The 513,431-nt window shown below is 33.6% G+C and overlaps 7 protein-coding genes, 3 long non-coding RNA genes and 3 pseudogenes across 13 annotated transcripts in view; 4 read left to right on the top strand and 9 right to left on the bottom strand.

The window, feature by feature from the left end:
- Positions 1-28,313: 28,313 nt before the first annotated feature.
- Positions 28,314-37,236, bottom strand: LOC128165933 (uncharacterized; annotated as a pseudogene).
- An 18,882-nt stretch (positions 37,237-56,118) lies between these two features.
- Positions 56,119-360,732, bottom strand: LOC128165932 (protein bicaudal C homolog 1-like). Its single transcript, XM_052830867.1, has 20 exons — positions 360,700-360,732; positions 359,828-360,053; positions 321,750-321,793; positions 320,912-320,981; positions 294,243-294,322; positions 287,703-287,864; positions 278,176-278,229; positions 253,501-253,740; positions 248,749-248,961; positions 247,313-247,370; positions 241,575-241,648; positions 220,944-221,112; positions 174,236-174,322; positions 164,753-164,930; positions 142,042-142,316; positions 120,412-120,572; positions 110,173-110,287; positions 84,890-85,044; positions 66,712-66,811; positions 56,119-66,071 (listed from the first exon to the last, which is right to left on the bottom strand). Exons 1-20 carry the CDS (start codon positions 360,730-360,732, stop codon positions 65,518-65,520), a joined length of 3,048 nt encoding a protein of 1,015 aa, XP_052686827.1. The 3' UTR covers positions 56,119-65,517.
- Positions 344,819-348,942, bottom strand: LOC128165168 (uncharacterized). Its single transcript, XR_008241023.1, has 3 exons — positions 348,321-348,942; positions 346,055-346,798; positions 344,819-345,731 (listed from the first exon to the last, which is right to left on the bottom strand). It is a non-coding gene; the product is annotated as an uncharacterized LOC128165168 (long non-coding RNA).
- Positions 360,733-360,867: 135 nt separating the features above from the next.
- Positions 360,868-361,783, top strand: LOC128165256 (uncharacterized). The gene is made up of 5 exons (XM_052829635.1): positions 360,868-360,942; positions 361,055-361,130; positions 361,251-361,295; positions 361,439-361,552; positions 361,626-361,783. Exons 1-5 carry the CDS (start codon positions 360,868-360,870, stop codon positions 361,781-361,783), a joined length of 468 nt encoding a protein of 155 aa, XP_052685595.1.
- A 442-nt stretch (positions 361,784-362,225) lies between these two features.
- On the bottom strand, positions 362,226-371,866 carry LOC128165931 (putative nuclease HARBI1). Its single transcript, XM_052830866.1, has 5 exons — positions 371,863-371,866; positions 370,830-371,064; positions 362,560-362,817; positions 362,353-362,455; positions 362,226-362,270 (listed from the first exon to the last, which is right to left on the bottom strand). The coding sequence occupies exons 1-5, from the start codon at positions 371,864-371,866 to the stop codon at positions 362,226-362,228; spliced, it is 645 nt and encodes a 214-aa protein (XP_052686826.1).
- Positions 371,867-382,749: 10,883 nt separating this feature from the next.
- On the top strand, positions 382,750-387,755 carry LOC128166305 (uncharacterized). 3 transcript variants are annotated; one of them, XR_008241143.1, is made up of 4 exons: positions 382,750-383,017; positions 383,843-383,920; positions 384,148-384,275; positions 387,459-387,755. It is a non-coding gene; the product is annotated as an uncharacterized LOC128166305 (long non-coding RNA). The 3 variants fall into 3 exon arrangements; XR_008241142.1 differs by lacking the exon at positions 382,750-383,017 and having other exon boundaries at positions 383,027-383,920; XR_008241141.1 differs by lacking the exon at positions 382,750-383,017 and having other exon boundaries at positions 383,027-384,275.
- A 34,568-nt stretch (positions 387,756-422,323) lies between these two features.
- Positions 422,324-423,460, top strand: LOC128167542 (uncharacterized). The gene is made up of 4 exons (XM_052833327.1): positions 422,324-422,559; positions 422,777-422,843; positions 422,991-423,092; positions 423,324-423,460. The coding sequence occupies exons 1-4, from the start codon at positions 422,497-422,499 to the stop codon at positions 423,458-423,460; spliced, it is 369 nt and encodes a 122-aa protein (XP_052689287.1). The 5' UTR covers positions 422,324-422,496.
- On the bottom strand, positions 423,387-426,284 carry LOC128167543 (putative nuclease HARBI1; annotated as a pseudogene).
- A 3,767-nt stretch (positions 426,285-430,051) lies between these two features.
- Positions 430,052-431,164, top strand: LOC128165094 (uncharacterized; annotated as a pseudogene).
- Positions 431,165-431,404: 240 nt separating this feature from the next.
- Positions 431,405-433,234, bottom strand: LOC128167843 (putative nuclease HARBI1). Its single transcript, XM_052833773.1, has 4 exons — positions 432,776-433,234; positions 432,304-432,538; positions 431,909-432,166; positions 431,405-431,804 (listed from the first exon to the last, which is right to left on the bottom strand). The coding sequence occupies exons 1-4, from the start codon at positions 432,927-432,929 to the stop codon at positions 431,588-431,590; spliced, it is 864 nt and encodes a 287-aa protein (XP_052689733.1). The 5' UTR covers positions 432,930-433,234; the 3' UTR covers positions 431,405-431,587.
- Positions 433,235-455,601: 22,367 nt separating this feature from the next.
- On the bottom strand, positions 455,602-456,401 carry LOC128165930 (uncharacterized). Its single transcript, XM_052830865.1, has 2 exons — positions 456,098-456,401; positions 455,602-455,762 (listed from the first exon to the last, which is right to left on the bottom strand). The coding sequence occupies exons 1-2, from the start codon at positions 456,399-456,401 to the stop codon at positions 455,602-455,604; spliced, it is 465 nt and encodes a 154-aa protein (XP_052686825.1).
- A 12,437-nt stretch (positions 456,402-468,838) lies between these two features.
- On the bottom strand, positions 468,839-472,610 carry LOC128168087 (uncharacterized). The gene is made up of 3 exons (XR_008241293.1): positions 472,454-472,610; positions 471,014-471,103; positions 468,839-469,811 (listed from the first exon to the last, which is right to left on the bottom strand). It is a non-coding gene; the product is annotated as an uncharacterized LOC128168087 (long non-coding RNA).
- Positions 472,611-483,809: 11,199 nt separating this feature from the next.
- Positions 483,810-513,431, bottom strand: part of LOC128166499 (choline O-acetyltransferase-like) — a 106,864-nt gene continuing 77,242 nt past the window's right edge. For both annotated transcript variants that reach the window (XM_052831704.1, XM_052831705.1), the window contains 10 exons: positions 507,417-507,470; positions 507,135-507,315; positions 505,188-505,365; positions 504,789-505,098; positions 490,646-490,774; positions 490,330-490,452; positions 490,090-490,228; positions 488,534-488,596; positions 488,310-488,447; positions 483,810-484,535 (listed from right to left, as the gene is read on the bottom strand). In XM_052831704.1, the coding sequence (XP_052687664.1) occupies positions 484,179-484,535; positions 488,310-488,447; positions 488,534-488,596; positions 490,090-490,228; positions 490,330-490,452; positions 490,646-490,774; positions 504,789-505,098; positions 505,188-505,365; positions 507,135-507,315; positions 507,417-507,470 (1,672 nt within the window). In that variant the 3' untranslated portion in view covers positions 483,810-484,178. The remainder of the gene's footprint in view (positions 484,536-488,309; positions 488,448-488,533; positions 488,597-490,089; positions 490,229-490,329; positions 490,453-490,645; positions 490,775-504,788; positions 505,099-505,187; positions 505,366-507,134; positions 507,316-507,416; positions 507,471-513,431) is intronic.

Below are 513,431 nucleotides of genomic sequence, written 5' to 3'. Positions count from 1 at the left end.
GTGCGTGCGTGATGTAAACAAGTTTGCATATTAGTTACAGTTAAAACTAATATCAGTTAAACATGCTGAATGTAGTGGTAATAACTTCGATTTTATTAAAATAATAGACCTTCCTTAGATCTCTTCTTACCTAGTATGGACGATCTAACGAGCACGTTGTACATATTTCTCAATTTTAGGGCCAACATAAAAAAAGATTCAGAAGCCATGGCATGAAAAAGGCGACATTTATATATAAAAGAATGAAATATTCTTTGATAACTTACTGCTGTCAAGTTTATTGTTATCCGAGTTAGCCGTTTTAGTGACGTCGGCAAAAATCTGCATACTAAATTAGCCAACTGTTTACTTTTATCGACAAACCAATCACTGAAGTGAATTAGTTGCAAGACACTGTGGGCTACCACAAGTTTCAGTGTATACAAAGTGTATTGAAAATATATACCATTTTGAATTGTCCTTTGGAAACTCATTTTGAATGATTTTTCAGAATTTATGAAATTAATTTGGACAATTATGTCTGAACTTTAATTTCTATGCTCACATTTAAAAAATATTGCACATGAGGACTTATATCAACCTATTTAAATACCGGTACCCCATTGTCAATGTTCAAAAGAGAGGTACGTCCTATTGAATTTGAAGCAGTGAGTACCTTTTTTTTTTCACGTGATACCCAATATTTGGGACAACATTAGTAGAATGTGCGTTGATATTTTCTTTTGGGACATTCATCAGAATGCTTAGCCTAATAAAATACTATATGCTACATAGCTTGCGCTTCTGCGTTTGTATATTTGTGCATTTCTACTACCGTGGCTATTCACGTATGTTAAAATTGTACAGTTACCTGTATTTATTTCTAGTGTACAATGATAAAGTCACCAAAACACAATTAGAGGTTTTTCTTATCCAAATATGTTTGTACTTGTATGCGTATGTTTGTCAGTCGTTTGATACTGATCATTTTTTGAAGCAACAATTGATCAACTAAAACAACGGTATTTTCCCACGTGAGGATGGAACAAAGTTAATGGTACGTAATCTTTCCTTTTTTAACTTCTAAAGTAAAATTCAAGATGTACAAACATTCCGGCAAGCAATTAAAAATTGTGAATAAAACAGACAAAAACCACGTGCGTTTGTTGAATCTTAAACACGTTGTAGACCGTCATGCATTGCAACTCATTCACTCGATTGGAGGATCTGTTTGACGTAAATCCTATACTGTCTCGTGTTAAAAATTGCTATCCATAAAAGGTAGTGTACCCGACCTGTTAAACAACGGGGTATACCCAACGGGTTTGATACGCACGAATGATTTCCAGCTCTGTCCGTACATGTGTAAACATAAGTGTCACGTATATAAGGAATAAGGAATCATTCTTTGAATATTATGAGGTGATAATTTCGGTCGGGGCGTAATCAAATCCAAAAAAGGCCGAAGGGCTTTACGATAGATTTGATCACGCCCCGACCGAAATTATCACCTCATAATATTCAAAGAATGATTCCTTATTACCTATATAACTTTAAGCCATCGTATGATTAAATATATAAATATAAATAAGCAAACCCCGCTGGCGCCTCAATTTGGCGTCATTTGTATTATGGGTTATATAGTACAAAATCGATACGTAGTGTTATCACAGGCAAAGACACTGGGGAATGTAAATACATGTATAACGTTATACGTTTAAACGGCCAAAAATTACCGAGTAATTCCGAAACGAACAAAGTCATGTCACGTGAGACATCCAATGAAATTACACGCATTTTATGCTGACAAGCAAAATTCTGGTATAAAAAGCAGTATTTTAGACATAAAATTTCTTTACTTGGACTACGTTCGCGTTCGAATCGCCAGTCATAGTGTCACATCACGAGATAAACAGAGAAGTCGGTATTTTCCCATCCTGAGCAAAGCCTTTCCGAACTTGCATATATTAAGGCAGTAAGTATTTTTTTTACTTTCACAACACATTTACTCCATTGAAAATAATGCTAAAGCAGTAGTATAGCGCGACAGGCATGCTGCTATGGGAGTCACCATAAACCATGACCTACAGTGGAAGACACATATCAACCAGACAGTAGGCAAAGCATCAAGGACACTAGGCTTTCTGAGAAGGAACCTAGGACGGTGTAAACCAGAAGTCAAAGCCAACGCCTACATCGCCATGGTCAGACCAACCCTGGAATACGCCTCCACTGTATGGGACCCTTATCAAGATAACCTTGAAAAAAACCTAGAACAAGTACAGAGAAGGGCAGCTAGGTTCGTGTACAATGAATACCAAGACATATCCCCAGGCTGTGTCAGCTCCTTAATGGATAGACTAAAATGGGAGCCTCTTAAAGATCGCCGCTGCAAAGACCGACTCACCATGGCATACATGATCCGCAATAGATTGGTGGATATTGACCCCTCTAATTATTACAAACCCGGAGCCACAACAGCAGCTACACTAGAAGAATTCAAGGCCAGCCTTACCATCCTGCCAGAGGCCTTGACAGGAGCTTCACACACCTTGAACTCCTTTGACCCCAGATGTTCATAGTTTTATTTGTAAATAACTTTCTTGTAAATAGTTTTTTTATTAAGTGAGGAGGGAAGGCCTCATGATTGAACGAGCAAGAGTCATTTATATACTCAAGAAGAGTCCGAATTTGTACTGAAAGAAGAAGAAGAAGAAAACGCATGGCCTCTTTCTTCCGCACAATATACTCAAAGTATGAAGTGCGCATGCCCGGAATAAAAGAAAGTGAAAGTAAAACTTGTGTATGGGGGAGAAGTTTGGGTCAAGAAATATAAGTTTCGTGTATTTACATGGTCATAAGAACTAAAAATTATTTTATATGGAGTTTTCCATGGGAATGTGTTATAAAGGGTTTTTATTTTCTTTGCTGCACACCATATATGTTTTGTTTCGAAACAGCTGATGGTAGGCTTATTCAAACATATACTTTTTTTGAAATTCTTATTATATTTCTGTTTAGAGTGTTATTATTATTATTTTTTTGTAATTTTGGTTTCACTAATTGTTAAATATTTTACTGTATCAGATATAAATGGAGAACTCTCACGAGGAAGATATGGATTTTGATGACGGATTCAGCTCAGAGTTACAGCGTTTTACACTGACAGCTCTATGAATGTGTCATGCTAAACGTGTTATTCACTGTTTGTAATTAAAATGTTGTATCTGATTGTCTTAGAAATAAGTACATGATGACAAGGCAAAAAAAAAAAACAAAAAAAAAAAAAAACAAACCAAGCACATGCATAGGGCCCCCCCCCCCCGGCCCACCCTGATCCTACGTGCCTGCAATAAAGTAATAGATTTGTCACTAATAGATGCAAGTTACAGCAAAGTCGGCATCCCTATTCACACAAAATGATAGAAAATCAAGTAATATATGCTTACTAGTAGTAATTTTGTATTGGTTGTTTTTAATCTACAATTATGATTGAAAAAGCATTCATGTGTATATCAACTTTCTATTTTTATATAGAGCTTAGCAAAGTTGTCAGAAGATTTGATCTCACACCAATGAAGTTCATATATCCTATAATATCTAAATATCATAACATTGCAGTTTATTACTTTATATACATTTGAGAAAGGCAAATCGTTTCATAAGCATTGTGACGTCATGAAAAAGTTCACACAGAATTGAACATTTTGCTATTCTATAGGTTCATACAAGCTTATCTTTTAAAAGGATTGGTGAGCTAGCGCTGTAGCAATCATAAAACACAGAAGCAGATTTCTAAAACATTGGTTTAAATTTCTGAATCGATTAATTAACAATAGGAAGGCACAGTGGTGTACTGGAATTGTGCTGGAGTTGGTCTCAATTTAGAATTGTGAATCTAGAGTGGGCTGCACATCGGCAATGGCATAGCTCAATAGCTGTGCCTTTATCATTATGTATCTACTGTAATTTCAAATTCGAGGTGAACATTTTCAGGAACCATTAATTGGTACTGTTTTGTAACAATCGTATCTTCTCGGGCCTTTCCGGCAAGCTCGGAAAACATATCCGAAGTTGTCTTCCGAGCTTTTAGGAATTTAAGATAAAGCTATCTACATGTTATTTATTATAATATTGAAAATAACTTTGCATTATAAGACCGAAGCTACTGTTACTTTTTGACATTAACGATAAAACACAAAACTTCACGTGAAGATGATAAAACAAAATTAAAATGGTACAGTTTATCTACAGTAGTACAGTATTCCCAGAATCCCCTACTATGGAGTCGAGCATGCGTATTCCAGTGAAAAGCACTAACGTAGTTGCTAGCGCTCGACAGCGCTAGCAGTAAGGAAGCATATTTGCAAATATAAATATAACAAAATATTAATGATATGACGCTTTCAAAGAATTCTATTTAACGTGGCTGAGTACATAACGAGTACGCATGCTTTCGCGCAGCGTTTCATTTGTATTGTGACGTCATCTTTTTGCTTTGTTGACCCCATGGCGTGATAGTTTTAACTGCAGATATTCGGCGAAATTTGTTGAAAATAGCTCATTTGATGTGTAAAATTGATATTATATTATGGAATAGACATAAATGTCTTGATGTATAAGCTATATTTGGGCTCGGATCGAAAAACGTGAAGAGGGTTCAGCAAGCCTAGCCCTCTGTCACGTATTCTTAACCCGCCCAAATATAGCTTAATTCATATATTTCAAGACAGTAACCATGTATTTTATATTAATGACCCTTAGTATGTGATCTTATATATTTATTTAATACTTAAATGAGTCTGAATGTTTTAATAATACTATAAAGATCACCATTTCCGTCTTTGTCAAATAAAAAATAGCCATTATCTGGCAAACCGGGAAATTGGGCATACAAAAAACAACTTTGATAAGACCCCTGGAACAAACCAGGATTTTTATTTGACCATTTGATGCCTTTAAGCAATAACTTTAAAATGTAGAACAGAAAAAAAATCCCTATAGGGTAGAAGTTTTAAAAAAATGTAAAAAAAAAAAAAAAATGTGCAAAATTGATACATTTCAAGCAAAATCCCATAGGGTCCTATGATAAAAATTAACCAACTTTGAGATGAACCCTTAAACAAACGGTGTGGTAAATGTCTTATTTTTTATCTTAAAATAATAATTATATCAGTAGAAATTCATGTAAAAAATTTCATTAAAAAATCTAGGGCAGAACAAATTAGACCTGGCCTCGTTAATTTTAGTGAGGACATCAATGATGAGCAGAAGCTTCTAAGAGAAAGAAGATTCCTTATCTATGAGAGTGCCCTCCTTGATCTTATCAAAAGGACAATATAAACATGTTCATCCTCTTCTATAGTGAAACACATAATGGATAAACGAATTGCAGCTATGCAATGCATTTGAGTCGCATTTTAAATCTAACTGGATTCCGAGCTTTGTATGTGACCAATTGCGTATACGATTCCTTGCCCGCAGCCGAAGAAATAGGTCGCAACTGGACTAGCGAGCGGGCTGCTGTTATGCAATACACCAGATTTGCGTCTTGCTGTAATGCACACATTGGTTAATTTATTTAGCCGAAAGCACAAAGAATTCCGATTTTAAGGAGTAAGTCTAAAAGATTATACCTTAACTTAAGAAGTTATGCTGTTTTAGTCTCCTATTTTAAGAAGGATAGTTAGTACGAATGTTTATGAAATAAGGTGTTCATTGTGATCTTGTCTATGTCAGAAAATAATTTATTGTTGGGAAATAGAATTCAGTTATGTTATCAAACTGCAAACATTTAAAACCCACCACGTTGGGTGTTCAACATCACTCGCACAAGGCCGAAGAGATACCGCGCTAGTGGACGAACAATTTGCTGTAGTCCAAGACACAGGCTTCTCATGTTTCATTTGGATATTCATTTATTCTTTGTCAAATTGTTTTTTTTAATTATATGGGCTATAGGCACATCACACCTTTAATTAAGCATTGATTTAAATCATAGTACGTATCAAAATAAATAAAAAATGTCATCAACGAGTGTAATACAACGTTTGTACGAGTTGAAAGATAAATACATCTGTATATTTCTTACATTTTGGTGCTGAGAATTTAATGCATTACACTACCCACTACTAGGCGATATTCATAGCATGATTATACCAACACACACATCTTATGTATCTGTAATCTGTTATAATTAATGTAGGTTTAACAAATATTAGAAGTCTTTTTTGAGTTATAAGAGAGAGGGGGTGGGGAGCATGAACTAAGCAAGGTGTAGTAAGTAAAGTGAGTTAAAAAGATATACATTTAAAAAGCGTTCGAGATATGGCAGTTTAAGTATTACAATGTTACAAGCTTGCAGTAGGTGCAGGCACGATAACACTAACCGATGCCCGCTAGCACGGAAGGAATGGAAGGAATCAGCGATTATTTCGAATTCTTTAATATACCCATGAATTTTTGAACAAGTTTTATTTACATTCAGGCCTTAAAAAATAACACTATTGGTTTAACCTCTTCCTATTCAATAAAATGCATACTCATTGCTGATTTCATTCTTTCATTTAATTAAATTACATTTTTTTGTTATTGAATATAAAAGAATATTTGAGTTTTAAAAAAAAGTTTATTAACACTCGGTGAGCAAAAGTTTTGTTTAGATTCGGACAGTAGAAGAGCGAGTAGAGGACACATGGTTAAAAATACTACGTAGTAGATTCCGGAGATTTTCAAATCGACTGGACTTCTGTATAAGCGTTGCATGTACACTCGAATAGTGAATGCATATTTTAACAAGTTTAGCTTTTTTTTAAAAGCTTACCGTCTTTAGAACAAACCCTAAACAGCAATTGGTTATCAAAGACAGTTTAATTCTTTTTATATAAATGTCACCTTCCTCTACATAGCATGGCGACTGGAACATTTTATGTCATGTGTCGTTTAAGCCTTCGTGTCTAAAATTGAGAACTGCGTACCCGAGCTTGTAAGTTGAGATCGACTATAGGGTAAAAGAGATCTTAGGTAGGGTCGTAGACTCGTATTATTTTTATAAAATCAAAGTTATACCACTGCATTTATCTATCTAAGGTGCAAATAACTTTACCGATATTAGGCATACCGCATCAATTTTATTTTTTATTTTGTATAAATATTTGAATAACAATGCTAAAAGAAAAACAATAATTTCAGTAGATATTATAGAATGTTACTTTAAACTAGTTGGACCTGAAAACCAAAGGCTGAATTCCATTCATAGCAATTTTGTATTGCTTTTTCGTTTTCTAACTTTTTAAGATTTGAAATTACGAAATTTGTTAAGTCGTACATGAAAAAGATCATCAGAAAATTATCTCCCTTGCGCCGAACAGTTTTTCAACCAATGAAATAAATGTAAATTTTCAAATCATGTATTTTCTACCAATCACAAAGGAAAGGAAGTGCACAACCCGGAGACCGTAAATTATTTCAACTCTTAATACCGTCTTCCTTGGAAGTTTAGTGGTGCATTTTAAATGATTAGCCAAAATTTTTAATGTTACAGTCAAGTTACAAGCAAAATACAGAAGTAAGATTTTGTTGTTATGTAAACAAAGCTCGAGTCTAATAGTTGTTTACAAAATATGTAATGTAGAGATTTACCATTTCTTAGACAAAATGACATGTAAAAACAATTTAAACTAACTCAATATCTTCATGAATACAAGTATCAACAAAAGAAAGATACATTTGATGGAAACTTACACCAATACAACACATATGTAAAAAATGTCAATATTCGAGCTTTGTTTACAAAACAAAGAGTTATGAACTCTGTATCTTGCTTATAACTTGATATTTGACTTTCAAATATTGAGATAGCACCAAAAACTTCTATATTTATCAGTATAAACATTGAAAATGAAAAAATAAAATTTGAAAATTTTAAGCCAAATCATGTCCAAGTCCCTTTAAGGGGCCGAAGTCCAAAACTTTGATCCTCAATATCTCAAAATGGAGGAAAATCCTGAAAAGCAAGGAGCTACAGAGTACCTAAAAAGACCTTCTACATATATCTTGAGAACGGTACAGAATTTCTAAACACTTGTTGAACAACAACATGTATTTGAACTGAAGAAAAAGGGGCTGGTCCTTCAAATTAGGGGCCGAGGTGACTGTAAAGTCTTTAAATGATAACTTTTAACTTTGAAATAATTTGTAATACGTTAGAGAAGCAATGATATTAATCATAACGTAATTTATCTAAATATGGCAAATGTTCAATCCTTCGTTGCGTAATAAGGATTTTTAGGGATCATTGGTCCGAAATTTTGATCTTCAATATCTCGAAATGGAGGAAAATTCTGTAAAGCAATATCAAAAAGAAGATGCTAAAACTAATGTGATTAACAATTTACAACCATATATTGTTTGTTATCAGGACCCTACAAGGAGTTTTATGACCGGATCTCAAAACGATCTTTCCCAGATATCTGAAGAACGGTAACCAATTTCTAAACACTTATGAGCGGTACACAAAAATACCTTTAAAGTGATATGAAGGAACACGAGCTAATCCCTCAAATAAGGGACACCAAAGGGGTAGATAGTCTTTCATCCATAACTCTTAGATCCCGCCTCCATTTCCTGATATGTTTCGTTGACGATGATCAAGAGCAAGGTTATTCCATATTCTAAAAATCGGACGGAAGACCTCCTCGTTGCTCGCAACGAGATCGTGTCTAGTTAGTGGCTTCCGTTTCCAACGGAAGACCCTCTTGTTGTTCTACGGTTTCTTTTTCTTTATTAGGGTCTTCCGTTTCCAACGGAAGACCCTATTGTTTTTCTTCAGATTCTTTTTATGCTTCCAACGGAAGACCCTTTTGTTTTTCTTCGGATTCTTTTTAGGGTCTTCCGTTTCCAACGGAAGACCCTCTTGTTTTTCTACTGTTTCTTTCTATTATTATTATTCTTAACATTTTTTTCTGCCTTCTTTAAAGCTTTATTTCTCGAAAACTATTCGCCCGATTTGCACGAAATTTTCCGGACTTATAGGACATCGAAGGGGATAAATGTGTTTAGTAAAATTTTTTGTAAACGTCACTTCCGGTTTCAGATATTGACGATTTTATAAATTTTAAAGGGTCATTTTGTCTACGCATCTCCTCCGAAACTAATCAAGATAGAAGCTTGAAATTTTCAGGGATTGTAGATGAATGTCTGTAGATGTACCCCCATGCTTTCAATTATGAAAATTGCTCAAGCCCTTAAAGCTCGCCTGAACCTGAAAATTAGCATCAAATTTGTTCACGAAATGTTTGCACATTTTCCGTTATACCTTTTGATGTATAAATATTTTGTTAAAACATGTAATACAAGAGTTGTTTTAATTTCCACGAGCTTTCATTTGATATCAAGAAAAAGGGGCTGGCGCCTCAAATTAGGGGCCAATGGGGTTGTAAAGTCTTCTTACCATAACGCTTTACTGAATAATAATTTGTTATTAATTATAGAAGCAAAAATGTTTATTGTACAGCTGTTTATCTATACAGTACCATACTTAAGTCATATGTTACGTAATTAGGGGTTTCAAGGGGCCAGAAATTCAAAACTTTGATTAATATCTGAAAAAGGAAAAATATTTTGAAAAGCATTGTAGAACAAAAGTTGCTCAAAAAATTTTTCTGTACAATATGCTACCTTAAATATTTTTGTTTGTGACCCCATTTAGGAAATAAAGGGCCGGCCCCTGAAAAACATTTGTACAGATATCTTAAGAACGGTTAACATTTTGTATACAATTGTTGAACAAAATATGTTTATATTTGCGAGACCTTTAATTTGATATCAAGAAAAAGGGGCTGGCCCCTCAAATCATGGGTCAAGAGGGGTCTAAAATCTTCTTATAATAACTCTTTACTGAATAATAATTTGTTATTAATTATAGAAGCAAAAATGTTCATTGTACGGCTGTTCATCTATACATTACCATACCTAAGTCATATATTACGCAATAAGGGGTTTCAAGGGGCCAGAATACAAAACTTGGATCATTAATATTTGAAAAAGGAGAACTATTTTGAAAAACAATGTAGAACAACAGTTGTTCAAAATAATGTTCTTAACAATATGATACCGAACATTTTGTTCTTAGTGGCCCCGGTAAGGGGTTATAGGGTCGGCCCCTAAAACATTGTTGTTTAGATATCTCGATAACGGTTTATAATTCATGATTACTTGTAGAACAAAATATGTTTATATTAGCGAAACCTTTAATTTGATATAAAAAAGGGGCTGACCCCTCAAATTAGGGGACCAAAAGGGCTATTAAGTCTTTTTATAAAACTCTTTTCTAACCAATAATTTGATATTAATCATAAATCAACAAAGAAGCCTTTATTAAGCTTAATTTTAAACTGAAATCCGCTTTAAAATAGGACGATGCATAACAGAAATATTGGGATTAAAAAATTGAGTTTTCCGGAAATTTTGATTCCACGTACTTGGTTAAGAAAATAGTGTTATGTTCAAAGTCAAATTAACTCGTACCTAAAATAATTCGGAAATTGTAAATTCGTTCTTGAACACATTCGGGATTTTTTTTTATCAAGTCGTTCTAGAAATTGTAAAGGATTTTGTTAATTCGTTCTTGAAATCATTCAGATATAGTTAAGTCGTACAAAGAATTATTCGATATCTTTAAATTATTTTTTTTAATTTTCCCTTGTAGTTGGTTTTAGAACTCTGCTTCGTACAGGAACTTCTAGCTTTACTCTCGACACCACCGGAAGACCCACTCGTTGCTTTGCAACGAGCTTTGCTCTAGTTCATTATTATTATTCTTCCTCTGAATTTTCTTGAGGCTTATATCTCAAAAACTATTCAACCGATTACCACGAAATTTTCAGAACTTGTTTGGTATCGTAAATACTCGAGGTTGTTAAAATTTGAACGTATGACGTCACTTCCGGTTTCAAAAACTGACGATTTTGTAAATTTTTAAGGGTCATTTTGTCCACGCATCTTCTCCAAAACTAATCAAGAAAGAAGCCTGAAATTTTCAGGGATTGTAGATAAATGTATGTAGATGTACCCCATTGCCTTTACTTATGAATATTGTGCAAGGCTTTGAAGCTCGCCTGAACCTGAAAATAAGCACCAAATTTTTCCACGAAATTTTTGAACATTTTCTGAAATATCTTTTGATGTATACATATTTTGTTAAATAATGTAAAGCAAAAGATGTTTATTTTTGCAAGACCTTTAATTTGATTTCAAGGAAAAGGGGCTGGCCCCTCAAATTAGGGGCCAGGGGGGCTCTAAAGTCTTCTTACAATAACTTTTTACTGAACAATAATTTGTTATTAATCATAGAAGCAAAAATGTTCATTGTACAACCGTTTATCTATACAGTACCATAGCTAAGTCATATATTACGTAATTAGGGGTTTCAAGGGGCCAGAAGTTCAAAACTTTGATCATTTATATCGGAAAACGGAGAAACATTTTGAAAAGCAATGTAGAACAAAAGTTGCTCAAAATAATGTTCTGTACAATATGCCACCTTAAATTTTTTTGTTGATGGCCCCATTAAGGAGTTTAAGGGTTGGTCCCTTAAACACATTTGTACAGATATCTCGAGAACGGTTAACTCTTTGTGAACACTTGGTGAACAAAATATGTTTATATTTGCAAGACCTTTAATTTGATATCAAGAAAAAGGGGCTGGTCCCTCAAATTAGGGGCCAAGAGGGCTCTAAAATCGTCTTACAATAACTCTTTACTGAACAAAAATTTGTTATTAATTATAGAAGCAAAAATGTTCACCGTACAGCTGTTTATCTTTACAGTACCATAGCAAAGTCATATATTACGTAAGTAGGGGTTTCAAGGGGCCAGAAGTTCAAAACTTTGACTATTAATATCTGAAAAAGGAGAAATATTTTGAAAAGCAATGTAGAACACAAAATGTTAAGAATAATGTTCTTAACAATATGGCAACTAAAAATTTTTTGTTGGTCGCCCCGATAAGGAGTTAAAGGGTCGGCCCCTAAAACACAGCTGTTCAGATATTTCGAAAACGTTTAACAATTCGTGAATACATGTGAACAAAATATGTTTACATTTGCGAGACCTTTATTTGATATAAAGAAAAAAGGGCTGGCCCCTAAAATTAGGGGCTAAAAGGGCTAGTAAGTCTTTTTATGATAACTTTTTTCTAAGCGATAATTTGTATTTTTCATTTAGCAAAAGCAAAGAACTTTGTAAGCTTAATCTGACACTGAAATTCGTTTTCAAATCGGACCATGCACTACAGAGAAGTTCGGGTTTAAAATTAGATTTTTCCGGAAATTTTGATTCCGCGTTCTTGATTTAAAAGAAAGCGTGAAGTTAAATGAAAAATTAATTCGTACCAAAAATAATCGTGTCAAGTCGTACATAAACACATTCGGGTTTATTTTGTTAAGATATTCTTGAAATCGAAAAAGTTTTTGTTAAGTCGTACCAAGAATTATTCGATTTTATACTAAATTGTTTAAGTTACTCTTGTTCTTGGCTTAAGAACTCTGCTTCTTACAGATACTTCTAGCTTTTCTCTTGACATTAACGGAGGACCAACTCGTTGCTTTGCAACGAGCTTTGCTCTAGTTCATCATTATTATTCTTCCTCTGACTTTTTTGGTGGCTTATATCTCAAAAACTATTCAACCGATTTTCACGAAATTTTTAGAACTTTTTTGGTATCGTAAATACTCAAGGTTATCAAACTTTGAACTTATGACTTCACTTCCGGTTTCAGAAATTGACGATTTTGTAAATTTTTAAGGGTCATTTTGTCCATGCATCTCCTCCGAAACTAATGAAGATAGAAGCTTGAAATTTTCACGGATTGTAGATGAATGTATGTAGATGTACCCCATTGCCTTCACTTAGGAAAATTGTGCAAGGCTTTGAAGCTCGCCTGATTCTGAAAATAAGCACCAAATTTTTCCACGAAATTTTTGAACATTTTCTGAAATATCTTTTGATCTATACATATTTTGTTAAACAATGTAATGCAAAAAATGTTTATTTTTGCAAGACCTTTAATTTGATATCAAGAAAAAGGGGTTGGCCCCTCAAATTAGGGGCAAAGGGGCCAATGTTCACTGTACAGCTGTTTATCTTTACAGTATCATAGCTAAGTCATATATTACGTAATTAGGGGTTTCAAGGGGCCAGAAGTTCAAAACTTTGATCATAAATAATATCTGAAAAAGGAGAAATATCTTTAAACACAATGTAGAACACAAAATGTTAAGAATAATGTTCTTAACAATATGGCAACTAAACATTTTTTGTTGGTGGCCCCGGTAAGGAGTTAAAGGGTCGGCCCCTAAAACACAACTGCTCAGATATCTCGACAACGTTTAACAATTCGTGAATACATGTTGAACAAAATATGTTTATATTTGCGAGACCTTCATTTGATATAAAGAAAAAAGGGCTGGCCCCTCAAGTTTGGGGCTAAAAGGGCTACTAAGTATTTTTATAATAACTCTTTTCTTAGCGATAATTTGATATAGATCATTAAGCAAACACAAAGAACTTTTTAAGCTTAATCTAACGCTGAAATTTGTTTTAAAATCGGACTATGCACTACAGAGAAATTGGGGTTTAAAATTTGATTTATCCGGAAAACTTGATTCCGCGTCCTTGGTTTAAAAAATAGCGTAAAGGTGGCAGGGGATAGTTTCGAACGAAAGTCCCGGTCAAAATTTTGAAATAAAGGGGGAACCTGAGGTTTGGCTGGTTATTTGAGGTGTATAAATTGCTAGAATATTTATTGCATTCATTTTGTGGATAGAGGAGCTCATGTCAATTTCATTGATATATGACACTTTAATGCTGGTAGCACTTTTCATCAGATATGGAATGAAAATGCGAAACTGTGGCCAAAATTTTCACTTTCGGTTTTGTGCTTGAAAAGTAGGGTGGGTTCAGAACACGAAATGTCACTCGAAAAGAAGGTGATTGACCCCCTATCAACTAGTGATTATTTGCATGGGTATACATTAAGCTAAGTAGTTTATGGCAGTTGCTCGGGACTGGAGCGTGGTGCTGGACCCGTGAAAATGTGAAAAAAGGAAAAAATTTCAGAAATTTTTGAGACCATCCCTGGCTATTCTACATAGTGCTATTTGTAAGTTGTACTTGTTTTATTCTGAAGTGTTTAAAAATTCTCAAGAGTCGGGACCATGTGTCCCCTGCATGCAAACCAATTTTAGCAAATTTAAAAATCCACTGAAAAATTAAATCACATATATGAGCACTATCTGCCTCACATTTCCTCGACCAAAAAAACTATCCCCTGCCACCAAAGTTAAAAGTTAAATTAGCCCGTACCAAAAATAATTGTTAAGTCGTACTTGAACACATTCGGATTTTTTTGTTAAGTCGTTCTTGAAATCGAAAAGGTTTTTATTAATTCGTACTCAAAATCATTCGGATTTTGTTAAGTCGTACCAAGAATTATTCGATTTTTGTTCTTTTCGTTTTAGGTGATCTTGTTATTGGTTTAAAAACTCTGCTTCTTACAGGAACATATAGCTTTACTCTCGATATTAACGGAAGACCCACTCGTTGCTTTGCAACGAGCTTTGCTCTAGTTATTCTTTTTTCCCCTTTTTCTGACTTTTTTGGAGCGCTATTTCTCAAAAACTAAACAACCAGTATGCGCAAAATTATCAGGACTGATAAAGCATGATCGGTGCAACATATTAAATTTTCAAATGATGACGCCACTTCCGGTTTCAGATATTGACGATTTTGTAAATTTTTAAGGGTCCATGCATCTCCTCCAAAACTAATCAAGATAGAAGCTTGAAATTTTCAGGGATTGTAGATGAATGTATGTAGATTGTAGATAATTAAAATCTGAAAAAGGATAAATATTTTGAAAAGCAATGTAGAACAAAAATTGTTCAAAATAATGTTCTTAACAAGATGATAACAAAAATTTGGTCGTTAGTGGCCCCGGTAAGAGGTTAAAGGGTCGGCCCCTAAAACACAGTTGTTTAGATATCTCGAGAACGGTTTACAATACGTGAACACTTGTAGAACAAAATATGTTTATATTAGCGAGACCTTTTATTTGATATGAAGAAAAAGGGGCTGACTCCTCAAATTTGGGGTCAGGAGGGCTACTAATTCTTTTTATATTAACTCTTTTCTGACCAAAAATTTGATATTATTCATAAAGCAGCAAAAAAGCTTTTATTAAGCTTAATTTAAAACTGAAATCCGTTTTAAAATCGGACGATGCATTACAGAAAAATTGGGGTTTAAAAATGGAGTTTTCCGGAAATTTTGATGCCGCGTTCTTGGTTTAAAAAATAGTGCAAAATTCGCTGAAGGATAAAACGTACGCTCAACTAGGACCTTGGGTCCCCGAAAATAGTTCTCCAAAATGAGTGTATTAATGAGCACTTATGGAACTCTTTTACAAGTGAAGATAAGAATGTAAATCTATTTTCTTTTTTTCTATATCCATAGGGAGACCACAGGTCACCTTACGTCCTAAAACAATGTCGTAATCATTTTGTTAATCAATACGGTTACAAAAGTTACCTAACATCTGCCTAGTGTCAGTTTTACAATATTGAGATTCATCAGAAGTGATCCACTGTAGGGAGACCAGTGGTCACCTAATGTGTAATATCAATGGGGAGATATCATCCGGTTATCTTATGACAATTTACAAGATTAATATTTACTTGAAGTCAGTCATTTTAGAGAGACAGGGGTTTTTTAGTGGAATGTTCGTTTGAGACCAGAGGTTACCTTAGGTCCTAAATATGAAGAGAGAAAAATAATTTTGGTAATCAATAGAGCAGGTGTCACTTTAAGTGAAATATTCATAATATGCCTGGAGGTCATATTATATTAGGACCTATGAATTCTATTAATCTATAGGGAAATTAGAGGCCCAAGCACGTAGCATCGGGAGGGGGGGGGGGGGGGGGCTCCCCCCCAGTCCCCCACGGATTAGGATTTTGAAGACTGGGGAATTTTTTTTTTGCTTGTCACGATTTTCAAGATTTTTTGGATGAGTTTGCCGCTCCCCCCCCCCCCCCACTTTCAAAAACGATGCTACGTGCCTAAGGTCACCTTTATAGATTTTTAAGGATACAGATTCACCAGAAGCCATTCACTGTAGAGAAACAAGGGATCATTATAAATACAATATCAATATAGATCACCTTAGGTCCTGAATCAAGTGTTGTTATAATTTTGGTAATATCTTGGAAGACCAAGTTCACCAAATGCAATTTTTAAAGATGGATAATCACTAAAAGTTCGCCACTGTAGGAGACTACCTTAACCATAAGTGGAACTTCAATAAGGAGAGCCAACGTCACCTAAGGTCCTAAATCAATGAAATGAAACTGTTTATTTATGCTTAAAATATAAATTAAAAGATAGACAGATCAGGTTTACAATTTTTTTTACTCGTATATTGAACCTATGTAAACAAAAACAGGGCACGGGCGTTGTTTACATTACAAAGAATTCTCAGCTCTGTATTTTGCTTTCAACTCCACGAATGACTCTCAAATTTCATTTGATCATTGGTAATGCATGTCTAAAGCATTCTAAAAAAATAAATATAGAAAAATAGAATTTGACCAAAATCGTGACCATCCCCCTTTAATTGAAATATGCCTAGGGGGACCAGAGGTAACCTAGGTGATTTTATTCACTGTTGTATTAATTCTTTATCTCAATACGGAGATCTCGGGTCATCTTATGTCATATTACAGGATGGAGAGTCACCAGTTATCCACTGCAGGGTGCCCACAGGTCACCTTATATCATTTTACACCATGGAGAGTCACTCACCGGTCACCCGCTGTAGGGTGACCAGGGGTCCCCGTATGTCGTTTTACACAATAAATAATTGAAATATGCCTAGGGGGACCAGAGGTAACCTACGTTTTTTTTATCGCTGTTGTATTAATTCTTTATATCAATACGGAGACCTCGGGTCACCTTATGTCATATAACAGGATGGATAGTCACCAGTAATCCACTGCAGGGTGCCCACATGTCATCTTATAACATTATACACAATGGAGAGTCAACGGTCAACCACTGTAGGGTGAACAGGGGTCCCCGTATGTCAATTTACACAATGGAGAGTCACTGATCATCCTCAAGAGGATGACCGATGACTCTCCCTGGCGTAAAATGATATAAGGTGACAACTGGTCACCCTACAGAGGATGACCGGTGACTCTCTATCGTGTAAAATGACATAAGGTGACCCCTGTTCACCCTACAATGGATGACCAGTGTTTCTCCATCGTGTAAAATGACATAAGGTGTCATCTGGTCTCCCTGCAGTGGATGACCGGTGACTCTCAATTGTGTGAATTTACATAAGGTGACCCGTGGGCACCCTTCAGTGGATGACTGGTGACTCTCCATCATGCAAAATGACATACGGGGACCCCTGGTCACCCTACAAAGGATGACCGGTGACTCTGCATCGTGTTAAATGACATACGGAGACCCCTGGTCACCCTGCAGTGGACGACCGTTGACTCTCCATTGTGTAAAATGACATAAGGTGACCACTGGTCACCCTGCAGTGGACTACCGGTGACTCTCCAAAATGTAAAATGACATGAAGTGACTCCTGGCCACCCTGTATAGGATAACCGATGACTCTCCATCGTGTAAAATAATATAAGGTGACCCCTGGTCATCCTACAGTGAATGGCCGGTGACTCTCCATCATGTAAAATGACATACGTGGACCCCTGGTCACCTTACAAAGGATGAACGGTGACTCTTCATCGTGTAAACTGATATAAGGTTACTCCTGGTCACCCTACAGAGGGTGACCGGTGACTCTTCATTGTGTAAAATGATATAAGATGACCCCTGGTCACCCTACAGTGAATTACCGGTGACTCTCAACCGTGTAAAATGACATACGGGGACCCCTGGTAACTCTGCAGTGGATGACCGGTGACTCTCCAACGTGTTAAAGGATATAAGGTGACCCCTGGTCACCCTACAGTGGATGACCGTTGACACTCCATTGTGTAAAATTACATACGGGGACCCCTGGTCACCTACAGTAGTTGGCCGGTGACTCTCCATCGTGTAAAATGATAAGGTGACCCCTGCTCATTCTACAGTGGATGACCGGTGACTCTCCAAAATGATATAAGGTGACCTGTGAGCACCCTACTGTGGATTACTGGTGACTCTCCATCATGTTATATGACATAAGGTGAGAGTCACCGGTCATCTACTATAGGGTGACCAGGGGTCACCTTATGTCACTTTACAGGATGGTGAGTCATTAGTCATCCACTGAAGGGTGTCCACGGGTCACCTTATGTCATTTTGCACAATGGAGAGTTGTCATTTTACACTATGGGGAGTTACCGGTCTTCCACAGTAGGGTGACCAGGGTCACCTTAAAAGAAATATCATGAGGGAAAGAGAAGTCACCTCCTTACATGTATGTCATTTTAAAATATAGAGAGTCACCGGTCATTTACTGTAGGGTGACCAGGGGTCACCTTATGTCATTTTACAGGAGAGTCACCAGTCGTCCATTGTAGGGTGCCCACGGGTCACCTTATGTTATTTTGCACAATGGAGAGTTACCGTTTATCCACTGTAGGGTGACCAGGGGTCCACTTATGTCATTTTATACTATTGGGAGTTACCGGTCATTTACGGTAGGGTGACCAGGGGTCACCTTAACAGAAATATCATGAGAGAAAGAGAAGTCACCTCCTTACATGTATTTCCCACACAAATGTCGTTATAATTTTGTAAAACTTATGTCATTTTACACGATGGAAAGTGACCGGTCATCCACTGTAGGGTGTCCAGGGGTCACCTTAAGTGGAATATCATGAGAGAAAGAGAAGTCACCTCCTTACACGTGTTTCCTACGCAAATGTCGTGATAATTTTGTAAATCAATATATATGGAAACTGGAAGTCGGCTGATGCTTTTTGCAGATGGAGATTAATCAGTCTTCATCCATTCTTTGACTACCTGGTGTTACCTCAGATCATTTCACAAGATGAAGATTCACTAAAGTTATTCACCGTAGGATCACTGTATTACATCATTGTGTAAAATGACATACGGGGACCCCTGGTCACCCTACAGTGGTTGACCGGTGACTCTCCATTGCGTAAAATGACATAAGGTGACCTGTGGGCACCCTGCAGTGGATAACTGGTGACTCTCCAGACTGTTATATGACATAAGGTGACCTGAGGTCTCCGTATTGATATAAAGAATTAATAAAACAGTGTTAATAAAACTTAGGTTACCTCTGGTCCCGCTAGGCATATTTCAATTATTCATTGTGTAAAATGACATACGGGGACCCCTGGTCACCCTACAGGGGTTGACCGGTGAGTGACTCTCCATTGTGTAAAATGATATAAGGTGACCTGTGGGCACCCTGCAGTGGATAACTGGTGACTCTCCATCCTGTAATATGACATAAGATGACCCGAGATCTCAGTATTCATATAAAGAATTAATACAACAGTGAATAAAACAACCTAGGTTACCTCTGGTCCCCCTAGGCATATTTCAATTATTCATTGTGTAAAATGACATACGGGGACCCCAGGTCACCATACAGTGGTTGACCGGTGACTCTCCATTGTGTAAAATGATATAAGGTGATCTGTGGGCACCCTGCAGTGCATTACTGGTGACTCTCAATCCAGTAATATGGCATAAGGTGACCCGAGATCTCCGTATTGATATAAAGAATAATACGACAGTGAAAAAAACAACTTATGTTACTTCTGGTCCCCCTAGGCATATTTCAATTATTCATTGTGTAAAATGACATACGAGGACCCCTGGTCACCCTGCAGTAGTTGACCGGTGAGTGACTCTCCATTGTGTAAAATGATATAAGGTGACCTGTGGGCACCCTGCAGTGGATAACTGGTGACTCTCCATCCTGTAATATGACATAAGATGACCCGAGATCTCAGTATTCATATAAAGAATTAATACAACAGTGAATAAAACAACCTAGGTTACCTCTGGTCCCCCTAGGCATATTTCAATTATTCATTGTGTAAAATGACATACGGGGACCCCAGGTCACCCTACAGTTGTTGACCGGTGACTCTCCATTGTGTAAAATGATATAAGGTGACCTGTGGGCACCCTGCAGTGGATAACTGGTGACTCTCAATCCAGTTATATGGCATAAGGTGACCCGAGATCTCCGTATTGATATAAAGAATAATACGACAGTGAAAAAAACAACTTAGGTTACCTCTGGTCCCCATAGCCATATTTCATTTATCCATTGTGTAAAATTACATACGGGGACCCCTGATCACCCTACAGTGGTTGACCGGTGAGTGACTCTCCATTGTGTAAAATGAAATAAGGTGACCTGTGGGCACCCTGCAGTGGATAACTGGTGACTCTCCATCCTGTAATATGACATAAGATGACCCGAGAGCTCAGTACTCATATAAAGAATTAATACAACAGTGAATAAAACAACCTAGGTTACCTCTGGTCCCCCTAGGCATATTTCAATTATTCATTGTGTAAAATGACATACGGGGACCCCAGGTCACCCTACAGTGGTTGACCGGTGACTCTCCATTGTGTAAAATGATATAAGGTGACCTGTGGGCACCCTGCAGTGGATAACTGGTGACTCTCCATACTGTTATATGACATAAGGTGAGCCGCGATCTCCGTAATGATATAAAAAATTAATACAACAGTGATAAAATAACTTAGGTTACCTCTGGTCCCCCTAGGCATATTTCAATTATTCATTGTGTAAAATGACATACGGGGACCCCTGGTCACTCTACAGTGGTTGACCGGTGAGTGACTCTCCATTGTGTAAAATGATATATGGTAACTCTTCATTGTGCAAAATAACATAAGGTGACCCGTGGGTACCCTTCAATGGATAACTGGTGACTCCCCATTCTGTAAAATGACATAAGGTTACCTCTGGTCACCCTACAGTAAATGACCGGTGACTCTATATTTTGAAATGACATACGGGGACCCCTAGTCACCCTACAATGGATGACGTGTCACTCTCCATCGTGTAATATAACATAAGGTTCACATAATCATAACGACATTTGTTTGGGAAATACAGGTAAAGAGGCGAATTCTCTTTCTCTCATGATATTTCTGTTAAGGTGACCCCTGGTCACCCTACTGTAGAAGACCGCTAACTCCCCATAGTGTAAAATGACTTAAGGTGACCCCTGGTCACCCTATTGTGGAAAGCGGTAACTTTCCATTGTGCAAAATGACATAAGGTGACCCGTGGACACCCTTCAGTGGATGACTAATTAATGACTCACTATCCTGTAAAGTGACATAAGGTGACCCATGGTCACCCTAGAGTAGATGACCGGTGACTCTCACCTTATGTCATATAACATGATGGTGAGTCACCAGTAATCCACAGTAGGGTGCTCATAGGTCACCTTATATCATTTTGGAGAGTCACCGGTCATCCTCTGTAGGGTGACGACCAGGGGTCCCCGTATATCATTTTACACGATGGACAGTCACCGGTCATTCACTGTAGGATGACCAGGGGTCACCTTATATTATTTTACACAATGGAGAGGTATCTGTTATCCTCTGCAGGGTGGCCAGGAGTCACTTTATAATTTGGAGAGTCACCGGCCGTCCACTGCAGGGTGACCAGTGATCACCTTATGTCATTTTACACAATGGAGAGTCAACGGTCATCCACTGCAGGGTGACAAGGGGTCTCCGTATATCATTTAACACGATGCAGAGTCACCGGTCATCCTTTGTATGGTGACCAGGGGTCCCCGTATGTCATTTTACAATATAGAGAGTCACCGGTCATTTACTGTAGGATGACCAGGGGTCACCTTATGTCGTTTTACAGGATAGAGAGTCACTAGTCATCCACTGAAGGGTGTCCAGGGGTCACCTTATGTCATTTTACACGATGGAGAGTGAACGGTCATCCACTGTAGGGTGACTAGGGGTCCCCTAATGTCATTTTACAATATAGAGAGTCACCAGTCATCCACTGAAGGGTGACCACGGGTCACCTTATGTCATTTTACACTATTAAGAGTCATTGGTCATCCATTGTAGGGTGACCAGGGGTCCCCTTATGTCATTTTACAGGATTCAGAGCTACCGGTCATCCACTGTAGTAATTGAAATATCATGAGAGAAAGAGATGTCACTTCCTTACATGTATTTCCTACACAAATGTCGTAGTGATTTTGTAAATCAATACGGAAACTGGAGGTCGGCAGATGCATCTTGCAGATGGAGATTAATCAGTCTTTATCCATTCTTTGACTACCTGGTGTTACCTCAGATGATTTTACAAGATGGAGATTCACTAAGGTTAATCACGGTAGGGTGACCAGGGGTCACCTTAAGTTAAAAATGGATATGGGGACCAGAGGTCACCAGTAGTTTTAGATTGACGTTGCAATTCTTTGATTCAATATTGAGACCTGAGTTTTAACAAAATATCAATATACAAGGTAAAGATTTACCAAAACCATCTACGGTGGGAAGACCAGGGATCACCCTAAGTGAATATCTAAAAGGTTACCAGACGTCAACCTAGGTCTAAAGACATTTTAATTTTCTTAAAATGACATGAAGTCCAGATGTCAACGTATGTCATTTACAGAAACACTCATAAGGAGACCAGAGGTCAGTTCATGTCCCCTATTGATCATTTTCCTTATCTAAAGGGAGACCAGAGGTCACCTTATGTCATTTACATGATAGGTACTCGGCCATGGTAGGGAGATCAGGGGTCACCTGAAGTGAAAATATGCACAAGGAGACCAGAGGTCACCTCAGGTCCTTCATCAATAAAATAATTTTAATATAGAAACGGTCAGCTTATGTCATAACAAGATGGATATCCCTAGAAGCCATCCACTAAAGGTCACCTTTGGAAAGCGATGTCTGTCGTTATAATTTTGTCCATTAATAACGGAAATCAGGGGTCACCTAATGTCATATTACAAGATGTAGATTCAAATAAGTCATTTACTGTAGGGAGAGCAGAGGTCACATTTAGTAAAATATCCATGAGGAGCCCTGAGGTCCCATTATGTCCTACAACAATGTAGCAATAATTTTGTTTATCAATAGGAGACCAGAGGTCCCCAAATGTCATTAAACAAGATGTATACTCACTAGATGTCATCCATTTGTTAGATCATGGGTCAGCTTGAATGGAATTTCAAGATGATAGGTCCCGATATGTCCTAAATCAATGTAATAGTTTGATGATAAATACGAACACCAGATGTCACCTTCTTTTCCAAAATAGACATTTACCTGAAGTCATTTACTGTAGAGAAACCAAGTGGTAATTATAAGAGGACTATCTAAAAGGAATTTAGAGGTCACCTTAGCTTCAAAAAGGTTTAGATTTAATTCAAAGATTAATACGTTAACCAGAGGTCAGATAATGTCATTTTAAAAGATGGAGATTCCCAACAAGCCATCCACTGTAGGAAAACCAAAGGTCACCTTTGGTATTCGATCTATGTCGTGATATTTTTGTTAACTAATAACGAAGACCAGAGGTCACTTAATGTCATTTTACAAGATGGAGATTCAAAAAAGTCATCTACTGTAGGGGACCCAATGGTCACCTTAGGTGAAATATCCAAAAAGGAGACCATAGGTCACCTTATGATCTAAATTGATGTAGTAATTATTAATTCTGTAAATTAATACGGTGATCAGAGATCCGTTAATGTTATTTTACAAGATGAAGAATCATAAAATATCATCTATTGTAGGTAAACCAGAGTTCGTTTTAGGTCTTGGATATGTGTCGTAATAATTTTGTTAATTGAGATCAGAGGTCACCTTATTTCATTTTATAAGGTGGAGATACAAAAGTAATCCACTGTAGAGAGACCAAAGTAATCCACGGTAGAGAGACTAGAGATAAAATTTTATGAATTATAAATAAGGATATGAGAGGTCACCGTTAGACCTAAATTATTGTAGTAAATTGTTCATCAATACAAAGACCAGATGCCACCTTCTTTTACAAGATGGAGAATTACCATGCAGAATTCATCCACTGTAAAGAAACCAATGTCTATTAGGAGACCAGAGGTCACCTTAGCTTCTAAATCAATGTAATATTTAGAAAATCAATACGGATACCAGAGGTTGTCTTATGTCTTTTTAAAAGACGAAAATCATGCACTATATTTATATTGTTTATTAGGAAGAACATAATTGAGGGAACAGGTGTCACATAAAGATGATAATAAATACATGTACGTAAACCAGAGTTCGCCATATATTGTACATCATTGGAGAGACCAGAGATTGCATAACTTATAAGGAGACAACAGGTTAAAAATGTGGTGTGTGAAAAATTATACTCTAATCTACTGAACAAAAAAGTTCAGACTTTGATTTTATAAATAAGCAAAAACGGTACACATTTCGATCACATTTATTCCTTATTTTTTGTCGTCAGAGGAAGTTAGGGGGGGGGGGTTAAAGGGGTGACGAATTGCTCGTCTTCATTTTTTTCTCAGATGCATTTCACAGTAGGTCCGCATTTACTATGTTTATTTTTGCAATTCAAATATATATTTTTTTTAATTTGAAGAGTAAAAATCCAGTCCAGGGAAGTGGTAGGTGGAGCGGGGAGTGGTGAACTCCAACCCTCATGCAACACCTGTAGACAGGGGAACTTTAGTTAGAACACAAATTTGATGTCATTCCTTTGATGCAGCAGACTAATTTTAGTGAGCTTCTTAGAATAAGACCGTTACTCGTGGTTACAGTACTGATATCCTTCAAAATCAGACTGTCTCCGGTAAATCAACAATGAAATTCAATAGCAGTGTTTTAAGTACGATGTATGCCGAAAACAGCTCTGTATGAAAAAAAAAATATCACACAGTTCTCATCACTAACGGGCTCGAAAACGTCAGATATTTTTTATACAAACCTGTTTTGGCATGCATCCATTACGGAAACCAGAGGTCATCTAATGTAATTCATTATCAAATCATTTTACCATTATATTAAAGTATCAGTAAAAAGTCTATGGGTTGGTGGCTGGGGGGGGGGGGGGCTACATCTTTCTACAGGCTACACCTACGTATACAGAGTAAGAAGGTGAAGTACTTTGATATTTTAATGAGGAGGATTTTGTGTTACATTTAACTTATCCTTAGGAGGACCACAGGTCACCTTATGTCTATATAACGTATATCATATATCTTTCAAATAACAGTCAATGTTGAAATTTTTATCCTCTATAGTGTATTTCCAATACTTTAAGGGTTATTCTTTTTAAAAAAAATATACATTTCTGCCTGTTGTATATCATTTCTAAAGGCTAAGTAGTGGTACTAGTTATTCTACTTTCACTTTGCGGTTGTAATGTACTACATTTTGTAGCGGAGTGCACAGATTTGGTAGTTGTGAATAAGCAGGTGACCTGGGGTCCTAGTTGAGCGTACGTTTTATCCTCCTGCCAGTAGCGTCATTCGCAACAAGGAATGTTGTCCCGAAAATCTCGCGAGATCTGTACGTTTTTTCACTCCGGTGGTTGAAGAGCGCCATAAGGGACTTAACTCTATGTTAGTGGAAATCGAAAGTATTGGCAAAGAAAATGTACAATTTGCGAAATTTTTGGATACTCATTGAATTTCTCTACATTAGACTGATTTCAACGATGTAGTGTGAAGAAAACCCGTGGGTTCAACGGTATAACGTACATAAAAAGCCAACTTAAGTTGGGTTCAAATTTGACCATTCACCCACCTTAACGTAATTAATTATACTAGCTTGTGTTCAGATAACTCTTCCATGTTTATTATGCTGATTTGCAATAAGTTTTTGAACATTCATACATTGTATTAAGAACCTGATTCCCCAAAACTCCTCTTACATGTATGTCATGAATCATATATCCTGAACTGATATAATGATCAGACGAGTTCTTTGGAATTGCCCGATGTCCGTATCAGAAACAACCAAAACACCAAAATAAACAAACAAATATTTAATAAGAAAAAAACCACATATAAGAAAATAATAAATGAAAGAAATATTAAAACAGATTCTAAAAGAGAGAGTCGACTCTAATTTCAACAACAAATCTTTAAATTGACTTCAAAACAAAATATTCTTTCCAAAATTTAAACACTTAAATTGATTCAAATATATTTAGATTTTCAAATAACTTCCTTAAACTCGTTTATCAACTTTCAAATTGATTTCACAAAAATATCACTTCAATTATATGAGAAACAAATATTCAAAACAATGAAAGTGAAATTTCAATAAATTTCGTCACTTTTCCTTTTCCTGGCTCCTCGGTATATTTCCGGTGACTTTACACCCAAACCCCGGACATCACATAGACAAACACACGGACACACGGACAGATGACACAACCGTTGTTCCGGTACGTAGACAGTTAGGACACCACAACACAATACACATATACAAACGTCTCCAGCGTAGACCGCTCCCGGTCACCATACATCGACGCCACGTGTCCCCGATATGGATGAAAAATGGCGGGTCTGGCGCTCCGTACTCGTCTCCGAAGTTGTTGTCATAATTCAGCTTGTATAAACCGTCATCCCCTTTAACACAATTTCTTTTCAAATAGAATGGAATATACTTGAAACAATTTATCGTTAGTGTTCAGTTCTAAAATGACAATTTTCCATTCGAACACGTGTTTTTTAAAACTAAGCTTTCTAACATAGCAAACAAAACAATTAAACATACATAACATTAAACAACAAATACCTTGAAATTGGTGTCAAACACACAGAAATGTATAAAGTAGGGAGAAGTTTCCCAATCTTGGAGACTACCACGTGCCTCTAAACAGACACACGTCCACTCTGCTGGACTGCACGGACTGGAGTGCGGTATTTAAAATTAAACACGTCACTCCAGTGACAGGTTTAGAGAGTAAAAAGAAAAGCGGGAAATTCAAACATATATATATTTACAACCATATCAAGTACGTTACAAACGTCCCCATTTAGAAGACTAATGCCATTAGTCCGACCAAAACTCTAACGAACTTGATAACACTTAAGGTCAAACATACAAATCAAAATAACAAACCATCTCTAAATATTTACACAATTTCAAGAGGATGAATCTATTCTCGACAAATAATCTGCAACTACATTATCTTTTCCCTTTACATGAACAACATCAAAATTGAACTCTTGAAGTGTCAAACTCCAACGAAGTAACCTCTGATTTGTCATCTTTATTCTATCTAGCCACTGCAGTGGAGCATGATCAGACTCAACCACAAATGATCGACCTTCAAGAAAAACTGAGCGACTTAATACTCCAGATAATTGCAAAACATTCTTTCTCAATCACTGCGTATCTCTTTTCAGTATCTGACAATTTCTTACTGAGATAAAGAATTGGATGTCTACCATCTTCAAAATTCTGTTCTAATACCGCCCCAACTCCACAATCTGATGCATCAGTGCGCAGATAGAACAACTTACTAAAATCTGGACTACTGGGTTTGGAACACTGGGTTACTAGCTATAGCATGCTTCAACGAATCAAAAGCCTTCTGATGTACGGGAAGCCAAAACTATCTTAGAACAACCTTTCTTTCTAGTAAGATCAAACAAAGGTGAAGCTAGTTCTGAAAAATGTGGAATGAATTTCCGGTAAAAGCCTATGGTCCTTAAAATGATCGAACATGCTTTTTTGTAGTAGGAACAGGGAATTTCTGAATTGCCTGAACTTTACTTTGCTTAGGAGAGACAATACCTTTTCCGACCACATGTCCCAGAAATTCTAGTTGATCAAACCAAAACAATACTTAGATGGCTTTGCAGACAACTTTGCATCCCTCAATCGCTGGAAAACTACTCTCAAATGCTGGAGATGATCGTCCCAAGTCTCACTGTAGCTAGATTCCAATATCATCTATAAAACATTGAACAAATGAATGCAAACCATCGAAAACTTTGTGCATTAATCTGACAAAAGTTGCAGGCGCATTTACCATACCGAACGGCATTACCGTGAATTGATAGTGGCCCATTGGGGTCACAAATGCGCTCTTCTGCTTTGCGTCCTCATCTAGCGGGATCTGCCAGTAGCCTTTTGTAAGATAAATTTTGCTGATAAATTTTGCTCTACTCACCTCGTTCAAAAAGTCATCCATGCGCGGCATAGGTCTTGGATCAAATACAGTGATACTGTTTAACGCTCTATAATCACAACAGAATCTGATAGAAGAGTCATCTTTTCTTACCAAAACCACTGGTGGCGCATAAGGGTTAGTTGAGGGTTCAATAATACCCACCTCGGTCATATTATCTATCTCTTTCTGCATGCGTTCCCTCAGTGCGTAGGGCACAGGATACGGCTTCTTATGGACGGGATCGTCTGACTTAAGTTTTACTGAATGCTGAACTACATCTGTTCTGTTGGGTATATCGCTAAAAACATCAGAAAACTCATTCAACAAACCTCTTAACTCACAAACCTGAGTATTTGACAGTGTATCGGAAAATATTACATCTTCAGCCCCTTTTTGAAGTTCTAACGAAGGTGATGCTCTGTCGTTAAATTCAGAATCGTAGTCCATACTCTCATACACACCTCCCAGTATGTCAATAAGTGATAAATGTTCTTCCGACAAGTCTTGTTCACATTTGTCCTCACGATCATACCATTTTTTCAGCATGTTGACATGAAATACTCTTTGTTCCTTTTCACCTTAACTCTGTAGTCAACATTACCACCTTTCTCTGTTATCTCGAATGGACCTTTCCACTGTGCAAGTAATTTTGATGTATTAGATGGTAGCAATACTAAAACTTTGTCACCTACCTCATATTGTTTTGTTCTAGCTTTCCTGTCGTAATACACTTTCTGCCTGTGCTTTTCGACTTTTTCCTTCTCTTTTGCGAGCTCTGTGCACTCCTTCAATCGCTCTCTTGTTTCGAGTAGGTAACTCAGAACAGATGACTGACAATTCTCTGGTTCTTCCCAGTGATCTTTCAGGACTGCTAAAGGACCTCGTACCTGCCTTGCAAAAAGCATTTCAAAAGGAGAAAATCCAGTGGTTTCGTTTGGAACCTCCCTATAAGCAAATAGAACATAAGGAAGATGTTTGTCCCACTTTGAAGGTTCTTTGACCGCATATGCCTTCAACATTTTCTTTAAAGTGCCATTAAACTTTTCCACCAGGCCATTTGTTTGAGGGTGATACGGAGAACTTACCAATTTACTCACCTTCAGTAATCTACATAGTTCTTGTATCAACTCGGACATAAAGTTACTGCCTTGATCTGTGAGGATTTCATTTGGAAAACCCACGTCAGCAAATATCCCCATCAAAGCCTCTGCTTCTGTCTCCGCCTCTTGTTTTTTTTTAGAGCTACTGCAATTGGATACTTTGTAGAATAATCTACACATACCAAAACAAATCTGTTCTTGGATTCTGTCAATGGCAAAGGACCTACATAATCTAGTGCAATTCGCTGAAATGGTTCGTCGATAGTAGGTATACTTACAAGTGGTACCTTCTTCACTCTTCCTTTCGCCGTACCATTTTGACACTCTGGACAGGATCTGCACTATTGTGATGTGTCTGAAAAAATTCCAGGCCGAAAGAAATGCTGTAAAATCCTGTTTCTGGTCTTCTTTACTACCATATGACCCGACATAGGAATGTCATGTGCCATTTCAAGTGCCAACAACCTGTATTTATGGGGAAGGACAATCTGAAATATGTCATTTCCTACCTCACGAGGAAATACCCTGTAGAGAATCTTGTCCTTGAGAGAGTAGTATGACTGACCTTCGTCTGGCTTTTCAAATGCCATTTCCCTCACACGTGTCAGGCTAGGATCAGTTTCCTGCAATTTGATCAATGTCTCTGTATCACAAATGTTAAATTTTAGCTCACCATCATCTGTCTTCTTTGGTCTAGGCTTTGTTTCCTCTGCTTCCAATCGAGTCTGTGCTCTTGTCTGAACTGCCAAACAGTCAGCTGGTTTCTCCACTTCCATTTTCTCGATTTTGTCTATTACGTTTCCAAGTATGACGTCAGCAAATGGAGAATCTAAGATAAGAGCAAACAATTTACCTTTTATAAATGGCGTATCTATCTCTACACACGCTTCTTGGCATTGTTTCTCTGACCCATCTGCAAGAATTATCTTCCTTCCTCTCCCGGTCATTTGCTCTTTCTCGACTAGACGACTGTGGAAGAATACAGTTGAACAACCAGTAGCTCTCAAAACTGTTGCCTCTTTACCTCCTACACTTCCCCTAGAAATATCCAAACCTGGTACTGAATTATCATCTATATCTTTTGTATTCCCTGTACTTACACCAGGGAGTTTGACCAACGCTGCACTTGTAAACAAGTCAGCCCCCCCCCCCTCTGTATGTTGCTTTTTTCGTGTTCTGACAAACACAACCCAAGCTTACCAATCTTCTTGTCCTCGGGTTTTCTATACTGTCTTCGGTTGTAAAGAGAACAGTCTCTCTGGATATGCCCAGGCCTCTTACAATAGTAACAGGCTCTGTCTTTGACATGCGGGCCTTCTCCTTGTTCAGCTTTAACTTGCCCCTGATTTACATTGAAATTACCTTGAGAATTTCGATCTGTTCCATTTTTGCGGTTCCCTCCGAACGTCAACCTTTTGTGAGCTGTTTGATAGGCATCAACCAAATCGATCACTTCCTTAACATTCTTTGGTCGATGTTCATGAACCCATACCTGCAAATCTTTATCACAAAACTTAAGCAATTGCTCTCTCAACACCAAATCGTACAGACTGTTATATTGCCCATGAATATCTTCTCTTTCACACCAGTGCGATAAATACTTTTCCGTACGTACCTGATAATCCTTGAACGATTCATCAGATTGTTGCCTTGCCTGTCGAAACTTCTCTCTATAAGCTTCTGAAGTTAACTCATATCGTTTGAGTATTGCCTCCTTAATCTTACCATACTTACCACTTTCACCATCGCTTAGACGAGAGTAAGCTTCCATTGCCTTACCTGTCAATAGTTGTACCAAATGAATAGCCCATTCAGACTTATCCCATTTATGCAACGCTGCAAGTTTCTCAAATGATCTCAAAAACACATCAATATCTTGACCTTCTTCCAACTTAAGAAGCTTACATGAGAATTCTGGACAGATGAACTACCAATTGATTTCCTTCCATTAGCTCTAGCTACCTTTAACTCTTCTTCTTTCAATGCTAACTCCTTAACCTTTAACTCATGCTCCAACGCAGCTTTCTTCATCTCACGCTCAGCCTGCCTCTCTTCCCGTTCAATCTTTCTCTCTTTCCCTGTCCTTCTCACTCAACAACTTCAACATTTCTAAACAATCAGACAATGATGCCCCCTTCTTAATCTGATCATTAACCCACGACGGTAACTCCGACATGATTCAACACCTAACTGAAACAGAGATAGTAAGGCTGAAATTAGAGCAGAACGAGAGAAATGAAGAGAAAATACTCACAAGGGATGGGTGAATTCTGCCCACTTTGTAAAGTTTGTAACTAACACAGCAATCAAAGCAATCCCACCGCTGCCACCAAAATGTCATGAATCATATATCCTGAACTGATATAATGATCAGACGAGTTCTTTGGAATTGCCCGATGTCCGTATCAGAAACAACCAAAACACCAAAATAAACAAACAAATATTTAATAAGAAAAAAAACACATATAAGAAAATAATAAATGAAAGAAATATTAAAACAGATTCTAAAAGAGAGAGTCGACTCTAATTTCAACAACAAATCTTTAAATTGACTTCAAAACAAAATATTCTTTCCAAAATTTAAACACTTAAATTGATTCAAATATATTTAGATTTTCAAATAACTTCCTTAAACTCGTTTATCAACTTTCAAATTGATTTCACAAAAATATCACTTCAATTATATGAGAAACAAATATTCAAAACAATGAAAGTGAAATTTCAATAAATTTCGTCACTTTTCCTTTTCCTGGCTCCTCGGTATATTTCCGGTGACTTTACACCCAAACCCCGGACATCACATAGACAGACACACGGACACACGGACAGATGACACAACCGTTGTTCCGGTACGTAGACAGTTAGGACACCACAACACAATACACATATACAAACGTCTCCAGCGTAGACCGCTCCCGGTCACCATACATCGACGCCACGTGTCCCCGATATGGATGAAAAATGGCGGGTCTGGCGCTCCGTACTCGTCTCCGAAGTTGTTGTCATAATTCAGCTTGTATAAACCGTCATCCCCTTTAACACAATTTCTTTTCAAATAGAATGGAATATACTTGAAACAATTTATCGTTAGTGTTGAGTTCTGAAATGACAATTTTCCATTCGAACACGTGTTTTTTAAAACTAAGCTTTCTAACATAGCAAACAAAACAATTAAACATACATAACATTAAAAAAACAACAAATACCTTGAAATTGGTGTCAAACACACGGAAATGTATAAAGTAGGGATAAGTTTCCCAATCTTGGAGACTACCACGTGCCTCTAAACAGACACATGTCCACTCTGTTGGACTGCACGGACTGGAGTGCGGTATTTAAAATTAGCCGTGTACACGTCACTCCAGTGACAGGTTTAGAGAGTAAAAAGAAAAGCGGGAAATTCAAACACATATATATTTACAACCAAATCAAGTACGTTACAATGTACATTTTTCACAGTATCCAAATCATCTCGCGGATAAATGGATTTTTTATCAATGAATTTTTAAGCCTTAAAAAGTATCGAAGTTTCTTTGATACTTGTTTTTTTAATGTTTGAACGGATAGATATTTCGAATTTAACACAGTGAATAACACCTACATGTAATTACATGTAGAAATACAAACTCTGAAGTATGTTATTTCTCAAAACATTGTACAATCGTTTTGCAGTGTCACTGTTAACCGGAGGTTACAAATTGTTTTCTGCCATCAACAAGCAACATAGCTCAAATATATCTCTATCACACGGACAAGGTCCTTTAAAAGAACATTGTTCTTTACAAACGCGAATCTTTTTCAATGAAACTTGGCATAAGTGATGATCTCCATTGTACAAATGGGTAAGCCGGTACATTGTAAGTGGCCTGCCGCTTGGAGACACTTGGTGAGGAGATTGACGCATTCGATGCGTGTTCCAGTGAAGTTTGTCCTAAAATAACGATGATAACAAATATAAACATAACAGAATCAAAAGCAATATATTTCTAAAATAATATTATTAGTTATAAAGAGGTAAAGCGTACTTAATATACGATGTCGCCTAATCCATATACATGTAGCTCTTTTACAAACATCATACGTGTTCTATATTATACAATATTTCGTTAAATTTATTTAACAGGTCGGGTACACTACCTTATATGGATAGCATTATTCAACACGTGCCAGTATTTTCGTCAAACAGATTCTCCAATCCAGTGAATGAGTTGCAATGCATGACGGTCTACAACGTGTTTACGAATCAACAGACGCACGTGGTTTTTGTCTGTTTTATTCACAATATTTAATTGCTTGCCGGAATGTTTGTACATCTTGATTTTTACTTTAGAAGGAAAAAAAGGAAAGATTACGTACCATTAACTTTGTTCCATGCTCACATTGAAAAATATTGTTGTTTTAGTTGATCAATTGTTGTTTCAAAAATGATCAGTATCAAACGACTGACAAACATACGCATACAAGTACAAACATGTTTTGAAAAAAACAAACTGCACAGTTGTGTATTTGTGACTTTATCATTGTGCACTAGAAATAAATACAGGTATTATAAACTGTACATTTTTAACATACGTGAATAGCCACGGTAGTAGAAATGCACAAATATACAAACGCAGAAGCGCAAGCTGTGCAGCATATAGTATTTTGTCCGTTAAGCATTCTGATGAATGTCCCTGAAGAAAATATCAACGCGCATTCTTATAATGTTGTCTTAAATATGGGATATCACGTGAAAAAACGGTACTCGCTGCTTCTATTTCTATAGGACGTACCTCTCTTTTGAACATTGACAATGGGGTATTTAAATAGGTTGATATAAGTCCTCATATGCAATAGTTTTTTAAATGTGAGCATAGAAATTGAAGTTCAGACATAATTGTCCATATTAATTTCATAAATTCTGAAAAATCATTCAAAATGAGTTTCCAAAGGACAATTCAAATGGTATATATTTTCAATACGCTTTGTATACACTGAAACTTGTAGTAGCCCACAATGCCTTACAACTCATTCACCTGATTGGTTTGTCGATAAAAGTAAACAGATAGCTAATTTAGTATGCAAATTTATGCCGACGTCACAAAATATAGTGGTCTCGACCTGTTTAAAGAAACGCAAATTACACAATTACCAGTTTATGATAGTCTTGATTTAATTATCTCACACAGCATCATTAATTTTTTTTCTGAATTTGATAGGAACAATCGGGGATATATAGGAAAATAGTTAGTATGCAATAAAAAGTTGGATATTTTAGTATTTGAACCACTTTAAACCAAAGAAATCCTATTAAAATTATGTTCTACAGGTATTGTACATGTAGTATACGTTACATTGAATTAATTTTAGATAAACGTCTTTTTAATGAAAATTAGATAAATATTTCAATTAGTGTCTTTTCTAATACATTCATATATATAACCACATACATTTATATTGAAAATACTTTGAAGAAGTGTGTTGTATGCGTGGCCTAGTTGTAACGCGTAGGTCATTTTAATTTTGTTTACTTAAAGCGTAAGTTAGAATAAAAAGTTTAAACTATATGCATTTTATCTGCTGAATTTTTTTCGCAAATCTTGTTTAATTCTAAATATGCGCAGTGGCACAATCAATATAAACATAGCTCTAATAACACAATATACTCTATTTACATTAACATTCAGTGCATTATTCTGAACGGTTATCACGGTTCAAAATATTAACTGACTTTATACCCAGAGCTCTATATATTCATTTCGCGATGCTGCAGGTTTCTTGAATTTATGAAAAATCAGTGGTTAAAAACAACATTATAAAATCAGTTCCTAGGTACTGATACTTTCGAAAATGGTACGGTATCTCTTTTTAGTAACAGGTACTTTCCGTTCAAACATGGGTGTTGCCAAAATTTTAGTGCATGGGAAAAGGCGCCACCTCTTCATTTTTACTGAAGGATTTGATATACATGTTTTGTTTCTTCTTTGACTGGTAAAATGTAACTTTCAAAACTCAATCAGAGATGTGTACGAGTTGGGGAGAAATAATCCCATCTTACAATCTTGAAAACTCACACGTGCACGAAACACAACGCTTTAAATATATATAGGAAACAGGCGATGTTCCCCAGTTTAAGATATTTTACTTGATAAATGATTTCTTTTTTATTTGCATTTAAACCTGTTGATGCCCAAAAAATCAGGATACATTACCAGACTATCTTTGAAATTAGAATAATCTTAATATTTCTCTTAATATACAGTGTAGCATGCAAAATACAATAAAATGGTTATTGATAGTCATAGCATATATTTTCAAATTGAAACTATCAAAAGGTATCCAAATCGAAACAATATCATATGGGAGAATGCTACTATATAGCAGGTTTTTGAACCCCGCCGCAACGCGGAGCGGGGACATAGAAATGCCGGGCGTCCGTCCGTGCGTCCGTGTGTCCGTCCGTCACACTTTTTTGTAAGCGCTCTCATGCCTACAAATTTTGACTGAAATTAAATTTTCATTAAATTTATACCAAATGTTTATACCACTATTACCTTGGTCAAGTTCGAAAATCAGCATTGGTCGATACTTTTTTTTGGAGTTATGGGACTTTGACCACAATAATGACTCTGTTTTATCCAAAAATTAACCTTGTAAGCGCTCTCATGCCTACAAATTTTGACGGATTTTCATTAAATTTATACCAAATGTTTATAGTACTAATACTTCGGCCAAGTTCGAAAATCAGCATTGGTCGATACTTTTTGTTGGAATTATGGGACTTTGACCACAACAATGACTCCGTTTTATCCAAAAATTCACCTTGTTAGCGCTCTCATGCCTACACATTTTGACGGATTTACATGAAATTTGTACCAAATGTTTATATCACTAATACCTTGGTCAAGTTCCTAAATCAGCCTTGGTCGATACTAGTGTAGATCTACTGCTTGACCGGCGGGGGACCCAGGAATTCTATTCTTGTCCGGGGAGAAAAGCTTCCATGGGGGGAAAATTGCTATACAATACCGGTACGCATGTATGAATGTTAGTATAATTACTTTGACACGTATTTTTCATTTAACTAGGACAATACAAATGACAACGAGTGTGTTCGTCTGCGGGACATACTAGTATTTTTTTCATAGCTAGGTATTCCTTTACGGAATCTTTGGAAACAGTCGGAAAATGATCATTAAATATTCATTTTCATAAATGTAAGTAAAAGACATTATTGTGCAAGTGAACTTGTATAAGCGTTTCGTTTTTATTTTAGGTCACCTTCACTAAAATGATTATTTATCATCGGCAATAAAAATACATGTTTGTGAGCCTTCATAAAGGATTTTGCCATTTGTTTCTATGATGGATATTATATCTTCACAATAGCGCCCATTGGCACGCCAAATGTAACAGGTGGTGAAAAGTAAAGTCTCGACCGGAACTTGAACCAAGGGCCTCTGGTGTACCGTACCAGCGCTTTAACCACTGATCTATTAAGATCTCATACACATAAATGTATGTAATGTTCATCCACCGTATATTATCACTATTGTTGTTAAATGTACATGTATATCTGTGTTAACGTTCTACTCTACAAAAAATGTATTTTGTGCTACTTTTGTGTCATTTTACCCAAATTTTATTTATATCTTTTATTTATTTTCAACTTTGCATAAAAACAGCTGTTTACTTATTTACCTGTATTAACTGCATAAAACAGAACTGCGCCAAATTTTTGTCGAGAAAGTTGCCACAGAATTGGTCTTCTTCCTTCATTTCATGGGAAAAGGATATCCAAAACTGAGCGTGGTGGCTTCTAAGGTATGACCATCAAGCCTCTATTCTCTGGTTATAGTTACTGGAGCCATAAAGAAAACATCTTTGTGCAAATTCATCAACGTCTTCAAACCTTAAAAAATTGTGCATATTTTCTACGTGACCATTTTCTGTCCCCATATCAGCTCTGATTCTCTTAGGGCACCCCTTTCTAGATTCAACGGCAGACATAAAATAGCTTGCTATTACAGCTGGATCACTATTTGCCGAATATGCCTCTAGCCAAATGATATGCCTAGAAAATCCATCGATACAGCCATTGATACAGATACCGTAAGGTTTAAGTTTGTCATAAGAATCAATGTGCCACATGAAATCCGGACCAGGATTAGAATATATCCGCCGTCTTAATCTACCTCTACGCCGTAGTTGCACCCCCTGTGGATCGATAATCTGGAGCAGAAGTCTAACAGTTTCTTGGGTCACAGTGTAACCAGACTGTATACAATGAAAATGCATTAAGGGGGATGTCTACACCAAATAAGTGTAGGAGATTTTTGTTGCATGCATTTGTTACTAATAATAGGCAAAGTATTCAACAATAATAGACCTCAAAGTACAATACTCTATTTTTAAGAGAATTTTTAAAATATCAGTCTGCTTCCAGATAACCCCATATATGTCAAATTTTTAAACATTTCTGTTTTAAAACGCTAATGAAAGTGAAATGTTATAAAGTTTGAAAATGAAAAACAAAATAATCATGAATGAAGTTTTTATGATTTTTATTGGAATCCACATAAATATGAAACTCAAATATTTAAAAATTCTTTTAAGGCAAACTGCTGGATGAAATCCCACAAAAATCTGAAAATAGATAAAAAAAATCCGTTGGTTAATGAGATAAAAAAAGAAATTGAATGAAATTGAAAAATTAAAAGAAATACTGAATTATTGCAAAAATCTTGGTTTGAAAGATCCTGTTTAAGAGTTGTCTTTCTTGATTTTACTTGACTTGATTTTACTAACTCGTCCGAACAAATAGCTATTTCGTCCGAAGAAATCCTAATTCGTCCGAACAAATAACTTATTTGTCCACACAAAGCTAATTCGTCCGAACAAGTCCTAATTCGTCCGAACAAATAGCTATTTTGTCCGAACAAATCCTAATCGTTCATACAAATCTTAATTCGTTCAAACAAATAGCTAATTCATCTGGACAAATCCTAATTCGTCTGAACAAATCCTAATTCGTCCAAACAAATAGCTATTTTGTCCGAACAAATCCTAATTCGTCCGAACAAATAAGTTATTCGTCCGAACAAATAGCTAATTCGTCCGAACAAATCCTAATTCGTCCGAACAAGTCCCCCGAACGAATAGCTAATTCATCTGAACAAATAACTTATTCCTCCGAACAAATAGCTAATTCGTCCGAACAAATCCTAAATCGTCCAAACAAATCGCCCGAACAAATAGCTAATTCGTCCAAACAAATCCCCCGAACAAATAGCTAATTTGTTCAAACAAATCAGTTATTCGTCCGAACAAATAGCTAATTCGTCTGAACAAATAACTTATTCGTCCAAACAAATCCTAATTCGTCTGAACAAATAACTTATTTGTCCGAACAAATCCTAGTTCGTCCGAACAAATCCTAATCATCCGAACAAATAACTAATTCGTCCGAACAAATAAATTATTTGTCTGAACAAATAGCTAATTCGTCCGAACAAATTCTAATTCATCCGAACAGTTAATTTATATGTCCGAACGAATACTAATTCGTCCGAACGAATCCTAATTCGTCCGAACAAATAACTTATTCATCCGAACAAATCATAATTCGTCCGAACAAATAACTTATTTGTCCGAACAAATCCTAGTTCGTCTGAACAAATCCTAGTTAGTTTAAACTTTATTTCGTTTTGAATTGTACATCAATATAAACAATAAATAATGCAAACAGGATTCGGAAACAAGTTGTTACAACTTATATTAATCCGTTTCCTTAAATTGACTTTCAACTATTAAAAACGATAGTTGCCCTTGCTGAATGGCAAGTATATTAGGAACAACAAATGAAAAAAAAGATGGAATTGATGGAAAAATTTAACAAAAAAAAATGAAAAGGGAAAAATATGATAGAAAATATACAGAGAGAGATATCATAACTTGAATTAACATTAAAAGTGACCGAGTAATAAACAGTCGTACGATGCAAAAATAACAAAATCGACAGTACGGTAGCAAGTGGAATTAAGTTACAAATCGTTTAGTAGCAGAAATAAAATGATGTACATGTTTGAAAATGTTTGTATTATAGGAATAATTTCTATCTGGGTCTCCAAATAACAGAATGTTTAAAGTGACCGGTCTTAATGGGTCAATGAATTTTTTCCTTGCATCAGTGTATAGAGGACATTCTAATAAAGAGTGTATTGTTGTTTCAATTTGTCCACAGGCACAATTAGGATTATCTATTATATGTTTTTTGGATAAATGCGAATTAAGTATACTACAATTGAGTCTAAGTCGTGTGTGTAAGATCTGTTCTGTGCGCTTACCAAATAGAAAGTGTCTTGGGGTTTTACAACAGTTTGAGTTAAGCACACGTTTCAAATTGGATACTGAAGGATTTTCTTGGACACTTATCGGAAGATCGTTCCAAAGCTTTGTAGTGGACGGTAGAAAAGATTGTGAATAGTGGTTTGTATTAGATTTTCGTTGAGTAATGCAGTGCGATCTTCTTGTGGGATAATGATGTGTTTCACTGATTCTTAAGGGGATTAGAGAAGATAGATAATCTGGAGCACTTCTATGGACCATGGTGTGGAATTTGATTAGTTTATGTTTTTGTCTACGATTGTGTAGAGTGTCCCATCCAACCTCTCGATACAGATCATTTAAACTTACGAGTTTTGTCGCACCTGAGACTATGCGAGCTGCCTCAATATTGATTTTTTCGAGTTTATCAGCTAAATCGTTTGAGATATTGTCCCAGACAACATCTGCGTATTCAATGACTGGTCTTACAAATGAAATGTAAAGTTTTTCTAAGGATTTTCTATCTAATAAAAATTTGAGTCGTCGTAGAATGTGTAACCTAGACGATGCCTTCGCCACGACAATATTAACGTGATATGACCATTGTCCGTTGTCGGAAAAATGTAATCCTAAGTGTTTATGATGTGACACTTAATCCTAGTTCGTCCGAACAAATCCTAATACGTCTGAACAAATAACTTATTTGTCCGTACAAAAATTTATTTGTCCGAACAATAACTTATTTGTCCGAACAAATAGCTAATTTGTCTGAACAAATAACTTATTTGTCCGAACAAATAGCTAATTCATCCGAACAAATAACTTATTTGTCTGAACAAATAGCTAATTCGTCCGACCAAATCCTAATTCATCCGAACAGATAATTTATATGTCCGAACGAATCCTAATTTGTCCGAACGAATCCTAATTCGTCCAAACAAAAAACTTATTCATCCGAACAAATCCTAATCCGTTTGAACAAATAGCTATTTCGTCCGAGCAAATCCTAATTTGTCCAAACAAATCCTAATTCATCTGAACTAATAACTAATTTGTCCAAACAAATAGCTAATTCGTCTGAACAAATCCAAATTCGTCCGAACAAATCCTAATTTGTCCGAACAAATAAGTTATTCGTCCGAACAAATAAGTTATTCGTCCGAACAAATAGCTAAATCGTCCGAACAAATAGCTTATTCATCCGAACAAATAACTTTTTCGTCCGAACAAATAACTTATTTGTTTGAACAAATCCTAATTCGTCCGAACAAATCCTAATTCGTCTGAACAAATAACTTATTTGTCAGAACAAATAGCTTATTCGTCCAAACAAATTCTAATTCATCCGAACAAATAGTTAATTCGTTCGAACAAATAAGTTATTCGTCCGAACAAATAGCTAATTCATCCGAAACAAATCCTAATTCGTCCGAACAAATAGCTAGTTCATCCGAACAAATAACTTATTCGTCGGAACAAATCTTAATTTAGTCCGAACAAATAACTTATCTGTCCGAACAAATAGCTAATTCGTCCGAACAAATAATTTATTTGTCTGAACAAATAATTTATTTGTCCGAACAAATCTTAATTCGTCCGAACAAATAACTTATTCGTCCGAACAAATAGCTAATTAGTCCGAACGAATAAGATTAATGTTTTTTTTTCATCTTACCCTTCCACGCCGCCGTATATATCAAATAATATCAGTATGAAAATGTTTTGTGTAACTAAATTCGTACATACATATTATATAGTCTGTCCCAAAATATTTATGCAGCGCATTTGGACGATTTTTAGTAAAAATACACTTACCTGTGAAAGAAGTGCAATTGAAATAGTTGAAATGGATATTTTCCAAGATAATTTCATTGACACATTATCATCTTTCACTCGGAAAAAATCACAGGAACGAAAACACATTCCTTACGGAGATTTATAATGGGGAATGTTTACATCTTTTCTCCATTCGGAATACACTCGGAATACATCGCGCAATATTCCATCGTTATCATCCGGGCTTGCTGCAATACAAAATCTCCGTATACATCACATTTTTTAGCATTGTATTGAGACCTGATAAGGTAACAGGGGCGTTTTGACTGAGAAATCTTGGAAATTTTTCATACTTTTGAATGAACATCGTTTGAATCCTGAGGTATTATAGCATTAAATGATTTATTTTTGACGTCGTCGTGTCAATAACTGCCGTCAGGTGAGCAGACAAATTGAATAACGCGCGTTAGCGCGTTATGATAATTTGTCTGTTCACCTGACGGCAGTTATTGACACGACGACGTCAAAAATAAATCATTTAATGCTTATATTTACATTCCCTTACTGAAGAAATCAAATGTTTACTTCAATAAATCGATATTAAGTGCAGATCACGGAGGGAGTGAATAAGTAACAGCAAGAACAGCTGTTTTGTAAAACCGGTTTAAAGTGGTTTTCACATAGACTGTTGAGATGAGATCGACGAGCATGAAAATATAATCCATGATAAATAACTCTTGAAATGTTGCTTTTTACAATAAAGTCAACTTTTTTGTCGAATAATTATAAATCATGGTGTTTTGACAACATTCATGAAATACATTTTTTAACCGATAACATAGAAATCACTGTTTGAGAACTTCTTATGTAAATTACTCGTAAATTCATATGCAGTGAATAGGTGTTGCATTTAGAGGCATTTAACCATCACGGAATTTAATGGAAAAACACAGTAGAATGTAAATATTTATAAATATAAAGCAATTGAGCCAAATGTGAATCCAAAATATCTTGGGACAGAGTGTAGTATTTATTGCCAAGCATACAACATACAAATACACATAAAACATGGGATCATCCACAAGAATTCACAATTGCCCTCGCCATGCAACGGGACACAACCGTCCTCGACTAGGGAGCCCGCGAGATAGAGATCCGTGCACAATTCGCGCTGTCTGATGTCACGCTTTAGTTAGGTCGTACGTATATATAATGAGTCCATAAATACCACAATATGCAACTATACTTTTCTATGCCATTTTAATATCACCATTTGATTGTATACTCAGTATATTATCTTATAAAATACGTAGTGATGCATTTGTAATGCAATGAATCATAACTCATCATCGTTACAAAAATAAACAAGGGCACCGCTAAGCGGAGCATCCCCTCGCGACATGAGTTATTGTGTGTAGGGATGCATTATTTAGGAATATATAGTTATGTTAATGAGAAGACCACATTCTACTAACCCTCCATTACTGCAAAAACTACATTTTCTCTACCTGTACTAGATCTAAATCCCAAAAATATCAAGTTGTTGATTTGAACTGCTTACTCAAAGAAGTGAAGCGGAAGATTGATAACTCTTACTCAGAAATTTCGATTGATAACTCGTATACAAAGTTGATTATGACATTGATTTAATGAAATAATAATTTGAAATAGTATTAATGGTTTGAAAGGCACATGCATTTTTAATTTGTTATTTTACAGAAGAGTGCAATCTATGATAAATATTTTTAGTTTTGAACGAATTTAGTCATAATGTATGCCCCCCCCCCCTCCTTTACAATGGTGTAATTTTATCTAAGTTTTTGCATAAAAATTTGACCAATTAATATGACATTGCATTTGTTTTAATCTTTTACTATGAGGCATATTTGTGCAAAGGTTGAGGAAATTCTATTGGAAGGTTTTTTTTTTTAATTTACTAGAAAATTGAAATGGAGTGCACACACACACACACGGTAGCGATGCTATATCCCCTTCGCAACAAGTTGCGCGAGGGGAAAATTATCTTTTTTCTGCTTTAAACAGTCTTTCAACAAATTTCACGGGTTCATCATTTGTATACGAGGGTAACACATAAAAAGTTTTTCCCTAATTATAACAAGAAATCATATTGACGCAAGCGTCAAATGGGCCGCAAAAATATAATTGTTGTATGAATTATCATTGGTTGTTTACATAAAAAAAAACACCACAAAGAAGAAAATAACGAGTTGGTTGTACTCATTTTAATGACAATGACAATGACAATTTCTTTCTTCTCTGAACTGCAAAAATTACAGTGTTGAGAAAAGTCACAAAAATTTTTTGAACAATAATACATATAATACATACATTGCATACATTGCATGCATTGGAGTGACAATACAACAGTGAAAAAAAATGAAAAAGGGAAAAAAGTATGATAAACAATTAACCTAGAGAGCTAACTCTCTCAATTATAACTTTAATGAATTTACACAGATTAATCACCAATTTTTTATTACTAGAATTAAAGAGTTGTTGAAATTTGTAAACATTTGGTTGTGTGTAGAAGTATGAAGGTATGTATAAAACTCTCTTATCTTTAATTGTTACATCTGTACAATGAAATAAATAATGAAATTCATCTCCTATCTCAATACAGTTACATATGGTACATATACGGTTTTCACGAGGTATATCATACCATCTACCTCGTTCTATAGGCAATTTTGCATTACTTGTTCTAAACATACAAAAAGATTTCTGATATTTGTATGGCAGATCTAATTAGTATTTTTCCAAAGATAATGTAGTTTTAAAAATTCTATAGTTAATACCTTTTGATGAATTATACATTTCACTATTCCATGACTGCTTGAATTGGTCTAGAAGTATATGAAAAACTGTTTTCTTAAGCCACTGGATATTTACATTTTGTTGATACAAAATAATAGATAGACCACAATCATTCAATATTTTAACAATAAATTTAAACCAGGGTCTGTTCATTTTACCCATTGCATATTGTAGTTTTGACGCAACTTTATTATTTTGTGAAAAGACAAGTTTACTCCAAAATGCTATCATGCGGACTAAAACATTAATTATTAGTGGGTATCGTCCAAGTTCCCCATAAAATGGTAGATTTTAATTTTAATTACTATATTTTCAGCAACACGTTTTGAATTTTAACATTTTACTATTATGATTAAGAATAGAGTTCGTTACTGTAAGCATTTCTAACGGTAATTGTATGATCATTGCTATAGTATGAGGTAATGAAGAACACATTGATTTGTACATCATTTTACTACAAAGTTCAATTCATCATTATTCTATTGGAGATTATATATTTCAAACCATCTTGATTTTCTTGTTGCATTGTATTGAATTAAAACTAAATGCATTAGTTTATATAATTTCAAGGGACCACATAATACAATAGAAATGGATTAATATAAAGGTACATGTACATGTATAAGATCATGCTCATCCGGTAGAAACTGCACAATTTAAAAGGTAAAAAATAAGCCGGATAGTTTTTTCCTAAATGGAGTTATAAATCTTATCTGCACTACAGTTTATGAAGATAATAATGGTTATTTCAAAGGAATTAAAAATAAATCAGGTTAGCTCAAATTTTCAGGTCCATTTAAATTTTTAGTTCAGATTTTTGCGTAAATTATTGATACGGGTGTCATTTCATGATAATTTTCTACCACAAAGCACATGGCAATACAATAAATTCACACACAAAGTCATTTTATTTGACGCAGCACATAGAATTTCAAATACACTATTTATATAAAATTTCATGTCATTCAGGTCTTTCGTATATATTTCAGGTCTTTAGTATGTCCCGTATACCGTATCTCTGCTCGTCGGAGATTTACGGAGACAGCCGAGTGTCTGGTTGAACGAGACTAATCCCAATAAAATGGAAAACTCCGAAATTTTCCGAATATATTATAGTCTCGATAAAAACGCGTCTAACACGACAGTCTATTACCTACTTTTCATTTATGAGTAAAACAAAAAATATGAACTATTTTTTAAAAGGCATAAAACATATTTCTACATGCAAATTTACTTTTAATTGATAAAAATGAGCATAATAATAATTTGTTTAACAAGAGGCCCATAGGTCACATCGCTCACCTGAGCAACAATGGTGAACTACATTGACTTAACACACTTTACGGTAAGACGCGACCTATCTTTCATTATTTTCTATTTTTTCCTATCTCCACAATGTGAAGATTTCCACCAAGTAATTCCATAATTATATTTTCCTGTTAAATGATTCTTTTTTGATTTAGATATAAAGTGTTCAATTGAAAATATATACTATCATGACTTTATTTATAAGCATTCAAATGCATTTTGCATGCTATTTTAAGGAAAATTCTAAATATTATAGCCTGGTAATAAACCTTGAATTTTTGGGAATTAACAGGTTTAAATGTTAATAAATAAGGAATAATTTATCAAGGAAAATTAAATAAAATTGAGGAACGTCTCGTGTGTCCTTAAATAATTAAGAACAGTAAAATTTAAAATTTAGCAAAGTTAAGTACCATGATAATTTTCTGACCTAAAACTCAATATTTTATAAAGGGGTAGGGGTGAAAATATATTGTGATATATTAATTATATATAACACCGGTATATTATTTCCTACAGTTTTTGCACATATGTGAACAGTATTAGCTCATTTAAGATAAAAAAAAATCATACATTTCCTAAGACGTATATCAGTTAAAAAAACATAGGTAATCATAGATTACTAAGCTCACCGAGACGGAGCATCACCATTATGAGACATCACCTTCATAAGACCACCTTTTTCATTTTATATGAAAATCATACTTTATGATCTTGGATATTCATGGATTCTGTTTTGACAAAATATCGTATATCATCTGATAAATTTTTTTTATGATAATCATATGTTCATATGTTAATCAATACAATGATATAAAATTAAATATTGTATCATGTCATATTTATAATATATATCATATAAAACAATAAAATACCGTAATAAACAATAATGAGATATGATATTGTAATGTATGATATGACATTGCATTGTGTTATACCTTATTGTATTTGATCACATAATACACTATCATAAAATATAATACAATATAGTATTATATTACAATATCATATAACATAATACATCATAACATTGAAACATATTATATTGTATAATATAGTATGATATTGTATTGAATGACACTGAAACATATTTGATACATTATATGATATTATATCATATAATACAATATAATTTGATTCCAACATTGTATCTTATCAAATGCTACAATATTATGTGATAAAGCAAAATATTATAAAATACATTATTATATTATACATATTGTATCATATGACACAATAATATATATTACAATATCATATAATACAATTTCATGTGATAAGATAATATATCATATAAACCAATATCATATCATACAATATCGTATGATACAATATTATATAATATTACAATATCATATAATACAATTTCATGTGATATAATTCTATATTACTGAAACCAATATCATATTATACAATATTGTATGATACAATATTATAGAATATACAATATTGTATCATAGGATACAATATAATATTTTACAATATCTTATGTAATTGTATCATGTGATAAAATAATAAATTAAAAATACAATATAATATTATACAATATTGTATCATAATATACAATACTATACATAACAGTATCATGATACAATATCATATCATAAAATATCCAAAAAATTGATACAATATCATATCGTATTGTATAACTTTTTATAATATAACATATGATATCATATTGTATCATATCAAACAATATTGTTTCATATCATACAATACTATATCATAGGAATCATGTTATATCATTTATCAACAAACACATCTATCTATCGAGCTGGTTTGAGTGAGGTAGGAGATTTCTTTAGCATCCTTGATAATGGAGATCAGGCTCTGCATAAAAAGCAACCTCTGCATTTAATTTATAATAAAGTTAAATCAACTATGCAAGCTATCATCTATAAAACATGTGACCTGTTCCAAAAAACTAAACCTCATCCAGCATCCGAAACCTATGGCTCAGATTCAGCATTCAAGCCCATCAGGTGCATTGGTATCATAACACGCATCATCCATGCAAGTTTGGTGAAGTTTGGACCAGTAATAACTAAGATATCATCATCAGAGGGCACTAGCAATTAAAACCTTAACTTCCTCCAGCATCCGCAACCTATGGCTCAGATTCAGCATCCATGCCTGTCAGGTGCATCTGTATCATAAGACACACCATCCATTCAAGTTTGGTGAAGTTAGGACCTGTAATAACTAAGATTTATTTTTTAGCATCCTTGATAATGGAGATCAAGCTCTGCATCTGAAGCTACCTCTGCGATTCATTCATATTACAGTTAAATCAACTATGCAAGTTTGATATAGTACTATCATCTATTAAACATGTGACCTGTTCCTAAAAACTTAACTTTATCCAGCATCCGAAACCAGACTCAGCATTCAAGCCTGTCAGGTGCATCAGTATCATAAGACACACCATCCATGGAAGTCTGGTGAAGTAAGGACAAGTAATAACTAAGATATCATCATCAGAGGGCACCTGTTTCAAAAACTTTATTTAACCAGCTCTTAAAACCTTAACCTCCTCCAGCATCCGAAACCTATTGCTCAGATTCAGCATTCAAGCTTGTCAGGTGCATCAGTATCATAAGACGCACCATCCATACAAGTTTGGTGAAGTAAGGACCAGTAGTAACTAAGATATAATCATCAGAGGGCACCTGCAACAAAAACTTTAACCAGCTCTAAAAACCTTAAACTCTTCCAGCATCCGAAACCTATTGCTCAGATTCAGCATTCAAGCTTGTCAGGTGCATCAGTATCATAAGACGCATCATCCATACAAGTTTGGTGAAGTTAGGACCAGTAGTAACTTAGATATTGCTATCAATGGGCACCCACAACAAAAACTTTAACCTGCTCCAAAAACCTTAACCTCCTCCAGCATCCGAAACCTATAGCTCAGATTCAGCACTCAAGCCTGTCTGGTGCATCAGTATCATAAGGCACACCATCCATGCAAGTTTGGTGAAGTAAGGACCAGTAGTAACTAAGATATTGCTATCAAAGGGCACCTGCAACAAAAACTTTAACCTGGTCCAACAACCTTAACCTCCTCCAGCATCTGAAATTTAGGACCCAGATTCAGCATCCAAGTCTTTCAAGTCCATAAGTAGGTCCAGATGCATCACCCATGCAAGTTTGGTGAAGATAGGACAAGTAATAGCTTAGATACAGGACCTGCAACAAAAACTTTAACCAGGTCCGGACGCCGACGCCGACGCCGAGGGTATAGCATAAGCTCTCCTTGACTTCGTCTCGGTGAGCTAATCAGCACCCATTGTGGGCCTACCTTATTGTGTGTAATCATAATTTGAACATTTTGAATCTACATGTACACAATTAAAGGATACCAACATTTTATTTCATTAATACGTTGTCTTAGAGGCCATGCAATGCATATTTTTTTATATGATGAAAATACTGGAAAAGGTAGTTACCATTTACCTGCAATATTTCTTGTTTGGTATATTGGTACTTAAGAAAAAAATATCGAACTTAAATTAGTGTAATTTTCATTTTCCACATCTAAGTGAATTTTTTTGGTGTGTTTATTTAAGATGCCAAGCTCTATGAATATACCATGCAGATGAGATACATTTCATTTTCACAGCTTATATCTCATATGTGAAAGTAAACAAAGATTGACGGACAGAGAATCGCCAGCTAGTCTGGAAGGCAGTACGCAGTGTTAGAACTCTGTGGCAAAAGTTGCTATGGCTACAGTAAAAAACTTAATTGGTCTTCCCTTAAAGAATTGGTTACCTGATGTAAACTTGTGTGACGTTTCATATCCTTACTCACTTGATCGATGAAAACATTTGACTGGGAAATGTTGTCACATGATGTGTTAAAAATCTATATAATTTAAAGTATTGTCAGGCATACAGGTATCAGTTCTGTACTAAGGCCCATTAATTATTTCATATTCCCTCAAAAACAACAAACGGTTACAAACCAAGAAGATTTTCTGCTGCAATATTTTCTTTGAAATAATGATAATGCACGGATATCCTCATAATTATAATGTGTCAGAACTGTTTAAAAGAAGTTTTTATTTACTCGTTTGAAAAATACCAAAATTGTTGCAGATTTCAAATAATTTATCAAAGGAGAAAGGACCCCAGAAAGTAGTTATAGCACATCATCCTTTTGATTTTTCTGTACACAAGTATATAATGCTTAGCAAGACAATTCCAATGATCAACAAACATTTCAGCGTCAGTCGTAGAATGATAGGCAACTTTTAAAAACTTATCCAATTTGTTTAATTTCATTTTTTTTAATGCATTCATACATTATATAGATAAAATGTTTTGTAATTGAGTTAGCCAGGTGACACAAAATCAGTTTATGCACTCAGTCTGTTTATTTTGGAGAAATTAGTCCTACCCTATGACCCAATTACAACAGTTTTTAGTTTTGAAGATAACTGTAAACAAACGGTTTTGAATTAATTTGGCAGAGTTATTAAATAATTACAAGTTACCTTCTAAGTGTAGTATCAACAAGAAATGTAATGATTATCGATTGTAATTTTCAATGCACGGTATATGTGTTTGCATATTTATAACCTCTAAAGATAAGACAGTTGCGGGTGATTAATCACAACAGGGTTTCACTGAGACTGTGAAAACGTCTTTTCAAATTCATAAACATCTTTTTATTGTCTTTGAATTTAATTTACACGATTATCAACTCGGAATACATGGCTACTTTAAATTCTCTTTCGGAAGAAATTCCGGCGAAGTTACCGATCAAAAATCGATTATTTCAACCAAAGTCGCTCGATTGTTTGATCCTTGTTGACACAATTAGAAATTAAATAAACAATAAAAACAGAGGGAAATGCACTTTAGTACGTTGTTAATGCATCAGATTTTACCATTTTCCCAATCAACTGCCTATTTACCGAAGTCTACGTTCCAAAATACAAGGCGATTGTTTCCCAAGTTAAAAAGCAAAATTAAACGAAAAAATCAAAACATGCTAAAACCACCCTCACAAGTGAAAATGACAACGCGTTGAAATATTTAACCTCAATTTACTTCACAATAATCGGCACCAATGTTATTTCCATGTTTCATAGATTATATTCGCACGTGAACTGTTGCACAACAAACTGCCAGCTTCAAACAAAGAACCTCGTTTTCGAGATGCGGTAGCCTGCGATGCCTGTCATAAGACCAGTCTATTCGCAATGAATTGCCAGTCTACGATATATGGAATAACGAGCCATTCTTTATTAGTATTTTCGCAATTATCTCAAATTTGGAACAGAATTCGCCTATAATTTTTGCAATTTATATTTTCCTTTCCCTAAGGATGATTTATGCTAAATTACGTTAAGATTAACTCAGTAGTTCTTGAGAAGAAGATTTTTTTAAAAATGCACCCCCTTTTTTACAGTTTCGAGGTTTTCTCCGCTTTCAATAAAATTTGGCCTTTTATTTTTGCAATTTGTATTCACCTTCTTATATGGATGATTTGTGCCAAATTTTGTTAAATTTGGCCAAGTGGTTTTAGAGAAGAAGATCAAAATGTAAAAAGTTTACAGACGGACAGACAGACGGACGGACGGACGGACGACGGATGATCAGAAAAGCTCACTTGAGCTTTCAGCTCAGGTGAGCTAAAAAAAACTATCCCACAGAAACGCAGTAACAATATATAAATGTGTATCAAATAACGGGCCGCATACTTTTATTTATTCAATTCCCGTGTGAAGAAAGATTACCTATGGTATGGTTGTTTACAAATAAATCCACACCACGTGTGTTGATCTGCCTTATCTATAATGCTCAACCTAACTAGCTGCAATTATTATACTGCTACAAAATCACAGATACATTTATCGCTTACATTTATTTTGGAGACCGTGCCCGATAACAAATAAATTTACATATTAATAAGTTTTATTTGCTTTATCGGGCACGGTCTCCAAATAAATTGTAAACGATAAACTGAAATAGTATTATATAGTGAATTTTTACATCTTATCGTATTCATCCGTCATTTCTTGATTAAACAAACTTTTATACTTGCAATGAGTTGTCAATAATCAGGGAGACACAGTTGGGTTTTTTGTGCACAATTTAGTTGAATAAATGGAACACAAATCTTGTAAACATTTTTCCCATGTATTTCTATGTGAAACCTTGAACCCCGTCTGGGCCCCAGTTTTGGTCCGAGGGTCGCGTTTTTTACAATTTAGAATCTTCACTATATATATAAAACCTTTTTTGTAAATATTGGCATTTCTGGTGCAGTGGTTCTTGAGAAGAAGATTTAAAAAAAAAATCCTTAGTATTTCTATGTTAAACTTTGAATCACGCCTGGAGCCCCAGTTTTGGTCCGAGGGTCACGGTTTTTACAATTTAGATTCTTCACTATATACACAAGCTTTTTTGTAAATATTGGCATTTCTGGTACAGTGGTTCTTGAGAAGATTTTTAAAGACACACACCCTTTACTCACTATTTCGCAATTATCTCCCTTTTAAAAAGGGCTGTGCGCTTTATTTTAACAATTTATAATCGACTTACCATAAGGATGCTTTGTACTAAATTTGGTTAAAATTGGCCCTGTGGTTTTAGAGAGGAAGTCAATGCGAAAAGTTTACAGACGGACGGACAGATGGACGGACGACGGACAACGGGTGATCAGAAAAGCTCACTTGAACCTTCGGTTCATGTGAGCTAAAAACTTTGAACAATTATTACCTGGGAGAAGTAAAAAAGACATATTTTTATCAACAAACATGTCCAGGAGAATCCTCGCGAGCTCTGCATGTGTTCAGTTTACAGTAAATACGCATGCGTAATAGCATAGAAGGCTGAACCCCGTAACATGTCGCGATGTAAATATGTGATATGTTATACGTAATTATTAATCTCAAGCCAGTTAAGTGCTTCAGTTTCATTAGACACACCATCCATGCAAGTTTGGTGAAGTTAGGACCATAACTAACTTGAAGTGGCTATCAAAGGGCACCTGCTCCAAAAAGCTTCATAAGTAGTTCCAGATATATCATCCATGCAAGTTTGGTGAAGATAGGACAAGTAATAACTTAGAAAAAGGACCTGCAACACAAACCTTAACCAGGTCCGGACGCCGCCGTGGGTTTAGCCTCAACTCCCCCCGACTTCGTCTCGGTGAGCTTAAAATAGATCCCACAGGAGTCTGATATTTTTCTAATGAGCTTGCACTTTGTTAACTTGTTAAGGATAAACCTAGCAAAACATTTACCATGATTTGCATACTTTTATTATCTAAATGTAAAAAATTACAATTTCAAAATTGCCAAAACATTACAATCAGATCCATGATTTTGAATTTTATTTGTAATTCATTAAGCTTTAGAGGATCACTATCAATTTATCTAACTACTAAATTTAAACAGCTTCTATATGTGTACGTATCAATATGCAAAATAATTTCTTTATCAATAATGAAATAATTTACAAATGTATTTCCTAATAATGATAGAAACTTTTGGTTTATAATTGAAACAGTATTAAAATAACCCTAAAACCCCACTGCCTAATTTTTTGTAAATATTGGCATTTCTGGTACAGTGGTTCTTGAGAAGATTTTTAAAGACACACACCCTTTACTCACTATTTCGCAATTATCTCCCTTTTAAAAAGGGCTGTGCGCTTTATTTTAACAATTTATAATCGACTTACCATAAGGATGCTTTGTACTAAATTTGGTTAAAATTGGCCCTGTGGTTTTAGAGAGGAAGTCAATGCGAAAAGTTTACAGACGGACGGACAGATGGACGGACGACGGACAACGGGTGATCAGAAAAGCTCACTTGAACCTTCGGTTCATGTGAGCTAAAAACTTTGAACAATTATTACCTGGGAGAAGTAAAAAAGACATATTTTTATCAACAAACATGTCCAGGAGAATCCTCGCGAGCTCTGCATGTGTTCAGTTTACAGTAAATACGCATGCGTAATAGCATAGAAGGCTGAACCCCGTAACATGTCGCGATGTAAATATGTGATATGTTATACGTAATTATTAATCTCAAGCCAGTTAAGTGCTTCAGTTTCATTAGACACACCATCCATGCAAGTTTGGTGAAGTCAGGACCATAACTAACTTGAAGTGGCTATCAAAGGGCACCTGCTCCAAAAAGCTTCATAAGTAGTTCCAGATATATCATCCATGCAAGTTTGGTGAAGATAGGACAAGTAATAACTTAGAAAAAGGACCTGCAACACAAACCTTAACCAGGTCCGGACGCCGCCGTGGGTTTAGCCTCAACTCCCCCCGACTTCGTCTCGGTGAGCTTAAAATAGATCCCACAGGAGTCTGATATTTTTCTAATGAGCTTGCACTTTGTTAACTTGTTAAGGATAAACCTAGCAAAACATTTACCATGATTTGCATACTTTTATTATCTAAATGTAAAAAATTACAATTTCAAAATTGCCAAAACATTACAATCAGATCCATGATTTTGAATTTTATTTGTAATTCATTAAGCTTTAGAGGATCACTATCAATTTATCTAACTACTAAATTTAAACAGCTTCTATATGTGTACGTATCAATATGCAAAATAATTTCTTTATCAATAATGAAATAATTTACAAATGTATTTCCTAATAATGATAGAAACTTTTGGTTTATAATTGAAACAGTATTAAAATAACCCTAAAACCCCACTGCCTAATTCAAATTACAGATTATCAATTTTCCCTTAACACACGCTCCATCTAAACCATGGCTCAGATAATGGCCCCCTAGGGACAAATAAATTCAGCCACATTTGTCTTTGATGTTCATTTTAGCTCCTAATAATTTATCATTGACAACCAAAACTTTTGCATTTTGAGTTGATTGATTACTTTTAAAACATATATTTAGTTATGAAAAAAGAACAAAAAACCTCCATCTGGATATATTAATATAAATATATTTGCTTTAAAGTACAAGTGTTTGCTGGTGTCTTTACAGTATTTCACTGAAGGTTTAAAAAGATGTCACGAGGATTTTCCCACAAGTTCGTTTTGAACTTTTAATCTGTATCGTAAGTTTTGTTAAGAACATATAGTAAAAATATAATACTGTAGTGACACCTGCAAGAAAACCGGTTTGCAATGTTAAAAATTGTTTTACTTGTGTTTAAGTTGTTGAGTCAGTGTGTTTAGACGAAAAATGACAATCAATGGGGTTTTGTAGCCAGCAGCAGGCTTATTTTGTTTTTAATGATGTATAAACAATTAGCCCAGATTTCCTCTGAAATGTTCTACTGCCTCGAAACAATGACCCATTTATAATATATCGGACCGTCTAAACTGTCCAGAAAATTTTCAGCAAATCAAATACGATTTAGTATTCATCGTCGTAAACAACAAAATCTTCGGGGAGTGAATTTCAAATAAATCGGTTGTTCAGGCCCTTGTGTTACAGAAACTATGTCAAAAATTGAGAAATGTTGATGTGAAAGCTGAAAACAGCTGAGATGTATCACTCACGTAAGTTAGATTAGAACAAAACCATCATGCTGTTTTGGATAAAGGTTCTCACTATTTTCATAAATTGTATGAAATAATGACGTTTTCTCTACCCCACCCCCAGAGGCAGGGTCATCGAATTTTTTGCAGACATTACTGGAGTCCATACGGTATTAATTAATTTGCGTCATTTTATACATTTTCATACATTACTTGTCAATTTAAAAACAAAAAATCACTTAATATAAAAAAAACCAAGTGTATATGCAGACAGTTTAACTTTCATCATATTTTCATAAATAGGTGGCCACCGTGTACACTGTGGTGTTAAGTAAATCGCTCATAACTTTCTGAAATGAGTAGACATCTTCATAATGTTTTTAGTCACATAACACAATGAGTATTAATCAATTTAATAATGTTCATTTTGCAATAACAAAAAATAAGTTATATTGCAGGTGTCATAACAGTATTTCTCTGAAGGTTCAAAACATGGCTGAGGCAAAATAATTCCCGAATTTTCCTTTGAATTTGGGGCGTTTCCGCAGGCGACAGGAGATGATTTTTTTATGAGCTGAAAAACAATGTGTAACAGGTCTAACTATTCCAGTTTTGTAATAATGCGAGGTCATTTGAAGTCTTGATGCGTGTTGTTTCCGGAGGAGGTGAAAAGGCCGGGGCTTGATTTTCAAGCACATGTGTAACTTCGAGGTAAACAAAGTCTCACGCCTTGCTGGATGCACGTGTGTATTTTGCTCGAAAATTGTAAATGAAGTGTTGTTTAAAAGATGTTACGAGGATTTTTCCCAGAAGTTCGTTTTGAATTTTTAATCTGTATCTAAAGTTGCGCATTTTTGGTAAGAACATATAGTAACAATTTAATACTTTAGTGACCCCTGCAATTAATTACATGTAATTAATAAAATTTGTAAGGATTACCTCCCTTAGTTTTCAACATCAGTGTACAATATATAGTATAAGGAAAATGAAAACTGTCATAAAGTCATTAAATCTGGTCTGATCTCAATAAAGATTACAGATGCACATCTTCAGATGGTGTTTGACATATGTACATATGCACTATTCCACGAAAAACTGAAATATTCTATAATGGGGACAAAATTGCGTCTACCTACAGACAGACGGATCAGGTGATTCCAATATACCCCCCTAATCTTCCTTTGCGGGGGTATAAAAAAGTAAGACTTATTTTTAAATACTTTTATTTAATTGTAGACTGTCGAGATATTTTGTGATTAGGTCCCATGGCCATTAAACCTAGACAAGTTCACTTTTGATCTCAGTCTCACTTTCCCACTACATACTGAGTATATTTCTGATAAACAAGTGAGACTTAGATCAAAAGTGTGCTAGGTAAAGTTTTATGGCCCCAGGGCCAATAACATGTAATACATGGGGGATGGGTGGCCATGCAAATGAACATGTCGAGCAATAACCATTTAACTGCATCAGATTTCTGATTTCAATATACTGATATAATGAATGAGAGTGAAGCATTATCTAATCATTACAAAAGTAAATTCTTTTCAAGTCAGTGTTAATTTTTTTTTTAATAATTTTATTTCTATCCATATTCATTCACTTACTATTTTTTAAAAAGAAAATCACAAATAATTACAACTAAAGCATATTCATCTTATAGCATTACACTTTTTTGCCTAAAAAGAATAACAGTATTGATATCAACAGTTTAAACCACCAACTTATATTTGAAGCATCATGATTCAAAGTATTGGTAACACTGAATCATTTAAAATAAAGCAACCGTGTACACACACACACACACACACACACACACACACACACTTGTATAATTCAATATTAAAACATACAACATGATTTGGTTTATTTTTAAATTAGAATTAAACAACATTTTTTGATAGAATTCTAATTCTCTCACCAGAGGTCGAGCTTTGCAAGCTTCACCTCTGTCAATGCCTGAAGTACAAGATTCTTGTCCAAACTGAAATGATGAGCAAATTGTAATTGAAATGGATGTATTTACTTCTTTTATCTATAAATATGATTATAAACAATTCAATTGAAATCTTCAATACCTTTATCCCTTTCAATTTCAAAGTTACTGGGAGAACTGTTTTGCACAGGAAAAAATTAAAATCTGATCTCATGAACAAGTTTGCCAGATGTTAAAAGTTTTATAAAGCAGTTTCTGCTTGCTTCCAAACCATCGTTGATTTTTGTGCAAAAAGGCAGCAATGTACGGAGGCCCGTTGGTGCAACTTAAAAAAAAATATTTTATCTATCAGCCGACACATATTATCTGGCGACCGCCACTTAATAACTTGCGACCGTAACATTATTCATATGGCCACTGTCACATAATTTAATTGGAAGCCGCCATCATTTTCCAAAAAGTGAGTGTTATTAAGGTCTTAGATATTAATCCAAATAAATTTTTCAAAAATCGCTCTCGTGGTATACAAAAACTGATAGCAGTAAAGAGGTATAGCGCCTTTTTCCATTTCATGTGTTTGGACGGAAAGTACCTGTTACTAAAAATAGATTTCAGGTACCTAGCTGTCGCAATATGATTTTCGAAACCTGGATACACTGTACTGATTTTATAATGGTGTCTGTAACAACTGATTTGTCATAAATTCGGGAAACTCTGTGTATAGCAGTAGTTGATATTCTGAACCGTGACAAGCTCAAGCAGAATGCAATGGATCTAAGTGTAAATAGAGTACATGTATACATGTAGTGTTAATGAAGAGATCTGTGTATATTGGCTATGCTCATACTCAGATTGAATTAAACAAGATAATTTTAAAAAACCCAGACCATTAGATACGTGTAACTTAATCTCTCTATTATGTTCATGTTTCAATTGAAGTGGAAAAAAATCACTACTTGATCCAGCGACCACAAAATCAAAAAGACCTCCGCGTTACCACTAAGCCAGGCATCTTACATTATCAGTAGATGCATTTTCAATATATATGGCTATATACATGTACATGATTGTATTAGAAAAGACACTAATTGAAATATTTGTCTGATTTTCAGTACGAAGACCACGTTAAACTATAATTAATTCAATGTAAACGTGTACTACAATACCTGTAGAACATAATTTTAATCGGATGTCTTTGGTTTAGAGTGGTTCAAATAGTCAAATATCCATTTTTTTTAAATCGTTTACTAACTACTTTCCTATATATTCCTAACAAAACCTGAATGTTTTAAGGATGTCTTGTAAGATAAATCAGACTCTTCTAGCATGGAAATTGCCTTATTTGCGCCTCTTTGAATATATTTAATCTAAATATTATATACTTTCAAAAATGTCTGATATTTGCAAAAGTCCTATATTTGAGGCCAAATCGTATATCAAGTGCGCTATACCTCTTTACAGGGAAAGAGAAAATTATTCATCACGGTCTCTATCGCAATGAGGGATTTATTATTCACCGTGGGTCTGAAATCGGCACATCTCATCACATGTGTAAATTAACAAGAATAGAATTCCTGGGTCCCCCGCCGGTCAAGCAGTAGATCTATACTAGTATCGACCAAGGCTGATTTAGGAACTTGACCAAGGTATTAGTGATATAAACATTTGGTATAAATTTCACGTAAATCCGTCAAAATTTGTAGGCATGAGAGCGCTAACAAGGTGAATTTTGGGATAAAACGGAGTCATTATTGTGGTCAAAGTACAGAAAGTCGGGAGGGGGGTCCGTTAGTTACAGATCTAATTACTTAAAGTTTATTTGAGACAAAACACGTCTGTCAGATAAACAACATGATGCAGTCACTGCATGAACGTGTCCTGTTATATTCATTCTGTTATCGGCGACTGACAGGAGCAATTTAGCTTCAAATTTTCAATAAAAAAGTGTTGTTTGTTGTTTCTTTTTGTTTAATGCCAGCTTTAAATTACAAGAGTTGGCCACTTTGTTTATGATTGAAACAACGGAGTCGTTTTCAAAACCTCTAATTTGAGATTAATCATTAAAGGCCTTTACAGAGCTACATGTATGCAAGTGTCCAACCCCCTCCCACCACCACCACCAAAACAGCAGCAAAAACCGATGATTATATCAAATTAGCACAAAGTAACTTTAAATGTAACATTCGTCGAAAATGTACCAACTTTGCACTAATCTACATATATCATTACTTGAGTTTGTCTACGAAATCATATACTATGATAGTGGGCCTGCAACAATAGTGTAGTACAAGTGTGCTTAAGTGTATCCACCTCTCCCTAATAGCTCCAATTAAAACATACGCATGCATCAGGAAGCCAAATATATTATTTGGCGGCTGCCAGATATTATGTAGCGTCACCAGATAACTATGTTGTGGCCATCAGATATTGTGTAGTGGCAGCCAGATAACTATGTGGCAGCCGCCAAAAATATTTTTTCGACTTGGCACCAACGGGCTTACATGTACTTAGCAATGTTATCTCCTATGATGTTTTAAAACTCACCCACAAAGTATTCGACATTAATATCCTCCTTCACGCTGATTGTACCGGAGAAATGAATCAATAATACCATGAGCTTGCCTTGCTGTTTTTTCGACTTGGCACCAACGGGCTTACTTAGCAATGCTATCTCCTATGGTGTTTTAAAACTCACCCACAAAGTATTCGACATTAATATCCTCCTTCACGCTGATTGTACCGGAGAAATGAATCAATAATACCATGAGCTTGCCTTGCTGTTTTTACCATGTCACAAACCCGTGTTGACAGAGGTGTAAGTAAAGCATGCAAAGCACAACCTCTGGTGCAAAAATTGTAGATTTCCATTTGGGGGTCTAATGTGCTCAAATCAGTTTTATAAAAGAAACAGGAACAAAAAATAAAAGAAAACTAGAACAAAGCTTGCACACTCAATTAAACTGAAGAAACTAAACACTACATTGTATGTATAAAAATAATAATCAAAATGCATATTTGTCTATATCACAAAAATATTTGGCAACCATTGTTAAATCAGAAATAAAACACAAATGGACGGATTGTTTTTACTTGACTTCATCTAGAATGTAAAACTACTATAGTTGAAAAAAAAATTGGTTAAGAATAAAAATCTCTCATATCATGTCTAAAAGTCAAAGTCTTGCCAACAAATCATCATCCATGTTATAGTTAATCACACTCTCTATACTCTTACAAAACAATGCAACAAGATCGAGGATTAAACTTTGAAATAATGAAAACCCAAATCATGTTTTAATTATAATGTCAACTTTCAGAATAACTTTTAACTAACCGAATGCAGTCATAATAATTGTGATTTGCAAGTCAAGTATGCATTTGATGTTGCTAAATCTGGCTTAATTAATTGTATCTCTATCTTACAGATAACACTAATCTGTCTTAATTTAATTCTGTTGGACTTTCAAGTGAACTTTATAAAGACATTCTAAATCAAAACTCAATGAATCTTAACATAACCCAAAGCATTATTTACTGTTAACATATATTAAGCATGTGTGATATTTGGCAGAATTTGTATTTTCAATAAAGCTAGCATAGTTTCATTTAATTGTTCCTTTCTGAACTTATGATATATTCATACATATATCATGCATGATATATTGCATGCATAGCATTTGGTAGAATATTTGATAAAGCTGAAGCTGCTTTCTGCCAAAACAGCCAAATAGAATACACAGTTAAATGTACTAGGTTTACAGTATTCGATAACAAGAAGCCCAGGGACCACATCACTCACCTGAACAACAACAGCAATAACTAATTAGAAAAGCTTTATTCCATTTTTGGAATCATGATTTAAGATCTATGTAAGAATCAAAGCTTTATAAAAGGGTCTGGCCACGCATAGTCACCAATTTCCCTTATGTTTCATACATGGACACACCTAGGTGTAAAACGCAAAAACCCACTAAAAGTTGATTGCTAGGGGTAATCGTTGCCATAGTAATCAAGGCTAAAGATGGAAAAAAAAAAAACTTACCTACTTTGAAGCCACATTAGAAGGTTTTGCCCACTAATGTAAACTATCAAAGAGATAAAACAGCCTTTGTCCTATTTTCAATTATTTAATTATATCAGAAAATTGATGGAGAAACCAATACTTTTAAAATGTTACCGTGGAAACCGTTACAAATTTTTGAAATCAATTTTTTAATAAGCCAAAATGGGAAACTGTTAAATTCTTACATCCATATCAATGTCAATGCTATATATATTTTATTATGAAAATTGACATTCGTTGCTATGGCAACAAGGCAAAAAAAAAAGGAAAAACTGAGAAATTGAAGATAATTTTGATATGCTTTAATTCTCGATTTTAGAATTTTTTTCCAATTGTTTTAGTTGGAACTAGTAAAGATATATCTAAATTTTCATTATATACCACAAAAAGCTTTGTTATGCAACAGAGAAGATTTGCTGCTATGGAAAATTAAGTTGCGTAAAAAATCACGCAGAAATTCTTACTTTCTGAAAAGTCCATAGCAACGGCAGTTATTTTTTAAAAAAATCAGATTTTTTTCAAGTGTCATTAAAGTTAAGGACATACTTGATTTTTTCTCACCATTTGATTTTATATATTTATTCATTATAAGTGAATAATATTCATTCAAAGATGCCTAAAAATATTATAATTTTCCTTTATTTTTAAGCTTGTTACCATAGCAACAGTTCCCAATTTTCATATTAAAATTCTTAATTGCACAATCATAATAGTGTTTACCAAAAAATCCAAGATTTGCACTTTTTATTCAAATTTAATGATGATATCAGCTTTTAAAATTTCTGTTTAGTAACCATGGAAACGCACTAAAAATATGCGTTTCTCCGTGAATTTTTTTCTTTCTTTTAAAAAATGACAACTATTTTTAATAATATATTCTACCCTGGAAACCCCAACTTCTGCACATTACTCACAATATGTTCTCAAATATAAAGCATTAAAATGCCATTTTTTAAATCTTTACCCTCGGTTACCCTGGCAACAGGACCACATAGCAACAAACAAATGGTGTTAAGCTTTTTTACTCACCAAAGTCTATCAAACTGTCAAGTATGAACAAAATTTGTGACTATGCGTGGCCACCGAATTTTGATGCTTACACAGAATTTATCTTAAACAAACTTGAATCTACACTACCTAAGAAAGCTTCTACACAGGTTTCAGCTTTTCTGGTCAAAGGCTTTTGAGAAGATTATCTCCCCTTGAAAGAGTACATAGTCTTTCAATTGAACAAACTTGAATCTTCTTCACCCAAAAATGCCGTGTGTTAAGTTCGGTTAAAATTGGCCAAACTTGGAGATGATGAAAATGAAAGTTAACAACACAGACATTGATGACAGACAAAAGACAAATTTTGATAAAAAAAAAAAAAAAAACACCACTTGAGCTTTCTGCTCAGATGAACTAAAAATATGTCCTATGTATTGATCATCATACTTAAACTAAATAAACACGATTCATTTCTTCAATGAAATAACTGACTAATCAATCTCATTCTGACTGAATAATAGGTGTCCTAGATGTGGATGAATATTACATTAAAACTTAATCGTCAATCCTCAAATGATTTGCCTAGCCTAATTTAGATTTACTTACAGGGCAATCAAAACTGTCAAACATTTTGTTTTCTTTTAGAAACTTACATTCTTGAATTGAGGATTTAAAATGAAAACTAAAATTTCCAGTTGTAACATTGTCACATTGTAATTAAGAGAAAGGATTTACTGAGACGGGTCAGACCTTTTGAAATATTTTCATATTTCCACAAAATGTGGATGTTCTAGGTACAAACTTCACCATAAGGCCATTGAATTGCAAAAATCTGCGTCCATGTGTCACCTCCACTAACAGAAAAAAAATGTCAAAGCAAAAGTGATTGTCATGACTTCCAGATTACTGAAATACTGTAAATATCTTTCTACACATTCCTTATGTTATAATTATAAATCAATTATGTAATAAAAATAAAGTTTGAGATATGTAAATAGTATTTGGAGACTGTTTAGTTTCGATATTAGTAGCTTAAATGTAAATCTAATTGAAGCTACTATTTGCACATTATTTTTTTTTTTTACAAAAATTCCAAAAGGAAGAAGTGTCATATATATTCTGAGATTAGATGATAAAAAGATCCTGAAAAATCAAGCAAATCCCTTTGCAATAAAAATATGTGAGGATAAAAAAAATTATAATAAAAAAATAGGTACAAATAAACATATATCTTACACAATTGCTTGTCAATTCAAACTAAAGAAGCTGAGATTACTTTCTTCACAATTTACAAGCTCATTAAAAAATATCTTTGCATACTCAAATTACATCTATTCAAAATGCTCAATATTCAATAATAGGAGTTTTACATACAGTATATAAATTTACCAGTTTACTTTTTTATCATGAAAATAACTGATGTATATCATATACAAGTGAAATTACATACATATTTAAAAATATGTTGCTGAATCAAATTTACAAAGTCAATATTGTACAGCCTGTACAATTTATAAAGGTCAGTTGGCCATCTTGTAAACATGTTAAAATGTTTTGATATCAAATGTATATAAGTAAAGGAATTAAATAAACAACAACACATTTAAATGAAAAGGACAAATAATTTTGAAATTTAGTGGACACTTGAGTTTTTGAACTCACTATAAGAACTGAAAGTAGAACTGACATTTATTGGTTTGAAGTTTCAAAGAATACCTCACAAGGTAACATCAAATGCAGGTACCTGTGGATAACAACATGTACAGGGGGGGGGGGGGGGGTGGTGGTCATGATTTGTGCAAAACAAAATTAAAAAGAGCTAGATGTTTGTGAAACACTTACGCCCCCCTCCTTTGGTAACATCTAGGAAGAAAATGGATGGAAACTGCAAATAATTGGAATTTTACTAAGTCCAAGGGGCATAACTCTGTCGGAAATGGCTTGATCGTACCCAAATTCGAATTTGACCTAGATAATTTGAATTTTTTAAGTCCAAGGAACATAACTCTGTTGAAAATGGCTTGATTGTATTTGTTTTGTTTTGATAGAATTTGACCTAGATATTTCTATGATAAATCTGTACACCAAATTTCATTGCAATACGTGCAACCTCTGCGAAGAAAATGAACAGAAGCTATTGGTGGACAGACCGACTGACAGACAGCAGCAAAGCAGTATGCCCTCCATTCTTCGAAGCATAAAAATAATTTTACTCCACATCCTGTCTGATTAAATTGCTAAACAAATGCATTTCAAATGCTAAATTATATCATATAATACAATATCTTTATTTATGAAACAATATTGAATCAAGTGATACCACAGGATAATGAATTGTAGAATATGGTATAATACTGTATCAAATGTTAGAACTTTATTCTATCATACATTACAATGTTGCATCATATAATTCAATACTGTATCATTTGATTCTATACTGCATAATTTAATAGAAGGCATAATTGTTTCAAAAAATGTAATATTGTATTTTATTATACTTTCATGTTAAATACTGAAATCTGATTGGTTTAAATGCAGTTGGTAATCTGTTCTATTACCCTTAGCATTAGCAACACACTTGGCAATGGGTAACACAACGAATTGTTACATGCGCGTAAATTATACGCATACGGTTAGCCGTAGAATTCACTTCATTTCTATATAAAAGCAGTAAAATTTTCTTTAAAAAAAAAGACATTCAGTATAATAAAATAAATAGTGCCTGTTTGGGAGGGTAACTGTTGAAATTGACACCCCTCGAAAACCATTGTCAACCTCTCCTTCGCGTCGGTTGACAATGAATTTCTCTAGGTGACAATTTTAACAGTTACCCTCCCAAATAGGCACTATTTATATGTGTTTTAAAAATGTATCATGTAATATAATACAACATTGAATATAATACAATATGGTGTGATTTCCTAATTATACGATATTAGATTGCATCTCGTTGTACAATGTGACATTGTTTCATATTATAAGAAATGCTAATGAATCATATAATACATCCTGTATAATATAATATTGTATCAATCCTGGGTGATATGATATTTAACTTTTAACTGACAAAAAACATTCAAAATGGAAAACCACTGAGAATAACTATTGGTAAGTAAATAATAAAATAGAAAAACAAAAAATTAGGGTCAGCAAATCATGACCATTCCCTTCTAAGTCATTCAGATTTAAAGTTTGCACATACTTGAATTTTCATTTCCTAAAAAATTATTTTCCTTGCGATTGTTGATAAATATAAATTTTGCTCTATGCTTTAAACATGTATCTGAGAAAAATTTCCCTTTACACTTCAAACATGAACAACATGTCATGCAAAGAGGTATTTAGATGCAGTGGCCATGAATTTGATAAACCTTTCATCCTTAGTTGCATGATTTTGTCTCCAGTGAGATTAATTTATAACTGTAAATATGTATTGTACAAGTATGATTGCATGGAATGACCTTGCAATAAGTATACATACATGAAAAGTTAGATTAAGACCAACATTTTTCCCCTCAATGATTCTACCATCTTCCACTCAAATTTACACAATCTGGCTGAAAATTTTGAGAACTAGCATCTCTGTGTGTATTAAAATCAATCTGATGAGAATACAGCTCAGAAGAGGCAAATAGATTGCCACTAGCACTTTGATTGAGGCTAATTTTTCTTGGCGGAAATCCTGGAGGAGCCTTAACCAATCTATCACCTGGAAATAAGCTGTCCACAGATGTGTAATTAAAGCTTCCACTTAGTCCAGATCCTCTCATCACGTGAGCATTCTGACTTGTATTTCTTGACTCACTTAGTCGGGCACTATGACTAAGAAACTGGCCTTTCAAGGGATATCTCCCTCCATGGTTAAGTGGTGAGGTATAGCTGCTCATAAGGGACCTTGGATGACTAAATGGACCATTTCCTAAGCTGGAGGACAGATGCTCCAACATATGTGAACCAGTGGAGGACTGAGAGTCCATCCTCAGATTTGTGGTTGTTCCATTATCAGTAAAACCTCTATCAGTGGTCACATTTTCTACCCCTTTTTCTGTTGCCAGTAGACTCCTCCTTTTGTTTAAATCTAATAAAAACACATTTTTGTTTACTTTTTCTCATATCTAATGCATGCACAAAATCAAAATAAACTTAATTCTAATTGAAAACAAAAATTAGTCACAAAACAAAGGAATAACTGCATGAAGACTCAATTGTATAAAAGAGTAAACATGTATAGAGGCACGAGATGGGATTATAATACACAATTGTACGTGTTCTCCCTCTTGTCTTAAACAGCCTATGTTCCAAATATGATCATCCTACCTTAATCTGTATTTTTTGTATCTTATCTCTAGAGTGAAGAGAGACTAAATCTATAGTGACCTCGACCTTCCTTGTGAACAGAAGTACTTCTAGCCGACTATACCATAATAATTGTGTCACAAGACAGGCATATAAAAAATATCAACCCATAGGAAAAAGTATATGGAAATATTTTGTAAAACTATGAAGCAAAGCTTTATTTAAAAGACAAAGTCATTGTCTTTGTCTTACAATTCTTATGACTAAAGAATGACAGGACAAAAAGCTACATAAAAGAAAGGAGTAATGTTATATTCTATAGTCATTTCAGCCCCTTAATAACAATGTACATCCAATAACATATCATCAATGTTCATTTTCTAAAAAAGCCCTCCCATGAAAACTAATTTTATCAACATTACCTGCAATGGCTAGGAGCATTTTTCTTCTAGCACCAAAAGTTGTAATTCCCAATTCCCTCAAATCTTTCTCGGTTAATGTCAGAAAGGTGGCTAAGTCAATCTAGAATCAAACAGAATTAGAATGCTTAAAGGACATATCGCAAGTTTCCAAAGTATACGACGTTTTACATTTTTTGGCTTCCTTGTGTATCTAATAATTACTCCATACAGTTTGTTAACGGTATAAAAGCGGTAATTAGCCATAATATCAATTTAAATTATAGCCTGGATTGTTTAAAAACTCGTTTATTAGATAGCGTGTCACATGGTACAGTGACGTCACATGCGACCTTCTTCGAACAGCTGATTGTAAACAAATTGTAGGATTAGCATTATCTTCTTTAAATTTTGACATTCATTCACCATGTAAGTTGTTTTTTTTAAAATGCTGACTAAATTAAAAGAATCTTATTATTCAGTCGTACACGTTTGAGCCACTAGTACGGATGAAAAACGATGATATTGCCGAAAAAGCGACAATGAAGTCGGCAATGTCGATCAAATTGATTGACGTGTAAACATTGTAAACACAACTTAGTAAGGATTGTAGCTCAAATAAATCTGTTAAAGGTGTTTATTTATTAAAATCTACAACAGTCTTAGTTTTTGGCGTACCTAACGACTCAGAATGTTCATTATTGTAAAACTGTGGTGCACAAGAAGTTTCTTTCTATGGCAGTAACTGATCACAACTTTCTAAGGTTGTTTACTCTATATTACACTGGATTATAAAAGCAGGCAAGAACGTTTTCCTTAATCCTTATAGTGATTGTAATGTCTCTTTTTATTAAGGTCTTCCGTTTCCAACGGAAGACCTTATAGTGATTGTAATGTTTTTCATTATTAATGTCTTCCATTGAAAACGGAAGACCTTATAGTGATTGTAATGTTTTTTCTTTCTTTTTCTTTTTTTTCCCCCCTTTTTTGTCAGCAGAATTTCTCAGAGATGGCTTGATAGATTTTCCTGAAATTTTCAGGGATGATAGAGAATGATAATATCTCGAGGCAATTTTTTCATTTTTTCAAAAATCATGTCCGGTCGTCCGTTTCCTGTCCCGCAGCAAAAAACCTTGTTCCCTCGAGATCTCAGAATTTGCAAGCACTTGGACATCCAAACTTTGTGGGATGATAGACCTATATCTGTAGATGTGTTTAAACTATTTTGTTTTGTTTGGCGTAACTTCCGGTCGTCACCGGAAGCAGTTCAAAAATAATTATTTTTACGCATTAAATTCGTTTTCCATATAATGAATATATAAGTATGAATCTATACATAGCTTATCTATGCGATGTTATATCAACAAAAAAATTCTACTTCCGGTGAGATATCTCAATTATCTCAGGTAGCTTTTTTAAAACACATTTTGTACCCACGAGATCTCAGAAACTAAAAGTGATCAAAGCACAAAACTTTCACAGATGATAGACATTCGATTGAAGATGTGTTTAAACAGTTTCATTTTGTCGACCGTCACTTCCGGTCCACACCGAAAGAGTTCAAACAAATCAAGCTGTTTATCCATTTAAGTGTTTTCATTCGATAGTTTCAGTTACTTTGATGAATAATAATGTAAATTAGGAAAGTAAACAAGAAATAAATTTCAATAAGCACTTCCGTTTGTCCGTTTCCTGTCCCGAGACAAAAAACCTTATATCGACGAGATCTCAAAACTGTAACGACTTCAACAACCAAACTTTGTAGGATTATAGACCTGTGTATGGACACGTGTTAACACTATTTTGTTTCATCCGGCATAACTTCCGGTCGTCACAGGAAGTACACCAAATTCTGATTTTTTAAAAATATGTTGGTTATTTAGCATGGAAGTAACATTTTAGTTATAGAAATACAAGAGGTCATCCACACATGGTAAAAAAAACAAAAAAAGTTCTACTTCCGGTGAGACATCTCAAATATCTCAGGTAGCCTTCTTTTAAAAAAACAAACTACCCCCAAGATCTCAGAAACTGTGAGAGATCAAGACACAAAACTTGTATGGATAATGGACATTTGAATGAACATGTGTTTAACGGGTTCCATTTGGTCGTACGTCACTTCCGGTTTTCACTCGAAGTGTTCAAGCAATAAAAGGTTTTTTTTTTTTTTAACATTAGAATTTTTTTAACATTTTACTCAATGTGATGAACAATAACGCATCATAGATAAATGTACTAAAATATGTATTTTCAATTTCTTAATCACTTCCGTTCGTTAGTTTCCGGTCCCGAGACAAAAACCTTTTTTTCTCAACTAGATATTATAACTAACAAAAACTTGAACATCCAAACTTTGAGGAAAGACAAGGCAATGTATGAGTTTAATATGTTTTGTATGATCCGGCGTAACTTCCGATCGTCACAGAAAGTACTCAAAAAATGACGTTTTGTCTTTTTGTTTTGTTTATTTCTTGGGAATTCCTTTACAGTATAAATTATATCAGCTAATGAAGCGAGGCGGTATCCAAAATGGCGTCCCCTCTCGTTATTTTTCTCCAATGGACTTGCGTTTTGTACACAGGCCCCTGTGCATAAACTTCTACTTTTTTCTTTTTGAGAAATGAATATGATTTATTTATGAAACTATAATTACAAAAATGTACCATATAATTAATAACATATGAATTGAATGTTTATTTATAAATCCTCTCGTCGACAGATAGACCCCTATTTGTCACAAGATTTCCGCATACTTTCGTAAGGGAAACTTAAGATAACAACAGTCCAAATCCCCATTTTCGTTGGCTAAATCACCCGCAGGAGGCACAGAACACCATCATGTCCGGTTATCGGCAATTTAATAGCTGGTAATTAGTTTAATTGTCATTTAAATCTAATCCATTTACAAAGATGGCTTACAGCACATTCTCGCTCGAGGTCGCATATGACGTCACACATCATGGCGGGTAGATCGAGAGAGAAAATATGCATATCGTGACATTTGAATTTCATCGCTTTCAAACTCACGAATTAGGCAGAATATTTTATGAAAACGTTAATAAACTTCATTTTTAATGAGTATAGAATGATTTTATTTAAAATATTCCGAAAATTAAAAAACATGCGATATGTCCTTTAATAAAATATATGCGAGAGGTTCGTGAGCCACACCACTCAAGGAGTTTCAGGTTTTAAAGCAGTTTGAGTATTGCACTATATCAAAATGGCGATTTTAAAAAATTGGTTTGTCTTTTACATAACATTTTAGATATCTGATATAAATATTTCTCTTAAAAACCATGAACTAATAAAAAGTCATCAGAACAGGAATGTATGTATAAAATAAAAGGTTGATTGATGCTTGATGGCATTAAAATAAAAAGAGGATCAGGGGCCACATTGCTCATGTTACCATTGCAAATATGAAGTTAAATTTTTTTTATGTCTGAAAAACTGCAGGAAAAGGTATGGGCGGTAGAAAGGGTATAAAAGACCTTAATAAAAAAACAACTTATATTTAAGAACATGCTTTAACATAAAACAGACCAGCTTAAAACACTGACGCAACACAAACAATCACTGATGCAAAACCAAGTCATGCACTGAATAAACGCTAGATGGTGTGCAAAGAGGTATCAGGGGGAATCGTAACCTGGAGTTACAGGTAACCTTTTCATGAGTAGATCCAGGGTTTTTCTTGGTAAAAAAAAAGGGGTCCGAGGAAATACTTAGCTTTGCCAGGTAAGGTGGGGGTCTGAGCCACATATTTGGTAGTTTTACTATGTAAATTTAAGATAATTGAGTTTTCCAAGAGTAGGGGGTGGGGGGGGGGGTGTCATATTTCAGCTTATTTACATAACAAAGTCTTTTAAGCTATGGATTTCGTTTGTAACTTGACTTTCAAAGTTGGTCAATAATATAAGCATCAATTTACCATTCTAGACAAAAATTGGAAAAATATTGCTTTTTTTTTGGGGGGGGGGGGGGGGGCTTAACACTTGTCCAATTTTATTTTAAGTCACTTTAAGAAATTGATGCAAAAATTATATTTGCAACAGTTTTTTCTGATATATGCTGTCATTTACAAAGGTTTTAAAAAAAATATCTATGGTAAATTCTTCATAAGAATTTCAAGGTTTAAAAAGTTACATATTTTGTGTTTATACAAATAACAATCATGCAAAATAACATAAAAGATATGAAACATTATCATATCAAAATCAAGAATGTGATAATTATTATTTTCGTAGATAGAAATTAAGGCCCTAATCCCTGTAATGCATCTAATCGATATCGATAATAAAAAATATTACCAATGCTGCTGTTAAAAAAAATGCACATATTATACATGAATAGCAATACTAAATCCAATCCGAGTACTATAGACCCATCACATTATTTTTTTCATTATATTTATCTTTTAATTCTCAAAATTATAATGCAATCAAAACTATTAGATTTTTTAAAACGATTACAGATATAAATGTATCGATTGATTAATTACCAACTGGTTTAACTGCTCAGGTGACGCTTGTTTTTTTAGTGTACTTAATTATTGAAGGCACGTAGCATCAGGGGGCCAGGAAGACCTGACCTATTATACAAAAGAACTTGTGACTTACGACCAAATTCATGAATGTTTATAAATCACAGACTAATCAATGTTTTATTGTAATATCTGTAAAAAATAATTATGGAAATCATAATAGTTATAAATCAGGCTTGGGGCGAATTACATTGTAAAGTAGTACATAACATTACCATTACTTCATGAATTTGGGCATTTAAATACCATTACCATTACTTTATTTTCTTGAAGTAATGCATTACATTACCATTACATGAGTAAAGTAATGCATTACCTGTGCATTTCTTAGTGAAAAGTAAAAAAATGTTTGAAAAAAGTAAAGCTAAATAAAGAGTTTTTGCAAATGTTTCAAATATAAAACACTCTTTAACATATCTATAGGTTCATGTTCAGTATCAGGTTCAAAATTAATGACTTATACAATATTCATTCTTTATCTGCTCAATACATAACCATCTTATGATATTATGAACAACATATCACATAAGTAACTTGATATTTATAGACATTTGGCATGGTACAATATCAGGTATGAACTAGAGACACAGAAGTACATTCATAACAGAAAACAAATTTATATGGTATAACATTGCAGTTTAAAAGCCTTTAATAGAGATATTTCCCCACATTACACAAATCTTTAAAATATTTGACATTTAATCATATTGATTTATGAACAGATGGGTTTTTCCAATTATATTTTCTTTATACTGAGGACACTTTAAGACAAAAGATTGCTGTTGCACTTTATGATCATCAAAGTTTCAAAGAGTTATAGTTACAAATGTAAAGTGTCTTTTTTCCCCCTTATCCGCTGCCCATAAAAAGGCCCATTTTAGTGACAACACAGATAAACAGCTATTAGAAAATGCATGGTGACTAAAAACACAATTATTAGGATAGAGTAAGGAGTAATGTTATATTCTACGGTCATTTCGGTCCCTAAATAACAATGTACATCCTATAACATATCAACTTACAATGTTTATTCTCTAACCTCCACCTGATTAAAGCCCTCCCATTAAAACTAACTTTTTAGCTCACCTGAACTGAAGGTTCAAGTGAGCTTTTCTGATCACCTGTCAGTCCGTCTGTCTGTAAACTTTTCACATTTTCGACTTCTTCTCATAAACCACTGGGCCAAATTTAACCAAATTTGATACAAAGCATCCTTATGGGAAGGGGCTTATAAATTGTTAAAATAAAGTGCACAGCCCTTTTCAAAAGGGAGATAATTGCAAAACAGTGAGCATAGGGTGCATGTCTTTAAAAATCTTCTTCTCAAGAACCACTGCACCAGAAATGCCAATTTTGACACAAAAGCTTGTATGTATAGTTAAGATTCTAAATTGTAAAAATCGTGACCCTCGGATTAAAACTGGGGCCTCAGGCAGGATTCAAAGTTTAACATAGAAATACATTGGAAAATGTTTAAAAAATCTTCTAAATTGTGCACCAAAAAACCCAACTGTGTCTCCCTGATTATTGACAACTCATTGCATAAATATAAAAGGTTGTTTAAAAAAGAAATGACGGATGAATACGATAAGGTGTAAAATTTCACTAAATATTATTTTAGTTTATCGCTTACATTTTATTTGGATACCGTGCCCGATAAAAATAAAAATTAATATATAAATTTATTATTTATCGGGCACGGTCTCCAAGATAATTATAAGCGATAAATTTATCTTGTGATTTTGTTGCAAGATTGCAGCTAATTTGGTTGAGCATTACAGATACGGCAGATCAACGCACGTGGTGTGGATTTATTTGTAAACAACCATACCAAAGATAATCTTGTTTTACACGAGAATTAAATTTAAAAACAAGTATGTTTTATTATAATTAGGGAAACACTGTTTATGTGTTACCCTCGTATACAAATGATGAACCTGTAAAATTTGTTCAAAGAGTGTTTAAAGCAGAAAGAAGATAATTTATTTATATTATGAACTTTGAAATTTCTTCGATTTTTGTAACCATGATGAGTTATGATTCATTGTATTACAAATGCATCATTACGTATTTTATAAGGAAATGCACTGAGTATACAGTCACATGGTGATGTTAAAATTGCATATAAAAAAATAGTTGCATATTGTGGTATTTATGGACTTATTGTACATACGACCTAACTCAGACAGCGTGTGCAGGTGTCATAACAGTATTTCACTGACATGGCTTAGGCAAAATAATTCCCAAATTTTCCTTTGAATTCAGGGCGTTTCCGCACGCAACAGGTGCTGATTTTTATATATTAGATAAAAAACAATGTGTAAGAGGCCTAACTATCCCAGTTTTGTAATAATGCGAGGTCATTTGAATTTTTGTTGCGTGATGTTTCCAGTGGGGGGGGGGGTTGGTTAAAGGCCCAGGCTTGATTTTCAAACACATGTGTAACTTGGAGGTAAACAAAGTCTCACGCCTTGCTGGATGCACGTGGGTATTTTGCTAAAAAATTGTAAATAAATCGTTGATTAAAAATATGTCAATAGGATTTTTTCCAGAATTTCGTTTTGAATTTTTAATCTGTACTGGTACTGTACCAGTTATCGGCTAAGACCAGTTATCGGCTAAACTGAGGGTTCGGACCAATAGCACGCGAATATCCGAGATTTTTTAGTTCAGTCATCTGTTTCTAATAAAGAAAAGTAAGTTTGCTTGAAAACTTTCTTCAATATGTTTTAAACATGAGCTTTAACGATCATTGTTTACCGCTTATTTACATCTTTGCACTTTCAGCTGTGGGGGAAGTGACGTAATAAGTTAAAAATAGAATATGACCTCTTTGTGATACGTAATTATATCCCTTCTTTGATTTGACATATAATATCAATACATATAACATTTATAAAGAAAAGGAACTCACTAAATTCCGAGAGATTCATGGCGCAGTTGAACGCCTGATTGTATAATTATGCATTGATAAGCGTACGATTGTGTGTATTACCGTATGATGATAAAAGAATAATTTTATGAGTTCAATTTATGTATAATAACCCCTACGACCTATAGGCTGACCCTGCAAGGGACATAATTCAATCAATACTTTGCAGAATATAAAATCAACATGTACAAGGATTTTACTATGTTATTATCACGAAGCCGATAACTGGTACAGTAAATCATAAAACCTAGGCGAATTCGGGGCTTGCAAAAAAGCACAGAAACAATATGTTTTGGGTTCTAAATGATGATATAATCTAACCGATGGATAAATAAGGAGTTCACAATTTAAAGTATGAAAAGTTTTATTCCAATATATCAAGAAATAAGGAAACACGAAAAGAAAACGTAAAATTATAGCCGATAACTGGTACAGTGCCAGTATGTAAAGTTGTGCAACTTTGGTAAGAATATATAGTAAAATCTAATACTGTAGCATTTTTATTCTGATATTAATTGATATCCGACTATTGGTACAGAAGTTTAAATTAATGATACCTATCTTAAAGAAAATGTCAGCTTGAGGCCTTTGTGGGCGTTCTGGCCTTTGATATGTATAGTGAAGACTCTAAATTGTAGAAATCGTGACCCTCGGACCAAAACTGGAGCCCCAGGCGGGGTTCAAAATTTAACATAGACCTACATAGGACAATTTATTAAAAATTTTCTTCTTAATAAAGTTTTACTGCACCAAAAATGCAAATATTTACACAAAAGGTTGTATTTATAGTAAAGATTCTAAATTGTATAAATCGTGACCCCCGGACAAAAAGTGGGGCCCCAGGAGGGGTTTAAATTTTAACATATATAGGAAAATGTTTTAAAATCTTCTTCTCAAGAACTATAATGCAACAGTTTGGGACATTACTATGCATACATGTACATCCTTAAATAATGTAGATTCTTATTTGTAAAAATCGTGACTCCAGGACAAATAATGGGGCACCAAGGGGGGTTCTAAATTTAAACATTTTAAAAAATATAAAGGAAACATTTAAAAATGTTCTTCTCAAGAACTACAATGTTATAGTTTGTGGAATTACTATGCATGCATCCCTGGCTTATGTTGATTCTTAATTGGTAAAATCATGACCCCCGGACCGATGCTGGGACCCAAGAGGGGGTCAAAGTTTATTATAGAAATATAAAGGTAACATGTTAAAAAATCTTCTTCTCAAGAATTACAATGCTTAAATTTGTGAGATTACTAGCATACATAACACCTTGGATAATGTAGGTTTGATAGTTTTAAAATAGTGACCCCTGGACTAATACTGGGGACCCAAGCTGGATTAAAAGTTAAATGTAAAGTATAAATGGAAAATGTTTTAAAATCTTCTTCTCAAGAACTACAATGCTTCAATTTGTCAGATAACTACGTAAGCATTCTCAAATAGTGTAGATTCGAAATTATAAAAGCTGTGACCCTCAATCTAATACTGGGCCCCAAGAGGTGTTGAAAGTTTAGCATAGAAATATAGAGGGAAAATGTTTAAAAATCTTTTTCTAGGGAACTATAATGCTTCAGCTTGTGAGATTACTATGCAAGCATCCTTAAATAATGTAGATTCCAAATAAATAAAGCTTTAGCACTGGACTAATACTGGGGCCCCAAGATGGGTTCAAAGTTTAACCTAGAAAGATATATTGAAAATGTTTTTAAAAGTTTTTCTCGAGAACTATAAAGCTACAATTTGTGAGATTACTATGCAAGGATCCTAAAATTGTGTAAACTCTAATGTAGTGGAACCAAAAGTTATCTTTCTTGATGTTGTTCTGTACAGTCTGAGAGTTATTCCTCTTGATGTGGAACTCCTCTACGTTCATTTTTTCCAGCTTTGTACGTGCGGTCCCGCCACAGTGCTACACATTTTCATTCCTATGTTACTATTTATGGTGTTAAAGCCAACTATAAACCTCGGACCAATACTGGGGCCCCATAAAGGGGTTCAATGTTTTAAAATAGAAAAAACCATATGCTACGAAATAGAATGTCACAAGGAACTGCTGTTCAGGTGAGCGATGTGGCCCATGGGCCTCTTGTTTGATTAATGAAGATTTATATTTTTTATATGACCTTTTTTTTTTTTTTTACCTGTGTTAGCTCCTACAGCATGAACAAAATATTTGCAACATATCAATATTTACATTCAATTTGAATGTTTATAAATTAATCTTCAAATCTAGACAAACATTACATCGATTAAACCATAAAAACATCAAGGGTGGAGAAACCATAAGATAGAATTTTCTTAGGGGCATCCAAGCCCTGGGATCGAATTTTGCAAAAAAAACAAGAGGCCAATTGGCCTTAACGGTCACCTGAGTAGCATTTATACCATACACAAACTTGTCATGGAGTCTCATATATGTGCATCCAATTAATTAGGTTTCATACTGGAGTAGAAAAATTATAATTTTGTAATGACGACCACATTTCAAAAAGAACTGTGAAACCTATAATTTTGGTGAAAAACTAAAAGATCTGGTCTACAAAATCATGAATTCAGTTTTCCTTTCAGATGAAGATAATTTTTTAACGTAATATGCATTAACATCTATACATCAATTTTGGCACTGCCCTAGAGTCAAAACCCATCCTTGAGGGGACATGAAGTAGAGGACTTCCTGGTAAACATAATTATTAGTCAGTTTTTTTATACAGATGTGTGAGAAAAGAAAAGAAAATTTTTAAACATTATATGCATTAACACTATATTGCAATATTGCGCCCCCCCCCCCCCCCCCTCCTTCATGTCCTGAACCCCTGACCCAGGGGCCATGAATTTCACAATTTAGGTAAAGGAGATTGTGGATATCATAACCATGTATTCAGTTTTTTGCCCACATGTGTGGGAATAGAGAAGAAGATTTTTTTAAGATTTAAAACATTTTTACTATATGACCATATTGGCCCCACCTTAGAGCCTGAACACCAAACAAAGGGGTCATGAATTTCACAATTATGGTAGAGGGCTTCATGGACATCATAACCATGCATTTAGTTTTTAACAAGTATATTTGGGAGTAGAGAAGAGATTTTCTAAGATTTAATACATTTTTACTATTTGGCCATATTGGCCCCACCCTAGAGCCTGAACCCCTGACCCAGGGGGCATAAATTTCACAATTTTGATAGAAGGCCTCATGGACATCATAATCATGCATTTAGTTTTTAACAATATATATGGGAGTAGAGAAGAAGATTTTCAAAGATTGAATACATTTTTACTAAATGGCCATATTGGCTCCACCCTAGAGCCTGAACCCCTGACCAAGGGGTTATGAATTTCACGATTTAGGTTGAAGGCTTCATGGACATCATTATCATGCATTTAGTTTTTAACAAATATATATGATAGTAGAGAAGAAGATTTTTGAAAATTTGGCTTTTTTTGCATGTTTGGCCCCGCCCGTGGCACCCCAGGGGTGGTAGAGCCATGAATTTCACAATTTAGATCCTTCTTACCATAGAGATGCTTCACACCAAAAATGGTAACGATTGGCTTGGTAGTTTTCATTAAAAAGTTAAAATTGTAAAATAAACAGTCTTTGAACAATGTTCACAGGTTCATAATTTGAATACATTAACAGTGTGTCCCTAATTATAATAATAAAACATACTTTTATTTATTTCAATTCTCATTTGAAACAAGATTACCTAAGGTATGGTTGTTTACAAACAAATCCACACAACATGCTATCTAAAATGCTCGACCAAACCAACTGCATTATTGTGTTTATTCATTGCAACAAAATCACTAGATACATTTATCGCTTACATTTATTTTGAAGACCGTGCCTTAAATTACAAATAAATTTACATATCAACGTCAACGACATGGTCTCCAATTAAAATGTAAGCGATAAACTAAAATAGTATTTAGTGAAATTTTACACCTTATTTATATCCGCCATTTTTTTTTTATTAAGTAATATACTTATGCAATGAGTTGTTAATAACCAAAGAGGCAAAGTTGGGTTTTTTGTACACAATTTAAGTGAATAAATGGAATAAAAACCTTGTAATACTTTTAATACTTTAAGGAACTTATTTCGGCAAAGTTGGGTTTTTCGTACACAATTTAAGTGAATAAATGGAATAAAATTCTTGTAATACTTTTAATACTTTAAGGAACTTATTTCTTATGAGCATTAAAAAGGCACTGCAGAATGTGAATTTGGACGATTGCCAATCCAGACGATCGCTAGAAGGCTGCCAAACATTAGCTTGACGCCTTAAATAAACGAGAATATTTTTTTAAAACTGATTTCTATCATAGTGTTCCATATTTACACCTGAAAGTGTAAGTCGTGGATAGCTCAGTAGGTTAAAGAGCTGGCTATATCACTCCGTCTTGCCAAGAAAAAATAAAATCATGCCAAGCAAGAACTGTTGCGTTTGCCTTTCCAGAACATATATAGACAAGAGGCCCAGGGGCCACATCGCTCACCTGAGCAACAATTGCCTTAATTCTGATCAAATTAGCATTACAGTATCAAAATATCTTGACAACTGGGTACAGTAGATCTTGCTAAAAAAAAAATTTTGGTTAATACCAAGACCCGGGGACCATGATTTGAACAAATTTGAATCTACACTATCTGAGGATGCTTCCACTCAAATTTGAGCTTTTTCTGGCCTAATATTTTTTGAGAATAAGATTTTTAAAGATTTTCTCTATATATTCCTATGTAAAACTTGATCCCCCAATTGTGGCCCCACCTTACCCCCGGGAACTATGATTTGAACAAACTTGAATCTACACTATCTGAGGATGCTTCCATTTTAATTTGAGCTTTTCTTGCCTAATAGTTTTTGAGAAGAAGATTTTTAAAGATTTTCTCTATATATTCCTATGTAAATTTGATCCCCCAATTGTGGCCCTGTTCCTACCCTCGGGAACCATGATTTGAACAAACTTGAATCTACACTATCTGGGGATGCTTCCATTTTAATTTGAGCTTTCCTGACCAAATAGTTTTTGAGAAGAAGATTTTCAAAGATTTTCTCAATATATTCCTATGTAAAACTTGATCCCCCAATTGTGGCCCTGTTCCTACCCTCGGGAACTATGATTTGAACAAACTTGAATCTACACTACCTGAGGATGCTTCCATATTAATTTGAGCTTTTCTTGCCTAATAGTTTTTGAGAAGAAGATTTTTAAAGATTTTCTCTATATATTCCTATGTAAAACTTGATCCCCCAGTTGTGGCCCCACCCTACTCCTGGGGACCATGATTTGAACAAACTTGAATCTACACTACCTGATGATGCTTCCACACAAGTTTAAGCTTTTCAGGCCGAATAGTTTTTGAGAAGAAGATTTTTGAAAAATACCAACAAGTTTTCAATATTTTTTAATTATCTCCCCTTTAAAGAGGGTGTGGCACTTCATTTAAACAAACTTGAATCCTCTTCACCTAGTGGTGCTTTGTGCCAAATTTGGTTGAAATCTGCCCAGTGGTTCTTGAGAAGAAGATGAAAATGTGAAAAGTTAACAACGACGACGACAACGACAGACAACAGACAAATTGTGATCAGAAAAGCTCACTTGAGCCTTTTGCTCAGGTGAGCTAAAAATGGTACAGTTGTAGGAGAAGTAATGCAAAGTAGATGAAGTCATTTAGGGCAAGTGAAACTTTAAACTTGCATGTCAAAATGGGTAAGTGAAAATTTAAATAGAAATATATAATGAAAATAATTTAATCAAAGGCCTGAAGGGCCTAAGAGTCGACTCGCTGTGAACATGTCAATTTGTGAACATGCCAATATTTTGATGTATTTGTTTTTATTACATTGTTAGTAATACATAAAAAAAATTCTGTCTTTTGTAAATAAGTTAAACATAGGTGAATAAAGATTACATGGCTCATTGTGGCAGACATCACCTTTTGAGACCAGCTTTATCATATCAAATTATGGGCGCACTTGATTTGTCTACACCTTACAACCGGTGTACACTTTTCTCTAATCAAGTGCAAAAGTGTACACTTTAGATGTACACAGTCTACACTTTGTGCAGGGCATGCAGGCAACACAAGAAATATGCTAGAGTTGATAGCCTAATTGTAGCACATATTGCGTTTTAAATATGAAAGAGCTCAAAGCATAAGAAAAATAAATTCAAAAGCTTTGTACTTTTTATGTATATCATGAAAACATGTTTTGTCAGCAAAAGTCAACAGATACATTGAACATGTAAAGTGTAATAAGAAGTCCGAAAAGATAGTTTTATACACATTTATTTTTCAAAGCATATGAATGCACTAGCTCGCTAGTAATTTTGCCAGATTATACTTTTCAGTTGTAAAGTAAGTAATTTCACTTTAATAATTTTCTTTTTGCTTGACAATAAGATTACTCTTTTGCTGAGCATTGTGTCTCTCCTAAAATAAACTTATTAACAATTTTTAATAGCCTATTTAAAAGAAACAAACACATACTGTACTTTGCATGTACCTGAAAACTAGCATGGGTAACAATGGATTACAAAAATTATTTATTTTCAAAAGCTATTAAATAAATTGTCTTAAAAACGGAACTCCTCCGCAGCTGTCACTACTTTGGTTTCCATGTTGAAAATATACACTATACCAAATTTCGCTTGATTATATGGCGTAAATCATCTACACCAAGTGTACAACAGTGTACACAAATCAAGCCGGCCTATATGATAATAATATTTAGATATCTTATTTATTTATTAATAAAAAATTATCTTTCAAGATTCATGAGGTTTTTTTTATCTTTGATATGCTGTAGCCAGTGATAATAAGATACTTATCATGGCAATATCATGATAAAATATCATATCATAAGATAAAAAAAATGATACAATACCATAATGATCATAATTCTTTACAATATAACATTATATACCGGTAAATAGTGCCTGTTTGGGAGGAAACCATTGTCAACCGAAGCGAAGTGGAGGTTGATAATGGTTTTTCGAGGGGTGTCAATTTCAACTGTTATCCTCCCAAACAGGCACTATTTATTTTATTATACTGAATGTCTTAATTTTAAAGAAAACTTTACTGCCTTTTATAGGAATGACCTGAATTCTTCGGCGAACCGTACGTGCATAATTTAAAGATATAATCATCAGAGGGCACATGCTCCAAAAATGTTAACCAGCTCTAATAAGAGGCCAACATCGCTCACCTGAGCAACAATGGCTTTATACGGGTGTTCAAAGGATATTGTGCCATATGGCCCCTCGGTAAAAAAAACAAAAAAAGAATATCATAAAGTAAACTGTATCCAAATTTTACACTTATTTTCCTACACTTAATCTTTGACATTGTACCCTTATGAAATACCATTTTTACCAAAAACAAGATCCTATGCAAGATATAAAACTGAATTTTTGGTAGGGGTACACCGTTAACTTCCAATTCCCTTTATTTTCGTTCTGCCCCCTCACTTTATAAAACGATCAAATTATATATGAGAATATGCATATAGGCACAAATTCATCTTCAACTACATTGTACTAGCTAGTTATTATGTTTTATTGAAAAAATTCCTACATGTGAAAAAAAAAATTGTACCACAAGGCGCTCAAATATAACCAACCATTACGTAGAGATCGTACCGAATTACCAATAGAATGTACCGGTATAGTATTTATAATATAATATCTTGTTAAAGCATCAGATTTTGCGCATTTTACGCAGGTAAACAATTAACTGTCTGATTTACCGGTCTATATTTAATTCCATACGTAAAAATTCCAAAATACAGGCGATAGTTCCCCTCAAATTAAAAAGCAAAATTAATGAAAATGAAACAAAATTCAAAACAACCTAAAACCACTTTCACAAGTGAAAATGTCAACGCACTTAAAGATTTAACCTCAATTTACTTAACGAAATCGGCACGAATATATTTAGCATGTTTCAAGTATCCGTTCGCACGTAAACTGTTGCACAACAAGCAAATTCATCTTTGTCAATTTGACCCATCATGCATCAACAATCAAACATGGCTGCTTTAAACAAAGAACTTTCGTTTTCGATATAGAATACCGAACCTGAAGTTATAAACTGATTGACGGCGATTATCTCTTTAATTTTATTTTCGTAAATTACACAAATTTGAACAGAATTCGCCAATAATTTTTGTGATTTATATTTTCCTTTCCATAAGGATTATTTATGCAAAATTACGTTGAATTTTACTCAGTAGTTCTTGAGAAGAAGAATTTTTAAAATGCACCCTCCTTTTTCTACAGTTTCGAGGTTTTCTCCTTTTTAAATGAAGATCGGTCTTTCATTGTTGCAATTTATAATCATCTTTCTATAGGGATGCTTTGTGCCAAATTTAGTTGAAATTGGCCAAGTGGTTATAGAGAAGAAGGCTAAGATGTGAAAAGATGGACGACGGACAAAATGTTATCAGAAAAGCTCACTTGAGCTTTCAGCTCAGGTGAGCTAAAAACATTAACCTCCTTTAGCATCCGAAAACCTTTACCTCAGATTCAGCATACAAACCTGTTTGGTGCATCAGTGTCATAAGACGCACCATGCTTGGTGCAGTTAGGATCAGTAGTAACTTAGATATTGCTATCAAAGGGCACCTGCACCAAAATCTTTAACCTGCTTCAAAAACCTTAACCTGCTCCAGCATCTGAAATTCAGGACCCAAATTCAGCGTCCAAGTCTTTCAAGTCCATACGTAGGTCATTATAGCATTTTGTTATACTTTCATGTTAAATACTGAAATCTGATTGGTTAAGACGCAGTTCATAATCTGTTCTATTACCCTCAGCGTTAGCAACACACTTAGCAACGGGTAACATTAAAAATTGTTACATGCGCGAAAATTATGCATGCACGGTTCGCTGTAGAATTCACGTTATTCCTATATAAAAGCAGTAAAATTTTCTTAAAAAATTAAGACATTCAGTATAACAAAATAAATAGTGCCTGTTTGGGAGGATAACAGTTGAAATCGACACCCCTCAACCTCCGTTTCGCATTGGTTGACAATGGTTTTCTCGGGGTGTCAATTTCAACTGGTACCCTCCCAAACAGGCACTATTTATATAATGTCATTCGTTTGTTAAGTGTTACATGTAATTGTCGCGCTTGTAGGGTTATCAATTAGTGTATAATAAAATAAATAGTGCCTGTTTGGGAGGGTTACAGTTAAAATTGAAACCCCTGGAACACAATTGTCAAACCTCCGCTTTGCGACGGTTGACAATGGTTTTCAGGGGGTGTCAATTTTAACTGTAACACTCCCAAACAAGCTCTATTTATACGAAGTTGTACTTGCAAGTTAAAATTTACAGTTACTGAAAAATAAACCAGGCAATGTTAACATACATTTGTAAATGACGTCAGTGAAAGCAGGGACAGGCGCAAATAGTTTAAAATCACACAGACTGTTCTTTGCTCATTGAATAACATTATTCAGTTTATTGTGAAGAAATTTGTCAGAAACTGTTTGAACAAATATATTTTACATTTCATGAGTTGCTCAGACTGTAATAGCACATTTTTTTCATCACAAAAAGCTTGCAGCAAAAATGTAGATCCACCGTAAAACAGGTTGACACGTCGTGAAATCCATTAGATGTTTACACCATGTGTCTTCACATATTTACTTACAAAAAATCTGTATTGAAAATCTTTGAAACATTAACATGAGCTACGTAAAATAAAGAGTTTTGGTTTGTTAATATACATGTAAAACTGAGTAAAATTGTGACTTGATCTGCATGTGAATTGAACAATCCAAGATTTAAGTTAGTGTGTTTGAGCAGAAGTGAGCAGAATTAGAGTATCAACATTAGTAGTATATACTGTCTGATGAATTTTGAGGTAAAGTAATGTTCCTAAAGACTGAGAACACTTACAAATTAAGGTTAATCACATACTAGTATTAGTAAAAAATTACACAAGTTTGTGCCATAAATTGCAGTACATGGACACTTGTAAAAGTAAGTGTGCCATTAATTGATGGAAGTTCAATAAAATGCAATTTCTTCACATTTTTGTTAGTATTTGTTGTGAATTCTTTGGAATAAGCTAAATTGATTGATGAAGCACTATGCTGAAAAATGAAACTTGGAATCTGTTTAAAATATCTATGGACAACAGTATGTTTTTGTTTACAACATAAAAAAGCAAGAAGCGATTATTGAGAGTACTCTTGGTCAACTATTGCAGGGATTCAGTTTTTACAGTTCTGATACATAAACGTCACAGCTGGCAGTTGGTGAAAGTGGATTGGTAAAATAGCAATACCGCGGAAAAGTGGGTGGGTTCCAAATCCGCTAATTAAAATGATTCTTCTATAAATTGCAATCCGTGATTCAAACTGTTTAAATGTTACATGTACATCAAATAGTGTCATCACTCATTGACATCAGCCGAAGTGTAAACTTTCAAGCGCGATCTGCATTAATAGTATTTTTAAAAATCAGGACTGATGGACTGACAATCAGAATGGCTAACAGATGGGTCTAAACCATTACACTTCCTGCAACTTGTTGTGTGGCGTATAGTAATTGTGTCTTTCAATGTTTTTTTAACAGATTGAGACCTTAAAATTATATTTCTTTTATGAATTAAGGGATTTTGATTACTAGATAATTCAAACTTCAGAAATTCAGGATAATGATAGGTCTTAAAAGCCTTGAAACTGACCTCCTGTTGTCTGAAAAGATCACTATATTTTCCAAGGCCAAGTTTGCTGAAAAGTTCTGGAAGGTCAGCATGGTCAGTGTCCCAAAAACTGGCTGCCGGTGGAAGGGTAGCACTGTCCACATGGTTACTGCTGCTAAGATAGTCATTGTAGTCACCTGTCAACAAATTATTAAAATTAAAAAAATATCAAACAAAGCAAGATGCAAGTACAGTTGAAGAATTCTTGGAATGGTGACCATCATGAAGGGGACATTTTAATGAAAATCATTTTCAGGTATCTATTTGACTTAACTCCTGACTTATAAAGCTAGTGCAAGACACTCACTCACTCACTCTTTCATTCACCCACTCACTCACTCACATTTTACTGGTGTGGTATAATGTATACAGAGCCATGAGGATAAAAAAAAAGGTTCAGGTAAAGATTTTAAAAAGAGGTCTGTAGCAACCTCTAATGATGCAGTTTCCACTATGATATGAAGTTGCAAAAGTGGTCAGACTTCTGACCGTCAATGATATCTTTAACGTACTACCTCGCCGTCCATTAACGATACAATTTCAAAATTATATCATTTAAGGTCAAAATTCACGTCCACTAATGACATATGAAAAACAAGAGGCCCATGGGGCCACATCGCTCACCTGATCAACAATGGCTTTATATGGGTTGACAAAGGATATGGGCCACTCGGTAGAAAAACAAAAAAAGAATACCATAAAATAAACTGTATCCAAATTTTACACTTATTTTCCTACACTTAATCTTTGACCTTTTACCCTTATGAAATACCATTTTTACCAAAAACAAGAGATGTTTGTGAAACACTTATGCCCCCCCTCCCTTGGAAACACCCACAAAGAAAATGAACGTAAACTGCAAATAACTGGAATTTTTTCTTAAGTCCAAGGGATATAACTCTGTCGAAAATTGCTCTATCATACCCAAAATCAAACTTGACCTAGATGTTATTTAGATAAATCTGTATATTAAATTTCATATCAATATGTGTACCCTCTGCGAAGAAAATGAGCGGAATCTGCAAAAGACTGGAATTTTTCTATGTCCAAGAGCCATAACTCTGTCGACAATTGCTCGATTGTACCCAATATCGAACCTAGATATTATCATGATAAACCTGTATACCAAATTTCATTTCAATATGTTCATCCTCTGCCAAGAAAATGAACGGAAACTGTTGGTGGACCGACCGAACGACCGACAAAGCAATATGCCCTCCCTTCTTTGAAGGGGGGCATAATAAGATCCTATGCAAGATAAAAAACTAAATTGTTGGTAGGGGTACACTTTTAAAGCAATATGAGCTGTATTTTTTTAGAATTTTATTTTGCTGCAAAAACCTGCTAGTATGTTAAGTCTGCATATAACTTAAGGAGGCTGGGCGGTCGAAATATAATGTAATATTAAACCATCAGATTTATTTGAAAATCTTATATGCGATTTCTGAAGCTATCAACTACTATTTGATAAAGAAAAATTTCATATATTTTAATATAAAATTTTATCATTTTCTATTATTTTTATATGGAGCTCTTCTTTTAAAGGAGATCAATATTGTCTAAAATGGCAGCCACCCCCCAGCCCCCTTAAACTTTCATGATAAATAAGATTTGAAAAAATCATTAATTTTTGTCAAAGGAAACATTTCTCTTCTAAGGAATATATATATAGCAAATCAATTTTTGTACAGGTTGACAATAATTCAATTTTGCTCCAAATAAAGCTTCTTAACGGCCTTTACCACAAAAATATGGCTAACAGAAATTCAAAAACAATGATATTTTTGTCATTTTAGTAGAAAAGAACATTTTAGTAAAAAAAAAAATTCACCATGAAAAATGCAGCTCGTATTGCTTTAACTTCCAATTTCCTTTATTTTAGTTATGCCCCCTCACTTTATAAAACAATCAAATTATATATGAGAATATGCATATAGGTACATATTCATCTTCAACTACATTGTACTAGCTAGTTATTGTATTTTATTTAAAAAATTCCTATGTGTGAAAGAGGAAAATTGTACCTCAATGCGCTCAAATTAAAAACATTCAAAAATTTAATTGGTCTTCCGCATTATAAATGATTGTTGTTTACCAGGCGTGAACTCGTGCTATGTTTCATAACCTTTTTTACTTGATTGATGAATACACTAGAATGAAAAATGTTGTCATGTCATATGTAAAAGAGCTATTACATGTACATGTATAATCAATGCATAGGCGTCGGAACTGCGTGGAGGGGGAGGGCCCCCCCCCCCCCCCCCCCCCCCGTTTTTTTTGCAAAGTTAGACATAGCCGTACTCAAAATCTTTTTTTTTGGCTTGTCAAGATTTCTGATAAGGTTTAGCCCCCCCCCCCCCCCCCACCCCTCTCAATGAGCCTCGGACTGCAATGTCTTGACAGGCATATCGCTCTATTTTACTAAGGCCCACCCTTTATTTTCATCTTTATTCAAAATCAGCATTAACAAATGGCAACAAATCGAGGTGATTATATCTGCTGTAATTTTTTCTTAAGAACAGCGATAATACATTTATCCCTGTAACAGTAATGTTTTAAACTGTTTTAAAGAGGTTGTTTTTATTTAATTGTGTCTGGAAAAACAAAAAAGTTGGTGTTGATTCATTGTATAAGGAGGGGGCCCCAAAAAGTTGTTACAGACACAGCTGAATATGGTTAGTAAAGAGAAAATTGTAAACAATTAAAACAGTGTTTCATGCACTATAAAAACAAAGGAAGAGCAAAATTTATTTTTCATAATAATTATATATATACCTATATATTTCTAGCAGCAATAACAATCTCCGTTTAGACTGAAAATGCAGAGCATCTTAACAAAACATGTTGCATTATAATCAACCATTACGTAGAGATTGTACCAAATTACCAATAGAATGTATAGTATTTATAACATAATATGTTATCACTTGAGCTTTCAGCTAATACTATATCCAATCCTCAGTAATGAATCGGCCTTTTATATAGACAAAGGACGAGTGCACTTATGGGCCCCGGTAAAAAGTGAAAAAAATAAAGATTCAAATTAAGCATATTTTTTCCCCTAACATTATCTATTGATATCTATTCCATAAGAATTAACAAGTTTTAGCGCTGAATTTATTGTATATAAAAATCACGAAGCAATAAAACAGAATAGGGGTCAGCAGACACTCGTGATTTTGTATAGTAAATCGAGGACGGGCGTTCATTTCAAAGCCTTTGTTTACTGTCAGCCTAATCGAGTACAAACTTGTGGAAAAGACAAAATATGCATTATACATTTAGAAAACTCCTGTGAAAGTAAGAAGTTTGTACTTCATTAGGCTGGTACCTAAAAAATGAAAAATGTATGAAAATTTGAAGGTTTTTCCTATAGCAAGTGTAAGCTATTACCTGCGTAACCCATGTTTGAACCCACGCATGGAATAAATTATTTCAAACAATCACGTGGGTTCTACCCAGGTAAACTTTCGTCAAATGTGCTCACTGTAAAACACTGACACGTTTTAAATCGCTTTCCATCATCTTTGTATGGTCAGGAATGTTTGTTTGGTCACTATGGTAATATGCAACTTCAAAGCTCTATTCGATTTTTTTAGACGTAAAATAATGCATAAAGTATAATTCTGCAAACGTGCCAATTAATCCACCAACAGAGCAATGTTGATTTAAATGTCTCCTCCTTCTGATTTAAATAGACACAATTCAAGTAGGTTCGGTTCGATTTTTCCGGATTTAGATTATTTATAGGCATTTAAAAATTCTCAATTTTTTAAACTGTATGCTAAGTTTGGTAAATTTAAGCATGCATATAAATCAGAAGTATCCATCAGTGCTTAACTATTATGAGAAAAAAGCAATTTGTTGATATTTTCTACATAAAAACGGCACTGAAAAAGGGCCCATTCTCTATAGCTTAAGTGCACTTGTTCTTTATTAGTCTTCTTGTGTTAATATTATGATCAGTTATTCAACAAAATGCTTGGCTAAGTGATTGCATGGATATCTACTACATATAGGTAAAGGAGTTGAAATCCATCCATTAAGCAACACCATCAACTAGGCCTAATGCAATACATGAATAAAGATATATATCGTTATTGGTCAATGATGTACTCTTTTAGATTGTTTAAAAAAAAATCTAACTCATACTTTTCTTAACTAACAAAGCGAGAAATACATATGACTAGTACATATAGCTGCATGACTTATCCAGTGGTTATAGTCTAGGCAAGACTATCCACTTTGAATAATGAAATTAAAATTTACCACTATCGAGCAACAATGTACTTAGACTGTCTTCTTTGTTTATAATCAATCTGATACTAATAATAATCTCAGTCAACAAAGAAATAGATAGAGAGAGGGTTCAAGAAATAGTTCAAGTGCATCAACTGATATAATAGAAATTATTTCATTAAACAATTAATGTACTACATGTTTTGCTTTATATTTCATATCGTAAATTGATTTGAATTTTGACCAGTTAAATAGTTTAGAACTTAGTTTAGAACTTGCATCAATAATGGACGATTGGGTAGTACGTTAATGATAAAATTATATCATTAATGATTATGATTCTGTCCTCTAATGCAACTTTATATCATTAGAAGATGTATCATTAGAGGTTACTACATAGGCACAAGCTTATGAGAACACAGAAACACAACTCAAATGTGCGCTGCTCGTATTTCGAGTGATAAGGACCCACTCTAGATATTTTACATGTCTAATAAGTGAATTAACAGCAAAACGCCTGTGGGCCACAACGCTCACCTAAACAGCAAATCCTTGTATCATTTTATTTCGAATCTTTAAAATAAGAAAGTCTTATTTCATTATAATCTAAGATTTGACAATACAATGACAAACATAATTACAATATTGATATTTTCCCCCTTTTTGTACTTTCATGTTGAGATTTACACCAATCTTAAGGCCCTAGTATTGGTTTGGGAATAACAGATTTTATAAACTATTATAAATCATAAACTGCTTTATTTCAGGATGCTTGCAAAGTAATCTCGCAATTTGTAGCTTTGTAGTTCTTGAGAAGGACACTGATTTTGAATTATTTTCTCTTATATTTTTTGGTTAAACTTTGAACCTCTCCTTGGCACGATTTTAACAAATTAGAATATTCACCATTTATATCAACTTTGGTATAAATATTGGCATTTCTGGTGCAGCAGTTTGTGCCAAGAAGATTTTTCACTTTTTCACAATCATTTCCCTTTTAAAAAGGGTTTTGCTCTTTATTTTTACAATTTAATATCCCTATCCCAAAAGAATAATATTGTACTAAACTTGGTTAAATTTGTTGTTCTAGAGAAGAAGTTGAAAATGTCAAAAGTTTACAGCATTTATCATATGTTTACATTCTACAATGCAAAATTAACATTTTTAATTAACCTTGTACTATTACAGCCGAGTATTGAGACTTGTAAAAAGACAATTCTTTTTTAGCCTGCATTTAAAGATTAAAGGTTTCACAGCAGTAACTGACCAATCAAAATGTAGTTCCATCTATACTGCAGAATTGCTTTTTTCCTTTTTACATTTTCCTTTACTCAGTTTTAAAATGTTTTGTACCACTAAAAAGGATATTTCATGTATTTTGTTGGATGAAGATCTTTTTTCACAGGGACTTCTTCTTTCAGGGCACATGCAGCAGCTTCCTGGGGAGTGTGCAGTCTGTGAGTTTTGAGGGTAAACTTGTTTGAAGCTAGATATTTTGAGAAAATGCTGTATGGCATATCCTTTTTATGGTGTTAGCTGATGATATAGGTAACAAATAACATTTCCTCTGAATATTTTGTCATGAGAAATAGAAAATGATTTTTAAGAACTTTTTTTCCTATACAATACTATATAGTGAAAACAATTACCTGTGTGATACATTAATGAATCTTATCAAATAAATACTATTGGGAAAAAAGTTAATATAAATACCGTATTTTCCCGACGACTCGTCGATGCGGACGACTCGTCGAATTGCCCATTTTTAGCCAACATTTTAACAAAATCCTATGATACGTCGATCTCAGACCATACGTCGATCTTATCACTTCAAAATGGCCTATAAAACTGCAGTAACATTATCAGTGTATGATGCCACGATGTCACCGATATTTCTACCAATTATTATTATTAATGATTAACATTTAAACAATTTCGCTTTATACTTATACATCAAATTTTCAAATACCGGCAACTTCTACAAAGTCGCTTGCATTTTAAACAATTCCCGATATCGCGTGTTATGCAAAACTAAACTTACTTTGTCAGAAATATTTTATTCCCAAGCATTAAAATAAGTATCCACTCTGACTATCGCCAGTGTATTCGACATTACGTAACCAGCCACCTGTTGACTCGGCGCGTGGTCAATGTTTGTTTAACAATTTCCGGTGTCATAGGCATGCACCTGTCTCGTGTCGGACTTCAAAGGGGGATCTCAAGTGCAGAAAGCTTAGCAATTACTATGATTTGATGAAACTTGTTTACTTTGTATCCAGTAATGCAGTTACACGCTATTGTTTTACATAGACACGGTTAGAAATAGATCGATCATTTGTACGACTTGATAATGACGATATACGACATACATACGTTTCCTAAAAAAATTATCTAACAATAATCAAAGAATTGGACAATAATTAATCAATGAACTATAATCACTCTTATAACGGCACTCTTTATATACACAGGGAGTGAAATTGCCGTAAAGATCTCAGCCCTAGGGCAAGATAATTAACACAACCGGTGTCAGCCTATTGTATAAACAGTAGTATTGATAATTGCCGATTACGTATTTTAAGATTGAATTTGACTATTAAATATTTCTGATTTATACTTTCCACTAACAACTCTTTACAAATAAAATAATTAAATTTAAAAAAACATCCCCCGGACCTACTGCAATATTTTCTTCCATTCAAACTTGGTTTCAATTTTACTGCGCAATGTTATCTTCCTACTAGTGATACATAGAACCATGTGACGATGTGTTTATAAAAACGGAACGGTAAAACTTTTAATTGATTAAAGACAATGTAACATTTTTTAATAACTGTTGTTATTACTATGTATTTAAGTGTTGACAGATGAGTGAAAATGATAATTATTAAAGATGAACAGTGAATTCAACAACGTAATTTTCAATCACACAGCCAACTCAAGATGATTAAAACCAAGATTTTGAATGCTATTTTTAAAAAATTTCTGACTTCGAGCCTACGACAAGTCGAACAAGACGATAAGTCGGGTGCTCTGCTTCAGAGGAAAAAAATACCGACTAATCGTCGGGAAAATACGGTAATCTGTCTGACACTAACTTTACCCAACACTGAAATAGACAGCGGTACATGCAAATTGTAAAATTTAGAATAGTACTATATTATACAAAATCATATCATTAATGGTTGAAGTTCATCCTCTAGTGCAATAAGAATTATATCATTAAAGGTCAACGATGTACTTATTTTTGTTCTTTTCATATATCATTAGTGAATGTGAATTTTGACCTTTAATGATATAATTTTGGAATTGTATCATTGGTGGATCGCTAGGTAGTTCGTTTATGAAAATATCATATCATTAAGAGGGAATGTCACAAATCATCAAGCTTGGCTATGAAACTTGAAAATAAATTCCCCCCGTTTTTCTATTTTAAATTGACCATCTTAATTGTACTAATCGTTTTTTTGGATATGAATAATTTAAAGTCACCTTTATTAATGATTTCAGAAGTTTCCATGGAAACAGCTTATAATACCAAAATAAACTCATTTTCTATGATTTTCATGTATATTTTATTGGCATTTTCTACTGTTAAACACATTTCAATTTATAAATAGATTAATGTTACATAAACAAAGTTTTTAAACTAACATACTTAAGAAAAAATAGTTTTGGCTATTGGGTTGCTATGGTAACCAATATTTGAGACATTTTTGAAAATAACCAAATTCTAAAATAGCTCTCTAACATAAAATTGAATATTTCAACTCTGCAACAAAATAGGCAAAAAATGTATGTTGCATACAAATGACCAAGAGCATCTTTATCAAAATCATAAATAAAATAGAAAAGCCTTTTTATAAAAATATCGGGAAAATTGTGTTAAAAAATCACATTTTGCTTAATTTTCATTTTTTCAAATTTTGAATGAAAGAGCTAAATTCATTCGCAGAATGATCTTTTTAGAGGATTAGTCATAATAGAAAGAAAATAACTTGCATAAAAAAGACAATATAGCTGAAAAAGTCCTTCGCAACCAGTTTTACACCATAGCAACCCCCCCCCCCCCCCCTTTTCAATAAAAATGCAAAAATTGTTTTTTGTTGCATTCAAACTTTTTACAACAAAAAGAAACATGATAAATGATTTAATTGAAAAATAATTTCTCCCTAGCAACCATCTATACAGTTGTATGCCTTAGCAACCAGATCAGTTCCTTAACAACTATATTAAAAAGAATGTTTTTGTCTTGGAAGAAAATGGTAATGTATTGCAGAAAAATAATACATTTGCCTAAGACCTACATTAAAACATAGCAACCTGTTTTTTGTATACATAAGCTACAACATTAAAAAAATTGTGTCCATAACAGTGGTTACATAAGATCTAAACTAAATTGTTAAAGATGTGCGTCAATGTTGTCACGACAAGAATTGAATGAACATATCTGAGATGATGGTTTGGTGTTAAAGTTAGTGTTACAAGTAATCCTTGAATACTGGGAAAAAGAGCACTCCATCTATAACATCATGAAAACACTAAAACCACATCAAAGAAGATACTGCATATCATTGATTTGTTGACAAGTGTCTTCTGCTACTGGAAGTTGACATGTACTATCTTTTGTGCACTTACTATTAAAGAACTCATTCAAGGGAGATAATTCTATGGCACAATTTTAAAGAAAAATTGAGAAAGTTCATGCAGAGAATCACTGTCACCGTGGCCTCTGTCCAAAGGCTTTTCAATATTTCTTTTGATTTATATTGTTTAGGTGTTGCACTTTCTGGATATATTCTGTTTGATCAATTATGTTGTTGCAGATTTAAGAAAAAAAGCATTGAAATTGGGGAAAACCGAGATAAAAAAATTTGTTACATGTATTATAGCGTTTGAAACTGATAGTCAATAAAAAAATATGGGAAAAATTGTGAAAATTAATGAATTGAGGCAAACAGTTGTATATCTATTGGTTTTTTCATACTTTTCATTATGCAACATCTTATATTTGAGAAAATTTCACATTTCACCAAATTTCAACCCCCCTTTTTTCCCTATTGGTTACCATGGGAATGGAGCGCATTACTGTATCATTAGAGGTTGCTACACAGGTCTGCTATGAACTTGACATTAATATTGTCTTTGCTGGCCAAGGGTTCGATTTATTTATTATCATCTCCTCCTTGGCAGATTTAGCCAAGTACAACACAAGGTTGCACAAAGTTAATTCTACATTCAACACCATAACTAAAGGGTAAGGGGATAAAATGAAAACAAAATGTCCAAACACATGATTTTTATTCAATTACATGTACATTATTTGATATAGTGATCATTCAAGCCACATGTAGACTGGCTTTTTAATTGTCTTTTCTGTCAGCTATACATTGAGTATTCAATACATAATCCATGGTGTGCCCTAAACATTACTATTTCTACAGATTACAGTAATTTGGTTGCAAACAAGAGAAAAACTATCAAAGTGACAGCAAACCAGGTTTTCATTTGTGTGAACAGTATCCATAATTCATTTGTCAACCCTGAATTGATAGACACATGTACAACCCATCCAGAGTAATGGAGTACCCTATATGCAATATTCTGAAAATGACTAAGTTCAACAGTTGGCATTTTTTTCTCCTCATAAATTATCAAAAATCAAAATCCAAGTACCGTATTTTTCGGGGCATATGCCGATGTGGGGCATAGGCCGAATTGCTCATTTTTAGACAAAATTCAAGAAAAATCCTTAGACTAGCCGAATTAGGGGATAAGCCGATTTTCAATCGATGATTACTATAGTGAAAGTATGACCGCTGATTAAGGAAGTCATCGAATGAAGTATATACTTTCAGAATATCGATGTAGAAAGTCAAAAGAGTAATTAAAGTTATTAAATTTGCTTAACATATATATGTTAAGCAATTTTTAAAAATACATCTGTGTTTTGTGGCTGTTTGGTCTCCCGTATTCGTGGGTGTATCGTTACGTATCGTAATTTTACATAGTGTAAATTTAATTGCAACACCAACCTCCGTGGTTCTGTCTGGTAGAACTAAGTATAATATTTTAACAAACCTTTTATATTTTATTAATACCTTATTGCTAAATTTCATTTAATCAAGTTATACTTTGAAAGCTACTTGTAAATACGGGGTATGGCGTCCATTAGCTCAACACGTGGTTTCATATTCAAATAGAGTTATCCCCCGTAATCGCTATGAATGAGAAAACGAAATACCAAACATAATTATTTAATTTGTGTTCTTTCCATTAATTAATTAAATAGTGACTTGCCGTTATACAGAGAAGTTGTAATGTTAAAAACACAGTTAATGCAATGAAGTGTAACGGTGTACACAACGTGTCGCCAGGCTGTGTTTCACACCTTTGTATATACACACGACTCCAGAATACCGTTATTTCATCCAACAGAAAATTAATTGTAAAAACACAAAGCATTTGATTTATTCTACACCCTAGACCAGTGATTCCCGCGAACGCAGACATGAAGAATTCACAAAAATTCCGTCATATTTCATTCAACCGGTTTCGTTTTCTTTTTTACTACGCAATAATAGTTTCCAGGGTTCATACACGAACGTGGGAAAAAATTCTTTTGATTAGGGTTGTAAAGAAATACCTCGTACAGTACTGCACATTTTATAACTCATGATGTCCTTACAAAAATTATCAACGGGACAACTATCGAACAATAGTTCAAACGGATGGAAAAAAACAACCCTCATAATAAACTGCTACAACAGAACAATGGATAAAAACAGTGGATTTTATATTTTACTGTTAAATTTTTTCAACTTTGAGTCTACGATTGGCCGATCCCGGGGGATAGGCCGGGGCTCGCTCATCGGAGAGAAAAAATACCGGCCTATGCCCGAAAAATACGGTAACATGCATATCTTTAATATATGTACAATTGATCTGCAAAACAACAACTTCCTATCTTGAGAACTGTAGGAGGAGTTATCCTCACAATAGGGGTACCCTAGATGCAATATTCTGCAAACAAAGGACGAAGTTCAACAGCTTCTATTTTTTTTCATAAGTCATCAAAAATCAAAATCCAAGCAATATATATACACAGCTCCAATATATGTACAATTGATCTGCAAAACAACAACTTCATATCTTGACAGGAGAAAAGCTGTCAAGGTGACAGCAAATTGGGTTTTCTTTTGTGTGAACAGTATCTATAATCCAATCTGTCAATCCTGAATTGAGGAACACTACCTATCCAGAGAAATGGGGTACCCTATATGCAATACTTTGCCAAAAAATGACTAAGTTCAACAGCTGATATTTTTTTTTTAGATAAATCATCAGAAATCAAAACCCTAGCAATATGCACACCTCTAGGGTCTATGACAACTCATCGAAAAAATTCATCGATGCGACAACTCGCCGAATGGACAGCTCATCCATACGGCAAGTCATGGAATTGACATCTCATAGATACGACAATACATCGATACTCATTGAAACTTATCGAAAGTGAAAATAAAAGTGAAAAAGTAGACACTAAAAGTGAAAAGTAAAACACAATAACTAATAGGTATCAAAAATTTTAATTGTATTCGCACTGAATTAACATTAACATTATTGTGTGCTAGCCCTTCAAGGTATGGTAAATAATCATTGCCATTCGCAACTCGTTCTCCGAATGTTGAAACGATCGAGCAAATCTTTTTGTTTTTTCCAATAACTTTTTTAAATTTCTTTTTTCCGATCACAAATGTAAATAAAACCACTGTAAGCTAATTTGTTTTTATTCCTTTGCGAAGGAATAAATGTAAAATCGCTTCCTCCCTCAGCCATATCGTAACTGTTCAAACATTTATATTTCTAATTCAATTTATATCGATGAGTTGTCGTCATCGACGAGATGTCTTTCGTTGACATGTCGCGTCGGTGAGTTTTACTTTGGATTAGTTGACTTTCGATGAGTTGTCGCATTCGGCGAGTTGTCTTTCGATGAGATGTCCGGCACCGACACCTCTAATATATGTCTAATAGATCTGCAAAAGAACAACTTCCTATATTGAAAACTGTAGGAGGATTTATCCGTACAATAATATTGGCAGCCGCCCGCCATTTTCACCATTTCAGTAACAGGTTTTTCCTATGGAAAACCTGTTTAAAAACTGTAGGAGTTATCCGCATAATAGGGCTACCCTTTTGGCAGCCCGCCATTTTCACCATTTTAATAACTTTTTCATTAAAAAACCTGGTTAAAAATTAAATCTCAGTAGAAAAGATAAAATTGAAAATGGGAGTTTGATTTTTTAAAACAACAGTTTTTCTATATAATATTTATGTCATGGTGTGTCATTTTGTGTAAAGTGTTTAAGATTTTACTCATGCCAGATGGTGTGTTCTCCGAACGCCTACTCCTCAATTAAAAATAATAATTGGTCAAGGCCATTATTATTTTATATGTTATATTATTTTTCATTCAAGGAAACACAGGTAAAGTTTACCTGTGCCCCTTTAGAAGGCCCCATAATTGCCCAGTATAATTGAATAATGATAATTGGGCAGTAGGCGTTGGGAGAATCAGCCTGCCAGATGATGAGTAATTAGTGAGGGTCAGTCTGCTCTGCTAACTATCCCAAATTAATCAATATAATTGTTCTGAGTTGTCCTAGCTTTGAGTTATTATCATGAGTACTGTACCTAACTTTAATTATCTTTTAGATTATGAATACAGTTAAACAGTTTATTCAAGGCACTTTATTCAGACACTTTTGGCCACTACCTCATTGTTGCTTATGTCTTCATACTGACTATCTTGTTGACTGTCCACCAGTCTGTCAGTAGACTAAGCAACATCTAGCTAAATTTAAATCTGACTTATTTGGCATTTCAATAAATAATTATTGTTATCCCGTTCTATTTGACTTTATTATTTAAGTTGGTTTTTATTATTAATATTATCATAAATGATTATAAAAATAATATATTGTTATGATTATTGTTGATTTTTCATAGTTAATTCAAATCACTTAAATTAATCAACAAGGGCACCGCAAAGCAGAGCATCTCCTCGCGAAATGAAAATGTTGTGCGGGGAAATGCATTATTCAGAAATAAACATGTAATTTAAGAGACCAAATATTGAACTTGTTAAACACCATTTGAATAAAAATATTTTGTTTATTCCTAAACCCATACACGCTCTGTGTGTATCCACGGGGGATGGGTGCATTTACGTGGTTGTACAGTTGCTCCCATTACTAGGGAACACACACCAGAAACATATTAAATTTTAGTAATATACTTTAATGAATTCTCTTTATCCAGTGACATACACTACAGCCAACGCGGATCCCGTATTTTCCCGCGACACCGTGATGGTGTTTTAATCCTTTCCGCGATACACCGTCGCGGTATTGTCATCGCGGTGATCGCGGGGCCACGATTTTACCGCGATGGTGTAAGACACCGTAACACGCGTGTTATCTGTATCACGGATTAAACCAAGAAGGAGAAAACAAGCGCTGTTTTAATTATTGTTAGAATTTAGATATAAATATCAATAGAAGAAAAATTCATTATTTTTTTGGAATTGTTTTTAACAAAAACTTCTAGAAAACTATTGCTACATGTATTTTGTTAATGTTGTTCAAGAGTCCCAAACATAGCAATGTATTACGCAAATCATGCATATAAGTTTACTTGAAAATTAGTAATATTTTATTTTAAAGTATAATTTTTTTGCATATTATGAGTTTTAAATATGCCACAGATTTAAAGAAGACAAATATTGTGCGATGTACTATTATAAAGTCGCTACCGTAGGCATCAACTCAACTTGACGAATGTATGTTTTCCCCTCAATCTGACTCTTATTTAACTTATTAAATATTTCGGTCTCTCTCTCTCTCTCTCTCTCTCTCTCTCGTTTTAAATAAATCAGATTATATGTACATTTAGGACGATCGGTGCTAATTATAGTCTAGGCAACGGTATGGTCAATCATGGAACAATTATCACCTTGCAGGACAAGTGTCACCTGAAGAAAATCCCGTTACACGGGTCCCGCGTCTAATGCCTTGAGCCATTTAAAAATGACAAAGTAGGTGTTAAAATTAGGTAACGCTTGCATATATCGGCCACTTCGGAGTATCGAGAGTAAAAGAACAACAGATTATGAATAACGGGACTTGGTAATGTTGGGGGTGGAGGATATGGACCGGAGACTCACTTAGAGCGAAATAATTCATAATTCAGACAGGTACATTGACAATCAGTCATCCCTGTGTTTACGGGTGTGTAACTATTACATAACACTTCCTGACCATTGCAGCACCCGTGCTCTGACCACATGCCGTGAAGAATTTTATTGAATGCTGAGACTCTCTCTCCCCCCCCCCCCCCCTTCTCTCTCATTTCAAATAACTAATATTTTATGTGAACTGCTAAAGTAGAACATGTAGCCGTAACGGTATTCTGATTGAAATGCACATAATATAGCACATGTGTCCGTAACGGGCGTTTTCATAAATATCATACCAGGGATGTATATATTTAAACAGTAAAAGTCCCTGATCATACGCGCCTTCTAACTTTACTGCATGAAGATAAAATAATGCCTGATTCAGACAGGTATATAGAAAATCACAAGTACGACACAATTTATAGAAAAGTTATCCCTGTGTTTACGGGTGTGTATAACTATTACATAACACTTCCTGTCTCTGACAGCACCCTTGCTCTGACCATGCACGTGCCATGAGAAATCTTATCGAATGTTGAGACAACTCTCTCTCTCTCTCTATTTCTCTCTCTCTCCAAAATCAAAATATATAAAATTCTAAGAAAATTGAAAATTAAAACTTTCTTAATTTTAACAAGGCTAGAGGAATAAAAAATATACAACATATCGCGTAAAGAGTTTTTTTTTTACTTATGCACAAAACACGCATCTTTGTTCATGATTCCCAAAATGATTCAAAACTTACATTCATTCAAACAATCACATTTTTACTTTTTTAAAAAGTACAAATACTAGATGTGTATATAAAATTTACTTTAGCTGTGTTCTCAATTACTCTCTCCATTCCTGATTAACCCTGATTATAGTCTGTTCGTTAATTGTATTTCAATCGAGTATAAAGTATATCATAAAAAGGTAATTTTATGGATGTATTTTGTAAATACTGTGTAATGAATACACAGAATAATTTCCTAAAATTTAAATTGAAAAAAACAAATTTTCATTTGTTTGAAATTAAATCATTCTATCAAGAAAATTTTGCTGTTTGAAAGAACGGACTATATAGTTCTAATTAGCGGACCCCAAGTCACACTAATTGCTGCAGGTCACCCACCTTGACGGCAACCACCAAAATTCTATATACACATACTGTATACGTAATGTTACGCAATTCACCTTCCTCTGTTGGTCAACTGACACTGCGACTTTTTAACATGTGATGGTAACCCAGAATAAATGATCATTCATATTTTTAAATCCCGTGTTTTGAACAAACATAAATATTGGGCGACTCACTGAACATCATACTTTTGCTAGATTGGATAGGAAAGTCAATTTTTAAATACACACTATTTTAACATTAGCATTTTCGTAAACTGATTGGACCTTTTTTTAGTTTATTTTAAAACGTTTGATAAACAAGTTATACAACTTATATTAATATCTTTCGTTGGCACGGATGTTAGCGCGAGGGGGTCATCGATGTGGGAGAAAGCCGGAGTGCTCAGAGAAAACCCACGTGTCCAAGCGGGCAACCAGCATATCTATTCAACTAATGTCGATCACGGGGATAGAACCCGGGTCGCAGCGGTGATGAGCGAGTGCACTTTAAAACATTTTATATATCTACATGTATTTTGTTATTCATTAAACGAATTCTTTAAATGTATTTAAGAGAAATGACCAAGTGTAAGGTATGTTTTAAAGGTAAGATTTAAATATGAAAGATTGTAAATGAAACGCTAATTAGTATTATTTTCTCGAGGCGAAATAAGATATTTTGGTGAAGTGTTTATTACCGGGTATATAATTATCAATTAAATTCATTGATAACCAAGAATTGTTAGCGATGAATGTGCCAAGATTAATTTATATGTAACGCCATAACGTATACAAAATAGTATACAAAATTCTGTATTAGCATAATTACACCTTCCTTTTATTTCTCCCACTTTTTATTAAATAATAATAAATTGTAACAATCAACTCCTTTTATAAAATAAAGGAATAAAAATTAATATTCATTTATTCTCCCAATCATATTTCCCGTATGAGAAGAAATTGGGGGAGGTAACTCGCGTTAAAAACCAAGAACAGTTTTCACCTGGGACTGGTTTCACAGTACCGCGACGGTGTGGCCAAGGTGAGAAGTTGTACCGCGAGGATGCGCGGTTTTACCTGAGTTACCTGTGCTAAACCGCGATCAATTTCACACCACGAGGACTCGCGGTAAATACGCAAACCGCGTTGGCCGTAGTGTACATTACGCATGTAGACAATTAGTGTAGGCAAATTTAATTTTCATATTGAAAAGGAAACGTAGCTAAGATCTGGCGATTTACAGTCTGCTCTATGAGAAAATTCGAGTTACATGTAACATGTCGTAATCTTAACACCAATATTTTAAAAAGAGTAACAAACATATACATGTATGTATCTTCAGCGATTAACATGAAATGAATTCCCGGTAAATCATGTTGACGATATTTGTCAAAGTCTCTTTTTTAATTATGAACCTGTTCTTCTCTATGTAATACCCAAAATTCGGCTCAGACGGCTGCTTGTTTCGATTAAATTAGGGTGAACTTATATCCTGCTTGCCTCCGTTTTTCACTTTGGACATCCTTTCAACTCCCCATTTCTCAAAAATGTTTGCTTCTTATCTTTACAGGGCGATGCTATATCCCCTTTGCAACAAGTTACACGAGGGGATATAAATAAATTGTGAAACTTGCCTTCGAGTTAAAGCTCTATGCATATTCGACTTAGAGGTCAATTTAAGCCTAATAACTATAGGCTTGACCCCCTGTCTTTTGAGTTGGGACTACACGACTTAGTTCCCCTTTTCCTATGGTACCCTCACCGCTTGTCACAATTGGTGGATGAATCCTAAGGGTAACAACAAAGCCCAAGGCTGCTGCATATACTTTGCAGTAGCCAGATCCTGGACCTCTTCAGCCAGCGAGTTCCCCATTGAAGCTCAACTCAATGTAACAACGATGGACAACAACAGTTCAAGCCATTATGAACAATGAAGACAGTTTTCTTTGTTCAAAACCAGGAAACAACGATCATCTGTAGACACCGAACAGTTCAACTTTCCTTCAACATCTGGTACAGGTGTAAGAAAATCAAAGAACAGGAAGTAATGTGATAGTTCATTCAAAAACACATGGATGTATCTTCCCCCGGAGCAGTGGGAAACTATCACTATGCAAAATTCACTGTTCAATTACAACTTTATTTTGGACTTTACTTTTAAACTTCAACATCTGTTTTGTAATATTTTCTCATAATTTTGTACAAAGTTGCTTATTTAATTAGTGATTGACACTTTTCGGACTCTATGTGTGATTTCAAAAAGACAGTGTTATGTCCCAAGAACTGCTTCTGTTAAAACAACATTGTGCAATTATCTGTTTTCATGTCTTGGACATCAAAGACTCATTGAGTTTATTGAATTATTTTATGACTGACAATATTTCACTCAGCTTATGTCATCATCTGTCAATTTATACTCATTGTTCAGATTCTTATATATAGTTATGTACAATTGCCAATGGACAGTCTGGAATATGGCGTCCAGTCTCGGCCACGTCCGACTCACCCAGAGTCTTGAGTCCAGAGGCCACTACTGGCCATATCTGAATCGCTTATAACATGCCTATCTGTTAAATTATTGCAATGTTGCCATCGTTGAGTCTTGTCGAATAAATTCAGAATCCTGCATTAATTGCCTTTTTTTCTGGAATTGCATATTGGTGGACCTTCGGGAATGATGGCACACCTACCCTTTGTTTTTACCGTACAGCCCACAGCGCACCTAAATCGTTTACCTTGTACCTCCCCCGTTTGTACTGCACACGACAGATGCAGTTCCAGACAAATTGCCTACCACTGTATGAATCTGTGTGGTCACAGTTGGTGGGGGGCTACATGGACCATAGATATCGGCCTTGGTAGCTTAGTAGTAGAGCTCCTGACTAGAGTTGCAGGGGTCCCAGATTTAATTCCCGTTCCAGCCATATGTTTTCGATATTCTTCCTCTCCTACTACAATTAGCTTTGGACAGCCCAAGGTGCTTTGACTTGTTATGGAATCTACGGGTAGCTTAAATTTTTATTAATGAGCAATGTGATACAGTAATCATCATATAAAACCTATAAAGAGCATGCTGGACACTGGAAGGTCAAGTTCATTGCCGACTATAGTTGTTAAAGGTTATGACAGGTCATGCCAAAAACTGCAGTATAATTTAAATGTTTATGGCCTTGGTAATAAAATAATACAGTAACAAGAGGTCCATGGGCCACATTGCTCATCTGAGCAACAATGGCTTTATATGGGTGTTCAAAGGATATTGTACTATATGGCCTCTCGTTAGATTAACAAGAGGCCCATGGGCCACATCGCTCATCTGAGCAACAATGGCTTTATATGGATGTTCAAAGGATATTGTACTATATGGCCTCTTGGTAGATTAACAAGAGGCCCATGGGCCACATCCCTCACCTGAGAAACAATAGGCATGAAAAAATCAGCTTAAACGGAGTCATAATACAAACTATCTGGACAATGTAGATGTATACATGTAGATCCTGTATAAATAAAAACCCATTTTTTCCACCCTGAATATTCTTACATTTATCATGCTTATAATCATGCCCCTTTTCTAACAGGATGATTTTATAGTGATATCACATTTTGAGCAATGCAGTTCTCAAAAAGATCCTAAACTATTGTTTATATACAGGATATAAGCCTACATCAAACTCTGAACCCCTTGAGAGGCCCATGAATCGTCCAGGGGCCAAAGTGTAAACAATTTTAAAGAATCAGCAATAGGTAAAAATGCTTGCATATAAGTTAAATCTTATATGATAACATTTCAGATTTTGTGAATAATAAAATGCTTTCCTTTGCACAACTGGATCCCCAATGTGGCCTCAACCTTATCCTCAAGATTTTGATTTTAACGAATTTGAATTAACACTATCTGGAGTAACTTTCATAAAATTTACAGGTTTTCTATGCAAATGGTTTTTTAGAAACAAGAGGCCCATGGGGCCACATCGCTCACCTGACCAACAATGACTTAATATTGTGCAATATGGCCTTTCGGTAGAATAACAAAAAAAACCCAACAACCATAGAGTATCCAAATTTTACACTTATTTTTACATATACTTAATCTTTGACATTGTATCTTAAGCTTTATGAAATACCATTTTTACAGAAAATAAGATCCTATGCAAGATATTTAACTAAATTTTTGGTAGAGGTTCACGGTAAACCTCCAGTTCCTTTTATTTTAGACCCTGTGCAGTTCCCTTTATTTTAGACCCTCCTTCCCCCCCCCCCCCCCCACCACTTTCTTATATCTCCGAGTACCCAAACTACGTCACCATATGCAGAAAACAGTCCGCGTTTATCTGCAAATTATTTTTTGCGGTTTTTATCATTTGCAATCTCTAAATATAACATGAAACGTTATAATTTATAAAATTATTTACAAAAATATTTTTATTATTATTCAAATAAGCCCTCTGAATACGACGTTCATCACACGTGCTATCATAACTTATGAACCTAACACCGTCACCCACATTATCTATGATACGCCAGGGAATGAAGACATATTAACAGTTTAGTTTTAACTCAACTTGTATCTAGGCCAAGTTATAATAAGTAAAATCGGTGTATACAATTTAAATTGTATATCATTTCATCAAAGTGAAATGATCGCCAGAATAAAACATAGGTAATCACAGATTACAAAGCTCACCGAGACGAGACATCACCCTTATGAGACTTCACCTTTATGAGACCACCTTTATCATATTAAATGAAAATCATACTTTATGATCTTGGATATTCATGGATTCTGTTTTGACACAATATCGTATATCATCTGTGAAAAATTGTATGATAATCATATGTTCATATGTAAATCAATACAATAATATAAAATTAAATATTGCATCATATCATATAATACAATAAAATACCATAATAAACAATGATGAGATATGATACTGTAACGTATGATATGACATTGTATTGTGTTATTGTTATTGTATTTGATCACATAATACAATATCATAATATATAAAACAATATAGTATTATATTACAATATCATATTACATAATACATCATAACATTGAAACATATGATATTATTATATTGTATAATATAGTATGATACTGTATGATACTGTATCATTATTGATAAATAATATGATATTGTATCATATGATACAATATAATTTGATACAACATTTTATCATATCAAATGATACAATATTATGTGATAATGTAAAATATTATATAATACAATATTATAGTATTATAATACATATTGTATCATATGACACAATAATATATTTTACAATATCATACAATACAAGTTCATGTTTTGTTATAATATATCATATTACAAACCAATATCATATTATACAATATCGTATGATACGATATTATATAATACAACAGTATCATATTATACAATTTCATGTGATATAATTCTATATTACAGAAACTTATATCATATTATACAATATCCAATGATACAATATTATAGAATATACAATATTGTATCATAGGATACAATATTATATTTTGCAATATCTTATGTAATAGTATCATGTGATAAAATAATAAATTAATAATACAATATAATATTAAACAATATTGTATCATAATATACAATACTATACATAATGATATCATGGTACAATATCACAACATAAAATATAAAAAAAATTGATACAATATCATATCGTATCATATAACTTTTTATAATATTACATATGATATTATATTGTATCATATTAAACAATATTGTTTCATACCATACAATACTATATCTTAGGAATCATGTTATATCATTTATCAACAAACACATCTATCTATCGAGCAGGTTTGAGTTAGGTAGGAGATTTCTTTCGCATCCTTGATAATGGAGATCAGGCTCTGCATCTGAAGCAACCTCAGCCTTTCATTTATAATATAGTTAAATCAACTATGCAAAACATGTGACCTGTTCCAAAAAAACTAAACCTCATCCAGCATCCGAAACCTATGGCTCAGATTCAGCATTCAAGCCTGTCAGGTGCATCAGTATACATAAGACGCATTACCTTGCGAGTTTGGTGAAGTTCAGACCAGTTATAACTAAGATATTATCATCAGAGGGCACTAGCAATTAAAACTTAACCTGCTCAAGCATCCGCAACCTATGGCTCAGATTCAACATCCATGCCTGTCAGGTGCATCATAAGACACACCATCCATTCAAGTTTGGTGAAGTTAGGACCTGTAATAACTAAGATATATTTTTTAGCATCCTTGATGATGGAGATCAAGCTCTGCATCTGAAGCTTCCTCTGTGATTCATTCATATTACAGTTTAATCAACTATGCAAGTTTGAAATAGTACTATTATCTATTAAGCATGTGACCTGTTCCAAAAAACCTAACCATATCCATCATCTGAAACCTAATGCTCAGACTCAGCATTCAAGCCTGTCAGGTGCATCAGTATCATAAGACACACCATCCATGGAAGTCTAGTGAAGTTAGGACAAGTAATAACTAAGAAATAATCATCAGAGGGCACCTGTTTCAAAAACTTTAACCAGCTCTAAAAACCTTAACCTCCTCAAGCATCTGAAAACTATGGCTCAGATTCAGCATTCAAGCCTGTCTGGTGCATCAGTATCATCCACAGAAGACTGGTGATGTTAGGACAAGTAGTAACTAAGATATAATCATCAGAGGGCACCTGCAACAAAAACCTTAACCTCCTCCAGCATCTGTAACTTATACCTCAGATTCAGCACTCAAGCCTGTCTGGTGCATCAGTATCATAAGACACACCATCAATGCAAGTTTGGTGAAGTACGGACCAGCAGTAACTTAGATATTGCTATCAAAGGGCATCTGTAACAAAAACTTTAACCTGCGCCAAAAACCTTAACCTCCTCCAGCATCCGAAACCTATAGCTCAGATTCAGCACTCAAGCCTGTCTGGTGCATCAGTATCATAAGACACACCATCCATGCAAGTTTGGTGAAGTACGGACCTGCAGTAACTTAGATATTGCTATCAAAAGGCACCTGCAACAAAAACTTTAACCTGGTCCAACAACCTTAACCTCCTCCAGCACCTGAAATTTAGGACTCAGATTCAGCATCCAAGTCTTTTAAGTCCATTAGTAGGTCAAGATGCATCATCCATGCAAGTTTGGTGAAGATAGGACAAGTAATAGCTTAGATACAGGACCTGCAACAAAAACTTTAACCAGGTCCGGACGCCGACGCCATAATAGCATAAGCTCCCCCTGACTTCGTCTCGGTGAGCTAAAAAAATTGGTCCTTGTAACAACAATCACAATGACCTTTTCAGAATGTATGGACATCGTTTGTTTTCTGTCCTTACATGTTTCAAATATATCATATCAATAATGAATATATTAATGATTATATTATTTATTTATTACATTCTTAATAAATGTAGCATCTTCTATAATTACAGACACACCGTATATATCTGTAACCCTGTGTAAGGCAAAAATTACGGCATGAGGGATTTGACGTAATCATCAGTGTAGTGCATAAAGGCTATTGCAGACTGAAAAAATTAATAACCTTAATAAAAAATAAATTACATGTGAATGTTTCATTTTGACCTCTCTTAAAATGACTGACCACAGTAAATAATCAAATAGGCCCGCATGTCAGAAATATCGTTATTTTAGTGCACCCGTAAAAAGGTGTTAGCTGATTTCACGCAATTATTGTTGCATAAAATGAACAGGGTGTACTTTTGTTATGTTTGAACACATTCTTAAATTTAAACATTGTAAATTGTTGACATTTGATTGAGGATTTTTGACATGCAAAAAATGACGTCATAATCGCACTTGATTAAAAACGGCGAGGAGTTTCCCGAAAGTGACAGAGTAGGGGTAGTGACGGAGTTAGAGTGCTATGCGATATGTGAAAGAAGAAAATCGTACCTCGAAGCGCTCATTTCTTGTATCAAAATGATATATCTAAATATTATTTTTATAAGATACAATATATCTTATATATTCCTATGTAAAAATTTGACCCCTCCCCCCTGTGGTTGCTCTACCACCGGGAGTCATGATCTTCACAACTTTGAATCTATACTACCCAAGGATGCTTCAACACAAGCTCCAGTATTCCTGGGTGATTGGTTCTTGAGAAGAAGATTTCTGAAAATTTAATTTTTTTTTTAATAATTCCTAATTATCTCCCCTTTCAAAAGAGTATGATCCTTAATTTTCATAACTTTAAATTCCCTTTGCCTTTGGGTGCTTTGTGCAATTGTTTACCGTATATACTCGCCTATAAGTACGATTCGCCTATAAGTCGGTTGCCTTTCTCCAGCTTTAATTTGAAGATTTTGCTGTTGACTCCCTTAAAAGTCGGGTTACTTTTTCAGGACAATTGATGTACAGATACTCTCAATAAAATACCACATTTTATCATACATGTTTTGAGTTCTAAAAAAAATTGTCCTTTTTTCACCCCATAATTGCTTCTAGACTATTTCTATCATGGGTCTATGATGTTAATAACTTTTGATTTAAATGCCATTATTTTTTATAACACTAATTACAAGTTGGTAATAGCTTCAAAACTACCAGGTATTTACATAGATTCCTTTTGAAAATTTGATGATAGTGATTTATTTCCTTACTGACTGATTAGATTGGTAATTAGCCCCTTAAACTGGGGTGTTGGCTTGTGTTGTTTTAGGTGACATGACCCCTATATCTATTATCACCTTAGGTGTGAAAAACAAACTGCTTTTTTACTATGTCTCACCTATAAGTCGGACCCCAACTTTTCACTCAATTTTCTACTCCCAAAAATCCGACTTATAGGCGAGTATATACGGTAGTTGAAATTAGCCCAGTGGTTCTGGAGAAGGTGTTGAAAATGTGAAAAGTTTACAGACAAACAAACAGACAAGACAGACAGACGGACTACAGACAAAATGTGATCAGAATTGCTCACTTGAGCTTTCAGCTCTGGTGAGCTAAAAAATGAAACAAAAATCAAAACAAGCTAAATCTACTGTCAAAAGTGAAAATGTCAACACATTGAAATATTAACCCTCAATTTACTTCACAAAATCGGCACCAATATATTTTGCATGTTTCAAAGATTCCCTTTGCACGTAAACTTTGGCACAACACTGTCAGATTGACCCGTTATCATGGCTGCTTCAAACAAAGAACCTCATTTTTGAGATGTGAAATACTAAACTGGAAGTAATAAACTGATTGAGCCCCCTATTTATTATTATTTTCATAATTAACTAAAATTTTGAAAAGAATTAGCCCTTAATTTTTGCAATTTCATTTTCATTACCGTAAAGATTATCTATGCTTAAGTACATTGAATTTGACTCAGTATCTTAGAAGATTTAAAAAAATGCACCCCCCATTTTTAAAAACAGTTTTCAGGTTTTCTCCACTTTGAATGAAAAATTGGCCTTTCATTTCTGCAATTCATATTCATCTTTCCATAGGGATGCTTTGTGCCAAATTTGGTTGAAATTGGCCATGTTGTTTTAGAGAAGAATTTTAAAATTTTAAAGTTTACAGAAGAACAGACAGAGGACGAACACAATGTGATCAGAAAAGCTCACTAGAGCCTTCAGATCTGGAAAACAGGAAAAGTATAGATAACATCCCAGCTATAACATATTTTAAATATAAATGTTCATTCTATTCAAATATTGTATACATTTTTTACGTGGGCTTGGAAATTCTCCAGGAGCCAGGTTCATTGGTTTGTTAATTGTGGCAACACTTGTATCATTCCAGGAATCAAGGTCCAGTTCCTCAGATTCATTTGGATTCTGAAAAAAGAAGTGAAAAATCATTCTAGTTTATAAATTTACACAAGAGCATAATAAACATTTTTCTAAAAAGGAGTTTTAAAACATAAAAATATAAAAAAGTTCTTATAAGTTTGTTTATGAAATTTGTTCTCATTTCATCATACACAATATTTGAAGAAAAAAAATTCAGAATTCAAATAAGGCGCTTAAAGGGTGGTCGAAAAGCCCTTCCTTTTTGTTGAAGACAAAAACAGGTCTAGTTTTATTGGGAGTTGATTTTAATCAACTCTCCTATGCAGTTACTCAGACAAACTGAAAGTGAAACAGTGTTTGGACCTCAGCACAAATCATTGCTGCTGACAAGACTTGGTTCTTGAAAATAATTGATAAATTCGATGTAATGTATGCTAAAGCCATGTTTTTCAAGTAAACTTATTTATAAATACCTTGAAAATAGTCAGATTTTAAATGGTACGAACAATTCAAATATTTTTTGTAGTCGTATGTACTCCTACCCAGAGTTCAATATAGTCTCGTTCAACTCGACGCTCGGCTGTCTCCTTAAATCCTTGTCGGAGATTTACGGTGACAGCCGAGCGTTTGGTTGAACGAGACTAGAGTTCAATATTGCTTGGATCCACACAATTTTCGAGAAATATTTCTATTACTGATACATATAGTTTGATTGAATTAATTTTATCTTTAAATATTCTTAATAACATGATTTATATGGGGGTTTCTCGATATTCTTGTAGAAAAAGTCCAAAAATTCAAATTATAAAAATGTGCATAATTCAAATTAGAAACTACATGTTCTTGTCATGCACAATAACAATTATCATTGATTTTAAAATAATTTAATTCTGGTTGTAACACGCTTTCTGATTGGCTAAAAAATTATTTTATATCGTATAAAGAATATTGCCTACGTCATAGCAAGACTAACGTCAAAAACGTATCAATACGCCTGACATTATATTTGAATTTTGTGCAATTTTACGTCATTTTAAAGGTAAAATGACTGTTTTTATCTATAATGAATAGTAAAAAAATTAAATTATAAGCAATGAATTCAATATTAATTAGTTTTATACGATATAAAATGGTTTGAAACAGTTTACGCTTTTTCATAAACCGCTTCGCGGTTTATAAAGCGTAAACTGCCCCAAACCATTTTACAGTGGTAGCAACGTTATTGTTGACAAACGACACGCACAATTCTGATACACGAACGATCATGCACGATACACGAACGATCACTAACTTACTGAATTTTCATGATACACGAACAAAAACGATAAAACACGCAACCAAATGATTCTACACCATTAAACACGCACAATCAAAATTAATTTTTAAGATTAGAATTAAGGAAACGTATTACTTTAATTTGTATTGCTTTATGTATGTGTTCTATTGAAAAGCGGCATGTACTTTAGTCATGCACTGTTTTATATTTTACGAGTAAACACTTTTACACATCCATACACATAAATTAGTTTTTCTGTCTCCATAACGAATATCAACTTCTATCATCAGTTAAAGAAAATAATGTGTAATAGAAATGAAGATAATGCATAAAATACACAAAATTATTTACATACGAGTTGACTGTTTATGCAATTCAATTCCCTTACTACGATTTAATTATGCTGGATACAGGTAAATTTGTTACCTTGTTCCATAGAATTTCGGTTTCGATTTTTCACATCCAATATTTTCATAATTTACAGTACATAATTGATTTATTTTTATTTATTCTTAATTTTAAAGCATCTAAACAAATGTTAATACAATCTACCAGATAATAATGCGTATAGTATTCTCATTTGAAAGAAAAACGTTGGTAATAATCGTTTAGTTTAAAACGGGGAATGGGTAGGCTTGGCCGCTTTCATCCAACGTGTCGCTCTTGCTAATATGATTAAAATTATGTGTCATGACAATGGATGCTTTTAATAAGTTGATTATAAAATTATGCAAAACTAACTCAACTGAACAAAGGATTGACTAAGCTAATAATAGAAATACTTACTAAATGTATTTACATGTAACGACGAAAGAGAGAATGAATGTTAACAACTGTCAATGTTCTTCTATAAAAAAAGTTTTAAATTTACATTGTTTTACAAAAACTACTTGTCTTTGTTTTAAGAATGAATCGGGGCATTCCGAAAATAAAGTTACAAAATGAAAAAACAGCACGATCATGCACGGTAAAAACGCAAACCAATTTTCCTGATACACGCACGATCCCGCACATTACACGAACGATCACCCACGTAACACGAACTATTTAATACGATTGGCTTGTCAATAATGTTGTTACCACTGTCTATCGTATAAAACAAATAAATATTGAATTCATTCCTTAAATGAATAAACATCGAAAAAATCAACTCCCATCAGTTCTTCAGTACTTTGATTTATTGTTATATGCACATTGATAATAAAAACTTTTAAAGCCCCTTTCACGATTGGCGCACGACCACTTTACACCACTTTGTGATCGAAATTTTTTAGCTTTGCACGTCCTCTCGCATACGTTGCACAAGCCCTCGCTTACGTTGCACGAGCTCTCGCATTCGTTGCTCGCATCAAGTCTCCTCTGAATAGTGGACATGCACACTATTCAGACACGACATAACGTGATCCAAATTATCGCAGTGCATTAGTACTAATTAGTACGAACATTTTACAACGTTTTGTGTAATTGCAAGAGTGATACACGGTTTATAAAGATCGTAAGATAAATCGCTGGTGTTCATGCATCTGTTTTGCGACTGTGAGACTGTTGCTCAACGTGTCTCATGCAATCTTGCAACATTTTACTATCATTGCACGACTTATCAGCCTTAATATGCCATGTTTTGCTACTTGTATCTCTGTTTCAGAACAAAATTTACAATATACATTTATTGTATGATGATGAGGGAAATACATGTATGAAGATTTATTCCCTCAAGAAAAAACATAGGTAATCACAGATTACAAAGCTCACCGAGACGAGACATCACCCTTATGAGACTTCACCTTTATGAGACCACCTTTATCATATTAAATGAAAATCATACTTTATGATCTTGGATATTCATGGATTCTGTTTTGACACAATATCGTATATCATCTGTTAAAAAACTGTATGATAATCATATGTTCATATGTTAATCAATACAATAATATAAAATTAAATATTGCATCCTATCATATTTACAACATATATCATATAATACAATAAAATACCATAATAAACAATGATGAGATATGATATTGTAATGTATGATATGACATTTTATTGTGTTAATACAATATCATAATATATAAAACAATATGGTATTAAATTACAATATCATATTAAATAATAGATCATAACATTGAAACATGATATTATATTGTACAATATAGTATGATATTGTATGATACTGTATAATTTTTGATACATAATATATTGTATCATATGATACAATATTATTTGATACAACATTGTATCATATCAAATGATACAATATTATGTGATAAAGTAAAATATAATATAATACAATATTATATTATACATATTGTATCATAATACAATAATATATTTTACAATATCATACAATACAATTTCATGTGATGTGATAATATATCATATTATAAACCAATATTATATTATACAATATCGTATGATACTATATTATATAACAGTATCATATTATACAATTTCATGTGATATAATTCTTTTTTACAGAAACTAACATCATATTATACAAATTCCTATGATACAATATTATAGAATATACAATATAGTATCATAGGATACAATATTATATTTTGCAATATCTGATGTAAAAGTATCATGTGATTAAATAATAAATTAATAATACAATATAATATTATACAATATTGTATCATAATATACAATACTTTACATAACGATATCATTATACAATATCATAACATAAAATAATCAAAAAAATTTATACAATATCAAATCGTATCATATAACTTTTTATAATATTACATATGATATTATATTGTATCATATTAAACAATATGATTCCATACCATACAATACTATATCATAGGAATCATGTTATATCATTTATCAACAAACATATCTATCTATCGAGCAGGTTTGAGTGAGGTAGGAGATTTCTTTAGCATCCTTGATAATGGAGATCAGGCTCTGCATCTGAAGCAACCTCTGCGTTTCATTTATAATATAGTTAAATCAACTATGCAAGCTATCATCTATAAAACATGTGACCTGTTCCAAAAAAACTAAACCTCATCCAGCATCCGAAACCTATGGCTCAGATTCAGCATTCAAGCCTGTCAGGTGCATCAGTATACATAAGACGCATCTCCATGCAAGTTTGGTGAAGTTCAGACCAGTAATAACTAAGATATCATCATCAGAGGGCACTAGCAATTAAAACCTTAACCTGCTCCAGCATCCGCAACCTATGGCTCAGATTCAACATCCATGCCTTTCAGGTGCATCTGTATCATAAGACACACCATCCATTCAAGTTTGGTGAAGTTAGAACCTGTAATAACTAAGATATATTTTTTAGCATCCTTGATAATGGAGATCAAGCTCTGCATCTGAAGCTTCCTCTGTGATTCATTCATACTACAGTTTAATCAACTATGCAAGTTTGAAAAAGTACTATTATCTATTAAACATGTGACCTGTTCCAAAAAACTTAACCATATCCAGCATCTGAAACCTATGGCTCAGACTCGGCATTCAAAACTGTCAGGTGCATCAGTATCATAAGACGCACCATTCATGGAAGTCTGGTGAAGTTAGAACAAGTAATAACTAAGATATAATCATCAGAGGGCACCTGTTTCAAACACTTTAACCAGCTCTAAAAACCTTAACCTCCTTCAGCATCCGAAACCTATGGCTCAGATTCAGCATTCAAGCCTGTCTGGTGCATCAGTATCATAAGACGCACCATCCATGGAAGTCTGGTGAAGTTAGGACAAGTAGTAACTAAGATAAAATCATCAGAGGGCACCTGCAACAAAAACTTTAACCAGCTCTAAAACCTTAACCTCCTCCAGCATCCGAAACCTATAGCTCAGATTCAGCACCCAAGCCTGCCTGGTTCATCAGTATCATAAGACACACCATCCATGCAAGTTTGGTGAAGTACGGACCTGCAGTAACTTAGATATTGCTATCAATGGGCACCTGCAACAAAAACTTTAACCAGCTCCAAAAACCTTAACCTCCTCCAGCATCCGAAACCTATAGCTCAGATTCAGCACTCAAGCCTGTCTGGTGCATCAGTGTCATAAGACACACCATCCATGCAAGTTTGGTGAAGTACGGACCTGCAGTAACTTAGATATTGCTATCAAAGGGCACCTGCAACAAAAACTTTAACCAGCTCCAAAAACCTTAACCTCCTCCAGCATCCGAAACCTATAGCTCAGATTCAGCACTCAAGCCTGTCTGGTGCATCAGTATCATAAGACACACCATCCATGCAAGTTTGGTGAAGTACGGACCTGCAGTAACTTAGATATTGCTATCAAAGGGCACCTGCAACAAAAACTTTAACCTGGTCCAACAACCTTAACCTCCTCCAGCATCTGAAATTTAGGACTCAGATTCAGCATCCAAGTCTTTCAAGTCCATAAGTAGGTCCAGATGCATCATCCATGCAAGTTTGGTGAAGATAGGACAAGTAATAGCTTAGATACAGGACCTGCAAAAAGAACTTTAACTAGGTCCGGACGCCGACGCCGACACCGAGGGTATAGCATAAGCTCCCCCTGACTTCGTCTCGGTGAGCTAATTATATGTCCCTAGGGCTTCGCCCGAAAGAAATTTGTTTTAACTGGGGATTAAATCTTCATATTCCCTGAACATTAATGCAATAAACGTTTTATTATACCGAGCAACATATGATTACACAAAATACGTTGATTTCTAATAATGTTTGACTTTTCAACAGTCACAACATTAACGTCATGATTGTTTAATTTCCCATGTAACTGTCTCAATTTTCTATCATAAATCATACATAGTTAAGTTGGTTCTGAGATATAAAGAGAATCATAATGATTAAATATTTTTGATTTAATTATATTTGTCTTCATCGTATGCTCATATCAGCTTTTTCATTCCTATGACATCACCATGTCACGTGACTTTCTAGACCAATCAGATGTAATAGAATAATCATATTGAGGTATAATAATAAATGTTGCTTCATATCTGTATCTTCTTGTGCGGCATCTTTTCTCGCTTTCAACTATGTCTACTGGATATAGGCGGTGTATATACATCCTCTGACTCTCACCATCATTCGTACCATGATACGCATAATCGCACGTCCAATCACATTGGCACACATTCAATCGTCCGATCACCTAGTCTCTCGCGCGTTCCTATTGTATTATCTTTCAACAGTTGCTTTCATTGTACAACAGTTGCATACAGATGCAAGATATATTGCAAGATTCAATGCGTTTACTATCGCACAACGCTCGCTTAGATCGTGCGAAATTTGTAGGAATACTTTTTTCATATGCGATTATTTCGGCAACAATTAATGATTCATATCTAAATTTTTTCGGTCGCAGGAATATTTGGTCCTTACTGCTCGCGCGCCAATTGTGAAAGGGGCTTTATTGAAGCTGTGTAGTATTAGGTTGTATGCAACTCACTCACATAAAACCAAGCAGAATATTTTAGTTTTACATCTGGCTTGTCAAAATGAATGGGAGATTGTAAACTTTTAGCTTGTTAATTCTGAAATAGTCTAGAACAGAAGAAATAGTATTGTGATGAATTAGAATATATTATTTGAATTTTCAAGAGGAATATGAAATAATCTAAATAAATAACTTTGACTCCTTTTTTGTGTGTTTTTTAAATAAGTATTCTTATCTAATTTATGTTAAATTCAGGCTAGTAAAAATGTAACCGGTCCTGTAAATAATTTGACTGTGCCGGTCCAAATGTCCTGTAAATCTCTGAGGACCTTTGCAAACACTGGTAGAAGGTGTAATGTGTCTTATTTGTAACAAATTTGTTTATTTTCATTATACAGTTTGCATTTTTCTTTAAGGTTCAAATACTTACTGTTAATCATTTAATTCTTTCTACTCTCATATTTTGCACAAGTTAAAAATTATCCTATTTATAGTTACACCTCTACAGGAAATAGTATCCATGTTGTCACTTTTGCCTAAGTTATAAAGTTACCTGTTCTCTGATGGGCTAAGTTAGTCTAGTTTCTGTGGTTTTCATTGGTTAAAATTAGTGAATAGAATACAGGTATATATTAGAGAGTGTTCAGTCAGTTTTCTTCACTTGGGTTGGGGAGTGATTACCTAATGGTAAGTCTCCCTTTCTATTCTTAGCACTTAAACCTTTTGGTTTTACAGCTATGAATAGATTAGAGTAAGGTTTAGCACAATAAAGCATAATTTATGTAGAGTTAAGAAGTTAGGATTTAGTTCATTTTTATAGGGTTTAAAGCATTTTTTTTATAATACAGATTTTCCTTGAGGTTTGGGGTGTAAGTTTAGATAGATTTTCCCTTTCCCAGTCCTGGTTAAATGTGTTGTAGATAACTTATTTTTTTTTATAAGGAGGATTATATTAGTCATTTTTACATTCATTTGTCATAGAGGAAGAAATTTGATATTTAGATGTAGCTCGTTCATCATTCATCGTTCATCTGTTATTATTAAATCTATTTTTAGATTCTATGGTGGCCCAGTAGGAACATATTTTGATTTTTGGCAATTATTTGGCAGTTTTGCATTTTCTTATTTTTTTTATCAATTGTAGAATTTAATTTAATTATTAAGTATCCATTGTAATATCAGTTCATTATAAATTCAGATTATACCCATTTTCATAGTAATTTTCCCTTTGAGTACTTCTGTTTGTTAATTTCCATTTTTTTCTATTATTATGAAATTCTTGTTGCTATCCTTGACTTAAATCAACTCTTTAAACATTAATAGATAGTGTTAAATCTTACTGGTGTTTTCATTTCAAGTGTTGACCATAGTTCAGGAATCCCCTTATCTCGGTTGATTTTTAACTGAGTCAGTATTTGACATTAGAGTTACTTTGATCACAAGAGTTATTGCCCTTGTCGTACTGGTTCCAGTTACACATATATATGTTCTCTGATTTACAAGGCGCTATCATTATGCAGATTTTGACTGTTTATTGTGCCACCAGTGTTTACTTTTTAGAATCTCTCTATAGCAATGCTAAATGTATTCAAGCTTGATCAGGTTCATCATTTGACTTAACATTTTGTAACTTTTATAGCATTTAAGATTTAACATATCGACAAAAAACTGTAGGGAAAATTAAGTGCTTCATGACAAGTATGCTGTATTAGGCTGTTTATTTACATTCAGAAACCGCACGAAAATGAAGTGCAAACGGCATGTTGTAAAATGTGGATTTTCCTTATCAAATAGATTGAGTTTATTTGTTTTATACCAATATAGTCAAATATCTAGTCATGCACTCTGTCATTTTTTTTATTTTTGCACATCTGTAATTTTTTAATTGTATTTTTGTATGTTAAAGACTGCTTTGTTATGTTTTTAGATCTAATCACATATACATTAATAAAGGTTAAACTATTGCAGTCATAGGAGCATACATATGACTCTACAGTATTTATGAATTTGAACCCATATGCTTCTAAAGTAATTTTTTCTTATGCATTCAATTATTAATTGATAAGAGAATACACTTACAGGTAATTCTGTGATGCCATCCAACATTTTGAGCCAAATCATAAGACACATAATTATAATTGCAGAGTGCTAGCCTGCCAACCCCCTTAATTTTCTGACTTTCAGTTTTTGTGTTGAGAAAAAATATCTTTAATCTTAATTATTCTTTATAAGGATAAATATTTACCATTAAAATGGCATGTACAGTAAAACACGGTTATAGCGAACACGCTTATAATGAATTGACGCTTACAGCGAAGTGAATTTCATTCCCCAAGTCTCTATTTCATGCATGTTGTAAACTTGACGGATATAACGAATTACGCTTATAACAAAGTTAAATTGGCCGTCCCTGGGACTTCGTTATAAGCGTGTTTTACTGCATAAGCATTGTCAAATTAAAATTATATAATAATCCTCTTTGTGTACAGATCCTCTACTTCCTCTTTTACATATGTCTTATCACTGTACATATTCTTACCAAACCTCAGTTAACAAAATGATAAGGTAACACATTAAATCAGAAAATAATACTGTATACTAGGAAATATTTGCCCCTGTTTTTCTTCTGCCCTTTTGCCAGCAGGCGAATTTTAGACTCAAATTATCTCTCTTTCAAATCAAAGGCCGGAACAGCCATTAAAGGTGTCGAGCTGACATTTCCTTTAATCAAGCCTGCCAAGTGCATCAGTATTACAAGATGCTTCTTATGTCCAAATTTGGTAAAGATTTAACTATTACTAAGATTTGTCTTTCAAAGGGCACCTGCTCCAAAAGCTTTAGCCAGCTCCAAAAATCTTCACCCTATCCAGCATCTGAAACCTATGGCTCAGATTCAGCATTCAAGCCTGTCAAGTGCATATGTATCATAAGATACACCATCCATGCACGTTTGGTGAAGATAAGACCAGCAGTAAGTAAGATCAAGTCATCAAAAGGCACCTGCTCCAAAAACTTTAACAAGCTCCAAAAACCTTAACCTCATCTAACATCCGAAACCTATGGCTAAGATTCAGCATTCAAGCTTGTTAGTGCATAAGTATCCTATGACACACATCTAAGCAAGATAGAACTACTAGTAACTTAAATATGGTTATCAAAGAACACCTGCTCCAAAAACCTTAACCTCCTCAGGCATCTGAAATTCATTTCCCAAGTTTTTTTAAGTCGAAAAGAATGTTAAGATACATCATTCATGAAAGTAGGACAAGTAATAACTTAGATACAGGACCTGCTCCAAAAATTTATCCAGGTTAAGACGCCTACGTCGGTTGGACAGACCAAAAATAATATTCAGTGAATGTTGGATGAGAAAATCAGCATCACCTGACTGATACCCATAAGTTGATGTCTCATTAATGTTGCATTTTCATTTTCAAGAGTCTGGACATTGTTATCTTGACTATGAAATGTGATTTAAGTCTTACCTCATAGGTAGTTTCCATTGTGGGTTCACAATAGGCCAAAACACCTTGAATTCTTTGCATTCGCTCACGAATGACAGATTCAGGCATTGACTTTGAAAAGCCCATTCCAGACCAAATGTCTGTTGGATTTCTTGTTTCACCATCAGGCTTCTTCTGCATAGCTAGAAAAAAATTTCCCATCATTGAAAGTCTTAAAATCACAAGAGAGATCCATTCACAAAATCGCTCACTTGAACAACAATTTTATTTTTCTATCTCTTAATTTTGAATCTCTTCAAATTACATAACATTCCTACATGTATGTAAAATTCAACCCACTATTGTGGTCCCCCATCCCCGGGTCATGACATGAACATAACTTAAATATTCTCTTCTTAAGGATACTTCCATTTAAGCTTTTCTGGCCCATGGTTGATGAAAGAAGATTTTTAAAGACTTTTCAAAATAAATTCCTATGAAAAAACTTCATTAAGGCCCCACCCTACCCTTGGGATCAAAATTAGAACGCACTTGAATTTACACTATTAACTGAGGATGCTCTCACACAAATAAAAGATTTTCTGTTCCAAAAGATTTGAGGGAAGATTTTTAAAAAGATTTTTTCATAATTCTATGTAAAAATTCAACCCACAATTGAGGCCCCACCATACTACCCAAGGGACCATGATATCAACAAACTTGAATATACACTACAGGAGGATACTTCCTATATTGAAATGATACTGGTATGTAAAAAATCGAACCCCCCATCCCCCTTGTGAGAAGATTTTAAAAGATTTTTCATTGACTCCACATTGTAGCCACACCCAACCTCCAAGGATCATGATTTGAACAAACTTCAATCTGCACTACCTGGGGATGCCTCCACACAAGTTTCAGCTTTTCTGGCCAAATGGTTTGGAGAAGACTTTTGAAAGATTCAAACAAATTATCAATAAATCTTCATCATCTCCCTTTGAAAGAGGGCATGACCTTCACTTTATCACATTTTAATCCCCTTCACCTTAAGATGCTTTATGCCAAATTTGGTTGAAATCAGCCAAATGGATCTGGAGATGAAGTCAAAAATGTACCAAGAGCTAGTCTTATGGGCCTGACATGGTCACCTTATACTGTCCTGTCAGAGGGTCTTATTTTTGCATATTAAGCTTCAGCTTGGTCTAAACCTTAATCCAAGACTTCTCTGACTACATGTACGTACTCCTGTGTTTTATTATTTGATGTTTAAGAAACATTTATGGAGGGGGGGGGGGGGCAAAGAGTCGGAGGAATCTCAAACTAGAGGTACTGTGAGCAAACTCACAATTTAATACCCCCCGCTAAGAAAAAATCAAAACTGAAGTAGTTTGCTAATAAAGAAAATGATGAATACTATTAATTTAACCATCCATTTTCTATCAATAACAACTGCTCTATGTTTTTTAAAGAGACAGTACGGCGCATCTTATCAAAAACCGACTTCGGGTTCGGTATTTTTGTACTACTCATGAATGTATAAAATTTCAGAAAACTAGAAAACTGACCAGTCAGGAAGGGCCCCGCTATGACAATTAATATAGAGAAGTGAAAAAAACTTTGAATTCCATGCATCCTCTTTATATTAACAATGATGAAAAATAAATGCCTGGCATAAGATGTAAAGAACTGCAATATATATAAGGTGGTAAAAAAAATATGAAAATTATAAGTAACAACTGTATTTTTAAAATTTCAAGATAATTTCTGAATGTCCAGAAACTCTAAATAGTAACCTTGTGTCTGCATAAAACAGGGATAACCTCATGTCTTATAAAAAAAAAAAAAACTGAATTAAATGTGTATTTAAAAAAGATTTAAACGGGTGTTTTATAAAATGCAAGCCTTCAGTGAATGCAAATACATTTTATCACCCAGGGTTGACCTCAACTTCAAAACAAACATCAGTTGCAGACAAAGGTGTTCATTAATCTTCATATCACAGATAGAGATAAGCCTCTAAAGGACTATGTGTGGTATGGTGAAATATCTGCCCCCGATTTCAACCAATTTTTAAATAGTATCGTATAAAAATAAAATCTTCACAAATCATTGTATAGAGGATGCCTATAACGTTAATCTTGATTTTAGTCATCATTGCTCATTCGCTGTTTATCTATGACGGCACCCAAATGACCTAATTCCCGCAAATTTGCAAAAAATAGAAAATATTTTCATTTTTGCTCTATATTTTGCATTCGGAAATATAGAGCGCAGGTCTGCTCAAGTGCGATTTTAACACATGTTTTTCTTCAGATAGTTATACACATTATACTAAAAAATGGTACTTGAGCAAGCCTGCGCTCGACGTTTCCCAGTCGAAAAATCATTGGAAAACACCCATGTTTTGCTACAAAACATCAATTTATCAAAATGATGCAATCTTCATGACATCATTTCTACATTATGACGTCACTGTGGTGATAGCCTTTGACACCTTTATTTCCAATATGATTTCAAGTATCTTACACCTTATTTATAAAACTCTTTCTAATACTTTGATTTTGGGGGCAAAAAATGCATAAAACCGCACATAGTCCTTTTCTGCAGCAGGCAAGAGAATTAATCCCAGGGGATTAATTGTTCTGCTCGCTCATCCTTTTCTTCTAAATTTACAATAAGATTTTTTCCCCCAGAAATGACAAAATGGGGTTATTATCTGATTACCTGTTAAAATTAACAGCATTAAGACAGAAAAAAATAAAATAAATAACTAGAACTTTTTTGTCCTCAACAAAAAGTAAGGGCTTTTCGACATCCCTTTCCCCTTTTTGATTGAAAATGTAAGGTAAAATCATATCTTATTTTTTTATTTACAAACTCTTCACCGCCTTGGTATAATCAGTTCCTAAATATAAACTTATAAGTAATGCAATGTCACTAAAAAGATAAGTTCAGAACTTTAAAGAGACAGTACAGCTGAAAACACATGTGTGAATAACTTCAGATTTACCTATTGTATAGTTAGGAAATAAGAAATAACGTTGATTGAAATAGTTGAAATACATGAAAATCCCTTTCACATACTTGTAATGAACGTAATTATGAGCTTCCGGAAATTCAAGGGTTCTACAAACCGGAAAAATCTTATAGCGTTTATTTGTACCACGTGGACTTTGATTGACAGTAATTGACACGTGCTGAAAATTACAAGATCTTCGTCCCACTACGGTCATCATGGAAAACGAGGTTAAAGCGATTCCCTAAATGAAACACATCCTTTCTTACACAATAATTTATAAATGGTTTACCAATTCACGTTCATTTTAAAATGAATAGACATATATATATCAAATAACCCCTCAATGAGCCTCATTTATAAAAATAGATTTAGGTTGTAGCAACTCGTATGATAAACACGATAAATACATGCTTACAAAATAATAATTGTGGTTAATTTAAAAAGTTTGAACAGTTTTTACCTATAAGAAGTAGAAAAGACATATTTTTATCAACAAACCTGTCCAGGAGATTCTTCGCGAGCCCTGCATGTGTTTTGTTTTCAGTAAATACGCATGCGTAATAGTATAGAAGGCTGAACTCTGAACACGTTGCAATGTATTTATGTGATAGGTTATACGGAATTATTGATTTTCATGATATAATTTGATTTATTGCACGGAGAACTTTGTAATTTTCTGAAAGTTTATACATTCACGAGTAGTACAAAAATACCAAACCCGATCGGAAAATTTTTTCAAGTCGGGTTTTTGATAAGATGCGCCGTACTGTCTCTTTAAAATCAAATATATTTTTAATTTCTAAAAGAATATTTCCAAAAAATCAAAAAAGTAAGTATTCATTTCTCGAATAGAAAACTTGGTATGTCTATTAAGTATTTGTGTTCTATATTCATTGAGCAAAGCGACATAACTTTATCTAAATCATTTTTTCAACTTTTGAAAAGTTGCAATATACACGCCCATAAAACTCCTATAAGATGTTAAAAAGTGATCCTACGGACCATAATTTTTAAATTGTACTCTTTACTCAAAACTAAAAACCGAAAAGATTTTAAAAATCAGATGAAAAACAAGAGGCCCATGGGCCACATCGCTCACCTGAACAGCAGTTCCTTATAACATTACATTTCGTAGCATATGCTTTTTTTTATTTTAAACATTGAACCCCTTTCTGGGGACCCAGTTATGGTCCGAGGTTTATGGTTGGCTTGAACAACATAAATAGTAACATATGAATGAAAATGTGAAGCACTGCGTGGGACCGCACGTACACAACCTGAAAAACTGAACATAGCAGAGTTCCACTTCAAGAGGAATAACTCTCAGACTGTACAGAACACAAGAAAGATAACTCTTGGTTCCACTACATTAGAGTTTACACAATTTGAGGATCCTTGCATAGTAATCTCACAAACTGTAGCATTATAGTTCTCGAGAAAAACTTTTTAAAAACATTTTCAATATATCTTTCTATGTTAAACTTTGAACCCCTCTTGGGGCCACAGTATTAGTCCAGTGCTAAAGTTTTAATTATTTGGAATCTACATTATTTAAGGATGCTTGCCTAGTTATCTCACAAGCTGAAGCATTATAGTTCCCTAGAAAAAGATTTTTCAACATTTTCCCTCTATATTTCTATGCTAAACTTTGAACACCTCTTGGGGCCCCAGTATTAGATTGAGATCACGGCTTTTATAATTTCGAATCTACACTATTTGAGGGTGCTGACTTAGTTATCTGACAAATTGATGCATTGTAGTTCTCGAAAAGAAGATTTTTAAACATTTTCCATATATACCGGTACTTCTACATTTAACTTTAAACCCATCTTGGGTCTCTAGTATTAGTCCAGGGGTCACTATTTTAAAACTGTCGAACCTTCATTATCCAAGGTTGTATGCATGATAGTAATCTCACAAATTGAAGCATTGTAGTTCTCGAGAAGAAGATTTTTTAACATGTTACCTTTATATTTCTTTAATAAATTTTGACCCCATCTTGGGGCCCCAGTATTGGTCCGGGGGTCACGATTTTACCAATTAGGAATCTACATAAGCGAAGGATGCATGCATAGAAATTCCACAAACTAAAACATTGTAGTTCTTGAGAAGAAAATTTTTAAACTTTTCCTTTATGTTTTTTAAAATGTTTAAAATTTTGAACCCCTCTTGGTGCCCATCAATTGTCCGGGAGTTGCAATTTTTTGAATCTACATTATTTAAGGATGTACATGTATGCATAGTAATATCCCAAACAGTTGCACTATAGTTCTTGAGAAGAAGATTTTAAAACATTTTCCTACATGTACATATGTTAAAATTTAAACCCCTACTGGGGCCCCACTTTTTGTTCGGGGGTCACGATTTTTACAATCTTCACTATGTATACAACCTTTTGTGTATGTATTGGCATTTTTGGTGAAGTGGTTCTTGAGAAGAAAATTTTTAAACATTTTTCATATGTAGTTCTATGTTAAACTTTGAACCCCGCCTGGGGCCCCAGTCTTGGTCCAAGGGTCACGATTTCTACAATTTAGAATCTTCATTATACATACAAGCTTTTGTGTAAATATTGGCATTTCTGGTGCAGTGGTTCTTGAGAAGAAGATTTTTTAAATATTTTCCTAAGGTATTTCTATGTTAAACTTTGAACCCCGCCTGGGGCCCCAGTCTTGGTCCGAGGGGCACGTTTTTTACAATTTAAAATCTTCACTATATATACAAGCTTTTGTGTAAATATTGGCATTTCTGGTGCAGTGGTTCTTGAGAAGAAGATTTTTAAACATTTTCCTATGTATTTCTATGTTAAACTTTGAACCCCGCCTGGGGCCCCAGTTTTGGTCCGAGGGTCACGATTTTTACAATTTAGAATCTTCACTATGTATACAAGCTTTTGTGTAAATATTGGCATTTCTGGTGCAGTGGTTCTTGAGAAGAAGATTTTTTAAACATTTTCCTATGTATTTCTATGTTAAACTTTGAACCCCGCCTGGGGCCCCAGTTTTGGTCCGAGGGTCACGATTTTTACAATTTAGAATCTTCACTATATATACAAGGTTTTGTGTAAATATTGGCATTTCTGGTGCAATGGTTCTTGAGAAGAAGATTTTTTAAATATTTTCCTAAGGTATTTCTATGTTAAACTTTGAACCCCGCCTGGGGCCCCAGTCTTGGTCCGAGGGTCACCATTTTTACAATTTAGAATCTTCACTATATATAAAAGCTTTTGTGTAAATATTGGCATTTCTGGTGCAGTGGTTCTTGAGAAGAAGATTTTTTAAACATTTTCCTATGTATTTCTATGTTAAACTTTGAACCCCGCCTGGGGCCCCAGTTTTGGTCGAAGGGTCACGATTTTTATAATTTAGAATCTTCACTATATATACAAGCTTTTGTGTAAATATTGGCATTTCTGGTGCAGTGGTTCTTGAGAAGAAGATTTTTAAAGACATGCACCCTAAACTTACTGTTTCGCAATTATCTCCCTTTTGAAAAGGGCTGTGCCCTTTATTTTAACAATTTATAACCCCCTTTCCATAAGGATGCTTTGTACCAAATTTGGTTAAATTTGGCCCAGTGGTTTTTGAGAAGAAGTTGAAAATGTGAAAAGTTTACAGACGGACGGACAGACAGACGGACGGACGGACGGACGGACGACGGACAACGGGTGATCAGAAAAGCTCACTTGAACCTTCGGTTCAGGTGAGCTAATAAAAAAGATACAGCTAAAGGGCTGTTTTCAACTTTGACCCCTCTAGATCCCTTATTTTTCAAAATTTTAATCCCAAAACCTTTTCCAGTCTGCGTATTTGGTCCTTCATTATAATCATAAATTAAATATGAAAATATTTACTTGAAAACTGTTTGAGAAAACGTGGCACGCGTGAATTCAGTTTAACATTTTAACATTTTAACACCCATAGACGATTTTTAATCAACTTATAAAACCGGAAGTTTTCAATTGTTTCAAACGAAACTTTAAATACCGGTATATGATAATTATGACAGTTTTAATATTTCCCATTCCTCATTTGGTGGTTATTTCAATTTTTACTTTTTTCGTCCCCCTTTTTTCATAGGTTGAAGTCTAATATCTCGAAAACAGCAAGAGATAGAAAAAAGTTGTCGTTTACAATTTTGTATATCAAACTATGAAGTATCTAAATCCAAAATTTTCATAGTTTATAATCAAAAAATAAAATAGATTCTAAGGTCCTTTTAATATATTTTGTTTTTTGCATGTGTAAACCTGAAGTATACAGACCGGAAGTCCAAAAAGGGACATACGGGAGAACTAAACAAAATTAAGAATCTAACATTAAATTTTTATTTTTCGGTTCCGTTTTAAAAAAATCGCTGACGAAACTTTGTCGAGAAGAATAATAATAATAAAACAGAACGAAAACAGTAGGTCTTTTCGACCGAAAGTCGAAAAGCCCTAATTAAAAAATATAATATATATCTTGATTTTAGAATTCAATAAAATTATCATAAAATCAATGTGTTCGGTATTTTAACCAAAATAAAGTATGAATATTATATTTTAAATCTATATTTCAAAGAATAAATGTACACAATACTACACATCATTCAAAATTGACCTTAACTGCAAAACAAAGTTCATTTGCAGTCTACACAGGCAGTGCAGTAATTAATCTCAATGTGTCAAATAAAGATAAAGCTTAGGATTTTCTTCCTGTGGAAGGTTAATTAATCCCAAAGGACAAATATTGCACAGCCTTCCAAGTATACAATGGTAACATTCTCAACAGTTATCTCTCTTTGCCCATTCATTCTTATGCATAGTTAAGGAATCTACCCCACCACCCCAGCTCCAAACCAGAAGACATAGAGAACCAAACTTAGCATCAAAATATGTATTTCTGCCTACTGAACTACCATACCAAATTTGAACTTGATTGGGCAACCATAAAAAAAGTTATTAGAAAAAAACAGGAAATTTGTGGACGGAAGAGTGACAGACGGACAGACAGAAGGACGGACGGACAGAGTGATTACTATAGGGCACCCGCAAATCCTTGCGGGGCCCTAACTAGCTGAGACTAATAACTGACAAAAAAAATTCCTTGTTCAAGCATGTGCTCTTTTTTTTCCCATTTGTTAAAAGATAAGAAAAATGTCAATTTTTGATTGATTTTGATTGGATATTAGAAATAGCGTCACTTCTGACATCATATACTGCAAGTGAGTGCAAAGAAATCAAATAAATGGGTGAAAAATATATTTTTTATCAATTGCAACTCTTTTAAAAAATAACATAACATTTTATTGTTCCCGAAACATTATAAAAAATGTCATATATAATTCTTTTGCACTTTTTCTGCAAGTGACCTTGACCTTGTCCAAATGACTTTAGGTCAAGTTCATGACACACCCCCAGGTCATAAGCAATCTTTGTGTGAAGTAAGAACTTCCAATGTATCTCCATAATAAAAATATGGACCAGATATGAATTTTGCACTTTTTCTGCCAGTGACCTTGACCTTGCCTGAATGACTTTGGGTCAAGGTCTTGTCACACTCTTAGGTCATAAGCAATTTTTGGGTAAAGTAAAAACTTCCAGTGTCTCTCCACAAGAAAGATATGGACAGGACATGGATTTTGCACTTTTTCTGTCTGTGACCTTGACTTTGCCCAAATAACCTTTAGTCAAGGTCATGACACACCCTCAGGTCATAAACAGTCTCTGTGTGATGTAAGAACTTCCAGTGTCTCTCTATAAGAAAGATATGGACAGGACACAAAGTTTGCACAGAGAGATGGACAGACGGACGGATGGACAAGGTGATTCCTATATACCCCCCTCCCAAGCTTTTTTTGCGGGGGGTATAATCTTAGCTCCAAGGGCCAAACATTGTTAACTTCTGGGGAAAAAAGACCGGCAGACCTTTAATGGTCAATATTTCAATAATATTCAGCTTCATTTATAAGGCACACAACATGCATGCAGTTTATTTTTACAAGCATACAATGCACAGAAAATTGAAGCAGCTAGATTTCCCAAAAATAGAATTGGAATCAATCTGATATAACCAAGGGACAATTTACCTTGTAGTTTTTAAGATAAAATTAAAAATTAATGTAAAATTGGTAATGGACAACAGATGGCAGTAGGTTACCAAGTGACCTAAGTCAATGCAATTTCACTATATGGCCATATTAAGTCCCCCCCCCCCCCCTTCCGTGATTAAAAATCCTCTACACTTGCCCCATCAACAGTGAACTTCACAACTTAAGAGAAGGCCATTATGAACATAACAAGAGGCCCATGGGGCCACATCACTCACCTGAGCTTAATATGGGTGTTCAAAGGATATTGTGCCATATGGCCCCACGGTAGAAAAACAAGAGGCCCAGGGGCCACATCGCTCACCTGAGCAACAATTGCCTTAATTCTGATCAAATTAGCATTACAGTATCAAAATATCTTGACAACTGAGTACAGTAGATCTTGCTAAAAAAAAAAATGAAAATCTGCCATTTTTTATCCACCTCTTATTTTTTGGTAAATACCAAGCCCCTTTTGTTGTTGTACCTCTAAGATTTTTCTCTATTCCTATATACCCCCCCCCCCCCCCCCATTTCGTGGCCCCACTATTCTCTAGGGAATCATGGTTTCATCAAACTTAAATCTACCTTTAATCTCATAACCTGTGCTTTCACACTAAGTACTGAGTTTTGGACCAAAAACTTTCCCAGAATATTTTTAAAGATTTTCTCTATATATTCCTATGTAAAAATTCAAACCGCCATCACGGTCCCGCCCTACCACTAGGGACTGTGATTTTGCAAACTTGAATTTACACTACCCGAGGATGCCTCTACACAAGTTTAAGCTTTTCTGGCCAAATAGTCTTTAAAAAGAAGATTTTCAAAGATTTTCTCTATATATTCCTAAGTAAAATTTCATCCCCCATTGTGGCCTCACCCTACCCCTGGACTATTATTTAAACAAACTTGAATCTATATGATCTGGGGATGCCTCAACTCAAATTTGGGCTTTCCTGGCCTAAAACTTTTGAGAAGAAGACTTCTAAAGATTTTCTCTATATATAAAAATGTATCCCCCATTGTGGCCCCGCCCTACCCCCAGGGACCATGATTTGAACAAACTTGAATCTCAAATAGTTATTAAAAGAAATTTTTTTGAAGATTTTCTCTATATACTCTTATGTAAAAATTGATCCCCCCAATTGTGGCCCCACCCTACCCCCGGGAACTATGATTTGAAAAAAATATGAATCTACACTACCTGAGGGTGCTTCCATTTTAATTTGAGCTTATCTGGCCTAATAGATTTTAATAATAAGATTTTTAAAGATTTTATCTATATATATTCCTATGTAAAACTTGATCCCCCTATGGTGGCCCCACCCTACCCCCAGGGATCATGATTTGAACAGACTAAAATCTACACTACCTGAGGAGGCTTCCATTTTAATTTGAGCTTTTCTTGCCAAATAGTTTTTGAGAAGAGGATTTTTAAAGATTTTCTCTCTCTATATATATATATATTCCTATTTAAAACACGATCCCCCTATTGTGGCCCCACCCTACCCCCAGTGACCATGATTAAAACAAATTTGAATCTACACTAACTGAGGATGCTTCTACTTAAAGTTGAGCTTTCCTGGCCTAATAGTTTTTGAGAAGAGATTTTTAAAGATTTTCTCTATATATTTCTATGTAAAACTTGATCCCCCAATTGTGGCCCCATCCTACCCCCGGGGACCATAATTTGAACAAACTTAAATCTTCACTTCCTGAGCATGCTTCCAATTTAATTTGAGCTTTTCTGGCCTAATAGTTTTTGAGAAGAAGATTCTTAAAGATTTTCTCTATATATTCCTATGTTAAACTTGATCCCACAATTGTGGCCCCACCCTTCCCCCCAGGACCATGATTTGAACAATTTTGAATCTACACTTCATGAGGATGCTTCAATTTAAATTTGAGCTTTTCTGGATACTAGTTTTTGAGAAGAAGATTTTTAAAGATTTTCTCCATATATTCCTATGTACAACTTGATCCCCCTATTGTGGCCCCACCCTACCCCCGGGAACCATGATTTGAACAAATTTGAATCTACACTACCTGAGGATGCTTCCACTCAAAGTTGAGCTTTCCTGGCCTAATAGTTTTTGAGAAGAAGATTTTTAAAGATTTTCTCTGTATATTCCTATGTAAAACTTGATCCCCCTCTTGTGGCCCACCTACCCCTGGGGACCATGATTTGAACAAACGTGAATCTACACTACCTGAGGATGCCTCCACACAAGTTTAAGCTTTTCCGGCTGAATAGTTTTTGAGAAGAAGATTTTTGAAAAATACCAACAAATTTTAAATAATTCTCAATTATCTCCCCTTTAAAATGGGCGTGGCACTTCATTTGAACAAACTTGAATCCCCTTCACCTAGTGGTGCTTTGTGCCAAATTTGGTTGAAATCTGTCCAGTGGTTCTTGAGAAGAAGATGAAAATGTGAAAAGTTAACAACGACGACAACGACAGACAACGGACAAATTGTGATCAGAAAAGCTCACTTGAGCCTTTGGCTCAGGTGAGCTAAAAAAAAGAATACCATAAAATAAACTGTATCCAAATTTTACACTTATTTTCTTTCACTTCATCTATGACATTATAGCCTTATGAAATACTATTTTTACCTAAAATAAGATCCTATGCAAGATAGAAAAGAAAATTTTGGTAGGGGTACACTCTTAACTTCCAATTAGTTCTTCCCCCTATCTTTATCAAATGATCAAATTATATATGAGAATATGCATATAGGTACATATTCATCTTCATCTACATTGTACTAGCTAGTTATTGTAATTTATTTAAAAAGATTCCTATATGTTAAAGAGGAAAATTGTACATCAAGGTGCTCAAATTAAAAACATTCAAATATTTAATTGGTCTTCCACATTATAAACGATTGTTGTTTACCAGGCGTGAACTCGTGCTATGTTTTATAACCTTCCTCACTTGATCGATGAATATACTTGAATGAAAAATGTTGTCATGTAATATGTTAAAGAGCTATTACATGTATAATCAGTGCATAGGCGTCGGAACTGCTCCCCCCCCCCCCCCTTTTTTTGACAAAGTTAGACATAGCCATACTTAAAATCTTTTTTTTTTGCTTGTCAATCTACCCCCACCCCTCGCTGTAATTTTTTCTTAAGAATAGCGATAATAGATTTATCCCCGTAACAATAATGTTTTAAACTGTTTTAAAGAGGTTGTTTTAATTTAATTGTGTCTGAAAAAACCATCAAAGTTGGTGTAGATTCATCGTATAAGGAGGGGGCCCCAAAAAGGTGTTAAAGAATGATAAATCAAAATTTCCGTAACAATAATGTTTTAAACTGTTTTAAAGAGGTTGTTTTAATTTGATTGTGTCTGAAAAAACCATCAAAGTTGGTGTAGATTCATTGTATAAGGAGGGGGCCCCAAAAAGGTGTTATAGAATATCATCCTTTTAATTTTTCTGTACAAGTATTTAACGTTTAGTGAGACATTTCCAGTGATAAATCAAAATTTCAGCATCAATCGTAAAATTAAAAGCAAGATACAGAACTCACAATTCTGCCTGGTTTGAGTCAATTTTTTGTTCACAAGAGTTAATTACATTCAACTTAAGATTTTTAAACTTGGTATTTCCTATTCAGAATGAACAAAAGCATGACCTCAGTTCTGGGAGCAAAGCTCTGTATCTTGCTTATAATTCCAAACTTGACTCAGCTGAAAATGATTAGTAAAGAGAAAATTGTAAATAAACAATTAAAACAGAAGAAAGATGCACCAAAACAAAGAAAGAGCACAATTTATTTTTCATAATATACATATACATTTTTGTACCTATATATTTCTAGCAGCAAAAACAATCTCCATTTAGACTGAAAATGCAGAGCATCTTAACAAAACACGTTGCATTACAATCAACCATAATGTAGAGATCATACTGAATTACCAATAAAATGTACACCAGTAGTATTTATAATATGATATGCTGTTAGTGCATCAGATTATGCTAATTTTGCGCAGGTAAAATATTTACCGTCTGATTTACCAAAGTCTATATTTGATTCGAAACGTAAAAATCCCAAAATACAGGCAATATTTCCTCTCAAGTTAAAAAGCATAAACGAAATTCAAAACAACGTAAAACCACAGTCATGAGTGAAAAGGTCACCGCATCGAAAGATTGAATCTCAATTGACTTTACAAAATTGGTAAAAATATATTTAGCATGTTTCAAGTATCCCTTCGCATGTAAACTGTTGCACAACAAGCAAAATCATCTTTGTCAGTTTGACCCGTTTGCAATGCGTCAACATTCAAACTTGGTTGTCTTACACAATGAACTTTCGTTTTCGATATGGAATACCGAACCCAAAGTTATAAACTGACTGACAGCGGTAATCTCTTTATTTTTATTTTTAATTACTCAAATTAATTACTCAAAATAGAAACAGAGTTCGCCAATTATTTTTGCAATTTTCATTAGAAAAATCGCTTTGCAACCACTATTGAAATAAAACCACTATTGAAATAAATTATTTCAATAGTGGTTGGGGATGTATTTCATTTGAAGAATCACATTGTAACCACTATTGAAATAAATTATTTAAATATGTTCCGGGATGTAATCCATTTTAAAAATCAATTTACAGACACTGTTGAAGAACATATTCTATTCAAATTATTTTTCAATCGTAGCTTAGAATGAATATCTTTATAAGTATTACTTTGAAAATTTATATTTTTTTCTGTACGTTTCTCTTTCTACAGACATATCATGTTCTATGAATATTGTATATTACATGTATTTAAATGATAGTGAACATATTGTCAATTACCAGAACTTCTATTCAAACCCCCTGTATAATGAATCATTATTTATTGATAAATATTTTTATAAATATTACTATTGAGATAAATTATTTCAATAGTGGTTAGGGATGTACGTCATTACGACAACTATTTGAATATATTATTTCAATAGTGGTTAAGGATGCGTTTCATTTCAACCACTATTGAAATAAATTATTTCAATAGAGGTTAGGGATACCTTTTATTTCAACCACTATTTAAAAAAGTATTTCAATAGTGCTTGATGATGCATATCAGTTTTATGTCTATTATTATGTCTATTTGAAGCACATTCCTTTCTGCTAGGGGAATTTTTTTCAGATATGAAGTATGTCTTATGATATGATAAATTCCTTTTCAATCATGATTTACCTTTATATGGTCATGCTTTCCATACCACATGTTATCTGGAACTGACAGTGCTATACGCAGACGGAATAATAGGCATAAAAATGACATGCACCCTTACCACTTTTGAAATAGTTTATTTCAATAGTAGTTGTAATGAAACGGGTCCTTAACCACTATTTAAATAAATTATTTCAATAGTGGTTGTAATGAAACGCCTTCCTAACCACTATTGAAATAACTTATTTCAATAGTGGTTGTAATGAATCGCCCCCTTAACCACTATTGAAATAACTTATTTCAATAGTGGTTGTAATGAAACGCGTCTTTTACCACTATTGAAATAATTTATTTCAATAGTGGTTATAAAGAAATGCATACCCAACCACTATTGAAGTAATTTATTTCAATAGTGGTTTTATTTAGATAGTCAGTCAAGTGATCCTAATAATAAAATACATCCTCAACCGCTATTTAAATTACTTATCTTTCTCTCTCACACACACACACACACACACACACACACACACATATATATATATATATATATATATATATATATATATATATATATATATATATATATATATATAATGAAATAACAATTATATATAATTTATAAAAAAAATATCGAATTACTATTTGCAAATTGATACTTGAAATGAAGTACATCCACGACCTATACAAAAACAATATCATAAATGTGATGTGTAAAATGAAATTTATTGCCAATGCTGCACAGTTATTCTTGTACTGAAATACATCTATACAATTACGATTATTATAATGTATTTCAATAAAGATTATTATAATGATATATGTTATATAATATTTTAAATGGTGTTTGTATTTCAAAAGTGGTTACAAATTATTTCTCATGATAAGCTTCATAACCCACCACTATTGAAGTAATTTATTTCAACATTGGTCGTAATAAAACTCATTACCAACCACTATAAAAGAAATTTATTTCAATAGTGGTCGTAATAAAATTCATCATCAACCACTATTGAAATAATTTATTTCAATAGTGGTCGTAATAAACTTCATCACCAACCACTATTGAAATAATTTATTTCAATAGTGGTCGTAATAAAATTCATCACTAACCACTATTGAAATAATTTATTTCAATAGTGGTCGTAATAATCTTCATCACCAACCACTATTGAAATAATTTATTTCAATAGTGGTCGTAATAAAATTCATCACTAACCACTATTGAAATAATTTATCTTAATATTGATGTTTATAATTACATTTATCTTTAATTGATTTATTTTAATATACAGGGGGTTTGAGTTGAAGTTCCGGTAATTTCCAATGTGTTAATTCTTGTACAAATAATTTACGATTTTCACATTATATATCAATAGAAAGAAAAAGGTAAAGAAAAGAATATGAAAACAATTCTATACATCATTCTACGAGATTTTTTTTATTTCTGCACAACAGTAAAAATCCGAAAAGAGGTACATTAAATTGATAGTCTCAGTTATAATTACTGTAAAATATAAGTCTTCAATACCTTTATTGTGAATTTGAAATCAATCTTTTGTTCGAAAAAAAAATTGTTTGCATTTTAATTTGCGTGAATTGGTTATATATTTTTGCACACCCGTGAAAATTGTAACATTATACCATATTTCCTTTTAGTCTTGATTATTAATACCGTAAAATATGCAAGTATAATACCTACATTTTGTATCTGATATTGTTTGTTAGATAAAGTGTTTCTTGCGTTACAATAGTAATAACAAAGTAATATTTCTAAAAAGTTCATTCTCGTATACAAAAAAAAAATAAATAATTAAACATTAGTCTTTAAAAGTGTCTGTAAAGTGACTCTTAAAATGAAATGCATCCCCAACTACTATTGATATAATTACTTCGATAGTAATTGTATTTCAATAGTGGTTGCAAAGTGATTCTTCAAATGATATATTCCCCAACCACTATTGAAATAATTTATTTCAATAGTGGTTTTATTTCAATAGTGGTTGCAAAGTGATTTTTCTAATGAAATGCATTCCCAACCACTATTGAAATAATTTATTTCAATAGTGGTTTTATTTCAATAGTGGTTGCAACATAGCCCTGCCTTATGGCCTTGACATAATGGCCATAAATTTCCTTATTTAGGTAGAGGGTCTCATGAACATCATATTAACCATGCATTCAATTTATCTCAAATAAATATGGAACGAGAGTAGATTTTCTAAGATTTAATACATTTTCACTATATACTGTAGATTTCTTATTTTTGCGAGTACTTAATTCCGCGATTCAACTGTTTTGCATCAAATCCTGAGATTGCTGAACACCAGATTTTTATCATAGTTTCTTTAGTTTACATCTGTCAGAAAAAAAAGTGAGATTTTAATGGAAGATGTTTATTGCTATATATTCAAAGAATATATACAAAGTGTTTACAATTAAGGAGGCAGACTTTAGTTTAAATTTATCATGTTTTTGCATACTCTAGTAAAAAACAGTGAACATGAACTTATATTTTTTAAGAAATTTTTTGGATATCATAAAATTGTACAAAAAAAAACAAAATACTGATAAAAATATTCAGATTTTTTTTGTGGATTTTTAAAAAAAAATGATATTTCTGTTGTACGGTATTAAGTGATCGTTGCCATGTGCTTTTATGATAAAATAAAGCTATGTAGGAGTGCAATATAAGAGGTGACATAAACAAGGTATGATAAAATCAGCTTAATGGAGTCATAATACAAACTATCTGGACAATGTACAATAATACATAATACATACTTTGTATCTACACTACCTGAGGATGCTTCCACACAAGTTTCAGCTTTCCTGACTGATTAGTTTCTGAGAAGAAGATTTTTAAAGATTTACTCTACATATTCCTATGTAAAACTTTGATCCCCCATTGTGGCTTCACCCTACACCCTGGGGCCATGATTTTCACACCTTTGAATCTACACTACCTGATAATGCTTTCACGCAAGTTTCAGCTTTTCTGACTGATTAGTTTCTAAGAAGAAGATTTTTAAAGATTTACTCTATATATTCCTATGTTAAACTTCCACCCCCATTGTGGCCCAATCCTACCCCGGGGATCATGATTTTCACAATTTTGAATCTACACTACCTGAGGATGCTTCCACAGAAGTTTCAGCTTTCCTAGCTGATTAGTTTCTGAGAAGAAGATTTTTAAAGATTTAGTCTATATATTCCTATGTAAAACTTCGATCCCCCATTGTGGCCCCACCCTACACCCGGGGGTCATGATTTTCACAACTTTGAATCTACACTACCTGAGGATGCCTTCACACAAGTGTCAGCTTTCCTGGCTGATTAGTTTCTGAGAAGAAGATTTTTAAAGATTTGCTCTATATATTCCTATGTAAAACTTCTATCCCCCATTGTGGCCCTACCCTAAAACCTGGGGCCATGATTTTCACACCTATGAATCTACACTACCTGATAATGCATTCACACAAGTTTCAGCTTTCCTGACCGATTAGTTTCTAAGAAGAAGATTTTTAAAGATTTACTCTATATATTCATATGTAAAACTTCGACCCCCCATTGTGGCCCCACCCTCCCCCCAGGGGATCATGATTTTCAAACTTTGAATCTACACTACCTGAGGAAGCTTCCACACAAGTTTCAGCTTTCCTAGCTGATTAGTTTCTGAGAAGAAGATTTTTAAAGATTTGCTAGATATATTCCTATTTAAAACTTCGATCCCCCATTGTGGCCCCATCCTACTCCCGGGAGTCATGATTTTCACAACTTTGAATCTACACTACCTGTGGATGCTTCAACACAAGTGTCAGCTTTGCTGGCTGATTAGTTTCTGATAAGAAGATTTTTAAATATTTACTCTATATATTCCAATGTAAAACTTCGACCCCCCATTATGGCCCACCCTACCCGCGGGGATCATGATTTTCACAGCTTTGAATCTATACTACCTGAGGATGCTTTCACACAAGTTTTAGCTGTCCTGACCAATTAGTTTCTGAGAAGAAGATTTTTAAAGATTTACTCTATATATTCCTATGTTAAACTTTGATCCCCCATTGTGGCCCAAACCTACCCCTGGGGGTCATGATTTTCACAACTTTGTATCTACTCTACCTGGGGATGCTTCCAAACAAGTTTCAGGTTTGCTGGCTGATTAGTTTCTGAGAAGAAGATTTTTAAAGATTTTCTCTGTATATTCAAATGAAAAATTTCAACCCCCCATTGTAGCCCCACCCTACCCCCGGGGGTCATGATTTTCACAACTTTGTATCTACACTTCCAGAGGATGCTTCAACACAAGTTTTAGCTTTGCTGGCTGATTAGTTTCTCAGAAGAAGATTTTTAAAGATTTACTCTATATATTCCTATGTTTAACTTCGACCCCCCATTGTGGCCCCAACCTACTCCCAGAGGTTATGATTTTCACAACTTTGAATTTACACTACCTGAGAACGCTTCCACACAAGTGTCAGCTTTGCTGGCTGATTAGTTTCTGAGAAGATTTTTAAAGATATACTCTATATATTCCTATGTAAAACCTTGATCCCCCATTGTGGCCCCATCCTACCCCCGGGAGTCATGATTTTCACAACTTTGAATCTACACTACCTGAGGATGCTTTCATACAAGTGTCAGCTTTGCTGGCTGATTAGTTTCTGATAAGAAGATTTTTAAAGATTTACTCTTTATATTCCTATGTAAAACTTCCACCCCCCATTGTGGCCCACCCTACCTGGGGGGATCATGATTTTCACAACTTTGAATGTACACTACCTGAGGATGTTTTCACACAAGTTTCAGCTTTGCTGGCTGATTAGTTTCTGAGAAGAAGATTTTTAAAGACTTACTCTATATATTCCTATGTTAAACTTCGACCCTCTATTGTAGCGCAACCCTACCCCCAGGGGTCATGATTTTCACAACTTAGAATTTACACTACCTGAGGATGTTTCCACACAAGTTTCAGCTTTGCTGGCTGATTAGTTTCTGAGAAGAAGATTTTTAAAGATTTACTCTATATATTCCTATGTTAAACTTCGACCCTCCATTGTAGCGCAACCCTACCCCCAGGGGTCATGATTTTCACAACTTAGAATCTACACTACCTGAGGATGTTTCCACACAAGTTTCAGCTTTGCTGGCTGATTAGTTTCTGAGAAGAAGATTTTTAAAGATTTACTCTATATATTCCTATGTAAAACCTTGATCCCCCATTGTGGCCCCATCCTACCCCGGGGAGTCATGATTTTCACAACTTTGAATCTACACTACCTGAGGATGCTTTCACACAAGTGTCAGCTTTGCTGGCTGATTAGTTTCTGATAAGAAGATTTTTAAAGATTTACTCTTTATATTCCTATGTAAAACTTCCACCCCCCATTGTGGCCCACCCTACCCGGGGGGATCATGATTTTCACAACTTAGAATCTACACTACCTGAGGATGTTTCCACACAAGTTTCAGCTTTGCTGGCTGATTAGTTTCTGAGAAGAAGATTTTTAAAGATTTACTCTATATATTCCTATGTTAAACTTCAACCCTCCATTGTAGCGCAACTCTACCCCCAGGGGTCATGATTTTCACAACTTAGAATCTACACTAACTGAGGATGTTTTCACACAAGTTTCAGCTTTGCTGGCTGATTAGTTTCTGAGAAGAAGATTTTTAAAGATTTACTCTATATATTCCTATGTTAAACTTCGACCCTCTATTGTAGCGCAACCCTACCCCCAAGGGTCATGATTTTCACAACTTTGAATCTACACTACCTGAGGATGCTTTCACACAAGTTTCAGCTTTGCTGGCTGATTAGTTTCTGAGAAGAAGATTTTTAAAGATTTACTCTATATATTCCTATGTAAAACCTTGATCCCCCATCGTGGCCCCATCCTACCCCCGGGAGTCATGATTTTCACAACTTTGAATCTACACTACCTGAGGATGCTTTCATACAAGTGTCAGCTTTGCTGGCTGATTAGTTTCTGATAAGAAGATTTTTAAAGATTTACTCTATATATTCCTATGTAAAACTTCCACCCCCCATTGTGGCCCACCCTACCCGGGGGGATCATGATTTTCACAACTTTGAATCTACACTACCTGAGGATGCTTTCACACAAGTTTCAGCTTTGCTGGCTTATTAGTTTCTGAGAAGAAGATTTTTAAAGATTTTCTCTGTATAATCCTATGTAAAACTTCGACCCCCCATTGTAGCCCACCCTACCTGCGGGAGTCATAATTTTCACAACTTTGAATCTACATTACCTGAGGATGCTTCCACACAAGTGTCAGCTTTCCTGACCAATTAGTTTCTGAGAAGAAGATTTTTAAAGATTTACTCTATATATTCCTATGTTAAACTTCGACCCCTTTTGTGGCCCCACCCTACCCCCGGGGGTCATGATTTTCACAACTTTGAATCTACACTACCTGAGGATGCTTTCATACAAGTTTTAGCTTTCCTGGTCTTATGGTTCATGAGAAGATTTTTTGAAAATGTCTCGAAAATTTTCATAAATTCCTAATTATCTCCCTTTGCAAAAGGGCATGGTCCTTAATTTTCACAACTTTAAATCCCCTTAGGCTAAGGATGCTTTGTGCCAAGTTTGGTTGAAATTGGCCCAGTGGTTCTTTAGAAGATGTTGAAAATGTGAAAAGTTTACAGACAGACGGACAGACGTACAGACAGAGGGACGACAAACAAAATGTGATCAGAATAGCTCACTTGAGCTTTCAGCTCAGGTGAGCTTAAAAAACCAAACAATGGAATTTAATAATTTTTACATACTCAGTATAAAGTAGAAAATGATATTAATAATCACATATTACAATTTGAAAAAAAAATCGGGAGAGGGCTACATTATTGCAGTTAAAGGAAGCTTTGTGCTATGGTTGGTTGAAATTTGCCAAAAATTTACAAATGGACAAACAAATGGATGGCTAGATGGATGAATGGACAGAGGTACAAAAAGTGTCATTTGAGCTTTTTACTCAGGTGCACTTAAAATAAACTGCATTACTGACACTACTCAGAAAGGTCAATTTTATGCACTAGTTTGAAAACTATAAAATCACTGTATTTTTTTTAACAATTCCTAATATAAAAGGGGGCCTCTGACAAAATATAGAGACTTTCGTCCTATCAATCAATTCAAGTAATTATTAAAAGAAATTATACTAGATGAGATAAACTAATACTTTATAAGTGTTTAATTTCATAATTATTGTAAGCAAAAGTGTCATGAAATTTTTTTTCTTTGGAAAAATGGGATAAGCCTGAAGGTGAATATAAACAAGAATTTTTTTTTTATAGTTTTAGATATTTTCATGCAATACAATTTTTTTAAAAGTATAAAAGCATTTTTCATTGATCTTTAGTGTAAGTCATTTTTTTTTTACCTTTTGTTGCCATTAGTTTTTTGTGTTCGTAATCTTCAACAAGGCTATAGGAATTTCCGATGAGACCTGCCTCATTGGCTGCCCTTAGTTGAAACAAATTTTGATGCAAATTTTCCATATCTATTGCACTTAGATTCTCTATATTTATTCCAGTAGTAAGCTTCTGAATTTCCTGTAGATTTTGCAACTTTTGAATTTCATTCTGCAGATGTTGAAGTTCAACTTCACTTCCAGTGCAATCATTCTCCTCCATGGTCTTTGCTACATCTGTGTCTCTGAATATTAACAACCAAAATTAGAAAAGGTTTAAATCTATCAAAACATCTTGTGAAAAAAGTACTGTACACAATAAATCTATTGACCAAGGGATTTTAACCTTTTAACCTGTTTTCCTAACTTCATATATAGAGGATATCTATATTGAGTGATTTTATATTTCCTTTATCCGACGAGTTGAAATGGTGTATATCGTAAAGTCTCATGTAGTGCATACACCTGTGTATAATACACACCCTAAAATTTGGGTGTAAAATGCTGAAAAAACTGCTATTCCTATGTATAATACCCATCCAAAAAACGAAGAAAGGACTATTTTACTGTGGTTTCATTAATTAATTCAAGGGCATCAATTTTCGTGGATAAAGTCAAAATCACAATTTCAAGGATACGTAAATTCGTGGCCAATGACCTTATCAATACAAAAGGTAAATAAAAATTGCACTTCAATGAACATTTAAATTATGGATCAACTAAACAACGAAATCCACGAAAATTGGTATTTAACGAATATTTATGAAACAACAGTATATCATGTTTTCTCAGAATCATGTTTTTTCCTTAATTTGACCTCGAGTAAAACAAGGTCAAGGTCATAAATAAATCAAAAGTACACCTAAGTGTATTATTATTATTCTTTGTTTAAAGTTTGAAGTCCTTCTGTCAGAGTATATTCAGGTGTTGAACAATGAAGTTTTTTCTAAGATGACCTTGAAATATAAAACAATAAGAAAAAAAATCAAATAATTCTTGGTACGACTTAACAAAATCCGAATGATTTTAAGTACGACTAAACAAAAACCTTTCTGATTTCAAGAATGTCTTAACAAATTAAACCCGAATGTGTTCATGTACAACTTGACACTATTATTTTTGGTACGAATTATTTTTAAACCAAGAACGCGGAATCAAAATTTCCGGGAAAATGAAATTTTAAACCCAAATTTCTCTGTAAAGCATGGTCCGATTTTAAAACGAATTTCAGCGTTAGATTAAGCTTAAAAAGTTCGTTGTTTTTGCTATATGAAAAATATCAAATTATCGCTTATTAAAAAGTTATCATAAAAATACTTACTAGCCCTTTTAGCCCCTAATTTGAGGGGCCAGCCCTTTTTTCTTTATAACAAATAAAAGGTCTTGCAAATGTAAACATATTTTGTTCACATGTATTCACGAATTGTTAAACGTTTTCGAGATATCTGAACAGCTCTGTTTTAGGGGCCGACCCTTTAACTCCTTATCAGGGCCACCAACAAAAAAATTTTAATTGCCATATTGTTAAGAACATTATTCTTAACATTTTGTGTTCTACATTGCTTTTCAAAATATTTCTCCTTTTTCAGATATTAATGATCAAAGTTTTGAACTTCTGGCCCATTGAAACCCCTAATTACGTAATATATGACTTAGCTATGGTACTGTAGAGATAAACAGCTGTACAGTGAACATTTTTGCTTCTATAATTAATAACAAATTTTTGATCAGTAAAGAGTTATTGTAAGAGGATTTAAGAGCCCTCTTGGCCCCTAATTTGAGGGCCAGCCACTTTTTCTTGATATCAAATTAAAGGTCTTGCAAATCTAAACATATTTAGTTCACCAAGTGTTCGAAAAGTGTTAACCGTTCTCGAGATATCTGTATAAATGTGTTTTAGGGGCCGATCCTTAAAATCCTTAGTGGGGCCATCATCAAAAAATTTAAGGTGGCATATTGTACAGAACATCATTTTGAGCAACTTTTGTTCTACATTGCTTTTCAAAATGTTTCTCCTTTTTCTGATATAAATGATCAAAGTTTTGAACTTCTGGCCCCTTGAAACCCCTAATTACGTAATATATGACTAAGCTATGGTACTGTTTAGATAAACAGTTGTACAATAAACATTTTTGCTTCTATGATTGATAACAAATTATTGTTCAGTAAAAGGTTATTGTAAGAAGACTTTAGAGCCCTCTAGGCCCCAAATTTGAGGGGCCAGCCCCTTTTCCTTTATATCAAATTAAAGGTCTTGCAAAAATAAACATCTTTTGCATTACATTATTCCACAAAATATGTATACATCAAAAGATATTTCAGAAAATGTTCAAAAATATCGTGGAAATATTTGGTGCTTACAGTACAGCTCACGAGTATCCCGACACCCACCGTGTAAAAAACACGGTGGAAAAAGATCTGTGTCGCACCGTGTACACGGTGTGACACCGTGTATGTGCATTGGAAAATTCAAGAAAAAGCACCGTGTCGCACGGTGGCCGCCCGTGTAACTCCGTGGCCACTGGGTTACTCCGTGGATATTGTTACCTGAGACGTTGATAGAAATAGCGTATGTTTAGAAATAAATAAATTATGGCTAAACAAGGGTTGAAACATATATATCCTTTTCATATTTAAAAAAAAAAATGAATGTCGACTTAAGTTGCACGGACCCAGAAAATTGTCGGGGCTGTCAACGTGAAGTTATTTTTTGTGATCTGAAAACTCGACGTAAATGGGTACCTTTTAATTCATTTGTTCTTAAATAAATTGAAATAAATTCACCAAATATATTTAATAATCAATTGATGTATAATCAAAATTCAAATCAATTTAATTCATCGTGGTTTTTTTTTCTAAACACGCTTGATGTTGTAACTGACGATCCGATTAAAATATCGGGAGCTTAAACGTCTAATTTTCTGTTATATCTGAAAACACTTTCTGATTTATTAATTAATTTACAGCCTTACTTTAAACCAATTAAAAATGAGAAATGAAAACATTTCAGATCATGTTTTTTTTAAAACATGTTGATGTGCTGTATTAAATAACAACCCCATATTACCGGTGACTCGAATAATTTGGACTTCAGCTATTTATGTAGCAATAAATAAACAAAAAATCTCTTTTATATTTTAGATTATAGATAAATACATGTACATACTCTTGTTAAATTATAATCAAGCACTGTACATGTACTAAAAATATACCCGCATTTCATAAAATAACTTTCAACTTTATTTCCGTACAGCTGGTAATGGCGCCGTGATTTCACATGGAAAAAATCACTCGTGCGATACACCTGTACGGAAGCTGATCAGATACACAACATTGTCTTTCATCTTGGGTTCTATACACAACAGGTGTTATTGTCTGTCTTGTTAGGTGTCATTGTAATTTACAACTAACTGTGTGTATATTTGGACGTCTGAACAGGTGTACTCGAGATGCCGTTATTCACACCTTTCCACGGACACCTGTTTGGTAACTCATCACAACCCGTCGTGTGTATGGTCTGAATATATTTTACTTCTACTTTGTTAGTTCCATGGTTTTTCCTTATCTCTAACAAACAAAAAATGTGTCTGTAGATGTGTACACAAACTACTTCACGTAAGACTATCGGCGCGTGGATCCGGAGAACAATTCCGAATTCAGCAACTCCATAAATGCGGGAATTTCACAAAGTATTAACTTGCGATAAGAAATTATTTACCGCGTATACAAACATGTATGTACGAAAAACCTGATTGATTAAAAAGATGAATGAGATAATATCGGTAACTTTTTCAAGCATTTATAACAAACACAACTTTATTTACTTTATAACCAATCTAATATGTGTGATGTGAAATGGCGTCGAAATTTTAACGAAAAATCTTATTACATCCTATACTTTGCAAACTTCTAGTCATTGTGATGAAATCGTTATTAAACCCATGGATCTAAAATAAATGAATTAAATTCATACAAATAGAACTCTTATAATTCTAAAATGATTGCACAAAAGACAAAAGTACACAGAGAGAGAGAGAGAGAGAGAGAGAGAGAGAGAGAGAGAGAGAGAGAGAGAGAGAGAGAGAGATTTTTTACAGCGCAATATTCCAACCCTCATAAATGCAGTATAAGAATGAAAAAGCTAAACATTTCAAACACTAAATACTTCATTGTTAAACATTTTTCTATTTTGCGGACTTAAACAAACAAAAGAACGACATTTATTGCATGGAAGGAGCACGTGATCTATCTCGCGGGCTGATTTGATTGACAGGGATAGCACGTGGACTCTGACTGCATAGATTCTATCGCAATTTTAGGGAAAAGGGTTCAATATAAGGGAAACTATAAATCTAACTTTTTACACTGAATTACAAATGAAATGTACTTAAAATTAAACTCATACCAGTATTCTCTCTCTCTCTCTCTCTCTCTCTCTCTCTCTCTCTCTCTCTCTCTCTCTCTCTCTCTCATATGACGATCATTAAACAATCAAACAGTAATTATTGCAATACTGAGTAGTTTCTTGGAACACAAAATAATTTCTAAACTCAAGTTGCTTATAAAGATGAAATTAAAAATTATCAAGTACCGATCCACGGATTCTAAGCGCTATTAATATGTACCGTGCGGTACTACATGGACAAGTACATCACACATATGTAGAAAAGAAAGAAAATTTGAAAATATGAATATAAAGCTGAATAATTATATTATTTAGAGAAAGTACAGTTGTTTTCAACAACCCGTTAGATTTGTTATCGTTGAATAGAGTATAAGAAGATCACAAATGATTCTATGCACTATTGAAACTGCCAATCTACAGCAACTACGATTACTACTACGTTTAAAAACGGACTGAAACAAAAACAAAAACTTATGGAACAGTGTATTTGAATTTTTAAAAGGAAAATAAAATGTTAGTGTTTTATTTGATCAAACCTTTATGTGGGCGATATCGATTTTTTTGTTCTTACTATCAACAAAAATCAACCGTAACAATCGCATACGTCTGAAAATTGCGTACCTTAAAATTTTATTTATTTATTAATTCTATTTCTTTGTCTTTTTCTTTAATTCTCTTATGTACATCAATAAATATTTTATTCTTTATAAGTTTTATTCCTAAATCCTCTTTTTTTCGCAGGTAAATACCGCGTGTTACACAGTGTTATTGTCCGTGTTGCATCGCGTTGCACCGTGTTGCACCGTGTTTTTTCTCGTTTCGTGGCCGTAACAGAGAACAATAGATCAAAGGTACCGACACTTCCACGCTCAGCGTGGACTTTCAAACACGGTGGTCGGTGTTTTTGTCGGGATACTCGTGAGCTGTACTGTATTTTCAGGTTCAGGCGAGCTTCGAAGCCTTGCACAATTTCATTGGCAATGGGGTACATCTACATACATTTATCTACAATCCCTGAAAATTTCAAGCTTCTATCTTGATTAGTTTCGGAGGAGATGCGTGGACAAAATGACCCTTAAAAATTTACAAAATCGTCAATTTCTGAAACTGGAAGTGACGTTATAAGTTTAAATTTTAATAACCTCGAGTATTTACGTTACCAAATAAGTTCTGAAAATTTCGTGGAAATCAGTTGAATAGTTTTTGAGATATAAGCCACAAAAAAAGTCAGAGGCAGAATAATAATAATGAACTAGAGCAAAGCTCGTTGCAAAGCAACGAGTGGGTCTTCCGTTAATGTCGAGAGAAAAGCTAGAAGTACTTGTAAGAAGCAGAGTTCTTAAGCCAAAAACAAGAGTAACTAAAACAATAAGAAAAAAATCGAATAATTCTTGGTACGACTTAACAAAACCCGAATGATTTTAAGTACGACTAAACAAAAACCTTTCCAATTTCAAGAATGTCTTAACAAAATAAACCCGAATGTGTTCATGTACGACTTGACACGATTATTTTTGGTACAAATTATTTTTAAACCAAGAACGCGGAATCAAAATTTCCGGGAAAATCAAATTTTAAACCCAAATTTCTCTGTAAAGCATGGTCCGATTTTAAAACGAATTTCAGCGTTAGATTAAGCTTAAAAAGTTCGTTGTTTTTGCTATAAGAAAAATATCAAATTATCGCTTATTAAAAAGTTATCATATAAAGACTTACTAGCCCTTTTAGCCCCTAATTTGAGGGGCCAGCCCTTTTTTCTTTATATCAAATAAAAGGTCTCGCAAATGTAAACATATTTTGTTCACATGTATTCACGAATTGTTAAACGTTTTCGAGATATCTGAACAGCTGTGTTTTAGGGGCCGACCCTTTAAAATCCTTATCGGGGCCACCAACAAAAAAATTTTAATTGTCATATTGTTAAGAACATTATTCTTAACATTTTGTGTTCTACATTGCTTTTCATAATATTTCTCCTTTTTCAGATATTAATGATCAAAGTTTTGAACGTCTGGCCCCTTGAAACCCCTAATTACGTAATATATGACTTAGCTATGGTACTGTAAAGATAAACAGCTGTACAGTGAACATTTTTGCTTCTATAATTAATTACAAATTTTTGTTCAATAAAGAGTTATTGTAAGAAGATTTTAGAGCCCTCTTGGCCCCTAATTTGAGGGGCCAGCCCCTTTTTCTTGACATCAAATGAAAGGTCTTGAAAATATAAACATATTTTGTTCAACAAGTGTTCACGAAATGTTTACCGTTCTTATGATATCTTTACTAATGTGTTTTAGGGGCGGCCCTTTATCTCCTAAATGGGGTCATGAAAAAAAAATTTAAGGTGGCATATTGTACAGAACATTATTTTAAGCAACTTTTGTTCTACAATGCTTTTAAAAATAGTTCTCCTTTTTCATATATTAATGATCGAAATTTTGAAAATCTTTCCCCTTGAAACCCCTTATTACGTTACATATGACTTAAGTATGGTACTGTATAGATAAACAGCCCAACAATGAACATTTTTGCTACTATAATTAATAACAAATTGCTATTCAGTAAAGAGTTATTGTAAGAAGACTTTACAGCTCTCTTGGCCCCTAATTTGAGGGGCCAGCCCCTATTTCTTGATATTAAACAAAAGCCCGTGTAATTTGAAACAACTTTTGAATTACATGTTTTAACAAAATATTTATACATCAAAAGATATCACAGAAAATGTGCAAAAATTTCGAGAAAAAATTTGGTGCCAATTTTCAGGTTCAGGCGAGCTTTGAGGCCTTTAGCAATTTTCATCATTGGAAGCATGGGGGTACATCTACATACATTCATCTACAATCCCTGAAAATTTCAAACTTCTATCTTGATTAGTTTCGGAGGAGATGCGTGGACAAAATGACCCTTAAAAATTTACAAAATCGACAATATCTGAAACTGGAAGTGACGTCATCATTTAAAATTTTTATAATATGTAGCGCCGATCATGCTTTATCCATCCTGAAAATGTTGTGCGAATCGGTAGAATAGTTTTTGAGAAATAGCGCTCCAAAAAAAATCAGAAAAAGAAAAAAAAGAATGAGATATCTGTACAAATGCGTTTTAGGGGCCGACCCTTTAACCCCTTACCGGGGCCACTAACAACAAAATTTTTGATATCATATTGTTAAACACATTATTTTGAAGAACTTTTGTTCAACATTGCTTTTAAAATATTTCTTCTTTTTCAGATATTAATGATCAGAGTTTTGAGTTCTGGCCCCTTGAAACCCCTAATTACATAATATATGACTTAGGTATGGTACTGTATAGATGAACAGCTGTACAATGAACATTTTTGCTTCTATAATTAATAACAAAATATTGTTCAGTAAAGAGTTATTGTAAGAAGACATTAGACCCCTCTTGACCCCTAATTTGAGGGGCCAGCCCCTTTTTCTTGACATCAAATGAAAGGTCTTGAAAATATAAACATATTTTGTTCAACAAGTGTTCACGAAATGTTTACCGTTCTTATGATATCTTTACAAATGTGTTTTAGGGGCCGGCCCTTTATCTCAAAAAAGGGGTCATAAACAAAAAAATTTAAGGTGGCATATTGTACAGAACATTATTTTAAGCAACTTTTGTTCTACAATGCTTTTAAAAATAGTTCTCCTTTTTCGTATACTAATGATCGAAATTTTGAAATTTTGGCCCCTTGAAACCCCTAATTACAATACATATGACTTAAGTATGGTACTGTATAGATAAACAGCCCAACAATGAACATTTTTGCATCTATAATTAATAGCAAATTATTATTCAGTAAAGAGTTATTGTAAAAAGACTTTACAGCCCTCCTGGCCCCTAATTTGAGGGGCCAGCCCCTTTTTCTTGATATTAAACGAAAGCCTGTGTAATTTGAAACAACTTTTGTCTTACAGGTTTTAATAAAATATTTATACATCAAAAGATATCATAGAAAATGAGTAAAAATTTCGTGAAAAAATTTAGTGCCAATTTTCAGGTTCAGGCAAGCTTTGAGGCCTTTAGCAATTTTCATCATTGGAAGCATGGGGATACATCTACATACATTCATCTACAATCCCTGAAAATTTCAAACTTCTATCTTGATTAGTTTCGGAGTAGATGCGTGGACAAAATGACCCTTAAAAATTTACAAAATCGTCAATATCTGAAACCGGAAGTGACGTCATCAATTAAAAATTTTATAATATGTAGCGCCGATCATGCTTTATCCATCCTGAAAATTTTGTGCGAATCGGTTGGATAGTTTTTGAGAAATAGCGCTCCAAAAAAGTCAGAAAAAGAAAAAAAAGAATAACTAGATTCGATCTCGTTGCGAGCAACGAGTGGGTCTTCCGTCCGATTTTTGAATAAATAAGATTAAACTTATCAATTCAAAGATAAAATCGTAGATCTAAGCGAAAAAAAGAGAAAAAAATTTTGCGGCACTCGAGGCTTGAACCCGGGTCGCCTGGGCCATGTCCACGACTATAACGACTGAGCTACTCAGACTCCGCTTCAGAACTTTGACGCTTAATTTCTCGAGAATGCCTTGATCGATTTTAAAACTAATTACATATTCTTAATCAGTGAAAGGGTCACTATAAGGTGTAAAAATTTCAAAGAAAAATATTAAAAAATAAAAAAGTCGAAAAATTCAATTTTTCAAATTTCCTTCCGGTGACGACCGGAAGTGACGGCGGACATTCTCTTGACCGAGGTACATTAGAAAAACGGTAGATCTATCATCTCTGAAAATTTCAGCTCTATATCTTTGCTCGTTTTTGAGAAACCCGACAGACAAAATTGACTTTTTAAAATCGTAAACGGACGATAACTTCCGACCGGAAGTGTATTTTCAAAAAATAAAAATTATATATCAGGTTTAGATAAAAATACGTTTATATTGAAAATTTGAGCGAAAACGACCCAGCCATCTCCGAGAAATCGTCTGCACAAAATCGGTAAGAAAAAAAAAGAATAATAATAATAATAACTAGATTCGATCTCGTTGCGAGCAACGAGTGGGTCTTCCGTCCGATTTTTGAATAAATAAGATTAAACTTATCAATTCAAAGATAAAATCGTAGATCTAAGCGAAAAAAAGAGAAAAAAAATTTGAGGCACTCGAGGCTTGAACCCGGGTCGCCTGGGCCATGTCCACGACTATAACGACTGAGCTACTCGGACTCTCGCTTCAGGACTTTGACGCTTAATTTCTCGAGAATGCCTTGATCGATTTTTAAACAAAATACATATTCTGAATCAGTGGAAGGGTCACTATCAGTTGTAAAATTTTCAAAGAAAAATATTAAAAAATAAAAAAGTCGAAAAATTCAATTTTTCAAAATTTCTTCCGGTGACGACTGGAAGTGACGGCGGACATTCTCTATACCGAGGTGCACCAGGAAATTGACAGATCTATCATCTCTGAAATTCTCAGCTCTCTATCTTTGCTCGTTTTTGAAAAACCTGAGAGACAAAATTGACTTTTTAAAATCGTAAACGGACGATAACATCCGACCGGAAGTGAATTTTCAAAATCTGTTTCAGCGGTATAAATTTCAGATAACGAGGCTTTAGTCCTGAAAATTTGAGAGAAATCGATCGTCCCATCTCTGAGAAATCGCCTGCACAAAATTTGTAAGACAAAAAAAGAATAATAATAATAATAATAATAATAAGAAAAGTGAAAAAGAAACCGAAGAATAATAGAAGGGTCTTCCGCTGAAGACGGAAGACCCTAATAATAATAACAATAAGAAAAGTGAAAAAGAAACAATAGAATAATAGAAGGGTCTTCCGCTGAAGACGGAAGACCCTAATAAGAACTAGATTCGATCTCGTTGCGAGCAACGAGTGGGTCTTCCGTCCAATTTTTGAAAAGATAAGATTAAACTTATGAATTCAAAGATAAAATCGTAGATCTAAGCGAAAAAAAGAGAAAAAAAATTTGCGGCACTCGAGGCTTGAACCCGGGTCGCCTGGGCCATGTCCACGACTATAACGACTGAGCTACTCGGACTCCGCTTCAGAACTTTGACGCTTAATTTCTCGAGAATGCCTTGATCGATTTTAAAACTAATTACATATTCTTAATCAGTAAAAGGGTCACTATTAGGTGTAAAAATTTCAAAGAAAAATATTGAAAAATAAAAAAGTCGAAAAATTCAATTTTTCAAATTTCCTTCCGGTGACGACCGGAAGTAACGGCAGACATTCTCTATACCGAGGTACATTAGAAAAACGGTAGATCTATCATTTCTGAAAATTTCAGCCTTTTATCTTTATTCGTTTTTGAGAAACCCGACAGACAAAATCGACTTTTTAAAATCGTAAACGGACGATAACTTCTGACCGGAAGTTTTTTTTCAAAAAATAAAAATTATATATCAGGTTTAGATAAAAACACGTTTATATTGAAAATTTGAGCGAAATCGACCCAGCCATCTCCGAGAAATCGTCTGCACAAAATCGGTAAGAAAAAAAAAGAATAATAATAATAACTAGATTCGATCTCGTTGCGAGCAACGAGTGGGTCTTCCGTCCGATTTTTGAAAAGATAAGATCAAACTTATCAATTCAAAGATAAAATCGTAGATCTAAGCGAAAAAAAAAAAAAATTTGCGGCACTCGAGGCTTGAACCCGGGTCGCCTTGGCCATGTCCACGACTCTATCGACTGAGCTACTCGGACTCCGCTTCAGAACTTTGACGCTTAATTTCTCGTGAATGCCTTGATCGATTTTAAAACTAATTACATATTCTTAATCAGTAAAAGGGTCACTATAAGGTGTAAAAATTTAAAAGAAAAATATTAAAAAATAAAAAAGTCGAAAAATTTAATTTTTCAAATTTCCTTCCGGTGACAAACGGAAGTGACGGCAGACATTCTCTTGACCGAGGTTCATTAGAAAAACGGTAGATCTGTCATCTCTGAAAATTTCAGCTCTATATCTTTGCTCGTTTTTGAGAAACCCGACAGACAAAATTGACTTTTTAAAATCGTTAACGGACGATAACTTTCGACCGGAAGTGTATTTTCAAAAATGGATAAAAAAACAATAGACTTCAGATAAAGTTGCGTTAATTTTGAAAATTTGAATGAAATCGGTTGAGCCATCTCTGAGAAATCGTCTGCACAAAATCGGTAAGAAAAAAAAAGAATAATAATAATAAGAATAAGAATAAGAAAAGTGAAAAAGAAACAATAGAATAATAGAAGGGTCTTCCGCTGAAGACGGAAGACCCTAATAAAGAAAAAGAAACCGTAGAATAACAAGAGGGTCTTCCGTTGGAAACGGAAGACCCTAAAAAGAATCCGAAGAAAAACAATAGGGTCTTCCGTTGGAAACGGAAGACCCTAAAAAGAAAGTCAACAAAAACAATATGTCTCCCCTTTGAAAAGGGAGACATAATTCATGCTGGAATTGTTTAAACCTGTAAAGTAATTGAGGGAAAAACGTCCAAATTTTAATTTTCAATTTTTAATTTTAAAGGAACAATTTACACAATTTCCGTAATGTAGAATATGACCAATAATTATTTTCAGAGATGCAACTATCATAGATCAGTAGATCATGTACAGTTACATTAAGTAGTAGCTCATGCAGGTATTATTATACATCGGTTTTAGCGAAGAACATGAGCTTGTAAATGGATAATTAACTGCCGATTGTCCTCTAATGTGTCTATCTCTACCCCTGATCAACACTAACTGAACAATCACCTAGACCTTGCCAAAATAACCTTTGGTTAAGGTCATGACACAACTTTAAGACAGAGGTTTTTAACTAGTTGGTTTACCTCAGGTAAGTTCAGGTAGGGGTGGCATACATACCAACTATCCCGATTTTTGCGGGATTCTCACGTCGTCAAAAATACAAATCCCGATATCCCGATCGGGATTGCCAAAATACCCCAAAATCCCGATTCTCAAAAAATCCAACCCGTTTTATGACAAAGTCCATCTAAAATATTCAATCTGCGCTGCTTGTCTACACTAACCAATCAAAAATCGGGATTATGACCGCCATTGCTGTTTACCTGTATTGCGTGTGTGTATATTGGGATATGTGAATTGGTGTAATTACCTGCACGCTACCTGTGTCAGGGTGTTTGCAAACGTTATGAGGAGAATGTTTTGATAGTAATTGATCGGGAAGTATCGGGATGGATAGCAAAATGGGACAGTTTTTACACATACTTCGACAAGTATGGGCGTTACACCACCAAAGGAAACAAAATTTTTATCTTGATAATGCGATATCTCAGCAAGTGGGACGCAGATTCCCGATTTTTGGGATAGCTATCGGGATCGTAATTGGATGACAACCATGTATATTGCTGTGCAATAGGTACCTTTAACTTAAATATATTACAATTGAATATATTAATTGACTATATGGTAGGAGGTCGTAAAATTGACATGGTACATTCTATTGTATACACATGACTCTAAGACATATTGACAGCCAATACATTTATAATCTACAAGAAGTATAGACATGTTCAATTTTATGAGCAACATTTTATTTATTTTTTGGAGGGATTTTAGGGTAGACCATGGTGGAATGAATGATGTTACAAAGCATATGAAAACAGCCATCCATCAGAGCACTGAATCCCAGAAATCAACACCTGCTGCTTCTTTGTGAAATAAAAATTGGAGCAAGATGAAGGTAACTAAATTTCCTTTAATTAAATTTTTTAAGTTAATATATATGAAATATCTATAAAAAAAATTTATGTCAGGAAACAATTATAAATACTTTCTTTCACTTTATATAGCAACTTGACCCATAAATGTTTTTTCACATTTTATTTAATTATTTATTTTTAATTGTAGATGTCAAGAGATCAGAGGTCCTGTTTGCCAACTGCATTGCAGAACGTAGTGCTTTTTGTGCTGCTATACCATGATGTTTATAATTGTTTGTTGAGATTTTAAAGATTGATTTAATATATGAAAATAAAGTTAATTATGTACTTTATTCTTGATTTCATTTGAAAGAGGAGATTGATTGATAAACACATGAGGATAAATGATAAAAGATAAATTTCCAAGAGTTCAATTGTTTATGAAAAGCAATTACACGACAAAACGCTGCGAAATTTTCTTCTAGGAAAATGTCGTCGCGCGTAAAATCCCCCATGGAGATTTTCAAAAGTTGGCATGTATGAGGGGTGGAGCCTATATTGAAAGAGGTGTGAAGCCTCGAGGAAAACACGCTTGCTTGTGTATACATGTCTATATACATGGCGTGTTAAAATGCTCTCAACAGAAGTTTTCCGATGATCTAAAAAAATATCGTACTTATAAATGAACTAGGAACAAGAGGCCCATGGTCCAAATCGCTCACCTGAGCAACACCAGACATAAATGAATCAATTTTATGAAGTCATACCCAAAATATCGGGACAAAGAAGGAGTAAAATTGATCCTTGCTGTTTTAAAAAAATAATTTTAAAAATATTTTTATGTTGGGCACCTTTTGTAACTGTTATATCAAATATTGACCATTGCCATTCTCAAAATGATCTGAAACAACTGTTCATAAAAATATAAACCTATATATCCAAATTTGAACCCCTTGTGTGGCCCCACCGTATCCCCCGGGGATCATGATTTCTACAAACTGGAATCTACACTACCTGAGGATGCTTCAACACAAGTTACAGCTTTACTGAACAATTGGTTTTTGAGAAGAAGATTTTTAAAGAACTTTCTCAACATATTCCTATGTAAAAATTCGACCCCCAATTGTAGCACCACCGTACCCCAAGGGATCATGATTTGAAAAACTTAAATCTACACTACCTGAGGATGCTTTCAAATGTTACAGTTTTTCTGAACAATTGATTCTTGAGAAGAAGCGATTTTTAAAGAATTTTCTCTATATATTCCTATGTAAAAATTCGACCCCCAATTTTGGCCCCACTATACCCCCGAGGATCATGTTTTGAACAAACTTGAATCTACACATTTGGCTCGCATACTAAACCTACTACATGTATAAGGATAATGAATTAGAAATCCAGATTTCACCCTTTAACGCATCCCCCCCCTCCCAGTTAGTGGGTGCATAGGTACCCAGGCCATGTGCAGTGAGGCCTGAATAATCCTGCATGTCTTGCCAACACTGTCGATTTCAAATTTGACCCCCAATTTTGGCCCCGCTGTACCCCCGAGGATCATGGTTTGAACAAACTTGAATCTACACATTTGGCTCGCATACTAAACCTACTATAAGGATAATGAATTAAAAATCCAGATTTCACCCTTTAATGCATCCCTCCCCCCCCTTAGTGGGTGCATATAGGTACCCAAGCCATGTGCAGTGAGGCCTGAATAATCCTTCATGTCTTGCCAACACTGTCAATTTCAAAGCAAGTTGGGAAGTACGTAAGTGTGTTTTTACTATTAATAGTTGATTAGAGTATTGCGCGTGAAAAAAAGTGTAAAAGCATTTGACAGAATGTGCACGTACATGTTTTCTTTTAAAAGTGGATTACGGCATTACAAGATCTACCTGTATATTATTTTTAAAATGAGCTTCAAAGAGACATTACAGCCCTTTTCTCCTCATCTTGGGTATTTCCCTTTTTAAACACAGTTAGATAAAAAAATAGAAGTTGCACATGTACCAAAATATTGAATCTTTTTACTGCAATAATAAGCTCGCAATTGCTTGCTGAAAATTTTTTCGAAATTCAAAATTCCTATTTTTTAAATTTTGTTTACACCACATGTAAAATCTGTAGAAATTCTTAATGATAATAATATTTTCATCCCCTTGCAGAAAGTCATGCTGAATTGAATATATTCGATGCGCTAAGCTGTTGATCAAAAGGCTCAGCTAGAAATACATTTGTATGTACTGTTTGGACCGTCTATAATGATTAAATTAACGGTAAATTGAGAATTGTCAAATTTTACAAAAGCATTATTTTAAAATTCATATAAGTTATGGGAAAACTGTTATGTTAAAAGTTTTAAATTTACTGGCTGGGTGTAAATACAAAATTCAAATGACAATTGTTGTCTTGTTGTTAATTTTTATTTTTATTACACCCACCCAGTAAATTCAAAACCTACAATGTGACAAACTTTCATTTCACGGTATTTGCGCAAAATGAGCCAGGGCGTCCCTTCGATATAAATACTTAATCTCCATAATTTTGGAAATGCTTTGAAATGTATTCGATCATTCTCTACAATCGAATCATACATTCTGCAAAAGAAAAAAGAAGACAACTTTGCGAGATTGAGATCATGCACGTATTACCTTACATGAGGGGTTTTCAATTAAGCAGGAGCGAATTTTTCATATGAAAAAAGTTCGCTGTTCAAGAGTTCTCATTGATTATTCATCATAAATTTTAGTATTTATTTTAATCATTAATTATAATCGTAACTAACAAAATACTTTTCTGTTTTGTAAAATGCTTATTTTTGCATATTCCATAAAAGAGCACGAATATGTCAGCAAAGTAGTTTCTAATTAATTTTCCCTTACAGAATTGCAGCATAAATGCAGTACATATGCAGCACATTATCAGTATAAATTCCCAGTAGACTATCAGTAGAGCTACAGTAGTGCTGCAAATGTACTGCAGAGCTTTTAAATGGAAAAATACAATGAAGCAGCAGACTTGCAGTATGTTTCAAATATGTTAATTAAGACTGCAATTGTACTGCAAACAAGACAGCCAGACAGTATATACTGCCAGGCAGTATATGCTGCCCTGCAGTAGAATTCTTGAATATCTCTACAGTCTACTGGCCTGCAGTACTAAATAGTGCTGCTAAGCAGTAGACCTGTTGCAGTGGGTTTCAAATATCTACTGCACAGCAGTACTGTATACCCAAATATGGAAGCTTTGGTTGGCAGCAGAGTTGCAGCATGTTTCAAATATTTAAATTAGTACTGCAGAGCAGCATTGTGTATCCAAATATGGAAACTTTGGTTGGCAGTAGAGTTGCAGCATGTTCCAAATATTTAAATTAGTACTGCACAGCACGTTGTGTATCCAAATATGGAAGCTTTGGTTGGCAGTAGAGATGCAGCTTGTACAATGGATAAAAACAGTGGATTTTATATTTTACTGTTTAATTTTTTCCAACTCCGAGTCTACGATTAGCCGATCCCCGGGGATAGGCCGGGGCTCGCTTATCGGAGAAAAAAAATACCGGCCTATGCCCCGAAAAATACGGTAAGTATTTATTAAGGCATGGTCATAATCAAGAAACTATGATCTTACGTCTTAGCTGACCAATGAAAGCATCCATTTTTTTGTTCATCTTGAAAATAGAAAAAATTCAAAAACAAAAGTGGCCGCAGTCTTGTAAATAATTTTTTCCTTTTTCATGTTAATAAGCAGTCTAATATTATAATGTGCTATTTTGAAATTTTGGTGTATGTACTCGAATGCGGCCTTGTAGAAATTTCAAATCAATCATTACAAAAATCTATATATTTTACAAAATCCGTATACATTGTCCAGTTTCGGAGTTTACAATTAACCAAACGCACGTGAATTTTAGCAAACGGAAGTTATTTTCATACAGGGGGTGTCATACATGAATTATTCCGGCGAACATATTAAAGATATCATGAGTTTGATTTTTCACATTTTGACAGGGCCGATATGTGATGCTTAGCGTACCCAGTTCTTTTCGTCAAAGATTTCTCAGCAACTATTTATTGCAGATGCTTGAAATTTTAACACATTATTTATTTTGGCATGCAATATTGTTTGATACATTTGTTGGATATTGTTTCTAACATATTACAAAGCATCACCTTCACGTTACTGCTCCAGTCGATTTATTTTTTATTTTTGAAAGGCATGCAAACAAAGCTGTAATAAGTAATTGCCATTGATATTTCTGTATGAAATTATTTAACACTTACTGGTGGGAACGTTCTATTACACATATTACAAAAACAGTGATGTTTGGTAAAAAAAAAATTGAAAAAATTTATTTGCTTGCAGTTTTACTTTGCCTTATAGGATTTTAACAACCAGACTTCAAAAATCAGTATCTAAAAAATTGAAGTAAAATGTAAGGGAAAATCATTCTTGATTTATAGACGTAATTTAAGTTATACAAGGTATTAGTGCTTCTGATTGGTCAAAAAATTTCTTTGATACCTGCATCAATAAAATTTTTGCTAGATCTCCTTTTCTCAACTGTTCTGATCTAACACTAATTGATAGAACAGGAATTTCTGAAATAAACACTGTCAACAAAATGTAAAGTTGTGTCTATATTTAATTGTCAGCAAACAAAATACATATTCCTATGTGCATGCATTTTAAGCGCCCAGTATATTTATTAGTACATGAATGTCATTAATCTCTGTAACGGGACTGTCTAGGGGTTAGTCACGTATATATATTATATAATATTTACATTTTTCAGTGTGAAAACTGTGATTTTGTACTATACAGTCCAGTAAAGTCAAAGGACATATAGTTGGGGCGCAAGCAGGGTTTGCTTATTTAAAATTCAAATTTTTAATCATACAAAACCTGAAAATTATTTAAATATAATTAAAAAGAAATCATCCTTTGAATACCATAAGATGATACGGTCGAGTCGTGATTAAATCTATCATAAAGCCCTTCGGGCTTTATTTAGTTTGATTACCCGACCAAAAGTATCACCTCATAATATTCAAAGTACTTAAAAAACAACAAATCCTGGCATGGTACTATAGACCCGGGCGCGACTAACCCGGACGGATGATAATCAAAGGGGGAAAAACTCGATACAACAAGTAAACACAAATAGGTGAAGTATGAATAAAGGATGGACACATATAGATAAATAAATACACATAAATACACACAAAACCACCACATCAATTTTTGAAACTTGGCTGAAGAAAGTATTACAAGGCAAAAATCAATTCTACAGTACTATAAAAAAAAATACAACATTTTGCGTAAGAATGTAGGATTCAAAACTAATGATAGATCTAGCTGTTTAGTTTTTTAAATGACAACTTTAATTATAGAAAATACATTAAATACTTTTTTACATCGTTTATGTATGTTTTATTAATACATGCGTTAATTATTTCTTGATCGATCTAAACTATCTATTACAGTAGACTGTATGTAATAATTGGTGTTAGATTATCATTATTAACAAACAATAACAGTTCAGATTAAAACATTGTCAAATATATATTCATGTCGCTGGAATATTTACTGAGGGAATTTAATCACCGAACAGGCGTGTGTCCCGATTTTTTATCAATTGATCGGTTTCATTCATCTTGAAAAGAAATAATTCGCTTGTCTTACTAAATGTACTTAAATCAATTAGTAATCAAGTGTGCATAGTGTTTCTTCGATAAATTTCTTCTAAAACATTCAATCTAAAGTATAATATATACCAGACTTTGACCCGTGCGTGCATGGGGTGACATTGCATATGATATCGGATATTCACCATATAGATACATCGACACACTGTATTGTTTACATTTACATAACCCAGCTTTAAGCCTAAAAATATGCTATTAATTTCACTACACTCTGCTTAGTTAGAAAAATTTAACTGTGTTTCGAGACAGCAAGGCCTTCATCACACTTAAAGCTAAGCTTCCCGTATACCCGTAATGTAGCAAAAATTTGCAGAATCGCTCCGAAACGATTTTGGAGAAAATTGATGAAGCTGCATTACTTTCTTATACTTTTATCAAAATTTTTTTATTCAAATTCAACACTTTTTCATCAACGTTTTTTACTCCCTTCAATATTTACACACCATATTGACATTCGGAACTCTCCGGATTTTTTGCGCAAGATTGTAAAAAGTTCAGATGATTTCCAGTTTTTTTTGTTAGGAATCTTTATTTAATTAATAATAATTTAATTCTGGTTGTAACGCAGCATTTGATTGGAAAAATTTAGTTAAATTTGTATAACCTGGTTTGCACGTCACAAGACACGTCACAATGCACCAACGTACTAATTCACTTGACGTTACGTTTGAATTTTGAACAGATTTATATCATTTTTAAAAGTAAAACGGACTCAATTTGTACAGCAAATTCCAGAAAATTAAATTATAAGGAATGAACTCAATATCTACCCAAGTTATACTCGTATAACCTGGGTTGGAGCAATTTACGCTTTTTTATAATCCGCTTCGCGGATTATAAAGCGTAAATTGCCCCAACCCAGGTTAACTCGTATAACCTGGGTTGGAGCAATTTACGCTTTTTTATAATCCGCTTCGCGGATTATAAAGCGTAAATTGCCCCAACCCAGGTTATACAAGTATAACTTGGGTAGACATTGCATGAGTTCATTTCTTAAATAAGCGAAGCTTGATTGAGAAAAAATAAAAACAAATAGGTAATTTTCAGGTACAAATGATGTTTGAAATATATAAAACAAATCACAGTACTCTTCCAATTTCTCTGTTAAAGCCCAAAAATTCGAGTCTATTATTTTAGTATAGTAGTATAAATAGTTGTTACAAAACAAATGTAAATAAAAAATCATTTGACCCCCTCCCAGTTGGTTTATTCAAAGCATCAGAGATCTCATCCTTTGAGTGTTAGGTAATGTTGTAAGAAAGATGTTCACATGCATTAAACATTAAAATTGATTTGTTTATTATCATGCTTTTAGATAAAAAAAAATAAACTATACATTGATTTTAAATACATATTGCCCATTGTCTCAGTTTGTACATTAATCTTTTACATTGGGCATTGATGGAGATGCAAGCGAAACTTGCGTTACACGACCTCTGGTGAGAGAATGCAAACTATTATGATGATGCATAAATTTATATAGCATGAAACATAATTGCATAATTTATCACTGCAAAATGCAAATAAATAATGTATAAAATATGTCTTTATTTCCATTATATACCAGAACATCCTTTCTGTAATTATTAATTATTTGAAGAACGTTATCAATACATTTCATGACGTCATGACGTTATTGGTTAACTGAATAGCGCTATAAACAATGCTATGTTTAGATAACTATTATATGGAAACCGCACAAGATATTTAATAAAATCAAACTGTTTTGAAACCGGTTAATCCTCCAAATATTTCACTTAAAATTTCATTAATTTTGAAAACAGGGCCGATTTTGCTGTTCACCGTACCCAGTTCTTTGTTTGAAATTTTTGGGAATGTATTTCGGTCTGTAGACATATGTCCCCCCCCCCCCCCCCCCCCCCCCCCCGTGAAACAACAAACCCTTTGGTAAAAATATGCTAAATAACAGTAATTAAAACCCCTTAAAAAGAATTTTTGTTTCGAGACAACTTTCAAAAAATGACTTTTAGCTAGGCAGCTAGACAATGCTATCGTTCGCAGTCCTTTTTGTTATTGACAGACAGACAGACGGACTGATGGACAGACAGACAGAAATACAAGGGTAAAACAGTATATCCCCTTCTCCTAATTCAGAGCAAGGGTATAGCTAGCAACTAATTTCATATTATACTGTTAAGTCTGTTTGTGAAACACTTATGCCCCCCTCCCTTGGAAACATCAACAAAGAAAATGAACGTAAAATGTTTATCCTCTGCGAAGAAAATGAGCGGAAACTGCAAATATCTGGGATTTTTCTACATCCAAGGGCCATAACTCTGTCGAAAATTGTTCTATTATACCCAATATCGAACTTGACCTAGATATCATCATGATAAACCTGTATACCAAATTTTATTTCAATATGTTCATCCTCTGTGAAGAAAATGAGCGGAAACTGCAAATAACTGGAACTTTTCTAGGTCCAAGGGCCATAACTCTGTCAAAAATTGCTCTATTATACCCAATATTAAACTTGACCTAGATATTATCATGATAAACCTGTGTACCAAATCTCATTTCAATATGTTCATCCTCTGCTAAGAAAATGAGCGGAAACTGCAAATAACTGGAATTTTTCTATGTCCAAGGGGCCATAACTCTGTCGAAAATTGCTTGATCGCACCCAATAATGAACTTGACCTAAATATTATCATGATAAACCTGTTTACTAAATTTCATATCAATATGTTCATCCTCTGTGAAGAAAATGAACGGAAACTGTTGGCGGACCGACCGACTGATAGACAGCAGCAAAGCAATATGCCCTCCCTTCTTCGAAGGGGGGCATAAAAATACATATTTTTTCCTGTTAAAATTAGATCAAAAGTGGACGTTGCGCATTAATTATTACCCCATTTTTTCAGGCAGTGATTCTAATCAATTATTTATTCTTATGGCTGGGAAATATAGTTATGGGTAAAGAACTATTTGTAAACAAATGGTTTCATGTAAATTTTGTTCTTTATAGATCATTTTATGAGACTGTAAATATTTACGACTTTGTCGTAAGTTCTTTTGTAAAATGTAGCTCAGAATACTGCGGGAGTACATTAAGACTGCTGATATCGTTTGTAATGCGCGCTATATGGTTACACTTACAGATTTACATTTTATTATGTCTAAAATGCTCCAATCTTTATTAGATTCCCGAGTCTTTGAATATTTATCCACTGTGCCCTGCTTCAAAATAGTTCTTGCCATTAAGTAAACAGTCACCTGTTAACTTGTCGCATGGTCCATGTTTGATTTACAATTCCCGGTGAATTATGCACTTGTCTTGTGTCAGACCTCTCAAGTTAATAGGGTGTTGGAATATATAACAATAACACATACAATGATTTGATTGAAAAAAGTATTTCCGTTCATGCATTCCGCTATGAAATTTTTGTTTTCAAAATAAAACATGAAAATGAATTTCTGCTCCGTAATCAGGATCGAGGAGGCCTAATATATTTTAGAAGAATTAAAAATTTTGCAAAAGGCGATCAAGACCTTCTGCATCAAAATTCTAAAATTAATTTGCATCAATGTCGTAAGACTTCTAGCCCCTTAAAACCCCTAAATACCAAACATGATAAAATTTGTCATGTATGGAAAAATAACTGGAAGATGAACATTTTCGCTTCTTTAACATATTACAAAATATTCACTGTACTGTATAAAAAGCGGGAGACTTCCGCGTAAAGTGGTAGATTTAACATATATGAAAATGCCAACAAACTTTTATTAATTCTAAATTTTCTCCCTTTGAAAGAAGAAGCTGCCCTTCATTTTAGAAAGGGCACCGATAAGCCCTCACCTTCAATATTATGAGAGCAAATTACAGCAATCTTTTTATAAAGTTATCAAATAAACTGATTGCGCAGTTATAAAAAAAAAAATCCTGGCTGCCATGACTAACTTACTGTGGGAAAGTACAACTCCTACTGAGACTGCTCTCCAGAGAATGACTCCCGCTCATCAAATTAGCTGACAACAAGGAACTTTCTCTCTCTGAAAGACCAGCAGTGCCACAAGAATCACCTAAGGAAGGAATACCTTGCTGATGTGTACTTTGCATCTGGCTGAGTGAGGATAATTCCACTGAAAAAAAAATCAAATACTGTAAACCAACTTTTATTCGTGACGAATTTATTTTGCGATTTACCGGAGATACTGTGGAATCATTTAAGTTCGTGGGGACCAATTTTTGTGGATTGTGACTTTTTTGCTCATTCATGGAGAGGTACATTCGTGGATGTGTCAGTAAAAATGTTTCAGTAACAAAGACAACTCTTTCCAAAATTGTTTCGTTGAGTATTTAAATTCGTGGGGGTGGGATACCCACGAATGCCATGAAAACTGAGCCACTACGAATTATAATGATTCTACAGTAATCTTGTTTGGGACCACTATTTTATCCACACTCATTTTGATATAACACCCATACTGCAAAGACTAGTTCGTGGCAAGAAATATTCGCGATGAAGAGGGCAGGCTCTCGCAAATCTTGTGTATATTTCTCGCACACAAATAAATGTTGGTTTACAGCAATTCAAATTATATATCCTTCTTAATATATTAACCATTTCTTCTTAATATACCTTGAATAAGTTGCATAGTCATGTTGTGATTGGGCACAATGGATGATCCCTGATCAGTAAATTTACCAATCTGAGGTATCATCACATACACAGTCATTACATGACAATGTAATATACTAACTTTACTGATCCCTTTATTTCATTATTTCTTAACAAATATCAAATATAGATGAGAATCTACATAATGTCTTGTAAACAGGGCATAAATTCGTTGTCAATGAGTAGAAGATATAAAAGGTCTTCATGTGACCAATTTAAGGAAATTATCCATATGCCACAAACAACATCTTACTTAATTCACATGTTATTAAATCTTGTCCATGTCCAATCTAACTGAGGCATAAATTGAGGCAATGTACAGGTGAATATCGGTATCTCGAACATGGGATATCTCGAATACCCCGGTTATGTCGAAGTCGGCCGCCGGTCCCGGCCGTTTTCCCTATATATATGATTTAAAAAACTACTGATATCTCGAATACGGTTATCTCGAATACCCCGCTTATGTCGAAGTATGTTTACGGTCCCAATAACAAATTTTACCCTGGTTATCTCGAAGTGAAGTCAATTTTCCGGTCTGCTAATCGCACCCCGCATGTCGTGTCCTCGTTATTCTCGCCCGCGGCAATTCACACCTTTTCTCAAGACTGATAGTCTATTAACTCCACGCTTAGCCAGTGCAGCTATCGATGACACGGTAATTATTATAACAGCTTGGGTATATACTCTGGTGATTGATAAAACAAACAAGTTCACAGCTCCCAAAAGTAAGCACCCCTAACATTACCGATAATATGAATAATGATGCACGCTACTTATAAAGCAAACAAGTTCACGGTCACTCAATTACCAAATAGCGCAGCGTAAATTATCGTATAATCGATATCGATGCATGATCAAAGTGAACTTCTACTTAATGAATAATATACCAAAAATATATTTAATAACACACACTAAATCATGATAAATTACCAATGTGCTGATTTAAATATAACAAATTTTATTTCTAATGTGAACAAAAATCAAACAATTAACACATTTGTCTTTGGCTATAAAAGATGGTACAGAATTCTGTACATCATTCAACAACATGTCTCAACACAGCAAAGACATAAATTCTTATCTAAGTGTATATGTGCAATGTCTATAAATGTCTATAAATAAAACATCGTTTCAATATTCCGTCTTTTTATTTCCGTTCATACCGGTTCTCAAATTATAGTGCATATAAGGACTTCCTGTGTTAACATGTCAGGACAAAAACAAAAACGCTAATGGAGTCGAAGAATTTCGACTTCGGATATCTCGAACACCCAGATATCTCGAAGTTTTTCCGTGGTCCCTCGAACTTCGAGATATCGATATTTAACTGTATTTAACAAAAAAAAGAAAAGAAAAAGAACAAAACAAAAAACAAATAAACAGGAGGCGAATAGGCTTTAACAGTCACTCGAGTAGCATATAACCAATACACAAAGTTGTCGAGGAGTCTCATATATGCATTTAATTATGTTTCATTCTAGAGTAGAAAAATTATAAATTTGTAATGACGACCACCTCCCTGCCTGAAATCTTTCAAAAAGAACTATGAAACCTATAATTTTAGGGAAAAACTTAAAAGATCTGGTCTACAAAATCATGAATTTAGTTTTCCTTTCAGGTGTGTGGGAGTAAAGAAGATAATTTTTAAACATTATATGCATTAACACTTATAAATCCATTTTGGCCTTGCCCTAGAGTCAAAACCCATACTCCAGGGGACATGAAATTTGAAATTTTAGTGGAGGACTTCCTGGTAAACATAATTAAAAAGTCAGTTTTTCATACAGATGTGAGAATAGAGAAGATTTTTAAACATTATATGCATTAACACTATATTGGGCCGCCCCCCCCTTTTCCTAAACCCCTGATCCTTGGGCCATGAATTTTACAATTTAAGTCGAGGAGCTACTAGTAGTGGACATCATAACCAAGATGATATTTTAAGATTTAATACATTTTTACTACAGTTGCACCTGCTGTTACGGCTACCTTTATTCAGCGGCCACTCGCCATGAGCGGCCAGTTTATATCCCGCCTGTTTAGTTTTTCACTAAACAGAGGGTTCCACTTAATCTGATTGCGGTTAATCTGATAATTCGGTTAATCTGATATAATATCAAAACACCGAACAATTTCTTATATATCCCTTTATATTTTTTCCTGATAATCTGATCGAAAAAAAACATCATTTTCGGTTAATCTGATATGATTGTGACCGTGTAATAATAATTTCCCACCCTCTAACTCCTGTATATTCCTTTGTTTAATTAGTTGACACCCCTTTTGTGTACACAGTAACTCTACAGGGCATTAGTTTCACTTCAACGCACACGGGTGGCTCACTTCTTCGTAAGATGAACGCTACCGACATCGAGAGTTGTTCCGGATGACCGCACACAGGATTGACCTTACCTGTGTACACATTTTACTGTTTGTTTATTTACCAATTGCCTGTGTTAATTTCATGCTAGGCTTGCACCATTAAGAATTATTTAAACATGTAATTTCTAATTTAGTGCCCTTTAGGGTCACTTCAATTTACTTGACTAAAAAATTTAAACAACTTTTTAAAAAAATTATTAACTTCTTAATTAACTTATAAACTATCATTAATACTGATATTTTTTATTTCCTTATATTAATTAAAGAAACTTTTGGTTTACATGAAACAGTTTTAAAATAGCCCCAAAACCAACGCCAATTTTACAGATTATCAATTTTCCCTAAACACATGCTCCATCTAAACCATGAATTCAGCCACACTTGTCTTTGATGTTCTTATTAGCTCCTAAGAATTTATCATTAGCAAAAAAAAAATTTGCATTGTCAGTTGATAGAATAGTTATAGAAAATAAATTTAGTTAAGACATAAAGACAAACATAGGTAATCACAGATTACAAAGCTCACCGAGACGAGACATCACCCTTATGAGACCACCTTTATCATATCAAATGAAAATCATACTTTATGATCTTTGATATTCATGGATTCTGTTTTGACACAATATCGTATATCATATGTTAAAAAATTGTATGATAATCATATGTTCATATGTTAATCAAAACAATAATATAAAATTAAATATTGCATCCTATCATATTTACAACAAATATCATATAATACAATAAAATACCATAATAAACAATGATGAGATATGATATTGTAACGTATGATATGATATTGTATTGTGTTATACGTTATTGTATTTGATCACATAATACAATATCATAATATATAAAACAATATAGTTTTATAATATGATATCATATTACATAATACATCATAACATTGAAACATATGATATTATATTGTATTATATAGTATGAAATTGTATCATTTTTGATACATAATATGATATTGTATCATATGATACAATATTATGTGATATAGTAAAATATTATATAATACAATATCATATTATACATATTGTATCATTTGATACAATAATATATTTTACAATATCATACAAAACAATTTCATGTGATGTGAAAATATATCATATTATAAACCAATATCATATTATACAATATCGTATGATACGATATTATAAAATATAAAAGTATCATATTATACAATTTCATGTGATATAATTCTATATTACAGAAACTAATATCATTACAAATACAATATCATATGATACAATATTATAGAATATACAATATTGTATCATAGGATACAATATTATATTTTGCAATATCTTATGTAATAGTATCACGTGATAAAATAATAAATTAATAATACAATATAATATTATACAATATTGTATCATAGTATACAATACTATACATGACGATATCATGATACATTATCATAACATAAAATATCAAAAAAATTGATAAAATATCATATCGTATCATATAACTTTTAATAATATTACATATGATATTATATTGTATCATATTAAACAATATTGTTTCATACTATACAATACTATATCATATCAACAAACACATCTATCTATCGAGCAGGTTTGAGTGAGGTAGGAGATTTCTTTAGCATCCTTGATAATGGAGATCAGGCTCTGCATCTGAAGCAACCTCTGTGTTTCATTTAAAATATAGTCAAATCAACTATGCAAGCTATCATCTATAAAACATGTGACCTGTTCCAAAAAAACTAAACATTATCCAGCATCCGAAACCTATGGCTCAGATTCAGCATTCAAGCCTGTCAGGTGCATCAGTATACATAAGACGCATTTCCATGCAAGTTTGGTGAAGTTCAGACCAGTAATAACTAAGATATCATCATCAGAGGGCACTAGCAATTAAAACCTTAACCTGCTCCAGCATCCGCAACCTATGGCTCAGATTCAACATCCATGCCTGTCAGGTGCATCTGTATCATAAGACACACCATCCATTCAAGTTTGGTGAAGTTAGGACCTGTAATAACTAAGATATATTTTTTAGCATCCTTGATAATGGAGATCAAGCTCTGCAACTGAAGCTTCCTCTGTGATTCATTCATTTTACAGTTTAATCAACTATGCGAGTTTGAAATAGTACTATTATCTATTCAACATGTGACCTGTTCCAAAAAACTTAACCATACCTATGGCTCAGACTCAGCATTCAAGCCTGTCAGGTGCATCAGTATCATAAGACTGGAAGTCTGGTGAAGTTAGGACAAATAATAACTAAGATATAGTCATCAGAGGGCACCTGTTTCAAAAACTTTTACTAGCTCCAAAAACCTTAACCTCCTCCAGCATCCGAAACCTATGGCTCAGATTCAGCATTCAAGCCTGTCTGGTGCATCAGTATCATAAGACGCACCATCCATGGAAGTCTGGTGAAGTTAGGACAAGTAGTAACTAAGATATAATCATCAGAGGGCACCTGCAACAAAAACTTTAACCAGCTCTAAAAACCTTAACCTCCTTCAGCATCTGTAACCTATAGCTCAGATTCAGCACCCAAGCCTGCCTGGTGCATCAGTATTATAAGACACACAATCCATGCAAGTTTGGTGAAGTACGGACCAGCAGTAACTTAGATATTGCTATCAAAGGGCACCTGCAACAAAAACTTTAACCTGCTCCAAAAACCTTAACCTCCTCCAGCATCCGAAACCTTTAGCTCAGAATCAGCACTCAAGCCTATCGGGTGCATCAGTATCATAAGACACACCATCCATGCAAGTTTGGTGAAGTACGGACCTGCAGTAACTTAGATATTGCTATCAAAGGGCACCTGCAACAAAAACTTTAACCTGGTCCAACAACCTTAACCTCCTCCAGCATCTGAAATTTAGGACTCAGATTCAGCATCCAAGTCTTTCAAGTCCATAAGTAGGTCCAGATGCATCATCCATGCAAGTTTGGTGAAGATAGGGCAAGTAATAGCTTAGATACAGGACCTGCAACAAAAACTTTAACCAGGTCCGGACGCCGACGCCGACGCCGACGCCGAGGGTATAGCATAAGCTCCCCCTGACTTCGTCTCGGTGAGCTAAAAAACCTCCATCTGAATGTATTCATATAAATATATTTTAGAGTGTTTTAATACTATTAATAATTCATAAAATCTGTAAGGATTACCTCCCTTACTCTACAACATAAGTGTACAATATATAGAATAAGGAAAATGAAAACTGTCATAAAATCATTAAAACTTGTCTGATCTTCAAAAAAATTGCAGGTGCACATCTTCAGATGGTGATCAACATATGTACAAATTTTCAGACTGTTCCATGCAGTAGTAAAAAATTATATAGGGTGGACAAAGTTGAGTCTACAGACAGATGGACGGACAGACAGACGGACAGACAAACAGGGTGAAACCAATATACCCCTCTAAACTTTGCGGGGGTATAAATATGCATTGTTTTGAAGCAATATTTACAGTGAATACAAATATACTGGTCCGTAACATATCCAGAAAATTTTAATGAGATTGGCAGATTAATAACTGCTGATCTTTTAATTTGCCCCGGTCCGGTTTTGGCTACCAAGACTTAAAGATTACCGAACCCGAAGCTATAAACTGATTGAAACATGCTTTTTCTTTATTATTATTTTCCTAATAACTCAGATTTGAAACAGAATTAGCCCATAGTTTTTACTATTTATAATTTCCTTTCCATAAGAATTATTTAAGGTAAATTACATTGAATTTGACTCTGTAGTTCTTGAGAAGAAGATTTTTAAAAATGCACCCCCCTTTTTCTTCAGTTTCGAGGTTTTGCTCCAATTTGAATAAAGATCGGTCTTTCATTTTCGCAACTAATATTTGCCTTCCGATAAGAATGCTTAGTACCCAATTTGGTTAAAATTGAGCTTTCAGCTAAGGTGAGCTAAAAAAGGACAAAAAACATATATTTTTATTGCTTTAGAGAGTATACTATTAGTTAATCAATAAAATTTGAAAGGATTTATATATATATATATATATATATATATATATATATATATATATATATATATATATATATATATATATTTTTTTTTTTTCATTGAGTTTATTTTGGTGTTGTGATTTTTTTCATTGAGTTTATTTCGGTGTTGTGATTTTTTTCATTGAGTTTATTTCGGTGTTGTGATTTTTTTCATTACTCCTGATGATTTAAAATGAAACTAGTTGAGTTTATTTCGGTGTTGTGATTTTTTTCATATATATATATATATATATATATATATATATATATATATATATATATATGATAAGGAAAATGAAAACTGTCATAAAATCATTAAATTTTTGCCAATCTTAATAAAAAATGCAGATGCATTGTCATCTTCAGATGGTGTTTGACAAATAGTGGCGCTATTTTTAAAATCCAGTCAAAATCAGACAAAAATTGACATTTTCCATTCTTTTTTTAATGAAAAATATAGAGTGAATCTTTGAACAAGAACAAACTTTTTGTCAGATTTAATTATTGCAGACTTACCGTATTTTTCGGGGCATATGTCGATGTGGGGCATAGGCCGAATTGCTAATTTTCAGACAGAATTCAAGAAAAATCCTTAGACTAGCTGAATTGAGGGATAAGCCGATTTTCAATCGATGATTACTATAGTGAAAGTATGACCGCCAATTAAGAAAGTCACCGTATTAAGTATATACTTTCAGAATATCGATGTAGAAAGTCAAAAGAGTAATTAAAGTTATTAAATTTGCTTAACATATATATTTTAAGCAATTTTTAAAAATTAATCTGTGTTTTGTGGCTGTTTGTTCTCTTCCGTATTCGTCGGTATATTGTTTTGTATCATAATTTTACATAGTGTAAATTTAATTGCAACACCAACCTCCGTGGTTCTGTCTGGTAGAACTAAGTATAATATTTTACCAAACCTTTTATATTTTATTAATACCTTATTGCTAAATCTCATTTAATCAAGTTATACTTTGAAAGCTACTTGTAAATACGGGGTATATAGCGTCCATTAGCTCAACACGTGGTTTCATATTCAAATAGAGTTATCCCCCGTAATCGCTATGAATGAGAAAATAAAATATTTAATTTGTGTTCTTTCTATTAATTAATTAAATAGTGACTTGTCATTATGCAGAGAAGTTGTAATGCTAAAAACACAGTTAATGCAATGAAGTGTAACAGTGTACACTAGGCTACGTGCCCCCAGGCTGTGTTTTAGTCACGAGTTTCACACCTTTGTATATACACACGACACCAGAATACCGTTATTTCATCCAACAGAAAATTAATTGTAAAAACACATAGCATTTGATTTATTCTACACCCAAGACCAGTGATTCCTACGAACGCAGACATGAAGAATTCACCAAAATTCCGTCATATTACATTCTACCCGGTTTCGTTTTCTTTTTTACTACGCAATAATAGTTTCCAGGGTTCATACACGAACGTGGGAAAAAAATTCTTTTGATTAGGATTGTAAAGAAATACCTCGTACAGTACTGTACATTTTATTACTCACGATGTCATTACAAAAATTATCAACGGGACAACTATCGAACAATAGTTCAAACGGATGAAAAAAACCCAACCCTCATAATAAATTGCTACAACAGTACAACGGATAAAAACAGTGGATTTTATATTTTACTGTTAAATTTTTTTAACTTTGAGTCTAAGAATACCCGATCCCGGGGGATAGGCCGGGGCTCGCTCATCGGAGGAAAAAAATACCGGCCTATGCCCCGAAAAATACGGTAGATACATCTTTGGTAAAAATATTTTGTTTGTTCAAGCAATCGCACAATGTTTCCTTGAGGAAGAACTGCTTCAAAACAAGCCGTTTAATGCTTAAAATGCGAACATGGAGGGAAAAGGTAAACTTTATGATGTCATATTCTTAAGTTGTGGGCACTTAAATCAAAATAAAAATTATGAAAAAACTTCAAATGTATATTTGTACAAATAAAACAAAGAAGTACAGTAAAATGATGATGTTCATTTTAAGGGGCCATTTTAAGCTCAAACTATATATAGTCATTTTCAGACTATTCTATGCAACAGTAAAATATTCTATACGGGGAACAAAATTGCACCTACAGACGGACAGACAGAAAGACAAGGTGATTCCAAAATATACCCTAAACTTCGTTTGCGGGGATATGTGATCAGAACAGCTCGCTTCAGCTTTCAGATCATGTGAGCTAAAAATGCAAGAATCAATTTATTGACTGTTAAATTTCCCTACACCTGATAAATACCTTCGTTTAACCACTATAAAATGGCCGTTTTTATCTAGAATGTTTTTCATTCTTGTGAGACAAGATCCAATGAAAATTAATGCCAACAAAATGTAGAAAAACATATTCATATCTTACCTGCAGATTGACTCCTTCCAAATCCCTTTGGACTGTTTCCAAGAGTACCATCATGGCAAGTTCTCTCCTTAACAGAACTCTCATGCTCTGTTTTTAAAAAAAAACATAGGGAATTACAAATTATAAAGCCAACAGAGACAAAGCATCACATTTATGAGGCATCATCTTGATAAGACCAACTTTATCATACTATATGAAAATTATAGTTAATAATCTTGTATATTTATGGACACTGTTTCAACACAATATAGTACATGCATATCATATGTTGAAAAATACAATGTTTATCAATACAATAATATAAAATATTATATTGCTTATGAATTGATACAATATCTTATGATAATAGTATCATATAATTTTTATAATCACAAGATGCATCATCTATTCAAATTAGATAAAGACTGAGCCAATAATAACTAAGATTTGTCTATCAATGGGCACCTGCTCTAAAACCCTCAACTAGCTCAAAACCTTAACCTCATCCAGTATCCAGGGGTCGACACTAACTTTTTTATGCATTAGTCCTGCCGGACTAGTGTCTGTTAACTTTAACTAGTCCGCAGGCAATTTTATTAGTCCGTCAAAAATAAATGAAATGCATTACCGTTTTTTGTCTAATAAAAAACACTGTTTTTATTAGAATTTGTAAGAAGGGATGGGTATCACAAGGAATTTTTTGATGTTTTTTTCTTACAGGTTAATCACTGGCTTAGTTGTATTGTACTATTCAGTATATAGCAAGAAGCTGCGTATTCACTATCTCCATGTACATGGTAGAAGCCGCCATTACAGATGTTAAAAATAGATCTGTGCAATAGATCAGGGCGTTGAGCTACCATGTTCTTTTTGTTATTTAAGTTCTTTAAAAACCAGGTATAAATAATAAGCAATTTAAGACAAATGATTTAAACACAAATCATTTAAATTAAACAACAAGAAATTTCCTTTCACCTTTCAGTTTATTTTTTTTTAAACACCTAAGCGTCTCTATCGAAACCAGGGTTGTTGTGAACATGTGTGCTCGTTACCTACCCTTAGGGCAAAAAATTTACCAAATCATCCATAACATCCTGCATACCTCTGTTGTTTTCACTCGGTAACTCTATAATCACCAAAATGTATCATATATCAATTTACTGTAAAAATAAACTCAGAGTTTTCCAGGAAGTTGTCGACAATATTGCCGTGGCTTTGCAACATCGATAATTTACACATTTTTTTAAGCAGTTTTTTTTATTAGTCCAACCGGAATGATTAGACAGAAATTTTGTTAGTCCGACTCAAAACCAATTAGTCTGTGACTAACGGACTAAGGTTAATGTCGAACCCTGGTATCTGAAACCTATAGCTCAGATTCAGCATTCAAGCCTGTCAAGTGCATAAGTATCATAAGATGCACCATCCATTCCCGCAAGTTGGTGAAGTTAAGACCAGTAATAATGAAAATATAATCATCAGAGGGCAACTGCTTCAAAATCTTTAACCAGCTCCAACAAGAGGCCCAAATGGGCCACATTGCTCACCTAAGCAATAATGGCTTTATATGGGTGTTCAAAGGATATCGTGCCATATAGCCCTTGGGTGGATTAACAAAAATTAAATATCTGAATTTTACTTATTTTGGCATGTACTTAATCTTTGACATATTAACCTTTATTGAATACCATCCCCCCCCCCCCAAAAAAAAAAAGAAGATCCTATGCAAGATATTATATAACTTAATTTAAGTAACAAAAATATATAATTGAATCAGAAAGGTTTATGACACATAAATAAAAAACATTCTAGAGCTATAACAACTTTTTTCCAAAATTTCCAAACTTCACTGTAAATACACATACAATTCGTTTACAAATTTCTGTATGTAATATTTTTTTCATTTATTAAAGAGAAAAAAACCACAATGACAATAACCCCTCCCCTTGCAGTAAATGAAAAATCTTGAACATGTTTCTTATATGAGTCTTGACAGATGCAATTAGTTTTCCTTACTTTCTCTTATGGTACAATGTAACTCGATCCTTATCTCAGAAAATTGATCCCACAGGACTATTATTTTCTTTAATGAGCTTGCATTTTGTTACCTTGGATAAACCTCGCAAAACATTTATCATTATTTGCATAACTTCCATTATTTAAATGTAAACATAGGTAATCACAGATTACAAAGCTCACCGAGACGAGTCATCACCCTTATGAGACTTCACCTTTATGAGACCACCTTTATCATATTAAATGAAAATCATACTTTATGATCTTGGATATCCATGGATTCTGTTTTGACACAATATCGTATATCATCTGTTAAAAAATTGTATGATAATCATATGTTCATATGTTAATCAATACAATAATATAAAATTAAATATTGCATCCTATCATATTTACAAGATATATCATATAATACAATAAAATACCATAATAAACAATGATGAGATATGATATTGTAACGTATGGTATGACATTGTATTGTGTTAAACGTTATTGTATTTGATCACATAATACAATATCATAATATATAAAACAATATAGTATAAATTATATTACAATATCATAATACATAATACATCATAACATTGAAACATATGATATTAATTGTATAATATAGTATGATATTGTATGATACTGTATCATTTTTGAAACATAATATGATATTGTATCATGATACAATATAATTTGATACAACATTGTATCATATAAAATGATACAATATTATGTGATAAAGTAAAATATATAATACAACATTATATTATACATATTGTATCATATGATACAATAATATATTTTACAATATCATACAATACAATTTCATGTGATGTGATAATATATCATATTATAATCCAATATCATATTATACAATATCGTATGATACTATATTATTACTTATTAGGTTAGTTACTGACTCACTACGGAAATATATTGGGTTGATCAATCTCATAGATGGCGAGACTTCCAAGAGTTCAGTTTGCTGGTTTATAAGATGTAAGAGCAGTTTGAGAAAGTAAAACATGACAGACGGACGGACGGACAGATGGACAGACGGACGGAACAGGGTAACAATATACCCGAACTTTCTTTAGAAAGTGTGGGTATAACCAGCTCTAAAAACCTTAACCTCCTCCAGCATCTGAAACCTATGGCTCAGATTCAGCATTCAACCCTGTCAGGTGCATCAGTATCATAAGAAGCATCATCCATGCAAGTTTGGTGAAGTTAGGACCAGTAGTAACTAAAATATCATCATCAGAGGGAACCTGCAACAAAAACTTTAACCAGCTCTAAAAACCTTAACCTCCTCCAGCATCTGAAACCTATGGCTCAGATTCAGCATTCAAGCCTCATGTGTGGTGCATCAGTATCATAAGACACACCATCCATGCAAGTTTGGTGAAGTAAGGACCAGCAGTAACTTAGATATTGCTATCAAAGGGCACCTACAACAAAAACTTTAACCTGCTCCAAAAATCTTAACCTCCTCCAGCATCTGAAATTTAGGACCCAGATTCAGCATCCAAGTCTTTCAAGTCCATAAGTAGGTCCAGATGCATCATCCATGCAAGTTTGGTGAATATACGACAAGATACAGGACATGCAACAAAAACTCTAACCAGGTCCAAACGCCGACGCCGACGCCGGGGGTATAGCATAAGCTCCCCTTGACTTTTTGTGCTGTTTCAAAAATAATAATCAGTATATTTCGTTATATAATAGGTAGTGATGCGTTTATAACACAAAAACTCATCATGGATACAAAAATCGAAGAAATTTCAAAGTTAAAAAAAATTATTTTCTTTCTGCTTTATAAAGTCTTTGCACATTTCACAGGCTCATAATTTGAATACATTTAATTAACAGTGTGTCCCTAATTATAATAATAAAACATACTTTTATTTATTTCAATTCCCGTTTGAAACAAGATTACCTATGCTATGGTTGTTTACAAACAAATCATACTTTTACTTGAGCTTTCAGCTTAGGTGAGCTAAAAACGTTATACATGCACTCTGTAACTAGTCTTCTTTTAACACATACTGTACCTTTCTTTTGTTTGTTAAAAATTAATTCAATTTTGTAAAAAGACCAGTATATCATCAGTTTTGCCAATCACAAACAGTTTAAAGTAATGTAAAACACGGGCGCCATTTTGAAACAATTAAATTGTCATTTATTTCATGTGGTTCTCACGCTCCACGGTTTACACGAAACACTTCATGATTCACACGAAGCGATAAATGGTTTACACATAACGCTAAACGGTTTACAGAAAACATTTCTCGCATGAAAGTCGCACGTTTTTTGGTGTAATAGTATGATTCAGCGTCTGTATGTGAAAATTTGACTACCCACTCTTTGAGAAGAAGATTTATAAAGATTTTTTTTCTATATATTCCTATGTAAAAATTTGAACCATAATTTTGACCCCACTGTACCCCCAGGGATCATGATTAGAACATACTTGAATTCACACTGCCTGAGGGTGCTTCCGCACATGTAACATCTTTCTGGCAAATTGGTCTATATATTCCTATGTTAAAATTCGACCCCCAATTGGGGCCCAATCCCTACCCCTGGGGTTCATTTGAACTCGAATCTACACAACCTGAATATGCTTCTACACAAGTTACAGCCATTCTAGCTGATCAGTTTCAGAGAAGAAGATTTTTAAATATTTAAGGTCTTCCGTTTCCAACGGAAGACCTTATAGTTTTCGTACGATTTCTTATTAAGGTCTTCCGTTTCCAACGGAAGACCTTATTGTTTTCGCACTGTTTCTTATTATTATTATTTATTAAGGTCTTCCGTTTCCAACGGAAGACCTTATTGTTTTTCTTAGGTTTCTCTTTCCCTATTATTAAGGTCTTCCGTTTCCAACGGAAGACCTTATTGTTATTGCTTTGTTTCTTTTCCTCTATTATTATTATTCTTTTTTTTTTCTCCCACGTTTTCTCAAAAACGCTTCAGCCGATTTTGATAAAACTTTCAGATCTTGTTTATGACAAAATTTGTAAGAAAAGTACATGGGATTTTTTTGGTCGTCACTTCCGGTCCCGAGATATTAAAGATTTTATGTTTTTGCTTGTTCACGAGTTTTCTAAAAAAGTATTTAAGATAGAACTTTTAAATTTTCACGGATGATAGAAAGTGTCCAGCCGCAGTGTACTACGCATATCCGAACGTCCGCCGTTACTTCCGGTCGTCACCGGAAGGAAATGAAAAACCTTAATTTTTCAATTTTTGAGATTTGAATTTTCTTTTTATTTCATTCGATAGAGACGCCCTCAAAACTTCTAAATATGAAATTTGTTTTAAAATCGATCCATGCATTCTTGAGATTTTGGACCCCAAAATCCTGAAGCGAAGGTCCGCGTAGCTCAGTCGTTAGAGTGTTGGACTTGTGCCCAGACGACCCTGGTTCAGTCCCTGAGTGCCGAATGTTTTTTCTCTCTTATTTGTGTTTTGATTAATGATTTCGTCTTTAAAATGATGGATTTGAATGTTTTTAGTTTTATTTTTGTCATAATTAAAAATAATAGCGGCTTTTTCAGTACAAATATGGAGCTCTTTTCTGCCAGCAGCTCTCTAAATTTAGACGCTCGTCGCATTGCCGATATCAGACATGCCGAATGTTGGTTTTTTCTTAATTTTGTTTTGTTTAACGATTTTATCTTTAAAATGATGGATTTTAATGTTTTCCGTTTTATATTTATAATATATAGAAATAATAGCGGCTTTTTTTAATTACAAATAGATAGCTTGTTTCTGTCAGCAGTTCGCTTAATTCAAACGCTCGTCGCATCGCAGGCATCAAAGACGTGCCGCCAAAGTACCCCTGCAGAACGCTGGGTCGCTTTGCCGGCATCAAAGAAATGCCGCCATCTCAATGACACTCACAATATTTAGCAATGCACCCACGTTTAAATAAGTATTCAACATTACCTTAAAAAGAGGACTGATTAGTATTTATTCACATATATAGATACACGCATGCATGTATATAAATGTGTTTATTGACATACGTTGCTAATATACTGATTCCCTAAACACTATAAAAAAACTAGAAAATCTCTCTCTCTCTCTCTCTCTCTCTCTCTCTCAAGTACAAATGTTTTAGCATTCAAATAAGAACTAGTATAGGTAACTTGCAGTAAATTGGATAGAGGCTAAATGTACATTGGCGTCCAAAAATCATACATGTATTTATTTCAAGTTTCAAGGATTAAATGCCGGATTAGCTACGGTAGCGATCCGGAATCATTCGTGGCGATATTTATTGACCCGTGGCTTTTCCGTCTGTTATCGTATCCAAACGTAGCAATACTTGTATAGTTGCGACAATTTTTGAACATGTTCAAAATTCCACTACGGATGAAACCACCGTAGTACTTCCTTAGAAAAACTTATTAAACCGTTTTAGAACGTAGAAGTCCGTTTTAACTCCGTATAAATCCGTAGTAATTCGTATGTATCAATTTGTATCCATTCCGTAGTGCATCCGTATTAACTCCGTATTATCAGATTTTCCGGTGTCAACCGTGGAAAATATCCCGTAGTAGAAACTAGGAGTTGATCTGTGAATGTGTGACTGGGGCATTAACGATTATTTGATTTTCCGGTGTCAACCGTGGAAAATATTCCGTAGTAGAACCGTGGAGTTGATCCGTGAATGTGTGACTGGGGCATAAAAAGTCATTTTTATTAAAGATGGTGTACTTTTTCCTTTTTTGTGCATGTCTATATACTGATACAAATCTGTTGTCTGTCTGGGATTAAGAAAAAGTTTATACACGTAACTATACAAACGAACGAGTGACTGCGACAATGTTTGAAAACTGACCAGCCGTTTATGAGTGTTTGAGCCTAAGATAAACAGATGTTAAAAAATCAATAGTTACATCTTTCAAACAACGCATATATATTGTTCTAACATATGTATTTTGTTTAGAAATTGTGTTATTTGTGATATTTAGAATTTAATATTCTACGTTTAATATAGAAGTCACCGACCGACCCCCCCCCCATTCATAAAATCATTTAGTTTTTCTGGCCCGATTTTCCTTGATCTTTGATCTTGGGCCTTTAATTTCAACTAAGTACCATTCTAGATTACTGTACTAATTACCAGACCAATTCGTTCATTATTAACAGAGTTATGAAGTTTTTGGCATTTGAATTTCAATTGTCGTGATTGACATGTACTGTAAAAAAAATCATAACTCCCAAGCCCTTCACTCAATCCTAATGAAAATTCTTGAAAATGAACCTCGGACACCATTCTTATTTTCTGCCAAATATGCAGCGGATTGAACAATCAAGACTAAATTCCTGAGATTAAACGGCGCTTATTGTCTATACTGGGAAATTAAATCTACACAGTACACGCATCGACCCCCCCCCCCCCCCCCCCCCCCTCCTATTCACAAAATAATTTAGTTTTTCTGGCCTGATTTTACTGGATCTATCGTCTTGAACCTTTATTTTCAACCTAGTTCAATTCTAAATTACTGTACTACATGTAATGACCGAATCCGAGATTCACACCTCAAAATTCTATTTTCGATTTATTTACGACGAAAATCAAGCTCAGGTCTTTTCACCCCCCTCCAGACACAAACACGCAACAATATTTCAAATGACCTCGCACTGTTACCAAACCTGAATAGTCAGACATCTTACACGTTGTTTTTCATCTCATACAAAAACTCAGCTCCTCTCCCGGGCGGAAACGCCCCAAAATCAAAGACAAATTCGGGAATTATTTTGCGTCAGCCATGTTTTGAGACATCTGCAAAGGCTGTGTGTTCTAATCTCGCCGGAGCCAAGATTTGTTCTTTCTCTCTATTTCTTTCTCTCCTTTTAATGTAATTTTCTAGCTAAAATATTCAACATAAAAGGGTCGTTGGACTAAAGTTCAAGTTGAAAAACACTCTTCAATTAAGATTTAGACAAAAACAGTCTTTTATTATTAGGGTCTTCCGTCATCAGCGGAAGACCCTTCTATTCTAATTGTTATTAGGGTCTTCCGTTTACAAAGGAAGACCCTCTTTTTTTTCTTCGGTTTCTTTTTATTACAGGTTATAAGACGTGTTATTAGGTCAAAAGACCTCTTATTTGATATGAAATAAAATGAGACTGGTCCTTCAAATTAGGGATCCAACGGGGTGTATAATTCTTCATCCATCGCTCTTTAAGATCACATCTGCATTTCCTGATATGTTTCGTTGATGAAGATAAAAGGAAAGGTCATTTCCTCTTCTAAAAATCGGACGGAAGACCTCCTCGTTGCTCGCAACGAGATCGTGTCTAGTTATTATTATTTTTTTTCTTACCGATTTTGTGCACGTGATTTCCCGGAAACGGCTCAACCGATTTACGTCAAATTTTCAGTTCTGATAGGTATTGATCTGAACCTTGTTGGAAATTTTTTTTGTTGATGACGTCACTTCCTGTCTTGAGATATTGTGGATTTATCAGTTTTTATAGGGGTATTTTGTGTGGAGAACTCCTCTTTTACTATTTAAGATATGATGTTGAACTTTTCAGGGCTGATAGACGAAAGACTGAAATAGTGTCTAATGGTCATTAATCATCTTTATCTCAAAGAGCGCCGAAGCTCGCCCAAGCTTGAAAATTAAGATAAAAAAGGCGTCATGAATTAGGGCTTTTCGACTTTCGGTCGAAAAGACCTATTGTTTTCGTTCTGTTTTATTATTATTATTCTTCTCGACAAAGTTTCGTCATGGATTTTTTTAAAACAGAACAGAAAAATAAAAATTTAATGTTAGATTCTTTTAGCAATTGTTTAGTTCTCCCGTATGTCCTTTTTTGGGCTTCCGGTCTATATACTTCGTAAAGTAGTGATGGGAAATCGGAAAATTTTCATAATCGATTATCGGAAATAATCAAAAGTGTATAATCGATTAAATAATCGAAAATTTTCAAATTTTGTTTAATTGAATGAAACTCTGAACAAAAACTTGCACCTTGCGTTGTATTTACAGTAATATACACTTGTTTCAGTTGTTTGAAATTATTAAATATTTTTTCAAATAAATCAAATATGTTATTAAAATTTATATATTATTACATGTATGCACATACAATCTTATTTACTGCACCTGGTTAGAATAAAAGAAAACTAGGAATTGTACCATTTATAGTGACTAGGAAGTTAGGAACAAGTTCAAACTTCAAACAATAAACATAAACAATTTAAAATATAACAAATTAATTTGAAATTCAAAGTTCAAATCCTATTTCAAACACATTAAAGCAAAACAATTTAACATTTAAACATCGTGACTAGAAAGTTTACAACTGGCCGAGTCGCATGACATACCACTTCAATGTTCAAGGTTTTTATTCAAGAAAATGAGCAAGTCAACAATCCAAAATATTTCCACACCGTGGATTTAAAGTTTATATTTGGATATGGAAATATTTCCCGAGTCATGTTATTGTTGGGATCTTGATTAGTGGCATTTGCCTCGTACGTGAGGCTTGCACATCGCGCCGCCATTTTGTTTAAACCTATTTTCGTTTTGATGTTTGAAAAAAGTCAAGTCGTACGAAGAATTTTCGTAACTTACGTTTTTATTAATTTTTTTTTTAAATAATCGATTATGAAAATCTTAATCGATCATCGACATCGGGAGACATTTAGCGACCGACTTTCGATTGTCGGCGATAATCGGCCCATCACTACGGTTTACACATGCAAAAAACAAAATATTTGAAGGACCTTTGTGTCTATTTTATTTTTTGATTATAAACAAAGAAATTTTGGATTTAGATACTTCATAGTATGATATACAAAATCGTAAGCAACAACTTTTTTGTATCTCTTGCTGTTTTTGAGATACTAGACTTCAAACTATGAAAAAAGGGGGGATGAAAAAAATAAAAATTGAAATAACCACCAAATTTTTTAAATGGGGAATGGGAAATGTTAAAACTGTCATAATTATCATATATGTAAAGTTTCGTTTGAAACAATTGAGAACTTCCGGTTTTATAAGTTGATAAAAAATCGTCTATGGGTGTTTTAATGTTAAACTGAATTCACGCGTGCCACTTTTTCTCAAACAATTTTCAAGTAAATATTTCCATATCTAATATTTATATTGAGGGACCTAATTTGCAGACCGGAAAATGTTTTGAGATAAAAATTTTGAAAGATAAGGGATCCAGAGGGGTCAAAGCTAAAAACAACCCATTAGCTGTATCTTTTTTATTTTTCATCCGATTTTTAAAATCTTTTCGGTTTTAAGTTTTGAGTAAAGAGTACAATTTAAAAACTATGGTCCGTAGGGCCATTTTTTGACTTTTTATAGGAGTATTAAGGGTGTGAATATTGCAACTTTTTAAAAGTTGAAAAAGTGATTTAGAAAGAGTTATTTCGCTTTGCTCAATGAACGTAGAACATTAATACTCTAGGCATACCACGTTTTCAATTTGAGAAAGGAATACTTACTTTTTTATGATTTTTTGGAAATATTCTTTTAGAAATTAAAAGTATATTTACTTTTAAAGTGCTGAAGTTATCTTTTTTTGACATTGCATTATTTATAAGGTTATATTTCTAATAGGCAACTGATTATACCAAGGCGGTGAAGAATTTTAAAATAAAAAATAGATACGAATTTACCTGACATTTACAATCAAAAAAGGGAAAGGGGATGTCGAAAAGCCCTTACTTTTTGTTGAAGACAAAAAAAGTTCTAGTTTTATTGGTTTTCGTTAAATATCTCTTTTCTTGAAAGCATTTTGTTAAAACATGTAGAACAAAAAAACTTAATTAAATCAAGAGCTTTCATTTCAGATCATGTAAAAGGGGCTGGCCCTTCAAATTAGGGGCTGAGGGGGCTCTAGAGTCTTTTAATGATAACTTTTTACTGTGAAATATTTTGTGATGCGTTATAGAAGCAATTATGTTTATTCTTAAGTTATTAACCTAATCATGGCAATCATTTACTCCTATGTTACGTATTAGGGATTTTAAGGGGCCAGAAGTCCAAAACTTTGATGTTCAATATCTCAAAATAAAGAAACAATTGGATAAGCAAAATTTAACAAAAGATGCTCAAATATTGTGCTTAACAATCTGAAACCATAATTTCCTTGTTATGCGGTCCCTAAAAGGAGTTACAGGGTCGGCCCCTAAAACGACCCTCTCCAGATATCTCGAGAACGGTACAAAATTTGTAAACACTTTTTGAACAAAATGTGTTTGAATTGACAAGAGCTTTCATTTGAAATCATAGAAAAGGGGCTGGCCCTTCAAATTAGGGGCTGAGGGGGCTCGAAAGTCTTTTAATGATAACTTTTACCGTGAAATATTTTGTGATGCGTTATATAAGCAATTATGTTCATTCTAAGGTTATTTACCTATACATGGCAATCATTTACTCCTATGTTACATAATTAGGGATTTTAAGGGGCCAGAAGTTCAAAACTTTAATGCTTAATATCTCAAAATGAAGAAACATTTGGATAAGCAATATTGAACAAAAGATGCTCAAAATATTGAGCTTAACAATAATCAACTATAATTTCTTTGTTATGCGGTCCCTAAAAGGAGTTACAGGGTTGGCCCCTAACACGACCCTCTCAAGATATCTCAAGAACGTACAAAATTTGTAATTACTTGTTGAACAAAAAGTGTTTGAATTGACAAGAGCTTTCATTTGAAATCATGAAAAAGGTGCTGGCCCTTCTAATAAGGGGCTGAGGGGGCTCTAAAGTATTTTAATGATAACGTTTTACTGTTAAATATTTTGTGATACGTTATAGAAGCAATTATGTTCATTCTAATGTAATGTACCTGTACATGGCAATCATTTACTCTTATGTTACGTAATTGGGGATTTTAAGGGGCCAGAATCTAAAACTTTGATGCTCAATATCTCAAAATGGAGGAAATCTTTGGAAAGCAATATTTAACAAAAGATGCTAAAAATATTGAGCTTAACAATGTACAACCATATATTGTTTTTATCTGGTCCCTAAAAGGAGTATTAGGACCGGATATCAAAACGATTTTTCCCAGATATCTCAAAAACGGTAACCAATTTCTAAATACTTATTAGTGGTACACAAAAATACCTTTTGACTAAAAGGAATGAATAGGAGCTGATCCCTCAAATAAGGGACACCAAAGGGATAGATAGTCTTTCACCATTACTCATATATCCCGCCTCCTTTTCCGGATACGTTTCGCTGATGAAAGTCAAGAGTAAGGTCATTCCATATTCTAAAAATCAGACGGAAGACCTCCTCGTTGCTCGCAACGAGATCATGTCTAGTTAAGGTCTTCCGTTTCCAACGGAAGACCTTATAGTTTTCGTACTGTTTCTTATTAAGGTCTTCCGTTTCCAACGGAAGACCTTACAGTTTTCGTACTGTTTATTATTTTTTTTTTCCAAATTTTGTGCACGCGATTTCTCGAAAACTACTCAACCGATCTCAACAATTTTTTCACAGATGATAGGACATTAGCTGAATTTTATATGCTTTTGAATTTTTTGTCGTCGTCACTTCCGGTCCGGATTTACTGTCGATTTTGTAAGTTTTTACGACCAATTTTGTGCAGAGGTGATCTCAGAAACTATTAGAGATATGACTTTGAAATTTTCAGGATTGGTAGAGCATGGTTTGAAGTTGTGCACTATTTAGTTGTTTTGCACCAGTGGCGCTATTCCTTGGAGCTCGCTTATGCACGAAAATGGGGTACAGATTTTGAATCAAAATTTTCATGTTTTAATCAATATCTTTTTATCAGTTGATATTTTGTGAAGACATATAGAACAAAAGTAGTAGAAAATCAAAAGTTCTATCCAATAAAATCAAGAAAAAGGGACTGGCCTTTTTTATTAGGGACCAAGGGAGTCGTAAATCTATTACGAATAACTTGAAAACGATAAATATTTTGTTATGTATTATAAAATCAAAGTTGTTGATCTCTACATTATCGGTTTGAAAAAGTCATCGTAAGGCCCATGTTTGACGTAATTAGGGTTTTTATTCTTTATCTAAAAATTTGGGGGGGGGGGGGGGGGGGGGGGGGGGGGTTAATTTTAAAATGGTATCAATATTTCATGGTATCATTTAAACTAAAAAAAAATCGGACGGAAGACCTACTCGTTACTCGTAACGAGGTTGTATCTAGTTAAGGTCTTCCGTTTCCAACGGAAGACCTTATTGTTTTCGTACTGTTTATTAAGGTCTTCCGTTTCCAACGGAAGACCTTATTGCTTTCGTTCGGTTTCTTTTTTTCCTTATTATTAAGGTCTTCCGTTTTCCAACGGAAGACCTTATTGTTTTCGTACGGTTTCTTTTTCCCTATTTTTATTAAGGTCTTCCGTTTTCCAACGGAAGACCTTATTGTTTTCGTTCCGTTTCTTTTTCCCTATTATTATTATTTTTTTTTTCTTACAAAATTTGTGCAGGCGATTTCTCGGAAATGGCTGAACCGATTTTCGTGAAACTCTCAGATCTAATAGATATTAATCCAAACTTAATATAAATTTTTTTTATTTTGATGACGTCATTTCCGTTCTTGAGAAAATGACGTTTTAGCGAATTTCAGAGTGTCGGCTTGTCCAGCGATCTCCTCCTAAACGGTAAAAGATATTGAGTTCAAACTTTCAGGGATTGTAGACAAGAGAATGTAGGTGTGCAATTTGGCATTCATATTTGTCATCCTCAAAAACCGTTAAAGCTCGCCCGGTCCCGAAAATTGAGACTAAAAAAACGCCTTAATTTTTTATGGTTTTCTTAGTTTATCTCTTTTCTGAAAAATATTTTGTTAACATATGTAATGCAAAAAAAGTTTATATTTACAAGACCTTTCATTTGATATCAAGAAAAAGAGGCTGGCCCCTAAAATTAGGGAACCAAAGGGCTCTAAAGTCTTTAATCCGTAGCCCTTTTTTACTGAGAGATATTTTGTGAAATGTTATAGAAGCAAATATGTTTATCTCACAGTTATGTATCCAAGTAGTGTAATGATTTTGTCATGTATTACGTAATTAAGGGTTTTTAGGGACAGAAAGTCCAAAATGTCGATCACCCATATCTCAGAAAGGAAAAATATTTTGTTATGCAACACAGAAGAAAAGTTGTTCAAATTAATGTTCTAAACAATATGCAACCTTCAAAATTTTGTTAAACGGCCCCAATAAGGAGATAAGGGATCGGCCCTTAAAACCTTCTTTCTCATATATCTTCAGAATGGTAACAAATTTCTGAACACTTGTTGAACAAAATTTTTTTAGAATTAAATGACCTTTCATTTGATATCAAGAAAAAGGGACTGGCCCCTAAAATTAGGGAACCAAAGGTCTCTAAAGTCTTTAATCCGTAGCCCTTTACTGAGAGATATTTTGTGAAAGGTTATAGAAGCATACATGTTTATCTCACAGTAATGTATCCAACCAATGTAATGATTTTATTATGTGTTACGTAATTAAGGGGTTTTTAGGGGTCAAAAGTCCAAAATTTTGATCACCCATATCTCAGAAAGGAAAAATACTTTGTTATGCAACACAGAAGAAAAGTTGTTCAAATTAATGTTCTAAACAACATGCAACCTTCAAAATTTTGTTAAACGGCCCCAATAAGGAGATAAGGGATCGGCCCCTAAAACCTTCTTTCTCATATATCTCCAGAATGGTAACAAATTTCTGAACACTTTTTGATCAAAATTTGTTTAGAATTAAATGACCTTTCATTTGATATCAAGAAAAAGGGGCCAGCCTCTTAAATAAGGGGACCAAAGGGCTCTAAAGTCTTTAATCTGTAGCCCTTTACTGAGATATATTTTATGAAAGGTTATAGAAGCATACATGTTTATCTCACAGTAATGTATCCAACCAATGTAATGATTTTATTATGTGTTACGTAATTAAGGGTTTTTAGGGGTCAAAAGTCCAAAAATTTTGATCACCCATATCTCAGAAAGGAAAAATATTTTGTAATGCAATACAAAAGAAAAGTTGTTCAAATTAATGTTTTTAACAATATGCAACCTTCAACATTTCGTTAAATGGCCCCTATAAGGAGATAAGGGATCGGCCCCTAAAACCTTCTTTCTCATATATCTCCAGAACGGTAACGATTTTCTAAACACTTTTTGAACAAAATTTGTTAAGAATTAAATGACCTTTAATCTAATATCAAGAAATAGGGACCGGCCCCTCAAATAAGGGGACCAAAGGGCTCTAAAGTCTTTAATTTGTAGCCGTTTACTTAGAGATATTTTGTGATAGGTTATAGAAGTATTTATGTTTATCTCAGAGTTATGTATCCAAGCAATGTAATGATTTTATTATGTGTTACGTAATTAAGGGTTTTTAGGAGCCAAAATTCCAAAATTTGGATCACCCATATCTTAGATAGGAAAAATATTTTGTAATGCAATGAAAAAGAAAAGTTGTTGAAACTGATGTTCTTAACAATATGCAACCTTCAAAATTACATTAAACGGCCCCTTTAAGGGAATTAGGGATCGGACCCTAAAACCTTCTTTCTCATATATCTCCAGAACGGTAACGAATTCTTAAACACTTGTTGACAAAATGTTTCAGAATTAAATGTCCTTTCATTTGATTCCAAGAAAAAGGGGCTGGTCCCTTATATTAAGGGATCAAAGGGCTCTAAAAATGTTTATTTATAGCCCTTTAATGAGAGCCATCTTGTGAAAGGTTATTAAAGCTAGATTAGGTATAATACATTTATATATCCTAACAATATACAGTCATTTCATGCATATCTTTTACAATTTAATGCTATGCTATGGTATGCGATTTTAATGATATGCTATGAGATTTGTATGGTATGCTATGAGATTTGTATGCTATGCTATGAGAAATTGAAATGAAGGCCTTAATAATATGGTATGCTATGCTATGCTATGCTATGCTATGAGATTTGAACAAAATCGCCTCCATACACAGAAGAGTTCCACACATTTCGAAGTGAAATAATAAGAAGCCAAAGTTTACAACAAATCTATCATGTAAACATTTATTTTTTCAAATAAAAACATTTAAAACCGAGTTAAAATAATGTTGTATGCTATGCTATGGTATGCTATGGTATGATATGACGAATGCGATTCTATGAGATTGTATGCTATGGTATGAGATTCCAATGCTATGCTATGAGATTCCAATGCTATGCTATGAGATTTCAATTCTATGCTATGCTATGGTGTATGTTGTAAAAGATATGCTTGAACTGACTGTAATGATTTGCTCTTGTGTTACCCAATTAGGGTTTTTAGGGACCAGATGTAAACAAGTTTAATATTTTCAATCTTAATTGGAAGAAATGCAAGTATTATAAAAAGCAATGTAATAGAACTTTTTAAAAAGCGATACATTAAAGCATTAGTACTTCACTCCTTTTTCCATATCATGTTTTGTTGTCGAAAATCAAAGTCGATGATGTAATATTTTCTTCTAAAAATTCTGCGGAAGACCTCCTCGTTGCTCGCAACGAGATCGTGTCTAGTTAAGGTCTTCCGTTTCCAACGGAAGACCTTATTGTTTTCGTACTGTTTATTATTATTTTTTTTTCCAAATTTTGTGCACGCGATTTTTCGAAAACTACTCAACCGATCTCAACAATTTTTTCACAGATGATGGGACATTATCTGAATTTTATATGTTTTAGAATTTTATGTCGTCGTCACTTCCGGTCCGGATTTACGGTCGATTTTGTTATTTTTTACGACCAATTTTGTGCAGAGCTGATCTCAGAAACTATAAGAGATATGACTTTGAAATTTTCAGGATAGGTAAAGCATAGTTTGAAGTTGTGCACTATTTAGTTGTTTTGAATCAGTGGCGCTATTCCTTGGAGCTCGCTAGGCACGAAAATGGGGTACAGATTTCGAATCAAAATTTTCATATGTTTTGATCAGTATCTTTTTATCAGTTGATATTTTGTTAAGACATATAGAACAAAAGTAGTAGAGAATCAAAAGTTCTATCCAATAAAATCATAAAAAAGGGGCTGGCCCCTTTAATTAGGGACCAAGTGACTCGTAAATTCTATTTCGAATAACTTGAAAACGATAATTTAAAATATTTTGTTATGCATTATAAAATCAAAGTTGTTGATCTCTACATTATCGGTTTGAAAAAGTCATCGTCAGGCCCATGTTTGACGTCAATAGGGTGTTTATCCTTTATCTTCAAATTTGGGGGGGGGGGGGTAATTTTGAAATTGTATCGATATTTCATGGTATCATTTAAACTAAAAAAAAAATCGGACGGAAGACCTACTCGTTACTCGTAACGAGGTCGTATCTAGTGATACCAAATCCTGCACAATCTTCTACAAAAATCGTTATGTGCATGGCGTTTAAGAGTGGTAGACAATAAGTTGAATAATGTTGTCTGAGGTGGGATTGGGTGCGGAGAGTGCCATCAAAAACACTTAATTCATGGACGTGAGAGTGTGTTTATGCCACGTTAAGGACATAAATAGAAAGACCAGGTCTAAATAATGTTAGTAATTGCTTGAACAGTGGGGAACATGTCAGTTTCAAAAGCTGCGATCGGAAAGCAAAGCGAAAGTAGAAATCGCGGGTTCAGTTTACTCCAACGCAAGGACGTCGATAAACAATTAGTAATGCATTCTGCACATGTATTTCTGCTTTTAAAGTTTTTTTTTTCACGTCGTTTACAAGGATAATCTACTGTTTGAATTAAATGGGGTTGATATAATTATGCTTGATAAATGAAGAAATGACGAAACACGTAACATGTAAATTTATTCAGTATAAAATCAATGACTATAATTTTCACAGTTTCAACATTCAGAAATAATGCATATATGCTTTCTGATTTAACAAAATACAAAAAATATACATGCATCTGAATAGTTATACGTTTGCTTACATCCCGTGCACTGTGTACATTTTGATTCCCCGTACAATCAATACGTGCTGTTTGATTTCAGGATTTTAATTATAAATTGTTCATTCTGCTTAAGATTTGGCCGACAATAAGAATGAGGTCCGATGTACATTTACATGAGTTTTTATTAAAATTGAGTGAAAGGATCGGGAGTTTCAAATTTTTTCCCCTACAGATCAAGCCATACACGGCAGCTGATGATTCAATAGTCATTTTTAGTCTCCTTAAACTCCTTAAAGGTGTCAAAAAGTAACCCCCGGACCACAATTTTTAAATTGTACTCTCTCCTTTGTACAATAAGCCGAAAAGATTTCAAAAAATCAGATGAATAGTATAAAAGTTACAATTTTTAAGGTCTTCCGTTTCCAACGTCTTTCCAAAAGTCTTTTATCTGTAGCCCTTTACTGAGAGATATTTTGTGAAAGGTTATAGAAGCAAATGTGTTAATCTTACAGTTATGTATCTAAGCAATGTAATGATTTTATCATGTGTTATGTAATTAGGGGTCTTTAGGGGCCAAAAGTCCAAACTTTGATCACCCATATTTCAGAAAGGAAAAATATTTTGAAATGCAGTACAGAAGAAAAGGTGTTCAAAATGATGTTCTTAACCCTATACAACCCACAAAATTTAGTTCAACGGTCCCTATAAGGAGATAAGGGGTTGGCCCCTAAAACCTTCTTTCCCATATATCTCAAGAACGGTAACGAATTTCCAAACATTTGTCGACAAAATGTGTTCAGAATTAAATGACCTTCTATTTGATTTCAAGAAAAAAGGACTGGCCCCTTAAATTAGGGGATCAAAGGGCTCTAAAGTCCTTAATCTATACCGTTTTACTAAGAGCTATTTTGTGAAAGGTTATTTAAGCTGAATTAGGTATAATACGTTTATATATCCTAACAATATAATGATTTTCTCTTGCGTTACCTAATTATGGTTTTTAGGAGCCAGAGGTAAACACGTTTAATCTTTTCTATCTCAATTTGGAGAAATGCAAGTATTTGAAAAAGCAATATAAGAGAAGTTATAAAATGCGATACAAAAAAGCATAAATTCTTCACACTTTTTTCCATATCATGTTTTTTTTTGTTGAAAATCAAAGTCGATGATGTCATATTGCCTTCTAAAAATCGGACGGAAGACCTCCTCGTTGCTCGCAACGAGATCGTGTCTAGTTATTATTATTATTTTTTTTTCCAAATTTTGTGCACGCAATTTCTCGAAAACTATTCAGCTGATTTCAACCATTTTTTCACAGATGAAGAGGCATCATCTGAATTTTATATGTTTTTGAAATTTTTGTTGTCGTCACTTCCGGTACCGATTTATTGGACATTTTGTAGTTTTTTACGACCTATTTTGTGCAGAGCTGATCTCAGAAACTATCAGAGATATGACTATGAAATTTTCAGGATAGATAGTCTATAGTTTGAAGTTGTGCACTATTATGTTGTTTTACGCCAGTGGCGCTATTTCTTGGAGCTCGCCTAGGCACGAAAATTGGGTACGATATTGTATTCTAAATTTTCATATGTTTTGATCTGTATCTTTTTATCAGTTGATATTTTGTTAAGATATATAGAACAAAAGTGGTAGATAATCATACGTTCTTTTCAACCATGTCAAGAAAAAGGGGCTGGCCCCTTTTTTTAGGGGCCAAGACACTCGTAAACTCTATTACAAATAGCTTAAAAACAATAAAGAATTTGTAATGCATTATAGAAGCAAAGTTGTTGATCGTAGCAATATCTATCAGAAAAAATTATTGACACGCCCCTTTATTACGTAATAAGGGATTTTTAGGGGCCAAAGTACTTAAACTTTAACGCAATATATCTAGAGAAGTAGACTTATTTTGTTAGACATCATAGAAGAGAAAATGTTTGCATTTATGATCTAAATCAATTCCACTTATCAAAACACCAATGTATGTCCCCATTAGGGATCTACAGGGCTGGCCCCTAAAATATTCAAACATTTGTATCTCAAAAATGAACAACAATTTAAGATGAGTGTAAGAACAAAAATGTTTGTATTCTTAAGACCTTTTCAAAGAAATCAAGAAAAAGGGGCTGGCCCCTTTTTTTTTGGGGGGGGGGGGGGGCAAGAAACTCGTAAAGTGTATTACAAATTACATAAAAACGATTAAGATTTCGTAATGCATTATAAAAGCAAAGTTGTTAATTGTAGCAATATCTATCTGGAAAACTCATTGCCACACCCATTTATTACGTAATAATGGATTTGTATACATTATCTGAAAGTGTGGGGGGGGGGGGGATAATTCTGAAATTGTATCGATTATTCATGGTATGATTTAAAACAGAAATCGAAAGGAAGACCTTCTCGTTACTCGTAACGAGATCGTATTTAGTTATTATTATTATTTTTTTTTCCAAATTTTGTGCACGCGATTTCTCAAAAACTATTCAGCCGATTTCAGTCATTTTTTCAGAGATGATGAGTCATGATCTGAATTTTATATGTTTTTGAAATTTTTGTTGTCGTCACTTCCGGTACCGATTTATCGGCCATTTTGTAGTTTTTTACGACCTATTTTGTGCAGAGCTGATCTTAGAAACTATCAGAGATATGACTATGAAATTTTCAGGATAGGTAGTCTATAGTCTGAAGTTGTGCACTATTATTTTGTTTTACGCCAGTGGCGCCATTTCTTGGAGCTCGCCTGGGCACGAAAATTGAGTACGAATTTTAATCCAAAATTTTTATACGTTTTGATCTGTATCTTTTTATCAGTTGGTATTTTGTTAAGACATATATAACAAAAGTGGTAGAAAATCAAAAGTTCTTATCAACGAAATCAAGAAAAAGGGGCTGGCCCCTGAAATTAGGGGCCAAGACACTCGTAAACTCTATTAGAAATAACTTAAAAATGATAAAGATTTTGTAATGCATTATAGAAGCAAAGTTGTTGATCGTTACAATATCTATCAGAAAAAATCATTGCCACGCCCATTTATGACGTAATTAGGGTTTTTTATGGGCCAGAGTACTTAAACTTTGTCACGATATATCTAGAGAAGGAGACATATTTTCTTAAGTATTGTAGAAGAGAAAATGTCTGTCTTAATAATAATAATCAATTCCACTAATCAAAACACCAATCTCTGTCCCCATTAAGGATCTATAGGGCTGGCCCCTAAAATATTCAATCATTTGTATCTCAAAAATGAAAAACAATTTTAGATAGGTGTTAGAACAAAAAATGTTATTATTCGTGAGACCTTGCGATTGAACTCAAGAAAAAGGGGCTGGCCCCTTAAATTAGGGGCCAAGAAACTCGTAAACTCTATCACAGATAACGAAAAAACGATAAAGATTGTGTAATGCATTATAGAAGCAAAGTTGTTGATCGTTACAATATCTATCAGAAAAAATCATTGCCACGTCCATTTATTACGTAATTAGGGATTTTTAGGGGCCAAAGTGCTAAAGCTTTGACGCAATATATCTAGAGAAGAAGACATATTTTGTTAAGCATTGTAGAAGAGAAAATATCTGTATTGATGATTCTAATCGATTCCATTAATCAAAACACCAATGTCTGTCCCCATTAAGGATCTAGAGGGCTGGCCCCTAAAATATTCTATCATTTGTAATTATAAAATGAACAACAATTCTAGATAAGTGTAAGAACAAAAAATGTTATAATTCGTGAGACCTTTCGAATGAACTCAAGAAAAAGGGGCTGGCCCCTTTATTTAGGGGCCAAGACTGTCGTAAACTCTATTACAGATAACTTAAAAACGATACAGATTTTGTAATGCATTGTAGGAACAAAGTTATTGATCGTAACAATATCAGTTTGTAGAACTCATTTCCAAACCCATTGATGACGTAATTAGGGATTTTAGGGGACAAAAATCTTACATCTTTAATGTTCTGTATGAGAAAAAGCAAAACTTTTTGTTAAGCATTTTAAAGGATAATGACAATCGTTTACATTTTCTGAAAGGGAGTGGTTGAGGGGAATTCTGAAATTTCATTGATATTTTAATGCTATCGTTTAAAAATTGAACGGAAGACCTACTCGTTACTCGTAACGAGATCGTATCTAGTTATTAAGGTCTTCCGTTTCCAACGGAAGACCTTATAGTTTTCGTACGATTTCTTATTATTATTATTATTATTTTTTTCCACAAATTTTGTGCACGAGATTTCTCGAAAACTATTCGACCGATTTCGACTATTTTTTCAGAGAAGATGAGTCTTGATGTAAACTTCATACGTTTTTGAGATTTTTCCTGTCGGCACTTCCGGTACCGATTTATCGGCCATTTTGTACATTTTTACGACCTATTTTGTGCAAAGCTGATCTCAGAAACTATCAGAGATATGACTATGAAATTTTCAGGATAGGTAGTCTATAGTCTGAAGTTGTGCACTATTATTTTGTTTTACGCCAGTGGCGCCATTTTTTGGAGCTCGCCTAGGCACGAATATTGGGTACGAATTTTCATTCAAATTCTTCATACGTTTTCATCTGTATCTTTTTATCAGTTGATATTTTGTTAAGACATATATAACAAAAATAGTAGATAATTAAACGTTCTTTCCAACAAAATCAAGAAAAAGGGGCTGGCCCCTTAAATTAGGGGCCAAGACACTCGTAAACTCTATTGCAAATAACTTAAAAACGATCAAAATTTTGTAATGCAATAGAGAAGCAAAGTTGTTGATTGTAGCAATATTTATCAGGTAAAATCATTTTCACACCCATTTATGACGTAATTAGGGATTTTAAGGGGCCAAAGTACTTAAACTTTGATGCAATATATCTAGAGAAGGAGACATATTTTGTTAGGCAATGTAGAAAAGAAAATGTTTGCATTGATGATTCTAATCAATTCCACTAATCAAAACTCCGAAGTCTGTCCCCATTAAGGATCTATAGGGCTGGCCCCTAAAATATTCAATCATTTGTATCTCAAAAATGAACAACAATTTTAGATGGGTGTAAGAACAAAAAATGTTAGTATTCGTGAGAACTTTCGATTGAACTCAAGAAAAAGGGGCTGGCCCCTTAAATGAGGAGCCAAGACACTTGTAAACTATATTACAGATAACTTGAAAACAAGCAAGATTTCAAATATCTTTGGTACTTAGCCTTTTTTACAAAATTGATACCAGCGAGATTTTAGTCACTGTAAGTGATTGAGACACAAACTTTTATAAATGATAGACAATCGATTGAAGATATATTTAACGGGTTTTCTTTTGTCAACCGTCACTTCCGGTACTCACCAGAAGAGTTCAAACAATTCATTTTTTTCACAAGTTTAACTGATTATCTTTGGTGTTTCATCTGCTATGATTAACAGTAGTGTACACTAAACATATGTATAAAAAACCCTAGCTTTTATTTTCATAAACCTCTTTTGTTCGTCCGTTTTCGGTCTCGAGACAAAAAACCTAGATTCACCAAGATCGCAGATTTGGCAGAAAATATCGATATTTCATCGTATCATATGAAAACAAAATCGGACGGAAGACCTACTCGTTACTCGTAACGAGATCTAGTTATTATTATTTTTTTTTTTTCCAAATTTTGTGCACGCGATTTCTCGAAAACTATTCGACCGATTTTCATCATTTTTTCACAGATGATGAGTCATCATCTGAATTTTATATGTTTTTGAAATTTTTGTTGTCGTCACTTCCGGTACCGATTTATCGACCATTTTGTAGTTTTTTACGACCTATTTTGTGCAGAGCTGATCTCAGAAACTATCAAAGATATGACTATGAAATTTTCAGGATAGGTAGTCTATAGTCTGAAGTTGTGCACTATTATTTTGTTTTACGCCAGTGGCGCCATTTCTTGGAGCTCGCCTGGGCACGAAAATTGAGTACGAATTTTCATTCAAAAATTTCAAACGTTTTGATCTGTATCTTTTTATCAGTTGATATTTTGTTAAGATATATATAACAAAAGTGGTAGATAATCATAAGTTCTTTCCAACAAAATCAAGAAAAAGGGGCTGGCCCCTTTTTTTAGGGGCCAAGGCACTCGTAAACTCTATTACATATAACCTAAAAACGATAAAGATTTTGTAATGCATTATAGAAGCAAAGTTGTTGATCGTACCAATATCTATTCGAAAAAATTATTGCCACGCCCATTTATTACTTAATTAGGGAATTTTAGGGGCCAAAGTACTTAAACTTTGACGAAAAATAACTAGAGAAGTATACATATTTTGTTAGACATCATAGAAGAGAAAATGTTTGAATAAATGATTTAAATTAATTCCACTGATCAAAACACGAATTTCTGTCCCCATTAAGGATCTAGAGGGCTGGCCCCTAAAATATTAAATCATTTGTATCTCAAAAATGATCAACAATTTTACATGAGTGTAAGAACAAAAAATGTTTGTATTCTTAAGACCTTTTCAAAGAAATCAAGAAAAAGGGGCTGGCCCCTTTTTTTAGGGGCCAAGGCACTCGTTAACTCTATTACAAATAACTTAAAAACGATAAAGATTTTGTAATGCATTATAGAAGCAAAGTTGTTGATCGTACCAATATCTATTCGAAAAAATCATTGCCACGCCCATTTATTACGTAATTAGGGATTTTTAGGGGCCAAAGTACTAAAACTTTGACGAAAAATAACTAGAGAAGTACACATATTTTGTTAGACATCAAAGAAGAGAAAATGTTTGCTTAAATGATTTAAATTGATTCTACTTATCAAAATACGAATTTCTGTCCCCATTAAGGATCTAGAGGGCTTGCCCCTAAAATATTCAATCATTTGTATCTCAAAAGTAAACATCAATTTTAGATGGATGTAAGAACCAAAAATGTTAGTATTCATGAGACCTTTCGTATAAAATCAAGAAAAAGGGGCTGGCCCCTAAAATTAGGGGCCAATAGACTCCTAAACTCTATTACTCATACGTTAAAAATGATCAAGATTTTGTAATGCATTATAAAAACAAAGTTGTTGATCGCAGCAATATCAGTTTGTAAAACTCATTTCCAAACCCATTGATGACGTATTTAGAGATTTTAGGAGACTAAAATCTTAAATCTTTAATGTGCTGTATGTTAAAAAGCAACACTCTTTGTTAAGCATTTTAAAGGATATTGACAATCGTATACATTATCTAAAAGGAAGTGGTTGAGGGAGAATTTTGAAATTTCATTGATATTTTAATCGAATCGTTTAAAAAATTGAACGGAAGACCTACTCGTTACTCGTAACGAGATCGTATCTAGTTATTATTATTTTTTTTTTTCAAATTTTGTGCACGCGATTTCTCGAAAACTATTCGACCGATTTTCAACATTTTTTCACAGATGATGAGTCATCATCTGAATTTTATATGTTTTTGAAATTTTTTTGTCGTCACTTCCGGTACCGATTTATCGACCATTTTGTAGTTTTTTACGACCTATTTTGTGCAGAGCTGATCTCAGAAACTATCAGAGATATGACTATGAAATTTTCAGGATAGGTAGTCTATAGTCTGAAGTTGTGCACTATTATTTTGTTTTACGCCAGTGGCGCCATTTCTTGGAGCTCGCCTGGGCACGAAAATTGAGTACGAATTTTCATTCAAAAATTTCAAACGTTTTGATCTGTATCTTTTTATCAGTTGATATTATGTTAAGATATATATAAAAAAGTGGTAGATAATCATATGTTCTTTCCAACGAAATCAAGAAAAAGGGCTGGCCCCTTTTTTTAGGGGCCAAGAAACTCGTAAACTCTATTACATATAACTTAAAAACGATAAAGATTTTGTAATGCATTATAGAAGCAAAGTTGTTGATCGTACCAATATCTATAAGAAAAAATTATTGCCACGCCCATTTATGACGTAATTAGGGTTTTTTATGGGCCAGAGTACTTAAACTTTGTCACGATATATCTAGAGAAGGAGACATATTTTCTTAAGTATTGTAGAAGAGAAAATGTCTGTCTTAATAATAATAATCAATTCCACTAATCAAAACACCAATCTCTGTCCCCATTAAGGATCTATAGGGCTGGCCCCTAAAATATTCAATCATTTGTATCTCAAAAATGAAAAACAATTTTAGATAGGTGTTAGAACAAAAAATGTTATTATTCGTGAGACCTTGCGATTGAACTCAAGAAAAAGGGGCTGGCCCCTTAAATTAGGGGCCAAGAAACTCGTAAACTCTATCACAGATAACGAAAAAACGATAAAGATTGTGTAATGCATTATAGAAGCAAAGTTGTTGATCGTTACAATATCTATCAGAAAAAATCATTGCCACGTCCATTTATTACGTAATTAGGGATTTTTAGGGGCCAAAGTGCTAAAGCTTTGACGCAATATATCTAGAGAAGAAGACATATTTTGTTAAGCATTGTAGAAGAGAAAATATCTGTATTGATGATTCTAATCGATTCCATTAATCAAAACACCAATGTCTGTCCCCATTAAGGATCTAGAGGGCTGGCCCCTAAAATATTCTATCATTTGTAATTATAAAATGAACAACAATTCTAGATAAGTGTAAGAACAAAAAATGTTATAATTCGTGAGACCTTTCGAATGAACTCAAGAAAAAGGGGCTGGCCCCTTTATTTAGGGGCCAAGACTGTCGTAAACTCTATTACAGATAACTTAAAAACGATACAGATTTTGTAATGCATTGTAGGAACAAAGTTATTGATCGTAACAATATCAGTTTGTAGAACTCATTTCCAAACCCATTGATGACGTAATTAGGGATTTTAGGGGACAAAAATCTTACATCTTTAATGTTCTGTATGAGAAAAAGCAAAACTTTTTGTTAAGCATTTTAAAGGATAATGACAATCGTTTACATTTTCTGAAAGGGAGTGGTTGAGGGGAATTCTGAAATTTCATTGATATTTTAATGCTATCGTTTAAGAATTGAACGGAAGACCTACTCGTTACTCGTAACGAGATCGTATCTAGTTATTATTATTATTTTTTTTTTCAAATTTTGTGCACGCGATTTCTCGAAAACTATTCGACCGATTTTCAACATTTTTTCACAGATGATGAGTCATCATCTGAATTTTATATGTTTTTGAAATTTTTTTGTCGTCACTTCCGGTACCGATTTATCGACCATTTTGTAGTTTTTTACGACCTATTTTGTGCAGAGCTGATCTCAGAAACTATCAGAGATATGACTATGAAATTTTCAGGATAGGTAGTCTATAGTCTGAAGTTGTGCACTATTATTTTGTTTTACGCCAGTGGCGCCATTTCTTGGAGCTCGCCTGGGCACGAAAATTGAGTACGAATTTTCATTCAAAAATTTCAAACGTTTTGATCTGTATCTTTTTATCAGTTGATATTATGTTAAGATATATATAAAAAAGTGGTAGATAATCATATGTTCTTTCCAACGAAATCAAGAAAAAGGGCTGGCCCCTTTTTTTAGGGGCCAAGAAACTCGTAAACTCTATTACATATAACTTAAAAACGATAAAGATTTTGTAATGCATTATAGAAGCAAAGTTGTTGATCGTACCAATATCTATAAGAAAAAATTATTGCCACGCCCATTTATTACGTAATTAGGGAATTTTAGGGGCCAAAGTACTTAAACTTTGACGAAAAATAACTAGAGAAGTATACATATTTTGTTAGACATCATAGAAGAGAAAATGTTTGAATAAATGATTTAAATTAATTCCACTGATCAAAACACGAATTTCTGTCCCCATTAAGGATCTAGAGGGCTGGCCCCTAAAATATTCAATCATTTGTATCTCAAAAATGATCAACAATTTTACATGGGTGTAAGAACAAAAAATGTTTGTATTCTTAAGACCTTTTCAAAGAAATCAAGAAAAAGGGGCTGGCCCCTTTTTTTAGGGGCCAAGGCACTCGTTAACTCTATTACAAATAACTTAAAAACGATAAAGATTTTGTAATGCATTATAGAAGCGAAGTTGTTGATCGTACCAATATCTATTCGAAAAAATCATTGCCACGCCCATTTATTACGTAATTAGGGATTTTTAGGGGCCAAAGTACTAAAACTTTGACGAAAAATAACTAGAGAAGTATACATATTTTGTTAGACATCAAAGAAGAGAAAATGTTTGATTAAATGATTTAAATTGATTCTACTTATCAAAATACGAATTTCTGTCCCCATTAAGGATCTAGAGGGCTGGCCCCTAAAATATTCAATCATTTGTATCTCAAAAGTAAACATCAATTTTAGATGGATGTAAGAACCAAAAATGTTAGTATTCATGAGACCTTTCGTATAAAATCAAGAAAAAGGGGCTGGCCCCTAAAATTAGGGGCCAATAGACTCCTAAACTCTATTACTCATACGTTAAAAATGATCAAGATTTTGTAATGCATTATAAAAACAAAGTTGTTGATCGCAGCAATATCAGTTTGTAAAACTCATTTCCAAACCCATTGATGACGTATTTAGAGATTTTAGGAGACTAAAATCTTAAAATCTTTAATGTGCTGTATGTTAAAAAGCAAAACTCTTTGTTAAGCATTTTAAAGGATATTGACAATCGCATACATTATCTAAAAGGAAGTGGTTGAGGGAGAATTTTGAAATTTCATTGATATTTTAATCGAATCGTTTAAAAAATTGAACGGAAGACCTACTCGTTACTCGTAACGAGATCGTATCTAGTTATTTTTTTTTTTTTTTTCTTACAAATTTGTGCACACGATTTCTAAAAAACGGCTCAACCGATTTTCATGAAACTTTCAGATCTGATAGATAGTCATTTGAACCTTATAGGTTTTTGATTTTATTGATGACGTCACTTCCGTTTTTGAGAAACTTATGTTTTAGCGATTTTCAGAGGGGTGGCTTGTCCATCTAAGTTCTCCTAAACTATAAAAGATATTGAGTTCAAACTTTCAGGGATAGTAGACGAAAGATTGAAGATTTGCAATTTTATTTTCATTTTGATCTAGCTTTAAAGGCGCCGAAGCTCGCCTGGACCCGAAAATTGAAATGAAAAAAACGTAATTTTTTGTGGTTTTCTTTAATTATCTCTTTTCTGAAAAATATTTTGTTAAAACATGTACTGTAAAAATAGTTTTTATTTACAAGACCTTTTTTTTGAAATCAAGAAAAAGGGGCTGGCCCCTCAAACAAGGGGACTAAAGGGCTCTAAAGTCTTTTATCTGTAGCCCTTTACTGAACGATATTTTGTGAAATGTTATAGAAGCAAATATGTTTATCTCACAGTTATGTATCTAAGCAATGTAATGATTTTATTATGTGTTACGTAATTAAGGGTTTTTAGGGTCCGAAAGTCCAAAATTTCGATCACCCATATCTCAGAAAGGAAAAATATTTTGAAATGCAGTACGGAAGAAAAGTTGTTCAAAATGATGTTTTTAACAATATGCAACCTTCAAAATTTCGTTAAACGGCCCCTAAAAGGAGATAAGGGATCGGCCCCTAAAACATTTTTTCTCATATATCTCCAGAACGGTAACACATTTCTAAACACTTGTTAAACAAAATGTGTTTAGAATTAAGTGACATTTTATTTGATATCAAGAAAAAGGGGCTGGCCCCTTAAATTAGGGAACCAAAGGGCTCTAAAGACTTTTATCTATAGCCCTTTACTGAGGGATATTTTGTAAAATGTTATAGAAGCAAATATGTTTATCTCACAGTTATGTATCTAAGCAATGTAATGATTTTATTATGTGTTACGTAATTAAGGGTTTTTAGGGGCCGAAAGTCCAAAATTTCGATCACCCATATCTCAGAAAGGAAAAATATTTTGAAATGCAGTACAAAAAGTTGTTCAAAATGATGTTCTTAACAATATGCAACCTTCTTTAAGCTGAATTAGGTATAAAACGTTTATATATCCTAACAATATAATTATTTTCTCTTGCGTTACCTAATTAGGGTTTTTCAGGAGCCAGAGGTAAAAAAGTTTAATCTTTTCTATCTTAGTTTGAAGAAATGCAAGTATTTAAAAAAGCAATATAAGAGCAGTTATAGAATGAGATACAAAAAAGCATTAGTTCTTCACTCTTCTTTCCATATCATGTTTTTTTTTCGAAAATCAAAGTCGATGATGTCAAATTTCCTTCTCAAAATCGGACGGAAGACCTCCTCGTTGCTCGCAACGATATCGTGTCTAGTTATTAAGGTCTTCCGTTTTCCAACGGAAGACCTTATTGTTTTCGTACGGTTTCTTTTTCCCTATTATTATTATTTTTCTTTTTTTTTTCTTACAAATTTTGTGCCCGCGATTTCTCAAAAACGACTCGGCCGATTTTCATGAAACTTTCAGATCTAATAGATATTGATCTAAACTTAATATACATTTTTTTATTTTGATGACGTCATTTCAGTTCTTAAAATAGTGACGTTTTAGCGATTTTCACAGGGTCGGCTTGTCCAGGGACCTCCTCCTAAACGGTAAAAGATATTGAGTTCAAACTTTCAGGGATTGTAGACAATAGATTGTAGATGTGCCATTTGGCATTCATATTTGTCATGCTCAAAAAGCGTTAAAGCTCGCCTGGTCCCGAAAATTGAGACTAAAAAAAGTCATAATTTTTCATGGTTTTCTTTGTTTATCTCTCTTCTGAAAAATATTTTGTTAAAACATGTATAGTAAAACTTTTTTATATTTACAAGACCTTTCATTTGATATCAAGAAAAAGGGGCTGGTTTCTCAAATTAGGGGACAAAAGGGCCCTAAAGTCTTTCATCTGTAGCCGTTTACTAAGAGATATTTTCTGAAATGTTATAGAAGCAAATATGTTTATCTCACAGTTATATATCCAAGCAATGTACTTATTTTATTATGTGTTACGTAATTAAGGGTTTATAGGGGCCAAAAGTCCAAAATTTTGATCACGCATATCTCAGAAAGGAAAAATATTTTGTTATGCAATACGGAAGAAAAGTTGTTCAAATTAATGTTCTTAACAATATGCAACCTTCAAAATTTTGTTAAACGGCCCCTAGAAGGAGATAAGGGATCGGCCCCTAAAACATTCTTTCTTATATATCCCCAGAATGGTAACAAATTTCTAAACACTTGTTGAATAAAATTTGTTTAGAATTAAATGACCTTTCATTTGATATCAAGAAAAAGGGGCTGGCCCCTCAAATAAGGGGACCAAAGGGCTCTAAAGTCTTTCATCTGTAGCCCTTTATTGAGAGATATTTTGTGAAAGGTTTTAGAAGCAAATATGTTTATCTCACAGTTATGTATCCAAGCAATGTAATGATTTTGTCATGTATTACGTAATTAAAGGTTTTTAGGGACCAAATGTCCAAAATTTTGATCACCCATATCTCGGAAAGGGAAAATATTTTGTTATGCAATACAGAAGAAAATTTGTTCAAAAAGATGTTCTTAACCCATATGCAATCTTCAAAATTTCGCCGAACGCCCCTATAAGGAGATATGGGATCGGCCCCGTAAACCTTCTTTCTCATATATCTCCAGAACGGTAACGAATTTTTAAGCACCTGTTGACAAAATGTTTTCAGAATTAAATGTCGTTTCATTTGATTCCAAGAAAAAGGGGCTGGCCCCTTAAATTAGGGGATCAGAGGGCTCTAAAAAATTTTATCTATAGCCCTTTAATGAGAGCCATTTTGTGAAAGGTTATTAATGCTAGATTAGGTATAATACGCTTCTATATCCTAACAATATAATGATTTTCTCTTGCGTTACCCAAATAGGGGTTTTAGGGACCAGATGTAAACAAAATTAATCTTTTCAATCTTGATTGGAGGAAATGCAAGCATTAAAAAAAGCAATGTAAAACTCAGAACTTATACAAATAGATGCAATGAAGCATAAGTACTTCACTCCTTTTTCCATATCATGTTTTGTTGTCGAAAATCAACGTCGATGATGTCATATTTTCTTCTAAAAATCGGACGGAAGACGTCCTCGTTGCTCGCAACGAGATCGTGTCTAGTTATTATTATTTTTTTCCAAATTTTGTGCACGCGATTTCTCGGAATCTATTCAACCGATCTTAACCATTTTTTCACAGATGTTAGGGCGTGATCTAAACTTAATACAATTTTCTTAATTTTTTCGTAGTCACTTCCGGTACCGAATTGTCGGCCATTTTGTAATTTTTGACGACCCATTTTGTGCAGCTATAAACTCGGAAACCATAAGAGATATGAATATGAAATTTTCAGGATAGGTAGACGATAGTTTGGAGTTGTGCAGCATGTAGTTGTTTCATGGCTGTTGCGCCATTTCTTGGAGCTCGCCTGGGCACGAAAATTGGGTACGAAATTTCATTCAAAATTTTCACACGTTTTGACTTATATCTTTTTATCAGTTAATATTTTGTTAAGACATATATAACAAAAGAGGTAGAGAATCAAAAGTTCTTTCCAACAAAATCAAGAAAAAGGGGCTGGCCCCTTTATTTAGGGGCCAAGACACTCGTAAACTCTATTACAAATAACTTAAAAACGATAAAGATTTTGTAATGTATTATAGAAGCAAAGTTGTTGATCGTACCAATATCTATTACAAAAAATTATTACCACGCCCATTTATTACGTAATTATGGATTTTTAAGGGCCAAAGAACTTAAACTTTGACGCAATATAACTAGAGAAGTAGAAATATTTTGTAAGACATCATAGAAGAAAAAATGTTTGAATTAATGATTTAAATTGATTCCACTTATCAAAACACGAATTTCTGTCCCCATTAAGGATCTAGAGGGCTGGCCCCTAAAATATTCAAACATTTGTATCTCAAAAATGATCAACAATTTTAAATACGTGTAAGAACAAAAATTGTTAGTATTCTTAAGACCTTTTCAAAGAAATCAAGAAAAATGGACTGGCCCCTTAAATTAGGGGCCAGGGCACTCTTAAACTCTATTACAAATGCCTAAAAAGCGATAAAGATTTTGTAATGCATTATAGAAGCAAAGTTGTTGATCGTACCAATATCAGTTTGTAAAACTCATAGCCACACCCATTGATGACGTAATTAGGAATTTTTAGGGGATTTAAAAATTAAATCTTTAATGTGCTGTATGTGAAATGTGAGTGGAAATTCTGAAATTTCATTGATATTTTAATGTTATCGTTTGAAAAATTGAACGGAAGACCTCCTCGTTACTCGTAACGAAATCGTATCTAGTTATTATTATTATTTTTTTCCACAAATTTTGTGCACGCGATTTCTCGAAAACTATTTGACCGATTTCAATTATTTTTTCACAGAAGATGGGACTTGATGTAAACTTCATACGTTTTTGAAATTTTTCCTGTTGTCACTTCCGGTACCGATTTATCGGCCATTTTGCACATTTTCACGACCTATTTTGTGCAGAGCTGATCTCAGAAACTATCAGAGATATGACTATGAAATTTTCAGGATAGGTAGTCTATAGTTTGAAGTTGTGCACTATTATGTTGTTTTACGCCAGTGGCGCCATTTCTTGGAGCTCGCCTGGGCTAGAAAATTGAGTACAAATTTTCATTCAAAATTTTCATATGTTTTGATCTGTATCTTTTTATCAGTTGATATTTTGTTAAGACATATATTACAAAAGTAGTAGATAATTTAACGTTCTTTCCAACAAAATCAAGAAAAAGGGGCTGGCCCCTTAAATAAGGGGCCAAGACACTCGTAAACTCTATTACAAAAAAACCTAAAAATGATAAAGATTTTGTAATGCATTATAGAAGCAAAGTTGTTGATCGTAGCAATATTTATCAGGTAAAATCATTTTCACACCACTTTATGACGTAATTAGGGATTTTTAGGGGCCAAAGTACTTAAACTTTGATGCAATATATCTAGAGAAGGAGACATATTTTGTTAGACATCATAGAAGAGAAAATGTTTGCATCAATGATTTAAAGCGATTCCACTTATCAAAACACCAATGTATGTCCCCATTAGGGATCTACAGGGCTGACCCCTAAAATATTCAAACATTTGTATCTCAAAAATAAACAACAATTTAAGATGAGTGTAAGAACAAAAAATGTTTGTATTCTTAAGACCTTTTCAAAGAAATCAAGAAAAAGGGGCTGGCCCCTTTTTTTTGGGGGGGGGGGGGGGGGGGGGGGGGGGCAAGAAACTCGTAAAGTCTATTACAAATTACATAAAAACGATTAAGATTTCGTAATGCATTATAAAAGCAAAGTTGTTAATTGTAGCAATATTTATTTGGAAAACTCATTGCAACACCCATTTATTACGTAATTAAGGATTTGTATACATTATCTGAAAGTGTGTGTGTGTGGGGGGGGGGGGGTAATTCTAAAATTATATCGATTATTCATGATATGATTAAAAACAGAAATCACAAGGAAGACCTACTCGTTACTCGTAACGAGATCGTATCTAGTTACACTATATTTTCTAATGTAAAAATTCAACCCCCTTTGTGGCCCAACAATACCCCTGGGGAAGGAATATAAATTTATCAAACTTGAAAACACCCTCACCGAGAATGCTTTCACACCAGTTTTAGCTTTTCTAGCCTATCAGTTTCTGAGAAGATATTTCTTTATATGTTTATATGTAAAAATTTGACCCCCCCCCCCCCCTTGTAGCCCCTGGGGATCATAACTTGAACAAATTTGAACCTACACTACTTGAGAATGCTTCCATACAAGTTACAGCTTTTCTGGCCGATCAGTTTCAGGGAAGAAGATTTTGAATGATTAACTCAATGTATTGTGAATTTTCTAATACATTTATATAGAGCTCTCTTTCAAAGTGCATTATTTCTTGAAGTGTGTTGCACATGTAACATGGCTTTATTAATAAGCATTCAATTGCAATTTTCATGCTATTATCAGGAAAATCCAAAAAATGTAGGAACGTCTTGTGTGTCCTTTAAGAAAATCCAAAAAATTGAGGAACGTCTTGTGTGTCCTTAAAGATATTGATGATACAATGACCTATGAGTAGACATATTTCTAGTCATTATGAGTTCTATAAAAACTCTTTTTATTCTACATAAATTTTAATGGACAGCCAGATCCTTTATAAAACGATGTCCACTTCTTTTTACCCAAACTGTGAAATGTGGATCTGCTCAATTTGCTAAAATATAGTTTGAAGCAGAAGCTTAGGTCTTGGCAATTACAGAGTTCAAATTTATTCTGGTTCAAATACGGGATTTTAGGACTCCTTTTTGCTAATAATTAGTTATCCATGATAGGAAAACAATAAGTCCTAGCTGGCATATAGAAGTTTGTGACAATGTTAATAATGTCTAAAACGATTGACAGTCCTCACCCAATTTACAATTGCACAAAATTCATCATTATAATATTGCATAAATATGGTCACTATTCTATATCTTACATATGGGTGATAGTTTTAAAAGTTTGGTTATTTGGTTCATGACAAGGTGTTTAATAAAAATACCTCACCCTAATTTCAGTTGAACAATGAAGGTTTTTCTAATATGACCTTGAAATAAAAATTCTAGGTCAAGGTCAAAAAATTTGGTAAGGTTCAACTAGGTTATATACCATCTATCTATGATACAAGTTTAAAGTCTGTATGTTAAAGGAGTCTTGTGTTATGGTCCGGACAATATTTTTTTTGAAAAGCTTGACCTTGAAGAACAAAATAGGTCAAGGTCAAAACTTTTGGTGGCGTGCACTCTTTCTCTAGCAACGAGGAGGTCTTCCGTCCGTTTTTTGGAATATGGAATGACCTTACTCTTGATCTTTGTCAACGAAACGTATCTGGAAAAGGAGGCGGGATCTAAAAGATCTAAGAGTAATGGGTGAAAGACTATCTATCCTTTTGGTGTCCCTTATTTGAGGGATCAGCTCCTTTTCATTCATTTTAATTAAGAGGTATTTTTGTGTACCGCTAATAAGTGTTTAAAAATTGGTTACCGTTTTTGGGATATCCGGGAATCGTTTTGATATCCGGTTCTAAAACTCCTTTTAGGGTCCACATAACAAAGAAATTATGGTCGCACATTATTTTGAGCATCTTTTGTTCAATATTGCTTTTCAAAATGTTCCTCCATTTTGAATTATTGAGCATCAAAGTCTTGGACTTCTGGCCCCTTAAAATCCCTAATTACGTAATATAGGAGCAAATGAATGCTATATGAATAGGTAAATACCTTATAATGAACATAATTGCCTCTATAACGTATCACAAAATATTTCACAGTAAAAAGTTATCATTAAAAGACTTTAGAGCCCCCTCAGCTCCTTATTTGAAGGACCAGCCCCTTTTCTTGATTTCAAATGAAAGCTCTTGTCACTTTAAATACTTTTTGTTCAACAAGTACTTACAAATTTTGTACTGTTCTCGAGGTATATTTAAAGGGTCGTTTAAGGGGCCGACCCTGTAAATCCCGTTAAGGACCACATAACAAAGAAATTATGGTTGATTATTGTTAAGCTTAATATTTTGAGCTTCGTCTGTTGAATATTGCTTATAAAAAAAATTCTCCATTTTATGATATTGAGGATCAAAGCTTTGGACTTCTGGCCCCTTTAAATCCCCAATTAAATAACAAAGGAGTTAATGATTACCATGTATAGGTAAATAACGTTAAAGTGAACATAATTGCTTCTATAATTTAAAACAAAATATTTCACGGTAAAAAGTTATCAATAAAAGACTTTAGAGCCCCCTCAGCCCCTTATTTGAAGGGTCAGCCCCTTTTTATGATTTCAAATGAAAGCTCTTGTCAATTCAAACACATTCTGTTCAACAAGAGTTTACAAATTTTGTACCGTTCTCGAGATATTTGGAGAGGGCCGTTTTAGGGGCCGACCCTGTAATTCCTTTTAGGGACCGCATAACAAAGAAATTATGGATGCATATTGTTAAGCTCAATATTTTGAGCATCTTTTGTTCAATATTGCTTTTCAAAATTTCCTCCATTTTGAGATATTGAGGATCAAAGCTTTGGACTTCTGGCCCCTTTAAATCCCCAATTAAATAACAAAGGAGTTAATGATTACCATGTATAGGTAAATAACGTTAAAGTGAACATAATTGCTTCTATAATTTAAAACAAAATATTTCACGGTAAAAAGTTATCATAAAAAGACTTTAGAGCCCCCTCAGCCCCTTATTTGAAGGGCCATCCCTTTTTTATGATTTCAAATGAAAGCTCTTGTCAATTCAAACACATTTTGTTCAACAAGTGTTTACAAATGTTGTACCGTTCTCGAGATATTTGGAGAGGGCCGTTTTAGGGGCCGACCTTGTAACTCCTTTTAGGAACCGCATAACAAAGAAACTATGGTTGCAGATTGTTAAGCTCAATAATTAAAGCATCTTTTGTTCAATATTGTTTATCAAAATTTTCCTCTATTTTGAGACATTGGGCATCAAAGTTTTGGACTTCTGGCCCCTTAAAATCCCTAATTACGTAACATAGGAGTAAATGATTGCCATGTGTAGGTGAATAACGTTAGAATGAACACAATTGCTTCTATAACGTATCACAAAATATTTCACAGTAAAAAGTTATCATTAAAAGACTTTCGAGTCCCCTCAGCCCCTAATTTGAAGGGTCAGCCCCTTTTCCTTGATGTCAAATGAAAGCTCTTGACTTTATAAAGATTTTTTGTTCTACATGTTATAGCAAAATACTATCGAGGAAAGAGATATTGAAAGAAAACCACGAAAAATCACGACGCTTTTTTAACCGTAATTTTCGAGCTCGGGCGAGCTACGGCGCTTTTGGTCACAAGAAAATATATATACCACATGTTAGATCTACAACCTTTTGTCTACAATCCCTGAAATTTTGAACCCAATATCTTAAATCGTTTAGGAGTTTACCCCTGGACATCTGAAAATCGTTAAATTGTGAATAACTCAAAACCGGAAGTGACGTCATCGTTAAAAAAAATTTCCAATAAGGTTCAGACCACTATCTATCAAATCTGAAAGTTTCTTGTAAATCGGTCGAGTAGTTTTTGAGAAATCCTGTACACAAAATTTGTAAGAAAAAAAAAGACTAGATTCGATCTCGTTGCGAGCAACGAGTGGGTCTTCCGTCCGATTTTTGAATAGATTAGATCAAACTTATCAATTCAAAGATAAAATCGTAGATGTAAGCGAAAAAAATGAAAAAAAAATTTGCGGCACTCGAGGCTTGAACCCGGGTCGCCTGGGCCATGTCCACGACTATAACGACTGAGCTACTCGGACTCCGCTTCAGAACTTTGACGCTTAATTTCTCGAGAATGCCTTGATCGATTTTAAAACTAATTACATATTCTTAATCAGTAAAAGGGTCACTATAAGGTGTTTAAATTTGAAAGAAAAATATTAAAAAATAAAAAAGTCGAAAAATTCAAATTTTCAAATTTCCTTCCGGTAACGACCGACATTCTCTTGACCGAGGTGCACCAGAAAAACGGTAGATCTATCATCTCTGAAAATTTCAGCCTTTTATCTATACTCGTTTTTGGAAAACCCGACCGACAAAATTGACTTTTTAAAATCGTAAACGGACGATAACTTCCGACCGGAAGTGTATTTTCGAAAATGGATAAAAAACGATAAACTTCAGATAACATCGCGTTAACCTTGAAAATTTGAATGAAATCGGTTGAGCCATCTCTGAGAAATCGTCTGCACAAAATCGGTAAGAAAAAAAAAAGAATAATAATAATAACTAGAGCAAAGCTCGTTGCAAAGCAACGAGTGGGTCTTCCGTTAATGTCAGAATTAAAGCTGGAAGTTCCTGTAAGAAGCAGAGCTCTTAAACCAATAACAAGAGTAATTAAAATAAAAAGATGGAAAAAATCGAATTATTCCTGGTACGACATAACAAAATCCGAATGATTTTAAGTACGAATTAATAAAAACCTTTTTGATTTTAAAAACGACTTAACAAAAAAAATCCGAATGTGTTTAAATACGACTTAACAATTATTTTTGGTACGAGTTAACTTTACGATAAACATTATGCTATTTTTTAAACCAAGGACGCAGAAAAAAAATTTCCGGAAAAATCAATTTTTCAACCCCGATATCTCTGTAATGCATCGTCCGATTCTTAAACGGTTTTCAGTGTTAGATTCAGCTTTATAAGCTCTACAAAAAAATTATTAATTTTTGATGTGATCAGAAAATTCATTTTTTCGAAAAATTTGATTTACTTCCGGTTTCGACCGGAAGTGACGGATTTTTATTTCCAGCCTTATAACAGAGGCTAAACAATCAATATATTAGCTCGAAAAATTTCAATTTTCTATCTTGAAGCGTTTTTGAAAAAAGCCGCGGACAAAATGACCTTTTGAAATTTTTAAAAATGACGTAACGTAAAAACAGAGGTGACGTTTCTATTAAAATTTTAACATCGTCGAGGCATTAAAACTGCACATTATCTCTGAAAGTTTCATGAAAATCAGTTAAACACTTTTTGAGTTATGATGCCGAAAAGGAGTCAGAAAAAAAAAGAAAAAGTATAATAACTAGAGCAAAGCTCGTTGCAAAGCAACGAGTGGGTCTTCCGTTAATACCGGAAGTAAAGCTGGAAACTCCTGTAAGAAGCAGAGCTCTTAAACCAATAACAAGAGTAACTAAAATAAAAAGATGAAAAAAATTCGAATTATTCCTGGTACGACTTAACAAAATCCGAATGATTTTAAGTACGAATTAACAAAAACCTTTTTGATTTTAAGAACGACTTAACAAAAAAAAAATCCGAATGTGTTTAAGTACGACTTAACAATTATTTTTGGTACGAGTTAACTTTACTATTAACGTTATGCTATTTTTTAAACCAAGGACGCGGAATCAAAATTTCCGGGAAAATCAATTTTTAAATCCCAATATCTCTGTAATGCATCGTCCGATTTTAAAACGGCTTTCAGTGTTAGATTCAGTTTAATAAGCTCTACAAAACACATATTCGTTTTTGATTTGATCAGAAAATTCATTTTTTGAAAAATTTGTTTCACTTCCGGTTTCGAGTGGAAGTGACAGATTTTCATTTCGAGCCTTATTACAGAGGTAAATCGATTAAATCATAACCATTGAAAATTTCAAGCCTCTATCTCAAAACGTTTTTGAGAAACGCCGCGGACAAAATGACTTTTTGAAAATTTTAAAAATAACGTTACGTCAAAACGGAATTGACGTTGTCAAGAAAACTTTAACATCTTTGAGGGATAATAGTTTCACATTATCTCTGAAAGTTTCATTAAAATCGGTTGGAAACTTTTTGAGTTATAAAGCCGAGAAGGAGTCAGAAAAAAAAAGAAAAAGTATAATAACTAGAGCAAAGCTCGTTGCAAAGCAACGAGTGGGTCTTCCGTTAATGTCGGAAGTAAAGCTGGAAGTTCCTGTAAGAAGCAGAGCTCTTAAACCATTAACAAGAGTAACAAAAATAAAAAGATGAAAAAATCGAATTATTCCTGGTACGACTTAACAAAATCCGAATGATTTTAAGTACGACTTAACAAATACCTTTCCGATTTCAAGAACGACTTAACAAAAAAAAAAATCCGAATTGTTCAAGTACGAGTTAACAATTATTTTTGGTACGAGTTAATTTTACTTTGAACATTTCGCTATTTTTTAAACCAAGGACGCGGAATAAAAATTTCCGGAAAAATCAATTTTTAAACCCCGATATCTCTGTAATGCATCGTCCAATTTTAAAACGGCTTTCAGTGTTAGATTCAGCTTGATAAGCTCTATAAAACACATATTCATTTTTGATTTGATCAGAAAATTCATTTTTTCGAAAAATTTGTTTCACTTCCGGTTTCGAGCGGAAGTGACAGATTTTCATTTCGAGCCTTATTACAGAGGTAAATCGATCAAATCATAACCATTGAAAATTTCAATCCTCTATCTTAAAGCATTTTTGAGAAAAGTCCGGGACAAAATAACTTTTTGAAATTTTTAAAAATGACGTCACGTCAAAACGGGGGTGGCGTTCTCTTTAAAACTTTAACATTTTTGAGGGACGCCAACTTGCAACAATCTCTGAAAATTTCATCAAAATCGGTTAAAAACCTTTTGAGTTATGAGGCAAAAAAGGAGTCAGAAGAAAAGAAAAAGAATAATAATAATAACTAGAGCAAAGCTCGTTGCAAAGCAACGAGTGGGTCTTCCGTTAATGTCGAAAGTAAAGCTTGAAGTTCCTGTAAGAAGCAGAGCTCTTAAAACAATAACAAGAGTAACTAAAATAAAAAGATGAAAAAAATCGAATATTCCTGGTACGACTTGACAAAATACGAATGATTTTAAGTACGACTTAACAAAAACCTTTCCGATTTTAAGAACGACTGAACAAAAAAAATCCGAATGTGTTCAGGTACGACTTAACAATTATTTTTGGTACGAGTTAATTTTACTTTGAACATTACGCTATTTTTCAAACCAAGGACGCGGAATCAAAATTTCCGGAAAAATCAATTTTTAAACCCCGATATCTCTGTAATGCATCGTCCGATTTTCAAACGGATTTCAGTTTTGTATTCAGCATGACCAACCCTACAAACGTCATAAACATTTGAAATTGAAACGAAAAATTCGAAAATTCGAAAATTTTAAAATACTTCCGGTTTAGACCGGAAGTGACGGAAACTAAATTCCAGCCTTATGTCCAAATAAAAACGATCAATGCTTCAACACAGAAAATTCCAAGTCTCTATCTTAAAGCGTTTTTGAAAAACGCCCTGGACAAAATCACTTTTTTTAAATTTAAAAATTGACGTAACGTAAAAACGGAAGTGACGTTGTAGTTCAAAATTTAACATCTTTAAGGGACGATGATGTTTCATAATCCCTGAAAGTTTCATGTAAATCCGTTGAAAACTTTTTGAGATATTAAGCTTTAAAAAATTCAGAAAAATAAAGAAAAAGAATAATAATAATAACTAGAGCAAAGCTCGTTGCAAAGCAACGAGTGGGTCTTCCGTTAATGTCGGAAGTAAAGCTGGAAGTTCCTGTCAGAAGCAGAGCTCTTAAACCAATAACAAGAGTAACTAAAATAAAAAGATGAAAAAAATCGAATTATTCCTGGTACGACTTAATAAAATACGAATGATTTTAAGTACGACTTAACAAAAACCTTTCCGACTTTAAGAACGACTTAACAAAAAAAATCCGAATGTGTTTAAGTACGACTTAGCAATTATTTTTGGTACGAGTTAATTTTACTTTGAACATTACGCTATTTTTTAAACCAAGGACGCGGAAAGAAAATTTCCGGAAAAATCAATTTTTAAACCCCAATATCTCTATAATGCATCTTCCGATTTTCAAACGGATTTCAGTTTCGTATTCAGCATGACCAACTCTACAAACCTCATAAACATTTGAAGTTGAAACGAAAAATTCGAAAATTCGAAAATTTTAAAACACTTCCGGTTTGGACCGGAAGTGTCGGAAACTAAATTCCAGCCTTATATCCAAATAAAAACGATCAATGCTTCAACACAGAAAATTCCAAGTCTTTATCTTTAAGCGTTTTTTGAAAAACGCCCTGGACAAAATCACTTTTTTAAAATTTAAAAATTGACGTAACGTAAAAACGAAAGTGACGTTGTACTTAAAAAATTAACATCTTTGAGGGACAGTGATGTGTCATAATCCCTGAAAGTTTCATGTAAATCCGTTGAAATCTTTTTGAGATATTAAGCTTTAAAAAAGTCAGAAAAATAAAGAAAAAGAATAATAATAATAACTAGAGCAAAGCTCGTTGCAAAGCAACGAGTGGGTCTCCCGTTAATGTCGGAAGTAAAGCTGGAAGTTCCTGTAAGAAGCAGAGCTCTTAAACCAATAACAAGAGAAAATAAAATAAAAAGATGAAAAAATCGAATTATTCCTGGTACGACTTAACAAAATCCGAATGATTTTTAGTACGACTTAACAAAAACCTTCTTGATTTTAAGAACAACTTAACAAAAAAATCCGAATGTGTTTAAGTACGACTTAACAATTATTTTTGGTACGAGTTAATTTTACTATTAACATTACGCTATTTTTTAAACCAAGGACGCGGAAACAAAATTTCCGGAAAAATCAATTTTTAAACCCCGATATCTCTGTAATGCATCGCCCGATTTTTAAACGGATTTCAGTTTCGTATTCAGCATGACTAACTCTACAAACCTCGTAATCATTTGAAATTAAAACGAAAAATTCGAAAAATCGAAAATTTTAAAACACTTCCGGTTTAGACCGGAAGTGACGGAAACTAAATTCCAGCCTTATGTCCAAATAAAAATGATCAATGCTTCAACACAGAAAATTCCAAGTCTCTATCTTGAAGCGTTTTTGAAAAACGCCCTGGACAAAATCACTTTTTTAAAATTTAAAAATTGACGTAACGTTAAAACGGAAGTGACGTTGTAGTTGAAAATTTAAAATCTTTTAGGGACGATGATGTTTCATAATCCCTGAAAGTTTCATGTAAATCCGTTGAAAACTTTTTGAGTTATTAAGCTTTAAAAAAGTCAGAAAAATAAAGAAAAAGAATAATAATAATAACTAGAGCAAAGCTCGTTGCAAAGCAACGAGTGGGTCTTCCGTTAATGTCGGAAGTAAAGCTGGAAGTTCCTGTAAGAAGCACAGCTCTTAAACTAATAACAAGAGTAACTAAAATAAAAAGATGAAAAAATCGAATATTCTTGGTACGACTTAACAAAATCCGAATGATTTTAAGTACGACTTAACAAAAACCTTTGCGATTTTAAGAACGACTTAACAAAAAAAATTCGAATGTGTTCAAGTACGACTTAACAATTATTTTTGGTACGAGTTAATTTTACATTGAACATTACGCTATTTTTTAAACCAAGGACGCGGAATTAAAATTTCCGGAAAAATCAATTTTTAAACACCGATATCTCAGTAATGCATCAACCGATTTTCAAACGGATTTCAGTTTCGTATTTAGCGTAACCAACTCTACAAATCTCGTGATTATTTGAAATTAAAACGAAAAATTCGAAAATTCGAAAATTTTAAAACACTTCCGGTTTGGACCGGAAGTGACGGAAACTAAATTCCAGCCTTATGTCCAAATAAAAACGATCAATGCTTCAACACAGAAAATTCCAAGTCTCTATCTTGAAGCATTTTTGAAAAACGCCCTGGACAAAATCACTTTTTTAAAATTAAAAAATTGACGTAACGTAAAAACGGAAGTGACGTTGTAGTTAAAAATTTAACACCTTTAAGGGACAGTGATACTCCATAATCCCTGAAAATTTCATGTGAATCCGTTGAAAACTTTTTGAGATATTAAGCTTTAAAAAAGTCAGAAAAATAAAGAAAAAGAATAATAATAATAACTAGACACGATCTCGTTGCGAGCAACGAGGAGGTCTTCCGTCTGATTTTAGAATTTGTTCTATCTTGATTTTGCTATTTAACAGCTAAACATGATTTAGAATGAAAAAAAAAACCAGGGTCTACATTCTAGGGGGCCAGATACTATTTTGTTACAGGTGTAAGAGCTTTGTTCAACAAGTGTTTAGAATTCGTCACTGTTCTTGAGATATCTTAGAAGAAAAAGTTTTAGGGTCCGGTCCCTTATCTCCTTATTGGAGCCGCTGAACCAAATTTTGAAGATTGTATGTTGTTAAGTACATCATTTTTAGCATCTTTTCTTCTATACTGCATTTTAAAATATTTTTTCTTTTTGAGATATAGGTGTCATAGTTTTGGACTCTTGACCCCTAAAAAACCCTCATTACATAACACATGACATTACATTGCTTGGATACATAATTGTAAGATAAACATATTTGCTTCTATAGCCTTTCACAATATATCCCTCAGTAAAGAGATACTGATGAAAGACTTTAGAGCCCTTTGGTCCCCTAATTTGAGGGGCCAGCCCCTTTTTCTTGATATCAAATAAAAGGTCATTTAAATCTCAACACATTTTGTTCAACAAGTTTTTAGAAATTTGTTACCGTTCTTGAGATATATAGGAAAGAACGTTTCAGGGGCCGATCCCTGAACTCCTTATAGGGGCCTTTTAACGAAATTTTGAAAATTGCATATTATTAAGTACATCATTTTGACTATCTTTTACTTCTATAGTCCATTTCAAAATATATTTCCTTTTTGAGATATGGGTGATCAAAATTCTGGACTGTTGGCCCTTAAAAACCCCTAATTATGTAACACACGATAAAATCATTACATTGTTTGGATATATATCTGTAAGATAAACATATTTGCTTCTATAACCGTTCACAAAATATCCCTCAGTAAAGGGCTACAGATAAAAGACTTAAGAGCCCTTTGGTCCCCTAATTTGAGGGGCCAGCCCCTATTTCTTGATATCAACTAAAAGGTCATTTAAATCTCAACACATTTTGTTCAACAAGTGTTTAGAAATTTGTTACCGTTCTTGAGATATATAGGAAAGAACGTTTCAGGGGCCGATCCCTGAACTCCTTATAGGGGCCATTTAACGAAATTTTGAAAATTGCATATTATTAAGTACATCATTTTGAGCATCTTTACTTCTATACTTTATTTCAAAATATATTTCCTTTTTGAGATATGGGTGATCAAAATTCTGGACTTTTGGCCCTTAAAAACCCCTAATTACGTTACACATGATAAAATCATTACATTGCTTGGATACATAACGGTAAGAGTAGCATATTTGCTTCTATAACTGTTCACAAAATATCACTCAGTAAAGGGCTACAGATGAAAGACTTTAGAGCCCTTTGGTCCCTTAATTTGAGGGGCCAGCCCCTCTTTCTTGATATCAAATGAAAGGTCTTGTAAATATAAATCTTTTTTGCATTACAAGTGTTAACACAATATTTTTCAGAAAAGAGACAAACTAAGAAAACCATTAAAAATTACGACGTTTTTTTAGTCTCAATTTTCGGGACAAGGCGAGCTTAAACGCCTTTTGAGCATGACAAATATGAACGCCAAATAGCACATCTACAATCTCTTGTCTACAATCCCTGAAAGTTTGAACTCAATATCTTTTACCGTTTAGGAGGAGATCCCTGGACAAGCCGACCCTCTGAAAATCGTTAAAACGTCATTTTCTCAAGAATGGAAATGACGTCATCAAAATAAAAAAATGTATATTAAGTTCGGATTAATATCTATTAGATCTGAAAGTTTCACGAAAATCGGCTGAGCCATTTTCGAGAAATCGCCTGCACAAATTTTGTAAGAAAAAAAATAATAATAATAGGGAAAAAGAAATCGAACGAAAACAATAAGGTCTTCCGTTGGAAAACGGAAGACCTTAATAATAAAAAGAAACAATAGAATAACAAGAGGGTCTTCCGTTGGAAACGGAAGACCCTAATAATAATAAAAAGAAACAATAGAATAACAAGAGGGTCCTCCGTTGGAAACGGAAGACCCTAATAATAATAAAAAGAAACAATAGAATAACAAGAGGGTCTTCCGTTAGAAACGGAAGACCCTAATAATAAAAAGAAACCGAAGAATAACAAGAGGGTCTTCCGTTGAAAACGGAAGACCCTAATAATAAAAAGAAACCGAAGAATAACAAGAGGGTCTTCCGTTGAAAACGGAAGACCCTAATAAAAAGAAACCGAAGAATAACAAGAGGGTCTTCCGTTGAAAACGGAAGACCCTAATCACAATAAGAAAAGTGAAAAAGAAACAATAGAGTAATAGAAGGGTCTTCCGCGGAAGACCCTAATAATAGGGAAAAAGAAACCGAACGATAATAAGGTCTTCCGTAATAAGAAAGTCGACAAAAACAATATGTCTCCCCTTTGAAAGGGGAGACATAAATATACCACAAGAATGATTTGTATGTTGTAAAAAATTTTTATAATACCTAGGTTCGATGATGGAACTCTTTCGTCACATGCTAAAAGCTTCGTTTCTATGGATTTCTTATCACAGTTGGCAGGAAAAATTTTGTCATCTTTCTTTAATCCAAGCAGGTGTAAACGTGCCAGATACATATTAGCAGCATTTCGCTCAATACTTTTTACTATCACAGACTGAAAAAGAAAACATCAAAAAGTTAAGATCACTCGTTAGCTGTACTTCTATACTACTAAATAAAAATAATAGACTCAAATTTTTGGTCTTTAATAACAACAAATCAGAAGAATACTGTCTTTTGTTTTATATATTTTAAGCATCATTGATACTTGAATATTACCAATTTGTTTTTATTTTTTCTCTGTTAAGCTTCGCTAATTAATAATCAACGAAAATTCCTCAAAAAATCCCGGAAATCATCTGGATTTTTTGGATTATACAATTTTGCACTTGCGCAATATATTCACGCTATCGGGATCTTTAGTTTATGTTTCCACAATATCATATTTGCATGAATAAACTCAGAGATGACAATACAAATACGGGGAAATTTTCATGGGAAATTTGCTATACATTTCAATTAAGTACATGTACTTATTTTTTTTATCATGTTCACAAAAAATATGTGATTACATGCAAAAAAATCACATTATATTTCTTAGGAGAGTAAAGATAGAATATGTTTTATCGTAAAAATGAATTATGTCCAAAGGACCCAGTTTTACGATAGAACGCGTTCCGTGTATTGTCTCTGTAGCAAAGAAAATAATGTGTATGTTGGTGAAAAATTGTTGAATTCTTCCATTATATATGGATTAAAATTTTTAGATGAAAGGTATTTACACTCTCAAACAGATTCATTATGATGAATTTGACTGGGGGTTTTTTCAAGGCAACTTGAGCAATTTTTGCAATTTTCTGCTACATTACGGGTATATGGGAGGCATTCAAACTGTGGTGAGGGCCTTTCCTGAGACACATTTAGATTATTCAAACTAAGGAAAGAGTAGTGAAATTGATTGCATTATTGTAGGCTTAAAACTATGTTATGTAAATGTCAATAATATGGTGTGTCGATGTACCTATTTCGAAAATGTTCGATATGCAATGTCAACCCGTGCACGCACGGGTCAAATTCTAGTTTTTTATAAAATAGATTGTAGAAAATCTACCATGATTATAATAATTTTCGAATGAGTGTAAAAAATTTACATTTTATGATAAAATATAGTGTCAATCATAAGTTTGACACAATTCTAACATTTGCATATTGAATTGGTTTATCATTTTACCCTATCTTTCGAAAGTTAGGTTGATCCTGTTTATAGGGCGATGGAACCCGTTTTAGGCAAAAAAATATTTTAAAAAGGATAAAAAGGTTGACTTTAATGAATTGGTCGAAATTACTGCTGGTTTAAATGAATAAATAGTTAAAATCAATGACATTATCAGTGAAGCCTTTTATCTTATTTTACAGTTTGAAACAAAAGGGATATAAAATGTATTCCTTAAAGAACTATAATTATATGATATTAGTCTTTGGCCCCCATAATTCGCCATTTTTAAAGTGTTTCAGGTACATTAAATTGTTATGTTATTTTTTAGTTAATATAAATTATATTTTTCACCTATTTCTTTGCAGTCATTGGCAGTATATGACATCAGAAGTGACTTTTATTTTTATAATTCAATTAAAATCAGTCATTATTAGTCAAATTTGGCCCCCATAATTCCCCATTTTTAAAGTGTTTCAGGTACATTAAATTGTTATGTTATTTTTTAGAAGAGTTAATATAAATTATATTTTTCACCTATTTATTTGCAGTCATTGGCAGTATATGACGTCAGAAGTGACTTTTTTTTTTATAATTCCATTAAAATTAGTCATTATTTGACATTTTTGTTTTTATTTGGAACGGGAAATGTCACAGAGTGAATTAATATTCATTGATCCAATATTGATTTTAATATATTGATATATAATGTACTAATATTCATTTATCATTTTCATCATCATCTATAAACATAGTGAATTACAGATCACTGGAATTTACTACGTTTCCACATACATTTCATTCATTTTCATGGTGTTTTACAGTCATTGGTTGAGTTTGGAGTGTGAAAGGTCAAAGGTGTTTGGGTCATGTGAGAGTTTTATGTCTTGGTTTTTACAAGTTTTACATTTAAGTGCACATGCTTGGTGCCAAATCCTAAATCTAACAAACTTCACCCCCAGACAACCGAGAGAAAGGAAGAGTCGATCTCCTTCTCCATAATATATCATCTATTTTATAATTATAGTGATATAAAATATCTGTCATTTTGGTAAGTACATTTTACTGCAGTTGCCTAAGTTATCTGTTGAAAATATTAATTATTTAAAACATAAATTAATCATATTCAAACAACTTAAAATATATTTAATGTCTGAATCTTAGCTGTGCAAGTGTGTATTTTATTATTTCCATTTCTGTAATAATTATTGTTACAGATCACCATAAATTCTATACATTGAAAAATATATATTACAAGAACCCAACAGCTGAGTTATTCATTCTATCAACAACAACGATTTACGTTAACATCAAATTGCGGCTGTGACAGAAATATAGAGGGACACTTTGAACAAGAACAAAATTTTTGTCACTTATGAATACTGAATTGATACATCTTTGGTGAAAATATTTTGCTTGTTCATGCAATTATTTAAGCAATTGCTCAAAAAAAAAATCGGTGGCGCCCACCCGGTATCGATCCGAGAACCCTAAGCTTTGTAGGCGAGAGTGTTGCCACTACGCTATTTCGCTTGTTATCTGAGAGAAGGTAAAATTTGTTGAGTTGTGTAGTCAATTTGGATGAGGATAGAAAGAAGAAATGAAGCGTTCTTCTGTCCATCTAAAGTTGATACCCAACGCTGAGGAACCTTTAGAATAGATAGGGGCTTAGCGATTGGTTGGGAGGGCAGTATTTGTTCATCAGTTTATTCATAAAAATCAGTGCTGCTTGTAAACAATGTGGCCGGATAGCGTTGACTAAGAAATAGCAATAGTGTCTTCAGTACACTAAGAGGGTTCTTTAATCTATCATACCGAAAGGATCTGAGGCCCCCTTCTAGTAGTTATTGCCCCTGAAAGTATTTGAATTTCTATAAAATAACTTCCAACTTTTTTATTATTTGTCACAGAGACTTCGGACCACTTGGGATGGAAGCGCCTACCTTGGCCGATCAAAATAACATAAAGGTCAAAGGTCAAGGTCATTTGGAAATCCGTTAATTTATGAGTTATTAGATCTCTTTTGTTAAGTGTGGTAGAGAAAAACTTTTTCATGGATGAAATAGGACACCTTAAGAAATTTTAAAATATAGCCCCTTGGCTTTTTCTTTTAAATAATAACAGAGTTATTGCCCCTATTGTACAAAATGCTTGTTATCGCTACTCCTCATTAACCGTTAGAGATATAGACTTGAAACTTTCACTAATGTATTCAGTATACTTAGACGCTTCTTCAATCTATTCATACCGACAGGGTCCAAAGTCCTTTTCTAGCAGTTATTGCCCCTGAAAGTTTCGAACATTCAATAAAAAACACAAATAACTTTTGAATCAATAATCATAGATACATTGAAGAACTTGGTATAGATGCATCTACCTCGTCAGATCAAAATGATATAAAGGTCAAAGGTCAAGGTCAAGCCATAAAAAAATGCAAACTTAATCGTTTGACACTTTTTATGAAGTAACGCAGAAAAAATCCTTTATTCTATTGAAGCAATCTTATTTCAAACATAAAAAACAATGAGGTGGAAAGACCTCTAATTGTTCGAGAACAATTAGTCTACTAGTTGTATTTTATTTTAAAAATTCCTATAGATGTGACGAAGAAAATTGTACCTCAATGCGCTCAATTAAATTAAAAACACTGACAAATTTAATTTGTCTTTCCCATTAAAATTAAACGATTGTTGTTTACCTGGCGTAAACTTGTTTGACTTTCTTAACCTCACTCACACTTGATTGATGAATACACTGGAATGAAAAATGTTGTCACGTGTTAAAGAGCTATAATCAAAGTACTGACAGTACTGACAGTACTGACACGAGTTGATGCTTCAGGAATCAGACATTTTTTGCCCCTTTTCTGCTCTCAATAAGCAGAACTTGAAATAAATAAAGTATATAGATATTTTATTATACAAGGCCATAACATATGAAAGATAAAAAATCAAGAATCGTGAAAGATCATCTTTAAAGTAATTATATAGAGGGGCATATCTAAATATTCTTTAAAGGGACATAGACTGAAAATTTTAAATTTCATTTTTCCCTTTTCTTTATGTTCAGAATGGTTACTTTGGGTATTTTTAATGTCTTGCCAAAATTTAAGTCATATATTGAGTTAGAAGCCCAATACAGAGTTTTTCTTTCTTTGTTTTGTAAACAAAACTCGTGTCTTGTTATTGTTTACAAATGTGTTTTGTTGGTATGATTTTCTGTCAAATGTTGCTGTCCTCTGTTGATAATAATATTATTATTATATAGAGGGATGTTCAGCCATCTTGTACATTGGAGGGTCAAAATGTAAACATATATTGAACTGGTTTGTTTTTGCCCAAAACTGACTAAAACAGTTGTCATAACATAAAAAGGCAATAAATATGAGTTCTACTTATTGTTAAGTCTGCAAATTACGCATACAAAGACAGATAAACAGAACAACACCTTTTTTTAAGCTGAATGATCCGATTTTATATCAGATTTTGTGTACGCTTTTAAATGATGGTTATGCTGAGTATGTGTATACACATACTTAGCATAACCATCGTTTAAAATAACAATAACAAACATTGCGGTAGTTTTCCCAGTCAATTAAGCCATGTTTTAATGGAAAAAAATTATGAATGTCATGAAAACGGTATCGCGTTATTTCGTCTCATATCAAAATTCGCCCTGAAGTTGAGGAATGGATGATTGTATTACGATTTTGACATCAACTGTAAATGTGAGTTCTGGAAAAACAAAATTAAGATAATTGGTTTGTATGGACAATTATTTGATACTGTAGTAGCCAAAAAATTAGACCAATTGCAGCTTTAAACAGGTGGTATGTTATGACGATCGACACAAATAATGTTAATTAAGTTCATTCAATCGGCTACATTTTACTAACGTTATATATCTTTCTCATAATTAAAAATATATACCCTCTATACCGGTACCTTATTATTAGGTAGAGGTTAATATTTTTTATTATGAAAAAAAAAAAAATAATATCTTTGCCTGTGATTTATCTGTGTCTACTTCACTGAGAGCAAACCATCAATATGATTAAATGATGGTCTTTTTATACTTCCTTTCAGAACCTTGTTTCATTATACCCGCACTTTCTAAAGAAAGTTCGGGTATATTGTTGTTACCCTTTTCCGTCCGTCCGTCTGTCACGTTTTACTTTCTCAAACTGCTCTTACATCTTATAAACCAGCAAACTGAACTCTTGGAGTTTGATTTGGGGTATCATGTTGTTTTGTAAAAAGGTTTCAAAAATTCTCTGTTAGTCCTGGGGGTCAAATAATTGGTAAAAAATGACGTTTTTTTCACAAAAACCTTCTTCCTCGAACTCCTCCTACATTTTCAAAAGTAGACAAATCATCTTTTGGAATATGTTTTAGGGTGTCCTATAGATGCGCAATAAGGTTTCGGAATTTTCAATTTTGTCCTGGGGGTCATTTAATGGCTAAAAAATGACGTTTTTTTTACAAAAAAACTGGTTTCAAAAACGTCATTTTTTTGGGGCAGTAGCCAAATGATCTTCTAGAATATGATTGGGGGTGTCATATTGAGGCGTGATCAGGTTCCAGAATTTTTTTTTTAATTAAGGGGATCAGTGGGCAACAAAAAATGACGTTTTTTTGCAAAAAAAATATGGTTACCAGAACTCCTCTTACAACTTTTTGAGTAGCTACGTCATCTCTTGGGATATAATTGGGGCTGTCCTATAGATGTGCAATAAGGTTTTAAAAATCTAAATTTCATCCAGGGAGTCAAATAGTAGCAGAAAATTGATGTTTATCACTAAAAAAACAAACATTGATCCAAGAGCTCCTCTTATGATTTAATGGATAGACAATCATATCTTGGGATATGATAGTGACTGTTCTATAGATGTGCAGTAAGGTTTTCAAAATTTAAATTTCATCCAGGGAGTCAAAAAGTAGCAGAAAATTGACGTTTATCACTTCAAAAAAACATAGATCCTTAATATAGAACTCCTTTTATGATTTAATGGATAGACACATCAATCTTGGGATATGATAGGAACTGTTCCATAGATGTGCATTACGGTTTTGAAAAATTAAATTTAACCCTGAGGCCCATTACCTACCGGTACATACCTTTTGATGCCCTTTAAGGATCAAGAATATATATATATGGTTAAGGGATGGGGATCTCAACCGTTTTCGAAATATTCGTGCACTTCCTGTTCAAGGGGGGTCATGACCACCCCCCGGGGCCCATGACCTACATACCGTTTGATGCCCCTTGACACAAGGAACAAGAATATATATGGTTTAAGGGTGGAGATCTCAACTGTTTTGAAGATATTAAGGGACTTGCTGTTGGAGGGGGTCAGGACCACCCACAGGGCCCATGACCTACATAACATTTGATGCCCCTTGACATCAGAAACATGAATATATATGGTTTATGGGTCATGATTATAACAGTTTCTGAAATATATGGTAATTTCAAATTCCTGGGGGGTGGGGATGACCCCAGGGGTCAGATCTAATAAACCCTATATATTGCCAGTAACAGCCAATATATGATTATGAAAACCCTATATTATTATCTTTGTCCGTTTTCAAGTTACCATTTACAATAGAGTCTACGATTCTTCCTACAAGGTTCAATGTTAGACCCCACACCCTTTTGACACCCCCCTCCCCCCCTCCCCCGAAAAGTGGTTGTCTAACCCAAAATGAGAAAAAACAAACCAGGGTGCACAACTAGATATGCAGGCCTATCATATCCTAGAGTTTTGTACAATTCTGTTTAGCCATCTCTGAGAAACAAGTTCAGAGCAGGAAAGAAGACAAGAGGCCCAGGGGCCACATCGCTCACCTGAGCAACAATTGCCTTAATTCTGATCAAATTAACATTACAGTATCAAAATATCTTGACAACTGAGTACAGTAGATCTTGCTAAAAATAAAATTGAAAATCTGCCATCTTTTATCCCCCTCTTATTTTTTGGTAAATACCAAGCCCCTTTTGTTGTTGTACCTCTAAGATTTTTCTCTATTCCTATATACCCCCCCCCCCCCCATTTCGTGGCCCCACTATTCTCTAGGGAATCATGGTTTCATCAAACTTAAATCTACCTTTAATCTCATAACCTGTGCTTTCACACTAAGTACTGAGTTTTGGACCAAAAACTTTCCCAGAATATTTTCAAAGATTTTCTCTATATATTCCTATGTAAAAAATTCAAACCGCCATCACGGTCCCGCCCTACCACTAGGGACTGTGATTTTGCAAACTTGAATTTTATACTACCCGAGGATGCCTTTACACAAGTAAGATTTTCTGTCCAAATAGTCTTTAAAAAGAAGATTTTGAAAGATTTTCTCTATATATTCCTATGTAAAATTTCATCTCCCATTGTGGCCTCATCCTACCCCTGGACTATTATTTAAACAAACTTGAATCTACATGATCTGGGGATGCCTCCACTCAAATCTGGGCTTTCCTGGCCTAATACTTTTGAGAAAAAGACTTTTAAAGATTTTCTCTATATATAAAAATGTATCCCCCATTGTGGCCCCACCCTACCCCCAGAGACCATGATTTGAACAAACTTGAATCTACATTATCTGAGGATGGTTACACGCCAATTTGAGGTTTCTTGGCCAAATAGTTATTAAAAGAAATTTTTAAAAAGATTTTCTCTATATACTCTTATGTAAAACTTGATCCCCCTATTGTGGCCCCACCCTACCCCCGGGGATCATGATTTGAACAGACTTAAATCTACACTACCTGAGGATGCTTCCATTTTAATTTGAGCTTTTCTGGCCAAATAGTTTTTGAGAAGAGGATTTTTAAAGATTTTCTCTATATATTCCTATTTAAAACACGATCCCCCTATTGTGGCCCCACCCTACCCCCGGGGACCATGATTTGAACAGACTTAAATCTTCACTTCCTGAGCATGCTTCCAATTTAATTTGAGCTTTTCTGGTGCAATAGTTTTTGAGAAGAAGATTCTTAAAGATTTTCTCCATATATTCCTATGTAAAACTTGATCCCCCAATTGTGGCCCCACCCTACCCCCGGGGACCATGATTTGAACAATTTTGAATCTACACTTCCTGAGGATGCTTCCATTTAAATTTGAGCTTTTCTGGCCTAATAGTTTTTGAGAAGAAGATTCTTAAAGATTTTCTCCATATATACCTATGTACAACTTGATCCCCCTCTTGTGGCCCCTCCGTAACCCCCGGGGACCATGATTTGAACAAACGTGAATCTACACTACCTAATGCCCCCACACAAGTTTAAGCTTTTCCGGCTGAATAGTTTTTGAGAAGAAGATTTTTGAAAAATACCAACAAATTTATAATAATTCTCAATTATCTCCCCTTTAAAAAAGGCGTGGCACTTCATTTGAACAAACTTGAATCCCCTTCACCTAGTAGTGCTTTGTGCCAAAATTGGTTGAAATCTGTCCAGTGGTTCTTGAGAAGAAGATGAAAATGTGAAAAGTTAACAACGACGCCGACGACAACGACAACGACAGACAACGGACAAATTGTGATCAGAAAAGCTCACTTGAGCCTTTGGCTCAGGTGAGCTAAAAAAGAAGATGAAGAATAATAATACATGTACATTAAGAACCGTACAAAAACAATAAATCTCCAAATTTCATTCGGGAGACTTAAAAATAAAGATTAAATAGAGATAGGATCATCAAACATCAATAATTTAAAGATAATTGACAATTTCTGATTCTAAGGGGGTCAGGATGACCCCTTAGGGTCATGACTTACATGCCATAATGATCTGATGCGCCTGCATGACCTAAGGAGGAATAATATCTTTGGATAAAGGTGGGGATCTCAATGGTTTTTATGATATTTAATAATTTCAGGATGAGCACTTGGGATCATGACCTACATACCATCTTAAATGCCTTGAACAAAGAAACAATAATATAATATGTACATGATATATGATTCAATTTAAGAACCCAGATATAGATCAATCATCTGTTTTGTAATACTTCCTATGTATATATACATGTACATGTATTAGTTTGTGTTTTGTTTTATACTATTCATGTTCATGACTGTAGTATGGCTTAGTCTTATTTTAAGGTACTTCACTACACCTAGACTTACACTTTTTTAGACACTACGTCACAAGATGGCGATTTAAATATTTTGTTAAACTGTTTATATCGTTCGATTCGGTTGTATATCGTCGTAGCTCAGTGGTTAAAGTATTGGACTTCTGAACTGCAGACCATGAGTTCGAATCCGCCTGGAGCTTTTGCCCATGTTTACTGAATTAAATTTTCGAAAATGTAATTTTTCATCCAAAGTCACACATTTCTTTTATCTATTTAGCTTAAATACTTCTTATCCATCATGACATCTACCATAATCAAGTAATTTTCTGCTGATTTGAGAAAATGTTACAAGGTGTAGTGAGCCACCTTAAATTACATTAAAAAATTGTCAAATATATGACTTGGAACCCCCACTCCCAAACAAACTCAAATATAAACTGTTCTCTCTCCCCCCCCCCCCCCCCCCCTCCTCCCTTGTCGAATGATCTATTAAAATCAAAATATAATTTGGGTGTCTAAAAACTTTTATAAACTGGTAAAAAATGTTATTCTTAAAAAAAATTATATTACACCTTGCATAATTGACAAATGATCTATTGAGATATGATCAGAGGTCATATTTCTACCTTGGGATCAATAAGTAGTATTCATTGACAAGTTAAAATCAATAACAATAAATGATTCAAATTATAAATGTTTTTACTCCACATTCACCCCCCCTCCCCAATCTAACCTGGTTATAAAGATTCGGTCTTCTTAATACATTCTTACATGTGTACAGTAGCAAATTTTAAATCATATATCTTGATTGCTTTTTCTCTCGTGATTCACATTAACATTTTGGAAATTGCTTAATTCAATTTTTAAAATTTATAAACAAAATGTTATCTGCATCACTTCCATGTGTATTCGCCTATTTGGGGCAATTGTAAAGTCTCCTAAACAAAGCAGTGACATCATTAGGCTAGGATTTACCCACATGGATCAAACACTACTGTATAACATATTAATAAGATAAAATACATTATTATTTCTAGTTCTAAAATGTCAGGGTGTCTCCAAGGGGGCATAATCTACATACAATTTTACGCGCAATGACACAAAGAGCAAAAATAAATTATATGGTTTAGGGATGAGGATCTCAGATCTCAGAAGTTAACAAAATATACAGTGTATCATATCATTTCCTATTTCATCAAGGGGGGGGGGGGGGGGGGGAATGGGGTGGGGGGGGGGGTTAAAGACAACACCTGTGGGTCATTAATATTAATGTACTTTACACCATTTGATGCATCATATAATGACATTAGAAGATATTTTGTATTTTCCTGTTTCGTGGGGATCAGAACAGTCCCATAAGGTCATGACCTACATTGTATTTGATGCATTATAATACATTAAGAAAGAAATACTCCTTCCTTCCTATTATAACTCATATAAAAATGATAAGTGTCTACACCTACTTACATGTAATACACAAATTTAATAAGAAATTGTTTATATGTGGTCAGCTCAATAGTGCATGCAGTCTGACAAATGAAAAAAATAACTTTTGTAACTAAAATGACAGAAACTTTACAAATGCAATAGGATAGGTAACAATGATAAGCTTATTTAAATATTAAAAGATGATAATACAGTATGCTGTCAAAGGGAGATCACATTTAGAAAGTGAAAGTAGAACATATAATATATGTTTGCTGGCATCTCATTATATTGTGCTACTGCTACTACATGTATTATGCTTACCTAAATTGGTCAACATCATAATGATAATCCAATTAAAACACAATAATGAATTCCTTTAGTTGATCTTAACTAATCCTTTTCTGCATACGGAAAACACAGACATGTATGTATGGGTGTTGCTAAAACGCGGAACTGAAAACGGAACGGAATGGAAAATATCATCACGTTTATCGCTTAAAAAGGGTATAGACTGGCCAGAAACGATTTACTTTGTATCTTTTATTTATATCTAATGAATGATTATCAACATGTTGTTATCTTATTAACATTCATATGAATGTCTATCAATTATAGCATCGTATTCATTCGGCTTTAGTTGAGTACGGAAACGGAAAAATCAAATGCATACGAATTGTGAAACATTAACATGATTAAACGAGCAAATTAGCTATAACTTTTTACTTATTTTTCTTATATGGTATTGCTGGCATATCAGCGTAACGTACGCAGTTAGTGAAAGCGTTTTATGCGTGTTTTGAGTATTTTTATATTTCAAATATGATGTACATGTATATACTTACATCAAAATTGAATTTTCGGTGTTCTAGACGATCTTTTATCATACAGACGATACAGTATCATTGAGATGGAAGAAAATAAACCGTAGGACTGACGACATTAAAAATTAAAATACAGTAAACATTAAAATACCCGGTAATTTGTGAAACTAGTAATTTGTGAAACTAGTATTTTTAGCAATGCAATTTTGTTTATGTTTGCATTACTAAGCAGTTGTTTATTCCAGCAGCTATATACATATAACCGAATAGAGAGCTCTAGACGTTGCCTGGTTTGATTTTCCGATTATATATTGGGACTATAGTCTGTCGATCCCAAAATATTCATGCAGCACATTTGGACGATTTATAATGGAAAATGTTGACATATTTTCTCCATTTGGAAGTCACTCAGAAGACCTTGCACAATTTTTCAACACTATCATCCGGGTCTGTTGAAATGCAAAACCCCGTAGACTTCTTTATTTTTAGCCGTGTATTTATACCAGCTGATAAGCTAGAGAGGACGTTTTAAAGAAAGAATAATGAGAATGTTTAATGCTTCTAAAAGAGAATTGCTTGAACCCTGAGGTATATATAAATATACAGCAAAAAGTGAATCGAGGATATTTTGGGACAGAATATAGTGGTCAATGCATGTACTGTTAATTTTGAGGAAATAAATATTCTTGGATAAATAATCTAATATTGCTAATCTTTCAAAAAAAATTAAAAAGGTACATAAAGTATATCGTTTTAGCATGCTTAACAAATCTATGAGGTAAATAACATTAGATAAGATTTTCAGTTTTCCCTTCCGTTCCGTTTTCCGTTCCGCGTTTTAGCAACACTCATGTATATAAACACGTGAACCTATCTAATCGAAGAGCTGGGTAAAACTAGTACCCACTAATGAGACATGCAGACCTGTGTTGTGTACGTAACTTCAGACAAAGATCATTCATTTGTAACATGCATGTATTTTTATGACCTATTCTCCAAATCCACTTGCACTATTTAATTAGGTAAATAACAGCTTTAAGGTGGTGCAGGACACCTGCATATTGTGATGTACATGTATACTTTCTATTGAGATAAACAATAAAGTATATTAAATATTGATTAAATATTTACCCCCAAATAATGTTATCTAACATGGAAGCGCAATGTGTTTGAGCGTTTACATGTCTGTAAGAGCATTGGGGTCCAAGGTGTATTTTTGGTAATTTTACAATTGATATAAATGAATTTTCATGGGGGGGGTCTGGACCCCTCACTCCCACCCCTTCTCTAAATCTGTGCACACGATGATGTTCATGTAGGCACACAGAAGCAAATCTAAAACCGGCAATCGCCATGGGGAGGGGGCATAATTTAATTTCTAATTTTGTGTGTAATAATTATGTAGACCATTATACTTTCTATGACATAAAATGTTAAGATTAATATATATATATTGATTAACTGAAAATTCACTGCAAACAGTTCTACCCCAAATTGCACATAAAGTGCTGCTCATGTCACGATGTGTATTATCATATGGGAAGGGATCTCATCCTTCAGTAATGAAAATTATAAATTTTAATTGTATTACCGGAGCTTGCATATAGCCTTCATTTTTAATTAAACTGGTTCAAAACAGTGTTATTTAGGGGCAAACGCATGGTGCGGGTATTACAGTCTAATGACAGCATCTAGTTTTTACATTACATTTCAAACCATTTTTACAAAACTATATAGACACAAGATTAGGGTTTTATACATACATGCATGTGACGTTTTAAACTTTTCTCTTTAAAATTCTTGTACTACATGTATATATTATAGTACAAGGATTTTTTTTTCATTTAGAAAAAAGTTTTTAAAAACGTCAGGTGCCTGTGTCATATTTAAGCAATAAAATGTCCCCCTCATCCAAGCATTCCCCCAGATGTGATGGATGAGGGGCATTCTTGGAAGACAGTCTGAGGCTGAGGAGTATCAAGTAGCATTATTTCCTGGCTATTATGCTTGGGATCGCCCTTCAAAAAAAGATAAAAACCTTCCAGGAAGTGACGTCACATACCATATCAATAGTGCGTCCATTGTGATAAACACTCATAATTTTAAAGCAGATTTATTGTCAAAAATGTACTTTTATTTGAGGTGGGATAAACAATTCTCAAAACCCATGAAGGGAGGGAACCTTGATGCTCCTCAGCCTCAGGCTGTCTTCCAAGAATGCCCCTCATCCATCACATCCGGGGGATTGCTTGGATGAGGGGGACATTCTTTTCATCCAGCCTTCGGCATATCGGAATATCAAGTAGCATCTTCAAAGTATTTGACAATAAATAAAAATCCTTCCAAATAGAGAAGATTCTCAATCAATGATTTAAATAAACATAGACCATTTTAATAAATCAACTTTGGTTTCATCATGTGGAAATACAAAATTGCTTGATCATCTTATCCACAAAACACATAAAATGTACCCATTATTTTCCCCACCAATTTCTATAACAATTGTCCATATTGTTGCTGCATGATTAATGTTTTTTTTCCAGAAAATAATGTTTTAAAACCATTCTGCCTCATTTCTCTGTGATATAAATAAAATACATTGTTTGTAAAATCCAAAACTATATCTAATTTTCCATCTGTAAGATGTTAATAGAAAGAAGAATGAATTGCATTTATTGAAATGTCAGATTTTACTGTCTGATATATAGGATACATATACACATATAATACATCAATAATGTAATTAAATGTATGATCTTCAGCTTCCAATGTAATGTAGAAAACAAATGTTTTCTTCCTTGAATATAAAGTATCATATTCATGTATGATTAAGTTTTGCAACATAAACTAAAGGTACAATGACCCTCTGATCAGAAAAATATTTACTCTTAATGAATTACATATAATGTAAATCATTCTTTTATAAACTAAAATCATATTTATATATACATGTATGTCCTATTTTGTCTAGCTCATATAGTTAATATTAGGATAAGTTAAGTTTTCTTTGAAACTTAAATATTATCAGTAAAAGCAATAGTATTCACTTGTGTACAGAAGGATGTCAGGTATAATGTTTTTGAACATCAACATTCCTTCCTTTGAAAATTCTTAAATCAATATCTATGACTTTCCTGGTATGTGGTACTATTTATACAAAAATCAAAATGCTAATCCTTCATAGCACGTCCATTTTGATATATTAATACACTGCACGACCACACTCTGCATGAATTAATTAGTTTTCAAAACTTGCAATCTTTTCTTAATTTGATAATTATATCTTCCATATTAAATAAGTTAATATAAATGACCTATGTAAAGATTTTAACCTCTAGCTAGGTACTGTTTTCTCTTAAAGAATATGGAATTCATATCTCATTTTCCATAAATCTAATATATATATCATATTATAAACAATCTATTATTTACATATACACGTATATTCATGGAGTATATATAACTTTTCCCTATAAAGTGGGAACATTGTATGACGTTAATTTTTTGTGTATTAACAATTTATGACAAGATATGAAATCTAATATTAAGTTCTTTGTAATGTCATTTTTTGGTCGTCAATATATCTATATTCATGTAATCACAATAACTACCGTTAGTGACCGCAGGCCTTCTAAATTCTTTGGACAAACAACGCTGGATATATAGTAAAATTTATTGACTTCTACTGTATTTATTTATCGTTTGTTTAAGATAGTAACGTACGTACGGAAAACAATTCAAGTTGAAAACATGATTGTAAATATTGATCAGCTGATCCATTATTTTGCTTTGGTATCATTTATTTTCTTTAGAGACAATTATCTTGTTTAGTTAGTGTTGGTATAGTATTAACAGAAGTATCATATTTATTTATTTTTCTTATTTACTAATATTTAATTACTTTCACTGACTTTACAGACTTTGACTTACGAGACTAAGTTTAGTTATACAGTCTGGTTTGAAGAAATTCAAGTCAAATTAGTTTGGTGTTTGATTTACATTGGTTTATCATTCAGTGGTACATCAAGTGAACATTTAGTGTTTATATATTATTTAAGCACTAGTACTCAATACAGAAAAGAAACAACAAGTACACAGTGTCCGATCAAACTTTTATTGTCTGTCTGAGGTGTTCCAATTAGTATATTTATATTACTAACAGAGATTTTTCTTACATACTAGAAACAACTTTAAAAAAATTTCTAAAATTAAAAAATGTAAATAAACAATCAAATAGTTTCAATTAAAGCGGTGTTGAACAACACGTCGGTTTCATTGCACAGTGCTACGCGACAATTTCCGTGTTGTGTTATTTGTATAATGTCTTATGCTTGTGTTGAGTGAGTTGACAAATTATTTATATCATGATTTTGTGTTTGATATTATTTGTCATCATGGCTGCACTTACTCCGAGTGAATTAGATGACTTGGCACAAACACTAGAGGCATTAGATGTTAAGCCTGATAATGGTAATCCAGAAGAATTTAAAAAGTGGGTTTTGACATATGCAGAGTCATTGAAAAGAGAGTCAAACAGGGAGTCTAGAGACCCCAATACTGGACAAATGGTACAAAACCCAGTCCAATCCAATCCCCCAGTCAATCCCTAAGTCCCATCCCATGGCCAATCCCCATCCAATCCTGGTCTATCTACTCATGATTCTACTCACAATTCTCCAACCCCTATTCCCCTTAGTTGTGCTACAATACTTGTATTGTTTTCAGGCGATAGAAAGGGTGAGATTTTGTTTGATCAGTGGAGATATAAGGTAGAATGCCTCCAAACAGACGGTTATTCAGAGAATGTTATCTGTTTAGGTATTCGTAGGTCCAGCAGGGAGAGTTTTAATGAGTCTTGGACCAAATGCAACTGTAGATAAAATCATGTATAAATTAGACAGCATTTATGGTACAGTGGAGGAGAAAGAGACATCAATCGCAAATTTTTATATTGCAAGACAACAGGAAAGTGAAGACATCTCAGCATGGGGATGTAGATTAGAGGATTTATTGAGTAAGGCATCAATACATGGATTGGTAAATCCAGATGATGAAAATGACATGCTTCGGAATATGTTTTGGAGTGGAATGAAATCTAGTCTGAAATATATTGCAGGTCATCTGTATGACAAATACACATATTTTGATGGATTGAGACAGAGCAGAGAGAATACATGACAGAGCAGAGAGAGTAGATGATATAGCAGTAACTGAAATGTGTCAGAACCATGGAAACTGTTTTAACGGTGTCACTTTTATTTACTCGTGTCTGAATAACTATGAAAATTGATGTAGATTTCATAGTCCAAGGTACATATGAATTTTTTTTTAATTAAGCCTTTCTCACTCCCCTGTGGAGCATAGGCCACAGACAATTCTTCTCCACTTCTCTTTGTCCTTTGCTAGTTGGTGGATGGTGTTCCAGCTGTGTCCTTTCTCTGACATTTCTTTTTCAAGGACTCTTCTCCAAGTTAGTCTTGGCCTTCCCCTTTTCCTCTTCCCTTGTGGTGTCCATTGGAGGGCTTGACAGGTGATGTTAGATCTGCCTTTTCTTAGTGTATGTCCAATCCATTTCAATTTTCTCTTTATGATTTCTTGTGGCATAGGGATTTGGTTTGTTCTTCTCCAAAGGTTTTCATTTTTTATTTTGTTTGGTCACCATATCTGAAGGATGTTTCTCAGACATCTGTTTACAAAGGATTGGAGTTTTTTCCTGTCCGCCATTGTGAAGCTCCATGTTTCCGACCCATAAAGTAGCACTGATTTTAAGTTGCTATTAAATATCCTGAGTTTGGTACATAACTCTGTCAAAAATGTTTGATCGTACCCAAATTTAACTTGACTTAGATATTATGAAAAAGCTGTATACCAAATTTTATTTCAATATGTGCATCCTATACGATGAAAATGAACGGAAACTGCAAATAATCAAAATTCAACTCTGTCGAAAATTGCTCGATTGTACCCAAAACTTAACTTGTCCTAGATATTATCATGATAAACCTGTATATTAAATTTCATTTCAATATGTGCATCTTATGGGACAAAAATGAACGGAAACTGAAATTTTAAAAAAAAAAATCTATGTCCTAACGACACGAGCGACTCGGGTTGCCAGAGTTGTTAATAAAACATGTATTTCACTACACTAGTGTTGAACCCGTGTTACAAAAGTTTATTCCTACTTTTAGTGAGAGCACAAGAGTTTCAAGATGGCAGAAAACGATAAGCAATTGCAAGTTTGACATATGAAAATTTGAATTTTGGGGTGTATTATTATTATTTATCACTCATAGAGTAGAAATTAATAAACTTTTATATAACTGATATTTTTCATGATTTCAAGTAGAGTTAGAGATTAACGGTGAAAAAAATATAGCATTTATTTAACTGGAGCTGGATTGGTAGAAATGTTTAACTCTACAGGTAAAACGCAACAATGATTTTTCTTAGTTTTCTTTTTTATTAATTCTTTGTTACTCATCAAAAATTTCATTCTTGAGATGTTAATTTCATTTCAAAATAATTTTTAGATCGGGGTAGGGGGAGGGAATCTTATTAGTTCTGAATAACAGGGAAATTTTAAAACAGATTTGTACAGGATGAATGTTTTGAACAAAAGAGATTAAACTTGTAATGGTAAGCATCTCAAAATATTGTTAGTAAATAGAAATTGTAAACAATTAAACAAAAATCTGACGGGAGTTGATTTTATCGATTATTATTAATTTTAAAATCAACGATATGTTATTTTGCTTGGCAAGTAGTTTTTAATCTCTATTTGAATTACGCACATTTTTATAATATGGATTCTCGGAGTTTTCCGACAAGAATTTCGAGAAAACCTCTTATGAATCATGTTGTGTAATATTTAAAAATAAAATTGATTTCATCAAATTACACTGTATGTATCCGTATTCAAAATATTTCAAAAAGTGTATGGATCCAACCATTAATGAACTCGAGTCTTGTTCAACAGAATAATGTTGATTTAAATGTCTCATCCCACTGATTTAAATAGACACAACTCAAATAGGTTCTGTACGATTTTTCCGGATGTAGACTATATATAGGCATTTAAAAATCCTCAATTGTTTAAAATGTATACTGATTTTGGTAAAGTTAAGCATGCATTTAAATCAGAAGTATCCATCAGTGCTCAAATTTTATGGGGAAAAAGCATTTTGTTCAACATAAAAACGGCACTGGAAAAGGGCCCATTCACTATAGCTTAAGTGCACTCGTCCTTTCATTGGTTTTCCTAATTATAATCAACTGTTGTTCACCTTGCGTGAACTCCAAGCGGTTTTAAAGAAGAAGTTCAAAATGTAAAAAGTTTACAGAAGGACGAATGACAGATGAACAGATGGACGACGGACAAAATGTGATCAGAAAAACTCAGGTGAGCTAAAAACTTTAACCAGGTAAATACGCCAACGCCGAGGGTATAGCATAAGTTCCCCAACCCCCTCCATTCCCAACTTTGTCTCAGTGAGATAAAAATTGACACCCCCCTCCCCAATTATGGCCCCAACCTATTCCCTTGAATCATGATTTGAAAAACCACAATCCAAATCATCTGAAGATGCTTCATCAAGAATTTCAATTTTTCTGGCGAAAAGGTTTTTTCAGGAAAATATTTTTTAAGATTTTGCCTAAATATTCAAATATAAGAATTTGAACAGACCCCCCCCCCCCCCCCCCCCCCCCAAGGGGTCATGATTTGAACAGACTTGAACTGACACTAAATGAGGAAATTTCCACACCATTTTCAACTTTACTTGCCAAATGATATTTGAGAAAAAGGTAGTATTCTTTAAATGTCAATATATTTTTATCTTTCCTAATTTTCCATTTTCATCACTTAAAGTAGGGTGTGGTCCTTCATTTGAACAAACTTCTCTTTGGCCGAGGAATGTTTTGTGCCAAGTTTGGTTGAAAATGGCCAAGTATTGTCAGAATGGCAGAAATGAAAATGTGGACAACAACAACTACAACACTGATGACAGACACCAGAAAAAAATTTGATCAGAAAAGCTCTTTTGAGCCTTCGGCTCAGGTGAGATAAAACTAGATTGCTCATACTACAGTTAAACTTGTCTAATCCGGCGGAGGGTGGTTCTAAAAATTGTGGCTGATTAGGCAACATCCAGTTTGGAGAACATTGTTGCACAGTAATTTTAGTATTTAATGCAGTAGGTCTTGATCGTCTATTCTTGCAAAATCTTCAATTCTTCTAAAATATATTAGCCCTCCTCAATTGTGATTCTGGTGCCAATTTTCATTTTTTTTTTAAACAATAATTGCATAACGTAAAGGAATACGTACAATGGAAATACTTTTTCAATCAAATCATCGTAATTGATCATATTTTTAAACATCCGATTAACCTGAGAAGTCCAACATAGAGAAGTGCTTGCTTCACCATAAATTGTTAAACAAATTTTTACCATGCGACAAGTCAGAAGGTGGTTGATTATGCAATGGCAAGAACTGTTTTGATGCTGGGAATGATGGATAAATATTTATATACACGAGATTTTAATATAGAATGAAACATTTTGACAGAATAAAATGTAACTCTATTTGTGTAACCACACAATGGCCATTAATTACAATTGATATCAGCAGTTGTACTCCCGCGGTATCCAAAATCACGGCTGAAAAAAATGGGGTTAAGTATAATCCAATTATCTAACTTTCATTGGCTAAAAAATGCGTATTTATTTCCAACAAGACTTAATGGCAACAACAGGAGAATTGTTCCCTAATTGAGTAGTGATTATCCACACAAGGCCGATCAATAAGTGGCCAGATTACGGGAGATAACTCTCACTAATTATAAGCAGTTGGTTCATTTCAATGTGGCCGGTTAACAGAATAGACAAGATCTGTATTGCACAACATTTTTTTAACATAAAATGATAGGAAAATGTTAAGGGACTGAATAATTTTGCTGGATTGGACAACGTGCCGGAATGAACAACATCCGGATTCAACAAATGTTATTGTATCAACATTAACCTGAATTCTCTCACCTTGTTTGGTTGCTTTGGTTTTGGTTTGACACTAATGAAAACATCTAATTGTTCCATCAAGCGAGTTATCTGGACTGAATAGAATAAAATGTCATATTAAAGAAAGTCAAACAATTGCTCTTGGTGTCAAGATTAATATTTCAACCCTTAATTTTTGTTTTTGAAGATATTTAAAGAAACTAGAACTTTTTTTGTCTTCAACAAAAAGTTAGGGCTTTTCGACAGCCCCCGTTTTCCCTTTTTTTCTTAAAATGTCAAAAAAATTCATCTCTTATCTATTTCCAAAATTTCTGAATGCCTTGGTATAACCAGTTGCATAGATAGGAACTTATGAGTAGTGCAATGTCAAAAGAAAGAATTTTACAAGTAGCTACACGTCTAATTTCCACAGGAATATTTTCAAAATCATTTTAAAGTAAGTATTCATTCTTTGGACACAAAACTTGGTATGTCTACAGTATTTATGCTCTACATTCTTACAGCAAAGCGAGATAACTCTTTCTAAAGATATTTTTGAAATTTAAACAAGTTATGATCTTTAGGCCTTCCAAACCCCTATTAGGAGTCAAAAAGTGGCCTCTCGGACCATAATTTTAAGATTGTACTCTTTATTCTGAACAATAAACTGAAAAGATTTTTAAATATGGAAGGAAAATAAAAAAGCTACAGCTAAAGGGCTGTTTTGAACGTTGGTCCCTGCAGACCCTTTATTTTTTCAAATTGTACATCTAGACAAGATACATCTAATTCTAAAATTTGAATGTTCTAACTCAAAAAACAAACAAAGTATTGCGTTTCATTTAATTTTCACAATTTTCTTTGTAAAAACAGGAAGTACCGAAACCGGAAGTTCGAAACCTTACATTTCATAAAGTAATATATTTCCTGCAAGACTGTTGCAAAATTGTATCAATATTTCTTCCCTTGTTTTCAAAAATCGCTGAAAAAAATCTGTTGAGAAAAATAATAACTAGAGGCTCGTTGCGAGCAACAAGAGGTCTTCCGTTTTGAAAATACCTTAAAAAGGCTACAGTACCCGCAACGTTATCGTAGAGATCGTACCGAATTACCAATAGAATGTATAGTATTTATAATATAATGTTTTTAGTGAATCAGATTTTGCTCATTTTGCACAGGTAAACAATAATCTGTCTGATTTACCAAATTCTTTATTTGATTGGATACGTAAAAATTCCAAAATACGGGCAATATTTCCCCTCAGGTAAAAAAGCATAAACAAAATTCAAAACAACACAAGAGGCCCATGGGCCACATCGCTCACCTGAGAAACAATAGGTATGATAAAATCAGCTAAATGGAGTCATAATACAAACTATCTGGACAATGTACAATAATACCTAATACATACTTTGTATCTACACTACCTGAGGATGCTTTCACACAAGTGTCAGCTTTCCTGGCTGATTAGTTTCTGAGAAGAAGATTTTTAAAGATTTACTCTATATATTCCTATGTAAAACTTCGACCCCCCATTGTGGCCCTACCCTACCCCCAGGGGTCATGATTTTCACAACCTTGAATCTACTTTACCTGAGGATGCTTCCACACAAGTTTCAGCTTTGCTGGCTGATAAGTTTCTGAGTAGAAAATTTTTAAAGATTTACTCTATATATTCCTATGTTAAACTTCGACACCCCATTGTGGCCCCACCCTACCCCCAGGGGCCATGATTTTCACAACTTTGAATCTACACTACCTGACGATGCTTCAACACAAGTGTCAGCTTTCCTGGCTGATTAGTTTCTGAGAAGAAAATTTTTAAAGATTTACTCTATATATTCCTATGTAAAACTTTGATCCCCCATTGTGGCCCCACCCTACACCCGGGGTCATGATTTTCACAACTATGAATCTTCATTACCTGAGGATGTTTCCACACAAGTGTCAGCTTTCCTGGCTGATTAGTTTCTGAGAAGAAGATTTTTAAAGATTTACTCTATATATTCCTATGTTAAACTTTGATCCCCCATTGTGGCCCAACCCTACAACCGGGGGCCATGATTTTCACAAGTATGAATCTTCATTACCTGAGGATGCTTCCACACAAGTGTCAGCTTTCCTGGCTGATTAGTTTCTGAGAAGAAGATTTTTAAAGATTTACTCTATATATTCCTATGTAAAACTTTGATCCCCCATTGTGGCCCAACCCTACAACCGGGGGCCATGATTTTCACAAGTATGAATCTTCATTACCTCAGGATGCTTCCACACAAGTGTCAGCTTTCCTGGCTGATTAGTTTCTGAGAAGAAGATTTTTAAAGATTTACTCTATATATTGCAATGTAAAACTTCGATCCCCCATTGTGGCCCCACCCTATCCCCGGGGGTCATGATTTTCACAACCTTGAATCTACACTACCTGAGGATGCTTTCACACAAGTTTCAGCTTTCTAAGCCCATTAGTTTCTGAGAAGCAGATTTTTAAAGATTTACTCTATATATTCCTATGTAAAAGTTCAATCCCCAACTGTGGCCCCACCCTACCCCTGGGGGCCATGATTTTCACAACCTTGACTCTACACTACCTGAGGATGCTTCCACACAAGTGTCAGCTTTCCTGGCTGATTAGTTTCTGAGAAGAAGATTTTTAAAGATTTACTCTATATATTCATATGTTAAACTTTGATCCCCCATTGTGGCCCCACCCTACACCCGGGGGTCATGATTTTCACAACTTTAAATCTACACTACCTGAGGACGCTTCCACGCAAGTGTCAACATTCCTGTCTTATTAGTTTCTGAGAAGAAGATTTTTAAAGATTTACTCAATATATTCCTATGTAAAACTTCGATCACCCATTGTGGCCTCTTCCTACCCCCGGGGGTCATGATTTTCACAACTTTGAATCTACACTACCTGAGGATGCTTCCACACAAGTGTCAGCTTTCCTGGCTGATTAGTTTCTGAGAAGCAGATTTTTAAAGATTTACTCTATATATTCCTATGTAAAACTTTGACCCTCCATTGTGGCCCCACCCTTAGTCTACCCCGGGGGTCATGATTTTCACAATTTTGTATCTACACTACCTGAGGATGCTTCCACACAAGTTTCAGCTTTCCTGGTGTTATGGTTCATGAGAAGAAGATTTTTTAAAATTTCTTGAAAATTTTCATAAATTTCTAATTATCTCCCTTTGCAAAAAGGCGTGGTCCTAAATTTTCACAACTTTGAATCCCCTTACGCTAAAGATGCTTTGTGGCAAGTTTGGTTGAAATTGGCCCAGTGGTTCTTGAGAAGATGTTGAAGATGTGAAAAGTTTACAGACAGACAGACAGACTAACAGACGGACGGACGACGGACAAAATGTGATCAGAATAGCTCACTTGAGCTTTCACCTAAGGTGCGCTAAAAACCCTGTCGATAAAATTTATAACACAATGCATGACACTATTTTACAGAACTTATTTGTTAGAAACAATAAAAGGAATGGACGATATTATAACTGACTACATACTTTCCTCATTTATTCAATACACACTGAACCCGATAACGAACCCGAACATTAAAAACTGGAATATTAAAAATTAAATTTCTCGAAAATGTGTCAACCAGACGCTACAAAAGTGTAAACTTAATCTGTAATTTGACATTTCATATTATTCCTTAAACGCATTAAGAAAAAAAGTGTGGAAGACTGAAGTGGGACAGACAGATGGATGGATGGACAGACGGACTGATGGACGCAGAGGAAAGCTATAGTCCCCTCCGGTAAAACCGGTAGTAAGGGGGCTAATAAAATAACAAGACAAATATACCCCCTCTTCCAGCCATAACACTTGCCTTACATGTAGGCGGCATGAAATACATGATAGCTTAATGTTTTTTCTAAATATGCAGTCAGTTTATATTCCGTGTCAGTAGACTTTTTTTTAAACATTCTCTATACATGAACACTAAATAACCTATACACTATATGAGTGTTTTGCCCCCCCCCCCCCCCCCCCCATTTCAGAACCTCTACCTCTAGATTTTGGTAGAGGAATTCCTGTTCTACAAAATTATGAATTCAGTTTTCCCTACAGTTGTTTGGGAGGAGAGAAGATAACTTTTAAACATGATATGCATTAACACTATACATCCATTTTGGCCCTGCCCTAGAGTCAACATCCATTGTCTAGGGGACATAAAATTTACAAATTAGAAGACTTCCTGGTTAACATAATTATGAAGTCAGTCTCTCATACAGATGTGTGAGACTAGAGAAGAATTTTAAACATTATTTGCATTAACACTATATGGCCATATTGCCCCCCCCTTACAGCCTGAACCCCTGAACCATGGGCCATGAATTTCACAATTTAGGTACAGGCGGTAGTGGACATGTGCGGGAGTAATGAAGAAAAGTTTCTAAGATTTAATACATTTTCACCATATAGCTACATTGACCCCGCTCTAGGGCCTTATATAAAACCCCTGTCCCAGGGGTAATGAACTTTATAAATACGGTAGTAGACTTCATGGACATCATATTCATGCATTTAGTTTTTAACAAATATATATGGGAGTAGAGAAGATTTTTTAAGATCTTATACATTTTGACAATATGGCCATATTGGCCCCACCCTAGATCCTGAACCCCTGACCCAGGGGCCATGAATATCACAATTTTTATAGAGGGATTCAGGGACATCATAACCATTCATTCAGTTTTTTCCTCACATGTGTGGGAGTAGAGAAGAAGATTTTTGAAAATTAGGCTTTTTTGGCATATTTGGCCCCAACCTTGGCACCCTGGGGGTGGTGCAGCCATGAATTTCACAATTTAGATTCTTCTTACCATAGAGATGCTTCACACCAAAACTGGTAACAATTGGCCACATAGTTTTAAAGAAGAAGTTAAAAATGTAAAATTGTTAACGCATGACGCGCAACGACTGACGAAGACAAATTGCATTAGGTCACCTGAGTGACTTAGGTGACTTAAAAACTTCTAGTACATGACATCATTTGATCATCTCTTGTAAGCTGACAAACTTGCCTACGTCCGGTGACCCGGAGCAATCGCAAACATATCGCAACATCCAAAATACAAGCGATAGTTTCCTCAAGTTAAAAAGCATAATGATAATGAAACAAAAATCTAAACAAGCTAAAACCACCGTCACAAGTGAAAATTTCAACACATTTAACCTCAATTTACTTCAAAAAATATATTTTGCGTGTTTCAAATATTCCCTTCACATGTAAACTGTTGCATAACAAGAAATTCATCTTTGTAAGATTGACCCGTTTATCATGCATCCAACATGGCTGCTTCAAATAAAAACCTGGTTTTTGATATATGAAATACCGAACCTGAAGTTATTAACTGTTGTTATTTTTGTAAATTACTCAAATTTGAAACAGAATTAGCCTATAATTTTTGCAATTTATAATTATATTTATAATCAAGAAGATGTTGAAAATAGGAAAATGTGATGAGAAAAGCTCACTTGAGCTTTCACCTTAGGTCAGCTAAAAAAGCATTATCTCCTCTAGCATCTGGAACATTTGGCATCCAAGCCTGTAAAGTGAATTAGTACTACAAGGTGCACAATTGTCTTGGTCGGATTAAATTGCTCCTAAAGTAAACTGTTATATCACAAACTGTAGTTTTTTTAAGACATCAACCCTATTGCGTATTTTTGCAAAAATTCATTATTATGTGCATCAACTGGCCCTGCACATATTAATTTTAAAATTCATATTAACTGTACTCTAAATATCAATACTAACCTTGTTCTATCTCAATTTCATTTTTTACATCAAACATGAGAACCAATGGTAAACATCCCTGAATTGTAAAAACAAAAACCAATTAACTCAAATCAATTCATACAAAATAAACATTGTCGTGAGCTCATGAAAGATCATAGGAAAACATGTCATAATATCATCTCAAGATTCTTCAAACAACTATTTGTTTATAGGTTTGTATAGATGAATGTTGTATCGTTAAAATGAGAGATGTCCTACAAACCCGGTTTAACTACAGAATTCGTCCCGTATACCTGCTTCAAAGCAATTGAAAAAAAATATATCGCATTACACCTTGCCTAAATTTTCATAAGACTGGTCTCAAATACATGTACTTTCATTATTTCTCTTGTATAGCCCAAGTTTACCACAATCATTGTATTTTCAACAAAATCACAACCACATTAACATTACTTTTGAAAATTTGTTGTTTAGTCTCCATGATAGTGAAATAAAACATGAGTATTCCTAATGCGATTTCTGGCAAAATGGCAGGAAAATACGAACTGGAATTAGTATTCTCAAAATGCCTTAGTTTGACCCATTAATATGTTTTTTTGACGGACTTAACATTTTACATACTTCTGCCTCTTTTACCTGTGAACTATTTTTAACAGACATAAATTTGATGCATAGGAGATCAGCTTTGAATTATTATTATCATAACTACATTACAAGCATATGGGACAAATTAAGTAGCTTCCAAGCTAATGCATTAAGTGACAGTTCTCAAAGGAACATTCACAAAACAGTTTAATAATACCTTGGAATGATTTTTATCAAATGTGTGCTAAAACGAAGCCTTTAAAGTAAATCCACCCTCCTGTGACGTCATACATTTTACATAAACCATGAATTCATTAAAATTCTTGCAAGTAGATTTGTAATTTCTATGTTATTATAGGTGCACATCAAAAACTCAAATCATTGTTTACTTGGAGATATCTAATAAGCGTTTTTCATCCTTATATTGGACATAATTCAATAATTACAAAGGGAAATAACTCTTTTCTACTTTTCCCTAAGTGATATATCTAAATGCTATAATTTTTCTAATGTAAACAATTTTTTTCTTTTTTTTAAATTAATTTTAGTTTTCTGGCATAGTAAGCAATAAAATTTAAATAGACAAACAAGTATCCATCCACTTATATATAATATTTAAACAAAAAAAGTGTGATTTTCAGATGATAATTTCAGTCTTTGGTTTTTATTACCTTACATCGTAAATAGTATGGATACATATATATTTTATTTATTTATTGATGAAATTCAAGTCCAATAAGTTAAAAAAAAGTTTAGTTTTTAACTTTGAACCCATAATTTTATAGATATGGAGTTACCTTAACATAAAAACAACAAATCAAAGGTCCTAAAATCAATTTAACAAACCAAACGTCTTCCCTTTCACTTACAATGAGATGCTGCCGGGCCTGGAAAACACTTTCAATGTTTCCCGTGATATAAATTGTTCCTTTTCTTTGAGGAGTAGATGTAGTGGGGTCAGGGAAGTGAATATTGGCACCTGTTCTTTGCATAATTTGTTTAATGTTCATACCACTTCTTCCAATTATGAAAAGGTGGTGTTGCGGTGCAATTTCCAACTGCATACTTACGGCAAATTTTACCTACAGCAAAGTAGATTTATTTTTTATTATTAAGTAATCAATGAAGATCATGTTCACATCCTGAATGTTGATGTGAATTCACATAAGAAGCTTAGGGATCTTAAAATGGTCACATGAGGCTATGTTAAGAATTTCAAAATGGTATAGTTAGCACAAATTTCATAAAGGACATACAGCCTCAGTTAAGCTTAAAGAAAACAAACAAAAGGCCCATGGGCCACATTGCTCACCTGAAGAACAATATAACCATAATAAAATCAGTTTCATGATGTCATACACAAAATATCTGGATAATGTATTAGATCCTGTATAAAAAAAATTCCATTATTTTCTCCAGATATCCTAAAGTTGAACCGCTTTTGTGACAGGATGATTTTCACAACTTTGAATTTACACTACCTGAGAATGCTACTACACAAGTTTCAGCTTTTCTGGCCTTATGCTTCTTTAAAAGAAGATTTTTGAAAAATTCTCAAAAATTTTCAATATTTCATAATTATCTCTCCTTGTAAAAGGGTGTGATCCTTAATTTTCACAACATTAAGGTATCCGATGTACAATTGAGCCAGAGAGCTCGGGATTTTCCGGGATGAGCTCGGTAGATTACGGAGCTTGAAATAAATTTTCAAAAAGTCGCACTATTTTTGATCTGACATAATAAACGATGAAGAATAAACAAATGATGCATAAAGGCAAGCAATATTTTTTTTTCTTAATTTTAAAACGAGTTATTTTAACTTTTCCCCCTTACGCTGATTGTGACGTTGTAGCAGCTTTATGTCATTTGCCGTTGTATGACGTTATTTTTTTCCCGCGGCGCTCTTGCAATAACGTGAAGAAAAAAATCCTAATATATAGAGTAAAAGTTGCAGTGCACAAGTCACGTATTTCGTCGAAATATACTGAGTAGGTCGTTTTAATCATTGATTTCGTAGATATTGTGACTGTGCATAACTTGAATTGGGGTAGTCTGGTAATCGTATGGCCCTATTCAATTTGTTCAATTTATTGTATACCTAATTTCATTATACATACAGAGTGTTTCGGACCTAACATTTGTATAACGGCGTATTTGCTACTAACTATTTTTAATAAGTACCATGCATACGGAGTTCGTGGTTAAAATACTTGTACACATTTATTGTAATTATTGTGTTAAAACATATCCTTGTTATTTTCCGTAATCAAGTAAACAAGAGTCAAGTAATGAAATTTCTAATCATTGATTTATTTTTGCATCGGGATTCCAAACAATTTTCTTCTCTCGCATTTCATATTACATGTATGCGCATGAACAGTACATATTTTACTCCATTTCAAAATCGCTGGATTTTATATCATTCAAATAATACTATTAGATACTGATTCCGATTGCTTTAAAGTCAATTCGTTTCATTTTGCTGTTTACATAAAAGAGACGCGTCATATACGCGACCATCCAATGAAATCAAATACTCGAAATTTGATTGACAGGTTCAGCCAGATAGCTGATGTCCAATGCATGTTATGTGTGGTATTTGTACACAATCTTATCGTGTAAAAAATGCATGCTTATTACAACATCACAGCGTCATTTATGGTTGATTCATATTTTGTTATAACTGTGTAAAGCATGTTGATGTATTGTGCATTCCACAATTGTACCGATACGGAAACACCGTTGTCAGACTTTATCGACAGTCTCCATTTTAAAACTGACTTAATTTTTTTGTTGAAAAAAAAATACAATTTTGAGTAAAAGATAATACAGTGTATATTGTTTTCTACGAGTAAAAGGTTTGGAATGAATTCTAATAAAACATTTCACACGGTTCTCGCACGCTTTGTTCGTAACGCTTTACACACCTGATGTGACCCGCAATTCTCGACTTCCGTGTAGTAGTAACAATATTTTTTGTGCAAACATTTTGCTGAATGAAAAAAAAAACCCTGAACAATTTAGATTTTTAATTCTAAAATTACAAGTTCTCAATCGTAAAGGAATAGAAAACAGGAAACTTACCAGGTAACGGGAATATGCGTTGGATTATGAATGCGACAGCTGATGTGGGGGGGGGGGGGGGCTGTAAAAATCGCGTGAGTCGTCATGGTCATTGTAAAAAAAATTCGCAAAAATTAAAAAGATATTGATAAAGGTAATTAAATTATTTTAAAGCTTTATTTTTATTCAAATATGTTGGCAATTTTTATTTGATAAATATTAATAATGATTACACATGTTTTCGTCAAAGAAAAGTAGTATTTTACCATGCGTGATTTGCAGAGCTAGAGTTACTTCCCCATAGTGATTTGGCGGGAAAAACATCTATTTTTAGAAACTACATATCCTTACCTAACAAACGAGTACATTGAATATATACCTTACCAGGCATAATTTTTTGGTCAATTGTACATCGGATACCTTAAATCCCCTTAGTCTAAGGATGCACTGTTTTAAGTTTTGTTGAAATATGCTCTGCTGTTCTTGAGAAGATGTTGAAAATGTAAAAATTTACAAAAGGACAAGACAGACGGATGACAGACAAAATGTGATAAGAATAGCTCACTTGAGCTTTCAGCTCAGGTGAACTAAAAACTGAGGAAGATGCACTAAAACAAAGAAAGAACATATGATCTCCATCAGCGAAAACAATATATGTTTAAACTGAATAGACCTGTGCTGACATCTTATCAAACACAATGCATTTAAAATTGCATAAATAAACCACAGCGCAGAGATCATATCCAATTTCCAATGGAATGAATTGTATTTTAGTATGTTGTTAAAGGGACACGGTTTTGTAATCAAAAATTTTATTTTTTATGTATAAATTGGGTTATTGGTGCATTTTAAAGGAACATGGTCACGATTTTGGTCAAAAATTATTTTTCCGATTTATTTGTTAACAATGCTTCAGTAAGGCATTCTTTATAAGTAGCTAAAATTTGAGTGGCATTTGTTGAGTCATAAGCAAGTTACAGAGCTTACAATTCTTTGCTATGTAAACAAAGCTTTTGTTTACATTTTGAACGTTGAAGAGAAAATTACAGTTTTAGACCTAAAATGAATGTTTTAAACGGTAGGAACTGTTTAATTATGCTGAAAATGAATAAGAAAATATATAAATCAGGTTGAAAAAGATTTTTAGTGGTATATTGAACATATGTAAACAAAAACGGGGCACGAGCCTTGTTTACATGACAAAGACTTGTGGGCACTGTATCTTGCTTATAACTTTACAACTGACTCTAAAATTTTGGGTAATCATTACAAACGCATTTTTGCAATAGTAAAAGCAGAAAATAAATTCTGACCAAAATCGTGACCATGTCCCTTAAAATGATTGTCCAAAATATCAAATGTTAAATTAGTCAAGTTACAAGCGAGATACAGAGGTAAGAATTGATAGTTATGTAAACAAAGCTCGAGTCTTTTAGTTGTTTACAAAAAATGTAATGTAGAGAATTGCCATTTTAGACAAAATGACAATTAAAAAACAATTTAAACTTATTCAATCTTATTGAATACTATTATCAACAAAAGAAAGTTACATTTGAATGAAATTTACACCAATACAACGAATATGTAAAAAAAGACAATATTCTAGCTGTGTTTACAAAACAAAGAATTATAAATCAGTATAAACATTTAAAATGGAAAAATAAAATTTGAAAATGTTAAGTCAAATCGTGTCCAAATCCCTTTAAGAGCTGCCTGATTCATCAAAGTTTGTCTGATTCGATACGTAAAAATTCCAAAATATAGGCAATCATTCCATCCGATTTAAAAAGCAAAATGAAAATGAAACGATATCAAAAGAAGCTAACACCACCTTCACAAATGAAAACGTCAACGCATTTGAAATATTTAGCCTCAATTTACAAAATTGACATCAATTTATATTGCATGTCTCAAAGATTATCTTCACAAGTCAACTCTTGCACAGCAAACATGTTGATCTTTTTCAGATTGACCCTTCAAACTAATAGCCTCGGTTTTGGGATATGGAGTAACAAAACCAAACTTATAAACTGATTGAACCCCATTTATTATTATTTTCGAAATTAGCTCAAATTTGGAACAGAATTAACCCTTAATTTTTGCATTTTCCTTTCCATAAGGATGATTTATGATAAATTATGTTAAAATTGACTCAGTAGTTCTTGAGCAGAAGATTTTTAAAAACGCAACCCCCCCCCCCCCCTTTTTTTTTTTACAGTTCAGGTTTTCTCCGCGTTGAATAAAAACTTGCCTTTTCATTCTGCAATTTATATTTGCCTTCCAATAAGGATGCTTTGCGCAAAAAAAAGTTAAAATTGGCCCAGTGGTCTTAGAGAAGAAGTTCAAAATGTAAAAAGTTTACAGACAAACGGACAGATGGACAGGCGACAGACAAAATGTTATTACAAAAGCTTCTTGAGCTTTCAGCTCAGATCCGAGCCAAAAACTGCTTTATCTGATATTCTGTGCATTCTGCCCATTCTATTTGGACAAATCAATTATCAACATGATCAATGTAAGCAGTTTCCAGTAATCAGATCGTAAACATACAAACTTACCGTTGAATTTCCAGTGAGAAGTTCCATTAATTTTGCTATACCCTCCCTCACTGCATCAGCATTATATACAGATCCACGGACAATCACAGTGGAAACATACATTCGAGGTCGTTGACGGAAATTGACAGAGATGTTATATTGTTGCTGTAGTTTCTGAATTTCAGCTGAGTTAACATCAGGTAGAGGACAAAGTGTTCCAGTGATTGGTAATTCGAACATATAAACTATGGGAAGTAGTTCCTGCAGTAAAAGAAAATAAGTCAAAATTCTGTTTTGTTTGGCATAGCCTCATTTTATAATTCCGGAGATATCAAATCTATAAAAAGAAAAGAATGTCTTTTTAGCATTCAGTTCAGCTCAAGTGAACAAGAAAGTATCATATATAGTTACCAGAGTGAAAAAAAAAAATGATTTGACAGTACCCGCAACAGTATTTTTTAAAAGATAAACAATAGGATAGGATTCACGCACTATAGGCATACTTGCCAACCTCCAACATGTGAAAATCTGGTCATGACCAGATTTGGAAAGTGAAAAATCTGGTCATAGCGCGTAACGACATTCACGACATATTTACCATGCATTCCAGGTATATACAAAAACTCAATAGAAATATATTTTAAAACTTATGTGTAATACTTTATTGCAAAGAAGCGTTTTAACTAACAATTGCTGATTTTGAATTTTGTAAAGTGATCTGACACAGAAAATGGTAGGTTGTGTTCAGCTAAAAAAAAAAATGCAAAAAGAGTTTCTGCTACATTAAACTTGCTTTTGAACTCTGTAAATGATGGCATGAAAGTTGTAAGTGACTTGGAAGACTTTTGTGTATTAAAAAGCATTCTATTCATGACTTAACTTTTTTGAATGTTTAGTCAGATCATTTTGGGCACAAAATCTAATATTCAAATGTGCATTACATAGAACACAAAAGCCTCGTTTTGTACTCGATTACTTTGTTTTACCTATGGGAATTCATTTTCCCAGATATGTTGATACTAAGGTACAAAAATATCGTTTTCTTTTTGTTGGTTTTGATTCCGCTAGCCCCGATGAAGACCCTTTCATATTGGAAGCCATCACACTTAATGATTTAAACCTTCGCTTAGTCAAAACAACTCATGATAATAATTACACTTAATGTGTCTGTTATAGCCATCGGCCTTGTTTATGCGTTACGTAAATCCAAGCTCAGCTTGGGTTCTTAACTGGAAGTCAAACGCGCAACGTAATTTACGAACCAAATCCGGAAATCGGGAGATTTTCGGGTTGTTCGACAAAAATCGGGTGAAAAGCATGACCCGCCAGGTCATAAAAAATAATCGGGTGAAGGGTTGAAAAATCGGGTGTGACCCGACGAAATCGGGTCAGTTGGCAAGTATGACTATAGGATAGGATTAACGCATGATAGAACAGTATACAGGCACGATAGGATAGGATTAACGCACGATTATACAGTATAGATGCACGATAGGATAGGATAGGATTGCTACACGTTAGGAAAGGATAAACGATGTGCATGATAAACATAAAATCGCCATAAACGATCTTCATGATAATAGCAGAATTTGAAAAAGAACACGAACGAATTAAGATTTACGTGGAATTTTATTAGTAACAATTGCCAAGTTGTTCATCATTGCTGCAACGATCATTTATAAAATGTATAATCAAAGGGTTGAAGGACCATAATGGCTTACGGGTTTGATATGACTATATTTACATGTATCGAGTATGATTCCCTCTATTTCTTACGGAAACTTTAGTTAATTTATAGCTCTATAGAAACTAACAGGACCGATATCAACATGCCTTGTTTTTTGATTGGTCGAACCTTAGTGACCGAAACCAGACAGGATTGAAATCTAGATTCCTCTTTTATCAATTGGTTAAAACCACCATTCATTCAATGATATGACACAAAAACACTTAAAACTAACATGCTCTCAAATATCAGTATACCTTGTATTCCTACACACTATGAACTGGTGCAAAAATATCATGAGTTCTCTTCCCTTTTTTTCAGTGTTTTCCTCAGAAAATTTTTGATGCCAAGGGGGGGGGGGGGGGGGGGGGGGGGGAGGCAGAGTTGGTGCGTGGTGTGACGCAACATAACAGCGTCACAGCCAGTGCGAAATCACTGCGCGTAAAAATAATATAACCATATGATGAAATGTACTGCATGTTATGTACTATAATTAATGCATTAATAATCTCATGAAATCTACATCAACAAGTATTATTTCATTTCATTTGTAATTCATACATGTACATCTATTCATATTTTTCTGGGGGGGTTTCTAGCAAAACTAGTAGCATTTTTTTTTTTAATCAACTTTTTAAAGAGGCTGACCTTCACAAGCTTTTATAAGAAATATAGATTCAAAAGGCAGTTCTAACACCTTCTGTTCTATTTTTTCCCTTAATTTATACAGAGATAAACTTTTTGAAGGGGGGGGGGGGGGAGAAACAGGCAGAACTAGAAAACTGACAAGTCAGGAAGTGCCCCGGTATGACAATTAATATAGAGAAGTGAAAAAAACTTTGAATTCCATCCTCTTTATATTAACAAAGATGAAAAATAAATGCCCGGCATAAGATGTAAAGAACTGCAATATATATAAGGTGGTAAAAAAAAAAATATGAAAATTATAAGTAACAACTGTATTTTTAAAATTTCAAGATAATTCCTGAATGTCCAAAAACTCTAAATAGTAACCAATTGTATCTGCATAAAACAGGGATAACCTCATGTCTTATAAAACAAGAGGCCCATGGGCCACATCGCTCACCTGAGGAACAATAGGTATGATAAAGTCAGCTTAATGGAGTCATAATACAATCTGGACAATGTACATTAATACATGTAGATCCTGTATAAATAAAATCCATTTTTCCCCCTTGGAACTCGGATAGCCCTGATTGCTGCCAATATTTACAAGAGCAGACTTTAATCACCGCTCCTGCACATATATAGGGACTCAACGTTACGCAGGTAGGGATGACCGCACACCTACGCAACTCAACAGGTACCAACGTTAACGCAAGCAGGTCATCCAAGCAGGGATGACCGCACACTTGCGCCAACAGCTCAACCTAACGCAGGGAGTGCCGCACACTTGCGCTAGAAAGGCCAGAACACCAGCAGGGATGACCATACACTAGTGCTCCGCCGCAACCACCACTAATACAAGCAGGTATGACCTCACACTTGTATTAATGCGATACAGTGCAGAAATGACCTCACATTCTGTATCGTTGGTTAGAAAAACGCGAAGATTTAGATAGAGCAGGGATGTCAACACCCTCAATCTCTCCATACCTGTTCAAGTTTAACCCCCAACAGTAGCTCGTTACACATCGTCGGATACCCACGGGTGATCGCGTCTTTTACTTATCAGTGATAAGTAAAAGACGCGATCACCCGTGGGTATCCGACGATGCTCGTTACAATGCAATAGACACTGTCCCTATATCTGTGCCGGCCTAAAATAATTCATAGTATCTAAAAATTGGAAATCAAAAATAAACAAACTAATCCAGCCTAACCCAAAACTACTTATGCAGAACAACTTATATACATTGAATATTTATTATTGTATAAAAATAATCATCACAATAATTGGTTAACAGTGGATGCATTAATTAAAATAATCAAGAATCAATAAATCAAGGGCAATAACCCAAAACAGTAATACAAAAAGATTCTAATAAAAAAATAGCTGCCTGCTCCAATTTTATAGTCATATCACATGTTGAGTTCTCAAAAAGATCCTTTACAATTGTTTATATATGGGATATTTAGCTACATCAAACTCTGAACCTTCTTGTGAGGCCGAAGAATTGTCCTGGAGCCAAAGTCTTAACAATAATAAAGAATCATCTTGCTGATTAGTTTTTGAGAAGAAGATTTTTAAAGATTTACTCTTTATTCCTATGTAAAACTTTAACACCCCCCCCCCATGTGGCCTCACCCTACCCCCAGGGGTCATGATTTTCACAACTTTGAATCTACACTACCTGAGGATACTTCCCACAAGTTTCAGCTTTCCTGGCTGTTTAGTTTCTGAGAAGAAGATTTTTAAAGATTTACTATATATATTCCTATGTAAAACTTCGACCCCCCATTGTGGCCCCAACCTAACCCCAGGGGTCATGATTTTCACAACTTTGAATCTACACTACCTGAGGATGCTTCCACACAAGTTTCAGCTTTCCTGGCTGATTAGTTTCTGAGAAGAAGATTTTTAAAGATTTACTCTATATATTCCTATGTAAAACTTCGACCCCCCATTGTGGCCCCAACCTAACCCCAGGGGTCATGATTTTCACAACTTTGAATCTACACTACCTGAGGATGCTTCCACACAAGTTTCAGCTTTCCTGGCTGATTAGTTTCTGAGAAGAAGATTTTTAAAAATTTACTCTATATATTCCTATGTAAAACTTCGACCCCCCATTGTGGCCCCACCCTACCCCCGGGGGTCATGATTTTCACAACTTTGAATCTACACTACCTGAGGATGCTTCCACACAAGTTTCAGCTTTCCTGGCTCTTTAGTTTCTGAGAAGAAGATTTTTAAAGATTTACTATATATATTCCTATGTAAAACTTCGACCCCCCATTGTGGCCCCACCCTACCCCCGGGGGTCATTAATTTCACAACTTTGAATCTACACTACCTGAGGATGCTTCCACACAAGTTTCAGCTTTCCTGGCTTTCTGGTTCTTGAGAAGAAGATTTTTGAAAATTTCTCAAAATTTTTCATTAATTTCTAATTATCTCCCCTTGAAAAAGGGTGTGGCCCTTAATTTTCACAACTTTGAATCCCCTTTGCCTAAGGATGATTTGTGCCAAGTTTGGTTGAAATTGGCCTAGTAGTTCTTGAGAAGATGTTGAAAATGTGAAAAGTTTACGGACAGACAGACGGACAGACGGACGGACAGACGGACGACAGACAAAATGTGATCAGAATAGCTCACTTGAGCTTTCAGCTCAGGTGAGCTAAAAAAACTAAATTAAATGTGTATTTAAAAAAGATTTAAACAGGTGTTTTATAAAATGCAAGCCTTCAGTGAATGCAAATACATTGTATCATCCAGGGTTGACCTCAACTTCAAAACAAAACATCAGTTGCAGACAAAGGTGTTCATTAATCTTCATATGACAGATAGAGATAAGCCTCTAAATTTTCTGCAGCAGGCAAGATAATTAATCACAGGGGATTAATTGTTCTGGTCTCTCATCCTTTTCTTCTAAATTTACAATAAGATTTATTTTCAGAAATGACAGAATGGGGTTATTATCTGATTACCTGTTAAAATTAACAGCATTAAGGCAGAAAAAAATAAAATTAATAATTAAAAAATAAAATAGTGAAAAAGGATATCTTAATATATATCTTGATTTTAGAATTCAATAAAATTATCATATATCATTGTGTACAGTATTTTAACCATCAAAGGCCGGAACGGCCACAAAGGCGTCAAGGTGACATTTTCTTTTATATAAAATGATATCAATAATTTGAATTTCTCCAGTTCTCTACTAATAGTCGTATATCAAATAATACTAGAATAAAAAAGTAAATGAATTATGTTTTGTGCTGCTTTAAAAACAAAAATCAGTATATTTCCTTATAAAATAGGTAGTGATGCGTTTATAATACAAAAACTTATCATGGTTACAAAAATCGAAGAAATTTCAAAGTAAAAAAAAAGATATTTTCTTTTTGCTTTAAACAGTCTTTGAACAATTTTCACAGGTTTATAATTTGAATATATTAACAGTGTGTCCCTAATTATAATAATAAACCATACTTTTATTTATATCAATTCCCGTTTGAAACAAGACTACCTATGGTATGATTGTTTACAAACAAATCCACAACACGTGCTATATAAATGCAGGTGCCACTACAGTATTTCACTGAAGGTTGACGTCAAAACATGGCTGAGGCAAAATAATTCCCAAATTTTCCTTTCAATTTGGTGCGTTTCCGCTCGAGACAGGAGCTGATTTTTTTTTTATAAGATGAAAAACAATGTGTAAGAGGTCTAACTATCCCAGTTTTGTAATAATGCGAGGTCATTTGAATTTTTGATGCATGTTCTTCCAGGAGGGAGGTGAAAAGGCCCGGACTTGATTTTCAAGCACATGTGTAACTTCGAGCTAAACAAAGTCTCACACCTCGCTGGATGCACGTGTGTATTTTGCTAGAAAATTGTAAATGAAGCTTTGTTTAAAAAGATGTCAAGAGGATTTTTCCAAGAAGTTATGCAATTTTGGTAAGAATATATAGTAAAATTTAATACTGTAGTGCAACCTAAAATGCTCCACCAAACCAACTGCATTATCGTGTTTTCTTATTGCAACAAAATCACTTGATACGTTTATCGCTAACATTTATTTTGGAGACCGTGCCCACTAAAAAATAAATTTACGTATCAAATTTTATTTTTATCGGGCACGGTCTCCAATTAAAATATAAGCGATAAACTTAATTAATATTTAGTAAATGTTTACACCTTATTGTATTCATCCGCCATTTCTTGATTAAGCAAATTTATACTTAATATGCAATGAACTGTCAATAACCAGTGAGGCAAAGTTGTGTTTTTTGTACACAATTTAGTTGAATAAATGAATAAAAATCTTGTAATACGTTTAATAATTAAAGGAACTTATTTCTTATGCGCATTTAAAAGGCAGTGAAGAGCATGAATTTTTGGACGATTGCCAATCCAGACATCGCTAGAAGGCTGCCGAGCATTAGCTCGACGCCTTAAAAATAAAGTATGAATATTATATATTTAAAATCCATATTTCAAAGAATGTACACAATACTACACATCATTCAAAATTGACCTTAACTTCAAAACAAAGTTCATTTGCAGACACAGGCAGTGCAGTAATTAATCTCAATGTGACAGATAAAGATAAAGCTTAGGATTTTCTTCCTGTGGAAGGTTAATTAATCCAAAAGGACAAATATTGCACAGCCTTCCAAGTATACAATGGTAACATTCTCAGCAGTTATCTCTCTTTGCCCATTATTATTATGCATAGTTAAGGAATCTACCCCACCACCCCAGCTCCAAACCATAAGACAGAGAGAACCAAACTTAGCATCAAAATATGTATTTCTGCATACTGAACTACCATGCCAAATTTGAACTTGATTGGGCAACCATGAAAAAAGTTATTAGAAAAAAACAGAAAATTTGTGGACGGAAGAGTGACAGACGGACAGACAGAAGGACGGACAGAGTGATTACTATAGGGCACCCGCAAATCCTTGTGGGGCCCTAACTATGCAATTACAGCAAACTTGTTTTGACACCAAATTTAATTAAAATTAATTTCTGCACTCTAACTTTGCAATCAGTCTATTCATGACGTGTACACAGTCATTTTCAGAGGCATACTATACGATGTCTCTATATTATAGTTATGTGATGTCGCTTCCGTGTATTACTTGCAATCAGGCTTAACTGTATTTTTTTTTCTTATTTGAGTACATTTGCTCATATTTTCCAATATTTTGACAGCAAATAAACAGTTCAATCATAGCACAACCAAGCTAACTCCATCAAGGGAACACTGTGCTATTTTTAGATCTTGGAAAATCCCCAACATTCGATAATGGCGGAGGTGTCGAAGAAGGCACATTATTTTAAAACAAATAGTAATCACCCCTCTATTTATGCATTTATTACCAATTTATAAACTCAGTTTCAACATATTTCAATCATGAGTTCAGTCCTTTAACCGATCACTGTTGAGATTTGAAATAATTGGAAAGATTTTTTGCTTATAATACATATAAGTATGCATAGCGGGAAGCATAGTGGCACTGTGTGATGCATGGCGGGGGCTATACCTCTATGCAAAAACAGCATGGAGAAGACACTGCATTTAAAATTAATTCGTATTAGATTTCGAGTTTATTTAAACAAAGTTAATTGATATTCGTTACAATAACGTTAGTGATAATTAACATATATAATATATAACATATAAAATATAATCTTGCTTAAGGTATGCGTTTACTCAGAATGAAAAAAATATTCCACTGATGATAATGAAAAACCATCTATTGTGTGTTAAAGGCCTATAATCATGGAAGTGCTATTTTTCACTTTCAAAAAAGTAGGTCAATGACCTACTTTCTGAGTTAATGGCCATTTAATATTTTTTTGAAAAATTAAGAAAAATCTGGGTCCATAATTACCGAAATACCTGAAATTTACCGAAATACCTGGTGAAAACACCAAAATACCCTTCAAAAACACCAAAATGCCCATTATTACGCCAGAAAGAGTGTATGTTTAGTATTGTATAAAAATAGTTATTGTATATAAAGTTAATTTTTTGAATAAATCAGCCGATTTTCGTGGTTATTGATTCAATTGCAATTCTTCCATGAAAGACAACTCTTTCATTAAATTTAGTTTTTAATGTGTTGATAAAAAACCAATATAACTAAATCTATATAAATCTTTTTATTAATTTATTTCTTGTAAATAACAATAATTAAATTCATTTTGAATAATTCATCTAAACTGGACATAAATGTTTTCATCTCATTGCACAGTGACCAATTATCTACTCACAATTATTTTCACACTTTTGCTAAACATTGATCAAATACATTTTGAGAAATATATAACAATTTGATGCTCCTAATTAAAGATCTAACATTTTATGCTTTAATCATAAAATATAAAACAATTTGATGCTCCTAATTAAAGATCTACCATGTTATGCTTTAATCATAATCATTACTTTGCACTAAAAATAATACTGAACAATTTTCGTCTCCAAATTAATAAATTATTAGAGGAAATGGTAGTATCGTATGTATCATTTGAATTCTGTCTTCGAAAAAGTCAGGATGGCAGGGTCGTATCCTTGCCTTCAATGTAAAACTCAATGTCAAAATGACACAATTCAATGCAGTGATTGTAACCAACCCAACTTAAAGTGTGGTCGCAGTCGCATCTATCATTTATGTGCAGAAATTGCTGTTGTAACCACAACAGATTTGATCAGGAGAAGTCACTTAAAAGGAATTTATACTTTGAATACTTTTTTGTCTTACCTTCAATTAGATTTGCATACATAGTTTTAAAAAAAATGAAATTGAACATTTTCGAATATTTAATAATGTATTTAGTCCTAAATTTTATCATTAGTAATTGAATAACAAGATAAATGCAAATCTAATTAAAGGTCGGACAATTTAATAGTTGTAAATAGATTTTGTACACGGTAATATATTAGTACTTTTTTGTTGCGAAAAATTAAAGTTGAAAACGCCTGTATCTTTTATGCATAAGCCTTTACAATGATAAGTTAGGAAAATGATAACTTACGTACAGAATTTGTATATCTTCAACTTATTAATATTTTTTTTAAGTTTAATAAGCCTGTTTCTTATTTGCAATAAGTTATGAAATTTACATGTATGACTTAGACAACATAATCATATTCTACTACTCCTCGTTAAGGTATCATCCATTTTTAGTTCATTAGATTTCATTACGATCAGAAATTCCAAATTACATAGAATTAATTTGATAATCACGTTAATTTTAATCTCTAAATCTATCCACGTGTAAATAACTGGAAAGGCATATAATATGTTTTACGGTGCGACCGTTGGGGCGAGCGCAGCATGTGATCAAATAATGAATTATGAAAAATCAATAAAAATAAAAATATCAACGTAAATTAATTTGAATGCAAAATAAAATATAAACATGCCTATTTTTTCCAGTAAATTTTCATTATTCATAATTTATAAGATTGTTTATTTATTTAAATGAATTCATCTCAGATACAGTAGGTTGTTGAATTAATAATAAAGATTTTAACATAATGTTTATTGCAGTTTATATCCTCTTTTCTTGCAGCAGACATTTTTCTTAAACTTACATATAAAAAATTGACTTATCATAGAGCCCCCCCCCCCCACCCGTTTAAAAAAAATATATAAATTACGTATAAAAAAAAATTTGCTGATCATATAAGAAAACAGGTTTTGGACCCCCCCCCCCCCCCCCGGGAGGATGTAATAAATGTGAAAATAAAGATACCATTGAGTAGTTAAAGAGCTAATATGCATACTATAACGCACTCACCATTCCTCACCCGGATTAGAATTTCCCTGATTTTGAGAATTTCTTTTTCATTTTGCTTGTAAATATTTTTTGAATGATGCTGCCGCGCCCCCTTTTAAAAAACGTTCCTGGAAATTAATGTGAATAAAATAAATGTGAGCTTTCATCCAAATGAGAGCAAGTTACAACGGTTTCCTATTTAAAAAAAAAAAAAAAAAGATGTCCCCATTCGTTAGCTTTGCAAGATTTTGAGAAGATTTTGGTATTTATATTTCAGCAGATTTACAATTTAACTACTTAGAGTAATTTCCCCTTATTGTGACGTCAAAGTTCACGTCGGTCAAGTGTCGTCTGTCTCTTTGAAAAAACCCCGGAAAAAAAACTAAGTGAAATATACTGTTTTGTTTACTTAAAAAGCATGATATTCTTGAAATTACACAATTTATCTGTTTCTCAAAAGTTTTACTTTGATTCTCGCGAGAAGGAATCAAGTCTAGTGAGATCGTCCGACATTGATGAATTGCATTGTGGGTCGAAATTTACTGACGCCGAAAAATTCTGTAGGATCAATGTGCAAGAAATCCATTGTGACGTCACTCGAAGGAACGACAACTCTGTTAGTCTTATGTAATGGAATTATCTTATTTACAATGCATGATGTACATAGTCTTTTATCTTGTTCTCATGAGAGTGTGAAATGGGAAACCATATTTACAGAGAATTACTGGGACGATTAATACAAGGCATTACTGGGACGATTTACTGACGCCAAAAAAATCCGTTGAATGAATGTGCAACTAATCCGAATTTTCTATTCACACACGCCTTGCCGGTAGAGCTCGCTTCGCGCCAGCGCTGGGCGCCGGCGAGCTGCGCTCGCTATTAGCATTATCAACCATTGATTAGTTTGATCGTTTATAAGGAGATAATGGTAATATACCTTGCTAGTTTAAAATTACATGTGGATACAGATTTTTAGTTAACGCGGGTATATCTACCCCCTATATACACAGCATGTGTCTGCTAAAACAACATCGAAGTTCACCCTCTATTGTATTGTACATGTTTTATACCTAGGGTAATGGAGTGACACGTGCCGCAAAAACAACATATTGCTGCTTGGTTATCGTTAAAATTGAATTTTAAATGCATGTTTTATAGAAGTAAAGATTTTGTTAAAGACAATTCAATTTATTGTCTTTAACTTTGAGCTTAACAATTACATGTATACTCATCGGAGTACAAATTATAATACACATAAAATTATTTACGACAGTATAATCATGTACATATCTTAAAATATAAATGGACATAAACGTATGATAAGTAGCTAATAAACTGTATTTTGCACTTTTTACCTAAATTATTGAGTTCCTTTCTACTGTTAACACTTATAAGTTTCACCAACTTAAAAACACTTCTTTTTTTTTTGTACTAAAAACTCTTTATATATAATTTTCGTAATTCAGCATAAAAAGGACACATAAGTATCTTTTAATCTTTTTTATTACAATGATTGTAAAATCTTTGATTTCTTAGCACCTTGTTGTGTTGATCTTTATATATATATATATATAAATATATATATATATATATATATATATATATATATATATATATTTATTTATTTATTTATTTATTTATTTATTTGCATTTCAATTGTTCTTTCCCACTGTAAGTCAATACGGAGGAACTGCAATTATTTTTCTATAATCACAATTGCTCTGTCTGTATACTATGATGTCATAAAGATGTGACGTCATATACTTTTCCATGACGTTATAGATTTAAACCACTATAACGATACATCATGTGTTTTTCTCCAACTCCATAAAATTGATGTATTTAATTTTAAAAAACGTGTCTTATAATAACATTTTAAAGGAATTACTGTTATAACACATCATTGATTCTGTTAACAAATCTATGTGAATTAAAAAGATAACGTTACATTACAGGCTGAATGTTTATTTTTTATGAAATAGCTAAATGTCAAGGTCTAAAACGGGGTATTTTCGAGTGGTAAAATGCAAATATAAGTAATAAACAACAATTATCTAGTAAACATGCCGTTATAAATAGCAACTGCTCTGCTGGCATATTTTCCATGATGCGCTAGCGTGCATCATGGAATATGCCAACAGAGCATTTGCTATTCATAACGGCATGTTCACTAAATAACGTTGTTTATTTCTTATATATATATATATATATCTCTGTGCTTTATATATATCTATATCATTCACTATGCAGGGCAGGTACATGTCAGTTTGAGAGTTATTGCAATGTTTGTGCTTGTAATATATGTTTGTATCTATATATGCAATGTGTATCGTTCCGATCCTCTCAAATTGTCGTTTAACTGTATTCCACCTGTATCTCAAGCGACTGTGTAGTGCACGGCCAGCGCGCTAGGTTCCGTTCGTTATCGAAAGCAAGATTTTTGTCTTGCCTAGAGAGCCAAGTGGGGAGCGCGGTGGCCGCTCACTGCTAGGAGAATGGGTTCCAGAGGTCTTGAGTTCAAGCCTCGGTCGGGGCAGAAGGTGGAGCTCCAACAAAAGTGAATTTCTCTGTGCTTTATATATATATATATCAATCCATTAGTCACTTTTAAATAAGGGAACACTCAATAAATACTTTTACTAAGATTTAAACAGGCAAATGAAAGTCAAATTTAAAGAATGAAATAAGGGGTATGATCATTTATCAGTCTTTCACTTGCACAAAGTCAGTTATAGTCCAGTCAGTTTTGTTGATAGAATTGCTGTTCGTAGAGCAAAAAACAATTTCTTTAGTCTGCCGTCGTTCAGATGTACACAGTCACTTTTTTTGCTTTGTAGGCTATCACAAGTGCTCACTGTCAGCCAAAAAGAGATAAAGAAATGTGTCAATTCCGAAAGATTTCTACTAGAAACTTATTGCGTACATCTACCTGATGAAAATCTCAACGTCTTCAACAAGTCAACTTGTGAAAAAGACGATGTTTCTTTGAAAATCTTGCGACACTTTCATCCGGCTTTATTGACCTATATACATGTAATACCGGCAAAAACGATCGGAGATGGTAGATGCCTTTACCGAGCCGTGTCCAGAGCCAAAACAGGGAGCGAAGTCCACAATGTTCTTCTGCGGCTCCTGACAGACGGACTTACGACCATTGTCAAGCCATTGGGCAAAAAATTAGGTCAAAGGAAAAGGAAGGTCAATGAAAGGATCCAGACAATTAAAAAACACAAATCTTAATTATCTAATGATACTTCAGTGCGAACGCCGAACCTTATTGTTGAGGTGCCCATTTAATGGGTAGGAATCGACGGACGTACATTAAATAATTATTTTTGGGTGATGTCAAGTCATTGACCTTGCTTTTCCTTATTTCAATGCATCCTCTTCTAGTGCCACCATGATTACTCATTTTTGATTTTTTTTTTTCAAAAATGATGTAAACCTACGTCTTTACAATAGTTGCTATTTTTATATTTGCTTCCGCTCTATATGGATTTTTGATGACATGTATATTTATTATAATACTTGAACTTGTGTTATATAAGTGTGCAAGAGAAAGTAGCAATTCTGATAGAAAAAGTAATATTTATAGTATTATCATGTCAAATTATTATATGATATTAAACAAGAGGCCCATGGGCCACATTGCTCACCTGAGCAACAATAGACATTATCAAATCAGCTTTACGGAATAATATACCAAAAAAAATATGGACAATGTAGTCTAACAGATCCTGTATATTAAAAATTCAATTTTTTTCCCAGGATATTCTGTTTATCATTGATACCTTTTTGTCACAGCATAGTCATTTCACATATTGAGCATTACAGTTCTCAAGAAGATCAAAATCAACTGGGATATAAACCTGCATCAAACTTGTGTCAGCCCAAGAATTGTCCAGAGGCCAACGTCTAAACAATTTTAAAGAATCAGAAATATGTCAAATGCTTGCATATAAGTTAAACCATATATTATAACATTTGAACTTTGGTGAATTGAAACTGTTTTCTTTTGTAAAATTGGACCCTCTACCCCATGTGGCTCCATCCTACTCCTAAATAAAATATGATTTTGCTACCTGATGATACTTCACACAAGTAACAGCTTGTGTAGAAGATATAAAAATAAAATTTCTCTTTATATTCCTATGTAAAAATTTGACCCCCCCCCCCATTGTGGCCCCACCTAACCCCCAAGGACCATGATTTGAACAAACTTGAATCTACACTATCTGAGGATGCTTTCACACAAGTATCAGCTTTTCTGGCAAAATTGTTTTTGAGAAGAAGATTTTTAAAGATTAACTCTATATACTCCTATGTAAAAATTCGACACCCCCCCCCCATTGAGGCCCCACCTTACCCCCAGGGACCATGATTTGAACAAACTTGAACCTACACTATCTGAGGATGCTTCCACACAAGTATCAGCTTTTCTGGTCAAATGGTTTTTGAGAAGAAGATTTTTTAAAGATTAACTCTATATACTCCTATGTAAAAATTCGACCCCCCATTGAGGCCCCACCTTACCCCCAGGGACCATGATTTGAACAAACTTGAATCTTAACTATCTGAGGATGCTTCCACACAAGTTTCAGTATTTCTGGTCAAATGATTTTTGAGAAGATTTATAAAGATTAACTCTATATACTTCTATGTAAAACTTTGACCCCCCCCCCCATTGTGGCCCCACCTTACCCCCAGGGACCATGATTTGAACAAACTTGAATCTACACTATCTGATGATGCTTCCACACAAGTATCAGCTTTTCTGGCCAAATGGTTTTTGAGAAGATTTTTAAAAAATATCACTAAATTTTCAATAAATCCTAATTATTTCCCTTTACAATAGGGCGTGGCCCTTTATTTTAACAAACTTGAATCCCCTGGTCCCAATGATGCTTTGTGCCAAGTTTAGTGGAATTTGGCCGAGTGGTTCAGGAGAAGAAGTCGAAAATGTAAAAAGTTTACAGACAGACAGACGGACGCCGGACAAAAAGTGATCAGAAAAGCTCACTAGAGCTTTCAGCTCAGGTGAGCTAAAAAGACAAAAAATCTCCATCTGGATGTATTTATATAAATATATTTTAGAATTTTTAATACTATTAATTAATTAATAAAATCTGTAAGGATTACCTCCCTTACTTTACTTGCCATAACATCAACAGTTACTTCACTTTTCAAAACAGTTTTAAAATCTATTTAGTACTATTAATTTATTAATAAAATTTGTAAGGATTACCTCCCTTAGTTTTCAACATCAGTGTACAATATATAGAATAAGGAAAATGAAAACTGTCATAAAATCATAAAACTTCATTTGCAGGGGTATACCAAAGAGGGCTACAATATTGCAGCTTAGTGAAACGTGGTGGCTACAGAGGCTGACCACTGGAAAAACACTGTTGTATTCCAGACACACCGAGGAGGAAGCCCATCAAACCAAAGGTTAAGGGTCTACATTAACTTTTTTTCCTACCTGTCCACTTTACTTGCCAGAACTTCAACAGTTACTTCACTTTTCAAAACAGTTTTAACATCTATTTACTATTAATTTATTTATAAAATTTGTAAGGATTACCTCCCTTGGTTTTCAACATCAGTGTACAATATATAGGATAAGGAAAATGAAAACTGTCACAAAATCATTAAATCTTGTCTGATCTTAATAAAAATTGCAGGTGCACATCTTGAGATGGTGTTCAACATATGTACAAATTTTCAGACTGTTCCATGCAGTAGTAAAAAATTCTATAGGGGGACAAAATTGTGTCTACAGACAGATGGACAGAGGGACAGACAGAAAGGTGATTCCAATACACCCCCCTAAGCTTCGTTTGTGGGGGTATCATTATTTTCAGCTTTTAATCTTTAGTTCTGAATTTCTATAATAAAGTCATTTATCATTAAGTTTTCCTGCTATTATTATTGATTTCTAGACCTCTCAATCAACTGTGCCAAGCCATCAAAGACAGATCAGGAGAGCAATTACCACACTTAAGAATGGAAAAGCAGCAGGACCTGATGAGCTACCTGTGGAGGCCATCAAAGCTGACAAAGAGACAGCTGTTAACATCTTGTACAGCCTTTTTAAGAAGGCTGTAAAGAAGCATTCTTATTAGGCTGCCAAAGAAAGGAGACCAGGCGGACTGCAATAACTACTAGGAAATTATGCTCTTGTCAGTGCCTAGCAAGGTCCTCAACAGGATCTTTCCCGAGAGGAGGAGGAGGCAGAGGACCCAAAGCTCCGGGACTAGAAGGCAAGTTTTTGACACAAAAGATCATGTGCTGACAAGATTGCCAGTTTGCTTATCATCACTGATATTGAAGTCTCCTTTCTATACTAACTTCATTGACAATGAGAAAGCATTTGACACAGTGGACTAAGAGACATGGTTGAAGATACTGAGGCACCATAGAGTACCCAAGAAACGTGACACCCTGATCAACATTCCAAGGCATGACATGCAGGTTTGCTTATGCTGGCCAGAGGTCTGATTGTTTTGAGGTCAAGAGGTTTGATATGAGTTTTTGCTGTCATCATTCATTTTCTTTTTGGTTACTGACTGGATCATGAGGATTACCATATAAGGCAGGAACAGTGGTATACAGTGGACAGTCTTCATGCAGCTCAACGATCCTGACTTTGCTGATGACCTGGCTCTCCTTTCACACAACCAGTCAGATGCAGAACAAAACAATTCGCCTAGCAACAAAATCAGCAGGAATAGGGCTCAAGATCAACTTAATGAAAACAGAACTGATTAAGATCAACACCACTGCCCAAATACCTGTCATAGTTGGTGGTGAGCCTATCAGAAAAGTTGAATCTTTCATCTACCTGGGGAGTGTGGTGGACACAAAGGCGGGCACAGAACATGACATTATATTCAGATTAGGCAAGGTAAGATCTGCACCTACCATGCTAAAAAACATCTGGGCCTCAAGGAACATTTGCACTTACCAAAATGTGGATACTCAACTCCAATGTAAATACTGTATGGAGCAGAGAAATGATGAATGTGACCATAACAACTGTCAGAAAGATCAAAACATTTTACAACACCATTTTAAGGCGCATCTTCAACATCCACTGGCCTAAAAGGATCACAAAAGTCCACTTTGTGAAGAATTTTGAAAGAGAGCGGGACAGGAGCCAATTGATATACAAATAAGAACAAGATATCTGTGAGCCAATGCTCACTAGTGATACCCCCGCTCTGATGTGAATATGCAAAATAAGCAAAGTCGACATTTAACAGAAAGCTGGCATCCGATTGGTACAGAAATATATCCCACAATATGGCATGCCTAATCAAATAGTGTGTTAAAATATCAAGCAGCTGCGATAAATAGCTGCTGAGAAATTTTTGAGGAAAATTTTTAGAAAATTTTGGCTAAAATAAACAAAGTACTCATTTAACAGGAAGTTGACGTCCGATTGGTACAAAAATTTATCCCACGATATGGCATGCCTTAACAAACACTGTGTAAAAATTTCAAGCATCTGCGATAAATAGCAGCTGAGAAAGTTTTGACGAAAATTTGTTTGAAAATTTTGGCGAAAAATAAACAGTCATTATTTAACAGGAAGTTGACGTCCGATTAATACAAAAATATATCCCACAATATGGCATGCCAAAACAAATAGTGTGTAAAAATTTCAAGCATCTGTGATAAACAGTTGCTGAGAAATCTTTGACGAAAATTTGTTTGAAAATTTTGGCTAAAAATAAACAAAGTACTCATTAAACAGGAAGCTGAGGTCTGATTGGTACAAAAATATATCCCACGATATGGCATGCCTATACAAATATTGTGTACAAATTTCAAGCATCTGCGATAAATAGTTGCTGAGAAATCTTTGACGAAAATTTGTTTGAAAATTTTGGTTGTCATCATTTAACAGGAAGCTGAGGTCCAATTGGTACAAAAATAAATCCCACAAGATGACATGCCTTAACAAACACTGTGTAAAAATTTCAAGCATCTGCGATAAATAGTTGCTGAGATAAATGCGACAGAAATTTTTGTTATGGCCGGACAAACAGACAGACAGACGGACAGACACACAAGGGTAAAACAGTATAACCCCTTCCTTCAGAGCGGGGGTATAAAAAGAAATGGGACTAGATTGGACACACCCTAAAGAAGCCAACATCCAGCACCACACATCAAGCTTTGTCATAGAACCCACAGGGCAAAAGGAAGAGGGAACAAAAGAGAAACACCTGGAGGCAGGATAAGGAGGCAGAATCGAAGGCACAGAACATGATCTGGAATGACACAGCAAATGCAGCCAAGAATTCAGTTCATTGGAGGGCTGTTATTAATAGCCTATGTTTCTCATGAAACAACAGGCCTATGCAATTCAGTTTAAATGAAGAATTTTTCAGTACAGCCAAACTTGTTTATAACGACACAGGTATAATGAATTTACAGCTATAAAAAATTATCATGCATGTCTTGGAAAGTTTCTTATTTAAACCTATTGGAAATTGCAGTTCAAGTGAATTTACAGCAATAATGAAGTAATTTTCAGACTCCCGCAGGCAAAATTTTAACATATCTTATCATTTATATAACAAATATTTTCCATTAAAAGTTAATTGAAAATGCATGAAACTTTAAAATGCATATGAAAAATTCTAAAACTCATATATTATACTGACATTTTTGTAAATGAAATCAATATTGATTTGATAGTTTGAAGCTATTTTTTCATAATAAATAAGATTTCTTACAAATTCCCTATAACCATATATTGAATTACGGCTATAGCAAAGGACTATGTGCGGTATTATGCATTTCTTGCCCCCAAAATTAAAGTTTTATTACAAGCTTTAAAAAAAAATTGGAATTTAGTTGAAATCATATTGAAAATAAGGGTGTAAAATTTTATCACCAAAGTGACGTAATAATGTAGAAATGACATAATGAAGATTGCCTTATTTTGATAAATTGATGTTTTGGAGCAAAATGTGGGTGTTTTCAGATGGTTTTTTGACTGGGAAACATCGAGCGCAGGCTTGCTCAAGTACCATTTTTTTTAGTATAACGTGTATAATTATCTGCAAAACAAGGAGCCACATCGCTCCCCTGAGCAACAATGACTTTAAATGGGCGTTCAAAAGATAACGTGCCATATGACCCCTCGGTAGAATAACAAAAAAATTTTTGTAAAGTATTCAATTTTACACTTATTTTTGCATACACGTAATATTTGACATTGTGCCTTTATGCATTACTATTTTTACCGAGAATAAGAAAATCCTACGCAAGATATAAAACATAACATTTGGTAGAGGTACACTGTTAACTTCATATTCCCTATATTTTCGTTCTTCCCCCCCCCCCCCCCTTCCCCAACTTTATAAAGCTATCAAAATATATGAGAGGATATAGGTTCATTTCTTCCTCAACCATTTACTAGTTATTGTATTTATTTCTTCCTCAACTATTTACTAGTTATTGTATTTTTTTTTAAATATTTTATAATAGTTATTGTATTTTATTAAAAAAAAATTCCTATAGATGTGAAGAAGATAATTGTACCTCAATGCGCTTAATTCCTTAAATTAGAAACATTCAAAAATTTAAGTTGTCTTCCCCATTATAATTAAACGACTGTTGTTTACCTGACGTTAACACATGTGTCTTTTATAACCTTACTCACACTTGATTGATGAATACACTGGAATGAAAAATGTGGTCACGTGACATGTTTAAGAGCTATAAAAATCAATGTATTGACAGGCATATCACTCTATTTTACTAAGGTCCACCCATTATTTTCATCTTTATTAAAAAACAACAAATGGCTACAAACCAGGCTGATTTTCCGCTGTAATATTTTCTTAGGAATAGTGATAATGCCTATATCCCCGTAACAGAAATGTGTCAGAACTATGGAAACTGTTTTAACTGTAACTTAAAAATTATCAAAATTGACGTAATTTTTTGGTACAAGTATTTAACGTGTAACATGACATTTCTAATGATCAACCAAAATTTCAGCATCAATAGTAGAATTATAAGCAAGATACAGAGCTCACAATTCTGCTAGGTTTGAGTCATATTTTGTTCACATGAGTTTATTACATTCAGATTAAGATTTTTAGCTTGGTATTTCCTATTCAGCATTTAAAATGAAAAAAAAAAGAATGGCCACAGATCTGTGTACCGTATTTCACGGAATTTAGGTCGATACTTTTTTCCCCTGACATGTGGACCTCGCCCTATTCATCGCTTCGCCCAATTTATGTTTTTTTTTTTTTGGTTGGAATTTTGCAAAAATTTATGCAACCCTCCAATAAAATTATGAGTGTTTACTATAATACTGCTTGAATTTCTGTGTAAAAATCGTATGGATTTTAATCAATATACTGTAGTAATTTACCATTTAAACAAAATTAAATGTAAATAGATTTATTTCTTCTTACATTTCTTACTTAGATCACTGACTGAATCATTAAATGCTGTCATGCATTTTGATCGTGTGCTTACGATAAACAGGAAATCGATTTCCCGTGGTAAAAGTAAAATGAGAACCGTACAAAGGGTAATTATGGGGGGAAATATCGTCGGGAAGAAATAAAAAAAAAAAAAAATTTGTTTTCATAATAGAATACATGAACAAGTTTTTTTCTGTATATTCAACATAAAACTTTCGATGAAATTTTAGCCAGGTGTCTCTGAAATCAGTCTGGGTAGCGCTGACTTTGTTTATACACAGTTGAACTCTCGGCACGTGCTACTCATGCCTGCAGGCTTCAATAAGATCAGATCGAGGTTGACTCGTGTGTATATACACAGTAAAAAGTCACATAGAGACACAGGGTGGCATGTGCTACCGTAGTCATGCCTCCAGGCTAGGTAACTATCCCCCGGTTAACACCAGTTTGTACACATGGCAGGGAAGTAATAAAAAACGATCTTAAATTATAACCGGCTGTACTGAATTATTTGGTTTGAAAATTTTGACGCAATTTCAGACATTTTCTTACGATGTTTTCAAGAAATACATTTTATTTCCCTTTTGTTTAAAACTGTGAAATAAGATTAAAGGCTACTATATGATAACGTTATTGGTTTAAACCATTTATTCATTAGAACTAGCGGTAATTTTTCGACCAATTCTTCGAAGTCGACCTATTTATACTTTTTTTTATATTATGGCTAAAAACGGCCTCCTTCGCCCAATAAACCGTATCGACCTAAATTCTGTGAAATACGGTACATTGAATTGAACATTGAATTGTGAGCAAACCTCTGTATCTTGCTTATAATTTGAAGATTAACACTCAACTATGGTTAGTATAAGAAACATGCACTATAACAAATAAAGAGCACAATTTATTTTTCAAAATGTCTATATATTTCCGTTTGCAATATTAAACTCTGTTTAAACTGAATAAACTCGAGAAAATTCTGAGCATCGCAACAAAACACATTGCATCAATCAAACATTACGCAAATGATCACATCGAATTACGGATAGAATGAATTGTATTTTAGTACTTTGTTAATACATCAGATTTTGCTTAATTTGCGCAGGTACAGTACCGATCAGACCCAACCTAACACCAGAGTTAAAACCCCAACTAAACCCTGGGTTTACTTTTTGGGCTTACTTTGGGTTTACTTTTTGAAAATTTGGGTCCACTCGGGGTTTACTTTGGGTTTACTTGGATATTGCTTTTGAGGTCAACAGTACGCACTAAAGTGTGAAGCAGACCCGTCTTTTATTTTACCATCCTATTGCCTGTAATTTCTGCCCCTTGTATATTTCGAATACACAGTTAGCGTCTGTTTTAAGGGGTATACTTCTAACTGGGTTTAGTCTCTGTGTTTACTCTGGGTTTACTCTGGGTCCACTCTAGTAAACCTGAAGTAAACCCAGAAAGTAAACCCAGGGTTTAGTTGGGGTTTTACTTTCTGTTAGGCTGGGTGTGATCGGTACTGTAAACAGTCAACTGTCTGATTTACCAAAGTCTCTGTTTGATTTCATACGTAATTATTACAAAATACAGGCGATAGTTCCCAGGTTATAAAACGAAAATCAAAACAAGCTAACACCACGGTGAAAACTGTCATCGCTTTGAAATATTTAACCCTAAGGCTGCTGCATTAATTTTCGCCAAGATGGCCGCCACTGCTGAATTAATTAATCACAATTAATGGTAATTGACCATCGAGTTTTAAAATCATATATCTCAGCAACTATTTATGCTACAGTTACCAAACTTATATTTAAATGCAAGAGAAAATGTTGAAGATTTCAATGCAATGCTCATTTTCTTCATTTAACTTGTATTTATCAATCTAGGTACGTTCAAATGTGAAAATCAATTAAAATCAATGCCTTTTATTGTTCCATTCTTCAATTGTCATATTTTAGAACCCAAATGACTGTAAAAGTTCCTTAGTATATGAATAAGTCATACATTGTTATTCATATCATTTTTGAACATCGGGTAAACAATTAATAGGTCAAAGTAACTGAAAAATAAAGAAATACATCAAACACTTTATCAATGTTTTTTAATGTTGGTCTGATTCACATTCTCTGACTGCTCACGTCTCTCGGTATAGATGTTGATTAATTAAACAAGAATTTCCATAAACATATCATTAAAAAATAATTAAGAAACGATAAAGGTTCATAATCCTCCATTTTAGCGTTTAATTTTTCCTCTCTGGTGAATGGGATATTCCATGGCGGTGGATCAACACGCGACCAGCCTACCTCGAGATCGGCATCAAATTCTTGGTCATTTCTTGGCACAAAGTCCATCAAAGACACATAAATCAATAATTCAACATCTTCTAAGTTATGTACTGCAGGATTAAATCCATCAAAAGTATTTACGTCTTTGCTATCACTGTGAAAAAAGTTCAAAACTTTCGTCTCGTCACTTCATTCTACGTTCGCCATTTTGGCTACAAATTCAAAACATTTCTCGGAAGTTTACCGCTCTATAGTCTTTATTTTAAACTCTTGAAAACTCTAGAAACCTTCCGAAAACATCAATTGACCAATCAAATTTCATTCCTAACAATAGCCATCCTGTTTTTGTTCAAAGCGAGCCTTGGGGAAACCTTAGATAACTCGCTCTCGGAAAAACGACAATAGTCGCGCGTAGCAGTGGCGGACCTCAAATTTCGGCGCGACAATAGTCGCGCGTAGCAGCCTAAGGGTTAACCTCGATCAATTTACTTCACAAAATCAGCACCAAAGTATTTTGCTTGTTTCAAAGATTCCCTTCACACGTGAACTGTTGCACAACAAACAAATTCATCTTTGTCAGATCAACCAGTTTATCATACGTCATGGCTGCTTTAAACAAAGAACTTCCTTTTAGAAATATGGAAAAATTACATTCCACTCGTAATCAAACTGACTCGTACCCAAACAGACTTGTAATCATATTGTCGATTAAAAAAAGACTTCATTTATAATACTATGCCTTCCTTCAAAGAGTGAAAAGAATTTATAAATTTGTCAAGCTAATTAATCGTTTTTTAAAGAAAAGATTGCATGTAAACAGAAATTTTCTATCAAATTTTGATATACCATAGGGGCCTCTTTTGCAAACTTATGGGAGATGACAATATATATTATCAAAAATCTACATTCATTTATCTCATATTTTTTTAATTATTGTAATTATATCAAAACGTTACCTTAACAGATATCCTTTTACATTTACAACCCAAGTATCATTGTTTACGACTGGACTGTTCGGGTACAAATCGGTTTGGGTACGACTTCACTTGACTCCGAATGGAATACCCAATCCGAAGCTATAAACCAATTGAAACATGCATTTTCTTTATTATTATTTTTGTAATAACTCAGATTTGAAACAAAATTAGCCCATGGTTTTTGCAATTTATATTTTTCCATCCATAAGGATTATTTATGCTAAATTACGTTGAAATTGACTCAGTAGTTCTTGAGAAGAAGATTTTTAAAAATGCTTCCCCTTTTTCTACATTTTCGAGGTTCTCTCCGCTTTGAATAAAGATCAGACTTTTATTTCTGCAATTCATATTCACCTTAATGCTTTGTGCCAAATTTGGTTGAAACTGGCAAAGCGGTTCTAGAGAAGCAGTTCAAAATGTAAAAAATTTACAGACGGACGACTGACAAAATGTGATCAGAATACCTCACTTAAGCTTTCAGCTCAGGTGAGCTAAAACATAGGTTAAAATCTATTTCAGCAGACCTGCACTCTATATTTCTGCATGCAAAATATAAAGCAAAAATGAGAATATCTTCGTTTGTTTGCACATTTGCGAGAATCAGGTCATTTGGATGACGTCATAGATAAACAGCGAATGCGCAATGACAACTAAAAACAAGATTAAAGTGATAGGCGTCCACTGTACAATGATTTATGAAGATTTGATTTTTATTCGATACTATTTGAAAATTGGTTAAAATCGGGGGCAGATATTTGACCAAACCGCACATAGTCCTTAGCTATAAATAAGTTTTACTGTATGTCATAGATTAAAAAGAATAGTTTTTTTGTTACCCTTATCTGAGCTCTTGCAATCTCCACTCCCACTGGTTCACCAGCTATAGATACCTGCAATAAACAAATCAAAACTACATTTTTAATATATATATAATTATATTTACATTCTACTGTGTTTTTCCATTAAATTCCGTGATGTTTAAATGCCTCTAAATGCAACAAGTAGTCAAAGGTCAAATTGACGAGTTTTATAATGACGTCACAAACGTTGTGCCGCTGTAAACTGCAACGTCACAAGCGAAAATCAAAGTTCACGCTTGTGGCTGTTACTGTGGCTCTTCCATTAATATTAACTTACCCTTAGGATAAGATGGGAATTTTAAGGTATGAATCACATTTGCAGACAAGGCAAGAAGTTAAAAAAAATGTAAATATAAGCATTAAATCATGATTTTTTGAAGTATACACTCTCATAACTGCAGCGGTGTGTGCATACAAATTTTCATAACGCGCTAACGCGCGTTACTCAATTTGTATGCACACACCGTTGCAGTTATGAGAGTGTATACTTCAAAAAATCATGATTCAATGCTATAATATACACACACTAAACACACACACATACAGTTCCTGAAACGTGCTAGTACACCTCATAAACCAACCGTACCATTCCTGCAAGAAACGAATCGTACCTTTCACAAAATGAAATGTACCATTCAAAAAGCGTACCGTTCTGTTCACAAAACGAACTGTACCGTACAAAAAGCGTGCGAGATCATTTATGCAAGACTTGCCTCAAAACTGCCAAAAAAATACCTTACCATGCAGTAAGCGTGCAACTTCCATATACTGGTTAATGACCTAATGCCTTTTGATGAATACCCTGACCAGAGAAGTTTAATATTTTGCTAGATTTTTTTAATATGGGATTGGATAACACATACTAAGATCTAAAACTGTAATTTTTATTAAAACAGTTACAAAAATGTTTTAATTCAATTTCCTATGTTAGACCTTAATCATTTCTTTGGTTTTTACTTGCATCGAGAGAGAGATAGAACTTGTGTGTTGATTCTAATAAAGTTTTACCACTGAACTATATTATTTTGCTTAAGGTTTCAATAGTCAGTCATTTGAGTGGGATTTTATTTCAAGACTCCACTTGCTTCACCTGTCAATCAGTTTAATTAAGACAGTACAGATCATCTCATGCACTGCGTGCTACTTGGCTCGTCCTACAAAGCTAGAAGAAAATTATCGAATGAAAACGTTTTGTTTTCTGTTTTCTTAAATCCTTATTTAACAGAGTGTTCCTAATTGAAATCATTAAAGATTAATTTCCTTCCAACTTCATGATTATAACTCATGTACTGGCGATCTGGGTCTCTTTCCCTCGCTGTCATATCATTTTTATGACTAGATAGATTCTTGATATATTTATCACTTCAAACATTCATTTGTTGATTACCAGGTATATTTCCGTGTCCTGTTTACAACAAGTATGTGAGTAAAAAGGTAAACAAGAGATGTTTGTGAAACACCTATGGCCCCCTCCCTTGGAAACATCCACAAAGAAAATGAACATAAACTGCAAATAACTGGAATTTTTCTATGTCCAAGAGCCATAATTCTGTCGAAAATTGCTCTATCATACCCAAAATCAAACTTGACCTAGATATTATCATGATAAACCTGTATACCAAATTTCATATCAATATGTTCATCTTCTGCGGAGAAAATGAGCGGAGACTGCAAATAACTGAAATTTTTCTAAGTCCAAGGGCCATAACTCTGTCGAAAATTTCTCGATCGTACCCAATATCGAACTTGACCTAGATATTATCATGATAAACCTGTATTCCAAATTTCATTTCAATATGTTCATCCCCATGTTCATCCTCTGGGAAGAAAATGAGCGGAAACTGCAAATAACTGGAATTTTTCTACGTCCAAGGGCCATAACTCTGTCGAAAATTTCTCGATCGTACCCAATTTCGAACATGACCTAGATATTATCATGATAAACCTGTTTACCAAATTTCATTTCAATATGTTCATCCTCTGAGAAGAAAATGAACGGAAACTGTTGGTGGACCGACCGACCGACAGAGAGCAGCAAAGCAATATGCCCTCCCTTCTTTGAAGGGGGGCATAATAAAATATAAACGGTTAGTCAGCATTTGTAAAATGTCAGTTAAATCGCATGCATACAGTGAAGAACCGGTACTTGTCCAACAAAATGATAACTAGATGCTGTCATTAGACAGTAATACCTGCACCAAGTGGCACACATATCATGTCTTATCTTGAAAATCATGATGGATCTACTACAAACGGAAAGTACACTTATGAGGTTCCAAGCCATTTATTTCAGCCTTTCTTCAAAAAACTTGAACAAGAAATCAGTGACTGTAAATCAGGGAAAGGATGCGAGGTCATAAACCAGAACAGCACCCAATACTTTCCTGTATCCAGAGTCTTCTTCCTTAAACACAGACCAACACTTTTCATGCATCATCTTACTCCTTCAAAAGCCAGGCTCTTGAAAAATTATCACTCTTCTCCAGAAGGCATTTTAGCATTCAAAACAAAACTCTATGATCATGCCAACTCTTCCATACAAATGCAGACCTCTAAATTTCTCAGCTGAATACAAATTACATTTTCCCAATTAGGTCATCTGATATTTATTCTGTGTCCTGTACATAGTGCTAGGTAGTGTGACTGCAGCGCACTATTATCAAATTCAAAGGACCCAGGATAACAACTCAAATTTATTTATTTTTTACAATATTTTAAAATAATTTTCCCTTCTGTTTTTCTTTAAAGTTCTGAATTTTGTTTAATTTACTGATTAGCATTAGAATGTCTAAGTTATAAACCAGCGGAAACTCTTGTAGTTTCTTAAACTGCTAGGGAACGGCGTAATGCTCTATCTCAGTATCAAGTAAACTTACTTTTTCCATCAGAATAATTTTTCTTTATACCTTGAAATCATAATTCATTTTTGCCAAAGTTTTGTATCTCAATTTCTATTGCTATTTATTTTTCTTTTCTATAAGTAATCAATAATATGTAGTTACGTTGTGTCACATGTTGATTTCTTGTGGTTTTGCTTACTGATTGATCATTTATCATGCCTTGCCCTATGCCCAAATTTGCAGATTCCAGGTCAACATAAACCGATGCCATCCTTTCTCCAATGCCATGAACACCTTTGATTTAAGCTATAATGGAACTCCTATTGCAAACATGGGATGTTATAGCTCTTTTGATATATATTTAGACGGAGGCTGTTTATCATACGAAATAATGAATAATTATGAGATTCGATGAATAAACATGGTGTGCTTCTTTGTCTCTGTCGTATATCGTTCGCATTTTATCAATTAATTTCCCGTGGAGACAATTCTCTCATTACAGCCCCCCCCCCCCCCCCCCCCCCCCCCCCGCAAGTGATTTGGGAAGTCAGTGTGTATTTTACAAGCTGATAAGAGTGTCGCGCATGAAAAAAAATAGATAGAATTGACCAAAAAATCTTTTATTGGATGCAAACAATAGCCATGATATAAATCATTAAAACCGGTACCATATAACTGAACTTGAGTTCTCTGCAAATTCAAAATAAATAGCAAAATAAAGTACATGTGTTTATTGTGTCCATAGTCTTAACGAACGAGAGAGAGAGAGAGAGAGAGAGAGAGAGAGAGAGGGAGTTCTTTTGAAAAAAAAGAAGTATACGAATTAAACTTCACAAACACAGTATATCAATCTTTAAATCAAATTTAACATCACAAACAGTGTATAATACTTCATTGTTAAGTATGCTTCCTTTCTCTTTATTTGAAATCAAACATCACAAACAGTGTAGAATACATGTACTTCATTGTTATACATTCTTTTTTTCTCTTTGCTAGAAATCAAACATCACAAACAGTGTAGAATACCTATACTTCATTGTTAGGCATGCTTCCTTTCTCTTTATTTGAAATCAAACATCACAAACAGTGTAGAATACCTATACTTCATTGTTAGGCATGCTTCCTTTCTCTTTACTTGAAATCAAAACATCACAAACAGTGTAGAATACCTATTATACTTCATTGTTAGGCATGCTTCCTTTCTCTTTACTTGAAATCAAAACATCACAAACAGTGTAGAATACCTAGTATACTTCATCGTTAGGCATGCTTTCTTTCTCTTTACTTGAAATCAAACATCACACACATTGTAGAATACTTTATTGTTAGGCATACTTCTGTTCTCCTTACTTGAAATGAAAACTATTAGAACGAAACTTTTTTCCCGTATCTTGGAAAGAACACATGGTGCACCTCGCGCGTTGATTTGAGTTACAGGGGTAACACGTGGACTCGGACTGAAACTGCTTGCTGGATTCAATCACATTGTACTATATTCTTTTGTGGATAATAATTTTATGAATATATAATATTAGTATATTTCAAATGAATGTACGTAAAATTACGCCTAAAACACTCTCTCGCTCTCTCTCTCTCTCTCTCTCTCTCAACGATCATAATAAGAGAATATCTAGATCGACGACACTCATTAATCAAGAAATCCCTTCTATGAGATTGAAAAGGAGAGAGGGAGGGGCTGTTGTACAGTTAGACAAAGTAGTTTGTGGTTTAGAGGTTATCTTTTGTCTTGAACAGGTGTGGAAACTTCTAGGATATGGCGTTTTCTACCTTGAGCTTGCAAATCACTATACACAGGAAATAATATAGACTTAAACTAAATATACACAAGAAAAGAAATGTGTACATAAATAGTTTGCATTGTATTTTTCAAGTTCGAGTTTTATGCATTTAATAACATGTACAGTTTCCCATGTTGTTTTGTGATGCAAAATAATTTCCTTCTTCCTTTTTTGTAAAGAATAAACACCTTTGAGTATTAATATAACAAGCTTATAAGGTTAAAATAAGAGAACAACACTAATTATTTTAATATTATCTACCTAACTCTGATGTCAACCTGAAAAATATCCTCGCGACCTTAAATTGCCATAATACCAAACCGCTTCGCGAATATTTCAACATGATAAGCAGTATGCACGCTGTTTTTCCTTAAATAAAAAAATCATAAAAATTTTCATTAGTTTAATTTCCTCCGAAATGATGCCTCTGTCTATCAGTACTTTCAGTACTTTGATTTTTTGTCATGATGGAACTCCCTACTGGTGGGATGTCATGACTTATTGTTTATCATGATGGAACTCCCTCAGGGGATGTCATGATCATGAACCAGGTTGCAGTTTTCCCAGATACTGTAGAAATTCTTTGTGGCGACGTCCACTTGCTGCAGTTCCTGTCTGAGGACATCAAATCCAATGAACAGTACAAATTAAAGAAAACCAAGTGAAAATCGACAAACCAATACAGAACCAATACAAAGACTTTCGTGATTATGTGAAACATGACTTATTCATTTCATCCAATTATTCCATGGACTGATGTGACATTTATGATGCTGTTTTCAAAGAGACAATCTATTTTCATTATGAACAATGTAAAGTGAAATAGCATCCTTTAAATTTTATATCTCTATTGTTCAATGTATGTGTTTACTATTTTTCTTATGCATTTTACATGCAAGTCTTGATTTTTTTTCCCCTCCTTTTTTCCATAATGGGCCCTTGTATATACATGTATATAGTAACTATACTTTAAAATTCATTCAATTAATAAGAAATCCATGCACACACTTAGGAATTGATACTTTTAAAGTCAATTTTTCCTGGTTTAGTCATTTCTTAAATTTAGGATATTATTATCTATACTGACCCTATGCCTTTAAGTTAATGATATTTTCATAAAAATAATTGACCTGCTACATGTATCAGATAATATACGTTGTTAATATTTTTTGCATATAAAAAAAAATTTTATCACTTGTTTTAGGCGTAGATAAATTAATAGTGTGTTTCCGGTTCCCCGACCGACCCTAAAAATATGCCCCGACCCTAAACATTTTATCGTCGATATATTAATCCGGATATCAACGATTCCAGTTTTACTTTTAGAAATTCCAATCTTAGTCACTTCCGTGTTTGAGAAAACACATACCCTACACCAATTTAAAGATTTATTTTGACAGTGATTTCTTGTGGAAAATGGCATCGTGCTTTCCAAGCACATTGTTGGCAATAACAATTAGAAAGTGTCATCACCAGGGGGGTAAAAACTTGATGACAACGGTAAAAAACAATTCATCATTGCCTTTTAGCAGAAAAAAATAAACTCATCTTTTCCAACTTGTTTATTGTTGTTGAAGTGAAAAAAAAAAAAAATGTTTAAATAAAATAAAATGTTTTTCCTACCTACCTACCCTATTTTTTTTCAAGCTGGAATAGGAAACCCACTATTAATTTATTTTGGCCTTACCAAGTATTTTGTTCATCTCAAATTTTTAAGTAAGTTTTTGAGTAAGTTTATGTAAAAATTGTAATTGTGCGCTGCACAACACATTAGCTACAAGACGTCAACAACTTTACGCATGGAAAAAAGTTCCTTGAAGTTTAACAACCTGTGATAGGATTATATTTAGCATGGTCACATGTCAAGCACATGTTCGTCTACAGCTTAAGGAAAACGCAACGATAAATATGATTGGTTGTATTCGTTTAAGTATCATTCGGAAAGTGTCTGTGTTATTCATAATGATGTGGGGAAAAGCTAGTTCGAGTTATAAATACATATAGTCATTCTGATTGGTGAAGAGAAACACACCCCAAGAGCGCGGTGTATATAAAGTCAGGATTTGCCTTCGTCCGCCAGTTGACGTGGAATCTTCTCTAAGTTCTCTAAGGTTCGAGTCAACTCACTTCCCTGGGTAGATGGGTGGGCCCCAGTCTCCGTGTCCCGTCTTGGGCATTGTCTCGCTAAGCATTTTGTTTATTGTCCCGTAAATTTCCATTGTGTAGCATGCTAGGCGTTTTGTCCGTGCTAAGTGCGTTGGCATTAAGTTTGGGTTACTTGGACTTTTACTTAACTTTAAGGCAGGCTTACATTTACGTTGTAACTTGGTAAGGATGGTGATAACGGGAAGTTTGTATAACTGTATATTTGTATATAACATTTGCTCATTAATAAATCTATGGATCCATAACAAGTGTTTTTATTTACACATATCTGGAACTTGAATAGAGTTGGTGTGATTTTGAATTACTTGTAAATATTTGACCGAGTGATTGAGCGTTGATATAAATTTCATGGACCTCTTGGTATAAATAAAAGTAATATCCATTATATGATTACATTGGTGCCGTGACGTTATAATAACCACTATACGATTACAAATCAAACATTTCATTTTCGAACATTTTTTAAGAATTCATGAAATATAATTGAAACAACATCAAATGATTCACATTTACAACTCAACATTTTTCAACTGAATTATTTCCTTTTTCATTCTACATGTACGTCAATCAACTGCATAAACCTACGTAATGTTTAATTATGACTTCACATCACGTAAGACTCCACACAGTGTAATATCAAAAATTAATCCCATGAGTGATATCCACCGCATATTGAGATAATCATGTGATAAAAAATAATCTGTTTTGCAGGCAGGTATATTTCATAACAAATTGAGTATGTAGGCCTAACTACATCTGCTAAAGCCTAGACATATTGTTTATAATAAAAATGAAAATTATCAAAGACATCAACTATTTTTTTTTTTTGCCAACTTGTTATAGTTTTGCTTTAGATGGAAGTATGTCATTTTTTTAATCTTCAAACACATAAGAAAACTTTGCACTCATTTCTGCGGATTTATTGATAGCAAGATTTGTTCGGCTCCTTAGAATTTTGCAACTTCCAGACGTACAAATCCATAGATGGCTTTCGAGCGAAAGACGCCATAAAAAAATAAGTCGAAATTACACCATCCTACCCTATATAAACATTAGGGCCCTGTCCTAACACAAGAACCCCTGACCCAGGGACTATAAAATTCATAATTTTGGAAGAAGCACTCTTCTTCATCATAACTAATATGTACTTCATTCATCGGATTAATAGTCAGAAGTAGAGGAGAAGATTTTCAAAGATTTACTGCATTTACTTAGAGCCCCATCCAAACAGCAGAATCCTTGAGCCAAGGGCAATGAACTTCACAATTTGGAAGAGGCACTCTTCCTTATCATAACTTTGTACTTATAAGTTATCTGCTTAATATTCTGGAGCAGATAAGATTTTCAAAGAATTGGGCCAGCATTTTTTGAAATTTTGATGTACAAACCTGCCGACCCAATTTTTTTAAAATTATTTTTTTACTGGCCTTAATGCATATGAACAATACATGTATGTGCTTGCATAAAAAAGAAAACCTTTCTCTTTTAAACAAGCATAATCTACTATATTAACACAAAATGGCAGCTTCTGGACATGTGTTCTATTTTTAAAAATAAAATATGTTGTTAAAGAATTATTTTTTTTTTTCATGACGGAGAAATTTTTCAATTTTATTTTAATTTTTTTCCCCTCCTCCTCCCCAAACATTTTGAAAAGCATTACGTAAACTTAAAAATTAAAAAATGCTGGCCTTAATGCATTTTCACTATACAATCATTAGAGCCTGCCCTAACTCAAGAACCACTGATCCAGAGGCCATGAAATTCACAATTTTGAAAGAGGTAAGTCCTCTACCTCATCATTACTATGTACTTAGTTTATCTGCTTAATATCTAGAAGCAGAGGAGAAGATTTTTGAAGAATAAGAGCCCCGCCCTAACACAAGAACCCCTGACTTAGGGGCAATGAAATTCACAATTTTTGAAGAGGCACTCTTTTTCATCATAATTATGTACTTAGTTCATGGGTTTAATAGCCAGGAGCAGATGATAAGATTTTCAAAGAATTAATGCATTTTCACTATAAAATCATCAGAACCCCACACTAAACAAGAACCCCTCATCTTGGAGCCATGAAATTCACAATCTTGAAAGTGAGCTTATATAATGCTTATTATAATCATGCCAGCAGTTATACTGCTTGATGTCTAAGAGTAGAGAAGTTTTTTGTTATTATAGTTTACATTAATTTTAATGGTTTACCTCTACCCATCAGGGCCCAGATGGGGCAGGGGCCTTGAATTTCACAATTTTTAGACTTCTTCACCCAAGCTAAATTTGGTTGAAATTTGTTAAGTGGTTCAAGAAAAGAAGCTATAAATGTTCAAAGTTCATGCTGACAATCGATTAATGACGACGAACAAAAACAGATAGCAGTAGGTCATTTGAGTGACTCAGGTCTGACTAATAAGATCTCCTGAGTCACCCAGGTGACCTAAAAATATACACAAACACATATTCTGACACATTTAGCTTCTCATATGTTACAATATTGAACATTAAATCTGATGGATAAAGATCATTTACCTTGACTGTATGCCTCTACCCATCATTTATGACATTATGATGTCATTTACCTTTATTGCAAGCCCTTGAGGCAGGGCTAATGGTAAATTCTATCACAAATGGATGGACAGTATTGTCTAATAGATTTCTATATACCCACAGACATTAAATAATTGCTTCAAAGGATACGTACCTGATTGCTTTTCTCTTGGATACTGTTACCCCTGTTTGAATCTGGAAAATGAATGTGACATCCGGTCTGTTGCATGACTTTCTTTATATTGTTGCCTCCTTTGCCAATAACATGTGAGTGATCAGTATAAGACACATCCATCTTCAGTGTCACTCTGTTTATCTGTTTAGTATTAAAAATCCATATATTAAACCAGTTAACATTCAATTTATATTGTATATATACCGTATATCTGGTAATTTTCGTGATGATCTAATTTTTGCAAATCGCAAAAAATAACTAACACAAGTTAAAAATGTATCAGATTTTCTTGCAAATTTTGTGACACACGAAAAAAAACGGATAAACGGTAATAAGCATAGTTTGATTTACATTTTAATTTTGTGAGCGTCTTGTGTTTACATATCTAACTTGGCAAAATTGAGATGGGAATATTCTTAACGAAATAGAAATGAAACTAAATTAAAAAAAATGAAACAAAACAAAATCTACCAAATGAAACAAAATCTAATGAAAGGAATGAAACTTACTCATACAAATACTCACTTTTTCATTCCATATTGAAATACTCATAGTAATAAAGAGTAAGGTAGTTGCATATGATAATTGTGAAACTGAATGCCTAAACAGTAAAACAACAATCAAAAAAAGAGAGAGGAAAAAAAACATAAGAAATACTAAAGTGAAGTATCATTGTACATGTCACATCTAAAACTGCCAGATGATTAAAATCATTCCATGGAGACCATTGCTTTTTCAAATTCTTCAATTTCTGATTTCTAAATACAAATAGACTTTTCAATCTTGTATCTTTGATTTATATAGAGCCCTAAAAATACTGGTGTCTTTTGTTTTAAACATAAAAATATAGATTGCTTTGCATATAAGATAACAACGTTTAGAATTCTGTTCTCCCCATTAAGGGGTTAAACACCAAATAATACATCACAAACATCACAACTAACATTTTTGTAGCATTTATCATGTATAAGTATACTAAGTGAATTGCATAGAGGTTGTATTTTCTTGCATTTGCAAAAACATGTTGTATAGTTTCAGACATATCATTACTAAAAGTACAGCAATCGAAGGTAGTAATGTTGATTTTCTTAAGATAATATTTAACAGGAAGAATTCTATGGAGAATTCAATATTGTAACCAGTTAAATCGTTGGTAGTTCTAAAACATATTTTAAAAACATCCTGTACACAGAGATCATTTGGCAAAGTATTACATAGTTAAGCATTCCATTTGTAAGTTGACTGTAGATACAATCATTGTAGTTTATATATATATAATATAAAGAGAGGGACAGACAGACAGACAGACAGACAGACAGAGACATACAGGTGAATCTCGATAACTCGAACTTCAGAGGACTATGATTAAACTTCGAGCGATCAAGAGTTCGATAGATCAAAAGTTTTTTAAAAATCCAGAAAATTTTTGTTACGGTCATTTTGGTTCTAAAATTAGTAGCCAGAAATTTATATTTATAACATGGAAGGATAGTCTGACATGATTTCAATTGAGTTGACCCCATTTTGACCCTGTAACAATTTCATATTAAATTTGTGCATTAATATATACACATGTATAAGTAAGTTTAGAGACTTATCATTTTTATATGAGTTATAATAGGAAAGAAGGGGTCTTTCTTTCCTAATGTATTATAATGCATCAAATACAATGTAGGCCATGACCATATGGGATTGTTCTGACCCCATGAAACAGGAAAATACAAAATATCTTCTTATGTCATTATGATGCATCAAATGGTGTAAAGTACATGACCCCCAGGTGTTGTCTTTAACACCCCCCCCCCCTATGAAATAGGAAATGATGATACACTGTATATTTTGATAACTTTTGAGATCCTCATCCCTAAACCATTTAATTTATTCTTGCTCTTTAATTTGTGTCATTGCGCATCAAATTATATATAGGTTATGCCCCCTCGGAGACACCCTGACATTCTAGAACTAGAAATAATAAAGTATTTTAATTATCTCATTCATATGTAGTGTTTTATTCATATGTAGTGTTTGATCCATATGGGTAGTTCCTAGCCTAATGATGACACTGCTTTGTTTAGGAGACTTCGTTTACAATTGCCCCAAATAGGCGGATACACATGCATTCTGCTAATATTTTAGTCCCTGAATGAAATTAAAATTTTTAAAACTTTATTGCACATATATAGGACAGCCCCAATTATATCCCAAAGATGACGTAGCTACTCCAAAAGTTGTAAGAGGAGTTCTGGGAACCATACTTTTTTTTGCAAAAAAAACCGTCATTTTTTGTTCCCCACTGATCCCCTTAATAAAAGAAAAAAATTCTGGAACCTGATCACACTTCAATATGACACTCCCAATCATATTTTAGAAGATCATTGGCTACTGCAAAAAAAATCAAAGGCCTGAAGGGCCACAATGGCGTCGAGTAAAAGTTAATTTGAAGAGTAATAACCTAAATAATTTTTTAAACAAGTGAAAAGCTGTCAATGTGACAGCAAACCAGGTTTTCTTTTATGCGAACTGTATCCATAATCCATGTCAACCCATATCCAGTGAAATGGAGTATCCCATATGCAATATTTTGCCAAAAAAGACTTAGTTCAAAAGCTGGTATTTTTTTCATAAATAATCAGAAATAAAAATCTAAGCAATATGCACACCTCTGATACATGTACAATTAATCTGCAAAAGAACAACTTTCTATCTATAAAACTGTAGGAATAGTTATCCGTACAATGAGGATACACTATATGCATTATTTTGCCAAAAATTGACTAAGCTGGTATTTTTTTCACAAATTATCAGTAATCAAATCCTAGCAATACGCACACCTCTGATATATGTATAATTGATCTGCAAAAGACCAACTTCTTATCTTGAAAACTGTAGGAGGAGTTATCCGTACAATGAGGGTACACTATATTCAATATTTTGCCAAAAAAGGACTAAATTCAAAAGCTGGTATTTTTTTTTATAAATTATCAGTAACCAAAATCCTAGCCATACGCACACCTCTGAAACATGTTCAATTGATCTGAAAAAGAACAACTTCCTATCTTGAAAACTGTAGGAGGAGTTATCCGTACAATGAGGGTACACTATATGCAATATTTTGCCAAAAAAGGACTAAATTCAAAAGCTGGTATTTTTTTCATAAATTATCAGTAATCAAAATCCTAGCAATACGCACACCTCTGATATATGTTCAATTGATCTGAATAAGAACAACTTCCTATCTTGAAAACTGTAGGAGGACTTATCCGTATAATGAGGGTACCCTATATGCAATATTTTGCCAAAAAATGACCAAGTTCAAAAGCTGGTATTTTTCCTAACTTATCAGTTATCAATTTTAACTTTTTAAAAACAAAAAATAAAAACAAATACATTAGTCAACTTTAAAAAAAAAATTAGAAAATGTTTTTTATCACATAACTAATAAAATTACAATTCATTACAAATTTGCTCACCTAATTCTTAAAAAGTTTTGAATTTCAATTGAAAATCTAAGTTTAGAAATATCTTAGGAGCTATAAATTTTTTAAATTTTTTTTTCTATTCATATAGAAATAAATATTAAAATTATGATTATGTTTAATTCTATATAATATATATTGTATACTGCTGATAACCACTCTGTCTCTTATAATTAATTTCATCTAAAATTCACAAGGGTCCAAATGACACAGGCCGAAAAGATCAGGGGTAGATAAAATAAAGCACCCATTCTCGTTGTTTACAAAGTGAAAGTAGTTCACTAGTTGGTTTAAAATAACTTATGTTGTAGATATACCTATCGCTCGATTAGGAAGTTTTGTTTCTACAAGATCAAACATTTGTGCATTGTCAATTTTTGATATGGATACAAAATAATCTATTTTGCAGGCTGGTACATATCATAACCAAATTGAGTATGTAGGCCCAGCTATCGCATGTGTCAATATATACAAAACATATTTCAAGAGATGATTTGTCTACAGTTGAAAATGTAGGAGGAGTTCGAGGAAAAAGGTTTTTTGTGAAAAAATCATTTTTTACCAATTATTTGACCCCCAGAACTACCAGAGAATTTTTGAAACATTTTTACAAAACAACATGACACCCTAATTCAAACTCAAAGTATTCAGTTTGCTGGTTTAGACTGCAAGATCTCATAAACTGATTAAGATTTAAGATTTTCACATCTGCGCATCCATGATTATGAAATATCTCTCCCTCTCTCTCTCTCTCTGTTATAATAATCAGTTTATTTAGACCAAATATCTCATTTGTCCGTCATCCGAACAAATCGTATTTGTCCGAACACATCGTAATTCATCCGAACAAATAACTTATTTGTCCAAACAAATAAGATTTACTTAATTTTTCATCTGGCCTTTCCACGCCGCCATTAGGTTGTAAAACATAGATTCGTTAATTTCTTATCTTGAAGTCATACAAATAGTAGTTTTAAACAAGTGTCAAATATATGAATTTATATACAGACCCTAAAACGTACTTACTACTACACCAAAAAAGCGTGCAGCCTTCGTGCGAGAAACGTTTCGTGTAAACCGTTTAGCGTTTCGGGCAAAGCGTGCAGCGTTTCGGGCAAAGCGTGTAAATCGTTTCGGGCAAAGCGTGCGAGAACCGTGTGAAACGTTCATCAGATTTCATTCGGAACTCTCTGACAATTTAATTGTTTCAAAATAGCGCTCGTGTTAAACATTACTTTAATTGTGATTGGCAAAACTCCTTTGAGATATTCTCGTGATAAAAAACTATAAGAAATGATACTTATCTTTTTACAAAATTGAATTAATTTTTAACAAACAAAAGAAAAGTACGCATATTGAAAGAAGTTATTGAGACTATTCGGCTGTGTACAACCAGTACACATAACCAGTACACATAACCTCGGACATCGGGTAAGACCTGCACCTGGCTGAACCTGTCAATCAAACTCTGTGTATTCCTTTTCATTGGATGGTCACGCGTCTCTTTTTTTTTGTCAATAACCAATGAAAATTTAATGATTTCAAGGTAGTCGGAATCAGTATTTGGTTATGCACACAATTTCAATGATATCTTGAACAAAATTAAATGTAAACATAAAAAGAAAATATACTGTTCATTTCTATGAAATGCGGGAAGTAAATTCTTCTGAATCCCGATTAAAAATATTTCTACAAGTTATTATTTTGATTATTTAAACACTGATAACGGAAAACAACAAGTAATTAACACACTGAACTTTTCCTTAAATGTCATATGCAATTAAATATTATGGGAATCTATATGTATGGTCCTTATTCAAATAGATTATGATAGATATATTGAACGCGTTATGCGGGGCGCCGGTTATATATACGAGTATTGAAACAAAAATCTAAATCATTTTTTATTTTTTGTTCTTTCCGAAATCCGAAATAGTAATGACAACTTTCTTTATGGTTTAATCCATTGATTTTTTTCTGTGATATTATGTACGGAACATTTATTTACGCAAATGATTCGACATAAAAAAAAATTAATCAGTTGTTTAATAGCATTTTTCTAACTTATGTGACTAATTTTATTTTATATAACTTTCAAAATTATCAATGTAAATAATTAAAAGTTTTATTTACGGTTAGTATTTTTACATCGTATTCTCTGAAACCAATAAAAATATTAATGTGAAAAGAAAAAACAAATCCCGCCGAATACTGAAAAACCGATTTCAGTTTGTACTCATACAGATTTTATTTTTGGAATTGAATATTGTGTTACGGTAACTTCTTTCTCTGGAATTTTTATTATTTACGGGACTAATAAGAATTATGGATATTTCTGTTGAGCAATAAATATATTTATAGAAGTAATATTTTTGGCTAATTCTGTGAATAAATATTTTTTTGCTTTAACTATAAGTACCAAATTTATTTAATTAATCAATTCAATACTTATGTACATAAATGTTTCTAATATCAGTATTTCTATTATTTCGTGTTTTCTTAAAATTAATTCTTACTAACAGAGTCAGGGTAAAAACCCGAGAGGACCCGAATCAATCAGGATAAAAGCGTGTCCAAAGCGTGTGAAAAGTGAGTAAATCGTTTCGTGCGAGAATCGTTTCGTGTAAACCGTTCAGCGTTTCTAGTTAATCGTTTAGCGTTTCAGGCAAAGCGTGCAGCGTTTCGTGTAAACCGTTCAGCGTTTCGTGTGAACCGTTTAGCGAGCGTGCAGCGAGCGTGTGGTGTAGTAGTACGTTTCAGGGTCTGTACAATATCGACGAAGCTTCAATATTACTTGGTTAATTTTATTATAAAGATGCACAACCAAAGCAGCTTTGTTTTTACAATAAAGAAGCACAACCATTGTTTGTGAAAAATTTAGAAATTCAGTAAATTTTCAAAAATGGCATTATGTAAAATATGGTATGCTGATTCCTCAAGAAGAGGAATGGTGGCCAACTCTATGCAAAAATATAGTTTAATCTTATATCTCAACATTCTTTCAAAAATCACACTTTTAATATGAATACACTTTTGAAAATACCTTTGTATCAAGTATTGACAAAATTTGATCTTTTGCATTTTTCACATCTTCTGTGAGTCCAATGATTTTGATATGAGGATCTGAAATCAAATAAGAAAACATAAGTAATCAAAGATTACAGAACTTATTTATGTGCAGGAGGCCACTCTTGAGGTCTCTCTATATCATTATATGATACAAAAAATGTAAAGCCAAACTATTCATACAAAATGATACATTGGCAATTTTATAAACATAGGTAATCACAGATTACAAAGCTCACCGAGACGAGACATCACCCTTATAAGACTTCACCTTTATGAGACCACCTTTATCATATCAAATGAAAATCATACTTTATGATCTTGGATATTCATGGATTCTGTTTTGACACAAAATCGTATATCATCTGTTAAAAAATTGTATGATAATCATATGTTCATATGTTAATCAATACAATAATATAAAATCAAATATTGCATCCTATCATATTTACAACATATATCATATAATACAATAAAATATCATAATAAACAATGATGAGATATGATATTGTAACGTATGATATGACATTGTATTGTGTTATACGCTATTGTATTTGATCACATAATACAATATCATAATATATAAAACAATATAGTAAAATATTACAATATCATATTACATAATACATCATAATATTGAAACAAATGATATTATATTGTATAATATAGTATGATATTGTATGATACTGTATCATTTTTGATACATAATATGATATTGTATCATATGATAAAATATAATTTGATATGTTCATCATTGTATCATATCAAATGATACAATATTATGTGATAAAGTAAAATATTATATAATACAATATTATATTATACATATTGTATCATATGATACAATAATATATTATACAATATCATACACTACAATTTCATGTGATAATATATCATATTATAAACCGATATCAAATCCTACAATATTGTATATATCAGTATCATTTTATACAATTTCATGTGATATAATTCTATATTACAGAAACTAATATCATATTAATATCGTATGATACAATATTATAGAATATACAATATTGTATCATAGGATACAATATTATATTTTGCAATATCTTATGTAATAGTATCTTGTGATAAAATAATAAATTAATAATACAATATAGTATTATACAATATTGTATCATAATATACAATACTATACATAACAATATCATGATACAATATTATAACATAAATCATCAAAAAAATTGATACAATATCATATCGTATCATATAACTTTTTATAATATTACATATGATATTATATTGTATCATATTAAACAATATTGTTTCATACCATACAATACTATATCATAGGAATCATGTTATATCATTTATCAACAAACACATCTATCTATCAAGCAGGTTTGAGTGAGGAGTGAGGAGATTTCTTTAGCATCCTTGATAATGGAGATCAGGCTCTGCATCTAAAGCAACCTCTGTGTTTCATTTATCATATAGTTAAATCAACTATGCAAGCTATCATCTATAAAACATGTGACCTGTTCCAAAAAAACTAAACCTCATCCAGCATCCGAAGCCTATGGCTTAGATTCAGCATTCAAGCCTGTCAGGTGCATCAGTATACATAAGACGCATCTCCATGCAAGTTTGGTGAAGTTCAGACCAGTAATAACTAAGATATCATCATCAGAGGGCACTAGCAATTAAAACTTAACCTGCTCCAGCATCCGCAACCTATTGCTCAAATTCAACATCCATGCCTGTCAGGTGCATCTGTATCATAAGACACACCATCCATTCAAGTCTGGTGAAGTTAGGACCTGTAATAACTAAGATATATTTTTTAGCATCCTTGATAATCGAGATCAAGCTCTGCATCTGAAGCTTCCTCTGTGATTCATTCATATTACAGTTTAATATGCAAGTTTGAAATAGTACTATTATCTATTAAACATGTGACCTGTTCCAAATACTTTAACCATATCCAGCATCTGAAACCTATGGCTCAGACCCAGCATTCAAGCCTGTCTGGTGCATCAGTATCATAAGACGCACCATCCATGGAAGTTTGGTGAAGTTAGGACGAGTAATAACTAAGATATAATCATCAGAGGGCACCTGTTTCAAATACTTGAACCAGCTCTAAAAACCTTAACCTCCTCCAGCATCCGAAACCTATGGCTAAGATTCAGCATTCAAGCCTGTCAGGTGCATCAGTATCATAAGACGCACCATCCATGGAAGTCTGGTGAAATTAAGACAAGAAGTAACTAAGATATAATCATCAGAGGGCACCTGCAACAAAAACTTTAACCAGCTCTAAAAACCTTAACCTCCTTCAGCATCTGTAACCTATAGCTCAGATTCAGCATCCAAGTCTTTCAAGTCCATAAGTAGGTCCAGATGCATCATCCATGCAAGTTTGGTGAAGATAGAACAAGTAATAGCTTAGATACAGGACCTGCAACAAAAACTTTAACCAGGTCCGGACGCCGACGCCGAGGGTATAGCATAAGCTCCCCCTGACTTCATCTCGGTGAGCTAAAAATCACATGAATCATCATTTGATAAAAAAAAGAAGAAATATATTGCCAAACATTTTAATTAAACTAGAGCTGTCCTAATGGGACTAATACCCTCGCAAGGCTAATTTCAAATGGGACAAATAATTGAATTGAATAATTAAGGTTTGGAACACATACAAAAAAAAAAATTCTAGAATTGTAAAAAAAATAAAAATTATTTAACAAAGAAAAATTAAAATCAAAATTGTCAGAATTTAACTGTAAATACATATCTATAACAGTAATACATTTCCAAATGTATGTATCTGATGATATATTTTTTTTTAATTTAATTGATTTCAAGAAAAACCAACAAAATGACAATAACCCCTCCTTTTGCAGTAAATGGTAATACCGGTAGCCAAGCAATGCTCTTCTGTTGATAAAACTTTCAATATCTTTCTAATAAGAGTCTTAACAGATGCAATTGGTTGTTTCAAATTTTCCTCACTTTCTCCTATGGCACAATGGAATTCCATACCATTGGACTATGATTTTCTTTGATGAGCTTGTTAAATTTAATAAACTCCCAAAAAATTACCATAACTAGAGCAGAGCTTGTTGCAAAGCCATGAGTAGGTCTTCCGTTGTTGCTGAGAGTTGAAAATTTATATGATTTGGTGTCAAACGATTATAATGACTAATGACTAAAATTTCACTTCTGCTTTTGCTATAAAAACGTGTTGTGATTGAAAGCCTGTATAAAGACAGGAAGAAAATGTTTAAGTAAAACTATTTGTCGAATTTGTGTAATTGTTTTGAAAACTCTTTAAGGCCCTGTCACACCAAGTAGCGTTCCCAGGGCGTATTCGCGGCGTTGTAAAATTCATGGAATCGCCGTAGGATCGCTAGGAAAATTCAGAAAAAATATACAATTTTATTTTAAAATTTTACAAGTGAAAATGTCACGGCATCCTGACGGCGACTGAGATGTTCTTACAGAGCTTCCAACTACGTTTCAACAGAGTTCTACTTGGCGATTGACTGCGCTCTCGCTGGGTATCCGCCAAGCGCTCATGACGTGCTAGTAGTTTTTACCTCACATCCACGGCGTGCTCTGCGCGCTGAATGCGTGCACATGTGCTGTTGGAGACTTTACGGCCCTGTCACAGCGACCTTAAACCACTTCTACGACGTGTTTATCAGAACGCAGATCCACGGCGCGTACTTTGTGCATGTTCAAAGTGCGCGCCGTCGAATGGCATTCTAAAATGTTCTAGGATATCCCACCGCGGCAAACGAAGATGCCGTTGCGTTGTTACGGTGCCGTAGGAGACTCTAGTTTGGTTACCATGGCGTTTTACATTATTCAATGACGCAGTGGGGTCACCGTGAGGACGCAGGTACACTGTGACAGGGGTTTAAACAATGAGAAGTTTAATGGTGAGTTAAATTTTTAAGGGTAGCAAGGATTGTTATATACATGTACTCATGATTCATGTAAGGAAATGTATCTTTTTTTAAAAATGAACTGCCTTAAAAAAAACATGTAACTTCTGTAATAAAATCTTTCTAATTTTTAAAAGATTAGTGTGTATGTTTCTCGACTTGTTGCAACACCGCTGTGTCATAGGCAAAATCCCATCATGAGCCATGGACCGGTAAATGTCCAAATAAAAATAAACTGGCGACTTCGAGAGAATAATGACGTATATCTCCGCTATTTCAAGACCCATCAACTTGAAATTCAGCATGAGTGTATCTCAGACATTACTTTTATGAATCAAAGAACTGAAGTACTGTCGGGAGTTGATTTTATTGATTATTATCAATTTTAAAATCAACGATATGGTATTTTGCCTGGCAAGTAGTTTCTATTCCGTATTTGAATTACGCACATTTTTATAATATAAATTATTAAACTTTTCCGACAAGAATTTCGAGAAAACCCCACATGAATAATGTTGTGTAATATTCAAAGATAGAATCAATTCCATCAAACTGTGTATCAGTAATCGAAATGTGTCTAAAAATTGTACACGTCTGGATTCAAGCAATATTGAACTCTAGTCTCGTTCAACCAGACGCTCGGCTGTCTCCGTTAATCTCCGACTACCAAGAGAGACTCTCTGCTTGTCGTAGATTTATGGAGACAGCCGAGCGTCTGGTTGAACAAGACTATATAGAACTTTGGCGTAGGATTACATACAATTACAAAAAAACAATTAAATTGCTCGAACTATATAAAATCTGACTATTTTCAAGGTATTTATAAATACGTTTCTTTTGAAAAACAATGGTACAGCATACAGTACACCGAATTAATCTATTATTTTCAAGATCTACGTCTTGTCAGCGGTGATAATTTGTGCTTAGGTCCAAACACTGTTTCACTTTCGGTTTGTCAGAGTAACTGCATAGGAGAGTTGATTAAAATCAACTCCCAAAAATACATGCATATTGCGAGTGTTTTAAAAATTAATTGATTTATTAGGCTTTGAAGCGAGCTGGTAGTTTTTTATCTGGGTCAGAGTTTGACCCCTTTCTTTATTTATGGTTACATTGAAATTAATCTTAAAACGAGCTTGGCGCCTGTGGATTCAAGGTGGATTTTAAATGCATGCAGTATGATAACTAAAATGTAATGCATAGAATTTTTTTCAATACATATTTGTATTTTACTAGAAAAGAAAAATAATGTTTTGTTTTCCTATTCTGGTCTTTAAGGATTGCGCACTGCAAGAACTAAACAACAATAACTTAAACTTCTTTTTAAAAAAAAACATGTGTTCTAATTTTTTTTTCATGAATTAAAGCACCCTGTATAAACCATCAAACTTTCTGTGGTAACTTTATGCCAGTTTTATGCACAAACACTTTCGTTAACTTGCCAAATGAAAACAGGTACATGTTAACATGTAAAGCTTTTTAAACTCTTACTACACAAATAACTTACAAAATAACATTGTAACGACCTTCATGAGATCCCAACAAACAACTATATCAGCGACAGCCATATCGAAATCCTAACCGTTTTTGAGTTATTAAGCAAAATCCTTTAAGTGCTACTGGCCCTTAATTTAAGGGACCAGCCCTTTTTTATTGGTGTCAAATGAAAGCCCTTAACATTATGCACAGCTTTTGTTCTATATGTATTTAGGAAATAGTTCAAACTAAAAAGTAAGGAAGCTAAAACATGAGAAAAATTTTGCTATTTTTAACACATAGATTTTGATTGATTAATTTGATAGGAATAATTGGAAAAAACTAAAATACAAAAATCGGAGAACAATATTCAAAGTGTCAATAATAAAGATTTTTAACTTTACATTATTTGCCACGGACCATTTGGGAGCCTTTGTCTGGAAACTAATGTCCCTAAAATTTTAGAAAAAGAGGAATAACTCAAAACCGGAAGTTGCGATTTCAATTTTTTTTTGTGCATTAGAAATCTAATTTAATTTACAATATACCGTGAAAATTTGAATGAAATCGAATGACAAACAAATAAGTTATTGAGGTTTTAAAAACGTCTAGAAGAAGAATTATAATAATGAAGAATTACCATCAGAATCAGTACAAGGTCTTCCGGAAACGGAACACCTTAATTACCATACTATGTAAAAATATGTAAAAAAAAAAAAGAAAATTTAATAATACAAACAATTTTAAAATTGCCAAAACACTACATTCATATCTGTAATTTTGAATTTCATTTAAACTAGAAAACTGACCAGTCAGGAAGGGCCCCGCTATGACAATTAATATACAGAAGTGAAAAAAGCTTTGAATTCCATCCTCTTTATATTAACAATGATGAAAAATAAATGCCCGGCATAAAATGTAAAGAACTGCAATAAATAGGATCTCATGATTTGTAGTTGGATATGATTTTCATCCAACAATTAAAGTGTTAAACTGAGGGGTAAAAATATAAGGGTGCAGCTCATGGAATGAGAGTTTACTTTGATTACATTAAAAAAAAAAATATGAAAATTATAAGTAACAACTGTATTTTTAAAATTTCAAGATAGTTCCTGAATGTCCAAAAACTCTAAATAGTAACCTTGTATCTGCATAAAACAGGGATAACCTTATGTCTTATAAAAAAAACTAAATTAAATGTGTATTTAAAAAAGATTTAAACAGGTGTTTTATAAAATGCAAGCCTTCGGTGAATGCAAATACATTGTATCACCCAGGGTTGACTTCAACTTCAAAACAAACATCAGTTGCAGACAAAGGTGTTCATTAATCTTCATATGACAGATTGAGATAATCCTCTAAATTTTCTGCAGCAGGCAAGTTAATTAATCCCAGGGGGTTAATTGTTCTGCTCTCTCATCCTTTTCTTCTAAATTTACAATAAGATTTGTTTTTTTTTCAGAAATGACAAAATGTCCGTTATTATCTGATTACCTGTTAAATTAACAGCATTAAGCTAGGCAGAAAAAAATAAATAATTAAAAAAATAAAATAGTGAAAAAGGATATCTTAATATATATCTTGATTTTAGAATTCAATAAACTTATCATAAATCATTGTGTACGGTATTTTCTTCAAAATAAAGTATAAATATTATATTTTAAATCCATATTTCAAAGAATGTACACAATACTACACATCATTCAAAATTGACCTTAATTTCAAAGCAAAGTTCATGTGCAGACACAGGCAGTGCAGTAATTAATCTCAATGTGACAGATAAAGATAAAGCTTAGGATTTTCTTCCTGTGAAAGGTTAATTAATCTCAAATGACAAATATTGCACAGCCTTCCTAGTATACAATGGTAACATTCTCAGCAGTTATCTCTCTTTGCCCATTCATTCTTATGCATAGTTAAGGAATCTACCCCACCACCCCAGCTCCAAACCAGAAGACATAGAGAACCAAACTTAGCATCAAAATATGTATTTCTGCCTACTGAACTACCATACCAAATTTGAACTTGATTGGGCAACCATAAAAAAAGTTATTAGAAAAAAACAGGAAATTTCTGGACGGAAGAGTGACAGACGGATGGACAGAAGGATGGACGGACAGAGTGATTACTATAGGGCACCCGCAAATCCTTGCGGGGCCCTAATTAATGCCCATTAGGGTCACTTCATCAATTTACTTGACAAATATATTTAAACAACCTCTAAAAATAGTTTAACTTCTTTATTAATAATGATATTATTTATTTGCTTATAATGATAGAACTTTTGGTTTACATGAAACAGGTTTAAAATAGCCCCAAAACCATCACCCATTTTACAGATTATCAATTTCCCCTAAACACATGCTCCATCTGAACCATGGCTCAGATTATGGCTCCCTTGGGACAAATGAATTCATGCATGCAGCCACACTTGTCTTTGATGTTCTTATTAGCTCCTAAGAATTTATCATTGACAAACAAAAACTTTGCATTGTCAGTTGATAGAATACTTATAAAAAAATAAAACATTTTATTAATTAAGACATAAAGACAAAAAACCTCCATCTAGATGTATTTATATAAATATATTTTAGAGTGTTTTAATACTATTAATTAATTAATAAAATCTGTAAGGATTACCTCCCTTACTTTTCAACATCAGTGTACAATATATAGAATAAGGAAAATGAAAACTGTCATAAAATCATTAAATCTTGTCTGATCTTAAAAAAAAATTGCAGGTGCACATCTTCAGATGTTGTTCAACATATGTACAAATTTTCAAACTGTTCCATGCAATAATAAATCAAAGGCCTGAAGGGCAATAATGGCTTACGGGTTTGATATGACTATATTTACATGGATCGAGTATGATTCCCTCTATTTCTTACGGAAACTTTAGTTTATTTATAGCTCTATAGAAAGTAACTAGCTACATGTAATTCATAGATCTATAGAAACTAACAGGACCGATATCAACATGCCCCATTTGTTGATTGGTCGAACCTTAGTGACCGAACAGACAGGATTGAAATCTAGACGCCTCTTTTATTAATTGGTTGAAACCACCATTGCTTTTAGGAAAATCATGGACTGCATGAAATAGTTATGATGATGTCAGACTCAAACTTCAATATGAGACAATTTTTTTCTTTCTTTTATCCAATGACTGAAGTACATTAACTGTAAATTCATTCAACTACATAGGACACAAAAACACTTAAAACCAACATGCTCTCAAATATCAGTATACCTTGTATTCCTATGCACTATGAACTTGCGCGAGAGTTGGTGCACGGACAGCACTGTGCGACTAACAGCGCCACAGCCAGCGCGAAATCACTGCGCGTAAAAATAATATAACCAAATGATGAAATGTACTGCATGTTATGTACTATAATTAATGAATTCTCATGAAATCTACACCAACAAGTATTATTCCATTCTATTTGTATTTCGTAAATGTATATTTATTCCTATTTTTCTGGGTTTTTTTTCTACTTTTTTAAGAGGCTGACCTTCACAAGCTTTTATAAGAAAGATAGATTCACAAGGCAGCTCTAACACCTTCTGTTTTATTTTTTCCCTTTGTACAGAGATAAACTCTTTGGAGGGGGGGGGGGGGGGCAAGAAACAGGCAGAACTATGCAATTACAGCAAACTTGTTTTGACACCAAATTTAATTACCGTATTTCACGGAATTTAGGTCGATACTTTTTTCCCCTGACATGTGGACCTCGCCCTATTCATCGCTTCGCCCAATTTATGTTTTTTTTTTTTGGCTGGAATTTTGCAAAAGTTTATGCAACCCTCCAATAAAATCATGAGTGTTTATTGTAATACTGCTTGAATTTCTGTGTAAAAATCGTATGGATTTTAATCAATATACTGTAGTAATTTATCATTTAAACAAAATTAAATGTAAATCGATTTATTTCTTCTTACATTTCTTACTTAGATCACTGACTGAATCATTAAATGCTGTCATGCATTTTGATCGTGTGCTTACGATAAACAGGAAATCGATTTCGCGCGGTAAAAGTAAAATGAGAACCGTACAAAGGGTAATTACGGGGGGAAATATCGTCGGGTAGAAATAAAAAAAAAAAAAAATTTGTTTTCATAATAGAATACATGAACAAGTCTTTTTCTGTATATTCAACATAAAACTTTCGATGAAATTTTAGCCAGGTGTCTCTGAAATCAGTCTGGGTAGCGCTGACTTTATTTATACACAGTTGAACTCTCGGCACGTGCTACTCATGCCTGCAGGCTTCAATAAGATCAGAGGTTGACTCGTGTGTATATGCACAGTAAAAAGTCACATAGAGACACAGGGTGGCATGTGCTACCGTAGTCATGCCTCCAGGCTAGGTAACTATCCCCCAGTTAACACCAGTTTGTACACATGGCAGGGAAGTAATAAAAAACGATCTTAAATTAAAACCGGCCGTACTGAATTATTTGGTTTGAAAATTTTGACGCAATTTCAGACATTTTCTTACGATGTTTTCAAGAAATACATTTTATTTCCCTTTTGTTTAAAACTGTGAAATAAGATTAAAGGCTACTATATGATAACGTTATTGGTTTAAACCATTTATTCATTAGAACTAGCCGTAATTTTTCGACCAATTCTTCGAAGTCGACCTATTTATACTTTTTTTTATTTTATGGCTGAAAACGGCCTCCTTCGCCCAATAAACCGTATCAACCTAAATTCCGTGAAATACGGTAAAATTAATTACTGCACAATAACTTTGCAGTCAGTCTCTCTTCACATGACATGTGTACACAGTCATTTTCAGAGGCATACTATACAATGTCTCTATGTTATAGTAATGTGACATCGCTTCCGTATATGACTTGCAATCAAGCTTAACTGTATGTTGTTTTCTTATTTGAGTACATTTGGTCTCAAGTTTCCAATATTTTTACGACAAATAAACAGTTCAATCATAGCACAACCAAGGGAACATTGTGCTATTTTTAGATCTTGGAAAATCCCCAACATTCGATAATGGCGGAGGTGTCGAAGAAGGCACATTATATTAAAATAAGTAGTAATTGCTCCTCTATTTATGCATTTATTATCGATTTATAATCCCAGTTTCAATATATCTCAATCATAAGTTCAGTTCTTTAACCGTTAAACACTTTCCCCCTTGCTGAGATGGATGTCGATCGAAGTTAGCGACGCTCTCTGCGGGTGCAAACGTTTTTATGAAGATTGAATGAAATAACGACAACTTTACATTTACTTATCACTGTTAGGATCTGAAAAATTTGGGAAAAGATTTTTTGCTTATAATACATATAAGTATGCATAGCGGAAAGCATGGCGGCACTGTTTGATGCAATGTTGGCGGGGGCCTATACCTCTATGCACAAACGCCCTAGGGAAAACACTGCATTTAATGTTCATTCGCGTTAGATTTCGAGTTTATATAAATAAAGTCAATTCATATTGGATACAATAACATAAGTGATAATAACATATGGAAAATATAATCTTACTTAAAGATATTTATTATGAACAACAAACAGTAAACTTTGCAACATTCGAATAGAACTATTTTTTGTCGTGCATGTTCAGATAACTGAAGTCTTTGCCGTAAAGATTATCCGGCAACTAGATGGCCGTAAGCCATAAAAATTCTATAGGGGGGACAAAGTTGTGTCTACAGACAGACAGACAGGCGGACAGGGTGAAACCTATATACCCCCCTAAACTTCGTTTGCGGGGGTATAATATAACAATCCTATAAAATGTGAAATTTAATCATAATATAAATGTACATCATTACCACAAATTAAAAAAAATCCAATCATAATAGACACGATCTCGTTGCGAGCAACGAGGAGGTCTTCTGTGGGATTTTTTTAAGGTTATATGACCTTGACTTTGATATTTGACCCTTTATCTCCTTATAGGGGCAACAACAAAAAAAATTGATGGTTGAATTTTGTTAGGAACATCATTCTCAGCATTTTATTCTATATTGATTTTCAAAATGATACTTTTTAAAATATTTGTTCTGTTTGAGGTATGTTAACAAAGTTTTGTACTTCTGGTCCCTTAAAACCCCTTAAAAACCCCTAAATATGGAACACATGATAAAATAATTATAATATATTGTTAAATAGCATATTTTGTTCAACAAGTGTTTAGAAATTCTTTGCTGTTATTGAGCTATTTTGTAAAAACCGTTTTAGGGGCTGACCCCTTATCCCCTTATTGGGGCCGTATGACAAAATTTCGATGGTTGAATATTGACAAGCGCATCATTCTAAGCATTTATTATTCAACATTGCTTTTCAAAATATTTCTCAGTAAAGTGCTATGGAAGAAAGACTTTTTGGCCCCTAAATTGAAGGGCCAGCCCCTTTTTCTTGGCATCATATGAAAGGTCTTTTGATATTACACATATTTTGTTCAACAAGTGTTTAGAAATTCTTTGCCGTTTTTGAGCTATCAGGGATATAACGTTTTAGGGGCCGACCCCTAATCTCCTTATTGGGGCCAGATAACGAAACTATATGATTGAACATTGTTTAAAACATCATTCTAAGCATCTTTTATTCTGTATTGCTTTTCAAAATATTTGTCCTTTTTGAGATATAATAGATCAAAGTTTCGGACTTCTGGCCCCTTAAAACCCCTAATTATGTAACGCATAATAAAATTTTTATAATGTATAGTATTATAAGTGAAAGATGAACATTTTTGCTTCTTAAACATATTACAAAATATTTCTCAGTAAAGTGCTATGGAAGAAACACTTTAGAGCCCTTTTGGCTCTAAATTGAAGGGCCAGCCCCTTTTTCTTGGCATCATACTAAAGTTCTTTTGATATTAAACATATTTTGTTCAACAAGTGTTGTTGATCGTAACAATATCAGTTTGCAAAACTCATTGCCACACCCATTGATGACGTAATTAGGGGACTAAAATCTTAAATCTTTAATGTGCTGTATGTGAAAAAGCAAAACTCTTTGTTAAGCATGTGAAAGGATATGGACAATCGTATAAATTATCTGAAAGGGAGGGGTTGAGGGGAAATTCGGAAATTTCATTGATATCTTAAATCGTATCGTTTAAAAATTTAACGGAAGACCTACTCGTTACTCGTAATGAGATCGTATCTAGTTATTCTTCTTTTTTCTATTCACCTCGGGGTCAGTTTTTTGTTATTAGGGTTATCAAAACAATTTAAACTATATGTAATTCCTTATTAAAAGTTATGGTACCATATGACCCTGTGTCAAAAAATTCCCAGAACTTACAGAGTCATTGCCCCTTGAGAAGGAAATGCTTGTTATCGCTACTCCATATAGAGACTTGGAACTTTTACCAATGTTTTTAGTACAATTAAAGGGTTCTTCAATCTATTCATACCGAAAGGATCTGAGGCCCCCTTCTTCGGACTACTTTTAGAAATATAGCCCCTTGGCTCACACTTTTGAATAATTATGGAGTTATTGCCCCTATTATACTAAATACTTGTTATCACTACTCCTCTGAAACCATAAGAGAAAGAGACTTGGAATTTTTTCCAATGTATTCAGTACACTTAGAGAGTTCTTTAATCCATTTATACCGAAATGATCTGAAGCCCCCCCTTATAGCAGTTATTGCCCCTGAAAGTATTGAAACTTCGATAAAATCACTTCCATCTTTTTTATTATCTATCATAGAGAGTTCGGACCACTTGGAATAGAAGCGTCTACCTTGGCCGATCAAAGTGACATAAAGGTCAAAGGTCATTGTCATTTGGAAGTCTGTTAATTAATTAATTTTCATATCATTTGAAATACAGAATTAAAGTAAGGGTTTCAATAGCTTGCTGGATTGCGCAATAAGGTATTCAATTGGGTCAGCCAGGTGTCACATCAAGTCCTGTGGTTACTCAAGTCGAACTTGTTTTAACAGTCAACCCATTCATTTTGTACAAAGACAGCTAGCCTCTAGAACACTCTTTTCTATTGTTAGGTTTACTGTTTATATGATTGTGTAAAGAATATTCACCTGGCTCAGTTTTGTTTATAGTAAGTGGAAAAAATTCAGAAAAGTAATTCAATAAATGTTTACGATATATACAACATGGAATTCTTAAAAGAAATGGCTTGAAAATAAAAAAAATCTCTTTAAAAATCATTTATCATTTTATGGCTTTGTGGTTTTTCCCATTTTATAGTACAACATGTATAATAGGTATAGTAATTTTTTTTATACCTTATTGAGCAATCTAGCAATTCATTAAAAATATTGCGGTGGAAAGACCTCTAATTGTTCGAGAACAATTAGCCTACTAATCTATACTTATTTTTCTTCCGGTTTTGACTCGTGAAATTTCTCAAAAAAATATAATAAGTAACGATATAAATGAACACAATATTTGATGTAATTTAACTAATTGTTCTCAATTATTCACAACCATCTTTATTAATAAACAACGTTTTCATGGATGCATGATCGGCGCCACATGATCTTGACAGACTATAGGTGAACAGCACGTTTGGTGTACGTGGTACATAAACAAAGTACAATTTATTTTGAATTCATATTTTTTAATATTTCTTTTGATTATAGTGCTAATATATGACGATTTATCGTCACAGTATGCATCAAAAGACAAAAGTTAATTGCATCATTGTCACGAGCGCTAGACATGGTATACACAGGACAAGTTAACGAATGTCAATCATTTTCTAACATCCAATCTGGGGCCTCAATTTTAAGTTGATTGACAGGGGTACCCTTACCAGGTAAATTGAAGGCGGTGCTCTTTTTCTCGGTCTTTAATTATAACTTTTAACCCTTAGGCTGCTGCTTTAATTTGGCCAAGATGGCCGCTGAATTAATTAATTACAATTAATGGTAAATGGTCAAAGTTTTAAAATAATATATCTCAGCAACTATTTATGCTACAGATACCAAACTTATATTTAAATGCAAGAGAAAATGTTGAAGATGTCAATGCAATGCTCATTTTCCTCATTTTACTTGTATTTATCAATCTAGGTACATTCAAATGTGAAAATCAATTAAAATTTATTAATGCCTTTTATTGTTCCATTCTTCAATTTTCATATTTAAGAACCGTAATGTCTGTGAAAATTCCTTAGTATATCAGTAAGTCATACATTGTGAGATTCATTTTTATTCATATAATTTTTTAACATCAGGTAACCAATTTATAGGTAAAAATACCTGAAAAATAAAGAAATATTACATCAAACACTTTATCAATGTGGGTTTTATTAATGTTCTTCTGGTTTACATTCTCGGACTGCACACATCTCTCGGTATAGATGTTGATCAATTAAACAAGAATTTCCATGAACATTCATTATAAAATAATTTAGAAACGATAAAGGCTCACAATCCTCCATTTCAGAGTTTAATTTTTCCTCTCTGGTGAATAAGATACCGTATAACGGATAATTTTTACTGCTGTGATTTTTTACGAATTTGTCATAAAATAGGGTGATTTGAATTTTTACGCGTAATTTTTTTACGAATTGGACTTGTCCGTAAAAATTAAAATCATCTGTGGTAAAAGAGGGGAAATTTCACCGTGACTTTGTTACAGTTAACACACATACAAATTAGAAAATCGTTTTTCTGTTAACGATTCCTTATATTTAAGATTGTGTTTATACATTTTACTTTATTTCATATGCGATATACACTTTACTTATTCCTATTTATCTGGGTATCATCATTGATGTACACCATGTGCTTGTCTCAGTTCGATTAACTCAAACTCGAAATATTCAAGACTGAATAGAAAGATCTGAACTGTTGTCACCACGTGACCAAAAACGCTCAAATATGCCTACATGTATAGCCGTCAGGGACTGAGCTGAAGGTCATGAACATTACTCTCATACGTACGATGTAGAAAATTTACGTGCGGTGTTTTTTTACTTCTGTGAAAATTTACGCGTTTAATTTTTACAGATTTATAAAACTCGTAAAAATTAGTGAAAATTAGCAGCACGTAAAAATTACCCGTTATACGGTATTCAATGGCGGTGGATCAACACGTGACTAGCCTACCTCAAGATCAGCATCAAATTTTGGGTCATTTCTTGGCACAAAGTCCATCGAAGACAAATTAATCAATAAATTAACCACTCCTAAGTTATGTACAACAGGATTTAATTCATCAAAATTATTTTCATCTTTGCTATCACTGTGAAAAAAGTTCAAAACTTTCCTCTCGTCGCTTCATTCGTTTGCCATTTTGGCTACAATTCAAAACATTTCTCGGAAGTTTACCGCTCTATAGTCTTTAGTTTAAATTCTGAAAAACTCTAGAAACCTTCCGAAAACATCAATTGACCAATCATATTTCATTCCTAACAACAGCCATTGTGTTTTTGTACAAAGCGAGGCTTTGGGAAATCTTAGATAACTCACCACAGAAAAACGACAATAGTCCCGCATAGCAGTGGCGGCCATCCGCACCTGAAATTTCAGCATGACAATTGACACGCAAAATATAGCAGCCTAAGGGTTAACTGTGAAATATTTTGTAATACGTTAGAAAAGCAATTATGTTCTTTAAAATGTTTTATATCTATTACACGGCAATTGTTTACTCTTTCGTTACGTAATTAGGGATTTTTAGGAATAAGAAGTCCGAAACTATGATCCTCAATATCTCGAAATGGAGGAAAATTCTGAAAAGCAATATTAAGCAGGGGATGCCTAAAAAATGTCCTTAACAATCTACAGCCTTAAATTGTTTATTATCTGGACCCTAAAATGAGTCATAGGATCGGTTCTCAAAACTATCTTTCCCAGATATCCCAAGAACGGTAATCAGTTTCTGAACACTTATTACTGATACACAAAAATACCTTTTAACTGAAATAAAGAAAAAGGAGCTGATCCCCCAAAAAAGTGACATCAGAGGGGTATATTGTATTTCATCCATAACGCGTAGATCAAGCCTCCATTTCCAGATATGTTTCATCGACGAAGATCAAGGGCAATGTCATTCCCTCTTCTTAAAATCGGACGGAAGACCTCCTTGTTGCTCACAACAAGATTGTGTCTAGTTTTTATTTTTTTATTCCTTCCACATTTTGTGCAGGCGATTTCTCAAATATGACTCTTTCGATTTCCTTCAAATTTTCAGAGATAATGCTTTGTAGTCTGAAGTTTGTACCACCAAAACAATTTTCCAAAATTCACTTCCAATCGGAGGTTATCGTCATTAAACGATTTTTAAAAGTAAATTTTGTCTGCGAAGTTTCTAAAAAACCAGTAAAGATATAGGGCTGAAATTTTCCGAGATGATAGACATAGCATTTTTCTTGTTCAGCATGGTCAGATAAATGTCCGCCATTACTTCCGGTCGTCACCAGAAGCAAATTTTTAAAAAAAATTCAACTTTTTTGTTTTAAAATATTTTAAAATATTTTTTTAATATTTTTAAGCCCTTTGGGCTTTATTGGATTTGATCACGCCCCGACCAAAATTATCACCTCATAATACTCAAAGAATGATTCCTTATTCCTTATAAACGGCTTATAAATGGAAACAAGTTTTGGAAATATGGCATTCCTTATTATTATCACGTACGAAGTTTTTAAGCATGGAAATTATATAATATATAAATACACCTTCAAAACCAAAAAAGAAAAGATACGTCTGCAAGTACCTAAATTCTTGGGAAAAGGAAGCAGAATTCAAAGGTTGGCTAACAAAAAGTGTGAAAGGCGAAGATCATGCTTTCTGCAGACTGTATATAAAAAATATAAAGATTGACCATGGTAGAAAAAATGATCTTATGAAGCATGTTTCATCAGCAGCTCATCAAAGCAGCAAAAAATCACAGAATGTCACAATGCCAATACAAAATTTCTTGACAACTTCAAGTGATGAAGGTAAGACATATCATAATTTAAAGAACTGCAAATTGCACTTGTTTGAAATTGGTAAAATATGTACTGAAATTAATGAAAACGTAAATTTTAATGAATGTAACGCGCATAATGTCATAAGGGAGAATGCAGTTAAATGATTTTGTAATATTTTAACATGCAAAAAACTACATATTTATTGTTTATATTTTCAAGTACATTAAGTTGATCTGACAAATTAATTTCCATTTCAGGAGTGGTAAAAGCAGAATTTTTATTTTCAAATTTTATTGCGGAGCCAACATCCCATTTGCTGTTGCAGACCATTTCACCAAACAAAGAGCTTCCATGGACAATCAGACACTATGTAGTCTTCTATGTGCTAAAATAAACTGTAAATAGGAATGCCATCAAGTGAAAACTTCTAAGAACACTCTAAAACTAACTAAATCAGCAGCTTACAATTACAATAAAGAACATTAAAGTGTATCATTTGTTATTTCTTAGTTATCAGTATGAACTAAAAGAACGCGCAATGACTTTCTACTATCAAAAAAGGTCGTCGAGTGTTTTCTCCCCCCAAAAATATTTGGAATGTTGACAGGTATGTTGTCTGATAGACTAAGTATAATATTTTACCAAACATTTTTATATTTACCTTATTGCTAAATTTTATTTGATCAATTAAGTTTTACTTTGAAAGCTACTTGTAAATACAAGGTACATGTATAGCGTCCATCAGCTCAACATGTGGTTTCATATTCAAATAGAACTATCCCATGTAATCACTATGAATGAGAAAACAAAATACCACACAGAAAATATTTAATTTGTATTCTTTTCCATTTATTAATTAAGTACTGTATTTTTCGGAAATTAGGTCGATACTTTTTTTCCTGACACGTGAACCTTGGGAGAAGGAACACACCCTTGTATGTACATACGACACAAGAATACCATTATTTCATCTAACTTGAAATTAATTGGATTTAACTCATCAAAGTTAAATCGGTCTATCAAAGCTAAATATTTTCGCCATAATAATAACCCTCCATCCCTTGGCTGGTCAAGCTTGAAAATGTCATGTCACAGACTCCCTGCAGATCATCCCATCAGTCGCCACTTTGAATTTGAAAGGGTAAGACATGCATTCCTTTTTATCAGACTAATGCGCAATTAATATTTTTAAACATTTTATAAGCTTATTCCAGTATTATTCGGAGCTCAATGTGTTTATATTTGTTTTAGGTGTCATTACGTAAGCTACATGTAATTTAATTGTTTTTACTGCAAATTTCATAGTTTGTACTTATATCTGATTCCATATACTCATACTCCTACCTCTGAGCGATGCCTTAACCAGGGTTCGACATTAACCTTAGTCCGTTAGTCACAGACTAATCGATTTTGAGTCGGACTAACAAAATTTCTATCTAATCAGTCCGGTTGGACTAATAAAAAAATCTGCTTAAAAAATTGTGTAAATTATCGATGTTGCAAAGCCACTGCAACTGTCGACAACTTCCTGGAAAACGCTGACTTTATTTTTACAGTAAATTGATATATGATACATTTTGGTGATTATAGAGTTACCGAGTGAAAAACAACAGAGGTATGCAGAATGTTATGGGTGATTAGATAATTTTTATGCCCTAAGGGGATGTCTGAGAAAATAGGTAACGAGCACACATGTTCACCATGTTCACAACAACCCTGGTTTCGATAGAGACGCTTAGGTGTTTAAAAAAAAATAAACTGAAAGGTGAAAGGAAATTTCTTGTTGTTTAATTTAAATGAATTGTGTTTAAATCATTTGTCTTAAATTGCTTATTATTTATACCTGATTTTTAAAGAACTTAAATAACAAAAAGAACATGGTAACTCAACGCCCTGATCTATTGCACAGATCTATTTTTAACAACTGTAATGGTTCCTTGTGATGTATGATACCCACCCCTTCTTACAAATTCTAATAAAAAACAGTGTTTTATATTAGACAAAATACGGTAATGCATTTCATTTATTTTTGACGGACTAATAAAATTGCCTGGGGACTAGTTAAAGTTAACAGACACTAGTCCGGCAGGACTAATACATAAGTGTCGACCCCTGTTAACAAAAGTCAAAACATGGCAAGATGGTGGCTCTGAAGTCCCTGACCAGATAAGACAAACCACTGACGCCCATGTCCAGTCCACAGGCGGTGAGACTGTGGGGACACAATCTGCACCAAGCGATGGCGGGAAAATTCTGGTGCACACAAGCGACACCCAACTAAGACAGTTAGCCGAGGCCATATCGGCTGACTTAGACAGAGGCGCCACCCCATCAAGTTCCACGGAGCCTGATCTTACCTTCGATAAAAAATTCAGGTAATGGAATTTTAGATTTCTCTCAGGCTCTGGGAAAATTGGCTATCAATCAGGCCAAGTGGTCAGCTACAGGTCTGAGTAAGGCTATAATGTGCCCAACAAAATAAAAAATTCAGATATCAAATGAGCAGTATGTCAACTTAGCTAAGTTGCGGCCAAATGCTTCTCATCCCGACGATGAAACCCAATTTCTGTTGGTACGGGATGGCAGCCTTGCTATGGCCGGCAAACCAAAGGCCAAACTTGTCAATCCAAACCTGGACAGATTCATTTATCATATATTCATCAATTTATGCTGCAGCACACCCTGAATGCACCACTGCGTTATTCAAATAAATTCATACTGTCCGTTTAGTGAGCTAACAGGTCACCAGGCCCTGGGTGGCATGACTATGACGTCAGTTTTGCTTAAAAAAGGAGCAAAACCCCAATAAGTCTTTTGCAATGGTCGACCAAGAGTTATGGTTGTTGTACATGCAAGCCCCACTACTTTCCCCTAGAAACAATATCGAGCAAATAGGCAAGTGTTGTGGGGGGGGGGGGGGGGGGGGGGGGAGGGGGGGGGGGGTGTCTGTCAAAGAAGGCCTTGCCCCTATAAACACCAATGTTTCCGTTGCTCACTCAACCACCCCTCCACCAAATGTCACCTTTTAAAGCCTCCCACAAGTGATTTTGCTTCAAGGTCAAACACGCAACAGTCATCGAGCAGAGTCTTCTCACCATCAGCCACCAACACCCCAAAACCAATCCAGTCATTTAGACGTCCATAAAATAGCATCTACTCCCATTAATGTATCACAGATCATGTAATACATGGGTTCTCGCAGGAGCTTTCTTTATCTTATGACGGTCCAAGACGTGCAACAGATTGTCGTAATCTCAAGTCATTATTGGGTTTTAAAAATGTACCAATAGAACTAATAACTAAAGAAGTTTAGTGAGACATTTCTGCAAGCAGGGTTTCGCCAGAACAGATCATGCACAGACTAAATTGCCACCCTTCGAATCATCATAGAGCAGTCTATTGAGTGGCAGTATCCACTATATTCAACATTTGTGGACTTTGAAAAAGCTTTTGCCAGTGTGAATAGGTCAACCATCTGGACGCTAATGGAACATTATGGAATACCACCGAAGTTCATTAGCATCATTAGAAACCTGTACGACGATGCCACATGTCACATAATCCACAATGGAAAACAAACACATCCATTCAAAGTAGAAACAGGAGTAAGGCAGGGCTGCATTCTTTCACCAACAATATTTTTAATTGTTATTGATTGGATCATGAAGAAAACAACACAAGGCAACAAGACTGGAATCCAATGGACCTTCACCAAACACCTCGAGGACCTGGATTTTGCAGATGACATTGACCTGCTATCCCACAAACAACAACATGCACAGGAGAAATTGTCACGCCTCGCAGCAGAAGCAGAAAAGACTGGCCTAAAAATAAACATTAAAAAGACAGAGGTGATGAGAATGAACAACAAACAGAATACACCAATCCAGTTAAATGGAGAGAACATCAGAGAAACAGACAAATTTACCTATCTTGGGAGCATTGTCAGCAAGGACGGGGGCGCTGACAACGACGTTAAAAGTCGTACCAACTAGGCAAGACATGCATTCAACACCCTACATCAAATTTGGAATTCAAATTCATTCTCCATCAACACCAAAATAAGAATCTTTAATACAAACGTAAAATCAGTCCTGTTGTATGGCTCGGAGAACTGGAAGGTAACAAAAACGATCAATAACAAACTCCAGTGTTTTGTCAACAAATGTCTCTGCCATATTCTTAACATCAGATGGCCAGACACTGTATCAAACACAAGCCTATGGGAAAAGACCAAACAAGATCCCATCCACATTGAAATAAAAAGGAGGAAATGTGGATGGATAGGCCACATTCTACGTAAATCCCCAGAAAACATCACAAGACAGGCACTGGATTGGAACCCACAGGGAAAGAGGAAGGTGGGGAGACCTAGGCAAACCTGGAGAAGATCTGTAGAGTCAGAGGCAAAAGAGGCAGGCTTCACCTGGGCCCAGTTAAAGAAAGTTGCCCAAAACAGAGTCCACTGGTGAGGAGGGGTTGCTGCCCTATGCTTCCCAAGGAGCAAACAGGAATAAGTGAAGTGAGACATTTCTAGTGAAAAATCAAAATTTCAGCGTCAATCGTAGAATTATAAGCAAGATACAGAACAAACAATTTTGCTTGGTCTGAGTCAATTTTTTGTTCACACGAGTTAATTACATTCAACTTAAGATTTTTAAACTTGGTATTTCCTATTCAGAATGAACAAAAGAATGGCCTCAAGTCTGTGAGCAAAGCTCTGTATCTTGCTTATAATTCAAAACTTGACACAGCTGAATATGGTTAGTTAAGAGAAAATTGTAAACAATTAAAACAGAGGAAACATGCACTAAAACAAAGAAAGAGCACAATTTATTTTTTATAATATCTATATAGCTATATACATGTATTTCTAGCAGCAAAAACAATCTCTGTTTAGACTGAAAATGCAGAGCATCTTAACAAAACATGTTGCACTATACCCCCAGGGGTCATGATTTTCACAACTTTGAATCTACACTAACTGAGGATGCTTCCACACAACTTTCAGCTTTCCTGGCCGATTAGTTTCTGAGAAGAAGATTTTTAAAGATGTACTCTATATATTCCTATGTTAAACTGTGACCCCCATTGTGGCCCCATCCTACCCCCGGGGGTCATGATTTTCACAACTTTGAATCTACACTACCTGAGGATGCTTTCATACAAGTTTCAGTTTTTCTGGCTGATTAGTTTCTGACAAGAAGATTTTTAAAAATTTACTCTGTATATTCTTATGTAAAACTTCGACCCCCCATTGTAGCCCCACCCTACCCCCGGGGGTCATGATTTTCACAACATTGAATCTACACTACCAGAGGATGCTTCCACACAACTTTCAGCTTTCCTGGCTGATTAGTTTCTAAGAAGTAGATTTTTAAAGATGTACTCTATATATTCCTATGTTAAACTTCGACCCCCCCCCATTGTGGCCCCATCCTACTCCCGGGGGTCATGATTTTCACAACTTTGAATCTACACTACTTGAGGATGCTTTCACACAAGTTTCAGCTTTCCTGGTTTTATGGTTCATGAGAAGATTTTTGAAAATTTCTCGAAAATTTTCATAAATTCCTAATTATCTCCCTTTGCAAAAGGGCGTGGTCCATAATTTTCACAACTTAGAATCCCCTTAGGCTAAGGATGCTTTGTGCCAAGTTTGGTTGAAATTGGACCAGTGGTTCTTGAGAAGATGTTGAAAATGTGAAAAGTTTACAGACAGACGGACAGACAAAGAGAAATGTGATCAGAATAGCTCACTTGAGCTTTCAGCTCAGGTGAGCTAAAAAGTAGAAATTGGCGAACGGATTTATTTTTACCTATTAATTCTGCATGAATCGCAAATGAAGACAATCGTGTCAGATAAGTCGGTCTTAAAAATCAAAATGGCGACCGTGACAAATCCTTTTATTGTCAAAGTTCTTGGAATCTTATTGTAAAAAAAATATTTTTAACGTCAGGTGCCTGTTTTGTTATTGGCATACAAATGTTCACTTTGTTTCTTAATTCAGCAGTTTCAGAGTTTTCGGGGTTTTCATAAAACTTTTATTACAGCTACCGTCCGACTTGTGGATTTTCCCTTGGATCACAAAATTGAATAAATCTCATGATTAAAATTATCTACTTTGATATGGTTGTTTGATTTTCCCGGTTAGTAGTAATTTTTAAAAATTTTCCTTGGGGTCTTATTTTACATAATATACCATTGTGTCAATTTTCTATAATTATGAAGGGCGGGATTGAGTAAAATTTAGACTAGGTATCAGACAATTGCAAAAAAGCCGAATTAACATAGATTGTAACAACTAATTCAAACTCATAAATTTTGGAAGCATATTCGAGGAAATCCAGGACAATTACAAATTCAAACTTTCAAGACCCCGTCTTTCAGTACTCTCAGTACTTTGATTTTTAATTGATTTTGAGGGTGCTGATTGATGATGCGACTCCCCACTGTTCTTATTTATTTATTTTGTTGATTTTGAGGGTGCTCACTGATTGATGACTTGACCCCATATATCTTTTGGTGGCTCTACCCTACTTGCGCTAAGTATTTTTGTTTTTGTACTTCGGATGTTTACTGGTTTTATTAGGTTAGCTCTACTTGTGGCGCAGTCTTTGTAGTGCCTGCATAGTCTCTTGGCGAACATTTCAGCTTACCAGAAGTGCTCACATGGACTTTTAAGGTTTATATAAAATGTTTCAGTATAAATGAATAGGGTATAATTTTTTACAGGTGAACAGCTGGTCCCGAGGTTCACCTTGTATTCTGTATTCATTCTAATATCAAGCAGCAGTGGCCATTATCGCCAATAAATTCATAAAACTCACATATAGTATTTTGCTGTTTAATTTTTTATTTCTTGACAACTATGTAGGCAATGTTTTGTCTTTGATAATTGTAAAAAAACAAAGCATTTGATTTATTCTACACTCAAGACCAGCGATTCCCACAAACGCAGCCATGAAATAATTCACAAAAATTCTGTCATATTACATTCCACATGGTTTTGTTTTCTTTTTTACTACGCAGGGTTTATACACGGACACTTGGTTTATATGATGGATATGGAAAAAAAAAAGATTTTCTTTTGATTTGGATTGTAAAGAAATACCTCGTACATTTTATAACTTACGACGTCATTTCAAAAATTATTTACAGGACAACCATCAAAAATAATTCAAACGGATGAAAAAAATCAAACTTCACAATAAACTGCTACAATGGATAAAAACAGTGGACTTTGTATTTTACTGTAATTTTTTCAATTTTGAGCCTATGATAAGCTAAGCCAAGGGATAATCTGAGGCTCGCTCATCAGAGAAAAAAATACTGTCCTATGCCCCCCAGAAAATAAAGTATAATCTTAAAAATTTAACCCCCATTGTGGCCCCACCCTAACCCTGGGGGTCATGATTTGAATAAGCTTGATTCTACACTACATAATGATGCTTCCACACAAGCTATAGCTTTTCTAGTCAATTAGTTTTTAAAAAGAAGAGTTTAGAAGATTTTTTCTAAAATTATTACTTTGTAAAAATTTGCCCCCCCCCCTTTCATTGTGGCCCCACCCTACATCTTGGGGATCATGATTTAAAAAAACTTGAACCTACACTAGGATGCTTCACAAGTTACAGCTTGTCTGGCCAATTGTTTTTTTAAAGCTTTTTCTATATATATTCATATGTAAAAATTCAACCCCCATTGTGGCCCCACCCTAACCCTGGGGATCATGAATCTACATTACCTGAGGATGCTTCCATACAAGTTACAGCTTTTCTGGCTAATTGGTTTTTGTGAAGAAGATATTTTTTAAAAATGCCAACAAATTTTCAATAATTTTAAATCATCCCCTTTAAAAGGGAAGGTCCTTTATTTGAACACACTTGAAAGCTAAGTCTGATATGTGCCAAGTTTGGTTGAAATTGGCCCAATGAAAAAAGATGAAAATCTAAAAGATTATGATAACAACAACACCACCATCAGACAACAGACAAATTTTGATTAGAAAAGCTTACTTGAGCCTTCGGCTCAGGTGGCCTAAAAAGGACACATTCTTTTCATACAGCTTTCAGAATATTGGGGTGTAAATAGCATATTTCTCGACCAATTATGTGAGCTTGCTTTTCAAAGAATTAAAAAACCACGTGACATCACTAATATAAATAACACCCCCATGTTTAAAACACTTATATTTTTCTTGGCGCAAATGCGGGTACCTTGCAGGTGATTTTACAAACGTAAAATCTAGGCGAAGTCTGGATATAATGCGTGGTTCACATGTTATTTCACTCTGTTTATGAATTAAATTCTTTAGACATGAAGCATCTTACCTGGAAGTTATGTACACTTTAAGCTTTATCAACAGCAGCTAGAGCACAAATCTTGTAAACTTGAATATTAAGAACATGAGTTAAAGTTCAGATAGACTTGTTTTTTGTTTTTTATTTTTTATCATTACTTAAGACATCTAGACCAGGAAAGTCTTTTTCTATTACTTTTGAAAGATTCAAGGATGAAAAAAATTTGTGTTGTGCATACTTTATGGAAGTAGATCAAACGAACAAGCAAAAATCGTAAATGTAACCAACTCCTCATCTCTTTCAAGACCTTTGATAAAATTTCCATAAGTACTGTAGCTGGGTGGATTAAATGTATGATGGAAAGTGCAGGTATAGACATTAGTACGTTTAAGGCACATTCAATTTGCAGAGCATCCCCCTCTGCAGCTCTGAGAATTAGTGTCTCATTATCAAACATTTTGAACACTGGAAACTGGTCCTTATCAAAGAATTTCGGGAGATTTTATTTCAGAGACATTGAAAATAATATTAATTCTGTAACTCTTTAATGAATGGTGTATTAAATTAAGCTTGATGTTTTTTCTTTCCCAATACACATTTTGGTTCAATTTCTTCTCAATTCTTTAAACATGCTATTAATACTCTGATATGCCGAAGGCTATATGAAAAGAATGGGCCCCTCATCCAAGCATACCCTGGATGTGATGGATGAGGGACACTCTTGGAGTACAGCCAGAGGCTGAGGAGTATCAAATTTTTCACCCATGTGAGAATGATATGGATTAGTACATATGAATTTATATTCCCCGCCTCTTTTGATACTTGTGCATTGACAATAAATTTGCTTTAAATTATGAGTGTTTTAAGCAGGGTGGTGGTTATTTTACTAGTGATGTCACATGGGTTTTGAATTCTTTGAATAGCGAGCCCGCACATAATTGGTCGAGAAATATGCTATTGATATCCATCGATCAGCCTCCGGCTGTACTCCAAGAATGTCCCTCATCCACCACATCCAGGGTATGCTTGGATAAGGATACCAATTTCTGCCTCATTGTTTTGTTCAATATCATACCTTTTTTTGACTTTGCACCAATTTTTAACTTTGAAGGCCAAGTGATTTGTGTCTTGCTTTCACCCATAACCTGTCAAGAAAAGGAATAATTTTTTTTATATCTTTTACAGTTAGTTATAGCTGATAACTTTTCTCTAACAAATTGACCATCAATTTAACTAAGGAAGGTCTTCTCGTTATCACACATACTTCATATATTAAGAAATTCATTAAATTTTTACACCGTCAAACAGATCTAATAACCAAATGATTGAATGAGTTTAATCAAATTTGACTGCCTTGTTTTCTCATTAAGATCAGGTCAATGTCACTACCTTTTTTTTTTCTCAACTTATAGGATGATAAATGAAGTTATCTGCAGTTATGAAGTTTCTATTCTTCAATGAAATGATAAAATATCAGAATGTCTATCAGCTTACACTACTAAACTGAAATAAATATTCAAACTAAAATCTATATTGCTTAGCCTGCATTTCCTTTAATTTTCCTAAATTTTGAAAATATTTTGGTATTTTTTCTTTGCTTCCAATAATAAAATATTTCTGACTTTTACATGTAAAAAATGTCAAAAAGAAAGAAAAAATTGAAATTTTAATTCCTTTCATTTTGATTTAATGAACATTTGATGAAACTTTTGAGTTCTGACAATTCAAAAACCAGATTAGACTCCTTCCTTTATATATTAGGATGTTTGCATATTAATATCACTATTTGTAGCATTGTAAACTTGAGATTGTTTTTTTATATTTTTTTATATTTCTTTCCTGAAATTTGAACCCTTTCCAAGCCCCAGTATTGGTCCTGGTGTACGATAAGAAAGATAGGAAAAAATAGTCACCCTTTGGAAAAACACCTCTGCATTCTCATCACTTTCAGCTGATCCTAAAAGTAAATGTTATGATCCATTTTAGTAACATTCTTACTGTAAAGTCTTGTATATGGCATGCACCTGTGTATAATACAAACCCTTAAAAGTGAAAAAAATCGAGATTCTTTAAAAGTCAATGATGTGCAGGCATTAATAATGTATTTAAAGCGCTCAAAAGTAATCATGCTTGCATGAAAATTTTTGCATCTTCATCAAAAGGAATGAATTGATAAATGGTCCAATTCTTTCATTACTGTTGAATAAAAATTGTAAAGAACATTTGTAAGTTGAGTATTGATCTTATCAAGTCGTCCAAATTATCGATCCAATTTTCATACTGTGGTTTCATTAATATTCAAGGGTATCAATTTTCATGGATAAAGTGAAATTCACAGTTTCAAGGATACATAAATTCGTAGCCAATGACTATCAAATACAAATCGTTAGAAGCAATTGCATTTCAATGAACATTTAACTTCATAGATAAAACTTAACGAAATCCAGAAAAATTGGTATTCAACGAATATTGATGAAACCACAGTAATAAATAAGGTAAATCAAATCATAAATATTGCTTTAATCTTCCTGCACTCAAAAAACCTGTTCATTTTTAACAATGCATTCCCACTCACCTGAGCAACAATAGGCATGATAAAATGAGCTTAATGGAGTCAAAATTAAAAAAAATACAGTCAAAACTGCCAAAGCGGCCACCCCTACTAAGCAGTCACCTTTCGTATGCGGTCATTTTATTTCCTCCCAATGAAAAATCCTATATAATTGCTCCCTAAAGAACAGCCACCTGTCTAATGCGGTCAGTGGTCATCGTATTTTGATCCGAAACTGTACAGTCGACATGCATTAGGCAGCCAATTTGGCCGGTCACATGATTTACACCAAGGGATTTTAAACATGGCTTTCCCGAAAGTGACGGACGACCAAATCAAAAACCGTTAAACACATGTTGAACGAATGTCTATCATCCATATCAAGTTTTGTATCTTGATCTCTTACAGTTTTTTGAGATCTCACGGGTACAAAGTTCTTGAATAAGAAATCTACCTGAGAAGTTTGAGATGTCTCATCGGAAGTAGAATTTTTTCGTTTATTTAACCACGAGTATATGACCATTTGTATTTCTATTGCTAAAATGTTTCTATCATGTTAGATAATAAAAAAATTTAAAAAACCAAAATTGGGTGTACTTCCTGTGTCGACCAGAAGTTACACCAAATAAAACAAAACAGTGTAAACACATATAAATACATAGGTCTATCATCCCACAAAGTTTAGTTGTTCAAGTCGTCACCGTTTTTGAAATCTCCTCAAAATGAGGTTTTTTGTCTGGGGACAGGAAACGGACAAACAGAAGTGCTCAATGTAAATTGTATTAAATATTTCTTGTATACTTGCCTTTTGTACATTTTTGTTTATCGAGCTAACTACAAATATCAAAGGAAAACAGTTAAACTGATGAACAGCTCGATTTGTTTAAACTCTTCCTATGTGGACCAGAAGTGACGGCAGACAAAATGAAACCAATTAAACACATCTTCAATCAAATGTCTTTCATCCATGAAAGTTTCGTGCTTTGATCACTTATAGTTCTTGAGATTTCGTGGGTACAAAATGTCATTTAAAAAAGCTACCTGAGATAATTGAGATATCTCACCGGAAGTAGAATTTTATTCTTGATTAAACATCGCAAAGATAACCTATGTATAGATTTATACTTATATATTTATTCGATGGAAAAGAAATTTAATTTAAGTGCTTCCAGTGACGACCGGAAGTTACAACAAACAAAACAAAATAGTTTAAACACATCTACAAATATAGGCTTATCATCCCACAATTTTCAAGTGTTTGCCAATTCTGAGATCTCCAGGGAAAAAGGTTTTTTGACGCGGGACAGAAAACGGATGACCGGAAATAAATTTTGACAAAATGAAAAAACGCCTCAAGATATTATAACTCTCTATCAGTCCTGAAAAGTTCAAGAAAATCTATCCAGCCATCTCTGAGAAATCTTGTGGACAAAAAAAAGGAAAATAATAAGAAACACTACAATCACTATAAGGTCTTACGTTGGAAACGGAAGACCTTAATAACATTACAATTACTATAAGGTCTTCCTTTGGAAACGGAAGACCTTAATAATAAAAAGAAACATTACAATCACTATAAGGTCTTTCGTTGGAAACGGAAGACCTTAATAAATAGTAAAATATCATATTATACAATATTATACAAATATTGACTGGGGTTGAGGGCAATATTGATTATACTAGCCCCCGAGTGACGAAATATTGCCCGACACGAAGCGTTAGCCTGCCCCTGCCTCTTCAACTCCATTGTCATCCCTTTATTTGTTGTCAAGAAATAAATACAGTTTTAAATCCTCTAAATATACCTCATAATCAAATATTGAAACGAGTATGCTCAATGACTAGATAATTCGGGAAATTAATATGAGCTGATAGTATTAATTAAATGAAATCGGAAGTCCTACCTTTGAGAAATTTGTTTGACTCTCGGAATAATGGACCCTTGATAATGTCAACGTCTGGTCGAATAGATTGCAAAAATCTCTGTATACCCTGACGATATGATAACAGAGTGGTTTTTTTGTACATCTCCCCTTTGTTATTTCGAAGTTCAACATAAAATCTCCCAAGCAGACGATCCAGTTCTTCACACGATAGGCCTTCGAATTCTGCACTGATTTGCTTAGAAAGTAAATATTCCCGAAAAACGTTTACAGCTATCCTTGTTAATTTTTTGGTATTCTCGGCCTCAGAGTTGTTTACTATTTCTTTCAAATCTTCCTCACTGAAACTCGCAAACCTGCGAGCTTTCGTATTCGACACCATATTTGACTGAAGCGAAAGTGAAAACGAGACAGCTCGTGCGAGTCAATATTCGCTTTCAGCAGTCATTATAAAAAAATAATGACTTCGTATTGACCAATCAGATTACCGGATTTCACAAAAGTATATAATATTTTCCACTAACAACTCTTTACTAATAAAATGATTAAATTTAAAAAACATCCCCCGGACCTACTGCAATATTTTCTTCCATTCAAATTTGGTTTCAATTTTACTACGCAATGTTATCTTCCTACTAGTCTAGTGATACATAGAACCATGTGACGATGTGTTCATAAAAACGGAACGGTAAAACTTTTAATTGATTAAAGACAATGTACCATTTTTTAATAACTGTTATTATTATGTATTTTATTGTTAACAGATGAGTGAAAATGATGATTATTAAAGATGAACAGTGAATTCAACAATGTAATTTTCAATCACACAGCCAACTCAAGAAGATTAAAACCAAGATTTTTAATGCTATTTTTAACAATTTTCTGCCCTCGAACCTACGACAAGTCGAACAAGACGATAAGTCGGGTGCTCTGCTTCAGAGAAAAAAAATACCGACTAATCGTCGGAAAAATACGGTATTTGAAATAGAGGGAATGTTCTCTAGATATTATTCCTAGCTGGTCAATATTTTTCGGACGAGCTAATATTACAGTTATTGACTATTTGTCTATATAGAGTTTTATAGTGAGAATATACTACTGAATATAACAATGTATCATAATATACAATACTATACATAACAATATCATAATACAATATCATATCATAAAATATCAAAAAATTGATACACTCTACTGTATCATAATTTTTTACAATATAACATAGGATATTATATTGTATCACATTAAACAATAGTGTATCATATAATACAATACTTTATCATAGGAATCATGTTCTATCATTTTACAACAAACACATCTATCTATCAAGCAGGTTTGAATGAGGTAGGTGATTTTTTTAGCATTCTTGATAATGGAGACAGGCCTGACTCGATTCTCTTTAATTGGAGCCGATATTTGGCCCCATTCCCAATGTGAAAAAGGCATGTTTTTTCCAAAATTGAGTGGTTTTTTTCCCAATTTGAGATTGCCTAAAATTAATAATGTAATTTAAGAGAAAATTATTCTAATTCTTAATATATATCATGTATGTTCAGCAGTCATAAAAGCTCTGTGAAGCTTCTTGGGCCACAATAGGGGAATCAAATTTCACAAAGGAATATATTGAGAAAATCTTTAAAATCTTCTTCTCAAAAACTATTAGGCCAGGGAATCTCAAATTAAAATGAAAGCATCTTCGGGTAGTGTAGATTCAAGTTTGTTCAAATCATGGTCCCCGGGGACCGTGGGCTTAAGACAGAGACAGTGTAATTTTAAAAAACGATGTTTATTACTTTTAATCCTGATATTACAGATAGTGTAATAGTTTATAGCGTTAATAGTTTATAATTCTGCAATAAATGGTCAAATTATTATAGAAATGTTTAACAGAACGGTAGTAATTGGGTAAAAGGGTTTGACTAATACCCCAAATACACAGAAGTACAGAGACTGATTTTATAAATATTGTCATTGAGCTAACACAATCAAGAAACATTTATCTGTAAAAGGTATAAATACAAAAATAGTTCAAATTTTACATTAATATACAAAAAAGATAACTTATTTAAAATTCTAAAACACTGTTTCATTTTTTTTTCTTTGTCATTTGGCATATAGTAATTACAAAAAAAACTTTTGGGAAATTTTATATCTTCTTTTTAAACTTGTATTACACATTGTGGATAAACTTTTTTCCTCCTCATTATTATACACATATGTTCCCAGTTTTGAAAAAATTATATTTCTAAAATAATTAGAAAAAAAATCCTATCAATATACCCTAGGTTTTTTTTTCAAGGGACTGTACATTAAGCAAGGGAAAAAATTCCCAATTTCTATCAAAATGTTGCATTTTTCCCAATCCATTAGCCCTGGCCTCAGTACCAAACATAGGTAATCATAGATTACTAAGCTCACCGAGACGGAGCATCACCATTATGAGACATCACCTTCATAAGACCACCTTTATCATTTTATATGAAAATCATACTTTATGATCTTGGATATTCATGGATTCTGTTTTGACAAAATATCGTATATCATCTGATAAAAATTTTTTATGTTAATCATATGTTCATATGTTAATCAATACAATGATATAAAATTAACTATTGTATCATGTCATATTTATAATATATATCATATAAAACAATAAAATACCATAATAAACAATAATGAGATATGATATTGTAATGTATGATATGACATTGTATTGTGTTATACCTTATTGTATTTGATCACATAATACAATATCATAAAATATAATACAATATAGTATTATATTACAATATCATATTACATAATACATCATAACATTGAAACATATAATATTGTATAATATAGTATGATATTGTATTGAATGACACTGAAACATATTTGATACATTATATGATATTATATCATATAATACAATATAATTTGATTCCAACATTGTATCTTATCAAATGCTACAATATTATGTGATAAAGCAAAATATTATAAAATACATTATTATATTATACATATTGTATCATATGACACAATAATATATATTACAATATCATATAATACAATTTCATGTGATAAGATAATATATCATATAAACCAATATCATATCATACAATATCGTATGATACAATATTATATAATATTACAATATCATATAATACAATTTCATGTGATAAGATAATATATCATATAAACCAATATCATATCATACAATATCGTATGATACAATATTATATAATATTACAATATCATATAATACAATTTCATGTGATATAATTCTATATTACTGAAACCAATATCATATTATACAATATTGTATGATATTATATTATAGAATATACAATATTGTATCATAGGATACAATATAATATTTTGCAATATCTTATGTAATTGTATCATGTGATAAAATAATAAATTAAAAATACAATATAATATTATACAATATTGTATCATAATATACAATACTATACATAACAGTATCATGATACAATATCATATCATAAAATATCCAAAAAATTGATACAATATCATATCGTATTGTATAACTTTTTATAATATAACATATGACATCCTATTGTATCATATCAAACAATATTGTTTCATATCATACAATACTATATCATAAGAATCATGTTATATCATTTATCAACAAACACATCTATCTATCGAGCTGGTTTGAGTGAGGTAGGAGATTTCTTTAGCATCCTTGATAATGGAGATCAGGCTCTGCATATAAAGCAACCTCTGCATTTAATTTAAAATAAAGTTAAATCAACTATGCAAGCTATCATCTATAAAACATGTGACCTGTTCCAAAAAAACTAAACCTCATCCAGCATCCGAAACCTATGGCTCAGATTCAGCATTCAAGCCCATCAGGTGCATTGGTATCATAACACGCATCTCCATGCAAGTTTGGTGATGTTCAGACCAGTAATAACTAAGACATCATCATCAGAGGGCACTAGCAATTAAAACCTTAACCTACTCAAGCATCCGCAACCTATGGCTCAGATTCAACACCCATGCCTGTCAGGTGCATCTGTATCATAAGACACAACATCCATTCAAGTTTGGTGAAGTTAGGACCTGTAATAACTAAGATTTATTTTTTAGCATCCTTGATAATGGAGATCAAGCTCTGCATCTGAAGCTACCTCTGCGATTCATTCATATTACAGTTAAATCAACTATGCAAGTTTGATATAGTACTATCATCTATTAAACATGTGACCTGTTCCTAAAAACTTAACTTTATCCAGCATCCGAAACCAGACTCAGCATTCAAGCCTGTCAAGTAAAAGAAGTGTCAGATGGTTTCAATCTGGATTTCGACACTTTACGCGAAAAATTACATGAACAGAATAAGGAACTCAGATCTTTGAAAGAAACTATTAAAGAGTGCGAAGAAATTTCAGTAGACGCCTTAAAACTGGCGAACCAAAACCTCCAATATTCCCAGAAAAATAACATAAAGTTCATGGGTTGGAAAGAAAAAAAAGACGAAAATCTTAGGATGGATCTATGTACCATTCTGAAAGAAAAGGCCGGTGTAGCTCTGGACCCCAACGATGTGCTGGAGATACACAGATTGCCTCAAGGGAATCGCGGGGAATAAGACCGGTGATTGCAAAATTTAAGTCCACAGAAGTTAAGGTCAAAGTCATCAAAAACCGATCAAAAGAAGAAATCAAAAAATGTTTCACCATGTACGACCACATAACCCCAATGAACGCAAAACTAATTCACGATTTGAACAAGAACCCACAAATTCAATCCGCATGGTTGTACAATGGAAAAGTTTTCGCTCTTGATAAAGACAATAAAAGGCACAGATTTGACATATTTGACAATGTGAACATGAAGGTGAAGCATTAAATATCAGCGATGTGCCAGCGGAGCCTTGTGTGAAGACATTTCGATCGGGATCGATTTTGGGTGACCGGGATCGGAATGCACATAAAATCTTGTAACTTTCGTTTTTGCGTGTGTAACTTTCGCTTTTGTGTGTGGAAGTGTGTGAAATGGCGATGTGTGAGTTTGGGTGAAAGAATAATTTTTGAAAAGGTACTTAGGATATGTTGTTGTTTACATAAGTTATCTTATTACTTTTTATTTCTTTTTGATGTAACAATAAATGGCTGATTTGATAAAAATAGCATCAGTGAATTGTCAAGGTTTACATACATCTTCTAAAAGGCAAGACGTACTAAATTTTTACAAGAAACAAGGGTATTCAATATTATGCTTACAGGATACACACTTTATATCTGAAATTGAACCATTTATTGAAACGCAGTGGGGATATAAATGTATATTCAATTCATTTCGGTCGAACTCAAGAGGTGTCTGTCTTCTTTTTAACAATAATTTTGAATTTAAAATACACAATGAAATTAAAGATAATGAAGGAAATCTTTTAGCGATTGATATAACCATCGAGGAGAATCGTGTTACTATTATTAACATATATGGTCCAAATTATGACAGTCCATGTTTTTACGAAGAAGTCCGTGATATTTTTTTGAACCTAGATAATGACTATTTTATACTTTGTGGAGATTTTAACCTTGCTTTAAATCCTGTGTTGGATACAGAAAACTATATCAATGTTAATAACCCAAAAGCAAGGGACAAGGTTCTTGAACTGATGAAGGATTTACAATTAGTTGATTACTATAGGATTCTAAATCCAAGCCAAAAAATATTTACTTGGAGAAAAAGAAATCCTCTAAAACAAGGCCGACTTGATTATATACTAATATCTGAAAGCCTGTCAAACATGGTAGAAACAATTTCTATTAAACCTGGTTATAGATCAGATCACTCTGCAGTACTTTTAGAGTTAAAATTTAATAAATTTGTAAGAGGCCGTGGGTTATGGAAGTTTAATAACAGTCTTCTGACAGATAAAACTTACATTGAAAAGGTTAAACAAACTATTCATAAAGTCCAAGATCAATATCTACATGATGATGATATAAATCACAGTATTTTTCTGGAAGTTTTACTTATGGAAATCCGTAGTATTACAATTTCATATTCTTCATTTAAGAAGAAAGAAAGAGATAAAATTGAAATTACCTTACTGAAAGATATTGAGAATATTGAGTCACAGTCTGATATTGATTTTGAGCTTTTGCATGAAAAAAAGTCTGAACTTGAAAAAGTTCGAAAAGAAAAGTTACAAGGTCATATTATAAGATCCCGGGCTAAGTGGGTAGAAGAAGGAGAGAAACCAAGCAAATATTTCTGCTCACTAGAGTCTCGAAACTTTCTAAATAAAACTATTAAAAAAGTTGAAACACACAACAATAACACTATATATGATCAAAGCAGTATCCTTCATCAGGTCAAAACTTTTTATGAATCTCTTTTTTCTTGGAAAGACTCAGATCTTCTAGATATTAATCTTGAAGATATAATAAAAACTGACATTCCAAGGTTAGATGCATCCACTTCAATATCCCTTGAAGGCGATATATCGGAAAGTGAGATTTATAATGTGTTGAAAAATATGAAAAATAACAAATCTCCAGGGAGTGATGGTTTTACTGTTGAATTTTTTAAGTTTTTCTGGAAGGATTTCAAACATTACATTGTGTCTGCGGTTAACCATATTTTTATTAAAAAAGAGCTCCCTATATCTCAAAGGCTAGGAATTATTACATGTCTACCAAAAGGGGACAAACCCAGACAATATCTGAAAAACTGGCGTCCAATTACCTTGTTGAATGTACTATACAAATTAATATCAGGATGTCTCAGTTATAGAATTAAATCCGTTTTAAATTATTTGATATCAGAAACTCAATCTGGTTTCATAAAAGGTCGTTACATAGGAGAAAATACCAGATTTGTTTATGATCTAATGTCTTTTACTGAAACAAAAAATTTACCTGGTTTACTTGTGCTTATAGATTTTGAGAAAGCTTTTGATTCCATATCTTGGAAGTTTATTTATAAAGTTTTAGAATATTTGGGTTTTAGGGAAAATATGATTACATGGATTAAAATTTTAAATACACGGATCAAAGCATCAATCTTGCAGTGTGGTTTCCTTTCAGAACAGATTGATATATATAGAGGATGTAGACAGGGGGATCCTATTGCTCCATATTTATTTATTCTATGTGCAGAAATTTTAGCAATTCTAATAAAACAAAATACAAGTATCAAAGGTATTGTGGTTAATAGTAAGGAACAAAAGATTATCCAATATGCAGATGACACAACTTTAGTACTTGATGGTTCACCAAATTCACGTTTTGCTGCACTTGACACTGTAGATTTTTTTTCTACTTTCTCAGGACTAAATATCAACAGCTCGAAAACAAAAATTGTTTGGATTGGTGCTAAAAAATTTTCTAAGCAAGTATATCACCATACTAGATGGAAACTAGTGTGGGGATGTACAACATTTAGTTTATTGGGAATAGAATTTTCTGTAGATTTGGAAAAAATAGAAAACTTAAATTATGATATCCAAATACCAAAAATTAAAGCTATGATACAACAGTGGAACAGGAGAATACTCACTCCCATTGGTCGAGTCACTGTAGCCAAAACATTACTTTATCCAAAGCTTAATCATCTTTTTATATCTCTCCCAAACCCGGATAAAGAAACTTTATCTTTTTTAAGTAATCTTTTATATGAATTTGTATGGAATTCAAAGATTGACAAAGTGAAGAGACAAATTATCACCCAAGATTATTTAAAAGGGGGATTTAAAATGCTAGAAATTAACAATTTTTTAAAGTCATTAAAATGCTCCTGGATTAGGAGACTTTTTAAAGATAAGAAACCATGGATGGACATCTTTTTTGAAATCCATGGCAATGAGGTTACAAAAAATATGCTTGATTTTGGTGACAAATATATGCATAATATTGTGAAACATAGTAATGTTTTCTGGAAAGATGTATTTCAGTCATACTTAACAATATTTCAAGCTTCGGATAACATAATATTTAAGCAAAAATTCTTTTCTATGCCAGTTTGGTATAATACAAATATATGTGTTGGTAATAAAACAATTTATGTCAAATTGTGGTATGAACATGGTGTAAAAATAGTTAGTGACTTTTTGAATAATGATGGAACTTTTTTATCACAACATGATTTTGAAAAGCAATTTAGCTTGACAAATATTTGTACCATGCAATTTAATAGTGTTATCAGTGCAATATCTAAGTTTTTCAAGACCATATCAGTTAATAGATCTGATGTGAGTAAAGATTTTTCACCATTTATTCCTTTTTATTTTGAATATACACTGTTGAATGAAAAATGTTCCAAAGTTGTGTATCAACTCATTAATAGTAAAGATATTGTTCCGAAGGCAATTCAAAAATGGAACACTGAACTATCACTTCACTTAGATATAAATGATTCTGTGAAAGATTTTTTTAAAGTTTGTTTTAAGACAACAACTGATACTTCAATACAGTTGCTACAATACAGAATTCTTCACAGAATTCTTCCAACAAACTATTATTTGAAAAAGATTAATGTTATTTCTTATGATGTATGTACTTTTTGTAAGGAAAATGTGGAAACAATTCAGCACGTATTTATGACATGTTCAGAAATACTTCCTATATGGAATAATCTTAGTATGTATATTTATAGAAAAACTTCAAATAGAATTGGCTTTAATGTTAAAAATGTACTATTTGGTGAACTTCCTTTCAGTGGTTACAACAAAGTAGTTAATTTTATAATTCTGTACTCCAAGCAATACATTTTTAATTGTTCAAAACAAGACAAAAAACCTGACATTGTTGGAATGTTACATCATCTGTCATTCAAATATAAAGTTGAAAAATATATAGCTATCAAATCATGTGAGATTACAAAATTTAATAAACTCTGGGTAAATTGGAAAAACATATTTGAGATATAATTTTAAACATGGTAAACAACTGTACTATTTATATTTGTATATGTGCGTGTATATATATATATATATATATATATATATATATATATATATATATATATATATATATATATATTTGTATATGTGCGTGTATATATATATATATATATATATACAGACCCTGAAACGTACTACTACACCACACGCTCGCTGCACGCTCGCTACACGCTCGCTAAACGGTTCACACGAAACGCTGAACGATTTACACGAAACGCTGCACGCTTTGCCCGAAACGCTAAACGATTTACACGAAACGCTGAACGGTTTACACGAAACGATTCTCGCACGAAACGATTTGCTCGCTTTTCGCACGCTTTGGACACGCTTTTATCCTGATCGATTCGGGTCCTCTCGGATTTTTACCATGACTCTGTTAGTAAGAATTCATTTTAAGAAAACACGAAATAATAGAAATACTGATATTAGAAACATATATGTACATAAGTATTGAATTGATTGATTAAATTAATTTGGTACTTATATTTAAAGCAAAAAATTATTTATTCACAGAATTAGCCAAATATATTACTTCTATAAATATACATGTATTTATTGCTCAAAAGAAATATCCATGATTCTTATTAATGCCGTAAATAATAAATATTTCAGAGAAAAAAGTAACCTTAACACAATATTCAATACCAAAAAAAAAATCCGTATGATTACAAACTGATATCGGTTTTTCAGTATTCGGCGGGATTTGTTTTTTCTTCTCACATTAATATTTTTATTGGTTTCAGAGAATACGATGTAAAAATACTAACTGTAAATAAACCTGTGATGATTTACATTGATAATTTGGTTTTTCAGTATTCGGCGGGATTTGTTTTTTCCTCTCACATTAAAATTTTTATTGGTTTCAGAGAATACGATGTAAAAATACTTACTGTAAATAAACCTGTAATCATTTACATTGATAATTTTGAAAGTTATGTAAAATCTAATTAGTCATATAAGTTAGGAAAATGCCATAAAACAACCGACTAATTTTTTTTATGTCGAATCATTCGCGTAAATAAATGTTCCGTATATAATATCACAGAGAAAAATCAATGGATTAAACAATAAAGAAAGTTGTCATATCTATTTCGGATTTCGGAAAGAACAAAAAATAAAAAATGATTTAGATTTTTGTCTCAATATTCGTATACATAACCGGCATCCCGCATAACGGCGTACAATATATCTATCATAATCTATTTGAATTAAGTACCATGCATATAGATTCCCATAATAATTAATTGCATGTGTACATTTTAGGAAAATTTCAGTGTGTTAATTACTTGTTGTTTTCCGTTATCATTCTTTAAATATTTAAAATAATAACTTGTAGAAATATTTTTAATCGGGATTCAAAAGAATTTACTTCCCGCATTTCATACAAATGAACAGTATATTTTCTTTCTATGTTTACATTTAATTTTGTTCAAATTAATGTTAAATAATCGATCATTGACATTGTGTGCATCAACAAATACTGATTCCGACTACCTTGAATTCATTAAATTTCTATTGGCTATTGACAAAAAAAGAGACGCGTGACCATCCAATGAAAACGAATACACAGAGTTTGATTGACAGGTTCAGCCAGGTGCAGGTCTTACCCGATGTCCGAGGTTATGTGTACTGGTTGTACATAGCTGAATTGTCTCAGAAACTACTCTTCTTTTAATACGCGTACTTTTCTTTTGTTTGTTAAAAATTAATTCAATTTTGTAAAAAGATACGTATATCATTTCTTATAGATTTTTTTCACGAGAATATGTCAAAGGAGTTTTGCCAATCAGTTTAAAGTAATGTTTAACACGAGCGCTATTTTGTTACAATTAAATTTTCAGAGAGTTCCGAATGAAATCTGATGAACGTTTCACACGGTTCTCGCACGCTTTGCCCGAAACGATTTACACGCTTTGTCCGAAACGCTGCACGCTTTGCCCGAAACGCTAAACGGTTTACACGAAACGCTTCACGATTCACACGAAACGCTAAACGGTTTACACGAAACGCTAAACGGTTTACACGAAACGTTTCTCGCACGAAAGTCGCACGCTTTTTTGGTGTAGTAGTACGTTTCAGGGTCTGTATATATATATCCTTTATGTTTGCTCTTGAAGAGAATGTAGTATGTAAGAGAGAGAAAGAGTGTGAAAGTGAGAATGCCAAAAAAAAATTCTTATATATATTACCTTCTTTATGAAATCATATATGATTGTGAAAATGAAAACAAAAAAATAAATTATAAAAAAAAAAAAAAACCTTAACCTCTTCCAGCATCCGAAACCTATTGCTCAGATTCAGCATTCAAGCTTGTCAGGTGCATCAGTATCATAAGACGCATCATCCATACAAGTTTGGTGAAGTTAGGACCAGTAGTAACTTAGATATTGCTATCAATGGGCACCCACAACAAAAACTTTAACCTGCTCCAAAAACCTTAACCTCCTCCAGCATCCGAAACCTATAGCTCAGATTCAGCACTCAAGCCTGTCTGGTGCATCAGTATCATAAGGCACACCATCCATGCAAGTTTGGTGATGTACGGACCAGCAGTAACTAAGATATTGCTATCAAAGGGCACCTGCAACAAAAACTTCAACCTGGTCCAACAACCTTAACCTCCTCCAGCATCTGAAATTTAGGACCCAGATTCAGCATCCAAGTCTTTCAAGTCCATAAGTAGGTCCAGATGCATCACCCATGCAAGTTTAGTGAAGAGAGGACAAGTAATAGCTTAGATACAGGACCTGCAACAAAAACTTTAACCAGGTCCGGACGCCGACGCCGACGCCGAGGGTATAGCATAAGCTCTCCTTCACTTCGTCTCGGTGAGCTAAAAATGGGTGTGAGAGGCCTGGGAGATCAGGCTCTGCATCTGAAGCTACCTCTGCGTTTCATTTATAATAAAGTTAAATCAACTATGCAAGCTATTATCTATAAAACATGTGACCTGTTCCAAAAAACTAAACTTCATCCAGCATCCAAAACCTATGGCTCACATTTAGCATTCAAAGCTGTCGGGTGCATCAGTATCATTAGACGCATCATCCATGCAAGTTTGGTGAAGTTAGGACCAGTAATAACTTAGATCCAAAACCTATAGCTCAGATTCAGCATTCAAGCCTGTCAGGTGCATCAGTAACATAAGACACACCATCCATGCAAATTTGGTGAAGTTAGGACAAGTAATAACTAAGATAGCGTCATCAAAGGGCACCTGTTTCAAAAACTTTAACCAGCTATTTTAACCTAACCTCATCCAGCATCCAAAACCTATAGTCAGATTCAGCATTCAAGCCTGTATGGTGCATCAGTATCATAAGATGCACCATCTGTGCAAGTTTGATAAAGTTAGGACCAGTAGCAACTAAGATATTGCTATCAAAGGGCACCTGCAACAAAAATTTTAACCTGCTCCAAAAACCTTAACCTCCTCCAGCAACTGAAACCTATGGCTCAGATTCAGCATTCAAGCCTGTCTGGAGCATCAGTATCATAAGACACACTATCCATGCAAGTTTGGTGAAGTTAAGACCAGTTGTATCTAAAATATAATCATCAGAGGGCACCTGCAACAAAAACTTTAACCAGCTCTAAACACCTTAACCTCCTCCAGCATCCAAAACCTATAGTCAGATTCAGCATTCAAGCTGTTTGGTGCATCAGTTTCATTAGACACACCATCCATGCAAGTTTGGTGAAGTTAGGACCAGCAGTTACTTAGATATTGCTATCAAAGGGCACCTGCAACAAAAACTAAAACCTGCTCCAAAAACCTTAATCCTCCAGCATCTGAAATTTAGGACCCAGATTCAGCATCCAATTATAACCATTACTGGTTATAAAGGTCTAGATGTTTTGTTTGGTGTTTGTTTCATTTCAGAATAAAATACCAGGTAATTCTTTTGTTATATAAAATAGTTTCCAAATGCGGAATAGTACATGTATTTATTTACTTGATTTCAATATTTTCAAAACACTATAACAAATACATTGTCTGTTTTAGTATTTTTTACAACCATGATATTATTGAATTGCTCCACTAAAATTACAATCAAATTGTGTAATTTTCATATATATAACCTTAAGAATCTGGGGGAATAAGCCGAGGCAAAAAACCACATACAGTACAGGCAACGCGGATCCTGTATTGGCCCGCGTTACCGTCACGGTATTTTTATCGTTCCTGCGTTACACCATCGCGGATCAAACATTTTTTTATCGCGGTATGGATTGCGACCGTGATGACACCGTGACGGTGTGATTTACTGTTATTCCTGCTGCTGCTTGTTGTTGTTACTTTACCTGTCCTGTACATTACAGGCAATGCGGGTCGGGTAAATCCATGTCAAATATGCGACTTCAGATTTAAGCATAACAGCTGCATTGTAAATAAATTGTGATCCATATTATTATAAAATTAATAAATTATATTTATGAAATAGAATTTCATGAAATCGGAAACTACATTCGAATTACAACATATTAACATGATTATTACGTAGTTAAATTTTGTGATGTGTAAATAAGAACACATATCTTTGTATTTGACGTGCTTATTTCAGTTATTATTTCTATTAGTTGATAATCCTGTTTTTATAACAATTTTAGAATTAAATATTTTCATTAGACAAACTCGTATTAATGCAGAGCAATTTCATCTTCTCATTTTATAAGTTGACACGCATAGCGCCGTAAACTGTCAATACATGTGTATGTTTTAAATTGAGAAATGAACAAATGTCGGGAATCAACTAACAAATCTATTTTTCCATTCAATAATAAGATTATCATTCATATATAAAGTTGGTGCTGCGTTAAAGCACATGGAATCATAACGTGTTATCAGTATGCGTTTCCTGTGTATACATATAAAGTTTAAGTCATGATCATTGTCTGTGTATACATGTAGTGATTCACAAACTCAGGGTAGAAAACGACATGCCCTTGAGGGTTTTTACACCTGTTCATGACAAAAGAAAAAGTATATATCGCACAACACCTTACAGGAGAGAGAGAGAGAGAGAGAGAGAGAGAGAGAGAGAGAGAGAGTTTAGGCGTTTAGGCGTAATTTAACGTACACTTATGTGAAATATACTAATATCCAATACTAAATATTCATAAAATTAGTATTCATAAAAGAATATGGTACACTGTGATTGAATCCATCATGCAATTTCAGATTTGAGTCCACGTGCTGCACCTGTCAATCAAATCAACCTGCTAGCTCTACCACGTGTTCCCTCCATGATAAAGTTTCGTTCTATTAGTTTTATTTTGAATAAAGAAAATAAGAAGTATGTTTAACAGTAAAGTTTTTTTACAATGTTCGTGATGCATGATATACTGTGTTTGGAAAGTTTAATTCGTTGTGTTTTTCCTCTATCTCTCGTTTAGTTTATAATGGAGGTTTTTTGCAGGAAGGAACATCTTAAACATGTTTAGCGGTTAAAGAACGCAGTAAAATGAATCAATTATTTGATATAACTATTAGTAAATGTTACAATAACGAGAAACGGGTTTACATATTTGTTGTAGCTTTATATTCTATAAGATTACCTGTACATGCACACATAAAATGATCTCAATACATTTACTGAAATGTTTAAATGTTTTTTTATCGGCATGATAATATCAACAGCAAAACTTTCAAAACATGTTCTTAATTTCTTTGAAATGTGTAAGAACATAAGAACGGTTTAACAACATTTCCTTCTCAAAAAAAATTATCTAGTTATTCTGTTAAGAGAGAGAGCGGGGGGGGGGCTCGGTCGCGAGCGAACGCTAACCACCGTCACGGCGGGTAGCTGGTACACCATCACCACACCATGACAAGGGATACCCACAATATCTTTCGATTACATAATTTTATGCAACTCTGGGTATCTCTAAGGCTCCTTATTCTCTATTTGTTATAACTCAGTTCAGAGAGATACATGTTAATTTGATTTTTCGCATTACAATGGGGCGTATTCGAAGGTGGCAAAGAAGTTGATGAGAAAGGAGAGGCTGGTAGACACTCGGTATCTTCCATCTCTCGCAGCTTGGCCCTCATGTCCTGCTCACATCCAGCATGCAAGACCACAGCTCGATCGACTTCCTCAGGCCGGCCCCACTGAACGTCATACTCATTTCCACACTGAATAATCAAGTCAGACTGAGTCTTGAAGAACACACGGCTTCGCACTTAAAGATTGTCGTCACAAACGTAACGCACTTGAAAGTGGGAATCCTCGCGCAATGACAAACGACGAGCCATACATGTACCTAAAGTAACGCAACACAAATTCACTAAAACATGAATTCACAAAAAATGTTCTTTACACCTAGAAGACCTTGTAAGAAATGAACGGAACGCGCTAAATATACAGGGTTGGTAATTTTATAGGAAGCCCTAATTTTTTATCACTTGCTCATCATTACTTGACACGCATTGACTTCAACAACAAACAATACAAATGAAGGCGGACCAATTAATTGTTAAGAAAACACAATCACACTGCATACACATTTATAATTTTATTGGCAATTAAAATCATTTCATGATAATTTTTAATTTAACGACCTTCTAAAAATATGATAATGGATTCGAAAATATTTTATTTGCAATTGCTGCACAAGTATTAAATTAAATACTTTTATAATTTATTTAATAGCTCTGAAATAAAAAAAACAAGAGGCCCAGGGGCCACATCGCTCACCTGAGCAACAATTGCCTTAATTCTGATCAAATTAGCATAACAGTATCAAAATATCTTGACAACTGAGTACAGTAGATCTTGCTAAAAAAAAAAATGAAAATCTGCCAATTTTTATCCACCTCTTATTTTTTGGTAAATACCAAGCCCCTTTTGTTGTTGTACCTCTAAGATTTTTCTCTATTCCTATATACCCCCCCCCCCCCCCCCCATTTCGTGGCTCCACTATTCTCTAGGGAATCATGGTTTCATCAAACTTAAATCTACCTTTAATCTCATAACCTGTGCTTTCACACTAAGTACTGAGTTTTGGACCAAAAACTTTCCCAGAATATTTTTAAAGATTTTCTCTATATATTCCTATGTAAAAATTCAAACCCCCATCACAGTCCCGCCCTACCACTAGGGACTGTGATTTTGCAAACTTGAATTTACACTACCTGAGGATGCCTCTACACAAGGTTAAGCTTTTCTGGCCAAATAGTCTTTAAAAAGAAGATTTTCTCTATATATTCCTAAGTAAAATTTCATCCCCCATTGTGGCCTCACCCTACCCCTGGACTATTATTTAAACAAACTTCAATCTTTATGATCTGGGGATGCCTCCACTCAAATTTGGGCTTTCCTGGCCTACTACTTTTGAGAAGAAGACTTTTAAAGATTTTCTCTATATATAAACATAGTTAATCACAGATTACAAAGCTCACCCAGACGAGACATCACCTTTATGAGACTTCACCTTTATGAGACCACCTTTATCATATTAAATGAAAATCATACTTTATGATCTTGGATATTCATGGATTCTGTTTTGACACAATATCGTATATAATCTGTTTAAAAATTGTATGATAATCATATGTTCATATGTTAATCAATACAATGATATAAAATTAAATATTGCCTCCTATCATATTTACAACATATATCATATAATACAATAAAATACCATAAAAAACAATAATGATATATGATATTGTCACGTATGATATGACATTGTATTGTGTTGTATCATATGATACAATATAATTTGATTCAACATTGTATCATATCAAATGATACAATATTATGTGATAAAGTAAAATATTATATAATACAATATTATATTATACAAATTGTATCATATGATACAATAATATATTTTACAATATCATACAATACAAGTTCATGTGATAATATTATAAACCAATATCATATTTTACAGTATCGTATGATACGACATTATATAATATAACAGTATCATATTATACAATTTCATGTGATATAATTCTATATTACAGAAACTAATTATAATATTATACAATATCGTATGATACAATATTATAGAATATACAATATTGTATCATAGAATACAATATTATATTTTGCAATATCTTATGTAATAGTATCATGTGATAAAATAATAAATTAATAATACAATATTTTGCGATATTGTATCATAATATACAATACTATACATAACAATATCATGATACAATATCATAACATAAATCATCAAAAAAATTGATACAATATCATATCATATAACTTTTTATAGTATTACATATGATATTATATTCTATCATATTAAACAATATTGTTTCATACCATACAATACTATATCTTAGGAATCATGTTATATCATTTATCAACAAACACATCTATCTATCGAGCAGGTTTGAGTGAGGTAGGAGATTTCTTTAGCATCCTTGATAATGAAGATCAGGCTCTGCAACTGAAGCAACCTCTGCCTTTCATTTATAATATAGTTAAATCAACTATGCAAGCTATCATCTATAAAACATGTGACCTGTTCCAAAAAAACTAAACCTCATCCAGCATCCAAAACCTATGGCTCAGATTTAGCATTCAAGCCTGCCAGGTGCATCAGTATACATAAGACGCATCTCCATGCAAGTTTGGTGATGTTCAGACCAGTAATAACTAAGACATCATCATCAGAGGGCACTAGCAATTAAAACCTTAACCTACTCAAGCATCCACAACCTATGGCTCAGATTCAACATCCATGCCTGTCAGGTGCATCTGTATCATAAGACACAACATCCATTCAAGTTTGGTGAAGTTAGGACCTGTAATAACTAAGATATATTTTTTAGCATCCTTGATAATGGAGATCAAGCTCTGCATCTGAAGCTTCCTCTGTGATTCATTCGTATTACAGTTTAATCAACTATGCAAGTTTGAAATAGTACTATTATCTATTAAACATGTGACCTGTTCCAAAAAACTTAACCATATCCAGCATCTGAAACATATGGCTCAGACTCAGCATTCAAGCCTGTCAGGTGCATCAGTATCATAAGACACATCATCTATGGAAGTCTGGTGAAGTTAGGACAAGTAATAACTAAGATATAATCATCAGAGGGCACCTGTTTCAAAAACTTTAACCAGCTCTAAAAACCTTAACCTCCTCCAGCATCCGAAACCTATGGCTCAGATTCAGCATTCAAGCCTGTCTGGTACATCAGTATCATAAGACATACCATCCACGGAAGACTGGTGAAGTTAGGACAAGTAGTAACTAAGATATAATCATCAGAGGGCACGTGCAACAAAAACTTTAACCAGCTATAAAAACCTTAACCTCCTTCAGCATCTGTAACCTATACCTCAGATTCAGCACCCAAGCCTGTCTGGTGCATCAGTATCATAAGACACACCATCAATGCAAGTTTGGTGAAGTACGGACCAGCAGTAACTTAGATATTGCTATCAAAGGCCACCTGTAACAAAAACTTTAACCTGCTCCAAAAACCTTAACCTCCTCCAGCATCCGAAACCTATACCTCAGATTCAGCACTCAAGCCTGTCTGGTGCATCAGTATCATAAGACACACCATCCATGCAAGTTTGGTGAAGTATGGACCTCAGTAACTTAGACATTGCTATCAAAGGGCACCTGCAACAAAAACTTTAACCTGGTCCAACAACCTTAACCTCCTCCAGCATCTGAAATTTAGGACTCAGATTCAGCATCCAAGTCTTTCAAGTCCATTAGTAGGTCCAGATGCATCATCCATGCAAGTTTGGTGAAGATAGGACAAGTAATAGCTTAGATACAGGACATGCAACAAAAACTTTAACCAGGTCCGGACACCGACGGCGACGGTATAGCATAAGCTCCCCCTGACTTCGTCTCGGTGAGCTAAAAATGTATCCCCCATTGTGGCCTCGGCCTACCCCCAGGGACCATGATTTGAACAAACTTGAATCTACATTATCTGAGGATGGTTACACGCCAATTTGAGATTTCTTGGCCAAATAGTTATTAAAAGAAATTTTTTAAAAGATTTTCTCTATATACTCTCATGTAAAAATTGATCCCCCAATTGTGGCCCCACCCTACCCCCGGGGACTATGATTTGAAGAAACGTGAATCTACACTACCTGAGGATGCTTATCTGGCCTAATAGATTTTGAGAATAAGATTTTTAAAGATTTTCTCTATATATATTCCTATTTAAAACTTGATCCCCCAATTGTGGCCCTACCCTACCCTCGGGGATCATGATTTGAACAGACTTAAACCTAGACTACCTGCAGATGCTTCCATTTTAATTTGAGCTTTTCTGACCAAATAGTTTTTGAGAAGAGGATTTTTAAAGATTTTCTCTATATATTCCTATTTATAAAATGATCCCCCTATTGTGGCCCCACCCTACCCCCGGGGACCAAGATTTAAACAAATTTGAATCTACACTACCTGAGGATGCTTCCACTCAAAGTTGAGCTTTCCTGGCCTAATAGTTTTTGAGAAGAAGATTTTAAAAGATTTTCTCTATATATTCCTATGTACAACTTGATCCCCCAATTGTGGCCCCTCCCTACCCCCGGGAACCATGATTTGAACAAACTTGAATCTACACTTCCTGAGGATGCTCCCATTTTAATTTGAGCTTTTCTGGCCTGATAGTTTTTGATAAAAGATTTTTAAAGATTTTCTCTATATATTCCTATGTAAAACTTGATCCCCCTCTTGTGGCCCCTCCCTACCCCCGGGGACCATGATTTGAACAAACGTGAATCTACACTACCTGAGGATGCCTCCACACAAGTTTAAGCTTTTCCGGCTGAATAGTTTTTGAGAAGAAGATTTTTGAAAAATACCAACAAATTTTTAATAATTCTCAATTATCTCCCCTTTAAAAAGGGCGTGACACTTCATTTGAACAAACTTGAATCCCCTTCACCTAGTGGGCTTTGTGCCAAAGAACAAGGGGCATTAAGACCTTAAATTTGCCCAATGCATTGAAAACATTTCATGGTTATTTTTTAGTAAAATATGATCTGTTAACCCTATATATTTCAGCCATATTTTTAATGAAAAATTACATTTTTGTCATTTTGAGGGCAAATATAGGAAAAAAGCCAAAAAATCACTAATTTCTGGATTTTTTAAAATATCTTGTCTTTTTAAAATTATATCAGATAATATCTGGTGATTCCTACTACAATAAAATAAAACAAGTCATAGGAAAACAATCTTTACCCAAAAATGACTAAAACTTCAATTTTGAGATAAAAAGGTTTTTTTATATAAAAAAAAAAAAGATTTAAGGAAATGTTATATACCAGTACCTTTTGAATAGAATATTTATGTACTGTATGCATATGTATGCTTCTTTTATATGGTATTAAAATGAGTGTAGAATACAACACAATGAAGTCAAAGAAAAAACTGCAGATAGAAATTAAATGACCAAAATCTGAATTTGCAGTAAAAAATTAAATTCAAATATTAATTTATGCTCAAAAACTCATGAATTTCAGTGATTATTTGTTTTTAACACTTATTGCTCCGTAAAGAAAAGAAATCCTGTGATATTTTTAAAAAATCAACCATATAATTTAAATGAAAATAAAAAAAAACTTAATTAACAAAATTAACAAGCAGTTTTGGGGGTTGGATTGGGTGGGGCAGGGGTGGATGGGTTGTTAGTTAAATCCTTGTCCGTGCCATGAAGGCTAAAGAGCCGGTGCTTATCCCCAGTATCTGTGCATGATGCTAAATGGATGGGAGTCATAAACTCCCCCTGAATGGAACACCAGTCCACCCCAGCATATGCCAGTACCCAAGTTCAGCTGGGTGGAGTGAGACAATGTAGATTAAGAATTTGGGGGATTTAATGGGACAATATTTGTTTAATAATTTATCATGACATAGTTCATCATTCATTACCACATATTAATCACAACGTTAACCTCTTTTCTTAACATGACTAAAACTCAATTTCATTATAAAATCATTATGGTTTTTTTATTAATAAAACAATTGATACTTCATTTCAATGAAGGTGAACTCTAACATTCACACATTACATAATTAACAAACATAACCACCAATGACTAATGTTCATCACAAAAAATCTTAAATTTTTGCATATTTTTCTCCTTGTTATAATTTTATAGTGCATGCATTAGTAAATTACCTTCAGATAATTGATTAAATATTTCATAATCTAAAACAATTTTTTATCTATATAGTTTATACAGTTGGGTGAAATAGTATAATAGTTCTACTGAAAATATCACAGATTTCTAAATCATTAAACAAGAGGCCTAAAGGCCACATCCCTCACCTGAGCGACAAAAGCTTATCAAATAAGCACTTAGTGTACAATATCAAATTCAAAATATGTTGACAAATAAGTACAGTAGATCTTGCTCAAAAAGTTGTGGCCCCACCCTACCCCCGGGGACCATGATTTGAACAAACTTGAATCTACACTACCTGAGGATGCTTTCACACAAGTATCACCTTTTCTGGCCAAATGGTTTTTGAGAAGAGGATTTTTTAAAGAAACATGTACCAACAAATTTTAAAAATTCTTAAGGTGGTATGTGACATCTGTCGATATTAATGTAGATTAAAGTACTATATAATTGAAAAACTTTCACCGGTTTAGAATTTTCAAATTTTACAATATTTAACCAAAAAAACACCTTTTAAAAATATTTGAAAAGGTAAAAATTGTAAAACCCCCAGCGGGATTCGAACTCATGACTTACAGGTTTGTAGTAAACCCTCTAACCCACTGCGCAACGGAGTTTGGTAACCATTTTTGGAAAGAAACTACTTATATAATTACACTTTATTTTATTGTTTATTTCGATAAACAATATGTCACAACAAGGAAGTGTCCCATACCACCTTAAATATCTCCCTTTGAGGGAAGGTGTGGTCCTTCATTTTAATAAACTTAAATCCCTTTACCTAAATAAGGATGATTTGTGCAAAGTTAGGTTGATATTGGCCCAGTGGTTCGGGAAAAGAAGTCGAAAATGTAAAAGCAGACAGACAGACGAACGCCAAACAAAAAGTGATTAGAATAGCTGAGCTCACTTAAGCTTTCAGCTCAGGTGAGCTAAAAAAAGGAACAATGAATTTCATTGACTTAAAATCGCTGTCACTTATATGTTTCACTTTAACTTTTTGAACTACCCATAATTGCTGAAAACACAGTCCTGAGTAGCTCTTCCATAGAGAGTGTGTGTCTTTAGTAATCAAGGTATCAAAGAACTGACCCCATTAACTTTCACACCAGTGCGATATTGGCTGTACCACACATGCATTAATTAAGTAATGGCTCCAGAAAAAATGTTCAATCCATATAAGATATTGTGTTCCTGAAATGTAGTGACTATCCATATCGGCAGATCACCAAGATTGTCATAATTTACCATGTCAGATGATATCAATCACTTTCATAATTCGTGTGCTTGGCACTGTTTATTCCTTTGCAAGCTTTTAAATAGTAAGAAAAACAGCAACAATCAGATCACTGAGATTTCATTCTGCAGCATTACTTCATGGGATCTATGTCACCCTTGTATGCATGTTTTCAGAATTCCCATAGCTCTCTTGAAGCTCACCATTTGTCAAAGATGCTACAAACTGAATTGAAAAAAAAATCAATTTTTAAAAAATATCATGTTCATTTTATATTCTTATACATGTTCAATTATAAATGTGTAACTTAATGATGTGAAATGACAATCACTATATAGGATACAATAGGGTAAACAATATATACATGTACGTTTATTTATTTTAATAATTTGTGTGTGTTTCGGATTCCTCTAGAGGCCGAAAAGCTAGGGCAATAGTAGAGAAGGTAAATGCTAAATAGGTAATTGGATATTGATTTTGTTACATTTACATGTGTTAACCAATTTCAGTAAGAATGAAAGAATTTCAATAAACATGTTACAGGATATTACTTGTATAAAAATAATATTACCATGGGTTTTTAAAGTCTGTCCCAAGTTATTGCTTCCATCAATTTTTGATGATTTTTAATAAAAATACACAAATCTGTGAAAGAAATACGATTGAAATCGATGAAAGGGAATACCGGGTATATCCAAGATATCTTCATTGAACAATTATCCCATTTCACTCATAAAATTTCACAGGTACAAAAACAATTTTCTAACGAAGATTTATAATGGGAAATGTTTACATCTTTTCTCCATTCGGAAGTATTCGGGACATCTCGCGCATTTTTTTAACTTTATCATCCAGGCTTATTAATGGCTGATGCAATGCAAAATCTCTGTAGACTTTCAATTTTGGGATGTGTATTGAAACCTGAAGCGGTAGAGGGGGCGTTTCAAGACAGATAATCTGGACATTTTTCATATTAGTGGATGAACATAGTTTGAGCACAAAGGTATTTACTATTATTAGAATATCAAGCAAAAAGTGGTGGAAGCAAAAACTCAGGACAGAGTATAGAACATACATGTATTCTATATACATAACCATTACATACATGTACATTACCCAATTTTTATTAAAGTGATTATCTAAATAATTTAAATACAATAAAGTATAAAATGCAGATCTATTTTAAAACATAAAAATAACAGATTTCTTATGAAATACACAAATAGCATGCAGTTGTGAGCTAGGGTATCATTTACTCAAAACACAAATTAACATAGCCCTGGTATTAGAGGGCAATTTGATAAATAGACTGAAAACATGATTTTTTGATTGTTAAATGAATATTCCCTGTGTTGTGAAATGTCAACCTATTGTCGTAATGCTATACTCAATCAGCTATAGCTGACATTCAATCAACAGTTGATCAAAAGCAATTTAAAATGTAGCCGTGTTCTTACTAATCTTAGTTTTCATTGTAAACGGAAGCGGTTTCATGAACGATATCGATATCTCTTTCCTTTAAAATTTCATTACATTTTCAAACTACTTACTAGAAATAAGACTATAGCATAATGTATTCCACATGGTGTAGTTAGCGATTACTGTCAATCATGCAAGTTATCGATCGCTCGGTCAGCAGTCGATCTCGTAAACATGGTTAAGAATGCAGATCAATTACAATACCCCATTTAAATTCATAATGCATAGCTGTATCTCTAAGTCTTATACTACTTTCATGCATACTTACCAGTTAATGAAATGATTTTGCCTTCATATCTATTGCTGTCGTCTGACTTTCACTTTTGTTTACGTCTGCTGTGTATAAAAACCGAAACCGGAACCGAAAAATTCGCCCATCGTAAAACAACATAATTTATTTTTTTAACAGTGGCCGCATGCAAACAACAAAAAAATATTTTGAGAATAAAATTCTTTCGTTATTTTGATTAATCTGTTAAAATTTTACCGTGTTGTTTGCATGCAGCCATATCTAATTCTTGTTGGGAATGTGACCATATCATAGGAAATACGCGATATCCGGAAAATTACTAAAATCAAAAGAGGGATAACTCTACTAAAAAACATCGGTGACAATTTTGCGACTACATATTGAAAAATAAACATCCCATCAACAAAAAAATCAAATCATGTCAATGATTGAGCTTGTTTGAAAATTTTAAAAAATATTGGGCAAATAATATATGCTTACTGCCCCTTGTTCTTTGGTTGAAATCTGCCCAGTGGTTCTTGAGAAGAAGATGAAAATGTGAAAAGTTAACAACGACGACGACGACAACGACAACGACAGACAACGGACAAATTGTGATCAGAAAAGCTCACTTGAGCCTTTGGCTCAGGTGAGCTAAAAAGTAAAAATGACTCCATTATTTTGATTATAATCTTTGTCAAAATCTGGTTAAATATCGTCATTAAATATCAAGAAACATGCAATTTATTTGTCATTTGGCGAGATAACTCCCGCTTGTATACGATACTTTTCCATCGATAATTTTACCGTCGCGGGGACAGGTAGATGATGAGTTTACCGTGATGCTAACGCGTTATACCTGTCTCACCTGGCCGATCACCTCGATGTGTTTATACCGTGACGGGGCTCGGGGAACACGAGATCTGCGTTGCCTGTACTGTAGGTTCATTAAAAAAAAATATTTAATTTCTAGCAAATCTCACTTTCGTTACATTTATTAAACATATGTGACATTCAGTGCTGCCATAACCCACAAAAAGTAACTTCACATTAAATTGATATTAAGACAACAAAATAGTTATATGCTAATTTGGCAACAAAATGATATAGAAATCGGATACTCAAATTATATTTTTTCATAGAGTGGGTCATCGTACCATTTTTTAAAGAACGAATATTGTTAACACATATTAACGTCTATCTTTTTCAATTTTCCAAAATATGGTACGAAAACCCACTCTATGGTAAAAAGTAAGTTTTCTTCTTTTAATTTTTAAGATTGGTCTAAAAAATAAATGACTAAGTCCAGTCGTTTGCGTAAAACTGATAACAATAGAATCAGCTATATTATAGCATCTAAACAAGCGAATCGGTGGTGTAGTGGTAAGCAAGGAGTTCCTTAAATAACTGTAACTGTAAAAGTGGGTGTTCGAATCGTACGCATTATGGTTTGTTTGTTTTTTGGGTTTATCTTTTTGTTTACATTGTTAGAATGTAATTTTCTTTTTTTACTTAATAATATACATTGTTAAAATGTAATTTTCCTTTTTTTTCTTAATAATAAAAATTTGCTTATAATAACTTTAAATTATTTGATATGCGTTTTCTACTACTTTTATTAAATATAAAATGTATGTTATTCTCTTTGAGACCTTAGATTTCATATTGTAAACAAATGGTTGCTGTGCATGCAAAAAAAATTAAATGGCAAGATAAAACGTTCCATCTTTTAATCCTTGAGAGTCTTGTTAACACAACAGGGATATACGCTGGACAAAAGCATGTAATTGTGCACAAAATGCAGAATACAAGCTAAGTCAAATGTACAGTATGCGCCTAAAGAAAATTCAACGATTAACTAGGCATGTATTTCACTTCCAATTGTATCGGCAGGAAAATCACATTACAAATGCGTGTTTTGTTGTGAAAGAAAAAGCATAGTAGTTCTACCAAAAGACACAAAGACCACTAGGACCAATGACCAACACAAAGTTTGACCAGTGACCTATAACAAGCCCCCTTGTTATACGTTACTGGTTTGACTATCGCCGTCTTCCGTGTGGTATAGATCAACCGGGGGGGCTAAGGGGGACTTAACCCCTCCCCCCACTTTTTTGCAAATTTATACATATAGCAAAGATGGGTTTTTTTGGCTTGTCAAGATTTTTTTATAAGTCTAGCCCCCCCCCCCCCCCCACTTTCAATTTGCTTCCGATGCCAGTGTATATTTTTTTTTGAAAATACTTGTTTCGAATACCTACAAAAGGAGTTAACTAAATTCTTTCTGTCTCCGAAGCGGAAAAATCGACCCCCCATACTCTTTGTCGACTCCCCTGCGTTAGGGGTTGTAAACGATGACTGAGGTAAATTAGTAAATTAAATATTGTTAGAAAGTAATCAACATCTTTAAATAAGTATGTGAATGTCATTTTAAATTTGCCAGTTTAAAGGGGCATGGTCACGATTTTGGTAAAATTTTATTTTTCGATATCTATTGTTTACAATGTTTCAGTAAGGCATTTCTAATAATGAAATAAAATTTGAGAGTGATTCGTAGAGTTATAAGCAAGATAAAGGGCTCACAATTCTTTGTCATGTAAACAAGGCTCGTGCCCTGTTTTTGTTTACATAGGTTCAATTTACCAGTAAAAAATCTTTTTTCCAGCTTATTTGTCTATCTTTTTATTTATTTCAGGCATGGATAAACAGTTCCTAACGTTTAACACATTCGTTTTAAGTTGAAAACTAATTTTTACTTCAATGTTAAAAAAAAAAGCGAAGAATATCAACCTCTGTAACTCGCTTATAACTCAACAAATGACACTCAAATTTCTGTTGCCTATTTAAAATACCTTTCTGAAGCATTGTAAATTTTAAAATCGGAAAAATGATTTTTGACCAAAATCGTGACCATGCCCCTTTAAAGTATATGTAAATACTACGCAGTTACGCCTTTCAAATGTCAATTGCCCCTTTCTCGCATTTTTGGACATTTTCATTTGGACAATACTGTCCACCGTTTAAATGCCCAGTTAACTCGTACGTCTATTACTTCTTATAAGACGTATGAGAGGGTCGTGGGCATTTGCAACGGCTTATTCCCCCAGATTCTTTCATTGTAAAATAAAATTATGATTTGGGTAATTTCCGGTAAATTACCACCCTTTTGCAAGATTTGGGTCAACAAAAACAAAATTCAGCTTGATTATAAAAAAACACTAAAAGACATTTTTACACCAGACAACCTCTGTAAACAAACTTTCACACATATTCGACCCTCTCCCCCTTCTTCCTCACCTCCTTTTAGTCAATTGCTCATCTTTAAAAATTAAAACCTGTGACCAGTAGGTTGGGGGCTCCATAGTGTTGTTACGATAGTCACCGACTATCGAAAAATCGTTGCTGAAGTCAGCAGGTCGGCGACAATCGATAGTAAGTCTTTATCATCGATAGTCGCTAAAATTCATTCAAGTGACAGATAACCTTTTATTGCGTAACAATATCCATAAACCGTCTAAAGTATTATTATACAGTGACTAACCTAGGGGGGCTCGTTAACTTCGCCGGAATTTCCTACGAAAGAGAAGTTGAAGTCGTCCTGTATGCTGAGTTTATAATCGTGTTAATTAAACCCAAAGGCAATGAAATGATTAGTATCAAATTCATAAGACGTTTTCACAAGCTCAGTTAACCTCTTTTGTGATTAGGAACTTGCGAACTTGCGACTGTATTATCTTCATGGGTTAGAAACATAGGTAATCACAGATTACAAAGCTCACCGAGACGAGACATCACCCTTATGAGACTTCACCTTATGAGACCACCTTTATCATATTAAATGAAAATCATACTTTATGATCTTCGATATTCATGGATTATGTTTTGACAAAATATCATATATCATCTGTTAAAAAATTGTATGATAATCATATGTTCATATGTTACTCAATACAATAATATAAAATTAAATATTGCATCCTATCATATTTACAACATTTATGATACATATATCATATAATACAATAAAATACCATAATAAACAATGATGAGATATGATATTGTAAGGTATGATATGACATTGTATTGTGTTATAAGTTATTGTATTTGATCAAATAATACAATATCATAATATATAAAACAATATAGTATTATATTACAATATCATATTACATAATACATCATAACATTGAAACATATGATATTAGATTGTATAATATATTATGATATTGTATGATAATGTATCATTTTTGATATATAATATGATATTGTATCATATGATACAATATAATTTGATACAACATTGTATCATATCAAATGATACAATATTATGTGATAATTAAAAGTTAAATATTATATAATACATTATTATATTATACATATTTATCATATGATACAATTATATATTTTACAATATCATACAATACAATTTCATATGATGTGATAATATATCTTATAATTAACCAATATCATATTATACAATATCGTATGATATGATATTATATAATATTACAGTATCATATTATACAATTTCATGTGATATAATTCTATATTACAGAAACTAATGTCATATAGTTTTTTTATACAATATTGTATGATACAATATTATAGAATATACAATATTGTATCATACATGTAGGATACAATATTATATTTTGCAATATCTTATGTAATAGTATCATGTGATAAAATAATAAATTAATAATACAATACAATATTATACAATATTGTATCATAATATACAATACTTTACATAACGATATCATGATACAATATCATAAAATAAAATATCAAAAAAATTGATACAATATCATATCGTATCATATAACTTTTTATAATATTACATATGATATTATATTGTATCATATTAAACAATAATGTTTCATACCATACAATACTATATCATAGGAATCATGTTATATCATTTATCAACAAACACATCTATCTTTCGAGCTGGTTTGAGTGAGGTAGGAAATTTCATTAGCATCCTTGATAATGGAGATCAGGCTCTGCATTTGAAGTAACCTCTGCGTTTCATTTATAATATAGTTAAATCAACGATGTGACCTGTTCCAAAAAAACTAAACCTCATCCAGCATCCGAAACCTATGGCTCAGATTCAGCATTCAAGCCTGTCAGGTGCATCAGTATACATAAGACGCATCTACATGCAAGTTTGGTGAAGTTCAGACCAGTAATAACTAAGATATCATCATCAGAGGGCACTAGCAATTAAAACCTTAACCTGCTCCAGCATCCGCAACCTATGGCTCAGATTCAACATCCATGCCTGTCAGGTGCATCTGTATCATAAGACACACCATCCGTTCAAGTTTGGTGAAGTTAGGACCTGTAATAACTAAGATATATTTTTTAGCATCCTTGATAATGGAGATCAAGCTCTGCATCTGAAGCTTCCTCTGTGATTCATTCATATAACAGTTTAATCAACTTTGCAAGTCTGAAATAGTACTATTATCTATTAAACATGTGACCTGTTCCAAAAAACTTAACCATATCCAGCATCTGAAACCTATGGCTCAGACTCGGCATTCAAGCCTGTCAGGTGCATCAGTATCATAAGATGCACCATCCATGGAAGTTTGGTGAAGTTAGGACAAGTAGTAACTAAGATATAATCATCAGAGGGCACCTGCAACCAAAACTTTAACCAGCTCTAAAAACCGTAACCTCCTTCAGCATCCGAAACCTATGGCTCAGATTCAGCACCCAAGCCTGCCTGGTGCATCAGTATCATAAGACACCCCATCCATGCAAGTTTGGTGAAGTACGGACCAGCAGTAACTTAGATATTGCTATCAAAGAGCACCTGCAACAAAAACTTTAACCTGGTTCAACAACCTTAACCTCCTCCAGCATCTGAAATTTAGGACTAAGATTCAGCATCCAAGTCTTTCAAGTCCATAAGTAGGTCCAGATGCATCATCCATGCAAGTTTGGTGAAGATAGGACAAGTAATAGCTTAGAAACAGGACCTGCCACAAAAACTTTAACCAGGTCCGGACGCCCACGCCGAAACCGACGCCGACGCCGAGGGTATAGCATAAGCTCCCCCTGACTTCGTCTCAGTGAGCTAAAAACGGGTGATAGTGTGCATTGAAAATTACAACCGATGTTTATTACTTTTCATGCTGATATTACAATTACGGTTTGCAAGTAATTGATAAAATTATCAATGTATTTGGAAGTATTTAGTTGTTTTTCAAAGTAATTGGCCCCAACCCTGATTAAGCCAACCCTTTGACCCAATTACAACAGTTATGTAGAGGACCTTATTTTTTAAAGATAACTGAAAACAAACGATTTTATGATTATTTTAGCATTAATTTGGCAGAGTTATTAACTAATTATAAGTTACCAACTAATTGTAATAACAGCATTTAAAGTAATAAACATTGTTTGTAATTTTCAATTCAAAGTATATATAATTATGTGATGCATCACCTGTATTTACAACCCATAAAGGTGAGACAGTTGCCAGTTATTAATCACAACAGGGGTTTATCAGGGCTCACACTGACTCAAAATTTTGTGTCGCAAACTTTCGCATAATATAATAAATCATTTTCTTCTATCATAGTATTTATCACAATACTAGAATACTAGTTTTAGATCCTACATGTACATATAATATGCATACCCAAAACTACCATTTTATTTATATCAAATTATTACAAATATTTATAAAAATGTAATCATGCATTATGGATCTATGTGTTTTTAAATATTGACATCTTGTGACAAGTGTAGAGCTTTTTAGATCTTTTTAGAAATTTTATTTTATACAGATTTCATCTTTTAATTTGTTTTCCTATGTTTAAATTTATTTTTTAAAAATAGAGCAAGAGAGAGCCAATTTGCTGTATTGTAATATTATTCAACCAAAAAACATGATTGTTATTGCATTTACTTGTCTTGTTGATTGGTGTTTGAACATCATCGCTAAATAGATATACATGTATGTAGTTTGTGTTAATTTCGGGAACAGAGGAAATTCTGACTGAAGATGGCTAAAGGTGAAGATTGTGATTAACAGTCAAAATTATCATTCCAAATGATATTTCTTTTGTTTCAAATAATTAGTAATTGAACTGTGACATTCTAGCTAAATTTAAATGTAAAAATTCCAAGTTTGCTACATAATTCTATTTATAGGCTACCCTTACGATGTCAGAAATTTAAGTCTAAACACCTTGTCCAAAAAAGTTACATGACAATTTAAATTAAGCAATTTTGATCAACCATATATCATACCTTAAAGAGACAGTACAGCTGAAAACACATGTGTGAATAACTTCAGATTTACCTATTGTATCGTTAGGGAATAAGAAATAACGTTTATTGTAAAAGTTGAAATACATGAAAATCCCTTTCACATATTTAATTAACGTAATTATGAGCTTCCGGAAATTCAAGGGTCGTACAAACCGGAATAATCTTATATCGTTTATTTGTACCACGTGGACTTTGACTGACAGTAATTGACACGTGCTGAAAACTACAAGATCTTCGTCCCACTACGGTCATCATGGAAAACAAGGTTAAAGCGATTCTCTAAATGAAACGCATCCTTACTTACTCGATAATTTATAAATGGTTTACCAATTTAGGTTCATTTTAAAATGAATAGACATAAATATGTCAAATAACTCCTCAAGGGGCCTCATTTATAAAAATAGATTTAGGTTGTAGCAACTCCTATGACAAACACGAAAAATACATGCTTACAAAATTATAATTGTGGTTATTTTAAAAACTTTGAACAGTTATTACCTATGAGAAGTAGAAAAGACATATTTTTATCAACAAACCTGTCCAGGAGATTCTTCGCGAGCCCTGCATGTGTATTGTTTACAGTAAATACGCATGCGTAATAGTATAGAAGGCTGAACCCCGAACATGTTGCGATGTATTTATGTGATAGGTTATACGTAATTATTAATTTTAAGGAAATAATAAGATTTATTGCATGGAGAACTTTGTAATTTTCTGAAAGTTTATACATTCATGAGTAGTACAAAAATACCGAACCCGATCGGAAAATTTTCTCAAGTCGGTTTTTCGATAAGATGCGCTGTACTGTTTCTTTAAACTAGTTACACTTTTTCAAAATATTTATTTTGTTTCATGCAGTTTTTTGTTGTGTGTATCCACATGCTTTGTGAAATGACGATCACATTGTAAGCTCAGTTGATGAAAGCATTAGATATGTCGGTGGTTAATTACAAATCCACTTATCTGTTATAAGGTGTGAAAATCACCTATCATTTTTTAAAGACAGTTGTGTATACCCCGCTTACAGATGGCTTCCACCGTTTACCTGTGTCATTGTCTTAAATCAGTCAAGCGTAAAGTCCAGCTATAGACTGTCGCTTGGAAGAGATTATGCAACCAAAACAAAAGGCTAGGTGATTTTCAATGAAATCTGGGTATAACTATTGCATTTGACTAAAAACTGTCGCATTTAATTCTGAAATTCGCAAAAAGCAACAAATGCGATGTGCAGCTTGAGCCCTGGTTTATTGAGTCTTTTGAATTTGGTTGTAATCATTTTAACATTGCCTTTGGGTTTAATTTTCAAGATCATGAACTCAGAATACAGGCTGACTTTAACTTTTTTTTTCAGAGGAAATTCTGGCAAAGTTACCGATCACAAAGTGTTGCACAACAAACAAATTCATCTTTGTCAGATCAACCTGTTTATCATACGTCATGGCTGCTTTAAACAAAGAACCTCATTTTAGAAGTATGAAAAAATGACAGGTATGGAATACCGAACCTGAAGCTATAAACTGATTAAAACATGCCTTTCCTTTATTATTATTTTCATAATAACTCAGATTTGAAACAGAATTAGCCCATACTTTTTGCAATTTATATTTTACTTTCCATAATGATTATTTATGCTAAATTACGTTGAATTTGATTCAGTAGTTCTTGAGAAGATTTTTTAAAAATGCACCCCCCTTTTTCTACAGTTTCGGTTTTCTCTGCTTTGAATAAATTTAAGATTGGTCTTTCATTTCTGCAATTTATATTTGCCTTCCCATATGGATGCTTTGTGCCAAATTAACTTGAAATTTGTTGGTCAAGTGGTTTTAGAGAAGAAGTTCAAAATGTAAAAAGTTTACAGAATGAGATAGACAGATGGATGGAGGGACGATGGACAAAATGTGATCAGAATAGCTCACTTGAGCTTTCAGCTAAGGTGAGCTAGAAAAGCATTTTGCTTTGTAAAGTTTAAAAAAATAATTAAAACTTTTGTTTAGAAAAAATAATAGCTTGACTACAAATTTTTTTTGGATATAAATTAATTAGGATTTGATTATATTCTTTAGTATATAACTCCATTTTTGAATATCTGACAGAAATTCTAAAATATTTGGATGTAAAATTAAGTGGGAAACTGGCGTTAACGTTCCCAGTTCTTTAAGTGATTATCCATGATAAAAGGACTAAGTGCGGTTTTATGCAATTTTTGCCCCCCAAAATCAAAGTTTTAGAAAGAGCTTTAAAATAAGGTGAAAGATAGTTTAAATCATATTGGAAATAAAGGTGTAAAAGGTTATCACCACAGTGACGTCATAATGTAGAAATGACGTCATGAATATTGCATTATTTTGATAAATTGATGTTTTGTAGCAAAATATGGGTGTTTTCCGATGGTTTTTCGACTGCCAAACATCGAGCGCAGGCTTGCTCAAGTACCATTTTTTAGTATAATATATATATTAACTATCTGAAGAAAAACATATGTTAAAATCGCACTTGAGCAGACCTGCGCTCTATACTTCCAAATGCAAAATATAGAGCAAAAATGAAAATATTTTCATTTGTTTGCAAATTTGCGGGAATTAGGTCATTTAAGTGACGTCATAGATAAACAGCGAGTGAGCAATGATGACTAGAATCAAGATTAAAGTTATAGGCATCCTCTTTACAATGATTTGTGAAGATTTCATTTTCATACGATACTATTTAAAAATTGGTTGAAATCGGGGGCAGATATTTGACCATACCGAACATAGTCCTTTCATATCGGTTGTCACCTACTTGCAGCTAGGGTTGGATACCGTTAAGGATGAAACGGTACGATACCATACCGGTATTTTTGAAATGATACAGTATTTTTAACGATACGGTACTAGACCTCAATAAACGAGAATGATAATTATTTTTTTCAATAAATGTGTTTTTGATCTTTCAGTGTTATAATTTATAAAGATAGTATAATATGTTTACAATAACATATGAGTTTACAAACTATGTTTATGCTTCAATCTTTTAATAAAAGATTAACAGACAAATAAATTGAATCTGATTCTCAAATGTTCAGTAAAGTTCCTTGTGTTTTCCCCTTTTCCCAGGCAAAATAACTGGCAATTGTTGCAAACACCACCATCTGATTTCCTACTGAAATGAGACTAAATAGCCGAGCGGTTTACCCGGTTGTCAGCCATTGTTTGGTTGCACTAATTGACGAAACATCAGAAAATAGAACGGAAATAAATAGAAAACTTTTGCACTATTTTGTCTTTTTAATTTACATTTATTATCAGAATAAAATTAAACACTATCATTGTAAATGTATTTTAGTTTTTTTTTTTAAATGTATGTACTGATTTATTAAAGTATTGGAAGTCGAATTAAGGATCGCACTAGAATGGGAAAGTGCATATTTCGCTAATTAGCCTATCCTTTTCATTCGTGGAGAAAGTCTGTTATCGTTTTTTAAAATCATTTTAATTGTATAAAAAGGTTTCAAAGATACAAAAATACCGTTATTAGTACCGATATTAAATGAAACGGTATTTTACCGGTATTTTTAAAGCAAGTATTCGGTACAGTATTGGTACCGTGTACCGGTATCCAACCCTACTTGCAGCCTTCAGCAACGATTTTTCGATAGTTGGTGACTATCATAACAACACTACAGGATATACCATTATCAAGCTATTTTGAATAGCTTTATTAAATTTTATTTTTCAAGCTATACTGGGGTGCAATCAGTTCTCGATAAGTACCATTTCTCGCCAGTACATTGTGTCGTCATTTTTCGTGTATAATTTTATGCGTTAATGAAATGACGTTACAATGTACTAGTGAGAAATGGTACTTGGCGAGAAATCGTCGCACACCAGTTAGCTAAATTAAGAGATTGTGCTAGACCTGTTAATGTTTCTTTACTTTTTGCAGAAGCTTGATTAGCATCTCTTGGATTATGTTCTCGATTTATTATTGATTTTAGCTGATAATGATCCAGAGCCAATACGTTCTCCGTTTTAACTTACTTAAAAATCTGCGCTAAGCCCAAAGGTTGCACTGTTTACCCATGTATATTTAAAATCTGATTTAAAATTGGCAAAATTCAGGAGCAAGATCGTACTAACATAAGCATCGTAAAACATAAATACCAAAAACTGTTTCTGATAGCTTTTCAAACCATTTTTTTTATTCATAGTATGATAGTGGAGGCTTTATGTATGGTTTTAAAAACTCGGGTTAATAAATACATTACTGTACACTACCTTGAAGCATCTGCTCCAGTTTTTTGCGATCTACGCGAAATCTTTCCTCAATGTAATCAGGTTTCAACTCATCTATGGTTGGTTGTGCAGCATTATGGTCTAGATTCCCTAGCATTGTTGTAGACTGCACTGACTGTTTATCCGCCATATCATTTTTTTCATTGGAACGGAAGTGGGTATGTAGGGTACAAGTGGCGTGCCGATCCCGATCATGAAGCCATTCAACCTATATAATTATCGTACACATCTCTCATACTACAAAGCCTAAAACCGTTCAATGTCCAGGCACGAAGCATCAGGGGGGGGGGGGACGCCCCCCACTTTTTCTCGCAGCAAAAAAATATTGAAATATCATGGAGTCCCCCCCCCCCCAACTTTTTTATGTATATAAATAGGGAATAAGGAATCATTCTTTGAGTATTATGAGGTGATAATTTCGGTCGGGGCGTGATCAAATCTAATAAAGCCCGAAGGGCTTTATGATAGATTTGATCACGCCCCGACCGAAATTATCACCGCATAATATTCAAAGAATGATTCCTTATTGCTTATATTTATATAATTTTAAGCCATCTATAGGCCTATACATCTAAATTAGCAAACCCCGCTGGCGCCTCAATTTGGCGTAATTTTATAGTACAAAATCGATACGTAGTGTTATCACAGGCAAAGACACTGGAAAATGTAAATATAAAAGTATCATCATATTATGTACTATTGGATCATATATGCATATTCCGACGAGTTTTGGTAAAATGGGTAGGCAAACCTGGGTCGGGGCAAATTAAAGCCGGAGCAGATCGATATTTTTTAATTTCCTTTGTTAATAATTTAGTAATTTGTTCACCCCCTCACCCCCCACCCCCGCGCACAAAAACACACTTCCAAATTTTTTGGGTTAACATTTTCGTAAAAATAACTTTTATTAATAACTTTCTCATAGAATCAACGCTGCTTCAATAACTTGCTGTAGAAGGGAAGTGGACGAGGTAAAGAAAAAATGGAAAGACGCACGCACAAATGTAAAGAAAAAGGAAGCGATGCGAAAAAAGCAGTCAACGACAACAGGAGGGGGCCCACCACCCGAGGTCTATTTTAAGCCATGGGAACTTGATGTATGAAAATAAATTTATTTTAATTTTTTGCCTTTTCCTTCTGAATTTAACATGGTAGTTATTCTAATTATAAATGAACATATCATTTTTGTTATAGTTAATTTAATTACAGGTTTTAGCAATGATTCCCGAAGAACTTATTCATGGAATAGAGGGAGGGGTTGACACAGGAAGGGCTCACGAAACAGGTACAGTTAAAATCTGATTTATGATTTGGTGCCTTTTAGGAATGCAAAAAAAAGGATACCAGTATTACGAATTGGGTAACACATACAAATTTAAAGCATAAGTTATTGCTTTTAATCAAGCATCTCTCTCAGCCAAGAGTTTGGATCCACAGTTGTCATTTGTTGGTAGGTATTTATTTATTTTATCAATTAATGTTATTTAAAGATAATAGTATACTTGTAGTATTTTCATTTTTTTTCATATTAAATATTCAAATTAAATATAAAGTTCATTGTACTGAATTTTTAACAAAAATTAAATTTTGAAGTCACTGAAGTTGAACTTCCTGATGAGAACGCCAACGCTGGTGTACCAGAAAATGTTCATGAAGAGAAAAAGAATACTGAGGCAACGATGAAAAGGGGAAGAACTGGAAAGAAAGGTAGGACAAATTTTCATATTTTTTTTTCTGCAAGAAAATATTTTACATCCGAGATTATTATTTTTTCGCACAGATAGAGAGGATTTATACCAACAAGGCTCAGAGATGGATGAACTGATTCAAATAAAAAGATTCAGAGCAAGCATTGAAGAGAGAAGACTCGAGATCGAAGAGAGGAAAGCTGGTGCTCTTGAGCGCATAGCGTCTGCGTTGGAAAAAAAGAATAGATAGGACCACAAAGAGAATAAATTATGGTTGTGAACATCTGCCTTTTTGGGGGGGGGGGGGGGGGTATCTGTAATTAAACATACGACAAGTGTCGGTATCATATCATTCATACGTATATTACAGACATAGGAGTTCCCAAATGTTTAAAATCATTATAACTTAATAACTTGTTTTGGAGTTGGGAAGTGTTATCTCCATGCAAAAGCGAAATAAACTGCAAAAAATAAAAATACAATATCAATACCATGAGGTGTTAAATTTATGTTGTTGTAAAAAATAATTATACTTTGCATTTATTTACAGATTTTGATTATATACAATCTAAATTTTTGTTTAAGAAAACTTTATAAATGCATTTAAGTTTATGGATATTCATAATAAATATTAAAATAGTTTATTTCATAAATAACAACATTAATATGAAATGTCTTGTTCAGGTCAAATGTCATAACAAGCCAGCCACACGTATCCTCAGTTGCTGCGCTGTTTCCTATACATTTGCAGTAACGATATCATTACGGTTAATGTTTTGAACAAGCCCTTGTTGTCGGGGGGGGGGGGGGGGGGGGGACCTTTGCAATGATCGCTGTGTTGTGCAGTCTGAAACATGTTTCAATGACTTTGGAGCATATTTGCGGTGAAAACCGAAGTCCCCCACCACTTGAATGCAAACACCTTTAAAAGAATTCGTGGAAAGTATATCATTTCAGCAATAAATAAGATCGTATGTATTTCAAATTAAAATGTTTACGTACGAGTTAGAAGTAAAAAAAAAATACCGAAATCTGGATTTTAGAACTCCGAATGCCCTCTCAACAACTATTCTCGTCTTTGATAGAGCTTCATTGTATTTTTCTTCTTGGGGGTTACTTGGTGACAAAAATGGTGTAAGTAACCATTCTTTCAGGGGGTAACCTGAATCCCCAAGTAACCATCCCCCTTCTGGCAATGTTTCCATGATTGCTGGGACGCCAGAAGACCGGAGCACATACGCGTCGTGGCTGGCTCCGGGAAAACACGTGTTGATGTGGAGAAATCTTTGAATAAAATCATAGAAGATTTTTAAATTTACGAAAATAAGTTTTAATTTAAACTCATTGTAAACACCATCTCTAGACAATATCTCGATCACATGTACATTATTAGATTAGATCAAAAATATATTTCAATTAGACACGATCTCGTTGCGAGCAACGAATGGGTCTTCCGTCCGATTTTTGAATATATTAGATTAAACTTATCACTTCAAAGATAAAATCGTAGATCTAAGCGAAAAATAGTAAAAAAAAAAATTGCAACAATCGGGGCTTGAACCCGGGTCACCTTGGCCATGTCCACGACTCTATCGACTGAGCTACTCAAACTCTCGCTTCAGAATTTTGACGCCTAATTTCTCGAGAATGCCTGAATTACCTGAAAGCACCTTGTTGCGAGCAACAAATGGGTCTTTCGTTTGATTTTGAATTGATAGGGTTCAATTAAACTGTTGACATTTGGTACGATTTACTATCATATTAACTTCCTTTTAAACTAATTTTTCAACCTACACTGCGAAATGCAGATTTCCGGAAAACGTCATTTTTAAACTTCAATATCTCCGCAATGCGTTCTCCGATTTTAAAACGGTTTTTAGTTTTGTATTAAGTACAAAAAAGTCAACAAACGCATATGCTTTTAAATTCCAAAAATCGAAATATTACAATCACTTCCGGTGACGACCGGAAGTGACGGACGACCTGCTCATATTAAAATTTGATAAGTTTAAAACATATATTCTGATGGAAAAAAAATTGTAGATTATTTGATTTTAAGAAATTTTAAAACACAATTTTCCAAAAATGCTGTTTGAGCGGACCGGAAGTGACGGACGATCGTAGTTTTACCTGATCGCCCCTAGAAATTCAAAAATCTATCATGCCTGAAACTTTTAATTTTCTATCTTTAATCGTTTTTGCGAAAAAGGGAGGACAAGATCACTTTTTACAAAAAGAAAAACGAATATAACGGCCGACCGGAAGTGACGTCATCAACAAAAATGTACATTATTAAAGACCTTGATATTTTGTATTATTCGTGAAATTTTCATAAAAATCCATTGTAGCATATTTGAGATATTTGAGTTTTAAGAAAAATGTTAAGAAAAAAAATAATAACTAGACACGATCTCGTTGCGAGCAACGAGGAGGTCTTCCGTCCGATTTTTAAAAGGTAAATCACGTCATCGACTTTACTTTTCGACAACAAAACATGATATGGAAATAGGAGTGAAGTACTAATGCTTACCTGTAATGCTTTTTATAAGTTCTCTTACGTTGCTTTTTTAAATACTTGCATTTCTTTCAATTGAAATAGACAAGATTAAACTTTTTTACCTCTGGCCCCTAATATCCCTAGTTAGGTAACGCATGAGAAAATCATTATATTGTAAGGATATATAAACGTATTATACCTTAAGTCTGTCCCAAGATATTTTTGCCACACATTCTCTTAAATTATTTGATATTTGTAAATATCTCTTGATTCAGACGATGTTCATTCGATAGTATGAAAAAATCCCAAGATTTCCCTTTTGAAACGCCCCCTCTAGCTTGTCAGGTTTTAATACACGGCTAAAAAAAAGAACGTCTACGGGGATTTTGCATTGCATCAGCCATTATAAAGCCCGGATGATAACTTTAAAAAATTGTGCTAGATATTCCGAAAGACTTCCGAATTGAGGAAAGATTCCCCATTATAAATATCCGTAGGAAATCTGTTTTTGATCCTGTGAATGTTTACGAAGGAAAAATGGTAATTTGTAAATGAAGTTTGACCCCTAAAAACGTTATTACCTAATTACGTAACACATGTTAAAATCAATAGATTTCTTGGATACGATGGTTATGCTAAGTATGTGTGCAATAATATACGTTGCAGTACATGTAGTTTTCCCTGTCAATTAAGCCATATTTCAATGAAAAAATTATGTACATGTTGAAACTCGTTCAATCCAGATGTTGTTTATTACGGCATGCTGCCCAATCCGGCGACATTATTCAGCCCCTTGACATTTTCCCATAATTTTTGTTTAAAAAAAATTTGTGCAATCCGGATCCTATCTATTCTGTTAACCGGCGCAATGAAAAAGCCTACTGCATATTATTAGTGAGAGTTATCTCCCGTAGTCCGTCCACTTATCGATCGATCGACCTTCTGCGAGATATTAATGCTCAATAATTGACCAATTTTTCTGTCGTTGCTATTGATTTAAACAACTGTTAATATAGATCCAAAGAAGCAACTTTTTTCAGTTAATACCGTAAAGTCTTGTTATGAATTGCAATTGGATAATTAGATTATAGTTCACCCAATTTTTTTCAGGCCGTGATTCAGGATACTGCGGGAGTAAGACTGCCGATATCGTTTGTTATCTCCGTTGCATGGCTACACGTACAGAGTTGCATATTATTCTGTCAAAATGCTCAATTTTTTTTTATATAAAATTCTCATTTATATTAATATTTATCTATTGTTTCCCTGCATCAAAACAGTTCTCGCCATCAGGTATTTCAGCCACCTGTTGACTTGTTAATGTTTTGTTTAACAATTTACGGTTAAGCATGCACTTTTCAGGTAAATCGGATGTTTGAAAGATTATCAATAACGACGATTTAATTCAAGGATTTCCATCGTATGTATTCCGTTATGGATTTATTGTTTGAAAAAAAATATTTAAAATGAAAATTTGTACCGTAAATAAGATCGATGAAATCTAATATAATTCAGAACAATTGAACATTTTGCAAGAATACACGATCAGGACCTACTGCATTAAATACTAAATTTAATTTGCAACAATATCCTCCAAACCGGATGTTGCCTAATCCGGCCATTTTTTTTTTTCAGAACCACCCTCCGCCGGATTAGACAAGTTTTGTTGTGTATTCGCAAAATAATCGACATAAAAGGGTTTTGCGTTATTTCGCCGCGTGTTTAAACTGGCCCCTTACGTCGAAGCTAGTATGATTGTATTACGACTTTGACATCTGTTTTTTTTATATAATCTATTATAACATATAAAATATACAGCATGACTATTTAAACAAAAATAAAGCAGTGTACATTTGTTCATTAATAGTTTTGATGTTTACGTTGTTTATAATCATTGCAAAACATGCAGGATGAATAAACTCAATCATTCGGAGGATGAAACCCAACGGTTTCCTTTTTTAAACATTCCAATGATGTATTTTGGGGGGTTTTTGTATGCTCCAAATTTATTTTTATTTACTTTGAATATTTCTAACGTTGAAAGGAGAGCACTTCCGTTTAAATACGTCTATAAATTTGTAAGATTATTTATTAGGTTTGCAAGGAAAATTATTTGATACTGTAATGGCCGACAAATCGGAACATGCAGCTTGAAGAAATTTAATTCTCAACTTATTATACCTCGAAACGTTATTTCAAATCAGGCACCAAACAATGAAGGGAAATGAAAATATTCGGCGGATCCAAATGTTAAAATATTCTTATGATAAAAATTGGTATTTATGGCAAACAGATTAATCATTACGGGCCGCCGGAAGGCGGTCCGTTATTTGATACACATTTAAATATTGTTACTGCGTTTCTGCGGGATAGTTCTTTTTTAATAGAATTAATACTATGCTTATTTTTATGAATTTAAAGTAAATTTGCATGTAGAAATATGTTTTATGCCTTTTAGAAAATATCACGTATTTTTTGTTTTACTCGTAAATGAAAAGTAGGTGAATACTTAGTAGATTGTCGTATTTGGCGCGTTTTTATCGAGACTATAATCTATTCGGAAAATTTCGGAGTTCTTCATTCTTTTCAAAACAATGCATCAGGATCGGTATGCGGGACATACTAAAGACCTGAAATACTAAAGACCTTAATGTCATTAAATTTTATATAAATGATATTTTTGAATTTCTATGTGCCGTGTCAAATATAATGACTTTGCGTGTGTATTTATTATATTTCTATGTAAAATGTTGTAAAAAATATCCTGAAATGACATTTAACTTTATATCAATTATTTACGCAAGAATATGACAGAAATGAAAATTTGAATTGACTGGAAAATTTGTACTAATTTTTATTTTATTATGAGGTCCCTTAAAATCATATGTTAAACTAATGCATTAAGTTTTCATTCAATACAATGCAACAACGAAAAAACCAAAATGGTTTGAAATACATAATCTCCAAGAGAAATATGATGAGTTGAACTTTGTATTAGAGTAATGTACAAATCATGCAATGTGTTCTCCATTACTTCATACTATGGCAATGATCATACAATTTCCGTTAGAAATGCTTACAGTAACAAAATCGATTCTTTATGATAATAGTAAAATGTTAAACTCTTCAAAACAAGTTGCTGAAAGTATATTAAAATTTACCATAAAGATTAGTACAACCAACTCTTATTTTCTTCTTTGTGGTGTGTTTTTATGTTAACAACCAATGATTCATACAACAATTATATTTTTGCGGCCCATTTGACGCTTGCGTCAATTTGATTTCTTGTTTTTTATCTCTTAAAGATATAATCGCACCTGTGTTTTGTATCCATCTCTTTTAAACTCTTTGTAGACAAATCTGTCAAAATTCGTGGTCGTTTCACCCTCTTGTTGCAACCCCAAACCCCGCTGAAATGTTCACAATCGATGCGCTGATGAACGAAAGACTCGGCTAGAAAAACTTGCTGCATGGGCCGTCTAACATTATTAATTTTAATGATGAATTCAGAAACTTTTACATTTCAAAAAGTGTCATTTTTTGTTAAGTTACAGGAACATTGTCATTCATGCACATAAAATTTGTACAAATTAAGTTATAAGTTATTCAACCAGTGTTTGAAATTTGAGACCGTTCTTGAAATATTTGGGAAAGAAATTTTAGGGGTCATCCTTTCATCTTCTTATCGGGCCCGTGTAACAAATTTGAGCCATTTCCGAATAAATGTGTGCACAAAATCGTTAATAAAAGAATGCAGGTAACGGGAGCTTTTAACACGGGAGCAGGGAGTGCTTTAAAACTCATATTTACATGTATTAATTTACCTTGTAAAATTATCAGTCATAGGCATTAGATAACTGATATTGCCTGATTGGCGAATTTGATTTGCCTATTGACTCCATGACATCTACAATTTCGCTTAGTTAAACGTACATATTTTCAAAAAATTGTATATAACACTGGCGTCGGAAGCAAATTGAAAGTGGGGGGGGGGGGGGGGGGGGCTGGACTGCATTTGAATCCAACTTCTGTCTTTCAATGTATATTTAGGAACAATAATCTTTCCTGCGAGAAAAAGTGTGTGTGGGGGGGGGGGGCTGAACCCTCTATCAGGCTATGTTTGTAATGGTTAGGTATAACTTTGCAAAAAAATTGGGGGGGGGGGGGGGGGGGGGCTAAGCCCCCCCCTAGCCCCCCCCCCCTCCCCGGTTCCGACGCCTATGTATAAGCATGTACTCCAATCAGGTGTTGTACTTTACAGAACGTTTTTTACGCGATCGCCGAGCGCTTCTTTTTGGGGAAGAACAGTCCTAATCAGACAGCAAATACATAATACAGCATACAAACGTTTTTATTAATATAATTATATATAATTTATGAATTAACTATTTAAGTAAATTATAAATGAATAAAATCAGCAATGAGTTTGCTTTTTAATGAATCTGACTACCACTGAGAAGAGGTTATACCAATATTGTGACCCTTATTATTTTACGGCCTGAATGTAAATAAAACCTCAACTTGTTTAAAAATGGTTTGTTTTATCGTGCCCGTACCTACCGCAAGCATGTTACATTGGACTTCTTAAGCTGCCTTATCTCAAACGCTTTTTAAATATATTTCAACTTTTACTTACTACATCCTGCTTAACTCTCTCTCTCTCTCTCTCTCTCTCTCTCTCTCATAACTCATAAAAATTCTAATATTTTGTTAGCCAAATGAAGTATCACATTATCATAGATATGTGAATATCGCCTATATTTTGTTGAAATTGGTAGTGTAATGCATTTAATTCTCAGCAGCAAAATGTCACAAACGGACACAAGTGAATTTATTTACATTTCAAATCGTACGACTGTAAAACGTACAATTGTATTATATTCATTGATGGCAGCTTTTTTTTCCCTTTATTATACGAACTATGATTTAAATCAATGGTTTGATGCATCGTTAACCAATATAGTTGGAAATGAAAATAACAACGAATCAATGGGCATTGGAATGTGTGATAACGTATAAACACGAGAAGCATGTGTCCTACAGTGAATCGGCTGTCCACTAGCGCGGCATCTCCTCGGCCCGTGTTATGAAAATGTACACTCAACGTGGTGGGTTTGAACTATTAACGTTTGCAGTTTGATAACTGAATTTTATTTTCCAACAATAAAACTGTTTCATGACATAGACAAGAACACAAAGAACGCCTTTTTTTCAATGACAGCCATACTATCTATTTTTTTTTTAATTACGAGAGCAAAACAGCAATACTTCGTAGGTAATAATATAGTCTTTTTTTTATTTACTCTTTAATATCGTTAAAATCTGAATTCATTGTGTTTGCAGCTACATAAATAAACCCGTGTGTGCATTACAACAATGCGTATATCTTGTGTATTGGATAACGGCAGACCGCTCGCAAGTCCAGCCGCGACCTATTTTCTCGGCCACTGGCCAGGATCGGATACGTATAATTGTTTACATACATGAAGCTCGGAATACAGCTAGCAAGATTTTAAATGCGACTCAAATACATTGCATAGAAGCAATTCTTATACACATAATATATTTCCCTAGAAAAGAATTAAACTGTTTAAACACTTTCCGAATGCAAGCTAGTACACTGTCTATGGTATTAGGTAAAGGTATAATCTTTTTTATTTACTATTAAAATCATTAAAATGGGAAGTTTTGTGTTTGCAGCTACATAAAACAAACCCATGTGTGCATTACAGCAAGACGCAAATCTTGTGTATTAGATAACGGCAGACCGCTCGCTAGTCCATTTGTGACCTATTTCCTCGGCTGCGGCAAGGGATCGGATACGTAATTGTTAACATACACAGTTCGGTATACAGCTAGATTTTAAATGCGACTCAAATGCATTGCATAGAAACAGTTCTTTTATCCATAATGTGTTTCACTAGAAAATAACTAAAATGTTTAAACACTTTCCGTGTGTAAACCGGTACCCTTTATGTCAGTTATACGCACAAATACCCCGTTTATTTGCCAAATAAAACACAAATACATGGTAACAAGTCTGGCTTTTTACACTCATATTACGCAATACCCGAACAAAATATTATTGTGACGACATTAATAAGATCATAATGAACAACTTTTGCCGCGACAGCCATATCGAAATCTTAACCGCTTTTGAGTTATAAAGTGAAAACTTGAAAGGGTTCTAGGTCTTTAATTTGAGGGGCCAGCCCCTTTTTCTAGGAGTCAAACAAAAGATCTTGTAAATATAAATTTTTGTTCTTCTACATGTCTTAACAAAATATTTGTGAGAAAAAAGATAATCTAAGAAAACCAAGCAAAATCACAACGCTTTTTTCATCTCATTTTTCGAGCCCTACCGAGCTTTAGCGCCTTTTGTGCCTGAAATTTATTAATGCCTTATTACATATCTACAATCTTTTGTCTATCATTCCTGAAATTTTGAACTTGATATCTTTTATAGTTTTTGATAACTCTCTTGGACAAGCCGACACTCTGAAAATTAAGAAAACGTCGATATTTCAAAAACGGAAATGACGTCATCAACCAAAAAAATTTCCGATCAAGTTTAAACTAATATCAATAAGATCTGCAAATTTTATTAAAATCGATCAAACAGTTTTCGAGTAATCGCTGACACAAAATCGGTAAGAAAAAAAAGGAGAAGAATGAGAAAATAAACCCGAAGAAAAACAAAAAGGTCTTCCGTTGGAAACGGAAGACCTTAATAATAGTGAAAAATAGAGAAAAACAAAAACAATAGGGTCTTCCGTTGGAAACGGAAGACCCTAATTACCGCATATTTGGGTCAGCCACAGCCTGGATGTTCAAGGCGCAGTAATTCTTCCTGCAAATAAATGCAGGTTCTGCCAACCCACTCATCCCTTTGATTGGTATAAGGGTCCCGTCAATAGCCCCTACATAATTGGGAAAATGCGCTATCTTAAAGAAATCAGCTTTTATAGAACGTAAAGTATCTGCATCATTAGGGAACGTGATGTTCTCCATCGTCGAATTGATGGCCACACAAACTAAAATGTATATATACATATGTACGAATAAAATGTCATCTGTAATAACTTTATTTATATATGTACAATAAATCATCATAAACCTTTGTGAATCTCTCTCTCTCTCTCTCTCTCTCTCTCTCTCTCTCTCTCTCTCTCTCTCTCTCTCCTTAATATCATATTATAACTTAAAAAAAAAACAAAACATATTTATAACTTAAAAAGAAAAACAAACACATTTTAAAGCATTATACTTTGCGGTTGTTTTATTAGGGTCTTCCGTTTTCAACGGAAGACCCTCTTGTTATTCTTCGGTTTCTTTTTATTATTAAGGTCTTCCGTTTCCAACGGAAGACCTTATTGTTTTTCTTCGGGTTTTTTTTCTCATTAGGGTCTTCCGTTTTCAACGGAAGACCCTCTTGTTATTCTATTGTTTTTAGGGTCTTCCGTTTCCAACGGAAGACCCTCTTGTTATTCTATTGCTTCTTTTTATTAGGGTCTTCCGTTTCCAACAGAAGACCCTCTTGTTATTCTATTGTTTCTTTTTATTAGGGTCTTCCGTTTCCAACGGAAGACCCTCTTGTTATTCTATTGTTATTCTATTGTTTCTTTTATTATTATTAGGGTCTTCCGTTTCCAACGGAAGACCCTCTTGTTATTCTGTTGTTTCTTTTTAGGGTCTTCCGTTTCCAACGGAAGACCCTCTTGTTATTCTATTGTTTCTTTTTATTATTATTAAGGTCTTCCGTTTCCAACGGAAGAACTTCTTGTTATTGCTTTGTTTCTGTTTCCCTTATTATTATTCTTTTTTTTTCTTACGCATTTTTGTGCACGCGAGTTCTCGGGAACGGCTTGGCTGATTTTAATGAAACTTTCAGAACTAACAGATATTGATCTGAACCTTATTGGAAATTTTTTACATTGATGACGTCATTTCCGTTTTAGAGATATTGACGTATTTACGATTTTTAGAGGGTCGGCTTGTCCGGTGTTTTTCTCCTAAATGAAAACAAATATTTGATTCAAATTTTCAGGGTTTGTAGACCTATGTTTGTGGATATGACAGAAGCATTTTCATTGTTCTGTGACGAAAAACACTGAAGCTCGTCTGCGCTTAAAAATTGAGATAAAAAGCGTCATGATTTTTTTGTGGTTTTCTTTGAATATCTTTTTTCTCAAAAGTATTTTGTTAAGACTTATAGAACAGAAAAACTTTAAAAAGTCAAGAACTTTCATTTGACATTAGGGATAAGGGGCTGGCCCTTTAAATTAAGGGCCGAAAGGGCTCTAAAGTATTCTGATAATATCTTTTTAATGTGAAATATTTTGTTATACTTTATAGAAGCAATTATATTCACCGTAACGTTATGTACCTATACATGACAGTTGTTTACTCCTTTGTTACGTATTTAGGGATTTTAAGGGGCCAGCAGTCCGAAATTTTGATCTTATATATCTGAAAATGGAGAGAAATTTTGAAAAGCAATGTTGAACAAAAGATGCCCCAAATAATGTCGTTAACAATTTGCAACCATAATTTTTTTGTTATCCGGTCCCTAAAAGGAGTTATAGGGTCGGCTCTTAAAACGATCTCTTCCAGACATCTCGAGAACGGTACATAATTTCTACATACTTGTTGAACAAAATGTGTTTAAAATGACAAGAGCTTTCTTTTTATATCACGGCTATTCAAATTAGGAGCCGATAGAGTTCTAAAATCTTTTAATCATAACCTTTAATTGTGAACTATTTTGTAATACATTACGGAAGCAATTATGTTAATCGAAATGTTATGTACCTAAACATGAAAATTGTTTACTCCTATGTTATGTAATAAGGAATTTTAAGGGGTCAAAATGAGTCCGAACTTATCATCAACGTCCCAAAATTAAAAAAAAGGAAATTTAAGGAGCAATGTTGAACAAAATACGCTAAAAAATGTGATTAACAATCTGCAACCAAAACTTGTTTGTTATCAGTTCCAACGATCTCTTCCAGATAAATCAAGAACGGTTACAAATAACTTTTTACATAAAATGTATCGAAATCAAAAGACCTCTTATTTGAAATGAAATAAAATGTGGCTGGTCCCTAAATTGGAGATGCAACGGGGTGTATAATCCTTCATCCATCGCTGTTTTAGATCACATCTGCATTTCCTGATATGTTTCGTTGATGAAGATAAAAGGCAAAGTCATTTCCTCTTCTAAAAATCGGACGGAAGACCTCCTCGTTGCTCGCAACGAGATCGTGTCTAGTTATTATTATTATTCTTTTTCTTTATTTTTCTGACTTTTTTAAAGCTTAATATCTCAAAAAGTTTTCAACAGATTAACATGAAACTTTCAGGGATTATGTACCATTATCGTCCCTAAAAGATGTTAAATTTTCAACTACAACGTCACTTCCGTTTCAACGTTACGTCAATTTTTATATTTTAAAAACGTGATTTTGTCCAGGGCGTTTTTCAAAAACGCTTCAAGATAGAGACTTGGAATTTTTTGTGTTGAAGCATTGATCGTTTTTATTTGGACATAAGGCTGGAATTTAGTTTCCGTCACCAAAAATAATTGTTAAGTCTTACTTAGACACATTCGGATTTTTTTTTTGTTAAGTTGTTCTTAAAATTAAGAAGGTTTTTGTTAAGTCGTACTTAAAATCATTCGGATTTTGTTAAGTCGTACCAGGAATAATTCGATTTTTTCATCTTTTTATTTTACTTTCTCTTGTTTTAAAATTTTCGAATTTTCGAATTTTTCGTTTTAATTTTAAATGTTTACGAGTTGTTCATGCTGAATACGAAACTGAAATTCGTTTGAAAATCGGACGATGCATTACAGAGATATCGGGGTTTAAAAATTGATTTTTCCGGAAATTTTGTTTCCGCGTCCTTGGTTTAAAAAATAGCGTAATGTTAATAGTAAAATTAACTTGTACCAAAAATAATTGTTAAGTCTTACTTAGACACATTCGGATTTTTTTTTGTTAAGTTGTTTTTAAAATCAAGAAGATTTTTGTTAAGTCGTACTTAAAATCATTCGGATTTTGTTAAGTCGTACCAGGAATAATTCAATTTTTTCATCTTTTTATTTTACTTTCTCTTGTTACTGGTTTAAGAGCTCTGCTTCTTACAGGAACTTCCAGCTTTACTTCCGACATTAACGGGAGACCCACTCGTTGCTTTGCAACGAGCTTTGCTCTAGTTATTAAGGTCTTCCGTTTCCAACGGAAGACCTTATTGTTTTTCTTCGGTTTTTTTTTCTCATTCTTCTCCTTTTTTTTTCTTACCGATTTTGTGTCAGCGATTACTCGGAAACTCTTTGATCGATTTTATTAAAATTTTCAGATCTTATTGATATTAGTTTAAACTTGATCGGAATTTTTTTTGGTTGATGACGTCATTTCCGTTTTTGAAATATCGACGTTTTCTTGATTTTCTGAGGGACTGCTTGTCCAAGAGAGTTATGAAAAACTATAAAAGATATTTAGTTCAAATTTTGATAGAATGATAGACAAAAGATTGTAGATATGTAATAAGGCATTAATCACTTTCAGGCACAAAAGGCGCTAAAGCTCGGTAGGGCTCGAAAAATGAGATTAAAAAAGTGTTGTGATTTTGCCTGGTTTTCTTAGATTATCTTTTTTCTCACAAATATTTTGTTAAGACATGTAGAAGAAAAAAAATTTATATTTACAAGATCTTTTCTTTGACACTTAGAAAAAGGGGCTGGCCCCTCAAATTAAGGGCCTACAACCCTTCAAAGTTTTCACTTTATAACTCAAAATTGGTTAAGATTTTAATATGGCTGTCGTTGCAAAAGTTGTTCATTATGGTCTTATTAATGTCGTAACAATAATATTTTGTTCGGGTATTGCGTAATATGAGTGTAAACACCCAGACTTGTTACCATGTATTTGTGTTTTATTTGGCAAATAAACGGGGTATTTGTGCGTATAACTGACATAAAGGATACCCGTTTATATACGGAAAGTGTTTAAACATTTTAGTTATTTTCTAGTGAAACACATTACGGATGAAAGAACTGTTTCTATGCAATTCATTTGAGTCGCATTTAAAATCTAGCTGTATTCCGAGCTGTGTATGTGAACAGTTACGTATCCACCCTTGCCCGCAGCCGATGAAATAGGTCACGACTGGACTAGCGAGCGGGTCTGCCGTTATCAAATACACAAGATTTGCGTCTTGCTGTAATGCACACATGGATTTTTATATGTAGCTGCAAACACAAAACTTCCGATATTAGTGATTTTAATAGTAAATAAAAAAAGATTATACCTTTACCTACTACCATAGACAGTGTACTAGCTTGCATTCGGAAAGTGTTGAAACAGTGTAATTCTTTTCTAGGGAAACACATTATGGGTAAAAGAATTACTTCTATGCAATGTATTTGAGTCGCATTTAAAATCTAGCTGTATTCCGAGCTTCATGTACGTATCCGATCCTTGCCGGCGGCCGAGGAAATGGGTCGCGGCTGGACTAGCAAGCAATACACAAGATATGCGCCTTGCTGTAATACACACACGGGTTTATTTATTTTGCTGCAAACACAAAGAATTCAGATTTAAACGATATTAAAGAGTAAATGGAAAAAGATTATAACTTTACCTACGAAGTATTGCTGTTTTGCTCTTGTAATAAAAAAAAAATAGATTGTATGACTGTCATTGAAAAAGGGGCGTTCTTTGTCATCTTGTCTATGTCATGAAATAGTTTTATTGTTGGAAAATAAAATTTAGTTATCAAACTGCAAACATTTCAAACCCACCACGTTGAGTGTACATTTTCATAACACGGGCCAAGGAGAAGCCGCGCTAGTGGACAGCCGATTCGCTGTAGGACACATGCTTCTCGTGTTTATACGTTATCCCACATTTTAATGCTCTTTGATTCGTTGTTATTTTCATTTCCAATGATATCGGTTAACGATGCATCAAACCATTGATTTAAATCATAGTTCGTAAAATAAAGGAAAAAACTGCCATCAATGAATATAATACGTTTTACAGTCGTACGATGAAATGTAAATAAATTCACCTGTTTCTATTTGTGACATGTTGCTGCTGAGAATTAAATGCATTACACTACCAATTTCAACAAAATATTGGCGATATTCACATAAGTATCTGTAATCTATGATAATGTGATTCTTCATTTGTCTAACAAAGTATTAGAATTTTTTATGAGTTGAGAGAGAGAGAGAGAGAGAGAGAGAGAGAGAGAGAGAGAGAGAGAGAGAGAGAGAGAGGGTTAAGCAGGATGTAGTAAGTAAAAGTTGAAATATTTTTAAAAAGCGTTCGAGATAAGGCAGCTTAAGAAGTACAATTTTACATGCTTGTGGTAGGTGCGGGCACGATAAAACTAACCATTTTTAAAGAAGTTGAAAAATTATTTACATTCAGGCCGTTAAATAATAAGGGTCACAATATTGGTATAATAACCTCTTCTCAATGGTGGTCAGATTCATTAAAAAGCATACTCATTGCTGATTTTATTAATTTATTATTAATCAAATTTTATTTTTATTTTTGATTCTGAAAGAATATGTGAGTTATAAAAAGTTTATGTACATGTGCATTCATTGTGAATATTTTGATTGTATTCGGACAGTTAAAAATCGAGTAGAGTACACATGGTTAAAAATAATACTTAGTAGATTAATTATCTAATACAAATCGAATTGGCTTTAAATTTTGCATATTCAAGCACACTTAAATAGTTAATACATAAATTATATATATATTAATAAAAACGTCTGTATGCTGTATTATGTATTCACTGTCTGATTAGGACTATTTTTCCCAAAAAAGAAGCGCTCGGCAATCGCGTTATTTTTTAAACGTTCTGTAAAGTACAACACCTGATTGGAGTACATGCTTATATATATAGTTTTTTAAAAATGTAAACGTTTAACCAAGCGAAATTGTAGATGTCATGGAGTCAATAGGCAAATCAAATTCGCCAATCAGGCAATAGCAGTTATCTAATGACTATGATTGATAATTTTACACGGTACATTAATATATGTCAATATGAATTTTAAAGCACTCCCTGCTCCCCTGTTTAAAGCTCCCGTTACCTGCATTCTTTTATTTACGATTTTTGTGCACACAGTTATTCGGAAATGGCTCAAATATTGTTACACGGGCCCGATAAAAAGATGAAAGGATGACCCCTAAACTTTCTTTCCCAAATATTTCAAGAACGGTCTTAAATTTCAAACACTGGTTGAATAACATATAACTTATTTTGTACAAATTTTATGTGCATGAATGACAACGTTCCTGTAACTTAACAAAAAATGACACTTTTTGAAATCTATAAGTTTCTGAATTCATCATTAAAATTAATAATGTTAGACGGTCCATGCAGCAAGTTTTTCTAGTCGAGTCTTTCGTTCAACAGCGAATCGATTGTGAACATTTCAGCGGGGTTTAAAACAAGACGGTGAAACGACCACGAATTTTTACAGATTTGGCTAAAAAGAGTTTAAAAGAGATGGATACAAAACACAGGTGCGATTATATCTTGTAGGAGATAAAAAATGATTAATTTATGTTTGCCAAAAATACCAATTTTTATCATAAGAATACTTTAACATTTATATCCGCCGAATATTTCCATTTCCCTTTATTGTTTGGTGTCTGATTTGAAATAACGTTTCGAGGTATAATAAGTTGAGAAATTTCTTTAAGCTGCATGGTCCGATTTGTCGGCCATTACAGTATCAAATAATTTTCCTTGCAAACCAAATGAATGATCTTACAAAGTTATAGATGTATTTACACGGAATTGCTCTCCCTTCAACGTTAGAAATATTCAAAATAAAAAAAAATATTGGGCATACAAAAAAAACCTCAAAATACATCATTTGAATGTTTAAAAAAGGAAACCGTTGGGTTTCATCCTTCGAATGATTGGGTTTATTCATCCTACATGTTTTGCAATGATTATAAACAACGTAAACATAAAAACTATTAATGAACAAATGTACACTGCTTTATTTTTGTTTAAATAGTCATGCTGTATTTTTCATATGTTATAACAGATTATATAAAAAAGACAGATGTCAAAGTCGTAATACAATCATACTAGCTTCGACGTAAGGGGCCAGTTTAAACACGAAGCGAAATAACGCAAAACCCTTTTATGTCGATTATTTTGTGGATATACACAAAAATTGTCTAATCCGGCGGAGGGTGGTTCTGAAAAAAAAATGGCCGGATTAGGCAACATCCGGTTTAGAGGACATTGTTGCAAATTAATTTTAGTATTTAATGCAGTAGGTCCTGATCCTGTATTCTTGTAAAATTTTCAATTGTTCTGAAATATATTAGATTTCATCGATCTTATCTATACGGTACCAATTTTCATTTTAAATTATTTTTTTGAAACAATAAATCCATAACGGAATACATACGATGGAAATACTTTTTGAATCAAATCATCGTTATTGATAATTTTTCAAACATCCGATCTACCTGTAAAGTGCATGCTTAACCGTAAATTGTTAAACAAAACATTAACAAGTCAACAGGTGGCTGAAACACCTGATGGCGAGAACTGTTATGATGCAGGGAAACAATGGATGAATATTAATATAATGAGAATTTTATTTTAAAAAAAATTAGCATTTTGACAGATCTAGAATAATATGCAACTCTGTACGTGTAGCCATACAATGTACAACGGGGATAACAAACAATATCGGCAGTCTTACTCTCACAGTATCCTGAATCACGGCCTGAAAAAATGGGGTGAATTATAATCTAATTATCTAATTTTTGCAATTCATAACAAGACTTTACGGTATTAACTGAAATGAGTTGCTAGTTTGGATCTATATTTACAGTTATTTAAATCAATAGCAACGACAGAAAAATTGGTCGATAATTGAGCATTTAAAATATCTCGCAGAAGGCCGACCGATCGATAAGTAGACGGACTACGGGAGATAACTCTCACTAATTATAAGCAGTATGTTTTTTCATTTCGCCGGTTTACAGAATAGACAGGATCCGGATTGCACAATTTTTTAAAAACAAAAATGATAGGAAAATGTCAAGGGGCTGAATAATGTCGCCGGATTGGGCAGCATGCCGTAATACACAACATCCGGATTCAACGAGTTTCAACATGTACATAATTTTTTTCATTGAAATATGGCTTAATTGACCGGAAAAACTACTGCAACGTATATTATTGCACACATACTTAGCATAACCATCGTTTAAAAGCATACAATAATTTTATTGAAAATTGGACCAAGCAGCTTTTACATTAAGATTTACATGTGTAAGACACTTTATTTGTCATGTACATGATCATGTGCATTAATTATGTTCAATACCCGCTTATTCTCCAAAATGATCTACAATTCCATTCACAACTATGGTCATTCAAAATCACATGAATTAATCAAAATTTTAAATTTTGTGTCGATCTCAACTATTATGTATCCAAGAAATCTATTGATTTTATCATGTGTTACGTAATTAGGTATTAACGTTTTTAGGGGGTCAAACTTCATTCAGAAATTACTATTTTCCTTCGTAAACATTCACAGGATCAAAAACAGATTTCCTACGAAGATTTATAATTGGGAATGTTTACATCTTTTCTCAATTCGGAAGTCTCACGGAATATCTAGCACAATTTTTCAACGTTTTCATCCGGGCTTTATAATGGCTGATGCAATGCAAAATCCCCGTAGACATTCTTTTTTTAGCCGTGTATTGAAACCTGACAAGCTAGAGGGGACGTTACAAAAGGGAAATCTTGGGATTTTTTCATACTATCGAATGAACCTCGTCTGAACCAAGAGATATTTACAAATATCGAATAATTTGAGAAAATGTGTGGCAAAAATATCTTGGGACAGACTTTATGTATAATAGGTTTATATATCCCAACAATATAATGATTTTCTCATGCGTTAACTAACTAGGAATATTAGGGGCCAGAGGTAAAATAGTTTAACCTTTATATTTCAATTGGAAGAAATGCAGGTATTTAAAAAAGCAACGTAAAAGAACTTATAAAAAGCATTACAGGAAAGCATTAGTTCTTCACCCCTATTTCCATATCATGTTTTGTTGTCAAAAATTAAAGTCGATGACGTCATTTCACCTTCTAAAAATCGGACGGAAGACCTCCTCGTTGCTCGCAACGAGATCGTGTCTAGTTATTATTATTATTCTTTTTCTTTATTTTTCTGACTTTTTTAAAGCTTAATATCTCAAAAAGTTTTCAACAGATTAACATGAAACTTTCAGGGATTATGTACCATTATCGTCCCTAAAAGATGTTAAATTTTCAACTACAACGTCACTTCCGTTTCAACGTTACGTCAATTTTTATATTTTAAAAACGTGATTTTGTCCAGGGCGTTCTTCAAAAACGCTTCAAGATAGAGACTTGGAATTTTTTGTGTTGAAGCATTGATCGTTTTTATTTGGACATAAGGCTGGAATTTAGTTTCCGTCACTTCCGGTCTAAACCGGAAGTGTTTTAAAATTTTCGAATTTTCGAATTTTTCGTTTTAATTTTAAATGTTTACGAGGTTTGTAGAGTTGTTCATGCTGAATACGAAACTGAAGTCCGTTTGAAAATCGGACGATGCATTACAGAGATATCGGGGTTTAAAAATTGATTTTTCCGGAAATTTTGTTTCCGGGTCCTTGGTTTAAAAAATAACGTAATGTTAATAGTAAAATTAACTCGTACCAAAAATAATTGTTAAGTCTTACTTAGACACATTCGGATTTTTTTTTTGTTAAGTTGTTCTTAAAATTAAGAAGGTTTTTGTTAAGTCGTACTTAAAATCATTCGGATTTTGTTAAGTCGTACCAGGAATAATTCGATTTTTTCATCTTTTTATTTTACTTTCTCTTGTTACTGGTTTAAGAGCTCTGCTTCTTACAGGAACTTCCAGCTTTACTTCCGACATTAACGGGAGACCCACTCGTTGCTTTGCAACGAGCTTTGCTCTAGTTATTATTATTATTCTTTTCCTTTATTTTTCTGACTTTTTTAAAGCTTAATATCTCAAAAAGTTTTCAACAGATTTACATGAAACTTTCAGGGATTATGTACCATTATCGTCCCTAAAAGATGTTAAATTTTCAACTACAACGTCACTTCCGTTTCAACGTTACGTCAATTTTTATATTTTAAAAACGTGATTTTGTCCAGGGCGTTTTTCAAAAACGCTTCAAGATAGAGACTTGGAATTTTTTGTGTTGAAGCATTGATCGTTTTTATTTAGACATAAGGCTGGAATTTAGTTTCCGTCACTTCCGGTCTAAACCGGAAGTGTTTTAAAATTTTCGATTTTTCGAATTTTTCGTTTTAATTTTAAATGTTTACGAGGTTTGTAGAGTTGATTTACTTATGGCATTTGACCAAAAAAATGTATTTTGTCACTTCCGGTCGAAACCGGAAGTGAAACAAATTTTTCGAAAAAATGAATTTTCTGATCAAATCGAAAAAGAATATGTGTTTTGTAGAGCTTATTAAGCTGAATCTAACACTGAAAGCCGTTTTCGAATCGGACGATGCATTACAGAGATATCGGGGTTTAAAAATTGATTTTTCCGGAAATTTTGATTCCGCGGCCTTGGTTTAAAAATTAGCGTAATGTTCTAACTCGTACCAAAAATAATTGCTAAGTCGTACATGAACACATTCGGATTTTTTTTGTTCAGTCGTTCTTAAAATTGGAAAGGTTTTTGTTACTTCGTACTTAAAATCATTCGTATTTTGTTAAGTCGTACCAGGAATATTCGATTTTTTTTTCATATTTTTATTTTAGTTACTCTTGTTATTGGTTTAAGAGCTCTGCTTCTTACAGGAACTTCCAGCTTTACTTCCGACATTAACGGAAGACCCACTCGTTGCTTTGCAACGAGCTTTGCTCTAGCTTTTATACTTTTTCTTCTTTTTTTTGACTCCTTTTTTGCTTTATTACTCAAAAAGTTTTCAACCGATTTCAATGAAACGTCCGGAGATTTTAGCAAGTTATCGTCCCTCAAAGATATTAAAGTTTTAAAGACAACGTCACTTCCGTTTTGACGTTACGTCATTTTTAAAAATTTTAAAAAGTCATTTTGTCCGGGACTTTTCTCAAAAACGCTTTAAGATAGAGGCTTGAAATTTTCAATGGTTATGATTTGGTCGATTTGCCTCTGTAATGAAGATATATAATAAAAATCCGCCACTTCCGGTCGAAACTGGAAGCGAATCAAATTTTTTGAAAAATTGAATTTTTTGATCAATCAAAAAACGTATACGTATTTTGTAGAGCTTTTTAAGCTGAATCTAATGCTGAAAACCGTTTAAAATTCGGAGGATGCATTACAGAGATATCGGGGTTTAAAAACTGATTTTCCCGGAAATTTTGATGCCGCGTTCTTGGTTTTTAAAAATAGTACAAAATTCACACTGAAAGTAACTTCTACTGTAACAATTCGTACTGATCATAAAACTTTATAAAAACATAAAATTATATGCATATTGTATAGTTTGCAAAGCTACATACAAAACTTAAATTCGTTTTAAAATCGGATACTGCATTGCAGAGATATCGGGGTTTAAATATTGATTTTTCCGGAAATGTTGATTCCTCGTTATTGGTTTAAAAAATAGTGCAAAATTTACACTTAAAGTAACTCCTGCTGAAAAGATTTCGTACAGGTCATAAAACCGAACTCCTTTTTTATATAGTTAATCAGAGTGTTTATTGAAACAATTTCGTTAATTCGGTCGATAATTACGTTGTTAGTTTTTATTAGTCTTATTAGATTTAATCGAAATAATTATCGTACGATTCACCATGTCAACTCGCCATGTTTTGACTGCGAACAACAGCTGATAGCGGTGTGTCAGAAGAATGGCCTGCAAGACGGCGATAGTGGAAATTTCAGCTCAACTAACGTATGACAGATTATAAAGGTATGTTTCAATACAGGATATGTCGTATTGACTTTTTCTTTTCAAAGTGTTTGTGCACTTTTCAATCTAATCCGACATTCCTCTGACTCTAACCTCCGCTTTTGACGTGCGTTACAATATAAAAGCGGGCATTTGAGTCAGAGAAATCTCGGGATATTATCTGTCCAATGTATTTTCACGTGTATGTTTTGCACACTACTCTTTTGAATTTCTATTTATTATTATGTATATGTATGTCTTATTTTGTATTGAACAACACACCACACACTGTAAAAGGGGTGGGGGTCCAAAGGCACACAAGAGTAGAATGTTGTAATTAGAGTGCATGTTTGCATGATGATAACTTTACCCTAAATATTTGAATATAGCAGATCTTTACCATATCACCTCCACTTAATTAATGAATTAAAGAACTCAGACAGGCTTGTGCTTAATTAAATAAATATATTTGACATGGTAAATATTCAGTCTAATTAAAATTAGAACTTTTGTCTGGCTCGCCGTTATATATGATTATCGGCTGTGAAAGAGCATGTAAAACAGAGTGCAAGATGAAAAGAACTTTAAGTTCAGATTTTAGGTTAATGTTCCCTGATATCTATAAAACATTCTTCTCAAGATTTGATTATTTTCCAGAACATTGTAAATTCTTTGAGATTAGTTTATCTTTTATATATATTGAATTTTATTGATTCATTTTAGGTAAACTTTACATGCAGAACACATCTACATTGTAAACAATTTTTACAGTATGTGCTGACACTTTCCGGAACATTTTGTGCCGTTTCGGGACGGTTTCATGTTTTATGTTTTGTTTACGTTTAGCCAACGTCAGCCTGGTGGCTCACGACTCGGTCGTCCTATGTATTGCTCAATTGCAACTTGATTTTGTGGCCCCATGGAGTAAGTTTATCATAATATTGTGTGAATGTATGCTCTGCTTAAATTCAGAAATGTTTCAGTGAAATTTTCTAATGTTTACTATTTTTTCGTTGTGATCATGGTGAAGAGGAAATTCGAATGCAAAATGTTGTCAAATCTAAATCTGTAATTGCGAAATTTATTGTGAAATTTATTCATCTATTTTGTTATGAGCATATTGTGATTGTTGTTTTTATTTGTTTTTTCAGTTTTTTACCCTTTAATGTCTCGTCATTAAATAAACAAGTAAACTGTTTATTGTGAGTTTTTTGGACCTGGCGAGGCAAGGGTTATATTTAAAAAGTCCATATTCAGGACAGCACACAGTAAGACAAATGTATGTAATAATTTTTACTACATGTGCCTCAGATCTCTCTCTCTCTCTCTCTCTCTCTCTCTCTTTCTCTCTCTCTCTCTCTCCCTCTCTCTCTCTCTCTCATGCTTTTAATCTTGGCAAAGCATCACAGAGCAACATCATTTTGTGCATATCTCTATCTAGGAAAAGAAATCAACAATGCTTTAGATTTCAAAATGAGCATGTATTATCATGCAATCCCTCATTTTTTCATTGTGCAACTAAAATCCAAAGCTGTATAAAATTGTTTATGGAATTTTATACATACTAAACATAATATTGTTTTTAAAACCTGTCATTAATAAGAAAAGAGAAAAAAATCCTCGCTAAATTTATTTGCAAAAAAAAACCCCAGTAGAATTCATTTAAAAAAAATGGTAAAGCAGAAAATTATACTTTGAGGCTGTTCATATGAAATACTGTAAGTCGTTTTAATTCAAACGTGTTAAAATTTCATGATTTTTACTAAAGTATCAATTGCAATGGTTTTAATTTCACGCTGCTTAAAAATTCAATTGATCAGAATAGAAGTATTTAAATTTCATAATATTTGGTTTAAGTGTTCAAACTAATGCTTCTTAGGAAAATCAAAAAATAGGAGAAGGGTATACATGTAAGGGTATTTCTAAGTGATGTTATGCTTTTTTCATGATAATATCTTATATATGTATGTAGTTTTGAATGAGGTTTCTTATTTAGGGAGGTTGAACAACAGTTGACCTCTAAAAGATTAGGTAATTTAAAGATGCTTTATATATGGAGAGCCCTATGAATCTGTGTTAAATAGAAGAAAGTGGAAATGCTGGGTTCACTTAAATGGCCATATTTTTCTTAATCCTTAATGGAATTGGCAAAATGAGGTATACTTTTTCTCAGAATAACATAAGCTTTGTAAGTTTAAGACAAGATGACTTTTCAGAGAATGTTAGTGTAAGTTTCAAGACTACATGGTATTTTCATATTTCTCATTTTACTGTAATTTTGAGTGGATTTTGTACCAAAAGTAGTCTATTTTAAGAAAAATGGATGATTTTGTTGGTTATATATGTCATTACATGATTTATTAGCTATAATATACAAGGGAAGTAAATCCCTTTTAAATGTGTAGAATGACCACCACTAGAGTAAATTGGCTTAGAGAGTAGGTATTTCCTATCCTGATGACAATTAATAGGCTTAAGTTAATTACCGAGATAAGAATTAATACTGTAAAAGAGTTTTGATCAATTGAATTATATAAATTATAAATCTGCAGCAATTTTGCTGTCTGATTTCATGAAATAACATGAAGCAACCTGACTTATATAACTCATTTTTTTTTAAACAGCATATTTTTCTTTCAAATAAAATTCACATGTAGACAAATGCAGTTATCAAAGTATACAATATGTCAAAAAACTCAAGTTTTTGCTCCTTCCTATCCAAAAGTGATATTTTAGATATATTTACAGAATTCAAAAAGCCACCCCCGCTTTCCAATTGTCTCCATTACCATTACATGTTGGGTATGTAAATGTACATTTGACCTTGAAATAACATCTGCTATAATAATTACTCTCGAAATGATCAAGAAACAACATATTTTTACCCTTTTATTGTATATATGCATCAAAAATGTAGGAAAACATGTAAAATTTGAACATTTATCATGGAATTCTCATCCGTCCCCAGGTACCTGGTTGTGATTTAATTTCATTTTAATTAAGAGCAGACATCACACTTGTAGGTCTTACTATTTTAGCAAAGTTAAAAGGAGACTAGAAACCAGAATAAATAAGATATTCACTAAATATGATTATAAGCTTACTGTTTCATGAAAACAAGAAATCACATGTATGGCGGCATGTCTTTTTGTGAAAAAAAAATGTTACATTTCATCCATTTATCAAGAAAAGATCAATTTTCAATATCAGTGATCGTTGTTTTCAAATAAGTGTGAGAAATGACTCAAGGGAATAGCCACAAGTTTCATAATATTAGGTTAAAGTGTTCAAACTAATACTTCTTACTAGGAAAATCAAAAAATAGGGGGAGGGTATACATGTAAGGGTATTTCTAAGTGATGTGATGCTTTTGTCATGATAATATCATGTATATGTATGTAGTTTTGAATAAGGTTTCTTATTTAGGGAGGTTGAACAACAGTTGACCTCTATAAGATTAGGTAAAGATGCTTTATTTATGGAGAGCCCTATGAATCTGTGTTAAATAGAGGAAAGTGGAAATGCTGGGTTCACTTAAATGGCCATATTTTTCTTAATCCTTAATGGAATTGGCAAAATGAGGTATACTTTTTCTCAGAATAGCATAAGCTTTGTAAGTTTAAGACAAGATGACTTTTCAGAGAATGTTAGTGTAAGTTAAAGGTAGCAAGGGACAGTTTCGGATAAAGTACCCGTCAATATTTTTGTAAAATAGAGAGTTGCTGTACTTGAAGGCTTATGAGTGTTGCTAAAATTCATGAAATGATTTTTAATGATTATCATTAGTTAGAGGGATGTCTTTTGTTGAAATTGATATGCAATATGTAGGCCCCATATGTAAGGTACATGAGATTCAGAAGTAAAATGCGAAACCTGCGGCTATGACTGTCGTGTTGACTTTAGACAGTGAAGATGCAAGTTACAGACGGGAGGGTAAATAACACGAAAAGTAGGTGGATGGGGCATTATAAACTATACACCGGTAAGTTTCTGACATGTGATGGTGCAACATGCACATGGTACGGAAGGTCAACCCTTTGCAGGGAATTGGCTGGGGGAGGTCTAAAAAGCTGAAAAATCATGAAAAATTAGCAAAATATGGAAGGGTCAAAATCTCATAAAAATCAGTATGTAGAAAATTTTACAGGTTTTGACTAGTAATTTTCTTCAGAAATTGGTGATTGGCCTTATAAAGAGTGAATTAAAGGTATTTGTGCTGAATGGGAACTGAGGAAATTTTAGTTACAGGGTTCCAAAGACACACGTCCCCAGGCTACAATGAAATGTATCAAAAAAACTGTCCTGTGCCATCTAATGTCACGTATCGGGATATGTCATACTAATTACACTGCATGGTCAGTGTATTGTTTTTCAGAAATACTATGCATATGTTAATGTAAACACAGCTATTATTAGTACCGGTACATGTATTAACACAGCTTATTGATTTTTTTAATTTCAGCTATTGGTGGCCACATGGTTTTTACCTGTTGATTCTTTTCAGCTCTTGAGGTTAACCTGTCACCTCTACCCACATGCATATTCCTTAATGTGTTCTACAGACTATTTACCAGTAATTCAAATTAAATATAATCGGATAATTCATGAACAGTTACTGTAATGGAACTTTAAGAAAGCATCATGCCTTGTTGTGGTTTGTGTTTGATAAGAAATTATAACAAACAAAATTATGGCTGTTTAAAGTAATTTACAATTGTTAGCTGTGAAAATTTGTTTTTCAATAAAAGTATGCAATTATGTTTTCTTTATTTTGTTTTTAGCTCACCTGAGCCAAAGGCTCAAGTGAGCTTTTCTGATCACAATTTGTCGTTGTCGTTGTTGTAAACTTTTCATATTTTCATCTTCTTCTCAAGAACCACTGGGCAGATTTCAACCAAATTTGGCACTAAGCACCACCACTAGGTGAAGGGGATTCAAGTTTGTTCAAATGAAGGGACACGCCCTCTTTAAAGGGGAGATAATTGAGAATTATTGAAAATTTGTTGGTATTTTTCAAAAATCTTCTTCTCAAAAACTATTCGGCCTGAAAAGCTTAAACTTGTGTGGAGGCATCCTCAGGTAGTGTAAATTCAAGTTTGTTCAAATCATGGTCCCCGGGGGTAGGGAGGGGCCACAAGAGGGGATCAAGTTTTACATAGGAATATATAGAGAAAATCTTTGAAAATCTTCTTCTCAAAAACTATTAGGCCAGAAAAGCTCAAATTAAAGTGGAAGCATCCTTAGGTAGTGTAGATTCAAGTTTGTTCAAATCATAGTCCCAGGTGGTATGATGGGGTCACAATGGGGGAATGGATTTTTACATAGGAATATATAGAGAAAATCTTTCAAAATCTTTTTCTCAGAAACTAATCAGCCAGGAAAGCTGAAACTTATGTGGAAGCATCCTCAGGTAGTGTAGATACAAAGTTGTGAAAATCATGACCCAGGGGGTAGGTTTGGGCCACATTGGGTGGGGGGGGGTCAAAGTTTAACATAGGAATATATAGAGTAAATATTTAAAAATCTTCTCAGAAACTAATCAGCCAGATGATTATTTATAATTGTTAAGACTTTGGCCCCAGGACAGTTCTTTGGCCTCACAAGAAGATTCAGAGTTTGATGTAGGTTAATATCCCATATATAAACTATTGTTAAGGATCTTTTTGAGAACTGCAATACTCAACATGCGATATGACTATAAAATCAATATAAAATCATCCTTTTAGAAAAGGAACTAATGATTATAAACAGAAGAATATTTAGGAGGGGAAATGGATTTTATTTATAGAGGATCTACATGTATTATTGTACATTGTCCAGGTAGTTTGCATTGTGACTCCATTAAGCTGATTTTATCATACCTATTGTTCCTCAGGTGAGCGATGTGGCCCATTTGCCTATTGCTTTAGTTTTTCATTGTTTTTCAATATTAAAAATTAAACATATGTAACCTACGGTAATTTTCATGATGAGTACAAAACTAAAATCCGTTTTTAAATCGGACGATGCATAACAGATATCGGGGTTTAAAAATTGATTTTTCGGAAATTTTGATTCTGCGTTTTTGGTTTCAAAAATAGCGTAAAGTTCAAACTCGTACCAAAAATAATTCGATTTTGTTAAGTACTTTGACACCTTCGGAATTATTTTTCGTTAAGTCGTTCTTAGAATCGTTAAGGTTTTTGTTAATTCGTACATAGTATCATTCGTATTTATTTTTATCTTTTACTTTAAGTTGCGCTTGTTATTGATTTAAACACTCTGCTTCTTGCAGGAACATCAAGCTTTACTCTTGACATTAACGGAAGACCCACTCGTTGCTTTGCAACGAGCTTTGCTCTAGTTCTTCTCCTTTTTTTTTCTTACCGATTTTGTGTCAGCGATTACTCGGAAACTGTTTGATCGATTTTAATAAAATTTGCAGATCTTATTGACATTAGTTTAAACTTGATCGGAAATTTTTTTGGTTGATGACGTCATTTCCGTTTTTGAAATATCGACGTTTTCTTGATTTTCAGAGTGTCGGCTTGTCCAAGAGAGTTATCAAAAACTATAAAAGATATTAAGTTCAAAATTTCAGGAATGATAGACAAAAGATTGTAGATATGTAATAAGGCATTAATAAATTTCAGGCACAAAAGGCGCTAAAGTTCGATAGGGCTCGAAAAATGAGATTAAAACAGCGTTGTGATTTTGCCTGGTTTTCTTAGATTATCTTTTTTCTCACAAATATTTTGTTAAGACATGTAGAAGAACAAAAATTTATATTTACAAGATCTTTTGTTTGACTCCTAGAAAAAGGGGCTGGCCCTTCAAATTAAGGATCTAAAACCCTTCAAAGTTTTCACTTTATAACTCAAAAGCGGTTAAGATTTCGATATGGTTGTCGCTGCAAAAGTTGTTCATTATGATCTTATTAATGTCGTTACAATAATATTTTGTTCGGGTATTGCGTAATATGAGTGTAAAAAGCCAGACTTGTTACCATGTATTTGTGTTTTATTTGGCAAATAAACGGGGTATTTGTGCGTATAACTGACATAAAGGGTACCGGTTTACACACGGAAAGTGTTTAAACATTTTAGTTATTTTCTAGTGAAACACATTATGGATAAAAGAACTATTTCTATGCAATGCATTTGAGTCGCATTTAAAATCTAGCTGTATACCGAACTGTGTATGTGAACAATTACGTATCCGATCCCTTGCCGCAGCCGAGGAAATAGGTCACGAATGGACTAGCGAGCGGTCTGCCGTTATCTAATACACAAGATTTGCGTCTTGCTGTAATGCACACATGGGGTTTTTTATGTAGCTGCAAACACAAAACTTCCGATTTTAATGATTTTAATAGTAAATAAAAAAGATTATACCTTTACCTACTACCAAAGACAGTGTACTAGCTTGCATTCGGAAAGTGTTTAAACAGTTTAATTCTTTTCTAGGGAAATATATTATGTGTATAAGAATTGCTTCTATGCAATGTATTTGAGTCGCATTTAAAATATTGCTAGCTGTATTCCGAGCTTCTTGTATGTAAACAATTATACGTATCCGATCCTTGCCCGCGGCCGAGAAAATAGGTCGCGGCTGGACTAGCGAGCGGTCTGCCGTTATCCAATACACAAGATATGCACCTTGTTGTAATGCACACACGGGTTTATTTATGTAGCTGCAAACACAATGAATTCAGATTTTAACGATATTAAAGAGTAAATAAAAAAAAGACTATATTATTACCTACGAAGTATTGCTGTTTTGCTCTCGTAATTAAAAAAAAAAAATAGATAGTATGACTGTCATTGAAAAAAAGGCGTTCTTTGTGTTCTTGTCTATGTCATGAAACAGTTTTATTGTTGGAAAATAAAATTCAGTTATCAAACTGCAAACGTTAACAGTTCAAACCCACCACGTTGAGTGTACATTTTCATAACACTGGCTGAGGAGATGCCGCGCTAGTGGACAGCCGATTCACTGTAGGACACATGCTTCTCGTGTTTATACGTTATCACACATTCCAATGCCCATTTATTCGTTGTTATTATTTTCATTTCCAATTATATTGGTTAACGATGCATCAAACCATTGATTTAAATCATAGTTCGTATAATAAAGGGAAAAAAAGCTGCCATCAATGAATATAATACGTTTTACAGTCGTACGATTTGAAATGTAAATAAATTCACTTGTGTCCGTTTGTGACATTTTGCTGCTGAGAATTAAATGCATTACACTACCAATTTCAACAAAATATAGGCGATATTCACATATCTATGATAATGTGAAACTTCATTTGGCTAACAAAATATTAGAATTTTTATGAGTTATGAGAGAGAGAGAGAGTTAAGCAGGATGTAGTAAGTAAAAGTTGAAATATATTTAAAAAGCGTTCGAGATAAGGCAGCTTAAAAAGTCCAATATGTTACATGCTTGCGGTAGGTACGGGCACGATAAAACAAACCATTTTTAAACAAGTTGAGGTTTTATTTACATTCAGGCCGTAAAATAATAAGGGTCACAATATTGGTATAACCTCTTCTCAATGGTAGTCAGATTCGTTAAAAAGCAAACTCATTGCTGATTTTATTCATTTATGAATTAATTCTTTTTTGATTCTGAAAGAATATGTGAGTTTTAAAAATTTAATGTACATGTACATTCATTGTAAAAGTTTTGACTGTATTCGGACAGTTGAAGATCGAGTAGCGAACACTAGACTTAGTAGATTAATTGTCTAATACAAATCGAATTGGCTTTAAAATTTGCATATTCAAGCACACTTAAATAGTTTATTCATAAATTATATATAAGTATATTAATAAAAACGTCTGTATGCTGTATTATGTATTTGCTGTCTGATTAGGACTGTTCTTCCCCAAAAAGAAGCGCTCGGCGATCGCGTAAAAAACGTTCTGTAAAGTACAACACCTCATGATTGGAGTACATGCTTATATACATTTTTTTTAAAATGTGTACGTTTAACTAAGCGAAATTGTAGATGTCATGGAGTCAATAGGCAAATCAAATTCGCCAATCAGGCAATATCAGTTATCTAATGCCTATGACTGATACTTTTACAAGGTAAATTAATACATGTAAATATGTGTTTTAAAGCACTCCCTGCTCCCGTGTTAAAAGCTCCCGTTACCTGCATTCTTTTATTAACGATTTTGTGCACACATTTATTCGGAAATGGCTCAAATTTGTTACACGGGCCCGATAAGAAGATGAAAGGATGACCCCTAAAATTTCTTTCCCAAATATTTCAAGAACGGTCTCAAATTTCAAACACTGGTTGAATAACTTATAACTTATTTTGTACAAATTTTATGTGCATGAGTGACAATGTTCCTGTAACTTAACAAAAAATGACACTTTTTGAAATGTAAAAGTTTCTGAATTCATCATTAAAATAAATAATGTTAGACGGCCCATGCAGCAAGTTTTTCTAGTCGAGTCTTTCGTTCATCAGCGCATCGATTGTGAACATTTCAGCGGGGTTTGGGGTTACAACAAGAGGGTGAAACGACCACGAATTTTGACAGATTTGGCTACAAAGAGTTTAAAAGAGATGGATACAAAACACAGGTGCGATTATATCTTGTAAGAGATAAAAAAAATGATTAATCTGTTTGCCATAAATACCAATTTTTATCATAAGAATATTTTAACATTTGGATCCGCCGAATATTTCCATTTCCGTGCCTGATTTGAGATAACGTTTCGAGGTATAATAAGTTGAGAAATTTCTTCAAGCTGCATGTTCCGATTTGTCGGCCATTACAGTATCAAATAATTTTCCTTGCAAACCTAATGAAAAATCTTACAAAGTTATAGACGTATTTAAACGGAAGTGCTCTCCTTTCAACGTTAGAAATATTCAAAGTAAATAAAAATAAATTTGGGGCATACAAAAACCCCCAAAATACATCATTGGAATGTTTAAAAAAGGAAACCGTTGGGTTAAATTTCATCCTCCGAATGATTGGGTTTATTCATCCTGCATGTTTTGCAATGATTATAAACAACGTAAACATCAAAACTATTAATGAACAAATGTACACTGCTTTATTTTTGTTTAAATAGTCATGCTGTATATTTTATATGTTATAATAGATTATATAAAAAAAACAGATGTCAAAGTCGTAATACAATCATACTAGCTTCGACGTAAGGGGCCAGTTTAAACACGCGGCGAAATAACGCAAAACCCTTTTATGTCGATTATTTTGCGAATACACAACAAAACTTGTCTATTCCGGCGGAGGGTGGTTCTGAAAAAAAAAATGGCCGGATAAGGCAACATCCGGTTTAGAGGATATTGTTGCAAATTCATTTTAGTATTTAATGCAGTAGGTCCTGATCGTGTATTCTTGCAAAATTTTCAATTGTTCTGAATTATATTAGATTTCATCGATCTTATTTACGGTACAAATTTTCATTTTAAATATTTTTTTTAAAACAATAAATCCATAACGGAATACATACGATGGAAATCCTTGAATTAAATCGTCGTTATTGATAATTTTTCAAACATCCGATTTACCTGAAAATTGCATGCTTAACCGTAAATTGTTAAACAAAACATTAACAAGTCAACAGGTGGCTGAAATACCTGATGGCGAGAACTGTTTTGATGCAGGGAAACAATAGATAAATATTAATATAAATGAGAATTTTATATAAAAAAATTGAGCATTTTGACAGAATGATATGCAACTCTGTACGTGTAGCCATGCAACGGGGATAACAAACGATATCGGCAGTCTTACTCCTGCAGTATCCTGAATCACGGCCTGAAAAAAATTGGGTGAACTATAATCTAATTATCTAATTGCAATTCATAACAAGACTTTACGGTATTAACTGAAAAAAGTTGCTACTTTGGATCTATATTAACAGTTGTTTAAATCAATAGCAACGACACAAAAATTGGTCAATAATTGAGCATTAATATCTCGCAGAAGGCCGATCGATCGATAAGTGGACGGACTACGGGAGATAACTCTCACTAATAATAAGCAGTAGGCTTTTTCATTGCGCCGGTTAACAGAATAGATAGGATCCGGATTACACCAATTTTTTTTAAACAAAAATGATGGGAAAATGTCAAGGGGCTGAATAATGTTGCCGGATTGGGCAGCATGCCGTAATAAACAACACCCTGATTCAACGAGTTTCAACATGTACATAATTTTTTCATTGAAATATGGCTTAATTGACAGGGAAAACTACTGCAACGTATATTATTGCACACATACTGAGCATAACCATCGTTTAAAAGCGTACAATTATTTTATTGAAAATCGGACCAAGCAGCTTTAACATTAAGATTTACATGTGTAAGACACTTTAGCCTATTTGTCATGTGCCTGGTCATGTGCATTAATTATTTTCAATACCTGCTTATTTTCCACAATGATCTCCAATTCCATTCACAACTGTTGTCATTCAAAATCACATGAATAAAACAAAATTTTAAATTTTGTGTCGATCTCAACTGTTATGTATCCAAGAAATCTATTGATTTTATCACGTGTTACGTAATTAGGTAATAACGTTTTTAGGGGTCAAACTTCATTTACAACTTACCTTTTTTCTTTCGTAAACATTCACAAGATCGAAAACAGATTTCCTACGGATATTTATAATGGGGAATGTTTACATCTTTCCTCAATTCGGAAATCTTTCGGAATATCTAGCACAATTTTTTAAAGTTATCATCCGGGCTTTATAATGGCTGATGCAATGCAAAGTCCCCGTAAACATTCTTTTTTTTAGCCGTGTATTGAAACCTGACAAGCTAGAGGGGGCGTTTCAAAAGGGAAATCTTGGGATTTTTTCATACTATCGAATGAACATCGTCTGAATCAAGAGATATTTACAAATATCGAATAATTTAAGAGAATGTGTGGCAAAAATATCTTGGGACAGACTTTAGGTATAATACGTTTATATATCCTTACAATATAATGATTTTCTCATGCGTTACCTAACTAGGGATATTAGGGGCCAGAGGTAAAAAAGTTTAATCTTGTCTATTTCAATTGAAAGAAATGCAAGTATTTAAAAAAGCAACGTAAGAGAACTTATAAAAAGCATTACAGGTAAGCATTAGTACTTCACTCCTATTTCCATATCATGTTTTGTTGTCGAAAATTAAAGTCGATGACGTGATTTACCTTCTAAAAATCGGACGGAAGACCTCCTCGTTGCTCGCAACGAGATCGTGTCTAGTTATTATTAAGGTCTTCCGTTTTCCAACGGAAGACCTTATTGTTTTCGTTCGGTTTCTTTTTCCCTATTATTATTATTTTTTTTTTCTTACAAAATTTGTGCAGGCGATTTCTCGGAAATGGCTGAACCGATTTTCATGAAACTTTCAGATCTAATTGATATTAGTCCGAACTTAATATACATTTTTTTTATTTTGATGACGTCATTTCCGTTCTTGAGAAAATGACGTTTTAGTGATTTTCAGAGGGTCGGCTTGTCCAGGGATCTCCTCCTAAACGGTAAAAGATATTGAGTTCAAACTTTCAGGGATTGTAGACAAGAGATTGTAGATGTGCAATTTGGCATTCAAATTTGTCATACTCAAAAGGCGTTAAAGCTCGCCTGGTCCCGAAAATTGAGACTAAAAGAACGTCGTAATTTTTCATGGTTTTCTTGGTTTATCTATTTTCTGAAAAATATTTTGTTAACACATGTAATGCAAAAAAAGTTTATATTTACAAGACCTTTCATTTGATATCGAGAAAAAGGGGCTTGCCCCTAAAATTAGGGGTCCAAAGGGCTCTAAAGTCTTTCATCTGTAGCCCTTTACTGAGGGATATTTTGTGAACGGTTATAGAAACAAATATGTTTATCTCACAGTTATGTATCCAAGCAATGTAATGATTTTATCATGTGTTACGTAATTAGGGGTTTTTAGGGGCCAAAAGTCCAGAATTTTGATCACATATATCTCAGAAAGGAAAAATATTTTGAAATGCAGTATAGAAGAAAAGATGCTCAGAATGATGTATTAAATCATATACAATTTTCAAAATTTCGTTAAACGGCCCCTTTAAGGAGTTTAGGGATCGGCCCCTAAAATGTTCTTTCCCATATATCTCAAGAACGGTAACGAATTTCTAAACAGTTGTTGAACAAAATGTGTTCAGATTTAAATGACCTTTTATTTGATATCAAGAAAAAGGGGCTGGCCCCTAAAATTAGGGGTCCAAAGGGCTCTAAAGTCTTTTATTTGTAGCCCTTTACTGAGGGATATTTTGTGAACGGTTATAGAAACAAATATGTTTATCTCACAGTTATGTATCCAAGCAATGTAATGATTTTATCATGTGTTACGTAATTAGGGGTTTTTAGGGGCCAAAAGTCCAGAATTTTGATCACATATATCTCAGAAAGGAAAAATATTTTGAAATGCAGTATAGAAGAAAAGATGCTCAGAATGATGTATTAAATCATATGCAATTTTCAAAATTTCGTTAAACGGCCCCTATAAGGAGTTTAGGGATCGGCCCCTAAAATGTTCTTTCCCATATATCTCAAGAACGGTAACGAATTTCTAAACAGTTGTTGAACAAAATGTGTTCAGATTTAAATGACCTTTTATTTGATATCAAAAAGGGGACTGGCCCCTCAAATTAGGGAACTTAAGGGCTCTAAAATCTTTCATCTGTAGCTCTTTACTGAGGGAAATTCAATGAAAGGCTATAATTTTACAGTTCTGTATCCAAACAATGTAATGATTTATTCATATGTTATGTAATAATGATATTTTAGGGTCAAGAATCCATAAACTATAACCAGCTATATCTCAAAAAGTAAATTTTTTTAAAGCAGTATATAGAAGAAAAGATGCTCAAAATGATGTACTTTACAAAATGCAACCTTCAAAATTTGGTTCAGCGGCTCCAATAAGGAGATAAGGGATTGGCCCCTAAAACTTTTTTTTGTCAGATACATGTATCTATTGAACGGTGACGAATTTCAAAACATTTGTTGAACAAAGCTCTTATCCCTGAAACAAAATAGTATCTGGCCCTCAGAATGTAGACCCTGTTTTTCTATTCTAAATCATGTTTAGCTGTTAAATAGCAAAATCAAGATCGAACGTATATATCTCAAATTCTAAAATCGGACGGAAGACCTCCTCGTTGCTCGCAACGAGATCGTGTCTGTTATTATTATGGTCTTCCGTTTCCAACGGAAGACCCTCTTGTTATTCTATTGTTTCTTTTTATTAGGGTCTTCCGTTTCCAACGGAAGACCCTTTTGTTTTTCTACGGTTTCTTTTTTTTCTTATTCTTATTATTAAGGTCTTCCGTTTCCAACGGAAGACCTTATTGTTATTCTTCGGATTCTTTTTCTTCTTCTTCTTCTTTTTTTTTCTTACGGTTTTTTGTGCACGCTATATCTCAGAAACGGCTCAACCGATTTGCACGAAATTTTCAGATCTCACTAACTATGTTGTGAACCTTATCGGAAATTTTTTTGGTTGATGACGTCATTTCCGTTTTTGAGATATTGGCCTTTTAATGATTTTTAAGGGGTTGGTTTGTCCAAGAGTGTTCTCATAAACTACAAAAGATATCGATTTCAAAATTTCAGGGATGATAGACAAAAGATTGCTTCTCTGAACAAACGCGTTCATATTTTTCTAGCACAAGAAACGCCGGCGCTCGGTAGGACTCGAAAATTGAGATAACAAAAGCGTTCTTATTTTGCTTGGTTTTCTTAGTTTATCTCTTTTCTCGTAAATATTTTGTTAAGACATGTAAAAGAAAAAAGATTTATATTTACGAGATCTTTTGTTTGACATCAAGAAAAAGGGACTGGCCCCTAAAATCAGGGACCTAGAACCCTTTCAAGTTTTCACTTTATAACTCAAAAACGGTTAAGATTTCGATATAGCTGTCGCTGCAAAAGTTGTTCATTATGATCTAATTAATGTCATAACAATAATATTTTGTTGGGGTATTGCGTAATATGAGTGTTAAAAGCTTGACTTGTTACCATGTATTTGTGTTTTATTTGGCAAATAAACGGGGTATTAGTGCGTATAACTGACATAAAGGGTACCAGTTTATATTACGGGAATTGTTAGAACGTTTTATTTATTTCCTGGTGAAACACATTATGGATAAAAGAACTTCTTCTATGCAATGCATTTGAGTCGCATTTAAAATCTAGCTGGATTCCGAGCTGTGTATGTGAACAATTACGTATCCGATCCCTTGCCCGCGGCAGAGGAAATAGGTCACGGCTGGACTAGCGAGCGGTCTACCGTTATCCGATACACAAAATTTGCGCCTTGCTGTTATGCACCCATGGGTTTATTTATTTAGCTGCAAACAGAAAAATTCCAATTTTAAAGATTTTACCTACTTCCATAGACAGTAAACCAGCTTACATGCGGAAAGTGTTTAAACAGTGTAATACTTTTCTAGTAAAACACATTATGAATAGAAAAACTGTTTCTATGAAATGAATTTGAGTCGCATTTAAAAATCTAGCTGGATTCCGAGCTGTGTATGTAAACAATTTTAAGCATCCGATCCCTTGCCTGCGGCCGAGGAAATAGGTCGCGGTTGGATTAGCGAGCGGCCCAGCTATACCGTTATCCAATACACAAGATTTGCGCCTTGCTGTAATGCACACATGACTTTATTTCTTTGCAAAAGATTATACCTTTACCTACGAATGAATTCTGTTTTGGTCTCGTAATTTCAAAAAAAGATAGTATGACTGTCATTGAAAAAAGGTCTTACATAATTGTTCTTTGTGATCTTGTCTATGTCATAAAATAGTTCTTTCGTTTAACAGCGCATCGATTGTGAACATTTCAGTGTGGTTTAAAACAAGAGGGTTAAACGACCACGAATTTTGACAGATTTGGCTACAAAGAGTGTAAAAACGATAGACACAAAACACAAGTGCGATTATATCTTGTAGGAGATAAAAAATATATATAATTAATCTACGTTTGCAATAAATACAAAATTTTATCATAAGAATATTTGAACATTTAGATCCGCCGAATATTTCTATTTCCCTTCATTGTTAAATGCTGATTTGAAATAACGTTTCGAGGTATAATAAGTGAAGACATTTTTATTAAGCTGCATGTTCCGATTGGCCATTACATCTTTGTAAGATCATTCATTTGGTTTGCATGGAAAATTATTTGATACTCGTATTTACACGGAATTGATAGCCTTTTAACGTTAGAAATATTCAAAGTAAAAAAATATAATTGGGCATACAAAACCCCCATAAATACATCATGGGATAGTTTAGAACGGTTAACTGTTTGGTCTCATCCTTCAAATGACCGGGTTTATTCATCCTGCATGTTTTGCATCAATTATAAACAACGTAAACTTCAAAACTATTAATGAACAAGTATACACTTTTTTATCAAATAGTCATGCTGTATATTTTATTTGTTATTGTCAAAATCGTAATACAATCATACTAGCTTAGGCGTAAGGGGCCAGTTTAAACTCGAGGCGAAATAACGCGAAACCCTTTTATGTCGTTTATTTTGTAAATGAATTTTTACATTGTACGGTAAAACTTGTCTAATTTGGTGGATAAAAAACTTGGCAGGAATGGCCAACTTCCTTTTAAAGATATTTGTTTCAAAATAATTATAGTATTCATTGCAGTAGGTCTTGATCGTGTATTCTTGCAAAATTTTCAATTCTTTTGAAATATATTAGATTACATCGATCTTATTTACGGTACCTATTTTCATTTTCATTTTTTTTCGGGGGGGGGGGGGGGCAATAAATCCATAACGGAATACATACGATGGAAATGCTTTTTCAATCGTAATTGATAATTTTTCAAACATCCGATTAACCTGAAAATTCTTAACCGGTAATTGCTAATAAACATTAACAAGTCAACAGTGGGCTGAACGAATTAATGACGAGAACTGTTATTATGCAGGAAACAATAGATTAATATTTATATATAAATGAGAATTTTATATATAAAAAATTGAGAATTTTGACAGAATAATATGCAACTTTGTACGTGTACCCATACAACGGGGATAACAAACGATATCGGCAGTTTTACTCCCACGGTATCCTGAATCACGGCCTTAAAAAAATGGGGTGAATTATAATCTACCTATCTAATTTTGGCAAAAAATGCGTATTTATTTTTAACAAGACTTAACGGTATAAACTGAAATGAGCTGCTAGTTTGGATCTTTATCCACAGTTGTTTAAATCAATAGCTACGACAGAAACAATTGTCGATAATTGAGCATTAATTATCTCGCAGAAGGCCGATCGATCGATAAGTGACCGGACTACGGGAGATAACTCTCACTAATTATAAGCATCGCGGCCGGAATAGACAAGATCCCGATTGCACAATATTTTTTAATAATGCACAATATCCGGATTCAACAAGTTTCAACATGTATATTATTTTTTAATTGAAATAAGGCTTAATTGACCAGGAAAACTACTGCAACGTATATCATTACACACATTCTTAGCATAACCCTCGTTCAAAAGCGTACAAATATTTTATTAAAAATCGGACCAAGCAGCTTTAACATTAAGATTTACATGTGTAAGACACTTATTTGTCATGTGCATGATCCTGGGCATGAATTATTTTCAATACTTGTTTATTTCTCCAAAGTGATCTCTAATTCTATTCACAACTGTTGTCATTTAAAATTACGTGAGGTAAAAAATTTGAGTCGATCTCAACTGTTAACTGTTATATATCGAAGAAATCTATTGATTTTATCATGTGATACGTAATGAGGTAATTAGATTTTTAGAGGTCAAACGTTGAAAATTTTGATCACCAATATATCATTTGATATTTGACATTTCATTTGATATCAAGAAAAGGGGACTTGCCTCTCAAATTAAGGGACCAGAGGGCTCTAAAGTCTGTTATCTATAGCTGTTTACTGAGAGATATTTTGTGAAAGGTCATAAAAGCAGAAATGTTATCTTACAGTTATGTATCCAAGCAATGTAATGATTTTATCATGCGTACGTAATAAGAGGTTTTCAGAGGTCAAATGTTCAACATTTAAACACCAATATATCAGAAATGAAATATCTTTTGAAATGCAGTATAGATGAAAAGATGCTCAAAATGATGTACTAAACAATATTCAACCTTCAAAATGTCGTTAAACGGCCCCTATAAGGTGATAATGAATTGGTCCCTCAAACTCTCTTTCCCGTAAATCTCAGGAACGGTAACAAATATCTAAACACGTGTTGAACAAAATATGTTTCAAATTAAAAGACCTTTCATTTGATATCAAGTAAAAGGGACTGACCCCTCAAATTAGGGATCAAGATGGGCCTAAAGTATTTTTATCTATCTAGTCATTTACTGAGAGATATTTTTAATAGGTTCCAAAAGCAAAATAAACGTACTTTGAAAAAATTACGCAGTTTGAATTTTTTTTATTTAACCTAACAATTCAATGATCTTCTCATGCGTTACCTAATTAGGGATTTTAGGGGCCAGAGGTAAAACGTTTAATCTTTTCTATCTCAATTGAAAGAATTGCAAGCATTTAAAAAAGCAACGTAAGAGAACTTATAAAGCATTACAGGAAAGCATTAGTACGCAACTACTATTTCCAGTTCATGTTGTCAAAAGTTAAGCCCATGACGTCAAATCCGTTCTAAAATTCGGACGGAAGACCTCCTCGTTGCTCGCAACGAGATCGTGTCTAGTTAGGGTCTTCCGTTTTCAATGGAAGACCCTCTTGTTATTCTTCGGTTTCTTTTTATTAGGGTCTTCCGTTTTCAACGGAAGACCCTCTTGTTATTCTATTGATTCTTTCTATTATTATTAGGGTCTTCCGTTTCCAACGGAAGACCCTCTTGTTATTCTATTGTTTCTTTTTATTAGGGTCTTCCGTTTGTAACGGAAGACCCTCTTGTTATTCTTCGGTTTCTTTTTATTATTATTATACTTTTTCTTTTTTTTTTCTGACTCCTTCTCGGCTTTATAACTCAAAAAATTTCCAACCGATTTTAATGAAATTTTCAGAGATAATGTGTAACTAAAAATTATTGTTACGTCGTACTTGAACAATTCGGATTTTTTTTGTTAAGTTGTTCTTGAAATCGGAAAGGTGTTTGTTAAGTCGTACTTAAAATCATTCGTATTTTGTTAAGTTGTACCAGGAATAATTCGATTTTTTTATCTTTTCATTTTAGTTACTCTTGTTATTGGTTTAAGAGCTCTGCTTCTTACAGGAACTTCCAGCTTTACTTCCGACATTAACGGAAGACCCACTCGTTGCTTTGCAACGAGCTTTGCTCTAGTTCTTTTTAATTTTTTTTTCTGACTCCTTTTTGGCTTTATAACTCAAAAAGTTTACAACCGATTTTGATGAAATTTTCAGAGGTTGTGTGCAACTATAATACCTAAAAGTTTGTGAAGTTTCTGTATAAACGTCACTTCCGTTTTTACGTTACGTCATTTTTAAAATTTTCAAAAAGTCATTTTGTCCGCGGCGTTTCTCAAAAACGCTTTAAGATAGAGGCTTGAAATTTTCAATGGTTATGATTTAATCGATTTACCTCTGTAATAAGGCTGGAAATGAAAATCTGTCACTTCCGGTCGTAACCGGAAGGGAATCAAATTTTTCGAAAAAATGAATTTTCTGATCAAATCAAAAATGAATATGTGTTTTATAGAGCTTATTAAGCTTAATCTAACACTGAAAACCGTTTTAAAATCGGACGATGCATTACAGAGATATACGAGTTCAAAAAATGATTTTTCCGGAAAATTTGATTCCGCGTTTTTGGTTAAGAAATTAGTATCAAGTTCTTGGTTAAATTAACTTGTACCTAAAAATTAATTGTTAAGTCGTACTGTAACACATTCGGATTTTTTTTGTTAAGTCGTTCTTGAAATCGGAAAGGTTTTTGTTAAGTCGTACGTAAAATTATTCGGTTTTTGTTAAGTCGTACCAGGAATAATTCGATTTTTTCATCTTTTTATTTAAGGTACTCTTGTTATTGGTTTAAGAGCTCTGCTTCTTACAGGAACTTCCAGCTTTACTTCCGACATTAACGGAAGACCCACTCGTTGCTTTGCAACGAGCTTTGCTGTAGTTATTAAGGTCTTCCAACGGAAGACCTTATTGTTTTTCTTCGGTTTTTTTTTCTCATTCTTCTCCTTTTTTTTTCTTACCGATTTTGTGTCAGCGATTACTCAAAAACTGTTTGATCGATTTTAATAAAATTTGCAGATCTTATTGACATTAGTTTAAACTTGATCGGAAATTTTTTTGGTTGATGACGTCATTTCCGTTTTTGAAATATCGACGTTTTCTTGATTTTCAGAGTGTCGGCTTGTCCAAGAGAGTTATCAAAAACTATAAAAGATATTAAGTTCAAAATTTCAGGAATGATAGACAAAAGATTGTAGATATGTAATAAGGCATTAATAAATTTCAGGCACAAAAGGCGCTAAAGCTCGGTAGGGCTCGAAAAATGAGATGAAAAAAGCGTTGTGATTTTGCTTGGTTTTCTTAGATTATCTTTTTTCTCACAAATATTTTGTTAAGACATGTAGAAGAACAAAAATTTATATTTACAAGATCTTTTGTTTGACTCCTAGAAAAAGGGGCTGGGCCCTCAAATTAAGGACCTAGAACCCTTCAAAGTTTTCACTTTATAACTCAAAAGCGGTTAAGATTTCGATATGGCTGTCGCGGCAAAAGTTGTTCATTATGATCTTATTAATGTCGTTACAATAATATTTTGTTCGGGTATTGCGTAATATGAGTGTAAAAAGCCAGACTTGTTACCAAGTATTTGTGTTTTATTTGGCAAATAAACAGGGTTTTTGTGCGTATAACTGACATAAAGGGTACCGGTTTACACACGGAAAGTGTTTAAACATTTTAGTTATTTTCTAGTGAAACACATTATGGATAAAAGAACTGTTTCTATGCAATGCATTTGAGTCGCATTTAAAATCTAGCTGTATACCGAACTGTGTATGTTAACAATTACGTATCCGATCCCTTGCCGCAGCCGAGGAAATAGGTCACGAATGGACTAGCGAGCGGTCTGCCGTTATCTAATACACAAGATTTGCGTCTTGCTGTAATGCACACATGGGTTTTTTTATGTAGCTGCAAACACAAAACTTCCGATTTTAATGATTTTAATAGTAAATAAAAAAGATTATACCTTTACCTAATACCATAGACAGTGTACTAGCTTGCATTCGGAAAGTGTTTAAACAGTTTAATTCTTTTCTAGGGAAATATATTATGTGTATAAGAATTGCTTCTATGCAATGTATTTGAGTCGCATTTAAAATCTTGCTAGCTGTATTCCGAGCTTCATGTATGTAAACAATTATACGTATCCGATCCTTGCCCGTGGCCGAGAAAATAGGTCGCGGCTGTACTAGCGAGCGGTCTGCCGTTATCCAATACACAAGATATACGCATTGTTGTAATGCACACACGGGTTTATTTATGTAGCTGCAAACACAATGAATTCAGATTTTAACGATATTAAAGAGTAAATAAAAAAAGACTATTTTATTACCTACGAAGTATTGCTGTTTTGCTCTTGTAATTAAAAAAAAAATAGATAGCATGGCTGTCATTGAAAAAAAGGCGTTCTTTGTGTTCTTGTCTATGTCATGAAACAGTTTTATTGTTGGAAAATAAAATTCAGTTATCAAACTGCAAACGTTAACAGTTCAAACCCACCACGTTGAGTGTACATTTTCATAACACGGGCCGAGGAGATGCCGCGCTAGTGGACAGCCGATTCACTGTAGGACACATGCTTCTCGTGTTTATACGTTATCACACATTCCAATGCCCATTGATTCGTTGTTATTTTCATTTCCAATTATATTGGTTAACGATGCATCAAACCATTGATTTAAATCATAGTTCGTATTATAAAGGGAAAAAAAAGCTGCCATCAATGAATATAATACAATTGTACGTTTTACAGTCGTCGATTTGAAATGTAAATAAATTCACTTGTGTCCGTTTGTGACATTTTGCTGCTGAGAATTAAATGCATTACACTACCAATTTCAACAAAATATAGGCGATATTCACATATCTATGATAATGTGATACTTCATTTGGCTAACAAAATATTAGAATTTTTATGAGAGAGAGAGAGAGAGAGAGAGAGAGTGTGTGTTAAGCAGGATGTAGTAAGTAAAAGTTGAAATATATTTAAAAAGCGTTCGAGATAAGGCAGCTTAAGAAGTCCAATGTTACATGCTTGCGGTAGGTACGGGCACGATAAAACAAACCATTTTTAAACAAGTTGAGGTTTTATTTACATTCAGGCCGTAAAATAATAAGGGTCACAATATTGGTATAACCTCTTCTCAGTGGTAGTCAGATTCATTAAAAAGCAAACTCATTGCTGATTTTATTCATTTATAAATTATTTTTTTTGATTCTGAAAGAATATGTGAGTTTTAAAAATGTAATGTACATGTACATTCATTGTAAAAGTTTTGACTGTATTCGGACAGTTGAAGATCGAGTAGCGAACACTAGACTTAGTAGATTAATTGTCTAATACAAATCGAATTGGCTTTAAAATTTGCAAATTCAAGCACACTTAAATAGTTTATTCATAAATTATATATAATAACGTCTGTATGCTGTATTATGTATTTGCTGTCTGATTAGGACTGTTCTTCCCCAAAAAGAAGCGCTCGGCGATCGCGTAAAAAACGTTCTGTAAAGTACAACACCTGATTGGAGCACATGCTTATACATAGGCGTCGGAACCGGGGGGGGGGGGGGGGGGGGCTAGGGGGGCTTAGCCCCCCCCCCCCCCACACTTTTTTTGCAAAGTTATACCTAACCATTACAAACATAGCCTGATAGAGGGTTCAGCCCCCCCCCCCCCCCACTTTTTCTCGCAGGAAAGATTATTGTTCCTAAATATACCTTGAAAGACTGAGCAGTTGGATTCAGATGCAGTCCAGACCCCCCCCCCCCCCCCCCCCCCCGGATTAGGATTTCCATGATTTTGGGAATTACTTTTTTCTCAATATTTCTGAGGATTAGTCTAGCCCCCCCCCCCCCACTTTCAATTTGCTTCCGACGCCAGTGTTATATTCAATTTTTTTTAAAATGTGTACGTTTAACTAAGCGAAATTGTAGATGTCATGGAGTCAATAGGCAAATCAAATTCGCCAATCAGGCAATATCAGTTATCTAATGCCTATGACTGATAATTTTACAAGGTAAATTAATACATGTAAATATGAGTTTTAAAGCTCTCCCTGCTCCCGTGTTAAAAGCTCCCGTTACCTGCATTCTTTTATCAACGATTTTGTGCACACATTTATTCGGAAATGGCTCAAATTTGTTACACGGGCCCGATAAGAAGATGAAAGGATGACCCCTAAAATTTCTTTCCCAAATATTTCAAGAACGGTCTCAAATTTCAAACACTGGTTGAATAACTTATAACTTAATTTGTACAAATTTTATGTGCATGAATGACAATGTTCCTGTAACTTAACAAAAAATGACACTTTTTGAAATGTAAAAGTTTCTGAATTCATCATTAAAATTAATAATGTTAAACGGCCCATGCAGCAAGTTTTTCTAGTCGAGTCTTTCGTCCATCAGCGCATCGATTGTGAACATTTCAGCGGGGTTTGGGGTTGCAACAAGAGGGTGAAACGACCACGAATTTTGACAGATTTGGCTACAAAGAGTTTAAAAGAGATGGATACAAAACACAGGTGCGATTATATCTTTAAGAGATAAAAAATGATTAATCTGTTTGCCATAAATACCAATTTTTATCATAAGAATATTTTAACATTTGGATCCGCCGAATATTTCCATTTTCCTTCATTGTTTGGTGCCTGATTTGAAATAACGTTTCGAGGTATAATAAGTTGAGAAATTTCTTCAAGCTGCATGTTCCGATTTGTCGGCCATTACAGTATCAAATAATTTTCCTTGCAAACCTAATGAATAATCTTACAAATTTATAGACGTATTTAAACGGAAGTGCTCTCCTTTCAACGTTAGAAATATTCAAAGTAAATAAAAATAAATTTGGGGCATACAAAACCCCCCTAAAATACATCATTGGAATGTTTAAAAAAGGAAACCGTTGGGTTTCATCCTCCGAATGATTGAGTTTATTCATCCTGCATGTTTTGCAATGATTATAAACAACGTAAACATCAAAACTATTAATGAACAAATGTACACTGCTTTATTTTTGTTTAAATAGTCATGCTGTATATTTTATATGTTATAATAGATTATATAAAAAAAACAGATGTCAAAGTCGTAATACAATCATACTAGCTTCGACGTAAGGGGCCAGTTTAAACACGCGGCGAAATAACGCAAAACCCTTTTATGTCGATTATTTTGCGAATACACAACAAAACTTGTCTAATCCGGCGGAGGGTGGTTCTGAAAAAAAAAATGGCCGGATTAGGCAACATCCGGTTTAGAGGATATTGTTGCAAATTAATTTTAGTATTTAATGCAGTAGGTCCTGATCGTGTATTCTTGCAAAATGTTCAATTGTTCTGAATTATATTAGATTTCATCGATCTTATTTACGGTACAAATTTTCATTTTAAATATTTTTTTTCAAACAATAAATCCATAACGGAATACATACGATGGAAATCCTTCAATTAAATCGTCGTTATTGATAATCTTTCAAACATCCGATTTACCTGAAAAGTGCATGCTTAACCGTAAATTGTTAAACAAAACATTAACAAGTCAACAGGTGGCTGAATTACCTGATGGCGAGAACTGTTTTGATGCAGGGAAACAATAGATAAATATTAATATAAATGAGAATTTTATATATATAAAAATTGAGCATTTTGACAGAATAATATGCAACTCTGTACGTGTAGCCATGCAACGGGGATAACAAACGATATCGGCAGTCTTACTCCCGCAGTATCCTGAATCACGACCTGAAAAAACTTGGGTGAACTATAATCTAATTATCCAATTGCAATTCATAACAAGACTTTACGGTATTAACTGAAAAAAGTTGCTTCTTTGGATCTATATTAACAGTTGTTTAGATCAATAGCAACGACAGAAAAATTGGTCAATAATTGAGCATTAATATCTCGCAGAAGGCCGATCGATCGATAAGTGGACGGACTACGGGAGATAACTCTCACTAATAATATGCAGTAGGCTTTTTCATTGCGCCGGTTAACAGAATAGATAGGATCCGGATTGCACAAATTTTTTTAAAACAAAAATGATGGGAAATTGTCAAGGGGCTGAATAATGTCGCCGGATTGGGCAGCATGCCGTAATAAACAACATCCGGATTCAACGAGTTTCAACATGTACATAATTTTTTCATTGAAATATGGCTTAATTGACAGGGAAAACTACATGTACTGCAACGTATATTATTGCACACATACTTAGCATAACCATCGTTTAAAAGCGTACAATTATTTTATTGAAAATCGGACCAAGCAGCTTTAACATTAAGATTTACATGTGTAAGACACTTTATTTGTCATGTGCATGATCATGTGCATTAATTATTTTCAATACCTGCTTATTCTCCACAATGATCTCCAATTCCATTCACAACTGTTGTCATTCAAAATCACATGAATTAAACAAAATTTAAAATTTTGTGTCGATCTCAACTGTTATGTATCCAAGAAATCTATTGATTTTAACATGTGTTACGTAATTAGGTAATAACGTTTTTAGGGGTCAAACTTCATTTACAAATTACCATTTTTCCTTCGTAAACATTCACAGGATCGAAAACAGATTTCCTACGGATATTTATAATGGGGAATGTTTACATCTTTCCTCAATTCGGAAGTCTTTCGGAATATCTAGCACAATTTTTTAAAGTTATCATCCGGGCTTTATAATGGCTGATGCAATGCAAAATCCCCGTAGACGTTCTTTTTTTAGCCGTGTATTAAAACCTGACAAGCTAGAGGGGGCGTTTCAAAAGGCAAATCTTGGGATTTTTTCATACTATCGAATGAACTTCGTCTGAATCAAGAGATATTTACAAATATCAAATAATTTAAGAGAATGTGTGGCAAAAATATCTTGGGACAGACTTTAGGTATAATACGTTTATATATCCTTACAATATAATGATTTTCTCATGCGTTACCTAACTAGGGATATTAGGGGCCAGAGGTAAAAAAGTTTAATCTTGTCTATTTCAATTGAAAGAAATGCAAGTATTTTAAAAAGCAACGTAAGAGAACTTATAAAAAGCATTACAGGTAAGCATTAGTACTTCACTCCTATTTCCATATCATGTTTTGTTGTCGAAAATTAAAGTCGATGACGTGATTTACCTTTTAAAAATCGGACGGAAGACCTCCTCGTTGCTCGCAACGAGATCGTGTCTAGTTATTATTCTTTTTATTTTTTTTTCAACTCAATTATTTCAAAAACGCTTGCATCGATTGCTTTGATATTTTCAGGATATATGTGCTTTTGAAAGATCTCTATGATATGAAAAAAATATTTGATGACGTCATCACATTCGTCAGATATTGACGTTTTTCACGTTTTAAAAAGTGATTTTGTCCGGAGCTTTTCTCCTTTTTGATTCAAGATAAAGCCACGAGTTTTACAGGGAAGGAAGAACTACCATTTTACTTATGACATAAGGCTGGAAACTCAATTCGGACACTTCCGGTCGAAACCGGAAGAAAAACCATTTTTTTTCAATTTTCATGTTTTTTGATTTTAAAGATTAAACGTACGTATCTTACAGTAATTTTCATGCTGAGTACGAAACTGAAATCCGTTTAAAAATCGTACGATGCATTACAGAGATATCGGGGTTTAAAAATTGATTTTTCCGGAAATTTTGTTTCCGCGTCCTTGGTTTGAAAAAATAGCGTAATGTTTATAGTAAAATTAACTCGTACCAAAAATTATTGTTAAGTCGTACTTGAACATATTCGGATTTTTTTTGTTAAGTCGTTCTTGAAATCAAAAAGGTTTTTGTTAATTCGTACTTAAAATCATTCGGATTTTGTTAAATCGTACCAGGAATAATTCGATTTTTTTCATCTTTTTATTTGAGTTACTCTTGTTATCGGTTTAAGAGCTCTGCTTCTGAAAGGAACTTCCAGCTTTACTTCCGACATTAACGGAAGACCCACTCGTTGCTTTGCAACGAGCTTTGCTCTAGTTAAGGTCTTCCGTTTCCAACGGAAGACCTTATTGTTTTTCTTCGGTTTTTTTTTCTCATTCTTCTCCTTTTTTTTTCTTACCGATTTTGTGTCAGCGATTACTCGAAAACTGTTTGATCGATTTTAATAAAATTTGCAGATCTTATTGACATTAGTTTAAACTTGATCGGAAATTTTTTTGGTTGATGACGTCATTTCCGTTTTTGAAATATTGACGTTTTCTTGATTTTCAGAGTGTCGGCTTGTCCAAGAGAGTTATCAAAAACTATAAAAGATATTAAGTTCAAAATTTCAGGAATGATAGACAAAAGATTGTAGATATGTAATAAGGCATTAATAAATTTCAGGCACAAAAGGCGCTAAAGCTCGGTAGGGCTCGAAAAATGAGATGAAAAAAGCGTTGTGATTTTGCTTGGTTTTCTTAGATTATCTTTTTTCTCACAAATATTTTGTTAAGACATGTAGAAGAACAAAAATTTATATTTACAAGATCTTTTGTTTGACTCCTAGAAAAAGGGGCTGGCCCCTCAAATTAAGGACCTAGAACCCTTCAAAGTTTTCACTTTATAACTCAAAAGCGGTTAAGATTTCGATATGGCTGTCGCGGCAAAAGTTGTTCATTATGATCTTATTTATGTCGTTACAATAATATTTTGTTCGGGTATTGCGTAATATGAGTGTAAAAAGCCAGACTTGTTACCATGTATTTGTGTTTTATTTGGCAAATAAACGGGGTATTTGTGCGTATAACTGACATAAAGGGTACCGGTTTACACACGGAAAGTGTTTAAACATTTTAGTTATTTTCTAGTGAAACACATTATGGATAAAAGAACTGTTTCTATGCAATGCATTTGAGTCGCATTTAAAATCTAGCTGTATACCGAACTGTGTAAACAATTACGTATCCGATCCCTTGCCGCAGCCGAGGAAATAGGTCACGAATGGACTAGCGAGCGGTCTGCCGTTATCTAATACACAAGATTTGCGTCTTGCTGTAATGCACACATGGGTTTTTTTTATGTAGCTGCAAACACAAAACTTCCGATTTTAATGATTTTAATAGTAAATAAAAAAGATTATACCTTTACCTAATACCATAGACAGTGTACTAGCTTGCATTCGGAAAGTGTTTAAACAGTTTAATTCTTTTCTAGGGAAATATATTATGTGTATAAGAATTGCTTCTATGCAATGTATTTGAGTCGCATTTAAAATCTTGCTAGCTGTATTCCGAGCTTCATGTATGTAAACAATTATACGTATCCGATCCTTGCCCTTGGCCGAGAAAATACAGTACAGCTCACGAGTATCCCGACACCCACCGTGTAAAAAACACGGTGGAAAAAGATCTGTGTCGCACCGTGTACACGGTGTGACACCGTGTATGTGCATTGGAAAATTCAAGAAAAAGCACCGTGTCGCACGGTGGCCGCCCGTGTAACTCCGTGGCCACTGGGTTACTCCGTGGATATTGTTACCTGAGACGTTGATAGAAATAGCGTATGTTTAGAAATAAATAAATTATGGCTAAACAAGGGTTGAAACATATATATCCTTTTCATATTTAAAAAAAAAAATGAATGTCGACTTAAGTTGCACGGACCCAGAAAATTGTCGGGGCTGTCAACGTGAAGTTATTTTTTGTGATCTGAAAACTCGACGTAAATGGGTACCTTTTAATTCATTTGTTCTTAAATAAATTGAAATAAATTCACCAAATATATTTAATAATCAATTGATGTATAATCAAAATTCAAATCAATTTAATTCATCGTGGTTTTTTTTTCTAAACACGCTTGATGTTGTAACTGACGATCCGATTAAAATATCGGGAGCTTAAACGTCTAATTTTCTGTTATATCTGAAAACACTTTCTGATTTATTAATTAATTTACAGCCTTACTTTAAACCAATTAAAAATGAGAAATGAAAACATTTCAGATCATGTTTTTTTTTAAAACATGTTGATGTGCTGTATTAAATAACAACCCCATATTACCGGTGACTCGAATAATTTGGACTTCAGCTATTTATGTAGCAATAAATAAACAAAAAATCTCTTTTATATTTTAGATTATAGATAAATACATGTACATACTCTTGTTAAATTATAATCAAGCACTGTACATGTACTAAAAATATACCCGCATTTCATAAAATAACTTTCAACTTTATTTCCGTACAGCTGGTAATGGCGCCGTGATTTCACATGGAAAAAATCACTCGTGCGATACACCTGTACGGAAGCTGATCAGATACACAACATTGTCTTTCATCTTGGGTTCTATACACAACAGGTGTTATTGTCTGTCTTGTTAGGTGTCATTGTAATTTACAACTAACTGTGTGTATATTTGGACGTCTGAACAGGTGTACTCGAGATGCCGTTATTCACACCTTTCCACGGACACCTGTTTGGTAACTCATCACAACCCGTCGTGTGTATGGTCTGAATATATTTTACTTCTACTTTGTTAGTTCCATGGTTTTTCCTTATCTCTAACAAACAAAAAATGTGTCTGTAGATGTGTACACAAACTACTTCACGTAAGACTATCGGCGCGTGGATCCGGAGAACAATTCCGAATTCAGCAACTCCATAAATGCGGGAATTTCACAAAGTATTAACTTGCGATGAGAAATTATTTACCGCGTATACAAACATGTATGTACGAAAAACCTGATTGATTAAAAAGATGAATGAGATAATATCGGTAACTTTTTCAAGCATTTATAACAAACACAACTTTATTTACTTTATAACCAATCTAATATGTGTGATGTGAAATGGCGTCGAAATTTTAACGAAAAATCTTATTACATCCTATACTTTGCAAACTTCTAGTCATTGTGATGAAATCGTTATTAAACCCATGGATCTAAAATAAATGAATTAAATTCATACAAATAGAACTCTTATAATTCTAAAATGATTGCACAAAAGACAAAAGTACACAGAGAGAGAGAGAGAGAGAGAGAGAGAGAGAGAGAGAGAGAGAGATTTTTTACAGCGCAATATTCCAACCCTCATAAATGCAGTATAAGAATGAAAAAGCTAAACATTTCAAACACTAAATACTTCATTGTTAAACATTTTTCTATTTTGCGGACTTAAACAAACAAAAGAACGACATTTATTCCTGATCATGAAAGGCATGGAAGGAGCACGTGATCTATCTCGCGGGCTGATTTGATTGACAGGGATAGCACGTGGACTCTGACTGCATAGATTCTATCGCAATTTTAGGGAAAAGGGTTCAATATAAGGGAAACTATAAATCTAACTTTTTACACTGAATTACAAATGAAATGTACTTAAAATTAAACTCATACCAGTATTCTCTCTCTCTCTCTCTCTCTCTCTCTCTCTCTCTCTCTCTCTCTCTCTCTCTCTCTCATATGACGATCATTAAACAATCAAACAGTAATTATTGCAATACTGAGTAGTTTCTTGGAACACAAATAATTTCTAAACTCAAGTTGCTTATAAAGATGAAATTAAAAATTATCAAGTACCGATCCACGGATTCTAAGCGCTATTAATATGTACCGTGCGGTACTACATGGACAAGTACATCACACATATGTAGAAAAGAAAGAAAATTTGAAAATATGAATATAAAGCTGAATAATTATATTATTTAGAGAAAGTACAGTTGTTTTCAACAACCCGTTAGATTTGTTATCGTTGAATAGAGTATAAGAAGATCACAAATGATTCTATGCACTATTGAAACTGCCAATCTACAGCAACTACGATTACTACTACGTTTAAAAACGGACTGAAACAAAAACAAAAACTTATGGAACAGTGTATTTGAATTTTTAAAAGGAAAATAAAATGTTAGTGTTTTATTTGATCAAACCTTTATGTGGGCGATCTCGATTTTTTTGTTCTTAATATCAACAAAAATCAACCGTAACAATCGCATACGTCTGAAAATTGCGTACCTTAAAATTTTATTTATTTATTAATTCTATTTCTTTGTCTTTTTCTTTAATTCTCTTATGTACATCAATAAATATTTTATTCTTTATAAGTTTTATTCCTAAATCCTCTTTTTTTCGCAGGTAAATACCGCGTGTTACACAGTGTTATTGTCCGTGTTGCATCGCGTTGCACCGTGTTGCACCGTGTTTTTTCTCGTTTCGTGGCCGTAACAGAGAACAATAGATCAAAGGTACCGACACTTCCACGCTCAGCGTGGACTTTCAAACACGGTGGTTGGTGTTTTTGTCGGGATACTCGTGAGCTGTACTGTAGGTCGCGGCTGGACTAGCGAGCGGTCTGCCGTTATCCAATACACAAGATATACGCATTGTTGTAATGCACACACGGGTTTATTTATGTAGCTGCAAACACAATGAATTCAGATTTTAACGATATTAAAGAGTAAATAAAAAAAAGACTATATTATTACCTACGAAGTATTGCTGTTTTGCTCTCGTAATTGAAAAAAAAAATAGATAGTATGGCTGTCATTGAAAAAAAGGCGTTCTTTGTGTTCTTGTCTATGTCATGAAACAGTTTTATTGTTGGAAAATAAAATTCAGTTATCAAACTGCAAACGTTAACAGTTCAAACCCACCACGTTGAGTGTTCATTTTCATAACACGGGCCGAGGAGATGCCGCGCTAGTGGACAGCCGATTCACTGTAGGACACATGCTTCTCGTGTTTATACGTTATCACACATTCCAATGCCCATTGATTCGTTGTTATTTTCATTTCCAATTATATTGGTTAACGATGCATCAAACCATTGATTTAAATCATAGTTCGTATAATAAAGGGAAAAAAAGCTGCCATCAATGAATATAATACAATTGTACGTTTTACAGTCGTACGATTTGAAATGTAAATAAATTCACTTGTGTCCGTTTGTGACATTTTGCTGCTGAGAATTAAATGCATTACACTACCAATTTCAACAAAATATAGGCGATATTCACATATCTATGATAATGTGATACTTCATTTGGCTAACAAAATATTAGAATTTTTATGAGTTATGAGAGAGAGAGAGAGAGAGAGAGAGAGAGAGAGAGAGAGGGAGAGAGAGAGAGAGAGTGTGTGTGTGTGTTAAGCAGGATGTAGTAAGTAAAAGTTGAAATATATTTAAAAAGCGTTCGAGATAAGGCAGCTTAAGAAGTCCAATGTTACATGCTTGCGGTAGGTACGGGCACGATAAAACAAACCATTTTTAAACAAGTTGAGGTTTTATTTACATTCAGGCCGTAAAATAATAAGGGTCACACTATTGGTATAACCTCTTCTCAGTGGTAGCTAGTCAGATTCATTAAAAAGCAAACTCATTGCTGATTTTATTCATTTATGAATTAATTTTTTTTGATTCTGAAAGAATATGTGAGTTTTAAAAATGTAATGTACATGTACATTCATTGTAAAAGTTTTGACTGTATTCGGACAGTTGAAGATCGAGTAGCGAACACTAGACTTAGTAGATTAATTGTCTAATACAAATCGAATTGGCTTTAAAATTTGCATATTCAAGCACACTTAAATAGTTTATTCATAAATTATATATAATCATATTAATAAAAACGACTGTATGCTGTATTATGTATTTGCTGTCTGATTAGGACTGTTCTTCCCCAAAAAGAAGCGCTCGGCGATCGCGTAAAAAACGTTCTGTAAAGTACAACACCTGATTGGAGTACATGCTTATACATAAGCGTCGGAACCGGGGGGGCTAGGGGGGGCTTACCCCCCCCCCCCCCACACTTTTTTTGCAAAGTTATACCTAACCATTACAAACATAGCCTGATAGAGGGTTCAGCCCCCCCCCCCCCCAGTTTTTCTCGCAGGAAAGATTATTGTTCCTAAATATACCTTGAAAGACTGAGAAGTTGGATTCAGATGCAGTCCAGCCCCCCCCCCCCCCCCCCCCCCCCCACGGATTAGGATTTCCATGATTTTGGGAATTACTTTTTTCTCAATATTTCTGAGGATTAGTCTAGCCCCCCACTTTCAATTTGCTTCCGACGCCAGTGTTATATACAATTTTTTTAAAATGTGTACGTTTAACTAAGCGAAATTGTAGATGTCATGGAGTCAATAGGCAAATCAAATTCGCCAATCAGGCAATATCAGTTATCTAATGCCTATGACTAATAATTTTTCAAAAATAAATTTGGGGCATACAAAAACCCCCCAAAATACATCATTGGAATGTTTAAAAAAGGAAACCGTTGGGTTTCATCCTCCGAATGATTGAGTTTATTCATCCTGCATGTTTTGCAATGATTATAAACAACGTAAACATCAAAACTATTAATGAACAAATGTACACTGCTTTATTTTTGTTTAAATAGTCATGCTGTATATTTTATATGTTATAATAGATTATATAAAAAAAAACAGATGTCAAAGTCGTAATACAATCATACTAGCTTCGACGTAAGGGGCCAGTTTAAACACGCGGCGAAATAACACAAAACCCTTTTATGTCGATTATTTTGCGAATACACAACAAAACTTGTCTAATCCGGCGGAGGGTGGTTCTGAAAAAAAAATGGCCGGATTAGGCAACATCCGGTTTAGAGGATATTGTTGCAAATTAATTTTAGTATTTAATGCAGTAGGTCCTGATCGTGTATTCTTGCAAAATGTTCAATTGTTCTGAATTATATTAGATTTCATCGATCTTATTTACGGTACAAATTTTCATTTTAAATATTTTTTTTCAAACAATAAATCCATAACGGAATACATACGATGGAAATCCTTCAATTAAATCGTCGTTATTGATAATCTTTCAAACATCCGATTTACCTGAAAAGTGCATGCTTAACCGTAAATTGTTAAACAAAACATTAACAAGTCAACAGGTGGCTGAAATACCTGATGGCTGTTTTGATGCAGGGAAACAATAGATAAATATTAATATAAATGAGAATTTTATATTTAAAAAAAATTGAGCATTTTGACAGAATAATATGCAACTCTGTACGTGTAGCCATGCAACGGGGATAACAAACGATATCGGCAGTCTTACTCCCGCAGTATCCTGAATCACGGCCTGAAAAAAATTGGGTGAACTATAATCTAATTATCCAATTGCAATTCATAACAAGACTTTACGGTATTAACTGAAAAAAGTTGCTTCTTTGGATCTATATTAACAGTTGTTTAAATCAATAGCAACGACAGAAAAATTGGTCAATAATTGAGCATTAATATCTCGCAGAAGGCCGATCGATCGATAAGTGGACGGACTACGGGAGATAACTCTCACTAATGATATGCAGTAAGCTTTTTCATTGCGCCGGTTAACAGAATAGATAGGATCCGGATTGCACAATTTTTTTTTAAACAAAAATGATGGGAAAATGTCAAGGGGCTGAATAATGTCGCCGGATTGGGCAGCATGCCGTAATAAACAACATCCGCATTCAACGAGTTTCAACATGTACATAATTTTTCATTGAAATATGGCTTAATTGACAGGGAAAACTACATGTACTGCAACGTATATTATTGCACACATACTTAGCATAACCATCGTTTAAAAGCGTACAATTATTTTATTGAAAATCGGACCAAGCAGCTTTAACATTAAGATTTACATGTGTAAGACACTTTATTTGTCATGTGCATGATCATGTGCATTAATTATTTTCAATACCTGCTTATTCTCCACAATGATCTCCAATTCCATTCACAACTGTTGTCATTCAAAATCACATGAATTAAACAAAATTTAAAATTTTGTGTCGATCTCAACTGTTATGTATCCAAGAAATCTATTGATTTTAACATGTGTTACGTAATTAGGTAATAACGTTTTTAGGGGTCAAACTTCATTTACAAATTACCATTTTTCCTTCGTAAACATTCACAGGATCGAAAACAGATTTCCTACGGATATTTAAAATGGGGAATGTTTACATCTTTCCTCAATTCGGAAGTCTTTCGGAATATCTAGCACAATTTTTTAAAGTTATCATCCGGGCTTTATAATGGCTGATGCAATGCAAAATCCCCGTAGACGTTCTTTTTTTAGCCGTGTATTAAAACCTGACAAGCTAGAGGGGGCGGTTCAAAAGGGAAATCTTGGGATTTTTTCATACTATCGAATGAACATCGTCTGAATCAAGAGATATTTACAAATATCAAATAATTTAAGAGAATGTGTGGCAAAAATATCTTGGGACAGACTTTAGGTATAATACGTTTATATATCCTTACAATATAATGATTTTCTCATGCGTTACCTAACTAGGGATATTAGGGGCCAGAGGTAAAACAGTTTAATCTTGTCTATTTCAATTGAAAGAAATGCAAGTATTTAAAAAAGCAACGTAAGAGAACTTATAAAAAGCATTACAGGTAAGCATTAGTACTTCACTCCTATTTCCATATCATGTTTTGTTGTCGAAAATTAAAGTCGATGACGTGATTTACCTTTTAAAAATCGGACGGAAGACCTCCTCGTTGCTCGCAACGAGATCGTGTCTAGTTATTATTAGGGTCTTCCGTTTTCAACGGAAGACCCTCTTGTTATTCTATTGTTTCTTTTTCATTATTATTATTTTTCTTTTTCTTTATTTTTCTGACTTTTTCAAAGCTTAATATCTCAAAAAGTTTTCAACAGATTTACATGAAACTTTCAGGGATTATGTAGCATTATTGTGCCTCAAAGATCTTAAATTTTCAACTACAACGTCACTTCCGTTTTTACGTTACGTCAATTTTTAAATTTTAAAAAAGTGATTTTGTCCAGGGCGTTTTTCAAAAACGATTCAAGATAAAGACTTGGAATTTTCTGTGTTGAAGCAATGATCGTTTTTATTTGGACATAAGACTGGAAATTAGTTTCCGTCACTTCCGGTCTAAACCGGAAGTGTTTTAAAATTTTCGAATTTTCGAATTTTTCGTTTTAATTTAAAATGTTTACGAGGTTTGTAGAGTTTGTTATGCTGAACACGAATCTGAAATCCGTTTGAAAATCGGACGATGCATTACAGAGATAATGGGGGTTAAAAATTGATTTTTCCGGAAATTTTGATTCCGCGTCCTTGGTTTAAAAAATAGCGTAATGTTCAAAGCTAAATTAACTCGTACCAAAAATAATCGCTAAGTCGTACTTGAACACATTCGGATTTTTTTGTTAAGTCGTTCTTGAAATCAGAAAGGTTTCTGTTAAGTCGTACTTAAAATCATTCGTATTTTGTTAAGTCGTACCAGGAATAATTCGATTTTTTCATCTTTTTATTTTTGTTACTCTTGTTATTGGTTTAAGGGCTCTGCTTCATACAAGAACTTCCAGCTTTACTTCCGATATTAACGGAAGACCCACTCGTTGCTTTGCAACGAGCTTTGCTCTAGTTATTATTCTTTTTCTTTTCTTCTGACTCCTTTTTTGCCTCATAACTCAAAAGGTTTTTAACCGATTTTAATGAAATTTTCAGAGATTGTTGCAAGTTAGCGTCCCTCAAAAATGTAAAAGTTTTATAGAGAACCTCAACTCCGTTTTGACGTGACGTCATTTTTAAAAATTTCAAAAAGTAATTTTGTCCCGGACTTTTCTCAAGAACGCTTTAAGATAGAGGCTTGAAATTTTCAATGGTTATGATTTGGTCGATTTATTTCTGTAATAAGGCTCGAAATGAAAATCTGTCACTTCCGCTCGAAACCGGAAGTGAAACAAATTTTTCGAAAAAATGAATTTTCTGATCAAAACAAAAATGTGTGTTTTGTAGAGCTTATGAAGCTGAATCTAACACTGAAAACCGTTTTAAAATCGGACGATGCATTACAGAGCTATCTGGGTTTAAAAATTGATTTTTCCGGAAATTTTGATTCCGCGTCCTTGGTTTAAAAAATAGCATAATGTTTATCGTAAAGTTAACTCGTACCAAAAATAATTGTTAAATCGTACTTAAACACATTCGGATTTTTTTGGTTAAGTCGTTCTTAAAATCAAAAAGGTTTTTGTTAAGTCGTACTTAAAATCATTCGGGTTTTGTTAAGTCGTACCAGGAATAATTCGTTTTTTTCATCTTTTTATTTTAGCTACTTTTGTTATTGGTTTAAGAGCTCTATTTCTTACAGGAACTTCCAGCTTTGCTTCCGACATTAACGGAAGACCCACTCGTTGCTTTGCAACGAGCTTTGCTCTAGTTATCATTATTTTTTCAAAGTATAAAACTGACTATCTTCATGAACAATTCTGCTAACTGATGCACGAGAAATGCCATGCAAGTCCCCCACCTCTGAATAAAAATCTCCTTTTCCTAGGTACCTTAGTGTCACAAGCACCTTGTATAATATAAATATATAATATAAAAACAGCATATAGTTATTTATCATATAAAATATTTATGTAATAATTAAAAAAAAAGAAAGATAAATAATACAATTTGAAATTTGAATTAAAGTTTTATAACACACATACATGAATAAATACTTTTGTGTTTGTTTAATAATTCATGTATTTTTATCCCAGGATGAATTCGAAGTGCTCTTGTACCTGTGTATAAGTTGGAACTGCATTAGTTCTCCTCGTGGACCTCCCAACAATGGGGTCAACGCTGTTTATAATGTCAACGATGACATGTCTTGGAAAGCGATACCTCTCAATAAGGTCCAAGTCATCTAAGCTTTCGAGTACGTTTGTGCGGTCTCTAAAAACCCTCTCCCTCCTTAGAGAATGTTTATAACGTCTCCGGAGCAAGAGCAAAGTCGCCATGTTTTTTGTTTATGTTTGGAACTTACGCCTACCCATGAGTAGACGTAGAATTTTGGCTTAACTTTAGTCCGGCGTAAAGATACGCCCTTTGATGAAACGCAAAATAGCGCGCTAGTCCCGAACTTACACCGGCGTAGAGCTACGCTTGGGCGTACGACCTTTGATGAAACGGGCCCGAGCGGCCCGTTTCACTAAAAGGCGTAAGATACGACCAAACTTAAGTTAGGCCTCGAGGCGTACGCCAAAATTTAGCCCTGCGTAAACTGCGTTTCACTAAGAGGCGTACGGTTGGCCGTAAATACTAGTATCAGGCCAGACTTACGTCCTTGACAACGAGCTTATGCACATGCGCATACATATCATAAACGGAGAGAGAGAGAGAAATTTGTTTGATGTTCATTGAAAAGATATATGGAAAAGATCACATATTCTTCTTTATTATTTATTGCAATATTTGTTTTGAGGTCTATAATAAAAACTTAAAAGCGTTGAAACATATTTAGATTGAAAATAAATCGTAGATTGAATTATGTTGAAAGGAATACATTTGCAACTGTGTTTTGTAGTGAAATAAAGGTTCAAGAAACCTCTCTCTCTCTCTCTCTCTCTCTCTCTCTCTCTCTCTCTCTCTCTCTCTCTCTCTCTCTCTCTCTCTCTCTGATCTGTCATGTTGATTTCCATAGCGTTTTCTTAAATAATGTGAAATTCGTAACAAACAAACATGTAAATATCGATATTGTCGTCTGCAATATTCGCTATTGATTCTGTACAATCAAAATGTCTTCGGAGAGTAAAAAACGTAAGCCAAACTGGACTGATGATGAAATGAAAATTCTAACATCTTGTGTAATTGAAAACAAAGATGTATTATTTGCAAAACTGTCGGCATCAGTGACAAACGAGAAAAAGAAAGCTCTATGGGAAGACATCACAAAGCAGTAAGCATTTAGGTTTTTAAAATAACGATCAACAAAAATATAATAACATCTCCGATTTGATTACAATTTGTTCATGTCTACATGTTACATATAATGTATATTTATGGTCAAAAACCTAACTAAATTGGACAAAAGATATGCAAATGAAGGTAGACTGGGGATTCAAAAATATATTTAGTGTTAAAATTTTACTGCAGAATAAATTCTTCTTCTGCCTTGTGCAAGAGGAAAACAGAAGAAATAAAAAAGAAATGGAAAGATGCAAGATCCATTGTAAAGAAGAAAGAAGCCAGTAGAAAATACCAGACGAAGAGAACGGGCGGGAGGGCCTCCCCCGGAATCTGTTTTCAAGGCATGGGAACTTGACGTATGTGTTTTCTAATATTTACCTAAAATTTATATAATTATATGTATTACGTATCCGAAATTTTTTTTTTCGATCGTTGCTAAGATGAGTTTCTGATACTGACATAATTATTTTTTCATTAATGTTTCGCACCGTTTAGATTAATAAATTGAAAAAGGCAACCACTATTTTTTTGTTTTTATTGCTAGATTTTGTCAATTATACCAGGGACGTATATACTAAGTATATACGTCCCTGATTATACCGGATGAACTTATCTCTTGGATTGACGGAGGGGTTGATACTGCCTTTGCCAGTTATTCTGAAACAAGTATGTATAAATACATGGTACATGCATGTACATTGTAAACTATACGTTCACTACATGTATTTTTATAACCTCATAATGTTGCCTTCCCGACTTTTGCTTCATATACTATTTGATTTTCCATGCTTTGTATATTTAGTATTACTGTAGTATACAGTAGTTGTAGTATAAAAAAAATTGAAATATATGATATCTAAATACTAGTATTGCTTTGTGACAGATAACTTTAGCCTTATCATGCACTGCAGTCCCATCGGAAATTTCCGCTGGAATGCCATCCTTCATTGGTTTGTATAATTATACTTATTATATAATATACTTATTAATTTTAAATCATAAAAATTTTTGTAATAAATCACACGCGGAACACATAAGTGGTAGATTTGAAATATTGATTTTTTTTTTCAAATTAAAAAATGTATGTTTGTATATAGTAGAAGAAGTTGACGTTCCGGAAGAAGCTCCAAGTGTACATGTGTCCGGGCCTTCCACCAACACATTCTTTGCTTCAACTCTGTATGGATCTAAACGTAAAGGTAAAAAAAAAACAATGCCAACGCTATGAAAATGAATTAAAAATGTATTTAACAATCCTTCATTTTTAATTTTCGCGTAATTTTACGTTTGTTAAGAAAAAACCCCTAGTGAACTGTTTCAACTTCATTCATGCGCTTTTAACTATTCATATTACACATATGATTTTATTTGATTTTCTTCTGTTTCAATTGACATTGTTCTGATTATAAAACTTTTCATTAAAAATCAAGACACGGCCAGCGACCCCGACGCTGAGTTTATGCTGAATCTGATTGAAGTGAAGGAGAGAAGAGCCATCGCGGAGGAGAGAAAAGCAGATGCCCTAAAGAGGATAGCAGCGGCATTTGAAAAAAAATTTGGCATTTAATAACTTTGAACACAAAATGATAAAGTAGTCATGTTCTTTATTACAATGTAAGTGTGTGATTTAATGAATAGATGAATTGTTAAAATAAATTTGCAACTTGAATGCGCACATCCTGTGCTCTCCTTGGTGCGTTTGCGTTAAACACGGCATTGTCATTGATGTTCTGTACAACCACAACCTCAAGTAAGGGGACTTTCTCTGAAACAGCTAAATTATGAAGCCGGATACAGCATTGAATAATTTGAGAACATCTACTTGGTGAAAAGGGGAGCACTCCTCCAGTTCGATGTAAACACCTGCAAAGATTTACTTGAATGTAAATACTGTGGAATCATTAGAATTCGTGGTGGCTCAATTTTCGAGATATTCGGTTGTATTCCCCCACCACCACCACCACCACCACCACGAATTTACGTCTTCATAGAAAGGAAATTTAGAAATATATATCTTTGTTACTGAAACTGAAAACCGACCCATACACGAAATTACATCTCCACGAATAACCAAAAAACCCACAATCTAAGAAAATTGGCCCACAGAATTTTAAATGAATTCACAATAAAATTGTAACAAGGTTTATTTATGGTTGCAATAGATATACATTTTTTTCTCAAATAAAAAAAACTTTAAGGTCGCGTTTATCGTAATGAACGTTTGAAATAAAACATTTGCTTGCAAATATGATATATAAAGATATATAACGAAAAATTGCGTTTAAATTACCTAAATCTGGATTTTAATGCCCCAAACGATTTTTCTATGACAACACGAGTCTTTCCATGGGCCTCGTTGTAATTCACTTCGTGTTGATTGGCTGGGGATAAGAATGGCGTTAAGAGCCCTTCCTTGAGAGGGTAGCCAGAATCCCCAAGTAACCACCCACCCCCTTCTAGATGTTCCATAACACCTGACAATCCCGAGTTGCTCAAAACGAAAGAGTCGTGAGTTGCCCCGGGAAAACAGGTATTGATTCGAAGAAATCTGAAATAATATCAACTAATTTTTCATCCTTTATACATATGTAAGCAAACAATTAGCATTCTTATATTTGTTTGGTTATATTTGGTGCAATAAAGTTATTTCAAAATTGACAACATTTACATTTTCAAAGGTTGTTATTTCATTTAACCCTTTTGACGATATATCAAATATTTTAATTTTCTCCTGTTGAAGTTTTGGCGTATAAAAGGGTATTTCTATTGCATAAAAATGATGTGCTAGTATTTTTGTTTTAATCAATACCGTTTATACCTCATATTGGAATCTGTTACGGCCCGAATATTTAAGGCATGAAAGTTTTTTTCTGCATACAAAAGCAGGCTCCTGTGGTTCACTCATGCCCTTAATTGGTATTAGAGTACTATCGATTGCACCAACACAATTTGGAAATTTGGCAATGTCATAGAACTCAGATTTTACATGGCGTAATTCATTGGCAGTAACTGGAAACTTTATGTTGTCGACTGTTGTATTTATTGCACTGCACACTGTATAACAATATGATGAATCTGCGTTAAAATCCTTAATGATATATAAAGAATATTTGAAAAGGAAATGTACAACTGATTAAATGTATTACAGGCATGTAGAAACATGAAAGACAGTGTATACAAACATGTACATATTATTATTATAATTATTATTATCAGTATACCCCATAGTACTTGCAATTGTCACTTTTCTGAAACTGCTAAACCTAATTTCGTAAAACTTTGCAGTTATTGAGAACACATTGTGTAGGCGCATTTTACAAAAAAAATCCGATTCCTTTTTTTCTGGGAATTTCGGTACTTTTTATTATATTCATTATAAAGACTCAATAATTGCACGGAGTTTTAATACATGTAACGATTACTTTGAAATTATGCCTCACTTTGAATTACTTGTGTGTATTTAATGTGTAACATGCCATTTATTTTGCATGACATTGTCAAATATTAAGAGGGGAGGGGCGTGGGATGTGTTAACTTGCTCACTTTTTCTTTAATTATCATTGGTGAATGCAGGGGACAAAATGTTAAAACATTCACGGGGTCAAATCTCCACATCAACGATGCTACGTGCCTGCAATAATTTTTAATAAAAATAGAGTTAACATAATTTTAAAGTTAAAATAATGAAGTATAACAACCTGTATGTACTACTCGGGATACGGATGATCTGGAAACGCAATGAAGGTCGCCTACTTCCGAAAAGAAGTCCGCCTTTGACAGATATCTTAAGGTGATAAGTACCTGTAAGATGTTTATGTGTATCTTTATATATACATGTATAAATAAGTATGCAAATGTATTTTAATTATATTAATAGGTGCATTGTAAAACCCATTATATTTGTCATATCATGTGATTCCATGCGTCAGTATTTGTTTATTTATGTGTGGACATTTAAGAAGCATACAATGCTACAGTAAGCATTCACATATACATGTACCTGAATGTGGGTGGGAATGGCATGACTTTTGTATGTAGGTCGCCTCACAATAGGGTCAACATGATTGATCAGTTTTCGAATGACTCTTCCCGGGAACCTATACCTACTTACGAGATCTATATCATCAAGATACTCGAGAGGGTTGGTTCGGTCCCGAAAAACGCGTTCTCTCGGAGGTGTTTCCCTTCTTCTTCTGCGAAGCAGCCAGAAAGTCGCCATTATCCAATGTTTACGTCTATAGTTAAGCCTGCCTTAGACCAGCCGTAGATTTTTGTCTTAACTTAAGGCTGGCGCAAAGTTACGCACTTTAGTGAAACGGACCTTAGTCCAAATGTTAGACGTAAGTCCGGACTTACGCCGGGCGTAGAGTTAAGACAGGCGTACGCCTTTTAGTGAAACGGGCCTGTTTCACTAAAAGGCGTAAGATACGACGAAACTTAAGTTAGGCCTTAGGGTGTACACCAAAATTTAGTCCGGCGTAAACTGCGTTTCACTAAGAGGCGTACGCCTGGCCGTAAACACTAGTATCGGACTAAGTTAAGGCCAGACTTACGTCCTTGACAACGAGCTTATGCACATGCGCAGACAGATGATAAACAGTAGAAAGGAAGATAGATAGACAAATATAGATATATAGATAGATATTCTTTAGAGAGAGAGAGAGAGAGAGAGAGAGAGAGAGAGAGAGAGAGAGAGAACCGTATATAGGATATGGTCATTCAAAATTATTAAGTCAACAGAACTATTGTGTTATCGATATCTACGGGGATACATGCTTCGAACCATGCTTCGAACATCCTTGATCATGCGTCAATTATGGCCCGAGTATAAATATTTTTATAGTAGATTTTCTTGTTTCGTCTTGCTACATCATTGAAAGAAAACCAGTGAATTTGTTTAAAAATAGAAAATATAGCGAATTAATGTAGTAATGAGCTTTTAATCCATGGATTGGACAATATTAAGCAAGCATCGAACAACCATACCACAGATACTAAAAATTTAAATATTTCATGCAAAAAAAGAAGCTCGGATAAACATTTTTATTACTTTCAAAAAAATGATCTAGGAAATAATTGATGAATTCCAAGTCTTATTTTTTTTTTACACAATTTGTTTTCGAAGTTTTTTGAAATTTAAGTGAAAGGGTACATACAAATCATAAGTGCATACACGTTTATTTGTAAATGTTTCACCAAAGTTATCAGATCCAAGGTACAGATGTATGTGGCAGACGTATGGTGGACACAACATAAACTAACCAAGTACACTTACATGTGTATTTAGTATATTGAACGAGGCTTTATATAAATTTGAAGTTAATACAGAGTAGGTGTATGTAACCTACGAAATAAAATCTATTTAATCTGGAGTCAGTGTTTTGCATCGGTTGTATGATAAATACATTATCTAATATTTAAAAAAAAAGTAGGGACTTTTGACGACTCTAAAACATAGTTGGAGCGAGCTTTCATCATATTTTGGTATTTACATTTTAACAATACTGAAAATACTTTTCTGATTAACCTTAGTTTAACTACCTAAGCTAACACATTATACTCACCAAAAATGAAATAATAATTCACTTAGTGAGTTTTAAATTTCAAAATATCCCACTCACACATATTTTGCGTGGAAGTTGGGGGGGGGGGGGGGCGAAATGCTTAAAATGATAGACATTTCTTATACAAATATACCTTTGTACTACATGTGCATCATGTATGTTTATTTTCTGCATTATTCATTGCCCAATTTACTAAAAGATATGAAACGTAAATCAATTTATTAGATAAAAATAATCGAATGAAAACTATATATCGATTGTCTAAATTTGTCATTTTAACATGTAAACGGCAAGTGCAAATATAAAGAATGTGCATAAAACATGGTAAGAAAGTTTCTATTCGAGAATTGGTACCACCTATCAAAACTCTGTATTTTCTTAATTTCATATGAAATTAATAAAATCTACATGACAAATTGTACAATTTAACATTAAGGTCAGCACCGATATTCTCATCAACAGAATTAGCGGTCAATTCCTATTTACGCCATAAGTTACGACTACCCTTGGCTAGGCGTAGATTTTTGTCTTAACTTAAGGCGGGCGCAAAGTTACGCCTTTTAGTGAAACGGACCTTAGTCTAAATATTTGACTTAAAGCTGAACACCGCTCGTAAATAGGCACTGTCCGCCATATTTCTCTTTAATCACTGCTGTCCCTACAACCCTTATATAAGGGACAGACCTCTAAACAGTTCAAAGTACTTAGCTGTGGAGGTCTCACCTGTGTGGACGTACATTTTGCCTCGCCGTGTTACCCGGTCGCGATGAAACTATCAAATTTTACGCACTTTTTGAAGCCAGGAGAATACTAACATCAAATGAATTGGTCAAATTGCTGCATTATTTACGAACAGAAAATGAACATAAGATAAGAAAAAAATGCATAAAATCTAAAGACCACGAAAGGAATACTACATGTCGGCCACGAGGTTCAGGTGTGCAATCGGGTGTAACGAAATCGAAGGGTTTATATACCAGGTATCTGTGTGACGGTGCCTATTTACGAGCGGTGTTCAGCTTTAAGTCCGGACTTACGACAGGCGTAAGGTTACGCCGGGCGTACGCCTTTTAGTGAAACGGGCCCCTGGGGCCCGTTTCATCAAAGGTCGTAAGTTTTGGACCTAATTTTAGTCTACTTCCGAGACTTACGCCAAAACTTAGTCCAGCGTAATTTGCGTTTCACTAAGCAGCGTAACTGTTGGTGTAAATAATAGGACTTAAAATATACGGCGTAAGTCCTTGAAAACGCGTTACTGAACATGCGCAAAAGTTTTCCTAATAATAGTAACAGGACATGTTTTTAATGTTTTGATATGTAAAAGAGCATGAAGTTATGATATGCATGAAATAAAGATTAATTAATTAGATTACCTTTTATTTTTGATAGAGGCACGTCGATGAAATTGGGTATTACTCCTTGGATTAAATTAATATTCTTATAAATTCAACATTAGATTAAAATGTTTTAAGAAAAGTTATATAAAATTTAAACAATCTCTGTGCATAATGAAAGTGGACTGTGTTCAATTAAGATTCTCTTTTTAATAATATGATTGTATATTTGTTTACCTATAGCAATTTAAGACAGATATGTTTTCTTTCAATTACTCAAAAAATAAAGTGACCCATTTTAAAAATTTATTTACACTCCAATAGGAAACTAAATGCGTAATGATGCACTAACTTGAACATTGAACAAGAAAACTGCCGAAACGACTCAGCGGAGCATGAATTTTCTGCTGACTCTTAAACCTCTCTTTTTCCGATATGAAACAGTTGTGTTGAAAAAGAAGGTAAGAGAGAGAGAGAGAGAGAGAGAGAGAGAGAGAGAGAGAGAGAGAGAGAGAGAGAGAGAGAGAGTAGATAAATAGAAAAAATTACAGCAAATACACACCTCATCAGTAATCACTAACTAGTTTAATATACATGAATAGTTTTCCTTCCAATCGGAATTTGAAACGCACATATCATGTATATAACCGTTTAGCCGAAATTAACTTGAATTAATTTCGTGTTTTTTGAACGTCTGCTTCTTTTTTCTGCGACTGAAAACATGGATGAATCTAGCTCTTCTACTAACAAAAAAAGAAAGCCAAATTGGACAGAAGATGAAATGCAGATACTTTCCTCATCAATTCGAGAGAATGAAGAAATTCTGTTTGGAAAAGTTTCTTCATCAATAACCGCTGAAAAGAAAAAAGCTGTGTGGGAGAACATTACAAAGCTGTAAGTAGTTAAAATGAGTAGTTTTAAGAGTTTTAAAGTGTTAAATTACACACATAAATTAAAAGGGAAATAATACCGCCTTCGAAAAAAATATTATTAAGTAAACTTTGCTTTTTAATGCCCCGTCGTCAAATATTCATGGATCCGCGCTTGTTTGCTATGATTATAGACTATTCAATTCTGGTTAGTGGTGAGGAAAAATGTAATTTATTTTTTGTCGAGCAATTCATTTTTGTACTACACCCATCATTTACAATTGCAATTGGTCAACTATACTATACTAGAATACGAGAAAAACCTCACTGTTGTGAAAAGCAGTAATTTGTTCACCCCTCACCCCTCCCCCCTCGCCCCCGTGCACAAAAACACACTTCCAAATTTTTTGGCTTAACATTTTCGTAAAAATAACTTTTATTAATAACTTTCTCATAGAATCAACGCTGCTTCAATAACTTGCTGTAGAAGGGAAGTGGACGAGGTAAAGAAAAAATGGAAAGACGCACGCACAAATGTAAAGAAGAAGGAAGCGATGCGAAAAAAGCAGTCAACGACAACAGGAGGAGGCCCACCACCCGAGGTCTATTTTAAGCCATGGGAACTTGATGTATGAAAATAAATTTGATTTTAATTTTTTGCCTTTTCCTTCTGAATTTAACATGGTAGTTTTTTTAATTAATAAATGAACATATTATATTTGTTATAGTTAATTTAATTACAGGTTTTAGCAATGATTCCCGAAGAACTTATTCATGGAATAGAGGGTGGGGTTGACACAGGAAGGGCTCACGAAACAGGTACAGTTATGATCTGATTTATTATTTGGTGTCTTTTAGGAATGCAAAAAAAACCCAAACGATACCAGTATTACGAATTGGGTAACACATACAAATTTAAAGCATAAGTTATTGCTTTTAAACTAGCATCTCTCTCAGCCAAGAGTTTGGATCCACAGTTGTCATTTGTTGGTAGGTATTTATTTATTTTATCAAATGTTATTTAAAGATAATAGTATACTTGTAGTATTTTCATTTTTCATATTAAATATTCAAATTAGATTTAAAGTTCATTGTACTGAATTTTTAACAAAAATTAAATTTTGAATTCACTGAAGTTGAACTTCCTGATGAGAACGCCAACGCTGGTGTACCAGAAAATGTTCATGAAGAGAAAAAGAATACTGAGGCAACGATGAAAAGGAGAAGAACTGGAAAGAAAGGTAGGACAAATTTTCATATTTTTAACGGTTTTTTTCTGCAAGAAAATATTTTACATCCGAGATTATTATTTTTTCGCACAGGTAGAGAGGATTTATACCAACAAGGCTCAGAGATGGATGAACTGATTCAAATAAAAACATTCAGAGCAAGCATTGAAGAGAGAAGACTCGAGATCGAAGAGAGGAAAGCTGGTGCTCTTGAGCGCATAGCGTCTGCGTTGGAAAAAAAGAATAGATAGGACCACAAAAAGAATAAATTATGGTTGTGAACATCTGCCTTTTTTTGGGGGGGGGGGGGGGGGGGGTATCTGTAATTAAACATAAGACAAGTGTCGGTATCATATCATTCATACGTATATTACAGACATAGGAGTTCCCAAATGTTTAAAATCATTATAACTTAATAACTTGTTTTGGAGTTGGGAAGTGTTATCTCCATGCAAAAGCGAAATAAACTGCAAAAAATAAAAATACAATATCAATACCATGAGGTGTTAAATTTATGTTGTTGTAAAAAATAATTATACTTTGCATTCATTTACAGAATTTGATTATATACAATCTAAATTTTTGTTTAAGAAAACTTTATAAATGCATTTAAGTTTATGGATATTCAAAATAAATATTAAAATAGTTTATTTCATAAATAACAAAATTAATATGAAATGTCTTGTTCAGGTCAAATGTCATAACAAGCCAGTCACACGTATCATCAGTTGCTGCGCTGTTCCCTGTACATTTGCAATAACGACATCATTACGGTTAATGTTTTGTACAGGCCCTTGTTGTCGGAGGGGAACTTTTGCAATGATCGCTGTGTTGTGCAGTCTGAAACATGTTTCAATGACTTTGGAGCATCTTTGCGGTGAAAACCGAAGTCCCCCACCACTTGAATGCAAACACCTTTAAAAGAATTCGTGGAAAGTATATCATTTCAGCAATAAATAAGTTCGTATGTATTTCAAATTAAAATGTATACGTACGAGTTAGAAGTAAAAAAAAAATACCGAAATCTGGATTTTAGAACTCCGAATGCCCTCTCAACAACTATTCTCGTCTTTGATAGAGCTTCATTGTATTTTTCTTCTTGGGGGTTACTTGGTGACAAAAATGGTGTAAGTAACCATTCTTTCAGGGGGTAACCTGAATCCCCAAGTAACCATCCCCCTTCTGGCAATGATTCCATGATTGCTGGGACGCCAGAAGACCGGAGCACATACGCGTCGTGGCTGGCTCCGGGAAAACACGTGTTGATGTGGAGAAATCTTTGAATAAAATCATAGAAGATTTTTAAATTTACAAAAATAAGTTTTAATTTAAACTCATTGTAAACACCATCTCTAGGCAATATCTCGATCACATGTACATTATTAGATTAGATCAAAAAATATATTTCAATTACCGCATATTTGGGTCAGCCACAGCCTCGATGTTCAAGGCACAGTAATTCTTTCTGCAAATAAATGCAGGTTCTGCCAACCCACTCATCCCTTTGATTGGTATAAGGGTCCCGTCAATAGCCCCTACACAATTGGGAAAATGCGCTATCTTAAAGAAATCGGCTTTTAAAGAACGTAAAGTATCTGCATCATTAGGGAACGTGATGTTCTCCATCGTCGAATTGATGGCCACACAAACTAAAATGTATATATACATATGTACTAATAAAATGTCATCTGTAATAACTTTATTTATATATGTACAATAAATCATCATAAACCTTTGTCTCTCTCTCTCTCTCTCTCTCTCTCTCTCTCTCTCTCTCCTTAATATCATATTATAACTTAAAAAGAAGAAAAAAAAACATATTTTAAAGCATTATACTTTGCGGTTGTTTTATTATCATTATTTTTCCAAAGTATAAAACTGACTACCTTCATGAACAATTCTGCTAACTGATGCACGAGAAATGCCATGCAAGTCCCCCACCTCTGAATAAAAATCTCCTTTTCCTAGGTACCTTAATGTCACAAGCACCTTGTATAATATAAATATATAATATAAAAACAGCATATAGTTATTTAGCATATAAAATATGTATGTAATAATTAAAAAAAAAGTTAAATAATACAATTTGAAATTTCAATTAAAGTTTTATAACACACATACATGAATGAATACTTTTGTGTTTGTTTAATAATTCATGTATTTTTATCACAGAATGAAGTGCTCTTGTACCTGTGTATAAGTTGGAACTGCATTAGTTCTCCTCGTGGACCTCCCAACAATGGGGTCAACGCTGTTTATAATGTCAACGATGACATTTCTTGGAAAGCGGTACCTCTCAATAAGGTCCACGTTACTAAGCTTTCTAGTACGTTTGTGCGGTCTCTAAAAACCCTCTCCCTCCTTAGAGAATGTTTATAACGTCTCCGGAGCAAGAGCAAAGTCGCCATGTTTTTTGTTTATGTTTGGAACTTACGCCTACCCATGAGTAGACGTAGAATTTTGGCTTAACTTTAGTCCGGCGTAAAGATACGCCCTTTGATGAAACGCAAAATAGCGCGCTAGTCCCGAACTTACACCGGCGTAGAGCTACGCCTGGGCGTACGACCTTTGATGAAACGGGCCCCTAGGGTCCGTTTCTCAAAAAGGCGTAAATTTGGGCCTAAGTTAGTCCGACTAACAAAGTTACGCCAATATTTAGTCGGGTCTAAGTTGCGTTTCTGAAAGAGGCGTAATTTAGGATTTAAATGTCGAAAAACTTAGACATCTCCGCTGAGTACTAAGCATGCGCATATCGTATTTTGTTTTGCTTTGAGGCTATGATTATATGTGGTGGATCAATTTTCCAATTCATAGTACATGTAGTACCCGACAGTATGCATGTTATACTTTACCACTGAATGTGCATAGTTCAAGCTGTTCATGACATTTTATGTTAATAAAAGTAGAACAAATGATTTTACACTTCTTAACATAAAGACATTTTAGAGAAAAACAGTTGATATGAAAGCGGTATATATAAGATGTTTCAGAAACCAAATATGTGACAATTAAATGCACTGTAGATGATATTGAGGCACAATCTTACATATTAATTGAACAAAACAATACATAGAAATTAACTTCAATGTTCGTGTAAACTTCAAATATTTATAAAATACAGGGACAAGGTACAGTGGATATGCCCCAATACGTCTGCAGAATGAGAAGTATGCTTCATAGACACTGTAGATCTTTAGACATTTTCAGATGCTGGGATAAGGCTTGATTCTTTTTTATCAATTCACTATATTATTTATAGAAAATAATATGGCCATGAGTATAACAGCAACCAACTGAAATCGAAAATATCTACTGTATAAATAATATTACATGAACCTTGTCCATCATCTGTTCCAATATTGAAAGAATGTAGACAATGACATGGAAACGATTCTTGATTTTCTGCGATTCAAATGATAATAGTTTTGAAAGATATTAATAGTCAACAATTAACAATACAGGAATTATTAACATTTGAGGCCGGGGTCTCCCCAACTCCCTTTCCTGTTTTTTGGTTTAATCGATCGATTGTTTTGGGGTTTTTTTCGGTGGGGGGGGGGGGGGGGTTGAAAGTAATATACACCATAAACAGGGAATAATTCGCCCTGTTTAATTTTCAATCATTTTATCCTCGTTGTCAGCGGGCGAATTTATGTTGATTTTCAATATCTAATATTAAGTAACTTAACAGCTGTGACTGGGCGAAGTCACGTCAGAGTGAAACTGTTTGCAAGTGTAGAAGGACGGAAATTACACGGGACCAAAATAACCCCGTATTCAGTATCTTGATTAAAATAAAAATTTAAAAGCAGTTATCTAAGAACACCCTTCCTATTTAAAGAAAGTTTTTTAAATAAAAGGTTTTTACAAGTTTAGTGGAAAAGGCATCTAAAAAAATCCCCTATCCCCTTTCGGATAAGACATTTTGCATCGTTGCGGTTTTAACAAGTGCATGTGAGTTTTACTTTATTCCCTATCTGCTTTGGGTTATTGGGATGGGGGTGTATACAATTGTTTATATAATAAGTATGACAAATGCAAGCTAGTTAAATTTGTAAATAATGCACACTGTTGTAAAACTGCTAAAACAACGCTTTTGTATTGCAAGTCGACAACTTCGAAATAAAAAAATCCCTTGATATACGTACATCTTAAATATGATGAAACAAAACTATCATGAATTCAAGTAATTAAAGATCATTATAATTAAATGAGTACAAATAAACAATGCATATGAATATGCACGAAAATCATTGATAGTACATGTGCCCCATACCTATTTTAAAAGAATTACGATCGATGTTAAATATGAACGCAATTGATCACTTCATCCTAGAATTAATAAGATTAATGAATTTCATTTCCAAAAATTCAAGGTGTGCATGTGAAATTTTATAATATTCCATAACCTTGACAAACGCTTGTCAACAGATCTAAAATTGATGCATGCGCACACTCTGCACGCTTCTAAAACATATTTCAAGTAATATTTTAACAAACAAAAATTGATTATATCTAAATGCGAGTTCATAAACATGCCATAATACATGTAGCTTTCATACGGTCTTGTAAAGATACTAGGAGTAAAAAAATAAAAATGAGAATGCATAAGTGTTGTAAAGTTTTCAGTAATACATGTATAGGGAAAGAACAAACAACCACACACAAGGACAAATTACAAATGTTAACGTTTTGAGTTGCTCCTATTCATAATTTTGAAATCAGTTTCGTTTCACATGTTCAAATTTGATTAGAAACATTAAATTCTAGTTCATGCTTACTGAGTAATTATTAAAAAAATCAATAATCTATTCGTACTTATATACATCTATCTTGTTGGGGAATACATGTTTAATTTAGAAATAAAGCATCTTTTTAAATATTGTGTTTATATCATTTATCGGGGTATACCCATCTTTGATTCTTCACACTTTAGGTAAATTTCATTACGAGTAGTAATGTATATTACATACGTTTACTAAGGTGAGCCCATTTTTTATTAAATTGATTTAATCTTAATTTATTTAGAAATAGAAACAGTTATCGAACAATAGGTTTTTTTTTTAAGTTATATGTACATGTACAAATATTTAAATAAATGTGAATGTTTTCTTTAATAACACATAAAACAAAGCAAAAAATAAAATTCTCGCCATTTTTGTGCACAGACTAAGGACTTACACCTACCCATTAACAGGCGTAGATTTAAACCCAAATTTAGACCCGACTAAGTTTCCGCCTTTTTGTGAAACGCAACTTAGTCTGGTTTTTAAGTTTAGTCCCTGATTTAGTTCGGACCAAGCTTACGCCTGGACGTAGGCCTTTTTGAGAAACGGGCCCCTGGGGCCCGTTTCTCAAAAAGGCGTAAATCTGGGCTGAAGTTAGTCCGACTAACAAAGTTACGCCAATATTTAGTCGGGTCTAAGTTGCGTTTCTGAAAAAGGCGTAAGTTAGGGTTTAAATGTCGAAAAACTTAGACATCTCCGCTGAGTACTAAGCATGCGCATATCGTATTTTGTTTTGCTTTGAGGCTATGGTTATATGTGGTGGATCAATTTTCCAATTCATAGTACATGTAGTACAAGAGGTTTCAGAAACCAAATATATGACAATTAAATGCATTGTAGATGATATTGAGGCACAATTTTACATATTGATTGAACGAAACAATACATAGAAATTAACTTCAATGTTCGTGTAAACTTCAAATATTTATAGAATACATGGACAAGGTACAGTGGATATGCCCCAATACGTCTGCAGAATGAGAAGTATGCTTCATAGACACTGTAGATCTTTAGATATTTTCAGATGCTGGGATAAGGCTTGATTCTTTTTTATCAATTCACTATATCATTTATAGAAAATAATATGACCATGAGTATAACAGCAACCAACTGAAATCGAAAATATCTACTGTATAAATAATATTACATGAACCTTGTCCATCTTCTGTTCCAATATTGAAAGAATGTAGACAATGACATGGAAACGATTCTTGATTTTCTGCGATTCAAATGATAATAGTTTTGAAAGATATTAATATCAACAATTAACAAGACAGGAATTATCAACATTTGAGGCCGGGGTCTCCCCAACTCCCTTTCCTGTTTTGGGTTGAAATCGATCGATTATTTTTTTTTGGGGGGGGGGGGTGAAAGTAATATACACCATCCATAAACAGGGAATAATTCGCCCTGTTTCATTTTCAATCATTTCACCCTCGTTGTCAGCGGGCAAATTTATGTTGATTTTCAATATCTAATATTAAGTAACTTAGGTAACAGCTGTGACTTGGCGAAGTCACGACCGAGTGAAACTGTTTGTAAGTGTAGAAGGACGGAAATATAACCCTGTATACAGTATCTTGATTAAAATAAAGATATAAAAGCACTTATCTAAGAACACCCTTCCTTTAAAGAAAGTTTTAAAAATAAAAGGCTTTTACAAGTTTAATGGAAAAGGCATCTAAAAATTCCCCTATCCCCTTCCGGATAAGACATTTTGCATCTTTGCGATTTTAACAAGTGCATGTGAGTTTTACTTTCTTCCTTTTTAAAGAAAGTTTTATAAATAAAAGGTTTTTACAAGTTTAATGGAAAATGCAAAATGTCTTATCCGGAAGGGGATAGGGAATTTTTTTAGATGCCTTATCTAAAAAATCCCCTATCCCCTTCCTGATAAGACATTTGGCATCTTTGCGGTTTTAATAAGTGCATGTGAGTTTTACTGTTTTCCCTATCTGCTTTAGGTTATTGGGATTGGGTGTATACAATTGTTTATATTATAAGTATGACAAATGCAAGCTAGTTAAATTTGTAAATAATGCACCTTGTGTAAAACTGCTAAAACAACGCTTTTGTATTGCAAGTCAACAACTTCGAAATAAAGAAAAATCCCTTGATATACGTACATCTTAAATGTGATGAAACAAAACTATCATGAATTCAAGTAATTAAAGATCAATTCAATTAAATGAGTACAAATAAACAATGCATATGAATATGCACGGATATCATTGATAGTACATGTGCCCCATACTTTTTTTTAAAAAGAATTACGATCGATGTTAAATATGAACGCAATTGATCACTTCATCCTAGAATTAATAAGATTAATGAATTTGATTTCCAAAAATTCAAGGTGTGCATGTGAAATTTAATAATAATCGATAACCTTGACAAACGCTTGTCAACAGATCTAAAATTGATGCACACTCTGCACGCTTCTAAAACATATTTTTAAGTAATATTTTAACAAACAAAAATTGATTGTATCTAAATGCGAGTTCATAAACATTCCAAAATACATGTAGCTTTCATACGGTTTTGTAAAGATACTAGGAGCAAAAAAAAAAAAAAATTGAAAAAGATAATGCATACGTGTTGTAAAGTTTTCAGTAATACATGTATATGTAAAGAACAAACAACCACACACAAGGACAAATTACAAATGTAAACATTTTGAGTTGCTCCTATTCATAATTTTGAAATCAGTTTCGTTTCACAGGTTCAAATTTGATTAGAAACATTAAATTCTAGTTCATGCTTACTGAGAATTGATAAAAAAAAAATCAATAATCTATTCGTACTTATATACATCTATCTTCTTGGGGAATAAATGTTTAATTTAGAAATAAAGCATTTTTTGAATAATTGTGTTTATATCATTTATTGGGGTAAACCCATTCTTCACACTTTAGGTAAATTTCATTACGAGTAGTAATGTATATTACATACGTTTAATAAGGTGAGCCCATTATTTATCAAATTGATTTAACCTTATTTTTTTTTAGAAATAGAGACAGTTATCGAATAATAGGTATTTCTTAAAGTTATATGCACATGTACAAATAACACATAAAACAAACCAAAAAATAAAATTATCTGTATATATTTTCCTTAGAAACAAAACACTCGCCATTTTTTTGCACAGACTAAGAACTTACGCCTACCCATTAGCAGGCGTAGATTTAAACTCAAATTTAGTCCCGACTACGTTTACGCCTTTTTGTGAAACGCAACTTAGTCTGGTTTTGAGGTTTAGTCCCTGATTTAGTCCGGACTAAGCTTACGCCTGGACGTAGGCCTTTTTTAGAAACGGGCCCCTGGGCTTTATCGGTAATATAAAACTTCCACGCAAAAGATACGCTCGACAGCTCACACAGGTAAGTTTAACAGGTGAACGCTGGCCAAGGTTATTTTTAGCTCATCGATTAAACAAGAATTACTAGTCGAATACACAAAATACTGCATAAAAACGATAAAATATACTTACCACGTATGCTATCCGTGCCCAATTATTAACAAGGTTCATGCATACTGCACTAATGACGCTCAGTACAGCAAATATGAGCTGCCCTCAAAATCGTGTCTTGTCACACGGGAGCCAACCTTGGAATGAAAGGTGTCAGCGTTTCTACCTGAGAGCGCATTTGCAAAGAATTATGGGTAACCCGTCTTACAAAATCAAAGGGCCACGATCGAAGCTAGCCTGGAGGTAGTATAGAAGTAAATGTTACAGTCTCAAAATTTTCTTAAAAAATTGCCCTCTATTCACATTTGCACGGACCCAGCACCACGCTACAGTTCCGAACAACTGCCATAAACTACCACAGGATTTGTAGCTTAATGTCTACCCATGCAAATAATCACCAATTAATGGGGGGTCAATCACCTTCTTTTCGAGTGAGATTTCGTGTTCTGAACCCACCCTACTTTTCAAGCACAAAACCGAAAGTGAAAATTTTGGCCACAGTTTCGCATTTTCATTCAATATCTGATGAAAAGTGCTACCAGTATTAAAATGTCATATAGCAATGAAATATACATGAGCTCCTCTATCCATAAAAATGAATACAATAAACATTCTAGCAATTTATACCCCGCAAATAACCAGCCAAACCTCAGGTTCTCCCTTTATTTCAAAATTGTGACCGGGTCTTTCCCCTATCCCCTGTCACCACTGCGCCATTTTCACTACGGCTAGATTACAACAGTTTTTGTAAGCCTTGGATTCCACAGTGTAAGTTTTTTGACTTTTATAATTATGCATTATAAATATTCTAGTGATATAATTTACCTCTGTGTTTATTGTCAACTATGCTTAGTGTAGTATCCTTTAGCACTGGATTACTATAATTAACATAGATTGTCAATGACCAATCACATGGAACACACAGTAGTCATTTCAGCCTTTTTTAATCAAGGGAAATAATCCAAACATACATTACACACAGAGTTATTGTTCTTACATATAATCATTACATGTACATTCCTCCTTTTCTTAAATTTACTGAAATTGAGGTTTAACTTTAAAGTCCAAACTCAAGATAGAATTTACTGAAATGAGTTACATCATAAATTTTTAAACAGTCCATAAAATTTTCAGTTTATATCAAAACACAGTTTGAACCGATCTGGTATATGTAACTTGTGTTGCCGAACTGGTCTAGTTCGCACAGAGTCTCCACAGCCTGTCTCTTCTGGCCATTGTCTACGTCTTCAGGTCGTCCCCATCGTCTGGTACTTTACTTTGTGGAACATCTATGTCGGTCATATCATCTGCATCATTAAGTGGAACGCTACCAGCAAGCTCCAGATTTTTCACTCGCTTTACGTTCCTGCGATGTGTACCTCCATGTGGTGCTCTCAGCAAAACTTCATTTCCTGTTCATCCAACGACCTCAAATGGTTTTGTCTCAAAGGCGGGTGAAAGTTTGTTTGGGGACGAAATTTGAATCAAAATATTCATACGTTTTGATCTGTATCTCTTTTTCAATAGATATTTTGTTATGACATATAAAACAAAAGTGGTAGAATATGAAGAGTTCTTTCCAATAATAAAAAGGGGCTCGCCACTTTAATTAGGGGTCAAGAGACTCGTAAATTTTATTACAAAAAACTTTCAAACGATCAAGATTTTATATTGCATTGCATATTTTAACAGGAAAGAGACAATTTATTTGATGAGCTTTCATTCAAGAGTTCCCTCGTTGCTGAACGAAAATTAGGGCCGGAGCTATGAACTATAACGTTAACATTACCGCCTATGGAAAACGCATTAGTTGACTATACACAAATATTTTAATGTTATATTTCGATAGAGACGGCTAACTATATTCATATAATGCAAATTGATTTTTTATTCGATTGACATCATCACTTTCGGTACTGTTCACTTTCTATTTTCTAAATTTTACGACCGGAGAAGTTCTCAGAATCTGTACAAGTAGAAATTTGAGGATTGATAGACAATATTTTTTGCCAAATTTAGTGCATGCGATTTCTCAGAAATTATCGGGCCGATTTGGACCATTTTTTTTTTTACAAAATGAAGAGACGTGATCTGAATTTTAAATATTTTTGAGAAAAAAAATTTGTCTTTACTTCCGGTCCCGATTTACGACCAATTTTGTAAATTTAACGACCTATTTTGTGCAGATCTCATCTTTTTTTTTTTTTATTTGCATTTTTCAAATTCAAACATACATAATTACTATTAAACTGATGTCAACTTCTTTTTTAAATATTATAATCACTCTTTCATACCACTTTCATTCATACACTCATTCAAAAATCAAAATTAAATGAACCTGAGGTTGTATACTAAATGGTTAATAAAAATAATAAATGAAATAATAATATTCGTAGCAAATTCCACCTCTGTAAAATATAGGTATACAATTATAAACAAAAGAGATCTTCCCACTGTGACCAACATTTTTCAAATTTCCTAAGTTGAAATTTTTGAACCGATGCATATTTCTCTATCTTGTATTTAAAACTCAAAAAATATAATAGATCAACATAGTTTGGAATCTTATTCTGCTTCAAACATATATATATGAATTGTTTTGTATATAAAATTATGAAGTTCACAGGTTTATTGTCTACACTTAGAGAATTTTCTCCAAATAGTATATTGATAACATTGAATCCAACCCTCTTTGTTGTTTTTCTATATATAGACATACTAAGATCATTCCACAATGGTAAAACATTAGTACAACTAAAGAATACATGTTGTATTGTTTCTATTTCTTCTTTACAAAAAGTACAACAATCATTTGTAATGATCTTGATTTTTTTTAAATAATAGTTAACAGGAAGAATTCTGTGTAGAACTCTGTATTGCAGCCATTGAACAGATGTATCATTAGTTGTCATAAAACATATTTTGAAACAGTCTTGTATGCACAAATTTTGTTCAAGTGGTAATTCATTATTCCATCTTGATATTGCAGTTGGAACCGCTTCAGTATAGTTCAAAATTATATAAATTGCCTTGGTACATTTTTCATTCAATAAAATCACTTCAAAATACATTGGTAAAAAAGGAGTACAATTTTTTTCAATATTTACTCTTTCAACAAACACTGATTTTAAAAACTTTGAAATAGCGCTAATAATACTGTTGTATTGCATGACATATATATCAGGCAAGTTAAACATATGTAAAAAATTATCGTATGTCAAAAAAGCTCCATTTGCAGATAAGAAATCTCCAACTAACTTTACACCATGTTGGTACAATACATTAATAAAGAAAGATTTATTGGCAACTGTAATACAAGAGTTGTGCCATATTGGAACATTGATAATATTTTTCTTAATATAACCAGGCTGTTTGTTTAACATGTTCACTACCTGGTGCCATGATTGAAAAACATCTTGCCAAAAAACATTATTTTGTTTAATCATCTTTCTTATAAAATCATCCCCAAACTCTAACATTTTCATAGTAACATTTTTGCCGTTAATTGCAAAAAAAATATCCATCCATGGTTTGTGTTTGAGAGTTAACCTTTTAATCCATGAGCATTTGAGAGAAGAAACAAAATTATGGACATCCAGCATTTTTAAACCACCTTTTGTGTAATCTTGAGTAACTATCTTTCTTTTTACTTTATCACCTTTAGATTTCCATATAAAATTAAATATTGCTGTATTCAATGAGGATAAAAATGCTTTATCAGGTGTGGGTAGCGAAATAAATAGATGATTCAATTTCGGCAAAATTAAAGTCTTGGCCACGGTTACTCTACCAACAGGAGTTAGAACCCTTCTGTTCCATTGTTGAATCAGTGAAAGAATTTTTGGCAGTTGTATATTGTAATTTAATTCAGTAATTTTATCTAACTCTACACAGAATTCTATCCCTAACAGATTAAAAGTTGTACTACCCCAATTGAGTTTCCATCGGGTATGGTGAAAAACCTGATCTGAGAACTTTCTCGAGCCTATCCAAACCACCTTGGTTTTTGAGCTGTTGATTTTTAATCCCGAAAATTTTGAGAAAAAGTCTAATGTATCTAGAGAATGAAAAAGAGACTCTGGTGAACCATCAAGTGTCAGTGTTGTATCATCTGCATATTGAGTTATCTTGTGTTCTTTACCATTAACTATGATACCCTTAATGTTTGTATTCTGTTTGATAAGTATGGCTAGGATCTCTGCACAGAGTAAAAATAAATATGGAGCAATCGGATCTCCTTGTCTGCAACCTCTCTGTATGTCAAATTGATCAGACAGATGTCCACATTGCAAAATAGCTGCTTTAAAGTTTGTATTTAAGATCTTAACCCAGCTAATTATATTTTTTCCAAACCCCCAAAAATGCAAAACTTTGTAAATAAACTCCCATGCAATAGAATCAAATGCCTTTTCAAAATCTATGAGAATAAGTAAGCCAGGAATTTTTAATGACTCTGTATATGCCATAAGGTCATATACAAACCTTGTGTTTTCACCTATGTATCTGCCTTTCATAAAACCAGACTGTGTTTCTGAAATAAGATAATCAAGGGTAGATTTTATTCTATAACTAATGCACCCTGAGATAAGTTTATACATGACATTTAGCAAGGTAATTGGGCGCCAATTTTTTAAAAATTGTCTTGGCTTATCACCCTTGGGTAAACAGGATATAATTCCGAGCCTTTGAGTAATGGGAAGCTCTTGTTTGCTAAATATACAATTTATAGCTGATACAATGTACAACTTTAGATCTCTCCAAAAAAAATTAAAGAACTCAACAGTGAATCCATCGCTTCCTGGGGATTTGTTATTTTTCATATTTTTTAAAACTAAGGAAATTTCTTTTTCTGTGATATTACCCTCAAGAGAAAAAAATTTGTCTTTACTTCCGGTCCCGATTTACGACCAATTTTGAAAATTTAACGACCTATTTTGTGCAGATCTCATCTTATCAGTTGATATTTTGTAAGACATGGTATATATAAAAAATATGGTAAAATATACACAGTTTTTTTCATTGTTGTTAAAAAAAGAGGGGGCTGGTCTCGTTAAATTATGGACCAAAAGATTCGTTATGTCTATTTCAAATAACTTAAAACTAACAAAGATTTTGCAGTAGATTATAGAGGCAAAGTTGTTGATCGTAACAATATCTTTAAAAAATTGTTACATTCATTCATTACTTAATTAGGGATACTAAGTGTCAAAATGTTTTAACTTTGACGCGCTATATCTAGAGAAGGAGACGTATTTTTAAAGCATTTTAGAAAAGAAAATGTCTGTATTGATGGTTCTAAACGATTCCACTGTTCGAAACGCCAATATCTGTCCCTATTAAGTTAATTTTATAAAAACTTTGATATAAATTCAAGAAAAAGGGTCTAGACCCTTTGATTATTATGAATAAGTTAAAAACGATAAAGATTTTGTAAAGCATTATAGAAACAAATTTGTAGATCGTAACAATATATGTTTTAAAAATCCATTGTTACAACCATTTATTATTACGTAACTAGAGGTTTTAGGGGGCCAAAGTCCTTACTTTGATGACATATATCTACAAAAGGTGAAATATTTTGTTAAGCATTGCAGAAGAAGAAATGTTTGTATTGATGTTTCTAATAGATTCAACTAATCAAAAAACCAATATTTGTCCCCATTATGGATCTACAGGGCTGGGTACTTAAAATATTCAATCATTTGTATCAATAATTCAAGGTAGGTATAAGAACAAAAAATGTAAGTATTCTTGAGACCTTTCCCCAAAAATCAAGAAAAAAGGGCCTTGCTAAAAGACTCGTTAAGTCTTTTACAAATAACATAAAACAATCAAGATTTTGTAATGCATTATAGGAGCAAAGTTGTCAATCTGGATAAATTATTGCAGCATTTTTAAAAATGTAATTAACTTTTAGGGACCAATGTCCTTCAACTTTAACGCAAAATATCTAGAGAAGGATACATATTTTGTTACGCATTGTAGGCAGTAAGACAGACACTGTGTTAAGTTAAACCAGTGTTAAATCCAAAGCAAACTAGCGTGGCGCTGCGCCATGCCCCTTTATTAGCACCATGCCTTTTTATCAAACGCCATGTCCTTTTATTCATTATAAATGAAAGCGTTGCCTTGTTTTTTGAAAGCAATTTTTTTTAATTCACCATTGCTCTAGCCTCTGTTTTCATTGCAAAGTTAAACCAAAACTCTCTGGACTTCATGGACGAGATACCTTAGACAATAAACAATACTAGTTAAACTGGAGAAGCCCCAGCTGAGGGGATATACACAGCAGTACTATATAAATGGGTGGCTTGACACCTAATTACTGGTGAAATAAGTTAGTAAGTAAGTTTACTAAGTTTAGAAAAACTAAATTGTCTCCTTGTTTACAATTAGTAATTGTACAGGATTATCATTGAGACATTGTAAGGGTTATCTCTAAATTGAATTAACACAGAAGAATTTTATTTTATGGACATAATTTGAAAATTTTACACTGAAGCACCTAAAACTTTGTTCAGACCAATGAAACAAATTTACAAAAGCATATACATGTATGTAGAGACTTCTTATACTTTTTACTTTGTTCTTTTAAACAATCGTCAAATTAACCAGACTTTTTTCTGTTTCCAAAAAAAAATTATCTCTTCTTAAAAATGCAGAAACATAATTCATAATTAAATATTGTTATGCATATTTTAATGCAAATTGATTTTTAAAAAGCTTAAAACAACATTTTAGATATCCAAATTTCTGTGGTAAAAAGGGTTTTATAACTTTGCCATCAGTTGTCCACATTATACATGTCCTGTGATTCAATACTTGATAAGGGATGATGTGTATTAGTTCATGTAATACATAAAGCTTAAATGAAATAAAGATTTATTTAATGCTTTATACTTTAAAACTAATCAGACCAATGTTATGACTGTTCTGAGTGATAGAATTATATGTAAATCATTTTGAGAAAGAAAAAATGAAGCAAATATAAAATAAAATATTGAATAAACTGACTCATGTGAATACAAAAGCAAATTATTTATAGTTCATGATCAATTATCCTCTTTCATTATAGAAGTCGGGCTTGATTACGATGCAAAATTTTCCTTATAGTCTGTCCTAATATATTTATGCTGCACATTTGGACGATTTCTAATAAAAATACACATACCTTTGTAAGAAGTGCAATTGAAATTGATCAAAAGGGAATGTTTCCAAGATAACTTCATTCACACATTATCATTTTTCCCTCGTAAAAATTCACAGGAACGAAAACAGATTTCCTGCGCAGATTTATAATGGGGAATGTTGACATCTTTTCTCCATTCGGAAGTCACTCGGAATACCTCGCACAAGTTTTAAACGTTATCATCCGGGCTGGCTTTACTATGGCTGATTCAATGCAAATCCCCGAAGACTTTCTATTTGTAGCTGCGTATTAAAACCTGACTAGCTAGAGGGGACGTTTCAAGAGGGAAATCTTGGGATTTTTTCATACTATTGATGGACATCGACTGAATCAAGAGGTATCTATAAATATCGAATGATTTAAGAAAATATGCGGCAAAAATATCTTAGGACAGACTATAGAATACGCTTGTTTTAAGGATTAATGAAATATAACTAGACACGATCTCGTTGCGAGCAACGAGGAGGTCTTCCGTCTGATTTTTAGAAGAGGAAATGACCTTGCCTTTTATCTTCATCATCGAAACATATCAGGAAATGCAGATGTGATCTAAAAGAGCGATGGATGAAGGATTATACACCCCATTGGATCCCTAATTTAAAGGACCAGCCCCATTTTATTTCATATTAAATAAGAGGTCTTTTGACCTAATATCAGGTCTTATGACTTTTAATAAAAAGAAATCGAAGAAAAAAAAGAGGGTCTGACTTTGTAAACGGAAGACCCTAATAACAATAAGAATAGAAGACGAAAGACCCTAATAATAAAAGACTGTTATTGTCTAAAGCTTAATTGAAGAGTGTTTTTCAACTTGTACTACAGCCCTTTTATGTTGAATATTTAAGTTAGAAAAATTAAATAAAATGGAGAGAAAGAAATAGAGAGAAAAAACAAATCTTGGCTCCGGCGAGATTAGAACACACAGCCTATGCAGGTGTCTCAAAACATGGCTGACGCGAAATAATGCCCGAATTTGTCTTTGAATTTGGGGCGTTTCCGCCTGGGAGAGGAGCTGAGTTTTCGTATGAGATGAAAAACAACGTGTGAGATGTCTGACTATTCAGGTTTGGTAACAGTGCGAGGTCATTTGAAATATTGATGCGTGTTTGTGTCTGGAGGGGGGTGAAAAGACCCGAGCTTGATTTTCGTCTTAAATAAATCGAAAATAGAATTTTGAGGTGTGGATCTCGGATTCGGTTAACAACAATTAGGGGAAGTCCTAAAACAATGACTGATGCATTTTACCCATGTATTTCAGTGTTGAGAATGTTTTTTCGTGTCGTTTACTATTATGTTTGACTGTTTTATTTCAGCAGGATTGATAAAATCTTTATAAATGTAGAAATAACGAAATCAGTAACATGTAAATTTATTCGGTAAAAATTTGATGACAGTAATTTCCACAGTTCTAACATTCATAAGTAGTTCACACACTATCGTAGATACAGACTAAACAGAAACCAAGAAATATACATGCAACAGAAATAATACGCGGCTGCTTACATCCCATGTACTATGTAAATTTTAAGTCCCCGTACATGCTATACTCGATCTCAGGAATTTCTTCTTAATTGTTCAATCTGCTGCATATTTGGCAGACAATAAGAATGTGGTTCGAGGTACATTTACATAAAATTTCATTAGGATTGAGTGAGGGGCTCGGGAGTTAGAATTTTTTTCTACAGTTGAAAGTTAAGGTTCAAGATGACAGATCCAGTAAATCAGGCCAGAAAAACTAAATGATTTTGTGAATAGGAAGGTGGGGGGGGGGGGGGGGTCGGTGGGTGTACTGTGTAAATTTCATTTCCACGTATAGGCATTAATCGCCGTTTAATTTCAGGAATTTCGTCTTAATTGTTCAATCCGCTGCATATTTCACAGACAAAAAGAATGGGGTCCGAGGTTCATTTTCACGAATTTTCATTAGGATTGAGTGAAGGGCTTGGGAGTTAGAATTTTTTTATAGTACATGTCAAACACGACAATTGAAACTCAAATGCCAAAAACTTCATAACTCTGTTATTAATGAACGAATGGGTCTGGTAATTAGTATGGTAATCTAGAATGGTATTTAGTTGAAATTAAAGGCCCAAGATCAAAGATAAAGTAAAATCGGGCCCTAAAAACTAAACGATTTTATGAATTGGAAGGGGGGGGGTCGGTCGGGGACTTCTATATTAAACGTAGAATATTAAATTCTAAATATCATATATTACACAATTTCTAAATAAAATACATATGTTAGAACAATGTATAAGCGTTGTTTGAAAGATGTAACTGTTGATTTTTTTTTACATCTATATATTCTTGCACAAAAAAAGGAAAAAGTACACCATCTTTAATAAAAATGACTTTTTAGCGTTGACTTCCAATCAGTAAGAAGACAATCATTAAACAATGAATTTCAAATTATTTGAATCCATAGACATTATCCCGTAACTTGATACAAAACTTGATACAAAATATGTATAATTTTTGGACGCTAATGTACATTTAGCTTCTATCCAATTTACTGCATGTTACCTGTACTAGTTCTTATTCAAATGCTAAAACATTTGTACTTGAGAGAGAGAGAGAGAGAGAGAGAGAGAGAGGGAGAGAGAGAGAGAGAGAGAGAGAGAGAGAGAGAGAGAGATTACATAGTGTTTTATAATGTTCAGGAAATCAATATATAAGCAAACTATGTTAATAAACGCATGTATACATGCATGTGTGTATCTATATATGGGATTAAATACTAAGCAGTCCTCCTTTTTAAGCCGAGTAGAATAACGTGGGTGCATTGCTTAATGTTGTGTGCATACAGTCATTGAGATGGCGGCATTTCTTTGATGCCGGCAAAGCGACCCAGCGAACTCTAATGCGGTCGAACTGCAGGGGCACTTCAGCGGCATGTCTTTGATGTCGGCGATGCGACGAGCGTCGGAATTTAGAGAGCTGCTGACAGAAAAGAGCTCTATATTTGTACTGAAAAAAAGCCGCTATTTTTTTTTTATTTATGACAAAAATAAAACGGAAAAGATTCAAATCCATCATTTTAAAGATAAAACCATTAATCAAAACACAAATAAGAGAGGAAAAAGATTCGGCACTCAGGGGCTGAACCCGGGTCGCCTGGGCACAAGTCCACCACTCTAACGACTGAGCTACGCGGACCATCGCTTCAGAACTTTGGAGTCCAAAATCTCAAGAATGAGTGGATTGATCTTAAAACGAATTTCATATTCTGAAGTTTTGAGAGCGTCTCTATCGAATGAAAAAATAAAAAAAATTAAAATCCAAAAAATTGAAAAATGAAGGTTTTTCATTTCCTTCCGGTGATGACCGGAAGTGACGGCGGACGTTCGGATATGCGAAGGGCACTGCGGCCGTTCACTTTCTACCTTCTCTGAAAATTTGAAAGTCCTATCTTGAATACTTTTTTAGAAAAATTGTGAACAAACAAAAACATAAAATCTTTAATATCTCGGTACCGGAAGTGACGACCAAAAAAATCTCAAGTAATTTTCTTACAAATATTGTCATGAATAAGATCTGAAAGTTTCACGAAAATCGGCTGAAGCATTTTTGAGAAAACGTGACAGAAAAAAAAAAATAATAATAACTAGACACGATCTCGTTGCGAGCAACGAGGAGGTCTTCTGTCCGCTGAAGACGGAAGATCCTAATAATAAAATACTGTTTTTGTCTAAATCTTAATTAAAGAGTGTTTTTCAACTTGTACTACAGTCAAACACCCTTTTATGTTGAATATTTTAGTTAGAAAATTAGACAAAAAGGAGAGAAAGAAATAGAGAGAAAGAACAAATCTTGGCTCCGGCGAGATTAGAACACACAGCCTTTGCAGGTGTCTCAAAACATGGCTGACGCGAAATAATTCCCGAATTTGTCTTTGAATTTTGGGAGTTTCCGCCCGGGAGAGGAGCTGAGTTTTTGTATAAGATGGAAAACAACGTGTAAGATGTCTGACTATTCAGGTTTGGTAACAGTGCAAGGTCATTTGAAATATTGATGCGTGTTTGTGTCTGGAGGGGGGTGAAAAGACCCGAGCTTGATTTTCGTCTTAAATAAATCGAAAATAGAATTTTGAGGTGTGGATCTCGGATTCGGTTAACAACAATTAGGGGAAGTCCTAAAACAATGACTGATGCATTTTACCCATGTATTTCAGTGTTTAGAATATTTGTTCGTGTCGTTTACTATTATGTTTGACTGTTTTATTTCAGCAGGATTGATAAAATCTTTATAAATGTAGAAATAACGAAATCAGTAACACGTAAATTTATTCGGTAAAAATTTGATGACAGTAATTTCCACAGTTCTAACATTCATAAGTAGTTCACACGCTATCGTAGATACAGACTAAACGGAAAACAAGAAATATACATGCAACAGAAATATTACGCGACTGCTTACATCCCTTGTACTGTGTAAATTTTAAGTCCCCGTACAGGCTATACTCGCCGTTTGATCTCAGGAATTTCTTCTTAATTGTTCAATCCGCTGCATATTTCACAGACAATAAGAATGGGGTCCGAGGTACATTTACACAAAATTTCATTAGGATTGAGTAAGGGGCTCGGGAGTTGGAATTTTTTTCTACAGTACGTGTCAATCTAGACTTGAACTAGGTTGAAAATAAAGGTTTAAGATGACAGATCCAGTAAAATCAGGCCAGGAAAACTAAATGATTTTGTGAATAGGAAGGGGCGGGGGGGGGGGGGGGTCGGTGCGTGTACTGTGTAAATTTAATTTCCAGGTATAGGCAATAAGCACCGTTTAATCTCAGGAATTTTGTCTTAATTGTTCAATCCGCTGCATATTTCACAGACAATAAGAATGGGGTCCAAGGTTCATTTTCACAAATTTTCATTAGGATTGAGTGAAGGGCTTGGAAGTTAGAATTTTTTTTTATAGTACATGTCAAACACGACAATTGAAACTCAAATGCCAAAAACTTCATAACTCTGTTATTAATGAACGAATTGGTCTGGTAATTAGTACAGTTATCTAGAATGGTAATTAGTTAAAATTAAAGGCCCAAGATCAAAGATCAAGTAAAATCGGGCCAGAAAAACTAAATGATTTTATGAATTGGGAGGGGGGGGGGTCGGTCGTTGACTGCTTTATTAAACGTAGAATATTAAATTCTAAATATCACATATTACACAATTTCTAAATAAAATACATATGTTAGAACAATATATAAGCGTTGTTGTTTGAAAGATGTAACTATTGATTTTTTTACATCTAATTATTCTTAGGCTCAAACACTCATAAACGGGTGGTCAGTTTTTAAACCTTGTCGCAGTCACCCGTTCGTTTGTATAATTACGTGTATAAACTTAGGAGGCTTTTCTTAATCTCGACAGGCAACAGATTTGTATCAGTATATAGACATGCACAAAAAAAAAGGAAAAAGTACACCATCTTTAATAAAAATGACTTTTTAGCGTTGACTTCCAATCAGTAAGAAGACAATTATTTAACAATGAATTTCAAATTATTTGAATCCATAGACATTATCCCGTAACTTGATATAAAATATGTATAATTTTTGGATGCCAATGTACATTTAGCTTCTATCCAATTTACTCCACGCTACCTGTTCTAGTTCTTATTCAAATGCTAAAACATTTATACTTGAGAGAGAGAGAGTGAGAGAGAGAGAGAGAGAGAGAGATTGATTACATAGCGTTTTATAATGTTCAGGAAATCAATATATAAGCAACCTTTGTCAATAACGCATGTATACATGCATGTGTGTATCTATATATGGGATTAAATACTAAGCAGTCCTCCTTTTTAAGCCGAGTAGAATAACAGGGGTGCATTGCTAAATGTTGTGTGCATACAGTCATTGAGATGGCGGCATTTCTTTGATGCCGGCAAAGCGACCCAGCGAACTCTAATGCGGTCGAACTGCAGGGGCACTTCGGCGGCATGTCTTTGATGTCGGCGATGCAACGAGCGTCGTAATTTAGAGAGCTGCTGACAGAAAAGAGTTTTATATTTGTACGAAAAAAAAGCCGCTATCTTTTTTTATTTATGACAAAAATAAAACGGAAAACATTCAAATCCATCATTTTAAAGATAAACCCATTAATCAAAACACAAATGAGAGAGAAAAAAGATTCGGCACTCAGGGACTGAACCCGGGTCGCCTGGGCACAAGTCCACCACTCTAACGACTGAGCTACGCGGACCCTCGCTTCAGAACTTTGGAGTCCAAAATCTCAACAATGCGTGGATTGATTTTAAAACGAATTTCATATTCTAAAGTTTTGAGAGCGTCTCTATCGAATGAAAAACTAAAAAAAAAATCAAATCCAAAAAATTAAAAAATTAAGGTTTTTCATTTCCTTCCGGTGACGACCGGAAGTGACGGCGGACGTTCGGATATGCGAAGGGCACTGCGGCCGTTCACTCTCTACCTTCTCTGAAAATTTGAAAGTCCTATCTTGAATACTTTTTGAGAAAAATTGTGAACAAGCAAAAACATAAAATTTTTAATATCTCGGTACCGGAAGTGACGACCAAAAAATCTCGTGTAATTTTCTTACAAATTTTGTCATGAATAAGATCTGAAAGTTTCACGAAAATCGGTTGAAGCGTTTTTGAGAAAACGTGACAGAAAAAATAAAATAATAATAACTAGAAACGATCTCGTTGCGAGCAACGAGGAGGTCTTCCGTCCGATTTTTAGAAGAGGAAATGACCTTGCCTTTTATCTTCATCAACGAAACATATCAGGAAATGCAGATGTGATCTAAAAGTGCGATGGATGAAGGATTATACACCCCGTTGGATCCCTTATTTAAAGAACCAGCCCCATATATTTCATATTAAATAAGAAGTCTTTTGACCTAATAACAGGTCTAATGACCTGTAATAAAAACAAACCGAAGAAAAAAAAGAGGGTCTGCCTTTGTAAACGGAAGACCCTAATAACAATAAGAATAGAAGGGTCGACGGTAGACCCTAATAATAAAAGACTGTTTTTGTCTAAATCTTAATTGAAGAGTGTTTTTCAACTTGAACTACAGTCCAACAACCCTTTTATGTTGAATATTTTAGTAAGAAAATTAAATAAAAAGGAGAGAAAGAAATAGAGAGAAAGAACAAATCTTGGCTCCGGCGAGATTAGAACACACAGCCTTTGCAGGTGTCTCAAAACATGGTTGACGCGAAATAATTCCCGAATTTGTCTTTGAATAATTTGGGGCGTTTCCGCCCGGGAGAGGAGCTGAGTTTTTGTATGAGATGAAAAACAACGTGTAAGATGTCTGACTATTCAGGTTTGGTAACAGTGAGGTCATTTGAAATATTGATGCGTGTTTGTGTCTGGAGGGGGGTGAAAAGACCCGAGCTTGATTTTCGTCTTAAATAAATCGAAAATAGAATTCTGAGGTGTGGATCTCGGATTCGGTTAACAACAATTAGGGGAAGTCCCAAAACAATGGGTGCGTTCAGAGTATTTCCAGTGGTACCATCACCTGTTTGCCAATGGTAACATTTTGTGCCGTTGGTACCATTGGACGCCTATGTACTCTGAACGGATTTTTGGGTTACATTGGTGGAAAATTCACCAATGTTAACAATGGTACCGTTGGTGTACCAATGTTAACATTGGCTGAATATTAAGAGGAAAATAATGTCTAACCAAGATATAATTACTGCTTCGTGCATCATTTTGCAACAAGAAGATGCATTCAGAAATACTATATTTAGTACATTAAAGTACTTCTCCCTGACAGATTATTTTCTTCTGCAAAACATGCGGAGATCATCGGAGGAAATGGCCAGAGTGGGTCATTATTATGAAATTACTATACCTTCATATACACTCGATGAATTTAAAACCCATTTCCGTTTGTCCAGGGACACATTTGTAAGTACGTGCCAGAGACTGTCTACAGTTAATGCATACAACAATCTAAAGGGGCCTACCCCTAATCTTGAAAAAGAACTCTTGATGTTTTTGTGGTACATAGGTAACCTTGAGAGCTTTCGATCGATGGCTGATCGCTTTGGTACATCTAAAGGAAGTTTTCATTCCAGTATTACAAGAGTTTCATCCTCCTTGACAAGTATTATGGCAGAAGTAATCAGATGGCCTACATCACAAGCAGAACTAAATGAAACAAGTCAAACATTTGGAGAAAACTGTCAATTCCAAAATGTTTTGGGTGCATTGGATGGCAGTCATATTCCAATCAATGCCCCAAAACACCAGCCACAGGCCTACTTTAACAGGAAGAAATTTTATTCTGTTGTACTTTTGGCGTGTTGCAATGCGAATATGGAATTTACCTATGTTTGGACGGGGAATCCCGGAAGCACACACGATGCCACAGTTCTGCGTATGTCTGATCTGTTTCAAAACAGCGATGGAAAGATTCCTGTTGGCTTTGTCATATTGGGTGATTCAGCCTTCCCTTTATTGCAGTGGCTTATAACACCCTTTCGGGATTGTGGCAACCTTACTGAGCAACAGCGAAAATTTAATAGGGAGCACAGTCGTAGCAGACAAGTCATTGAAAGGTCCTTTGGCTTGTTAAAGTGTCGGTTTAGGAGACTTTTGCGATTTGAGTTTTCCAATATGAAAATTCTAGTGGAATCTATTCTTGCTGCTTGTGTTTTACACAATTTATGTATATCAGACACAGACTTCATCGAAGTGCCAGATGAATTTGAAGCTTGTCATGACATGCAATACGCCCGCGATGGTCACCAACTTCAAGGAATTCAAACCAGACAACAGATGATGAATCAACTCATATGAACTCACAGCATTAATGCAATTACCTGTAATAGACTGTTAACTGTGTTCAATAATTTTTATATCATTATTCAAAATTATCATGTTTATTGCAAATATTCATAACATTAAACATATCTTTAAACAACTTTATCATTTGTTTTAAACAACATGTATAAATATACAAAGTCTTTGTATAGCTAAAAATAATATCATATAATAATGGATTAATTGTTTGAAAAAAAAAACCCAACAACAAATAGATCATTTATTTCACTATGTAATTACCGGTAAATGTCTATGTCTATGATGATCACAATTATCATAGACAAGCTTACTTGAGCATTTGTAAAAATTATAAGCACCAACTGTGTAAAATTATGAGAACAATCTAACTTATGAGAATGTTAAAGGGACAAAACATTCTCTATGTACCCTATTTACCTAATTTTTCAATCAGTTTGCTCAAAAACTCCTTGTTACTATTTTGCATCTCCCTCATCAGCTCAAAAAAACTTTTTGTCCCTCTCCTCAAAATACTCTTTCATGTCATCAACCTTCCTTTTCTTTGTCTTGGATGTGGGTACAGGGGTGGGTGGTCTTGAAGTACTGCTGGTGCTTGCATCATCTTCCTGTTCCATTGTGTCTTCATCTGAGTCACTATTATCTTTGTTCATACCGAAAGAGCTGCGAAGCACCAATGGTTTAATGGATGGATCCCCATCAAGAATTTTCTGCATTTCATTTTCGTAAAGAAATGGTTTAGGAGTTTTGTTTCCAGTTTTTTTGCATTCGGACAAAAATTTTCTGTAACTCCTCTTTAAGGAATAAAATTTCTCCCGACACTGAATTGCAGACGGACAGTTAGTTTCACTTTTTGAAATCTCCTTTGATATTCCAGGCCATATCTTTCCGTTGATACAGAATGACTCTGGCGCAGCCATTTTTCTCTCTTCTAACACATTAAGAAGCTTTCGAGTTGTGGATAACTTCCACTCATACCTTGACTCCTCATGCCTGAATCTTCACAATCACTGACATCTAGGGGTTGACTCTGGGGGAAAGGATTATCTGAGGCTGAGGTGCTGGCTATACTATGAGGGACATGCTTATCTGGGGCTGAGGTGCTGCCTTTACTATAAAGGACATGCTTACTAGTATCTGAGGCTGAGGTGCAGGCTTTACTCTGAGGGACAGGATTGTCTGAAACTGAGGTGCTTGCTTGGTGATCAGGGGCAGGATTATCTGAAGCCGAGTTGCTAGCTTTACTCAATACACCACAGGATGCAGAGTTACATTTAGGCATTTTTCTTGTTTGGGTTTCCTGTGTTTCTTGATGTTCAAATAGTACTTTCGGAATAACTATTTCTCCATTAATAGTATCAATAAATATTGGATCTTTGGGGGGTTCAGGTGGAAGTAACTTTTCCAACTGTTTAGATACCACATCAAGATCTAGTAAAAGAAAAGAAAAACAAATTCAGTACATGTTTAACCATTAGTCAAACAACCCTATTTATCATCAGTTCTTATAGTTTGATAAAAAACTGAAGGTACTCAACAATTGTGAACAAAATGTTGCATGTCTCATCTTTGATTACCGGTACCAATTAAAGACACACAATCAACAAAAAAATATAAAAACTAAATTAAATACATTTAAAATGAAGTTTACATAAGTCTAAGAAAATATATCAATATTTTAATAAATAAGCTGTATTAATTGTCAAAGTCTTTCTTAAGAGAATTTTATGTACGCTGAAAATGATATCACATGGGCATGTACTTGAAATAATTTGCAGTATAAGTATGATATAACACTGCTAATCAGAATTTGTACAACACACGAATTATGGTAAGTCGTATTCTATACATCATATAAAGACACGCAAAAATTATCCCAAATGCTCCACTATACATATAGAGTGTCCTCGATATACGTGATATTCATTTGTTATATATGGACTACACAGCAAAAAGCATGCATACTTACTGTCGGATATAAACTGAATATTTGTTGCCTTTGTTAAAATTCGGTAGGTCTTCTCAGCCACGACAAGATTTAACGGGAAAAGCTGAGAAAAAAAATCTGTGGCTTTCATTACGTACTCAGTGCCCGCCATTTTTGGTGACGTCATAAAAAAAGTTACCATCGCTAACAGAGCTCTAGATCGTCTGCAGAAATGTCTACGTATGGTAAATTTTGTTGGCAAACATTGGTACCGTTGGCATACCAATGGTAGGAAATTCTACCAGTGGTACCTTTTGTCTGCCAACGGTAGTACTCTGAACGCACCCAATGACTGATGCATTTTACCCATGTATTTCAGTTTTGAGAATGTTTTTTCGTGTCGTTTACTATTTTGTTTGACTGTTTTATTTCAGCAGGATTGATAAAATCATTATAAATGTAGAAATAACGAAATCAGTAACACGTAAATTTATTCGGTAAAAATTTGATGACAGTAATTTCCACAGTTCTAACATTCATAAGTAGTTCACACGCTTTCGTAGATACAGACTAAACGGAAAACAAGAAATATACATGCAACAGAAATATTACGCGGCTGCTTACATCCCTTGTACTGTGTAAATTTTAAGTCCCCGTACAGGCTATACTCGCCGTTTGATCTCAGGAATTTCTTCTTATTTGTTCAATCCGCTGCATATTTGGCAGACAATGAGAATGGGGTCCGAGGCAGGCACGTAGCATCGTTTTTGAAAGTGGGGGGGCCAGACTCATCCAAAAAATCTTGACAAGCAAGGGGGGGGGGGGGGCTAGCGTATTATATAACTTCAATTTCACTCCTCATTTCCTTATTTTTATATCAATTTTTTACATACTCCCAAAAAAGTGGGGGGGGGGGGGGCAACTCCATGATATTTCAATTTTTGATATGTAAATTTTTAAAAAATTGTTGCTGCGAGAAAAACTGGGGGGGCCAGGCCCCCCTGGCTCCCCCTGATGCTACGTGCCTGCGAGGTACATTTACACAAAATTTCAAGCACGCCAATCGAAACTCGAATGCCCAAAAATTCATATCTCTCTGAAAAATGAACGAATAGGTCTGGCCATTAGTACAGTAATCTAGACTTGAACTAGGTTGAAAATTAAGGTTCAAGATGACAGATCCAGTAAAATCAGGCCAGAAAAACTAAGTGATTTTGTGAATAGGAAGGGGGGGGGGGTCGGTGGGTGTACTGTGTAAATTTAATTTCCACGTATAGGCAATAAGTGCCGTTTAATTTCAGGAATTTCGTCTTAATTGTTCAATCTGCTGCATATTTCACAGACAATAAGAATGGGGTCCGAGGTTCATTTTCACGAATTTTCATTAGGATTGAGTGAAGGGCTTGGGAGTTGCAATTTTTTTATAGTACATGTCAAACACGACAATTGAAACTCAAATGCCAAACACTTCATAACTCTGTTATTAATGAACGAATTAGTCTGGTATTTAGTACAGTAATCTGGAATGGTAATTAGTTGAACTTAAAGGCCCAAGATCAAAGATCAAGTAAAATCGGGCCAGAAAAACTAAATGATTTTATGAATTGGGAGGGGGGGGGGGTCGGTCGGTGACTTCTATATTAAACGTAGAATATTAAATTCTAAATATCACAAATTACACAATTTCTAAATAAAATACATATGTTAGAACAATGTATAAGCGTTGTTTGAAAGATGTAACTGTTGATTTTTTTTTTACATCTATTTATTCTTAGGCTCAAACACTCATAAACGGGTGGTCAGTTTTTAAACCTTGTCGCAGTCACCCGTTCGTTTGTATACACCCCTGCGAATGTCATTGTCATTTAAATTCATATCACGTGGATTTCGTTGACCCGTAACAAGTTCATAGGTCATAACAGACCCGGAGTAAAAAAAGGCGGGGAAAATCTATAGTTTATTTCTATGTTTGAAGGACATTCTTTTCAACGTATCCTTGGTCATCGTCTCAGACCATAAGTACGCAATCGGCATAGCCTTGCATCCACTATTATTTTTGAATTTAATGAAAAATATATGGTGAAACATATAGTATCGTTTTGTTGGGATAGGGGGTGTTAAGTAATAAATATGAATATAAGTTCATGTTAATAACCGTTTTTGAAACCTTACAACTCTTAATGTACCCCACTGAGATTAAACATATTTGTTGCAAGGACCTTATAGATGGTGTCATAAAATTCAATATTTGCGGATGGGGGGGGGGGGGGTTCATCCCCCCGAATATTAAACATTAAATTTTATAGTAAATACCTAAAAAGTAACCCTTTTGCAGTAAAGAAATTTTTGTGGCCCCATAATTTACAAAAGCTCTCAGCTGGAAGATTATAACTTTGATTAGAAGTTTAGCTGAAACTTAATTTACCATAATTTCCCCACATTCAAAATGACATGCAAGTTCTATTGTTTTCATTTTATCTTCTTGTCCCAGGATAATAAAACCTACTAGTAGACATGCTTACTCTTCCAATTTATATTTCTTAAGTGATAGTGACCCCGAAACCAAAAGTGAGTTTGTCGAAGTTGAATGGCCTTAGAGCATGCATAGGCTTCGGCTTTATAATGAAAGGATACTGTTGGATCATTAAAATCAGTGGGGGACAATTTTTGTGCATTGCTTTGTGGGTACGTAAATATAATTTCATTTATTATTTTATACTTAAAAGGAAATATGATTTATTAATTCAGGGAGAAAGTTAATTCATGGATGAGATGTACACACCATTTCCACAAAAATTGAGCCACCACAAAATTTATTTATATAATGATTTCACAGTATATATCCATTTCTTATATATCTTTCTGATTGTTCTCTCTTTCCCTCTGTCTTTCTCTCCCTCCCTCTCTCATTAAAAAAAACAATATTTCTTTCATAAATCATAATAAATTTTAATGTTATTTTTTAATCCAAGCATGATTGGACCACCTAATACATGTAGTTGTATGTACAATTCTAAATGACAATGGACAATACTAACAATTTGTCTGGTAAAATTAATAAGATTTCAATCTTTTACATATACATGTATAATATTGATTGATAAAAAGATTCATCACATTTACATATAATCAAAACAATATATCCAACTGTATTGTACATCAGTATTCACTAAAAACAATAACATCACTATACACCACAGTTTGCAACATGTAATTCTAATAATCTTAACACACTTTCATATATTTCTAATATGAACTATATCACAGCATATTGTAATTATTTTACATACACATGAGAATTCAAAGGTCCTTTAAAAGTTTATAGTTTGTTCCAGTCTTTCACCAAAAATAACTTTCTATCATAATATAAAAGATGTGAAAAAATTCTGATGACATAGCAATATAGAGTTATATATTAAGATATTGATTAGTACCAGCTAGTACATGTTAAGGTGCATTTAGAAAAGATTAGATTATTAGCATTTCACCAGATGATTTTGGTTAAAAATTAATTTGTTCATTTCATTGCAAAACTTTAGTCATTTAATCCCCCCCCCCCAAAAAAGGAGGGGTATTCCGGTAACTAAAAAGCTATGGTGAAATATACATATAAATATATACACACAATTAATTTTCGTATTTATCATAAGTCTTCAAAACAATAGTATACTACTTCATTTTAACTAATATTTAATGTAATGATGAAAAAAAATTGCAGTCTTTTTATGCATTGAAAAGCATGGAAAAGAATAATTCACCAATGATGCAAAGGTAGAATTGAAAATAGAGTCTTCATAAATGATAGTTTTTGAAACCAAAGCATATCAGACACAGTAAACAAAGATTGTAAGTGTCCAATGTTTAACAAAATTCATTTATCTTTTTATACATTGAGGTACATAATACACTCTACACTCAACATGTCTAGTTAAATCGCATTTGTGTTAACATGCTATACTTATAATACAGCATAAAATTAATTGTGGTCATTGAAGTATGTACATGTAGCAATTGTTGGACAGTTTCAAAAATATACACTCTAATAACTTAATTGATTATCTTTTATCTGGATGTGGGTCTAGTTAATGTATACCAAAAAATGTACACTTGATAATAACCATATTAACTGACATTTCATATTTTCTACTGTATCTAATTAAAAATTAATCATGTTGAATAATACATATCAAACGCTTCACATTTTGATTGTACAAATATAAAATAATAATTATTCAACAATAGTACATTATATTTAGTACATGTATTTCGTTTCATGTGATTTGTAAATCATATGATTCTAAAAACAAAACAATGCAAGTTTAAATTGATATACTAAGTATAATGGATTCAGCTTTAAGGACACACAAGATGTTCCTATATTTTTTATAATTTTCCATGATATATTAATCCATTTAAAACCGGTTACGGTAATTCTAAAAAATTCTGAGTACATTACCAGGCTCTTGTCAGAGCTAGAATATTTAGAATGTTCCTTAAAATAGCAAGCAAAATGCATTTGAATGCTTGTAAATAGTCATATTATATACTTTCAATCAAACACTTTATATCTAAATAAAGAAAGTATCATTACATGAAAATATAATTATGGAATTACTTAATGGAAATATTCACATTTTGGAGATAGGAAATAATAGAGAAAGGGAAGATGTAAGCCGCGTCTGACCTTCAGTTAATCCTAAAAACGACAAACTTTATTTTTCATCTTTAAAAAAGTGACTTTGAATGAGTGATTAAGGGAAGTGCATGGCTAACTCTGTGTTAAAGGTGAAAGGTTTTGAAATGCTGTTTAGTTGGCTTCCAGTGATGTGCTGCATATCAGCTTGTTAGTGTTGTTACATCAGATGGGTTATCCTGAAATACATAATTATAAATATTCAGATTGAATTAACATATCGATGTTGCACTTATTAAATAAATAATGTATTAACAGTCAATGTATAAGGCTAAGCAAGGAAATATTTACTTATATAAATAATACATTTTATTACTTAAAGGTACTACATGTATTATATATTATAGCTACTACATGTATATAGCTATAGGTAAAAAATTCAAAAGCGTGATATAAATAGTGAAATGACTTCTGAATCATGAAGCAGAACAGATGCTTTCAATTGTGATATATAAGATAGCAGAAAAGAATGATCAACAACAGCTGATATAAAGGAAAAAAAATTGAATATGATACAATGAGCCTATGGTTCATTAATTCATAATACTTCTTGTTTTCGTATTTTTTTTTGTAAAAAAAAAACAAGTTAGAAAAGACAAATGTATAACTTCTACCAGATTTTAAATGCGATTTAAATATTGTTTGCAATTCAGTTTACTAAATATATATGAAATTTTCTACCCCATGAGGACTGAGAGAGAGAGGAGTAGAGACTTATATCATTTTAAGAAAAGATATATATTAAATAATTTTGCAAATACTCTTGTTGAAATATGTCAAAAGTACATATAGTTATTTATTCAAAACTACCAAACAATAACACCATATATAAATATTGTAAAATGACACTTTGTCATTAAAATTGTGCCATTAGAGTTAAAAGCATCTGAAGTGCATTGATCAATATAAATGCATGGTATATTGACCATTATTATATTGTCCACATATTTTAATCATGCACCTAGTTATAACATTACAATGTTACACCGGCTACGACTGTCTACTTGAATTAAATGTAATAAAATTTGTTTTACAAATCACATTCAGACAAGGGCATGTGAAAATTGAAACACTGGAAAACACAATAAAGAATGTAGAATTGGTTTGTTCTAAAATTTAACTACCGGTAACTGTCTTTTTATACATGAGGAAACTTCCCTCAACCATTTTGACTGTCCTTTTTTTGAAAGATGGACACCATCATGACATAAATCAGACATTTTAAATTTTCTAGTTGAGCAAAAAAAGATATTGTGACTATGTTCACATGAAAAGTACAATTGCTTATTTAAAAAAGATTTAATTTTACAATAATCATTAGATTCTATAAACCTTGGATTACTCCTAGGAAAAATGCCACCAACAAAAACTGAAAATGGACCTAGATTTTTTATATAATAAATGGTTTCCATTAAATCAAATAAAATTAATGAGGGATTAGTATTTCTTTTAATGTCATTACCCCCAATTTGAACAAAAACATAATCGGGGGTATATACATTAATATAATAGGGAGCCATTTCCCGCATATCCGTAATTTTTCCTCCCGGCTTTCCAACACTGAAAATTTCCCAGTGACTAGGAAAAAAACTTTCGAGAACTGATCTGTCTATCCTTGACACAAAACTATGTCCTATAATTAATACTCTTGGGCTAAGAGGACCTACAAATTTTTCATCTGAAATAATAAAATGTTGCTTGAATAATTCAGCATTGCATGAATGAATTTTTTGTTAGTAAATTAATGTAACCTTAATTTTTCTAAATGATATCACCTCTTTTTATTACCTTTCGATTATTACATGTATAAGAAAATTTTGTTAACAGTGGCTGACTACACCTTGGAAACGTTTCTCAAACCAGAATAACTTGATTATGATAAATATCATGAGGGGTAAGAAGTATATACCGGTATGTCTAACAGGTGAAAAAGAATTTAATTTTGATCAAAAAGATATATTTCCCAAAATTTTATTCAGTAAATGTGAACAAAAGCCTCAGGGAGGCTTTAACTGCTGAGCTATGGCCATATTTAACCTAATTGATTGATAAGAAAAGTTGAAAAAAAAAAATTTGAATCACCATCTCGTGATGTAGTGTCTTAAAAAGTACAAGTCTAGGTGTGGTGAAGTACCTTAAATTAAACATTAGCTTAATAATATGACTGGGATATGTACAGTTATGTTTTAATTACCAAAGTCCTTTAATGTATTATTATATTTTGCAGATTAATTTATTTATTAGTACATAATGTATCCGATATATTCTTTTAACCGCATCCAATGTTCGAGAATAATGATAATTGATACTTAGATCAGAGGCAACAAATGCAGGTTGCAAAGACATCACACAGTTTTGTTTGGCTATGATAAGCATGAAACAAATATTTAAATATCATCACTTATGAACATTTAAAACCTTTATATACATGTACTCCATGCAAGCTCAAATACTGTCCTTGTCATCAAACGATGTTACTTCAAGGATGTGTATTTTTACTTGTGAATTAAAAACCAACAAGGGGGGACAATTAACATAGGAAACAATGAACCACCAATATCAAAATGCATTCATGAATTAGAAATACACACATATACACATACAACAAAGCATACTATGAAGCTTTATTATATGTCAGTATTGACAATATGAGAAGAGTATAAATGAAATAAAATGTATTCTAGATGTAGTTAAATTCTGGAAAAATAATGAAGTCGGTCAACTTGCAATCAAATACTGTTCTTGTCATCAAACGATGTTACTTCAAGGATTTGTATTTGTGAATTAAAAACCAACAATGGGGGAAAGCAATGTACCATCTATATCAAAACGCATTCATGAATTAGAAATACACATATATACACATACAACAAAGCATACTATGAAGCTTTATTATATGTCAGTATTGACAATATGAGGAGAGAAAAGAATTAAAATGTACCATTCTAGATACCAGATAACCAAGTTCTGAAAAGGAAAATGGAGACGGTCAACTTCAATCAAATACGTACCGTCCTTGTCATCAACCGATGTTACTTCAAGGATGTACATGTATTTGATAGATACATGTTAAATATATAATTATGTGTTATTTATATTAAACTCATATAGATAAATCAACTTCCTAATTAGTATTTGATTCATTCTCTGGGTACCCCATTCTTTCACATAATGTAAAAGACATTTCATTTGTTTTGTACAACTTCCTTATACCAGGAACACCTTTTGGAGGAGCCCACCAGTTAGATATTGTTTGAACTTTTTTGGTGCTTTTTCGTTCTCTTTTGTCAAAAGCATGATCTTTAATTTCTATTTTATCTATAAATAATGGAAGAGATAAATTATGACAACCTTGTCCATGCAATGTTTCAGAGAGATAATTAACGTGAGAATACACAGGTTTTTTTGCATGTCTAATCGGAAAATTCATGGTGGGATCATTCAAAATTGCTGAAATTTCAATGGTTTTGGACTTCACAATTTCTAGTTGTTTGACACTGGGGACACCTCCAAAAGGTTTCAACATTGCCTCCTCTAACCCATGCAATGTTTCATTATCATTGGTACTTATGGCTCTTACATTGTAAGAGCCTGATGGAATCAGTGAATGAAGCTGCAAATATGAGTCAGAAGAAGAAATGAGTGCCTCAAACAATTGAAATGGCATACCCATTACATTATCTCCAGGGGGTGGAAATGAAAATACATTTATCCACTGCAATAAATAGCTTCTTAAATCAAATCTAAGCCTGTGTCTATCCATTGCAGAAATCCCAGGCATGTCATTAGCCTCCATAAAACCTCGCACCAGCTGACAAAACTGTGCCTCTTTAATGAAACCATCTTTTTTCAAGAGCATTTGTACAGGTGGAGAGAACATGAGAGCTGCAAAAGATTCACTCTGAGGATCTACACCATTAAGGACAGGAATTGGCAAAGGTGAATCAGGGAGTTGGCTTACATGCCTCCAACCTTCTAATGAAACAAACTGTAATTTACCCTTGATCAGACACATTCTTATTCTAATATGAAGGTGATGGTAGTCAATAAAATGCAAAACTAATGCATTTGATTTGTGGTGCAGTTCTGGAACTGAACACCAGAAATTGTTGGGTAATTCTGCAATTTGAAAAGACACAGGACTATCCGACTTCCATTGGTCATACATATCATGCATCATATGGTGAGCAGCTATCACATTCAAAAAGGCCTTCTTTTGCTTTTTCAATTTTTTCAAACATATACAGTAAAGAGAATTTGGATTTTTCAATTTTTGTCGTTTTTCTGGTTCAATGGACAGTTCAGAGGCACAGAGAATAGTGGACAATTTTGAAACAATGTCATGTTTTCTACCAGAGAGTTTTAAGTCTTTAACAACTTCTATGTCTCGATAAATTGTTTTCAACCATTTGATGATGTTTTTGAGGTCAGCCAAAGTTGCATTTGTGTAGAGCATGTCAGAATTTTGCAATAATTCACATAATTGTTTACAACTCAAAGATTGAAGTTTAGAATTTTGGTGTAGAAAAACTTGTAATGAAGAAACATTATCTGTGGTCAATGAAATGTCGCTGACAAGAACTGAATTTGAATTAAGATCATTCTCTACTACCTCATCAACTTTGTCACTCTCAACATCATCAACTGGTTGAATTAACTCATCTGATAAATCCATCAAGTCTACTGCAGCAGGAGTGACATTGTTATCAAATACAGATTCTTCACTTAAATTTTCCTCTTCATTTTGTGAAAAATCAGCATCAGCACATACTGGTCAACTACTGAATAAAGATTTGTCACACTTCAAGTTTGAAGAAACAAGATCTGGACAACTTACTTGAAACACAGTTGGAGAGGTTGATTTTGTAACAGCTGTGTATTTGGAAAAAGATTTAATAATGTTTTCAATATAGGTAATAATTTCTGACTTTGACATATTCTTAACAGATTCCCAACAATGTTTTTGCAACTGAAAAATAGTCAGAGGTTTTCCTTCATTAGAAACAGCAAGAAGTCTATGAAATTGTCCATCAAATGCAACAGCTGGTACATTACCACCTCTCTGCAATGTTTCTATGTAAAATTTATCTACCACTGCTCTTGCATCTCTCTCAGGAAAGCTTGAACCAGACAAAACATAGCCAATTTGAATACCATAGCCTCTCTCATTTGTAGCTAGTCGATCTGTATTGGAAAGCATATACGTAACACTCTCCGTGGCTCTAACTCTTTGAATTTGTCTTGTATTATTCAGAATTTCAATACACTGAAGTAAGAGTGCTTTGATGTCATTAGCTGTGAATAATTTACAACCAAAAAAAGATAAATCTTCAACATGACCTTTGTACATAGATTCAGGTTGGTCAGTTTCATTTGTTGATTGTGTTACATGTATACTTTTGACTTCTGTTAGAAATTCACATGTTTCTATGATAGATTTTGTGGAGGATTTTATTTCACAACACTGGGAAGACTTTAGTTTTCTACTTCCCTCAATAAATGTATCTTGAATGTGATGCATTAGATCATCAAAGTACTCTTCATTTTTTTTGCATACAAACACAGATGTAGTTTCAGAAGTGTACGAGACAAACAAAGAGATAGGTGCATTTGACACAGCCATACTAGCCTGAATTTGTGGAATGTATCTAACAGGGACTTCCATATGACATTCTTTTTTAAAATATGGACATTTCACTTCTGTTGACATACAAATTTGATTTATATCCAAACATTTCAAACACTCAGTATGAGGTATGAAAACTCCATCTAAGGAGAACAGTGAAAATTCATGTTGAGAATCAGAATAAGAACATTTGTTCTCAACATGGCAATGGCATGTTTTGGCTTTAGGAAAACGAAAGATACCTACCTCAACATAATCTAAATGTGGAAAATAGACAGGCAAGACCTTTGTACATATCGTGGCTATAGCATTAATTTCATTTTCTGAGCCATGCTTCATGGCCTTGCAAACCTGTTCATTTGGACTTTTTTCTTTAATAGAGAAATGCACCTTATCATACAATGATAGTCTGTTTTGCAAGCCATCCAGGCCTGCAGCCTGGTACAAAGTACTGCCTGTTACATATGCCTCATTTCTTATTGTATGCCATTTTTCAGTACGTTGTTTTACAGGTACGTGAATGTCATTGGTAGATATATGATCTATATTATCATTCAGTAACCAGCAATTCCTAATTGAATCTAAAGGAACAAAGGGCATATCAGTCCAGAATTCGTTCGAATTTTGTAACTTGCATAAAACTGAGGACAGAGAATCTCGTACACTCAAAGATTTTTCAAGAACTTCATTACTTTTCCGTATGAGAGCAGTCAAGTATGAAATTATTTTCTTGTATTTGGAGTGAATCCAGTCTTTCCCAGCTAATTTCATCTTTTCAGTAAGGGACTTTTGCATTGATGCTCTTTTTTCTTTTAAAATAAATGATGACCTATTCATTATTTCCAAAACTGTCTTAATTGAATTTATCAATGAAATGGTATCATTCAGATCAGTAATTTTTTCACAGCAGGTCTTAATAATATCTAATATTTCAAAATGTTTTTTAATTTGTTCTACCAAGGAGAGACTGGATTCACATCCAGCCAAATCAACATCACCAACTTCATCATCTTCAAAACCTGGTCGAATCCTTCTGCCATCAAACTTTAATACTAATGATGAAGATGATGGCGTTGATTTAACTGCAATGTCAATAAAGTCAGGGTACACCCCTGGTTTGAGTCTCTTTGGGATATCAAACTGAAGAGGTTGAAACTGGTCAAGAACTCTTTCAGAAGGCACAGGGAGTAAAGCTTGACACTCTGCAGGACTAAAATACCCACGTTTTGCTGTACAACTAAGTACCTGCATTTCATGTTTCCATCCGCTCAAAAATCGGAGGGTTGCTCCTCCGAAGAGACCTTTAGCAACTTTAAAAATACATTTTGTAGACTCTGAGTATCGCATTGCACAGGTATTTTCTAAGTTTTAAAACCTTATGAAATCAAAAAGCAAATTAAAAGATGGACTTCCAATACATGGAACATTTTTTACAATGTTTTGTGCAAACATACCAATAATTTTTTCACACTGAGAATCTTGAACTTTGTCAAATGCTTCACATACAATAAGCAAAGTATCTAATAACTTCTTTTTGTTTGAAGATGTTTTGGTATTGAAGATATTTAACAGTTTTAAAACATTCTTGTCATGACCAGTTTCAGTCTCTCCAGTTTGACTACCAATGTTCCTTGAAACATTAGAAGTCTGAACTGATATTGTGGCTTGCAACGGTGAACATTGTATGGATTTTGAAGATGAAACCCATCGAGTCTGAGCAGACTTTGTCAAACATTCATTTCTAAGATTTACCTGCAACCCTTTTGAGGCTCCTATTAAAATAGTTTGGTTTCCCTGTGATGTCTTTGCTATTTTATTTCCACTGATCAAGTTTTCATTATAATCAAAACTCAATTTTCTTTTCATTGACATTCTTAAAATATATTTACCATATCAAACACTGTCAAGCATAGCATCCAGAGCAACAAGGACATAAAATCCCATGTAAATGTAGCATATTCTAAATATGCATATGAAAATGAAATTTTATCATTCATGAATGAATGCTTATATGCATCATTTCTGCAACATGATTCATTTATATCAAGAGACAAATCTTGCATACTTATGAAATAAATAAGAGAGACATATGTATCACTAATTGCATTTTGTATTACATTATGTATTCTAATGACCCATACTGGAACATCGTTCAATGAATTAATTGATAGGATTCAATGCTAATGACAACTAATGTTATATATCAGAGCTAGAGTATCTTATAGATTACATGATGACAACTTTGTTCAGTATCAATTAAAATAAACAAAGCATATGTTATATCATAATGTACATGAATAGATGTACAAGAGAAATTCAATAGAGTGCTTACATTTCAGTTTTCATAATAGCTCTTAGAGTACTCACAATTCATAGTGTTCTGCATCTTTATGTATATACAAGATTACCAGTATATGTAAAAAGCAGATGGAAAATAGACGTTAACCTGGAAAAAACAAAAGATTTTATTAATGAAAACAATATACGGTACTTTGCATTTATATTTCAAACAATATGTGCAATATTGCACTTGTATATGTTTCTTACTGTGAAGGTTTTATTTTTTTGTTACTAGAGTGGAGGTGAAAACAATGTCAAATTCTTTGATTCTTTATACAATACGATCAAGAGCTTCAATTGTAACACATATTTGTATATAATACTATATATATCATGTATATAAAAAAAACCAGGAGTATGCAAATGTTAATGCCAAAATATAGGTTTGCATGCATGGTCACAGCCCCCCCCCCCCCCCATCATAATCAGTTATTGCTGGAAATTCATTTCCACCCACCCTTCAACCTAATGCCACTTTAACCTATACATACACGCACTTACAAATGGAAATAGGTTTTTTTCTATTGAACCATGATAAAAAGTATTATTTTTAAATTATGAATTTTAAATTGGATTATAATCATAGTTTAAGATGGGACACAGTATAAAGGATATCACTTAATTATGTTACTGTGAGGATTCTGGATGGTGCATGGTTAAAAAATATATTGACTCATGATGTCGTACAAAAAATCAATGATTCAGAAGTTTTGAGGAAGCATAAACCATTCTTGAAAACAATGAAATTGGAGAGATTGCATACAAGCAATAATACCGGGTATACATCTTCCCTAGAACACAGACAGTACAAACAGTCTAATACCAAATTATTTAAATTATTCCTTTCACATGTTTCAGGAGTGTTGTTTGCAATTTAATATTACTATAATGATTTAATTAATATATATAGTAAGAAATTTAAAGAAAGGCATATTGTAATTTTTTCATTAATACCTGTATATACATCATTTGAAAAATCATGAAATATCCATAAGTTATAGGGAGGATCAAATTTAAATCTTATTCTGATTTTTTACATTTCTTTTTTACCTGTACAAGAATCATAATTAATTAAACATTGTAAAAATGTGACAAACTGTTGAATACATTACAAAGCAGAAAAAGAAGTTTTATTTTGAGATATCTCTTATGAGCAATATATATATTGTTTAACCATTAAAAAATTCCTTTTAAACATTATAATGTCCTAAATGATGTGTATAAATGTGTATATAAAATTCAAAAACAGTGATAGATGTACTTCTGAAAAAAAATTCAGTAGTCATAAAAGCTCTTAATAGTACTCACAATTAATACTTTTCTACCCCTTATAACAGCTACATGCATGTAGGAGGGTCCAATATAATTAATACACAGTAGTTCTTTGTTGATGTAAATCTGAGACAAAAAAATCACATTTCATCAATATCTGTTCCAATAAAGATACATGTAAGTTGTAACAAAGCTAGATTTTATACATTTTGCTTAATAACTACTTCATATTTTTGTCAATACCTCAGGGTTCAAACAATGTTCATTCAAAAGTATGAACAATTTTCAACATCTCTCTCTTGAAATGCCCCCTTGATCTAACTTATCAGGTTTCAGTATACATGTTAAAATCTAAATATTGTGATGTCTACAGAAATTTTGAATTGCAACAGACCCATTTGATAACAATGGAAATTATGCGAGGTATCTCACTTAACTTCCGAATGGAAAAAAGATGTCAAAATTCCACATTATAAATCGATCTCGATCAGTAAGAAATTTTTTGTTTTTCATTCCAGTAAATTTTAATTGCCAAAATGTGCTGCACATTTAATATAATTATCTTGGGGCAGGCTTATATAATAAAAACATTGTAGTTTGCATTTATATTTGCAAACAATAAGCCCCATTGCACAATTTACAAAGCTAATTAGAGATATAAAGTACTGTCTATAAATTTAGTGTCCAAAGCACTCCATAATTAAGACATGTGGCTGTGAATATATCTATGTATATTGCATGACGTACTATTATAGTACGTCATGCAATATGCATAATTAAAAACAATTAATAATTTAATGGAATGACAGAAAGATCAACAGATATATATATAGTTATGTAATATTACACCTCCATTTAACGTTTTTAATATTTATGTTAACATGTTGAGATTGATCACAGAAATCATCGACACATGTCTTTATTTAATTAAACTTTGTAGTGTAAATATTGTTACACGATTTGAGAGAGAGAGAGAGAGAGAGAGAGAGAGAGAGAGAGAGAGAGAGAGAGAGAGAGAGTTTGATTGTATTTGTTATTAGAGTGAGTTTTACATTTTTTAAATTACCAATTTCACTTCATTTTTCAAAGTATCTGATTGATACACCAACAATCTTTAAAAAAATAATTGGATCCGCACCTTCACTTCTGCTTTTCAGAAATCGGCTATAATTTTCTCTGCTGAAGACCACACATTTTGGTTGTAATATACAGCTCAATAAATTTCCCAGAGCTATGCATTATTTTTTTTTACTGTAATACGATCACTTAGGTGGCGTATATATGTAAAAGGTGTATTTTTCTAATTTCACAACACCACGTGGAGGCGTGGTTAATCAAGAACGATAACTCTTTTGTGTAATTTTAGTTAAATGCAAATACACGAAAATACTTCTCACTTTAAAAGCCTATAGATGTATTTGAACTCGGTTACAAAGATAAAACTAATAGATAGCATTAAAACTGCAAAATACTCACACTTTTTGATAATTTAATCCAACCTGCACCCACTTCCTCTCGAAAAATGACAGGAACTAAGAAAATATCGTTGAAGTCTCGTGAACTCACATTCGAACGCCTCTGATTTTACGGTACAATAACACCGATAAAGAAAGCCTTCCGAACAGATTCGCAGGGGTGTATAGTTACGTGTTTAAACTTCGGAGGTTTTTCTTAATCCCGACAGGCAACAGATTTGTATCAGTATATAGACGTGCACAAAAAAAGGAAAAAGTATCTTTAATAAAAATGACTCGCCATAAGTCTGAAACCAAGTGGGGCATTTTGAAACGGGGTTTATTCCCAGAGGAGAATAATTAATTCAAATTCCGATTTAATAAATTAATACATGTATTATACCCAGATGAAATTTTGGGCTAGGCTAATTTATACGGATATGCACGTTCATTGTTTATCTAGCGATACACTTATTTAAAAAATAACACTTATATCGACATGATGAAGATTTCTGAGGTACGTAAATATCAGAGAAAATTTACAATCAAAACTGTGTTGGAACTGCGGTTGTGATGCTGTAAGGGGATTTATCGTGCTTTTACCTTTCTGACTCAGGGCCTCAAATTTTTAGCACGAGAGAGAGAGAGAGAGAGAGAGAGAGAGAGAGAGAGAGAGAGAGATGATTTAATAAAAAATCGATTCGGCAAAGAAATTGGCAAAAATTTTATTTGCTTCTTTGATACATAGATTATTTTTCTTTTTGTCTCAAGTTTATCTTTGCCGACTAACACTCTGTGATAAAAAAATTTTGCTAAGTCGGAAAATAAAATATCATACATCTAACAAATGTAGCATGGTAAATTATCCCCCTTTCCCTGATTCCACTCGATACCCCAGTGTTATGTCTAAACGATCAGTGTTAAGCAATCCGTTAATAAGATAGGAAATTTATGAATTTTTGACCCGATGCTTAATCACTAATCCCGCTTTTGGGCGAACATATACATGTTTGTAGACCTTTGCAAATAATTAAAAACTTTGGAGGACTGATATTAAATGATTATAATCCCGATCCATCCTGCCGTAATGATTTAAAATTTTTAAAATCAAAAAGTGAATAATCAAACTCTTTGTTTTAACAGTGTAATTCCACGATCGGTGTTTACATCTGTTTATACCTAGGCCCAATCACACATACACGGGTGGTCACTTTTCACACCGTATCGCAGTCACCCGGTCGTCAGGGTTCGGGTTAGAGAGAAAGAGAGAGAGAGAGACAGAGAGAGAGAGACAGAGAGAGAGAGAGAGAGAGAGAGATATTTCACAGCGTTTTATAGTGTTCAGGAAATCAATATATAAGCAACACATGTCAATAAAGGCATGCATACATGCAAGCGTGTATCTATATATGTGAACAATTACTAATCAGTCCTCATTTTAAAGCCATGTAGAATAACGTTGGTGCATTGCTAAATGTTGTATGCATACAGTCATTGAGATGGCAGCATTTCTTTGATGCCGACAAAGCGACCCAGTGAACTCTAATGCGGTCGTACTGCAGGGGCGCTTCGGCGGCATGTCTTTGATACCGGCGATGCGAACTGCTGACAAAAACGACCTGTATATTTGTGCTAAAAAAAACTGTTATTATTTTTATTTCTGATAAAAATAAAATGGAAAACAATAAAAACCATCATTTTAAAGATAACATCGTTAAACAAAACAAAATTAGGGAAGAAAAAATAGTCGGCACTCGGGGATGGAACCCGGGTCGCCTGGGCACAAGTCCAACACTCTAACGACTGAGCTACGCGGACTCTCGCTTCAGAACTTTTGAGCTCAAAATCTCGGGAATGCTTGGATCGACTTTAAAACAAATTTCATATTCTGAAGTGTTTCAAGCGTCTCTATCGAATAAAAACATAAATAAAATTCAAGTCCAAAAAATTGAAAAATAAAGGTTTTTCATTTCCTTCCGGTGACAACCGGAAGTGACGGCTGACGTTCGGATATGTGAAGGGCACTGCGGCCGTTCACTCTCTACCATCTCTGAAAATTTGAAGGTTCTATCTTAAATCCTTTTTGAGAAAAATCGTGAACAAGCAAAAACGTAAAATCTTTAATATCTCGGTACCGGAAGTGACGACCAAAAAAAGCCCGTGTACTTTTCTTACAAATTTTGTCATGAATAAGATCTGAAAATTTCATAAAAATCGGCTGAAGCATTTTTTAGAAAACGTGACAGAAAAAAAAAACCAATAAAAATAATAGTGAAAAAGAAACAAAGCAATAACATGAAGGTCTTCCGTTGGAAACGGAAGACCTTAATAATAATAGAGGAAAAGAAACAAAGCAAAAACAATAAGGTCTTCCGTTTCCAACGGAAGACCTTAATAATAGAGGAAAAGAAACAAAGCAAAAACAATAAGGTCTTCCGTTTCCAACGGAAGACCTTAATAATAATAGAGGAAAAGAAACAAAGCAAAAACAATAAGGTCTTCCGTTGGAAACGGAAGACCTTAATAATAATAATAGAGGAAAAAAACAAAGCAAAAACAAAACGGTCTTCCGTTTCCAACGGAAGACCTTAACTAGATACGACCTCGTTACGAGTAACGAGTAGGTCTTCCGTTCGATTTTTTTTTTAAATGATACCATGAAATATCGATACAATTTCAAAATTAACACCCCCCCCCCAAAACAAAAATTTTTTTAAGGCAATGAATAAAAATCCCTAATTACATCTAACATGGGCCTGACGATGACTTTTTCAAACCGATAATGTAGTGTTCAACAACTTTGATTCTATATTGCATAACAAAATATTTATCGCTTTCAAGTTATTTGTAATAGACTTTACGAGTCTCTTGGTCCCTAATTAAAGGGGCCAGCCCCTTTTCCTTGATTTTATTGGAAAGAACTTTTGATTCTCTACCACTTTTGTTATATTATTTAACAAAATGTCAACTGATAAAAAGATACAGATCAAAACGTATGACAATTTTGAATGAAAATTCGTACCCAATTTTGTGCCTAGGCGAGCTCCATGAAATGGCGCCACTGGCGTAAAACAATATAATAGTGCACAACTTCAAACTATAGACTACCTATCCTGAAAATTTCGTATTCATATCTTTAATAGTTTCTGAGATCAGCTCTGCACAAAATAGGTCGTAAAAAGATAGAAAATCCGCCGTAACTCGGTACCAGAAGTGACGATTTCAAAATTTCAAAAAACGTCTAGAATTATGACCTCTGGCAATCATCTGTGAAAAAAATGGTCAAAATCGGCTGAATAGTTTCTGAGAAATCGCGTGCACAAAATTTGTGGAAAAAAATAATAAGAAGAAACAGTACGAAAACAATGAGGTCTTCCGTTGGAAACGGAAGACCTTAATAATAATAGGGAAAAAGAAACAAAGCAAAAACAATAAGGTCTTCTGTTTCCAACGGAAGACCTTAATAATTAAAAGTGCCCCTTTCAAGGTTTTAAAATATTCACCGGAAAGAAAAGAACCCTTTTTACCACCTCATTTGTATGCCCTTTTCAATTCCTAGATTCTTAAACACATTTGTAAAAAAGGAAATGTGTGTATTGATGATTTTAATCGACTCCACTCATCGAAATAATATACAGGGTTGGCCCCTAAAATTTTCAATCATTTCATCATTTGCATCTAAAAATTGAAAAAGAATTTAAGATGGGTGTAAGAACAAAAAAGTTAGTATTCGTGATACCCCTCCGTCTGTCTGTCTGTCTGTCTGTCTGTCTGTCTCTCTCTCTCTCAGGTTTACCTATCAATCCAATTCTTACACATTTTCTAGTAAATTCTATGAAAGAAATTCATTTCGTATCCGGTCTTTTTATTCTTCCATCTAAAGACCTAAAGCAGAAAGTGGTGAACCAAAATGAAGAGTATTATCCCTTAATTTTTGAAAACAATTGAAATAGGTGTATGATATATCCCCCCCCCCCCATCCTTGATTTAACTAACTTGAATCTACGCTCTCTGGAGTTGCTTTAAGTTACTTATCTTGCAACTATTTTAAGGGCCGGTTAAATATATTCTGAAAGGAGAATATATTTTCCTTTACATACAATGTATGTATATTACTACATTGTATGTCAAAGTTTAATTACAAATTTTGGCCCTATCATACTATCGGGAGGCTGGATAATGCTTCCACACAAGTTTCATCTTTTCTTGCCTAATTATATTTGAAAAAATAATTCCTCTTTTAATCGTAAGTAAAAATTCAACCCCGTTCGGTCCAACATCACACCCAAAGATCACTTGTTAGATCACCTGAACCAAAGGTTCAATTAAGCTTTTCTGATCACCTGTTGTCCGTCGTCCGTCCGTCTGTAAACTTTTCACATTTTTGACTTCTTCTCTAAAACCACTGGGCCAAATTTAATCAAACTTGGTGCAAGCATCCTTATGGAAAAGGAATTCTTAATTGTTAAAATTAAGGGCTAAACCCTTTTAAAAGAAAGATAACCGCAAAACAGTGAGTATAGGTTTTGTGTCTTTAAAAATCTTCCTCTCAAGAACTTCTGCACTAGAAATGCCAATACTTACATAGAAGCTTGTATATGTAGTGAAGATTCTATATTTTAAAATTCGTGACCCCTAGAACAAAAAAAAAAAAACAACACAAAAAACAAAAAAAAAACTCCTCATGAACCGATGCACCAGAAATGCCACTATTTACACAAAAGCCTCTATATATACTGAATAATCTGAATTGTAGAAATCGTGGTCGTGGAACAAAAACTGGGGCCCAAGGCGGGATTCAGATATAAACTTATATAGGGAAAAGTTTAAAAATCTCCTTCCTAAGAACTACAATGCAATCGTTTGGGATATTACTATGAATACATCGTTGGCTATTGTAGATTCTAAGATGTTAAAATCGTGACCCCAGGACTAATACTGGGGCCCCAGGTGGAGTTCAAAGTTTAACACAGAAATATATAAGAAACATGTTTTAAAATCTTCTTCTCAGGAACTACGATTACTACGTAAGCATTATCAAGTAGTGTAGATTTTAAATTATGTAGTTCTGTTTGTGTAAAGGCACTAAAAATAACCAACGACACGAACAATAAAGTAAAATATTGTCAAATTTTCGGGACGACCCGTCCCTTCTTCAGGACAACAAAGTAAAAACTACATATGAAAGAAGAAAAACATCTCTAAAACTACCACTAAACTAAAAACGAAATAATATGTAAAGACTAAAAAATGTATAAACACCGGATCGAAACGTGGCAGCTACATCGTTGTATTAAAGATTTCAAGCCCGAAAAAGAAAAATCACGTCCGACGCAGCGGAGGGCCGGGTCTGTGAAGAAGTGCTGGAAGATAACGCGAACGAATTAATTTGCTAATTGAGGGTTGCTGTTAATTAAGTTGTACTAGTAAGAGAATTCGTAGTGAAGGTTTGTAGGGAAGATAGGCTCTGTAAAAGACCGCATAAATACACAAGAGTGTAAAAACTGATGGGAGTTAAATAAAGAAAATAAAATGGATAAAAAACAATGAAAAATAACAAAACCAAGGAACGAGCTAATAAGTTGAATAAATTACATGAATAAAAGTTTGTATATGGACCCAAAAGGATGAAGATGGTGATATTGCTACGCTTAGTTGATGTTCATTTTGGTGAAGTCACTTAATTTGTTCATGCCGTCAGGGCGGAATGACCTCAGTCTATGCTTCCAAAATTTTTCTTTATTTTTTCTCTCCGCATCTGTCCAGTCTGGGTTGTGATCGATAACCAAAACCATCATGTCCTCCCATTTGTGACCATCGAAGTTCAAATGTTCCCCGACGGGTTCTTTAATTTTCTTAGTTTTGATGGTGGAACGATGATTATTGATGCGCCTGCGGAGGTCTCCTGTTTCCCCGTATTGTTTCTGACAAAATTTAAAATTGATGAGGTATATACAATTGTCAGTACGACAAGAAGTATTTGCGAAAATTTTGTAAGTACGGCCAGTGATGGGGCTAATGAAGTCGTCTGCATCAGAGCTGTGTTTGCACAACAGACATCTGGTGTCAGAACAAGTTTTAAAGCCACCATTAGGTAGAGGGTTCTTTAGTTTGGTTCTTACCATCATGTCCTTAAGGTTTCTAGGGCGCTTGAAAGCTGCCATCGGGTTTTTTTTAAAAACCTCAACCATTTTATCATTGCTGTAAAGGATTGGCAGGTTCTTCTTTAGAACTGCATTTAGACCCCTAAGGACAGGGTGGTAAGTAGTGACAAATGGGACTTTGTTGTCTTCGTTTTTGGGTTTGTATTTTAAAAGGGATAAACGATCCTCTTTAGCTAAATCATCAATTGCATTCTGTACAGAGTGCGAGCTGTAGCCCCTGGTACATAACTGGGATTTTAGGAGTTGACTTTGCTCAGAGTATAGTTCTTGATTTGATCAAATACGTCTGACTCTGGTGGCTAGGCCTTTTGGTATGCCTCTAAACGTATGAGGTGGGTGGCAGCTAGACGTCATTAAATAGAGGAGGGAATCTGTAGGTTTAGTATGAAGATTGAAATCGAGTTTACCATCGACTAAAGTTGAAGTTGTGTCAAGAAACGTATTGCTGAGTGAGGAAATTTCAGTCGTAAATTTGATAGCATGATGGAAAAAAATGACAAAGGTAATAAAATCATCGAGGTTGTTTCTGCTGTCAACCCACTTCATTTCGATGTCGTCTATGAAGCGCAACCAACTAAGAGGTTTGAGAGGTGACTGTGTTAGTAGGTTGCGCTCTAGATTACCCATGAATATATTGGCATAAAATGGTGCCATTTTGGTACCCATAGCAGTGCCACTAACTTGAAGGTAGTATTCTCCATTGAACATAAAATTATTGAATTTTAGAACATGCTCTAGGAGCTTGGTGAGAGATTCAGTTGAAGGGATCTGAACCTATCTAGCGTCCCAAACCTCTTTACAGGCTGCAATACCTTCGTCATGCGGGATAATTGTGTAAAGGGATGTAACATTCATCGTCACGAGAATAGTATTATCTGGAAGATTTGAAGATGGTGTTTTGTTAAGATAATCTGTTGTATCTTTAAGATATGACGGTAAATTTTCAACATGTGGACGGAGTTGAAGGTCGATAAATTCTGAAATTTTTTCAGTGGGATGTGTGTGTGTATATATATATATATATATATATATATATATATATATATATATATATATATATATATATATATATATATATATATGGACAATGTTTAAAAAAATTCTTCTCGAAAACTGCAAAGCTACGATTTGTGAGATTACTCTGCAAGCTATGGAGGGATGCGTGTTCAAAAACCAAGACCTGTAAACTTGTAAACCTGAATAAACAATCGTTTTGGTGTGCGAGCCTGAGTATAGAAGTGTAGTTCTGTTTGTGTAACCTATAACACTCGGGTATAAACACATGTATGTAAGATTTGACTCAGTTCCTTCGTATGTGCATATTTTGCAGCTTTATTGTTTTCATTAGTTAATTAAACCTTCAACTTTGCACACTTTCAATCCATAGTTTCTGCATTTGTATCTTTAGAATCGGCAATTGCACATCTAACATGATACAAATTTACAAATGTAAAGTCTACTAGTTTGTCGAATTTTGACAATACCTTATATGGCAACAGCCTTGCCGCGGGAAAAAGGCACGCATGGACGAAAATAAACATAATGTTAAGCTAAACTGCTGTAATAAGCTTTTAATGAACGACACTTTTTCTATCAAAAATATCGGAATTATAACTAGAAAAAATTATTGAGGTATGATTGAAACTGGACCAAACAGGAAAAGGTTCATGTATATAAAAATCGGTTTCAAGAAATGAGACGCATCAAGAAAATTCCCAGAGGGTAAATACATTTGAATGGCTGGGGGTTTGGAGACCTCCGCGAGGTCCCATAAAGCTCCATTGCATCTTAGTTCTACAAATTTTGAGAGAACCGGGATTTCCAAAGGAAAAATCCAATTTTTGAAATAGTGAAAATGGCGGGCGAGCGGGTGGCTGCGGTACCCCTATTCTACCGATAACTCCTCGTACAGTTTTTAAGATAGGTAAATGTTCTTTTGCAGATCAATTATACAAATATCAGAGGTATGTTAATTGCTAGGATTTTGATTTCTGATAATTTATGGAAAAAAACAGCTGTTGAACTTAGTCATCTTTGGCAAAACTATATAGAGCATATACAGTACCCTATTTCTCTGGATAGGTAGTATTTATCAATTCAGGATTGACAAATGGATTTTGGATACTATTCACACAAAAGAAGACCCGGTTTGCTGTCACAATGAGAGTTTTTTTTGGGTTATTTTTTATGAATTTGTTAGAATTAAATGACTTGCAAAGATTAGGTAATTTTTCGCAGAAAAATGTATGAAACTGTACATGAATTTATACTTTTTAAATATCAAAATGATTTTGTTGTGCAAGTGCAAGATAAATAATAAAACAATCTAAAATGTATAGTAAATAGAGGACGGGCATTCATTTCAAAATCGTGACACATGTTTGAACCCACGCATGGAATAAATTATTTCAAACAATCAAATGGGTTCTATCCAGGTAAACGTTCGTCAAATGTGCTCACTGTAAAACTGATACGTTTTAAATCACTTTCCATCATCTTTGTATGGTCAGGAATGTTTGTTTGGTCACTATGGTAATATGCTATATCAGAGCTTTATTCTATTTTTTTTCACACGTAAAATAATGCATAAAGTATTATTCTGCAAACACGCCAATCGATCCACCAACAGAATAATGTTGATTTAAATGTCTCCTCCCTCTGATAAGAATAGACACAATTCAAGTAGGTTCGGATCGTTTTTCCGGATATAGATTATTTATAGGGATTTAAAAATCCTCAATTTTTAAAACTGTATGCTAATGTTGGTAAATTTAAGCGTGCATATAAATCAGAAGTATCCATCGGAGCTTAACTATTACGAGAAAAAATCAATTTGTTGATATTTTCTACAGATGTATTTGATCGTTTATGAACTGGTAGAGTTTTAATTATAAAATATTTTAAAATATACACTGTATTGACGATAATTTTACAAAATTAAGTAGCTGCTAAATGGTAAACAGTACATGTTCACAAGTGGCTGTAAAGCTGTATTATAAACGCTCTTCAGAAATTTTTATCAACCAACTTAAGTAATTGAACCGACATTCAGGACGTCATACTCATATCCCGTAAACCGGTATAATTGCTTGAAATAAAAATGAAATTGTTAATTTTCACCTGCATAATAGGTAAAGCATAATTATATAGCTTTTTTCCCTAGATATTGCCGATAATGCAAATATAACATATTTAACATTAATTTATTCAAAAATTTATAATTTTATAGCTTTGGAAAGATGACATTACTAATATATTTTAAATTTGCGTTTAAACTTGACTACTCCAAAAATTTTTAACATTCTTAACATCTGTTGTTGTATTCATAATGTACTGACTTTTGAAGGCACTAGTAAAGCAAGATTTTTAAAACTATTACTTAGACGTTACTTTTAGAGTCATTACATACAGTGTATGTTCAACTTTATACTGTATCAAAATCATAATTAAATAATAGTTCAAACTATAATTATTTGTTTGATTTCTTCAAATAATCAATTTCCATGCCAAATTTTAGCAAAAGGTTCAGGAAAATTATCAATTTCTGTTTGGGGCCCTATATTTCCAAAAATGACATGTGACATGGGTCACAAAGAAAATAAATGAACATTTTAGGTCCCCATCTTTATATTCAAGTGGTTTTTGGATGATTGACATTACTAGTATTTCAGGTGCCAACCTCCTTTAATGTAGTTTGTTTTTCTTCTTGGTAGCTTTGCAAGTCAGTTATTCAATTGACCAACTGGCCGACCCCCTGTAATTTTTCGCCGGGTTGGGGGGGTTGGGGTGGGTTCTTGTCTTAACTTTGTGATAAAGATAAGGATGCTTTTGGAGATATTTTCTTTATTCAGCCTACTCTACACTTTAACAATTTGTTGCATGTAATCTAATAAAGGAGCGTGTAAATATATATATATATATATAAATATATATATATATATATATATATATATATATATATATATATATATATATATTCAAACAAAGCCTTTTTATGTATTTTTTCCAGTTCTTAGAAGATATCTGAAGCCGATCGAATTATTCTTCACTCGCATCTTTTATACATTCTCTTAATTAAATGTACACCAAGCTCATAATTTATTTTTCCAAAAAATCATACTTCCTAGGAATGGTTGCTATCCAGAGATAATATGATTATAGGCCTACATAATATTTTTTTTTAATTTATTCCGTCCCCATTCCGGTGATTACGGCATGCCTTTACCAGCAGCTAGCCTTTTTATCGGTTATGTCACTGTTTCCATATATGGTCATGTCAAAATTCAACAACTTGTAGACTTTACATTTGTTGATTTGTAACATGTCAGCCGTGCTATTTCAGAAAACGGAAAAAAATGCAGAGACTACAGATGAAAAGTGTGTATTATAGTGGCAGGTTACATGTAAATAACAAACAGCATTTTACAGCTGCAATTTCATCTGTAGGGAAAATTAGATTGAAGGCCTCAGGGTCAAGTCTAGATTGTTTTAATATGCCTGAGTTTTATAGGTTACACAAGCAAAATTACACTCATTCATACTCATGCTCACACATTAACTTGATTGCATATTTGGATTTACAAGTTTACAGGCCTGGAGTTTTGAACACGATTACCCTCCATAGCAATCATCCTATGATAGTGTATATTCTTAATTATTAAAGCCAACTATAAACCATGGACTAATACTGGGGCCTCAGAAAGGGGTTCAAAGTTCAAAATAGAAATAGCATAAACTACGAAATAGAATGTTATAAGGAACTGTTGTGAGCGATATGATCCATGGGCCTCTTGTTTGCTCAGAGGAAGGTTTTTTTCGTCTATAAAATTATATGTAAAAATAAAGTTATTAAATATGGGCATTACTAAATTCTCGGGGATTATGATTTGATTAAACTGAGGATGTTTTTACAACGTTTTATCTTTTAAGGCCTAACAGTTTTCGATGCCAGCAATTGTTAAAAAAATCGTTAATCATCCTACTTCTTTTGAGAGTGTGTCCTTAATCTTAAGAATCTTGAATTGCCTTGTCCAAGGATGCTTTGAATTAAGTTTGGTTGAAAATAGCCCAGTGATTTTCAGTAGTTGAGAACGTTAAAAGTTTACGGACGGATGAACGACAGACAAAAAATGATCAGAAAAGTCTACATGTACTTGAGCTAAAATGAAGTAATACTAAACAAAAAAGGAACAAGTAAGGAATATCAAGAAAATATCCTGCTTATGAGAGAACAAATTCTGTCATTTTTATTGCTTAAATTACGAACCTGTTTTGTTTCAAAGTCGTCACATACATGTACGTATACATTTGTTGATCAAACACTGCACACATTTCCCTATACATGGTGTATATACTAATTGAGGTCAATTAACATTTGTAAATATTGCATCTACACAGTCTGATCATCACGACACTAAAGAATTTAGTATCAAAACTGGTTTACACACTACATGTAATTACTAGTTCTGAGACATCATTTTAGTACTGGAACTTCTTTAACCGACGTAAAATCAAGTAATATGTTGCAAATCGTTTATTTAACAAGTTACAATGAATCATACGACATCAAATATTTTATTCAATTCAACTGTCTTTTCCGATTACCTCTGGAAAAGGCATTGTTCTTTGTCTTACTAGCCTAGATTTTCTTGTGCCAGCTGACATTTCCTTGTCGTCGACAATGGCTCCATTTCTATTTTCACTGTGTGTTTTTCCTCCATATAGAATCGGTTTTGCTTCAGAAGTTTTCAAACAGAGTTCTTGCATTTGCAGTAAGCTGCTTTCCAAAGTGTAAGCAAAGTGATCAGAATTAGTATCATTATGCCGCTTAAATGATGTAATGCATACTAAAATCCAGCTTGGGTGTGGATTGTAACAGACACCATATCCATCAGAAACAACTGGCCCATAACACATGAAGGCATCCATTGTCGTTGGAACCTTTGGGTAAACAAAATCATTTTTAGTAACTACCTGTAATTTACCCACGGATGATGAAAGTTAAATGTCCAAGACCCTACAGGATATTCCCTTTTCTATTCCAAGAGATGGTTTGGCTATTGTAAAAATTGCAAGAGAGTTTTGGGAACCATGTCTTTTTTTTCAGGGATAAATGTCATTTTTAGTAACTATTAAACTCCCAAAATAAAAAAAATTGCGAATCAGCCCAACATTTCAAATTTTATTTCAATAGATATTTAACTATTGTGGAAATTGTAAGAGGTGTTTTGGGAACCATGTATTTGTTTTGAGATATAGACGTCATTTTAAGCTACTATTTGAACCCCGAATGAAAATTAAATTTCCAAATCCGGATTGCGCATTTACACCCCCTCCCCATTTATATACGAGGAGATTATTTGGCTATTGCAAAAATCGGAAGAGAAGTTTAGGGAACTAAGTTTTTCTGTATGGATACACGTCATTTGTTAGCTACTATTTGACCTCCCCCCAAAGCTTGAATGAAAATTAAATGTCCAAGACGTCATTGCGCAATTGCAAGACACCTCCAATCATATTTGATGAGATTGTTTGGCTAATGCAAAAATTGGACGAGGAGTTTTGGAAACATTGGTCTTTTTAAGAGATAAACGTAATTTTTGTTCCCAACTATTTAACCCTTCATATGAAAGTTAAATGATCTTACTGCGCATCTTCTAGACACCCCCATTTATATTTTATATGGTTTTGGAAATATTTTTAGAGATGTTTTTGGAACAATGTTTTTGAAAGGAAAAACGACAATTTTCAGCATCTAACTGACCCCTCGGATAAAAATTTTATTTCTGAGAAACACTTTTGCACATTTACGAGTGATTTAAAGTAGAAATATCCAGACTTTATCTGTAGGGCATCATTATAAAGCTTTACAGTAAGTCAATTCGCCAAATCATAACAAAAAAGTTCGGAAAATGAAGTAGGGGCCGAATGACTGACAAACCGCGATAAATAGAGAATAATACATACCCTTTTCCATATCACAGCCAATATCAGCCTGAGACTCCAATACTGAGTATCAGCCCTAGGGCCGAAGGCCCGATGGATTATATAGGTATAGGGCTGATATACATATAGGTTGTGATATGGAAAAAGGGTATCTATTATTAGTCCGGTAGTAGTCCCCTACCGGTTTTCACCGGAGGGGACTATAGCTTTCCTCTGCGTCCGTCTGTCTGTCCCACTTCAGTTTTCCACACTTTTTTTTATGTGTTTGAGGATTAATATGAAGTTTGCTCAGCAGCTTCAAAATGTCAAACTACAGATCAAGTTTACACTTTTGTAGCGTCTGGTTGACATATTTTCGAGAAATTCATTTTTATATTCCAATTTTTTAATGTTTGGGTTCGATATTCTGCATAACAGTGTATTCTTTTCACGATTTCCACAAAGCGGTAGAGGACGTGTATTGCTTATGCAATACTCTCAGAATGCTTGTTATACAAATGTATTTATTACATACTTAGTACTTATCAAAAACTTATAAAGTACTTATAAAAATATGAGATCTTATTGTTTTACCAAACATGTATAGCTACAGAACCGGAATGTCCTCAGCTTTTAAAACAAGATATCTGTGAGCCAATGCTCACTAGTGATACCCCCGCTCTGATGTGAATATGCAAAATAAGCAAAGTCGACATTTAACAGAAAGCCGATTGGTACAAAAATCAAAAATATATCTCACGATATGGCATGCCTTAACAAACACTGTGTAAAAATTCCAAGCATCTGCGATAAATAGTTGCTCAGGAATCTTTGACGAAAATTTGTTTGAAAATTTTGGTTAAAGATAAGCAAAGTCATCATTTAACAGGAAGTTGACGTCCGATTGATACAAAAATATATCCCACAATATGGCATGCCAAAACAAATAGTGTGTTTAAATTTCAAGCATCTGCAATAAATAGTTGCTGAGAAATCTTTGACGGAAATTTGTGTGAAAATTTTGGCTAAAAATAAACAAAGTACTCATTAAACAGGAAGTTGACGTCCGATTGGTACAAAAATACATCCCACGATATAACATGCCTATACAAATACTGTGTAAAAATTTCAAGCATCTGCGATAAACAGTTGCTGAGAATTCTTTGACAAAAATATTTTGAAAATGTTTGCTAAAAATAAACAAAGTCGTCATTAAACAGGTAGTTGACGTCTGATTGGTACATAAATATATCCCACAATATGGCATGCCTATACAAATACTGTGTAAAAATTTCAAGCATCTGCGATAAATAGTTGCTGAGAAATCTTTGACCAAAATTTGGTTGAAAATTTTGGTTAAAAAATAAGCAAAGTCGTCATTTAACAGGTAGTTGACGTCCGATTGGTACAAAAATATATCCCACGATATGGCATGCCTTAACAAACACTGTGTAAAGCATCTGCGATAAATAGTCGCTGAGAAAAATGCGACATAAATTTTTGTTACGGACGGACAGACATTTGCTGGCATTTGAAGTTTTCAACTGCACTTAAAATTGTCGACAGTAAGAAATGTTTTATTTTTCATCTGTAAACATGCAAAAAAGCCGGAACGAAAAACAAGAGGTCAATTGGCCTTAACGGTCACCTGAGGAGCATATAACCCATACACAAACTTGTCGAGGAGTCTCATATATGTATTTAATTAAATAGGTTTCATTCTGGAGTAGAAAAATTACAAATTTGTAATGAATACTACCTCCCTGCCTGAAATATTCCAAAAAGAACTGTGAAACGTATAATTTTGTCAAAAACTTAAAGATCTGGTCTACAAAATCATGAATTCAGTTTTCCTTTTAGGTTTGTGGGAGTAAAGAAGGTAGTTTTTTAACATTAACACCTATACGATCCATTTTGGCCCTGCCCTAGAATCAAAACCACTACTCAAGAAAAAAATGAAAATTAAAATTTCAGTAGAAGACTTCCTGGTGAACATAACTATAAGTCAGTTTTTTATATGGATGTGTGAGAATAGAGAAGAAATTTTTTAAACATTATATGCATTAACACTATATTGCCATATTGCCCCCCCCCCATGTCCTGAACCCCTGACCCAGGGGTCATGAATTTCACAATTTTGGTAGAGGGCTTCATGGACATTATAACTAAGCAACCAGTTTTTTGCTCACACATGTGGAAGTAGAGAAAAAGATATTTCAAAAATTTGGCCTTTTGGGGGGCATATTTGGCCCACATGTGGCGCCCCGGGGATGGTAGAGCCAAAAATTTCACAATTGAGATTCCTCTTACCATAGAGATGCCTCACACCAAAAATGGTAACAATCAGCCTTGTAGTTTTTAAGAAGTTAAGCGGATAGCAATAGGTCACTCAGGTGACCCAAAAAGACAGAGGAGTTCTACAAGTTGTGTGATACGGATCCGTATCAGCCCTAGGGCTGATAACCTGTATCAGCCCCGAAAGCTGATAAAAGTTTTGTGAAGTCATCTATAACATACATGTATATGCAAAAAACCTGTATTTATTACTAAGTATGTAATAAAGATTATTATAACCCCCCCCCCCCAACCATCCCAAAAAGTGTTTTTGATGGTTTATTTGTGCAATATGAATTTAACGAATGTAAAAAGAAACAATCCACACTTGAGTAAGCAAATGACTTAGATTATTAGGCTAATGTGATTTTTGGATGACCGAATTGCACTAGTATACGCTATTGACAATTTAGCGAGTTATCGGGAACTATTAGAAAATAATGTAGGCAAGATTACCTGACTTGTTGATAAAGAAAAATGATTTGATATTCTAAAGCTCTCGTGCTCAAAAATCTTAGGCATTGGTAAACCATTTTCACGGGCAATTTCTCTCAGTCCCAGCAAATGACAGTCCATTCCATGACCTAAAATAGTCTTTCAGAATGGAAAAAAGAGAAAGATTAGTTACAGTATTTCAAAAATAAAAATGTCAACTAAACGATGATGTTTAATTAAGGTACCTGCGTCATAATGTCTGTCTGGCACTGCATCGCTTTCCGAAGAAGTGCCATCTTTTCAACGTCCTGTACCCCAAAAAACAAATGATTTTTAAACGACATATTATGGAATAATAGCACCGATGTTATAATTTTTTTAACACTTAAAATTTATTAAGAAGGATTTTTAATTTTGACTTTAAATCAGAAATATTTCAACAGCACAATTATTTTAAGTGAGTGAAATAATGATAATGATATTAAAAAGATGTAATGCATTATGCACAATGACTGTTTTAGAAATTTGCTTTTACAGTATCTTAAAGCTGACATGAATTCATAAATACGCATTATTTCCCTTTTATCTCCGAATACCGCCATATTAGTTGTCGATTTCTATTGTTCTGCTCATCGCTACACACCCCCCTATAAAAGGCCTAGAACACTATTCATGCTTCACCACATTCAGGTATTTCATACACCGAACACGTTATCTTGGACGAAAAGACGTGTAGAAACGCAAAAATGATATGACAACCACTTCACTGGCAAAGAATATCCAATGAACGACGAAACAAGACAGGCTGGAATCAAGGCACATATACTTCAAAAATCCTCAATAATTGAAGACCGTTTTCCTGTTTATGTTATAACATTGCACATGCGCAATCACACACAATGGCAGACCGAGCAATGTAAATGATCACATGGATTTTAGAAACGGAGCGTTTTTGTAGAAACCGTTGGAAACGAGTCGATGTTACGTTTTTACTTTCTTACATTTAATATCATTTAGCTCCTGGGTTGCATGTAGTGCCGCCGAGGTTTTCAAAAAAAGATGCAGGCGTTGTGCACTCTGTATGAACGACAAACGTGTTCGATGTGCATGTGAAGTAAGGTAGCACTATCTGTTCAAAATAATACGGATACTAGTACCTTGGAAATCTTTCAAAGAATAAATATATTTTGTATTTTAATGATTGTTGTTTCCTTTATTCTTTCTTACAACCATTTTACTACAATGTGTAGTTTATGCATTTAGGAGTCCGTGCAACCTGAATGCCTCGGTCGGAAAGCAACCGACCGTAACTTTCTCGAACGGTATATATACCCCTGTGGCAGTAGAGGAGCGATCGAAAGTAATATGGCGACCAAATGCTTTTATGAATTCATGTCAGCTTCAACTCAGTAATCTAAATTTAAACTCAAGATTGAGTATGGGCAGCGGAAAGGGTAAAAAGAGTTCATGCAAAACGGAACAAATTATTTTTAAAAACATACTGAAAATGAAATACGACACAGACCAGCTTAAAACAAGATCAAGATCAGACATACTAAGTCTGCCTCGATATGCTTCCCCCTGTACAATATTTAAAACTTAGGTTAACGGTAAACCAGTCTTAAACAAGTGCAGGGTGTTGTGTGCTGTTTATTGATGTTTTTCTTTATATGATAAACCTGCCTATGTCAAGATTAGATTTCCCGTTTAGAAATAAATGGCCTGAATGAGGGTGCTACAGTGTACATATTTTCAATTGATAACAAAAATCAAATCGCACACAAACAAGATAATTAATTACCGTGGTTTCAATTTCACCAACCATTGCCCGAATCCATTCCAAAGCATCTGGGGTGTTAGCCCTAATGTTATCCACTCGGCCAAGCCGGAATCTTCTTACTGAGGCACTCTCGTACGTAGAAACAAGTTTGCCATGAATTCTATAAAAATAGTTTTTTCTTAAGGTTGTCTTTAAATTTTGATATTTTGGTTTAACTGATGGAATTCAGCAATTGTAATAGGTACAAAATGTTTTCAATACTTGTAATAGGTCAGCTGCAGGGCTAACTGGATAAAGGAATCTGGACTCATGTTTTGTGACTTTGGAAATTCTCTACCAAAGCTTTTGAATCTTAAGATAAACAAGTCCAGGTCTTTTATCAACCTTTAAATTAAAAAGAATATATGATTTTTTCCTTACAAACGTAATAAGCGAAGAATTATAAACAAACAATCAATACATTAAATACAGTATAATTGAGTACATTTTATACACTAGTGCTTTGCTAAAATAACGCCATACAGTACTCTATAATTTTGAACGATAGGAAACATTAAAGTTCGTCGAAATTAACAACCTGTCAATGTTTTCAATTGCCTCTTTTATGTCAGTCTCGGTGTCTTTGTTGATTTTCCATTGCAGGCGACGAGGCTGGGGTAACTCACAGAGAGATTGCATTCGAGCCAGTTTCTTGCGAACTTCCTCCCTGCAACATACCACTCTCCATATATAACAAACATTGCAATAACTCTCAAATTGACATATACCTGCCCAATGCTAATGATATATACATAAGAAACAGGAAAATTTCCTTTATTAGAACATCACCTTCGCCTTGGCCGCGACTTGAACTCATGACCTTTGGAACCAACTCTCCTTACAGTGAGCGGCCACCGCTCTCTCTCTCTCTCTCTCTCTCTCTCTCTCTCTCTCTCTCTTTTATCTTTTATTGATCAACTATCAATTATCACAATCATCACATTAAATATCACAATCACAGTCTACATGACAACACTTCATAATAAAATATTTAAAAAAATAAACAATAGTACACCTTCTGTTTCCTTCAAAAGTGGACTTTTCTTCAAAAACTTTTTGAAACCATTTTTCTGTTGTTTTGTACTATACACATGTAATGATAGTTGTAATAAATATAATATCTGAGTAAATATTTGCAGAACCTTTTTAAATCAATTTTTTGATTATTTTGCAACAATATTTGTCTCCTTCTATAAATATAAAATCGACATATTGATATGAAAAAAAAATCACAAAAATGGATTAATATTTTTCATGACGTTACGAAATGCCGTCATCAAAATTTCATCAATATCTAATACATTGTATACACTATTTTCATAGTCCTTCAATAGCGGTTCAAAATGACATATTATAAAACCTTTCTGAAATCCCTGCACTTTTTCACATTTTACAAACACCTGCAATGACTCTTTGCATTCTGTTTTACATAATGGACATTTGTTTGAATCTGTTTTACCGATCTTGAACATTTTGTCATATATAAAAATACCAGTATGAAAAATCTTAAAATCAAGTTCTACAACATCTGGAGGTTGACCAACTCCTCTTAATATAATTCATCTGTCATCAAGTATAGAGATGTATTATCTATTTGCAATTTTCCTTTCCAGTATTCGTTTGATACTGGAGGGTTAAACAACTTTTGTATTTACATTTAAAAAAAAATCTTTACTGTTCATGAAGAAAACTTTGAAAGCAATTTGAAAAATTTGAAAGCAATGCTTCTTTCACATGAACAAAATTTCAAACAATATTTTTCCACTCTTTTGGTATAACAGATAATAATGTTGCATAATCATCTTTAATGTGTTTAATGTGTTTGCCTTAATTTCTGAATCATATTCATGTATCAGTTCTACTTTAAAAAATACAGGCAAAAATCATGGTATAACTTCATATGAAATGTCTCTGATATGTGTAATACCTGCTTTTAAGAAACATACCCACAATAGTGTTTTGTTCTTATTAACAATTTTAGGATTGAAAAACAAGCAGTAATTAAACACACTGTTTCTATTTTCATTGTAATCAACATAATCCTTCACAGCATATCATGCACTTAACAATTCAACATAAAAAGAAGGCAGACATAATTGCAAATCCTGTTTGTTCAACGGTAAAAGAAATACTTCAACACCAACTCTAAAATCACAATTTTTTTAATAAAAAAAAATAACTAAAAGTATGTTTCCATACCAGTTCTTTTGAAGGACACAAATACTTGGCTAAAAACTTTATTCGATACAACAGCATTTTCAAACAAATATTATCAATCTTTAAACCACCATTTTTATGTTCGCCAAAAATTGTTTTATGATACTAAATGCATATCATAATTCCATAAAATTAATACATTCTTTTTGAATTGTATCTCTTATCCAAAATAGGATAGAAATTACAGAAAAGGAATACCATAATTTGGACATCAACAAGGTATTTATAACACTAGCTCTCCCATCTTCCATCTTCCATCATGCTCTTCCGTCAACTGTCTTTGTCTCCACATATTAAGAATTTGTTTTATATTTAATTTTGTACTTTGTTTCTCCAATTTCAATTTTCACACTCTTCCTTGTTTCTACCAAAATAAACTCCAATGATTTCAAAATATTAGTTTCAGTGATACTAATTAATTTTCTCATATCTTCAAATAATCTTCCAGAACCTATACACATAATTTCAGACTTCTGAGCAATTATTTGGCACCAGAGCCTCTTCCATACAATTCAAAAATCTTAAATATCTCAAAAATTGACCTTTTATCAGAAACCGATAATGTTGTATCATCTGCATGTTGAAAAACCAATGCAGTTCTATCGGACATAGAAATATATATACCTTTAATATAACCATTACATTTAATTGCACAGCTTAAAGGTTCTCAGCATTATACATACAATAAAGCAGATATTGGACAACTTCGCCTAACCGAGTTTTTGATTGGAAAATATTTTGTAAGATGACCATTACTTTTAACACTGCTATAAATACCTGTATAAACTATTTTACCCATTTCCTGAAATAATCTCCAAAACCAAATACTTTCAACACCTCTAACACATACTCATGACTAACTCTATCACTCTATCAAAAGCTTTTTCTTGATAAATTTTTACAATATAACCTTCCATTTCATATATTTCAGTCATCTCTAAAATAAGTCTTATACTTCCTAATGTGTCTGCAATATCTTTTCCAATAATGCAACATGTCTTAAACTGAACGTTATTTATTTTACAACGATTGATAAGCAAGTTCTACAACTTATATTAATATCTCTCGTTAGCACGGATGTTAGCGTGAGGGGGTCATTGGTGTAGGAAGAAGCCGGAGTACCCGGAGAGAACACACGTGTCCAAGCGGGCGACCGCCATACCCTATCACATACCACCACTGTTGATCACGGGGATCGAACTCGGGTCGCAGAGGTGACAAGCGAGTGCAACAAGCGAGTGCATTGTCCACTACGCTACTTGGACACCTAATGCAACATGTCTGACTATCAAAAATTATTATTGGTAATACATGCTTGAGTCTATTTGACATAATTATTGCATTGGTTTTGTTATCAACATTCAAAAGACTAATAGGTATCCAGTTTTTTTTAACAATCTTTTATCACCTTTCTTTTTGTATAGTAATGTAATTATATCCATTTTCGTAGAATGTAACCATGTTTCTTTTTCTTCTATTTCTAAAATAAAGTTTGTACAATACATGTTTCAACTGCGGCAAAAAACTTTTTATAAAATTCAACAGTCAATCCATCAGGACCAGGGCTCTTATTGCTGGCCATTTCTTTCAAGGTTTGCTCTATTTCTTTAACATCAATATTTTTATCACACAGTTCAACATTACTTTCATCAAGTTTTTTTATTGAATAATGACAACACCTGTTTTTTACTTTCACATTCTATAGTTACACATGAATACAAACTGGAATAAAATTGTATTGCATATCTAAAAGAGAGTCAACATTTTTCTAAATTTCACCGTTTTCATCTAACATTTCTTTTACTGTTTTTGACTTTCGTCTGGGTTTTTTTAAATCACAAAATATTTCTTCCACTTCTCTGATTCATTCGCCTACTGGGCCTTAGACCTTAGTATGGCACCTGCATATTTTTCATTTTCATATTCACAGAGATCAGTTTTAAGTTTTTCATATTTTTTTATGTCTATACAATTACGATCAACAATACTTTGTGACAATCTTTGCAAATTGTTTTGAATTCTTTAATACTTCTTATTTCTTTCTTTAGCTCTATTTTTACTTTATATTATTGACAGTTTTTTAATTTTATACTTCAAATTATTCCACCAAACTAAAATTGATTGTTCAAATAATATACATTTCTTTTCTCTCTTGGACTTTGTTAACATACACTTCATCGTACAATAACAAATTGTTATGGATCCAAACACCCGGACCTCTTTCAAGGACTTCAATCATAGAGTGATCACTCATTGTTGTTTCCACATAAAATATGTTTCTCACATAAACACAAAGAATTTTTGCAATCAAAACTAGATGCTGTCATTAGACAGTAACACTCGCACCAAGTGTTTGCCCCAAAATAACACTGTTTAATACCAGTTGAATTAAAAATGAAGGCCACATGCAAGTTCCGGTAATATATTTAAAAATTATAATTTGCATAACTGAAGGATGACACCCCTTCCCATAAGATAATACACATGAGCTTTATAAACTTTGTTTGCAATTTGGGGTTGAACTGTTCGCATGTGAATTTTTAAGTTAATCAATAATCTTAACATTTCATGTCATAGAAAGTATAATGGTCTATATAACTATTACAAACACAATTAAATTACCGGTTTTTTGGCGGGGATATAATATTGGCCTATTTTGGCGATTTTTTAAAATTCACCAAAATTAAAATCGCTAAATTTGCGTTCTTAAACCAGATAGATAACTCTAGATAAAATATAGACGGTCGCTGCAAGAGTTATTCCGCTTTATGAACTTGTAGTACATTACGTGTATTCTACCCAATAAGAAAATTTAGCAAAGATTTTCCATCGTTATTGGAGAGTACAGTTCGTTGAATGAGAAAAAAGTATCAGGAATCCTTGGTGTCACGGAAACGAAAGCTTGATTTTGACGAAAATGATTCTGATGTAACAGAAATATTTCCTAAAAAACGTGGACGACCGTTCTTGGTTGGTAATGAACTGGATAGTAAATTACAGAAATACCTGTATGTTCTTAGAGAAAACGGCGCGGTTTTTAATACGCAAATTGTTATTGCAGCGGGAAAAGGTATAATAACTGGAAAAGACAAAACTTTGCTTTCCGAAAATGGTGGACATCTTGATCTGACCAAAAGTTGGGCTAAATCGCTTTTACAGCGAATGAATTTCGTGAAGCGCCGTGGTTCAACTACTTGTAAGAACGATAAAGTTGAAAATTTTGAAGAACTCAAAAATGAATTTCTTGAACGTATTGAAAAAACCGTGATAGAGTATGACATTCCTTCTGACTTGATCATAAACTGGGACCACGCTGGATTAAATATTGTGCCCGTGTCAAACTGGACAATGGCTTCGGAAGGATCAAAGCGTGTCGAAATAGCGGGGCTTGGAGATTAACGCCAGATCACGGCCGTCTTCGCAGGGACACTCTCAGGTATTCTTTGTTCTTTTAATTACTGGTACAATTAACGCTAACGGTAAGGCTGTGGCACATTTAATTTAAACGTATTTATTTATGCAGTTAAATAAAAGTCGTAATTTTCTCTTCAGGCAAATTTCTTAGTAATTCACCTGACATTATTCGCAATGGATTTAAGGAGACCGGGATCGCTAACACTTTAAAGGCTCATCTTGAAGATGAAATCCCTTTGGCCAGAGCGTTTACTAAGTAATTCTGAGTACTCATGACACATTTGTAAATATTTGAATAAAGAATTTGATGCTTTGATTTCATTCTTGTGTATTTTCTAACAAAAATTTTAAATGAATGATACCAGTAAAAAATATTAAATGTAAGAAAATTTGAGTCCACCAAAATGACATCCGCCAAAATTAATGATATACCTTGCAGACCCAAATCCACCAAATTTGTGTCCTGCCAAAAAAACCGGCTATACGGTATACCCCCCTCTCCGCGGCGGTTGCAGGCTTTAGATTTGCTTCTGTTTGCCTACATGTACATAATCGTGTGCACGGATTTAGAAAAGGGGTGGGAGTGAGGAGTTCAGTCCCTCTCCCTCCCCATGAAAATTCAATTTTATCAATAGTAAAATTACAAAAAACTTAAACACCTCGAACTCCAATGCCCTTACAGACATGTAATTGCTCTAACACATTGCGCTTCAATGTAAGGTAACATTTTTTTTGGGGAAGATATTATATTTCTACTTTATTGTTTATTTCAATAGGAAGTATAAATCACAATATGCAGGTGTCCTGCACCACATTAAAGCTGTTATTTACTATAAAATAATGCAATGGGTTTTGCAGAATAGCTCAAAAAAATACATGCATGTTACAAATAACTAATCTTTGTCTGAAGTTCCGTACACAACACAGGTCTCAAAAGCGGGTACTACATGTAGTTTTACCCAGCTCTTCGATTTGATGGGTCTCACGTGGTGTATAGTGAGCATACATACATGTAGGTATGTGTTTTTCATATGCAGAAAAGGATTATTTAAATTGCATAAACATTTCTTTTGTGATGATCAGCTAAAGGGATTCATATTGTGCTCTAATTGGATTATCATTAATATGATGTTGACCAATATAGGTAAGCATAATACATGTACAGTATAGTAGCACAATATTATGAAACACCTGTATGTACATAAGTATTACTTTCACTTTCTAAATAAGTGATCTCCCTTTGCTAGCATACCGTATCATCATCTTTTAATATTTAAATAAGCTTATCATCGTTACCTATCCTATCGCATTTGTAAAGTTTCTGTCATTGTAATTGCAAAAGTTATTTTTTTCATATGTCAGACTTACACTATTGAGTTGACCCCATATTGACCCTGTAATAATTTCATATTAAATTGAATTGTGTTTTACATGTATAAGTAAGTGTAGAGACTTTATATTTTTTATATGAGTTATAATAGGAAGGAAGGGGTCTTTCTTTCCTAACGTATTATAATGCATCAAATATGTTGTCTTTTAGACCGGGATCGCTAACACTTTAAAGGCTCATCTTGAAGATGAAATCCCTTTGGCCAGAGCGTTTACTAAGTAATTCTGAGTACTCATGACACATTTGTAAATATTTGAATAAAGAATTTGATTTCATTCTTGTGTATTTTCTAACAAAAATTTTAAATGAATGATACCAGTAAAAAATATTAAATGTAAGAAAATTTGAGTCCACCAAAATGACATCCGCCAAAATTAATGATATACCTTGCAGACCCAAATCCACCAAATTTGTGTCCTGCCAAAAAAACCGGCTATACGGTATACCCCCTCTCCGCGGCGGTTGCAGGCTTTAGATTTGCTTCTGTTTGCCTACATGTACATAATCGTGTGCACGGATTTAGAAAAGGGGTGGGAGTGAGGAGTTCAGTCCCTCTCCCTCCCCATGAAAATTCAATTTTATCAATAGTAAAATTACAAAAAACTTAAACACCTCGGCCTCCAATGCCCTTACAGACATGTAATTGCTCTAACACATTGCGCTTCAATGTAAGGTAACATTATTTTTGGGGAAGATATTATATTTCTACTTTATTGTTTATTTCAATAGGAAGTATAAATCACAATATGCAGGTGTCCTGCACCACATTAAAGCTGTTATTTACCTAATAAAATAATGCAAGGGGTTTTGCAGAATAGCTCATAAAAATACATGCATGTTACAAATAACTAATCTTTGTCTGAAGTTCCGTACACAACACAGGTCTACAGGTCTCAAAAGCGGGTACTACATGTAGTTTTACCCAGCTCTTCGATTTGATGGGTCTCACGTGGTGTATAGTGAGCATACATACATGTAGGTATGTGTTTTTCATATGCAGAAAAGGATTATTTAACTTGCATAAATATTTCTTTTGTGATGATCAGCTAAAGGGATTCATATTGTGCTCTAATTGGATTATCATTAATATGATGTTGACCAATATAGGTAAGCATAATACATGTACAGTATAGTAGCACAATATTATGAGACACCTGTATGTACATAAGTATTACTTTCACTTTCTAAATAAGTGATCTCCCTTTGCTAGCATACCGTATCATCATCTTTTAATATTTAAATAAGCTTATCATCGTTACCTATCCTATCGCATTTGTAAAGTTTCTGTCATTGTAATTGCAAAAGTTATTTTTTTCATATGTCAGACTTACACTATTGAGTTGACCCCATATTGACCCTGTAATAATTTCATATTAAATTGAATTGTGTATTACATGTATAAGTAAGTGTAGAGACTTTATATTTTTTATATGAGTTATAATAGGAAGGAAGGGGTCTTTCTTTCCTAACGTATTATAATGCATCAAATATGTTGTCTTTAACCCCCCCCCCCCCCCCCAATGAAATAGGAAATGATGATACACTGTATATTTTGATAACTTTTGAGATCATCGTTCCTAAACCATACAGTTTATTTTTGCTCTTTGTGTCATTGCGCATGAAATTGTATATAGGTTATGCCCCCTTGGAGACACCCTGACATTCTAGAACTAGAAATAATAAAGTATTTTATCTTATTCATATGTAGTGTTTGATCCATATGGGTAATTCCTAGCCTAATGATGACACTGCTTTGTTGCTTCGTTAAGGAGACTTTACAATTGCCCCAAAAAGGTGAATACACATACATATAACATTTTGTTTATAAATCTCAAAAATTAAATTAAGCAATTAAGCAATTTCCAAATTGTTAATGTGAATTAGGAAAGAAAAGCAATCAAGAAATGATTTAAAATTTGCTACTGTACACATGTAAGAATGTAAAAAGACTGAATCATTAGAACCTGGTTTGATTGGAGGGGGGGGGGGGTGGGGGGGGGGGGTGGATGTGGAGTTCAAACATTTATAATTTGAATAATATATTGTTATTAATTTAAACTTGTCGATGAATATTAGTTATTAATCCCTAGGTAGAAATATTACTTCTGATCATATCTCAATAGATCATTTGTCAATTATGCAAGGTGTAATGTAATTTTTTTTAAAGAATAACATTTTTTAATCTATAGTTTGAGGAGGAATACATGCTCGGATCCAGAAAATTATCCGGGGAAAGGGGGGGGGGGGGCGACAGTTCATATTTGAGTTTGTTTGGGGGTGTGTCTATTCATTAAATCATAAGAGGAGTTCTGTGATCTATGTTTTTTCGAATGGTATACGTCAATTTTTTGCTACTATTTGACTCCCTGGATAAAATTTAAATTTTTAAAACCTTATTGCACATCTATAGGATAGCCCCAATTATATCCCAAGAGATGAGGTAGCTATTACAAAAGTTATAAGAGGAGTTCTGGGGACCATACTTTTTTGCCAAAAAAAGTAATTTCTTGTTGCCCACTAGTCCCCCGCTTTAAAAAATAAATTCTGGAACCTGATCACACTTCAATATGACACCCCCAATCATATTCTAGAAGATCATTTGGCTACTACAAAAAAATGACGTGTTTATAACCAGTTTTTTTTGTTAAAAAAAAACCCCGTCATTTTTTAGCCATTAAATGTCCCCCAAGACAAAATTGAAAATTCCGAAACCTTATTGCGCATTCACAGGATACCCTAAAACATATTCCAAGAGATGATTTGTCTACTATTGAAAATGTAGGAGGAGTTCGAGGAAGAAGGTTTTTGTTAAAGAAGTCATTTTTTTACCAATTATTTGACCCCCAGGACTACCAGAGAATATTTGAAACCTTTTAACAAAACAACATGACACCCCAAATCAAACTCCAAGAGTTCAGTTTGCTGTTTTATAAGATGTAAGAGCAGTTTGAGAAAGTAAAACGTGACAGACGGACGGACGGAACAGGGTAGCAACAATATACCCGAACTTTCTAGAGAAAGTGCAGGTATAATAAAATCAATTCTACTTTGTACAAGCATCCCTTCTCTAATAACTTTCCTAGAAAAAACCTTTTTTCTTTCATTTCTTTGTCTCCAAATATCAACTACATTATGCTCAGTCATCATTTCTATCAATTCTTTGTAACTCTGGTCACACTTATGCACTGTTTTACCCCATCTTTCTATCCCTTAAGAGTATTATTAAAGTCTCCCATAATGATTAGCTCTGTAGAACGTGGAAAAACATTTGTAATAATTTTTAAAAACATTACCCTATCTCTAACATCATTAGGCGCATATACATTTATACTATCATATATGTACTTATTGTCATTTTCCATGTATTTGACATGCAAAAATCTACCATCAAATCCATTTACCATTTCAATATTTGATTTAATATCTTTCCTTATTGAAAATGCTTTTCTCCTCCTTTGGAGGAAACATTTATACTATTGTGATAAATAACACCATTCCACAAATGTTTATAATTATCAATAAAATCATCTTTCAAGTGAGTTTCATACAATGCTACAATATCGTATTTTTTTCGTCAAATAAACTAAACACCATTTTCATTTTATCAATGTTCACCAAACCGTTACAGTTCCATGAGGTTTTAAAAACCATTGCTAAAATGAAAAATTTAATAGTATTCGCTCCATTTAATTTGTTCTTTTTCGAGTCGGTTTTGCTTTTATCTTTCGTTTTTTCTCTTCTTCTTTTTTCAGGTTATCATCACTTCTGTATTAGGATCTGATTCTGAACTTTCTTTATCTCTGTCACTTGTACGCATTTCACTATCAATGATTTCGGTCAGAATTTCATTTTGAATTTGGTCTTCTTCTTTTTTACCGTTTTCTCCTGATCTAATTTCACTGGGGCATGTGTTCCTAGAACATCTACTGGTGTTTCCGTTTTCCCTTCAATTGCCTCTTCGTCCTTGTGTACTTCGTCATCGTTCTCTAAATTCACCTCTTCAGAGTTCTCTTCCCAATCAGTATTTTGATTGTCACCCGATTCGTTTCCACTCTGTTCACTCATGCGACACGAACAATTGTGTTCATATTCACCGCAATCATCACATCTTACACACTTGCATGTTCTTGCACATTGACCCTGGCCCCTGTATTATTTTAAAACAGGCGAATTTTGGACACGCTCTAAAAAAGATGATCACTTGCGTAACACAAAGAACACACCTTTAACGGGCCATTATGAATACATCTGTAATAATTTTTCTGGAATTTTATAGTATAGAGCAGTGAGGTCATGTTTTCAGGTAGTTTGATTTTTGCGTACCGATTACTGTCTGCTATTCCAGTCTGTTGTTCCAGGATAGAATCTCCTATTGATTGGGAACAAAAGTTCAACCCCAATAGATCGTAAAGACATTTCAATTTCTGCATCTTCGATGTAAGCAGGCAGGTGCATGAAACTAACGACGATCGAACTAGGTACGACTTAATGACACTCAAATTTGTTATGACCTAATTTTATCCCTTCAAAGAGGTACTGTAAGGGGGCTCTCCCTTCTAATGTTATTTTAGATAAAAATTCCCCGATTTCGGGACACATGCAAGCAGACTACCAACACCACAGTTATCATGGATAAATTCAATAATTTCAACAGTTTTTTACGATATTTCCTGTTTACAAACAAATTCTGTGATCCGCCAAGATGGCGACCACTAGACGTGGCTGAAATCCCCGCTTGAAACGTTATTTACACTTTGTAATAGTTAAATACTATATATACAGAACAAGTAGAATAAACACAAGTATAATCATAAAGTTTGTCTATAGAAGACAGAGAGTCCGGAGGTTCACTTTAAATAGTAAACACGCTCGGTAGTATTCGATCAGCCAAAATTAATGAGCTCACCTTACAATTCGCAAACTTGAAGTCTCCCGTCCATTGCTCTAACCACTCGGCCATCTCGGCAGGACAAAAATCTTGCTATCGATGACACACGGAACCTATTATCGTTTTACTAACAGCGTGCCAGTTTGCTTGCCGGGCCGTGCTAATTTTGAATGCCGATTATTATAGTCCTCACCGATTGGTTGTTCGATTTCATTGATGTGACGGGAGTGACTTTTTATATAAATATATATAAAATAAAAAAATATTTAAGAAATAAGATTTCATTTGTATATCGGGATATATTTACATTCTACTGTGTTTTCATTAAATTTTGTGATCTTTAAATGCCTCTAAATGCAACAAAAAATCACTGCGTATGAATTTACATGTAATTTACATAAGAACTTTCCAAACATTGATTTCTCTGTTATCGGTTAAAAATATATATATACCTGTTGTCAAAACAGCATGTTTTACAATTATTCAACAAAAAATGTGATTTAATTGTTGAAAGCAAATTTCAAGAGTTGTTTTTCATGGATTATACTTTCATGCTTATCATTCTCAACTCAACAGTCTATGTGATAACCAATTTGAACCGGATTTTATAAAACAGCTGTTCTTGCTGTTACTAATTTACTCCCTCCGTGATCTGCAATTTGTATTGATTTATTTAAGTTAATAATTGATTTCATCGGTAAGGAAATGTTAATATACATGTAAGCATTAAGGTAATGGTCCATACCCCACTAGATAAATAAAATGCGTACAGAATTTTTTCATATTTTTCAAACGTGTATCTTAGGATATGTTCATATCAAATTTTACCCTGTTTGCTGGTCCATCGGTATTATAAAAGCTAGGGCCGTTGCTAAAAATAGAACCGATTGCGGAAAATGGCGCTTTTCTCATACATAAAGAATATAAGCCTAAGCCTGAAATTTGATTTTCAAAAAATCATTTTTTGACTTATATCCTATGTAAAATAAAGTAATTATTCTTTCAAAACAAAAGTTTTTATGTTACACATGCTTATTTATTTTAAAAAATGATAAATCTGCATACAAATTAGATAAAATGAATAATTTTTCAAAGAGAATTAAGCTCTTACAATTTTATTTACGTACAGAATTCTCTAAAATTTTGACATTACTTACACCTTAACGCCCTTAATCAATTAGAAATAAAATTACCTAAGGGACCGGCCTTTTCAGGATCACAATTGGCATATTTTTGGTAAAATCATTAAAATATATATTTTGAAAAAAAGGTCCTTAAAAATTAAACTGTGCATAGGTTTATTATTTCATAACTCTAAAATATATATTTTGATTATTGTTAAATAGAAAACATGATTTTAAAAAAACTGTTGATTAATCTGTATTATTTAAATCGCAAAAGATGGTTTCTTTGGATATCGGTAAGTATTATGGATCGAGATCGGTATTTAGAAATTGCAGTCACATGCGTGGATAATGCTAACTACCAGATATATGCCTTCAAAACAAAACCTCTATTTAAACTTTATTCAAACTTTTTTTACTGGTTTTAAAGACTGTTCTTATAATGAAACAACTTCTCTTCAGCGCATGATTTTAATTCTAAAAACATTTTTTGTGGAAAATAAATCTATGTTCGTTGCTAAGCGAATAAGGATAAAGATGATATAGGTCAAATTATTTCCCCTTGTGTTTTTATCTCCCTTATGCACTGGAATATAGATCTCGGTCAGGATTTTAATTTGGATGTTTATAGACTTTCAGGGATTAATGTTCAAAGAATGGGATTAAATTCAATCTTATAATGGATTGATGTTTATGCAAGTAAGCGGTCTATATTTTCAAAACGAGTACGCAATCGACACAACCCAGTCATGTTATTTCGCTGATTAATACCACGTTAGGCCTAATTGATTGCAGTTGTCATGATTTTTGATATATTTGTTTTGAATCAATTTCTATGTCAGCTTGATATTTTTGTTTTGATATACACCTTTTAACGTTAGGTCTTAATTAGATCGGGCACGGATAAGACGTAATAACGCGTGAATTACGTCAGACGTTGTTTTGTGACGTATGGACAATTACCTTAAATGATTCATTTTTGACGTCGTCGTGTCAATAACTGCCGTCAGTTGAGCAGACAAATTATCATATCGCGCTAACGCGCGTTATTCAATTTGTCTGCTCACCTGACAGCATTTATTAACACGATGACGTCAAAAATAAATCATTAAATGCTATAATAAATACAGGTTGGTCACGTGATCCAATTTCATAAAGCCCTCCGGGTTTTATCTGCAACTCTTCTTCTACAATGCTTTTCAAAATATTTCTCCTTTTTCTAGATATTGATGATTAGAATGTTGGTCTTCTGGTTTATTAAACCACCTAATTACGTAACATATGACTTAGGTATTATACTGTATAGATAAATAGCTGTACAATGAACATTCTTTCTTCTATAAGAATTATTATAAAGGGACTTTAAAGCCCTCTTGGTCCCTAATCTTAATTAGTTTCGGAGGAGATGCGTGGACCCCAATATTTAAAACTGGAAATGACGTCATTATTTGAAAGTTAAAGAATCTGTGGTGATCATAAAGCTCTATGAGTCCTGAAAATTTGGTGCAAATCGGTTGAATAGTTTCTGAGAAATAACGCTCCAAAAAAGTCAGAAAAAACATAAAAATAAAGAAAAAGAAACCGTACAATAACAAGAGGGTCTTCTGTTGGAAACGGAAGACCCTAAATATAACATACTATAACTCACATATATTTTAGAAGATGTTCTATCAGTTGAACAACAGCTATTCCCTCTGAAGGTGAATGTTCGTAATTCAGTCCGCATGCCCCGTCTTCTGAGATAATAAACTGCATAGTTTTGTCGTACCAGCGGTTTGCACTGTTTATATGCGTCCCAAGTCCATGTAACATTTGACTTGCGAGAGAAACATCGTCTCGAACACTACTTATAGTTTTAATGCTATTTTGATGACTGGGAATAACAGGAGCAGCCGTATCCAAACATAAAACAAATATCGATCGTTCTATTGCATCTAACGAATCGCGATTGGTGGATTCTGGAAAATAATATATTAAATCGTGAACCAAATCAACTGACATTGTGTATTATTTTAAAAAAAAGTCAGACATCTAATCTATTATTAACCTTCCATAAGTTTTCCTCTTGCTAACGCCCATTTGTCTCTATATGCTGCCGTTAATATCCCGACAGGATCAACATCGTCTTTATTTTCTTCAGCCATTTTACAAATACGACTCAACTGTGTATAAATGTCCTCTTCGCTCAAACGTGTAAAATTTATAATGACATCAAGCACAAAGTACTGAAAAGATATTAATATTAAAGTCAAACACTTATAACATCTGCTGTACTTGCTGATGGAAACAGATTTTCATAGGTTTTCTTTCTGTCTATCCCTTAAGCGCTAGGTATTCTGCATTTTTGTTTAGCATTTGAAAATTGGTTTGAATTTGTTGTTTGGCTTATAGAACAGTTCGTTATAATAGAAGATGACTAAGTAATCAACATTTAACGACTACAGTATCAAGTGCCGCTATTTATTTTAAAATGTATCGGAAATCTAATGTTATCATTAATTATTATTATTGTTTTAGGGGGTCACAGGACCCCGTATGTCAGTGTCCTTTTAGCCTAGTAAGCTTCAAACAGAAAGCCTCATGTACAACACATACATTTAATCTCCGCAACAGGTAATAGTGCAGAATGTTCTTATATATTTCAGTGTTAATTATTATATTTAAAAAACGCATATTAAATCTTCCTAGGTCCTCTAAGCATAATCAAAATTCATATTGGAAAAAAATCAAATAGTTTTATTGGTTTAAATATTATTGCTAAGGTTCAATAGTTTGAGCGATTTTCGGAATAAGTTATGTAACTGATTGAACATGACCCTTAACTATCCAGATGGTGGACGAGTTCATTAATCATCAGAAGTTGAATCGTAAATCTCTCCAATCACAGTAAAGTTCACAATGCACAATCTGTTTTTTTTTTAAAGATGTGAAATTTATTTTTTCAACCTAACACCTGAATACTAACCGAATTTCATGCGCGCATGAGCTTTGCATCCATACGAGGTATACATAGATTTCAAACATTAAATAATTTCATTTGCGAAGGCTTGTAATCTACTTTAAGTATGAACGCTGTTCGTCTCTATGCATATTAAGAAAATTTTATAATAGAAATTCCAAACAACAATAGTGAAGTTATCTTCTTATTCATTCACTCTTCAGTAAATTAAACTAGTTTTAAATTTGGCAACAATATATTTTCAGCAAAAATTAATACAGATTACACATTTGGGGTGATCAATACATCAAACCATATACAATCATACAGACTGAAGAACAACATTATATGGTAATGTTCATGTTACCCGGCTCAGTGGGAATGTATGTGTAAATAGTTTACAAGTTATGACATGTTTGTACTTTATAACAGAACAAGTCATATTTATAATTCATATAAAAAAAAATCGGTGGTTATAGTTATCACCAGAAACTCAGCTGATCTTTCTCCAATCGGTGAATATCTCACACAAATATTACACCTATTGAATAATGCATGGCTGCTATTTGTAAATTTTAAAACCTCGTGGTAGTAAATAGAAATAGTTATATGAAAATAAAAAAGTTCATAACGTTACTTTGAAATCTAGTTTTAAATGCATTTTTTTACTAAAAGCTGTAGATAAGCAGCTCTTAGAAAAAATATTATTATTGACTTCATAAAGCTGATTTAATTATTGCTATTGTTGTTCAGGTGAGCCTCTTGTATTTATTTCAGATTGAAAACAGACCACACATTAACCCTTTCTTTGAATTATGAGCATCTTTTATAATGTCAGAGTCTCAATATGGTACAAACGATTTGCACGCGCGGTAAAATGCAAAACATTTTTTGCAGAATTTGTGGATATTTTTACAAATATTACTTATATAGTGATTATTCTATTAAAAATTTTCTTCTTTCCTTGCGTTGAATCAAATCTTGTAGCAGTTCGTGACAGTTCAAAAATGACATAGCGACAAAAAAACTCTACGGACAGTTTTCTATAGAATTTACCTGATTTTTTGAGATAACGATTATATGTTCAGGATCTGGAAGTAGTTTACTGTTGTTGGAAATAAGGGAGTCTTTTTTTATTCCGGGGACTCTGTAAGACGTAAATAATCTGTAGTATTGCTCCATACACATGGGTTGGCCTTTCTTGTTATGACGTGCACGATCCACAGGTAATCCTCGTCTGGAAATCAAAGTTATTCATGTTAACACTTACATGTGTTTTCTTGATCTTTTATATATGATGCAGTGGTCATTATGCAGACACCATTGTTCTTTACTTACGCATCTATGATTGTTTTGTAATCAAGTATTCCTGATATCAGTCTGGCTGCGTATCTGAAAATGATTAAAAGACTAAGCAATGTACGGCAGCTTATTGAAGCCAGATCAGTAGACAGAATTTTTTTTGCGTTAAATTTGACGCAACACGATTGCGTTTGCCAAAAATGATTGCATTTGAAGACAACAGTTGTTGTGTTTTAACACAATTATACATGTAGTTTGCGGTTAATCGTAATATATTTTGCAAATAAACGCAACAGTTTTTCTTTTCTCACTCAAATAAATTTACAATGAAATTGAAAGTTGCCTAGCATTAGGTACTTTGTGGTTCTTAAGAACCTTAAGAAGAAACTTTTTATTACAAGTAATTATAAATGATTCTATGCAAGGAGCAAGGGTATTGTTGGATGCACCAACGATATTTGTTAGTCGTATAGGGGATATCTACAGAAGAAGAAACAGGCCTCTATTCTTGATCTTGAGGCAGTTGAATCAAGAAAAACGGAAAAGTCCAGTCACAAGGGGTATTATGCCAGTATATGTTATTATTATTGGCATATTGATTTGTACAGTATGACAAATTAAAAAAAAATCAGATTTGCAAAAACAGCGATCCTCGCATCGTTGATGGTCATTTTATCAGTTTTATCCCAGAAAAGTAAGAGGGGATTGTGGTACAGAGAATAAGCAAATGCGGATCCAGCACTATGGGAAAGGGGAGGGGTTCCAATCGATGTATATCAAACCGTGTAAAATTCAGTGCTAGTTAAGGTGGTATGGGACACATATTAATGTGGATAAAAGTAAATTCAAAACAAAATACATTCAACGGTTTAGACTTTTCAAATTTTATAATACATGTATTTGAGCAAAATAATATAATTATGTATAAAAATTTGGATAGGTAATATAAAAGCCTCATCGGGATTCAAACTCACAACTTACATTCGTTGTTAACGCTATAACCCTTTGCACTACTTATTTATAAAATTATACTTGACTTTGCTGTTTATTTCGATAGCAAGTACATGTACGTCAGAATATGAAGGTGTCCAATGCAAACTTTACCTTTTATTCGTATAAAACCAAGTCTTTTATTTTAAAAACAATTTCAGTGAGTAAATATCAACAAACATTTATCTCATCAATATCTATTTCAAAATCAGAGTGCAAATATATTTAGCCAGTCTTTATATACCCATTGTTGAGCGTTTCGGTTTTGGTAAAGGTGATTTGAATAATTTCTAGCCTTAATAAGTCTTCAGCAATGAGAATGCGCGTCTGTGTTTAGTAGAAAAGGTCACATTAGAAGCCAAAAAACTCCGAGAATCTGTTATAACTGTATGGAAAGTGGCAATCGAATATGCGATTGGTTTGAATCACCTGCTTTACTTTTGTTGGGTATCTCGGATTTACTGTCGGCACTTTTTACATTCCAAACGATACTACGTTATTCATATAGAGACGTCGTGATGCAAATGACAGTTTCAGGAACATTATTCATGCAAAGACGTTACTATACAAAAGTAGGATTCACGAATATAGCGATTGTATAGCATTCTTGTTTTGTTAAGGATTTTGTTTCACTTTTTTGTGGAGGGTTACTAACCAGTTAAAGCACTTAAATACTGAAAGATCGACTCTTTTGATGTGTCTTTATGCATATAGTGTAGTGAAATTGGCAAACTCTCTCTCTCTCTCTTTCTTTCTCTCTCTCTCTCTCTCTCTCTCTCTCTCTCTCTCTCTCTCTCTCTCTCTCTCTCTCTCTGTTTGTTATAACATCGCACATGTATGCGCAAACCACACTCTATGGCAGATCGTGCAATGATCGCTTGCATTTTGGAAACGGAGTGTTTAGTAGCTGATGAAACAAGGTTACGTTGTTACTTTCTTGGATTTACTTATCATTTATCTACTGTGTCGGATGAAGGGCCGCCAGGGTCTTCAAAAAGAAACAGACGATATGCATTCTGCATGAACGACACACGTATTCGATGTGCAGGCGGAGTAAGGCAGCACTGTCTGTGCAAAATAATACGGATACGTTTGAAATTTTTTCAAAGAATAAATCTTATTTTATGTTTTGAGTGTCCTTTATTTTTTTTTTTTTTTTTTTTTTTACAAACATTTCAATTCAATGTGTAGTTCATGCATAAAGAAGTCCGTGCAACCTGAATGCCTGGATCGGACACCAACCGACCGTCTCGACCGGCATATACACCCCAATAGCAGTTGAGGAGTGATCGAAACTAATATGGTGACAAAACGCTTTTATGAATTAATGTCAGCTTTAATAATAAAACAAAGAAAAACTACACTCTTCACTAAATTTATTCGCAAACAAAACGAAACCAATACATTTGACAAAAAAGGCTCTCTGTGAAACTATTTGGTATACCGAAAGCTTTGTTAGCGTGTGTGTTATTTATATTGGCCACATTGCTCACCTGAGCAACAATAGACAACGTAAAATCAGACAAAGTAGTAGAACAGATCATGTATTTTAAAAAAAAAAATCATTTTTCCCTTGATATTTTGCTTATCATTAATCCCTTTTTGTCACAAGATGATTTTATAGTCATTTCACATATTGAGCATTACAGCTCTCAAGAACATTTAAATCAAATGGGCTATAAACCTACTTCAAACTTGTGAAGCCCAAGAATTGTCCAGGGGCCAAAGTCTAAACAAATTTAAAGAATCAATAATTCAAAATGCTTGCATATAAGTTAAACCAAATATTATAACATTGAGTTTTTGCGAATTTAAAATGTTTTCATTTGTAAAATTGGACCCCCCCCCCCCCCCCCAATGCGGCCCCACCCTACTCCTGAAAAACATAATTCGTGAAGTAATCGTAAAGTAATGCATTACTTTACGGTGTAATTTGCCCCAAGCCTTGTTGAACCATATTTTTTTGGTTCATTTGTGTTCAAAATTGATCTTAATTGCTTTCTTAACATATTGGACTTGAAATAAAAACACCATCTACATAAATTTAGATTAAAGACGTCTTTGAGGTATTTATTATGACGCATCACTTTTTTGAGACCACCTTAACCATATTGTAAGAAAATCATATTTAATAATCTTGGAAATTCATGGATACTGTTTTGACACAATATCGTATATCATTATTATCATATATATAATTAGTTTGATAATCATATTCTCATTTCATACGGATTGTAAGATACAATGTTTATCAATGCAATAATATAAAATACGATATTGCATCCAATGATGCTATACAATATATATCATGTGATAAAATGTAATATTGTAATATATAATAATACAATATGATATTGTAAAATGTGATATGAAATTTTATCAGGATATGATATTGTATCATATGATATGATATAATATTGTGTCGTGTTAAACATTATTGTTTTTGATCACATAATCCAATATCCTAATATATGAAATATGATACCATGAATATAGCATCATACGACAAAATATCATATTACCTGATACATCAAAATTTGAAAACATATTCTATATTGTATGATATAGTATGACTTTGTAATGTATGATGTTGTATCATATATGATACATAACATAATTTGTATCAAATGATACAATATAATTTGATACAACATAATATGATGCGATATCATATGATATAGTAATTAATCATTAAATAGAATATAATATAATGCACAACTGTATCATATGATACAATATTTTATTATATCATATGATACAATTTCATGTGAAATAATAATAAATCATATAACCAATATCACGTCACATTATACAATATCATATTACACAACATTGTATCATATGATCCAATATTATATATCATACAATTATTTAATGCCTGAGCAGTCGATAGACCCGAATATTTTTCCCGAGGTGCAGGGAACAGCTCATTATGATCTATTGCCCGAGGCCAACGGCTGAGGGCAATAGATCATACTGAGCTGTTCCCTGTACCAAGGGAAAAAATTCCGGTCTATTGACTGTTCAGGCATTAAATAATAGTTTTATTACCTAATTTTGTTTTAAGTATTTTGTGTTCACAATTATGAAATACAGAAGGTTTTCATACCTCTATATATATCATTTTACAACAAACACATCTATCAAGAAAGTTTGAGTGAGGTAGCTTTTTTAGCATCCTTAATAATGAAGATCTGTCTTTGCATCTGAAGATTCTCTGCGATTCATTAAGGTCTTCCGTTTTCAACGGAAGGCCTTCTTGTGTTTGCTTTGTTTCTTTTTCCTATTAATATTATTTTTTTTTTCTCACGTTTTCTCAAAAATGCTTCAGCCGATTTTTATGAAACTTTTGGATCTTATCTATGACACAATTTGTAAGAAAATTACACGAGATGTTTTTGGTCATCACTTCCGGTACCGAGATATTAGAGATTTTATGTTTTTGCTTATTCACGATTTTTCGTGATATGGTAGAGAGTGAACGGCAGCAGTGCCCTTTGCATAACCGAACGTCCGCCGTTACTTCCGGTCGTCAGCGGAAGGAAATGAAAAACATTATTTTTTCAATTTTTTGGGCTTGAATTTTTTTTAATGTTTTTATTCAATAGAGACTCCCTCAAAACTTCTGAATATAAATTTGTTTTAAAATCGATCCACGCATTCTTGAGATTTGGGGCTCCAAAGTCCTGAAGCGAGAGTCCGCCATCTCAATGATTGTATACACAGAACATTTAGCATTGAATGACCCACTTTTTAAGCATTGTACATGGCTTTAAAAGGTGGACTGTTTAGTATCAATTCCGTATACAGATACAGGAATGCATGTATACAAGCGTTTATTAACATTTGTTCCTTATATAATGATTACCTGAACACTATAAAATCTCTCTCTCTCTCTCTCTCTCTCTCTCTCTCTCTCTCTCTCTCTCTCTCTCTCTCTCTCTCTCTAAAACTGCTCTTACATCTTATAAACCAGCAAACTGAACTCTTGGAGTTTGATTTGGGGTATCATGTTGTTTTGTAAAAAGGTTTCAAAAATTCTGGTCAAATAATTGGTAAAATATTACGTTTTTTTTTTTTACAAAAAACCTTCTTCCTCGAACTCCTCCTATAGATGAGCAATAAGGTTTCGGAATTTTCAATTTGGTCCTGGGGGACATTTGATGGCTGAAAAATGACGTTGTTTTTTTGTACAAAAAAAAATGGGTTTCAAAAACGTCATTCAGATTTTGTTAAGACATATATATCAACAGTGGTAGGGAATAAAAAGTTCTTTCCAACAAAATCAAAAAAAGGGGCTGGCCCTTTAAATTAGGGGCCAAGACACTCGTAAACTCTATTACACATATCTTAAAAACCGATAAAGATTTTGTAATGCATTATAGAAGCAAAGTTGTTTATCGTAACAATATCTAACAGAAAGAATTATTGCCACGCCCATGTATTACGTAATTAGGGATTTTTAGGGGCCAAAGTACTTAAACTTTGACGCAATATATCTAGAGAAGGAAACATATTTTGTTAGGCATTGTTGAAGACAAAATGTCTGTATTGATAATTCTAATCGATTCCGCGAATCAAAACACCAATGTATGTCCCCATTAAGGATCTAGAGGGCTGGCCCCTAAAATATTTAATCATTTGTATCTCAAAAATGATCAACAATTTGTGAAAGGGGTAAGAACAAAAAATATTAGTATTCGTGAGACTTTTCAAATGAACTCAAGTAAAAGGGACTGGCCCCTTAAATTAGGGGCCAAACACTCGTAAACTCTATTACAGATAACTTTAAAACGATAAAGATTTATGTAATGAATTATGGAAGCAAAGTTGTTGATCGTAACAATAACAGTTTGTAAAACTCTTGCTTGCATTGATGAATCAAATCGATTCCGATAATCAAAACACTTATATTTGTCCCCATGAAGGATCTAGAGGGCTGGCCCCTAAAATATTTAATCATTTGTATCTTAAAAATGAAAAACAATTATAGATAAAAGTAAGAGCAAAATATGTTAGTATTCTTGAGAACTTTTGAATAAAACTCAAGAAATAGGGGCT

Source organism: Crassostrea angulata, chromosome 10 (genome assembly GCF_025612915.1).
Source record: "Crassostrea angulata isolate pt1a10 chromosome 10, ASM2561291v2, whole genome shotgun sequence".
NCBI lineage: Eukaryota > Metazoa > Mollusca > Bivalvia > Ostreida > Ostreidae > Magallana > Magallana angulata.
This window is presented reverse-complemented; position numbering and strand designations above follow the sequence as displayed.

What these genes read in the sequence shown, in the direction of transcription:
- LOC128165932 (XM_052830867.1), bottom strand. Translation starts at nt 360,732, where the DNA reads ATGTTAACCCAAAAAATTTGGAAGTGTGTTTTT. An exon ending in AAATTTGGAAGTGTGTTTTT is followed by an intron (nt 360,054 to 360,699) that starts GTGCGCGGGGGT and finishes ATAATTATATAG; the next exon opens with GTTGAATGGCTTCATGATCG. An exon ending in ACTGGAGCAGATGCTTCAAG is followed by an intron (nt 321,794 to 359,827) that starts GTAGTGTACAGT and finishes ATTTACTTTTAG; the next exon opens with GATCAGCTGAAAGTGATGAG.
- LOC128165256 (XM_052829635.1), top strand. Translation starts at nt 360,868, where the DNA reads ATGCGAAAAAAGCAGTCAACGACAACAGGAGGGGGCCCACCACCCGAG. An exon ending in AGGAAGGGCTCACGAAACAG is followed by an intron (nt 361,131 to 361,250) that starts GTACAGTTAAAA and finishes CTTTTAATCAAG; the next exon opens with CATCTCTCTCAGCCAAGAGT. An exon ending in GGGAAGAACTGGAAAGAAAG is followed by an intron (nt 361,553 to 361,625) that starts GTAGGACAAATT and finishes TTTTTCGCACAG; the next exon opens with ATAGAGAGGATTTATACCAA.
- LOC128165931 (XM_052830866.1), bottom strand. An exon ending in GTGGCTGACCCAAATATGCG is followed by an intron (nt 362,818 to 370,829) that starts GTAATTAGGGTC and finishes TTTTATTCAAAG; the next exon opens with ATTTCTCCACATCAACACGT. An exon ending in ACACAGCGATCATTGCAAAG is followed by an intron (nt 362,271 to 362,352) that starts GTCCCCCCCCCC and finishes GCAAATGTATAG; the next exon opens with GAAACAGCGCAGCAACTGAG.
- LOC128167542 (XM_052833327.1), top strand. Translation starts at nt 422,497, where the DNA reads ATGAACTTATCTCTTGGATTGACGGAGGGGTTGATACTGCCTTTGCCA. An exon ending in TGCCAGTTATTCTGAAACAA is followed by an intron (nt 422,560 to 422,776) that starts GTATGTATAAAT and finishes GCTTTGTGACAG; the next exon opens with ATAACTTTAGCCTTATCATG. An exon ending in TGGAATGCCATCCTTCATTG is followed by an intron (nt 422,844 to 422,990) that starts GTTTGTATAATT and finishes GTTTGTATATAG; the next exon opens with TAGAAGAAGTTGACGTTCCG.
- LOC128167843 (XM_052833773.1), bottom strand. Translation starts at nt 432,929, where the DNA reads ATGCTAAATAACTATATGCTGTTTTTATATTATATATTTATATTATAC. An exon ending in TAGCAGAATTGTTCATGAAG is followed by an intron (nt 432,539 to 432,775) that starts GTAGTCAGTTTT and finishes TATACATTTTAG; the next exon opens with TTTGTGTGGCCATCAATTCG. An exon ending in GTTCTAAAATCCAGATTTCG is followed by an intron (nt 431,805 to 431,908) that starts GTATTTTTTTTT and finishes ATTCTTTTAAAG; the next exon opens with GTGTTTGCATTCAAGTGGTG.
- LOC128165930 (XM_052830865.1), bottom strand. Translation starts at nt 456,401, where the DNA reads ATGCCTAAATGTAACTCTGCATCCTGTGGTGTATTGAGTAAAGCTAGC. An exon ending in TTCAGGCATGAGGAGTCAAG is followed by an intron (nt 455,763 to 456,097) that starts GTATGAGTGGAA and finishes GTATGAACAAAG; the next exon opens with ATAATAGTGACTCAGATGAA.